Source organism: Phaenicophaeus curvirostris, chromosome 12 (genome assembly GCF_032191515.1).
Source record: "Phaenicophaeus curvirostris isolate KB17595 chromosome 12, BPBGC_Pcur_1.0, whole genome shotgun sequence".
NCBI lineage: Eukaryota > Metazoa > Chordata > Aves > Cuculiformes > Cuculidae > Phaenicophaeus > Phaenicophaeus curvirostris.
Genome location: NC_091403.1, coordinates 17,399,718 through 17,962,227, shown reverse-complemented (window position 1 = coordinate 17,962,227; position 562,510 = coordinate 17,399,718). Strand labels below are relative to the sequence as shown.

At 41.7% G+C, this 562,510-nt stretch overlaps 15 protein-coding genes and 1 long non-coding RNA gene across 23 annotated transcripts; 5 read left to right on the top strand and 11 right to left on the bottom strand.

The window, feature by feature from the left end:
• Positions 1 to 2,720: 2,720 nt before the first annotated feature.
• Positions 2,721 to 15,030, bottom strand: RCN2 (reticulocalbin 2). Its single transcript, XM_069866416.1, has 7 exons — positions 14,920 to 15,030; positions 14,714 to 14,819; positions 11,293 to 11,489; positions 9,040 to 9,153; positions 7,739 to 7,835; positions 6,309 to 6,451; positions 2,721 to 3,511 (listed from the first exon to the last, which is right to left on the bottom strand). The coding sequence occupies exons 1-7, from the start codon at positions 15,028 to 15,030 to the stop codon at positions 3,359 to 3,361; spliced, it is 921 nt and encodes a 306-aa protein (XP_069722517.1). The 3' UTR covers positions 2,721 to 3,358.
• A 6,056-nt stretch (positions 15,031 to 21,086) lies between these two features.
• SCAPER (S-phase cyclin A associated protein in the ER) lies at positions 21,087 to 162,011 on the top strand. Its single transcript, XM_069867284.1, has 32 exons — positions 21,087 to 21,150; positions 22,771 to 22,846; positions 25,799 to 25,916; positions 31,689 to 31,759; positions 34,336 to 34,533; positions 44,150 to 44,250; positions 45,190 to 45,306; positions 49,599 to 49,759; positions 55,375 to 55,637; positions 56,087 to 56,311; positions 57,975 to 58,145; positions 58,571 to 58,646; positions 59,102 to 59,219; positions 59,541 to 59,652; positions 60,072 to 60,212; positions 62,384 to 62,539; positions 63,580 to 63,722; positions 67,412 to 67,493; positions 68,790 to 68,942; positions 70,132 to 70,239; positions 81,508 to 81,644; positions 85,860 to 85,925; positions 94,392 to 94,518; positions 111,309 to 111,424; positions 118,037 to 118,160; positions 123,818 to 124,047; positions 127,852 to 128,007; positions 137,664 to 137,901; positions 140,970 to 141,119; positions 157,237 to 157,428; positions 159,972 to 160,023; positions 161,589 to 162,011. Exons 1-32 carry the CDS (start codon positions 21,110 to 21,112, stop codon positions 161,681 to 161,683), a joined length of 4,314 nt encoding a protein of 1,437 aa, XP_069723385.1. The 5' UTR covers positions 21,087 to 21,109; the 3' UTR covers positions 161,684 to 162,011.
• A 1,570-nt stretch (positions 162,012 to 163,581) lies between these two features.
• On the bottom strand, positions 163,582 to 166,609 carry ISL2 (ISL LIM homeobox 2). The gene is made up of 6 exons (XM_069866691.1): positions 166,501 to 166,609; positions 165,537 to 165,726; positions 165,204 to 165,448; positions 164,654 to 164,937; positions 164,397 to 164,567; positions 163,582 to 164,031 (listed from the first exon to the last, which is right to left on the bottom strand). The coding sequence occupies exons 1-6, from the start codon at positions 166,544 to 166,546 to the stop codon at positions 163,915 to 163,917; spliced, it is 1,053 nt and encodes a 350-aa protein (XP_069722792.1). The 5' UTR covers positions 166,547 to 166,609; the 3' UTR covers positions 163,582 to 163,914.
• Positions 166,610 to 175,577: 8,968 nt separating this feature from the next.
• Positions 175,578 to 202,312, top strand: ETFA (electron transfer flavoprotein subunit alpha). Its single transcript, XM_069866929.1, has 12 exons — positions 175,578 to 175,647; positions 180,565 to 180,714; positions 182,267 to 182,348; positions 182,449 to 182,531; positions 183,928 to 184,027; positions 185,148 to 185,258; positions 186,436 to 186,537; positions 187,341 to 187,409; positions 188,425 to 188,507; positions 197,933 to 197,998; positions 201,315 to 201,395; positions 202,210 to 202,312. The coding sequence occupies exons 1-12, from the start codon at positions 175,618 to 175,620 to the stop codon at positions 202,246 to 202,248; spliced, it is 996 nt and encodes a 331-aa protein (XP_069723030.1). The 5' UTR covers positions 175,578 to 175,617; the 3' UTR covers positions 202,249 to 202,312.
• A 137-nt stretch (positions 202,313 to 202,449) lies between these two features.
• TMEM266 (transmembrane protein 266) lies at positions 202,450 to 265,981 on the bottom strand. Of its 2 annotated transcripts, XM_069866908.1 has the most exons (12): positions 265,895 to 265,981; positions 264,612 to 264,754; positions 263,484 to 263,590; positions 261,167 to 261,355; positions 248,453 to 248,607; positions 244,193 to 244,266; positions 235,115 to 235,171; positions 233,220 to 233,358; positions 231,608 to 231,723; positions 221,946 to 222,132; positions 210,147 to 210,197; positions 202,450 to 203,369 (listed from the first exon to the last, which is right to left on the bottom strand). In XM_069866908.1, exons 3-12 carry the CDS (start codon positions 263,495 to 263,497, stop codon positions 202,801 to 202,803), a joined length of 1,551 nt encoding a protein of 516 aa, XP_069723009.1. In that variant the 5' UTR covers positions 263,498 to 263,590; positions 264,612 to 264,754; positions 265,895 to 265,981; the 3' UTR covers positions 202,450 to 202,800. The 2 variants fall into 2 exon arrangements, with proteins under 2 accessions (XP_069723009.1, XP_069723008.1); XM_069866907.1 differs by lacking the exon at positions 263,484 to 263,590.
• Positions 265,972 to 317,767, top strand: NRG4 (neuregulin 4). Of its 5 annotated transcripts, XR_011338294.1 has the most exons (7): positions 265,972 to 266,120; positions 296,079 to 296,144; positions 300,369 to 300,462; positions 307,318 to 307,467; positions 311,481 to 311,564; positions 311,658 to 311,751; positions 317,467 to 317,767. XR_011338294.1 is itself a non-coding variant. In XM_069866933.1 (6 exons), exons 2-6 carry the CDS (start codon positions 296,135 to 296,137, stop codon positions 311,680 to 311,682), a joined length of 363 nt encoding a protein of 120 aa, XP_069723034.1. In that variant the 5' UTR covers positions 265,972 to 266,120; positions 296,079 to 296,134; the 3' UTR covers positions 311,683 to 311,774. The 5 variants fall into 5 exon arrangements, 4 of the variants coding, with proteins under 4 accessions (XP_069723034.1, XP_069723038.1, XP_069723037.1 ...); XM_069866933.1 differs by lacking the exon at positions 317,467 to 317,767 and having other exon boundaries at positions 311,658 to 311,774; XM_069866937.1 differs by lacking the exon at positions 317,467 to 317,767 and having other exon boundaries at positions 265,975 to 266,120; positions 311,481 to 311,560; positions 311,658 to 311,787.
• Positions 317,768 to 319,436: 1,669 nt separating this feature from the next.
• On the bottom strand, positions 319,437 to 325,173 carry FBXO22 (F-box protein 22). Its single transcript, XM_069866919.1, has 7 exons — positions 325,033 to 325,173; positions 324,803 to 324,935; positions 324,062 to 324,149; positions 323,579 to 323,674; positions 322,716 to 322,880; positions 321,590 to 321,755; positions 319,437 to 320,426 (listed from the first exon to the last, which is right to left on the bottom strand). Exons 1-7 carry the CDS (start codon positions 325,134 to 325,136, stop codon positions 319,997 to 319,999), a joined length of 1,182 nt encoding a protein of 393 aa, XP_069723020.1. The 5' UTR covers positions 325,137 to 325,173; the 3' UTR covers positions 319,437 to 319,996.
• Positions 325,174 to 325,329: 156 nt separating this feature from the next.
• On the bottom strand, positions 325,330 to 375,719 carry UBE2Q2 (ubiquitin conjugating enzyme E2 Q2). The gene is made up of 13 exons (XM_069866920.1): positions 375,401 to 375,719; positions 359,641 to 359,745; positions 353,137 to 353,241; positions 351,456 to 351,512; positions 349,235 to 349,375; positions 340,470 to 340,554; positions 335,450 to 335,510; positions 332,770 to 332,860; positions 332,397 to 332,455; positions 330,831 to 330,879; positions 329,825 to 329,920; positions 328,739 to 328,805; positions 325,330 to 326,950 (listed from the first exon to the last, which is right to left on the bottom strand). Exons 1-13 carry the CDS (start codon positions 375,578 to 375,580, stop codon positions 326,919 to 326,921), a joined length of 1,128 nt encoding a protein of 375 aa, XP_069723021.1. The 5' UTR covers positions 375,581 to 375,719; the 3' UTR covers positions 325,330 to 326,918.
• A 5,024-nt stretch (positions 375,720 to 380,743) lies between these two features.
• On the bottom strand, positions 380,744 to 440,785 carry LOC138725746 (uncharacterized). The gene is made up of 3 exons (XR_011338295.1): positions 440,653 to 440,785; positions 398,109 to 398,220; positions 380,744 to 380,918 (listed from the first exon to the last, which is right to left on the bottom strand). It is a non-coding gene; the product is annotated as an uncharacterized lncRNA (long non-coding RNA).
• A 967-nt stretch (positions 440,786 to 441,752) lies between these two features.
• CHRNB4 (cholinergic receptor nicotinic beta 4 subunit) lies at positions 441,753 to 455,318 on the top strand. Its single transcript, XM_069866910.1, has 6 exons — positions 441,753 to 442,101; positions 446,189 to 446,334; positions 446,884 to 446,928; positions 447,055 to 447,164; positions 451,614 to 452,586; positions 454,563 to 455,318. Exons 1-6 carry the CDS (start codon positions 442,047 to 442,049, stop codon positions 454,701 to 454,703), a joined length of 1,470 nt encoding a protein of 489 aa, XP_069723011.1. The 5' UTR covers positions 441,753 to 442,046; the 3' UTR covers positions 454,704 to 455,318.
• A 4,437-nt stretch (positions 455,319 to 459,755) lies between these two features.
• CHRNA3 (cholinergic receptor nicotinic alpha 3 subunit) lies at positions 459,756 to 469,849 on the top strand. Its single transcript, XM_069866909.1, has 6 exons — positions 459,756 to 460,268; positions 463,088 to 463,227; positions 463,310 to 463,354; positions 464,957 to 465,066; positions 466,249 to 467,260; positions 468,735 to 469,849. The coding sequence occupies exons 1-6, from the start codon at positions 460,214 to 460,216 to the stop codon at positions 468,861 to 468,863; spliced, it is 1,491 nt and encodes a 496-aa protein (XP_069723010.1). The 5' UTR covers positions 459,756 to 460,213; the 3' UTR covers positions 468,864 to 469,849.
• A 135-nt stretch (positions 469,850 to 469,984) lies between these two features.
• CHRNA5 (cholinergic receptor nicotinic alpha 5 subunit) lies at positions 469,985 to 492,398 on the bottom strand. Of its 2 annotated transcripts, none has more exons than XM_069866914.1 (6): positions 491,039 to 492,398; positions 477,774 to 477,925; positions 476,955 to 476,999; positions 475,299 to 475,408; positions 473,567 to 474,398; positions 469,985 to 472,421 (listed from the first exon to the last, which is right to left on the bottom strand). In XM_069866914.1, the coding sequence occupies exons 1-6, from the start codon at positions 491,040 to 491,042 to the stop codon at positions 472,260 to 472,262; spliced, it is 1,305 nt and encodes a 434-aa protein (XP_069723015.1). In that variant the 5' UTR covers positions 491,043 to 492,398; the 3' UTR covers positions 469,985 to 472,259. The 2 variants fall into 2 exon arrangements, with proteins under 2 accessions (XP_069723015.1, XP_069723014.1); XM_069866913.1 differs by lacking the exon at positions 491,039 to 492,398 and adding an exon at positions 486,221 to 486,321.
• Positions 492,399 to 492,506: 108 nt separating this feature from the next.
• PSMA4 (proteasome 20S subunit alpha 4) lies at positions 492,507 to 529,836 on the bottom strand. Its single transcript, XM_069866930.1, has 10 exons — positions 529,832 to 529,836; positions 498,234 to 498,249; positions 498,107 to 498,146; positions 497,334 to 497,376; positions 496,399 to 496,561; positions 495,016 to 495,093; positions 494,691 to 494,779; positions 493,714 to 493,844; positions 493,382 to 493,505; positions 492,507 to 492,916 (listed from the first exon to the last, which is right to left on the bottom strand). The coding sequence occupies exons 3-10, from the start codon at positions 498,107 to 498,109 to the stop codon at positions 492,762 to 492,764; spliced, it is 786 nt and encodes a 261-aa protein (XP_069723031.1). The 5' UTR covers positions 498,110 to 498,146; positions 498,234 to 498,249; positions 529,832 to 529,836; the 3' UTR covers positions 492,507 to 492,761.
• On the bottom strand, positions 500,153 to 505,462 carry HYKK (hydroxylysine kinase). 2 transcript variants are annotated; one of them, XM_069866872.1, is made up of 5 exons: positions 505,284 to 505,462; positions 504,654 to 505,006; positions 503,785 to 503,927; positions 501,236 to 501,419; positions 500,153 to 500,705 (listed from the first exon to the last, which is right to left on the bottom strand). In XM_069866872.1, exons 2-5 carry the CDS (start codon positions 504,997 to 504,999, stop codon positions 500,230 to 500,232), a joined length of 1,149 nt encoding a protein of 382 aa, XP_069722973.1. In that variant the 5' UTR covers positions 505,000 to 505,006; positions 505,284 to 505,462; the 3' UTR covers positions 500,153 to 500,229. The 2 variants fall into 2 exon arrangements, with proteins under 2 accessions (XP_069722973.1, XP_069722974.1); XM_069866873.1 differs by lacking the exon at positions 505,284 to 505,462 and adding an exon at positions 505,108 to 505,130.
• Positions 506,743 to 530,009, bottom strand: IREB2 (iron responsive element binding protein 2). Its single transcript, XM_069866880.1, has 22 exons — positions 529,936 to 530,009; positions 528,925 to 529,014; positions 526,709 to 526,874; positions 525,463 to 525,600; positions 523,278 to 523,499; positions 521,451 to 521,520; positions 520,086 to 520,269; positions 519,441 to 519,580; positions 518,477 to 518,648; positions 517,109 to 517,209; positions 516,528 to 516,644; positions 515,690 to 515,849; positions 514,898 to 515,033; positions 514,098 to 514,182; positions 513,378 to 513,534; positions 512,935 to 513,059; positions 512,551 to 512,655; positions 512,132 to 512,274; positions 511,635 to 511,782; positions 511,424 to 511,546; positions 510,578 to 510,763; positions 506,743 to 509,966 (listed from the first exon to the last, which is right to left on the bottom strand). Exons 1-22 carry the CDS (start codon positions 529,952 to 529,954, stop codon positions 509,856 to 509,858), a joined length of 2,898 nt encoding a protein of 965 aa, XP_069722981.1. The 5' UTR covers positions 529,955 to 530,009; the 3' UTR covers positions 506,743 to 509,855.
• A 19,419-nt stretch (positions 530,010 to 549,428) lies between these two features.
• Positions 549,429 to 561,928, bottom strand: CRABP1 (cellular retinoic acid binding protein 1). Its single transcript, XM_069866932.1, has 4 exons — positions 561,818 to 561,928; positions 561,513 to 561,691; positions 558,325 to 558,438; positions 549,429 to 549,744 (listed from the first exon to the last, which is right to left on the bottom strand). Exons 1-4 carry the CDS (start codon positions 561,885 to 561,887, stop codon positions 549,694 to 549,696), a joined length of 414 nt encoding a protein of 137 aa, XP_069723033.1. The 5' UTR covers positions 561,888 to 561,928; the 3' UTR covers positions 549,429 to 549,693.
• Positions 561,929 to 562,510: the final 582 nt, after the last annotated feature.

Genomic DNA, 562,510 nt, shown 5'->3' with positions numbered 1-562,510 from the left:
GAAATGTGGCGTCTTTTTGTGCTGGGTACGTGTTTAAACATGGTTGGCAACCTTCCTCACCCCTGAAAGTGTTTCAAAGACAAAAGAAGAAGAGGAGAAACTGTGAGAAAGGGCAATGTCACAGAGGCTTGACTGACACAAGCAGCGTCCAGGAGTTCTTTGAGGAGAGATATAACCACTTTGTGAAAGGGGAAATGAAAATATTTGGGTTTCTACCTCCCCTTCTTGTCTGGAGCATCTTCTACAGGAAAACAGCCTGGGAGAGTTGGGTTTGGTCAGCCTGGAGAAGAGAAGGCTCCGGGGAGACCTTGGAGCAGCTTCCAGTGCTGAAAGGGGCTCCAGGAAAGCTGGGGAGGGGCTCTTGCTCAGGGAGTGCAGGGAGAAGGCAAGAGGGAAGGGTTTGAAGCTGAAAGAGAGGAGATTTGCATTTTGTGATTCTTGTCAGAACATCAGGTACCTGCAGATAGGCACTTTTTATTTCTCTGGTGTCTTTTGTATGTTTCACCAACACACTTCCTTTCTCCATCCCATTAATTCAAAGGAAGTAGCTATTCATTTGCAAGTATTGCATATTCATTAGCCAGGTAGGCGATGCTTGCGGCACTAAAGAGGTTTCCACTTCTCAGAAAGGACTCTCTGAATGCTTCAATTCTGGAAAGAAAGAAGGGCATGTGTTTAACATTCAGTTACACAAATACTCTTTCTTGTTTGTCTGAGGTGATGCGATTACTTCCTGAAGTAAAGTCTGATGATGGCTTCAAGTTCATAGAGATGTTAGACAGAAGTTTAGGATGTGCTTTGAAAAAAAACCCTCACCTGATTGTGACTGCAGGGGGTATGTGCATCCACACAGCTGTTCTGAGCCCAAAAGCTCTGCTCTGACTCATTTATTAAAATGAGAGTCGCTATTCTGTTTCTCTAGTTCTAGGAGATACTTGGCTTTGTTCCACTTCTCCCCAGTACAGTTGAAAAATGCTGGATAAGGGTCTCTGCGATGCGCAACCCTGACAGACTGGAGCTGCTCTCATGCAGAATATTGGGATAAACACCCCGGGATGCAAGTGGTGAATTTCCAATCCAGGCAGCCTGAACACTCGATTAAACTATCAGAAGCCACAAATCTTTCTAAGATTGTGAAGGCACTAGTAGGCTTCTAATCCTGAAATGAAAGAAGCTTCATTGTAACATCATGATCAGAAATCGATAGAAGTCTACATTAATTTGCTCTAGGAATAGCAGAACCTTTCAGCAGAACACGGCATTGTAAAGGACCCAGCTTAGCACTTCTCTAAATCCACATTTCAGTTACATTGACAATTAGATTGTTCCCTTTTGAAGTGCAAGTTTTCTGTGCCCGTAAAATGACATTATGAGCTGTAAAGTGACTAAAGCAGCAGTCCCATCTTACAGTGAGCTAAGCTGTAATAATTCCTAACATGATCTGCTTACTGAAATACTAAAATGTGCAGTAAATTGGATGTTTGACGCAGACGCTGAGACGTGGACTGTACAATTGCTGGGCTGTTACGGATTTTACTCGTCTTGCTTTTACTTCTTGTTCTTAGCTTATGCAAATGATTGCATTCCAGCAAACAAGACTGAGCTGAGCCAAAGGGCAGAGGAGAGCAGCATCCTTCCACAGGTATTCTTTCTCTCTGCCCATTTTGCAAGCTGAACTTCCAAGTTGCTGACAACAATTTTAATACCAAGTATGCAGTTCAATACGTCATGAAGACTCGTTTAAAAATGCCATGAAGAATAATAACAGATAACTTTGGGTGTATTTCAAACCAAAAAAGATGACAACTGTTTTAATGTTCCTGGACACACTGGATTTAATTAAAAAAAAAAATCAGATCCCACCAACCCCGTGGCAATAGTTGTACTCACATTGCCAAAACTGAAACAAATATGGGTAGAAACCCCCCAACCACTGCAACTGAAAAAGTGTATTTTTACCACTAGGGTATCTGAAAAAAATATAGCAAAAGTACCTGTGGTTTTGTTCTGAAACGGCTGACATCAACACTTGTGTCAAAAGGAATCCCCTGTTTGCTCCAAGATTAATTAAGATGTGGTACAATGAGAAAAACCAACACAGAATGAGTTGCTTTTATTCAATAAAGAGAGAGCCGGGAGGAAGGAAAACACTCATTAAGAAGAGCACTGCAAGAGCACTGCAGAGTTAGTTATTCGGGAATTAAACCCGTCCTCACACACTCGACGCAATCGATTCTGTGAGGCTCTGCCTGTGTTCAAAACACTCAGCTGGTTTCCACAACTGTCTAGGAGATAAAAAGCAAATATGTGCACTTTCCTAAATTGAATCTGTCGTGCCATTAACCTTTCCAACTGTTTCAAATAATCATGTAATGGGACAGTATTTACTTTTATGATTGGTAATTGTGGAGCTTTCCACCACAGTTAACTTTTAGAGGTTATTACTACAAATATTATGCATCGCCTGATGCTTTAGTGTTCCATATATCCCAAACAAAAGAACCCCAAAAACAACTGCTCTGGCAAACCCATCCAGAAAACGCTAAATCCACACTTGGCTTGCTTTGAATCTGTTTTAGCACCTAGAGGAGATGATATGGTTTTGGTTTATAAAAGGGAATGTTACCCTTGTACGTTATGCACACAGCATACATCTCAAGGAGCTCTAAGTAATAAATGGACCCACAGTAAGTAATAAATGGACAAAACACAGAGAAACGTAATATTCTAAGTTTTACTCCAACAAATGAAGAGGCTCATAACACTGTAAAATACTGTTGTATTGCTAATGCTGTAGAAACGTACATTAAAAACAATTATTGTCTATAGATGTAAAAATAGCAAGTTTTATGATACAATAAAACACAGTATAGAAACCATTTAAGTAGAAACCTGCTAAACAATCGAGGCATTAATCTAAGTGTTTCTCCAAATGTATTAAATAAAACTGTTAATACTGACTCTAAGCATCCCCCCCGTCTTCCCCACTCCCCCCTAATTAAACTAATTAGAAAAAATAGTAGTCTCTCAGTTACTACGTTACGCATTCTTTCAGAATCATTCAGATTCTCTATTTCTTCAAGTACAGTAGAACAACTTTTTGCAATACAGTACTACCCCTGAAGTAATTTATTTCCCAACACTATATAATTTTGGAAGTATTTAAGATTAACTTGGAAGGCTAGAATAGGCCCAAGGAAGTCTGCAGGAGGGCAATTAAATTCTGAATGCAAATTATTTACACAACCATTAGTGTACTGTAATTACAGCATAAAACCTGCAACATAGCTGACGGGTGCTTTTAACAAAAGCTCCAAATGCAAGAAAGGGAAGAAAAACGGATTACAAAATAAATAACCTAAAGTTCTTCATGGTAGAAACGTTCATCATGAAGCTGCCTCCCATAATCCGTAGCTTCACTGTTAAGGAACAAATCCTGGTTCTTAAAAATTTCTGCTTCAGAAAGCTTTTTATCATCATTCAAATCCATTTCTTCAATAAGGTGAAGAGCCTTTAAAATAAATGGAACAGTATGTGCACAGTTAATTTACATGAGCATTTATAAACAATGCCTGTGGAATGGCTATGTCAGTCCCACCAGCCACCAGTGTTTGTGACAAGCTAGACAGGGTTTGGCAGTCAGAACAGAGCCTTTCTCTCCTTGGTTTGCTTCCCTTAGCCTCTTTTATTTGGTGGCAAAATCGTAATATCAACTCTCCACTCTCACTATCAATTCCAAAGCAAAAAAATCCATGTCAAACCCATAACTTTGAGGGTGGCAGACAGTATTAAACCAGTAAAGATTAATCACCTTCCTGGAAGCGCCCGCAGTCCTTGAAACCCTAGGCGAGCACTGTACACGCCTTTGGGTATGACCTGCAGAAGACACCAGCTGGGCACGCCTGCCAGAGCCCCTGTGTTTTCAGAGGGCCCTGGGGCCAGTCACCCACAGAACAACAGCTACAGGAGCAAGTCCTCGATGTGTGGGACATCAGCTCAAATGTGATCCTGTGAGGTGAGCGTCCTCGTGCAGCAGCGTGCCCAGTGACCTCAGCCACACGGCTGCCCTGGGTCTGACAGGATCAGCATCGTTTACAGCTCTTGGGTTAAGCTGTCAGCACACTTGCCTTCAGCTCCAGACGTGTGTATTGCACTAAGCCATTTCTTATTTCCTGAACCTCTGGAGACTCACTTTTCCATCATATGTGCATATTGAACAAGAAAAAAAGAAAGTAAGGATAGAGAATTGCAGCTGGATATTCTGCATCTATTTGTGATCCGCAGAAAACACTCCATGGCTGTAGTTCATGATTAAAATGTAACTGGGAAGGACTTGATATCCACCCTGAGAAAGGGTTTTCTGCCTTCAAAAGAGGACAGGATAAGCCATCTCTGCACAGGACCTTCAGCTCTGGGTAGCAGTTCAGGTTTTTTCTCGTTTGCTGAAGGCAAAAGCTCACTTTCCTGAACAAACTTTGCAATATTGAACCGTGACAATGTCAAATGAAACTGCAAGTCAAAACAATTTGCAGATTTTTGCTTATTTGCAAATTATAAAAGGAGGGAAGCTCAGCTGTAAAACAAAAACCAATTGCAGGTATTTTAGTTACAGCTCGTTCACAACGTTGGATAGCTCAAAGCTAACAAGCACAGCAGCTGTACCAGGCCTGTTATTTCTGAGAAACAGAGACGGCCCGCTATTACATGGGTTTTGGTTTTATGTGCTAAACATCTACACACACAATGATTTAGAGAATCCTTCTGTTCCTACTCTTTCTAGTTGGTTTGGCTCAACGTAACTGCTTAGTGACTTTTGTTACATTAAGTATTACTTGCATTTAAGCTGACTCCATCACCAGAAAGGACTGAAGAAAATAACAGGGACTAAAGTCAGCCAAGCAGATTTTAAAAGCACTCTGCATGGCAAAAGCTAGAAGATTAGTAAGACCAGCTTGGTAAACATGTAGCAATTCCTGGAAATGGAATGTATTGTGATGTTCCTATTTATACCTTATTTAGCTACCAGGTTTCTCCAGTCATTTTGAAATGCTGAAATGAAATGGCAATATTCAGCTTTCAAACAGCAGTTTCTGACTTCAGCCAATGCTACCTTCTCTTGAGGACGGATGACTTTGCTAAGCCCTTATATTAATTAAAGAAAAAAGAATTGAAGTTAGCTATTACTACAACATTGCCTCGCTGTAAGCTAGAATTTGAATGAATGGTGAAGAACTGCTAAACAAATTTCAACCCAACCAAGCAAACCATCAGAGGTGTGAATAGACTTGAGCACCCCACCAAATTCATGTCGGATAGACCAGTGTTGTTTCTGTGAAATAACAAACTACCCTCAGCAGTCAGACGTTAAAATGCCTGCGCAAAGGCTTGTGGATCCAGAAGTACAAAGCTAACTGCCAGAGCAATCTAACAGCTTGGCTTCCTGCAGATCAGAAACATGAACTGCGTGCTAGCCACGACACTTTTCCAGTCACCAGCAGAGCTGGCAGAGGCAGGACCTCCGTAACGAAATGGTCAAACACAGCAACAGGCTACGCTGCTGGACACAGGACCAGGAATTAGGGAGGCGCAGGAAGATCTGTTGTTCCTGCCATTCTGATCACCCAAATCCCCCAGTGCAAAGGGAAGAGATTTGGATGAATTAAGGTAAAAGTTCCAAGCAGAAATCCTCTCTACAGTAGCTGGCGACTGTAAAGTCTAGGTTGTTCTGGAACACTCAGTGCTTCCCTTGCTATGGAAAACAAACAGCTAAAATGAGAATCCACTTTAAACTATTATGGCATCCTACTCCTGATTGAACAATTTTAATTACCACCATCAACGTTTGCATTATAGCATCCTGAACACAGAATACTTTCATTTTCTTGCATTTATGAAATGACAAGTTTTTAGTTTTACAAATTACGGTGATTTATCCAGTTAGAAGAATCACGATCAATTTTTGTTTTCAAAACTATGTTGTCAGTACACAACAGCCTCTTAACAGCCTCTTTTATTAGTACATCTCATTAGATTTACCTACAAGTACTAAAAGGTAACTGATTAAAATACTGTACTCTTAAGTCAAACCTGATAAGCTACTTAAACGTGTAGGAAACCACTTTGTTAGTTTACAAACATTCATACAATTAACTTCAAACTTGCCTATCATAGTTTGTCTGCATTCTTTGCCAAACTGAAAAAGGGTAAAAAAAGACACAATAAATCTGAATGCGGTGATCATTTTGTGCTGACACCTTCAAAATTCTACTGCATTAATTAAAAATCTGAATAGTAGTCAAAACATTCACCTCCTCTTGGGCAATGCCCTGATTGTTCGGCACTATCCAAGACAGCAGCTCTTGAGGGTTGAGTTTTCCGTCGTTATCCTTATCGTAGTCATTCACGAACCGATCTTTCTCAACAAGTATCCACTCTGGATCTTCTCTTGCAGCTAGATACAAACATTCAGTTTAAAGTCACTCTTTACCTTGAAGCAGATGTTTTCACCTTCTCTCCTATGCAAATTCACTTACTCTCATAAAATGTAACGTAAAAGTGATTTCACTAAACAGAGAAAAGGCTTAAAGACCATCCCAATAAGATTAATAAATGCATCTGTCTACAATGCAACAAAAATACTTGTACAGATTAAAGCAGAATTTAAAGCTAAGGTAATATTAAGATTGTAAATTTAGAGTTGAACTAAGGGGACATCAACGTCAAGGATTACCATCAATGGAACTGTTTAGCTTAATTATCTCCACAAGTACCCAGAACATTAGAGGGGAACGCCTACTGGACATCGCCTGTGCTGCCAAGGACATGGTTTCCTACTTACTGGGAAAGCTGACCTAGTGGTAGGAAAAAGTGGCTGACGGAGGTGTCTCGCATTTGCAGCATTTACCCTAATCGAGTTAAGATCACTCCCTCTCATTCCCCTGTTTCTCCATATCCTCACATGGCTTAAACCTTTTCCCCACCTAGGATGCCAGTCCGCACTTGAGAATCAGTGCTCCTTAGGACCAAGCACGCTTTCCCCGTGTCTCGAGCTACTGCTCTTTTTGGAGCTAGACAGTTATTTGCCCTAACTTTTTCCCAAATGAAGTGTATAAAATATTTATCTCCTAGCAAGACTGCCAGAGAAAAGTATTGATAAACACCAGGTAGATGTCCTTTTTCTTGTCCTTAAACAGATCAAGTTTAAGGACAGGAAAGAGTGGAAAAAAGAAAAGAGAGAACAGACACACTTTTGGTATCTGGCACAGCAAGCCAACTCCTTACACTTCCCCTCCACCTCTCTCAAAACCCACTTTAGCTTCAATCCTTCTAAAGTACAGCTGACAGCTGCCACCTTAAGCTGACAAAGACCAGGGAAGCTTAACCTTACAGTCACGCTGTTTGGTTTTACAGACGTGTTCAGTTAGCGAAACTGCATCTTACTTCAGCTCACACCTAGTGATGAGGAATATGCTTCAGCCTTTAGGGAAACACGAAGAAAATTGCAAGGAAACAGTGGAATGGGCTTATACACACACTATTGCCAAATACAGACAAGGCAGACTGAAATAAGGAGCTACTATGTCCAGTACTGGGAAACCAAATTACGCTAAAAGACAGAGTAATGTTACTCAGAACCTGTAGGTGGAAGTGTAAAAAACTGACAGTAAACATGCAGGCCAGTAAACAAACAACCCATTCCAAAAGCTCCTTCTTTCATGTCCCCACCCTTTTGCCTTACTTGGGTCTCTTCTGTAATCACCAAGGAATTCTTCCAGACTAACAAATCCATCACCATCTTTATCGTGTTCTTCTAAGGCTTCCTGAATGACGAAGTCCTGTTGCATGCATAGGAATAGTAAAATATTAATTTGTGAAAAATTAGGAACATGTAATCAAGAGAAACAGCAATAAATCATTTTAGAGCAATACGGTATCTTTAAAGAAAATATGTGCTCATTCCAAGTCTGCTTTTCTGTTTTATGGAGACTAGTGCAGTAGTCGGTTCCTGTGCAAATAATTGGATCTGTTCTTAAGAGTTCAGAGTATCACGTTTCATGAAAACCAAGTCTCAAAGTTGTACACAGAGTTGGAATCCTTCAACATCATTCAAAACTACACAAGTAGCTGACACACATGAATTTGTACAAGTCTGTATCATTTCACTTGTCTTCTCTCACGTAACGTATTCATTTATCTGCATTTTTGCAACTTTATGAAACTGTGAGGGTAACTGGGTGGTCTTTCCATCCTGTGTTTCCCAGTGAAGCCAGTGTGACTGTTCTCGTAGTTCCGTCTTTTCTTGTTTGTCCATTATCAACAGTTATGTCACCGCAAACAGTGGCTCTGTTCGCCTGGCACTCCTCCCAGCAGTCGGCTCTGCAGCATCAGCCGGCCAAAACCGACACATCTATTGTAGAAAGGCACCAATGTACTTTTAACTGGGGTCAACTGTCCGTACGGAGCTGGAATGGCAACACTCAGCAGTGATGAGACAGATGACCAATGCTGAAGTGGTGCCGGCAGAAATAATAACCCCCCCCGAACTCTAACCACAGTACAGTCAGTGTTAAAGCGTTCAGACAGGCTTGAATGCTCTCTTTTGGCCATAAAAGTGACTATTGTGTCCCTTTAAGCAAGGCACTTGCCTCTTTCCTGTGCCAACAAATCTTTCTTGTAAGCCCTTCTAACTAACACTGAACTCTGAAATCGGCACGAAACTTCATCAAGCTAAAATCTCACAGATGTATTTCTACCCTAACAGAGTTTGGAGACAGCTGTGTCAGTACAATCCCAAAAGTTTGGGATAGCTGTGCAGCAACAGTTCTTGAAACAGATTTCAAAGAAAAGCACTGCACTGCTGCCCCAGCTCCAGAACTCCAGTACTGGACCACAACACATCATCTGATTTTTAATTTGCTCTGAGAAAGCAATAGAGGTAACTGCTCAAAAGTGCCCTTCCTGTAGCACTGGGCTAAGGACATGCATTTAAAAAGACAGTGCATCTATACACACTCATAAAGACACCCTCCTAAATCTTACCGTCATATACTCCGCTTCTTCAGGATGTTCAAAAGCAACAAATTCATCCACATTTAGATCGGGAACATCATCTCTATTAGCCTTTTCAAAACGTTTCTTCTCCTTTAAATGAAGCTTAGAAAATAGATTTAGTTAGAGCACTTAATGAAAAGGAAAAACAACATTATAGCGGGTGGCTGTAAGCTCATTAGAGTATTAATTGTTTCACATTACCTACTCATGTTATACTGATGTTATATTTTCACTAAAAAGAGCTCATCCAGAGCAACAAGAACAGCGCTTTTAACTGAGGTAGTTTTATTCTAAAAATTATATGAAAACTTCCCTTTTTTCTATTCAAGGAGACATTTAAAAACCTGTTCTTATCCAAGGCTTCAAAAACACAAAAGGGAGATCATGAAAGGACCGAGAACTCTGATCTTATACATGCTTCCTCTTATAAAAGTCACCAATTCCCAAACTAACCTAGGAGAGTACAATGATTATAACTAATGGCAGTCATTGCAAATTCCCACATTTACATTTTAAGGACATTTAACTTTCTGGATCTAGATCTCATTTATATTGAGGGCTGTTTGTAGTTCCAATAAGGTCCTGAAATATCAAATGTCTCTTTTGAATCCATTTTAAGTGCTGAAGCTTTAATACAAGACCGTTGTCACAAATAATTTAAAAATAACCATTTGAAATTGTACTGCATAGTTTATATTCTACTTATTGATACTTCTTTCAGAATTAGGCTAACCTGATTAATACAGAGCATAGTATGTAATACATAAAGTAATTAAATATCTTAGGTATTCTTCAAAATAATTAAATGTACTCTTGAAGAAAAGCTGACCTTAGCTTTGCGTTTAAACAAGAACAGAATTCCAAAGGACTGGCTACACATAGTCCTTGACTGCAACATAAACTTGAATTATTGAGGGAAAAGTCTAGTTTTCAGTGGTTTTTGAGAAGTGATGAACAAGGCTGCCACCTTCTGGTAAATCCGTGTTTACTTGTTGTCCATTCTAACCCAATACCACAGCCTAACTCTCATTTTGATTAGAGCAGGATCACTAATTTCTGAAAGAAAGGCAAATGCTGATGATGGGTGACATACAGTGCTTGTACAGTGCCACTAATTTTGCTCTCTACAATGTGTGCTGAAGAAATCAGCAAGCAGGAAAACCTAGTAAGCAGTCAAATGACATATAGCACAAATGAGAAGGTGTTCTGGTTCTAATACATCTATGATAGCAACATCGCAAACATGAGGTCAATAATTTGCCTGATAGTTCCATTTAAAGGCTTATTTAAAAGCTATGTAATTACTCAGTTCAGTGACCTCCAAACCTTTAGAGTTTGTTTTTTCAGTGTGTAAAACCCCATCTGTTAGTCTATTTGAGCTTCATTTCTGCCAACATCCTACAACATCTACTGCTACTGTACTAAAAGCAGTCAAAGCAATCCTCACAGGAAAAAAAAAACAACCCAAACTCAGGCCAGAACAGCGTGTAAATTCATTTATATTCCTTTTGGGCAATATTTACATGTACTTATAAATATGTTACTTGAAAGGAAACGAGTTTTGCTACGTGGTGATTCTTGGTGAACTTTCCCTCCCTGCCTCTCCTGCCTCTTCCCTTTCCACTCTAAAATATCTGCTTTCAAATGAGATTAATCCATAACTATAGCGGTTTACACATCCAGATTTAACTATCAGAGTAGCATTTTGATTGCTGTAACTATCTGAATTGCTCTCTCTGTGGGTCTGTAACGGACAAGAAACGTTAAAGCAGGCAAGAGTGATAGCAGGTACTTGAGAAAGAACTGACAGAGGCTGGAACAGTGCGATAAAGGGGACTAAGGAGTACAGGGGTCTGTCTCCTCCACCTCCAGCAGCAGTGGTTCTGCCCCTGCAGCAGCCAGGACGCCACTGAGGCTACAGACCCTGTCTAACAGATTGCCTCGTTGTTTTAGGATGATGGCTGCAGACTGTGCTCTCTGGTACAACTGCCAATAGACTTAAACCCCACTCAGCTGGCAAAACTTCCTCAGCAGGTACGATTTCATTCTGCCTTTGGTTTATTGGTAGCAGCTTTAATACTCCATTACTTTCCTTTAATTACTCCCCTATCTCAGATCGATGAAAGTGTTAAAACATATGCCAGCTGCTAAGCTTTCTCTACCCATCTTGTTCCATCACAATAAACAAACATTGTCGCCTTTTGCCAAGGGCTTACAGAAACTGATGCTGAAACATTTTACCTGTCGAAATGATTCTTCTTCTTGATCCTCCAGGACAGTGTTCTCATCAAAATCAATTACACGATCATACATTTGCATATTATACTCCTTCCAAGACACTAATCCATCACCATCCTTGTCGTAGTCATTGAAGTGTTGCTTAGCTTCTTGTGTAACATAGTGTTTAAACGACTGCTGTATCCAAGAACTCAGCTCATCTGCAAAAATAATTTTAAAAGTAACATCCTTTAAAAAATCAGAATCATCTGCCCTATAAAACTGCAGCAATACCACCCAGCTAGTCCGTCTGGAATCTACTCTGCAATTCAGATGGGAGCATACAGGCAAGAGGTTAGTTAAAGCAAGACAATCTGTTTCCTCTACACTGTGGTTGTTTTCAAGTGAATTGAGTGAGAGAACAGAACACAGCTACAGCCTCTGTTTTTTCCCTCCAGCACTGTTTCCCCATTCATACCCTCAGGCTAGAGTTAGGTTACTGGAATCCAGCCTGTATTGGTACTGCCAGAAGCGTGATGCAGGTAGAGTTCCTACAGCTGCAGAGCGGAGGGCACTGCTAAAAGCTGACCCTGTCAGAAGGATCCCTAGTTTTCAGCTGAGGAAGCGCCCTCATTTAGCTCACTGGGACCCGAACAATGGAAGCAAGAAGCCTGCCCCTTTTGGTGGCTGCTGCTGCTTCTGTCAGCTGGAAAGGATGGTCCAGCCGTGGCTTTTCAAATCTGAGGCCAACAAAGCCGCAGGATCCTTTCACTGCTTTTGGGGGTTTGCTTGATTTTTTCTGCAGAGCTTTATGGAAATGATGCTGAATTTGGTTTAGACAGATAACTCTTAACATAGCTTTGTACCTCAGAAAAACATTGTTCCCTTCAGTTTTGGGTTTTCTTTTTTTCAAAAATACACAAACTCCAATAAAAGTAAATTTACTGCCATTGTATTAATGACCCAAAACATTAACAGGCATTTTCCCTTTACTTGGGACTGAAATCAATCCTTATGTATTTTGGAAATGCTTCTAAGCTACTTGTTTTTACAGAAACATGGGTAAATAAATAAAGCCTAATATGCAGACGAATTCACATAAATGTATTAGAGTTAATTCACTTAAAGAAGAGTGGGAGAACATATTCTCTCAGTACCAGCCAGTTAATTCCAGGTGCCCAGAAGGGTAAGACAACTTCCTCTGCATTGCAAATTTCTGTAGCTAAATCAGCTCCACTGAAATCCTGCTCTGAAGGGTTGTCAAGGCTAATTAAAAAATCCTAAAGAAACTACTACTTTGGTGTAAAAAAATCTTACAGCATTTTTTCAATACTAAAGTATCTTATTCCATCCTTCTCGGCAAGAGCATCAATACATCTTTACTTATCTTTATTTAGATGTAATTGAAAAAAAAATCAAGGGATTGCTAAAAAGATATTTTGGATACTGAATTTGTATTAGCAAAGGAACCAACTTTCTAACAGATTCTGTGAACTGACAGCATGAGGAGGTGTACATGCCACGTTTTGTAACCACTGAGGCTTGTGCACTGAACCAGCATTGCCTTACAAGAAATGCAACATCACTTCTTAAAGACTGGGCAATGTATAAATAACATAGTTTATTACCCAGCATTTACAGCACAAGGCAGAGTCATGAGCACATAATGTTCAGTTGCATTAATGAGTAATAATGCTCGAATATTAGTTTAGGGAAGAAGTATAAATACATCACTTTTCTCTGTTGGCTTCTAAACGGAGGTGCCGCTCATAAAGAGAAAGTTCTCAGGAAGTAACAGAGCTGGAAAAGCTTCAATATGGAAAGTTTCTTAGTGTAAATCTACATTCCACTGTGAGTTTTCCTTTTGGAAGTGAGGGGAAGACAAGTTTCCATGACACTGAGAACCAGGTGTAACACATATCATGAGGATGGAGTTTGGGGGGAACTTCCTACACTTTAAAATACTGGACCTCTTCCTTCACAGCCTTCACATTGTTTATTACAGGGATCAGCCATCCCAGCAAAGTGATGTACTATCTCACCTCCATATCAGCAGGGCAAGAACACCAAACTAAGTGTGTAGTGGATTAGTTTCAGCACATAAAGTAAAAGACAGTCAAAAGATATAGTTGATCTTGTGTTTAAAACCATATTTTGTCCTCTTGCCTAGAAAGCTTCCTGCCTGTTTAGTATCACATTAATGAAATATCATTGTTCTGGCCTTGCTCTGTGTGTGTGCAACAGACAGACTTCTGGATTTTTGTCAAAATTGCAGTGAAATAGCAGAAATACATTTTAATAATGAGTTTAAAAAGTAAATTAAGAAGCATTGTGATGCTGTAGTGAGAGGAAGGGCCTGAGTCTCCCGTGGAGCTCACAAGTTTGGCTTATAAAAGCCTGTCTGGGCAGAGACGTCTGATAGTATGTTGTGATGAAACGAATCTCTGCTTCCTCAGGTTGCTCAGTGTCACGAGTCCTGCAGTACAAACATAGCACTGGGGCTGTAGTGAACGTTCCTGGCTCTCCGAGTGGTACAAACAGGATCTTCCACACAGTTCGGCTCACAGCGCCTTCAGCCACGCCAAGTGCTGGTCCCAGCGCAAGGCCGGCTCTGTCTGCCCAGGATGAGCGACACTCGTGCGCTTCCACGGGCACCTCCCGGCGCTCTGCGGGACGGGGCTGCCGGGTTCTGTCACGGCACTTCTCGAGAGGGTGTGAGGGGCCAGCGACCCTCGTCCTGATCCGCACGCACCGCTACGGCCACCCCACCCAGCCAGCTCCCACGCGGGCCCCCACGCACCTCTGAGCCGCGCGACAGCGCATCCCGCCCCATCACACCCCACGCGTGTCCTCCACCCGCCTCTGAGCCACACAGCAGAGCCTCCCACCCCCTCAGACCCCGCCTGTCCCTCCCGCCCCCTCAGATCCCCCTGTGCCTCCCGCCCCCTCAGATCCCCCCCTGTCCCTCCCACCCCCTCAGACCCCCCCTGTCCCTCCCACCCCCTCAGATCCCCCCCTGTCCCTCGCGCCCCCTCAGACCCCCCTGTGCCTCCCGCCCCCTCAGATCCCCCCTGCGCCTCCCGCCCCATCACGCCCCACGCGTGTTCCCCCTCCCCTGAACCACACAGCAGCGCCCCCCACCCCCTCAGACCCCCCTGTGCCTCCTACCCCCTCATACCCCTCCGTGCCTGCCGCCCCGTCACGCCCCACGCGTGTTCCCCGCCTCTGGCTCCGGCATCCCTCCCGGTGACATTCCACGCCTCTTCTCCACCCGCCCCTGAACCACGAACCATCGCGTCCCGCCCAGTGACCCCCCCACGCGCGTTCCCTGCCCTCCTGTGAATCCCAGAACAGCGTATCCCACCCCGTTCCCCACCCCAGGCGTGTTCCCCGCCTCTGAACCGCGATCCCGGTGACCCGCCCCGTCCGCTGCCGCCGCCGTTACCGCGGGCGAGGAGCCCGTCGCGGTCCGAGTCGATCCGCCGCAGGATGGCGCGCAGCCGCCGCCGCCGCTCCTCGGGGCTGAGCCGCGCCAGCTCCTCCGCCTCGTCCTGCGGCACAGGGGGCACAGGGGGCACAGGGGGCACCGCCGTCAGCCGCCGCCCGCCCCCGCCCCCGCCCGGCCGCCCCCGCGCCGCCCCCGCCGCGCACCTGCCCGCCGAGCAGCGCCTCCCGCCCGGGGTCGGCGCGGGGCTCCCCGCCCGCCGCGCCCAGCGCCCACAGCGCCCACAGCGCCAGCCCCAGCGCCAGCAACGGCCGCATCGCGCCGCCGAGCGCCCAGCGGACGGGGCGGGGACGGGGCGGGGACGGGGCCACGGGAAACCACCCCGGGAGCGGAGATCCTCCTCATCCCCCTCCTCCTGCTATTTCTCCTCCCCCTCCCCTCCTTCTCCTCCTCCCTCTCCTCCTCCTCCCTCTCCTCCTCCTCCCTCTCCTCCTCCTCCCTCTCCTCCTCCTCCTCCCTCTCCTCCTCCCTCTCCTCCTCCCTCTCCTCCTCCCTCTCCTCCTCCCTCTCCTCCTCCTCCCCCTCCTCCCCTCCTCCTCCCCCTCCCCCTCCTCCTCCTTCTCCTCCTCCTTCTTCTCCCCCTTCTTCTCCCTGTCCTCCTCCTCGTCTTCCTGCTCTTCCTCTTTGTTCTTCTCCTCCTCCTCCTTCTCCCTCTCCTCCTCCTCCTGCTCTTCCTCCTCCTCCCCTTCTCCCTCTCCTCCTTCTCCTTCTCCTCCTCATCCTCCCTCTCCTCATCCTTCTCTCCTCCTCCTTCTCCCCTCCTCCTCCCCTCTTCCTTCTCCTCCTTCTCCACCTTCACCTCCTTCACCTTCTTCTTCTTCTCCTCCTCCTTCTTCTCATTCGCCCAGCCCTTCCCTGGTGCTGCATCCATTGGGAGAATTGGGGTTGTTCAGCCTGGAGAAGAAAAGGCTCCAGGGAGACCTTAGAGCAGCTTCCAGTGCTAAAAGGGGCTCCAGGAAAGCTGGGGAGGGGCTCTTGATCAGGAAGTGCAGGGAGGGGATGGGGGAAGGGTTTGAAGCTGAAAGAGGGGAGACTGAGATGAGGTCTTAGGAAGAAATGTTTCCCTGTGAGGGTGGGGAAACAGGTTGTGCAGACAAGTGGTGGCTGCCCCTGTCCCTGGAGGGGTTCAAGACCATGTTGGATGGGGCTTGGAGCAACCTGATCCAGTGGGAGGTGTCCCTGCTGATGGCAGAGGCGTGGAACTGGATGGGCTTTGAGGTCCCTTCCAACTCAAACCATTCCATGATTCTATGAAAATGTCAAACATTATCAAGACACAAAGAGAAATTTCCAACTTCCAAGCATTGGTGAAGCCTGGCACGCTGAGGGCATTGGTCTCAGAACTTCATGTGTGCATCAACAGACCCTGGCATGGGGGGAAATGGTCAGGAAACGAGCAGTGTAAAACGAGCAGTGTAAAAAGCAAAAGGAACGTGTTTCTCTCCTTTGAGGACCCAACTCACAAAACCCACGTCCAAGACAATGTTAAAGGGAAGCAATACTTTATAAATGAGTGAAGGTGGATTGATACAAATCCTCATAATTGTTCAACACAGATAATAGAAAAAAAAGCTGTAAAATAAATTTACCCTCATTCAGCACTCTGACAATCTAAAAATATGGTGAGCAAATGAGCAGAGGCCTCCCCAGGAACACCATTCCTATGAGCTGTCATGAAATTGGGATTGCTCTGATCCCGAGCCCACTCAGGTCAAATTCATCATCCTTCCTGGATTAATGGAGATTAACGTAAAGCCACCGTTGCATTTGTTATTTCTCCTTTCAGTATCTATATTTCTGGAACTCCTCTTTTAAACATAAAGAAGTGAGATTAGCGCACGTGGGTGTACCGAAATGTAATTGTTGCAAGGTTTAAACAGAGCCCTCGATCAGTGGAGGCTGGCTGCTGCGCTGTCCTGTCCCTTCCGTGGTGACAGCCATGTACTGCTCCCTGGTTAACCTCAAATTCTATTAACTGTGAAGAGCTACGACCATTCATTTTGAAGATCTGAGAATAAAATACTGCAAGAAATCACTAAATGTGTTTTTGCAATTTCCTGCCCATATAAAAAATGTCTTTCTATTAAAAAATCTAATAGTGAGTTAAGTCTAATATAATTTATTGGTTTAAATGTCAAATTTCCCATCAGTATTTATATAAATTACATATACAAAATGTGAGTTAAGTCATACTACTCATGAAACATGTAGACAAAGAAAATCCTATCAGCAATGAAAACAGAAATAAGATTTGGCTTCTGAAATAGTGCTGAAGATGCTTTGCCTTCTTTGTCTATTGCATTACTAACACCCCAAAACCCTCTTCACTGCATATCTCAGGGACTGACAAGTGTATCAGATTCAGTGCCAAAACAACACTAGTAGCCTCCAAATAACAAATTCAATGTAGACATGCCAAAAGCAAGTTTATTAACAATACGTTCATATGCCAAGATGATTGAAGATAGGAGGAGGAAATGCAAGTAACTGGAACAATAAAGCAAGTAAAACCAAAAAAGTCATTATATCCTATACTTTAGAAGAAAAACCTGAAGCTCAGCAGGAGGGAAAGCATAGGAAATCATATTCTTCTCTTAGCAGTTGGCCTGTATAAAAATACAATCCAGACACCTCCCAGCATAGAGACAAACAGTGATATAACTCATATAATCAAGATCAGTCATATAATTCAAGATCATTCTGGTCTGGATGGGGAGGGGGGGAAACAAAAAGAGAGACTCTCCAATGTTCCCTTAATATTTTTAAACAAGTGCACAGCAAATGCATTGCTACCCTAACATAAGTAAAAAGAGCGCATCAGCAAAGCTATTTTAGACTCAGAATACAAGTCATGCCATTTAAAAAGGTTTTTATGTGCTGAACTTTCTGACTTTCTGAAGAATCCCTCCTCCCTCAAGCCAAATTGTGTAGAGTCTTTCACAGATCTGTCTGGAGCTGTTCTTTCAGTCTCAAAGGAATTCATGCTGGAAGGTCACATTCAACACATGGCTTCTCAAAAAGATCCACAAATGTGAATCTGTCCCTGTCAAACTGTCAGCGTGAGAACAGTTGTCCAGCAACACAAACTGCACTTTCTCAACAGTTATTTCTAGCAAGTCAAGTTACATATCTGGTGTTGACTATAGTTTTTTGACATTTCTATATTTTAGTTTTAAAATTCACTACCCAATTTGAATAAGCCTTCGTTTTCTTTACTTTAATGAATGTCTTTTATACACTCACAGAATAAATGGATTGGCAGCAGTTTTATTTAGATAGGCTTCCATTTTGATATATTCTCCTAATTTTGTTTTTATCACACATAAAGATTTTAAGCTGCATACGAGACAGTTAACTGCATCCACGACCTGCATGCAACGATTACCCTTCCTTCTTCCATTGTAGAAGTTGTTGGATTTTGGCATGTGGATTTAAGCAAAGGAAAAAACCTGAGCAACAACTTACTTATTATCAGGTTCAGATACCTTGTGTCTGGATTTCAAAACGGCATTTTGTACAGAATTTTGCTGTTGTAGTACCCAAATACGGTTTTCTGCATGTTCCAATTTATTTTTTTCATAACACCTTGCACAAATCTTGAATTATTTTAGACTCTGCAGACGTTACAGACCTGGTTTTCTACTTCTTTGCATTCAGTGCAGCTATTAATATATGAGGAAATAGGTTATAAAATGATATTCTTCTGATGCAGTATCTGATTTGGCACTGAACCAGAGCAGCAGGATCTGATGTGAGGCTTGGTACCACAGTGCAAACCAAAGAGACAGTTGTGGAAACTTAGACAACTGCCCAATAAATAACAAACGGGCTTGTTAGGAAAGAACAGTGGTGTGAGGGATCTGGATGGGGTCTGCGAGGCCACCTGGCTCGGCACTCTGCTCCCAGCCAGTCAGTACCTGTATCATTTCAATGACACGTTGGTGCTGCTGTTCCGGAGACTTCAGCTGAAGCATAGATCATCTCCCAAGCCATCTATTCCAAGCCTGGCATTATTTTTACTGTTTTAGAAATGCCAAGCTAAATCATCCTGGCTACAACATAGGCCTCATACTTCTTGTCATTCCTATCACAGCAGGGGCAATGGATTATTGTTTTTATCAGGGAGTGCAGGAATAGGAAGAGGCAGAACTGTTTGAAGCTTAAACAGGGGAGATTTAGATTAGGAAGAAATGTTTTCCATGAGCGTGGTGAGGCACTGGCACAGGTTGCTCAGGATGCCCCATCCCTGGATGGGACTTTGAGAAACCTGGCCCATGGCAGGAGGTTACAAGTGGATGAACTTTAAGGTCCCTTCCAACCCAAACCATTCCGTGATTCTGTGATTCTACGAAGCTCTTACATGCTTGAACACTCCGACCGCATCCCTTTCACCTTCTCCTTTGGCTAAATAGACTCAGCTTGTGCTGGATTTCCTCATGAGCCATGTTTTCCAGGCTTTAGATCCCACGGGAAGGGCTGGCCTCTCCCTGCTGTTCTCCACATACAGCGCCTATGCAGGATGCAGCACCCAAGTCGTGCCTCACCACTGTTAAACCCCAGGGTTAGGTCCCAGTTTGCTGTCTGCCTCGCATACACATTATTTCTTCACTGAAACGGCTACATTTCTTCAAGGAAAAGGTTCTCAGGCACTGGCAGAGGCTGCTCAGGGCAGTGGTAGGGTCTCCATCCCTGGAGAGGTTTGAAAGACAGGCAGACAGGGTGCTCAGGGATATGGTTTAGTGGTAGACAGGTACAGTTGGACTCAATGATCGGACAGGTCTTCTTCAACCAAACAATATCATGATTCTATGATTTCTGTACCCTGCCTGGATCCCCAATGTAAGAAGAATATGTAACTGTTGGAATGGATCCAGAGGAGGGCTGTGAATCACAGAATCACAGAATCACAGAATAACCAGGTTGGAAGAGACCCACCGGATCACCGAGTCCAACCGTTCCTACCAAACACTAAACCATATTCCTCAGCACCTCGTCCACCCGTGCCTTAAACACCTCCAGGGAAGGTGACTCAACCACCTCCCTGGGCAGCCTGTTCCAGTGCCCAATGACCCTTTCTGTAAAGAATTTTTTCCTAACGTCTAGCCTAAACCTCCCCTGTCGGAGCTTGAGGCCATTCCCTCTTGTCCTGTCCCCTGTCACTTGGGAGAAGAGGCCAGCACCCTCCTCTCTACAACGTCCTTTCAGGTAGTTGTAGAGAGCAATGAGGTCACCCCTCAGCCTCCTCTTCTCCAGGCTAAACAACCCCAGCTCTCTCAGCCGCTCCTCATAAGGCCTGTTCTCCAGCCCTTTCACCAGCTTTGTTGCTCTTCTCTGTACTCTCTCCAGAGCCTCAACATCCTTCTTGTGGTGAGGGGCCCAGAACTGAACACAGTATTCGAGGAGCGGTCTCACCAGTGCCGAGTACAGAGGGAGGATAACCTCCCTGGACCTGCTGGTCACGCCGTTTCTGATACAAGCCAAGATGCCATTGGCCTTCTTGGCCACCTGGGCACACTGCTGGCTCATATTCAGTCGGCTGTCAACCAACACCCCCAGGTCCCTCTCCTCCAGGCAGCTTTCTAGACAGACTTCTCCCAGTCTGTAGCACTGCATAGGGTTGTTGTGCCCCAAGTGCAGGACCCAGCATTTGGCCTTGTTAAACCTCATGCCATTGGACTCTGCCCAGCGATCCAGCCTGTTCAGATCCCTTTGCAGAGCCTCCCGACCCTCCAGCAGATCGACACTTCCACCCAGCTTAGTGTCATCCGCAAACTTGCTAAGGGTGAAAATGATCTGAGGGCTGGAGCACCTTCCATACAAGGCCAGGCCAAGAGAGTTGGGGTTGTTCAGCCTAGAAAAGGCTCCAGGGAGCAGCGTCTAATACGGAAAGGGGCTGCAGGGAAGCTGGGGGAGGACTTTTTACACAGGCATGAAAGTGATAGGGAATGGCTTTAAATTGGGGAGGGAAAATTTAGGTTAGACATTAAGAATTCTCTATGTGTTTAGGGAAGCCAGAGAAGTGTTTGTCCAGAGCAGTGCTGGCTGCCCCATCCCTGGAGGTGTTCAAAGTCAAGGTTGGATGGGGCTTGGAGCACCCTGGTCCAGCAGGAGGTGTCCCTGCCCGTGGCAGGGGGTGGAACTGGATGGGCTTTGAGGTCCCTTCCATCCCCAACCCAGCCTTTCTGCGATTCTCCGCAGCGGACACGAGCGTTTCCGAGCTCGCACACTCCCCCTCTCCCGCTCCCAGGGCTGAGGCCCCGGCCGAGCCCTGGCGGGCGGCGCACGCGCGGGCGGGCGGGCTTCGCGGGGGGGTCGCGCGGGCGCGCGCGGGCGGCGATGACGTCACCGCGGCGGGACGGCGCGGCGCGGCGGAGAGCGTGAGTGGCCCCGGCGCGGGGCAAGATGGCGGCGGGCTAGCCCTCACCCCCCCCAACCCCGTCCCGGGACCGCGGCCTCAGCGCCCTCCCAGCGCGGCCCCGAGCGAGCCCGGCCGGTTGCCACAGGCAACGGGGAAGCCCGTGGCAGAGCGGGGCCGGCGGGTGCCCCTGAGGCCTCGCCGAGAGGCGCGGCTCCCCCAGCAGAGCCCCTGCCTGCCGCTGAGTTTGCAGCCCCCCCGCGATAGTGGACGGGGATGGGGACTGACTTGTACAGGGCCTCTGGCGATAGGATGAGGGGGAAGGGTTTTAAACTAAAAGAGGGGAGGTTTAGGCTAGATATGAGGAAGAAATGTTTTCATGTGAGAGTGGGGAGGCCCTGGCCCAGGTTGCCCACAGCAGTGGTGACTGCCCATCCCTGGAGGGGCTCAAGGCCAGGTTGGATGGGGCTTTGGGCAACCTGATCCAGTGGGAGGTGTCCCTGCCCATCGCAGGGGGTTGGAACTGGATGGGATTTAAGGTCCCTTCCAATCCAAACCATTTTATGATTCAGTCGGTCCATGAGGAAACGGAGTTGCTGGCTCTGAGGGAGAGTCCTGGGCTTGCCCGACACCTGAGTTGCCCAGGCTGCTTCCCGGCGGTGGGAGGGCTGTGCGAGGGCTGTGCGTGACCGAGGAGACGCACCTTAGCCCCTGAAAACTGCCAGAAGGTGTCCAGGGATTTGCATGTTACAGTCTGCTGGCAGCGTTGCTGGTTTATACTGACGGCCTTTCCTTCGCCCGCTGGGAACACCGCTGTTACAGAGGCGGATGGTACAGGATTTGCCTCTTCTACACGGTTTTCAGAAGACAGATTCCTAAGTTATTTCCAAATGCCTTGCAGTACTGGGGGAATACGCAGGCCCTCATTTTTTCCCTCAATTATGTATGTCAATTAAATGAGCTCTTATCACACCTGATTATAATCAAGTTCGTTTGGTGGCAGAAGTGCAGTTTCCTAAGATATCTCAGTGTGTGGAGTCTCCTCATGCTGAGCCTGTCCTGGCACCTGAAGTGGAGCTGAGATACAATCCCACTTTGGTTTCAAGAGCTCCGCTTCTGTCAACTGGCTGCAGAATGTTTGGGTTTTCTTTGGGGTCCTTTCTGACTCAAGCCATTCTATGATTTGCATCCTCAGAGCTGACTGCTACAGGAACAATCACATCTGTTTTCTTAAAATCAGAAGTTTTCCATTTTATTTTGCTTCACCGCTAATTATTTGACACTGATTAATTTTTCTTTTTGAACTAATCACCAACTTGCCCAGTCCTTTATCACAGGAAAGATTTTCTGCTTGCCTTTCGCTATTCTAGAGCAGTCAAGTGGTGATTTGCTTTAATATTTTAATAGTTCTTGTACTGTTTACTGTTTACACATATATTTACGTTTTCCTGTACGGTTATTCTCTTTTTTTTCCTGTGTGGACCTTTGGCCACTTTTAATAAGGAGCAATGCAAACACTTTACAAATAAAACTCTCTTCTGAAAACCTTACAGTGTTCATCAGATGTCTGTGACATAAATAAGAAGCTAGAATTAATTTTAGAAGTGGTTTGAGTGAAATAATTGCATTTATTTTGGCGCAGGTATGAAAACTCAATGGGGTCATCCAAAAATGTAATAAGTGAGCCTGCTGATGTGGAGGAAGGCTATAACATGATGGTAAGGAATTCAGCTATTATGACAGGGTGGTAGGATTGTTCCTGCTGCAAGAAAAATTGATTTTTCATGTTGGGATTCATTGATAAATTGTTTCATTTGTACTTTCTCTGAAAATATTGATTCTAGAAACTGAATCAATTTGCTTTATTAACACCATGATGAGAAATCTTCAAAAACTAATTTTACTGCAGAAGAAATTTTAGTAGTTCTTCCAGATTTGCATCATTTCTACATGCGTTAGTATATAGGTTTTTTGCACTTTAAGACATTTATTTCAGCTGATTCCCATTATAAACTGCTTTCATCCAACCTGGGCTCTAGTATCAGAATGTAATGTTTGTTACGCTAATGTAGTGCAGTTCTTTGAAGTAGCTGAGGGTAGTCTTTCTGGCTTGTGAAAAATAAGTAAAATAAATGTGAATGTCAGTTTGCTGTACTGATGCAAAGTTTTACGCCTACAGGGGAGTAATGACCTCCAGAAATAAGGATGGAAAACAACTGTCTTGGCAGCAGTTGTGCAGGAAAGAACTGTGGGATTGTAGAAGGCTGTATGCGTAAAAAGAGAAATTCTGCTTTTATGTTAAAAAGAGTTGGTCTGCTCTGAGGAGGGGATGGGGATCTGGGGCTTGGGGTTTAGACTAGGCCTGCAGAGGTCCCTTTCAGGCCTACACTTACTGTGTAAGTCTTGCTAATTTACGGGTGATATGTCATGACATACATGTGATTATATCATAAGTGCTGAAGAGTTAAGATCATATTGCTAAGAAACTCTATGCATAATTTTGAGATGGTTGAACGGGATTATCAGCTGTAAACTGTGAATAACCTGTCCACAGGGTTTAGTACTAAGAAAGTCTCCAATTAATTTTTTGTATCTGCTTTTGGACATTGTATTTTGAAGACAAATGTGAATCAGTTGGAGACAACCTGTGAGAGAAAACCATACATGCTCAGATTCAAAAAAGTTGAAATCTGATATCTGGAAAATGGGCAAAAAAACCTTAAAGGAATAGGGGAGGTGAGCCTGGGAGATAAGAAAACCGATGAAGGATGAAAGGGAACATAACAGTGTAAAAAAATCATGGGAAAGAAAAACATTCAGATGATTTCCAGCTCTTCTGTGTATGGCAAGAATGAGTGGGCTTACACTGTAGGAAAGCTGTAGTTAAATTATTATGTAGATTGTGCTGAGTGAACGCTGTCTGCTGGTGGAGAATTTGAAAGAAAAGATGCCCTTAAAATGAGGAATGATTTATCTGTTTACTTCATGTTTGGCAGTTGTGGATGTCATGGATTAGCTTTCCTTGCAGCGAAGGTGAGTGAGTGGGTCTTTTTTGAAGAAGAATGCAAAATGTAGTCTGAACATTCTTCTTTTAGTTTAAGGTAGACACTTTTTAGGAGTGATTAAGTTAGGATTATTTGACTCCGCTCTGAAGTAAGCCACCGCAAGTATTTACATTGGGAGCTTATACAGGAATTTATGGTGATTTTATAACAGTTACCTGACATTCATGGATTTTTAACTCTTAGATTGATGATGGAAAGTGTGTTATTAAGCAACAAGGGATTAAAACCCCAGACCAAAGTTGATTCAGCAGAACTGGTCACTCACACTAAAAATTCCTAGCCAGAATAGACAGTTAATTGTATAGTATAAGTTTTTCACAGGTTTTGCCTTCCTTGGGCCAAAATGTAGAATTTGTTTTATTTATTTCATTAGGTTTTCCAAAGTTCACCTTTATAGTGGTGCTGTTTTGTTTTTGTTTTCATTGTATCGCATGGCGATATCTCTAGGTAAGTTTGTGGAGCACTAGGTGGCACACTGCGGCTTTGAAACAAGCAACTGAGGACAGCTGGATGAGAGAAACCTCAGTTAAATACCGGTATAGAAGCACTGAAGTAAAAGTAGTTTCTTGTTCGTGTTGCATTTCCTTGCACCTTAATAAATTACAGCCATTCATCTGCTGTGTTCCTTTTTACTGTATTTTCTTTCTAAAGGTGGGCTAGTGCAATAAAACAAAGTGATTGCAGGCATGATGGTAAGAAAAATGCGTCTACTGATTAGTGCTATAGAAAATCAGTCTATCCATGCCTGAAATAATATTTGGATTTATGTCACTGCTTTGTGATTGGTTTGTCAGTGTTGAAAGATAACTCAGTCAGCAGTTTTGTGGTATCACAGTATGTATATTTATCATTACAGTATATAGTACAGCTTTGTTTCAAAGTATTTCCTGAAGAATAACTTGATACACTGTAGAAGAGGTCAGATTTTATCTAATTGTCAGTTGACACAAATATTTGATATATTTGGTTTCAAAAGTCTTGCAATGGTGTATTTTGCAAATCCAAAGAAATATGTTTATTAAGTAAGCAAAGTTCATCTTCAATGTGTCTCATTCTGTCTTTGAGCAGCTGCAGCTTTCTAGTAATAACTACTAACTTCAGTTGTTGTAAGATACTTTGTAAAATTTTGTCTTCTCAGTGAAAGACAGGTGGGGTTTTATACGTTTCAGATGGTTCTGGTCAATCTTGTGCCTTTCTACAGGCTTTTTCCAGTCAGCTAATACATGTACTTTGGTCTCATGCAGCTTTTATCTTGAATAATTGGATCTAAGTAATACAAGGTAACTAAAACATTCGTGAACTCTGCTATGATGCTCTAGCAGCACTGACAATCAGTTAAATGGAGGTTAAGAATGTGTGGTGTGGACATACCCATACTAAGGGCTGCGTAGTAACTCTCATGTCATGCCAACAAATCAATCTGCTTAGCGTGCAGAAAAATGGTTGTGTATGTGAATATGTACACCCATTTCGGATACTTGAGTACTCAGTACTCACCCCCCCACCCCCTCCTTTGGATGGTTTAACCACATGTTGGATGAAATTAACATATAAAAAAGTATATGTATATATATTTTTTCTCATCTCTGCATTTCTTGTTTCCAGGCTTCTTTCCAGCGCTCTAACAGCCATGACAAAGTGAGGAAGATAGTTGCAGAAGAGGGACGTACAGCACGGAACCTAATTGCATGGAGTGTTCCATTGGAAAACAAAGAAGATGATGGTATGTATTCAGCACTCTCCCTTCCACTAGCTTTCTCCACCTCCGTCCCTTTCTCCACTGGCATTGCTTGCCTGGAAATGTGTTTCTTACGTAGGATTTCTCTATAGAAACAAAATGATTGTTTAGTGTACATAGAAGAGTTTTGAGGCTTTTGTCCAAAATGCACCCTGCAATTGATAGATCATTTTATAAAAACCTTCACAGTGACAGATGAAGAACTGTTCTCATTTTGTCTGTAAGCAACATCTTAGACTGTTCTCTTTTGCTGGTATTATCAAGATGTTTGTGTCATATAATAATGTTGTCTTTAACTGAGGTCTTGTGACTTGGGAATTCAGAAATGTAGGGATGGCTCAGAACAACCCCACAAATTGCTTTCTACACCTTAAAGCATAAGTTTGGAAGTTTCTTTTGGTATCACTTCAGCCTTTGGTAAACATCTGTGAAGAATATTTCAGGGAGGGGATACGGGGGCCGGTTTTGCATAATGCAAGTCCTTAGAATGGTTTTGTTACTGTGTAATATTCTCTTGTGGTATGATGACTCAAGGAGCCAGGAATTGAATTGAATTTTTATACTGCTCAAGCTGTTCCAGATGTCATAATGCTGGTTTTGAGGACTTAGTCTCAAGTACCTTAATAGCTCACAACACTGTGCAGGTGCTGCTGCTTTTGAGACTTGGGAAGGAGCATCTGAAGATAAACTTTTTTTTGCTGGGAAGGTGGTTGAACACTGGAACGGGTTGCCTAGAGAAACTGGGCAGTCTTTGTCCTCGGAGGTGCTTAGAACCTGGCTGGACTTAGTCCTGGGCAGCCCACTCTAGCTGACCTGGCTTTAAGGGGAAGGTTGGCTTAGATGATCTGTAGAGGTTCCTTCCAACTCAGCTGTTCTGTGATTCTGCCAGTAGAAAACAGATTTCTATGAGAAGTTATGTCTAAGTCACAAGATAATTGACCCTGTGTCTGAAGCAAACTGATGCGAAGTTTGAGCTGTTTTTGGCTCGCTTTGTGGGTTTTTTTTCTTTTTAAAGCTGAAAAGTCTAAATTAGTCATAGAAGACAATGAGTTGTTTGAAAACCTATTTAGATGTTTGTATGTGTACACCTGTATAGGTTTCATTAAGGAGACTGCATTGTGTTCGGAAGGCATAGCTGTGCGCCTGTTGAACAGTGACAAGCAGGATGACAGTTTGTGAGCTAAACCTTCTGAGCCTAATTACAAGCTTTGGTTTCAGGTTCTGATCCTTATACTTCAGTGTTGTCTCAGCTATCTCAGTACATTTTATATAGCAGGAGTTTTAGTACTCAGAGAAATAATGTGCTGTGAATATTTGTTAGCTGCGTATAGGAAGAAACAACGGAAATAATTTAAGTCCAAGTAGAATATGTACCTTCCAGCTTTGGGTCACATGTGACAGCTACTTAATTTATTGTCATGAACATGTGGATTTTTAAGCGGGCCAGTTCTGTGTTCTTGTGGCAGCTTCATTTGCGTCTGTCTCCAGAAAGTGCATTTATCTGTTTCGTAGTTTTAGGTTTGCTTCTGCATGTTCTTGAGTATGTTAGTATTGTTGGATTAGTCCCATATATCATTTAAGCAGAATAGAGTTGGTGCCCAAAGATGATTCTGAATTACACATTAGGGGAAGGCAGTAATACGAATAAGTATATGCGAAAAGAAAACAGAGTATATTTCTGACAGTGTTTTTGAGCTACTGGTGACTTGATTCAGTCTCTTTCTTTAAACGGTCTGTTATTTTTTAATACTACCTTGCTTGCAATATTCTTGTAGAAACTTCCATGTAAGACTTTTTCCTTAAAAATGAGTGGATGTGAGTTGTAGACGAGTGCTTGCTCTAACATTTTTCTGCCAAAATATGAAGAATGAATGTAAATATGAATTTCTAGCCTTCATTAAGTAGTAGTTATGTATGATAATTAAAATCCAAGTAGCTGCAGTCAGTTCCATCTTTTGATTTACCATTGTAATTTTTAAACTTTTTGATGCTTTCTCCATTTAAAAAAATTCTTTATTAAATCATAAGCTGACCTTTTTGCATGGTACAGAGGATCTGATGATAATTGCGTGATGGAAGAATTTCCCTGTGGAAAGGAGCTTGTGGCTAATGAAAGTCTGGCAGAGACAGGTCCTTTCTCTCGTGACCTTTGTCTTGGCATAGAGGGTAGATATGTTGGTGTCAGTGAGCTCCGATTCATTTTTGCTGATCTTCCAGTATGTATTTTGTCCCTGAGGAATTATACGGCAATTTTATGAATTAGGACAGATCTGACTCGTTCAAGGGTTGTGTAAATCAGACCACTGGTTTAGGTTGCTTGAGTCAATCCTGCACTTCTTCTGATCAAAGCAGAATTTTGCCTTTGGAGGGTTTTGTCTGCTCATGATGTTCAGACATTTTGCTTTGGCAAGGTGGGATTTAGCATTTTATGCTGTTATTCATTATAAGCTTGGGGGTTTTTTTTGTCTGCAGAAACAGTGAAGGTGTAGGCATTTGCTATTTCTACTGTCAGTGCCGTAGAGGGTCAATATATTGAAATGCTGTTCTTATCCTTTCTGTTTCCTTTAAAAATTGTGTGCTTGTGTCCTTCTTATCATTTAAATTTTCCTCTGAAAGACTTGCATATTTTATATGGAGGACATTGGTAAAGGAGCAATACAGAAGAGAATTGCAATCAAAACCTTTCAGTTCCGTAACGGAGGTATATACTTCTGTCAGTAAGAAACATTTCCTTGAAAAGGAGAGAGTTCTCTGGAATGGCAGGTGGCACTTCCGTTATGTGTTTTGGAGCAGTATTCGCCTGTGTTATAAAATTCTGGTTGTGAGTACACATCAACAGCATGAGAAAATGCAAGAGAGTGGCAATGATCTATAAGAGATAGTAACTATTAACACATTTCATCTCTTGAAATTAAAATGCTTCTTCTCGAATTCATTAATATGCAACGCATTCTGTTGTATAGACTAATTAACAGAGCAGTTGACTTTAGGAGGAGAGTTTTCTTACGGTGAAAAATTCCGTTGTCTAATACACACTACACCTAGATTTTCCTACAAAATCTAAGCTATTCTGTGAGCAACAGTTTAAGCTTTCCAGAGGATTGATGTTTAAATGTTAATAGAAGATGAGGCACCTTTGGAACTTAAAAGAGATGCATCAAAAAATTGGAAAAATCTTCTATTTGTAACTATTCGCTTCTTACTTCCTGTTTGTTTAAAAACATTTGGGCTCTTGCCATGTAGAATTCATTTGTAGATGGAGCATTACCAGGGTAAGGAAACATATTTTATTGCCTGAAAGGTACCTGGCACGCTCTGGAGAGCCTGCAGTAGAATCTGCTTCTTTAGCCAGAGCCTGAGGGAGTGAAGAGGTTTTGCCGTATGTGATGAAAGTCACGAAACTTGGCTCTCTTTGGGCAAGTAAGGGAGTTGTGAGAGTTGTAACTGAAAACACTGTGTGTAAGCTCTAGCAACATCGGGTCTGATTGTAACTGGCAGAATATGACATGAAGGGAAGGGTGTTCTTCAAGGCTCATAAGTTTTAAACCTTGGATTTCACCGAAAGGAATGGGAATCCAGTCTGGTGCTCATAGGTGAACACAGGCCCATTATATTCTGGATGTGACAGTGACAGTGATTTGTAAAAGTAATTTTGTGCTAAATATATAGCTGTAATTCAATCTGAAGGTGGAAGAACATTGAGAACTTCAGTTATATCCATGCTTGAAGGCAGTCATTTCTCCAGATCCTTAGCATCGTATGGCTAGAAAAATGGTGTATACTACTGCTGTACAAAGTTTTAAAAAGATATGATTTATAATAATATCTTCAATATGCTCTTGTGTTGACACTTCTTGTGAGTTTAAGAGGACAAAAGCAGAAAGGAGGATGTCTTCCAATAACCAGAGGCAATTATTAGAAGAAAGAGAATAGTAAAGCTTGGAAATGTGGCTGCTGCTGAAATACAAAATTTTTTGGTATGCTCGCCTTAATGAGAAATGAGTCCTTGCCACATGATATTTGCTTTTAAGCTTGCAAAGCCTGGTATTTACATAAGTTTTTTTTCCTAAAAATGTCTGCCTTATATAGAAAATGCCTGAAAAGTTGCTGTTGTCTGTACAGGCAACTTGTTCAGACATTTCCCAGTTCTTCGATGGTGAATTAGTATTCTGGCTTTTGTAAAATCTAAGGAGATAGAAACTTTTTTTTTTGTGTTCATCTGCTCCTTTTTAATTTCAACATAACCCATATTTGTTTTTAAGCCTTTCCCTGTGCAAGTTCTGGATGTCATTGCATTTAAAATCTTGTCTTTGCAGAATGTAAATCTTGTCAGAAGAGAGACTTGGGTGATTAAAATATTTCAGTTACCATAATTCTAACATGGAAGTGGTCCTAAGTCAAAGCTTTTTACTGAATAAGATTTTTTTATACAGACAGTAGCTGAATCGAATGCTGCTAAACTGAGTTCAATATGTTAATTTGTATGTGTTGTTTTCGCTAATGTAGCATTTAAAAAATGAATTATCAAGCAAGTAATTCTTAATTTGTTTGAAAATTAAAGGCCTTGTTCCCAGGAATCGCCAGTGATGCAAGCCAGCTGTACAACTGCTTGATTAAGAGGGGTTTACAGCTGCTTCACATAACCAGAGCAGTGTAGAACAGCTGGACTGTGTTAGGGAATTTGGCCTAAGAACTGCTGAAAACTCAACTAGACAATTCTGAAATTCAGGAATGATCTTCGTGGTCTAGGAAGGAACTGTATGCAACTAATGCATTTATGTGCTTGGCTTCTTCCAGCTAGATAATCTTGAAACTACTTAGATGTAATCTGTGCTGGAGCGTACTCTTACCTTGGTTAGTATTTTGTCTTAATTTGCTTACATTTGTGGTAATTGGATCCTGTGATTTTCATATAATGCAAGTTAGAGACTAAGTTGGAGGAATAAATTTTTTTTTAATTATTTTTTCTTATATTGCTCCAAAGCAAATCTCAAAGATTAACTGCCAGCATGTCAGGTAGGTCCAGGCTAATAAGAATTTATCTCTGCGAAGATAACTCTTAATCAGTGAAAAAGTGGCCACCACCACAACAGGGAGACTTGAAATCATTCTTTCAGATAGTTGCCATAGTCACTTCATATAAGTGGAGGGAGACAGGTACATTTGAGAGGGCATTTTAGATCTACAGGGGACTGACTCGTGCTCTGCGAATGTTCTTCTCTCTTCCTTTGGAGACTTAAAAGTAGGTGAACTAAGTCCAGTCCTGAGATCTGGTTTTCCCCATCTTTTTTGGCAGAAAATAAGTAAATCTACTGATAGGTTGTTTGAATAATTCAAGAAAATCTAAGTAATCACATTTGTTTTTCCTAAGACAGACATTTGTTATTTTAATTCTGTAATACCTGATTGAACAGTCATTCAAGAGCTGACTTTTTTTAGTCTACACAGAAAACTAGTACCATGTTTGACTTGTAGATTGGGATGATACGATATTCAGAGGTACTTAGCACTTAAAGATAGGTTATTTATGTTTAATGAAGTCTTCAATTCTTGCCTTTCTTTTTTTCATTTTCTGTGTGTTTTCTGCCGTTATCCACATTCTAAACTGTGGAATATATGTTTGGAATATACAGATTTATGAACATCTTAACTTTTACATTGTGCCAATGTCAGTACATCGCAAAATGAGATGCGGGTGTCTTGGAATCCTCTAATTAAAATTTTTACCTTTGGTTAAAGCAGTTGCTTCTTTCACAGGAAAATCAAAATGGCAAGCTGGTGGAAAAACAAAGAGGGTGACTCAAGGGACACACAAGACTGCAAAACAGGTATCTGCTCATTTTTTATTATGACATGAAATTTTCGACATAAAGATGTTTTGTGATATCACTGATACATTATTGGCTGAATAAGACATATGTAAAACTGTGCATACATTGTATTTTTTAAGCATGCAAGTTTCCGAGTCAAATATTCAGAAGCTAAAAAACATGAGAATTTAAAGTTATCTTCCTCAGCCTTTACTTTTAGCACTTCCATGCTGCTTATCCAAAGGTTACCTTTATGCCCACTTCCTAATCTAAGGAAATGCTTCTTGACTTCATGTACCAATGTGGTGCAAATAGTGTGTGTTCTGGATTTCTTCTTCTGTAAAGGTGGAATGTTTTATTGACTTGGTTGGGGCTCCCTGTGAGTGTTTACCCTCTGAACCTTTTGGGTATCAGAGTAATGTGCTACACTGTTCAGGTTCTGTCCGTCAGGCACTTGGAATGGGGTCAGTACTGCATTTTCAGGAGAACACTTGATTGTTCCTCAGTGACTCTGTGTGGGATTGCTGTACTTAACCTGTATTGTAGAAACAGTGTGCATTCCTAGTGGGTACAAATGAAGTCTGAATGGAACTGGTGAGCATCTGTGCACTTGGCACTTGAGCTTGGCATTCAGCACCTTAATTTCTGCTGCATTTCAGTCGCTGGGTACTACTGTAAATTGGTGGCTTTTTTGTTACTTTTGTTGAGCCTTCAGTTTTAATTTTCCTTTACTTACAAATGGGCCACTAATCTCAAGAAAATAAACTTACAAGAATTCTTTCATATGATTTTATCAATCTCATCTTCCTCTCAGCAGGGTGCTGGCAAATCTACTTTCAGTAAATGTTGGCATCCTGAGACTAAATATACATTTCATGGTCTCCAGAGCTCCACAACTTTACTGAAGCTATTTTTGGTGGAGGGAGGGAAAAAAGATTCCTTTTTAACAGCAATTTCATCATCCGTTCTGGGTTACTTGATATTTAAGAAGGGATATTCCTGTTTCGTAACTTCAGAGGCACGAAAGCTTTGCATTTCCTGCAGCTGAAGGTTTTCATGCCATTTTCCTAATTACAGTGATAGTAAATGGATACCAAATACATTAGATGGATAGCATTTATTACTAAATATCAAAACATATTCAATGTCTTCAAGATGCATTTGAAAATCGATCTTTCCAATAGTTGGAATTATGCATGATTCCAATTCCAAAATAACTGAACCTTTACTTCTACAGTATTGGATGGAACTCTAATGACTTTACCAGGGTTACGTTTTATAAATAGAGGCAGCAAAAGGTGCCCTGTTATTTTTATATAGCTATTTATGATTCTTTAGTCAAGGTTGTGTCATTATAAACTGTATTTTAAAAGAGTTGTAAGTTAGCCAGTGTAAGCTTTCCTGTAAAGGTTTATACACAAGGCCTCAGCTAAGGAGCATCTTTTCTCTAAGCTGTTCTTTAAGAGGTGATTCATATGTCATAGAAGAAAATGTATTAAATACTCTGATGTGTGAAACCCTCCTGAAATTCCTGTGTGCTTCAGAATCCGTTGGAATATCCTGTGCTGATGAGTGACAGTGCGTCTCTTGTCAAGATGACGTATCCCCACAGGGGTGACTAAGCTGAGCAAACACAGCAGACACGTAACTCTGAGGACAGCCAATGTGCTGACTGGAATGGGAGCGAGGGAGAACGTCTGACTGTGTTCTCAAACGCTGGCACAGACAGCAATCATGATATACCTACTTGGAAGTGCCAGCGTTTGAGAAGACAGTTGGACGTTCTCCCTCACTCCCGTCGCCGTCAGCACATTGGCAGTCCTCTGCATCCGTGTAGCACTAGATAGATTAGCCTGCATGCAAACACTAAAATCCCAACAACAGATTTGCTGGAGTTAAAGCTGTTAATTTACAACTAAAACAGCATGAGGACACTTCCAGACTTAGCGTAAGTAGGTGCAACTTGATGCATTGGCACAGCCCTTATGTTGGGTTGAATTGAGCTTGCAGTGATAACAGTATGGTGAGTGGAAGTCTTACTACAAGTGGTCTTCTAAAGCGTGAAAGCTTCCTTTCATAACTATTTCAGTGCTTGCTGCCATCTGCTCTGCAGTGTAACCATAGCGTATCAATCAAGGGACCAGCCACGTCAGCATCTCACTAACATTAACGCTCCTACATTAGAATGAACGTTTAAAAACAGTAAATGTCCTGGTAATAGAATTTAACTGATGGAATATTGCTGGTGTGATTATTAGTAACATGTTATTTTCATCTCCGTAATGCAGGGTAGGTGATTAGACAATGTAACTTTCCAGTGTGCTAAGAGGCAGAATACCTTGTATTGTTGTGCAGTGTGAATGCTGGATGGTGAATGTCAAAGACATAGAGTCCAATTCTACATGGCTGCTGCTGTGATTCAGATAACGTGTGTTTTTTAAAAACTCAAGTCAGCAGGATGCTGTGGTCTTCAGTGAAAGATTTGTTGCTTACAAAGGTTTGAATGTGTTGAAAAAATGTGTTTTGTACAGAAACCAAACTCCTTACCATGCTTCTGTTGATGTTTTCATTTTCCCTCATGTTTTGTTTTTCAGAGCACTACAATCGACTGTAAATTAACAGCAGGAGCAGCTGGAGATAAAAACTTTGACAAAAGCCCAACCAAAACCAGGCAGCCTCGAAAAGTTGATCTGCGAGCTCGATACTGGGCATTTCTCTTTGACAACCTCAGGCGGGCAGTTGATGAAATCTATGTCACATGTGAATCGGACCAGAGCGTAGTAGAATGCAAGGTATGTCCTGAGCTGTTCCTTGCCTGTTGTCACGTGGCTCTTACCATGCCTCTTTTTTGTACTTGACAAAGGAGCCAAATGAAGAATAGGAGCTTCAGAAATGTTACTTCTTGATCTGTAATTAGTGAAGACTTGTAAATAGGGAAACCAATGTGTTTATTCAGGATTAGGAAGATGATTTTATGACTAGTCTTTTGAGTGGATAAAACTTGTAGTTGTGTCCATAATGTTATTAGATCTCAGTTTTTTGATGAAATTGTGTTTTGCTTGTTGAGTTCTGATTTTATTATTTTTCTAACTGAATACTGGTTGGTTTATTTTGTTCTTTGGTGCAGGTGGCATTGTTGTGATTCAGCCTTTTTCACATCTGTTTGCTTCCTGTTAAGTGGCTTAATTATACATTGCTCCCTTTTTGCAGTGATAGTTACCACTCTTTGGATTCACTCTGTGGTGTTAAGAAAGTGATGGATGGTCACATGTGAACAATGTCTGGTTGGGATATCACTGTAAGGCACACTTCCTAACTTCAAATAACTTGAGTTTGTAATAGCATGTGTTTTACATTTTTTGATGATTTTCTAGTAGATCTGTAAAAAGACTATTGTCATTTAATAAAAATCACTCATTCTTTAGAAATGGAATTTATCACAAGCATTAAGGATAGCCAGAAGAATACGTTATAAAATAAACGTTAAAAATGTGACTTCTGTTTTCACATTAAACATGGCTGAAAACTCAACACATCCTGGGAATGATTACCTAATCACTATGAAAAATTGCACGTATATCAATTTAGGTAAACTTTTTTCTTATCACATGCATCTGGTTTTCTGCTGTAATCAGACACGGCCAAACTGACTTTGAGATTAGCGTGCAAATACATTTCATTGAAAGCAGGTTTGAAAACTGAACAGTAGCTAGAGGCCCCCAATGCTGGTTGGTCTAACACAGTTTACCATCTTGTTACTGAACTGCCTTCCTGCTCAGGAAACTTCTCTGAAGAATTTTTTGGTTTAAGAAAATCAGTCAGCCTTGCATTGTAATTAGATTATCATTTTAAACTTTTGTGACTGGACGAACAGAAGCATATTTGTATCATTATCACATATTTTGGGGGTTAGACAGCATTCAGCATTTTAATCGTGCTATTCAATCTGTTCTTGGATGGAGATACTACATAGCCAGAGTGAAAAGCCTTCATGTTAGCAGGCGTTCAACAGTATGCGCGTATCTGTGTGTATCGGCTTCCTCATTTGCAAAACAGGCAGAGAAAACAAAACATGAATAAACAGGGCAGTTGGGTTGTACAACTTGTGTAACATTTGTGTTCCATTTACCTTGTAAATGATCCTTCTTCTCAGCACAAAACAGTGCCTTACCTGAGCAGCTAGAATGTGTGTTTGTGCACTGGTCTTTTGTGAGATTGTTTCTTAAAGGTTCCTGATCAATGATGATTATCACTTATTTGATAGATTACTAAAATTTATTTAAATAAGTTGTGAAATATAGAAGTGTTGAGTCTTGTACATTATTTTTGCGAATAATGTTTCATTCCTATTGATTCTGTTGATTGTTCTTATTTATTTTGGGGTGGTTGTTGTTGACAGATACAGTCTGGTTTCTGTCAGAGGTGAGGTTTTTGGTGTGTTCTCGCTAATCCCTTGCAGCAGAACATTTTCACCGCTGCCTTTTGAAGTGAGTGCTTTGTGTAACTCCTAGCAGACAGGCATGGAACATTTGAGGTACTACATACGTAGGCTTCAACTGGGGAGCGATTGACTCCTCATTAGCATGGCACTATGTTGTAATTTTGAGTGGAATATTAGTGATAGTGAACAACAGATCCTTCTGGAAACTGCAAGTTTTCCTCACCTCTGACCCTGAAAAGCCAGTGCTTGCTGTCCTCCATCAACCGTAGCATCTTGTCCAAGTGCCGCTTTTGCGTTAGAGAACATACAGAAAATGTTTACTATAGCACTTCTGTCTTTGAGGAGTTATAGATTAAGGTCATGATCTAGTCTCAGAGTTCAGTTGGCAAACAATATTTATTGAGAAGCACTCATGTGACATTGTTTCAGGAATTCATGGAGCTTAGTGAAAGGCCACTGTTCTGCTTTAAAAACAGCGTAACTAAGTCTTCAGTTTGATCATTACAGTTTGTCCATATGAGACTCGGCTCAAGTAAAAACAACATCACTTGCTTATCTAAAACACTTGTTTTATTGCCGTGGCTTTGCAAGTCCTGTATATGTTGCTCTTGTGTCAGTCCCAAGGACCAAGTTTCATACTTCATATTGACTGTTCTGATCATGCCTGGTCTGATCTTCTAAGTTCTCTGGTTGTGCCTTTTATCACTGCTTGAAAACGTTAAAGCAGTGAGCAGAATCTGGATCCCTGTTTTGTGCCCACATGTGCATCCACCGCTGCAGGGAAGGTGGCTGTAGCGAGGTGCAGTGTATTGTTGCAGGGACGGCTCCAGCCGCTTGCACATGGAGGATTAGAACGACGCAAAGTGATTTTATGCCTCTGGTTGTGAATTCTGTGTAGTCTAATGAGGTTTCTCCCTAACTATGCCATCATCAGCAGAATACCAGCAATGCAGTTATGGCTTTGCAAAATATGTTAAGCTTTACTGGCAGGAAAATAATATGTATGACATGTATAATCCTTTTGCAGACTTTTGTACTTGGGAGGCCAGGTTTAATTCAGTCATATTGTGTGTCTTTTCTGTCCTTGTGTACCCGTGATTTTCTGTCGTCACTGCCATAACTTTTAATACCAGCATACATTAATTTAGTCATTATACATTTCGTGAGAGGTAGATAATGAGCCTGGAATTAGACATCCTGCTAAGGTTCACATTGCAGCAAAAATGACCACTCAATCTTTATTGGACACCACAGAATTCAGAGAGAGAACCAGAGAACAGGAATGCACCAATTGAGGGAAGAGGGACTACTCTGTTTGTGGGTTTGGTTTTGTTGGTTTTGGTTTGGTTTGGTTTTCTTCATAAATAAGAATTAATTGAAGTGCATGTCATTGTGTCATTTCTGGCACCAGAGAAACCAGTAAGGAGATAATGGGAAAACAGGCTTCCCTAGATCCACAGTTTGCAGATCTACTTAAGCTATTTTGCTTGATGGTTTGTTGTGCGGTTTTTGCTGTTTGTTGATTTGGTTTTATCTTTCTCGTTGAGCAGGAGGAGTTCAGTTAATTCTTATGGTCTTTCCATTTTTATATATGACAGTACCGGTCTTCTGAATATTTTACGTTTAAGATGAAAATTCCATTTACAATAGAGTTTTACTAAAGGTCATTCTAAAAATGAGAATGGGTTCCCTTCATTTTTATGCTGTTTTCCTGCAAACCTTTTATACTACATAGAAGAGTATTTAATGCTTCAAATGTTACAAGGGATACCAACAGTTAAAAATGGATTGAGGCTTTTCTGCCGTACCCAAAGAATTTAGGTGATTTTGAGGAGTGAGAATTTCATATTGCCATGTTTTTCTATTTACTTTCCAACCTCATTTGACAGAATATCTTGGTAGCTCTTTTTATTAAGTACCTTTTTTATTTTTGCTGCTGGACATATGTGGGAAAACATGAAAGAAGGTTCCAAAATGATTCAAGTGTTAACTTTTCCGTCCTAGTTTTGTTTTTAAAGTGGAATTTTGAAAATTCCTTTTTAGTAAGATAAATCTGTATTAACGAAGACTTCCTTTATCCATATTTCAATTTTTTAAGTGATGTCTTTTATGTCTTGCTCAAATGAGTATGTGCAGTTCTACTTAAACATTTCAGTTCTTAGAAGATGACCTGTGTAAAAATGAAATGTGACACCTTCTGGCATTTGAAACCTTCAGATTAAACTGGTATAAGGGCGTTTCTTTTTTATTTTTTACCTTTTGCTCTCTTGTAGTCTTACAAGTTGGGAGAGTTTATTGATTCCGTTGTCACTGAAGCTGATGTTAGATGCTCCCAAATTGGAAAGGGCTCTAGTGGCTGGTTGTGGTTGAAACTGCAGACATGAGGGTTGTGGTGAGGATACAAACAGTGGAAATATGTGTAAGAGGATCAGTGGTTGTGTGGATTTTCTCTTAGCTTTAGGCACTGCTGGAGTTGGTATTTTGCTGTTGACTTGGCGTTGAGAACTCTCAAACTTGTATATAGATACATAGAACATATATAACAATTTTCCTGTGTTTCTTAGCAAGGCAGCCTTTCATATTGGTAGGGTTTTATGGAATAGGTATTCACATTGTTTGAGAAGGTCCAGTTCTGCAGCTGGAATGTGTAAGAAGTATGTGAGGCTGCCGCTTACCACTCAATTATTAAAAATACATGCTTTCTATTTCAGAATTCAGAGATATTTAGGAAGAGTAAGTTTGTGTCTCTATGTAAATAAATACCCTTTGGCTGTATTGTGGCAGTCGATGGCAAGCGAAAATGGCTTTTGTGAGCATTCCTCCAGCCTCTTTTTGGACATTTTCATTGTTGTCATCTTGCACAGATGAGACACTAGTGAGGGAGATGAAAGTGGGGTGATGGTTCAGTGTTCAGTCCTACAGGTGGAGTTAGGTGAGTTCTTTTGGAATTGTAATCTGTTCTGAAAAGCCAAGGCACTGATAAACTGTTATATCTTCTACTTGGCCGTCTGGATAATCCTATTCCTGTCTCTCCAACCTTCACATCACATGTATATCTATATTAACATTTTTTGTGTAAATAGATGGTGTGATTAAGTGCCTGCATGTGCTCCCAGACCGCTATGTTCATTCTTACGGAGAAAATTTGCTTTGGTAACACTTCTCCAGAGCACATCCTTGGCAGAGAGTGTATTGTGGCTGTTGCGTTGTAGGGAATGAGTAAGGAATAAACTGGGGTCAGATACAGTGCTTGTAACACTTGATCTAGGAGACTTTGGATTCCCGCAGCTTTACTATGTAGAATGTGCTGCTCAGTGGCCTCTGCAAGCCTAGTGGGAGAGCACACTGAACTTCAGTTCCTGGGAAGTCGTTCTGGTTTTCTCCTCTCTGCATCTTAGTATTTTTTTTCTTTTTAAATATTACCCCCCACGTGCTGCGCTTGGTACAATGGGATCCCTTTGGCCAGAGGAACTGCTTCCTTTTCTCCTTTCCTGAAGCGGTAAGAACCACTGTAGCAATCGCCTGTGTGTGACCTAACCGCTGAGCTGGCTCCAAGTGTTTTTAATTCACCTGTATGGAAAAGGCTACAAGGAGTTTTTGAAGCAATTCTTGTGTCAAATTACTGAAAGAACTGGTTAACCTTAAAAACATAAATTGAAAGAAAGAAAGAAGGAACGTAGGTTGCCTGCTAAAGGTGTACTCCAGTAAAAGAAAATGAAGCTTATTTTGCTAAATACACAATCCAAAATGTTCACTGTAGGTAATGAAACAGTATAAAGTATTCATAGTTTGTACAAGAAAACACCTATTTCTAGAGTTGAGAACAAGCTAATGAACAGATGTGGTGACTCTGACATTTTGTTACTGGTATCAGTTAATCTGACACTTTCTGTTACTTTGAATTTTTGTAATTTTGAAATCCTAGCAATCCTCCATGCTTGCCTATTTTCCTCTTTTTTGTTTGAGAATGAGGGAATAAATGGAGAAGATGGTGTTTCAAAGATGTCATGGAATTTCCAAGCCAAATTAACTTTTGTTTTTAAGGATTATAGTAGGCCTCTCGAGGGTCCAAGTCAGGCTTGTCCTGATTCAGCAATGCAGGACTATTCTGATGTAGCTGCTCTGTATATAAGAGATCTTTGTTGATTGCTAAGTAATTAATATGATCACCCAATTGAGGAGACTAGAAGTACAGCTTTAAGATAAATACAGAAACCGAAGTAGTGTCTGAGAGCTGGAGGAAAGAAGGAAAAACACAGAGAGCTTTTTGACATGCAGGACTATTGATCAGGGAGTTGAACAGAGAGGAGAAAGAAACAGGAGCAGTATTGTGAGTGGTTTTAGTTTTATGTCACTGATTTTCCTTTAGGTGTTGCTTTTTAACAGTGTTGCTTTCTTTTCTTAGTTTGAACTGGCTCTTTAACAATCATATGGGATGGGTACGACCTTGAAAAATAATGGGATTTAAAATTGTTTTGACTCTCATGCAGCCATAGTCTTCTCCCATAAAGGTTTCTTTTTGTCAGCACCTTCTCAAGTGGTACAAGTTTCCCCTGCTTCAGCACCACAGGGTATATCTGCTACCCTCGTACCGTAGGTGAGCCGGAGAGCGGTATTGATGGCCAGGACCCCAGAGCCCTGCCCGCCCGTATTGTGTGTCAGCAGGACAAAGGGATGGCGCCAACCGGCCTGCTCTGTGCGCCACTGACTAGAATTAATTACAAACCAATCGAATCCGTTGCAGCCAATTGGTAAACTAATTGGTAATTTTAGCTGTACATCTATATGTAGTTATCTGCATGCCTGTAACGGCGCTTTCAGAGCCACTTTTGTTCTGCTTCATCCTGCTTGACAAAATGGCCCTCATAGCTTTAGGGAGAAAGATGTGCATCAGTGGCTGTGGGGCCGCTCCAGCTGCTTGTCTTGTTTGTATTCCCTTGTTCGTACAACATGACTCGGGTTACAGCTGCGTGGTTCTGCTCTGATCATCTCTGATAATGTGGAGCTAAACATTCCTTAAAATAGGTTAAGCCATTTGATGTGTTTTTTTCCTGTGCCAACTGACTTCAGAAATATGACTCATACTCAGATTTATTCTGGTTTTTTGTGAGGGATATCTCAGTGGCAGACTTGAAAAGTAAATGATTCAGAATTAAATTTTGCTTTCTATGCTTTTATTGTTAATAACAATCAGCACAGCTTAGCGTGGGCTAACCTAAATGGACGTGAATTGAATTAGAATGCTGAAATTATATTAGGGGATCTGAAGAAAGAACTGGCTTAAAGACTTGACTTGTTCATTTCTTGTAGCAGATTTTAGTGGGGGATTATTTTGGAGCAGTAAACTGCCTTGTAAGAAAGATTCTTGTTAGCTTTCTTGTGGAGTATTTCAAAACAAAGAGCAGCTTTTACATCAGCAGCGGTATTCTGTTTGATTTGCCTAGTATTTGCCTTTCTTGTGACTGTTCCCTTGTAGCAACCGGCATGTGCTTGGTATCTGTCATATGTACAGCTGAAAGGATGCTTCTGGGAGGGTTGAGGCTGAATTCCAAACTTGCATTTGTGTTAAACAAAATGAATAGTCATCTGTATCATTTTATGCCTACATTAGAGGTCTTTTTTTCTATTAAAAGGATAATTAATAGTAAAGGTGAATTGGGCATGATGTTACAAAAATGTGCGTAGGTTACCTCTACTCTAGTAGAGTGGTTTTACTGTGTTCAGTGTTCAAGGTTTTACTGCTAAATTTGAAGTTATAAACTTAAGAATAAGTACATATTCATTTGTAATATTTCGCAAAATATTTCTAAGTAATAATGATTCGCTTTGAGCAGAAAATTTCTCATCAGTACCAGCAGGAATTATGTCAATATAGTAAAGAAAATGCAAAACAGCAAAACTTTGTCATTAGTGTTTTTCCTTACATCATAAAATTACGGTTGTTTTAAACTCCGCCTGTGAAGCTGATGTAAGTTTTCATAGAATTTAGGCTTCATTTATGGATTTTGATTTTTTCTTAAATTTTTTTTATATTGCTGTCATAGAGTACAGTATAGTTCTTTCTTGTCTCTGAAGGAGTAGTTAGGAAAACTGCTGCTCCTGGGTGATGGGATCTTGAACTGTGTTCTTCAGGAGCATGTTAGTGTGCTTCCCTGGATGATAATCAGCGCTGCTGAGAAAGGTGCCTTACGCCTCTTGGCTCGGGGGGGTCGGTGTGAGTTTTGTCGCATTCAGGAAATGATTTTTAAGCTCATATGTGGAATACAAGTGGTTCCATAGGTTCCTGCATGGCCAAGAGTTGCTTTGTTCTCTACCAGTAGCTGTAGAGAACTAGTTTCCTTAGGGAACCAAGTGGAGAGTTTAATCATACAGTTTCCCTTGCTCTGCTTAACGGTGAAAAGTGGCAGCATTGTCTGAGTGAAGACTGCAGGATCCCGGCTTACCTTGAGTTATTGTTTCTGTATGTGAGCTGACCTTTCTGCACTTACTGCAGTTGTACGTTTGACTAAGCTGGAAATCCGTCGGTACACGTGATAATCTCTGAAAGCTAAAGATGGTTTCATCAGGAAGAAGTCTTTTATTTTCCTACTGTTTGGCCACTGGTATTTTCTCTGTGAATTGTTTCCTGATATAGTGTGAAGTCAAGTTAATTTTCTATGTCTTTTCATACTGGTTTATTTTATTTGTTAGAGACCAACACATAATTTACAGGATTCTAACTTCTTAATCAAGATTTTGCAATGTTATGAATAAAATTCCAGCACATCCACATCACCTCTGACAGTATGTGTTTAATCCTACGCAGAAATTATGGGATGGACTTGATTGCTTTTAAGATACCTGCCAGTTTTGTCACTTTACTATACTGTGTAAATCTTTCAAGTCATAAAATATGTTCATGAATACAGCTTTCAGTGATTACTTCATATTTTAAAATGCATAAATTCTTCAACAACTCCGTACAGTTCAAAAGTGATTTTTAAAATGGTAGAATATTAACTGGTTTGTAATGGTCAAGAAGTGTAATTTGGGTGTTGGAGCTGTAAGGTCTGGACTTGTAATTACTCTGTAGACAAGAATGTGCAATTAGTGACTCTTGTTTATTGGTTAAAGTGTGCTAATCAGGGAAGAGAATGTAAACCTTGCATCTGCAGCCTATCTTCTTCATTTCTCAGCAAAGTTATGTCAAACATGAAGATTTTATAAAATGGGTGTAATGTTGCAGTCTTAACCTTTTTTGCCTCTTAAAATAACACCATGAGGTTCTTTGTGATGAAAAGCTGCTCTATTAGTATGATAGTGCTGACCTGTGACAATAGAGTGTCTGTCATTACTCTGGGCAGGTACAAGCAGACATTATTTCATAGTTCTGCACATTAGAAGGCCCATCAGAACCGGGTACGGTTTGTTGAACTTTAGAGGCCTAAGAATGATTTATTTTTTTTCAAACGCAGGGATCCCAGGATTCTCCAGAGGGAATTCCCTCCGTCCGATGCAGTTGTCTTTGTGTAACTTTGTGTATTTTTACTTCACAAATAGATTAATAGTGACATTTTTAGTCTCCCATGGGACTTTCAGGTTTTACAGACAGTTCTGTTTATTTGATGAAGTATGTCCAGCATACTTTAAACTATAATAACTCTGACAAAAAAATCCTGAAGCGGTGATACTTCCCTACGTTAGGAATTGTTTTCTTGCCAAATTCTGCGATTTAGTCCTTAGGCATTGGCGCTCACAGAAATCTTAGAAAATGTACTTGTTTTTTGGTAGGATAAACATTAAAATGTTTGTTAGAATTCAAATCTTAATTGTCTGGGCATTTTTGTTTTCAGGGGTTTTTGTGGGTTTATTTTTTTTCTGAGAGCACTACAGATTAGTAACCGTTGGACTTTCTTTTCAATTCCTTTATTGGGGTTGGGAGGAATTGTTTTTCAAATACAAAGGTTGATGTAGTGGTCCCTTTTCAGGAAGTCCTGATGATGCTTGATAACTATGTAAGGGACTTCAAAGCATTGATTGACTGGATCCAGCTACAGGAGAAGCTAGAAAAAGCTGATGCTCAAAGCAGGTAATTAGATTTACATTTTTTTAATCTACATCCAAATACTGTCTCATCATAAACTTCATTTGGTAGCAGAGTAGACCAAATGTGACAGATTGGGTTTATCAATTGATTATATGTTATTAATATTTTTAGTAGTAGTGGAACCAGTTAAAAAAAAATACATGTAAGTGCTTTTATGAATTTCTCTTCACCAGTACTGGCTTTAACAGTTGGTTTTCAGTGCCAGTTGTAATTTTCATGTAATCAGCGGTAGCTTCGGGATCAAGAATTACAAATAAAGAAGCGAATAGCATCAGCTTCAATGAGATGCACAACAAACCGCTACCCTGGCTTCTGCCTCAAACCACATCTGTTTGGATGAGAACATTTTGTGTCAGTGGCTGTTAACTTAAATCAGCCTTTTCTGTTACCTGTGCAAGGACACATTGATCAGTAAATGGTATTGCTGACAAAGACTGGTGTGTCAGTAGTATCAGAGGAGGAGAGGATGGGGATATATTTAGTTTTTGTTCTGCAGATATTTGATACTTACATTAACCAAAGCAGCATTTAAACTGTATCGAACACTCTGTTATACAGGACAGGAAAACGTAGGGTAACGTAGATGATTGTGGTCTTTTAGTGCATTATTATCATCACTAGAACTAAGGTGTATTTTCAGTCCTATCCTGATCCTTTCCTCTCAGCTGACTGGTTTTATGTTTGGTCCCACACTGACATTTAAAATAAGCGTTGTGGACTTGAGAGTGTGTATTTTTTTTGATACGGGTCTGGCTAATGCAGTTTGGAGTTGGTATAGGATCAATTGCTAAGATGTATGATGAATTTCAGCAGTATTCATGAGTATTTTATAACATTTGTCAGTGCTGTTTTTCCTTTCAGGTGACAGAGGAATCATTATTGTGAATTTTATTTTTAAACTTTTCTTTCTTGAATTTGCAGACCAACTTCATTAGCCTGGGAGGTAAAAAAAATGTCTCCTGGACGCCATGTGATTCCAAGTCCATCAACAGATAGAATTAGTGTGACGTCGAATGCTCGAAGAAATTTAAATTTTGGGTATGAAACTAGATCATAAATTTATTAGAGCTAAAATAGAGATTCATTTGAAGCCAAGTTAATGAATATGCTATTTCTCCATAGTAATTGATATATTGGTTTGCTGTTTATTGAGTAGTAAATACAATTATTTGTATTCATGACAGAAAATCATATGGCCAGTAAAAGAAAATCCTATCCAGAACTTAATGTTTTACTTTGTTATAAATTTATTTGCTAGTCATTCCAAAGACCTGAAGATAACGTGAAATGCATTAATTGTATTTTATCTGCTTTCTGCTCTCTCCCCACTACAAAACAAAGGTCAAAATGTCTGTAATTGCTTTTAAAAGTGCCAGTGTGTGCATTGCAGACAGCCAGCTGAGTGTGCAAAAGTAACAGTGTGTCAAATAGTGAATGTGAAGTGTGAGTAGTATGATTCTGATGAATAGTGAAATTGATACAAGTTTAGAATAGTAGAATAACCAGGCTGGAAGAGACCCACCAGATCATCGAGTCAAACCATTCCTATAAAACACTAAACCACGTCCCTTAGCACCTCGTCCACCCGTCCCTTAAACACCTCCAAGGAAGGTGACTCAACCCCCTCCCTGGGCAGCCTGTTCCAGTGCCCAATGACCCTTTCTGTGAAGAATTTTTTCCTAATGTCCAGCCTAAACCTCCCCTGGCGGAGCTTGAGGCCATTCCCTCTTGTCCTGTCCCCTGTCACTTGGGAGAAGAGGCCATCGCCCTCCTCTCCACAACCTCCTTTCAGGTAGTTGTAGAGAGCAATGAGGTCTCCCCTCAGCCTCCTTTTCTCCAGGCTGAACATTCCCAGCTCTCTCAGCCGTTCCCCATAAGGCCTGTTCTCCAGCCCCTTCACCAGCTTCGTTGCTCTTCTCTGGACTCTCTCCAGAGCCTCAACATCCTTCTTGTGGTGAGGGGCCCAGAACTGACCCCAGGATTCGAGGAGCGGTCTCACCAGTGCCGAGTACAGAGGGAGAATAACCTCCCTGGACCTGCTAGTCACGCCGTTTCTGATACAAGCCCAGATGCCATTGGCCTTCTTGGCCACCTGGGCCACTGCTGGCTCATGTTCAGTCGGCTGTCAACCAACACCCCCAGGTCCTTCTCCTCCAGGCAGCTTTCTAGACAGACTTCTCCTAGTCTGTAGCTGCATAGGGTTGTTGTGCCCCAAGTGCAGGACCCGGCATTTGGCCTTGTTAAACCTCATGCCATTGGTCTCAGCCCAGTGGTCCAGCCTGTTCAGATCCCTTTGCAGAGCCTCCCTACCCTCCAGCAGATCGACACTTCCATCCAGCTTAGTGTCGTCTGCAAACTTGCTAAGGGTGCCCTCAATGCCTTCATCCAGGTCATTGATAAAGACACTGAACAGGGCTGGACCCAGCCCTGAGCCCTGGGGAACCCCACTTGTCACTGGCCTCCAGCTGGATTTCACACCATTTCCCACCACTCTCTGGGCCCGGCCAGCCAACCAGTTTTCCACCCAGGAGAGTGTGCGCCTGTCCAGGCCAGAGGTGACAGTTTCTCAAGCAGAATGCTGTGAGAAACTGTGTGAAAGGCTTTACTGAAGTCCAGGAAGATACATCCACAGCCTTTCCCTCATCCAGCAGCCGAGTCACTTTGTCATAGAAGGTGATCAGGTTAGTTTGGCAAGACCTGCGTTTTGTGAACCCGTGTTTACTGGGCCTGATCACCCAGTTCTCTTGCATGTGCTTCATGATAGCACTCAAGATCACCTGTTCCATGACTTTGCCTGGCACTGAGGTCAGACTGACAGGCCTGTAGTTCCCTGGATCCTCCCTGCAACCCTTCTTGTAGATGGGCACAACATCAGCCAGCCTCCAGTCCAGTGGGACTTCCCCAGTCTTCCAGGACTGTTGGAAGATAATGGAAAGGGGTTTGGCCAGCACATCCGCCAGCTCCTTCAATACCCTTGGATGTATCCCATCCGGCCCCATAGACTTGTGGGTGTCTAGTTGGGCTAGCAAGGCTCTGACCACCTCCTCTTGGATCATGGGGGCCTCATTTTGCTCCTCTAGCTCCTGGGTTTGTACACAGACGGAACGACTTTCTTTACAATTGAAGACTGAGGCAAAGAAGGCATTAAGTACTTCAGCCTTTTCCTCATCCCCTGTCACTGTTGTTCCTTCTGCATCCAATAGGGACTGTATGGTCTCCCTTGTCCTCCTTTTATTACTTATATATTTATGGAAAGATTTTTTGTTATCTTTCACAGACTTTGCCAATCGGATTTTTAGTTGAGCCTTAGCCCTTCTGATTTTTTCTCTACACAACCTCACTTCCCTCCTGTAGTCCACCCAAGAGGCCTGTCCCCTCTTCCAGAGCCCATAAACATTTCTCTTCTTGATATCACTCAATCTTTCTGTTCAACCAAGCTGTTTTTTTCCCCCCGCCGGCTTTTTTTCCGGAACATGGGGATGGCTTTCTCCTGAGCTGCTAGGATTTCCTTTTTGAAGAGCTCCCAGCCCTCATGGGCTCCCTTGCCCTTAAGTACTGCCTCCCATGAGACTTTGCCAACCAGCCTTCTGAAGAGTTCAAAGTCTGCCCTCAGAAAATTAAGTGCTGCTGTCCTGCTAATCACCCTCTTCACCTAGAACAGAAAACCCTATCATCTCATGATCACTTAGTCCTAGTCCACCTACTGCCACATCCCCCACAAGGCCTTCTCTGTTCACAAACAGCAGGTCCAGGAGGGCACCCTCCGTTGTTGGTTCGTTCACCAGCTGTGCAAGGAAGTTGTCTTCCACGCACTCCAGGAGGCTCCTAGACTGCTCCCTTTCTGCTGTATTGTACTTCCAGCAGATATCAGGAAGATTGAAGTCTCCCACAAGAACGAGAGGCATCGATCTAGAGATTAACCCCAGCTGTTTATAGAAGAGCTCATCAGCTGCTGCTTCTTGGCTGGGTAAATGCAGAGTGTATTATATACTGCAGTAAAGCACCTTTTACATGTTAAAATGAAAATGGCTGTTGGAAAGCAGTTAACAAAAATGTGCACAAACACCAGTTGAGAGCAGCACTGTCTGCTGCTGTGCCAATTCTGGAGGGCATCTTGGTGGCCAGTTTAAATCTTCCTCGGGGTGTATTTTTTAGTTCATTCAGGTTTGTTGGGCTCTAGAGCATGATCTATACTATGTTCGAAAGTGGTCACAGTGTCCTCAGCAGGATTAGAGTGTTTGGTCAGTATCTCTGATTACTGAGCTCTCTTAGATTTTGAATATCAAATACTTCTACAGAAATACTATAAAGTGTGTTTGATGCAAAATTGCTCCAGTGGTGCCGGTCTCTTTGAAGATGTAGGATTGATACCTGCCTGGCAACGTTTGAGAGGTGTCTGCTTATATATATGTTGATGGGGAGAAATTATGCAAAAGTATCAAACGAATCTGGTGGAAATCAGTGCTCTTTTAATTTTTATTAGAACACAAACACAGCTCAGCATAATGGTATCTTTCAGCTAAGCCTTTTTTTTGTATGGAATTACATGTTGCTGTTGTTGCTGGAGCTGTTTTATTCACCATCACTGGGAGATAATTGACAACCACATGTTAAAGCAGCTTGTAGCAAGAGGAGTTTTCTGTCCTTCAGGCTTGCAAGCTTTTTCCTCTGTTGTAGTCCACTTGTGTGTGGACTTGTGTCTGGCAACACCAGACAACTACAATATTTTGTGTGTGTTTGAGAAAATAGGATAAAAAATAAGAGTTTAGGCATACATGGTACTATGGAAATTTTTGGCAGAATGCTAGGAAGTTTGAGAAAAGGAGCAGAGGGCAGAAGAGAAGGTGGTGGTGTGCTGCTGCAGAAATTCACAGTGAATAACATGTACCTTTGGTCATCTTCATCTCTGCCCGAAAACAATCTAGAAAAAGCAGGAAATGTATAGGAACTAGAAACAGGAACAATCAGAAGTATCTAACAGTAGTGATGGAAAAAGAAAAGAATATGGAGAAGAAATGACCAGGAAGGGTGTGATAAATAAAATCACTTGCAATGAAATGAGAAGAGCTGTTAAATTTGGCTGTAAACACTCACTGTGTGTTTATTTCTGTGATTTGAAAATTTGGTATCAGAGTATGTTTCTTGTGGGAATTGCTTGTCCATCACTACAGCACTGCATGTTTCTTCAGCCGCTGGAAACCTCTAAAATTTTGGAACTGGCTTTTGCTCTGAATCGGTGAACATGAGATTAAGGGGAGTGTCCTGATGAAGCTTTGTAACAAACCCTCCTGTTTGGTTAGACACTAAACAGAGCTATGGCTTTCATTTAGGAACCCTGCAGTGACTATTTCTGCGACACGCCTGGCTCCGTCTGGTGTAAGTTGGGCAGATAAGGTGAAAGCCAACCATGGAGCTAAAGCTGCCAACCCCGAGCTACCAGCGGCACCAACCTGTCTGCCACCTCCAGCTCAGAAGTCACCGCGCAAAACCGGCAAGTCTCTTCAAGTGGCTTCAGTGATTTTTACTATCTGTGTGGTATAAAATTAGTTCAAACCATGATGACCTATTTTCAAACCAAAATTAAGTGTAATTTTGCAAAGTACAATGTATAAATTAAGTGTTGAGGTAAAAGATTAACGAAACCTTACTTATCATTGTGAAAGTTAAGTTTGGGGCAAAGCTGTGTTTTCATGTGTAGGCAACATTCCACTCTATTTCCAGTAACTAGGATTTTTTTCTGCTAAAATACCAGTACATAGCACCCCAAGAAATGAAAAGTCTTTGGTCACAAATTGATAATCTGACTGACTGCAATTTGGAATGGTTTGTAAAGTTAGTTTCACATACATTGGAACCCTGAGATCATCTTCAGAGGTGTGTGTTTTCCATTTATTTTTGTTACCATATGGTCCAAGGTGGCTTTCTGCAGGTTTGAAAACACATTGCTTGAATGTAGCTGTACATTCAGCCCAGTAGTAGTAGAGGTCCTGGGTAGTGGTTTGGAGACTTGTGGTGTATTCTGGAACTAAAATACCTTGTCCAAGTGTCTAGTAATGTAACATATGAGTTCAGTAGCACGCGGATTCTTGTGCTTGGAAAAGAGCAATCAAAACCATACCCTACAAATGGTTGTTTGACTGGGAGTTGATTGATGCTGTTTGCAGAAGGGAGTATCCTGCTGTATATGGTTACAGTGAACTGCTTTGGGAACAGTAGCAGTTTGGCTGAGTTTTCAACACTGAAACTGAAAGTCAAATCCCACTTCTAAGTTTTGCCAATGGTTGAGACTACTTGTAATGAAACCTTTTTTCTGTTGATTATTGCTCATATTAAAGTGGCAGACTCCAAGCTGTTGTTGAAATACTTTAATAGGGATTCCTGAGCACGTGGTGAATCTTATTAGCTACACAGGGAATTAAACTGATCTGCACGTCTGTATGGGTAAAATATTTTGAAGAGGCTAGGAGGAAAACAAAAGACTTTATGTTAGTTTTAGGCATTCAAGAGGCTGAAGAGTCAGGGTTGTACTGTGTTTTATTGGCTGTTACTTGCAGCTTCACTCTTCTTGGAACACTTCGATCCTGTAGTTCTGGCCTATAAGTGTTCAATGATTTTTAAAATCAAACGTTCTCTACAACTCAGACTTGAAACATGTCATTTTAAGAAATACCAGTCGTTACTTCCAGAGGCTTTGTTTAAGCTCAAGAATCTCTTATCTCTAACACTGGAGAATTTCAATGATTTTCTCATGGCTGAATTGTAGTGATTTTAACAAATCAAATTCTCTTTAGGAGCATATTATCCTTTGTATGGAGGCTGGAATCACTTTGGTAAAATCAAATTAACTTCACTGATCGGAGCAGAAGAATCTATGAGGCTGATGCAAAGGGAGCCACAGAGGCTCTTCACATGTATTATTGATGCAGCTCTGAGGTTTGTGTATCATCCGCTTTGCCTTTCACCAGCAAATGCACTCACAGCTGTTGGGTTCGGCCAGGCCCCGGGAGAGGAGGCCTGCCCCTGCCACCCTGCACTGCTCTCTTGCCACCCTAGAGCCCAGCTGGGGCTTGCAGTGGCAAGATTTCCCTGAAATGCTTTTTCTCCAGTGGTTTCCGACAGTATTATCATTAGCTCTCACAACAGTTTTGTGAAATGGATGAGTGGTTTGGTGCTGTATCTGTTTTATGGTTGATGGAATTTCCAAATTTAATTAAGTATGCCCTTAAGGAGAGAGAAAACACATTATTTTTCCTGATATTTCTTTAATCTTTTTCCTGGATACATGTTTGAATGAGGCTCAGTCTTCTTATCTCACGTATCTCATTAAGCGTACTGTTACCCTCGATATTTTAATGAATTTTAAAAAAACAAGAATTTTGGTTTTCATAGCTGAGAGTTTTGTACAACACAAAACATAGTCTGAGTTTATTGTCTGACAAGTTTTGAAACCTAGTTTTATTAATTATTATCTTTCCTGTATTAATTGCTTGTGTTCATAGATACCAAATAGAAGCCTTCTGTGATGTAGCTCAGACTTCAGCATTTGCAGGACACAGTCCTCTGCCGTCACTGTCCTGGCTTGGGCTCAGGTGCGCTGCTGCCCGGTCTTGTGGGAGCCTGCAGAGCTTCTGCGTAGTGAGAACAAGTGGTGGGGATGTCATCACAGACAGCAGAGCACAACTGGGTTGTCAAATTCCTAGACAGAATTTCTGTTGAAACCCCCTCCCCCCAGTATTTTTACGTGACCACTAAAAGTAGCCTGACAATTAACATCTCTAACTAAAGCCTCAGCATCTCTTGTTATGGTCTGTAAATTTACCACTTCTTGCACCACTACATCTTCTTTGTTTTTTCAATTTTCTTTTATTGTTCTGGTTTCCATCTCTTCTGCCCTGTAACTGTTTTTGCTGAGTTCATGTTTCTAGATTTGCTTCTAGATTCTCAAATGATTGTAGTTTTCCATGTTCCTCACAGACACAGTAATGCCTGTGTAGAGTTTAAAAAAATCAAGGAGGAAGTTTTGTAAAGAGTGGGAAGGTTGAATAGGCTTTGGTAGTTTGTTATCTGTGACTAGATCTTTCAGAAGTGGCCAAGATAGAACTCTTGGAGAATTTTGCACATGCTTGCCTGGCTGTATTTTATTGCTGTTGCCAGTACAGCTGCCTGGCCAGTCCTTCCAGATGGAGAAGCTTCCAAAGAACAGGGCCCTGGTGGCCACAGGCCTCAGGATAACAGATGGCTCGTCACTGCCTGGTAACGCAAGAGCTAGCAGGGACCCAGGTTTAAATGACACTGGAGAACGATCCAGGTACTCAAATGAATTATTCATAAACAAAACTCTGGAAGTAATCAATCCCAGCATGTGATATTAGCGTGTGGAGATGACTGCTGGGCTGCATGAAAACAATTCCAGACTTAGGGAAAAAGTGACAGAAGAGAGGACTGGGATGCCCTATTGTGTTTTAAATTTGCTTCGGATAAGGAGCTATGTGAGCCAATGTCAATAGATGTGTTAGCTGTGCAAACTTTGTTAAAAGCGTGCCTGGAAGTGATTGAATGTTAAACCGATAAGTGAATTCAAATGTACAAGTAACTTCTTGTGTGCAGCTGATTGTCAGGGAGCGTAACACTGTCAAACTGATTCCAGGTATTTCAACAGCCTGAACACGTGCTTGCATTAAAATCTGTTCTGTGCTTAAAGAACTCACCAAACGATATTCTTTCAAACACAGGTACTTCTGTGCTGTTAAAGTAATTGGATGAGTCTTGAGGAATAATTATAAATCTGACAGTGAACAAATACAAATTAAAAATTGAACTTTTACTAACGGATTAATTCTTATTGTAGTAAGTGTGGCTATGGCTTTGCTATGCTCTGAAAGATTTTATTCTGATTAATTCTATCATTTTAGAGTTCTAAGAAATATACCATAAAACGAGGGATCAGCTAGGCAAGGCAGGCAAAGCTTTTTTTTTTGGTAGAATTAACTTCAGTAGACATTAGTAAAGATACTAGTAAAAGTTGTTAGAAGATACTAGTACAATTATTATTAAGATATATATATAAGATATATTTGTATGTATTATTATCTAGGTATTAGTAAAGTTGTCTTTAGGTTGCAGATACTGCAAAAGGGTGTCTTCTATCTTTTTTAATGTAGAAAATGTGCCTTATATAAGAAGTGGCTTCAGTTTTCAGAACAAATAGAAATGAAATCTTGCAACAATCCTGTTTTACAAACGTCAAGCAAAAGGAATTGCAATCCAAAAGTCTGCTGCAGGAAGCAGTGGAGGTTTGGGTTGACCTCAGCAGTCTCCTCACTGTCTGTATATCACTTGCCAGGGAACTTTCTTGGCCAAATTTTATCATATGCTGTATACAGCAAAATCTTTGTGGTGCTGCCGTTTACAAAAGGCAGAGGGGTGGGAGCAGCTGTGCTTTACAAGATGTCTCAGCAGCTCTTGTTGTCCCACGTAACACGGGGCTGTATCCAGCGCAATCTCTGTGCCTGGAGCTGTCTGCAGGAAATCTGTTTGTGGTTCCTGCAGAATTAAAACCCTATTCCCTGGAGTACTGTTGGAGATAAGATTGTCTCTGAGAGGGTAATACCATGTTTCCATGATTTAGTCCTGTAATAGTGTTTTTTCCATATAAAGATGAAGAAATGAAGATGAAGCTCAAGTCTTTCGCAGGGGTCAAATGTGAAGTCTGTGGTAATGTGAAAAATGTAGTTTGTATCCTTTTGCCTGCCCTTCCCATCTCTAATCAGTGATGCGTACTGAAGTATGTGTAAGTGCGCTGGTGGGTATGAACAGGCTTTTTGCAGAGGGATGCTCTCTGGCTGCCGATCTGTAGAGATCAGCTACATTCACACAAAGTTCTGGAATTTTGATTACTTAAAAATATACAGGACTGTCTCTGTTAGCAGAAACTTTAGAAATATTCAAGGAATTAATTTTGTTATAGAAGTTCTATTCTGTTCTAGACTTATTCCCGCTGTAAAGCAGGCAATTTACTGTTAGGATTTTAATTCTCTGCTCCTCCAGGTAAAAATGATCTCTCACACCCTTCTCTTCCTTTTATGTGAATGATCTTAAAAATAGCTTATGCCAAAAGTGTATTGGAAAATACCAGGCATAGTTAATTCTTGAGTGTTTCTCAAAAACTTCTGTTCAGCAAATAGGCGCTTGTGAGCTGCACTATCAGCTCTCAAAAGAATCACTTGCGATACTTTCAAGATGAATGGGAGATTACGTACTGGTATTAATTGCTGGCCACAAAAATGTTCTGTGTGGAGAAGGGGGCTCATCTGGATGTTCTAGAAATCTGATCACACGTAAGACCTGTTATATTAGGCAGACAAATGTAACTTTGGTGGCTTTCAAGGTATGTTCCAACACTAAATATCAGAAATATTGATCAACAAGTTGTATTTAATAGCTATTTAGTCATCAAAGTAAATTGAAGAACTCTACGCTTCTATTTTCACCTTCCATTTGCAGTCACACTGTAGCAATATTTTGCTATTTCCTGGAATCCAGGAAAAGAAATTTTCCCAAAGCTGACACCAGTTAGTGTATTTTTATTATCAGAATGAAACAAGTGGCACAAGTAAGGAAAACATTGCTGGATGAATAGTGAGCCACATTCTGGATAGTACTTTCCACACTGAGGTGTGCAATTATGTCTGTACATGTAGAGATTTGCGCTTTCACAAGAAACCTGTAGTGTTGCTGTTGCTGCAGAGAAAAGCAAGAGCGTGGTTGCTTTGTTGTGCTTTGCAAACTTGTGAAGCAGCAACGTAAGCATTAGAAGCTAAAGTACCTGTTGCCATTTTTTTTAGATTTTTTTTTTAGGTGCCATCACTTCTTGAAATAACAGAACTGGTCCCATGAATAGATTTGTTCCGTGTTTGTGAAACTGATAGCACACCTTGAAGTAAAGAGCTTCGCTAAAGACTATTTCATTGATTTATTCAGTGTTGATTTGCAAGGAGAACATTTTTATCTCATGATTTGTGTGATACTGTAATAGAATAGGTGTTCATAATGCCTCTATTTGTAAATCTCCCTTTCTTAGAATGGGGTGTTTTGGTTTTTATGTAGATCGAAAGGATGCAGAGGGCTGGGAAACAGTTCAGCGTGGAAGGCCCGTTCGATCTCGCTCCACAGCTTTGGCAACAAAAACTCCTGTAGCTGTGGAGTTACTGAAGTCCAGAGGTGACAGTGACAAAGAAAATGTCATTTTACCACCATCAGAGAACAAGTGTGGGAGTTCACTCACTGACAGTGGTGTGTCCAAAAGTGCGGAGCTTGTAGAGAAAGATCCTTTACAGCTGTCTGAAGGTCCTCTTACTGAAAGGACTCAGGTCAGTACAATTTTGAACTGTTTTCTAATCTTAAGTCTTGCAAGTTTTGCTTTAGAGCATTTTCTAAAGGTCATGTTGTCTGGAGCGTTTGTACACTGACCAGATTGGAAAAGGATTTACAAATAATAGCTATTTCAGTTGCATTTATAAAAACACATTAAGATATTGGCCCAGGTAGGCAAGTTAAAACTCACGAGATGAGCTGTGTATTTTACAGTGGATGTGTTTGCCATAATTTCCAAAACCTCAGCATGGGGCATATCTCATACACAGAAGATTTCTGGTGGAAAGGTCTAACTTTCCCCGGGTTATGAGCAACTGAAATACATGTGGAGTTATTTGCATCACTCACTGTAGGGTTGCCAGCTATTTTGGTGGAGTCCTTTTGATTCTAGTGACTTTAAAATTCAGTATGTTAGATTTTGTTAATTTTACAAATGCCTCGTTAGTTCCCAGCAGCCATCTCGGAAGACAATGGGAGCACCAACACAGCGCTGCAAGAAGATGCCTTACAAACAGCTTCTGAGGTGCCTCCAGTTCTCACAGATGCTGACTGTGCTTCAAAAACTCTGCAGATGAATGCAGCTTCCTCCCTAATCACTGATACTGTAGACCAGCATCAGACAGAAAAAGCTAAAACTGAAACTGAAATGGATCCCTCAGACATTTCAAATGTGAGTGCTGCCAGATGGGTAAGAAATATTATAAGATTTCTGAGTAGATAATAAGTCTTAATTTCCTTATTCTGTGTTACGTGGTGTTTATTGTTAACCTGATGTAGAAATTATAGAAAAAATAGAAAAAAATTGATGCACAGATACTTTCCATAATAGGATTTAATTCCAGTAAAGTTTTGGAACTTAAACTGGAAAGATGTGAATTAATGTTTCGGAATAAAGAACTCGGTGCTCTCATTGCTTTTTTTTACATATATATTTGCATTAATTTTTCATTTCCTTCCACTATCAATCATTTTAAGTGAGGCTGTCATTAAATTCTTTCTTCAGTTTTGCTAATTATTCAAACTGGAAACACATGGGATATCAAAATTCTGTTAGAAACAAACGTAGACTTCTGCCTTTTAAGACTAGCTGAACTGCTCTCTTGGGTCTCCCTATACAACTAGGAAGCTGGACAAATGCCATTCTTAAGCAAGAAATGAATTGTTGGACTCAATGATCCGGTGGGTCTCTTCCAACCTGGTTATTCTGTGATTCTATGAAACTTGAAGCCCATATTCTGTTTTTATGTGGCTTCCCAAAAAGAACATCCTTCTCTGTAGAATTCTGCAGGTTTCAAGGTGTGTCTGCTTTACTGGGATTCTCTGGGTGGAGAATGGCAGCAATGCTATGCGAAGTCCAGATTATACTTTGAGGATATGGTTTAGTTTGGGTTTTTGGTTGGTTTTTTTTTTTTTTGAAACTACATTAAAATTCTAACTTGCAGAAGTTTTCCTGTAATCACTTTCCCTTTAGCATCTTTCACTGGATTCCTGCCAGGTAATTTCCAAGTCAAATATCTGGTTTTAGACCTAAAAAATGTTTTCTGAACATTGTTCTAAACATTGTTCTGAACATTTTTCTAAACAATGTTTTCTGAACATTGTTTCAGATTCTCAGTTACTAACAGTGCAGGATGCTGACAGTTTGGTGGAATCTGTGTCTCTTGTGAGCATTTTACTGCTACCGATTTGATTGCTTTGAACACCGATTTGTGTATTGTGGCACGTGGTTTGATAGCTGGAATGGAAGTGGTGCAGGTGATACTGGCCATTAGAGAAGACGACAGTCAGGCAGTGTATTCGGGCTTATGCGTTCTTGCCTAACTATCCTGTCATTCATGGTGACAAACAAGTACAGCCTGAGACTCCATTTTATTAACTGTGGTAAAGTTTCCAGATACAGTTCATCTGCGGATCTATTTTCACCTTTAAATAACACTTTGGAGAATGATTCTCCCTCTGGAGATAACAGCAGGATGTGCCAGTAGAGTTTCTGAGTAATCGTTGCTTAGTCCCTAAGATGAGGTATCTAAAAGAACAGCTAGAGAGGAACTCTTTGTTACTTTTAATGACAGTGTTCTCATAATATGTTTTGGAATGAGGTGAATGCTAATTAATTTCATAAGCGTTTCATGCAGCTATTAAAAGAGCTAATAGTTGTTAATAGTTTTAGTAGGGTTTGTGTTTCAGTTACACTCACAAAACACAGCAGTAAAGAAAGTATAAGTAATTGGAAATTGAACAAAATACCATATAATTCATATTAACTATATAGAAACCACTTTTTTGTGCCTGCTATTGATTTGGGTTTTTTTCTGCTTTCCTGTTTCCTACAGTCCATGGCAGAAGTCCTTGCTAAGAAAGAAGAGTTAGCAGATCGCCTGGAAAAGGCCAATGAAGAAGCCATTGCTAGTGCTATTGCAGAAGAGGAGCAGCTAACTAGAGAGATTGAAGCAGAGGAAAACAATGACATCAATATTGAGACTGACAATGATAGCGATTTCTCTGTGAGTGTTCAAGCTGTCTGATGTCAGTGCAGTATGAGTATAGAATTAGTGTTTGGTTTTGCACTAATGTAACCTGCTTTGCAGGCAAATTAAGTAAATAGTGCCATACAATAATAATACCCTACTGTCTAAGGTACATGGAGGCAGTGCAGTGCTGCTTAGTGGTATGAAGTCCTCCGATGTTGCAGTCTGTCCTGCTGCCTATTTCTGTGTGCAAGACTGAGAGAGCTGGGTCTTGTTATTTCCATTGCCACCACACAGGAGCTACTCTAGGTGAAGCAGAAGTCTCCATTTCTACTGTCAGAAACAGCACAAATAACACCCTCTTTGAGATGGCTAGTTCAGTTTGGAAACATTACTGAATATCCCTTACATCTATGCTGTAAGGTTTGTCTTTTTACTGTCTGGATCATGTTATATTGCAGGCCAGCATGGGGAATGGAAGCATATCTTTTTGCGGCATGTCTATGGACTGGAATGATGTTCTGGCAGATTATGAAGGTAAATTCGATATATTGCTGTGCTGGCATTCAAATAGCAGCAACATTTAGAAAAATGCCCATTTTACTCCTGACTAGTTAAGGTTTCAAAAGATACCCTTAGTACCTATATTCCAATTTATGGTATTTTTTTCTGTTATTTCCTTAGGAAAGATGGACCTGCATGTTCAAATTATTTCCCGATGTCTTTGTTCTTCAACTGTCTTCTCCCTCTTTCTATTGGAACTTAAAAATTTGTTATTCAGTTTTATCTTAACATTTGGCTAAAAGCATAATAAAAACTAAGCATTGAAAATGCGCAGGATTTAGAGAGCCTTCAGTCTGTGTTTTTGCCTTACTTAGGCTCGAGAGAACCCATTCAAGAGACAACTTCAAGAGGAATTAAACCTCATTAATTGCACTTCTCCTGGAAAAGTGTGTTTAAATTATCTCAGTCTGCGTTTTCTTTATGTACAGCTCGTGAATCATGGCGCCAGAGTAATTCTTGGGGAGACAGAGTGGAAGAGGAGCCTGCACGTCCACCTGGACACGGAATACACATGCATGAGAAGCTGTCCTCGCCTTCACGCAAAAGGTTTTAGAGTTTTTCCCTGTCTTGATTAGCCAGTTAAAACAAGCAACCAAACTCATGGCTGCATGAAACTGTCCATAAATCTACTTTCTTTAAATCTGTAGGTTGAAAGTGTTGTAGAAATCAGTGTGTTATTTTCATAATGAACTAGTCTCCTGCTACATTGTCCAGTAAATAAAGATCTAAAGACTAGAAGAATGATATTTACATTTAGGGGAAATAATTGTCCTCCAGTGTCCTCTTCATATTTTCTTACTGAAAATGCCATAGAAATGTTTGCAACACGGTCAGCTCATCTTGTCTCTGCCTGTTTTTTATTAAAAGAACAATAGCAGAATCCAAAAAGAAACATGAAGAGAAACAAATGAAAGCTCAACAGTTGAGAGAAAAGTTACGTGAAGAAAAGACACTGAAGCTTCAAAAATTAATGGAGAGGGTAAGCTTTTTTCCCCACATAATCTAGAAGTGTTAGAGATTAAAACTAACAATGAAATTAAATTTTCCTCTCTGTCTGAGTATGCATGGTTTTCACTGATGACTTGCACATCACAGATAGTAAAGAAAGCATTATTTCAATGCTGTTGAGAGTGTTGCTGACACACTACACTGACGCAGGTGCAGGGAGGGCAGGGTAGAAGGACACATATGTTGCATGTATCCAACAAATGCTAAAACCTGCCAAACCGAACCAGTTAGCGAATCAATGTACTTAATAAAACTTAATGCAGGCTTTATGTAGGGCATCAAAATGTTTTATTACTGTAAATAAAGCTTCAAATGTTAGAGGACTCTGAGGAAAATTCAGGCCCTAACTTCAGTTACTGTATTAATATTGAATTTACTCATTATGTATAGGAGAAAGACGTACGGAAATGGAAAGAAGAATTATTAGATCAAAGACGCAGGATGATGGAGGAAAAATTACTCCATGCAGAATTTAAACGTGAAGTGCAGCTACAAGCAATTGTGAAGAAAGCACAAGAGGAAGAAGCTAAGGTGAGTTATTTTGTTTTCAAGGGGAGCTACGTAATCGCTGTGCCTCAATGTATTTTGTACCTTAGAGTGCTCATGGGTAGGCTGTGACGAATGATGCAAGTTCATATACAAATGTGTGTGAACCATGAAGTGGAAAAATGCGGGTCCCCAAAACAGACAATTTTTATCCAATACAAATTTAAAATTGACTAGCTAATTAACAAATTAACTGTTACTAGACATCATGGTGGGTTGGACTCGAAGAAAAGATGGGTTGAAATAAAGAGCTTATAGCCATCGTACTGCTTTTGTTCCTCATAGAATACAGCAGCATTTTCAGTGACGTCCTCCTGGAAGGAGCAGAAGATGTGATTATCAGTTCTCTGCTTTCCAGCATCTAGGATGAGAAGTGGGGAGAGCTCATTGCTCTTCTTCTTGGTTAAACATAGTGATTGTATGGAAGATCTTTTTGGTCACTGGGGTCAGCTGTCCTAGCTGAGTCCCCACCCAGCTCCTTGTGCACTCCAACCTTCTCGCTGGTGGGGTGGAATCAGAAGCTCAGCATTAACAAAAGCATCCCTTTGTCATCAATGCTTAGTTCCAGCAGTCCAGACCGTAGCTCATTACTAGCTACTGTGAACAAAATGAAGTCTATCTCAGCCAAAACCAGCACAACATAAACTAAATATTTTATTTTAAAGGCTGGTTTTCCCAAGTAAAGGTACATGCGTCTCCTTCAAACTAAAATACTACATTATAGAATAAGCACGTATCCCAGCTGTTATTGATGCTGCTGTTCTTCCATATTATTGAAGACAAGCCCAACAACACTAATTCAGCTTTTTTGCTTACTCACTTTTTCTATCTCTTGGATTGAAATCACTTCTGGATTACCTAATTCATTCTAACATATCTTCATTATTATTTCATTACACTGGTGTGACTTCTGTAATCATATTAACTAAATCCCACTTGCCATAATTGCCTAGCTAAGCAGATGTTTCACGTATTGTGTGTATTTAAATGTGTAAGATCTGCCTCTTGAGGTTCTCGTGTTCAGGAAATAAAGGCTAATTGGGCCAGCAGGCTTTAGAGAAATAGCTGATGAGTAGTACAGCTGAGGAGTGCCCAGTTGGTTATCAAAATTCCCAGTGCTTACTTGCTTACTGAATCATAAAATCCATTCTGTAAATGGATTCTAGTCAGTAGACAAAATAACAAATCTTGTCCTACCACCCTTTAAGTGATTTGTTGTCTGTCCATGTATCTTCTCTTCAGTCATGTCTGGTGGGTTCAGACAAAGCGTGAACTTTGAGTACAGCAAAGAATTTCTGTTCTAGTCCTAGATTTGAGTGTGTTTTATAGCTGGATATTTTATGACTTTGCTCAACAACTTTGGTTTGAAAAGTTTGATTTTACTAAATCAAAGTTAAATAAGAGAAGTTTCTAAAGCGTTTGCGTTTAGAAGCCTGAAGTTGACAAGAATTTTGTTCAGCAACCTTGTAGCGAGGACGAGGTATCAATTGCTTTCATGAATCAAAGTAGCAGAAAAACATACTCTTTGATATTTTTAGTACACGCATGAAAGTGCTTTTAAGTTAGCCTTTTCATGTGGTTTTCTTGTTTTATTCTTGTGTATTGCACTGTCCTGTGGCCGAAAAAAAAAATATATTTGTGAAATGGACTGTCCTGGTAGGAAATACTAAGACAATGAGCTTGTTGATTTTTTTCTTATGCATATTATGTAGTTTCACTTTTCTGTTCAGTAAGTACCCTTACACTGAAAGTTAGATCAAAAGACCTCTACTAGCACTTAACTATTTTACTGATTTATCCAGCTAGATCTTAGAATTCCGCATCTTGTGAATGAGGGAATAGGCTAATGAAGTCTTGTTGCTGAGAAGAAGGAAGATTTTCTTGGTATTTACCTAAAGCTTCTTGGTTTTCTGATACAATTAAGTTTCTATTCTCTTTATTCCATGGGTTGTCCAGTTTAAAAAAACAACTGAACAACCAAACCAAACAAAACAAAGCAAACAAAACCAACAAAAAAGCATTATTCTCAGCTCAGTAGTTTTCTGACCCGCTCAGGAGAAATGTCCCACCAGATTACTTGTCAAATGGGTGCAGTTCCCCAAGAATGAAACTTTCAGCTTCTCAGATCTTTTCTTACACTTTCTGATTATTTGCAGGTGAACGAAATTGCATTTATAAACACCTTAGAAGCTCAGAATAAACGTCATGATGTGTTGAACAAACTAAAAGAATATGAACAACGTTTAAATGAATTACAAGAAGAGCGTCAACGAAGACAAGAGGAAAAACAAGCACGGGATGAAGCAGTTCAGGTATAATAAATCTGTAGTTGCAGGGGAGCAATGAAATATGTATGCATGCTTCATTTTGGCTATGCAGACTCTGTTGCTTTCTATCTTAACTCCTTCATTCTACTTTAGAAAAGTAGGTAAGTCTTACAGCTTCTACAGCACAGACTCTGGGTGCTTGGATGGATGATTCAAGCCTGTCCTAAGCTTTTTTGGTGACGTCTGAAGCTTTGAGAGAGGAAATAGAAAAATATTTCTTGTCATGTGTCTGTCATAATTGCAATACTTTTTCAGAACCAGTGGAGATATTTTTTTTAGAAAATGTATTTAATTGTCTTTCATTTATTCTGTCATTCAAAGCACATAAGGATTTGAAGAACACATTAAAAATGCAGTTCTCCCCAGACTTTCAGCTAAACCAAAAATCATGCTTCCTTTTAGTAAAACTCCCCACCTTAATGTCTACTCATCAATGTCTTACTTAAGTATGGATTTTAAAACATGCTTTATTTTTACATTTATTGCTGATAGAAATATAGCCATTCTGTCAGAAAGGTTTACAATACCAGGTATCGTTTCTTACTTAGTCAGAAAGAAATAAAAATTGAGCAGTGAGAGAGAAATTGTATATTCAGTGATAAGGCAAAAATTTATTGTCAAAATCCGTTTTGTATTATAACCTCATCCAGATAGTTTCAGAATCATAGTTTAAATATTAATATGCCATGGGAGCATGTTTTTCTATATTACCTGTACCCTGTAGGACATTTAAAATGTTTTCAAATACTCTCGTTAATGAACTAGTTTATAAGCTTTTACAGTGGATAGACTTCTTCAAGGTGAGCAAAATATATGGCAAGTTATTGTAGCTTATTTCTTACAACTGTGCTTTCAATGTGTGTTCAAGCTTCTGAAAATATATTTGCGTATTGTTCCTTTAATAAAATTGCCATTCTTAGTCCATCATGAAAGTCGTATAAACAGATGTGGAAGTAGAGTTTCTGCTAATCTCTTGGAGGTTTTTTTCCTAAAAGAAAAATTAGAATTTAATTCTCTCTAACTAGGAGCGCAAAAGAGCCCTAGAAGCAGAACGGCAAGCCCGAGTTGAGGAGCTACTGATGAAGAGGAAAGAACAAGAAGCGCGGATTGAACAGCAGAGGCAAGAGAAAGAAAAAGCACGAGAGGATGCAGCACGGGAGAGGGCCAGGTAATTTTGGTTCCCTGCCCTTCCTCCTTACCCTTTCCAGCAAACTTCAGCTTCTCTGTAACAACGGAACCTTCTTAGGTTTTCAGGCTTAGTATTTTAAAAAGTAACATCAATAAATATTCTTGATGAATGGTTTGAAAAAAGAAATCAGGTGAGTAATCATAAATTCTGTGATAGATTTTTGTATTCCTTAGATACATGCATGCTGTAACATGCAAGGCTATATTTTACTATATTCATCTCAGTTTTATTACTAACAAGACCTTTTAATAATTTGCATTTTTTGTATTTTAGCTTAGTTTTCAAAGGAAGCAAGATTAATGGCCCCATGTTCCCCATTTCGTCCACTCTCCAGGAACTTTTGGACTTACTGGCATCAATTTGAGTTCACCTTTTTGTAGACACCAGAGATTACACTTGTGAAGCACGAAGCCGGGAAGTCAGACTTCATTAATTCTAGTGTCTGCGAACTACTTGGTTTATGGTTTTGCCCATAGTCAAAAGTTCATAAAGAGGTTTTCATATTTTCATATAGACTCTTCTCTCTCTTGAGCCAAACTTGAAGTGCTGAGAGAATGAATGCATGATGACGTTGCAGCGTGTGATGAAGGTTTACTTTCATGTATGAATCATGAAAACTGCTTTCTGCTTGTTGTTTAATTTGCCAAATTCTATTTATATTCACCGCCCATTAATTTCTCTTGCCCTGCAGTTCCGCTGCCACAAGCATTCCATAAAACCCAAATAAAAGTTATATTTTTCCTATCACAAGCTTTTACTAATGGTTCAAACATTTTTTCTTATGACATCTTGTTTTCTTCAAGGCTCTCGTGAAGAGGTTTTGTTTCTCTAAGTGAACTACTTGGAAATGTATTGATGACCTTTCATCATCCAAAGTCATGGCTAATTCTAGCTTGACATCATAACGATACTTCAACTTTCAATTAGATGTTTAATGAAGTATGGGCGAGATGTGCGGCCTTGCCCAGGAATGCATGGACCTTCCCTCAGAATATTGAGCCAAAGGCACAGTGAGATAGAGTGAGTTGGAAGGGTCCTTCAGTATCTTATTCTCATTCCCAGACACTTCAGGAAGATTAGGACTACCAGGGAGAATGTTGGTTTTGATGTTTTGGGAATGCAGACACCACATGTGTAATGCCTCTACATATTTCTGAAACCTGAGGAAACCCTCACAGTAAGCAGATATGAGATTATTGTCCCATTGACACCTTTGCCTTCTGAATCCTTCTACAGTTAGAACTTTTGTGAAGGCCCAAGGCATGTAATTCTTTGCTATTTTTGTTCACTGTTGCGTTTTTTGTTTAAACCTCCCCTGGCGCAACCTGAGGCAATTTCCTCTCATCCTATCACTTGTTCCTTGGGAGAGGAGGCCAGCACCCCCCTTACCACATCTTCCTTTCAGGGAGCTGTAGAGAACAACGAGGTCTCCCCTCAGCCTCTTCTTCTCCAGACCAAACAACCCCAGTTTCCTCGGCTGCTCCCCATAACCCCTGTGCTTCAGATCCTTCCTCAGTTCTGTTCTGCTTCTCTGGATGCGCTCTAGCCCCTCAGTGTCCTTCTTGTACATGAGGGGCCCAAAACTGAACCCAGGATTCAAGGCACGATCTCACCAGCACCAAGCACAGGTGTATGATCCCTGCTCTGCTCCTGCTGGCCACATGCTGTTGGCCTTCTTGGCCACCTGGGCCACTGCTGATCTGGTCATAGAAGGAGATCAGGCTGGTCAGGCAGGACCTACCCTTTACGAACCTGTGCTGGCTGAGCCTGATCCCCTGGTGAGTGCATTCAAGATGGCCCCAAGGTCAGGTTGACAGGCCTGTAGTTCCCCAGATACTCCTTCCAGCCCTGCTTGTAGATGAGTATCAAGTTTGCTAAACTTTAGTCAAGTGGGACTTCCCCAGTCAGCCAGGACTGCTGATAAATGGTAGAAAATATCTTGGTGAGCACTTCCACCAGTTTCTCCAGTACTCTCAGGTAGGTCTCATCCAGTCTCACAGATGTGTGTGTCCAGGTGGTGTAGCAGGTTGCTAACCATTTCCTCTTTGATTATGGGGTCTCCATTCTGCTCCCTGCCCCTGTCATCCTGCTCAGGGAACTGGGTACCCAGAGAACAAGAAGTCTGAGGCAGAGCAGGCTCTGAGTCCCTCAGCCTTTTCCTCATCCTTTGTCACTGTTTCCCCCCACATCCAGTAAAGGCTGGAGATTCTCCTTAGCCTCTTATTGCTGCTGATATAGCAACATTTTTATTGTTGTTTAACTCAGCAGCCAGATTAAGTTCTAGTCAGGCTTTGGCCTTTCTCGTTTTCTCCTTGCATAACGTCATGATGTCTTCGTTGTCCTCCCCGGTTGCTTGCCCCTTCTTCCAAAGGCCAGGAACTCTCCTTTTTTTCCCTTGCCTCCAGCCAGATCTCTCTGTTTGGCCAGGCCGGTTGTTTTACCTGCCAGCTTGTATTTGCTACTCTTGCAGTCGGTTTTCAAATGCTTTGTACTTAGCATTGTAGTACCGTGCTTGCATTTGTTTTTCTTTGCCAGATGTTTCCACAAGAATGGCCAGTGCATTTCCTTAGATAATGATTCTGAGGTTTCTCTAACATAGTAGAATTAGAGGAGGATTCAAAGTATCCTGGTGTAGAAGTGAAGGGAGAGATGAGTGTGGCAGGCAGCTGACTATACTATCCCTTCCATCTTTGACTTCTGCAAGTTTTGGTGGAGCCTCGGAGAATCATTTGGTGTTTTATTTTGTTGGGTGTTTTTCCTGCTGATTTTACTCTTATCCTGAAGATTTAATACTTGCTGGAATGAGTAATTTGAGGGGTATCTGCTTAAATTTTTTTCAGTATAAGCTTTACCCTGTGCATCTGGTGGTGATTAAAGCATCTGTATGAAAGGAATAGTATACTTAAAACTGACTTCAAAAGCCCCACTGCCCTTATAGTACATTAACTTGATTCCAGTAAGGTTTTAGATGTAATTTCAGATGATTTTATATTCCAGAGAGTTCAAATCCATAATACAGAATTTTTTTTTTCTTGTCAGTAGAAATCATAAAACCGTATAATGTAAAATCATCATGTAAAAAGCTGCGTTTCAGAAGGGCTTATGCAGTAATAGTGTTGATGCTTTATACATTGAAACTTTAGAATCTTTTTTTCAAATATTATTAATCCAAAGTATGCAATGATATTATTTTGTCATAGTTTGTAGGATTAAAGAAATATTTAATTGCTGTGAGTCAGGAGCTCTTTAAAACAAAACCAAGAAAAACAAGGGCTGTTGTTCAGTCTGTCTTTATATACCTCAGGGGAGATGGCACATAAACTACCTAATGCTTCTCATCCATCGTCTCTTCCTCACGCCCCTTCACACCCATGGTGGTTGGAAGAGTTTACCTATACTTTCTGAAAGCACGGTTGTGTGTAGTGTTAATCGTTAGACTTGCTTCCTCCCCCGCCTTCTTTCCTATCTGCTTTTACATTTGGTGCCTTTTTGTTTTAAAATGTTACTTTATTTGAGCCTTCTACTATTACTGAAACAGCTTTGTCTTTAGTATGAGAGTTTAAAAAAACCCCAACCAAACAGAAATCCACACAAAACAGAGACCTCTGCAGTTTAGATAATATTTCAATTATTACAAGTTTTGCCTACATGTATTATCTCTTGGTTAGAGATCGAGAAGAGCGATTGGCAGCTCTTACTGCAGCTCAACAAGAAGCCATGGAAGAACTGCAGAAGAAGATTCAACTGAAGGTATACAAGGATACTTTTATTGAAAAATGCATCAACAATGTAGAATTTCTGCAGAATTATGTTCTTTACGCGTGTTTTATTTGGTAAAGATTTTACATTGTCCTGAATTACAGAACTTTACGAGACATTTTTAGTTAGATTTTTACTTTAAGAAGAGGGCCCTGCTGTATAACATACACTGTGTAGTTTGGAAAGAGCAGGACTAAGCTCTGTGGAACACATTAATTTCCAACCTTTGAACATAAGACGAAGTAAACCTGTACTTTCCAAAAGAGTCAAAGTAATTTTGAATTAATCATGAGAAAAACCACTATGTAAAATCTCTCACACTGTTTGGTGTAGGCAATTCACCTATCTAAAGGTATTGAAACTGATGCTGTCCAGTGTGGCAACATTGCTGTTTCCTTTTGTTTGGTGAGGGGCTCCAGTTATTATATTCAAGAGACATAAGGATCAAGCCTCTTCTAGTTCCGCTGAATTGCCTGTCCAGTGTAGAACCAAGGTATCAGAAGTTTTGAAGAGATACCCACTTAGTTTTCAAGAGATGTAAAGACTTCTAAAATGATAGGTTATGTTTTTAAGGCTCTGACGTGGAACTGTATATTGAAGCTTTAATTAAAGATAAATTTTTATTCTAGGATGGTTTATGTATCGATACAAATACTTTTTCATTTCAGTGTTATTCCAGTCTGAAGCACCATAGCTGCATTTACTTGCATTGTAAAATGGAGTTCCATTATTAAACACAGGTTCATACCCCAGCCTCTGATTTTCTATCATAGGATCATAGAACAGTTTAGTTTGGAAGGGACCTTAAAGCCCATCCAATTCCAACCCCCTGCGATGGGCAGGGACACCTCCCGCTAGACCACACTTTGAACCCCTCCAGGGAGGGGGCATCCAAACAGTTGAGATCTTGTTCCATTCTCCTGAGGGCTAGGTATGAAAACTCTGAAAGAATCCAGTGAACTGCCTGCTATTGCAGATAAATAACAAGTAATTTATTTTACTTCAATTTGTACTTAATAATTTCATATGCAGTGCTGTTTTCACTGATAGGCAAGTTACATATTTTTAGAATAGAAAGTTGAACTTGTATTCTGTCCTGGAGTGTTTTGTTAAGAACAAAACCAGAATTGAGATATTGGATGTAATGAAAATATTTACAGAAGGATTTGCAACAGAATATTAATTGATAATCACTTATAAACCAAAAATAATGCTGATTATTTTTTAATTCCTTTCTCTGTAATTCAAAGTGTTTTTTCTTTGTTGCTTTGATTATTTTCCATTCAGCATGATGAAAGTATTAGAAGGCACATGGAACAAATTGAACAAAGGAAAGAGAAAGCAGCTGAATTAAGTAGTGGAAGACATGCTAATACTGATTATGCACCAAAGCTTACACCGTACGAACGAAAAAAACAGTGCTCATTGTGCAATGTGATGGTAAGTCAGCTAGAGGGAATAGCGTCGGAATTGCAAGGCCAACTGAAGCTGTGAAGCTACAAATCATGCTTCAAAGACAGATGAGAGTACTGAACACCTCCTGTGTCCCTGCTCTGCTCTTGTAAAGTGCCCATTGTTTTGGTTTCTTCTATCTGTAAATCAGGTGGTTTAGGGAAGATCTGAAAGAGCTGCAGAGCTGTAGGTAGAGCAGAGTGTGGTTGGTACTAAGTTATTGGCTGTCTTCTCTCAGAAAAGCAAGACTTTGGGAGCTTCCAGTGACGGTAGTAGAAAGCTAGATTTAAAGCAAGGTGAAGAATGTGGTTCTATACCTAGGCGGGGACCCGAGTTGTGAATATCTTGTTAGAAGGTCCTGTACATGTTTTAATTTAATGTGAGTTCAGAGGATGACTGGACAAGTTTCACTGGATTGAAATTCACTGATGTTTGCCAGTTACAGGGAAACCACGTCAAGCTCAATAAGTTCTTGGACAGAGTTTGTTTGGAGGTTTGATAGTGTGGAAGGGGAGAATCAGTGTTTGCTTTGCCTCTTCTTTTACTGTTCCTTAGGTATCTTTATTTTTTGGTCACTGTTGGCACCTAAGTACTTGCTAGGCAGACCTCTGATCTCAATCTGTTCTTCTGTCCGCTGTCCCGTCTGTCCCAGGACTGGTGGAGAAGAGGAAGCCCCACAGTCACTGAGTATAAGGCTTGGAGAGCTGTTCTTGTTGATAACTGGTTTTACTGATTTGCAAAGACTAGGCATTATTGAATAAAGCTTTATACCCTAATAAGCAATATTTCTCTTTAACTGATGAATTAAACAAAATTGCACAGGATCACTTCAGGCGGTGCTGGGACAGAAGCTCAGGTTCAGCAGGATCTTGTAGATTCACTGATTATGCATTTCAGAATGGAAGTCCAACACATGAAGTGAGATTGAAATCAAAATGAGAAGTCAAGACTTTTTTAATCTCTTACTCTACCGTTCGCTAACAAATCGTTGGGTGATTTACTTATAATTCCTGCGTAGAATATGTTTATGTGAATTAAGTTAAGGAATAAAGTATTGTTCTTGAGATTCTAAACATGCTCCTGACAGATGTGCATATGTTAATTTTAAAATACTGTTATTTATAGATTTATGGAATTATTATGGAAAACCCTTGCTATTAAGCCATTGTCATTACAGATTTCATCAGAAGTCTACCTTTTTAGCCACATTAAAGGTAAAAAACATCAGCAGGCTGTGAGAGAAAACAGCAGCATCCAAGGACGAGAGCTTTCAGATGAAGAAGTGGTAAGTTTTGTAACATTTTTTTCTATATTATTTCTAGTTTTAAATGCCATCCAGCTGAGTAGCCTTAGAAAATCTTGAAAATTCTTATAAAGGAATTGAGCAAGAATATTTGTGTTAATATGGGGATAACAGTGCCTTTTTGAATACAGACTCCCAATGAAAAGGAATGAAAGAAACGGGCCATTCAGATATTTCAAACAAATGCTGTTTGAAATGGTTGTATATAAAATGTGCCTAATTGCTTCTCTATTAATCCAAAGGCATTTTTCATCTCACTATATTTATTTTTCATCATAAAAATCTGATGTGTTGCAGGTGTCTGCATTTGGCTTTGTGTTTTGTTTTTGTTTTTTTTAATCCTTCCTGTTGCTTAAAATATCTCAGTCCTTTTTTAGGTTATCAGATATCCAATGCATCAAGGTCAATAGTGCTGAAAACTGTAGTGCTAAATTACTTTAAAAGGTAACACTGGAAGTGCTTTGCAAGTATTAGCATTGCTAGAAAGAACAACAATGAGGTTTTCAGTAGCTTCTTTAGAAGAATTGGCACTTAGAGTGATTTTTAGGAAGCACTAAGGACATTTTATACTAAACCAAGAAACTCTGCTGTTTTGAGGGAAAGGCTTCTGAATGGCTGGCTGATTTAATTTCTCATTGTTGCCTGAATTGAACTGCAGTATTAAATCAAGGCTTTCTCTGTAAGGCAAGTTCTAACAGTCAGACTTTGAGTTCTGTCTTACCCCAAAAATTCCTGAATGCCTACCTATGATACCTGTCAGATGGGCAGCAGAAATACTGTGCAAGCCAGAGCTGATTCAGGTTTAACTTTATTACGTTTGGAAAGCTGCTTCCAGCCAAGCTGATTCAAATGATACTGCTCACTTTGGCTCCTTTCCTTCTCAGTTCTTGTTACTATTTTTATTTGTTGACATCTTCTCTTTGTTTAAAGCTTACTACATTCAGTGGTAATATCTTTTCCTTTTTAAAAACCTTCAGAGAGTTAAAGTCTCTGAGGTACTGAAATCCACAGAGGTGATTATCACTGGGAAATAGAAAAGGAAAATTGGAAGGGGGAAGATTTAGGTTTGGCATTAGGAAGAAATTCCTCATGATGAGGGTGGTGAGACACTGGCCCAGCTTGCCCAGGGAAGCTGTGGCGGCCCCATCCCTGGAGGTGTTCAAGGCCAGGTTGGATGGGCTTTGAAGAAACTGATCCAGTGGCAGGTGTCCCTGCCCACAGCAGAGGGTTGGAACTGGATGATCTTTAAGATACATTCCAACCCAAACCATTCTATGATTCTGTTATTCTATTGTGCTATGAATCTATACTTTCTCATATCTCTCTGGCCTTTGCTTGTACTTGTCTAGCCACTGATGGCTGAACTATGATTCTGGCCGGGCACCTGTCTCAGGTGATTCTAGAGGAAAACAGGGAACTAGACGTCCTTTTGGTTGGATGTTACGCACTGTTCGCCTCATCTCATTTGATAGCTTACCAATTCCAGCTTCTGAGAAAACAGATCACATTCTAACAGCGGCATTTCTGCCCAGCTGGTGAAAAAGAAGTTCCACTAGAGGGCACAGGTATCTTGGGTTTTGTGGTGTCCAACATCACATACTTAAATCCAGTGCTTTTCAGCAAAACATTTCAATGTGAACTTAATATCAAGATTAAGGTTAAATCTACAGGATTTCTTGAATGCACACTTAGTGCAGGGGCAGAAGGGGAGAACAGTTTTAACTGAATGAACAGCTGCATGATTGCAAAAGGAGGTGTAAATTATATAGATACTTACTTTGTTACATGTTTAATTATTACTTGTAGCTGTATTTTAATTAGTTGAAGTATACGATACTGAACTATACCCTTGTAATCTGACATTTCCTGGGCCTGAGGCCGCTCTGGGTTTGTTGTTTTTTTTTCCAAAGAGAAGCAATGAGATCTATGTGCTAGAGATGGTCACTGTGAAGTAGAAAACCAATTTTATTTATTTTATTTATCAGAGCATTCTGGTTTGTGTACCTCTTTAGTCAGCACACGTTCCCTCCCCCACAGCTAAAGCATCCAATAACTTTAGTTAAGTTTTGAAATACTTGAGAAAAAAAATCTGAAATATCACATAGCAGTAAAACCATATTCCAGGGAAATATTACACTATTCAACTGCCTTTTCATCACTGTTTTCAATTTTTTATTGAAGATATCTGTAGTGAGGACGTACTTGTACTACTTAAAGTTATTACTTGTCATCTGTGATGTCTTTAGATTATATACATCTTGTACACGGCCCTTCTTCTTTGACATAAAAGGTTTTATTTATGTCACCTTTGACCTAATAAAATTTCACCTTTAACCTTATGCACTTGACACCTCAGATTACTTACTCTTGATCTTTGACTCTTATTGTGTTGAGCCTGTTAAGCGTAATAGGGAGCTGCCTGAAAAGAAAGCTTTTCTTAAATTGTAGTCTGACCATAGGATTTCTGTATTATTACTTGAGAAACCACAGAAGGACTTGAAATATGTTTTATTTTGATGGTGTTGGTATTGCAGAAGGTAAGATGTAAGTATCTCCTTTAGACCTTGGAAACTGGTTTAAGTAAGTGACTACAAAATACGTCTCCATCTGGTAAGGGGGTTTGTTGGTGCATTTGACTGTAAGCAAAAAGTGACAAGTTGTGCTGCATGGTCACTGACCCATTTCTCTGGGCAGGTGGGTGCTGATAGTTGGTCTTGATAGATATGAGAAGAAACTATGATGTTCTAGGTTTTTCCCCTTTGCTATAGCATCTGTATGTTCTATAACTCTACAAACATTTTCTGAGATAAAAGGAGACTTCACGTTGGAGCAGTTTGCCTTTGTTCTGGAATTAAGTGTGAGTTGTGCTTAATTCCTGCATATATTGCGCAGCAGCTGCCAGCTGGTGTTTGGTCATCAGTAAGATGTGTTCACTTGTAGGTGAGCTGTGTTTGGAGAAACTCACAAAGAAAATAGTTTTGTTATGAATCTGTATAGTAAAAACAAAAAAGCATGAGTTTATTTTTAAGGCTGTGTGACAGCTTCATTTGGCCTCAGCATTCTGGGGTTTCTTCATTTGGCTGTTTGTTAGCCTCCAGCTGAAAAGTACATAGATTTCTCTTAAAGCAAAAATCTGATTTTGGAAGCGAAGTAAGTTCTATTCACATTTTTTACTTGCTTTTTAACTCTTCTTTTTGTCTTTTTTAACTTTATTTTGTCTTTTAAATACATGCATTCATGTCAACGGCAAAACCTTTTCAGCAGAGTGGGCTTCAGGCTGAGAGTTCTCTTTCCTTCACTGTACTTCTGAAACTTGTAGTGCTGTCACTGTCCCGTGTCACTGCACTGATATCATCAAGGGAAGGAACAGTGTTCTATCTACATTTTCTTCTCTCTACTTAAATGCATGTGGTCTTCCATTGATCTTAGAGCTTTGCCTTCTTTTGCCATTGCTATTTTCTATGCTCTTTTCCATGTCCCCTCTCTTAACATTCATATTGCTGTCTATTCAGCAAAAGATGCAAACAATGTGTGCAGTTTGGTTTTGTTACCTTCCCTGGACTCAGTTGTCCGAAGACTGACAGCGTTAAGGCGTGAGGGTTTATAGAAAGACGTGGTTGGCTGAGCCCACCCACGTTCCGTTTGAGAGAACCCAGGGAGTCAGTGACCGCAGCTCTCCCCGTGTGGGGGTTGCGGGCTTGGCTGGAGCTGCAGTGCAAGCCTGTTGGGGCACAGGTCTGTCAGGGTTTAGCGGGGTCTGATTTACGGTGTGGATACCTGCGCTGGCAACAGCCCCTGGTGTGGACACGGCTCCACTGGCAGGGCTGCAACCGGGGTGCAGGGAGAGGCTGCTGGAGAGCACAGCCTTGGAAAGTTTATAGCTAGTACAACACACAACCAGAGTTAATGTTCATATGAGTTTGAGTTTCTAAAAGCTTTTTAGGGGCAAGGGGTGGTTTTTCTTTAAGAAATGGAGCTGGTTTTTCAGCATTGTTCTGCTTCCGTTATTTCTTACGGAGGAAATTATTGAGCGAGAGAGAGATGTTGGGATGTTTTCAAGCCTGACCTTTGCTCTTTTTCTTCTGTACTTACAAGGAGCTTTCTTGTCTAGAGACACGGTCATGCCTGGACTTTTGTAATTTTTAATCCACTGTGTTTTCATTAAAATTAAATGATATATAACTGTTGTTTTGTTACTTCAGCTTTAGCAGTATTGGGGAAAATGTTTTTTGTTTTCCCTTCTGGATCAGAGCGTTCTCAAGTTCCTCAGTTTGAATGAAGAATAGTGCCCTATGAACTTCTTTGGTAACCTATCTAAAGGATATGATTAAGCAAAATGGAAAATAATAACGCTGAAGAGGAAGAGCTTTTTCATTTCATCTAATAGAGGGTTTCAAGGTATTTATACCTGTGGGTATGTGGTCTTTTAAAAATTGTTATGCAAGATTAATAGTTGCCTTTTTTCTTCTTGAACGTTCATGTGTATGCTACAGGTCTGCTTATACTGTGTTGTCATGTGTGGTTTTAGCCATCTATTTGTTTATTCTGAATTTCTCTCTAAATAAAGTCTTTATAGCATTTGGCTTTAAGCTCTTCTTTTTGTGTCTGCTTCTGATCTAAGGTTCCCAAGTGGATCTGACTTTTTTTGACTATGAGCTCTGTGTGCCTCACATTTTTAGCCTTGGTCTTATTCTGGTGTATTTTTGCCCTCTCGTCTCTTCTGAATGTTGTGACCATTATAGTACAAAGAGACAATCTTGACTCATCTCTGCTGGTGTATGGTACTTACATCATTTCTGGGTAGGACAGTGGTACATATGGTTCAGTCACATGCTGAACAATATTTCTGCTTCTTTTATCCATAGAGCTAAAGAATATAGACTTCATTGTAAATTCTTTTTTTTTCTTGGCATCTGACTATAGTTTTTCAATGGTAGTTCATTTTTCTTCACTGTTGCTCAGTAGAAGTGATCTGTAAATCGCATAAAAACTCCCCATCCCAGTAAAGCCACAGGTTCCAGTTGAGTTTGCTTTACTCGTTTGGTTTTTTTTTCTCCTGAGAAAGGGAGGATTTTCTTAGAGGTGGATTGTGTGTTGCTAGAGGAATGGAATTTGGCCAAGCATCTGTGGTCCATTTTTGTTTAAGGATGTTTCATATCTGTTGGATACCTGTGGTCCCTTCAGCGCAGGAACCTTGGCCTTGTAATTCTGCTGTGGGTGTGTTTGTCGTAGGAGAAGCTGTCATGAACGATCATGTAGTTATCAGGTTTAATCCATGACGCAGTTTACAGAAGGTCTCTCTGTACTCTATACATCAATTGGAGTTTTTTGTACTTTGTGCAGCAATAGCTTTGTACCTTTTATATATTATAGAGTGTTGTTTTTCTTGGCAAAAATGTACATGATTAATTGTTTATTGGCTGTGTCTTTAATTGTGATAGATCATCGCCAACAGCTGCACCCTTCCTCCTTTTGGCTTGGATATCTTCAGTAGTCATGACCAGTAAGAAAAATGACTTCTGGCAGGGCCAAGTGTGCTCTTATTTCCCCTTTCTCTTGCCTTTGCAGACGGATGATAATGTCAGAGCCTCCCAGCTTTCTTCCCTAATCTGCAGAGTGAGGCTTCCCATGTCCAGGATGCAGAACTCTGGTTCTCATGGAAGAAGCAGCTTTACTTTGCCTTCTGTTCCCACATCTTGGAGTGACAAGCGGGAAAGGGAATGATATTAAAAGTCCCAAGAAATATCTGAACCTATTATTCAGAATATTATTTGCTGTTTGTCATAGCAGCAGGCTGTCGTATCACTGAATTTATGAATAGGCAAGGTGACTCAAAGTGCAGTCGGTGTTAACAGTAAAAATAGTGTTTAGTTTGAATATGCTAAAAGTAGATTTAGTCCCTCATTTAAGAAATTTCATCTTAATTAAATTCAAGAAGCAAAGAAAAAACTACTTTTACAATGAAAGGTTAGTCTTCAGTTTTGAACAAAAAATGGAAGTTTTTTGATGGTCTACACTCATCTTCTAAAGTACGATCTGGCATGGAAATGTGAATAATTGAAATCTTGATTTTGAGAAGATCATATTTGGATATCCATTACTTTTATAACCTGTTTCTCCACACATGAAGCACTTGTAATAACTTTAATTAATGGTAGTAGGTAAATACCTTCCTTATTTTGAACCTTCTCCGCATTTTGGAGCATGTCGTCACTTGTGGTAGAATAACAGTATTTGATCACAAACATTTGATCTCTTCATGATTAAGCATTAATGACCATTTCTGTTTCAAGCTGTCATTGATTATAAAGTTGCAAATTGAGTTTTGCATTTGATATAACTCGGTCTGCTTCAGCATCTGTTTTCCATATTAAATACTGTGCTGGGCTAGGAGGAAAAAAATAAAATACTGAGGAGTTTTGTTGAAATGTAATAAAATCATGAGCAAATATTCCTGTGGTAACATGATTTAGAATTAAGCCTTAAAACCTTTTCAGAATTTGGCAAATACATCCCTTTGGTGATGATATACAAGTAAGAAACTGTTATTCCTGACATTGGTAATAAATATTGAAAAGATTTTTTTATTCATTTCTACAGTTACAGGATGTTGTTTGTTTTGAAACAGATAAAGATGTTAATCTAAAAGATGTATGTAGGCTTCAGAATAGTTGCCTATTGGTTTGCTAGAATATATTCGTTGTGTACCTTAAGTTTATACAAAATACTCAATTTGCTATTAATTATTTTTTATTAAAATAGTAAACAAGTGACAGCAGTTATGTGATATAAGCTACTACAAGTATTTCTTTCTAATCTCCCTCATGTTTATTATTTTAATGCTGATATGAGAAAGCAAGTAAAATAACTGTTTGGGGGTTCTTCTGATCTAATTTAGATAAATAGCTGGAGTCAGGTATTTTTGAAGTTCCCTTGGTCTACGGAATGGGGTTAGAAGGCTTATAAGAATGCCTTTTCTTTCCAAACTTGGGGATTCAGGGTTGGAAAGAATACAAAAATAATAAGAATAACCAGTCTTACAGATTCCTGGCACTCATGCTTCAGTTCTGGCCAGAATCCAGATATACAGAGGGAAATGAAAATGAAAAATAATTATATATATATGCGTGTGTGTATATATATATATAAACCCTGTATGCTTTTCATATTCCCAGGTCATTTTGGCTCCATTTTTTGGTTGAAGGTCCAATAGCCAGAAGGTTTTTCCTCCTAAATGATTTAGTTGGTTTCTAGAGAGTGTCAGTGTAGCTAAGGAAGCCTCTCTGTGCGACGCGGGCTGTGTGTTGGAAAGCCCAGCCATGAGGCGCCTGCTGCTGGGCAAGAGCATATCCCACCAGTGCTGCTTGGTGGTGGCACCAGACCTTCCAGAGCTTACAGATGGTGACAGAAAATGTTTGATATACTGGGTGATGGTCCTGGCCTCTCCTGCCAGTGACTGACTGGCTTCAGCCAGGGGAATTTCAGAGTCTGCCTTTCCTGGCTGTTACCGCTCCCTGTTAGAAGGAGTCTGGTGCTTTGCGAGCGCCAGTGCAGAACGAACCAGCACAGAGCAACGTGCTTGTGAGAGAACAGAGGTTCTTAAGTTGTTACTGCCCTGCAGCAACAATGCCAGGCTGTGATTTTCTGCTCAACCTGAGCAAATACAGATGCTTTCCTGCAGTATTGTCCTACCTATGCAGTCTTGCCCCAGGCAGAATTCCTAAAAAGGCAACATGTACTTAGAAAGAAAGGGAAATCAGTATTTGTGTTATGCTCCCTCCTGAATTTAAAATGAGGAAATTTTAGAATCATAGAATGGTTTGGGTTGGAAAGGACCTTAAAGCCGATCAAGTTCCAACCCCCTGCCATGGGCATGGACAGTTTCCATTAGATCAGGTTGCTCAAAGCCCCATCCAACTTGGCCTTGAACACCTCCAGGGATGGGGAGGTAAGTTTTGTCCAGAGGAGTTCTGTTTGGCACACTTTACACCACAATTTAATAATGGTACTATAAATATTTGCTGAGTAGGGAAATGGACAGTAGTTTATATGTAATTGATAGAGCCAAAGGTGGCATAGTCAGAGAGACTGGGCAGGAGAATAATTTTGCTGTTGTGTTCTGGTTTGATAAATATTTACATATCCAGCATTTCATCTGTCAAGGTGCGTGGATGTTGCTGTAATGAAGACATTAAAGGGGAGAGCTAGCTGAGAGTGTTCATCCTGTGAATGGAGATTGTATGAAGAGTGTGTCTATTAGGAAATTCATTCTTCAGCTGTTGGATTTTATATCGATTGTCAAGGTTCAGAATCCAGTTTGTGGTATGGTTTTCTTTACCCAAACCAAAGTGGACTGTACTCAGCTGTATAGCATTTCAGGATTTTGCAGCATTTGCTACACTTTTCATGGGAAGATTTTGCAATTACATTTGTTCTGGAATCTGAAAAAATTAGTTAATTTCAGAGAATACTGATAGTGATACTATAATTCTTGTAATATAAACGTGTCATATAAGAAAAAAGGGTGTAATTCAGTGTATAGAGAAGAACTCAGTGATAAGAAGTGCTTGCTTAGTCAACTAAGATTGTCGCCTTCAATATACGAGATGAACTGGGTAGTTTTTCTGTTTCGGGCCGTTGAATGGGACTAGGCAATAACCAGCAGGAATGTGACTTCATGGGTGGCCCTACTAGTGTTATCTAAAATGGGTTTGGAAGTTAGGATCTCTCATGTAGTTTGTAGGTGAAGCCCATCTGTTGCATTTGGAAAGTGTCAGGATTCATAGTGAAGAAGTCAGAAGTCAGCCTGATTGAGGATGGAGGGAGAGGAAAAGCAGAGACATTTTTTGTAAATAATCTAATTTCTATCTTGTCAGCATTGTTGTGGCTGCAGTTTTACATGTGCATTTAGTGTCAGTTCCTATTGCCTTGCTTGTAAGTGAGGTACAGGAAATCATTTCAGTTGTTCTAAAAATGTCTTTGGTGTTATCTAAAAGTTATTAGAGGTCTTGGGTTTTCAAGATCTCAAATGACAAGCTGTTTCGATCCAGAATGCCATTAAATATCAAGTTGTGTATATTTATCAGGTTACTTTTCTGTTTGGGAAGCTTTTTCAGCCAGAGGCAGTCTTCCTCTGAGAAGGAGGTACAGCAGACACTGTGAATTTTAAAAACAGCCTTTGCTTTTGGGGAATGCCTGCAAATAACCCTGGAGAGAAACAGCAGGAGTATTTCTACTCCAATGTGTCATGGAGCTGTCACAACACAAGTATATATGCAGATGGTCATGAAGAAATATCTCAGCATTCGGTTCTTGTTTCCGTACTTTGCAGCTGGGCATCACAACATAGTACAGAGTGACTGCTCTTGGTGGCACAGGTTCTGCCGGTTTCCCAAAAGCTGATACCTTATTTTGCGACACAGTTGATCTCAGCTGTGCAACTCGGAGGCTGAGTTATCAAGGATGAAAAATGGTGGCAGAAATCTGATACGGAACAACATCACAGCTGGTTCTGTTTAAATTCTGAGATAAAGAGTGTTGTGTTAGGACAAAACCAGCAAAATTACTGTCTTTAAAACAAAGCTTATGAAAAACTGTGTGGCTAAATCGACATCGCTGGTGTAGAAACTGCAATCAACAATTTTGGTAGGTGTGAAAACCAATGCAGTAAGTTCTATGCAGTAATAGAACTTAAGATGGAAATTTCACTTGTTATTTTGACCATATATGTATTGCTAGGTTATATCATGCAGCAAAGCTTTACAAAAACTAAATGGTCTTTTTCCAGGAAATTTTCACAGAGATTATTCTGTTTTGACTAGGTGAAATATTTTCCTGAATCAGTGAAAGTAAATATAGGTTGCTTTTTGGAAAATATTGTCTATAAATTTTTTAACACTTCACTGTTTATTTTTAATTTTAAGGATACTTACCAAAAAGGAGGGAATAACCACATCAGATTGTGACACTAATCATTTGCAAGGGTAAATTATCGTAATAAGTAATGGTGACCTGCACTTCAAAAGGCATTCACTGTTTTTCAAACTGGCCATTGTAGGTTTGTGGGTCACTTCTAAAGTTGTGTTCATTAAATTTGTTTCATTTTCTTGTACTGACAAGTCAGGATCTGAAGTACGTCGATAGTTCAGCAGAGCTTTGATTCAGTAATGCACACTTAAATTGAAAAAATAGGTTTAGAAGGGGCAGTCGAGTAGAAATCCTTCTTGGATGTTGAAATCTTAAGTTGCTGCATAGAGTACATTGAGTGAATTTCTTACTTGAAAGAAGTAAGAAAAAAGAAGGTAGTCAGCAGTTTAGCAGCCGGTTTTGGGGGCATTGTTTGTGTGGGCTTGGGGCTTTTGAGGGACAATGTTTGCCTATATTTTTTTTTGATAGTCTGCTGGTCATTGTAATAGTTACAAGCACCTACGTGTCCATTGGTGGATAGCATAGGTCTGTCAAAATTGAGAACAGGGTTCAGGGAAGAGCCTTGTGTGTTATTCATCTTGAAATTATAAACATTTATTTTAAACGTAGACATTGAACTCCATTAGGGTAGTTATTCTTTTACTGAAAATACCTCTGAGGAAACAGGACATTTTGGTAACATTTTATAAAAATGTTGAAACTAAGCTTTTATTTCTAATCACTCAGTGATTCACACGTTCACTTTTCTGGTATTCCATTATGTAAAAACTATAGTATTTTATAATTAAACAATTTCTTCTGTTGGCAACCAAGATTTTACCAATACTTTATTAATGTTAATACTTTAGCATGTTTATTAATGCAAGAGGCAAAGTAACATTTGCATCAATAAATTGTGATGTTGTAATTAGTGAATACTTTCAGTGTATATTAACAAAAGTTAAGAGAAGTTCAGTTTTTCATGAAGAGTGAAAACCATAATCCATGAAGGAATAAGTTCATTTAGAGTCATGAGTTGCGTCGTCAGAGCAGGATGCTGGTTTCATGTAGCTGTAGAAGTCAGCTTGGAGAAGAAAGAGAATGTCAGCCTGGGGTTCCTACCTGTTAGGTAATGAATAAGGGACTATTCGCTTCCACTTCTCCCTTAATACAAAATACCCATGAAGTCTTCTCTCTGATGTGAAATAATCTCTTTCCCAGCGTGTATTTTAAAATTTTCCTTTGTTTTCATAACCTTTGTTAAATATTTACCCTGTTGTTTCCTGGGAAGATAGTCTGCAATCTCCATCACATGCTGTAAGGTTATTTCCATATTTTCTGCAGGAGCACCTGTCACTAAAGAAGTACATTGTGGACATTGTGATTGAGAGTTCTGTTCCTGTGGAACCATTAAAGGATGGAGAGGAGAAACAAAAAACTAAAAAGAAAGCGAAGAAGCTAAAGGCACGGATGAACTCCAGGTAGTGCAAATTTATTTTTAATTTCTTTTCTTAAAGTTTTTTTCTAAACTTTACCTTTTGTCCTTTATTACAAGTGCAGTGGAAGGCTGAAAAAAAAAAATTAAAATTATTTGCTTTGGGAGTGTCTTAAAAATAACACTGATGAGCCTAATTTATGGCCACTTTCTCTGATTGAGAAAGAAAACTGAATATCGATCTGGAGCCCTTGGTTTCACCTGTTAAGAGCTTTTCTCATAATTGGATGCCAGCGCCCTGCCAAAACTGTAGCCTCTTCTAGCATACAATAGCATGTTCAAATTTGTGTAAACCATGCCTATTTTTCTTTCTAGCTATTGATTTTTAAATGAAGTATCAAAGAAAATCAATAGTAATCAACAAATAGACATCAGCCTGCTGTAGTGTCAAATCCCATGACTAAATTTAATCATTTTTTGTTGCCTGTCACAACAAAAAGAAAGTTAAAAATATCTTAAAATGGAAAGTGAGTTGTCAGACCTGCAATTTGTTATTAGTCTGAAAAGTGACATCAGTATGATATGCAGGACATGATTATATCAGGAGCCAGCAGTGTCAGTCTTTATAGCTGAACAGTCCCTGGCCGAGGTTAATGGTTGAGCGAATATTGTAAGATATTTTTGCATTTACCTTTAAAAATACTTCTCAGAAGGTTAGAATCATTGTTACATGTTTTCTCTGCCTTGTTTTTAAGCAAGAAGAGTTACAAGCAAGTGAAAAACACCTGAATAGATTTTTAGAGCTACAGTAAAAATGAGATATTAATTAACTCATAATGTGCTAATAGTGGCACATTAGTCTTCAAAACCACAGTACTTTTCCTATGTATTACTGTTTCTGGTGTTTTCCTCTTTGGAAGAGCTAATCCACTATCTGAATACCGCATTAGAAGACACTGTTGAAACTGGATAACTTATTCTTCCAGGTTTCTGATTGCTCAAGGTGCAGAGTTATTACCTGTTGATTTAATGCGGTTACTGGGTCCAAGAGCTGCTTCTGTTGAGTTCAGTCAAAGATTTGTCAGACCTAGGAAAGCAAGCTTAAAAAATATTAGTAGTTCGTTATTGGCACTGGGAGATGAAAAACTTTTTGAGAACATTTTGAATTCTAATGTGTCAGGCCACTGGGTGAGTCAGCACATTCATCATCACAAATTGTAAGTAAAACAGTCATAAAGTGGGTGTCATTTTCCAAAGGTGATCTACTATGGAAAAATACAATGAAAGTTTGGAAATCTCAGAGGAGTTACACATTGGCGAGACATTAAATCCATGTTTGTTAAACTGTTAAGCTTGTTTTTAGTTTTAAAGGATGACTAAACTTTTCAATGAGATTACTCTCCTTGAAGATAGATGTGAGTGAAATTGAAGTTCTGACCACGAGTTTTCTGCTGTTAACACAAAAGACTTATGAGTAAAAATGTCCAGTTGCAATGTGAAGCAAAGGTTGTTCCGTGGAATTTCAAACAAAAAATTGATGAGGAAAAAAGATTCCATTTGGGAAATTAATTTTAGCCATGAAAGTCTTGCCAGTCTTCTACGGTTACGGTAACTGATGCTTGAGTAATGGTAATGGGCACGGTAGTGACAACCACTGCCTAGATGTTCTAGCATGGAAGCTTATTACTGGTAAGGTGGGGAGGTTTTTCGTATTCAGAAAATGAAAAAGGATTGTCTTAAGTTATGTGGCTAAAGCAATTAAAGCAATAACCTCAGAATTGCAATAGGAATTATCAAATTAAATAATTTAGGTGATGTCTGTGGTGTTTCGCCTCAACAATCTGGACAGCAGTACCACCAGGTGGCTAGGAGCTTACTGCTCAAATTCAACAAAAAACTCAGGTGAAATACATGGTTAAAGTACTTAAAAATTATTTATTGAGGATGGTTTGAAGGTGAAGAGCACTTGATGTTGGTAATTCACAGTTGCACAGGTGTTAGCAGATTGTCTACAAACCATATTTTATTACATATTTGCAACTCTAGAAAAAGAAATAACAACCCCCCCCATATCTCAAGACTTGAAATCATACATTCATTTCAGTTTCTAGGAAGCTGCAATGTTTTGAGCTTGAAAAAAAATAAATAATGGCATTCAAATAGGTTCCACTTGCTGTCCTGAGTTTCTAGCTCTTAAATCACTGTTACAGTATCAAAGCAATGAAGGGCAAAGGTGAATGAGGGGACAAATTGTGATCAATGAGTTATTAGATACATTGAGAAGTTTTGTTAGTCTTATTAATAATATTTATAACCCTAAGCTATTAAACTGTTGCTATAGTAATGTCTGATATATAGTGAGGTAAATTATCTCAGATTAACAGGTACGAGTTGCTATCTGAAGAAGACTTAGGCACCTGCATGGTGAAGGAAGGCGTGATGAGGGCTGACCTCAAGCAGTAGAGATGTAGTTACCAGCTAGGAAGAGTGTACAGTGATGATGCACTTCGCAATGGATGTAAAGTGCTCCAGTCCGGCTCATTTAGTAACAGATATTTTGTGTGATTATTCATGTTTGACTGACCTGTCTGTACGAAACTCAAAGCTGAGATGTGTTGTTTCTGGCCAAGAGGCAGAGAAGAAGCCAAAAGGTTAATAAAGGAATCTCACCTTCACGTTTAATACTAAATTCAGTTGTGATTAATAGTTTTATTAATGATCCACAAATCAGAGCTAGTGGTAATGCAACAATGTTTGCGTGTGATGTAAGTTGTGTAGGCTAAGCAAGCCAAGGGGAAATTTTATTAGTTTTGGAAAACTGGATCGACTTGACTGAACACAAGACATAAAAGAAATGTGCAGTGCACGTATCTGAGAGAAATAAAAGGAATTATACCTTTAGTAAATCATTTTTGTAATGTGGCAATGAAACATGTTTCCTATTGGAAGCTATTGTCAAAGTCTTTAGATTTGAAAAAAAACAATTGGACATTTGTAAAGTTGGCAAGAATGCCAGGTGGTGGCAGTTAATATTCAGAATACTTTGGAAATTAATAGGAGACGCTGTTATTATGGGGGACAGTTGCCTTGAGGCAGATTTTTTTCTGCTTCTGTCTGGAGGGTTTCTTGGCAGTTTGCTCTGGGGCTTGTCCTGGGTGCCCTGGTAGATGCAGATCATGTACCTGATCACAGATTCAGCCCAACATGACAGGGAAGTTTCCTCTTAGTGGGTGCACAGGGTGATTTTGAAGCATTTTCTGAGCCATGAATGGTGGTGTCTCTTGTTCATCCGAGCACACAAGCTCAAGAGGCTTGAACAGCAGATCTCACTGAAGTCCCTAGAGATCCATGTTGCATCTGTGAAGTCTTCATTCCAGAATAAAAATTGAAAGATCAGTTTTAATGGATCACATGTTTTTAACAGCTAAATGCATTTACAGTCTGATGAATGTTTCTTCATTGCAGGGCTCTGTCTCCGAGAACTGAATTGTTCTGCATCACTGTAGTATCTGGATTAGTTTTACTTTGTGTGTGTATGTTGTTATAAATGGTTTGGGATTACCCTTGTGCATCTTTTTTGGGTCCGTGAGCTGGTGATGGTTTTCACCTGCTGGCACAGGCTGGACGGAGTCAAAACAAGCAGTGGAAAAAACATCTTGTCTACCTCTTCCTACTTTTTGGCATTAGGCCAGCGTAAATAGTGCTTTCAGGGACTAAGGAGGTTTGTGTTTCTATTTCCAGCAGTAAAACAGTCATTCCTGGACGTATTTAGTCTATGCTGGATGCCTAACAAGGTTCATTATGTTACAACACAGTCATTGGTTACATGAGAAATACTCCTAAGCCTGTAAATATAACAAATTATTTGTATATTAATTATAATCTCTGTGATATAATGATCTTTTGATCTGTACTACGTGTCTAAATTGCTAATATTGTCATTAGCTGAATATGGCAATTTTATGATAAGCGATAGGTTACAGAGATTGTTTTATGTATCACTGGTACCATTTTTGCCATTTAGAAAATCAACTTAAATACACCATTTGTGTACGGAAGTCATTCTAAAGTAGTTCTGTTCTATGTAAATTGTTAACGATGGATAGTTACATGTCAGGATGGATTATGATAGGGCACAATTGACAGAAATGCTGTGTGTTACTATGAAATAGGAAAACCCAAAGGTTAGAATTATCTTGCTGGTATAACATACGATACTTTTTAGACAACAGTCAATAATAATGAATATTTTCTCCTCCAGGGCAAAGGAATATGAGAGCTTAATGGAAGCAAAAAATGCCATCTCTGATTCCCCATTTAAAGCCAAGTAAGCATTTGACTTTACATATCTTAGACATGTACTTTTTTTTCCCTCCCTGTCTGTAGCAGAAGTGCTTCTGAAATTTCCAGTGGAGCAGCTGTGGTAAGGTTCTCACTCAATCTTGAATTACAGATCATTTTCTAATACAAAAGGTCAGACCTTATAAAGGCAATTTTTTCTGAAGGCACTGTCTGTCTTAAACCATGTAAGCTACAATAGTAAAGAGAACATATGCTCATCCTTTTCTTGCCAGGAAGTGAGAAGGTTCCAACTTTATTCCAGCTTCAAGACTGCTGGTGAAAATTCAGCACTGGAGTGCTGGGACTAGAAGTCTTATGATTGGCCTCCATTTGACCAGAAACCAAGGTTCATATGGTGAAAGCAAAGAGATTCTAATGCACAGATGTCTTAATCTGGCATTGCGTTTTTTAAAGAATAGACCTTTTTATTGACTAGCATAAGGCATGGTTGAAAACAGTGAACGTTGAGATTAAAAGAAGACCTTTTGTCACTGACAAATTCTTCCTCCATAGTTTGAAACAGCTTTTCCTTTCTGATTCCATTGAAACTGATTGGCAAAGGACACAGAATATTTGGATTTCAAAACAGCTTTTGACAAAGTTTCTCACCAATGCTTTTCACAGAAAGTCTAAAACTATACCATAAATGGAAATCTTTTAAAAAAGTGTAAAGAAGTGGAGCGTTTGATCAGTCTGTGTGGAACAGAGAGGTTACCAGGAGAGTTCTGCAGTCCAGTGGTGTTCAAGGTAGTCACAAGTGACTTGGAAAAAGAGGGTGAGAAGTGAGGTGCCACAGTTCAGTCATGATGATGCAAAAATATTCGGGTTATAGGGACAAAAGCCAATACTGAATGATAGTTTTTAAGAGAGTGAGTGGCTCAGCAGTAAAATGACAGGTGAAATTCAGCGTGTATTAAGTGCTACACAATGGAGGGGGAAGGCAGAACTCAATTATATCTTCACATACAAAGTGTGGGCTTTGAATTTGCAGAAGTGGTAGGTAGTTCCAAGAAAATATCAGCTGAGTACTCTTAGCAGTTAAAGGAAATCCTGTGTTAAAATTAATTAGAAGGAATGTCATTGTGTACAAATGCCAGAGTCATCTGCAGCTTTTGAATATGTGGGTTCTGGTTCTTCATCTCAGAAAGGAGATGCTAGAATTCTTAAAGGTTCAGGGAAGCAGGAAAGGAAATCAGTGGTAATTTCTAGTATTAGTTCTGTATTAGAGATTGAGTGAACTAGTGCTTCTCATTCTGGAGAAAAATGTGATAATGGGAGCAAGTTTTAATGAGGATATGTTAGAGTTCTGCAAGGTCATAGATAGCATGGAAAAGATGGATGCTGATTGTTTGCTGTCCTGGTACCAGAATGAGGGAGCACGGGATAATGATGGAGCGAGGTTCGAAAGGGAGCAAAGACAGCGATTCTTAATGCAGCATGCAATTAGTTGTATGGAATGTACTGACAAAAATCACGTAGATGGTAAAAGTTTGTCTGTATTACTGCAGTTCTAGGAAATTATGTCCAGCCCAAGGGATTCCTAAGCTGAAAATGCAACGACTTTTTATCAGTTACCATTGGTTAAGATGTTCAGATCCGTACTGTCAGGCTTCCTTGGTTGGATATACAACTAGCCTGTGTGCCTTCTCTTTCATACAGTCTTTTCAGTAGTTTGGAAACCAGCTGCTGAATCTCAGGATATATTTTAAAATAATAAAAATCCATCACTGAAGTTTGACATAAGAAAATGAAACATCTCCACCAGATGGCACACCTGCATAAACACACTGGGGAAGAAGGCTCTGCTATTGGCTTCGTTTCTTAACAATCAGCACTTCAATTTTCAGGAGTAGTTTCATGGCAAATTAGGACTTTTAGATTTGTAGCTTGTGTTTTGCTTTTCTTTGCTACTGGAAAATAAAAAAAAAGGATCTAGTTGTCAGAGATGAGAAATGCAGTGTTTGAGTGACTCTAAAAATACCAATAAGCTGTAATGCCTCCCCTTCGGTGTCTGCTTGACTTCTGATCATCAGTGATGTAATTTGGTCAGTTGTGTCTCAACTGCAGAAACTCAGAATTGGTTTTTAGTTTTGTAATCTCTTCACCAAACCTGAATTTACCATTTTCATTTCTCTTTATTTAATGAAATGATACCATGCTTCCAGGCAGAATCTTCTGTTCCATCTGCTTTCTTAGTCTCCTCCTGTATTGCCTCTGTTGGGCCTGTATCCTTTAGATGTGAACTAGCGTGATGACCACTGGGTAGCTCACTTTCATCACAGATGTTCTGGCAAAGTTCTTTAGCAATTGTCCTGTAGAACATTCTGTAGAAACATCCTGTAGAAAGTTCTTTAGCAATTGTCCTGTCAAACATAGTTTCAGATATCAGAGTTTTTGTTATTTCCAAAATTACACAACAACTTATGAACCATCAGGGTGCAATTATTTGCAAGCATTGATTGGACTCAATGATCCAGTGGGTCTTCTCCAACCTAGTGATTCTGTGATATCAAGGGAGGAGCAGTGGGAGCTCACATATGAACTGACTTCTTAAGAAGGAATAGAAAAACGAGAGTCAACCGGAAGTCCAGTTTATTTCTATAAAAATATGTTTACATAGTGCATTCAAAAAAATTGCTGAAGGATAGGGGAGGGTGGTTTTATCTTTCACTTTAGAGGAAAGGACAGGAGGACAAGAAATTTCATGAGTCAGGAGTTTCAGCCCAGGCCGTATCTGTTTACATGGAAAAACTTATTCTTAATATAGGAAAACACCTTTTCAACAGACCAAAGTACAGGAACCTACTTAACCATGAACAACAGGAAGAAGAATCAGCTGAAAGACACAAACAGTAGTAGATCCCCACTGAAACATGATTACATTGAGAGGCTATGAAAATTAATTAGACTATTGCCTTTTTAGCCAGAACACAGTGTACTGTACTGTGAGCTAATATTAACTGCTACTGTACCTGGCCAAAAGAGAGCAAACTCCTGCCAATACATGGAGCCTTAACCGCCATCCGATAGATGCTCCGAGGAGATCTGCAGAGTTATTGAGAGAGGTCACAGAATGAATGCGTAAAAACTGGGAGTGCTACGTGTGTTCTTGGTGTCCAGACAAATGCCAGTGCTTTTGTTTATTCCAAAGGAAGGTTTGAGGTGTTCTCATTGGAGATGTATGCTAATGAACACTAAATACTTTTTAACTTAGTGGGCTGTGGAAATTAAAAATGAAAATGTTTTCTGAAATTCCATTTAAAATGTGCCACAATTGGTTGATTTATTTATTTGCTCATCAGAAGCAAATGATTTTTAGAATGAAATCATTCTATGTAACTTTTTCTTATGCTTCCTTGCCTACCCCACAGTTCTCTACTCCCTCCTCTCCTCTTGTCTAAAATTGATTGTGTCTCTTCAAACAACTAAAACCATTTATGGAATGCAATTTCTTATCTGATTTTAGTTCTTTAGTTTAGTCAGTTGTTACAGAAGAAAGACAGACCCCAGAATTAGTCTTTGGCAGGTAAAAAGCCTTTTTAGATCACCTTTAAGATTAAGCCACCTTAATATTATGAGAGCCCTGCTGCAGCTGATAGATTGCTTCAGTAGTTCTTGTTAGCTCATGGTTTGCGGATTTATAAAACATTTTCAGTAAGGAAGCACTGATCCAAGTGCTTTCTAAGCTTTCCTTTGGTGATACACTAATATGAATAAGCAAACAGGGTTTAGCCTGCTTTGATAGATGTGGCACGTATGCCATTTTCAGGGTGCTGATTCCAGAGTGGGATTGTGAAAGGCTCTAAGTTGTTCTTTGTACAAACAGGGGTTTTAGAAGTTGTCGGTAACTGATATTTTGTTCTTTTTAGTATCTATTAAAAAATTTGTGAGGGGGAAAATAATTCCAGGTACTGCCTTTTTTGGCATTGATGTTGCTCTCTGGTCTATTCATGTAGCGAGAGGGACATTCAAGGAAAGGGGCTACGGCCGCTCTCACCTGGGAGCAGCCAGGCTGTTGCTCCCTGGCCTCTCTCCGCTGTGCATTAACTGGCTGGTCGCTGCTGGCACTTAGCTCATTTTATAAATGCTGGTGGGCTCATGATGGATTTGTAGTATTAATTGGTATTCTCAGGGAGCTGATCTGAACGTAATTATTTAGTGCCCAGTCTGTTCAGTTAGCCTGTCAAAGGTGTGTCCGTGATGGGACTCTGGTTGCAGCGTTCTTTGGTGTCCATCAGAGCAGGTTTTTAAAAGGGAAGTTAGTTAGAGTATTATTTCCATTTACTTAGTATCTTCTAATCCAAAGGCCATGCGTTTCAGTGTTAAAGCAGTCTCTAGGTGTAATTGTCATCCTTTAATACAAGCAGGGAAAGGAAGGTAATGACCGGTTGTCATTTGCCTAAAGGGAATTAGCAGGATTGCAGGGGAAAAAATGTAACCCCGTAATCTAGTACTTCAGCTGGTCTCTCCTCATGCAAGAAGGAATAATTTTTTTCATGTGGTTTTTTTTTGCCTTACCCTTTTTTTTAAACTACGTAAAGGGACACTTCAATAATATGGGAATGGGGACCACTGTTACTCTGAACGAGGACTGCAGCACAGAAAGCAGAGAGTTAGAAAATGAAAAATTGTTTCCTAGAAATCTTATCTCCTGCTGGAGAGATGTGAATGTGGTGTGAAGTTTATTCTTGCAGAGGCCCAGAGCTAAATGCTTTTAACAATACAGTTCTTTCTTATTTTCCTTATGGTGTATCAGTGCATTCACAAGATAAGCTTAACTTGTAGTCTTTCTTGATGTGGTAGCCTAGGGTCCAGTTAGGCTAAAGATACTACACCAAACTACTGATTGCTGGAAAGAAACCAGATAATCCCTGAAGCTGTAACTATTTGTGCAAAATGTAGTTTCCAGACAGCTATGTGAACTGTAAAAGAACCAAAATGTAAATAAAATAACATTCAATTAAACTTTAAAACGATAACAACCTGCTTTAGATTGGGTGGGCAGTAGATTTCACCTTCAGGGACTCACTAAGGCACTCTTAGAGGAACACAGATAAATACATTCAGAAAGTAATCTCTATAGGAATTCATCGTCATTTCTCAGATTGCTTCCATTTCAGAAGCTAAAGAAGTGGTGTGAAGCTGCAGATTGAGATGTTTAGCATCTAGCAGTGTTTGGGGCTGTGTCAGGATGTAGCCTGATGTTTTCCATCACGCACTAGAGTGATCAGAGTGTGTGTGAGTGTCACCACCTATGTTAATCGTACTGCCAGGCGTCGGGCTGCAGGCAGCGCAGTGCAGTGCAGGGGCTGTGTGCTGCTTTGCGAGGATGCAGGGTAACTCCCTGCTTCAGGCCAGGCAGGAGCTGCCAAGGACTCTCCCAGTTCTCTCCAGGCACAGGCTGCATCAGGAAGAATTGGGGCTGTGTGTCCGGCTGGCGTCTGGCCGCCCTCAGCAGGAACGTATGGGAGGAGTGACCGCTCCTTCCGTACTGGAACTGCACAAAATCCAATGCTCTGCCCATCATACTAATCCTTCCTTGCATACATTCAGGGTACAGCCAAGGAATTATGGATTTAAATGTGCAAGTGCTGAAACACATTGATGTTATTATGTCGAGGCTTTATTTCTAGAGGTGAAATGTGGCCTATAAATATTAGCAGAGATATTTTTCCTTTAGCTTAATATATTTAATAAGCTTGCTAAAAATATTTAGCCTGTGCTGAAAAGAAACCCTTTATTCATACAATACTTCATTTTAATTTTGTTTATATATTTCCTATATAAACTTTTAGTAGAATATCCCTCATTTTTCCATTTGCAGTGCAAAAGGATCAGATAATGTATTTGTATTTGCTGAACATACCATTTATTACAGTTTACATTATGGTGGTGTTCCAAGACCCATCAGTGCCTTATGTCTTTTATGATATTTCTTCTGAATTATCTGTTTGTAGGCAATACTAAAATTTTAATTAGTGAGATGTAAATAACTTTAAATAAAAAGACATTAACTTCAAATTTCCCTTTTATTTAGCCCAGTAAATATTAAGTTATTAATCGTTCCCTATATGGGGTAGTAAGCATTGGAGGAATGCAAATTGGAGGATAAAAGGAAGCTTAAATAATTGTTTTGAAATGTTTGAAGTTGGACTCAACCATATTTCCACGTAGTTGATACCATGCTCTGTTAATCTACAGCACATGCAGGGTGTACAAGGAGCACAAGATGTATGGGAAGTTCTCTCTTTCCAAATCCATTTGTAGCAATGATAAGTTCTATATCCAAGTGCAAGTCATCCTGCTTAGATTTCTAGTCCTTTGAAACAGTCCTAAAATTATTTTTATTTCCCTGACACTGCCAAGAAGTCAGTATAAAGGATATTAAATTAAAATAATTTCCCTGAGGTTCCCTCGGTGGGAGGAGGATGGGTTTATTTCCTTTCTCTTCCCATGTGATCCCATAGCATTCATTAGCCTTCTTTGGCAGACTTCCAACATATAGCAGGGCATGAGGATGCGAGAGGTAATTCTTTAATGTGGCAGAGCTGAAAATTTATTCTTCATGTTGCTTATCATGCAATGCTGAAAACATACTTAGAAAATCTGGATTTGGGTAAAATTGTCCAGAAAGACTTTTAGAAGAAATGGAAAGCTTTTCCTTGAGAGTTAACGTGTTGTTCAGTATTGTTTTCTTTTAACCGAGGACAGAAACCAAAAGTGACATTTAACTTATGTACCTTCTTTATGGGCTGAAGAGAAAGAAAGGGAATTTGTCAGCAGCAGCAATGATGCAACATGGTTGTTCTCTATTTGAGTCCATGTGGGTAGTGGTTTAGTAAACCGTACACATTTCATGTGCTGATGTCTGATGTAGATTAAGAAAGACCCTTTCCTTAGCCTCTGTGGTTAATCCTGGTTGAATTCCATTCCTCTGACATTCAGTGAAGCAAATGGCAACTCATCTTGCTGTCTTCTGGCAGAGAAAGTTACAGTTTGGGGTGGGGGGCAGTTATATGCTTTAATCATGGCATTTGGGTAGGTGTTTTGAAGAGAGAAAGTCTTTGGTTTTGCTTAATGTGCTAGGATCTTACCAAGGCAACAGCCTTACCAAGGCAATATTCTGCCTCTGGATCATCTTCTGGGACTACAACTCAACTTCTTGTTGGTGCTGCAGCCCACGCCTTATGCACAGCAGAGTCAGCGCTCATCTCATTTACTGTCCAAGTCCAGCAGGTATTCGTGTGTTGGCTTCTAATTCTCTTTCCCATTTTAGCTCATGGCTTACGGAGTTGGACAGAGGTTTCCTCCAACCTTTTTCCACACAGGAAATAGCAGTGCAGAAAATCTCATCGGGACATAATCGCCCTGTATTTTTCTTGTCATACAAAAACTCTGGCTGAATATTAGTGGATTCAGCTGACCAGATGATAATGAGTCCAAGACTCAATTCTGCAAATCATTTTTGTTTGTACTTTAAAAATACATATATATTTTCAGAATTTTCAGAGTTTTTAACAAAGTTCTTAATTCATTTAAAGATCTCTCAAAGGACTCTCTCAGTCCCCAGTTAAGGGACTCTGCTTAGCATTTGCATTGTGGCATCGACAAACGTAGAAGTTAGCATCTGAACCAGTTACTGACTTTACATTCAGGGCAGAGAACGATACATTGACTGTGCTTTGATTGTTTTATTTTAGACTTTAGAGGGAGATGAATGATGCCTTGGAACTGCGTATTTCTCCTCACTGCCTAGCAGGAGGGCGTGGGTGAATAGCCCAGATGTAGATGTGTAAAACTGGAATGAACCCTAATGCATGTGTGTCTACATCTCTCCTACTTCTGCATTTTGGCTTCATTACTGACCCTCATTAATAAAATGCCCTTTCTGAGGTAGTTTGCAAAGCCGCTTCTTTTCACTTATTCAGATAGCCCCAAAGAGCCATTTCTTTTATGATGCCTATAAGAAATTAGCCAAGGAGTCTGCTGTTCTATTTCCTTTACTCATCTCAAGAGCAAACTGCTCAGCCAAGTGGGCGAAAGGACTGAATGATGGAAGAAAAAGGGGATGAAACCATGTTGAAAATGAAGATGGCAAAAACTACCAGGATAAACTTGAGGGAGTATAGGGAAATTGTTGAAAAGCAAAAGAAACAGACACATAGTTAATGAAGAAGTGCCTTTATGACTGTACTGCTCACGCTATTTCTGTGCCACTGCCCTGGGAAAGCAGATAGTGAAACATCGTAGATACACTAAGCTGATTGTATCTTCTCACTATATTGCATATGCGAGATGCTCTTCAGTATAGGTGATAATGATACTTTTACACAGATTTTCATGATTGCTCTATTGAAATTCAGTTAGCAGAGTTTCATTGTAAAGATGGAAGTTTACGTGATCGGGAGAGGTTTTGCTTTAACTGTTCTTTGTTCTCTGCTTGATGTTGAAGGTTACAGCGATTAGCAAAAGACCTTTCAAAGCACCTCCAAATGCAGGATAGCTCTTCAGTGGGGAACAACAAGTTTTGTGCTCTGGACAGGACTTTAGGAGAGATCTCTCGTATTCTGGAAAAAGAGGTATGTGACTGTTATTGTGTAATTTACGAATAACCTATAAACTGTGTTGCCCTCATATACCACCAGTTTGGATTTGAGAATGTTTTAAATGTGTATTTGATGAATACATGGCCTCTGTGTAATGAGCAGTGTCTGCTATTAATTACACTTATCTGCAGTGGTTGCATCAGTGGATGCTGTTATTTAGACATCAGATTTTGTATAGGAAGATTTGAAGAAGTGCTGAGAACACGCTTGACTGCTGCTAGATCATCTGGACAACGGAAAGCTCTCCTTCTACTGTATTTTCATTAGGCTTTGCTCTCTGCCTGAGCCATTTCAGTCATCAGTCTATAGTGCACGCCAACAAACAGCTTTTACAATAAGGGACCAAACCAATTAGCAGAGAACAGAGGGAAGGATTGGAGCCAGCTTTGCTGTTGCAACCACCATAGTGTGATGGAATGACTGAGTTTTCAACAAGCACAGATCTGTTGAGTTTTCCCAGAGTACAACAAAGCCTGTTCAGGCTGAACTGAAGGCCAATTCAAAAGCCTTTGACGGTGGATAAAGGTATGATGTTCGTATGTATGGGACATTGCTGGTCTGAAGTTTTCGAAGTGCTATATTTGTAGAGCGTGTTTTGTTTTATGATAAGTGTTGGGTTTTTGCAATTGATAGCATAGCTTTTGCATTTTTTTTCCTGTTTCATCGTGGACAGTCTGCCGCCACAGTGCTTTATGTCTTGTAATGCGTTTTTTTCTCCATTAGGACCACTTTATTTGAGTTTTCAGCTGGAGCATTATGTTCTGTTCTCTCTCTGATCATTAGAAAATACTTCTTTCAAACCTCTAATCAAGAAATCATGAAAATTAATTCTGAGAGGAAACTAATGAAATCTGAGGAGGGGGTTGCATCATTGTGGTTCAGAGTTGGTGTCTGTGAAGATGAGAGCTCTGCTTGATGCATATTGTAGCTCAGTCAACATGGAACGCAATTGCTTATAGGACGTGCTTTTAAGTACTAATGGCTGCCTGGGTTGTGTAGGGTTCTGCGCTCTGTTCGTTACTTTGAGCTGCTGAGTGTGTTCAGCATTGTGCTGAGCGTTTTTTAAGAAGTTTCAAATTTTGCAGTGTTTGTGTTAATGTTAATTTTTCAATAATTATTTATTTCAAGGTATAGAAATCATGTTGTTGCATGAAGACTAAAGAAAGATGTATCTGTTTGAAAGTTATCTAAATAATTATTTGAAATAGTAATTGGAAGTGTTGTGTCCAGCCTCTCGTCAGTAGATGTGTTCTGAGATTTCAGTAAATGAGGCATGAATCACAGCTCAATGTTAATCAGGACTTGTTTGTAACATTTTACCGCTTGTCGAGTCTGCTGTGGGGAAGTCAAAGATAAATTTGATAGCATTAATAGGCAGGCATTATTTTGTTGTTGATTGGGATTTTTCCCTAAAACATTACCACTGAAGCAGTGTTGTTATATATCTGAGTGTCCCAATCAATAAGGTCAAGAAAGATTGATTCCAATAGCCAATTCGGACATAGTCATTTGTAGAAGTGGATAGTAATTCTCTTGTTAACTTGCGAGTCAAGACATCAGCAGACACGGCTTACATGTCAGTGGGCAGTGAAAAGAGTCTTGATGATGTCAGTCATCGGCTGAGAGGAGGAGACTGACACTGTTAATTGAATTTCCCTGGAGAGCATAAAAATATACCATAATGGGGGAGGAGGAATGAGGGAGTGGGAACCACACAAGCTGTCAGTGTGTGTGAGCTGATAACATTGATTTACCCTTGCTAATGGCCTGGGTTGGATAAAGAATTGCCCTGAGGGAGGACAGAGTTCACTACAATAGATCCCTGCCACTTACTAGAAATTCTTCAGGCTCAGTAGTCATGCGAAAGTACTACAAAATAAAATTGATCCAAACCCCCCTCTTTTCAGTCATACTGTGAAACATGGATTTTTCTTTTGTTAGTAGGTTATACTGACTGAAAAGTATATTTATACACACTCACCAGGGAAATAAGGATTTGTTTTACAAACCGTGAAATAAAATGCTGAGCTGCTCTTGGTAACAGTAAATAAGAAAAATAAACACCGTAAAGTTTTTCAACAGAAGGAAGGGTTATTCAGTCCATTAGAAATTCCATGACTGTGCTAAACAGCATTAAAGAGTGGGAGTGTGTTTTTTATGCAAACTTGAATCACAGAAAAGCCACATATGAAGGACTGTCAGCCTTGTTTCACCAGGAGTTGCCTTCGCGTGGAATCCAGTCAGACTAACAGTTCCTTTTGGACTTGGTCTTCATCTGATGTATTTCATAGTAATGGATGAGGCTTTTTCTCCCTTCTGAACTTCTTTTATAGTGTGAGAATGTTCTAGGATGATGCATGCCTGCATGATTGTTGTGGTCAAACTTGATTTGCCATGCCTTCCTGGTCTGCTGGCCATGAGCAGATTCTGCATGTGGGGCCAAGAGATTTCACCAATACAGCAGGAAGAGTTTGTTTAATGTAAACTAAGAAGTTTACAGCATATCCTCTAGATACTCAAGCTTGAGAAATCTGTCTCTCAGGCAAAGACACACCTCAAACACTGTGTTTTTTGGAGTCTTGTCTGTTTATTGCAGCACTGTAACTGCTTCTCCATCACACAGAATTCATAGCTTCCCATGTGACACAGCAAAATCTATGACTTACCCTTTGAATCCAACACATGATTTGAGTGATAATAAGTGAAAGAGGAGTTGCTTTGCTTTGCATTGCTTCAGAGACTTCTTGGTATCTCCACATTGCCTTGCTTGGATGGAGCTCTACAACCAGTAGTGTTGCACCCTATGTCAGAGAAGTATTTGCAAATAAGCAAGTCAAAATGCAGATTTTGAGGACCTAACGAGGAGTATGGCCATTAATTGCATACAGCCTGTGGTTCAGATGTGTTTTAATTACATAAACATAAAAGGAACTATAAAGTCGTAAACCACGGTGTTGTTGCAGTTTTAAATAGATTGATGTCCCTGAGGTACAAACGTCTGTCCTTGCTTCTGCTAGTAACAGCAAGCAGGAGGCACAAATCCAGATGGTGCTGCCGACACCCAGTACCCAGGCTGTATCCACAACAGGTACTGCCAGGCTGCTGGTCTGGGTGTGCTCCAGCTTATTGGAAGGAAGCCCTTGGGTTTGTACATAGTCTCTCATCCTTTCTGGCAGGAATCCTGGAATACAGCTGTATTCACTTTCACCTTTCACTGCTCTATTTTGTTTAAAAGCATATTAAAAAAACAAACACGCCCAACAGCAAAATGCATGCAAACATTACCAAAAAGCCCTGGCTTGATGTTGGCAGATTGTCATATGGGACTCTTCAAGCTTGTAAAAGATCTGATAACATTCTTTTTAAGATCTCCTGATAATGGGCCTTTGATGCTAAAAGAAAAAATCATGTACCCTCTTAAAGAAGGCAGAGCTGATTTTTGACACTGTGGGGCTAAAGCAGTTTTTCTGCCACAGTTGTTTTGCTTTTGTAAACATCCATTCTTTGATGGGACTGCTTTTACACACCCATTGCCAAGGGCAGCAGTGTGTTTCAGGTGATGTACAAGGAATCCCACATTAACAAATCAGGTTTGACTTTACTAAGCAGAAATGTCCTGTAATAGGGAACACTTTCAGGAACCGGTGTATTTAAAGCTGTATATCCTGAGAGTGACTACAGGTAAAGTTTTAAGTTGTTTACGCTTACCTCATGTATTTCCCTCAGTGTATAGAGATGAGTTTTAGTGATTGAAACCCCAAGCGCTTTCTGCTGCACAGCTATTAGAAGTTACACTGAAGGAAGTACCTGTATTTCTAAGGCTGTGAACCTCACCTGGGCAGCGGTTGCTGCCTTGCCTATGGTCATCCTTAGGGTCACTGACAGAACATCACTTCCCAAAAGGAAGTGACTCGGCTGCTGGATGAGGGAAAGGCTGTGGATGTATCTTCCTGGACTTCAGTAAAGACTTTGACACAGTTTCTCACAGCATTCTGCTTGAGAAACTGTCAGCCTCTGACCTGGACAGGCACACACCCTCCTGGGTGGAAAACTGGTTGACTGGCCGGGCCCAGAGAGTGGTGGGAAATGGTGTGAAATCCAGCTGGAGGCCAGTGACAAGTGGGGTTCCCCAGGGCTCAGGGCTGGGTCCAGCCCTGTTCAATGTCTTTATCAATGACCTGGATGAAGGCATCGAGTGCACCCTTAGCAAGTTTGCAGACGACACTAAGCTGGATGGAAGTGTCGATCTGCTGGAGGGTCGGGAGGCTCTGCAAAGGGATCTGAACAGGCTGGACCACTGGGCTGAGACCAATGGCATGAGGTTTAACAAGGCCAAATGCCGGGTCCTGCACTTGGGGCACAACAACCCTGTGCAGCTACAGACTAGGAGAAGTCTGTCTAGAAAGCTGCCTGGAGGAGAGGGACCTGGGGGTGTTGGTTGACAGCGACTGAACATGAGCCAGCAGGGGCCCAGGTGGCCAAGAAGGCCAATGGCATCTTGGCTTGTATCAGAAACGGCGTGACCAGCAGGTCCAGGGAGGTTCTTCTCCCTCTGGACTCGGCAGTGGTGAGACCACTCCTCGAATCCTGTGTTCAGTTCTGGGCCCCTCACCACAAGAAGGATGTTGAGGCTCTGGAACGAGTCCAGAGAAGAGCAACAAAGCTGGTGAGGGGGCTGGAGAGCAGGTCTTACGAGGAGCTGCTGAGAGAGCTGGGGTTGTTTAGCCTGGAGAAGAGGAGGCTGAGGGGAGACCTCATTGCTCTCTCCAACTACCTGAAAGGAGGTTGTGGGGAGGAGGGATCTGGGCTCTTCTCCCAAGTGACAGGGGACAGGACAAGAGGGAATGGCCTCAAGCTCCGCCAGGGGAGGTTTAGGCTGGACATTAGGAAAAAATTCTTCACAGAAAGGGTCATTGGGCACTGGAACAGGCTGCCCAGGGAGGGGGTTGAGTCACCTTCCTTGGAGGTGTTTAAGGGACGGGTGGACGAGGTGCTAAGGGGCATGGTTTAGTGTTTGATAGGAATGGTTGGACTCGATGATCCGGTGGGTCTCTTCCAACCTGGTTATTCTATGATTCTATGATTCTATGAAAAATGCTTCCTGATACCTGATTTTAGGGGTTTGGGGGCGTTCAAGTTTTCGGAGTCCTACTTCTATATTTTTAAAATATTTTCCATGAGTTTGGTAGGGGTGGGTTCAGCAGAGGTGACAGCGTTGTTCTGAGGAATGTGCCGGGATGTTGCCCTCACGGAGGAGGCTGGTGACAAGCAGCCGAGGGCAGCAGCCTTTCACCTGGCTCAGCTGCGGCTAAAACACTGCAGCAAAATCACTGCAGTTCATTCTATAGAATACCTGTATCCAGACAAGCCCTTAGTGGGCCTCCTGTCCTTCTGACAAGGAACACAACACAGAGATTCAATATGATCATGAGGGAACCTCACGAGTTCTGGAATCCAAGTGCAGCAGTTAGTATGCTTATTTTTGTGTGTTATTTCTCATTGGAGCACTAGTTTGAAAAAAATCTTCATTGCAACACGAGTGATAAGATTTCTTTACCCGCGTAATTTGACGGCAGCTCTTAAAGTGATGCTCCTGAGGAGAGAGCTGCAGCACAGCAGGATGAAGGTGTTCTACCTGTCCCAGCCAAAGCAAATGTTACCGCTGGAGCCCACACATCCCTCACAAGTTACAAACAAGATGGGTTCTGAGGTTCACAGCACTTACACTGATTTTGTATGGTGTTGAGGCTAGCAGTGTCCCTCATCTCCGTCAGGCTCTCTAGATGCTGTACAAGTCTCAGTGAATAACAGTGAGCACAAGTTGTTGAAGTGTGGAAGTAAAATGGAACCAGAAGGATAGAAGAGGTGGCTTTTTCACAGCACTTATAGTTATTTACCAGCTCTCTTCATACAAGTCTAGAAGTAGCTGCTATTCAGTAAGCTAAGTTTTAAGATTTTTATTATTGGAAAATTTTTATTATTGGAAACAGACTTTAGGGGGGAAAAATACACTTTCTTTGAAAAGGTGTAATTTTGTAACTGAAATAATGTGTGAAGGTGAGCTATTCACTGATCACAGTGTTTTAATATGCTTTTTGAAAAAGACTCTCAGTGCCTGTGACCTCAGACATGCTCTCTCAGTGACCGTTATGGTTTGTTTTGTGTCAGGCACTGGTTTGGGGGTTGCGATTTTTAGATAGATTTCTCAGCCCTCTGCTCCAGCCGTCCTGCTGTCAGTTATTTACATTTCAGTAAAATGTTTGTCGTAGCTTTCAAATACACGGGGACTGTCGGCAGACAGTGTTTATCCCATTGTAAAGACTGTCAGGAATGGCTGGCTTTACCAGCAAAGGGAGGCCAGTATTTATGTTTTATTCTCTAAACTGTCAGGCGCACTGGGTACAGTGGCCGTGTCGGGGCGAGGGTTAATAGGCTGGGACGGGGGCACACGCTGGATTGCCGGCCAGCTACTCCTTCACTCCCACCCGCAATTGTCAGAAACCAAACCAATAGAACTGTTGAAGAGTCAGGTATGGGACATGAGCAATATTAAATGGAACACATGGAACTGCTGTATGGTTCATGAGAAATTTCTTGCAGAGTCTCTACCGAGGTTTAAAATTGCCCCATGTGTGTATATGTGTGGATGTGTATAAATATACACAACATGTATATACAGACAAAATGGATATTAGAGGCAAGTACTCTGCAATAAGTGTTCAGCATTAGTTACTTATTTAAGTATATTTAAGAATACAATGGAATTTGTGATTCCCAAACTCTTCTACACTTGGTGCTGGTGCTGAAAAAACTTTTAACGCTGGGTCAAGCATCTCAGCAGCTGGGTATTTCTGGTTTAGCTGTCGGGAAGAAGATTGAAAGACCCTGCATTTAATGGCTGGACTCTGTTTTTCAGAAAATGAGAGTTTTGCCCAGCTGAAAAACGCTGCTGTGTCTTTAAGCTTTCCTTGGCTTGGTGTTGATTATATTAGACCTGGTTATGGCCATATCACTCCACGTAATTTTTGAAAGAGTATTGGACAAGGTACCGTGATCTGATATCGAACTGTTGAAGGAAGTTTGAATTCAAAAGCTTAGCCACGGTGACATAAATAGGCAGTGTATTTTGTGCTAGATGATGTTACTGGAAAAGTCAGACTAGCTTTAAAGCACACAGGCTGTAGCTTGAGGTTTGTGGCTTCTCTTTCATAATTGAAGAAAACTGAGTGAATTAGAAGCAAAAATTTGAAATCTAAATTTTGGCTGAAAGCAGTTGATGCAAGTTTGTTATACTTCGGTTGGTCAGCTGGACTCTTGGAGGCAGGGTTAATCAGTACTTCTGAAGAAAGCAAGGGTGTTAGCAGACACAGTGATGATTCAGTAATCTTTTCAAAATTAGAATTTCTCGTCTTTGGAACAATGAAGGGTCCTAAAAAAAAGATTTTATTTTTTTTCCCACACAAAATTATTTTGGTTGGATTTAATGTAGGAAAAGGGAATGATGGAGAGAAGAAGACAATAACACTTGAGTTTGGGAGTATTGAATCAAATAGATCCTCGGTTCAGTAGCAGAGCTTTTCTGTGGACCAGCTATAGTCACTAGGTAAGTGTTATGGATATCTACGTTTCTGGAAGAAACACAGTATGGAGTCTGCCCTATGAATTCATTGAGGGCTAGAGAAATCACAGGACAGGTCAGCTCATCTGTTGCCCCGTTACTAAATCAGAAAAAGCATCATAGGGCATTAAGTATGAAAAAGAGTGAAAATTACTGTTTTAGGGAGTTTACCTAAGTGGCTTTACCCAAATTATAGCCATATTGTCTGAGTGTTTGTGATGTTAGGTGTATACATGCATATGCACATGGGCACATTATCAGTGTATCATTAGCACATTCAACAGTTATTTAAATAGCTTTACGACTGATTAATTTCTCACTCTGGCTGCAGCTTTAAAAAGGTATGTAACCTTTACGTTTAAGCATTATTATAGTACTGAAAAGCTTGATCAAGATATGAAACTTTAACAGGCACCGTTGTGACTGAGAGGTGCTTGTGTTTCGCCGGACAGGGCTGTTTCTGGGATGCAGCCACTCCTGTCCTGTTTACCTCAGATCTCCCGTTTCTCCACTAGAGGACACTCCGGCAGAAACAACAGCATGGCCCGCAGTCCTCACCAGTGAGAAATGTGTTTAGGAGTCAAATTTGACTAGACATAAGGAAAAATTTCTTCACCATGAATACTAAGGCACTGATACAGGTTGTCCAGGGAAGCTGTGGCTGCCCCATCCCTGGAGGGGTTCCAGGCCAGGTTGGATCTGGTGGGAGGTGTCCCTGCCCATGACAGGGGTGGAACTGGATGATCTTTAAGGTCCTTCCCAACTCAAACTATTCTATGATTCTATTATTTTAATTTGACTAATACTGATATGACTTCCATGGGCACAAGATGTGAATTAATGTGCATGTTAATGCTTAGCATTCTGTGTCTTCTTATGGCTTTGAACTGTTTTTGATTTTTGTGTTGGACAGACAGGCCCTGGTTTTGCTCAGTTTGAGTGGTCCTGATGGAGCAACCTTCATCTGTCTGACATCAAATTCAGCCGGTTCTGTGGCACTTCTCGTGCTCACGAATTACGTGGCATTTTTCCTACTGAGCTGCTAATAGCTGCGTGTCTCCTGGTTTGGTGTATTAGGATATTTACAGTGGCAATTGGTGTATATATCCTGCCAGGACTTAGATCTGCAGTCGTGCTGAGCACTCTGTAGGAGCAAACAGAAATGCACACATGCACAGTGTTCATTTAAAAAAAAAATAAATAAAGTAGCTGCATGCCCACAGTTAAAAAGGCAATGGATGAGCCCCTGGTTGCACTGTCTGCACTTCACAGCAGTCCGGAGGGTGGTCCGTCGGGATGGCCGATCTCTTGTTCAGCCTGGCTGTGGCACCCGGTATGCAAGTTTCTTCACTAAGTATTCAACAGTACAAGAGTTATGCTTTAATATCTCTAGTGTACAGACAGTTATTTTTCAGTGAAGAGAAGTTGCCTTATGCAGGCACCTTTCTGCCATCAGCAGATTCCAGTTTAGAGAGCATGATAAAGAAAGTATTATTATAGTTTATCGAGAAATTAAGCTTTTCTTTCATTTAATCTGATGGTATGTGCATGCATGCATTTTCTTTGAAGGTATTTTTAAAACTCTACATCTGATTTGAGGCCATCACTTCACCCAGAGGTCTTTGTCTGTCTCATATTTGCAGAAGTTCACCATTCTACTTTATTGATTTATTGTTGCTGCCCTGTTGGTGGGTAAGGGGCAGATAGTCCAAGAGGTTACGTGAGAGTACCCGAGGCAATTGGTGTGAAAGCTCAGTTTAGAATTCTAGTGCTCTTGACTGCACTACAGGTCTTCAAACAACCATAGCTCCCTCTCAACATAGAATCATAGAATAGTTTGGGTTGGAAGGGACCTTAAAGATCATCTACTTCCAACCTCCCTGCCATGAGCAAGGACACCTCCCACTGGATCAGGCTGCCCAAGGTCCATCCAACCTGGCCCCGAACACCTCCAGGGATGGGGCAGCCACAACCTCCCTGGGAAACCTGTTCCAAGGCCTCACTGCTCTCATCGTGAAGCAATTCCTCCTTACATCCAGTCTTACAACATGTCTTCTCGCAAATAATTTTGGTATCTTTAGTTTGTTTGATTGCACTGGTGTTCATATTTTAAGTTCAGCTGAAATCAGTGCTGCTTTCTAGTGGCTGAAAACCTTCAGTAGTAAAATGTCAGCCATAGGGGTATAAGACTCAGTGCAGCAAGAGATCTAGAACTTTCCTACTTTGTGGACAATTTCTTGTCCAGTAAACTACTGAGAGAGACCACGATAAGATTGTGTAATTGTTCTTTTTATATATTTGTTTGGGAATGTCCATTTATGAGATTATTCAGAAAAAGTCAAATTGGCCTTAGCTAATGGAGCTGCCTGTGGAGATCTGGGAGCAGTTTTTCCTGGTATTAGAGACTTAAACCTTTATCCTTGCTTTCCTCCACTAATTGATGCACTTACTGTATGCCCTGTTATTTATAAATAGACTAAACATTTATTTTTAATAAGCACAAGTGCTACAATACTCAGTGCTGTCTTTCACAGTATCTGTAAGGACAATTGTTTTTCCAGGCAGTATTGGCTGTTTCCCATTATGCTACTTAGCATGAGAGAGGGCAGCTGAACCGATGGCATGAAATTCACTAGTTTACCTTTACCTGTCTTTTTTTTATGACTTTCACCAAGTCTTGGAACTTCACAAACAGGATTGTGAGGGCCTTGTCCGCAAAAGCAGTAACAGAGTGCTCCTCTGTGATTTTGCTGTCACGCTGGAAAGGCAGTGCAGCACTTGGAAGGAAATGGTTTGAATAAGGTTCATCTTCTTCAGTGAGATCACACAGTAGTTCAGTACGGAGCCCAGTCCTGTATGGCTTACCCTACAGCATGGGTGCAGGTCTGGAAACAGAAGAATGAATAAAATGTAGAATTTGCGAGGGATGGAAGATGAATTTATAGGCACACAGCATTTAGCGTTTGCCGAGCGGGCTTAAGAATCCATTCCCCAGTAGTGGTATTTTCACTTGGCCTGGGCCAATTTTAAGTCGCTTGTCCTTAATGTACTTTCAGAGAGTATAATAGTAAATGCCTCTTCTTTTTTTTATTTTTTCATTTAATTAAAAAATAAAGTGCGCCTCATTTTTATTATTGCATTTGAGTGACGTATTAACCGCTTTCTTTTTCATCCCTTCTTTTTGTTATACTTAGATATTTGTCTTCCTTTACACTCAATATAAGATATGTGAAGTTTCAGCTAGTATTCCTTAGCTGTTTGAGTAAAAAAACCAGTATTATCCAAATGGTGTCGGTGCTAGAGGCTGAGCTCTCCACAGGAGTGTGTGAGTCCTAAATATCTTGCAGGGAGTACTGAGCTCCTTCTGCGGGGGGAGGCCCATCGACCTGCCGACCGAGTCAGCAGCTGGGGAGATGCGGGGTATGGATGAGGCCAGGGAGATGAGTCTGTGTGGGCTGTAAACACAGGAACCAGAGGAGCTGCCTTAGCTTTAAGGCTTCAGAATCAGCTTTAAGGCTTCAGAATTTGCCCTTCACTTTGTGGGATAAAGAACATTTCTCAAGCCCTCCGTTCTGTGGCCTTGTGTAAGAGCTTGGGTGCTTTTAACACAGAATCGATGCGTGAGGGAGGAGTTGATACAAACTAATGATAGATACGTCCTTCATGTGATCGAGTGCCTCCCCCAGTGGCATGCAAATGATACCAAACCAGTTGTGGTTTGTGTTTTAATCCTAAGCTTGTTGCCCATTGATATTCCGTGCTTGAAATTCTGTTGTGGGCCAAGTCACTTGTGTTTGAAAACTTCTTTGTGATTTTCAGATGGAATGGGGTGTTTTATCATAGTGATTTCACTAGAAAGAAGCATTATAGGGAACAAAATTCTGTTTTAAATTGAAAGTATAATTTTAGTTTACAGTGATTTTCACTGTGTAAATTTTTGTCTGGAGGACTAATAAAAGAATGTAGATTTTCTACCATCACAAAGAGAACTATTCATTTGTATGTGCATATAGGTATATCCATTTATTTAAAGGGGAAGTGGGGGCAGGGAATAAAGAAGAGCCAGCCCAGGATTCACTTGTCTGGTTTGTTTTTCTAAGGCAGCTTTGAACTGTGTTTCTTAGCCCCTGGCATTTTAGATAGAATCTTCAAGCATTGGATAAATGGAAAGAAGAAAATCTTTAAGATGGATTTCAACTATATTTTAGTGATTAGTTATTATTTCTTTCATCAGTGAACAGTTTAACAAGCGTAGGATAGAGTTGCAGTGCGTTCTTTCGGAAATAGAAGTCAGAATATATTTAAGTATTTCTGTTTCATTCAGAAATACTTTTTTCCAAGCAGTTTTAGTTCCTGAGGTTCAAACAGGCAGTCCAGGTCAGCTTTTTATTTGGGCGTAACAGGTAGGATTGGCAGAAAGCATTCCTTTGGCTGATGAAGGAAAATACACATCAAAATACTGGTTGTGGTTTGTCCTAGTGGGGAGGGTTTACACTGCGTTGTTTTTTTAAGTTCGTTCATAAGGATTTCAAGTGCTGATATTAAACTGTGATGGGCTAAAGTTACACGGAGCAGAGGTGGTAAAGCTGGCATTAAATCATCTCTGCTGTTAAAGCTCTGCATTATTTCTGATTCTGCTTTTCCTATTAACTAATAATAATACTTTAACAGAAGAAATGTATGGAAGTGAGTACTTTGGTCCAGGACGTTGGATTTCACCCAATAACTCTTGCACCAAATTAATAAATTATGATTTAACTAGGATCGTATTTTTCTAGGAGATAATCAGGTTTGATTTAAAAACTTAAGATGATTGAGAGTCGACTATATCCTAAGTATATTATGCTCGTCATTAATTACTCTTGGCATTAAAAATATCATTTTACTCTTACCTGAACTCATGCAGTTTCAGCTTCCAAATATTAGCTGTTACTGGCCATTATCAGAAATCTTCTCAGTCAGGTACTTCCACGCTGTGATCCCATTATATTTTTACTTTCCCCAACGTGAAGTAAGTTGTGCTGTCTCCATGATGAGGCAGGTTTCTCTGACCTCGTATCTTCTGCTTTACAAGTCTTGCAGTTTGTCAGATGTCCTGTGTGAAGGTCTCGCTTCTCTCCTGGAGTGTTGTGTACAGAAAACCAAGAGTTGTAACTAATTGATGTTCATATTATTTCACTGTATTACTTGGTATTGATGACTGACTTGTATAAATCAGTCAGAGTTTTCCCCTGATTTGGTGTTATTTCAGAAGCAAACAGTTTATTGTGTCCCAGTTAACTAAAACAGGGCAAAGTAACAGGACAGGTGAGTTGTTCCTTTCCTGTATGTCTTGCCTGACCATGTTAGGTACAATGAGGCATGTGTGTAAATGACTGTTGTTAAACTGTGCATATTTTTCTGCACCAACCATCTGACAATGAGATGAAAACATTATTTTGAACTTTCTGTTTAGTCTGCTAATTTTTTAATTTGCCCAGCATACTTGTGTCATTGGGTAGGTGGTGCTTCTGAAGGTGCCACAGATGCCGAACCCTGATAAAATCCACCCTATCTTGTTAACGAACACACGAACAGTTGTTCCCCATCTGCTGCCTCTGTCTGAAAGGTTAGGAAGCCCTTCCTTCTTGATCACAAAGGACATAATTATTGTCTGTAGAGGAGTCCAGTACAAAGACAGTTCATCCAGTCTGACCGCTGCTACACTGCAGGCCACCAAAGATTAACAGCTGCTTCTCCTTTGATTAGGTTAGGTAATAACAGTTACTTTAGTTAATAATTGGATGGATTCCCAGGCCATGTAATTCAGGTTTAGGCTGTCATTTTTTGCTGGCATGTAGCTGAGCTGTATTATTGGAACGGAGCCTGTAATCCTATTAGTCAGTTGTCACTCAAACCATAGGAGAGGAGAGAGGGGGAATTCAAATCCGTGGAGGTGTTGTAACAGGTAGGTAAATGAGTCAGGATGCTTGCCCAGTGTGCAGGCAGCTTTCTTCATTGTTTGTCATCATTTAAAAAAAAAAGGATTAATTTTAAGTCTCTTAAAAATTTAATTCATTATTAATCCATAAAATGGTTACAAGATTTGTTTAATTTATTGCTGTTTCTGTTTACTTTGCCCCACATGCATTAGTGTACATGGTCTCTGCTAAAGTTACTTGATTTGTGCACTCTTCTGCTGAAATTGGTTGCTGGGTGCTCTAAATGACAAGTTAGTAATGGTCTGGAGATTAAGAACGCGTACTTAGTATCATACCAGCTGTGTTGGCTTTCCTCCTGTACAAACACAGCCACTGTATTTCACAGTGATACGAACTTGAGGGGGAGAGGGAAAACGAGACTCTCTTCCTGTGCTGGTTTTGAGTGCTCTATCTGCCGTTCTGAAGACTGGAGCTCTGTGGTTGTTTTGTAATGGCTAAGACACATCCAGGTGGCATCCCCAAGGTGTTGGTGCCGCCTCCTCTTTGTTAAGAAATGCGTAGATGACAGCACTAATCACTTTTGCTTACTTGTTCATTAGTCCCTGCGCTCTTGAGTGACCAGGTAACTTCAGAGCCTCAAAATCCTTTTGTACTTACAAATCAAACTGTTTAAAAATCTGAAAGTGGTTGGGAATATCTGAAAATACTTATGAGCAGGTCAAGTTTTCATACGGTGTTCGAAACCCAAATGTTTATGTAATTTCTTTAATTCAACAGCTAGTAATCCTATTGTATCGATTGTCTTTGTGGAATAACCTTCCCAGTATCATTTCTGTAGTCAAATTATGAAATGGGTTTCACAAATGCCTAGCTAGTAACTTGGGAGACTAAGTTAGAAGTCTGTAGGACACGTGGAAATGTGCCATGCTGGTTCTTTTCAAATAGGGATTTAATATTTACTTCCCGGAGGACCTGTCATTTTTCATACTCACATGGTGCCTGATCTGCTCCGCACCTTGGATGCACCCAGAGTATAAGTCGTAGATACTGGAATGGGTCTTTCCTTCTGAGACAGATTCTGATGGGGACCAATTTAAATAAGAATATTATGTAAGTAATGGCTTTGAGTAACTTACCTGCCTCAGGCTACTTCTTCTGAATTTCTTCTGTTTTAATATGTATCAGCTGATGCAAAGCTTTAGCACTACTGATCAAGGAGAGAGGTTGGATCATATTTTGAAGGATATAGGTTAATTTTGGAATTTTGGAATCAGACAAATTGGGTCAGGTAGCCTGCTCCAATATGTTTATGCTTTAAGAAAGATTTCTTTAAATGCATTTATAAATACTTCAGAATCTGAATATTGCCTGAAGTACGAATTCATTCAGACATATTTTAAAGTCCTTTGGCATTATTTGGCTGCTGTACTTCAGAGATAGAATTACAATATTTTTCAGCAGTGGGGAGGTGTAATACTGTTCATCCTTTATGCACAGCTCATCAGTATGAGATCCCATATTGTGGATAGCTGAGGGAATTGCCTGCTCAAGCCCCTTTCTCACCACTTCCTCTGGTACCACAGAATCCACTCTGAAAGTGTTCAGGTGACGCTTCTGCTCCTTTGTGGACAGGGCATGATTCGCGCTCGGTTGTCATGACCCCCACTGGCCAAGGCCAAGCCAAGCAGCGGTGCCGGAACCTGGGATTCCTGACCGCAGGACCTTGGCCTGGGTACTGGGTACCAGCAGTTGCTTTGGTACCATCAACATTGCCTTTCAATACATGGGTTAAAAGCTCTCGGAGCTCTCTGTCTGAAAAGAATCCTTGGAGATAAATATATTGAATACCATGCCAAAAGCAGTGTATTCCTAATCCCTAAGAGGCAGTTTTATAGACTTTTTTAAGCACGGTGAACAAATACAGAGCTCATGTATCTTTCTGAGCTTTGCTGCTGATTTGTTTCTTCTTTTTATTTAAGTTTTTCCTCTCTCTTCTGTGCACATAGCTAGGGATTTATTTCCTTGATGAGTAAGTGTCAAAATGCTGATCAATTTTTATGAGCAATGTAGAGGGAAGAGTAATAAGACATAAAGCTAAGTCATATAAATCTGAAAGAGATTACAAACTTGCTTCTGCTTGATAGAAAACTCTCACAGTAAAGTTCTTCAGCATACGAATTGTATTTTGCAAAGTATATTTGTATTCTAGCAAAGTATTAGACAAAATTAAAGAAGCACTCTGAAAAAAGTGACGCTAAAAAGAAATGATGCTCCAGATTGCTGTGAAAGGAGACCATGACATTGTAGTTTCTTTTGTTGTGGCTCTGGGACTGATTTTGGGGGAAAAAATTAAAGTTCCTTTCTGGACACTTCATTCCTAGGTATTTATAGAGAAAAGAGCAGTTCTAGGGGAAAATCACTGGTAAAAATTAAAAAACCCCAAAAACCAAAAAAAACCCAAAACAAAAAGAAAGGAAGGGCTTAGCATCAGTGAATGCGTAGAACTGAGAAAAAAATGGAGTGGGGAAATGCAACAGTGTATGATTTCAAGAATGGAGAAATTACTGAGGGGAGTAACAAAATGAATGGAATAAAATGGGATATAGCTCAGAGTAATGGGGTGAAATAGAGAAAGGGCATATTTGGTCTCAGCGACAGCAAAGAGGACTTTGCCACAAGAACTAGTAGGTTGTGGCGTCCTCTCCCATGAGAAACAGGGAAAGTGATAAGTGGAAAAAGGAATCTGCAAGAGATCTATTTGATGCAAACAAAATTGAGGAACAAGCCTGGAGGTTGTCTCCTTTTGGAAAGGTTTGTAAAAAAGAGGAATTACCCACCTAGCTGTGGGTAATTGTGTGCATTCTTTAAATCATACACAAAGCAATAAAGTGTAGCTGCAAAGAGAAAAGCAACAGATAAAGATTCACTTTATTAAAATCCCTGTAACAGTATGTCAGCACCGAAAAAAACTCTGTTCAACTGTATTACCTCTGTAGTATTTGATATGTATATACGGTCTTTGAAAAAGATAGCACTCAAGAGTTTCAGCTTCTGCTCTAAGAACACTGTGCACTGGCAGTGAAATGCTCCTTTTCAAAGGTGTTCAATGTGATAATTTTATGTATTAAGAATTTTTTACATTGACGATTGACTTTCAGGTGTACCTTTTATGTTGGAATTGCTCTAATCTGTGTTTGCTCTCTTCTGTGTTGGTGTCTATTTAGAACACAGCGGACCAGATAGTATTTCGGGCTGCAGGAGGACTGACTGCCCTTGAAAGTGTTCTTCAAGCAGTGACTTCTCCTACCAATCTGAACGCGGTTTCACGAGTTCCTTCTAAGTAAGTGTGGTCAGTCCTTCATTTGCTGCTTAGAATCACCAGAAGATTTATTTTACAGCTGCTGCTTCACTGCTTCTTCTTCTCATAGCCCGGTGTTGAACTTCAAAGAATAATAAAGTGCTCTACTGTACGCTACCTTGGAAGGTGAAAGACATAGCCCACATTGCAGTCTCCACTGTCTAGGCATCTGGAAGCTCTGTAGTTTGGAAATTAGACATCAGGTGGCATATGATTTAGCACAGGATCTTGGTTTCTAAAGCCAACCACTCTTGCAGTTTCTTTCTGCAAAGGTCTAACTGTGCTTGAGCCTGACTTGCAGAGGAAGAGTGGCAAGAAAACCCAGTGCTGTATGTATGATGCGGAACCTCCTCTTTTGCCCTGCTAGTGGTCGTCTTTCTGGTAGAGGAGAACATACTTGGTGCAGAAGCTGCAACTCGACTATTGAGAGCCAGCAGCCCTTTCAGAGTGGGGACTGAGTGTAAACAGGGGGAAACAGGCACAAATGTGGCTGGTTTAGAGAAATCACATTAACGCGTGCTAGTATGGTCTTGCTGGAAGTGCTTATAAATACTTCAAATGCATTGCATTAAATACAAAATGTTTGAGAGAATTTAAAAAAATGGATAATCATACAATAGATTGAGCTTTTTAAAGGAAGAAAATTTGTATCATGTTTCTTCTCATTTAGTTTTTGAAATGAGTTTGAAATTATTTTTCTTTCTTTTGAGCGAATAAGATTTCCATTCTGACTTGTTAAACTTTTGATATAGCGAAGGGGCAGTTTTCTCTGCTTAAAGACAAAGCATTCTTTTCCCTGTGGAAAGAAATTGAATTCAGACCTTCCATTAGTTGCCCTCCAGCCCACCCCTAGTCAAACGTGCTTAGCTAAAGGACACTACTGTACTTTACATTGTTTGTGTGCTTTTGCAATGTTTAACCATTTGTACTCATCTTAAATTAGGAATTTGTCTGTTGTTTTGTGTTGAGGATAAGCTGTTTACAAGGAGGTGAGGAGATTACAAGGGGCTATTATCTACATCTCTCTTTCTCCAAAATCCTGGCAGTATGGTGCAGCTCAGAACTTTAATCCTATGTCTACAAGATAAAGCTTTATTATCAAAAGATTTAACAATATGCCTGTTGTTTTGTACTGCTGTCCAGATTGGTGGTTAGACTGGCAGGGCTGCAAATGCTGTGAAAAAGATGTGACATTTATGAGACAGATGATACATTTGGTGTCGAGGCAGTTTTCCTCCCCTTGAAATAAATTACTGAAAAAGGAAAAGAGAAAGCAATGGATTATGGTAGGGTTTATTACTAGTGTTAACATACAAATTGGTGTCCGGCTGCATTATTTCTTAAAGTAGCATTTTTACTTTGCCTGACTTTGTTCAGTTCTCCACCAAATCAGATGTATTCAGCAGAATCTCAAGAGTTCTCAGGGTTTTGTGCTATTTTTCTTATGTTTCTACTGAAAAGCAAAGGGGAACTGCACAGCAAAACAATTCAATGACTTTAAGATCAAGATCAGAACATGAGTCTCATCCCTGGTCTTGCCTTGCATGTTTGCTATGGGCAGCTGATTTGTGCCATGGCATGTGACTGGGCTTGAGAACTGTAACAGATCTGCTAAAAATGGGGTGTGTAGGGTTTGTTTTGTTAACATTTATGAAATACTTTGAGTTTCTTGGGTGAGCAGCGTTTTTAAATAGAAATAAGCAGTACTTGTTTAAGGAACAAAGGAGAGATTTTGTTACCAGTTAAGACATTATTTAAGTCAGTCTTACTATAATGTATCTTCTGTATCCATACAATTTCTTGAATCATTTATTTAAAGCCAATATTATCAGGGTAAAAAAGTTTAAACCATAATTATGTATGTATTAAAAGCAGAATATAGTACCTGCATAATAATATGGGTGGCATTGATACAAATGACATTTCTCAGTAAGAACTACTTTGAGCTGAGAGCTGTTTTTACAGCTTTGTAACTTTTCCTTGGGTTTATGACTGTACATTTCATAAGCTGGGCTGTTACTGTTCATGCAGTCCTATAGCATCACTCAGATTTTTTTATGTAAAGTGTAAAACAAGCTTTCTTATATTTTTGTAAGGTTATTCCCTCTAGAGAATTGCTGATTGAGATGTAGCAGTTGGTATAAAGATAGTCTAAAGAGAATGACCTCTTTGCGAGTTCAACATCTGAAACCTGCAGCATCTGTCTCTTTCCTTGAGGTATTCTCGCTGTCTGTCTCGGAGCTGGATTTCAAGCACTCAGAGCTCAAAAATAAAGCGATATTGCCCTCCTGTGCAATATAGGGACATGTTTTAGTGTTTCCAGTTGCTGTGTGAACTTTTAGGAAACTTTTGGACTGGGAGCTTCTGTGGAAGTCTTCGCGATCCCATCACTCCTGTAAATGCTGGCGTAAATTAGTTGTTTGCATGTTGCTTGCCCTGCAATATTAATTTGTAAGTACAGTAACAGTTCAGAATGAAACTCCGGTCTGGCTTTGGAAGTGGCTCGAAGGCAGTTGATGCTGGTTTTCTCTTTTCTCTATTAATTGCATTAGACTGCAGCCGGGGCCAATTTTTTAACTGGATATCTTTAAAAAATGTAAAACACAGACAAAATAGTGATTGATTATGAATCTCTGAGGGTTTCTGACTGTGCAGTAGGCCCCATGAGTGAAGTATAAGGACCTTTATGGTCTTCCAAGAGTTAAAATTGGTATTTATACCTTAAAATCAATTTTTGTTGTTGTTTCCGTCCATATTCTTACCATGCTGGTTTTTCAATTGTTCCTCTCTGCAGCCATTCTGTGCCCCATGTTTCAGTAAGAGGTCACCTCCTACTTTTTCTCAACTCAGCTTTTAAATACCAATACTGATGGCCTGGTTTTCCCATCAGAGTGTGCCATGTAATACTCTGACTGGTTAAAAAGGAGCAGTTCACTACTTGATTATCACATCCTAAATGTGATATTTCATTTTATATTTTTATATATTTATATTACTTCACTGCCAATGTGACCTGTTTGGGTTAATTTCTTCATTGATAATGAAAATCATCTATAATCTTCAGAAATTGAAAGTAATCTGAAAAAAGTTTACACTTGAAACAGCTTCATTGTTATATGTTGATGATGGTTTTTATAAAGCAAAAAAGTGGTGATTTTTCACCTACAGATCCTGGTGCACTATGGTGGATTAGTTTTGTGTGATTGGGCAATGTGGCTGCCTTGGTATTTTGGATAAAGTTTACAGTTTGTCAGCTTGTTTATACGGGACAAATAGAGGAACGTAAAGATGTGCTAGCGTAAAAGAAAATCACACACATACTTATAAACTGTTGAGATCTAGCTTGACAATATTGATTAAAATGAATCCCTTTCCTGTTTCTTTGTACTCATGTAAAATAAATATAACGTACAGATCCATATTTTTGTCTAATTAAAAGACAAATTTCTTTTTTGGCTCAAAGTTTGTGGACCATAAGGAGTGTTTTTATAATTGGATTTGCTCTGGAGGAAAGCCTTACATCAGAGGGCAGACTTCTTACATGGTTTGAGTATACACACCGTCTAACACAGCTTTAAAGCTGATTTGCGGGTGTGATACAAAGTTTAGAGCAACATCAGTTATTGATAAACACCTGCTTTACGCGAGGCTTATCCTATATTATTTCATCAGATCCTGATATCTCTGGAGAGAGAAGTTTGGAAATTAAGAGCAGTCAGAACTTCCAACAGGGGAAAATAATAGTAACAAATGCATTGAGTTTTTCATTCCAGAGAGTTTAAGTGGTGGTTACATAAAGTTCTGGCTTGATGTTCACAGCACCGCGCTTGTCTCAGCGGCCTTGTGCAGAAATGGTGACAGTTGACAGCTGTTGTTCTCTTAATAAGATTAAAGTAAAGAAATTAGTTGTGCTGTCTTTAATCTGCCATTTAACACTGCGAACCACCTGGGGACAGCTTCTGTCCTGACACTTCCCATTTGGAATTAGAAAAAATGGTGGAACTGAATCGTAGTTCAGAGCGTGCCGTGATGAGAATGTGCTCAGGCGAGCTGTAGTTAGCAAGCTTGTGTTACCAATTAAAGGAACCCTCTTTATTGTTGTGAAAAATTAATTTGACATCCATTTGCTTACACCGCCTTTTCAGATGCATTATTTGAGTCTCTGAAAATGCCAGTGTTTTTTCTGACATGAGATTCATTTGGGAAATACAAGAGCACGTTGCATTACTGCAGTAGGATTTGTTCTATATATGAAGTGGGAAGTTTCTGTGTTTTCAAATGTAAAAGAAATGATCCTCGTAGGAATACGAGTCCCATATATCAAAAGACATGATTGCAGTGAATTAACTAAATCACCTCAGAAACTCTGAAATGCTGTCAAAATTATAGGTTAACCTACCAAGTTCAAATTGGACACTTTGGGGAAATTATGATGTTTATATTTAAATAGAATTAATCTTCATCTCAGAGTAGCTGATAAAATGACAAGTGCTGATTTAAAGCATCCTCTTGACTGAAAACTTTTCAATATAATTTCATATCTCTCTGTCTCCCTGTAAATGCATTTACAAGAGGAATCATCTTACATGAAAAGTAAAAGTAGGTTCCTAATGAACCATTTTTTCACCATTACCGAGGAAAATGAAATAAATACCTTTACATAGTCAGGATGAGAAAAGAGATTCCTGTGGCAAGTCGCATGAATCTACTTGAATCTTGTATAGGTGTTATCCTTGCAGGCAAAAATGGGGTGAAATAGGTGAGAATTAACCTGCCTCCGATCAATCAGTGATGATTTGATGTTGTTTCCATGTCGTAGGAACTACAGATTAAAACTGATTTAATTAGACAGTAGGGTAAAAATTACCAGTACAGTAAAGTCAGCATAACTGGTAATTTGGTGATACGTGGACCATTAACAAAGGAAAGATATAATTGTTCATTATGTTTTTACAGATCAAACCAGTGAAGTAATGCTTTTTTTAAAAAAAAATCAAAATTATTTCTCAAGCTGAAGAAAAGACGATCCAGAAATACAAATGAGGACAATTTACTCTAGATTTTCTGACCTCTGAGCATTTCCAGCTCTTCCCAGCTTGGGAACTACAATGTTCGTGTGTAAGCTGCTTCCATTTCCAGTCGGGGGAGCCACGCTAAGTAACCTGATGCCCCAGCAGTGGCCACAGCAATCAGTAAAGCAGCCTTCCTTCTTGTGTAAATAACTATGTTCTCTCAAGAAATAGTTTAGGAGAAAAATAAAGCTTAAAATCCTTATAAGTATGTTGAATTAGTAAGCAGCTTATGATATGAAATATCAGCGTTGGTTTCCATAGGGTAACTTGTCTGTTGCAGTCCCACTTCTGCATGACCTTTTGACAGCCCTCACCAGTTATTTTCTTCCATGGGGCTTATGTTTTTTTACATGTTAAAAAAGACCCAATAAAGTAGTTTACTTTAGACAAACAACTTGAATTTCCAGCCATCTTTAGTGTTTTATATATCTATGATGCCTTTGTGTTCTGTGTCTGTGTACATCTTTGTACCGTAATAGTCAGAGCTTTTGTCCTAGCAAAGTTCAAGAAATGAATTCTGTGTTTATTCTGAAATAGTATTGTCCATGATCAGATTGATCTTCTCTGGGAGTATGGTCTCTAGGAGTGGTCCCAGCTTTCCTCAAACTCTGTTTTGAAAGGAACGCTTTAATTGGAGCAGGTAGAAATTACTGCACATGATGCAAAGAATAATTGGGAATGTTTTGTGCATCTGGAGCTTTCCACGCCTTGTGGTGTTTATGATTTTTGGTTTCTACGGTTGCAAACCTGTCAGCTCTTCCTGGCAGCTGTAAGTGTAGGTCAGTTGATGCTGTTGAGTTTCCACTCGCACTTAGAGGCTCTCTGCAGTAATGACTCGCAAAGGACAGGAGAAATCTTTGGACAGGAATTTCACCTACTCGGTTTTGCTTGCTCTGTACAAATTGCTCAGTCCTCTCTCTTCCTTGCATTAGTTCACAGCTGCTGCACAACAGCCACTCTCAAAAGCTGTCCTGGTATACAGTGAAATACTGCAAATTACTTCACACTGGATTTTTTTCTTGAAGGTTGTGCTGGGAAAGGGACCTTATACCCAAATGCCTTGTGTGATATGAATATAAGCCACTAGAAAATAATATTACATATCCAAATCATGCAATTTGTATTAAATATTTGCTGAGAGTGCAGGTATGAATTTACTGAGAATGCATGTATATCATTTTTATACTTACGAAAATACTGTTACTATCACATATCACAAGGAAATTTCAGGCTTTGCAAACTTGCATATTCTGATGAATGTTATCTAGATATAAACCAAGTTTCGAATATGGAAAAGTCCAGTAGCCATAGAGTGTGTGACTTCTGATAAGCGTAACTATTGTTTTGAAGTTATGAATTATTTAATTGATTTCATGTAAATTTTTGGTTCTATTTGGAATCCCGAGTGTAAGAGAACAAATGAGAATTGCTCAAAGTAATGTGCTTCCATTTATTTGCTTTTAATTTACCAAAGGAAAAAGTAACATTCTTATTTTGCTTTCTCCTTGCCTCTCGTTTTTAGGTCCCTCTGCAATGCAGTGAATGCTTACTGCCTCGCCTGCAGTAACTGCGCAGAAAACTGCACCTATGTTCTTTTTACTAATAAGATTACTTTTCTGATGGACCTGTTGATACACCAGTTTACGGTACGTAAAATGCCTGGTTTAATTATGTGTGTTTCACAAACATATTAGAGCATTTACAGTGTCTGAACACCAGGAGATATATGAGAATAAAGACTCAAAAGAATAATATTCTTTTGTTGTATGTATTTGATAATTGTATCTACTGTACTACTTACAAATAAGTGTGCTTGCTTCTGCTGATAAATGCTGCAAAAGTGTATGTACGTGGAACTCTAGTGAGTGGACAGAGTTCTGTCCTTAATGTTTTCTGAGGTTTTCTTCTGCAATTCACCCTATGCTAATACTTAAGTATAGAATATTATGAGTTGATCACATGTGCTTGGTTCTTATGTGTTTCAATATCAGGAATACTAGCTAAGTCATTATGTTACTGTAGTTTAGTTTGCTAAAGTGTTTAAATAGCATGAGTCTTTAACTGTGAAAGTTTTAATTTTCCAATGTTTCATTTCATTTGAAATGTCATTAAATATTTTATTTGAAAACTCATTTTTAATTCATAGTGACCTGCTCATCATAAGATATTTAGTCTTGGTTTTCTACTTATAAATTGTGTGTATGTATTTTCATGAGCCAAGCAGTTTGTTAATTGAAAAGTTATGTACATACTTTAAATAATTTAAATGACGCTGTGAGAATCAACAAGCCATAGGACTGTTGTTGAACACTTTTAAAAAGATAGTCCAAAGGTCCTTGACACAAAGAAAAACCAGACGCAACCTGTGTGTTCTCCTCTAAGTAGCTGCCAGCTCTTTGTTCTTTGCCAGAGCCTTCCAAGAGGATTCCAGGTATTGGATTTCCAGTGTGCTTAGTGAAAGGTGTGTGTTGTGCTGGGCAGTGACAGCAGTGCTGGCTCTCGGCTCCGTGGGTGATTACACAAGAGATGAAATCCTCCAGTGCTTCGCAAGTGGCAAGATTCATTCTGATGCCAAAAGCTTCCCTTTTCCCAGCGCAGCACTGAGCAAATGACCTGCTCTTTCCCAAAGAAATACAGAGGGTGTTTCTTAGTGGACGCTGCTCACCTAGAGATCAGAGATGCTGCATAAGAAAAATTTACTACGCTTAGAGCTGTTTGCAGTCTGCTGCCAAATGCTACCCTTGAATTGCGGCAGAACTGTAATTAAGGCTTAATGCTTCCCATGATCCACAGTGGACTTTTCTTTCCTGTGCATAAGGTCTCTTATGTTCTCCTCAGGCAAAATTGGCCCTTACACCAGGATATCTTCGTAGTTCCATGAAGCAGATATTTAAGTACAAAAACTAAATACAGTGCTGCTTTTCTAACCTTGATTTTTTTTCTCTCTGGAAAATATAATAAATCAGATCAAGTTTGACTTTTTCTTTTTTACAAAAAAGAAATGGACAAATGGAGAGCACTGTTTTTAATTAAATCAAGCTCTGAATCCCAAAATATTAAGACAGCCCTCGAAAGGGTTTAACTGCCGGCAGTGTTCCTCGTTTAGTGAACTGTATGGTGGTGCCTTTGCCTGGGCTTTGTGTGTTTCCACTTACTACTGGAAAATAAACCCCGGGTAATACCAGGAGTAATAAATGAGAACTTGTCTTTGCAAGGTTTTAACAAATTATTAAACAAGTGTGCCAGTATTTGCAGAGTATGGAAACAGAATCCAGATTGGAGAACCTTTAGATTTATTCTTGAATGCCGCCAGTATGAACCTTATTTCCAACCAATTTAATGTATTTCTGGGTTTGTTCATCAATTGAATACAGCATCAGCTTCACTTTTGCTAAAACTCAGAGCTGTACGTTTTAAAGAATGACATTTAAAACAATCACTTCTCATTGATGACAAAAATATTTGGTTTTCTTTACACAGGTGTAATGTTTCTCCTCCTCAAAATATTACTTGAGGAATTATAAAAACTGAAGATTTTTTTCTTCAGTGAAGCTTAGATGCCAATGGGAAATAGCAGAACAATAAATGGGCTGTATTTCTTATTTTTGGTGGCATCCAGCCTGCCCAAGTTAGTTGTTAAAAGTGGCCTCTTTAGACCTTCCCTTGTCTCCCACACAGACAGATGCGTGGGAAACCTGAGGGCTTTACTTCTCGTATTCCTTCTTTTTGCCTCCTGAGCTCTGGTAATGCCCAAGTTGGTGTCTGGTGAGGGCAGTAGCTGTGCTTCCTGATTAATGGATCAAAGCCTCCCACTTCCATCCACAGGGGGTTTGTGCTCAAGCCGTACCTTCGTTTATCTGCAGACTGCTGTCTCTGCTCCTCTGTCTGCTGTACCCAGACAATAGTTGTAAAGTAATGAGAACTATTCTGGTGGTGTGGTTTGGGACATTTCACACTGAGAGAAACAAATAATTACCTGGAGCTGTAAGCATGTAAGGACAGGTTTTATTTTGGGGGGGTTCTAGTCAAGTGACAACTGCCAGGTACTTTCCCCTGAAGCCATCTGAAAAAGCTATACCTGTTGGGCCCTGCTTTTGTAAATAATTTTACCTGTTTAGTAAACAGGACGGGGGGGGGGGGTGTGCGAGTGAAGGATATCTATGCTTTTATGATGTCACAATAAGAAGAGCATGACAGTTTGTTTTCTAGCTACATATTCTGAGGTAGATCAAAGGGAAATTTGGAAAAGCTTTTGACAAGTTAGACAAGACCACTTTGTCCAGAAAAAATTCTCAGGAGATATGTTCATTCATTCAAATCTTTCCCATCACAGCAACCCTGCTGGTACCAGTTAAAGCATAATGCGAATCAGTGCTCCTTTAGAATTAGAAACTGAGACATTTTGTTGTTGTATTTCTTTATTCACATAAATATGCAAACACGTACTACTTAGATTTTATTTCCCTCGATAGGAAGCCTGTAGTAAATCATGGAATATAGGGGTGAGGTAGGAGAAATAATGGCATAGTACAGTATTTAAGGGTAAGGAATTTAAAAAAGTGAAACCTTCTGCACAATCTCAAGCTCATAGGCTTCCCAGACCATTTCCATTTCTTCAGTTCATTGGTGACTCCAGAGGAAGTCTAACATCCTATAGGTACTGTTTTGAAAGTATACCTTTTCCAGAGTGGTTTTGAGGCAAGCCCAATGACTTAACATGCAAGCAGCACAGAATCACCACTCTTAATGGGAGAAGAATGCAACAGAAGTGACCAAATCAACAGAAACTGGGTTCTTCCAAGGGTTCGAAGACTTCCCATTTAGGTTTAGCAGCTCTGTATCTAAAATTTTCATGACTGTGAAGGATTATGCGCTTTACGAGACAAATAAAAACATAAATGAGTTTTCGGTGACAGCTCTACGTTTCTAACTAGAAACTGGCTTGTTTTGGTTTGGGTTTTTTGTTAGCACAAAAAATACGTCCCCTGATGTGCAGAGGTACTTTTGGTGCCAGGAGTCAGAACGGAGTAGCATTTTCAGCTATATTAGATGTGTGCCTAAGTGCTTTACTGGATTGGGGCCATATTGTTCAGCATCTTGCAGGATTAAGTCCTAGATGCTGGGCAGAGCTGAAGAGCTTATGGCAGCTCTGCAAAAGCAAGGGAATCCCTGCACAGGGGGAGTTCTCTGCTGAATGGCTTATCAGTTGTACGGAGACTGTACTGGGGCTGAGAGTCTGGTCATCAGAGCATTCTGCTGCAAAAACTGGTTTAAAGAAAGTGGGAGTCTTGATTAGGCCTGGCATAGGCTGGCATCGTGAATGTGAAAATAGAATGTGATGTTGGATGTGTCAAATAATTGAGCAATACTTACGTATTTTCTGATTTTCCTTTGTGATTTATAGCAATGACTTGACAAATCAGTTTAAGTGTATAATCATACCTCTAGATTTGTGCCAGTTAAACTGTTAAACCTATTAAACCTCAGAAGTAAAGATGTGGAATGTTTTAACATTTACTCCTCTGAAGCCTGTGTTCGACAAACACAGTTTCTCTGAATATCGTTAACTCCTTGTGTAATCAACACAAAGAAGCCAGGGCTTGAAAGCTTTCATAATTACACTATTAAATCTTAAGATTTCCTACCCCCTTGCTTGATATAATAATCAACAAGCAAAGTAATACATCACTTGTGCAAGCACCCCAATTAATTTTAAACATAAATCTCAACACATTTTCACACTACCCCATTAATTACATCTTCAGTAAAAGAGCTGATCTTTTGTCACTCATTTCAGTTCATATAAATGAAAAATATTAAAGGCAGAAATTAAGTTCAAATGTACCTATTTTCTGTAAAACAGTATTTCCTGCTATCTCCTCTTTGGCTTACACAGTATAAAACCCACATTTGTTCTCACTTTATATTAATACACGCACACTCTTTCTCCAAAAATTGAATAGGAAAAATCAGCTCTGGAATAAATGGTTGTATTAGGAGTCCTAGATCTATTTATTTTACATATTAGGAAGAAAAGTTTCATATTGAAGTATGAACCTGTGTAGCTATGAGCTGTATGTTTAGAAAATACAGTTCTCCTATGTACATTCAATTAGAAGACAAAACCAGTCATTATCTGTTTATAGTACTGTTCACTACAGCAGATGGAAGACTCTACTGCAAAACATTACCTAATCCTTTAAGAAACAAGTAATATATAGTATTTTATCTCAGATTAAAAAGTGAGTAGTATGTGTTAGCAGTTTTTAAAGCTTGGTGTTCCTAGTGCAAAGTCACCACATTTAAACTGATTTATACATTGTGAAGCTTAATCCATCTGTTTCAGCAGGCAATTAGAATCATTAGGCCTGAATTGTTTTAGTCACCAGAAGTTACTGGAGCAACATAATATTGTTTTTCCTATTGAACTTGAATAAGCAGCTGGAGACTTCTCACTTGCTCACTTGGCTCCTCACCAGAAAGAGACTATTACAATGAGTTTTAAGTACCAGCCCAAGGCTCAGAGCTAATGAATAATAAAGAAATGTGCATGTTGTTCTTTGTCGCCAAGTGTTACCGAATCCCTCCTGATACCTATACAGGGAGGAACGATTTTCTTTGACCTCGCTTGCATATACCGAGTGTAAATGATTTTAACCTGGAATGAAAATAAGATTTCAGCCACTATTGATCACTGATCACAGAGCTGAGAACCTCAGGCTGTCTCACAGAAGGGCCTCCACGGAGCTCTGTCGGTGCACACAGTGACTGTGCCTTGGAGCCCCGTGTCTTGGGTGACGTGTCAGTGCTGCCACCGTACACACACAATTCACTTACTGTTTGATCCTAACAGGGCAAAATTTCCACTGGATTAAATTATCCTGGGCAGCAGAAATGAAAAAAATAAAACTAAACTCGATAAATAAATAAATAAATAAATTTATATTTCTCATGAGGATTTCCTTCCAGACCCGTATCCTACTTATAGATTTGTCTTCAAATGCGATGGTCTTCAGGTGATGTTTGGTATTGAGATATTCAGGCCTTATTCATGTGACACACTTGGCAGTTGCAATGTGAAGGTAACACTGGTTTGTCTTGAGTTATTCTTCAGCTTCTGTTACCTGCACAAGGGGTACAGGCCTCTCGTTGTACCTGAAATTTTTTAATGTCCATCAGCATTGTGAGAATACTTTTTTGTCATTCTTGGTGTACTCATATGTAACTTGCTAAGTGTTTATCTAGAAACTTCGGTTGATTTTACTGAGTTCTGGTTGTTTGTTCTTCTTTTCTCTTTACTTAGGCTAGTGTGCCAGATGACCATAATGCTACTTCAGGCAGAAGTGCAAATAAGCAGGTATTTGAAGGTTTAACGACAGGACTTCTCAGGATAATTGCTGTGATTTTCAGATGTCTGATCTCCAGCTTCCTATATGGGAACAACCACTCTGCCACACTGAAGATATTACAGGAAGTGAAAAGTAAATCCTCGCTAGTGGAAGCCTTCAACAGCAGAGTCCAAGATCTAATCAGGTTAAAAAAAAACTTGCAAAATTCTCTAAACTTTATTTTCAACAGAGAAAGAAAATTGCAGTGATTTAAGAAAAGAACAGACAGCTTGAACTATTAAGTTAGTAAAAGTAGTGTTTGTATGTGGTCAGGAAGGCTACTGAAATGCTGTATTCTCAAACAGAAGTATTTTTCTCAAAGCTGCAGACAGAGAGATAAAGAAAATCAAGCATCTTTTAATTTGGGACTTGGGGTTTTTTTGCTTTTTCCATCAGTTTCATGTCCTCATTACCTAGGAGTCAGCTTCCATCTTATCATTAGTTACTGTTGAGTCTCTATGCCAACAGTTTATGCCCATTGCCTGTGTGCTCCTGCTTATCGTACATGCATTCTGATAAGCTTGCCATAAAATATATACTTCCTACTATGAAGATTGCCCAGTAATTCCTATATTCTGATTTCAACTTTTATAATGTAACTGCATTTTAATAGCAATTTTCTTTTCTGACTATTACTTGAGCAAAATTTCAATCAAAATAACTCAGTGAGTTGTAGCAGTAAAAGAGAATACATTATTCTGCTTATTTTTGCATGAAACATGATAAAAACACTTGAACCACAATATATTTATATGTATATATAATTAATATATATTTAATATATTTTTAATGTAAGGCTAATATATCTCCAGCAATATATTAGACTTGCTAAAAATGCATAGTTTCACTAGTAAAGTACACAAATTGTCATCAGTACGTCTTCAGCCCTCTGAAGAAATGAAATTCTGATTATATGCTACTGAAAACGTGTCACTGAGCATCTTCAGACAGTTGAAAGTCTGGTATGATGCTGATGGATGCAAAAAAGACAGCTGGAGGAGGAAAGCAAAACAAGTAGTTGTCATAGATACCGGTGACCTCTAAAACTTTATTGTTCTCGTGTAACCCGCTTTCTCCCCAAACAGGTTTTGAGAGAGTGTGAAATTTCAGGATGTTGTATCCTTGCCATTTATGAATGGGAGAGTGGGAGGTCTACTTATTGATATTTGCGCTGAGCAGACATCTGACACTGACTGGGCCAAGCACAGGCATAGCCTTCAGATAAGGAGATACATGAGAATCCAGCTAGGTCCCTCACCTGGGGCACTTTAGGGGATCTGGGTATAAATGGAGAATGAAAGGCACGATGACAAGGTAATAGCGCAATTAGGAAAAATGTAGAGAGGCCATGTTAAACTAGTTAAAACCAGACAAATCTATTAATGAGAATCTGTCACCTTCAGGTCATTGTATCATATGTCCTTGTGCAGTTGATTAAATGAAAGTTTTAGGAGGATGGGGGAAGAAAGAGGAATGTGGAATTTTTTTTCTCCTCTTTGGGCCTCTACCCTGATGCATAAAGAGCCGTTATCTACACACACTGTCTGGGTATCACGGGCAGCCACAGTGCTGGGACTGTGTTGCTGTGGGTAAAAAGGCTCAGAGATGGAGGCAGTAGATTAGAGTGCTTTGACCTTCCACTTGTCCATATGCTCAGTTCTTCAAGGAAGGGAGTGCTTCGTGCATCTCCTTGTTGTCTCTGGAAGCCATTAAGGAATAGTCCCAGTGACTGAAAATTCTCATCTGTTTCTTCTCTGCCAAAAGGGCAACTGCTTTGTATCAGATGTGGGTGTGAAGGAAGGGGACAAGGAACACGTTTGCAGATGTCCATCAGACTGCAGAGATGTTCCTATGGAAGAAGGAAGAGAGTATTGATGAGAAAGATTGTGTCTTTTTGTGAATAATATCTATCAGTATTAGCTGTATTTTATTCAGTTCTTCCTCTCCCCTTCTATTTCAGAGAGGCTTCTAGCACTCAGCGTTTCTCTGTGCTTCTCTGTGATGTCTCTATCATGCAGCTCTGTCCCTGGAATTGTTCTGCTAGTATGGGAGAGCTTTCTTATCGCCTGAATGATCAGGTGGATTGCTTAGGTCAAAATCTGCAAGAAACCTAATGCTGCTAACCTTTCGTGTTGCTAAATAGAACAGATGAATCAAACTTACCTGAGCCATGAGCATGCGATTAATAACCTTCCTGTGTGCTTAAGTGGTTTCAACTGCTGTACTTCAGCAGCTTTAAAAATCTTTCATACTGCAGTCAGAGTCCTTGCTTTATATTCAGTGTATTTTTATTCTTAATTACTTTCATTGCTTCCAAAAGCTTTGTGTCAGCAGGGTAGACCTTGGCAGAACAGCTAGCCCTGAAGAGAGATTAGTCCTTGAGCAGCAACACTGTCTGAAAAGCAGAGAGTTTTTTTTGCCCTGATGTTAAAAGTCCCTGGTTTCTCAAAACCAGACTGTAAGATATGTGAGAGAATAGTTATTTTTAATAAATACTTGTGCAGCATCTGGGACAAGTGTTACCTAGCCAGTATTACTTACTTACTAGAATCGTTATTATTTAAAATGATCCATGCTTTGTCAAGCAAGGGTGGTCTTGGCATTATGGAACCATAAAGCCAAAGGTGTCCTCATCCCGAGGAGCCTACACTCAAAGAGGCAGTCTCTAACTAGCACGCTTGACAAGCAAGTAGACAGAACAGCTGGTAGAGAGGAGTAATATTAATAACGGGGATTTAGTATGGACTATTGATGTAGAAGCAGTGAATAGGCTGATGGTGTCCAAATGCAATTGGTTCCCCATGTCTGTTAAGTCAGGTGGAGGCACGGGATGTAACAGCAGTTCTGGTTTTGACAAGAAGTTTCTCCCACTTGCTAAGAATGGAGGCAAGTAAAAAGAGAGTTAGAGGGTAAAGAGAAGAAGGAGATGATTGCAGCGGGATATTTGTCTCCATGAAGGGAACTGATGACATATAAGTCAGCAGAATGAACAGCTGAGATGGAGTAAAATCTGAGAAGCTGAATGTTTGTGGTAGAAGAATGAGTGTACGTGAAGTCAGGTGATATCAGCAAAAAAATGTATCTGTGTACAGTTTAAGTGGCGTTGATAATGATCAAAGTGTGAGAGGAGATGGTGTAGACAGAGATATCCCGGTAGGAGGATGAACAGCAAATTTTTTGGCATAGGTTTTCAAGCTATTAGAAATTCAAATAAGAAACTTCAGCAGTAGTGATCTGCTGTTCAGCAGTGATGATCTGATCTATTCTGGTAATAAGAAAGACAGAGGAGTTTTCAGGTTTTTTTTTTTAAAAAAAAAGCATCACTAGCAAGGTTTTCTCTTCATTGAATTTTGGGTGAACTGCTGAGGAGTTTTCTGATCCTGATCCGTCTATACGGATGGTAGAAAGTTGTTACCTGCACGTTTTATTAGTCTCTTAACTCTTACCTATATTTTAAAAAGGAAAAAAACCCAGCAACTGGGCAGTAGTTATGATCTATGTATTGTAATAAAATGTTATCTGGGTAATATCATTGTCTTCTTGAATTAGTGTGTTCTACAAAGTTTATTGCTTCATGCTAAAGAGAAATTTGTGCTGTTGCAGAGTTATCGAGATTATTATAAATCATTTAACTATGGCGAAATTCCATTGTCCTTCTAGGAGTATGGTAAAATAAATATTTACACTCCTCTTTCTTGTACAGTACAATACCAATTATCCTACAACATGCAGATCTCCTAACAGAAACTACTGACAGTTACAGAGAGCCAGATCTGAAGTTATTGTAATTTGAATTGTTTTGTTGAACCCTTTCAGAGAGAGTAATTTAAGAAATCTCAACCTGCATTTTGTATGGTTGATAGTAGAGAAGCAGAAATTACTTCCCTTGCAAAGTTACCAGAACTGGCACAGCAGTATGATTTTAACACCAGTTTTCCTCTTTGTCTAGTTACGTGGTGAACATTGGACTGATAGACAAGCTGTGCTGCTGTTTCCTCTCTGTCCAAGGCCCTGTCGATGAGAATCCCAAAATAGCAACTTTTCTACAGAATGCCACAGCAGTCTTACATGGAATATGTAAACTGTGCCTTGCTGTCAATGGAAGGTAGGTGCATGTCGTCTGTCACCCCTAGTTTGTTCATCAGGCAGCAGCCGTTGTACCTCTGCACCAGAACCGTGTCCATGGAAGTGAGCTTTGTGATGAGGCTGTTCAACAGAACTGCTTGTAGTCACGCGGTAATAACCGGTAAAGAAACAGCGCAGGGAATTCGCTGCTCACCTTTTCACCATTGAGCTGTAATTAGTTACCTGCACTGAATCTTGATTCTTGTAAGTCATTTATCAGAATTGCAAACTTTATCTCCGTTACTCATCATTACAGAGAGGGTTTTATCACTGCTATTGTTAGCCATCCAGTCCAGAGGACCTCAAGAGGTATTTTATTATCAGCTAAAATCAACTCTTAATTGATTTGTCTCTAGAACAGCCTATTTCAGCTCCTGTTCTTTAAAATATCACTGTCAGTAAGGGAATTCTATTTTCTGTAAGGAAAAGTGTTACTAGATTTTTCAGGGAATTTTCTAATGAAAAGTGTTATCACAACCTAACCAGGGTTCTTGGGAGTGAGCATGGGATGTGTGCCTGCCAGAGAATCTGGATAGCTTGACGAGTAAACATTGCAGAGCTTCGGGGTGCACATAGTGGAACCTACCACCATTCAGATTGTTACTCATATTGGGGAAAGATAAGGCTGACTTTACAATGCATTCCTGATGCATGGGTTGAAACAAAATGGAGTTAATAAAACAGAATAAGAAAAAAAGCTGTAGGTGAGAACTGTTACTGGTAGCCTAGGTACACAGGCACGTGGAAAAAGAAATATGTGAGAAATACAAGCCCAAAGAGACCATCCCAACTTATTGAAATACCCTTTTCTGAAAGCTGCCAACTTGGCATTTTACATTCCAGGACAGCACTGCCAAAAGTCAAATGCATACTAAAAAAACAAAAAAGATCACCCTTCTCTTAGTGGAATAATAGTTCTAGCTACCAGAGGGAGTAATGTAATGCTTGCTATTTCTGAAGCGGGCACATGCTACACCCAAATAATAGAGATCTTTGCACCCTGAAATAACACCACTGTGCAAGTGCTTCCTTCAAGAATATCTGTCCTTTGTAGAAGAAGAATAATTTTGGAGGTTTGAGCAATTTTCGTCACAGCTGCACCAAGAAGCATAACTGAAGTGAAGAAGATCCTGCTACCTGCATCTAACGGCAATGCTTTGGATTTTATCCAAAGGTGCTGATTCTCAATTTCCAGATTGGTTTGTTCACTGGCGATATCAAAACTATTTCCTTTCCCTTTTAGATCAAAAGCTTAGGTGTAACTGATTAGAAGGGTAGTTTAGATGAAATATCTTTCAACACCTGAGCCTGCTGTCACTTAGGAAGTGAATGCCCAGTGTAACTCTGTCGTGATACAGAAGTCCTTAATATTCAAGGTGGTTTAAATGTAAAAAGGTGTTGCCAGACAAAGATTAAAGGGACAGAAACAGCTAAAATTTATTGAATTCTTAAATATGTCCCAATGCAGTAGTAGATACTGTGTGATACATGATCTGCAGCACAAAGGTGGCCTCTCTGGGAGAACTGCAGGTGCCCATTTCATTGGTGGTGAAGAGTAGCAGGAGGCAATGCAGCCTGTTCAGTCAGAATCCGGCAGTGCTCATTCTCCCTCTCAGCTGATACAGGCTTGAGAACCAAGCAAACATGCCATGTTACGCTCCTCTGTACATCAGAGCTACAAACCGCTATGATCATAATACTTCTGAAGTTGTTACTGAGAGGAAAAGAGTCGAGTAAGGACTACCAGTGCTCTGGCACTGCAGTGTGAAAACCAGTCTTGCTGAAATAATGTCAGGCTCTCACCATTGTTGCAAGAGCAGTTTCAAATTGTTCTTTTGATATATCCCCTGATACAGAATGTTTCCAGGTTGGGAACTTCTTTATGCTCCTCAGTGGTGATTGTGGGCGCACAAAATTATTTGCTTTTTCTGACTGAACCATTTCAGGCTGTTATTTACCATAACAAGTTGCCATTCCATATGAAACGCATTGGAGTTCTTTTCTATGGTGCTCTTTGTATGCAGATCTTAGCGTGTTGCTCCACTGAGTGGCGTAATGGGAAGCAGATGGGACAGAGGGTGCTGGGTAGCTAACACACTAGGACCACCTTGGGCCTCTAAAGCCACCCGCAGTGCCTCCAGCTTCATGGGCTAAAAATGGCCCAGCATTGCATGATCCACCTCCTTTGCTTCCAGACACCACCAGGCTGTTATCAACTTTACCGTGACTGTAATCTGTGATGTCCCCAGAGGGTCAGAATTTAAACACTCTAACTCAAGTTTTAAACAACAACGAGATCCCATCCTGTTGGTACAAAGAGTGTGTGGCCATTCCTGGAGCTCTGGTGTAGGAAGAGCTGTCAGTCTAGACTTTCCTGTCTTCCTCACAAGAACATTCCATAAAACTCCCAGATTTAGCAGAACATTTCTAAACCAAGCTCTGAATGATACCCAGTGGTTGTTTGGACAGGTATTTCCCAGAAAACAATTTTATAGGCAGGGAGGAGATCTCAGTCAAGTCCCTCCCTGCACATACCTCTGCGTCAGGCAAGATGTCACAACAGTAGTAATTATGGGAGAGTAGTCTCAAATTGGATCAGATATGTATGTCAGCTTTAAGTGTTAAATGAGGTCTGCGGCTGATATAACGTAGATGATAAAATTTTAAGACATAAACTAATATACGTTTTTTATTCCAATAGTAGTCTTGAAAAAAAAAGTCCAAATCCATGTAGTTAGATACAATAAAGGAAAGTATTACTAATATAGAAACATAAATTGGAGGATTCTCAATTTTTAACATCATAAAAAGTTATTGAAATGAGGAAATCCATTCTGAACATATGTTATAAACATATCTTATTATAAGAGAGGGATTTTCTTTTCATAAATGGTCTTTAAAAAGATTTAACTTTGATATTGATCTGACTTCTCAAATGGTCATTTTTGGTACTGGCTAATAAATGCTGGATTGATCTTTTAATTGAAGAGTTGCTGTGGGTGTAATAACACATTTTCCAAACACCATGTAATACATATAAAAGATCGTATGTTGAAAACATTAATAACTTATAACCCCACGTGAACTGTGCATTGGTAGCTTTTATGCCCTTATCTGTTATACAGTGAGAATCAGGGAGGGTGACTTCAGACTTCCAACTGGACGTCCCATTTTTCTTCTGCTGCATTGCATCCATTGCTAACAATGGAGGCGAGAACTCCTTTCTCCCTGATGAGCTAAAATAGTGTATGAGAGCTGAAAATGGGGTGTTGTCCCTCATTGCGTGTAGTGAAAAATCATAAAATGCTGTACGTCTGAATACTGAGCTACCTCTGCTGAGCAAAAGATGAACTTGACACTGGATACTGAGACTTGAAAATTGTGGCTGTGGTAACACTTAACTGTGTTTTGCTCACCATCAATAGTAACGGCAGCCAAAATTGAAAACAGAGACATTTTTATTAACCTGAAATAAAGCAAAATATTAAATAGTCTTTAAACAGAATAACAGTGGTTTATATAGCCATATAAATCTGTCTTGCAATTTGTTCCAAATCCAGATGTCCAGTAGCAATGTTCAGGACAATAGCCTTGTTTTCCAGAGTTTGTTATTGTAACAGTGAGAGATACAGGACCTATTTGAGGCCCTTGAGCCCTTAATAACACATATGTAGCGTGCTTGGCTTGTAAACACAAGACAAAAAGCAATGAGCAGGCATGGAATGCAAGGAGTGTTAATAAAAATATGGGCACACTGCCTCAGCTCACCCTTCTCTAAAACCAGGAGCAAAGACTGTAGGAAAATATACGGCGAGTCCTCCTTCAGCACAGCAAGGATCTTGTTTAAGTTTCTGTACTGCCTAGTGCTCAGCAGATCTGCGTCCCTCTAGAAGTAAGATTTCTGTCTAAGAAGTTAGTTGTTGCTCTGTGGAGGACTGTCGGCAGTGCCTTATTTCTCATTTGCACATGAGTGATATCTGCTGGTGCTTGTACCCGTGCAGATCTTGGCGTTGGAGCCAGCCCTGTACCACGCTGCTGCCTGTGAGGTCAAAATGCAAGTTAAGAATTAATGGAACTCCCAGAAGAACATCTAGTTGTGTGAAGGAACTGTGACTGAAGAAATTAAACCACGGGGTGAATGCAGACAGCACGAGGAGCAGGGCAGCAGTAGGGCAGTGCAAGGGTTAACCGCTAAGGAAGAGTGTTCTCCCCAGGAGCAGCAGAGCAGACTAGCAATAACACAGATACCAGGAGAGTGATCTGTGCATAAGGACAATATGGCAAATATTAGCCCCTCAAATCATGTAGCTTCTTGAGACGTCAACTTTTTCAGAATTGAGCTCTTTTCTTGCTGTAAGAAACGTCTGCGATGCCCCCATCAATCTGGAGCAGCGGAACAGCACAGCAGTACAGTAGCTAAATTGTTCCTGTGTATGTTATCTCAGACCAGTAGTGGAACACATATAAATCTGTGTCAGCAGCTAATGAAGCTGTGGATTACAGACTGCAGTGGCAGAAAGCTGCAGCTATGCAGGGTTTGCTCCAGGAAAACAGTGACTGCCGTGTCGCAGATACGCAGGGAAGGGGGCCGGCCCGTTTTCAGTTTTATTACAGTAATTAAGATAATGTCTGGTTTGGCTGCTGGATGTTGAATCAGATGCAGGGCTGCCTGAGCGCTGGTTTGTGCTTCTCGCCACGTCCAAGGGTCAGCAGAGCTGACAAGTGCTGTAAAGTAAAACCTGATCTTGAAATTTCCAAAAGGTTTCAAATTGGCGCTTTTACACAGTGCTGCAATTCCTACTTTGGCAGTGGGAATTGTAACAAGGTCTGACAGGTGTTAAATACTTCTTTATCTACTTCCATTATTTTGCTTCTTTATTTTGACATCTCTTTATAAATAAAATAATTCAGAAGCCAAAAGAGCAGATGATAGCATTCAAATCGTAATAATAAAAAAACCAGCTTATATTCTAAGCCTTTGGAAAACTCATGTTTCCATTTGGCTCCGTGTTTTTAATCAAGGGTATATATTTCAAATATACAAACATTATAATGTATATCCTTAGAGAGGCTTGTCTGCCTGTTAGCTCAGTCAGTTTTTAAAACAATATCTTTTCAGATATAAACAGTTTGCTCATATTGAAGCTTGGAGAAATTTTAGTTTTACTTATTCTGCAGAGTATGCTGTTTTTCATCAAGCTGTATTGAATTCCTGTTTTTAATAAATAGTGGTGTATTTTAAGCACTGTTCAGTATCGGGTTTTTCCTACGATGAATATATGCACATTTTTAAATTCTTAAGCCTCTTTTGTAAGTCATAAACCCTGTACCAGTTCCTGAGACTCCTTGATGGCAGAAGCTGAAAATCATAGTGGCAACCCGTAATGAAAATTCCCTGCATTTCATTAAACTTTCCTTTTTAAGGTCTTGCAAGTTGTTTGACCGTAATATAAATACTTGCCTGTTTCTCTGTGTTAAATATAAAGACTTGGTAAAGTTTGCAAGCCTATCTGTTTCCCAGTTGCATAAGCCAATATAAAATATCCCGTAAGTCTTGCTTCCCTTCCGTGATTAATGGAAGCAGTTTGTCCGTACTGACTGTTGTACTTTGGCAGCCGTTACAGACAGAGACTAAGCTGCTTATTAGGAGAATTAAAAGGAGATATGTCCGTAGGAATCTCCTCCCTTAACTTCGGTTAGGTAAAACCTTAGTTTCTTAAAGGAGGTCGTCATCTTAGGCTCTGAGGGGGTTTATAGTTTTTGTACTGCAGCCGGTGTCCTGACAGCACTGGGTTTGCCTATGGGGTGGACTCAAAATCTGACAAATAAGGGGACTCTACTGTTGTACAGACTTGACCAAAGTCACTCAAAGCAGCCTGTGCAGAGGCTCATGCTTTGTTTTCCAACATCTCGTATACATTTTTCTCTCCTTTGAAGCCCACAACCAGTATGAATAAAGTCTTTTACCTTTTTGTGGTAAACATTTAGGCTTAAAGTGATTATAACTGACAGTTAAAACCAAGAGGAGCCAGGGGCGTGTTCACATACACATTAACTGTAACACATGCAACATCAAAAATAAATGCTTCTAACAGTTCCTGCAATCTGCCAAACCTAATAGACAGATTTTCTGGGTTTTTTTTTTAACAGCTTTGTCCTATAGCAGTACTTTAAAATTTGTGGTTTCTTCTATGAAAAAAAAAAATAATGCTTGCATTTTGAGTTATTTTACAATTGACTTTTTTATGTATATTTTGATTCATTCACTGCTCCAGAGCAGCACAAAGTAGTCAAAGGATTTCATCCAGCAATATAAGCTTTTTCATATGGAATTGTTTAAAAATAATGATGGAGTGAGAGTTGAGAGCAAGTTAACTTTAACCTTTACTAAAATTGGTCAATCTTCTCATCACATACAGACACCAGAAATTTGGTGAGGTATCATAAGCAGTAATTAATTTGGGGTTATCGTTTGATCATAAGCGGTTTATTTTGTTGTCTACAGTTGAAAAATCTAAGATTGAAATTAAGAAATACTGGTTGGCAAAAGGAGTTGTGCTCTCATGTGATACTGTGGAAATAAACAGGCTGGTTACTTGAGTGTAGTTCAGCGACAGCGCAGTTTGGCTACTGCATGCTGCAAAATAAAGCTGTTTTAAAGTGAGGAATGGCATCAGAAGCTGTTTTAAAGTGAGAAATATTGAGGAGTTTACAGATACACAAACCAAAGTTGTAACTATGGCAGTCCCATAATTGTTAGCTCGCCCTCCTCTTGCAGCCATCCAAGTGGGCTCCTTGCTTGCAGCCAGGTTCACGTGCCAACACAACTTTGAAACTGCAGTAGGAATCTGCGTCAAGACACAGCTGGCAGGAACAGGTGATGGGTCAGGAAGTGTCTCTGCTGACTCCAGTCAAACACACTCACTTAAAGACCACAGGGCTTCGAAATGAAGATTTTGGGAATGGGTTCCAGGCATAGGAGAAGGAAAGTAATGCCATAAATTGTTGTGCAGCATAGCCCCACCCAAAACAGACTTAGAGCTCTATATTTTTTCCACTTTATTCCATATAAAGTAAATGTTAGGCTCGTTATGAGTGTTACAAACCACCAGCTGAATGTTTGTGGTTCTGCTTTTGCAGCAGGTGAGTGGCATCAAATCACGGTTTTAATAATCTTTTTTATTTACTTCAGCTTGTCTTTCAAGTGTTATTGCCTGTATTTTGAGAGAATCCTATGCCAGTGGCCTTCCAAAGTGCTGGCACGGCTGGTTTTGTGGCACAGTTTGTTTAGGGACTGTCAGGAGGTCAGTTGGCTATCACAGGATTGAACAAAGACCCCATTTTTGGAACTTGTACAACAAACTTGGGCACCTTTGTCTCCAACTGACTCTACCGATGCTCACCAGTGGAGTGGTAGCGCAGGTCCAGTGGTGACTGGTGGTAAAGGAGTCACTTGTGTAACAGCACAGGTACTGGAAAATAGGCAGTTACATTGCTTTTGTTCTTATTATCTTACCTAAGGATCTGCTTGCTTCTTATAAAGATTTGTACCGTAACATGCAGTCCCCTGTGCTTTTTGTACAGCATAGGTATCACTGAAATAGGACTGGGACATGAATCCTTGCAGCAGCCGCAGAGGATGCCGTGCTTAAAAGCTTCAGTAGCGTTGAACATCACAATCTGTAAACAGAAATTACTTGGAAAGAAATGGTACCCATAGATGCCAATTTTAGATAAGATCATTCCTTACATGTGTGATCTAACTGATAAAAAGCAGGAGTCATCTGAGTAACTACTTGCTAAAGGGAAAGCTGTGAGCAAACAGCAATGGAAGCAGATGGGTACTAGTGGAGTAAGTTGCGTACAACCCAGATACTGTTGTGTGGGGTTCACCTGGCCTCAGGTCTGCGAGAAGAGCCCTCAAAGGCTGTGCAGAGATGCCTCATAGCTTTCTTACCTCACTGAAAGTGAGAAAGACAGAGCAAGACGATGATCGCCACAACCTGGCAGTTCCTGGGTTCGTGGTTTAGTCGCCCTCTGGAAGACAAGCGTCTGTATCATAAAAAGCAGGGTCAGTCAGCCCAGCCAGGATCTGTGTTGGCACCTTCGCTGGAGCAGAGCGAGTGGTGCAAGGTGATTCTGGTGCAGCTACTGAAAAGATCATCTAGAGCTGTTCTACTCAAGGAAAAGCTGCTTACTGCTTCTGGCTAACAGGAATATTCTGAGCCCTCTGAGCATCCAGTTGTTTTTGTATTCAGCTGAGATTGTTTTAGAAGGTTGTCATTGTTTCCACTGCCTTCCCATCTCCTTTGCTTTTAATTGTTGCAAAAGGGAAAGATACCTATATCCAATGTGTCATTTTATAACATTTTCTCATATTTCCCGCTGTATTTTCCTTCAATTATGAAAAAGATAATATAAAGAATCAACTTTTATAGCCTCAAAGAGACTGACACTTATTTCTTTTTCTTTTCTGTTTTTTTGTTTTAAGATGGAAGTATAGTAATTGAGGTAAAGACCAAATTTTGAGGTACTTTACTTTCAGCATTACTGTTCACTTTATCTTAATATTTTGGTCTTTCCTCTGATTGCCAGTATAGACCAAATGTATATCCGTAGTGAGGTGCAGGTGATTTACAGGGTGGGTTTGAATTGGGACCCAGTATATATAACTTGTGGAATTATTTTGTGTGCTTTATTCTTTATTTGCCTGCCTGCCACGCATTGTTTAACCCTTTAAGTAGTGATCTTAGTCTTCCTTAGTAGTGACTATCCCACATCATCATCTAGGTGAGTGATCATGTGAAAAAAACAGAAACAGTATAAGTCATGGAGGGGTTACGAAGGTTTGAATGTGAGGCAGGAAAGGGCATCCTGACTTTTTTGCCTGTCTGTCCTGATACCCTAGACACCCCAAAAACCTTCCCCATTATTTTACATACACACCTAAAAGATATCCAAGAAGCCTCATTTCCATCTGCAGGAGCCGGGCTGGTTCCTCTCGAGTATTTCATGCTTATTTATGCTTTGCTGCCCAACAGTGTCCCATAATAGCATCTGACTGAAATAAGTAGCAGTGTGTTTTGTTAACTGTTCAACCACTTCATTCTTGAACTCCTGCGGAACTATTTGATTAAGATCATCTGGTCTGAGTAACTTGTTTCGCTACTGAGGTAGGCAGTTTGTCCCGGTGCCTGCAGCCCATCACTGAGGCCGTTAGAGACTCCAGGGAATTCTCCCATCTCTGCTGGCTGCTGCTGCAAGAAAGAAAGTTGGGTGTAGGCTACTGACCCGAAACAGAGCTTGTGTGGAGCCCCTGAAAGTGCCCCCAGGCTTCCAACTCTAAAGGTGTCGAATTCTGCAAGGTTCTTCTCTGGTATCATGAACCCACAGACACCAGTATGTGCGGAACTGTATTTAACAAAACAGTTGTGCCTCAGATAATGAGAGTGTGGGATGGTGGCCACGTTACTGAGAGCATTTTCTGGAAATGTTGTGGTTTCTTGACACATTAGGCATCAGGGTTTTCCTTGGTAGCAGGTTATTGCTTTTCTGACACAGAAGTACTGCACCTTGGGCAGGCGTTCTCCCGTAGCACTGGTCTCCTCCTCAGCCGGCTCAATGTTTCTCTGGCAGGTCTGGGAACATATTTGACAGTGCACGTCAGGACCCCACAGGACTAACGGCAGTTCTGCAGTCTACCGATCTGGTTGGAGTCTTGCACATGCTGTACTGTGTTCTTTTCCACGGGACCATTTCCGATCCAAACACAGCCAGTCCTAAAGACAGCTACGCAGCGAACACGATCCAGGTCGCCATTCAGAGTTTACGTTTCTTCAATAGCTTCGCTGTTCTCGATCTGCCTGCCTTCCAGGTAACAGATGTTTTACAGCTTCTTAGTGTGAGAATGTTAATTATTGCATATACTTTTGGACTAAGTTTTGTCTTTAAGATCTTAGTTATTGAAGAAGCTTTCACAATTCAATGTTTAAAGTTTTTTTCATTCTTAAAACTGCTCATTATTGTTTCTACTGTATAGCGATGGCAAATGGAGTAAAAATTTGGACTGTGCAAAATGTTGAATCCCACCCATTACTACTTCTATTAAAAAAACCTCTCTTTTAGCACAGTACTTTTTATATTTAATAAGTCCCATAACATAAAAAAAAATCTTGGTCAAAAGCATGAAATAATGGTTTTTCTAACGTGAAAGGACTGGCTTATATTATAACCACAGTTTACATTTTTCACTGCTTTCAGTGGCCACTTGCATTAAGATTTTACAACTGAAATTGAAAATCGCTCAATGCCAGGTTTTTTTATCCAAGTAAAATTTTATTGTCCAAAAACCTGGAAATTTAACTTTTCATTATTTTTATTCACAAAAAAAACCTCATAGCGGTCACATTTTGAGTCTTGAGAAGTAAGTCTTTTCACACCTTCTCCAGTGAATAGATTTCCAAGGTAAATGAATCATTTTGCCGTACAAACAAAATACAAATACCAGTGTACTGCTCAGATAAATTGGCAAAGCTGTCGTGTTGTTAATGTAAAACACCTGTCAAGAAGCATTGCTTTGCAAAACACGTTTAGCAACATCAGTCTTGCACAATTCATCAGAACACATTTCTGTTTCATTTAATATGCAATTTGTATATAAGTTGTGCCACACACTCCATCTGAAATGCATTAAACTCAGCAAGAGGTTTGCGTGAGTAAAGAATTCAGTATAAGGTACGTCTCCTTCAGTTCATGCTTCTTGTCTCTGACTTTCAGTACATTTGGTACCTCTGATAGCAGCAACAAGCAATTTGTGTGTAGCAACCCTCATCTGTGTAGCTGCAGCTGCAGGATCCAGTCCGGTCAGGGCGCTGGGCTTTTATGGGCACAGAGACAGCATATTTATTGGAGTTTCAAGTAGAATAACGCTTACACACACCATTAACTCCCACTTCTTTCTGTAAATCAAAGTGTATCGAAGCAGTTCTCTTCTACAGCTCGTTGGGTCTGAGAGCAGGTGTGTATTTGTTGCTGTGGGTTTTAACAGGCATATCCCACCGAGTACAACGTGGACTGGGACGGCTTCTGCTGGCAGGGGGGCTGCAGCAAATCCCACTGCCTGAGGAGCTGCTCCTAATATCCCAGAAACCACTATGAATGCTGTCCCGTGTTTCCCCCTCTGCCAGCTACCATTGTACCTGCGCATTTATAGCAAACCCTCAGCATTAATCTCCAAACCCCCTGGTCTGCCCTCATTCATTCCACATATAGTTGTGCAGAATAGTAATTATAGCAGAAAGGGAGGTGGAAAACCACCCAGTGTGGATTATTTCATTCAGTTCATCAATGCAGGGCTCCGCTTGAGAAGTATCTGCTTAGCTCTGTTCCTCAGTTGTAGGCATAATATTGTTTGTGATGGACGCACACGCTTGTGTAGTCTCAGCAGCTACCCCTTTCCGTGACTTGATGTGATTTGTTTCTGCTGTTTAACGACCAACATACACCTAAGGCAGTTTGCTATCCATTCGGACCCTGTGGGATACGGCAGGCTAGGAGACTGCAGAGGGGGAAGGTGTATTTATGTGCTGTCTGATGATTATCTCTAAAGAACGGTTTTATCACGCAATAGTGGGACTATAGAATAGGGGGTTTTGATTAACAGAAGAGGTCTGGTATTCTAGAGTTTGTATTAGCACAGATGGCTCGCGGGTATATATTTCATTTAATTTGACAGTCTAAACAATTGAAAGAAGGTAGTGAGAAACAACACAGGATCCTGGGCTGATATTAATTCTGGCTAAAAAGGAAGCATAGTTTTCTTGAAAAATTAGTTTAACTTTTATACACAAACTCAGGTGCCCTTTGACCTGTTGTTATCAGGAAAGGTTAAACCCGGAGTGCTGGGTCACAGCATGCGTGGACAGCGCTAATTAAATAAGGTTGGACCTGAGAACATGGCATTTACATGATGTAAAGCAGTAAATGGTGGCTGTATCATGCATTAAATTTTGAAAATAAACCAACTTACCAGAACGCTTCAGGTTCAGGATGGAGCCACAGCTGAGTCTGGTTTAATTGTCAAGGGTTCTACCTCTGCTGGGTAGATTTGGAGTGTGCTAAAACTAAGCTGTACCACCGACAGGAGTTTGTGTACATGTACTTAACACGGGCCGCAAGGTATAAAATGAAGACAACTCACAAGTGCAAGAGGTTTTTTCCCAAGCGCATTGCAGTTTCATTAGAGTTAGTAGACCATCCCGCTCATTCCTTGAGCTGTGGCTTTCCCCTTTGACCTTGTGTCGCTCTGTCTGCCTGACATGTTTATTAAATAGAGGCTGTAGGCTTCACAGATAAAATCTGATTCGGAATCTCCACATTACAGCAATTTGCCTACTTTTTAAAAGCTTCCCAAGAAGCTTTGCAGCTGAACATTCTCTCCTTTTGGATGTTTCTAACTTCTTTTAATCTTTGAAAAGTCAGTATTTGTTATTAATCTTTGCGTTCCATTTAGAGTCCAAGTTATTAATGAGAAATGCATTTTGCTCTTTTGCAGAAATGAAGATGGTTTGGTTTCTTTTGCTTACTACTAAGAAATATTATTAGCATTAAGTTTTCCTGGAACATGTAATGTGTGTCAAATGAAATGGTCAACTGAACGCTGCACTGAATGCCAACTAAGCAGAATTAGTTTTTTCCTGTCCCTTTACAATTTGAATGTATTCTTATTTTTGTAACTTTTAATGTTACAGTCTAGTTGTGAATGACAAGTTCCTGAAAGAAGAGAGCTGATTCTGTCCTACTCCAACGTCATTGCAGCCAAGAACACAGTCTGTACTTTGCGAAAAACCCAGAAGGGTACAACTGATGTGATATATGTAATTCACACGGTTTCTGAAACAATCTGCTGGACTGTAATTTCTCTTTCTTGGCTTTTTTTTTCAGTCCATTGTGGGTGCTGAAGGACTGTCCCTTGCATTCCGGCACATTATCAGCTCTCTGCTGTGGTACTGTTCTCAGCATACCTGTGAAGGATTGCTGCACGAAGTCATTATTTGTGTGGGCTATTTTACTGTAAACAACACAGATAACCAGGTAAGGCAAATGGAAAACGGGATCAGAAGTTATCAAGTGCACGTTTAGTCATGGATCCCTCAAGAAAACTAATCCCCTTAGTGTTCTTTTTGAAGCGCTTGTGATTCCTGTGAGCACAAATCCATGTGATTGTGAAAGAGAAGCTGAAATTGCATCTTAACACAAAAGCAGTAATTTTACACGGGCATAAGCAAACTTTATGTTCTTATGGAGATGATGATGCTGACATTGCACTGATTTTAACTAGCTGTACTCACTGCCAACATATCCTTAGCAAGGGATATTTTTAATTCCAAGTTAACTTCATGTCAATTGGATCAGATGGTGAAAGCTGGCAAAGCTAGTCTGCCATGGAGACACGTCCTCGCGTGCCAAGGTACCCATCTTTCTGGGAGCCAGGGTAATCATTTAGGTTTAAGCCATTCTTTTCCTTGTGTCTTTTTAGTAGTAAACCAAACAGTCTGCCAAACAAACAGTGGCAATTCCCCTTTAGCTTCTTTGCTTGTTGTCCACTTGTGTCAGTGGACTATATGCCCTCTTCTACTAGCTTTTAAAATAACTCAAACGTAGAACTTCAAAACTGTTTTGAATATTTTAGTCTTAAATTCCTAAGTTCCTTCAGCTTGTATGTAGCATCTCAGGGTGGATTGGGCAGGGCAGCAGCTGGCACTCGCTCTTCATTTTTAAGTATATGAACCTGACTGGACGTGTAGAAGCTGTGTTACGGTTCCTAGATCTTTGGTATGATTCAGCTGAATACTGTATTTTGTAAATCGACTTGTTTTGTCCTTTGTCCATATTTGTGACACCTGGTTCCTGGTTTTGTTCAGCTTTTGGAGTGGAGGTTTGGGATGAAGAGGTTAGTGCCCTCAGTTATGCTGAAAAGCAGAAGAAAAGTGTTACACCTTGTCAGCAAAGGTTTAAAGAAAAGGTGTTTGATAACCTTCTTATGGTTGTTGGCTATAATTGGAACATTATGATATCTTGAAGCTGACAATGCTGTCAGAAATATTGTATAATTATATCAGATAATTACACAAAAATGTTTCTGTGGCTTTGGCCATGGACAGAGGGAGGATCCTGCAGCCTCCCTGCCCTGTGCAACCAACTCCCACTCAGGGTCTGGAGCTAACTGTAGGAAACTTCTTAACACGGTCATTTTGAAAATCCATGTGATATTGCTACCATTTTCTGACTCCCACTGCTACGCAACGGCTCGTGCTGGCATCCAGAAGTGCCAGCAAACAATGTTGTCTTTTCTCTGCAATTTAAAAATGTCTTTTCTGGCACAGAAGTATAAACAGATGTGATTCATTGCACAGAGAACTTCCAACTATAAATGTGCCAGGAATAGCACAGAAGAGGGATTTCCTACCAGCGCTGTCAGTTAGAGTGGTTGGTTGTACCTGTCACCGTGCCGCGCTCGTGCCTGGGGGCGAAGGTCCGGCCGTGGCGAGCAGGCATCGTGCCATGGCAGCAGCTGGCTCTGGCGGCTGCCCTAGGCAGTCCAGAGAGTAAGTACGTGCGAAACACATTGTCTGTGGGCGTGCGTCCCAGCTGGGGGTCCTGCAGGGGCTTGAGGTCTTCAGCGTGTGCCCTTGGGGTTGAGGTCATGTGCCATTGCCACTCTACCCCTGGACTGAGTCCATTTTCAGGATTAAACGGTGGCTTCTGCAGCTCCAAGAGGCAAGTTTAATCACCGTCTGTTAGACTGAAAGCAGTCTTACAGTGGTTTGCTTCGGTGTGCTTTCTCAAGGGATGTCATGATGTGCTTAACTTTTTATTTAGTTTCTGATATTCCTATTTGAGAGCCTTTTAACTGAGGAAGTGGCATTTTGGTTTGGCTTTTTCTTGTTTGAAAAAGCATTTTGAAAAATGGAATCATTTCTCACTCAGATACTTGCAAAATGCGGGAAAGAGCTTTGTTAGTAAAAGGCAGTATTTTTCCTTACTAGGCAGGCAGTGAGACTTGCTTGCCATCTTTATTTTCAGGTGCAGTTAGTGTTTTGACTTCCGATAAAGGGAAAAGCTCCCTATTCACTCAGTTAGGGTTTAATTTTATGTTATGTAATGAGCTTCCAATCCTTTCTTTCATTGTTGATCATCTGCAGCGTCCTACTAAAAATAAAAAATCGGTCTCACAGCGAAAGCTTTCAAATAGTAGGCTTGAACTCCTGGAAAGAACAGCATAATAAAAATAGAAACACCAGACAAGCTATGAAAACACATTTCAATAGAGCCTGGTAGCTCTTTTGATTTAGTATTTGAACAAACTTTAAAGGAGTCAATAACTGACGTATTTTACAGCAGATTCACATTATTCTTGCAGTCAAATGCACATTTGTTTTGTCATGTTTGTAGTTTAAGTAAGTCTTTTCCTCTCTAAATTTATATCTGTTATTACAAACCTTTGTATGTTTTTAGTCCTTTCAACCCTCAAAAAAAAGAACAAATATTTGTTTGGAGTTTCTGGTGTCCCTTTTGTGATTCCTTTGTCTACTCCCATCAACTGATAAATATCCAAACCAGCGTAGTGGAATAAAGAAATAAAGGCATCGATTATTCAAAAATTTGCAGTTTCACAGTTTGGAGGATAGATAGATTTCTGAAAAGGAAATTTTACAGCCTGTCAACCTCAGCATTGACCTCCTGTAGTAGTACTGTGATTTAAATAAGTGAATTATTACCGCTGTGCAGTCAAAATAATACAAGGGCAATTTCCTAAATATTTCTCATTCTATGGAAGAATATCTTCCAAGAGCATCATATGCCAGTTGTTTAATGGAATATAGGTCTGTCTGAGTTTATTGCACTCTCTGTGAAAGTCTCTGTATTAACTTGAGTAGCAAATTAAAAAGGCAAGTTCTTTTCTCTAGTATAGCTTCCAGATTGGTATTTCTGCCATTTCCAGCAGCCCCAAATAAGAGGAGGGCCCTGCACACCCACAGAGGCGGTGGCTGGGCTCCCAGTTAGCATTTTCACCGTCGATGGCTTTTGGTCCAGGCCCAAGCGGTCCTGTCGAGGAGCAGTGAGGACAGTGGATTCCTAAGGGACACATTCCTAAGTGTTTTGATAGTGCTTGCTCTGTTTATTTTAAAAAGCCTATGATTTTGCTGACTCTGCCCACATGTAATATATTAGTAATATTCTTTTCCTTTTGGCGTATTTTGTTTCAACATTCAGAAAGCTTTTTCGGGGCAGCTGCTGTCACTGAAGAAATAAATCAGTGATGAAACTGAAAATTTCAAAAAGGGAAGAGCGTTTCTTTAGTATTTTAAATGCTTTAACATCGTTAGTCAAGCCTAAACTGCACTGTCTGTTTTGTATCGGCACGTGAACCTTTGTTTACTACAGAGTTAGACGGCTTGCGTTTCACGAGACAGGATTCTGTAATTGTGCCGTAGCGGGGCTCAGCTTTATTCGGCAGCTGCTTTGCGTGAAGTGTGATCAAGGCAACTGATTCTCTTTTTTTGGCCACCGTTTAATCTATTAACATACGGAATCAGGTCCCATGGTACTAAGGGCAGACGTGTAAAACTAAACGGCGTAATAAAAATAATGTCCAATCTTTGAATAAGCCAATCATACTACATTAGAATGTGGGTTTACAGTTTCTAATTAAAATGCTCCTGTTAATTAAAAGTATCATTCTATTTCATTACATTTTTATTCCTTTTCATTGTTTGATTCAATTATTATAATAAATATAATTAGCATGTGCTGTCAACTCAGGTCATTTGCATATTATATTGGACGATTAAATTTGGCCACATAATTAAATTAACATGAATGACAGATGATTTGGCTTCTTTCACATTGCTGTACTGGGAATAAAAATCTTTCCATATTCATTGCAGTTAGTGAATATTTTTCATTTGAAAAGTCTTCACAAATCAAATGCTCAGACTCGGGATCTTGGCTGACAGGCTCTGAAAGAACAAATTGCTCATTTGTCTGCTGTGCATTTATTTAAATGAAAATAGCTCTTGTTCTTGCAGTCTTCACAACGCCCTGTGTGTGGAGTGCTCTAGAAGAACCTCACTAACTTGAGGGATTTTAGGATACCAAACTGTATAATTCTAGATTGTCAAACTAAAGCATATTACGATTGCAAAACAAACCATCTGTGAAAGAGCTTGGAAAAAGTCTTTGCAGCTTTTAAAAACTTAATTATAAAATTAGGGTTTGTAAATAGAAGTAAAACTTAGAATAACCAGTACAATTGGAAAAATTTGGACACACAAACCACATGTCCTTGAAGAGGGGATTTCATCCCTGAAAGTTTGTCTTCCAGTTGCAAGTCTAATTGATTTCTCTATCACTGCAAAGCTTTTTTATCCCTAGGCACTGTGTCCATAAGAGCAGTGCATTATTCTTACTGTAAACTGGTAAATCGTTGAAACGTTAATATCTAATAATCCACATGTGGAAAATAGAAGCAAGTGGAATTAGATTTAATAGTATCGTTCGCTCATTAGACATTTCTCCTTGCTGTATGGATGTGGAAAATGTATTGCAAAACACAAGGCATGCTGGCTAGCTCTGGTTAAAGGGGTAAGGGACAGGGAGAATATTTTATATATATATATATATAAAATATATCCCAGAATATTCTGGGAGAGGAATTGCTCTTGTTTTAAAAATACAAAACATCACACAGCAGTATCACAATCATGAAGATAATGTTCAAGGACATTAAAATATTGTGTGGTAGACCCGGGTCAGAATGGATCATGACATTTCTGGCTCATGGCCAGCACAAAGGAAGCACGGTAGATAATCCCCAAGAAAGGCTTCGTGCCGAGATCATCTTTTCCCTTTTTTTGTTTAATGGTTTGCTTATAGTTGTATTTTCTTACTTTTTGGTATTTTTTTCTTGCGGCAAGTCTTCCTTTTGTCATAAAACAGCAGACATAAATCCTGACTCAGGTTCGAAGTGCTGCTGGGTTGTGAGGGACACAAAGGGACTTTGGATCAAAAGTTACCCTCTGTAGGGAAATGGTTTTGTGCTTTTGTCAGTATTAATGCTGACTGAGTTTCTATATGTGGCCGGTTTCCTCTAGTGCTGGCATCACGAAAGAAAAATACTTTTAAAATGGAAAAATTGTGAAAATCAGAAGTTGACAGGAAAACTTGGAAGACTGGTTATAAAACTATTATGTAGTGGTTCCATATGGGTTGTTTACTAGAAGCTGTCATTAAACTTCCATTATTTATGTTACTTTTGGGGTTCTGGAGTAACTGGAACAATTTGGATCTGGTAGGTGGAGCTTTTGAAAATACAATATAGGACTGAAGATGCAGGAATCGGTGGTTACCATATGGTTAATGTCCACGTTTGTGGGTAAATGGTATCTGAAATTACTTAATTCTGATTTTTGTTTGGTTTCTTTTCAGAGGAAGGATTTTTAGGAGTATGGATTTCATTTATTGGTTGTCGGTTTATGTTCTTAAACTTTTCCAAAAAAAAAAACAACCCACCACCAAAACCCACAACCTTTTAAAGATTTATAGGTTTGAACAAAAAATATGCCTGGTAGCTTTTGTGGAATAGCTGATTCCGGCAAGTGAGTGATTCATGTGAAGTTACAGTCTTGACTACCATTTAGAAGCACTTCAGCTTGTAAACAAAAAATCCCCTAAGGATTAAGCTCACCAAGTTAAAATGGAGTAAATTAAAACAGGCCTATAATATATGTTTTTTCTCTATCAGACTTACCTACTCAGGCCACATAAATTCACTTAAGTGAAGCAATATCTTCACAAAAGATGACATTCCTGTCTAGGCAGCCAGTGAAAAGTGGGGATGCCTCTTAGGTGATTTGTCAGACACCTTTGTTGTTGTTTGAGCTCAGTGATGAACAACTTCTTCAAGAGTGATCTATGACTGAGCAAATAAAATAGGGCACAAGCATGTGGGACTGGCATTTCGTGTGTCACATATTAATTGTATTTCTAACATCCCAAAATACATCCTGTAATTTCTTTTTTCTTTTCTTTTTTGAAAGGGTGAGGGGAAGGTTATTTAATATGAGCACAGACTTAACTTGAGATTAAGTGTATTTAGTTTCAGTTCATGGCTGGCTGATTCCTGTAGGAGAAGAGAAAGTGTATAGGAATTAATATGAGAGATGGATGCACTTGGATTTATCTTATTGTCTTTTTCTAAATTTGTAAACACAAAAGCATAAACTTAGCTCCCAAGCAACAACTTAAAATAAAGTCCATAGCTAAAGCTTAACATAAGGACAGAGAGCAATCAGCTAATGCCACCTCCAGAAAGCAACTTTCTAATCTTATTCCTGGGTCAGGAGTAAAAAGGGTTTGGTGGTCTCAGCTTAATCCCAATGGACTTTCTAGAATCATAGACTAGTTTGGGTTGGGAGGGACCTTAAAGATCATCTCGTTCCAACCCCCCTGCCATGGGCAGGGACACCTCCCACTAGATCAGGTCTCGCAGATCAGGTCCACACTGAAAAAACACCAGAGACTGACATAGTCCTGCTTAATGAGCAGTTTCTTCTCAGCTACAGCCTGGGCCTAGAACTTTCTGGGTTTGGCCATGGAGGTCTGTGGGCAGAGATGGATGCAGAAGGTTGCACAGCGCCTGCCTTCGCTCTGCCACGTTCCCACCCAGCCTCTCCTTTTCATGAGAATGAAATTTCACACACAACTTTAAAACAAAGTCTGAAGCCTGCAAATATTTCATCTGGCCTTGTGAGCTATTGTCTGTCTCGCCTCATGTGTGAGGGAACTCCCTGGCTTTCTCCCACAAACTGCAAGTTTTCCAAGTCTCCGCAGACCCACAGCGACGGTTCCCAACATCTCTGGCCCCATGCGGAGAGGATGCTGGCCTGCTCTGTGTTCACAGCTTTGGGCTCAGGCAGTTGACAGTTGTTCCAAGCCCTTGGATGCTGCCTGAAGGGTGGGAGCCTGCAAAAGGCCCAAAGAAGTCTCCTAAACCTATTTCCTCATCTTCAGCTCAAGTAACACTTGGTTGAAGCGATACTGTAAAGAAAAAAAACAAAATGCATTAAATCTTGCAAAGGGAGTCCTATGGAAAATCTTGCTAGTCTTCCTCTCCCCTTAGTAATGAGCAAATTGTAGCACATTTTTCATGGCAGAAAAGTACGTTTTCTTGCTGTCTGTTTGGAGCTTTCCTTCAGCCAGCCCTGTAACACATCCAGTGGCTCAGCATTTCAGTCTTTTTAGCTGCTGATCAGCTATTTTCACAAACCCTTTACACTTATTGTGGAAGACAGAAGACAAAATGTACTAGTAATAAAAATTCTTCCTTGCAAGTAGGGTTTTGGAGAGTGACTGAAAATACTCACTTTTGAAGAAAGAGAATGCTCTGAGAGAAACAAAAATATTTTCTGTTTTAGACTGGTATTTTAATTATTCATGCCTCTTGGGGTTTTTGACCCAAACTAGCCATGTTTTCAAGGATGATGGCAGAAACTTCTGCCAATACTTTGTTTGAATTCCTGTTCACTAAGGTCCTCTATCTTCTCTACCTTTTCAATCCAGAATTCTTCATTCACATCAGTTGAGTTTCATGTGTGTAAAGAGTAGAGAATCACACCCAAAGCAGCAGCTGGAATTTAAAAGTGGTTCATCAAAGTTGAAGATGTGATCTAGGTGTGAAGGCGATTCTTCAAAAATTGTTCTGGGTTACAAGGGCTAATTGCGATTTTTTCATTTCTCAGGATAATGCCTAGGGATTTAAAACAGGGCATGATGGGAGTTTTATTTGTATTTCTCAATCTATTTGATATATGATCATGTTCTCCCCTGATTAAAAATTACTAGGACGACAATTAAACAGATCAATCCTTAAGTTATTCTGGACACTATAATACCATTTTTTAAAAACTGGTGATATGCTTCAATTTAACAACGTGTTTGAGCATATGATTAACATGAAGCATGAGAGCAACCGCACATGTTTTAATGCTTCTTTTTGTGTTAATATGTTAAATGCTACAATGCTGTCATTTTTAAAGTTAGGTTTTTCCTTAATTCCTTTTCCCGTTCAGGCATTAGATTACTCTTTGTTTATGGGCATGTGTTAAAGCCACAACTGGCCTCAGCACGTATTAGAGTTGTTTCTATTCTCCTTTCATCCCATGGAGCATATCTTTTACAATATCTGCTTAATATTATTTATTTCAACCTGAATTTAATCTTTATATACTTCGTTTGTTATCTTCTAACTAAGGTGACTTATTAGTTGTTGGTTCGGGTGACATTTTTTCAAGAGCTTTGTATAAAGAACCAATTTCTCTGGATTTCCCCTGAGCACCACTTGTGATAAACAATTTTACATGCTTATATTTGCCACTGTCCTATCTTCAATGCTCAAATGGCTTAGGATGATTACATAGAAACTGCTCAGGTAATTTTTTCTGTACACATGAAAGAAGCTGTGTGCTTAAGCCATAGAGCTGGCTCTGAAAGGACAATGCTTATCATGTGGTTTATAGCAAGATTTCTGAACTGTGCTATCATCTCTCCAAGAGCTTACATGTGATGTTAAGAAAATAAACACTGGAAATTTTCAAATAGACAGAATTCTTATTATTAAATTGTTTATTATTAAATTTGAATGTAGCATTCTGGAACGGTTGGGTTTTTTTTGCATGGAAATGGTGCTCTGATAACTCTTAGGAGGGCTTTAGAACATTCTTTGCTCAGAGCCTTGCCAATAGCAAAGTTTGCAAAATGGAAAGAAAAGAGCTTGACCTTAAAACAGAAGAAGAGCCTGAGTGGTGACATATTCTGCTGATTGAATACTAGCAGTGTGAGATCTGTTTATATAGAAGCAAAGAAATAATGCAGATCTGACTTTGAAGAGAAACTCTGGACTACTAATATAAAGACTTATTTCTTTTACAAAGTTATAAATAACCTGACATCAAACAAAAGGATTTAACTGTTTGGTGGAACACTCTGTAGTTGCAGAGATCAGATGCACAGTTCCTGTTCGATAAAGTTGCTAGTTGTTGGTACAGATGAGAATTGACATTTATAGAAATGATAAATAAATAGAAAAGAAACATTAATGGTTCCCATACCGACCATACGGTTTGAAGATCCAAATGTTTATAATGGCCATGTTCAAGTTTGGAGCTGGAGGTCATGCAAGATAGTGGGAAAGGCAAGGAGTGCCCCTCAGAGAACCATTAGCTCTTTAGCCTGGGCTGTTCCAAGAGAATTGCATCTGAACGTGAAATACGTTACAGCAGAAGAACACAGTCAAGTAGAAGAGCATATTTTAATGCCTCATTTCATAAAAATAAAAGTAAATTCTATTGAGAAGGTTATTTTTCTAGACAGTTAATTCAGCTCACGGTGATAATCGCTGTCCAAGTACCTGTGAAATGCACCATTTCATGAGGAGTTTTTCCTCTCCAGCAGCTGAGGAGGGTTTCACTTCAGGGAGTTTTAAACTTCACAAGGTTCTGATTCAACTCCATTTTCCTGTATCTGCTTCATTTTGCTATAATTTTATCTTACTTTTCATTTGATAAAAGACCTACAGCTTCCAGTGCAGTCTCAAAATTACTAAAACCCACCAGCCTGACTGGAGGGTGCTAAGAACACCACATGGTCACGCAGTTAGTCAGGCGAGAGCGTTGCACTTCAATGACTTGGAAAGTTTTGTTCAGAACTTGACATTAGGGGGACTTTGTGGCTACAGATTTCAGTTCTTTCCTAGGTAGCCTTTCTCTGCTATCTTTAAGCAGCAAGAAGCAGTTTCCTTTCTTCTGTGGACAAAAGAAACTGGTAGGCTACAGAAAGGACTGGTAAGTCACACTATTTTCCTGTCACAGTGTTCCAATCAAGCGTCCCTCTGTTACTGGAGAGACTTGTCAGCATATGTGCAGTTCCAGGTGCTCAGATGGCAGCTAAGACCTGCTGGACATGATCTCTGTCTCGTTAGTCGGACATCCCACTACCCCTGCAGGTCTGGTTGCTGGTGGCTGTGCCCTAGCAGTGCCGCTGAGGCCAGCAACACATTTGCTCCCAAAGTTTCCACATTTTTATATTGCATATATTAACATCATAATTGATGATGTAATGTTAAGATACAGCAAAAAGAATACAAATAATAAGGAAGCGGTATGATCAAGTTAACATGTAAAGACACTCACAGTAGGAGAGCCGTGGGGCAGTGTCTGGGCTGCTGTCAGCTTATCTGCTGTTTGTCGTGTGGACAGCACACCTCTACACCTTTATATACAAACTTGTTACTGGTGACTGCAGTCAAGTGTCAGCTCAACAAAAAATAAGCTTTTGCAGAATCGTTGCTGTAATGGGGAGTTTATGATAAAGGAAATCATGGGACAAGATAACAGTGACAGTGTCTGCTGTGAAAAGCCCCCACGTGGGGTGTTGCTGTTTGACAATGCTTAAATCATGTCTTCCAGTTGTGTTTGTGGGAAGTCTTCATCGAGCATCCCAGGTGGAAGTACGCATCCACGTTGCTGGGTTAGCGTGGGCCGAGGGCTCTGCTGTCTACCCTGGAGGTCTCCGAGGGCCTCTGCTGGCTGTGTCCCCCAGCCCTAGACTTAAATGGATTATCTTTGGCAACATTGCTTGCTGTGCCAAAATGGATGTGGGGGATGTCGCATAGCAAATGCACCATCTTGTTTAGCACCTTCCTTTGGTAGCAAGGGAAGCTGCCTTGGCCAGTTAAAAACGTACCCTGTTGTGGGCTTAGGCTTGTATTGATGTCCTCTCTGACTACTAGGAGGAGAACAGCTGCTTGCCAGGCTCAGACCAACGCATTTTTAAGCTGGAATACTGTGATGAAATTATTTTTGTTATTATTGTGGTAGGGGGGAAGCGACGTTTAAGGAAATACCTGAATAGAACGGTGTTTATCAGTATAATTTTAGACACATGATAAATGTCTTGTAGTTTTCTAAATGTATGGATAATCTTCAGTAAGCTATAATTACTGACTCATAATAGTAATGTTCGGATTCTCTGGTCTAGTGCAGTTTAGTTCGTTCAGAACCTGGCTTTCTGACTCAGTTGAACACTCAATTCTCAGTTCTGTGTTTTGCCTTTGCATAGACAAAAAGCTTGCTGCTGGCTTCCTGTTCCTCCTGACCAGGAAATTAATTAGCCTCTTGGAAAGATAATTCCAGTGGTTTTATGGTATGTATGGACAGAAATAACTGACATGAATGATGCCTTCCAAGAGCTGCAAGTATCCAACTGAAACAAGAAAGCCTAAATCCATCAGTAGAACTAGACTAAATATTGCTCTAAAAATCAGCACTTCCCCTCTGCAGTAATCCTGGGCTAACCGTGTGTAGTACCCACGGAGTCAAAAACTTCTGGGTCTGAGAATGAGCCTCTTTATTTGTTATTTGCAGTAAGCTATCTGACAATATTTAACATACATACATAGAGCCATTGGAAAGCAATCTCTGATCTTAATCTTCTGTAAATCTCTGGCAGGTTGCAGGCAAAGTTTTAACTTCAATTAGTTTCTCTTTTTTTAATGCTTTACATGTGTAAAATGTGTGCAATTAGAACTTGGAAACTGAAATTTAGATTGGCACCAAAAATGCTACTTCATTTCAAAAAAAAAGGCAATTTGATTCACTTATTATTTCTTGAAAAATGAGCAGCCTGCATTTGTATTACATGTCAAATTGGGACATATATAAGAATGGTGTGGATACATGAATTATCAGTTCAATTGCTAATATTCAATATTTTGCGTAGTCATTCTTCAACTTTCTGGCTGACATGACAGTTTTCTCAGTGAAAATTCTGTTTATTACTTACAAGATGTTTACAAGCCGAGTTACCCCATCATGAAGACAGTTTCAAAGACTAGAGGATTCCTTATATTCATTTTCTTGTAACTGTTGTCTTAGTAAGGTTTTACTTCTGATTTGAGAGGTAACTGCTGATACATTCTGTATTACTGCTGTGTCATTCAAAAGTTCTGGATCCTATCAGTTGCAAAGATTTTATTACCTTGCTTTGACAAAAAATCATACATATGCATGTAAATGTAACTGTAGTTTTCATTCATGATAAAAGGAATACAGAGAAAGATTAAGTGAAAGACAAATCTGTATATACAGAATGTAAATGCAATCGGGAGGTGTTCATCACAGCATCTTCCGCTTGCCAGCTCTCACTGAAGGTAGCCCCTCTGTGTGCCAACAGTTGTCTCCCTGCCCGTGCAGGCGAGGAAACAAGCTGGACTTTTATGATTCTTGTCCGTGCAGGATCATCAGGAAGTTGTTTGGGGGCCCCTGGAGCTTCACAGAAAAATTAAGTGAGCTGCAGTGTTCCCTTTGCTACCCAGAGGGAAATCATAGCCAGTCAGACCAATTTGGCTCCATATGTTTTGTTAGTTCTGTAGCAAAGGCCTTCAGTCCTGGGAAGATCGGCTTTGCAAGGTGCTCAGGAGCAGGAGAGGAAGGTTGCTGGGGCCATCCTGGTGGGAATCCAGGGAAGAACTGCAGAATCCCGCATGGAATATCCTTCCAGCAGTCACCTCAGGTCTGTAGCCAGACGCCCTACCTACGTGACAGGGAAGCTTTCTCTCCCAGCTAAGTGATGAGTTCCCCTCACAACTTTATTGCTGTTCCATACCATAAGGAGCTTTTAATTTTTTTGATTGATTGTTCTTTTTTCTTGCTCAAGTGCTGCGTGGCGTATTGCTGGCTTTCATCACCGCAGTCTGTTTTGAAAGGCTGACTTTTATACCGCTTCAGACTTTCGCAGCTAGAAGAATTGCAGCAAATGGCCAAACAGTTTGCTGCATCATGAATATTGGCCCAAGGAAACTTGAGGAAAAAACCATCTAGAAACTTAGAAGTCATGAATGACGCTTTCCTGAATGATAACCTTCAGAAACAGCAGGGTGGTGGATCAGGATGATTATTACACTTGTGAGTGCAGAGTGCACTTCCCAGAGAGTCACACGGGAGCACGGATTGCCTGGTAGGGCAGAAGAGAGTGCCTGACCCTCTGGCTGGTGGAGATTAAGCAAATTAGCACGACCTGCAGAAGGCCATAAACTGGTGGGAGTGACAGAAGATAACGGATAGGCAACCTTGAAAGGTGTTGCTGAGTAACAGGTTCCCACAGGTCATCACATCAGTCATTGTGCTGGGCAGCCAGCGAGCGCAGATTCAGGAGGTGCAGATTACGTGATATGGGAAAGCTGGAAAATCAGTCAGGCCAAGCAGGGAGAACTGTACACTTAAAGGTGACTTTGAGGAAAGTTTAAAAGTAAACAAAATCAGGAGTTGGAGGGAGATAAGACTGTGTGGCCTTGCGAACTGTCAGCTTATACGGTGTAGAGGTTGCTTCGGTTCAGCATTTCAGAACCATACCTGCTGTGTCTCTTACCTGTGCGTGGTTTGGGTCTTCTGAAGATTGTTCTAGAGTTTGCTGTGTTGGGCCAAAAATAAGCTAAACTGAGCAAGTACATCATCTTTGGAATTTATTTAAGCTAAACACAGGCAAAACCAATGAAGTCATATGAATATTTATAGATTTTGAGGGTAAGCGAAATTTATTAATAAAATACAGAAAACATTGTGAGTTATTAAGAAATATGTTAAAAGAAAAGAAGAATACGTAGCTTGTACTAGTTTGATAGAGAGAGATTAATTCTGTAAAAGAAAACCACAAGCAAATATTAGTGGCACCTAGTCACATATCTGAAGTTAAGCAGGTGCTTAAACGCTTGGCTGTACAGAAATGCAGTGATTTAATTAGGATCTTGTTACATTTGACAGGCGTATTTGAGTTTTCAGGCTGGACAGAGAGCAAGAAGAAAAGCTAGTTCTAGGCAAATGTGTCTGGTTTCCAGTGTGTGGCAGGGGGAAAAGCAAGCTGCCTGCACTGAGTTTCAGCAAGGACTTTCTATTTCATATGGAGCATTTTGTAAGATGTATGATCACAGATCCCTGACATTGTTCAGCAGGAAGAGAAAAAGAGAAGAGGAGAAGAGGAAAAGGAAGAGAAAGAGAAGTCTTTTTCCACAGTAAAGAAGTTGGAGGCAAAGTTTTTGTTTGTGTTCTTCATTGTTCATCTGCTAAGTCAAGAGCTGAACTTCACTTTCTCCACCAGTTAACAGTGAAACAAGGAACATGCGCTCTGCGAGAGGTTTATTTATTCAAGGTTTTTTTCCAGTAAGGGTGACTCATGATTTTTTCTTCAGAGTGCATAATACAGTGTCTCAGGTTTAGAAGCTGCATTAGTACAATGGGCTGAAATCATTAAATTGATTCCACATGTGATAAACACCAGATTAAAACAATCCGCAGCCCTTGTGTGTACCTTCCTATCTTTAATGTTGGTAACATCATAGGAGTGAAAATGTTGAAAAGACAGTTCCGTGAAAGCTGTTTGGATATCTTCACTGCTTTTGACAAGGGTTCGCTCATTATCCATAGCATTTTTAGAACACATAAAGGAAGGGAAGTGCAAAATGAAAAGTCCCAAAACCTTTTTTTCCTCTGCCTGTCCATCAAGTGTACAGTGGATGTTAAAAAGAAATCAGGAGTGCTGCTGTTCTGTCCAGAATCTGCAATACCAATTAGTTATTATAGTACAGTTAGTGAATTTAAATACTTTTCCGATTGTAGAATTTACCATAAAAAAGCACAGATTTATATAATAACCACTCCAGTTAATTAAAAAATCAAAGAGTAACCATGAACCAGAAAGGCAGCCTCTAGCTTCCAGGGTGGTAGCCGATAGTTAATTTTGAAATCATCCAAATGCTTCAGTGATATTTTCCTCAGCACAATGTCCAGATGTATGCTTTATTGTCACATATTTGGCTGTCTTTTAGAAATCCCTCCTGTCTTTAAGGGCATTAAGACTTTTCAGTATTTGGAAAGGTTTTCAGTGTCCTTTGAGCTGGTGAGCTGAAAAAAATGCAAACTATTGCTTTGTTGATCTTATTTTTAAACTGAACTGCATTATCAACTGAGAGAGTGCTCTGAAGGTATTGTTAAAAGTGCTTTGAAAACTTGTAAATCCCTGTAATTTATGTGCCTGTGGTCTCAACTGCTTCTTTCTGTCCTTCTGGTTTTAATTTGAATGCAGTCTTGTCTGGGTGTGTACCTGTAAAATTGTGTTTTTCCAAGTACAATTTACAGTCCTGACCCTAAGTTTTACAGTGTTCCAACCTTATAGGAGCTTCCCCCTTCGCTGAAAAGCCAACTTTGGGTCAGACGGCTCTTTCATATTGTAATTGTCTAATCGAGGTTACTTGGAACAGATCCGATTTGGGCATTTTTTAGTTTATCACACAGACTTTATAAGAATATCAAGTAAACTGGAAGGGTTCCCTTGCAGGAGACCAGTAATAGCATTGCCTTATTTCTTCCAAGGTACCCAGTTGTAAACTTAGCCTGCTTCATGACAACAGTCCCATTTATCTAAACAATTCTCCTTTTAGAGTCAATGCCACTGATAGAAACCGAGATAAGGAATACAGATGGGAGGATCTTTCTGCGTCTCTACTTACTGAAACTCCTTGCTGTGCAGCTTACAATCACCTTTTCTTGTTGGTGCCTGAGAATGCGTGGCAGACATCTACCGTGAAACAGAGTCCCCTCTAATTGCCAGAGAGCACTCTAGTGAAGGATGATCGAGCTGGGGCGGGTTTTTACAGTCCCAGGGATCTCTTTCTTGATCTTTTTTCCCCTACAGACATGCCTCCTATGTTCAAATAGCAGGAGTTGGGTTTTCTTGTTTCGTAGCTCTAACTTAAAATAGTCCCTTTGCTATAATGCTTTGTCTTTTAATGAAGATATTAAATTATCTGTTTTATTGTAATCTGCAGATTAAGACCCTTCTCATTTACTTACTGTCTTTGTGGGCAATATTGGGAAAAGAAGTTTCACAGCCTTATATTCTTTGTGTTCCTCTGCAATAAAAATAATACTTGCACGCTAAACCAGAAGGTATTTGGACTAAACGTTATAAGCTTTATTTTTAGTATTTATTCCTCAGCCATGCTCATTTTTTTAGCATGACTTCAGCACCCTTGGTGGTTAACAGGAAGAGAAGAACAGCTAGATCATGTGTTTTAATTCTGTTGCATTTGTATTTTCAGATCATTGTACAGTCTGGCCGTCACCCCACGGTGCTGCAAAAACTCTGCCAGTTGCCTTTCCAGTATTTCAGTGATCCTCGTTTAATCAAAGTGCTCTTCCCTTCGCTAATAGCTGCTTGTTACAACAACCCACAGAACAAGATCATCCTAGAGCAGGAGATGAGTTGTGTTTTGCTCGCCACCTTTATTCAGGTAGCTATTGCAGTAACCTAACAGCGGTGGGCAGGGTTTTCCTTGCCTTTGCTATGGATATGGGAATCATTTGACTTCAGGAAAACAAGTAAACAGCATTCAAGTACTTTAAGATTCTCTGCAGCTCTTTTCAAACCACAGATTATGCCTGTACTTGAGGCATCTTAAAGCACTAAAAGGTTACCGAGAAGTCTAGGTTCTCACTATCACATGCAGAATCCTGTTTTCATTAAAGTTATTGGACCTGCTAGAGAGATTTGATGTAGATTCTGCTATTACAGGCCAATTCTTAACATACTTATTTTTTTAAAAACTACTGCATGTATAGCATGTCTGAAATCTTTATATGAGTCTGTTTACATACAAATGTTCAGTTGTATACTGCGTACAATGGATTTACAGGGAGAGCTGAGCAGAAGTGTATATATTTTATGCAGAAAATACACAGAACATATGTTACCGGTCTGATCTCGCAATCTTTGTTTTTGACAGTAAGCCACTGAGGTCATTACGAATACTGTTTTGAATAAGGATTTACAGCGCTTTTGTCCCCTTTGTCTGAATTTATACGCTGTGCTTTATGTATTCAATTTTATGCATGCCTCATGTTTTCCATACATTTTATTGACTGTTCCCAGTGAATAAATGCTGTTTTCATAAACACTCTGCTATTAGAAAATAATATGCTTTTAGGAGTCTAGTAATTCTGTCAGTCACCTGAAAGTTACTGTTGTTGATACAGAAATGTTAGGCCATCTCTTTTTTTCCTGGTGCCTTACAGCTAGTCCAAGGGTAGACTATGGGGATTTGGGAGAGAAGGCACAAGAACTAAATATTTCCTAAAAGTCTTAGCATAACATCAGTCTTCTGAGTGAAACTACTTTTTCTCCTTTTAATACTAAAATAATTGCATAGCAGTTTGGAAAAAAAAAAAAAAAAAAAGAAAAAGGTTTGGAATTGGAATTTAGGATTGAAAGAATTTGCCATATATTAATTAACTTCTGATTAAACACAAAGCTAAAATTCAGCTTTTACTTTATAGTGAAACCACAAATTTCAGTGTAGAAGCTGCAGTGGCAAATAATAATTTAAGCATTGTAAGTAAATGCAGCAAGTTCAGTTTGGTTTTTTTCAGCCAAAAAACATGAGTGGAGGAGAGTGTTCCCTACATAAATAATTAAGGTTATTTACCTTGATTTCTGTGCTGTTAGAGAGAAAGGCATTTAAATCCCCAGTAGCTACAGCAAGGCCTAAGTGTATTTACAAGAGTCAACGTAATTAATTTGATTTCCAATTAGAGGCATATCTCAGGTGCCAAGTCAACATACTATGGGTTGCACGTGCACTCATGCACGTACAGGGAACAACTCTGAAACGACACGAGGAAAGCTCAGACACCCACACACGTAGGAGGAACTTGCCTCTGGACTTTTATTTCAAGTCGCTGCTGTTTGTCAAGCAAATCTCTCATTTGCTTCAGCAGAAGGTTTGCGACAGACTGCAAAATGTTTCCCTGTGACTAGAAAATGAGGTTCTTCCTGTGCCAGGGAACGTGAAAAGAAGTCCCATTTGCATAAAAGTTTGTTGGTGTGTACAAATATAATATTTAAATACAGTGCGTTAACTGTGTGCAGCATAAATCAAAGGGAAATGATGGCTGGATTTTACGACGACCTGCGTTATACCTCCCTACCAGCAGATCTATTTCATCATCTGAAGTTTGCATCATCCTTTTCATTTTTGTTACTTCTGTTCCTAGATGTGCTGCAATAATTAAAGACATTTAGGATTATTTTCGATTTGCTAAATTGTATCTCTTCTGGCAATTAATACTGTCTCTGCTCCGTGAATACCCCAACAACAGACAGGATCCTAACAGCCCTCTCCGGGCTGGGGCAGCTGATTTGCATCATCCTGCAGTGTTTGGAGCAAAGTTGGTGCGTGTCTTTGCCGACTGTGGAGGAGGCAGCATCCCGTCAATAGCAGAGACTGCACAGCGCGCTGAGCACCGAGATCCACTGCCCCTCGGCCTCAGCGCCAGCCCCGTCGGGCACGGCCATGGGAGAACTGCCCTCACTCTGAGAAGATCAGGAGCACAGGCTCCTAGTTCACTCGGGAGCACGGCCGGTGAAACTGGGACAATGCAAGAATTTTATAAGAGCGTATTTGCAGTCAGGAGCAGAAAGCTAAAACACCATTTGTTTTAGAGAAACACATCTATACTGAATGTTTTCTTAAATTAAAAGTCATGATAATAACTGTTTCCTAAGAACATATTTAAACCCTATTTTTTCTCTTGAATATATTTTTTAAAAGAAAAAGATATAAAGAAAGGTAGAAAAAATCCACTGTATATTACAGAATGTAAATGCTGGCAGTATTCTGTTATGATATGTAGCAAACAAGCCAGAGTGTGTTAATTTACAGATTTCATAAAGTATCAGTATTTTTGAGTGACAATGAAGACACAGAAATGTTGTTTTAATTCCTCAGATGTAAGATCTGAGAACCTGACGCTAATGTTGTTTTTTTTTTCCCTATAGGACTTTGCACAGAATTCAGGCCAAACGGATAATCAGTTATCTCAGCAGAGGGGTATGGTGATTTAAATTCTTTGAATCTGCATCACAATGAAGAAATACAGTAAATTGCAGAACGATTTTAGAGGTTGGGGAGAGGCTCTCTAGCTTACATTCTGAGTTAAACATTCGTGTCCTCCAGTCTGCTGCTTATCGTGTCAGGGATTCAGACTGTTAATCTTTATTAAATGCTATGGGGTATCATGTCTTAAAATGTGATACTGTACGTGTACATATTAAATTAGCTGCCACAAAAGCTACCTTTGGACGTTTTAGGTTGCAGAAGCGACGCAGCTGTGCCTATACACATAGGGAGCCAAAAATTAGTGAAATACTGTCCTGAGCATTACTGTGAAGTTTGTCAGTTTGCGGAAGAATTGTGATTTTATTTTTTTTCCCCCTCAGTAATAGTAAATATTGTGTAAAATGCAGCTGACCTCTTTGTACTAAACATCTGAAAGATTCTCAGCTAAGGTGGCAATTACTTGTTAAATGCATCTGAAATCCGAGTGTGTTGAATGGGAATCTGGTCTCGAGTTGCCCATATTTTACATAAAGTACATGGCTCGGCCAGTCATTTCTCCCTAATGGCAAGCAGAAATCATCCACCATTTTGCTGAACACTTGGCAGAATATGAGCAGTCCTAGGTCTAAAACATAAGCTTGTGTTTAAAAATAAATTATAAAATATTAAAGTAACAAATTTATGGATATTTTTACTGTCAGCAATATTCCTCATAGTCTGAAGCAGCCTCGTGCAGTGTCTGCAGCACAAACTTCCCAGGATTGTGTTTGCATGAGAGTCTGCTTGAGAAACATGTAAAATCGAAGTGGAAAACGGCTTTTTATTTTCACCATTGAAGCTGGATGAACTGTTAAACAAAGATGACTATGTGGTGACATGCAAGTGGAATTTCTAAACATTCTCCGGTTGCAAAAAAAAAAAGCTGACTTAATGATAGTGTAAGCAGGATTATTTTTATCCGTTATATCACTTGAATGTGAAGGACTGTGTCCACAAAACCCAAATGGGAACAGTAACACTGCTCAGAATAAAACTTGAAAGCACAGGTTTGATTGTTGGGTGCTACGCCGAGGCACACGGCTCAAAGGGCTGGACCTCGCAAACCTGCGCACGTGTGTCCATCCACGTCACCAGCAGCACTCGTAGGAGTGAAAGCTGCGGTGGTGATCGGGCTGTGGGCTTTGGGGGAACCAGGGAGCAAAACCCTTCAGCAGCCCTTTGTGGAAAAAGCTGCAGCTGAGCAGAGGGAGCGCTGTGAGAGCTGCCTGAGCTCCAACGAGGCTGAATTGGTCCCCAAACATGAAACGTGTAAAGATGTGGAATGACCCAATACGTAAAGCAGAGAGCCTGATCCAGAAGTTTAAAAAACATAAGCCTTTGTTCATCAGAGCCCTCTGCCCCCAGGTTGAAGCCAGTGTCACCCTAAAAGTGGAGAAGTTGGGGAGGGGGGGAGGAGGGAAGTCAATGACTAAAAGTAGCTCGAATTGGCCATTCATTATTCTTATCGCCATCTTAAGAGAGAGTATCTTGGTAATTTTATGTTCTGTCTTCAACAGAAAAATTTTTCCACTCTCAAGATTACCTTGAACTGTCCAACAGATTCCCCCGCCAGTCCTGGGAAGAAGCCCGACAGTTCTTCTTAAAAAAATGAGTGTTGCATTTGGGTTTGGAATCCCTAACATCGGCATGCCAACCAGGTCCTGCTGGCTACCTTCTTCCAAAGGCTGTTCCGAAAAGTTTTTGATACATCAAACACTTACAGGCTATAGATACCTAATTTGCACTATTTATAACCTGTAGATACTTTCCAGTTCTGTTTTGTAATTTTGATAATTTGAGTGTTTCCTTCCCCTGTGTCGTGGTTTGGGCGTTCTCTGCCCTGCGATGTGGTGGTACTCGCACTGCACAAGCACGGTTGCAAATGGAAAACACGTTCTATATATGTTGTAATAAAATAACTTATTTGGACTGTAGTGTGGACGGTGCATTACAAAATGTCAGTGTGTTTGTGCGGTGATTTCAAGGCTTGGAGGGAGGAAAAAAAGGCTCCTCAGAGAGGGAGAGAAGCTTCTCTGAGGAAAAAGAAAGGCTCCTCTGAGGGGGAAGAAAAGAGTTCCTCTGAGGGTGGGGGGAAAAAAAAAATAGTTCCTCTGAGGGGGAAAAGGGGGCTACTTGGAGGGGGAAAAAAAGACTCCTCCACGAGGGAAAAGCTTCTCAGAGGAGAAAAAAGGCTTCCTGGAGGGGGAAAAAATCTCTGAAGGGTAAAAAGGCTTCTCTGAGGAGGAAAAAAGAGCTCCTCTGAGGGAAAAAGGCTCCTCTGGGGGAAAAAAAGGGCTCCTCTGAGGGGAAAAAAGGGCTCCTCTGAGGGAAAAAAAGGGCTCCTCTGAGGGGAAAAAAAAGGCCCCTCTGAGGAAAAAAAAGGGCTACTCTGAGGGGAAAAAAGGGCTCCTCTGAGGGGAAAAAAAGGGCTACTCTGGGGGGAAAAAAGACTCCTCTGAGGGAAACAGGGCTCCAAGGGAAAAAAAAAAAGGGGGGTTTCTGAGGGAAAAACGACTCCTCTAAGGGAAAAAAGGGCTCCTCTGAGGGGAAAAAAAAAAAGGCTCCTCTGAGGGAAAAAAGGGCTCCTCTGAGGGAAAAAAAAAAGCTCCTCTGAGGGAAAAAAGGACGCTTCTGAGGGAAAAAAAGGCTCCTCTGAGGGGAAAAAAAAGGCTGCTCGGGTGACTTCCCAGCTCCTTGAAGCCCGGTCTGGGCGGTGATTCGGCGCCGGCCCGGGACGAGCTGCGGGCCCCGAGCGGGAGCGGCGCCTCCGTCCCTCAGCGGCGGCTCCGCGCGGGCGGGAACGCTTCGCTTCCCCTCAGGTAACGGCGGGAAACGAGGAGGGGGACGGAGAGAGACGGAGACACCGCGCCCCGGGCGGGAGCGAGGGGGACCGGGACGGAGCGCGGCTCGGGGAGCTGCAGGTGCGGGCGGGCTGCCGGGGCCGGGGCCGCTCCTCCGATCGGGGCCCCGCGTTCCGCTCCCCCCGCCCGCTTCCCCGGCTATAAATACGCGGAAAAGCCGCTTACGGCGGTGCGGGGAAGCCGTGCCCGCAAAGCCGGGGCTGCGGGCCGCCGCGCACCCCGACCCGCCCTCCCGACCCTTTTTTTTCGTTTCAATCCGTCGCTTTTCGTTTCGTCTCCTTTTTTTTTTCTTTTTTTTATTAAGTCCAAAATATTTAACCCCACTATTCACCCGCTGTCTCTGACAATAAATAACAATAACTTACTTTTTGTTCGTTAAAGGCTCAAACAATCCGTCCTCCGTCCTTTGATAATTTACATTTTTAGTGTTGGTATTCCCGGTAAAAAAAAAAATATAATAAAAGAAAGAAAAGTCGCGTTTCCGTGTCCCGTTTATCCAGCGATCGTGCGGGGCCCGGGGAGGCACCGGCGTGAGATGAGGCGGGAGGCTCCGCGCCCGCGGGAAGGCGGCGGCGCAGGGGGATTCTTTCCCCCTTCTGTACTTATTTTTCCCCTTTCCTTCCAACAAAGGGAAGAAAAGCCATCGGGCGAGGCAGCCTGTCACCGTGCCGGGCTCCAGCGGCGAAATCCACGTTTCTTGGGGGAAAAGAAACATCGAAATCCGCGAGGGGGTTGAGGGGGGGGAACCCCAAAGCAACGAAATAACCAGGGCGGGGGCTCTTTCTCTCTCTCTCTCCGGTCTGGTGAAGGCAGCGAGGATCCCGGTGGTTTTTTTGGCCGTCGGCAACATATTTCGTTTGTTTGTTTTTAAATAGGAGTAATTAAAAAACAAAGGCGTTTGTCCGGCGCCCCGGGAGCGGCCCGGGGCCGGGTGTCTCATGCAGGGAGCGCAGGCATGCGGAGGGCCCGCGGCCGGGCCGCCTCACGTCTCGGCGGGGCTGGGCACCATGCTGTTGGGGGTGTCGGGGAGCTGCGAGGACAGCGAGGTCACGTCGCTGCCGGAGGAGGTGCCCAAGGAGCCGGACTCGGAGAAGGACACCTGGGGGAGCAGCGGCGGTGAGGGCCGGGGCGGGCGCGGTGGCTCCCGCAGCGCCCGCAGCCCGACGGGGCGGGGAGCTCAGCGCGGCGTCCCCCCGCCACCCTCCACCCGCAGCCCGAAAGGCAGAGAGGGTCAGTGCGGGGTCTGTGTCCCCCTCTCGCTCCCGCAGCCCGACGGAGCAGGGAGCGCCCCCCGCCTCCCCCCGCAGAGCCCGCGGCTCGACGGGGCGGCGGGCCCGGCTCGGTCTGCGCCGCTTCCCCCCCTCATCCCGCATTTGGGGGCTGCTCGCGGCCCCACGGGGCGGCCGGCTCGGTGCGTGTCCCCTGCTGCGCCCGCACCCACCGGGGCGGCCCGTGGCGGCTCACCAGCTGCTGGAAGGCGGCGGGCTGCTCCAGGTCGCTCTGCAGGGCGAACTCGCTGAGCGCCTTCCAGGGCGGCTGGTAGGTCTGCACCTCCACGGCGCTGCCCTGCACGGCGCTCTCGTGGCGGATGGGGCTCCCGGCCACCAGCGGCGTCCCGGTGAGACCCTGCAGGCTCTGCGGGCACACGGGGCTTCAGCGCGGCTGCCGGGACCCCCCCCCACCCCCTGCCAAACCTCCCTCCCTCCCCGGCGGGCGCTCACCGTCTTGTCGCTGTGCTGCTGCTGCTGGAGCTGCTTCATGAGGATGGATTTCTTCTTGTCCTTGCAGCGCTTGTTCTGGAACCAGACGCGGATGACGCGCGGACTGAGCCCCGTCATCTCCACCAGCTGCTCCTTCATCAGGGCGTCGGGGCGCGGGTTGGCGGCGTAGCAGGTCCGCAGCGTGTGCAGCTGCTTCTCGTTCAGCACCGTCCGCACCCGCGTCGTCTTCTCCGCCGCTTTGTGCGCGGGGGGGCGCGGGGCGGGCGGCCGCCCGGGCACCGGCTCTGCGGCGGCGGGGAGCGCAGGCACCGTCAGCCCCGCCGCCCCCCGCCCCGGCCCTTCCCCGGGGCCGCCGGGGCCCGCGAGGCGCGGGGCGGCGGGGAGCGCGCGCCCCGTCGGGGCCGCGACCCTCCAACCCCCTCACCCCTCCCCGCCCCGCGTTCGGGGTGGGGGCGGCCGGGACCCGCGAAGCGCGCGCGCAAGCCCCGCCGCCCCCCCCAGCCCCGCGGCCCCGCGGTCCCTCCTGTCCGCGCCCCGGGGCGGCCGGTACCTGCGAGGTGCGGCCCGGCGGGGCTGCGCGGCCCGCGGGCGCCGCTGCCGTCGGGGGGCGGCCCGTGCTCGGCGCGGCAGAGCAGGTCGCGCTCCCGCAGGCAGAACTGGTCCCCGGGCAGGAGCTGGCGGCCGCAGGCGGCGCAGCGGAAGCACTCGAGGTGGTAGACGAGGTCGCGGGCGCGCATCACCAGGTCGCTGCTGCGGAAGGCGGCGCGGCACTGCGCGCACTTCACGGCGAAGAGCCTGCGGGGCGCCGAGCGGCGTCAGCGCCCGCCCCCGCGCTTTCGTTCGGGGGGAAATTAAGGGAAATCTGAGGGTTTTTCGGGGTCACCTGCTGTAGTCCCGCTTGCAGTAGGCCTTGCCGTCGCGCAGGAAGCACGTGCAGGTCTCGTCCAGCGGCTGCCCGCACTCGGCGCACTTGAGGCAGGCGACGTGCCACTCGAGGTCCGGGGACACCCGCAGCAGGAACGGGTCCTGGATGCGGCCCCCGCAGCCCGCGCACCGCGCCAGCCCCGCCCGCCCTGCGGGACCGGAGCGCGGAGTCAGCGCCGCCACCGCCCCCCGCACCGCCCCGCACAGCCCCGCAGCGCTGTGAGCGCCCGGACAGCGGGAAAGAAAAACAAAAGCGGGATCGCGGAGAGAAAAAAAAACCAAAGTAATAATAATAATTCGGAAACGCGAAGGGAGCGGAATAAATACAGCCGGGGATACAAACTGAAACTCGATCGCGGAAAGAGAGAGAATTTCGGGAAAGGAAATCCAAGCTTCTGCTTGGAAACGCTAAAACAAAACCGGAGGAAAAACTGAAAGGGAGGAAAAGAAATAAAAGCGGAATGACGGGAAGGGAAACAAAACCGGGGGGAAAAGAAAAAAGGACGGTTAAAACGGGAGAACGGAGGAATGAAGACGGGAAGAGGCAAGAAATCAAAGAGACAGAGAGAAAAATAAAACCAAACAAACGCAGAAGAACAGAAAGAGAAAGAAATAAATTGAAACGGAAAGAGGAATAATAAAACCAGAGAGACGAGCCGAAACACGGAACGGGAGGAAGGAAAGAAGAAAAACGGTACCGCGGGCGAAGAAAGCGGGGAGGAACGGGAGAAAACGCGGACGGGCGGAGGGAGAGAAACGGCCCCGCGGGCAGCAGGGGCCGAGCGGGCGGACGGAGGGCGGACGGCGGTGGGTGAGGAGCGGGGAGCGGCGGGGCCGCCGCGGCCCTTCCCGGCGCCGTCCCCGGGCCCGACGGCCGCTGCCCCGCGCTCCCCGCGCTCCCCGCAGCCCCGTCCCGCACTTACTGTTGGCGGGCTCGCCCATGGCGGCCGGCAGCAGCACGTCCACCATGCGGGCGGCCCCGCGCCCTCGGCCGCGCTGCGGGACGGCGCCGCGGCCCCGGCTCTGCCCGCCCCCCCGGGCCGTGATGTCACCGCGCACCGGCCGGGGCGGGGGGGGGGGCGCGGGGGGCGGCGCCGGCCCCGGAGCGGCCCCCGGAGGCGATTGGCGGCCGCGGGGAGCGCCGCCGCGGATTGGCCGCGCCGAACAAAGGGGCGCGGGACCCCGGCTCGACGGGGCGGGGGCTGCGCGCCCCGCGGGGAGCCGGGGGGTCGCGGCGGCTCCCCCCGTTCTTTCCCGTGACCTTTACGCTCCCTCGGGCTTCGTTCCCCGCTCCCCGCGCGTCCCGCAGGTGCCGCGGGAGCCGCTCCCGCCGCGGGAGGAGCCGAAATTATGGCGAAAACCGCTCTTTTACCGCATTTCCCTGCACCTGATCCCGCGCCGCTCCCGCGGCCGAGCCGTTCCTGCTGCTTTTCCATCCCTTCCATTCATTTTTCCTGCCTCTTTCCCCCTGCGGTCTCCACGGGCTTTCAGTGCATTAGCAGAAAGAGACGGAGAGCGCTCCAGCGGCCTTTGACTCGGTTTTAAATTCCCAACGACTCCGCAGCGCAGCGGTACGAGGAGCTCAAAGGGTCCGTGAGAGCTAAACGTGCTGGAATCGAGATTGTTGCTGCCTCGGGGCTTCGGTCCCGTCCCTCCCCTCCGTGCAATCACCCTTTTAATTTTACACACGGAATTTGACGGGCGTAGACCAACCTGTACGGCTCGGGAAGGACTTTAATTGCTGGCTCAGGCAGGGCAGGCTGTGCTCGTTGTGCTCGGAGAGGGGAGGCAGGAGTTTTTCGGCTGAAGCGCTTGTTTTCTGGGGGAGTCGGACGCCCTGTAGGTGTGGAACCTCATAAACTGAGGCGGGGGAGAGGAGGAGTTGGGTAACCGGCGTTTGTCTGTTTGACCCGCTCTCCTCAGCCTGACCACAGTCCAGACTTGGAAAGCGAACGGTGACATTTGCAGAGCAACCGAGGAAGGGAGCAGGATGGAGTTTGGGGCACCCGCTTCAGCAGGAGCGTGTGTCGCAGGGGATTTCAGCATCCCTGCCCGCCCCTGGGAAGGTGCAGAGGCGCGGGGCTGCAATGACATCCTCAGGGCAGGGATGTCATTGCCGCACAGTGTCCCTCGCCTGCGTGGCGGTGGCGGGGTGGCCGTGGTGCCTGGTGGGGTTGGTTGTCCGACTGCTTGTTCGCCAGCCCCAGAGCTGAGCTGGGACGTGAGCCACGCAGAGGGCATCGGAAAGGTCTGGCTGACTATTCGAAGTGAGGTGACCCTGTGGGACAGGTGACGGCAACTCCTGCAGCGCTGCTGTGGCCGTGCGGCAGCACCGGGTGTCCTGCTCGTGCGTGGGAGCCCGGCAGGTAAGGGGGTGCAGAAAGGTGACTTCAGCCTGAGCTGGAATCCAGGGTCCAGAGTGAGTCAGTATCTGCACGTGTTAACAATAAAATGCAAAAATAAAATGTCAGAGTGATAGGAGAATGAGACACGTCTAAGAATACAGCAGCTTGGCAGGGATGCTCCACGTTGCATCGCCCGTTTTCTCGCGTGAGGACAGGGTCCTCGCTGCTCTCCCAAACCTCCCACCAGCTTAGGAATAGGAAAGGTTACAGCTGAGCCAGCCAAACTTTTCCAAAGGGGCACAGAGCTGTACTGCAGGCACCTGTGTCGGTGCTGAACGGTGCGCTGACACCAGGCAGGTACGGTGGAAACGGGCTCAGTTCGTCCCTGGGCAGGGAGGAACACGGTGGGCAGCGCTGCACACGCAGTTTAGTAGAAAACTCCATGAAAGGACTTGCCAGAGAGATGCTGAAAGTCCTGACCCTTTTCTGGGAGTGACGTACGAAAAACTTTGAAATGTCTACAGGTAATGCTGTGAGGCATAAAACCAGCCCGATGCCACCATGTTTTACAAACAGGTCCATTGTTGCTTCATTTGGGGTGGAGCAACGCGTTAAGGGAAAATCATAGAATAATTCAGGTCAGGAGGGGTCCTTGGAAAACTGTTTTCAGGTCTCTTGGAAATGCTGGGAGCATTTGCTAGTCAAAAGCAAATGCAGTCTCTCCCGCCGCACCAGTTATTCCTTGCTCTCCTCCACCCAGTATTCCATCCGCTTTCAGGGTGATTCTGGCTGGGTTTGGTGTAAGAGCTGGCAGGGCTGCCCGGCCGCGGGGTGAGCCTGGCTAACAGCGCTTCCCGCTCTCTGCGGGGCAAGCCCTTGGTCTTTGCTCCCAAACAGAGGTACGAGTTCCCTTCAGAAAGGGGAAAAACGGTAACAATTCGTTTCTGTTTGCAGCAGATTGCAAAGGCAGTAAACGCCGATTCTTTCAGAGCCAGCCATGGATTAAGTCCATTATAAAATTAAAACAGATGGAACACAATTTCACTAACATTACAAAAAAGGACAGGAACCATCTGCAATGAGATTTAACATTGCAAAGCTATTGTTATCATGTTACCATTAAAACCTTTGATGAAGGGTTTTCTTTCATAAATTTGTTCACATGAAACAAATGTTTTATTTATCCATCTTCCTAAGATAACCATATTTTATTTAAAAAGATGACCTCTCAAAAAGCCAGCTCTTGGTTCTAACAGAACATGTGAAAACAAAGAAACGTTGTGAAACTCCAACGTCAAACCATTGGGGGCTTCAATGGGGACGATGGAGCAAAAGGAGAAATCCCTGTCCATTTCTCCCTTAAAAGACATTTCCTTGTGTTTGGGGACAATGTCTGATACTGAAAATAGATAATTAATGAGATAATGGGATACTGCATGTCACCTCCTGTCCAATGGGATTATCTGATGGCTAATTATGGACAGATTGTGATTAATGTGATTATGGATTGGATATTAATCTGATTCTGGATTGATCTAGTTATGTTTTAGTCCGCTCCAAATGGTTAATTGGATCTGAGATAATAGAAATGCAGCTTGCACCAGATTTTGCCACATCAGTTGATGAAGTATCTTTTGATCTGGGTGGGTTGCGAACAATAAATTATTTACAGCTGTTGAGAAAATGACTCTTCCTTAGAATGTAGTCATTCATTTTATTTTCGAGAGCCTTTGAAAACAAAATCAATATCCTTTTTAAAAAGAGATGTTGACAAAAGAAAGGCACGTACATAACTCACAAACAAATGTGACGAAATTAAACAGTGGTTAACCCGGTGGCCTAATGTCTGGTGATGCATTTGAATTGCTATGTGGAGCTTTGGGCTCAATTCTTCTGAGACCAGCAGGGGTTGGGAGCATTGCAGGGAAAGAGGGACCAGCTCCGGGGAAAGTGGTATTGCACAAGAGCTACTGCCAGCCCTGCTATTGATTAAGAATCAGCCATGGTAAAATGGCAAAGGAAGCTCTTGCCATTATTTTCCCCTCCGGATAAGGAGGATTCAGAAAGTTCACAGGCACAGAAAGCACTCGTTGGTCTATCTCGTCTGGCCTCTTTCACACCAAACCATGAAATCGGACCCAGTGCTATTATTTGTCCCCTCGCAGCAAGCTCGTTAATTTATGGTCGACCTCGGTCACACCTCCCAGAGATGCGTCTGGTCTCGATGCAGCCTGACAGGGTGGGAGAGGCTGCCTCGCTCCCTGCCAAGCCATCCCGCTCACTACTTTCACTGGAAGGGCACAGTAAGTGTGTATTTTAAGTTCAACCCCCAGCCACTGGATCTTGTTATGCTGTTATCTGTGGGATTAAAGGCAGTGGGTAAATTGCAGCATCTTGGACATCGGGACAGGGTAAGCGGGAGGCGTGTTAACGTTTGTCAGCAGGTGGCACAAGCTGCAGGTAACCTCACCAGAAGGTGTCCTCTCTCAGCAGGCTTTGCGGTAAATGCATCAAGAATCAAGCAGGTCCCAAAACACCGGGAACTGAGGCCTAGTCCAGCTGCTGTGCGTTAGCGCTCAAGTGTTATTCACCAAACTGAAATTTGGGGGGAAAAAAGGAAAATGTAACTTTCCCTGAAGTGCTTGCAGGCATGGAAAGGGCCATTCCCCTGGGGTGATTTCACGCGCTAGCTGTCCTGCCTATGCAGGCACGGCTTGGGCTGGTACGAGCGGGAATACAGTGGCATCTGGATTCCACTCCGGCAGCATAACAGGCAGAAAACGCAGCTACCTGTTTAAAAAATAATGCTGCTATAAGCCGGCAGAGAATTTTACACGCATCTCCCATTAGCAACAAGGAGAGCTGTGTGGCAGAGGAGGGCGGCGGGTTGCAAAACACCCATTGCAGGTGTCTGCGCTGGGAGGGGAGCAGAGCTCTCCCCACCGGTGCTGCTTCCCTCATCCTCCACTCAACTTGCATCTGTTCCCGGGCGGGACAAGCTGCCTTCCACGGTAACCTGAGCCTTTGCTTCAAGGAGGTTATGAGGCTCCCCTTATGCCACTGACCTCAGCAGAAGGGGCTTCTGTAACTCCTCTGGTGATATTGTTCTCCAGAAATATGCAGCAAACGTGATGAGATGTTGCTCCCTGACTCGCTCGTTACTTGATTGGCACACGAAAATGATTAGCAAGTGAGAGGAGTTTGCAAGAAAGGGAAGTCACCTGCCTGTGGTGGTTTTGCAGGCTCAGTATCAATAGAAGGGTTGTCCCTCCTATGGAATGGTTTTTGGGGAGCTCTGTCTCACCCTTTGGAAGTAGGGTTCATGGCATCTCCTTCCAGAGGGCTGCTGTAAGGCCTCATGGAAGACAATCTGCTGATCTGAGACACACAGGTGAGTGGCTGTAAGCTGATCTGGGCAGGGCATTCAGCACACCTGCGTGGGGTTTCATTGCGAAGGAACTCAAACGCTAGACATGTTGAGGCGTGTTTTTGGTGCCAGTGCAGATGAGGAGCAGAGAGCAGGACACCAGGGAGACACGTTCCATGTTGTGCAGAAGGTCCTGTGGTTGTGGGGAAGGGGTGAGTCCAGGTGGATTGGCAGTGTTCTGGGGTGGTCAAACCACTTGGTACAGGCAAGCTTGTGGTGCTTGGACATGAAATATTTCAGCAGTAGAGATCTTTCCTGCTGCCGCTTCCAAGGTGGGTTTTTGTCCTGCCTGTTCGGTGCTGGGTGGTGGGTCCTGCCCGCTGTCTCAGAGAGCCCTGCTGAGCCGTAAGCAGGTTGCAGTTGCTTTAACGTTATTGGATTTTGACAGATTAGGAGATGAATCCTTTCGTGTGTTGGGGAAGCTTCCCAAATGAAGCTCTTCTAATTTATCTGAGTCAGCTATCCCTGGGCAATTGCAGGAGGAGTAAACTGAGGATGACCTGTGACAGAGGGGACTGTCATAGCAGTAATAAAAAAATTCCTGCCCTTCACTAAATCCTTTAGTCATGAGGCTGTATTAGCTGGATTCCATATGTTTTAATTAGGAATTATGTATTTTGAGGGAACCAAAATCCGATTCTAATGGAGACGTGATTACATATTTGTAATGGTTCTTGTTTCACTTGGCTTTTGTAGAGATACCAATACAGGTACTTGCTCTTATCTGCAGCCATATACTTAAAAGTTTGAATAATCTGTGTTATCTATTTCTTTTTTTTTTCTTTCCCCCTTTCCCAATAGTGTGAAAAAATGTAATTCCCTTTCCGATGTAGAAATTGGGTCAGCAGATCCTAATGAAATAATCCTGGATAACAATGCACCATGCAAGGATCTGCTGCCGCTAATTAATGACTAATTTTTCTTTCAAAGTGCAAAGATCTATCCCCGCCTGCAGTGGAAGGTGACTCCACCTTCAGTGGCATGTGTTTTTTGCGTGTTTTACCACTTTTATTATTGTCGTGTCCTAGGTGGGAAGGTCAAATAGAAAAAAGGTTTTTGGCACGGTTCAGCTAATATGGATCATGCTGATATATAATCCCTACCTGATTACAGTTACAAGCTCCTACAACACTGGCCATAAGTGCTAAAGACTTCCTTTGTGCTTCAGGGTGTAATCCGCACCAAGCCAGTTTCAATAAGGATTATATGCATCTGAAGTGTTACTGATTTTGAATCAAAATTACAAACAGAAAACACGATAAAGAGCCTGTCGTGTCTCTGGATTGGTGACGCTACACCTTGAAATGCAGCCGAAAGGGTGGTGATGTCACTCTCTTCATGGAAATACAATGTGTGCTATGAAGCCAGATACAAAGTGAAAGGATCAACTTATTCTGAGCTATGGTGCGATTAGGTCTGTTTTGATAGTTGCTCGCTTTTGTTTCAGTCTGAGGCATCAAAATATGAGCTCAGGTGAGATCAGTTGGTTTATTTTTCTGCTTTTCGGTTTTTAGGTGTATGCGTGGTGTTTTTTTGTATTAAAGATTTCACCCCTATGAGATGTGCCTGTTGGAAGCTTGGGTTTGAAGCTTAAAATAGGATTATGAAATTGCGTGCCATGCTTTTAATGAGCAAAATACCTTAATTAAAGAAAATATAATGGCCAAATTTAAGATTCCTAGGATGTTCAAACTTCGTATTTTTATTTTGCTTTTGTTGTTCCTTTTGCTGAATTACCTAGGCTGCATATAGGGATTTCCATACTGTATAAAACTTTGTGTTCCAAAGAGTTACACGGCACCTAAACCATCTCCCAAACTAGCAGTAAAGAGCCGCCAGGTGAAAACAGTTTGGTGGGGTTTTTTTGTTTGTTTGTGGGTTTTTTTGGTTGTGCTTTTTTTTTTTTTCCTTCCTGCCTGGCCATTTGATCAACCCAGGAGATGCACAGGAGCCCCAGACACTCATTCGGTGTTCTTTGTTCTTTTGAGGATTGGCTAAAGGTTGCAGACAGACCTGGGCAGATGTTAGGGCAGCCCTGGAGCTGCTTCAATATATGTAACTGGACAAACTTAATGAGGTTTGCCATTTGGAGAGTTGAGGTAGTGGTCCCGAGCCAGGAAGCCATAATATGCAGTACAACTGATTTTCTTTTATTACAGAGGCATTTGAGACAAAGTAAATTGTCCATTCAGATGCTCGCATTGCTGGACCTGGTTTGCTTTTGCTGTAAAGCAGTAGTCCTTTTTAGCATCTGATGTGAAAATCATGTGGCAGAATAAATTTTAGAGATGATTGTGTGCCAAGGCTGTGGCAAAGCTGAAGAGCCTCTTAGATCAATTTGCCTTCTGCTTTTTTACGGGGCGCCTCAGAAATGCGGAACGAATCACTGACATGCTGCAGATTGCTGCCTGTTCTTGGAAGAACAGTCTGATGGCCATAATTGTTTAGAGTTTCAGAGTTCGTTTTTTGGGGTTTTTTTTTTCCTTTCCTCTAAACCACTTCAGGATGAGAAGAAAGAAATTGCATTCGTGGCTCGCTATCTAGTGATTTCCAGGATGGGAAGTCTTTGGGGAGTGTCCCAAATCCACATGTGCTCATGGCTCCTAGGCTGGGGGATTGGTCACTCCAGAGCGGCGGTTGCTGCCAGCTTCTCTGAGACACCAGATTTTCGGTGAGCCACAGCATGTACTTTAGCAATGAATTTAGCCTGAAGCATTTTGCTTCACTGATTTTTTTTTCTTCTTCTTCTTTTTTCAACCCCTCTCTTTGCCACCTGGAAAAAAATCAGAGCTATGGGAAAACCCCCGAGAGTCCCTGTCTGTCTCCTGAGGCACCCTGGTGTTGTGGAAGGGGCAGGCACAAAGTGTCTTGTCCCACTTCTGAGAACGCACAGGAGTAATAACAAAGATCTGTGAATTATTCAGGGCAAATGAGCTGTTCCCGGTTGGACGCCGTTGCGGGGCTGAGCGCGGGGGTGTGGGTGAGGCAGTCGTGACTCTGTCCTGGCAAGAGGATGTGTCCAGGGCTGGACAAGAGGGAATGGCCTCAAGCTCTGCCAGGGGAGGTTTAGGCTGGACATTAGGAAAAAATTTTTCACAGAAAGGGTCATTGGGCACTGGCAGAGGCTGCCCAGGGAGGGGGTTGAGTCACCTTCCCTGGAGGTGTTTAAGGGACGGGTGGACGAGGTGCTGAGGGACATGGGTTAGTGATTGATGGGAATGGTTGGACTCGATGATCCGGTGGGTCTTTTCCAACCTGGTGATTCTATGATTCTACCTGACCATTCTTTGAAGGCATCAGATGTTTGTACGAGGAGTGGGCCGCCATGTGTGGGAAGCGCTGTGACACCTGCCCTCTCCTGTGCCCACTGGGCTCACGGTAATGAGCCCTGGGGTCGGGCTGGCAGCATGTCCACACCAGCTGTGGCCTCCCAGGCTTTGGCAGGCTCTGTGGCCACAGACATGGAGCTCTCCTTCACAAAGCATATTCTTGTTGGCTTGGGAATCTAGGGGAGGGTCTGGAGCACAGGGGTTGTGAGGAGCAGTGAGGGACCTGGGGCTGTTGAGCCTGGAGGACACTGAGGTTGAGACGCCATCGCACTCTGCAGCTCCCAGAAAGGAGGTTGTAGCGAGGTGGGTGCTGGGCTCTTCTCCCACGTAACAAATGGGACATAGAAGAAATGGCCTCAACTTGCGCCACGGGAGGCTGGATATTAGGATAAAGTTCCCTCTCAGAAAGAGTTGTCAAGCCCTGGCAAAGGCTGTCCCGGGCGGCGGTGGAGTCGCCATGCCTGGAAGGGTTTAAAAGCCGCGTGGATGCGGCGCTGTGGGACACGGTTCAGCGGCGACTCGGCAGTGTTGGGTTAAGGGTTGGGCTCGGTGGCACTGAAGGTCTTTTCCAACCTAAACGATTCTGCGGTTCGCAGCACAGGCTTTCACACCTTGCTCCTCTCCCCGCTGTCTTCCCCTCCTCCCAGGGGTTTAACCGTATGGAAACGCGCGGGGTTCACGGGACGCTGGTGGCCGGAGAGGGAAAGCGCCGTGCACGTCGAAGCGACTGTGCGCCTTTCTCTCTGCGCTTCGGCACCGCCCGAGCACCCACTGGGCGCCCGGGACTTGAGGGACTGGGCGGGGCAGCACCGCCCCCCCCAACCCCCGCTCCTCCTTCCCGCCCTGAGGCGGGGAGGAGGCGCGCGCTTCCCGCCCATTGGCTCGCGGCGGCCGCAGGGTCTCGCGAGAGCGGCGCGCGGCGGGGGGGGCGCGGCAGCCATGTTGCGGGCGGTGGCGGCGAGGCGGGCGGTGAGTGCGGGCGGCGGGCAGGGCCGGGCCTGCTCCGCTCCGCCACGGGGCCCGGGGCCGGCCCCGCCGCTCAGGCCCTGCCCGCGGGGCGTGGGGTGGAAGGGGAAGCGACAGGTGGCGCGGCTACCGCGGGCCTCGGCGCTGCCCCGCGCGGGGCCGCCGGGCCGTGTGAGGGGCGGCGCCGGGCCCTGGCTCGCTCCGGGGCCCCCGGCAGCGCTTTCTCCACAGCGAAGGGTCCCTCGCGTTCGTTGTCCGGGGGCTGCGGGCCCGGTGTGAACGAAACAGGTGTCGCCGCGCCGTTTTGCCCTTGCGCTCCCCGGCCCCGCGCGTCCCGGTGACCTCGTCGTTACCAAATTTAACGAGGAGGTGAACTCAAGGTTAGCTGGAGCAGGTGATTGATGAGGCGTCCCCGAATACCTGTTTGATTCGGCTCCTTCCGCTACAGCTGTGTGTAAACGCCCCTTCGAAAAGAGCTTGAAATGTCGCAAAATTAGTTTTTGACCTCTCCGACGCTTTTTAGGTACGGTTCTGTACTGCTTTAAAATAGAAATTATAGATATGCTAATCCATTCCGGGTGCTAAGAGTGACTTAAGAGCGAGCGTAGATTGGGGCAATTATGACTTAGTTAAGCTAAAAATCATAGAATAAAAGAGTCATAGAGTAGTTTGCGTTGGAAGGGACCTTAAAGATCATCTAGTTTCAACCCCCCCTGCCGTGGGGGGGTTGAAATCGCAGATGCCTTTCGGTTATTGTTAAGCTGTAGGCTTTCTAGAGGAAAGGTCTTGTTCTCCTGAGCTCCCAGAACATACGGTACTGCTGTGTAAATAATACTTTACTCTCGTGATCACTGCACAGTTTGGTTTCACATCCTGGAAACAGGAGATCAGCTCTGTGTTTTTCAGCCATACGTGTTTAAACTCATAGATTTATCAAATAAAGTTATTAAACATTGCATGTACCTTTGGCGTGTGGGTAGCAATGTAGTCTGTACGAGAATCAAAGCCAACTCCAATTCAGGGCTGGTGAAGCTCAAGAGGGCATAAAGTCTAGAGAAAAACAGGATGCAAGAGACCTGTAAAGTGTGAGCAACAAAGAAAAGTTGTAGTTGCATATCTGGGAGGGCTGAGAAGGAATATGGGACAGCAAGTACACAAAAAATTGGTGCAGAGGTGAGTTTAAGTCTTTTTACTGGTCCGTGAATGGTAGGATAATAACAGTTGGCTTAAAGGGCAAGAAAGCTGTTTAAGATGGGTACAGAGAGTTCAGATAGACATTAAGACAGCTTTTCTACTTGAAAGATAGTAACTTTTTGGAATAGGCTGCCTCGGACTCTCCATTGTTGGGACACTAAAAATAACCTAGACAGACATGTCAGAAATAACATAGATGTGGTTGCCTGGGATCTCACAGAGCATGTCTCTGTGAGCTCTTCAGGTCACTTCCCTTCTTAACTGGAAGATTTTGGAGGTCACACATTCCTACCTTTATAAGGCGACATACAGACAATATATTCCTCTAACATTCTATCTTCTTTATAGTTTTTGTCAGAAGTGTCTGCCTTTTTGCCTGTTCGCTTTGTTGGGTTGTTATTTTTCTCTTCTTATGTGACTTTACACAGCAGTTTGGGGCTAAGGTGATGATAGGTGGATATAATACCAGTGCCTTTAATTTTGTATCCAGCTGTCATTCATCCTGTGCTGAAGTTAGAATTTATCCTAAGGATATTTGTGGAGGGAAGCAGTGTTCATCTTGGTTGTTCCAAGCCACAAACTCTTCTCTTGGTTTCCCTTGCTTCTAGTCTTGAGTTCCTTCAAAAACACCAGCAAGAGTGGCTCTTCTCTTTCTTAAGAAAACTTTTACTTTGTGTAATTCTTCAGGGTTCTGTTGTGGTTTTCAGAGTCCACATAGAGTAAAAGTTGCATTTGCTTTTGCAGTATGTGTTGGGAATTTTTTTTGAGGCAAGCCATGTTTTAGAGTTGGTTTAAATGAAATAGACGTGTTCTTAGGAAGCCTTTTTTTTTAGCCTGAGTTGTGATAAATAGGTTTAGTGGCCTGAAACGCTCCTTGCACAGAAAGTACTGGGCTGCATTTCTAGACTTGGGGAGTACTTTGTATATATCCTTCAGTGGTCATTGATAGACTTAACTTCTTTAACGTGTTCGTTCATCTTGAGTTTGCTTCCAGTAGTGTTGAATGTATTTCAAGACAGCTGGGCTGCTTTGAATTTTCTTTTAATGTTTTGCATGGGATATTTCTGGAGAAGTTTCTTCTGTATTACATCTTTCTGTTGCTGAATCAATTCCTTTTTAATTTTAATTCTTTATTATGATTCCTAAGTAAATCCTGTCTATAAGTGTTTACTTTATTTCTTTTGCTGGTTTTTTTTTTGGGTTTGTGTTTTCTTTCTTCTCTGCAGTTATAGTTCCTTTTCAGTTCAGGTGTTTTAATGTTCTTTTTAGTTAGTGTTATCTAGCTGTTGCTTTTACCTCTTTTGTAGCCAGATTTGTACGTGGTTTCTGGGGGGAAGCGTCAGCTTCGTTGCCAGAGCTCCCTCTTTTCCCTGAGCTTCCCAGATTTTTTTTTTTTTTTCATTTAAGTTGTGCAATTGCAAGACTGTATCTTAATAGAATTCGGCATTGTTTTGTTGTATGGGAATGTAGGCATTATCTTCAGTAATACCCTAGTTCCTGTAGTCAGTTCTTGGGAATTTTGCCCAGTGGTAATGGGTCTCTGTGAGATGCCTAATTCCTGTTAAACAGTTCTAGACTTTAAATTTCTGGCCGGTTTGTTTTTATAGCCAAGAAAATTGGCTCTAGAGATGCCTTTGTGGATCCAGTTGTTAGATGCTTTTGCTATGTGAATTCTGATTTCAGTTTAGTTCCCAAAACTTCCAGCAGTTCCTCAGAAGAGGTTGGGAGGCAACCTTTGACTTCCAGGGTGAAGTTTCCAGCAGCCTCTTCCATGTTTGTGCGTGTTTGGAGTGTGGGGCCGCTGAAACTCTTGCATTTCTAGACAGGCTTTTTAGCTGTCCATTCTGTTGTTCCCGAGTCTGCCACGTATGTTACATCCAGCCGATTTCACAATTCCTGTGTTACAAGTGTCCTTGGAGCAAGGGTGCAGGCAGTTGGCTCTCATCTAGTGGCTGTAGAGGCCTTGATCTTGTCTGCTTACCAGCAAGGATTTACAGCACTTTTGTTGGGGATTTTCCAGCTGTTAATACCTAAACAGTTTGTGGTTTATAAGCAGTGCGAATAGGTATTTAGGAAGTGCTGAGTCTGCTTGTGTGCTGTTCATCATCACAAAAACTACCTGTCCTCTTCATTGACTCACTGCAGATTCTCACTTTTTGGAATTTTGTGTGACTGGGTGAATTACCCTTGGTTTTACTGCAGAATATTTATTAGAACAAACAAAAGTCAGGTGGTGTTTGCTTTTGTTTTATTTAAAAAATGCAGTTTTATGTGTGTTGGTATATTAAAATTCAGACTCGTGTGAGAATCTTGTTTGTCATCCAGGATTTTTACCCAAGATCTAGAATGTGACTTTTAATTTATTTTAAACCTGGTCTCATCTTTGTTCAGAAATGCCATGCATGTAGGTGTAAAGGGACCTTCTTGGATTATCAGGTTACAAGTAATACCTGTTTAATGCTGTACTGTCCAGTCTGCTCAACCAACATCCACTGCTCTTGTTCTTTTTGGCTAAAAATGTATTTCTCAGTCTATCCTAGAATGGTTTGGCAGAATGATCTAGAGCTCTTCTGGTGCTGCAGTGCTTATTTAGGGAAGAGATCATAATACAGTCAGAATTAAGTATGTGTTTAAAATTCATGCTGTTTAGAGCCAAGGCAGACTCTTATTAAAGAAATCTTTAAAGAGTTTGCAGCTCCCTTTGGAAACTTGAAAACTTCAGAACCTTTCAAGAGCACGGTCTACTTTACCCTGCAACGCGACTGTAAATCATTGGAAAAGTGGGCTTTTTGCCACAAAAGCATGGATTTATTCTTCAAATAATGACTAAAATCTCCTAACTTCTATTGCAAATTATGTTTGAAACATAATCAAAAATGCAGTGTCTGATCTATTTGGCAATAAATATTTTGTTACCGGCAATAGGCTTGAAACTATCTTAGACTCTTTAATCTTAACAAGTAACCTTAAGCATGAAAAATGAAATGCAGAGTGCTTTTACAAGAATCTTAATTGAAATTACAAATTACTGTCCTGATTCTGCAAAAAATTTTCCTTTGTATTTATATTTTCACTCTGTGATCAGCTTGAGAGCAGTCCTCAGGATTTGCTTTCTCCACGTGATGTCGGAGCATGTTGGGAGGCTTTGTGTCGCCCATGTCTGTACCCAAGTACAGATGTTCTGAAGCTTTTTTTCTAGTTTGAGTGATGCATAAGTGCCTGTTTGGTGTGAGGGGAGACGGGGTCAGAATATGTTTTAAAAAGTAGTGTTTGGCTGTGCGGTTGTTAGCATTGTCTTAGCATTTGTGCTGTGGTCATAATATCGAATCTATTTTGTGTTCCCTGTGTTCCATGTTATATTGATGATAAATCTCAGTTTAGGCTTAGGATAGACGTAGACTTGAAGGATAATATTCCCATTCCTACCTCAGACCTTTCCTTGCCCTAGTATTAGACTTGGAGAAATAATGATTTTTCCAGGTTCATCTGAAAATTAGAGCAGAGAGTCTTAGAATACTTTACTTTGGTTTCTTGGCAATTCTTTGCCCTTTTTTTTCTGATTTCTTTTTTTCTTGCATTTTTTGCTGAAGGAGTTAAGGTCTGGGTGTGGATGGTAAATTCATTGAAATTCTTATTTAAGGACCATTAAATTGTAGTAGTAGACCAAGCGGTCAAGCTTTTTACTTAAATGCTAAGTATCAAACTCCTCTGTCTTTTTCTTTCAAGGCATCTCTGCTGCGGAGATCTCAGAGTACATTGGTCATAGCGGAACACAACAATGAGACACTGACGCCCATTACACTAAACACTATCACTGCGGCAAAACGTCTTGGAGGTGAAGTTTCTTGCTTAGTAGCTGGTACCAGCTGTGACAAGGTAGGAAATACAGTTTTCCTCTGTGTGAAATAATGAATGCAGTGAAATGATAACTTGGTACATATTGGTCAGCCTGAAAAATAATCTGTAGAGAAAAGGAACTGTGCCAGGAGCTGCCAGTCTGCCGGAAACGTCCTGCACTTGAACTGCTTCACTTCTGCAGTCAAAATATGTGTATAGGTTTCATTTCACAAGGGAGAATATCAATGTCAGATGCTATAAGCTTAAGCAAGCAAATTTTTCTAGGTCTAAAGGCCAATTAGCTTTTAAAACAATACTTCCTTGCAAAGTTGGAAAGACAAATATTGCAGTGCTAAGAACTCGGAAAGAAGCATGCAGTGTTCAGATGGAAACCAGCAGCAATGAAACGGCACAGTGACAAACGGGTTCTGCTCTTAGTAGTGAAACTACTAGCAGCATAGCGAGAGTGTGCTTGCAACCTAAAATTCTGAAATTAATGCTTCTTGACTTTATCACTTAGCTTATGTCTAAACAAACATTTCTTGTATGTTAGCTGTTGTATTGCTAGTCCAATTTTATGTGCAAAATCTAGAGACAATGTAGTTGGTGCATTAGTGGCACTTCTATTCCAGCAAAACGTACTCTTGTGTCAACAGTGAAAGTAAAAATCATTAATTCTGCTGCTTTTCATACTAGGCTATTGTTGATGAATCATTGTTCTGAAAGCCATAGGTAGTATGAAAAATGGGAATGTTTCGTTTGATTTTTTTTTTTTTAAATGCTAAATACACAGTGTCTTTTTGCAATGTGAGTCATGCTGGGGAAAAAGTACTTAGCAAAAAAATGAAGGTTTGGGGTTGTTTTTTTTTTTAACATTTCTTTGTAAGAATCTGTATTGAGAGGACAAAAGAGCTGGTTACTCAAACAGGTATTCCGTGGCAGCTATTATGACGTTTTTTTGTTATTTCCTGGGTAAACTGATTTTGAGGGTAAACTCGTATTTTGCAAACTCAGTAACTGCACAAGTTCTGGAGTGGTGCATGTGGTCTCCAGACACTGCTGCCAGTCCTCTTCTCTCTGATCTGCAACAACCCTTTTATCATTTAAAACTTCTGCAAATTTAAAGGAAAAAAAAAAAGCATAAATATAGAATTGAAAATATACATCACATCAGTCAGCTGCAAAAAATTGCTCCTAAAATTTGGACAAAGACAATAACAGTGCTGTATGTTTCTATCTGCCTCCTATTCTATACTGGCCGATTTAAAAGAAAGTAGGATTTGTTTCTTGATGGTTCTGTCAGAATACTGAGTGGTAATCCTCAAGTTATCAGCTGCTGTAGTAAATCTGGAGATCGTTGAGTGATCCTGCACACAGGACTTGCTTTGTAGTTTTCTTAGGAAATGAATTGTTATTATCCCATAAGATACTGTGCTGTGAGTTGGAAGCTCTGTATTTTAGTCCTTTGGATTCATTCTGATTTTTGTGTGCATTTTAACTGATCTGTAGGCTGTGAGCTTTTTGCGGCAGGAACTCTCGGTATTTGTGATCCTTGTTACAATACAAACTAATAATTCATTTATAATCATAGGTAGCACAAGAAGTCTGCAAAGTGCAGGGTGTTGCAAAAGTTTTGGTGGCTCAGCACGATGTATACAAGGGTTTTCTAGCAGGTAAGAGTTGTTCTTACCTATTGACAAAAGAAATGGCATTTATATTTGCGGTTGAAAATACAATACTTGTAAATTTTGAGCAATGCATTTTTATCCTCAGAGGAGCTGACTCCCTTGATTTTGGAAACTCATAAAAAATTTAATTACACCCACATTTGTGCTGGAGCATCTGCCTTTGGAAAGGTAAGTAGATCCAAGTGCATAAAAGATTTCTTGTAGAAAAGAGACAGACGTAGTATGTGACTATGGATCAAGTGCCTGAGAGAGGTCAGCTGTGGGCAGTTTAAAGCTTTCAAAAAATGTCACAGTTGCTTGCTTACAAGGTCATTAGTTAGAAACACTGATTCCTGTCAGTTTATACGGGCTGACTTGAAAGATCCCCTGGTAATCAGCTGGTTCTATGTGCACAGGGCAAACTACAATAACACAAAATAGATTAAGTGATCTGGAAATGGCAGTGAAAAGTACAGTAAAATGAGATGAAAAAATGTATGATTTTCATGTTGAAGTGAAAGTGTGCAGACCTATTGGAAGCAAATTTTTTTGGTGAGGGATGTTGCATCGTAGATGCGCATTGAAATGGCTGTAAACATGTATAAATAACACAGATCTAAGGCCTAGCCAAGATGTTTTTTTTAATGAAAATACAATTTTTCAAAACTTGTTTATTAAGGAGTGCACTTTTTAAGTATGTGGAGAGTGTCATTGCTAACAATCTGATCAGTGTGGTGGTGCAGCTAAATTAGAGGAAAAAGATACATCCAAAATGTTTCTGATGAGGAATGAGTAATGAAGTCAGCATTCCATCCGACTACTTTCTGTAGCAGTCCATGGACTTGTAATTTTCCCAAGACAAACCTTTACATACCTTAAGTCTAACGGGTTTGTTATTTTTTACTTTTGATCTGCAGTGCCTTGGTAAAGGATAATAGCTTTTGCTGTAAAGCTTCCATTTTCAGGTACTTAATGTGAATAAAGATTGTTCTGCTTGATTAGGAGAGGGACAAAAAGCAAGCAAAACTTTTGCTGTCACTAATTTCTTCATAATTTATGTTGCTCTTATCCTCCTTCCCATTCCTAAAGGTGCTAAGTAATTTTATAGAGTCAATTTCAGAGTGGGAGAACTTATTTTAATATTAATTTAAAAATTTTTTTTGGCTTTTGGGCGGAGAGTGCAGGGTATTTTTTCCGTTGTCTTTGGTAATCAGCTTTCAAAAGTGCCTTTTTTTTCCCCTCTCCCCTCTTTTAAGTGTGAAGATCTCAGCAATCCATAATTGTCAGTTTTCTGAGTAAATTGCATTTATTTCCACTTTTAAACTGTTGAAGCAAATAAGCCTCCTAATTTAAGATGTTGAATTAAGGGTTTACTTACGGTAAGTAACAAAATGTCTGTTGTTGCTACAATAATGGGATTTTATTTGGGTGCTAAAGCTACGTGTGTAGCCCTACAGAAACATATTAGTTGTATGTACTTTTTTACTTATAGAGAGCATGATATGAGGTTAAAATTGGGACAGCGGGCATTTTTTTACTGACCACTTGGCATTTCCTCTGCTAACTTTTCATCTTTAACTTCTAGAATCTTATTCCCAGAGTGGCTGGCAAACTTGATGTGGCCCCCGTTTCTGACATCATTGAAATTAAGTCACCAGACACTTTTGTGAGAACTATCTATGCAGGTGCGTGATCACAATGTATTTGTGCAATGGTAACTCCTCTACATAATCCCAGTGTTAGAAACTTGGAATGTGATAGGAATTTTCATTTTATAGTCTGAATTGCTGTGGATCCTAAAAATGAAACCTGGAATGGACGTGCTGTTGTTTGTGTGGGGATGCAAGTAATCCCAGCAACTGTGGTAGTCCCAGTACAAACCTGGCCTGTCGCTTTACTTTGGACTTTGGTAATCTTTGCACATGCTGCACTTCTTTGTTAATGTACATCTGATCAGATTTTGTAAAACGCAAGACATTAACTGTCCAGCTTTATTTCATATGACCAGAGGGTTATTTTTTCTAATTATGAAGACATTGAACTCGTTATTTATAATATTTAATTGACCTAATTTGCAATTTCAGTCTTGTTTCTCTAATGCTTGTCTGACACTGTGTTTTAATTTACCTATGAGCTCATTAGTTTGTCTGTCTTAATTTTACTATGCAAGATTGTACCACGTGTACCAGTGTGGCATTACATTTTGAGTTACGTTACCAGAATGTGGTTTGATGCCCTTTTAAGTTGTTTCTCAGTAATACACAGTTCCAACATGACTTTGTTTTTCAATAGCTGGTGTTGCAGTATTTTTCTCTTAGTGTTCCCTGCAGCCTCCAGTGTGAAATAAATACCTTTTATAACAGATTATTGAGAGAAACACAATCCCGCAGATATTTAGGGCAGGCCTCATTTTCTTCTGTTCTGAATTCGTGCCCCAGGATAAAAGATCTACTTTGAATTTTAGACACTCTCAAAGTCTAAGAATGACACATACAAAGTTTGGGTTTTTTTCCCCTCTTCTGAAATGTAAAAGCTCATTTTTAAGAGATGATTTGGATACTCTGTATCCTTTAAAAATAGTGGATTTGTTCTCATAAGGGAAATTAAAATGTTTGTTATCTGCTTTTATTAAGTGCCTGCATTTCTAGTTTTAGTCATCTAAAGCTGCAGTTTTGGGCAGTAACTTTTAAGTGTTGCCTGTTCTAGTAGAACTGCTAATGTGCTTCTGATACTGATATTGTTTGTTTTTGAGAAGTATAGTATGTCTGAGATCTTTAAAAATGCAATGTGATCTTTTTCTTTTAGGAAATATTCTTTGCACTGTGCAATGTGATGAAGCGATTAAAGTATTTACTGTGCGGGGAACTTCTTTTGAGGCCGCACCAACAAGTGGTGGTAGTGCCAGTTTAGAGAAGTGTGAGTATTTGTTCTAGTATTTTGTTGTTTTGTATATTCCAGGTAGTTTTCTCACTGCACAGCGCTGTTTTGTGGAACTGCTTCAGAACAAACTGATTGTTGTAATCTTAGTGTGGTGCTTTTAGTATGGGTACTTGCACGTTTTAGTGATTTTTGACAAGGGAAGATACAGATTAACTGCTCATTTGCTACCTTTTCTTTGACCAGAAATGAAGATTTTGTGCCTGTGTCACTCGCTGTTTAAAATTCTGCCACTGCAATCCTGAAACTTCCTGATTTAAAGTTGCAGCTGTTTGAATAGCCAAACTGGCTTTCAAAACAAGATTGAGCAAAAATTAAAAGTGGCTGGCTATCCACAGTTTTAGTTTCATTTTCAGTGTTTCAATTCACATAGGTCATTACAGTGTCTAGCTAAATTAGTGACAGTTTATATTGATTGGAGAACACTCAGTTTGTTTTAGATCAGTTTTAACTTAATTAGTTTATTTTTTTCAATATAACCAGTGTAACTTTGATAAAGGAGAAATCCAGTCACAGAATCACAAAACGGTTGGGGTTGGAAGTGGTCTCTTCAGATCCCTTCGTTCAGCCCCCTGGAGCAGGTTGCTCAGGACTGTGTCCAGTCAGGTTTTGAGTTGTCTCCACAGATGGAGCAACCTGTTCTGGTGTTTGATCACGCTGTGGCCTTTTTATGACTGTGTTGTAAATCCAGCAATCGTTAGTCATGTGCTGTGCGAGTGTCCCAGTCCTCATATTTTTCTGGGTGGCTTAGTACCTGCTCCTGAACCATCCTATTTTTCCTAACATCTGTGGATGTTAAGCATCAAGTAGCATTTGTTTCCTGAGAGTAGCATTGCACTACCATTGAACTATCGTTGCACTAGTTAGTGGGCTTGATTGCCTTTCTTAATGAGAACCACGCTTTTGTTGGGTTTATATCAATGTATTATTTGCACAACAGACCTTCATTTCAGTGCAGCTTGTATTGTAGGTTATTTAAGCACAAATAACGAGAGAGGCTTGTAATTCAGAGCCATAGAGCGATAGCAGTTAAAAGCTTGTGGTAGTTGATTACAGAATGAATTTTTGCATCAAGTTTAAATATGGGTATAAAAGATTGGAAATATACGCTTCATCCTTTTTCTTGTGGATGTTGTTCTCCATCTGATGAATGCAGTGACCCCTCCACCGCCTCTTGGTCTATCTGAATGGATTGAGCAGAAGTTGACAAAAAGCGATCGACCAGAGCTTACTAGTGCGAAAGTGGTTGTATCGGGTGGTAAGTAGATGATATTAAAACAATGTCGTGTTGCATTTAAGTGATGGTGCATCTTGAATAAATAGTATTTATAGTGGAACACTGTAATGTGATACATTAAAGAACCACTATGATGTAATTCTGAAATACAACATAGGGGCCAGTGGGAACGCACCCAGCATGTATGTTTCATGAAGGGGCAAACCATGAGTTTAATGTATATTAGCAGGCTTTTTTTGATTACTGTCGTATTTGGTGAGTCCCTTGAAAATTATAGCAGTATGAAGTGTTTTTACATTCGAATCTGTCATGTTTGAAATTACTGCTAATTGTTACAGGCAGCCTGAAGGTTATTACATAATGGCTTTAATGATTTTTAAAAATCATTGTTTGTGTTTTGCCCTTCAGGTATGAAGTGATGGACTGTGGTTTTTTTTTCCTGTGTGCCTGTGGCTAAAAATTTATTCCTTAGGTATCCCACTGCAAATTTTTGTACCTAAAGCCAGCAGAGGGAGCACAAATTAGTTTAAAAAAAGGTGTTTCTCTGATTTCAGAGCATGGCCCTGATGGTGCGATAGGCAGGAAGTAAACTAGACAGACTGATGTTGGTTTATACATCTGGAATAATATTAATCACAACAGAGAAAAGCTAAATCTCCAAATATTACATGCTGTTTATTAATAGAGCCAAAAATACATTATGCAAACATGTATTTGTGCCTTCATATGCTCATACTGAAAGCCTATGAGCTTATGTAGGCAATAAAAAATGTACAGCATATTATGTTTTTCTTTTTTTTTTTTTTTTGTTCTGAACTTTTAAGGGAGAGGCTTGAAGAGTGGTGAGAATTTCAAGTTGTTATATGATCTTGCAGATCAGTTGAATGCTGCAGGTAAACTTTTTCCTTCCTTTTTTTTAGCTGTGGTTATTATATTTGAAAAAGTCAAATTAAAAATAGTGTTCTTAAATCTCTTATTTTCATGTCTCTATCAAGTAAATTTTTAAAATCCTATTAGTTTGGATCGTTTTGTCTTGTCCTTGTGGTCAGCTGTCTATTTAAATACCTGCGTATGAAGCAAAATACTAAACTATAACCTTCACTGTTCTTTTGCAAGCTCCAGAACACAAGCTCATAAACAAAAAATGAAGTTGTGTAAATTCACTTGGAAGAGCTGATGTTTCCTTTATACATCCTTATATGCTCTTCCTCTACAGAATCCCTTCCACACTTGTAGTTTGAGTGGCACTGTCTTTTTGCCATGTTTTTGCATGAACAGGAGAAAAGGGACCATGAACAGTGTTTCAGCAAAACACTTTAAGTAGAGATTGGTGAGGAGGAGGAGGAACTGTTTGCATTCACACTGTAGCTACGTTAATTTTAGATTTCACATGTAATAAATTTATAGTTCCACATGAATGATTTCGGTTTTAAGTTGGTGGTTTCACTAAATGTTGATGTGGCGTTTCCAAGTTTGCTTTGATATTTTTCTTTACTGTGCCTGACTTTTGAGCTCCACAGCAATATGAGATGGCACATGTGTTCTACTCAAACTTGAAGGAACATAATGGGAAGGCATTTATGGGAAAATTCTCTTTTGAGAAAGCGACAGGAGAAAATAATGGAAATATGCCAGACTGAAATCCTTGGGTTTAAATATATGGCCCTTTGGTGCAGAGAGTGAGGATTTCCTGTTGCTTATGAAGTGCATTAGCACTAAGTATTTGGAAGTTTCAGCCAGTGGTACAGAGAGGGATTAATATAAGAGCTCTTAAGAGGGGAGTTTCTAAATACGTGCCCTTAGAGTGTGGGACTGTTCAGTACAATACATGTGCTTTTATGGTGATACAGATTTGACTCGCTGATATTTAAAAAAACCAAAACACTGGAAATATTTTCTTTCAACTAGTTGGAGCTTCCCGTGCAGCTGTCGATGCTGGCTTTGTTCCTAATGACATGCAAGTTGGACAGACGGGCAAAATAGTAGCACCAGTAAGTATGGAGATGTCTTTTATGAAAGAGCTGTGATGCTTTCTAGCACACGTTTTCCTTCAAAGCTAATGCTTAGGAATGAGCTAAGTCTTAGTACCGAGCCTAACGGGAAAAATCTTAGTGTGCCTAGTGTGATGTTGCCACTTGACCATGCGTTTGCAGAACTGCTGCAGCGAGCTGGGATGTGAATCCTCTGGGTCAATCAGAAGTAGAAGTATTCTGCTGACAGCCCTGTCAGAGGCCTTGCATGCTGTATTTTTTCTTAGATGCCTGTGCTGAACCTATTTTAGTTTTCTAATGGACATTGTTGCTATGCTAAAAGGTGCCATTGCCAACATATGCTTGAAATTATACTGGTATGCGTATTGATCTCTAGGAAGTGGGGTTTTGGTTTTGTTTTTTAAAGGTGATTTTTTTTTTTTTAAGTTTTGGTAACTGTAACAGGATTATTGCATTACATTCTAAGCAAAATTTTTGTGGGATGAAAATGCAAAAACTTCAGATAGAAATAGTCTACAGATTTGATGCTGTAGAGTGAAACACCAAGAAGGGCATACTCTAACGAGGGGTTTAACATTGGGAAATGACCTGCTGCACATGTTTTCTGCTATGCATCCTGATACCACAGGGCACCAGTCTCTCTCTCTGTGTCTTTTGGGATCTAGGAAGGCCTTTCCATCATGTGGAAGTCTAGGACTACTTCCATTGTTCCTTGTGACCTGGGCAAAGTGGCAGACAGAAAGCCTAAATGAGCATATAAGAAGGCCAGATGAGCATATAAGAAGGCCAAATGAGTAAATAAGAAGGTACAAATGTAGCTCATGTGGTTCTGGGTAGAATGTGCGCTGGCACATACTGGATGTGGTGATCACGGACATGAGTAGGGAATTGTGACTGAGAGCATGAATCAGTATGGAAATCCATCAGGCGTATGCTTTGAGCTACATAATGGAGTAAACATTTAGTCTTTTGGTCAGGAGTTCTCTTGGCGCATATATGGTAACAGAAGGCACCAAAGAGCAACTTTTTACTTGTTAATGGTTTAATGAGACCAGAAGGGGGAGAGTGAGCTGGAACTTAGTGAGAAACTTGTCATATTTCAAAGCCTTCATTTGCCAAACAGTAATAATTTAAATAATACTAAAAAGCTGTACATGTCTAAAGCCTTGATGGGGTCTGAAATGTTCTGCCTTTGTACCAATAAGAGGTGCAAGTTTGAGAACTTAAAACCATGACCGTTATTTTTCCAATAATATATCCATCAGGATAGAGTGGTACTTTAAAAGATATCAGACAGAAACTTACGATTCTTGGAGTCTGTCAGTTCTGCTTACTAGGTTTTCTTGAACAAGGTACTACCTTATGCTTCTGAGTTCTTGTCTTGAGCTGTAGATTTTTTTTTTTCATTTAAGTCCTTACCAGAGGCCGCCTGATGATAGCCCTGTAGGGCTAAGTGGAGTTGTTTCTGCGCATGCTCATGTTTAACCTGTAAATCTGTATGATAACTAACTGCTACAAAAAACAGCTCCTGAGAAATAGACCTATTGATAAGACTTAAGGTCCATTTTGTTGCATATTGTGTCCTTCCAAAATCTTGGAAGCACTGGTATTAGCATCTGGAAACCGTGAGATGTTACAGGTTATAAATGCAACCATAAATCTTCTTCCTGGTGATGTCTGTCTTTTGTGCCTAGTATGAAATTGTGTTTGTTTCAGACATAGTGCAGGACAACTGTAGCCCCCGGTTTACTACTCATTTGCTAAGGGCTCATTTGTATTTTAATAGAATGTGCTTTCTTTTAATCATACCGTAGACATAAGGTCCAACATATTACCGCTATAGGTGTCAGCCAGCTAATTAACACTCGTTCGGTAAGTGCAACTGCCATGTATATGGAAATTGCAGGTTCCAAAGGAGGCCTGGTTGGTTGTCATAAAGACGCACTCTTCAGCTGGTTGTCATGTACCCAAACCTTTGGAAACGAGGGAGTAAGCCGAGTGTCATTTAACTGTGTATTTTGAAAGGGCATGAGATGACACTGACCATCCTTAGTTCTTTACTGCCCAAATGGCCATTAAGGAAGTGGGAGATGGTGATTTGAAGACAGCTCTGATTTGCATGTCTTGGTTCAACAATGAACATTCTTTCTAGAGGCTAGAGTATGTAAACAGTTATGTTGAAACAAAAGAGGCTGGGGTTGGATGAAGGCGTAGTGCTATAACTTGCCATAGCTCATAGTGACATGTGATGGTCAGAACATACAGCCACATCATAGCATCACATCAGTGTAATTGTTGTCAAGTTCTAGAGGATTGTTAAAATAGCCATTAGTCAGTACTGAACATCCAACAATTGTCAATTGACCAGCCTAACTGGCGCGGTTGCATGGTGCTACATCTTATTGTCAGCAGGTTGATGCATTTCCCTCTCATCTTCCTTCTTAACAAAATATCTATTTAGTGAGTTATGTAGAGTACTGAAAATTATGTCCCTTCTTTCAAACTGTTCAAATATTCCTTCTGAATCTTAAAATACGTGCAGGGACAGTGTACAGTGGCTGAGGAGGATAGAAAATAGTTCAATTGTAATGAAAGCGCAAGCTGGATTGGTGCTAAGCCCTCTGAGCTGCTGACTAAAGGAAATAATTTTCCATTGTGCTGGGTAAGCTTCTTAAATATGAGACAGTTTAAAGCTTCAAATTCTTAAGTTTGTATTCCTAATTATACTTCACAGTCTTTTTGGTAATCTAGCTAGAAACTTACTCTGTGTAGTGGAAGATAGACTCACTTAAAGGAGGAGTAGAGTGGAATTTCTTTGACCAGGTCAGGGTTATACTATGCTATTTTAACAGCCCTGTAGGAGATGACTTGCTCTCTTGTCCTGTGAGGTGTGCTTGATACCAGTAGTTCAGGGAGAGCTCATGATGTTTTACCTGGAAAAGCTGAGATGCGAGTTGTGTGTAGTTTTGAACTCCCATTGACACTATGCGTGCCCTCCTGGATGTGTAGGTTTTAAGTGAGGGAAAAATCTTGGATACAAGAAACTGTTGGAGTTCGAGATGTGCTTGCTCTTTTGTGCAGCTGTTGGTTTCTGATGGGAAAGTATTGTTGCATGTGCTCTTACTCTTCTATTAATAGGCTCTCGCCCAGCCTCAGTGGGGGATTGGAATGCTCTGTTTTTAAAGGACTCTGGAATTGGGTCAGTTTTGAGACCACAGAGGGAGAAGAGCGAGTTACAAGCTTGGGAAGAGGGGAGGTGCTTCCTACTGCTGCTTTTTCTGTATGAATGCTGGGGAGTGTTCTGTGCTGATCACTGGCTAAGAAGGTTGTAACCTAAAAGATCCATGTGCTGTTTGCTGTGGGTTTGGTGAGGGGAGGGTAGTTTTGGTTGGTCCTTCAGTAATTCGGTGACTGGCTTCAGTTTCTAAGACTGTGGTTTTTTGTATAATTTTATTCCGGCTTATCTTAAGATACTGGGTGTATTATTTTTGTTTCTTGTCGTAACGTTTTTTTTTAACCTGTTGATTTCAGGCGATTGCAGCTTCTGCTTGAACATTCTCTCTTATCAAAGAGACAGCTGACTTGTATTATTTGATTAGATGGAAGGAAGGAGATTTTTAGGCAGAAGTGAATATATTCAAATACAAAATGTTATCTTCCTAACTAAAAAAGGTAACTTAGTGTATTCAATGTTTTTTAAGCAGTGACAACCATTTTAGGAGTGTATTTTTTTTTTAAATTAGAAGCCAGTTGTTTTCCACTGTTTCTTATACGCAGGTGTTCTGCAGAAAATGAAAGTCTGCTCTCTGTTTAAGCACTGTGTGTAGGTTTTGATTAAGAAAAAAGCCCTTGTAAGGATGTTCAAGTTAGTTTTGGATAAAAATATCCTTCCCATGAATGCCTACTGTTACGTAGATTCAGTTAGAAAATATTAAAATCCCTGCACAAATCACACCAGCCCCCTACCCTTGCCCAAGTAACTCCTGTTTTTGGATAAGAAATTTCAAATAGTCAAGGACATTAGTTTTCACAGTGAAAATCTTCCCAGTTCTTTTTATCTTGTTCACAAAATCAAAGAAAACTCCTTTTTGAGGTGTTCATTTGTTACTGTCTTATTACTTTCAACATTGGGCACAAAATACTTTTCTAAGCAGGTGACAGAAGATGAAGGTGGAAAACTCAGGAGGGCAGGAGTTAGGAGATACTTGATATAGTAGTAATTGACACTGGATTAGTTGATTGTGCTAGAAATGTGATATGATTGCACAGAAGGCAGATACATTTGGAAGTTTGCATGTGCTGAGAAACCTCAGGTGGGAAAGGCAGGTGGGGATTCAGTGTAGTTCAATATGATCACCAGGAGTAAACTTGCTGACTGGCTTAGGTTCAGTGCTTAAGCTTCAGTTTCATACCAGAATATGTCTCTGGATGTAATGCTTTGCAGGAACTTCAAAAGGGAGGCAGATTTATGACTGCTGGGAATTGACAGTAATGAGGGGAAAAGAGGTGTGTTAGAGGTGCAGCTTCAAGTGGTATGTTGGTTCAGTTGAAAGGCACCAAAGCTGTGGAAGAACTGGCACAATTTAGTGTTACATTAGGTGGAAAATGCAGGAATGAGATGAAATTAAAAGCAGGAAAAGGAAAGCTGAATGGCAAGAAGGCATTTCCTGGCAGAGAGATACATGAAGGCACATAATGGTTTTCCACAGAGCAGTGGAATACCTGTTACTCCCCTTTCCTTGCAAGAGGATAGGATGCTTTCTGAGCTTGTATTTTGCTAGGTGGTCCCTTTTACTGCAGTGAGTGGCTTTCTAGCACTTAGCAGTCATATTGCTTTGGAAGTAGCAGGAAGGAAGACAGACAGTATCGCATTATTTACGTTGTTCCTGCATTTTGTATTTCTTTGTGTTCAATGGCAAAGTAATCAAATACTGGTCTTGCTCTCTTTAGAATACACAAGTGACTCATGGTTTCTTTGTGTAGTAAGTGGATGTTAACTCTTCCTCGGTGTTACTTCGCATCACTTTCTTAGGGATCATTTGCTTGTTAGCGTACCTGGTAAGGTTTATTTCTCTTCACTCATATCCTGGGAAGTGTAGGGAAAGTGAAACATGGGATATTTTATTCCACTATTTCTAGTCCTTTTTATTCTCTGGCTCTTACCTAAATTACTAACAGAATTAATTAATTAATTCCCTTAGATTCATGATGACTGTTACTCCTGTCACTTTAATTGTACTCACTTTAAGAATGTTCTCCTCCTTGCTTATGAAGGGTAAGATCTTCATTACTTCCTAATATGTTACACATATGATAGAATATCGCTATACCAAAGTTTCTGTGTTTGAACACATGATACTTTGCTTAATTTCTCCTGCTTTCACCCAGCTTCTTTGTAGGAATGTGTTATTTGTACATTACCTTTGTTGGGTCAATAACAGACCAGCAGGTGCTTTTTCCATTGTATGAATGGTTGAGGCTGGTTGGGTAGCTGGCAGGTGGGAATAGCGCTGGGAAAACTGACCGTGCTTGGAAAATTGGTTTTGGAATATCTCCTCTGATAATTCACTATTGTTGAAAAGTAGCTTTATAGCGGCAAACTTCAGAGAGCTGCGTGTATGCAGCTGGGACTGAATTTACAGACTACCTTTCTCTGACTTGCTAAAAAGCTAAGGATTGACAACCCCTTTCATCCTGCATTATCCAGTGTAGCTTTTAACTCTGAGAAAACTATGTTCACAAATTGATGCTCTGCTCCTTTGGGATTGGTGCAGAAACATTAAATTGTACTAAAATATTCATATGTGAGTGCATTTAGCTGAAAGCAATTGATGTGCTTTTCCCTAGAGAGAGACGAAAAATTGCTGTATGGCCCTGCACTCCAGCAGACACCCTACCCACGCTTAAGAGTAATTACATAGCTTGGCTGATCAAAGGTTCTTAAAGTAAAAAAGAAGCTGTAGTTGGGGATATAGTTTAGTAATGTGTGCTTCTTGAATGGAACATAACAACCACGTTGAAGTAGTACATACCAGGCAATTGTTTGATATACAGTGGAATATATATGAACTAGTGTCAACCCAGAAAACATTTTATTGAGTTAATAGCTTGTAATTGGAAGGAATCTCTTGTATGAAGCAATTTTCATTACAAAGATTTCTTTCTAATATCCTTGTCCTTTCGCTCTTGCAAAGAAAATAAAATACCTGAGCTGCCTTTAAAAGGAGTGTGTGTGCCAGAGGAGTTTATTAAAGTAGCCTGTTTAAAAGCATGCTGCTGGTAGGATGATAAATGGATGTACATGGAAGGTTTTCAGTGTAATTCAAAAGTTGGCATAAAAATCAATAGTAGCTGACAGCATGCTTGCAAAGTAACTACCTCATCCTGTGCTGCACCTGTGGAAGATGCACAGCAGCCTTCAAAGGCATGGGGAGTTTCAGCTAGAAACTGTTGTTGTGTTTCACTTAGGCAAACATACCTTAACTGCCCCAAGGCAGCCTAAGCATTTTTAAATATTCTTACTAGTAAAAATGAAGGAATATTGTATGCTGCTAGTTATTCTGTAAATAATGGGAAAAATTAGTGTGCACAAGGGAAGTAAGTGTGTTGATAATGTTGACTATTCTAATGATCCACATGTAGCACTCCTGTGACATTATGCAAACAGCCTGGAATTGGCTGTGTGCGTTCTGGAGCCAGTTGTGAAAATTTGTGCATGTGAAGTCTCATGGACTTGTTGTAGATGCTAATATGTAAGTTGGGATTGGAGCAGTTTCCAGGGATCCAGAAATCAGGAACTTGAAGTTGTTGTAAAACCATCTTGCTGGCACCTGAGGTGTGATCCAGGCTCCGATTCGTGCAGTTTTGTGCCTTGGCATAGGTCTTCTATGTAGATGAGCTCTGAAGAACCAAGATCATCTTCCAGACCTTAATGTGTTCTCTGCTGCAGCGTCAGGCACGTGGCATGACACAATTGGAAGCGGCACTGCTCTGTGGTACCAGTCTGCTTTCCTCCCTTACTCACTTGATAGTGCTTGGGGCTACAGTTTGGACTTTGAACACAGCAGAAATGACAGGACTCAGCAAAATCTATGATAGAAGTTAATGATTTCAGAGTAAACGTTAAAAACAAGATTACTACCCTGAAAACAACTTAGAGATCCAAATTTCTTAGTTGGGATGACCAGGTGAGCTCTCCCCTTAGAGAGAGCTCCTTGGAGAGCAGTCATGAATCTTTATCATTCAGAACTTGTGGATCCTTTGTTTCCCTCCTACTAAATTATAGAATAGATTTAAACTAAAATTTAAGCAGTGAAATCTAATTTACTGTATGGAACTCTTGATAGAAAACATGCTATCCCATGTTTCTTTGTATGAGAGCACAACTGAGGGGATCTGCTGTAAGCGTGACAGCCTGCTGACTGGATTGGTTATCTTAGCCAGGGAGTCAAGAGGGCACAACCTTGAAGCGCATGGCTTAGATGCATAACAAAGGCTTTTTAGACAAGCCTGGTGATTTACAAATGTCCTTTTAATGAAATATCCTTGTCTTTCCTAGATATTTTAATGGAATATATACATAGGCATCTGGCTCCTGGGTAGCTGGATTCATTCCAAAGACTGGACTGCCTGATGTTAAACAGACTGATAAGAGAATCCGGTAGTCTGGATGACGGGCACTTAATGAATTGCTCTCAAAAAATCAAATTACAGTAATGTGTTTTTAAAATAGCTTGTATTAAAGACTGTGTGATGTTAGAATAATTTCTCCTGTAACATCTGTTCTCTTATTTGGTGTAATTAAAATATTGCATTTTTACCATGAGTTCTTACACGCGTGTATTGTATTACATTGCAGCTGTAGTTAAAATGGATTGACCTCTAATAGCAATGCACTCGGGAAAAAAGCTATGGAGGGTAAGACAGTTTTGAGTGTCTTCAGCAGCTGTGTGTTTTTGGGGAAATACATAGACTAGATTCAGTTTTTCACTTCAAAGCAGGCCTTTTTAATAGGAATTGCTCTGTTCCTGCGCTCTTTTCTCTCCCTATCAGTTTGTACAGGAGACAGCTTTTGTAGAAAAGCTTCATAAATTTTATTTATTTTCTCCTGTTTAAAACCCAGTGCAATAGGTGGAATCTCTATCTGTAGAAAGCAGTCATCTTTTTTTCATTAATGGACACAATAACTATCAGGCTGTTATGGAAGATGCAGTCTGCATGGGCTGTGTATTTGAGCACCTTCATTTGCCAGCCTCTCCTGTAGGTCTGTGCATTTTCCACAGCTGTGCTTCATTCTGTCATGTTAAAAGCCACTTAACTGTAATGTGCATCTTCAGTTGCCCAGGGGTAAGGTTTTTTTGACTCTCCTACCCTCCCTGGCCACAAAAATAATTTCCTGAATTAGATTTGTACGTTCTTACATATGAACTAACCCTGGTACTTCTAAAAGAGAGTCTGTTAGTATTGGAGATTGCATCTTTTCTGAGCATGTACAAATACACCTTTTAATTGGTTTTGACAAGTCAGCCCCCAGCTAGTTTTGTGAGTGGCAGTTTCCTCTTATTGAATGAGCTGGTGTCAAGTACTTTCTTGGTTTTGTTTTTTTTTGGTTTTGGGGTTTTTTTTTTTTTCTGTAAAATTAGGTAGCTAAACAGTACAGATTTGAAAGCTACTTGGACTTGTGGCAGTGGGTGCGAAAACCATCGCGGAGCTGAAAATGTACTTGGTTTTGGATAGATTGCAGCCTATCTATTTTGAATATAAGTCTCTTTGGAGCTGCTAGATTGGGAGCCCCAAGGTGTAAAGATCTGCCTGATGGTGCCTACCTGGACAGCACTTCTGTATTCATCCTGTGTCAGAGTTCACCATGAACGGGGGAGAAGAACCTTGAGAGCAGATAACATTGAGGGTTGGGGTAGATAACAGAAGCTATTGCTACAAGTGGATAAGGATGCTAGCCCCCTTTAGTGCCTGAAATGTTGTATCCTGCTGTGTAGGAAACTTGTTAATGGTTTAACCACTTGAATTTTAGCTTTGTGTGTTCTGTCTTATTTAAAGGATCCAAACTAGAAAGTCTAGGTTTTCTCTTTAGGTGACTGCATTATCTGTTTGTACATTGTCTTGCTTCATGTTTGCATTGGGGATCTCCAGGGTTGTGAGTAACGCTGCCCTGTCCTCTGACAGAGCAGTTGCTGGGGTTTCAGGCAGATCTTCCTCCCACTCCCATTTGTCTTTGCCGGGTGCTCCTGTGAGATTGTTCTTACAGTTACATTGCATCCCCAAGTGGGGAAGGGAACAAGTCATCAGCTGTCTTCAATGTTGAAATGTAACGTAAAAAGTACCGCACGTCACTGATGTGTAAGGTGTATGAGAGCTTCCTGAAACTGTCATTTGGTACCAAAAATGTCTCATTTTTGTTCTTCCAGGAACTTTATATTGCTGTGGGAATATCTGGAGCAATCCAACACTTGGCAGGGATGAAAGACAGCAAGGTATGTAAAGATGGATGCCCAGGGAAAGATTTTTGTGCAAGGAAATGGGTTGACTTTCTTGCTTTTACCTCAGCACTTTAGCCAGCTTTCCAATTTTTTTTTGATGTTAAAATTGCCAGTTTGCTTCTGTAAAGCATGCTTTGTCAAAAAGAATGTGTGGGGCAGAAGATCTAATGCAGTAGAGAAATCATTGCACTACACCCAAAGTTAAATAGAAGCAGGTTATTGACTTTGTTTATTTAAAAACAAAACACAAATGCCTGAATTCTATAAAATAGTTCCATTTGCGTTTATTTCCGAGTACGACATATCAATTCATGCATAACAATGTGTGATTTGAATTATGAACTTACTATTCCATAAAGTAAAAGATGTCTCTGACATTCCTGTATTTAGCCATTCAAATGGAAACCTATTATAAAATGGCAGTAAACCTTTAAAAGGTTTAACTCATTAGTTGCCAAAGCAAAGAATTTGAAATTGGAACTGCCGGTTTGGTCCACAGTGCAATGTCTGGAAAGAGGAGCAGGATTACCTGCAGAATTGTACAGTCAAATGCCAAGCATCAAATAGCGTGGGTTGCTCTGCCTTGCCTGTCAAAACAGGACGTGTATATGTTTGTTTGTTTCCAGGGGATGACCTTGTGCTTTCTGGCAGAAACCAAACCAAGAACACTGAATAGCTTATAAGGCTGCAGAAATGAGTGACAGAACTTTACAGGCAGATCCTTATGTTTGTCTTATGTGTAAGCCGTGACAGACTAGCGAGTTGTGTAATGGAATTGTCCTCACGAGCCAGCCTGTGTAGTAGGATGGATCTGTGTTTTCTTTTTTCTGAGTTGCCTTTGCATATGCTGTTTAAATATTTTTGAGGAAAATCCTGTTAGCAGGATTTGCGTACAACACCCTTTTGGTGCTTCAGCCTTTAAAAACTGGGGGCTTGCGCTGTGTGTTAGGCAAAACAGTGGGGAAAACAACAACCAAAAATGAAGGTTGAAGAATGGGGAGGGATGAAGGTCGCTGTAGAAAAGGGTGGACCACAGTATCTGTAGCCGTGTGTTCTCCCTGGTCCTAGTGGGATAGTGTTGCCATAGGCTCTTCTACTCCCAGTGCAGCAGTAGGGAGACAGTGGGACGGTCGGTGAGGCAGTAGTGCCACAGCCATCCTCGGCTCCCTTTAGGCTCCTCTAGGAGCTGATAGGCCACAGTGTCAAGAGTGTCTTTGTTTCAAGGTGTTTGGTCTCCAACTGTGCTTTGGTGGATGGAGAAGGATGGTGGGTGGGATTAGTATTGGCCATTGACTGAGAACTGCGTATTTAAAGCTGCTTCAAACTCAGTGCAACCCTGTTTGTATGTACTCCTGCCTTATCTTGGTTCAGACTACCAGCACTACTGGGAACCTGTAAGTGCCAGATTTCCCTTTGATATAAAAATATTGAGCAGCAATATTGTCCTGTACTGTAGCAGCAAAACTTTTGGGTTTTTTTGGCTTTTCCAGTGCCGTGTTTGATACTTTGAGATGTTCTTTTACAGGGAATAAGGACAGATGAAAGTTGTTAATAAGACATATATTTAACAGTTTAATTTCTCCCATATATCATAGTTTCTCTAGTGTAAACAAATCTGCGTATTGTAAAATTTAGTTGTACTTAGTTGTATTTGAAATGTGTTCTGCTCTACTTTCAGCCAAAGCATATAGGTGTTGTAGTTACTGAAAAGATCCAGTTTTCACAAACGTAAGGATTTATGCAGCCATGGGAACTCTCTGGAGTTTTCCCCATTGCTCCCTCAGCACTGTGAGTTGTCTGGTGTTCTGAACTTATACACACCAGGATACCTTTTCCAAAGTAGTTGGATGCTTTTGACCACATGAAGCATCTAATTTATTTGTCCTCTTATAGAAAGGTAGAAAATGCAGCTTTGGGGGATACCTGGAAAATCCTCGTTGCTTTCTTCCCTTGTATTTAATTCCCTCATGAGGTAGTTATGCTCTCTTTTCTTCCTAAGAGGTTTAACTTGCACGTTCTGTGGTGAGCAAGGTGATATTTTTCCTTTGTGCTGTGTGAAAGTCTGATGTAGTGATGAGATAGAGAACCAGATCTTATTAAAAAGTTACTCCAGCTAACAGAGATGGGAAGGACGAGGCTGCCAAACTAAAGCTTAAGGCAGGTTTTCAAGCAACTGTGTTAACTGTTTTTCTCATAAGGAGAGAGCTGGCAGCCCCAGGTTTCGCCAGCTGCTGGCCTTGGTTTACCCTCAGTGTTGGCTTCTGGGAAGTGCGGTAGGGCCTCAGAGCACAGCTGCAGTCCCCACTGAGCTAGTTTCCTCAGGTGTCATGGCCTGGAGTTGGCTTCCTGTGCTGTGGAATTATCAGTGAAGTTCTGTGTTTGCAAATGGGTAACTGAAATAAAAACAATAAAACTTTGGGAAAGGTATTACTGGGCCACTTGGCAGGTTCTTGCCTGTGAGTTGTTGAGAGGGCAGCTCTGCTGTAGCTGTGCCCTCACCTGCGTGCTGTGCTCCTGCTGCAGACTGAGGGACAGGTACAGGTGACCTGTGAGGGAAAACACTTCTGTGTGCCTAAGCCCACAGGGTTTGCAAACTTGTGTCTTTGAGTTGCTGCACTAGGGGTGCGATACTGAGCCATGGATTCCGTCAGACAGGTGTGTTCAGGTGAGGGGAAACAGACGTGCTCTGTGGCTACCAGGGCATGGCAGGTAGCTCTGCTGAGGAGTTGCCACGGGCAGTGCTGAGGTGGAAAGGCTGCGTCGGGGTGCTGTGGGCCAGACCCCCCCTGCTGTAGGGCTCGCTCCCCACCCTGCTGCAGGCTTTGGGGACACCCACACTTACTTTGCCAGAAGTTGTCACAGGTTTACTTGTATGGCAGAGGTCAAGCAGAGACGTTTGTCTGGACCTTTTGTGTGTGTGTTTTTCTACTGTGTTACAAACTAAATGATAAATATCGCATAGTATGCGCAGAGGCCTTCAGGCACAGCTTCATTGCACGGGTTTTAAATGCTCCCTCCATGTTTTTTTCTGCAATGGTGTGGTGTAGAATGGCAGATAAGAGTCTCTTCTGCAGTAATTTTTCTCTAGGCTCTTTTCAGCAGGGAAGGATAACCCTGGTGTAGGTGGTGAACAGGGAAGGGAGGCCTGGGGCTGTTTGTTTTTGTGTGTAAAATGCTCTGAGTGTATCTTCTGCTTCTAGGGCTTGGAGAGGTTAGCCTGTTTCCTGGCTGCAGCCCATGTCTCTGCAATCCAGCCCTAAATGACAATGAAGATCTATATATTCACATTATGCTTTACTGTTGCTTGCAGACCATTGTTGCTATTAACAAGGACCCAGAAGCTCCAATTTTCCAGGTGGCCGACTATGGACTGGTGGCAGACTTATTTCAGGTGAGGCTAAACTTGGAGGCATGGGATAATATCATCTTGTAAATGTTAAAGATGTCTGTGTTTACTTTGGGTTGTTGTGTTAAAGAATTTGTTTTATGATTTGATTATTTTCCTTCTCAAAATTCAGCCCCTGCAAGTTATTGTGGGTGCTGGGGGTGTCGCAGGTAGCCTGCCTCTTTTTGTTTCCTGAACGTGAACCCTTGTGAGACAGAACTGCCCCTGGGTGCTTCCATGTGTTTTTAAGCTTCATAAAGTATGAAAGTACCGAGCTGGCGCTGTGTTTAGGCTGCAGCAGCAGTTCTTATTTTTGCCTGGGCAGCTGCCTTACCGCTGCCCAGGAGGCAGGTGCAGTTCTCTGGGAATGATGGAGCTGGGAGCAGCCTGTGCCCAAGTGCCGCCAGCTCGCATGAGCGCAGCCACACGTGTGAGCGGCAGGAGCTCGGAGCTTGGCGCGGGCAGAAACGCTGCCAGCACTTAATGCTGTTCCTGAGCCCCTGCCCGCTGGCTCAGCCCTGAGCCCGGGCCCTTTCATAAGCCCGAGACAAAGTCACATTCTGAAGAAACACCATGTAGACAATTTCCTTAATAAATTTTGTACGAATGCATTATTTCCACCTAATGGAAATGTAGCCTCTTAAATAATTAAGAGGCTTTATTCGGCAGGAGAAAAGTGGGGAGTGCTGTGAGCTGGGGTGACCCACAGCCCCTGGAGTGGTGTGCGTGGGGGGGGGCAGGGAGGGGGGTGGTGGGGGCTGCACAGGGAGAGTTTGGGGGTCGGAGGGCGGGAGCCCTACCCTGCTGCTGGTGTTCACAGGCGGTGCCGGAGATGACGGAGCTCCTGAAGAAGAAGTGAGCGCTTGTGCTGGACCCTGCACCGCAGAGGGGGTGAGGGTAAATAAAGGACTGTTCTGGAAAGAGGTGGGGTCTCTGTGGTGTTGGCTTCTTTTGGTGGGCGGTGGGGATGGGGGGTGGAAGGAAGAAAGAAGGCAGGGCAGGAAGAAAAAGCAGGGGGGGAAAGGGGGTAGGAAAAGGATAGAAGGCAGGAGGCAGCAGGTGTTTGTCAGTGTTTATTCTCATCCTCACTCCCCTCCCAGCCCTGCGTAGACCCTGGCTGGGGGCCCAGCCTGTTGGGCAGCTCTGTCCTGCTCATGAGCAGCGTGGGGCTGTGCTCCTGGCTGCCGGCCCCAGGCGGGGGGCAGGTCCATGGGGGCCCAGAGGACACCAGAGGTCGTGGCTGGCCCAGAGCTGAGGGCCGGGCAGATCTGTTGTGCCAGACATGGGTGGGCAGAGGCGCTGCTGGCCTGGCCCCAGGCTGCTGGCTGCTGCAGGCGATGCCACGTGTTGCTTCTGGCGCTGCTGCTCTGCCTCGGGACCCGGCCCAGCAAGAGTGTCCTGAGCGCTGTCCCTACGCCTCGGGAACCCTACTCAGCCGTGCCTCCGGGGGCCCCAGCACCCCATACTTCTCATCGATCGCCGGGGCACCTGGCGGGCAGTCGATGAGCGGCTTCAGCTGGAAGACATCGAGACTGTCCTGGTTCCTGCGGTTGTAGACGCTGAGCCGGTGGCCCAGATCTGGACTGGAGCCCGCGGGGCTGGGCAGCTTCAGGTTGACAGGATCCAGCCCCTTCTGCGCCAGGCAGGCCTCCTCCGACAGGGACGACAGCAGCTCCTGCACCATGGCCTGGGCTGCCCGCTGCCGTGGGGGCGCTGCCCCGGCTGCCACCGTGTCCTCGCAGGCCGTGCTGCTGCACTCCGGGGAGGAGCCCAGCGTCTGGCTGCTCTCGCTGCAGCCCCGGGTGCCTGAGCTGACGGTGGAGCGCGAGGCGCTGCCCGATGTGACGCTGGCAGATGTCCCCGTGCTGCCCAGCCGCAGCGGCACCTCCACCGTGAAGAGGTCGGAAGAGATGTTGGGGCGATGGACATCGATGGCTGCCGTGGTGACCACGCAGATGGGAGCCTCGGGAATGCTGCTGTCTGCAAGGGAGAGAGAAGGGGCAGAGGTCAGCAGGAGCGAAATGGGCATGTCTCCAGCACCACCGCGTTTCTGCCCTCGGCTTCCGTATGCAGGTGTACAGACGCACACAGAAACCAAGCATATACAGAGAGAAAGAAGGGCATACACCTCCAGCTCTGCGTATTTGCTCCATAAAATATGTATGTGTATATATGCATCAATAATTGCATATAATCTAACTTTGCACAGATCTTCCTTTTATAAATGTATGTATGTGTGTGTATAAAGAAATGTACACAAAGTAAAATTTATGTATGAACATGACCACATACCTGAATCTTCCCACATCGTGTATGTCTAGCTTTTTAAAAATATCTGCCCCTGGGCCTAGATCCAGCTAGTTTTACTGCAGCCACATACACAGCGAGCCAGGGGAGAGACGGCTTCTTAATGTAAACAATACTTTGTATGTCCCGTGCGTACATGCCTGGGTGGATGGCTACAGGGAAATGGGTGCGTATATAATAGTCCCCTCATCTGTAATCATCATAGCTACATCTCTGTACAGGCTGGGGAGAGCTGCAGCCACGCTTGGGCACCTTAAATACCTGTAATTACTCACATGGAATGCACCTACACAAGTGCTCTGCTCTCTCTTAGTGTCTGCAGGGCTAGAGGCTGCACCAGTCCCATACAGCACATATGTGCACATGTAAAATACATAGGTGTATATATACAGTCTCAATCTCCCCATTTTGTACATATAGAATCTTTAGCTTTATCTACATAGATAGGAGAAATGCGTGTATGTAGCTATATGAGCCTCATATCTTACACATTATAACTACACACTTCTTATATGCACAGTCATATACATCATACACTCTACACAGCACATACATAAATGTTTAAAGGGAAGACTGTGTATTTGCCTGTGTGCATATTTAAGGCAGAGACATACACTCTTCCTATACAGCTAGAAATAATACCAAATATGTTATATGCACACATTCTATACAGTTATGTGTGTCTATATACAGTCCTGCTCTCACAAATTTTATATACACATCCATATAGATGGGGGAATATGTGTTAGAAGCCCCAAATATAATACAGTATCCATACTTATGTACATATATACATATGCTGCATAATACATAGTTTCAGTTAAACACATAAAATTATCTTCAAATACACCCCCCCAATAGGTTCAGGCTCTCTCCCTCAGGCACTCTTACCTTTATATATTAAAAAAAATATACTTTTTTCACTATGTGTGTATATATAATATATAGATGTGTATGTGGGGAGTGTACATACAGGGGTGTGTATAGATATACATAAAAAAAAAGATCATATTTAGATGTGCTCACACATCTATATAATACACATATCACAGAATCACAGAATAACCAGGTTGGAAGAGACCCACCGGATCATCGAGTCCAACTGTTCCTATCGTTCACATACATAACATTGTCTGTTGACAAAGCTTGGGGGGCTCCTCTGAGCAGACCTCTGGGCTCTTCACCATCAGCCTCAGTCAAAAACTGAGGGGCCCTTGAGCCTCTCTGGCTGTGCCAGGGGCAGCGCCAGCTCCTTTCTCTCCCCTCCCCCCGTTGTGTCCTGAGCTAGAGGGTTGGGCTCGGGTTTGTGTGTCTGACCTTGGCTGCTGCCTGGGTCTATATGGATACGTCTATAGAGAAAGATTATGTGTATATACATAGGGGAGGGTGAGAGTGACTCTGTGTTATATATGTTGTAGGTATATATGCAATAATAATATATATGTTTATCTATGTGCGTTCACACAAACCCGAGCCCAACCCTCTAGCTCAGGACACAAGAGGGGGAGGGGAGAGAAAGGAGCTGGCGCTGCCCCTGGCACAGCCAGAGGCTCAAGGGCCCCTCAGTTTTTGACTGAGGCTGATGGTGAAGAGCCCAGAGATGTGCTCAGAGGAGCCCCCCAAGCTTTGTCAACAATGTGAAAGCAAAACGAGCCCCCGCAGCTTCTGCAGAACGGCTTGTGGCAGCCTTGTATGCAGCTGGTGTCAGCTCAGAAGGGAACTGCCCAGGTGATCCTAGGCACTTTTCTTAATTTGTGAAATAGAGTAACAGGCAGTGTCTGGGGTTTTCGTGTCTGACCCTGTATATACATCTGTACACACACAGCCAGGTGAGGGGTACACGATGTAATACACCATCCCCCTTTACACACACAACATTTTCTACCTTTAAATAGAAAACACACACCTGCTTGCACTCTTACACACGTCCTTACTTTGATATATACATACATACCTATCTCACTGTGCATCTGTCTGAGGAACATATACAGGGATAGATCTATACACGAACACCCCCCCCTTTATACAGTTTTAAGATTATATACATATATACATACACCCCCCCACATTTAAAGATACACACACACATTTTTGTAGAGCTCCAAGTCTAGTAGATGGATGTATATAGAGGGATATACATCTATATATAATACTGTATCACCTCTCCATCCCATTTTAAACACACATCATCTTCACAGATTTATCTGTATAGATATGGGGAATAAAATGTGTGTGTATTTACAAGCACTGTGTATAATACATCAAATATATGCACACACTATACTTACTATGTAGATTATATATTTAAAGGGGGGGGGGCTGTCTTTAAACAGAACACACACGCATGCACTCCCTGACACACTTGTATGCTTATCTTTATATATATATATGTCTCACTGGGTATTATATATCTGGGAAACATATACAGGGATATACAATACATTACACTTGTACATGAAAACCCCCTCATTTAAACAGCTTTCAAATTCTGTACGTACACAAATGTATAGATGCACACGCCTTTTGTCTAGCTCTCCCATTACATTATGGGGATGGGTACAGAGGAACATACACAAATAAAAATAACACTGTATACCTGTACACATGCACACATCCATATTTTTTATAGACATATATATATAATTAATGTGTGTAGTTCTTTCACACATACATCCAGATTTTATATAGACATATACATATTTTTATATATACATTTATCCATATTCATAGAGAATGCCTGTGCACGTAGGCAACCATCCGCTGGGCCAAGTCCAATGGCAGGAGGTTTAACAAGGCCAAGTGCCGGGTCCTGCACTTGGGGCACAACAACCCTATGCAGAGCTACAGACTAGGAGAAGTCTGGCTGGAAAGCTGCCTGGAGGAGAGGGACCTGGGGGTGTTGGTTGACAGCGACTGAACATGAGCCAGCAGTGGCCGAGGTGGCCAAGGCGGCCAATGGCATCTTGGCTTGGATCAGAAACGGCGTGACCAGCAGGTCCAGGGAGGTTCTTCTCCCTCTGGACTCAGCACTGGTGAGACCGCTCCTCGAATCCTGTGTTCAGTTCTGGGCCCCTCACCACAAGAAGGATGTTGAGGCTCTGGAGCGAGTCAGGAGAAGAGCAACAAAGCTGGTGAGGGGGCTGGAGAACAGGCCTTATGAGGAGCGGCTGAGAGAGCTGGGGGTGTTTAGCCTGGAGAAGAGGAGGCTGAGGGGAGACCTCATTGCTCTCTACAACTACCTGAAAGGAGGTTGTAGAGAGGAGGGTGCTGGCCTCTTCTCCCAAGTGACAGGGGACAGGACAAGAGGGAATGGCCTCAAGCTCCACCAGGGGAGATTTAGGCTGGACATTAGGAAAAAATTTTTCACAGAAAGGGTCACTGGGCACTGGCAGAGGCTGCCCAGGGAGGGGGTTGAGTCACCTTCCTTGGAGGTGTTTAAGGGACAGGTGGATGAGCCACTAAGGGACATGGTTTAGTGTTTGATAGGAATGGTTGGACTCAATGATCCGGTGGGTCTCTTCCAACCTGGTGATTCTATGATTCTATGACTTACAATACACCTATGTACACACATTTTATATACGTTATGATACATACATGTGCACATATGCACTCATGTATTTTTCTAATATATAAACTATATATGTATATACACAGGCTCTCACATACCCACGCACATATATACAGCTTTACATATATTTATTCACATCTAAAATACCTACGTAGCTACCCACATCTTAATCTGTCTTTGTACCTGTCTGCACGTACACACACATGAAAATGGCTCTGTGTGTGCGGTGTGTGTGCATGCACGGGGGGTGCATAGGGATACGCCTCTAGAAAAAATACCACGTACCTATATACATGTTTGCAATCACAGAACCGATTAGGTTGGAGAAGACCTTTAAGATCACCGAGTCCAACCCTTAACCCAACACTGCTGACTCCACCCCTGAACTGTGTCTCTAAGCACCACAGCCACACGGCTTCTAACACCCTGCCCTGGGCAGCCTGTGCCAGTGCTTCACAACCCCTTTCATCAAAGAATTTTTCCTAATATCCAACTTAAACCTCCTCTGGCACAATCTGAGGTCATTTCCTCTCATCCTGTTACTTGGGAGAAGAAACCAGCACTTGCCTCAGGTCCCTCAGCTGCTCCTGGAACCCCTGGGCTCCAGCCCCATCCCAGCTCCAGCCCCTCGCTGTCCTTGGGACTGGCTGCTGGCTGGATTCAGCTCCATTCACAACTCCCAGGCCCAGGCCAGCCAGCCACCTTTCACGCAGCAGAAGGCAGGTGGCCTGTCCAAGCCACATGTCATCAGTTCCTCCAGGAGGATCCTGTGGGAAACGGCATCCAAGGCTTTCCTGAAGTCTGGGTAGACAACTTCCACAGCCCTTCCCTCAACCACTGGGCGGGTGATGTGGTCACAGAAGAAGATCGGGCTGGTCAGGCAGCACCTGCCTTTCCTAAATCCCTTGTGGCTGGGCCCGAGCCCCTGGTCCTCCCGTATGCACCACGTGACGGCACTCGAGATGATCTGCTCCACAACCTCCCCCAGCACCGAGGTCGGGCTGACAGGCTTGGAGCTCCCTGGACTCCCCAGGGATCAACGACAGATTATATGTAATAACACAGAATAAAAAGATACATATATATTCAGACAGGGTATCCCTCACTCCACTCCTTTTAAAATAAACATAATTATACTTAAATAAAATAGACACACACACAAAACACACACATGTACCTTTTCTTTGCGTGCGTACATACAGGGATTTTATATAGAATACATTATATCTACATACACAGCCATCTTTTATATAATACATATAAAATATGTATATATACACAATATATATGTGTAGACATTCATATGTACATAGACATATCTATCTAAATATATATACACACACATAAGACTATACCTATAAATTCACACATACATACTCACATCTATATTTAACACAGAATACATAAAAATCTGTGTGCGTAGCCACAGACACTGTCACACACAATTTTTTATATACATATATAAAAAAGGTGTCTTTAATAAACATATGTATCTCCCCATGTATATCAATTTAGTGATGCATCTACAGGGATATACATATAAAATATATTATATATTTACAACCATAGACTTATACACATTTTTATTTATTCCTACATTATATACACACCTATATATATGTATGTAATTCCACATGTGTGTACGTATATATGGATTACAACTATATAATAATTTATACATAGCTACATATGTATAATATACATATTTATAATATATGTGTAATATATGCACATATATTCAGAGACCATCTCTCCTTCTCTTTCACAGATCCTGCCCCTACAGATATATCTTTAGAGATTTTTATATAGGTATGTAGATAAAACATCCATCTACACCCACAGATGCAGCCACTCACACACATCTTTGTGTGTTTATGAATATATTGAGTCATACGCATACCTTTACATGTATATAATTTCATATATAGGCAGGGATGTATGTGCGTTTGGAGATCTGTATGTGATACATTACACACATATGTACAAATACATAGATATTTTTACTAATTATAAACGTGTTTTATATATGTTATATAATATGTCTGTGGACACACAGACACGTCCTCAATACAGACATGTATCTTCTTATGTATGTCCATATTTCACTGTGTGTATACACATGAGCCAGAGGAGTGTATATACGGGCTATATGCATACAATTCATTATACATGTACACACATATGTATTTTCTACATATTCTATGTCCATGTATATGCAGGCACACACATCTCTTTCTCATATAACTCCAAGCATGTAGGGGGGATGTACACACGGAGAGATAGATATAAATACATTCTATCTACACCCCCTCGCTTTCTAATATCCAGAGATATATGCAATTGTGTATACACGAGGGGGTTGTACAGCCCCAGGCACCCAGCCTCGCTGCCCACGACGGTCCGAGGTGCTGCCGTTCCGCCTCCTCCCCGCAGCGGGACACCTACCTGCCAGGGGACGGCCACTTGGAGCCTGACCTGGGGTCACAGACCCTGCCTGCCGCTGAGGCTCCTGACCGCTCAGTCTAACCTCTCTGAAAGGTTCCCAGCATGGGGCTAACTCCCCACTTCTTTTCTCTTCATTTATTTTGTCCACACTGTTCAGTCTCGGGTCCATTTGAACCACCCTGATGCCCGGACAGCCTGGCTACAGGGAATTAACCTCTCCCAGAGCTCCAAAATACCGTGAGTGCCTTAGGCAGGAGCAAACTCGGGGCCCTCAGCCTTTGGAGAAGTACTGTTTTGGTACAAACTTCCCTGGAGCAAACCAAGAGATGCCACAGCAGGTTTCATTTCCAGGGCTGATTTACATCATCGTCTTAGCTGGGTTACAGCACAATGCAAAAGTGCAGTTTATATTTATGTATTTGAGTAAAACTTACCACTGTTAGGCTCATTGTAGTACCGGCTAATGTAATTATTCATGTCATCCTCTGAAAAAAACAAGAAGGCAGCCATGAGAAGACCTTTTATTTGATTAAGCAATTGAATTTCCACCCCGTGAGAGGCTTTCCTCTGCCCTGTGTGCCCAGAACAACCCCTTTTGTGTACTTTTAGGCCAGAAGACAAGGTGTGATTTGGAGACATGCTGCACCCCCATCTAGCCCATGGCTGCAGCCAAAGTAGGGACTGTCATTTGTAGCACTTTATGGTGCCAGCCTGGGAATGAGGCATTCAGGGTTCCAAGGAAAATGTGCTCCGGGGTCTTTCCAGAGACTGTAGTGGGGCTGACCAGCTCCTTGCCACTGGCAAAGACCAGGGGAACGCTGGCGGTTTTCTAGTCACAAGGATGAAGCCTGTGTTTATCCCAACAGGCCAAACACAGGCCACCAGTGCAGACAGACCTGCTTCTGGTGTACCAGTTACACCCCTGAGCTATCACGCTTCAGAAAGTGAGGCCCTGCATACCCCCTGGGACCAGAGTCCCTGGGAGGGCAGGTTTTGTCTCCTGCAGGGATCCTTCTCTTTTCTTTCAATCTTCATTTACATGTGGTCCAACACGGCTCCTCATTCTCATTTGCAGTGCCCACCGGGAGCTACGCTGTGGCTGTGCTGAATGGCAAGGACACAGCCGGTGCTCCTAAGCAGCTTCCCTGTGTTTCTGCACTCTCTTTCCTTCTAGTGTTTTTAACTTGTTCCTGTGAAACCCAGTTGACTTTAAAAACGAGGAAACAACATCCGCTGTGTTTCCAGAAGAACAGCTAGAGCTTCCCCTGTCCTACCTTGGATGATGTGGCCAAGAGAAGGCACACGGTGAATTTACCAAAACACGTGGAAATGCCTCTCAGCACAGACGCTGCTGTGCGACACGCGAACCGGAGCCAGACAAGCCAGCTCGCTCGCAGTTGTGAATCCAGGCAGTTTTGATGTGTAAATCCCTGCATCTAACATAAGGTCTTCTTTTGTTCACTCGGAATAAAGCGAGTTATTTTGTTGTATATAATATACATAGGTAATATATAGCGTAATATTAACATTACGTTATCTGTTGGCTTAAAATGTACTATAAAGAGTTCTACAAGTCAAGGGTGTAGTACTACACGTGTAGTAAAACACCTGAACTGCAGTGACGGCAAGATAAAAATGCAGACGTGATCCCAAGAAGGGAAAGCAGCAGCTATATTGCGTACACACATTTTAGATGCTGCAGGTAACAGTGGGCTTTCCTCTTACCCTACAGAAAAGCAGAACACTTTCAGTCACCGTAAAAGAAAATATGAAACCTGTTGCAATTCTGAGCAGAGCGTAAATATTGCTGCTAAGCAAATGGTATTGGCAATCCAGGAAGAATTTTGAGCTTACAAGCAACCTGACCGGCCCAATTTGTGGTGTATCGTGTGCTCTAAAAGCATCCTCTCCTTTTAAGTGCTCTTTTTGATACCGTGTTTCAGAAAACCATGCTCATCCCTGCGAGCCAGATTTCCCTCATCCCCCTGGGTCCCTGTGGCTACAGTCCTGCCTTTTCACAGCACATTGCGGTTTGCAGGTGAAGGAAACAGATGTTTTCTGGGGAACACTCTCTCCACACAACAAGACCCAAACCACCAAGCACTCTGTACCTGAAATAGCTGCACTCATAAGAAGGCAATCTAACCTGACACTGAAAGGCAACGTGGTTGTTTGCCTGGTTTCATTGGATCTTAAAAGCTTTTTTGGCCCTTGTTGATCTTTAAATGCCTGCAGTCAGAGGTGTGCTTTGTGCTAATGTCTGAGTTTAAAAAAGAGGCCTCAGAGTAGCTCAAGGCAATGCCACTGAATTAGGAGTACATTGCAAGGCTTTTCAGCTATCTGCTACTAAAATACACTTCATTTCAACCATGCATAATTTATACTCTAAATGCCACCAAACCTGCCAGCCCATATAGATACAGGGAACCTTCAGCCACAGTCAGGAAATACCTGCATCTCTGGCAATTCACTTTCACATTATTAAACTTCTAATTCTAAGCAGAGAAATGATAAAAACATTTCGGTCTGGACTCGGGAATGTTCTGCATGTGGAGGGGGTCACCTCCCTCTTTCCACGGCAAGAGCACACGGCCACATGTTGCAATGAATGGAGGGACCGGGGAGTGCCCATTTCCTTCACCTCTCCTTGAAGTCTACCCCAAATGTCAAGATGCTCTGCACCAAAGACAGAAAACAACCTAGAAAAGTTATTATCTGCTTTTCATGTTTAATGGCAAGGCTTGAATCAAGATTTCTTTAGGATGTCATACATTTACTGCCCTAACAGAATGTACCAGGGCTCTGTTTTCAAACTCATCAGTTGCTTGCAAACCCATTTAACAAAAGTACAGATTGCTCTTTGTATCAACAAAGGCCAGTGCCAAACACCTCACCGGGATCCCTTTGAGTGGTGAGGAAAATCCCTAACTGTCCCGGCCATGCATGTGCCCACTTGCACGCAGACTGGGAGAGCTGCCTCACTGCCTGCTTTCTCATTATGAGGTGAAGGCCTTATTAACATAATCATTTTATATGGCTTATCTATTTATCTACAAATAAAACACATATGTATAAATATATATACACGCGCATGTGTATATAAAATATAAAATACATACATCTTTACCTTGTATATATCTTCTTACGAGTAAAAAAGAATAAAGATTATTGGAATAACAACAGCAAAATAAATATTTCAACAACAGATCAAGTTTCTGAATCATTACATTAAAGCAAACTGACAAATAACAAACTCATCTTAGTCATAGGGGAGCCTCAGGTGCTTTGGGCGTAAAAGGCTATAAACAATTCCAGTTATCTCTCATTATATTCTACATTGCTGAAAGCAGGGAGCTTTAAAAAAAGCCACAAAGATGCAACTGCAAGCAGCTCTTTGTGCATATAAAACTATGGGATGCTGCTCAAGTACTTCACAGTGATTTATGCTGAGGTGAAGTCCCCACTGCTCAGTACATGCAGTCAGATGGGATCAGGGTACAAGCACATCTGCGGCTGGTGGCATGTAGGAAGTTCCTGAGAGCAAGTCGGGGAAGACCAGCTCTTAAAAGTGGGCAGATTGCTTATATTATTTAAATTCCACATAGTGTTTTCTGCTGTCAGTGCATTTTAGTTTCAGCTCAAGAAAGGGAGTTGTCTTAAGAAAGACTTCATTTTTCATACTTCTCCTGTTTTTTAAAAAATTTTTTTCTCTTATTTCTGCTACCTTGGAATTCTCAGGACCCAAGAGATTTAATTTTCTTCCTTTCCTAGACATAAATGTCTTCAAATACAAAGCAACGTTCCCTACAGTTCCTTTTCCAGTAGAGAAACTTTCCATTTAAAATCCTTAGCTACAACTACGGCCACATGGTATTTACAGTGAACTAAGGAACTGGCAGAAAGAAAAGGCATTTCCCCTGATTTCCCCTCAGAATGTCAACCTTTGGAAAATGTCTGTGGGTGGTGACTTAGATTCTCTTGCTAGGTGTACTGGGAGGAATGAAAGTCTTCGCCCCCAGGAAAACTAGTGACAATTCTGGTAAAGATCCAGCAGCCATGAGTTGAGAAGGTAGAATGGGAAGAGTGAGGCTGCTCTTCCCCACGTGAGAATGCATCCTAACCCGTGACGAACAAGGATGGTTTTGCCATCTCCTTGGGAAAGCAACAGTCATGAGAATCAGTAAGATATGTGACAACACTGTGGAGGAATTCAGCCAAGACACGGTTGTGCTGGGCAGGAGAAAAGACCAGCAGAACCAGGCTGTTCTCTGTGGTTCGTGAGCATTATTTGCTCAAGCAGTGTGGCTGTGAATGCCAAAACAGCGGGACACTGGGACCTGTTTCACTTGCCAGTGGATGACGGCCACGGCTGTATCTGGCTAGAAGAGGCAGCAGAGCAATGCAGGCCACTGGCAGACAGCAGGGCCGACCCCAGCAGCATCAAGACTTCTCAATAGGTAGAAGGAAATGTCTGGCTGGACAGAGTGCTCAGACCACTACCTATCTATCTCAAATAAAACCCAAACTGCCTTCCCTGTTGCTGTGACCACTTCTGCGAGCCTGTAAGTGGAGTAAAGTCAAATCACAAAGGGAAAATAAGTCCCATCTCTTTGCCTGTGACCCATATCTCTGTCACTGAGCAAACTTGCAGTTCTCGCTCAGGACCTGTCTGACAGCTACTGGATTTTGTCTGATGGTTTTCAAATTATCTGCCTGTTCTTTTCCTGCGGGCTTCGAACACACGCTAAAATGGTTCAGGGAATAATAAACTATTTAGAGCACAGTCCCATATAATCCCATCTGACCCAAGAGACAACGCTATAATCTCTCTCTCTCCTGGCTCTATAAAAACCTAATAAATTTGCTGAAACACATAAAATGACATTCCACCCAAGGCAGATCTCACTTTTAGTTTTAGAATTCCTCAACAGTGATCCTTAATTGTTTCATTGATGACTTTACTAAACAACTCTGCAGCTTCCCTGCATACAATAAGTACCATTTGCATATCTTTCAGATTAGAGGCTTTACAAAGGGATTTGTTTTTAAATACTTCATTCACAAAGTATTTTACTTCATATTTTTATTGCCATTCATTGTACTGCCTTCTGCCTCGCAAAGCGGAATTTTCAGAACTGGAGGGTTATTTTTCCTGCTGTGTAGCCTCCTGCTGAGGATGAGAGTCCTCAGAGGGGAGTAATGCCTTATCCTGACTTTCCTCCAGAAAGCAAACTTTACTAGGAGGTTTCTAAAGAAGCAGAACTTTCATCTCCATGGCTGCTATTCCAGACCAGTGTCTTCTCCTTGAAGTACTACTACCACTTAGAAGCACTTGGAAAAGAAAAGTGGGACAGAATATGCTTTGCAATAAACCCCACTAAGATACACTGGGAGGTTCTCCAAGGCACAAGTTGTAAGACCAAGCTATTGCCCCCTGAACACTTCTAGGAATAGGAATGGCTAAGCTGCTCTGACACTAGCCAGTAACACTGCCACAACCTGAGTCTGCATGACAGAACATCGCTTTAAGCAAGACACTGCAGTGCAGTAAGAAAAGAAGGTACATAAAAAAGGACACCTTTAGGTGTTTCTGAGAGCAGAGTGGCAACACACAGGGGAAAATTGCCCGGTGAAGCCATAACCTTCCCAGAAGTTTTCCCCTGAAAATTGCCACGCAGTCTCTGGTATTCCAGATCTCTCTGATCTTGGCCACTGGAATTTCACCATCACCAAATTCTCAGCCAGACCTAACTCCATCTTCTTCTGAGCAGTCCCAGTACAACTCACTGCTCACCTGTAAATCCCTTTGTTAAGGTACACATGTTCTCCCTAGGTGTGTCATTAGAGCAAGGTGCAGTACTGACACACTGGTTCCTTTCACATGGATATCCAGACCCTGCAGAGGCAGGAGGGATGCCCAGGCATGTGGGAAATCTACCTTGAGAGGAACTCTAAAAGTTCGCTTGCACAGGAAGCGGAGCAACAGATTCAGCCTGGTTCTAAGAGAGAAATCAACCCGAGATGGAAGTCGTCGTGCAGAAGGAAATCCTGGGGCATGGAACAGGCTCCATTATCAGCAGATACTGTTAGGACAGAAAAATCAGGACAGAAAACCAAAATTCTTAACTGACAACAAACTGGTTGGCTTTGGCTCTTGCTTCAGCGGATCATGCTGAGTTGAGCATGGCTGAGATGCAAGACATCTGTGCGTCAGGACGGCCGGTGGCTTTGGGCAGAGGATGGCTGAGGGGACCGCTCAATGCTCTTTACAACCTTGTTCTCTATGAATATGGATCAGCAGATCCACATCTGAGCTGGCTTGTTGCAGTCAGCCTGAAGCAAACACTGAGGAACTTGGTCCGTCTCAGCAAAACAGCCACATTTGTGAAATCTAGCAAAACATGGGTTGAGAAAGATTATGGCTACATAACAATAACTTGCCGGGTAAACATCAGGGAAAGAAAAGGACAATTTAAGCAAAAGGATTCAAGAACAAAGCGTCATAAACTGGCAACAAATAAATGTAGACTGGGAATTAGGAAAAGATTTCTAATAATTTAGAAAAGTGAGATGCTAGAACAGTGTTATAATGGTGGCAGAGGGCACAATATATCACTGCTGTCACATGGAGCACAATCTCTTTATAAAAGGGGTTATTATGGAAGGTGCTGCATGCTCAGACAGTAGAAAACATTCCAGTTATGTGTTCCTTTACCTGCCAGCAATGTTTTCACACCTCTGCACATTAATGATGGGATACAACTTCAACCTCACACACGTGGCTATGCGCTCACCACTTTTGGAAGTGAAAAGTTTCTACCCCACCCATTTGGTGAATATGAAATTTAAGAGCCTAACTTTGCTAAGTACACACACATTTATGTAAGTGTTGCTTAAGGTTTAATTCCTTTGACTCCTCCTTGGATGAGCAGTGCACAGAGAACCACAAAGCCTGAAAGAGGCACCTACAGAGAAGCCAAATCCTCGCTCTTCCAAAGACACATGGAGTTTAACCAGGAAACAGAGTGCACTTAAAATATAACCATTTCCAGGAGTAGGCTTCAAAGTAGATACATTTCAACATCTGAAAATAACCATAAACTATTTTTATCTATTGTTCTGCAGTAACAGTGTGCTCTCAGAGCACTAACAGATGATCACAAAGGAACTGGCTTAGAGTTTAATAGTGTCCAGCCAGCTCATACTGCCTTACAAGGAACAACTGACGAAAACCTTGCCAGTGCCCTGCTTTGCCTTCTCAGACAGCTTATGAATAATTGTAAGGGAAGCCCTCTCAAGCTCCAGAATTTTTTATGTTCCTCTCCCAATATCCTACTTTCTTTGCTTACAAAGCAGTAGGTATCTATGGGGAGAGCAAGCTTCACTTTGCTGCGAGCATGATCATAAATTGCAAAGTCCCTCAAAGCAAAAGACTTACTGTCATCCCCATAAAAATGGAAATTTGACTCAGGATAGCTAAAGTAAGCTTTCTGCGATGCAAAGTAACAGAGCCAGGGTCCAGTTCTTGCTCAAAGGAATAGAAGGGTGGCATATTAATCTTAAACTATGGCAGTGCTGTAGAATTTCAAAACCTGAAATGATATATGCAGGAAAATGAGGAATTTCCACTAGGGACTGTAATTCATACATTATGGGAGAGATTAAACAATAATAAATTTTGGAAGGAAATACTAATAGCTATGTGGGGCACAGTGAACCTGGCATTCCCTGAAGCCCGGAACTTCGTATACCAAACACTAAAAATGATTTGTGCAGAGGCAGATTACATTAGATGTTATTCTGACCATGACCAGTAACATACTCTACGAGGTAAGAACTCAGCAAGAGAAAAAACTTCCTTCATAATTTAGAGCTGAACAGATAGGATAATATTTGCCATCATGTCAAACGACAACCACCTCTGCGAAGAAGGAAGGAGACGACAGCACTTGGGATATTTCCCTTGCTTTCAGAGAATAGCTGACCACAATGGTCCTGAAAATCATTAGCAATGCTGCTAATTCACACACAACAGCTCCCACCCTTTACAAACTGAGGCAGAGGTCAGTAAAGTGCTCACAGCACAGCAAATGTCTCAGCATTGTCCTGGCTTTATAGCTCCTAGAGTCCTGCCCTTCAAGTCCATCATCCTTCCTTAAGTTGATAATGGCATCCTTGTATGCTGAAGTCCTTATTTGAGCCTTCACGTTTGTCCGCCCTGGAGATCAATTTTTTGGCAAGACAAATAAAACCTCCATTCAAAGCAAGCTAAAGGTGAAAAATCTTCCCTCATCTTAGCCAAATTAGTTAGACAATACCATATATCTTTGTGTTTTCCACAGTTATTTCTATGTTAGGAGGTCTCTTGGTGAACTACTCTGGGGAAAGAGAAGTGTGGAGGCAGCAGCCATCTCACTGTTCAGAGAATTAGCACAGGACTGCCCAGCTTACAGCTGCCTCAAGAAGGGGTCCTTTCTTCATGAAAAGACATGAAATATTAGCTGAGGAATTACAGGATCAGCAATTAATGCACTTCAGATACAAAGGGATCTGCAGAGAGAAAAGCTGGGTGAAAACACATCCTGAAAACTACCAAATTGGCCAGCACACCCAATCTCTCCTGGTACAGCTACAGTGTGTGTCTCCACACAAGTTCCTTGAGATGCTGCGTGTACCGTGTGATGCTGGGGTTACCTGACTTACTAAACTGAATGCTGTAGTAAATGATCCAGTGTAAATACCACAGTACAAGCTACAGCTGCCCCTGAGGAGCTTTAACTTACGCACTGTCCCATAAAACTCCCAGGTAGGGAGTAAAAAAACCTGAATGCTTTCTTATTCTATAACCCCTTCATGGTAAAGTATTCTGCACTGAATGTTTCCATTGTTCAATATGGATGGGGGAAATAAGATTAGCTTGAGATGGAATAACCCATTTTCTCATGGAGTATGCTCTCTAGCCAACTCAAGCAGGCTGGTTTGGCAGAGTTCAGAGCTCTCTGAAAACAGAGATTTTTTGAAGGCTGACAATGTTTGGCACAAACATATGCATTCCATGCCGTACCCTATCCTCAGGTGTTATACGCAGGGCTAATGTTCTGCCAGAGCATAAGAGAAAAGCACATGAGAGCCTGTTTTGCCATCTGAATTGTGGCTTTGAACTATGGCTTTGCTTTTAACAGCATAGCAACCTGGTCCCTCATTTCTCCTCCAACTGGACCGTGTAACAGGCAATGGCAGATTCAAAGCTAACAAATGCCACACAGCACACAATAATTAACTACAGTCACCATTCTAGAATCTTTAAGGAGGAAAAACACAGCTTAGAGAAAATGGATGCAATGCAATTTCTAATGTGATCTGACACAGAAGGTAACTTGCAAAACATAACCCTTGACCCAAAAGTCAGGAGTTAAAATGTTGGTGGCTTACAGTTCCAGGCAGACCAAGTGGTGTGGAAAACCCTGAAGATAGCATAGCCAGTGTTACCACAGCACGTGAGGAGCGGGAGAATACTGAAACAACCTACAGGAAACGTCTGCAGAGCCATCTCTTGGAAGTATTTCACATGTCTGAGCATATGGTGAGATGGGTGATCCTACGCCAACTAGGTAGCTTCCTTCCACACTGGGTTTCAGCTGAAGACATGCTCTCTTCCATCTGACAAACCACACTCAGGTTTTGCTGACCTATATGTTGGTCACAATGGCCATGGTGTAGATGAAGAGAATGCTGACAGCATGCAAAAGCAACAGCAGTGAAAGCTGCTGTAGCAACAGCCAGCGTATTACTGGGAGTGCAAGTTGGTGCTTGGGGAGCTGGAGAAGGAAGACATAATTAAGATGGGAAGAGAAAACAACGAGGCAGGGTTGGCTTTTTCTTCTCTGGGTGATACTCCCTTCTCAAGCTGTTAGCTGAGGTTTAGCTTACACAAAAGCAATCTCAAAGCCAGCATAGCTAGCACAGGACTTAAAGCCTTGGTAGCTTGCTACTGCTTTGCAAAATAATCCAGGAAATGACATTCAAAATCCTCTGCCCGATTTGACTGCTACCTGGATCAGGATCTAAAGCACCAAACACTATTGCTGGGCTGGCAGTTTCTCCTGCAAGCTTAACTGGTCCCCTTGTCACCAGCCCACCACGATGGCGTGCTACCGCAGAGGGGCATTCCTTGATATAAGACCACAGGAAACTTTCTTCTGTCTGACTCCTGCCTCATTCAACATAAAGGACAGTTGTTAAAATAGAGTCACTTGGATTTAGCTGCTGAAGACAAGCACTCAATACATCTACAAAGGCTTTATATGACACAATGCACAAAATCCTCTTGTATTTTGAGATGACTTCAGGGAATGAGAAATTAATTCTGTGTACTCAGTATGACTGTTTAAATATAGCATAATTGCACCTTACCCAATAAATAAAACATGCACTGCTTTATGATTTGCTGAATGTCTTTTTTTTCAGTAAAAAGCATGAATCTCTCTAATCATGTTACCCAACTGAATGCAGAAGCTTCTGAAGATTAGGTGTCTAGTTTGTTGCACGTTCCAGTACCTGAAGAGGCTACAAGAAAGATAGGGAGGGACTTTTTACAAAGGCTTGTAGTGATAGGACTAGGGACAACGGGTATAAACTGGAGAGGGGCAGATTTAGACTAGACATAAGGAAGAATTTCTTCACAGTGAGGGTTCTGAGGCATTGGAACAGGTTGCCCAGGGAAGCTGTGGCTGCCCCATCCCTGGAGGTGTTCAAGGTCAGGTTGGATGGGCCTTGGGCAGCCTGATCCAGTGGGAGGTGCCCCTGCCCATCGAAGGAGGTTGGAACCGGATGATCTTTAAGGTCCCTTCCAACCCAAACTATTCTATGATTCTGTGTGTGGCCAGCATTTTACAGGGGCACACAGATAACAAGCAATTGTGTTAACCTGGATAGTGGAATGAATACCTCGGACAGAAGAAACTTTAGATGAATCTCTACAGCACTTAAATTTCAGCAAGCCTCCTTATAATGTGCACAACATTCTCCAATTCCAAATGTAACCCTCAAGGAACACATGCATAAATTATAATATATCCACTGGGGAAACCTCTGAAATCATACAAAAAAGGGGGAAATACGTTTTAGGGGGCAGGCTGCTCAAATGTATGCTTTTAAAAACAATTTCAAATCAGGAATAATTAATGGGTGAACTGCGGTTAGCACTTAGATATTACTAAAGAGGAAAAAAACAACAACAATTTCTATATGCTTTCATTACTGTGTAGAGAATAGAAAGGATTATCATTTGAAAATGTCTGGGTGAGTTTTTTCTCTTAATCTTTTTGATTAAAGTGCTTCTGTGCCTGGAATTCTAAGGTGTCTGACCAAAATAAAGACACCATGCAAATATCTAATTCAAATACATTCATGTACTGCTCATCTACCAAAATAATCAAGGTCATATGTCCAAAGAAGACTAACATATCATTAAGGTAGAAAGTGTTGTCTACTCTGGAATATTGCATTAACTGCTACTGAGATCAGGACACATTCTGCACTTCACTGTAAGGGTTGGCGGATCAGAGAAAAAAACAAACCCTATGTCTTTTCTAAAAATACTTCTGGTCTGGCAATTGATCCAGGAAATTGATCCACTCACAGGATCGTTCTGCACCATAGTCGTGTAGCGCTTGCACATCTGAGCAGAGCTGCCTACACAGTGCATCACTCCTTTCTGCCACCAGAGCTGCCCTGTCCAAGCACAGTTTGGCTGTCCAGCACCAGCAGTTTTTATAAACGTGGTGAGAGCATAGCCTGTAGGCAAGGCACGCGTCACAGCTGATGCATGGGTCTTCTCTAAACCACAGAAATGCAAGTGACCAAAGACCAAAACAGGTTTTCAAAGTTCTTCTAGATTTCCCTGCTTTTCCCTCTGAGTGATTAGCATTAGCCAATTCTGATTTGGCTGCTGCTTCCTCAATATTTGATAGATACAATCATGAGAGTGCTGGGAAGGTACATAATCTTCTTGCCAAGACATTTTACTGGTTCTGTTCAGAATCTGTAAATACAACAGCTCCTGCCACTTCGAATCAGATGCAGCCTGTTCTAAAAAACGTGAAAGACTACAAAATGTAATCTCCAGAGAAAGTAATCAATTCACTGGCAGAGTGAAAGTATCTAGTGAGTTCAATAACCCGTGTAAGAGACCAGCTGGGCCAGCCGGGGAGCAGCATGCAGGCAGCACTCACCTCGTGGAGGTCGCAACTCAGTGATGTTCTCGGTGGCTTCATCATCTGAATCTTCAGTTGCTACTACCTTGTACCTGTTGCTGCTGTGTTTGTTCAGTACATGTGGGACCTGAAGCGCAGCCTCTCTCTCTGCAGCCAGATCCAAATCCTGCTGAGCAAGGTGGGCCCTCAGCTGCCTGATTTCAAACTAGAGGAAAAAATAACACCACATACTGATGTCATGTAAGCATGGCCAGAAGTCTATATTCTACCATTGGGAACCTATTACTTAGTTTATCACTAAACCACTACGAACCGGTGACAGTAAATACAAAGTAGTTGCACTAGGATGTGAGTCCAAGCTGCCGATGCTCTCTTAGAGCCCAAGCGAGCTGCACCATTGTTCATATGATCTAAAAATAATGCCAGTCTTCTATTTCACACACGTCTGCATCTTGAAGATAAGACTTTGGACAACTTTTAACAGATTTAACTGCCAAATCAAATGGAACCTTTACAGAGATCACTCTTAATAGGCATCGAGGCATTTAGGTTCATGACAAATATCCCTAATCTGCTAGACTCTGTAATGATTCTTGTAGGATTTTGTAGGATTTCTGTGGAGAGAGGCTCCCTAAATGGTATCCAGAATGGTCCTCTCCCAAGTAGGAAAGAGGCAAGAGGGAGGGATGCTGTAGCCCTCTTCCAGCTTAAAATCTTCTGTACTCAACAGCATGTACAAAACCCTGGGGAAGGGCGCCACGTTTCTGGCTACTTCTTCCAAATACACGAGCCACAGCAGTTAATGACTTTCTGTGATCAGGAGAATTTGCCTCATAACTGGTGTCATAAAACACAAAAAGAGAGAAGCTACTAGGTACAATCTGATTGATGGACACAGCATATTTCTCTTGTGTTTGACAGCCACAGGTCTTCCACAATGCAAGAAGGAAAATAATTTTTCTGGAGAGGCTGTAGAGACCCTCCAAAACTTTTATAAAAGCACTCCAAAACCCCACTGTCCTCCTCTGCCATCCAGCACTGCTATAGGGCTGTGTAGCAGAGGGCTTCTCTTCTTTAAACTCAGTTTTTAAGATCAGTAGTTCAGCAGTGACCAAGTCATGTCTAATTATAGAGTCTGAGAGGGAAAAGCAAATGAGGCGAATAATAGGCTAAGGCATTCAAAATTTAGCATTGCTGGGCCTCCCATAGTTCAGGGTCTGAAAAGCCATCAGAGAGCTTGATTCTACGGCGAGCCGCACTGCACCTGTCACTCTGCATTTACAATAGAGATAGAACTAGCACCCGATGCTTGAAAACTGGTGTGGAACAGCATGTAGGCTAAATGAATCTGGTTCTGGCTCTTGCCTCTCAGATGCTGACTCAAACCTACTTTGCTGTCAGATTTTGGAATCCATCAGTGGACCAAGTTTGTTCTGCTGTGGTCCACACCCGAAACGGCACAAACCCCAGGCATACTGCAGAGCCCCAGTAGCTCCTCCAAGCTGCACAAGCGACTGAAGGGAAAACAAAACAGAGTTTCTGCAGATTTTAGAAAGACAAAGAGGAAAGAATACATCCAAATTACCACATCTGGAGACTATCTGCTTTCCAGAGCATAAAGGAAGGAACGACAATAGCTGGAAGACCCACTGCAAATCTAGAGAGCAAAAGGGCAGTTTAAGCTTTCCAGATCACATTTGAAACCCCTCCTATAGGGATCTAGCAAAGCACACAGATTTTCCACTCTTGAAATCAGTGGGCAGAGGTCTGGCACTGACAGACAGCCGGCTGCATGAAATTCTCACTGCTGTTAACCAAAGGGCATCTGGCAGTGGCAGTCAGAGGAGTTGGGTAGTATCAGCAAATGCCAAAATACAGCCCTGGTCCTTGATGCCTCCAATGAAACCTCCATGGTGGAGTCCTGATGGTGGGTTTTGTGTTAACCCATCAGGCAGGAAGAAATAGCAAACTGGGAGCGCTAACTCTTCCCCACCCAGCCCTAAGCATCCTGAGGCTCAAGGGGCCCGGTGCCAGTCCAGCAGCACCTGTGTGAATGTGTCATTCTGGCGTGACAGGACCGTCTGGGGTTCAGCTTCACAAGACAAAGAACTTCAGGTTTTATCCTTGACTTGAAAGAAAAAGAAATCCCAAAATAGCTTACATTTCACCTTTAAAGGGAGAAAGATACTCTTCCAGACACTCACTTGGTTTAAAAGAAGAAAGGTACTTAAAAATGATAGGCAAAAAAAAAAAAATCTGGAGATTTTTTAAAAAATAGTATTTCCTAACCAAATCTACTTGCCTTAAAAACATTCCTATGTGTCAAAAAAGAAATATTGCCACTAAAGTGCTTAAATCTGGCAAGACATGATTTGTTTTTTCATGGAAGAGAAAAAAAATTAGCTGGTATTTTATAATACAAATACATAAAACTACCTTAAAAACAGCTCAGTAATTGTATTTCTGCATCACACCCAATTTAACCAGCTTAAGGATTGACAAAGATTGATTGGCTGAATCTGTTAATAATCAAAAGATTGAAGGGAATCACTGCATTTTACAGAGGTGGAAAAGGAAGCACGTTAGGTGATCTTTCCTGATACAGTAAAACTACAGCAAAAATAGGGGAAGAGACCGGACTTTCTGATGTCCACTTATACATTCCAATCAATAAGCCAAGTGTTTCAAAATATCCACAGATTATTGCCAGTCTTTAAAATTTCCATGCCCAGTCACCATCCAGTTTTTAATAATGAGTTCATAAATTTTACTGTTTAATACTGCTCTGCTAACAAGCAAGGAATAGCCTGGCGTGCTGGACCAAGCAACAGTCTGCAACCGTTGCTAGGATCACCGTGCTGGATCACACTTTGCCCAAAGGACTCTCTATTTCTGATTTATATAGGACAAATTACTACTGTAGCTGAATCCCAACCACCCAGACCTCATGAGAAACTAGCATCCACAGAGAAAACGAGTACCACAGTTATTCAGGTGAACAGCTACTACTGCTGGTTACATCAGAAACAGAAGAGGCTTTGCTGCCATCGTATGTTTGAAAGACAGAAAGACATGCTTTGCCCACAGCAGCAGAGGAAGCACCTGCTTAGGAAGGGAACACAAATGTCACATTTGAGCAGAAACTGAAATCCAGACCTGATGTTCTGGTTTGTGCAATGCTTCCCTCACCCAATGCCTAAGGACGAGCGCGTATGCAGGACCTGCAACTTTTTAAGGGATACATGAACCCTCTTTCATTGCTAGGTGCAAACACAATCCACATGCTTGTCTAATTCTCAGCTCATGATATTGAGCTAGTTCAGCTGGTCTAAAATCCAGAACTGAAGACGAGACTCTCAAGAGTAGATACGGGGATTGGATTCCTAGGCACAGTAAAGCAGCACGGTGTTCTAGACTTCAACATCAAGTGCAAGGTGAACAATAGCACACAGAGAAATTCAGACGGGTAACAGCAGAACCTGATGTTGCCTACAAAACCACACAGCTGCAGCTGATGAACACAGGCTCTCTCTCCCACTTTTCCATTACCTCAGATGGTCAGCTTCCAGGTCCCACTCATGTTCGCTCCAAGGCATATGTAGCCATTAGAACAGTGGAAAGCTGGAATTAAATACTGGTGCATCTGTGACTGCCGTGTTTTGTACTGACAGAGAAGAGGGTATTAATCGCTGTAATGGTGTTTGTCTCACTCTCACGTTCATTGTTACTGATGCAAGAGATCCATCTATATACATCATGTTCCCCACGGATGAAGAACTGTAACTCTATTACAGACACAGAGCACAAGACAGAGCCAAAACCCAACTCAAACTGCACCCAAACACAAACTCAAACTCTCTAAGCCTCCAGCAAGTTCAAAAAGGGAGTAGGTGGGATGGAAAAACTGCCACTTATCATAAGGATTGATTTAAGAAAATGAAAGGACATTCAATAAAATATCTAGGAAAGCTAAACAACAAACAGTTTTTACTCACAAAAGGCATGCATCTAACTCATGAGATCCATTCATTTCCAATTATTACTTAAGTATTACCCAAGACATTGTAGAAGCTTCAATACAGCTTTGGCCACTAAAAGCAACCCACTAAAAACAAAGGTTAAGCCTAAGAGAAGAGGGTGTTGCTTGTGGGTGTAATTCAATGAGACATCACATGAGCAAATTATGTCGTAGGTGCTTATATCTATTTAAGATTATATTGAACAGTGACCTCGGGCAGTTCTAATGTGTAAAAGAGCTAATGAGATTGCTCCGACTGCATGTCATGTAGTCCAGGGCAGGTTAAATAAATCATTAAAAGGTATAAAATATAACAGTCTTTAAGTAAAAAATCTAGGCCAAGTTAAATGTGAAATTTCTATTTGCTGTAGGAGCTGATGTACCCGCCTGAATGTAGACCTAGGCCTCTTGTACTGCGGGAGAGCTGCACTGAGAAAACCAGGTTTCATATTTGCCAGTAGACTGTCCTTCCTTCAGCCTGCAAGGAAGGATGGATATCAAACATATCATGAAGAAAAAAAAGCATACAAACTTATACATATGCTTTGATTAGTTTAAATTAAGACTTACTCATAGGTATCAGCTCTGTGTTATGAGCCAAGTAATCCCCAGAAAGTGCTGTAGGCAACGCTGTTGTTTGGATGATAATTTGCTGTGATCAAACCATTTCCTGACTCAAGATAATTACAAACTGAGCACTGGGCCACCTATTCACCAGGACACGTATGACATTCATTATCTTTAATCACACATGCTTTGGTAGCTTCAGGTGGGTTCCTTTTTCAATAACTTCCTTACATACTTCGCAAAAGAAAAAGTGTGTTTTAAAACTTCATAGAATCAAAGCACAACCTAGGCTGAAATGGACCTGTGAGGGTTATCTAGCCCAACACCCTGCTCAAAGCAAGTCTGTTGAGCTCAGGTTGCTAAAAGCTTGCCCTGACAAGCTTTAAATATCTCCAGGGTTGTCTATACCACAACCTCCCTGGCAACCTGCTCCCACACCTGACTGTCATCCTAGGGAAAATGTTTCTTCTCAGGAGTTTTGCACATTCCAAGCTCCTATGCTGTCATTGTGCCCCTCTGAGAAGAGCCTGGCTACACAGCTACACCCTCCCACGAGGGAGCTGAAGACAGTGTAAAAGCTAAAGTGAAAATATGGTTATTACCAAGAAAAAGGGTGATACAGACTGTTTCATAGAAGGATGAGTAGCTAGATTGTCAGGCATGAAGAGTAAATTCATTGACAGTAAATTTAAATTTATTTAGTGTTTCAAAACTTGTTAGTGTCCTTTTATAGCACCAACTTAGCAACATTTTGGCAGGAAACAAACCAGAAAGAACTATGGGGCACACCTCTGCACTTCCTCACTCAAAGAATGCATTCGGTGACTGTTTTCATAAGCAGATAAAATGACAAAGTCCTATTCAGAGTTCCAGATAACATCTCAGTTTACATGCCTGGTTTTACAAAATGTGCTACCCATCTTATCTCATATTTTACAATATGCATGTAAGACTCAAAATGGACTTAGCAGTGAATCATAAAGTACTTCTCTTTAATGGTCTAACAACAGAGTGTGATTGACACAGTTTCGGAGAGATCGATGAATATTTCAGCCAGAAGCTTACTCGTGCCTAATGCAGGAGCAATAACTTGGCTCAATTCTTATTACTGCTGTCTGTACAGAATGCCCTGCCCTAAAACTCATCTGCCACTGGGACACAATCCAATGTTTATTTCCATTAGTTTAGCCATTGTTGGTAACAATAAAAATCAGGAGACAGTTGCAAACTAATGATTTATGGGTAGAATGAAACATGGGACGACCTTGGCTGCCTTCCATTCACCAAGAAAATGACTGGTAGTTAGAAATAAATTAAAATTATTGCAAAAGGATAACATAAGTTATTTCTCTGATAGGTAATTTTACCAGCTAAATAGCCCTGTCATTAAACTAGCAGCTGTTGTACAAATTATATTCCAAGATAAAAAAAAAATAAATAAAACTATAGCTTCCATAGTTGTTGCAGCTTTGAGAATGATGAAAAACCCAATTCTATAGGAGCTGACAGAAAAACTCTTGTGACAACGCTAAACACACAGTCTTTGCTGGACTGTACTCAGCTAAATGACTTACGAAAGTTAAGCAGAAAACATTGTGTAAGTAGATCTAATATCAGAAAAGGAAATTCCTTTAGAGAAGATTCCGGAGGATAAAAGATACTGTTACATTGTTAATGTAACTTTTGAACTCCATTTTGCTATTTAATTATTCTGATAAAACAACACTGTCAGCAATATATAATATACAAAATACACTCTGTTCATATTATGGACAGTAATTGCAGCGAGATTTTTCTACCTGTCACCTTCACCCACTTTTAGAAATCCCCATTACTGCGATGGGTAATATTTCTTATATTTTGTGAAGTCCCGTACAGCCATCTCAGTCCTTTCAATATTTTCTGCCCCTGACTGCCCTCATGCTCCACTCCTTTTTAATGACTTCTTCCTTGGCCAATGGAGAATAAATAAAATAGCAAACTATTCAGTTTCAGTACTACAGAGAACGACGCAGTGGTAAATGCAACTACAATTTATAAAATATATTCTGGTTTTCAGATGTATGTCTAGCCAAAAATCAACATCTGGAAAGATTTTTCACATTTGCAAAAGTACATCTCCAATGTCATTCGGGAATGGAAATGTACTTTATAGTTGTGATACCCTATCACCGGCCAAAAAAATACACAATTGACAAAAGAAACGGAATTCAAAAAGTAAGATGAAGGGAGGTTGCATCTTTCCTGCTTTTCTTTTTTTAAAGCAGGAACTCCATTTTTGCCTGTCAAATGTTAATAGGTACCAGCTTCAAAACAGGAGGGCATAAGACTTCTCAGAGAACTATGCGTCAATTATTTTTGCTTTAAATCCTGAATAAAACAGGGCAATTTTTGTTTCCAAATCCTCTTCAGAAACAATAATTATTTTGTCTGAAACTTTCAAAATAATTTCATCTGAAGAAGATGCCAGACCTTGGGAATTTCAATCCACACTGCCCAACAAGTAGCAAAGCAGTGAAAAACTGAACACAAGCAACTCAGAAAAGGAAGTGCTGGGAAAACTTTCTAACAGGAACATTTTCAACCCTGTCTGTAATTGCTAAAAAAAAGCAAATCATCGGTATGGTCACAAAGATGTGGCCTGAGGATGAATTAGTATCTACATCCACCGCTGGGATATCGGGAACCACGGTGGCCTGTCCATCCTTCCTACCCGGGCTGGCACCGGTGTGCCCCAGCACATACCCAAGACAACAGCTCAGCCCCAGTGGGCAGCTCCCAGCGATCCCAGCTGCCTGGACCAGAGGTGGCACCACACAGGCAAGGCAAACTGGAATCCCTCCCACCAGATGCAAGAACAGCCAGACTACTGTAGGCACCACGTCACTCAAAACCAGACATGCACACTTCAGCTCCAGGAACGAGCAGTCCTTTAAAAAGGTCAGGAAAGATCAAATGAAAAAGCAAAAACCTGGCAGAATTCTAGACATTAAATACCATCAGGAGACATTTTCCCACCAGATACTGCACACAACGTTAATGTGAATAATATAAGGCCGACAACTTGTTCTTGACTGAATTATGAAGCTATTAATTTACGAAGAAGGACAGATGCGGTACTTGTGTCAATGTCTTACGTTGCTAACTGTAGAAAATTAGTACATTTACCTTGTATTATACAGCTGAGACACTTGTTTGGCAGGAAATCAGGATGGTAAAATACAAGGGATTAGTATGCTGTCATTTTTCTATAGTCCGTACTTTTCCACGGCTGATGACACCTGAAGGCTAGGAGAGAACTTTCTCTGTTTTCACAGAGAAACCGTCAGAGCTCAGACTAGGGCTACTATGATCAGACATTCTGCAAGCCAGGCGTGCAGATAAGGAGTGGATCAGAATGGAGAGTGGTAAGAGCTGCTCCCGAAACCCACTTGGGATAACAAGCCCACCTTTACTCAAAGACTACATAACACCAAAATTTGCTTAGAGATTTAGAGTGTTAGCAGGCTGCATAATACATTTCCTAAAAGGGAATGTTTTCAAATTTATGATGGTCAAGAACTTTAGCCTAACAGCATGGGTCTGACAGACAAAATACTGCAAAAGGACTCAAGAAATCACTGATATGCCTAACATGTTTCATCAAAAGACCATGTCTCCCCTGTAAAATGGGTTATACAGCCCATTTCCCTGTTTGTGTCACAACTATGATAGAAACATTAGTCACTTAACAGTGTGCAAAGCTGTGATGAAAAGAAATTCAGTTTTGCCTGAAAATACTTATATAGTTGGAAGTAACTAATTTTTGGCAAAAGTCAAGCCTAAGGTTTAGAAATTTCTTATGGCTAATGTTAGAGACTGTCAAAATCAGCGTTATGAAATGGCACACATAGTCAACAGGTCTTCCAAACTCGTCACACAGACAAGGCAACCTAACACCACCAAGAGTTCACTGCAGAATCCTAGGTTGTAATTCAGAAGACCTGGAACTATATTTAAAAAGCCATTTGGGGACCTAAATACTGGTGGTTTCACAAGTATTTTAGATTCCTCAGTAAAAGATGGGTGCTTAAATCCCTGCTTCTGATTATGTACCTTTGGGGCAGCAAGTCTGTCCTGGGACAAGTTGACTCTCCTCCTGCCCCTTCAGGTCCTTCAACTTTTTGACTGATGGGGTCATTCAGACTTACAGGTTGCCTCTTTTAGCATTTGAAAAGCACCCACCATAAGTAGTGAGCGGGAGGTGAAGCTAGAAATCTCCAGGGTTTATTTGGACACCTCCTAGTTACCCTTAAAACTGAAACAAGAAGTCACTGGGGGTATCATTCTGTTGTGGTTTGATGGTCCCCCGAGTGCCCCGCTTAGCCCAGGCCTCAACACACATCCCTGGTTTCTGCTTTAAAGCAGGTTATTCCAGAACTCTTTTGCATCAGACAAACGGCAAAAACTCCTGGCTCACTGCCCAAACAGTGGTTTTACACCTTTTTAATGCAAATGTATTCATTTGAGATATTTTAAGCTTCATCTTCCCTTACCTCAAGACTGAGTCACTGAACACTTGTGACCTGGGAAGAGTTTTAAATCTGGACTTGCTTTCAGCAACTAGAACCTTCCACTGGAATATTTTGAGTCTGCCAAAACAGTCTCTGCCTGACCTACAGGGAAGCTGCCTTCTGCATTCACAGCAGAGAGATTCCTAACTTTCAGCTGCATATATACTTTTCCTAGGAATACGACCTTAACATAGCTGCAGTCTCCAACAACGGCAATGACTTTTGCATGCTTTAGTCTTATGTCAAGCTATCTGTACTATTCAACAAAGTACATACTGGAAACATTATTGTTCTGTTCTTCACATTTGTTCTCCTCATCTTAAAAAACATATGCACAGCAGCAGAGGGAGACAACTGCTGTTTGACAAAGAGCATGCTGACAATATCCTGGCGGCAGCTAACACTCCTGTAGAATTGAGACCTGCCACCTTACACCAGAAGCCCTAGTGATGCTTCTCAAACCCTAGCTCGCACCAAAGAACATGAACTGTTTAATTTGCCATGACAAGCTATGTGTAAATAAAGACACAACTGAACTTTACCCCTTGTTCTTGGCAGATCTGGGTTAGTCTTTCCAGCTGTTCATCTTGAATAACCTTTGCCTTCTCATATTGCTGAATCATCATCTCCATCTCCACTTTCACTGGAAGGACATAGGCTGGAAAACACAAATAAGCACTTCAAGTAACCCAGCTGTGATTTGGTTTTTTTTCATCAGAGGGTAAATCTTTACAGGCCAAAGAACATCACCCCTTTCATTTGCACCCAGAGAACTAGAGTTCTTATAGAAACAGCACTAAAGTATTTCTTTTAGGGAAGGATTTCTAACACACAAAATGCAGGTCATGCCTGCTGAATGCCTGGCTGAACTGAAACGCATCCTGTGTGCCCTCCCTAGCTTCTGCCCCACTAATACAGAACTTTCCAGCGTTTACCACACATTTCCTAAATTGCTGGGCAGGAGGATTTTCTACTTAGACTTAGGCCCACCCCCTCCAAATCTCACCAGCATGACCCCCTTAGGAAAAGAACTATTCCAGAGCCCTAAGCATTTAATTCCTAGACTTTGTGGTAAGAAATAAGTTCTTAATGGAAATAGCAGGCTATGAAGCATATTTTACAAGAACAAAAGGGCATTTATCTTCTGTTGCTTTTCAAGATACAGCCCAGTTTTCAATAGGTCTTCTGAATATCTCTAGAAATTTTGCTCCTGTCATAACTACAGCAAACTCAGACTAAGCAGCAAAGCCATTCAATGCACATTGCAACTCAATGTTTTCTGAAGGTCCTGAACTTGTCTCGTACACTTCAGTCAGAGGGCTACGAATTTTCCTCAACTCTGAATACAGAGTTTCCTAGGCATCTAAACCCAGAATAACAACTTGACTCTGATCTTACACATATGAGCAAAGTGACCCCTCATTTATTAACTTTGCCCTTTTCCCTCTAACCTGAAATGTCTGAAAACACTGAACACAACACGGCCTAGACTAAAGTCCCTGCTTCCAGGCACAGACACTGGTTCTGCTCTCCACAATTTTGACTTGCTGAGGCTTTTCTGATCTCCTCTGGTGGGAAAACACCAGAGGAAAGAACAGTTTGTTTGCCTGTGCAAAACAGCACTGAGACAGGCTTCATTATTGTGCTGTTCAGCACATCAGCACTGCAGAGAGCACCTCCAGCAAGGAACCCCTACGGTAAGGAAATGCTCCTCGAGTAACAGTTTTATCACAGACAAGAACTTAGGAAAAGTAAGTCCTGAGACAGAGCTAGCTGTATGGAAATGGGAAGGGTGCAGCAAAGATCAGAAAGCAGATTGGAAGCAATTATTTTGCAGAATCAGGAATGAATCTGGTGGCAAGAGCCAGGAAGCAGGCCAGGGCATTTACTGTACAGGGATTGGGGATATGAAGGTGCGTAATGGAAAAAGAAATCAATTATAAAGGTTCATAGGGGACAGGAGATACAGCCATGAACTAGAAACCTGCTCTCCGCCATGGAGTTCTAATTCTCTTCTGTTCAGAACTTTTGAAATGCAAGAGTGAGAACAACAGAAACAGTGGTGGCAAGCAATCTTTTAATATTTTTTAAATTGCTTTTATTCCCAGCCTGCCAGGTAATCCTTGCGGAGTCACAAACTGAATCACCACTCACCATCAATGATCCTCTTCACTCTCCATATTCGTAGCGTGATAATAAGGCTGATAGCATCCCAGGGGCTGCTGGGGCCATTAGCAACTGTTGAGGCCACCATTGGTGCCAAGGACAAGATTATGACAGCACCATCAAACACCTAAGAGAGAGATCAGTTTTTTCAAACCCTTGCTGAAGGCCAAAACCCTGCCATTCCTGCTTGGGGTCTTGAAGGGCTCCCACTCTGCTTAAAAGAAATATAATTATGGTACATATTTGAAAGGGATACGACAGGTAGCCAAGTCCCAGAAAGGTCGCTCCCTTTTTAGGTAGCACAACAGAATTCCTTAGCACATTTTTTGAAGTGGGGAGAGATAAACTGTGGTGGGAGGGCTGGGAGAGAGAAAGGTATTTGGAAATACTGGCCAAAATCCCCAAGTAGAAGCGATAGTCTAAATACTATTACAGTCAAAGAGTTTTATTATCATTGCTATTTATTACCTGTTACTTGGCATAATGTCATCCCAAAAAAACATACAGTACCTGCCCACAGATCTGACTGTTTAAATGAAGACATCAAGAAGACAAGTAGGAAAAGATGGAGCAAAGAGACTTGATGGCTCTTGGCCACATCCTGACTACATGATGTGTGTGGGAACAGCTGTGCATCAAGACAGAAAGACTCCTTGCTCTCCCCTTTACTGGGCAGCTAGGTTTTCAAGGTTTTTTGACAAGTAGAACTACTCTGAATGATTTGTATGACATTAGTTGCATTGGGATTAGATCAGAAAAGGCAACTGTGCAAAGTATTAGAGAAAAAAGCATGAGTAAATACATGTCAGAGCAAACTGGCAATAGTGGTATGTCTGTCCTACACTCACCTAGCAGGTTAGAACAGAATACCACATTCTCATTCCTACTGAGATCCTTCCCAGCTGCCAAAGACCATTGATTAATGGTTTGCAGAAGGAGGCAGGAGACAGATTTTATAAGCACCACACATTCAGAATTGTGCTTAACAATTCAGTGTATTGAAAAGAAATACTTTTTACTGCCACCACTTGATGAGCAGTGAACACTCCTTCCAGTGTTACCAAAACAAATAATGAGAAACTGCTGCATCTAGCCTCAATAACAAGAATCTCTGGATCAATAATTTAAGGAGGGGTTTTTTAGCAAAACAAGTTACAAGGTTTACAACTTTGTTACAAAAACGTGCAAGCCTCTAGACTCTCTTAAGCTCCAAGTAAACCCAGGTTTTCTTCTGGTGCATCCTGTGCAGTATTCATTCATCAGACAGCATCATCAAAGAGCTTTTATTTTTCCCCTTCTCCAAATTTCTGCACAGATTGGGATTACGTGTTACTTATAACACGTGCATTTCCTGACCTGTGCAACAGTATGCACATTCTACCTGATTTTTGAGGTACAAATTATGAATTTACCATTATTCAATTTAATTAAAAAATAATTTCACAATAAAATTGGGGGTTTTGACAAATCAGTATTCCCTATCAGAAAAAAACCACACAACCAGTTCTAATTTCAACTTCATTTCAGGCATGGAGTTACACAACTCACATGACAATTTTCTCATGTATTGCTCCTTATCTCAGAGCAGCAGTATCAGCAGCTGGACTAGCACAGCTCTGACAACAAAATAAAGAAGAGACATAGAGCAAAACCCCCACAATCTCTCCCTTAATAAAATATTTCTGAATATCACACTCCTCTGTCTCTTGCAGAAAAGGGACTGTATCAGACAAGTATTCATATGTGCATATAATGAGCATATTTATCCAAATTAAAAGTTACTGTATTGCATCAGGTCTGTAACATAGCCACCCAAAGCAGTTCTTAATATTTGTACTGTGCCTGCCTGGAAAACAAACAGTACAAAGAGTAAGAGTGCTTACCTCTATTTTGTTTTCAATGTAATCCCATATGCCAAGGACCACAATCCTCAAAATAGTCTAGTAAAACACATCAGGGGAAAGAAAAATGATGATGAACGTTATTGTAATTTTAGATAAACACTTAGTCCTATATTGATGTAGGGAATAATTTTTTGTCATATTTAAGCATTATGCATTTCTTCTGAATAATAATGAGGATCTATAAACAGCTACACTTCTGCATTGTAAAAGTAGGCATTGCTTTTTAACCACTATATTGACTCCATTAAACTTTCATAAAGAAGTTCCAATTTCAAATGTTCATCCATCTTTCCATCCTCCTAAAGTTGCCCTTTTAGACTTGTGAGACTTAGATTACTAACCTTTCCCACTCCACCCCCTGACCCAAGCCTATATGAGATACACTGTGGGGCCTCTGCAGTTGGAACAGGTGAAGATTCTATTTTCTAGCTATCTTTGATATGCCAGTGCTCGCTATTTTCTAAGAGAAGAAAGAGGCATTTCCCCCTCTCAATGACTAAAGATACTGATATTTCATCAATATGAAGAGTAGAGGCTCTTATTTCCTCCCTCTGGAGTACAGGGTTGTTGTCTTATTACAAAATACCAGAAAGTCAGAGGTTAAGGGAGAAAAAAGCTCTGTGATCCTCCTCTATTAAGCAAAACAGCTATAAGTAGCTAGAAAAGAGGAATAAAAAAAGAACACAGAATGAACCAATGGTGAATTCCCATTAAAGAAATCCAATGACATCTATCCTAATTTTTAACCCAGCTTTCAGAAGATGCAATTAAAAAAAAAATAAATCAATCAGCCAAATAACGACTGAAATTGAATTAAAATAAAAACATAACTAGGAGAGATGTTTTCTGCCAATCATAGAATCAAGGTCATATCTTGACAGACACTACAGACATGAAGAGTAATTGCCACTGTGTGCCTTGCAAAGAAGATCAAAATGCTCCTTTCTCCAGTATTAACAACAGAGAGCTCGTCAGACCTGTGTGCGAGGGGTAACCACACCAAGAACCGTGCAGAAAACAGTAAGTGACTGTGATGAATATATGTAACTCCTCCTCATTACAAATGTAAATATATTAAATCCCAAACAACTCTGAATTTATGCCAAACACATCAGCGCTAACTTATTGCAGAATAAAATTGGATTTTACAGTCCTGTTCCTACACATGGTTTTGCCAAGCCCCATGAGCCCAACTGCCTCACTTGTCCCAAGATGACTCTGCTGAGCTCTATCTTGGCACCCTAAACCTGGATAACAGCGCTTAATCCTCTTTTGCAGAGGGAGACATTGCTGTGGGTGATACAGCGCTTTCAGAGCCCAGCCTCATACCATCAAGGAGCAGGAAAGTCTACTGGCCAACGCTTACTTGGAAACGGCATATGTACATTGGCCAAGTCTGGCTGAGAAGGGAGTGGCCAGCCAGAAGAGAAAATGAAGCACATTTTCCTCTACAAAAGATTACGAGACTCTACAAAGTCACCGAGAACTGCTAAAGCTGCTGGTCAGTACCTGGAAAAGAACATTCTACTTTCAAAGCATTTTACAAACGCAGCATAGGCTAAGGCTATTCACAGCAATTTCCTTCCTAGCCTATATGGTCAAGATTTATATGCGGAGCAGGAGATGCACAACTGCAGCTCCTCAAATCCCTTAATGACTCCAAATTCACCAGCCCGATGTGAAGTTCTGTAGCAAGGTTTAGCTACATAAAGTTAACCTGGGGCCTCCACATCAAGTTCCACAGCAGGCCAACACCGGGAAATGCATGAGGAAAAGCAGTGTCCCCTTTAAAGCCTGGGATGCTTCCCTGCCTGCAGCAACCCTGTTGGCAGCACAGAGAAATCTGTATCCTTTGCTCCTGTGCTTAGGCAGCATTTATGAAGTGCTAGGTTTATGAGCAACTAACTAAAGGATGGCTAATACTTAACATGCTTACAGTAACTGATGGTGGAAATCTTTCTTCTTTTGGACAGGTGTGTACAAAGGTATTTACAATGAAATAATAAGGCATATCCGCACAACGAAAATAGAAGCACTGTTTTGCAACCCTAAATATGATTTAACAAGGGGCTGTTGAGGGAACATAAGAAAGGATTTTCCTATTTTCCCTTCTGCCTTTAAAATTCCTCGCTGCAGTGTTTAAATCAGACTGTTCTACAGTCATATTAATGGGTCTGAGCAGCTCCAAAGCACAAACGTTGTCATTATCAGTCTGCCGGTGCAAATCAGCACAAGTCAGCAGTGACTGGAAGTCCACTTGGCAGATGTTTAATGCAGTGGAGGTTGTGGGTGCTACATCTAGAACATAGATCTCCTCCTCACAAAAAATGCCTTGATTATTAGCACCTTACCTGTCTGTTCAATACAACAAATATTGACTAACTATTGGCATTACTTATAAACAACATTTTCATATTTTTCTTAAACAACCAACAATATGTTTCAAGCAAACATATACTGCATTTGATTGTGTACTTTGTCTTTAAAAATTAAAACCTGTAGCAGAATCTGGAAAAAAAAGACAGAAATCAATAATCAAAAAAACTCCCTATGCACTGTACACGGACCAAACTGATAAATTCATAAAAATTAAAAGAGAATTTCAACTGTAACATTCATCACAGACAAAACATAAATGCTAGTCACAACTCTGCCATTGATAGACACAACAATCTACAAGAAATAGGGAAAAAATGGAGCAGCACTGCTGTTCCCTGCTGCTGTGCAGGCATTTTTCAGCACTGTAGCAAATGCGCACACATAGTTCTGCATTACACTACAGGCATTCTGCATTTTTGGACATATAGATTTGAAAGCAAACATTAAATATCAGTGTGAGTACTTTTCTGTGAAAGGCCACTGCCAGCTTGGGGTTTTGTACTTTAAAAACAATGCTATAACATTTCCTGACTAGAAAACTTATAATTAGAAAGTCCTTAACATATAGGCTTTTTTAGTTATATCAGAAATATTTTTTTGTTTCCTGAGAAAACCTCTATTACTACATGAAAGTTTGTCCACTGCACCGAAAAAATGTAAACGACTGAACACTTCTGTTAACTTCTTTGAGTAAAGCCGGATAGAAGTTTAAACCATTTTTCAAACAGAAATGTAATTTTGAAGTCAACACCGTCCCTTGGTGACACAGCCCTCTGTACAACATTAACTGTCTGCAGTGGAGTTTATGAAGAACTGTGCGATGCTGCCAGTTTTCTCTCTAATTTTGTAGGGAATCCTGGCCAAGTCCTATGCTGAGCCAGCCGTGTGAATTCCCACCACCTGCATGAGCTAGCTGCATTTGTCAGCTGACTGCAAGGTACATTCTGTAATTTTAAATACCTTTTTGCTTGCACAGTTAATATACAATTAACTACCCATTGCCTCACTGTGCCAAATTCAGCCATAGCGTGCAGAACTCAAAAGAAAGCAGCACAGGAGGTGAAGCTGGCCCATCAGGTTCAGCTAACAGCAAAGAAGAGCAACCCTGCGTTTTGAGATGGGCAGTGATTACACCAGAGACAGGACAGAGCAGGGTGGAAAGGGTGCCTTTAAGAGCCCTTCCTTCCTTCCACCGCCACAAAATTAATCTGTCTGTTACAGAGCATCTTTACCTCCGGCTTGTACAGAAACTCTGAAGATCAAGCCTCCACCTTTTGGATATAGCTCCTAAGATCAATCTTACCCAGAAAGAACAACTCATACCCGACCTGTGATTTATAGCCTTTCTGGTTTGGGTCACTCCACAGAGGCCTTAGCTCACTCGCTAATTAAAACAATCTTCTTTTGCTGCTTTCTGGTATGTCTGTCCTGTGATGCTGCATTAGCTGTTCTAGTGCACGCTGTCCCCAGGCCACCAGCATGGAGGAACATTTTAGCACCTTCAAACCGAGACATCCTTCTGTTTCCAGTGCACAGGCGCCCTCCTCGCACTGCTTCCCTTCAGCCAACGCTCTGAGAGGAAATGCGGAACTGCTGACCTCCCTTCACGTATTACCCAGCACAAATCACTCCATAAATGCTGTGGCTGTGTTAGCACATGTGGTCACATGGAAACAATTAACTGCAAAAGCTTGGTGACACTAATAGACACGAACACAACAGGTTCTTTTCCACTGACTACCACTAATACTATTATGGTATCATACAGTATCCAAATGCACCTTTGCATAAGCACTGCAGTTCTATTTGTTCTTATGTTCTCTCATAATGTTTGTCCTTAGAACATGGAGAAAAATAATGAATTTTAAACTGACAGATCTGGAGAGATTTGAAAGGGCTTTTCAGGAAGAGAAATGGCTTACTAGACATGCAGTATACTACCATGAGGTAAATGCAAAGTGGATAGAAAACTGGTCTTAGGCAACCTGTATCAGAAGTTCCCTCTGGGCATGATTACAGCAGTGTTAATTCTTATCTTTGAAATGCACCATGCAGAAGGTGCTGCCACTATCCAGAGATGGAAGCACAAATGAAGCACTGATAGCACACACCATAGAAGTCAGGTACGCTCCTGGAAATTATTTGGGCAAACTGGCATTTCAGGAAAGTGCCAAGCTAAATTCCTAGACCTCTACAAAACCCTTTCCCCCGGTGACTACTTTTTGTGAAGCAAGAAAAGTAGTCAGAAAACAAGTTTGACAGTATATTAAATATTTTCTTTTGACACACTAGTAAAGAAGGGAGCTTAAGCTTACTTTTATAAATTATATTATCATATAAAAAGCATATCTTTGCTCCTATATCCGCTATAATCAACTTCCTTGAAAATCAAAACATACACAGCAAGGCAGTGCATTTAGGCACTGAGAAAAGTCATGTGCACATGGAATGGAAGTAAAAGAAGCCTCTGCTTACAGAATAATTGTAGAATTAATAGAAGGTTGCTACCCTTCTACTCAGCTGTTTGAAGCTCACAAAAAATGTAAAGAAAGTAACATAACTGATATATTGGATATAAAATTATGAATTTGTTATGAAAAATCTATTTCTTTTAGTTCTGTCACTAGGGACATTTCCTTTTTTAACAGAACCCTAACAGTAGGGTCTTACTTAGAAGGTTTTATTCCTCCCAAAGACTGCTGCTAACAAGGAGTAAAGCGTAAGAATACTATGAACATCCCCTTTTCGCATATAGCATGAAGAAAATTGTGGGGAGTTTTTTTTCCCCTCCTAAAAGTGAAAATATAAAATGCACCTGTGAGCCATAGCTAATGAGACAAATCCTTTATCAGTTGGGATCCCAGGGTAACTAAAGTTGAGAACTCGTTTCTTGGAGACAGATGCAGGAAAAAAGTCACAATTCCATGACTGCCTAACTTGAAGTGCATCAGACGACTTGGTAACCCCCCAGGAAACACCCAAGCGCTGAAGGCTAGCAGAATGCCTGAGTGCTTGGCTGACTGAAGCACATACAGAGCAATGCAAACAACTAATAACAAAGTACTCAATTCTTGCACGCAAACAGTTTCATCAATCTTAGTGGAAAAGCAGAACTGAACAACGGCTACAGAATCAAATATTTGTGGCAATGTGACAAAACTATTAAAACACAAGCAGACTCCAATCCACTTACCAAAACACTGTGACATTCCCCATCTTCCTTTTCTCAGCCAACTATTACCAAGGCTGAATTTGCCCTCTTGACAGGGTGTAACCCCGGCCTTGCCTTGCTGTTGGTACTGGTGTTTTCCCCCCCAGTGTCTCTCTCTTCTCTTCTGTCTTAACATCTGGGTAACATTTGGTGCACAGACAAATCATAGTGATGTATGTAAACAGAGACAAACACACACAATCATCACCACTAGTAAATCCTGTTCAAATACCCGGGAAAAAAAAAAAGGCAAAACGAGCTGAGGGGCACTTCACTTGAACAAAAATATTTTCATGTTGGAAAGTCACAGACAGTGACAGAAAATATAGAATTACCAGTGTGCAATAAATTTCTTTAAGGCTTGTGCCTATAACACAAGCATAGAGAGAGAAGAAATATGCTGGGAGAATAGCTACTTAATTTTATTGGCAACTGCTCTGCTGGCATTTGCCAGCTGCTGGAATATTTGTCCTCTTCATTTTAACCAAGCAGAAAGCCAGTGCCTGCTTAACTCCAACATCATAAGACTGTAATTACTTGCAATGCCTTTACAGCACCAGCTTTTAATCAGTCATACTTTTCCAAAACATTCAGATTTTGTGTTGAAAGTTTTCTGTTTTTTAAAAAGTCTCTTACAACATTGTATTATTTGTTCTCTGAGTTGAGGCTTTTCTGAAGAATTATGTATTCATACTTACAACTAATGGGAACCAAACTACAGAATAAACAATAAACATCCAAACTTGGGACATGGTTCTTGCTATGGAAACAACCCTTCCTGAACACCAGAAATTATGAATCCTTGTTTTGAGTAAAAGGCACTGGCTGAAGGACTAATCAATCCTTAGACATTGCCTATTGAATCCAAGCAAACTAATTAAACCCACTCATCTCTGGAAAGCCATCCTGGCATGAATAGTCACAGACTGCAAAGTCTCAGTGTAACACACAATCTTCTCAAGAAATAATTCCAAACGAAGACAGATGACTCATGGTATTGGGAACTAGAGGGCAAAAAATCCTCTGAAGGCACCAAAACAGTAAATAAAATTAAGATGGATGAAAATAAAATAATAATATTAATAAAACCTGTGATCTGCAATTTCTGTAATATTTCACAACCTCTTGAAAAATCGGAGTTTTTTTATTTGGATGAGAAAAAAATTAAACCCTTCGTTGTTCCTCAGATGAGATGCATTTCAACACAAATAAGTGTGCAGTTGCACATTAAAGCAACCCCGCACAAGGCCAGCCCTCAGCGAACCCAATAGGATGTTCTCTTCCACATCTGTTGTCTTTGAAGCACATCCAGTTGCTCTGTAGAGCCACCTGTGTTGCTTCAACCCAGTCAAGGATTCTGAGCTGCCAAATGAACCAATATACAAAAATCGACCCTCCTCTGTGCATCTCACATGGCTGCCTTGTGGCCTCATTTTACCTTGGTGTAAATTCAAACCATAATCAGGTAGGTGAAGGAAGACGCTTTAGAAAACAGAAACGGATAACAGAGTTAGCTGTAATGGGTTTGTGAAAAATGAGAAAAGCAAGTAGACAAATAGTAATTCCAAATACCTAATAGTGAGAGAAGGAGAAAGGCTAATACAGATGCAAAATAAGGATGGTGAGTCATGCAGCCAGTTTTGGCTCTGTGATGTTTTTTGGTTGTCGTTTTCTGCAAAACACTTCTGAAGCAGCTCATCCACTTATGTCTCAGTAGAACTGAAACAACTAATTTCTTGCTTGAAACAGATGAGCACGGGTCTCAAGGACTGGTCTGCACTGCCAAAACCAACCCACCCAAAACTTCCAGTGCAGGAAGCGAGCTACGAAGGTTCAGAGGAGCAAGGCACTGACTGCATCAGGTCTGAGAAGAGTGGTTGGCAGTACAAGGGAACGAAATCAGAACTGGAGACTACACTCAGCAGAAGGAAGCTGAAGACTACAAGTGAAGGTTTCTGTGAATCAAGCTGGAGGGAACGATGAAGATCAGGTGAGTGTGTTTGTGTGCAGCCATGCCGCTAGCAGTGGAGTTACAAGCTGATCCTGTGGTGCTAAATCCCCTGCTAAATCTGAAGAAAGATTCAGGGGCAGAGGGGAAAGTATCTCTTTACAGGAAGTGGATTCCATCTAGCAAACCTGAGTCTTTGAGAACTAGGATGTGCAATTCACAAAGGAAAGACTGCAAAACTTTTTAATTGTTGGGAGATTTTTTTTTTCCAGTCAGCTCACACGTACCCTACCACTCACAATCACTGCCAAACAATGGAGAAAGTAACCGTATCTATTGGTGCGACAGCTGCACCGCAAGGCTAGGATGGAAAGCAGGCTTAAGACCCCGCCTGTTATCAAGGAATCCTTCAGAAAGTACCCACTGACAATCTGGCAACATCAGCTTGAAAGTTCCTGTTGCAAGTAGAAATACAAAGTGATACATGTAAATAAGTCTATTTTATTAATAGAACCATGGAGATAAGCAGTGGTATAACAAGGTGAGCATGAATTCAACACAAGCGATCTATCAAATCATTTGCAGATATTGCAGCTCCCCGCTTCTTAATTTTTTATTTTAATTTTTTTTTTAATCTTCACGTAAATCTAGCACAGAGCAAAGGCTTAAACATCTGTTTGGATGATATTTTCCCCTATGGAACTAGAAAAAATATTTTAAAATATTTAAGTCCAAGCTGTCTTCCAACTTAAACACAAAACAGTTTGTTTTGTGACAAGTCACATATTATGATCTGGAAAAATAGCCTTAAAAATATTTTGGGATATTGCAGAAGTCGTCTAAATATCTCTATTCCTAATAGAAGTCATTGGCATTAAGTTCAACATTATAACAGATTATCCCAATTTGGTCAACTGTGGTATCACAACTACAGCCTTTTCCAACGCATACAATTCATACAAGTTTTTACAATGAAATTCACCATTTGTTTCATTCTCTTCCTGTGTCTACATGCAGTAACCTGGAACGTCTGAACAGCTACATAAATTGCGAGAGGAGATAATTCCATTTTTAAAACAGATCTTTTTGTAAAAAAAAACCTGTGGATCTTCATTCCTGAAGAACAGATCTTATTCCTATTCATTATACCTGGTGACAGATAGGATTTCTGTGAGAACAAATGGATGAAACTAGTCCTGTTCTGTGCCTGTAGTGATTTGGACATAACACTCCTTTTTGTAGGCTTCCAATTATTATTTTTAAGACCATATCTTTCACGTTTCATTTCCAATTCTAGGCAACCGACAAACACTACTAATCTAAACAAGAGTTTTCAGTTTGCTGAGTAAGAGCAGCAATTGTTTATTTTTTCCTTTTTTTCTTTTTTTTTTTGTTCCTTAAAGTACACTGCACTGCATTTACTCACAGCCAGATTATTGTTGAACTCTTGCTAATTCCAGTGACAGCATAAAAATACTTTGCAGTTCTGTATGTGCTGAAAGACTTGGATTATACATACCTCTGAAAAGAAAACAGACAGGATGACTAGGCTGATCCAGTGAATTATTCCTGCAAACTGTGAAGCACTTGAAACTGCAATTAACACAACACAATGAAGCATCATTATAGTAGCAGAATGCAACTTAAGTTTAATATAATTAGCACTGCTACAACTTACTTAAGGGTGAAGCTTTCTTTCCTAAATTTCGCAATGGAAATATCAGAAAGGGGATGGGATGTAACAGGACAGGGAACTCCAGCCTTGTCAGCTGCTCACCAGCAGCTGACTCAGGCCCGCATGTTAGCAACTGCAAGAGCTCTTCACTGGAGCTTTGACGGAGTGCTGGTAAGCAATGACACACACGTTTTAGGTCTTTGATGCTCTGTCACTGCTCCACACTCTTACTCCCTGTACAGCTTTAGTAGGAGATGTGTGACTAAACCCAGCATACCTAAAAATCCAGAGTGAGAATTCAGTAAGGAAACAGAATGCTCTACTACCCCCATATTATTCCTTGTATTCAGTTCTTGACAGTTCAGCTCAGAAGATCAGTAATTGTCTGTAACACGTGCTTAAAAACTAGTGCTTAAACAGGGCTCTAAGATACATTTCTATCACCTAAATAAGTAGGCAGACTTTCGTACAGCTTTCCAGATGTGGCAGGAACAGCTGCCCCATTCCTCTCAGAGTCAAGTGTGACTCTAGGAAAATCATAGTGAGAGCAGCAAGAGAAAGCTGTGGTGCAGCAGAGAAATAGGGTGGCATAAGGAAGAAAAAGTGGAAACCATTTGTAAGCTATTTTTCTAACAGCTGCCGATTAACATGCAAGGCTCCAGCTGCCCCTTAGTGGACAAACCAGATAGAGCAACCACAAATTTGGAAAGAAACTCCATTTCTGATGCTGCAGTAACTGTAGCAATGCTGCCAGACAGGGCACAATTAAAGTGCCAGTACAGCAGTAAATTGAAAAAGTCTTCCAAGCAAGAAGCTTTTGTGCATATATTTTTGTGCCCATATACTGGACCTGGATATTTGCCTCTTGAAAACAATCCTCTTCATAAATGCAGTGAAAAGCTACAGAAACAGAAGGGTCTTCTCCAAGAGGTGCTCCTCCCTGCTCTGTGGTGGTTCAGATACACCACTAGGATTCATTGGGAGGCAAAGCATCTAAACTACTCAGATTTCACTTTTACCTGGAACAGAATTTCATGTTTGTTGAACTTATAACCTTTTTTCCCCAAAAACTGTAGCTATAAGCCAAAAAGTTCTGCTTCATTTCACATTTTGCTTCTCTGGTCCTATGAGGAAAGAGGGAATGCAAACCCAGACACTTTTTAGTCATGAAGAAGATGGTTCAGTATGAAATGTGGTGTTCAGCCAACCCCAGTGTATCCCCTGCCTCTTTCCCATCTCCTCAAAATGTATATCTAAGAGGGGAGGGATCAAGAATGCATCCTGGCAAACCCTGAGTGGCCATTATAGAAACTCATATGACCAGTGCTGACTTTCAGTGACTGTTGTTGATGATCTCCTGGCAGCTACAAACTACACTGCTTCTGCAAGGAGCAGAGAGCGGCTGCTCACTGTATGATTTGGGCAAGCTCAAACACCCCCTTACAGAGGCGCTGCTGCACCACAACGTGCATTTTCTTTGCACAGCTATGCAGGGACACAGCCAGGGCCCTGATCCAGCAACCAGAGCTGTGGAAATTTTCAGCATCATAGTTTTCAGGAAGGCCTGATGCCTCTTACAGACACATCTGCTGCAGGTGATCGCAGAAGGGCAGTACTAAGATCATTTCCCAAAACTACTGAAGACAAGGAAGAGACAGCATGGTCTGTTTCTGAGGAGGTGGGACTGGAACGTGCCATGACCCTCTTTATTTGAAATGAGTTGCAAGCAACCTAATCATGTACATCTATCTCTGCATTTGCAAAACATCACAAAGTACTGAAATGTTATTTTGTTAATGCATGTGAAGAGCTTTGCAGATAGGACTAAAAAAGCTGATTACAGGACTAAGATCTATAATAAAAGACCATTTATATGTCCTCTGATTTCTGGGGTTTCTAACTCTGGCATGAATATGCTTTGTGCTAAAAATACCTCAAGAGACCTCTGTCCTTATCATGTGTGTGACCTACACAGCTGTAGATGTGGTCCCATCATTGACAGTTTTGTATATGGGAGGAGTGCACGGTGCAACCGAAGACTGCACTAAAAGTATGAGAAGAAAATGATGCTCTCAAAATGTCAGAGTCAAAGAAAATATCAGTTTACAAAAAAAAAAACAAACCAAAACGGAGGCTTCCTAAGTAATTACAGTCTATAATGTGGATTAGCAGTTATTATCATGAACAAAATTGGCAGTGATTTGACGTAACAATTCCTAATGCATTAGTTGATTTGATACAGAACAAGGAATAATTTAAAACTGTAATCACATTTTTGAAAAACATAATTAAGGCCTAGTGGCTTTTTAAAACCTTAAGGTAAGTGACACACACTTGTCATATGACACAACTGCAATAGTTATATCGGCTCCACCAAGACAATTTTTATCTTATTTAAAACAAAATAGAAGGTATTTAACTTAAAGGCAAGAAGCCTGATGGGTTGATGCATTAGTTAAAATGCAAAGCAGCAACACAGAGTAGAATGGGTCCTTTCTCAGGTGCTGAGAAAACCCAAACAGGCAGGGGCAGCCTCCAAACAGTGAAATCACCTGGCTCAACCAAACATCAATGGGTCATGCATAAGGGGTAAGCTGCAGAGCTGGTACAGGTATCACACACACTAAACACAGAGGAAGAATGAACCCTAAAATAAAGCCTTCTTTAGAAAGTTCTTCAGAAAAATGGTAAGAAAGCAGGTGCTTCCAGAGGAGTCTTTCCAAAACTGTTTAGGAGAAGTCAACAGAAACAGTTTGTAAGCTCTTTGGCTCTACAGGAAAGAACAATTTCTGCAGAAAGATGTGGCACCTCAACAAATACCATTGAAAGCTTCTTCCTCATGCAGTTTTTAAGGACTTATACCCATAATTATCATTCCTGACTTATTCTGAAGGTAGCAGACCTGTCCAAATTCTGGGCTTCCTCATCCAAAATGGTAAATCACGAGAAACTACAGAAAATAACAGCTGTAGTGGAGTGGCCATGTTCAGAACAGTGTGTGCAGTAAGGGCAGACGGGTGAAAATGGTAGGCAATGGTGTGGAAAGACAGCTTATTCATTTACTCATCTTACAGGGTTTATAAAATGGCTGCAATTATCAATAGAGTCCCCCTAAAGTAATCTTAATTCAACTGCAATACCTAAAACTTTACAGTGAAATCTCCCTCCATCAATATCAATTGAGAAATCACAAAAATAAAAAGACTTCAAGAGAATAAAAAGTTCATTTGCTCAGTTTAAAGTGGCCATGGAAAATAAGAGACCATGAGTCTCATGCTTTGTATTCTTGCATTTATAGGACTGTCTGAACCCCACTGCTGCCATTTCAACATATTTGGGATTGTATGAGATGCTGGAGGCTGCTCTTCAACATTCAGTGTAGCGAAAAATGTAGCTGCTACTTGTGTTCACGTCAGCTTTATATCATAAAAGAGGGGAAAAAAGGGGGAATGGAAGAAAAGAGTAGTAGAGGGGGAAAAAAAAAAAAAAGATGTATTAGGAAGCAAACCAAGAGCATTAAAATTTCCATTGTGGAACCTGCATAGAGTGAATTCAGATAAAGCAAAACACCATTGGAGCTATTATTCGACTCACAATGTACTATCAAAGTTGGATGAAAAACGATATTGTTTCAGTCCATTACAAGATAGAAAACGATATTTTCAACTCCCACCCGTCTCAGCAGAAGTAAATTAATAAGAGAGAGCACCAAATACCCTAGTAAGTTCATTGCTTCTGTCTATCCACATGCATGTAGAAAGTCTCAGAGATTAACAATGCACAAATGATCTTTCTTCTGCAAGTTCAGAGAGTGTCTGTAAAGGACAGACACCTTCAAGTACTAAACACAGTATACGTGGATCTCTGCATGTATACTCTGCTTGTATCCTTTGAAAATTTGTCCTATCCTGAATTTGGCCAGCAAAATAAGGAAAAGACTGACTTCACTATACCAGGGTTCCACAAAAATATATTTCTTACCCAGCCTAGTAATCATTTAAATTGTAGGGAAAAAAAACCCCACCGTCCTCCCCCCTTCAGAAACCTCCCAGCAAAGTAAGCTTTTATTTCATCAAAATAAAAAAAAAAAATCCTCCTACTCACACTGGAGAAGCTTTATATCTATTAGGAGTTCCAGAGTCAGAAGAATCACCACCAATACTACACAGGCTACCAGGAAACTGTTGAGACTTGCACTGAGCAAAAATACCTGCCACACAGATGCTCGTCTCCCACAGCATGGTTTTAGCCAGTTAGATCTAAGGAAATAAAATTAAGAGGAAAAACAAGAAAAGAAAAGAACAGAAAAGAAGAAGTAGTGAAAAAGGAAGAGAGCTAAAGAGCAGTGAACTAAAAATTACAAGTTCTGCTGTTATGGATACACTCAGCAATAACGTATAAAGACTTTGCAAAACTAATTTTTATTGGTTTCTTTACCAAGAAAAACAGTTCACAAAAACCTTCCCCCTGGGGATCTTGTGTGTCGTCAACCCTCTGGAGCGTACCGGCCTTCCAATGCACCGAGTAACACAACCCTGTCACACATACTTTTCTTTCTTCCTATCTTGCTATTTCTCCTGTGTTTTTCTTTTGACATACACACTGCATTTGCTTATCTGCGAGTACCAAGGCCCTGCAGGACTCTGCTATTAGGCTAGAACCTAATGATGTTTTTTAAGACATTCTCTGCTACTGAATTTTACGATCGTGCGCCTTTATCCCTGTTCTAGCATGAGATAAATCAGACAAGAGCTGTCATATCTGGTTTGGAATAATCAGTCCACAACATCATGGAAAAGAACAACTGGAATATGATAAACACTGGAGAATAAGTTCCACGACTCTGCGGCTCCACCCATAGTAGCAAATACACACAGCCTGTCTAGCTTGTCTCTCACGAACCTGTTTGTGGACCAGGCCATAAAGGACTTTGCGAGAGGTTTGGGTAGCACGGTTTTGGGGACAGCATACATCAAGGACTGCTCCCAAACCTAGTTTAGATGAAGTCACCTTGATTTGGAGGCAAAAGAAGGTTTAAGCAAGATGAAGAGAGCTGTGAGGAGGCTACAGGGACCAGAGCTCTGGAAGGACATTGATGAATCAGTAAATGTCACACCACTATTGTGCTAATGCGGAGACACATTTTCAAATGGGATGTTAAAAAAAAAATAAAATTCCTTTTGAAAATATTTATAACAGAAATAACATTAGCATGGACTTCAGAAGCATAAAACCCACCCTGGTGCTTTTTTTTTTTCCTCCTAAAATTCCCTGTAGTTTCACCTTTATGCGGTGTTGCACCATTTCTCATTATGTTTTGTACCGTTCTTGTACTGGCCCACCTCTGAAAGTTCTAATGCTTCCCTGACATTTCATATTTGCAATGCCCTGTAAATACACATTAGCTAATAAAGAACTGACACGATTTATTAACTGGAGTTTAAGAAGCTGCAAGCATACAGAAGTGTGGTGCAGTAACTGCTCTGCATGAACTAAAATATCAACAGACAGAAATCCTTAGTATACATGACTTGATGATACTGATCAATTCCAAATAAACAGGTCTCCACTCTGCTACTCATATTAAAATCAAACACTTGGAAAACTCTCTCAAAACATTCCCTAGCATATCCACACTCAAAAATGAGGGACACAAAGTGCTGGTAAGCAGCGCTCAGAGACTTGACACTTTCAAGCAGCTTCTCAGAATTAAGCATATCAACTAAGTACTTGTATTTGGATTGCCTGATTACCTGACTGTAAAAGACCTCCTCAACTGACTCTTCAAAGAAGATTTGACAAGTGTTACTCCCAAAAACTTGCCAATGACTAGATTTTAAATTGACATTTTTAAAATATAAGGATAAAAAGGCATAGGGATAGGGCCATTTTGCAAAACTGACCTTTCAATGGATTTTATTTTATGTCACCTCGAAAGAGTATAACTTGTCTTTACTGCAACTGTTATTTTGGGGTTTGGCTTTTTTTTTTTTTTAATATCCCTAAAAAATAATGCTAGGGAACGGCCCTGTGTAAACACACCAGGTTTTGGTTCCAATTTCTTCCTACAACTATCTTTCCTTTTCCAAAATGCCCGTTGCCAGCATTTTAGCATTGCAGGGCAGTTTTTACTCTTTCCTATTCTCAGAATGACCAGTAGAGGGCCTTGGTACATCCCCGTAAAAGCTCTTCATAGTCATGATTTTCAAACATACCAAAGGTACCAGTGAGAATAGATCAGTTGAGAATCTTGACACACATTATGTATAGCCATGATAATCGTTATTCAAACAAATAATTACTTGTAGAATGCTAAAGAATGTGCAGTTATTCTGTCTGTGCAGTACTAACACTCCACAGATTCCAAAAACCTTCCAAACAAACTACCAGTTTACGATTGGAAAAGCAATCAACTTGAGGGGTCAAGTGCAGACCATCTACGTGTTTACACCTACGTATGAGTCAAAGTACATCAACTGATATCAAAGACACGAAAGTGTTTGAAATTTAAGCCCTGAAGAGCCACCTCCAGTTTCATATCTTAATTTATTACACGAAGGTGCATTTGTCCAATGCTTATCCCGTGAACGGACAGCATCTTCACATCACTGCCAAGCACACCTCTCCCCAGACGGCTGAATTCACTGACATTAACCACCACATTGTGCTCTAAAAGGAGCACTGGATGGTTTATTTCCTGGGTGCTGCATAGCCAGATATTAATAATAATAAAAGGAACTATAATCCAACTAGGAAAAAAAAAAAGGGGGAGGAGGGGGAAGTGCCCTGTTTCATTCAGAGAACAAGTACAACTTCTTTTGGTGTCTTGACTGTGTTGTCTGTGGATACCATCCACTATGTGGACATAAGCAAAGCACAACCTTCAGACAACTTTACAGTGAGATTTCAAATAAACGTATTATACCAGCATGGGAATTTCTTGGCTGATGGTGAGATAGGGCTGTAAAGTTTTGTTATAAGACATTAAAATATATTTCATAGAATAACCAGGTTGGAAGAGACCCACCGGATCATCGAGTCCAACCATTGCTATCAATTTAGTGGAATTTTACTAGGGGTAATTCTTTTTAAAGACGCTTTCGCACCTGGCTTTGTGGAAAACCAATCTGTCATCATCCCTGTTAGTTTTATTAGTAAACAGCTTGGAAAAAAGAATGCAGGGCAAAACTGGGTAAGGTTTAACATATTTATTTGGTAAGGAATCACTAGAAATAATGCGCTCAAGCTGTTAACAGCTGTCACTGTTTCAGTTTTCTGGTCTTGCAAACAAATACCCCAAAATCTCCATTAGCCCTTACCCTGCCCTTTTCTTTATTTTTGGCTAAACAGTGAGTGTTTGCATCTCACAAGATGGCTATGCTCAGAAAACAGGATGGATGAGATCCAAATCACTGTCTGAAGGCATAGAAAGGCCATACTCAGGAAGTGACAGGCACAGAGAAATGCTAAGTAGTGATACAAAAGCTGGCTGAGACAGAACAGACAGCAGAGCCTCCCAGCAGGTTACAGCTGGGGGCCTCGAGCTGCTCCAAGGAACAGAGAACAAGCTCTGCACCCCTTGCATAGACTTCCACAAGCTCAGTTTAACTACAGAAGTTTAACTATTGACAGCATCTTCATTCTTCCCCCCCGCCAGAAGTTTTACTTTTTCTACAGTTTTACCCCATTCCATTTCTCGGACTGCTGCAAAACTCCATTGCACAAACAGCAAGAAGTATTCCCCCAGTTTTCTGCGTAAACTCACACATGGCCACTTTATACGTACCCGCTCTTGTGCTTGATTAGTTCTCTTCCCTTGCTGGCATTTTGTCAGCATCCCCTCATTTAGTTCAATTAAAGCACATGCTTATTGTAGCACTGATGCTCAGTTTCCCCAACTGTCCCAGCAGCCCCTTCTGCATGTGAATACAGACAACTACAGCTATACATAATATTTTGGAACAGGTTTAAATACATGAATGCTTCCCAGCTCTATTTGAAGCACTTAATGCTTTCTTGGATCGTTTGGGCCGTCTTTATAGGTGTGTATCACACCGACTTGCATACATAATCCTATGATTACCTGCTATATTACTCCTCTCATTAGAAAACTGCTTATTAGGCTTTTCATTTTGATGTTAAGGTCTCTAGTGAAATATTAACATCATTCTCAAAACGAACCAGCATTCAACTCATTTCAGCTCGGTGACTTCCTAAGACACAGCATATAATCATGGAATGGTTTATAGGCTGGAAAGGACCTTTAAGCCCATCCAGTCCAACCTCCTGGAGTGAGCAAGGACAGCTTCGACTCAATCAGGTTGCTCAGAGCCCTGGTCCAACCTGATGTTGAATGTCTCCAGGGACATGATTTCTCAGATTCTACTAAGTAACTTTCAGTGAATTTCTCTCCCACAAATTTGTTCAACCTTCCCTTAAGGCTAGACAAACTATTAGCAGGCACGCATCCTTTAGAAAATAATTCCACAAATTTACTGCCCTCTAGGCAAAGTACAACTATCTTTTTATTTCTTTTGAACTGGGCTTTAATCTATTAATGTACCTGAGCGCCTGTATTGGGAGGAAGGTGCGGATGTCCAACTTGACATTAACCTGTGTCAGAGATTTTGTAATCTCATATCAGTCTTCTCTTTTCCATATCAAAGAGTCCTAGTTTACATAGTAATCTCCAACAGAAGTCATATCACATCTTTGATCTCTGTATTCATTTAATCTTTTCCAGTTCTTTTATATCTACCATATCCTTTTCAACAGGGATCAGAACTTCACCCATGCCTGAGACATAGGCAAAGCCTGCATATACAGAGAGGTGCAACAATGGCCTCCCTTTTATTCTCTACTCTTTTCCTAATGAATACTAACATCTAATTTGCTTTCAGACTGATGCTCAACATTTCACTGATCTTTCCATGGACTCTTCCCTCCAGACTTTCCACATTTCTCCTCTGCCCTATTGCTTATTCTTCTTTCAATTTTTGCACCAAGACTTATCTTCTCCAACTTAAATCCAGTGTTAAGTGAGATACATTAAACCCATGTCATTTCCACTCTCCAATAAAGAGCTTTGCAAACAGTGGTCTGTGGGCTACATCTTCTACACTTCTACCCAAAAAAAAGTACTTACGAAAAGCAAGTTCCATTGGAAAAATACTGAAAGATCTACAAACCAAAAAAAGTCTGAAAATCACTGGGCTAGAAAATTAGTTGTTCTTTTTTTTAAATCATAGTCCCCTCTACGAACTGGTGTTACTGATAACATTACAGGAGACACTTAAAGGATTTAGGTACTACGATAAACACAGTAATGAGCTACTCTGGAAAACAACATTCACAAAAATAAACACTTTAAAGGACCTGCACAGAAAAAAGTTTCTAAATCACTGAACATCCTTGTAATATAGCCAAAATTTCATGTATTCTCTAGTAAAGAGCTGGTCCCGCGCAGGTTCTGTCATGCTGAATACTCATTTCCTGCTGCAGTGCAGGTCTTAGTTTTGGACCAGAGCACAAAGAGTAGCAGTGATATAGTACTGCACAAAGAACAAATCAGCACTATAGGCTCATTCACTGTATTTTGCTGTTAGGATTTTGCACCATCTTTCTGGATTCAGACTGTGGGTAGCAGCTAAAAATAAAGTCACTTTTGTAAATACGTAGAGCTCGCTCACTAAATGAAACAGTTCTGCCCTCAAAAACCTTTGCACTTTATCTGGAGCTTCGACCTGATTTTTCACCGTGTATCGACTTCATGTGTCCAGAATGTGCATGAGATGCACAGAACCTTTCAGAAAAAGGACTGGTTTTTAATCATGCTGCCAGATAAAATAAGAAAAGCAGAAAACAAGAGAAATGTCAGAATTGGGTCCCTTTGAATTTTTATTTAAATCACCTTTAAGCTTTCTAGAAAACAGAAGTAAAATACCTGGAAGAGATCAAAATAAAAGCTGAAAGATGAATATGAAAACCAGAAATAACGGCATCTACCTGGTGCACATATAGAAGTCAGACTGAAGGAACAGACACCCTCTTCTTCCAGAACGGGTGAATATATTAATCAGTGAAAGCTTGCAACCAATTTAAAATGAAAAGCTCACGACTTTTCTATGTAACCTTCTGAATCGCTAAATCTGTTTAGTTCTGCTTTCTCTTCCTTTTACCCCTCTCTCTCTCTCTCTTTTTCCATTTGTATAATTTTATTTTTTCAGATATTCCTACTTTTTAATGCACTTCCGAGCTGTGACCAAACAAATCTAAGGCTACAAACAGATGATCATAAATGATTAAATTGCAACAGCACGACTACTTACAACTAATGTCAAGTGACTGACATTAACTACATGAACTCCCAACCTTTACAGTTGTTGATATAAAACACCACCTTTGAAAGCACCTTTGTGTTTCAAATTTAACCTACAAAAATTCAAGAGCTCCAAACTGAAACAAATAAAACAAATAATTTGATATCAGTGTTATCTCTCTCCCCTTGCTTCTCAACCTTACTAAACCCATCTTCATCAAGAGGCTCTCTGCCTAACTACATACTCACCAAAGAAAAATACAGCCTGTTGTGTAAATTCTTTTATAAGTAATTACAAATTACATCTCTTAATTGGAACTTAAGTGAAATACAGCAAGGAGAGATTTTCCCTGTCCTAACGTGTCTTCAGCACACAGGTACCACTTTCTGCATGTTGTCAATTTCCCAATTATTCCCCATCATTTTTTGGCCATTGATTAAAAAAAAAACACAGAAGAGAGGAAATACTTTTTGGAAAAAAAAAAATCCAAAACTTGTATGGAAAAATAGAAATTAAGAGTTGCACTTCAAGCTAATGTTAACAGTTAAACAATTCCTTAGCTTCCAAGGTGATTAGTCTCCTTAAATAAGCGTTTACATATTCTTTTAATACAAAAAGAGTTCAATGCAGATGTGTTTCTCCAATATGCATCTGCTCCAAGAAACTCCCAGACATGAAGAAAATTGGTAGCTTTGCTGCTGCTTTTGTATACAAGTATCGCCTAATCTGTTACAGATAGGTTAGAAGCACAACATGTTCTCCTTGGCATCCAAGGCACAAGCTTCAAATGAGTTTTTCTTATATATGTGTCTCCAGCCTACGTCTCAATCATTTCTGCAATGTCTGAACATGCGTACAGTTTACTACAGCAATATCTACAGAATCACAGAATAACCAGGTTGGAAGAGACCCACCGGATCATCGAGTCCAACCGTTCCCATCAAACACTAAACCATATCCCTCAGCACCTCATCCACCCGTGCCTTAAACGCCTCCAGGGAAGGTGAATCAACCACCTCCCTGGGCAGCCTCTGCCAGTGCCCAATAACCCTTTCTGTAAAGAATTATTTCCTAACGTCCAGCCTAAACCTCCCCTGGCGGAGCTTGAGGCCATTCCCTCTTGTCCTGTCCCCTGTCACTTGGGAGAAGAGGCCAGCACCCTCCTCTCTACAACCTCCTTTCAGGTAGTTGTAGAGAGCAATGAGGTCTCCCCTCAGCCTCCTCTTCTCCAGGCTGAACACCCCCAGCTCTCTCAGCCACTCCTCATAAGGCCTGTTCTCCAGGCCCCTCACCAGCTTTGTTGCTCTTCTCTGGACTCACTCCAGAGCCTCAACATCCTTCTTGTGGTGAGGGGCCCAGAACTGAACACAGTACTCGAGGAGCGGTCTCACCAGTGCCGAGTACAGAGGGAGGATAACCTCCCTGGACCTGCTGGTCACGCCGTTTCTGATCCAAGCCAAGATGCCATTGGCCTTCTTGGCCACCTGGGCACACTGCTGGCTCATATTCAGTCGGTTGTCAACCAACACGCCCAGGTCCCTCTCCTCCAGGCAGCTTTCTAGACAGACTTCTCCTAGTCTGTAGCACTGCATAGGGTTGTTGTGCCTCAAGTGCAGGACCCGGCATTTGGCCTTGTTAAACCTCATGCCATTGGACTCTGCCCAGCGGTCCAGCCTGTCCAGATCCCTTTGCAGAGCCTCCCTACCCTCCAGCAGATCGACACTTCCACCCAGCTTAGTGTCGTCCGCAAACTTGCTAAGGGTGCACTCGATGCCTTCATCCAGATCACTGATGAAAACATTGAACAGGGCTGGACCCAGCACTGAGCCCTGGGGAACCCCACTTGTCACTGGCCTCCAGCTGGATTTCACACCATTTCCCACCACTCTCTGGGCCCGGCCATCCAACCAGTTTTCCACCCAGGAGAGTGGGCGCCTGTCCAAGCCAGAGGCTGACAGTTTCTCAAGCAGAATGCTGTGAGAAACTGAGTCAAAGGCTTTGCTGAAGTCCAGGAACACCACATCCACAGCCTTTCCCTCATCCAGCAGTCGAGTCACTTTGTCATAGAAGGTGATCAGGTTAGTCTGGCAAGACCTGCCTTTTGTGAACCCATGTTGACTGGGCCTGATCACCCGGTTGTCTTGCATGTGCTTCATGATAGCACTCAAGATCACCTGCTCCATGACTTTCCCTGGCACTGAGGTCAGACTGACAGGCCTGTAGTTTCCTGGGTCCTCCCTGCAGCCCTTTTTGTAGATGGGCACAACATCAGCCAGCCTCCTTTTTCCTGCAAATTTTGGAGAGGGTGCTAAGGATGTTTCTAACAAGTTAACTGCAGGGCAGATCAGCAGGACTATTAAGTAATGAACATCATACTCATACTGGTTCTGAGAACCAAGCTACTACTATTTCACACTGCTAAAGAGGGTGGAAGAAACATTTACAAATAGAGAGTGCTATAGTCACATACCAGGTCCAACACAGAAAAACCCAAGACAGTGCCTGTAATTCTTTTTATTTAACAAATTAAGAAAAACAACTATGATCACCTTCACAGCAGATTTCTCCTGAGCTGACATACAGCTGCGTACGATGCTGCCAATAACCAAAGTATTTCCATAGATCATTTTCTGAAAGGCCGTTGAGGATCTCCATTTGTGTTCTCACTTCTTCTGCCCATAAAAAATGGATTTCTTTGAGCATTGACCGGATGTTTGGGATCTCTTTGCAGTCAGCCTCAGTGAATAACTGAAAAGATTCCATCATGGATTCCTTCAGTTTCACAAGGAACCCGATGTTTACTCACTGTTCCCTCTTGCACACTGACATTTTACAACTGAGAGTAAGAAAACGTCTGTATTTGAGCAGGCATCCACTCATTCTGAGTGAAGCGATCAAGCTGAGCCCTTGTCTCGCTATGACAGTTAGAACATGTTCTATAACCATGTCTTCTCTCTCCTCTCTCACTCTTGGTTCCTGAGCTACAGTGTTAGTCTTGGGTTTTTTGGTGCCCGACCTCATAAAATTCAAAACGTTTTCATTACATATTATTGGCACTTATCAGAAAATTTTCTTTTTCTGAAGAGTAAGGCTGACAGCTTTATTAACATTAGGATCTTCTGCCTCACTGTAGCTAGGAAGCAAGACAGGTGCAGAATCCCTCTTATCCCAGGGAAAAGAATTTTTGCTCAATCCACACTAGACGAGAACACTTTTTGTGTTCTGTTTGAGGGTTTCTGGAAGAGTAGAAAGATTTTTCTTGCCTGATTACCCTTACTTACAGGTGTACTTCAGGAGCAGGCTTAATGCGCTGTCTGATCTTTCTTTGTCACTTTGCACAGGGATCAGCATTGTAAACTAAATTTCTGACAAAAACCAGCCTAAACTGCCCACAAAATTCCTTCAACACTGACAGATGGGAACTGACTGCCCTGAGCATTTGATAAGATCCATCAAACTGCACAAAATAAGATTTTTATTCTAGTATCTTTAAAGCCATGGGAATGTCAGTTTGCATACAGTCTGTCTAACAAAAGACTATATTTTTCCTTTCTTTCTGCTCTTCTCATTTTTTTTTTTACTATTTCTCTTGGGAGGGGTAGCTAATCTGATGCCATCTGAGAGCCTCTATGCACACTGAGAGGGCTGAGCTATGACCCTCCTATTCCTGGTTGCCTATTAACACCAGGTTTATTGAGAGAAACATTCACTCAGATGAAACAACAGGCCCCCTAGTTAGAAACCAGGTTAAATTTGCACTTGTGCTTGGACCCTGAACACCTTCTGGCCTTAAAGAAGAAAAGCTAGAGGGAAAACTTTGGGGTCCACACAACCAAACCATTGCATCGGAAGACTCCTTTATTGCCCACGCATTCATCTCAGTCTGATGTCTCTCTTGTCACTATATACATAGAGATGTGTGACAGCCCACATGAGGAGCTGGGGATTGTGGACAAGTATGTTGAAAACCACAAGCTCACAGACAGATGCAGCTTGTAACAACAACCAAGCATTTTGAAAGCACAGGGATGTGCCAGACCTTCCTGCTGCAGAGCCTTGTGGTTAGAACATCCACAGCTTGCCTAGATCAGGAACAGATCTAGAACAACAAAGCCATATAGTAGGTCATACAGGTTAGCACCCTCTCCAAAATTTGCAGGAAAAAGCATACAGAAGGTTACATTTGGAGTCTGCAACAAAGGCAAACTACCACAGAAAGGAAAAAAAGAAAAGAAAAAAAAAAAAAAAAAGAGTCATACATCACCTTCTGGTATTTCCACCTGCAACCTGTATTGAAGTATCGGAGTAACAGAGCTTCACAATTACAAATGTGGATGCTGTCAGAAACAACATTTTCTGCCACCTTCTGTGCTACGCCTCCCACATCACTTTCTTCACACGAGGGAGATGTAGCTGTCAGTTCCTGTACCAAACTGACCTGACCTACCCTATCTCCTTCTTACTCAGTGGGAAGCCCGTCACATCTAATAAGGTAGTGAAAAGGAAATTACACTGCATTCAAAAAAACAGATCTAGTTCCAAGAAAGCCATGAGATGGTACGGGGACAGTATTTTCCTTTTGCTGTTGGGCTTCTTGAGCTCAGCTCTGCTCCCAGATTTCACAGGGCATCAATTGTGATCAGTGCTTTTGAAAGGAAGAAGCCACCATTCCCAGAAGGCAGATGCAGTCCTGGGACTCAGCTGAACACACTCAGCCAAAATGTATTAAGACATACAAACTAAAGCTCTAAATTTTCTATAGAGAATCCACTCTACAGCTGGGAGGTCTGGATGGCACTTGCTTATTTCCATTCAGACTGATAAAGCCTCAAATGGGTCTGTAGGGAGGAAGAGGCCTCTGCTGAGGAAAAGGATGACAAGTCTATTCCCGTGCTTAAAACTGCAAAGCTGCTCAGACAGTTACACTGCGGGATCTGTGCACTTTGGCATAGTGAAGAATTGAGTTTCAGATCATAAGAATCTATAAAAATGCGTATTTGAACTAACCTGGTATTTACTCAGCACCAAAATAGCCTGAGGGTTACACCTGCATACTCAAATTAATTTTCAAGTGCCTCTTTTGCTGTGCAGGGTATTTTATGTTACAGTTGTACCATACTTATATAACCTACTTGAAATGTATTTCCCCTCGTTTGGAGTAACAACTTTCTGGAGATGTCTCACAAAGTCCAATTTGGAAAGAAATTAAAGGCAAGAGCCTTCCTCAAATACTGCTTCCTGACTACCATATAGAATACCTGCTGAGCAGAGAGCAAGCAGGTCTCTGCTGATTTCAGAGCACAGGTTAAAATGCATTCAGCTGTTAATAAATGGAGGCTTACATAGAGCCTTTTAATGTCTTCATCAATGAGAGCTCTGCGTGAGTTACTGAAGTGCTTTTAGATGGATCTTATTGACAGAATACATATACGTTCAGTACAAGACACAGCGGAACAGTGATCACAGCATCAGAGGGGCTGGGTACAAGCGCTCACCTAATCTCCATCCCAAGGGATATTAAACTAGTGTTATCATTTCTGACAAATGCGTCTTCTTAAAGATATCCAGCCATTGCAAGCCTTCCCATACATACCAGCACTTCACTGCCCTCATTATTCTCCTCTTTGCTGCAGTTCAAGCTATTTACTTCTCATTCTAAACATCATGGAGATTGATTGTTAACAGACTGTTCACTTCCTCACTGAAGACTCTTATAATCTCCCCTGAAAGTCTCCCCTTCACATGAAACAAAGTTATTTCAATCACTACTCCACGGCAGGTTTTCTGAGCCTCTGATCAATCTCACTGCCTTCCTCTGGATTCTCTCCAGTTGACCCAAATCTTTCATTAAAAATTTAGTATAGCAGTCCACCTACAGCCACTTCAAACCTGAACCAGGCATAGGAGTGACTGTTGCCCTAAAGGACAGTAGAAATGCTACTGAGACTGGTTAATGTTTGGGCAAATGTTATTAACTCATCAAGATCTTTTATTCCAATAAAACCAGAACAGTTGTTCTATGAAAATAGGAGTAATATGCATATACACTATCCAAGACAGTTCTCACATAAGCAAAACATGCAATTCAAATTATTCCATGAAAAGTACACAATCTGCCCAGGAAACAGCAGCGCTAAGTTGCTACCTCTGTTAGAAGATGTACAACTACATAAAAGAACTGCAGTAGCTAAACCTCTTATCTTGAAGCCTTCCTGAAACACCTTTCACAAAGAGCGCTCACCAGGCCATTCTGCTTGTCTGACAAGCTAGATGCTTGGTCTCATTCTCCTGACAGAAGACTTCCCGACTGTGAATCACTTAAAATCATAAAGAACACCAAACCAGCATAGATTAGTTACACAAGAAAAGGTCATCTCCATCCTGTGATAATGGTTTTAAGAGGACAACTGGCTACACTTCCCCAGCTCAAGGTCTTTTTTTACAGGCTATAACCTATAAACTAAAGCCAGGGAAAAAAAGCTGTCTCTTTCATACTTACCCTTCTCTTTGGTACTCCTCATCCAGATTTGACAGAAGCTGGGATCCCGCCACAGACAGATCAAGTGCAGCTAAAGGTAGATCTCGATAAGCAAAATTAACAAGCTGTACAGGAGCAATGCTTTTGGTCTCTTCTTCCACTTGTTGTGAAATTATCTCAACTTCTGAAACACCGCCTTCTATTGTAGCCCTGAAAATATAACAAGTAAAATAAAAAATCCTCTCTGTCCACACACATATACAGATAAACAAATATAAGTAAATAAATAAGCAAACAAGTAGAAATCAGAGACAGGCAACTGAAAAGGCCTTTGCAAGGTCATTGAGGGGACAGAGCAAATTTCTCAAAACTTGTCTTTTGTAGATCCCACTGCAATCAACAGAAACCTCACAGACAAAGGAGAACAGCATTTTATGCTGCCGAATCTGCTTCAAAATCACTAAACAAATGGATGCTATACACAAACAAATACATAAACAATGCATGAACCCAGAAGGAAAATATTTATGCAAAACAGAAAGGCATGTAACTACGTCAACTAAAAACTCACTGCTGTGTAAGCCAGATCAGTGAGCAATGAATAGCTAAGCTTATTAATCATTATATACAAATCCACTGTTAATTAATGGATGCAGTTTGACCCCTTTTCCGCTGCAGGTGAATATTCAAATAGTTTTAATGGATGGCAAATTTGTTTCCTTCAACTAGAAAGGACCATTCTGTTATAAGTTACTTCAAAATAATTCTGAAAGGAGAAGCAGGACTCTGAAGAATTATGGACTCCTCTATAAAGAATACCTTAACTAACCTTACATACAGCTTCTAAACCTGAACGTGAATTCTTCCCCTACTCCAGTGACATTAATGGGAGCTCCATGCAGGTAAAACCAGGGTCTGACTATGCGTCTTCCACATTTATAAGAAGGCAGTAATTATCTAGAAATTCAGACTTTGTCAGTTAGCATATTATCTGGTGCATGTGAAGGATGACTTCGTTGTAAGAGAGCTTGCATGCCAAGCCCCAGCAGAAACTAACCCTTAGCAGTATCCTATGAAAGCTGCTTGTTCCATTTGATTCAGAGTAGGTGCAGGCATAAACTTCTCTAGCTTTCATCTAGAGGAGCTTCTTAACTTCTGAAGAAATCTCTGGCTACTTGTCAGAGGTTTTCAACAGCAGGTGTGAAGATACTCTTTTTCATCAGGGATATAGTTAAAAAGTGCTTAGCACCCAACTTCCCTCTGTTATTTCAGTGCAAAAACGGCATTGGTGATTTTGTTTTAAAGAAGCTTATTAAAATCTTCCAGCCATTCAAGCAACCTGAATAACAATTCATTTTTTCCAGAAAAAAAAAATTAATAATTTAGATGAGTCCTTAATTCATATATCTTGTATGTCTAAGGATGTTGGTGAACAGACTACATCTCTATGTGGAAGAGATAGGGAAATATTTCTATTGGTCAAGAGACTCACCATTAGACTAACATTATTCCTAAATTAAAAGGAGCTAACTGCTGCCAGCATTACACAAGAAAGTAATTTCAAAAATCAGAAAATGCTGTTATATCTCAAGTATTTGGCAGGGAAAGGCTGCAACTGTGTCATACTATGGCAGAAAGAGAGGTAAATGGAAGAACTATTTGAACAACCTAAAGACTTATTTTATTTTATTCTTTGTCTAACTAATAATGGAACATAATGAGATTCATTCATTTCTAGAAAACTGTGTTCCTCTGTAAACAATCTAAAACCAGAAGCCCAGGGGGAGGAGATAATTTTAGCAAAAATTTTCTTTGATTTTCACTGTTAGTGCCATCCTATAGACATTTACCTTTATTAGTCCAAGCTGGTTCAGTTTTGCATGAAAAAGCATACGATCAGCCAATTTCCATTATTATAAAGGAACAAAAATAATGGGTTGGTGCAGCCTTCCCCCTCCCAATTATGTTTATGTTCTGTATTCTTAGGCAGACTAAACGTCTGACTTGAGTGAAAAGAAAAACAAAAAACCAACAAACAGTGTCATCAAACGGCTTTGGGACAGGAAAGAAAAAACAGCAAACAGATCTGAAAATAATACAACATATTTGTTTTCAGCCACTGGCTGTTAGTAACACATCAGACAGGCTTACAGCATTCATATTGTTTCTGTTAACTCACCCTTTTTAGACAACTGACCAAATCCTTCTCAAAGAATCAACTTTTCCTTTGAGTAATACTGATAGAACCCTCTCAACGTCACAATGTCATTCTCCCACAGGTAGGAACCTGTTCCCTTCTATTTAAAATAAGTTGTATCTATCCTCACATGATACTTACTGAGGATTGGTCATGTTGGAGGATGCAACCAAATCGGCAGTGGTTCCAGTACTTAACTAAATGCCAGATGCTCTGCACAGAAGTTCTAGCCTTCCAACATTAGATCTCTGTGAGAAGGAAAACAGTTTTCTAGAACAGCTGAAAGAACTCCAAGGGGCTGCACTGATGCCTGTTGTCATGTTGTGAGTTTGTCTAACAATTTTATTTCTCCCTTGATTACTTTTCAAAGTGATTTTAGTCCAAATTAATTCTTCCATATTACGGAAGCTGTAAAGTTAACAGTGCATTTACATATACACATGGACACCTGCTCACATATGTACTTCCATAATAACATGAGTCTTGCTCTAAACCATGAGATTATCGAGAATAATAACCAAAAGGAGAGGGAAGAGCAGATTTTCAAAAATGCTTATGGCTTCAGGAGTGCAATTCTACTGGAAGCCAACTCTTTTTTTTTTTTTTTTAGAGATGAGCATTAGCTTTGTCAAAAAAAGGTTGGGTGTTTGTTCTGCATTTCCCAATTTGAACTGTGTTCTTGACTCTCTCTGCTACTTTAGAAAGTCTCTTCCAAGAGTCAATTCATATTGTTAAACATTCTAGATAGGCTGTTATCAAGATGATATTTTGATCAACAAAGCCCAACAATGCATTTGCAAAAGGCACGACATTTGCTTGTGGCAAAAATCTCCATTTGTATTGTGCCTGCACCAATGCCTGCAATCAGAGTGGAAGAGGATAAGCTTGTGGGAATGAAACCTACTGATAAACAGGTTTTGGTAGCTGGAAAAATATAAACTGCAGAATAACACAAAAGAAATAAAAAAAGAGACTTTGTAAAGCTACTGCCAAGATTGTATGATAAAAGCTTTCAAGTAGTAACATATAAAACCCATACTCTTATGTTAAACAAACAGAAATAGTAATGGACAAATTAGAATATTATCAACAATAATACCAAAAAAAAATTAATGACAATGAAAAATGCGTCCTATACTAAACTTTACACTACAGTCACTTACAGGCTGACTCATTAGTATCACTCAAGTACTTACAGGGGAGACACAAATATAGCAACAGCATGACCCATAAAAATTACCTAATATCAAATAATAACATTGAACTTACATCTTTCGTAGAGCCATTTCCAAGGCTTTATTTCATGTCTTGTAACCTCATAATAATGTAAAACGTAGTTAGTGCATTCTCAGATTTTCCAAAGAATGTGCTTGACTATAGAAAAAAGAAGGGTCTACGCTGTGATCCCACTCCTGGGGAAGATAAATCAGCCAAAAGGAATTTAATTATTCATAAGGAAAAAAAACCCATGACTGACTCTAAAACAGAAAAACACATGTATTTTAGAAAGCCACACACACTCCATTTACCTATGACCTTGTGACACTTCTACCGTCAGAGTAAGAAGCCAAGATTTTTCTGATAAACCTTCCCTGCTATAGCAGAGAGATGATTCAACATCCATTCAACTTCAATAAGAGTCTCCCCCCTGGCCTTTGTAGTCCTTGAATTATTTCATGTTTTATATCCCTAAGGTAGGAAAATACTAAACTACTTGCCTAAAGTTATGCATGTTTAAATCAGACACTGAAGGGTTGTGATGAATCTGCACCTACGACAGCTTTACGATAGCAATTGTTACACCTACCAGCATAACAAAATTAAACTATGATTATCAGCCTTATTTTGCTATGTTAGCTCCCCAACATCTTGGTTTGGGCTTACATTTTACAATGCTTTTCAAAAAAACAATTTTTAATGAAAAATTTTACCCAAACCTACTGTTGTAAGCACTGAGCCTGAGAAAACAGTAAAGGTATGAGGCACTCTACATCTGTCTGGGGAGACTGAGGAAACAAGGAATCCTGCTACGCCTGCAGAATAAAAGGTAAATGGGGATACAACCAAATTAGGAAATGGGAATAAAATTGATTGCAGCTAGCCTCACAGGACAGACAGACCAACATAGATACAGGAATTTCTTAACATAGCACCCCTCCACTTATTAGGGAGACAGCACAGTGCTAATGCTCACAACCTCCCTCTCAAAGGGGGTTTAGAACAAAACACAAAAACATACATCTAGAATTAAAAATAAATAAATAAATGAAAAATAATATTTTTTAGATTAATCTCAAGGCTTTGAGGGAACTTAAGTCCTAACAGTTGGACCAGCAACACTGCAGGTTTCACATAGGACATGAACAAGAAATATTCAGCTCTCCTGAACACAGATTCAGACTTTTTTTTTTTTTTTTAAAGCTTGAAATATGTTCACATTCATACGTGATTTTGTTTTACAACTCAACCATATCTGACCAGTGGCAACACCAATACATCAGACCTGCTCTCTCCCACTGGAGCTGGCAGCTGTACAGATAAAGTCTGCTTACCACTAGGACAGAAGGAGGAACTCACAGCTGGGCAGCAAGCTCTTCCAATAGCTCTGATGGCTCCACAGGGATCAGAGTCCAACTCGCCTTAGCTGAAGGGTTCCTCACCATGACACAAGGCGCTCAGAAAGGTGAGACAAGTAACGTGGGAATAGACCTGAAAGGAGACAGAGGCAGTCAAGTCTCCAAAGGAGTGGAGCCTTCCGGAGAGAAAGAGTGGCAAACAGTGAGTAATTTCTGGTGCAGATGATAAATATATTAGCTGATTTAATGAATTAAAAAGATGAGTAGTTAATACGTACAATAAGAGGGCAGCACAAGTGAAACCTCCAAAATGGACATAACAGGTTGTATAGATCTATTTCCTCAAGGGATTACTGTGATTCATGCTTCTTTCTAGGTTTTATGCAAGCAACAGTAATGTCTTAGCACACAATAATGTTTTGCAGAGACTTATTCTTCCCATCCGTTCTTCCCCATCTACCTGTTGCATTCAAAACTTCCTTAAAAATCTCAACTTTTATAGCAGCATAAACCTACTTCCACAGGAAATTTCTGTGCAACTGTGTGGTGTTTAAGGGCAACATGGATCAGCAGGGAGATTTAATTCTTCTGCACTTAACCTCTCACTTGCATTCCTATAGGATCTAGTGTAGGCAGAGAGCAGCGGTGTGGCTCTCCTCCTACCAACACATGCAGGGGCAGAGAGCAACCTTTGGGTATTCCATCCACCACTCCAGCATGGAAATTTTTCCATACAGCCATTTCCATATCTATCACACTCGGTGTTTGGAGGATAAAAGAGCCTCATCTCTCATAGTCTCATTCCAAGGGAACTAGTTAACAGTTCCAGGGCTGGGTTTTTTCCCACTTCTTGGAAGAGCGACCGAACAGCACACAAGGCATGCTGTGTTGCCATGTGAGTATGAGCAATGCCTATTTTGTGACAGTTCAGCAATTCCATTTGTTCTGTGGTGTTAAGTGCTTTCAAGGTGAGACGGTTGCAGAAGGAGCAGAGTTCCCCAAGTTAAACAGAATTAGTTCTAAAAGGAGATGTGACGGAAAGGAAAGAATTGTCCCAAAAAGTTTCCAGTGCAAGCTGTGAAGTGGTATGAAACCCAGAAAGGCTCTTGGGAATAATTGACGGGCATCCTTTCTAGTACGTACCAAGAGGACAATGCAAACTGAAGGGAAGTGTATTTTTCCATCTGATTTTCTGTATAGAGTCAAGTTTGTAGATTAACAGCCCATCTTAAAAAAAGTGCAGGATCACAGTTCACATCTCAGCAAAGATGACTCAGCCCTTCTCCCCTCTACAGCAGGCAAAGGAAGTTCCAGCCAGTTCACTGACCTTTTTCCGAGGCAGGACCCTCAAAGTACTCAAGTGCTCCACTTGTCTTCAAAGACCTTCAGCTTTCCCTGTTCTTTGCACAGCTATTACGCGTGTCACTGCTCTTCAGAGTTTTTGCAAGGTACCCTTTGCTTGATTTCTTTCTTCCCCATCTCTGTGGGTGCACTGGCAAGCAACGGCTTCACAGTTCACAGCTTATGCCCAGATTCATGCAGGCGGAGAAGCAGAGTCATGCACTACGCTTGAGCAAGGGTTCATGCTGCTGCCCTTGCTCAGCACACATCCTGCCTGAGTTAATCTGTCAATGTTTAGATCAACCTTCTGTTGTCAGTCACTGCACCTTGCCTGTAGCTTGCTAATAAGGAGATAAAGTCCATGCTAAGCAAAAAGAACAAACCAAAACAAAACCCCAAGAGCAACCCTAAAAAAAAAAATCCCAAAACTGTACAGCACTTCTGCATGAAACCTTATATTTTAATGTTTGTTTATGTAGTCTTACAAAATACTTTACATAATATAGTGGCTCCTGCCTTGGGAGGGGAGTGGGAAAATGGTTTATTTATGCCTTTTGCACCAAAGTCTCTACTCACTTGAACTCTGAAGTCAAGACCCCATAGTTCAGAGCCATTTGCTGCTTACATTTTGAGGAGCATCATATCAGGAAGCCAGAGGCTCTTGTACAAACAGACACTAACTGAAACAGCCATGTTTATGTACTTACCAGTAACTACAAACCTAAATTATGATATGTTCTTCTAACTACAGATTCTCCTCACAGTCCTCCGAGAGCAGCTTAAGACACCTGGGTAGGCTCAGAGTTTGTACTCAAAGTCAACGCAAGAGGCCACATTGAGGTGAGCTGCAATGGAGGTTTAGGGTGTTGTTGCCCAGCTTCTGCTCATCCCTTGCCACAGCCAGGGCTCCTGCACACAGGCTGGCACTGGGAGCTGGACTAGGAACCCGATTTGGCATTTCAGGCAACAACAACAAGAAGAATTACTTTTCTTTTCTTGCATTTTTTTTTCTAAAGTAGGTGGCTTCCCTGACAGAGGTCACAGTACAGCTCCAAAACCAGTTACGCCATCAAAACTGAGGGGAGGGCAGCATGCTGTGGGCACAGTCATAGAAGCAAATAGCATAGTGGAGAAATATGTTTCCATCAGAAACACTCAGATCAGAGATGATGCGTGGAGCCCTCGCCATCAGCGATATTCAGCTGCAGCAAGCACCCAACCTGAAAATGCTTAACAGATTGGGGAAGGAGTAGAAATGAAAAGGGCTTCTTCATGGAGTTTTTCTCCTTTTGCATCACACTGGAGCTTATTATTCTGCATCCAGTACACATCAGGAAAGGGAGTTTTGTTTCCTTTGTGCAAAAAGGGCTTTTATTTCAGTCCATAAATTACAAATCATATCCAGTCTAAAGGTCAAACAGAAATTTAAGCTTCCCACTGGGCAATCCTAAGGAGGTCATGGAAATATCCAAAGAGAAAGGGAATAATTTGAAACAGGAGTAAGGGAAACACCTGACCAGACACTATCAAGGAGAAAGGGGAAGTGTGATTTAGCAGTAGCTACATTTGGCTTATGTGAATTAGAGTAGCCAAATTTCTGTTGTGATTAACATGACTGATGTCACCCTGAGGATCAGCATGAACGTGATGAGATCACATGCCTCTCTCAGCGCAAGTCACATTTCTTCAAGAACTGAAACGAGGCTCCTAGGGATCACAACCCGACAACTGCTTTTGTTTTAACCTCTCTGAGAATTTTAACCAGCTGCACACATCTGCAGTTAGAAAGTCTTATTGGTCATGTATGTCAAAACTGTTTCCTTCAGAAATCCAGCAACCTGCATGGGGAAACCCTGAAAAATCTTCTGTAGGAGAGGTCCCAGCACTTCCTTGCTTTGCATGACAGGCTGAATAAAATCTGTTTTCCTTTTTCCTTAACGGGTGAACAGGTTAATTTTGATAAAAAATTAAAATTCAACTAACTCTCCCTAATCTCACTCTTATTTAAACTAGGAGTCTGATAAAGTATTTGTTCATATGGCTCTGAATAGGATATGGGATACTTACGGTATTTTTTGGGTTGTTCATTTTTGTTGGGGTTTTTTTGCATTTGCCAAAGGTTATAAGTGTAGGGATGCCACACAGAAAACAAACAGCAAATTAACTTCCTTAACAAGTCAAGTACGTATTAATTTAACGCTGTAGATTCCCAATTCCATTCATAGCTTTAACATTCCCATGCAGTATCCAGAAATAGAAAAAGATGCAAAATAGAGAGCTTTTTATTTCAAGGAAGATGTGGCACTGAATTTTGCATCTTTTTTTAAAGAGGGATCTGCAGTAAAGTTCTTAAATACATCATATCAAAGTATAAAAAAGGAAAAAAAACCCTCCATCACAGGAAAGGTATTTAGATTGGAAAAAATCAAGCATTCAGAAATTAAGGAACAGCAGATTTGAACTTGCTCACGCAGCCATAATTCTATCCCCTTGTGGGATCATCCTGTATGCTGAAATTAAGCAGAACACTGTTTGGGGTAAAAAGAGCATGTAATCATGTAACTAAAGACTGTCTCATTATTGGTAAGCACGGTGCATACTTTATAGAGAGAAGCTGAGATGGGCCAAGAAAAAGAACTGATCTTGTGCACAACCACGATATTCTCTCCACAAATGCATCACAATCATCTTGAAATTCTCAGTACTGTACATTTGGACCCCAGCACAAAGTAGGTAGCTGTCTCTTGTTTCTTCTCCCAAGTAACAGGTGATAGGATGAGAGGAAGTGGCCTCAAGCTGTGCTGGGGAGGTTTAGATTGGTTAGTAGGAAAAATTCCTTCACAGAAAGAGTTGTCAAGCACCAGCACGTGCTGCCCAGGGAAGTGGTGGAGTCAGCATTCCTGAAGGAGTTTAAAAGCTGTGTGGATGTGGTGCTTAGGGACCAAAATCCCTAATGCCATGGTTGGTTTATGGCTGGACTCAATGATCTTAAGCATCTCTTCCAACCTGAATGTGTCTGTGATTCCATAACAAATAACACCTGCTGGGAGAAAGCCTTTCAAGGACTAGATCAATACAAACTCGTAGGACAGCCCAGTCAAGCCCACACTCTTCCAAGGAGTTTGGAGATGTGCAGTGCATGGTACTTCAACATTACACAGCGCATACTGCTGGAATTCAGCTCTTGTGATACATTACCATTTTCCCAAAGGCACATGTCCAGCAGGTACTGCAGCAATCCACAATGCAGCTAATTCTGATGATGTCACAAGACAAAGAAAAAGTTTTTCTCTGGATTGAGGGCCTTCTGCTGGCCAAATTTTAACACTCTATGGCAAATAATGGGAGCAATATGGCACCTCAAAAATCTGGAAGAACTGAGTAACTATCAAACCTACCCAAATAGAAAGTTTGGCTCCTTAATAAAAAACAGGCATTTATTCACCAAGAAGATAACTTTTGATCCCTTACTCTGGAGTAACTCTCCATGCCTGCCATTTACATCACCAGTTTACAAACTGTTGCCATCTCGCTGTAATAAATCCCAACAGTCATTCTCTATAGCTTCCCCATGTGGTTAAAGTGGAAGAAAAAAGCCCCATAATATAGGGCTCTCAAGTCCAGAGGATGAACAAAAAGAGCAATCATATATTTAAAAGGTCCCTCTACAGATGTGGCTCATCTTTTAAATTTGGGTCTGCTTAATAAGGAGGGAAGCCACAAAACCACATGTCATTTCACATGAGCACTAGGCACAAGGCTGCCAGCTCACCTGTTTTACTGCATGTCTTAAAATCTTCTGCTCTGCTTATGGCTCCAATTGCTGGAGATGGTTCTTCCATTTGAGAAAAAAGGAGGCTGTATCTACACATACAGAGCAGCAGCACTTCAACCAGACATAGCTCCCAGTGAGATCATCTCTCTTTACAGCACAGCACAAGGATACCAGCAGGGACCATGGGCTTGCATAAAAAGCTCCAGCAGGATGCTGTGTTGATACTACTTCTGGGCTCACAGTTGGGAAGCTCAGCATTAGGTAGCTTTTGCAATGTGCCACCACACATGCTGATAGGAATGAGCCTGGCATCAACAGCTCCGCTGGACTGAAAATACCTTGTTTTTTCCCCTCTCTGGGAAACTAAATTACTCTGGGCTCAGCCAGCACATGGCTAGATTATTTGGACAAATTTCATAACATACGCACTCCCCCCCAAGCCAACCAAGACTTCTTTGCACCACGATTCTTGGTTTTCAAAAGGAAAAAAAATAAGTAACTCAGATTTCCCTTGAATTAAATATTAAAACATTTAATCTGAAGCTAAGAAAACAAAGTTGGGTTTCTATTTACTTGGCTAACATCAGTTGCATTTCTGAATTCTAAATGTTTGGGGAAGACACTAACCTAGCTGAGTCACATTAAGTCAAATTACTACTATTGAAAGCAAACAAAGTACCAATTTAGTTTGACAGATTTGGTTTGCTTGTGTCTGTCAAGAGTCAGCTCTTGGGATTCTGCTTCTAGTTTTCTCTTTCTTACTCCTTGGAAAAACACTAACCAGAAACCTGCTGCAATATCTTTTTGTTTTCAAGCCAAGCAAGATAGATCCATCCCCTCTTCAGAATATTAAAAAAAATACATATCCCTTCCAAACTACCAGAATGTTTTTAGTTCCATATAGACACTTGGCAGATCTTCCCTGATTAGATTTATCGCATGCACTTCATTTTTGCAGTGTGATAATGCTTTCAGAGGTAAAAATACAAGTCCATTTGAATTTAACAGCAAAATTTATTTGAAGAGAGCTGGAATTCTGCTCAGGCTTACTGGCTTTGAACCATCCCTCAGTATGATGTAGTTAAAACTCACTACATTTTAATTTCCATTCACAACATCTGCTACTTGGAGGTTAACCTTCTAATGAATACAAGCTTAAGTATCTATCCATATATTTGGATAAATGTAACTTTTTATTTTCTTTAGAATCCTGGACTTTAAAGATTTTGAATTTGAATGCCTCTAAAAAATTTAAAAGTATTCTCTAATTTTCTAGAGGAGCTGATGTTAACCAAAATATGAAAGATTCACAACACAACAGTAAAAATGGGGGAAAGCACAGATAAAATCTCGTGAGAAATTCTTGGCATTTAATCTCTTGGATCTGAGGATCTCTCTGCATCTTGCCAATTATGGCTCTGAAGCCCATAATTATTATACTGCTATATAAGGAGGAGAATGATAAGAAAGAACTTTAGACCAATTCTGCACCTCACATTATCAGCAGTACAGAATCAAACAAACCTAGTAGACCAGTACTAAATCCAGTTGAGCTATTGGACAAGTCAAAACAAGCATCTGCAATTAAAGATTTCATTCCAAGAACCAACTACACAACAAATATATCTTTATCTATATTCCATCATTCCTGGTAAGCACTATGGGCAACCTTCCAGACACAATGTAATAAATGCATATAAATCTATGGCTTTACTGTGTATCTGAAAAACAAGTATATAATAATTCATTTATTGATGTGAAATATATTGCTCTTCTCCCAAACAGTGCTATGCTTTGTAGTTTAGTTTTTGAAACAACTAGTCCAGCTGTTTTGATTGCAAATTTACACAGAGTTGCAGTATTTAATCATGATGCATACAGGGTAAACCTCACTCTGCAAGAGCAGGCAGCTAATAAAATTCCTGAATTCAGGTCCTGCCCAGTACTTCAGAGGAAAGTTATTTCATGCAGTGCACGTGGACACTACAGCTGTACTGTTTGTGGCTGGGCAAACCTTTCCTGACCACCGGGAGCCTATAATGCCAGATGTAACTGCCCTTCCATAGCACACAGCACATGGAGAGTCACTATTGTAACATGCAGCCAGTGCATTTAACTAGATAACCCTGGCACCCTCAGCAGGTGATGGAATGCACTCACTACGTACTACAGGCCAGGCTTCCGCCACAAAACACCAATGGTGAGCGACTCAGTCCAAACTGGGAGTAAGCAAGCCCAGCCCTAACAGTCCTATGTAAAATCTGGAGGAAGCAACCTGCTCAGCACAGCAATGTTGACTGCCGAGTAATTTCCACATTTAGTGGAAACCATTCTATGGTTCTATGAAAAGCAGCACAGCAAAATGGATGGAGAGAGCATGGACAGGATTCAGTTTCACATCCGTTGCCACCAAACCCTGGGATATGGTCCTGGCGAAGAACTCATACAGCAAAAAGCCAACAACCTCAAGGTTTGGTTCAGTATACCACTACAAATCATATACCCCATGAGCAACTATGCTTTTAGATCCACCTTACATTGTGCACTTAAAGTAAATATTTTTGAGCTTAAAAAAATAGTACGTTAATTTTAAAATAGTAGTTTCTGGCACCATCTGTGCCTAAGTACATACTTAAGAATTTGAAGCTCTAGTTTTTCTACCTATTAAAACACAAAAAAAATTAGTTATTATTTTGGTGGAATTTTAATGTAAGCATTGGATTAAATGATTTTTTTTTTTACCAGAGGTAATCAATTTAGTTATTTTGTATAGAATACAAGAAGGATCATTGAGGTATGCGAGAGGAGTAATTTCTGAAAATGCTAAAGTGCTTGCTCTGCACAGGCATTCAGAATTTTCCTGCAGGATGAAGCTATTTGCTTATTCATATAAATACATATTAAAATGCATTCAGCTACTGCTCATATAATACACGACACGGTAAAAACGCTAGACTGATCTTTCCCCCCCTTCAAGAACACATAACTAATGTCACCATCTCTGCTCAGCCTTTATCTCAAACTGTACAAGAACAGAGAGGACTAATACTCTTGTCACATGAGTAAATGGAAAGCACCACAAGCTACTGCACAAATTCCAAAGAGCGCAGAACACCTACTCATAAACTCCCTAGGTTTAAAAGTGAAGAACCATCAGCTTGTGCTCTTCTACTGACAGCATCAGCATCACACAGATACTTGAGATTAAATTCTTAGTTGGTGAAGGTTCACAAAGTTTACTCTCCAGCGGGAAATTAACCTTACTCTGATTTAACACTGTTAGCACAGAACCACTTTGCACTGTGGCACTCTGCTTTGGGGCTACTGCGAGCATGCCGAGAGATCGGTGGTGTAAAGCAACGAGGATGGTACTTCTTCAAAAGTTACTTCTGTACTCCATCACAGGCTTCTGTAATGCATTTTGAATCAGGGTCTTAAAGATGCATGCTGGGTAATACTGAGAATCCTCACAGCTGACCACAAGAATCAGCCGAGATCCCAGCAGAACATGAGTGAGAGGCATTGACCAATAAGAAGAATACCTTGTTATGTTAGAGGCAATAAAATCCATGCTGTGGTTCAAACAGAAGTGTTAATGCTGTGATGGTGCTTCAGCTGTTTGGACTCCTGGGCCTGCATGCCACTTCAGGTGCCCAAGTGCTTCCTCAGGACTAGACCACGACTGCCTGGACCACAATTCTCCTTCCGGGGAGAGGGAAGCAAGAAAAAAAAAAAAAAAAAAAAAAGTACTTCTCTGCTTTAGAGAAGTTGTGATCATAAAGCCAGCACAGTGATATGATACAATAAGGGAAAAAACTGATGCATAACAGAAATGCAGAGGACCCTCACCTCACAGCTGATTTCCTGAAACAGCACCAAGAACCCCAGAGATGCTGCAGAGCCCAGCGAGTCTTCTGCTGGCCCTGACAACGCAACAGGGAAGTTCATGAAACATTGCAGAGACAGGGAATTGGCTTCAGCTTCTTTGGCAATTCCAAAAGTAAACTTCTCAGTTACCGGCAAATTTTAATAGAACAAATCAAAGCAGAATGGGAAGAAACAAATAGCATAGTTGAAAAGACATGCGAGGTTTTTCTAAAGCTCATGTATATTAACCTTAGGCTGCTCTTTAAATATAAAGCTGTAGCTTTTTGTTTATGGATGAAAAAAGCTGGGGGGATGAACTGATTGAGAAAAGATATTCTCATTTAAAATGCCTGGCACTAACTCCGAATCAGACCATGGTTGCTTTTGCCTGTGTATTAGATAACAATAATAAACATTTATTAAAGAAGAGACAATTTTCTGTGAACACTTACCTCACACTTAACAGTGTCTGCTGGAGAAACATAGTACAATGGGCAAGTTTATGCAAGAGGCTGTTACTGTGGAGTTCAGTCTAGGGAATATGGAAGGCAGAAGTATTTGCAAAAGCTTTGTTTGGTCACTCTTTTCCTTAAAACAGAAGATCCTAAAGAAAATAGGTCAACTCAACTATACTGGCCCACAGAAAAAAAAACTTTGTTATGCTTCACCATTCTGTACTGTTGTTCCTGAGCATCCACCAGAACAAGTCAGGGGCATTCTGCCTCTTTTGGCAGCACGCAGGCAGAAAAGCTGCGTGACCCAAGGTAGCAGTCATCCCGCCACCCTCCACAGCTCTATTTTAGCAGTTTCTTATTTAGTACTTTGAGTCCCATGACCCATATCCAATAAGGAGGTTCTGCCTAATACACTGATCAGATAAAAGGATGCTTTTCAAGCAATGGTTATGCAAGGGATCCATACTGCAATGCAAGCCCCAAAACACTAAACATGCTAGAGCATAAATAAAACAGTCTTGCTCTTAAACCCACAATACATGCCGGGCACCTAGTTGAAACTGAACTGTCCCTGTTACACCTGAAAACACACGACTTTTGTTAAAATTTATCCAAGCATCTTTATTAGAATTATAAAAAGCTTTACCAGGATAGACCCATTAATTTTTCCAAGAGGTAGGAAACTCAGAAGAAAGTGTCCAGACACACAGAGAGGACAGCAAGGAAACTATATCTGTATTAGCTTCTGGATTATATACGTGAAGAGCTGGTGAAACTGTTGGAAATGTTTCAGAAATATTTTCATATCAAGATTGCACTAACCCCACCACCCCAATCACTATCTGTTAAATAATTTATCCACCTCCAGACAAAGACTGACTAGCACTTTCAATAAAATCTAAGTAAATTAATGAGCAGATACTCCATAACCAAACCCAAAGTCCAAGCCCACACAGCAAAGAGGTGCCAGGGTCTGGATTCTGACTTTTGGTCTGATATTCAGTCAGTGAAAAATGCCACTTTCCAATAAAAACAAAAGCCTCTAGTATTCTAAGTGTAGGTTGTTGTTTTAAACACAAGTAAAACCTTCAAAAAATGAAATTAATTTTGTTTTAAAGACTTCTTTGAATCAGGCTGCAAAACCAACACAAATTCTCCTGCAAGGAATTAAGGTTATACTGCCCTCAAGTCAGAGATTTACTGCACTTGATGCTGTAAAAACTAGCAGTAGAAATGAGATAAAATGCTTGCTGCAAAGACCAACAAGGGGTTTAAAGAGGCAATACCTTGCGATCATTCATTTCTAATCTCCATAGCTCCAAAATACTGGTCCTTAATAAAACTGTTCTTCTCTTGTGTTATCCTTCTCACGCTCAATATGCTGATTTCAAACACGACAGTGACAACTGACAGTTCAAAACCTGCCAGGTTTACAGCATTTGAATAAGGCAGGATAGAAAGCTTTAGGATGGTGTCAAGGAACTGTTCTCAGTGAGTGTTGTCAGAAGCATCCACTGCAAAAGTCACTGCAAGACCAAAATAGGAAAGATACCAAGATGACAATCACAACTCCAGGATTTTTAAGGGCCTAGAAATGAACAGCCTTCTAGGGCAAGAAAAACTGTCCCATACTTTTGTTATTCCTATGCTACTTAGAGACACATTAGGTACTTTAGAAGGTGGGTTTTTTTCAAGCGACATAAACCCTGCTCCAAAGTACTTAATCTAATTTGAGAACCAGGTTTGCAGTAATAAGATCACAGTTTTGAACAAGTATATATTAAATGGCTTACAAACATAGGTTGGTTTCACAGACCTATCATACTTATTGTGATACCAAAGATAGGATCCTTTAGGAAAAAATCAAGGACAGACAGCATGAGAAATAGGAGATGCTTCAGGACAGGACAACTTCTGTCTTGAATCAGAGATGAACAAGCTTTTTTAAAGTCATTAAAAATGCACATTACTCTAACAGCTGGTAATAGAGAAACACTCTCTACTAAGCACAAAACAGACAGGTGTCCAAAGCTGTTCTAATGAACTTCAGAAAACATTCAGAGAGAAGTGTGAGGTTGCATCCAATGGCTAGAAGTACAAGTACAGGCAGGCCAAACCCAAACCACAGTGCACCCTCATCCAAAAACAGAGCACTCTGACTCCTATGGCACTAAGATAATGAGTTTAGATCCGTTCAGGCAGCTGTAAATTTCTACAGCATCTTCCCACCAACTTGTATCTCCTACTTTCAACAAGAGCACGCCCCATTTCAAAGGTCCAAGGAATCCCCATGCTATACTGTGATTCATAACTGTAGCTTGCATCAGACTTTCACCCATATAAGGAGTCAACCAGGTCATTTTCCATGAAATTAGTTTTCCTTTGTTCTTGTAAAAAAACCAAACCCAAACAACCAAAACCAAAAAGGTAAAATGAGCCACAAAAATTAAAACCAGACACACATTTCACCTCACCCCACCCCCCACTTTCCAAGGAAATGGCTTACTGGAAGAAAAGATTGCTTTCCTGTGTCCAGGCCAATAGTTTTCCTCTTTGGATTAGGGAGGAGGATTACAGCAGCTCATGCTGAGCTAGCACTGCTGCAGCTGGACTTTGATACTAGTTGCCAGGCTGCCTAGTTTAAAGCTAACTCAGGTATAGCCCTACAAACTGCAGCCTGCAATGCAGCAGCAAATTAACTACTTAAACCAAAACCATTTTTCCCTACTTACTGAAAAACAGCAGCTGACAAACTATGGATTTGGCATTTTTTTCACATGCAAAAAGATTCGCTGCGAGTATCTAAAAATACACTTCATGGCTGACAGCCCAAGGAGCCGATCAATGAAAGTTCAAGAGGTGCATTTTACAGCCCAGATGTTCTCAAACTATGCTCCTCTGACAACTTAGAGATGACTGGTCACATTATGCTGACTTTCCTCCCCTTTGCTGTACCAGTTTGTGCCCAAAAGATGAAAAGTACATTTAGAATACTTAAACATTTCTCCTTAAACATTTTCTCCTTTTGCTACAGTTAGCATAAAATTATCACAGCAAATCAATGGGATGAGGTGCTGTACCAGAGACAACGCAGTGTGAAGTATGAATAAAACTTTAACCTCCACAGCAGGATGACCTTAATGAGAACTCTGGAGGCACAAATATTACAGGATGCACCACGTACACTCTAGATGATGACACAAAATTCCACACGGCAAACGCGCTTTTCCTAACCTGACCTAGGCACTTCTTAGTGGATCTGATGTTGAAACTTGTATAAGAAGGGAAGTGCAAGAAGTCTTACTTGTTTAAGGAAAAATCTGGTGGGATTTTCTAGGCAAATGAATTGCAATAGTGAACAGTGTTACTAGATCTTAGTTTACTAAATACTCATGCCTGAAAAGTTTCCTCCAACCCTTCAGTTAAAATGTTAAAAATGCAAACCTATGCCCTGGGGAAAGATAAGGACTAGTTTAAACACTCATTTATCCATATTAACAACAAGCAAAACTATCTCAAAACTGACAGAAATCTAAGTTTGGATACATTGCCACATCTCACGCATAGGGGATACGCATACTCCAGCTACGGATGTATCTGTATCTTCTTTCAGCTTATCATTTGGATGTTAAACAATCTGTGACTTGAATGCCATTGACACCTAACTTTGTGACAGGTAAGAAGGAGACACTAGGTCTAGTACATACATTCAGTAGCTGTCACTACATATCCCTCTCCTTGCTCAAATCACAAGAACACCTATAATTGAGTCTTTTGGGGGTGAAAGGAAGAGAATGCTTAGCTTTACATGAGGAAAATCATTAGAAATCAAGTACCATGTAGCTTCATTGCCCACAGCAGAGAAGTGAAAATCAGGTCATGTACAGCACCTTTATACATAATTTTTATTTTGATCTTGGCTTGCAAGTCCTTTCTCTCCTTCCCTTGCAAAGACAGGAGTGCCAATCTGTAAGCATCCCCAGAGCAGCCTCTAAGGCTGTTTTGCTGCATTTCCAGAAAGCAGCCTTAATTTTGCCAAGTCAGAAGAACCACTGATCCACCATCTTCCCTACATGTTATAAAGCACAGAGGACTAAAGCAAAGTTAAGATGTTCAGTGTTTTTCATGGAAAAGCGCACCTTCAGTCTGCTCCATCTTTCCTTCCCTAAATAGGAGGACTTTTGCCCTTGGTTTCATGTCTCTGCTCCACTCACAGGGCTGCTTGATGGTAGCAGAACATGCATGAAATTCTGGGTTTTTTTTTTTCAATCCTAAATAATCCAAACTCCCTGCTCTTATTAAGCCACTGGTACGCATTTGGATTTTTCCTAGAACACCAACAATTCAAATTCTTGCCCATCATTTCATTTTCAAGTAACCATTTTAAATGTAAACCACGGCATTCTATCCGTGTACTCAATTTCTGCAGTGAACAAATATTTCTTTTCACCTAGAGGTTCACATCTTTGCAGCACAGGTCAACAGCTTTGTGCACAGACCGCTACACCAGCACTTCAGACAATATTGAGCTAGGAGATTCCTTTGCAGACATGCTACCAAATCAGTCCAACTCATAACTATTTCTATGGCTAAATATGGGGCGTGGGTGAGAAGTGGGGAAGCAATTTCCTTAGTTCACCATCAGCTCTGTTGTCCGAGTGGTTATTGAGATCATGGACACTGCCTTCTTTGTCCCTATTTTTCACATATCTTTTGGCAGCTATATACAGCAAGACAGATTCCTTTATGTGTGATAAATGCTACAATCACTGCCTTCTCCTTAGGGAGGGCAAAGAGTGCTGATCACAGCTCAAATGGATATATAGCTCATACTGAAAATATAACTTCTCTACTGCAAGGCAGACTGATCTTTAGCAGGCTCAACAGATACAGAACACATCTTTTGATTAACTGAGTATGCTGCACTTGATACAATAAAACCACTGAGTGGGTTTGATCATTTTTGTTATCCTTCAAGGCAATAATTTTATCACCTTATTGCATTTCTTTTAAACTCCAGCTTGGGAAAAGAAAATAAGATGCTTGTCTTAAGCAGGATGAAATCTAGATGAAAAAGGTCTATTCACCATCACCTGTTCTCAGCCCTTCCGCAAAAGCATACTGAAGTAACTGGGAATTTTACCAAGCTGGTAGTTACCTCCAAGCATGAGCTCACGTAAGTGAGTGCCCAGGGAACCTGCAAACTCACCTTAGATCATACTCTGACATACTTGCAAAAATTATCAGCTATTGACACTGTTGAAATAGAAGTCAATAATTTCTTGTTCCACCTTGGGATCTTAAAGCATCAAAAAGCTCTCTCTCTTCTATCGAAAAGTAAAATAAGATACAGTGTGCTACAAAGACATGCCATTCCTCTAGTAACTTCTACTTGTGTGTCTGAATCATACGCTTATTTTCCTTCACTATTTATTTTTCTCCCTTTCTACCTTCAAGAGTTTGGGAAGCTTCTAAACTGCTTTATTCTTCAGGACATTTTTTGTTTTGGCTTCCCTTTATTTAAGAGTCTGTAGAGTCCTAATTGTTGCTGAAGACAAACATACATACAAAACTAAATTCAATAAACCACAAAGACCTCTTGGCACTTGCAGAACTGCTGGTCGCACACAGCAAGTAGAACTGTGACATGCATGGTAGAACAGGCAGTCTTTGCTGCTATAAAAGCTTTTACAGAATACTGTTCTATTTAGTTCTTGCATCAGCTGGATAACAGATGATTTAAAATACAAATATTATATATCATATTATTCAAACCTAGGCTCTGAACGTAAACAGTGCCATTATCAGCTTAATAAAGACCAATTATTCAATGAATAATCAAGCTATTGTGCAAGTTCCGAATGCCTATAATATGTTATTTGATAATATGGTGTCTTCTGACCTAGACAGAGCTGCCTACGGCATATAATTAAAGGTTTCAGATACGTTATGTTCTTCTCCTGCCAAATGCTGTTCGTGCAGTATGCTTCATACACACAGCAAAACCAGCAGAAAATCATTGTTTCAGATTAAAGTGCTCCATTAAAACATTTAAACAAAACCAGTGTATAGCCTCAAGATCAGACGACCTTCTACAGAACAGAAGTACCACAACCACCTGCTTTTTCTCAAATACAAACTCTCCATTTTATAATTTACTGTTTTGAACACTGGACTTCCCTTTTTCTATCTTCATACTAAGATAAAACACTCTGCATTGTTTTACGATAGCATCATCATCACGACAAGTAATTCATTATATTAGATATTACCTGCAGAAAAAGCTCCTGTCCCACAAAGTCAATGACAAAGTTGGTATGTTTTAAAGTGTTCTCTAAAGCCTGCAAAATACACAGGCACTTAGGCACAAAGCCCTCCCTCTCCCGACAGTGAGCTGTACAAGCCTGCATTTCCCAGTCAATTTGTCCCATGTACCTTAATCCTTATTTGAAGGTGTGAAGCAGAAGCTCACTTCACATGCTCACTTGGTCTATGAAATCTCTCCACCAAGGCAGCCTGTGAAAGCGCTGGTTAGCAGTGTTTCTAGAAGAGGATGCGAAGCACCTCTCACTAGATGACAGACTTACTGCATTTAGCCCAGTAAGTATCAATCAGTAACTGGCCGATGCCAGTCACCTAGTCACTGTGAGATCTGGCCGCAGTTCCAAATGTGTCAAACAAATCGCCAATTAGTCTTTGTTTGCTAGTTCACTGCATCCACCACTTTCCTATTCTGGCCTTGGCAGCCTACCAGCTACTTTGACTGCAGTTCCTTCCCCCCCCAAAAAGGGAAATCTGCTAGACTGAAGATAGTTCTTCAAAAGCAACAAGCCAATCTGATCTTCATCGGAAACAGTGCATTCTGACTGGGTGCAACATACAGCCACTAAAGGTAAAAGGAACAAGTTTCTTAGCTCCCAAATTTCAGAAAAGTACAAGGGAGATGCTGGCAAACATTTTTAATCGAAAGAGATTGTAAAAAACCCCCACAAAACACAGCCTTACAACTGGACAGTATGGAGAGCAAAGGGTTCAAAGGGTTGCAAGAGTCCCTCAGCTCCTATTCCTCTGACTGTTGAGGGACTCCTTCGCCTGGCACTCCAGGCCTTCCCAGCATTTCAAAGAACACCTTCATTTACACATCAAAACTCCTCTACCTTCTGGCCGGATATGAAGCCTGGGTCCTAAAGCAGGACTTCAGGATATCCCTTACAGCCTCTTGCTTAGCTAGAACCATGTTATTTTACCTGCACAACAAGTACTTTTTCTACAGCAGAATAATAGATGCAGGAAAACATCAATATCTTTAAGCTAGTGGACTTTAGTATTTTTAACTGAATCTGAACTTTTTCTAACATTAGTCTTGAGAGTCACTACAGTGACATGACCTTGACTTGTAAGACCACAGAGAGACACAGCCTTATCAGCTATTTCTGTCTCACAAGAAGCAGACTACTGAAGGAATTCTTCCTCATTTTCTCATTAGAAAACAATAACTGGGAGCCAAGTTTGGCGAAGATATCCATGAATCTGAGCATGTCACAGTTACATCCATCACAGATTTATCCTTCAACAAACTCCTGAATATTTAAATAATGTATCGAAGTCTTTTTAAATATAAGTCATACAACACTGTATTTAAAAAAAACCCACAGTACCTAGTCTCTGAAGTTCACCAGTTTGAGGGCTAAAAAGAAACCTTTGGTTTTTTCCTGTGCCTTCGTTGTGGTTTTTTATTCCTTCTTTTGAATTGGATAAAAAAATTCCACAGAGCACAAGTCTTTCAACATTTTTCATAAGAATTAGCTCCATCCAAAGCACTGCAAGATGCAGCTGAGCCGTGATTGAGCAGACCCTGCCATTCAGCTGCAGACAGCAGAGCTGGCTGCCCTCAGTGATACTACTACAGATATGCACCTATAGATCACCACAGACAGGCCACAGCTGCCAGGAGGCTGTAATAGAAGCTGTTAAATATTTCCTCCCAAAACCTACTCAGTATATTCCCACTGCCAGCTTGGTTTCACAGCTGTATACTAGGGGTTGGATTTCCATTTTAAGGTACTTCAGAAATACACTACCGCACTGAAATTCTGTTCAAAATCAGTTCATTCAGAGTAAGTCTCCAACTCGGGTTTCCTTGGAAAACTTAAAATTAACTTCTTTCTTACTGCCCATTTCAGTATAGGACAACAGCTTTCTAGAAAACAATCTGCAGTCTTTTAAACTGACTCTTGCAGGGGAAGAGAGGAAAAAAATCCCCATGCTGTGTTAATACCTCAGCTGCACTTCTCTTCAAAACAAAACCAAACCTTTAAAGAACGCAGTGAACAAACTCCAGCCACTCTCCTCCCAAAACCTGAACTACCTTCACTAGTACTTTCCTATCACCGTGGGGTCACTGTCCTACATAATAAAGATGCACATAATCAAGAGTGAGGATCCCTCATCTAAACAGCAAGAAAGATTGTTTAAGATAAATTACTTGCTTTTGATTCTCCCACCTAATTTCTGGTTTCATAACCACCTCTTCTAATTTAGAAAAAAAAATACAGGCTTTTCTATGTAGTTAAACGAAAAACTAGCTATTGACTGACGACGCAGACACTATGTCATCTGCCAGATGTATAAAATAAACTGAATTTTAAGAATACTTTTGGAAGTACTTTTATCTTCAGGTAAGGTCTCAGAATATCCCAGTATAAACAAACCCTAATTGTTTTTTTCAGTGGTACTCCTTTAAATAAATAGAACAAAGCTCTGTTATTGTGATTTCAGTGTCAGTAATGTGAAATCTAATGACAACAAAAATGTTCATGTGCTGATGGTGCGGAAGGCAATAAGACTTCTTTGCCAGTGTTAATGCTTGATATGCAGATAAACAGAAGTATCTGAATATACCCAAAGATTCTTAAGCGTCACACCTAATCACTTTAAAATAGAAACTACCAGTGAACAATGAACTTGGTATCTGCTATGCATTTAAAGAGACTACGTCACAAGCTTCTTCAACAGAACTTCTAATGACGTACAGACAGTATTACCTACATAACTAGGATTTCCTAAGCATCTACCACCATTCACAATGTTCTCCTACAGCGCATTTAGATTGCGGCTCCTCTGGGACAAGACCTTTCTTTTACCCGTACTTGAACAGTCAGCACAATTAGGGTCCTAGTTGTTTTTGCTTTAGATAGTTGCGTAGCACAGGTATTTTTTAATGTGGAAGATTGAAAATGTTCAGAAAGCAGTCCTACTGTTTGATTTCTGTGCTTAATTTCCATTTACAGTTCAGAATAAACACACGTCAGCTGTCATTCTATTAACAGCTTTACCTACAGAAGAAATTCAAGACGGGGCCAAGTTTCCCCGCGTAATGCTTTCACAGCAAGTGGTGACCATATGGACAGCATGTTGCCATATGCTCCCCTTTGCTGAATGGTGGAGAAGTGAGCAAACACCAACCAGGAGAAAAAAAAAAAAGGAAGGACAGTTGGGAGAGTAGGGAGACAAATCTTTCTGCAATCTGCCCATTCAGGCACGCACACAAACTTCTCCATCGCTTGCATCTTAGGATGGGAATTTCAGGGAAGCAAAGGCAACTATTAGGGGCAGCCAGGACACAGCTGCTGTCCCCAGCATAATCCTTGCTAGACAGGTAGCTATCTGTGCTACACCAGCAGCGCTGCATTCCTAAGGAAAGCCATTATGCAAGCATGGGGAAAAGAACTGGCACCACCATAGCCCTAATAAAGGGAAGAGTACAAAGACATAGCTCCGTAGGGTCAGCCTCTCTGGAAGTGGATGCTTTTTCCAATGCAGCACCAAGAGATGCTCACAAGCTGTGCCTGTTCTGTAGCCTGTTCTGAATACCCTTTTGCCCAGAGACAACATGCGTCAAATACTTTTAAGTAAACCTTGACGCTACCCAAGTCTTGTGCTGCTCTTTCAAGTTGGAGCAGACAATCTGGCCATATTATAATGTCTCCAAGGAGTACCTGCCCTTTTGAGCTAGTCCTAAAAATACCACCTTTCAAAGTTAAAACATATCTATTCTGTTACATTACTGCTTCCTGCTCAGGAACTCCTTCTTACGGCCAAATGGAAGAAAAAGAGCATTCTGATTTCTGGAGGTAGCAGCTGGCCATGGCAGAAGGAAATCAGTAAATATGTGTAAGAATTTTTTTTTTTTTTGAGACACCTGTGAATGTTAACATGTGAACCTTGACCCGCACTTCACTGACTTGTTAAAGTTGTTTTCAAAGCTGCCTGATTTTATCAATCATGATGAAGTAATTATTTACTAGATGCAGTTTGTAAAATCCAGGCAGCTATTTTATATAAAGAAAAATTATGAACTGTTTGCTGGCTGAGACACATCACCACATGCCTCATGTTTACATCCTGGACATTCATTAACTTTAATTATTAGAGACAGGAACTCTTTAGTTAAATTTAAGAAGAGCTTTTTTTAAATTTGTACCATCAGCTGAATTGAATGGTAGCCCAAATGGTGTACTTCTCGATAAGAAATTATTTGACAGATTTGAACAAAGCTATTTAAGGCAAAATCCTAGAATAATTCAACAGCAAAAATCTCACCAACTTCAATAAAATTTGCATTTGGCTATTTTTTAATATTAATTTTCATTTTCTATTAGTGGAAGAAGCTGGTAGGCACACTTAAATATCAGGCACGTAACACTTTCCACTACAAAGACTTTTGCAACTTTTTTTGAGAAGCTCTGACACTTGCCTGGTTTGCAGGAAGCCTTTGAAGTTCCCTGGAAAAGCAGAGATGCTCTTTGTCTCATGGCAATCCATTCAAGTTAAATGGAACTGTTTTCCTATGCCTGCTCACTTTTTTTAATCAAGTATTTGATGGCCTCTCAAAAATAACAAGTCAGACGGCCATGAACTCAGTGTCTGCAAGGGCTGGGCAGCCTGCACCTCTGCCAGAACAGTGGCAGATACGGTGTGATGGAGCACTACAGGCTGCTGAACCAAAAAGCAGAGGGGCAGGACAGCAAAAAGTAGGATGAAGGAGGTTAGACCTTACCCTCTGTTTCCCTAGGCAAAGCAGAGATCCCGGAGGTCCTTCCTCCTTCACAAAACACCAGCCTTACCAAGTAAGGCAATTACCTGCATTAGAAATCACTACTGAAGACCCAAATCCCAGTTAGAGGGGTTTGTTAAGGTCAATAAGGGAAATTTATACCTCAAAATAATATTGTTTTACAAAATATAAAGCTAAAATCTACAATATTAAGAGGTTCCATCTTAGAAACTAATTTGCAAGAAGGTTATTTGCGTTGAAAGTTAAGCTCTTGAAAATTAGGAAGCATCATATTCAAAACAGCATATGACTTAAGCTCCATTTGCATTAATCCGCTTTTTAACTGTTAAAATCGCACACTATTTTTCCTGCCAACCATGGGCTCATTCAGTGAGCAGGGTTGCTCACGACATAGAACAACATCTGGGCAAAGCTAAATCAGGCATTTTCCAACTTGATATGTCTGACTTTGCAAGCAAAATATTTGAATATGAATTTTTAAATGCACTGTCATTTGTGTGTAACACTATAGGTGCACACGGTGTTTTATGTGATGCAAGGGAAGATGCAGCAATTGCCACAAAAAAAATCTTACAGTTAAAATCTATCAAAGCAGCACTGAACCCTAGACAAGATAAAACAGAACTGAGAGAAGGAAAACATCTTTTCACTGAAAATATCTGGATTTTGAATAAAGAAGAAATAAGCTGATACTGTATTTGATAATGCTTAGTTAATGACAAAAGTATCATTAGAAAACCTCCATTCCTACTTGAGTTTACAAGAAGGCCTGTCTTTCATTACACTTAAGCAAAACCAGTGATTTCAACAGGATTACGTGGACATAACAGAGCTTGTTGTGACCTTATAACTAAATTAAGAATTAAACCCTAATACATCACACTTGTCAAGCCAAATCCTAAACCCAGCAACTAGGTGGACTGAAATATGACAGCAACACTGCAGCAAGACTTCTGCTGTCTTTCACCCAGCCTCTGCTTCCACTGCACTGTCCAAGAACTGGGTGAGAAAAAGCTTTCGATTCACCTTTGGCAGGGGCCTCTGAAGCCAAAGAAAGTACAATAGCCAAGTTCTGCCCCACACTGATAACAAACCAACATTCATTAATTTTGTCTCAAAGATGGAATTTAACCAAATACGCTCACGTCCACCTACACTGCAAAAGTACTCCTAGAAGTATTGACAGAGTTCAGAATTTTTTTCACGTCAAAAAATCCCAAACTCCCCATTTTCCAACACCACAGATTCCTGACTTGCCTCTTGTATTATTAAGCCTAATGAGAGCATGTAAACCTAGTTTCATCAGTGCACTGTGTGAGGCTAGAACCAGTGAGGAGAGGAAAAGGAGGAATCAAATAACAGTCTTCCTCTCAAATACCAACTAGCAATGAAGATTCTGCAAATAGCACTTTGTTGACACTTTTGATGATAATGCACAAGGCAGAAAGGACTCCAGCTCGCTCTCCTCCATCAGTATTGGTTCTGCGGTGTTCGTAAGGATTCTGGCTGTGAAGTAATAGCAATGTCCAGGAAGTAGGCAGGTTGACCAGCACTATATCGACATTACACCCTATTTGTTACTCTTGGAGCATGCAGACATTTTTCTACTCTATAATACAACCCAGTTAATTCTTATTCTATTGCCAGATAGTGCAACTAATTTAAATGAGTAGTGATGATATATTATACATAAATTTTAGTCATATCAGGATCTCATAAGGCAATGCAGTTTCTCCTCTTTCAATGTAATCACATGTAATAACACTGAAATCACGCTCTGGATCATGCTCCAGGTTTTGACAGTTCTGTCCCTCTGTGTCACAAGTAACCTGTGATGCAACATCACTGCAGAGTCAGAACCTGCAGTGTACAGACCATCACAGACCAGGCAGCCAGGTTCCAGGGAGTCACCACTGAACCCGAGTTGGAGTACGAGAATCTTGACCCAGAGCCAAGAGACGAAGTATCGTGCACCGTATGCCTCTTTTACAGGGCACCTTCAGAAATGTAATCACGCATACACCTAACGAACCTTTGGGAACAGGCACAGTGAGAGAGAAAGCAGTTAGATTGTGCATTACGTTCTGCATTTATGCTGTCAGTCACAATCTGAAAATACTTGAGCTGAGTAGCAGCCTTGCACAAGTACTCGCACTGCAAGCATACATAGCTCACATCTTAATTTTCTCACTGACCTTTTCATAGACCCATCGAAGCCAAGGTCTTCATCTCACCTGCTACTCCAGTTCTGAAGCTAAAACAGCTGATATACAGTCTTGCCGTATGTTCCTTTTGCTCACTGTTGTCTTTAGCACAGTTTCTACCTAACTAACCACAACTAACTTTTTGTACAACTTACACCTCTTTTCACCTTTCAGGTATAAACCCCACCCTGCACTAAACAGGAAAGTCAATTTTGTGATCCAATGGGCAGCATCAGTACAAGAGCTGCAAAAACTCCACCTGGTTCAGCTATGTACAGGAATGAGCATGCGGATGCATTGCTTTGGGAACGTGGGCTCTTTAGGCGGACAGTCACTCCGCTGACTGGAAGCGTACCCTTCACAGTGTTTAGGAATCATGACACATTTGAAGCAGTACACACTCGCTTCTTATTCAGCATCCTCTGTAAATGAGAATTATTCCCTCCCTTCTCTGCACAGAGCATATACTGTCTCACAACACAGATAATGTTCGCAAGATCAAGTAACAGCTTTTCCCATACAACAAAACTGCTGCATTATATTAATCACTGTACCAAAGCACTTATGTGCTACTATAGTATGGTCTCATTTATAATCCTCCTTACAATATGATCATGCTACTAACAACCCTTTTACAAACGTCCTGCAGAAACTTGCAGCATCTTTGAGGGAACTATCAGAAAACCATTTGGTATCAGTATTGTCCCACTGGATCCATGTTTGGGTAATAATCATAGAATAGTTTGAGCGGGAAGTTATCTTAAAGATCACCTAGTTCCAATCCCCTGCGATGAGCAGGGACACGTCACAGTATATCAGGCTACATGTTAAAATCATACAGGTCACTTACCCTTCTTTGTGCAAATTCCAGTAACATGTCTTGCAAAAAAACTTAGAAATCGTGACAGTTGCCTCACAAAACAGCACATTCCGATTCCCTGAGCAGGTGCTCCATGTTCAGACAGATGAGGCTCCTCTGTTGACTGCACTCACAGCTGTGAATACCCCTGTGTCCCTACCCTTTTCACTCCTTTAACAAACACAACCTTTTGCAGCTGTTACAATGGGGCCAGGTGCACACGCTAACGCAGAACTTGTAGGTCAGCAAAAAATAAGAAATTCTCCTAGAGCCACATTTAGCAGATCCTTTTCCTAACTTCAGCATATGAACAAACTTAGAAGCCACACATTTCTGCAGTATTTTCTGTAAGAAAAGTTATTATGACACACTACCCTGTTACAGAACACCAGACCTCAGGATTTACAGATTTTTCTCTGTATCTGTAACAAAAAAAGGCCTATTACTATATTTTCTATGAAAATCAAATTGAAAATTCCCCGGTTAAGACCCGTCTAAAGGGATTTCAACTTCCCAAGAGAAACCACCGTGCCTTTTCCTACCGTGGAAGCAGCGATGCTCTAGGACAGAGGGTTCCCAGACGGAGCCGCAGCAGCCGAGGGACGCAGAGCGCTCTCTGACCGGGGAACCGCGGGCAGGGAATCCCTGCGGCCGCCCCGCAGAGGCACCGCCGCGCCCCGGGCCGCTCGGGACCCGCCCGGTGAGGGGCTCCGGCCCCGGCAAGTTGGCGGGAGGCGGCGCCCGCCGCTCAACTTTCCCCGTGGCGAAGGGGGCTCGGCGGGACGGGGCCGTGGGCGGGGGGGGGGGGCTCGGCGGGACGGGGCCGTGGGCGGGGGGCTCGGCGGGACGGGGCCGTGGGCGGTGAGGGGTCTGGGCTCCGCACGTACCTGCTGTGCCCGCAGCGCCGGCCCCGCTCCGCCAACGGCCCCGGAACCAGGGCAGGGGAGGGGAGGGGAGTGTGGGGGGAGGATGCCCGCGCGCGCCCCCGCCGGCACGCGCCCGCCCTTCCTTCCTTCCTTCCTCCCGGGTCGCCTAGGAAACACGGGGCCGTCGCTCAGGTGGGTGAGCGGCGCGGGTTAGGGGGAAGGGGGTTGGGGGCGGGGGGGGGGCGGTTTAAAGGGGGCGCGCGCGCGCTCTCGCCCCGCGTCACGTGGGCGCCGCCGGCCCAATGGCGGCGGCGCGCGGCGGGCGCCGTAGTACTACGGGCTGGAGCGGGAGAGGCGCGAGCGGGCGGGGCCACGCGCAGGCCACGCCCCCTCCACCCCAAGCCCCGCCCCCCCGCGCGCGGCAGGAGGCGACCCTCGGCGGGCAGGTGGGAGCCGCGGGGCGAGCGGGGCCCGCGGTAACGGGGCCCGCGGAGAGAGGTTAGGATTACGTAAAGCGAGCGGCTGCGCGATCCCCCGGTGTGGCTTAGGGATTAGGTTGATTCAGCAGATTGCCCCGCGCCGCTCGGAGAGAGAGAGATTAGAGCCGCGGGTGCCCTGCTGCGGTTACCCTGCCCTGAGGCGGGACGGCATCGAGTGCAGAGAGGAAGGAAAAGAAAACATCCCGAGGTTAAGAACGTGCTTTAAATGGACAAAATAAATTAAGGAGGAGAAGGAGATGCGAGTTTGAAGGGTTCTCTCCCCTGTGCTGAGCCGCTGGGGGACAGCAAGCGTTGGCAGAGTGGGTTATAGCTGTATGGACGATGGTAACTTAAAAATTAATCAAGATCTCTGTTGTGAAGACTAATTACATTAGTTCCCCGATCGCTACCACACAAATATCTAGACCGTTAAGATACATGTTTTTTAGTATCTCAAACCAATTTAAGTGATATTGGTCTGTTTTATTAAATGTCCGTGTGCCAAACAGTCTCCCCCTATGCCAGTTTGTAATACGGATGCTTTGAGTTCTGATTTTTGGATCTGAGATTACTGGCATTTGGCAGCTGACACTGTGATGGACACTGTGTCTACCACTGAGATATAGACAGAAATTAATCACGGGGTGAGAACCTTCCACTTGATTTCTTAAGACAGTTTAGGGATGAAACTTGGGAGAGAAAATGCAAGAAATGACTGAGCGCACAGGGTGAAGGAACTAGTGTTGCGGGGTTTTTTTTGTCTGGGCTTGATAGTGTTTGGTTTTTCTTAATGTGAGTGTTTTCTACTCCCCTCACAATAAGCACACAGAAACTCAAGACTGGAATCTATCTCGAAATTACAAATATGTAGTCTGACTACAAGCAGATTCATTTGACAGAAGCTCAAACAGAAATGTAGCTTTGCCAGCTTCTGTGTGAATATCTTGTACAGAAGATCTGGGGTTTCAGATGGGAATTTTCAGTTGGTTGCGAACTACTTCTGAGGTTTTAGGAATGGAAAATTTCCCCTTAAATTTACTGTAATGTCTCAGTTTGTCACTTCAACATTATGATAACAGTTTTACCAGCTTTTTTAGTACACAATTAGTCTTAGACATACTTCAGTGGATAAAATCACAGTGTAAACCTAAAGTTTTTCTGTAGGCATTCCTAAGACAAGAGGACACAGTCATTTGTTGTCATTCCAGAAAACTCTAAAGGAAAGAATTTTGAAGAACTGTATTCAGGAAATTCACCTGTCAGCCACAAGCATGTTGCGACTTGTGATCTGTTTGGCCTCTGTTTCTGTCTTTTGTCAACAGTTCCTTCACGTTGTGCCTAGCCCATCTTAAAAGAAACTTTCAGTGTGTAAATTTGAGTAATACATTGTCTTTATATAAATTTGTTGTGGTATCTCACCTTGAATTCTTCCATATTGAGATCTCCATTTACTTCATGCAGTTTATTTTCTGACATCTGATGATTTTCTGTGTTCAAATCAGTTATGAGCTTCACGTGGAAAAGGTATTAGAAGTTTTCACCTAGCAAAGAAAATAAACAGACTTCCTTTAACATGACTTTAGGACAGTTCCTGTCTCTTGGAGAAGATAAGAGGGATAGACTACTAATTGCTTGATAGATGTCAAGGACACATCTCAGAAGGAAATTTATGTTTAATTAGCCTACTAAGCAGATACAACAGTTCTTAAACTTTTTTTCCTTCCTTCATTGTTTTCACGACACAAATATTTGAGCTCAGTATTGGGGCAGAATGAGATTTTACCTCTTTTGGATTTTAAAAAAGAATAATACATAATGCAGTAAAATCCCATTCTTGAAGACAGCTGTAAGGTGCAACTTCATCTAAACACTGTATATTTGAAATAGCCATGTGTCTGAAATGATCTACTTTAATTTGGGGGAGAGTTTATATAGAGATTAATTTTAAGAATGTTTGGATAGCAAAGAACCATAAAACAAACTCCAAATCATTATTCAGTGCTTTCATTTTATCTGCCTGTGCTCATTAAGACTTGCACTTATCATCTTTTGGGGAGACTGCATCTCATGGATGCTTAGAATACTTAGCTATTAAAAGCACACAAGAATAAGTGGCAGTAAGGATTCTGTTTTAAGTGTATGGGGAGTAAAGCACAAGGGTTCATTTAAAGACAGATCTATGGAGTTCAAAGGACTTATTCCAGCTGGCCTCCAGCACGGCCAGATATTAGCACAAATTTTTCCTAAAGGCTGAACCCATTGCACTTTTGTGTCAGAGTCCCCAGTTTGCCCAGAAATCTAACAGCAGTTCCCCAAAAAAGAAATAACTGTTTTCTCTCTCCTAGGGTTCTAGTGCCCAAGAAGCACGAGGGTGTATGAACCTTCTTGTGTGGCCCACTTCCATCTGCGGTTTCTCTGCCACAGAATGGTAACCCAGTATTTCCATATCATTTGCAGTGTTCAGTGTGACACGCACATACACAGTGCTCACGCTTCATTCAGCAAAGTACTTGAACATACTTATTGATTTAGGATATTGTTAACTTTAAACATGTGATTTAAATCCTTTCCTAAATTGTAGCTCTTGTTAGGGGATTCAGTATACAAAAATGAAGATGCACAGTCCTTTCAAGTACTTGTAGAGGATGAAATAGTATCAGTATATATCAGCTTCCATATATCAAATCTAAATTTAATGTATAAACTGCAATCTTTCAAGCAATGTATTGTTATTATTAATACTGATTTAGATGACGGAGATGTGGGGAAAAGGGTAGAGCTGACTTGAAGTTTTTTCAACAAACTGGCATCGAGCAAACCAGGCTATATTTTAAATTTCAGATTAAAAAAATTCCAACTTGTCGGACAAAGTAATATTTCACAAACTCCAAAGATGCATGCAAGATACACATTTGAGCATACATAGAATAGCATTCTTATTTTCTGTGAGCACAGGCCACAGCTGTAACTTAAAAGACAACACCGACTGTGGAAATGATGTCTTGTGTTCCTAATACCAGTTCCCTGCACAGATGTAAGCAAGTTAGAATGGAGTTTAGCAACAGTTTCTGCAGCAGCATTTAATTTGCTCTATACTATATCAGTTTACTTTGTATCCTTTTTAGGACATAGATACATTCTTAAACTTCTGTTCTGAGTGCAACAAACACCCCAGAGAAAAATGTTTACATACAAATACATGACTGCCTAATGATTTACTTTAAAAAAAAAAGCCACAGCCATGAATGCTGCCAGCAACAGCTCTTTTGAAAGTGGTCTTTAGGCCCGATTGTTTAGCAAATATTTTCCCCCAACCTCCTTTGCCACCCTGTTTTCTCGAATATGCAGGCAACAAACTTTGCGAATAACCAGTCAGTAGCCCCATAGCCACCTTCAAACTGGCTCTGGCTGCTTCTCTGCAGTCTTGTAGTACATGTAACAATTACTTCTAGTCCAAATAGCTGAGGAGGTGCGTAGCACATCCATTCAACACACTGATGCAGTAGAAAACTGTGAGCTTCCTCTAAGAAATTTTCTGATGGATCATTGCAATTAAGCATCTCCTGACGAAGTTCAACTCATACCAGTAGCAGCACCAGAGACAGAGATACAATAAGATGAAGGAAAGGAGGTGCGAGGTCTCCTTATTGCAGTGGCGAAGTCAAATATTTGTCTGCCCAAGGACCCATATTCTAATTAAATCTGGAAAGGGAGCTAGTTCGGAATTCATGTTATGTATCCTATTTATATTTTCTGTTATGAGCTACTGGATATTATACAATTTTGTGGCACATTTAGAGAAAAGGGAAAGTAAATTAAAAAGGACTGCTTGCTCCAATAAAATACAAATTTGAATCAGATTTTTGACTGCTGTGTATTACATTTTTGTGATGCAATTTATGTATACCACATTGTGTGAATGTTTTGAATTCATCAATAAACTGTAGTAATGTTTATTGTAGAAAAATATGCGAGGGATTCTGTGAGCATAATGGGGTGTTACCCTATTCTGTACTTGGCATCTGTACGCGTGTTTGTTGTAACCTCACCCACATTGCACTATATGTAAATGTGGAGCCTTTTTAACAGCCTATATAGAATCCAGATCTTGACTGCTAATAATAACCATCTCCAGGGTGATTTATTTCTTTTAAGTTTCTTTGCATCACTTGCTATGTTAATTGTACTTGGTTTTGTACACAAAGTGGGCAAAGTTGCATGTTTGAGAAGCAACCCGAGAGGACAGCCTGTGGGTGGGGACCTTCCTGTCCCAGCCTAGGATCACAGGGAACCGCCATTTCAGATTTGCTTGTATGGACAGGACACAAAGAGCTAGAGAAGCCATTTGAGGTCCCATGAAACACAGAACTGTCTGCTTATACAGTAAGTACAAATGCATTCCACATTCTGAAACCTTCTTTCTACAGAAAGTTGTTTTTGTACTACTAAAAGCTGAAGTATAGGCAACTAGTTCTAGTGAAGCAGAAAATTTATTTCATTTGATCATTTAATGGGAAAAAAAATCTTTCTTCCAAGATAAAACAGTTTGCTTACATATTTACTTTGTGTACTCTTTGAAGTATAATTAAGAAAAAAAAAAGAGCAATCATTATACAATAAGAGCTATCATGTTAGGCTTGTTCAGTAACCGATGCGGTACAGTAAACTGTGACTATACAAGAAAACAGCATAGAGCGATGTTAGATGGTTATAGAGTTGGCATGTCTACAGAATAAGTTCCTTTTTAGCAATGCCAAGTGAAGATTGGTTTCTGTCTAGGCAGAGAGTTCCTAGTCCATATTTACAAGTCTTGAACTTGCTGAGTTCTGCTAAATTCATGGCCTATATTACTAATTCGCCTGATGTCCACACATGAGAAACATTCATGTGAAACACACGTTCTCTCAGAGAAATTACAGATTGGATTGTTCTTGTTTGTGAAACCGAAGAATTCCACCAAAAAAAGTATTAATTTAAAAATGTGCTTTAGTGTGAATGTGGTTTTACTCTGTTGTACTGCCCTTAGGAGTTCACTGAACTTGACAGTACATTTGTGTGTTTGCCATTAACTATGAATTGATGGAACTTGCGTGTAATATAACAGTGTATTGCTGTCAGAGTACAACAACTGTCTTAGCTGCAACACTGAAAGATGCATTTCTATAGCTAAACCTTCAGGGGAAAGAAAATTTACTGGGATTAAATATGACATGCTGTATTTATGTGTTTGTCTTTAGGTGCCGTTTTAGAAGAATAGCCTCTGACCAAGAATAAAAATTGTTGTCGGAATAATATGCGAACAGGTAACTTCTTCCAAGACTTTGCTTGGATGTGTATATACATATATAATTAAAGTTCATTAAAATTGCACTGATTTTGACAGCTGCCATGGGCATTGTCACAACGGCTCCATAGGGCTCTCTTCACCAGGCAGCGGTACAAATTCTCTTAAGGATTTGTTCGCTTTGATCAGTCCTAATATTTCACAGTTCATGATTGATTAGTATACAGTCCAAAGTTGCTTATAAGTGAGGAAGCATGCCTCAGCCCCTTTATCTCCTGTCAAAATTTCCCACTCCTCCCCCTTCCTGTTTTTGTTTTAGCAGACTTCAGGATTAGGCAGTCTGTAGTATTTTAGCCTCTGGACTAGGCAAGACAGCTGAGTCAACATGCAGATTATCAAGGCTGGCTTGGTTCTTTGCGGGTTAGAGTGGTGTTGAGCCTTTGTTTCTTTTCCTTTTTAATAGATAAGATAGTCAGGTTAATGAAAGTTTAAATGCAAACAGACAAGATAGCTCAGGGACAGGATTTTGTGCCTGTCCTCAAAAAGAATAATTGAGAATCAGTGTATTTAGAGGCTGCTGTTACCTCTGCAAGTTTTAAGTATTCACAGTCTAGTGTTAGAAAGAACAATCTTGTTTCATTCCCTACTCCTCCCACCGAAATCAGACTTCTTTAAATGTAGCTTTTGTGTCCTGCTTCTCTTTATTTATTCTTTGACACAGAAGGATATAACAAAATACGTATTTCTATAACGTAGAACATATGTTGATAGAGTTTCTACAGTTGTATTAATTGAAAAGCTAAATCTTCTGTATTTTTTTTTTAATTGCCCATTGCCACTTGACTTGTTAAACTTCTCAATCTTGATTATGGTAGTCTAAATGTAATATACATTTGACTTTCAAAGCATATGATTTGCATTTTTAGATTAATATAATGTATTGACTTACCTCATGAAAAATCATAACACATTCACTGATGCTAATGTAATTGGGGTTTGGCTTGTATTGAACCCCTCCTGATTCTCCACAATACTCTTTTGCATCATTGACCATAAATTTAAAGGGCTAAACTGTTTCTTCATCATACTTACCTATCTGTAAATACAAAGCTGTAGCTTTTAAATTTGATCCTAACTACTGCACCTCAGTAAAGTGGGTATGGAGTACAATAATATATAGTTTTGTATTGTGGCAAACCCCAGTACTGCTAGTAATTAATAATATTTTTTTGGTTAGGGTTGGAGCATCTGAATTTTATTCTCTTTCATAATTATGTCATCTACTTTATACTGTATTACTCTGGTATTTTCAATAAGTAGTAGGCAAGGTATTATACACAAAACAGAATTAATGAAAAGCACAATTGGATGGAAAATGAGGCACCTGATCTACATGAACATAGAGCTTTCTTCAAATATCTCATTACTGGTAAAATTAACTGTACCATTTTTCTTTTAGCACTGGAAAGAAGTCTAGGTCTAGAAAGAAATAGCCGATAAAGAAGTTGTCTGTAATTACAATTAAAAAGGTTTTAAAAGCTTCCTAGGCACTTTTTGTTCTCCCCACCTCCCTCACTTTTTCTCTAACAGACTAAGACAGAGTGCCTGAGGTATTTTGCCAGAGCAGAAATGTCTAGTTGGGCTGGTCCTTAATACACAGATCACACTGTAAGAGTGAGAGAATCATTCTCCCAAATGTTCTGAGACCTGAATGACTCGAGGCATTTAGTTTTCTTCAGTACTCTAGCACTATGCCAGTGTGAGACAGGCTTATTTCTGCATAAAGATGAAGAAAAGAAATAGAGCCATAAGGCAGGATTTTAAGGAGGTTAACACTTCTTATTAATTCTTTTGAGATTTTCTTTGAAGGCTTTCCACAAGCTGTCTAAAAGGATTTTTCTGTGGGGCCTACCTTTATCGTCTCGCTTTCCGTCTGGTAGAATTTCAGCATTTAACTCCCTCAGATGCTTAATAGAGTTGAGAGCAGGTCAAAGTTCAGAGTTTTGCTTTTTTCTCCCCTCTTGATTGTTGTAATTGTATATAGATGTCCTGATAGATCAGATACCTGTTCAGGTAGTCATTATCCTCTCTTCATTTAAGAAAGGATGTAGCTTTCAATTTAATTACACTGTCACAGAAGTTCCACTGCTGTGTTTGAATAGATTGAAATCAAATAATTTATAGCTTTTGTTTAAGAGCCTGCTTGGGTTTTCCTGTTAACATTTTATTCCTATTGCAATTACACACATGAAAATTAATAAAGTCTTTTAATACTGAAGCTGCAGTAAAGAAATTGCCGGTAGAGAAGGACAGAAGGCTTCAGAGCCAAGATAAATTTTCATTTAAACACTTCTGTTATGCCACATCCTGAGCCAATGCAACAAGGTCAAACACAAACAATTATTCCAGCCTTACCTCCCCTTTCCTCCAGCTCCCAAATTTATCTGCACGCATGCAAAGAGGTCCAGTTACCATTTGGATGCTAGCACTTTAATAACATGGACTTGAAACAGAATTCCTGTTGAGCTCTGTGGTATAACTGCCTTCATCTTAAAAGAATATGAGAGTATCACTCGCATTCCTGTGTCAATATGCAATTACAGAAATGGAAGAACGCATGAAAAGATGGAAGAGTGGAATTACTAGAGATGATCTAGAGGAGAGCAGGATTCACAATGTTTTTGTGGTACAGAGTAAGAAGTAGCTAAGTTTTTCTGCTGCTCTTAGAAAAGTCAAGTTTATTTCATATAAAGCTGTAGAAGCTCCTTCTAGGATGGAGTATCTTATGGCCACACTTCTCATGTTTTCCTGCAAGAATAAAAGGGAACCCTAACTCTTTTTCTTGAAGGACAAATAAAATAAAAATCTCAATGCCTCTTAAACAACACAATATTTTGTATAAAACATGTCTTCTATACATAGTGAGACAGCAGAATTCTTATTTTCAGACCTTTTGGGAGAAATAACAGCAAAAACAACACCTTAAGTGTGAGGTAACACATGATTCTCACACTTGTGATGTCAGAAGACTGCTCTATTTTTCTTTTGATTGTGATAGTGTGGTTTCATAAGATTGAAGAAGTGTATATAAAGATATATTGGGGAACGGATCTAAGCTGGTGAAGACCAGATTTAGACTGGGCATTAGGAGGTGTTCAAGGCCAGGCTGGGTGGGGCCTTGGGTAACCTGATCTAGTCCCTGCCCTTGGCAAGGGGTTGGAACTAGATGATCTTTAAGGTCCCTTCTAACCCTAACTATTCTAGGATTCTAGGATATATATATAAAATGTTACTGGCGCATTAAATGTATCACATATATAGGCCGTCCAACTTCCAAATTTAGACTGCTTAAGTGTCAACATTAGTATCCCATGTTTGAGGTTTTATTAGAATGCCTAATTGTGTTTAAAACACTAACAATTCAAATAAGAAGCCTACTGAGTGAGAAAAAAGCTTTTATGAGATCTATGGAAATGACAGTGTAAAGGGCAGGGGGGCAGTCTTCTACGCGAGTGACACTTCCTAGGCCAGATCCTCCACTGGTTGCTAAAAATTGGGGTGGGAAACCTGCTGGTGCCCAGCTGTGCTATGGTTCAGCTCTTAATACAGACTGAGGCAGTCTCAGAAAGTCCTGGTCCACACTCAATACTATTCCGTGTTTATCTGTACTGACTCCGACTCTCTTACAGAAGCCACTTAAGCTAAAGATAGTTTGGGCACTGGACTGGGACAAACCAGACTTCACATAGGTCACCATATGAATTACTGTACTCAGTTTGTGGGCATGAAAGCCAAATGAAGTAATGGAGAATTCAGAAGTTTCTCTCACTGCAAGAGAGATTTTACGTTTATTCATACAATTTAGGTGGTTCACACCTGTATGGTCATAAATTTTTGATCTTTTTTGCATATTGTTACATGAAACAATTCTGCAAGATAGCTATTCCTGACCGGGAAGGCAAGACTGATACCTTGTTTGTTCATAGGGTGGTTTTGTTTGTGTGTGGTGCTTTGTTTTGGTGGGTTGGAGGGGGGATTATTTTGGCTTATTTTTGTTTTGTTGTTTTTTTGTTGTTGTTGTTGTTCTTGATTCGGTTTTGGGTTGGGTTTTTTTGTTTGGTTTTGGTTTTTTTTTCAGGAAGCCACCCCTACTCCCCAAAAGTATAATTAAGATCCACTTTTACTGATAAAAAATACAGAAGTCTCTCTTTTTCTCTGTGTTTGTTTTTGTCTTATTTTTAAGATCATGAAGAACTCTGTGGCACCAGTTATGGATCTTTTTGTCTAAATGGAGGGATTTGTTATATGATTCCCACTGTTTCCAGTCCATTCTGCAGGTCAGTGCAACTGAAGTTTGTGTATTTAAGTGCCGGACAGTAGTTGTCTAAAGACTGTCTCCATTATGCTTCTTTAAGAAATTACTTTTAAAACATTATATATCAGAAAATTCCTATTACCTATGGCTGTTCCTAATTCAGTAATTCGTGCTCAGATTACTTATCTAGCTTGTAAAGACATGACAATATGAGAAAAAACAACGTGTATACCTGTTTGACAGGTGCAGCAGCGCTCAGTTACGTATGCATTCAGGATGATATCTATATTTAGAGCCATATTTCCTCCCCTCATTACAATACAGAAAGGAACAAAACACCCTTTGCCTCATGGAGTACAGACCGTAGGAAAGGCATTCAGAAAGGCAAAGTACCTGCCTAGTTTTTCTTCCAAATGAATTATATCGCAGAAATTGTTATAAAATGGCCTGACCTGAACAAAGTGAGGAGGTGCAAAAAGGAATATAATCTTTTAAAGGGAAAAGGAATGTAATTCAAGACTTACTATTTTCTCTGAATCTCACTCAAATACTTGAAGGGCAGCTTTACAGTGACAGCCAAAGACCGCTTGATAAAGAAACATCGAGGCAGTAAATATAGATCCTTCTTACAGCATTCGTTCATGGGACCCTTGTTTTTTTTTGAAGACTATGTAGCACACTGGAAAAGAAACACTTCCTATTTTTGCATTTGGGTATGGCTCCTGCATAAATACAGCCCTATCCTTTTATGTTCTCATTTACCATGACATAAGATGACAAATTAAATTCTAATTTTTTATTGTTTCTGCATTTAGAAGTTCCGAGTTATCATGCATCAAAATATATTACTATTTATTTAATGAGTTTACTTAACATTGTTAATAGTAGGCATTCAGACACCTATTACATACCCTTAAGGATATTACCTTTTTTGTTCAATGGCAACTTCTGCTCCCTCTTCAGTCTTGAGCTGTAGCTATTGATAACTGGGTGAAACAGTTGAAGAAGGAAACATCCAAGATGCCTAATGAAAGTTATGTATTTCTTTTGCTTTGGACAGTTTGATTTAGACATTTAAATTCAAGCACGTAAATTCATCTAGAAGATGAGAAGAAAAGAGACAAAAATTAAAAAAACCCAGCATATCACTGTCATTAAGCATACTGTCCAACGTCACCTTGCAAGCTTATGTGATGTAAAATGAATACTATACACACAAAAAGCAAAACACATTGAAATACACACTTCTTTTTCTCTAGAAGGAATCCCATATTACTGATACTGAAATACTTAAATGAAAAATGAATGGTTTGAAAATGAAAAATGAAAACAGCATCCGATACACAACTTCACAGCACCCTCTCAACTATTGCTAGGCTATGTAATGAGGAAAGTGTATTTGATGTAGTAACTGTAAATATAAAGTAACAAATATTCAGAAAAATTCATTCTTCAGGAGCACATGCTAGTCAGTGTAAATAATTTCCACTTTACAGTGCTCCAAACGAAGTCATTTGTAATTCTGGTACTAGAGGATTTTATAATCTGCTGAAGTAGAAAAGTAACAACTTAAGGGCATTTCTGTTATACTCACGCAATCTTACTGCATTTAAATTATCAAGTATTTTTCTTCTGTATCTAGCGTTTGATGATGAAGTTATATGGGTTTAAATAGCAGCATTCTATTTAAGCATGTCCTCATTCTAAACATGTTCCTTAATCAGTCAGAGAAGGCTAATTATAGATGAGAAAGGTTTTGTTTACACACAGATATCTTAGTAATCAGCAGTGATGTGAATAGAAACAACAGAAAAAAATGCATCACTATTCAGCAGAATTCAGAAAAATATTTAGTGCTTTGGCACTTCAAGACTGGTTTCATCACGCAGTTGCGCGAAGTTTCTGTGATACAGGTTTCTGCCAAATCCCACCTAAAGCTTCCAAGCATTCTCAAATAATCATCTCTTACCAACAGAAAAACTGAATCAGTTTTAGAATCAAAGGCTGAATGATTGCTAGTACAGCACTGATTAAAACGGGGAAGTGGAGCAAGAACAGACAAACAAACTGTACAGATAGCTTAAAACACGCTTGCCTTGACATGCTACTTATTTGCACAAGTGTGTTGTGCTAAAGATAGTCTAGATTACCTGATGCAACATCACTGGATGTAATTTCACAATATAACTAGGAAAATTGCATCATTCTTTACAAAGATGTATTTTGTAGCATGCTACAGATTGTGAGCTACTGTTTGCTTTTGGAATTTCAGTTATTTTTACCCTTCAGAAATATATTAATATATATTTAATAGAAACAAAACATTGTTTGAGGCCCCTCCCCTGTGCAATGTTAGCAGATTTTAACTACAGCTGATGTGTTAAAAAATGCAGTTGCTCAGCTGCCATCTTCCCTCATTCCTTTCCAAACAATGTGTTAATGTTCTTAGCAGCAAAAGGTGCACCTGTCACCAGGAACAAGATAAGCTTCAAACCCAGGAATGCTCAAATGTACAGCAGAATAGAGAAGGACAGAAAAACAGCTGCCTCAGGTGTGTCATAAAACATAAGGCTGAAAGCTGTTTGCCTCAGCACCTGATGCACAGCTGTCCCATACTTATTAATGAATGCAGTGCAGACTTACACTGTGGTCTGAGGGGAAGCCCTGGTATATCCACTTTGTCTTGCAGATGGCGGATTTCTGAGATCCTTTCTTCTGTATTTCAGACACAACATAGATGGTATAAGACCACACAAATGCACGTCCTCTGCCCCTCTGTGAGGGCACTACACGCAGAAATTAATAGTGAATGGTTTCCTATTGAGGAAGGGATGATATTCTGCAGAGGACAGTGCGTGCAGGCTAAGTACTGCAAGAGAGAGAGCCAGACCTTAGAAATCTCCACCCTGAAATACCTACTTTCCCCTTCCTTTGCTTCTACCCTGATCCAACCTCCTTTCAGGTGGTTGTAGACAGTGATAAGGTCTCCCCTTAGACTCCTCTCCTCCAGGCTAAACTGCAGTTCCCTCAGCTGCTCCTCATATGACTTGTTCTCCCCTCCTTCACCGGGTTTGTTGCTCTTCTCTGGACGTGTTCTAGGACCTCAATGTCTTTCTTGTAGTGAGGGGCCCAAAACTGAACAGAGTATTTGAGGAGCGGCCTCACCAGTGCTGAGTACAGGGGCAGAATCACTTCTCTAGGCACGTTTCAGAGCACAGCAGTAACGCCTTGTGTTACTGGAGGGCTGTTATGCTTATGATATAGTTACTAATCAGACTGTAAAGGATCAATATAATGGTAGATGAGCTGGTCATGTCCCAACTATACAATGCAGTCTATTTCCTTCTACCTTGGATTCATGCTGATGCAAGTGGTTTTGTTTAACACCTTATGTTGAAAGATTTTATGCCTTTCTTTACGTGTATTACCTTAGCATTCTGTCTCCAGCACAGCTCCTGTTGTACATTTGTGTACAGCAGTTAAAGCTGGCTCATCTCCTCTGACAAGAGACGTGGGAGTGTGTACAGGCATCTAGGAAAGCAGAAATCTGGATGCTCTCTGGAAGTGGAGGTTTCTAGTCTCGCAGCTTTTTCTCAAACATTTGAAGGCTGTTGTCTTTCAGCTCACTAAATTGGAAATCCTGATTTCTTAGAGGAGGAAAGACCTTTTCATTTAAAAAAATCAACTTTGGAATGTTCCATAGTAGGAGCATTTAAAGCCAGCTGACAGTGTGTATTGAAACAGCGGGCTAACAGCATGCAGATGATGTTGTGAAAAACCAATACCCGGCCTAGTGACCACAAGACTTAAATTACCATAGCTCCCTCTAACTGTAGCCTAGAAGCAGGCTTCTGTCTTTTGCACTCATTCATTCAAGTGCAGAAGCAGAGTTGCCTGCCATATTAACCGCACACATCACGCTTATCTTATGCTCTACTGCTAGGCAGCTGTTATAAGCAAGATTAACTATGAGTTGCTACTGACTTTTAAGGCTGTATATATTAAGACTGATTACCTCTAGGAAATTCTATATAGATACCATCAGTCTGGATTAGGTTCATAGCCCATATGCTTGTTAGAGACAACTTTTCTGTCTTGCTGCAGTCTCTGCGTATGGAACTCCACAGAAATTATTAGAGCTCTGCTAATGCAACAGAATAAGCAGATCTGAGTGAGATCCACTGCTAATTATTAAAGTCCAATTAGTTTCTTTCCCACCAATTTTAGGAAAGGACTTAGAGAAGAAACCTTTCCCTCTCTTGGCTGTCTTAAAGCATCAGTTGCTTCTGTATTTAACATAGTCCTTCACCTGTGGGTACATCAGCACTGATGATTTCATAAAAGCTTGTGCAAACCAATATTTGAACATCTGGATTTTCAGAAATGCCCTAACTGTGGCAGGGTCACATTACATTCGCTACAAGTTTTAGTTAAAAAGATGCCTCATCTCCATTTTCCTGTTTCTACAAAAACATCCATCATTTTTAGGTTATATGACGTTATTATCTACATAGGATGGAATCACTTTTGGGAAGCGTGTCAACAGGTCAGGCGAGAGAAAGCGGATGAGTAGCTTTGTAATCCCTAATCCATTGCACACAGTTAAACAGACACTGTCAAACTGGCAAGTCCTGGAAAAAACGTTTCTAAATCTTGGTCTTGTTAAGTCTAGGAAGAATTAACAAGTTCAGCTTCTAGGATGTATAAGTTTTGTATGTGTTTTTCAGTGCATATCTTTTTCTCTTTGCTGTAATCTTGGATTCATATTGTCTATAGTTTTCCTCTTACAGTCTTAGGCCTTCTGGCACCTTTCCTTCTTGAAGACTTACTACTACTTAAACCATCTGGTTCTGTTTTCTATTTGGTAGAAAGTGGGTACAATCTCAGTGGCCTTTTTGCTTCAATGTCATCACATTCCCATTTTCTTTCCACTGTCTTTGGCAGACAAGAATATGGCTTCCATGCACTGTTCATGCCAACTCACTCTACTGTATCACAGCAGTTCTTTAACCCTAGTCCTAATCCTACCTGCCACTCTCTTCAGCAAGATAGACTATCTTTTCTTCCTCTGCTTCATTTCTCTCTATAGGCTGCCAACTTACTCCCTTTGCACTCATTCTCTAGAACTTTTCCATGAACCTCAATTTGATGCCAAAACCTATTTATTTTTTATTCCTGTATCATTTTAGCCCTGCATTATTCTCTAGTTTTCATTGGTATTCAAGAATAATTCTATGAATTTTATATTCCATTTTCTACCCGTTATTCTATTCAGCTCTCGGAAGCATTTCTCTCCTGCTTGCTAGAGAACAATGGCCCACTCAAACTACTCTTCTATTCTTAAAGTATTCTACAGTATGTCAGAAATAGGTCACTGAAATGCCACTATACTTACAGTCAATATCTGGAACATTATCTGAAGCAATCAGTCTGCCTACTCTTCCTTCTCCCAGCAGTCAAACGTAGTAACTGTGAGAAGTCTGACATTGTCCTCAGTAAATGGTGGCTGTTTGATAAGTTGCACAGCTTTAGTATATGATGATAGATGCTAGAAAAAAAAATTAATTAAGTCTTACATTTTATTTCCAAAGGCAAAAATTTAAATGGTAGTTATTCTTTGTGCAGTAGTTTAGACAAGTTGTACTGAAAGAGCAGTTTTATAATCTACAGAAAGCAGGGCCGGGACTCGTATCAAGCATGCACAGTAGCACACTCGCATGGATCCGTTTGTCTTATTTAGATCTGCTAGACGTCTTTCTTTTTTGGCAGTTCCTCCCCACTCTGCCTTCTTATCCCTCATCTGAAATTATACCTTGCAGCTGCCAATGGCAGTTCAGACCTTCAAGTGTATTATGGAGTTCAGCTCATTTTTCTCAGATGGAGCCCGAAATTGCTTATGTCACAGATTATTATGACTTCAGTGCCAGAAATAGCAAGAAGGAGCAAGATCTTTAGTAATACAAATAGAGAATAAATTTGCATACATAAAAGATACACACAGAATGTAGTTATTGAATGAAGTGCTTTCCTCTTTCTGTAATGCAATAAATTGCTTAAGGAAACCTAGAAGAATAAGTGCAAAATATAAGACAAAGAAGATTAGTTCAGAATCAACCTATCTATTTTTGACTCAATATGAAATACTAAGCCATTTATTTTTAATAAAATATTGTACCATTTACCATGGTAAAAAACCACATTCATTTTAATCCTTTCTTCAGAAGAAGTTTTTAGAAGCTGAACATGTAGAACAAGCATAGTAGAGAAGGCGTTTAGCTAGGGCTGTCCAACAGATGGTCCTTCACCAAGCATGTAACGTGTTCTGGCATGAATTATTACACTGCATAAACTACTTTGGCAACTTAAGGTGTGCTGTGTCTCAATGAATTCCCATTTCCTTGATCTATTTAGCTGACAGTACAAGCTCTTCAACAACATTTGCTAGGAAGTTACATGAAAGAGGGAAAAGAAAGTGTGACTGGTATGTGTAAATTGAGAACCAGTGGGATGACCCAATTAACACTAAAGAGGTGATTTAATTAATAACAACTGCCAGAGAAGGAGGCAGGTTTAACTGCAAAATACACCACTGTAAAGTATATTGCTAAGCCAATACATGTATTAAGAAAAACATGATTGAATATATAAAAGCAGCATTGGTCAGAATATAAACTTGAAGCCAAACGTGCCTGATTCCTTGTGTTCCAGAAATATGAGGTGAGTGGAAATTCCAGAAGAAACCTCACTCTGAAGCAAATATAAACCTTGAATTATGCCATAACAAGTTCTCTCCCCACTTAAGACCAAAAGAAGCCTTTGTGCTTCTCATATTAGATGACAAGTTACCACCTAATCCGAACACAACTTGGTTTCCCAGGTGTATTGAGAATTACACAGGAGCCCGTTGTGAGGAAGTTTTGCTGCCCAGCATCAAGTCCCAACCAAAAGGTGACCTGTTTGCAGCTCTCTTGGCTTCATTTCTTCTTCTAGGAGTTCTTCTAATTGGAGCCTTCTACTTCCTTTGCAGGTAAAAGTGCTTAAGTGCTGAAGCTATTTAATCAAGTAGAAATTTCTTCTAGTAATCATGTACTAATTATTTGAATGTAAAAGTATGTAATGAATTATCCATAAGGTTTGTATGGTTATTCAGCATAATTAATGTGGCTGTCTCAGCTTGCTGCTTGTAATATTTTAAAGCCTGGCTAGTAGCTTTCTCAGTGTCTTTTCTAAGCTACTGCTTATAGTGGCTTTGTAAAAACTACATGCAGTACACCCATTCCTGAGAGATTTTACAGCCTGCCTAGAGCTAGGGCTAATATTTTAAGATGTCAGTCAACCCTTATGTTGTCCAAAGACTGAGCAGTAGAAGCAAATTACCAAAGTGCTTAGGGATCAGAAACTTTACTACTGCATTGAGTTGGCAGCCAAACCAACCAGTGCCATTAACTCCCAATTCCTTTACAGCTCCTGGTCTAAAAAGGAAAACCAAGGAAAGAATAAAACTCAAGAATAACCCCAGCTAGATGTTTATTAACTAACATCTAGAACAAATCAAAGGGCTAACTCATTTATCTAGCATGATCCATGTGCTGCACGTTTGGTTTCAGTAGCATTCTAGGCATATTAAGACTTCAAATGTAAGCAGCTACTGGGATTAAGTCGACCAATCTATTTGATGCTGTAACACCAAATACACGTATCAGTACACTTACACCAAACTCAAACAAGCTCACTGTCTTTGCTTATTCTCTGCATTTATGTACGCATCAGTCTCCTACATCCCCTCTTGATTTTAGAGTATAGCACTATTTGTATGAGCTCATTTTATCATATACTGTTAATATGTATTTATACCTTTATGAGGCAACTTACTAGCCCTGTAATTCTTAGCCATCACAGACTTGCAGCCTCTTCCTGTTACTCCTGTGCTGCATTTCTCCTTGGTTATGATAACCTAAGGTTCTTGCAGTTCTGTTCTTTTCTCTCCCATAATCACATTGCCAAATCAACCTCTCTGATCACTGCCTTTCAATGAGTGACCTTTGGAATAGCTGGTCTAGTTTTACCTCAGCTGCTGTCATGGAAACCCATTGAATGCCAGTTTCTTCCATAGCTGAATATATTTAGAAGAGATAGAGAGCATTTGATAAAACTGTTTGTATAAAACCCCCCTTGTTGTAGAGGATACCCCCCCTAGTTCAGTAATTTTATTTAAATTAATCCTGTCTTAGCAGTGCAACACCGTGGCAGTTGTTAGCTAAAGAACATTTGCAGATGACTGTGAAGTTATTAGAATAGAATGTAGCCTTAACTATCTACAGAAAAACTCATTCAAGTCTCAGACATACAGCGAATATTTCTTTAGAAGTAAAGCTTGTCTTTAAGAAGAGGAAAAGTGTCTCCAGAGAAGAGAGAATTCAGAGAGTGATCTGTGAATGGATCTTTTCCTCTTGCATACAGTGAAATTAGTGGAAGGCTGGAGACATAATTTATGGTCAAAGAGCCTTGCATATCAAAGTACAGAAGCTTAGAATAACAGCAATGACAAGTCTGTGCAACTCTTACACAGCTGGAAGGTGAACCTCAACTATTCTACTTCTCTATAGGAAATCAATTTACTCAAGCTTTACCTATCTGGCAGAACAAGTAGTAGGGCCTCTTTATTAGAAAAATAACAAGGCCAGCAATTCAGTCTTAATGCAGTTGCCCTTGAACCTCTTACATACCAGACTAGCTTGAGAAACCTCATAAAATCATTATCAACTTCTTTAATATAAAGAAAAGAACATAACCGGCTAAAAATTGTCTTGTCTTACCTTTACTTTTCAGAGGCTGATGCAGCACTATCACCTTCTGCTAGAGAACTCATCTACAAAAGAAATACTTTACATCTAAAAGTCCTTATTCTCCTGACTGAAGTGACTAACATAGGAAAGGAATAGCAAGTGGATAGTTTAATCTACTCCCCTCTTTTCAGGTGTATAAACAAGGATTATTGCTCTCAGCTGTCATTAATAATATGATTTTTTTCCCTCTCCATATTTGATTTACCACTTGTACTATAACATTCTGGAAGAGGGTGGAGCTGGGGCTTGTAAGGGTTGGTTGAGACTTTGCATCATCCTTGACTTGACCTCTTGACAGGATGTATTAAATTTAAAATGTTAATAGAAATATTGTGCTATCAAGTTTCCAATTTTACTAACAAATATGTTTGATCCAAATTCAGAAAGCAGTGTTTCTTCCCCATATTGTGTGCTAGTAAGCATTTCTGTGGCCCTTTCAGCAGAGGATTCTAGTGTGGTTTTAGTATCAACAGTAATGCAATCTGGAGGGATGCAGAAGAGGAGATATTAATTGCAATTCGGGGTATAGAAACCAAATCCCTAAAATTGTATGTGAAATCTTTTAGAATTTAGGAAATCAGTGCTCTATTTTCTTGTCCCTGTCATCACCCCCTTTCCTTTCCAAGTTTCTTTTCCTCTCAGGCTGCTTGGGGCAGATTTCAGGAGCAGGCATGTGCAAGTGTATCTAATGCTCCCTACCAACAACTCTATTCAGCATGCAAGGGCAGAGAGAGAAGATTTCACTGGTCTGCTTATAAAAACAAGTCACACGTAATGGTGAAAGGAACTCATAAAAGAAAAATAATCATTGCTTCTCTCTCTAAGGGAGAACCCTGATCTTTAAAGAGCACGTTTGCTACATTCCTGTAAAAGCTCTGCATATAAAACTACTGCTATTTCTAACTTCTGGGATTCACTAGAAGATATGACATCGTACCAACAATTGTATTTTAGCAGAGACGGTGAAATATGTACATTGTGAATGTAGAACTTATCCATATATATATATTCTAAATATACTAAATCAGAACTGGTTTTAGGAGAGTGGTTTGCTATTTTGAAAAAAAGTCTCAGATTGGAGTAGGCCTCTGTGTGGCTTTAGGCTGAGGAGCTATGTAACCTGTTAGGAGAGCAGGGTGTATGGAGGTAGAGAAAATCTGGATCCAAACAAACACACGCACCCCTCCATCCACAAACAGTACAGATAAAGCCCATTGATTTGACCTAAGAAAGAGAGGAAAGTGTGCAAAAATCCTTGCTATTACATTGTTATGGAGATAACAAGTCACACGTTTTGCTTGCAAGCACTTCACCTGTCCATACAGGACCATCTGGCTTTCCTCCTCCAGAAACATATTGTACAAGGGCTCCTGGAAGAAGAATTAGAAACGTAGCTGATTAGTACTGATTCTACATAAGCCAGCTTTTATTTTAAAACAATAGAGAGCCCTGAATGTCACACACACAGCTTTGAGAAACAGAGAAAACCCTAGGGAAAAATGAAATAAATCTGCAGTTCATTTCTATACTTAGAAGTCCATGTTGAAATGCCAAATTACCTGTAAGAGAAGGGTATATTGATGAACAGGAACTCAGCCAGCCAAACCAGCAGGGTCCAGGAATAAAACCACTTAAGCTGTCCAAGACAACAGACTTTGTGGAGGAGTTATATCACCACAGGACACAAACTGGACAGAAAGCAGAATACCTCATGACTCTTCTCAAGAGAGCAGATGTCTAATTACTTTTAAAAGGAAGGGAAAGAGACAGCAAGAGATCAGCTTGATTTAAAAGATCAGTTTCTCCTCAAGAAAGTGTGAAAAATATCACATTATTGATATTGTACTTCCAAATCCTAAGAGAGTTAATGATAAATGAAATGATTTTGTGGTATCTACTAAATGCTTAAATAAAGACCTGAGAAATCAAGCAGGAACATTAACTTTGGGGGAGAAGCCATGTGGTTCTGAGCGCCGTTTCTGCCTCTGATCCCTGTTCTTCTCCCTCAAATCTGTGCTCCTCAAACATGGTGTGTATTAATTAGCAAGTAATTGCAGAAAATGCATGTAACTTTTCAGTGGAAGCGTCATTCAATTAATTTGTCTCTTCTCTGAGAAATTTTTTCACTCTGTATTTCTTTCTTTTTTTTTTTTTTCCTCCTTGTTGTCCCTTTTTTTGTTGCTTTTCTGGTCAGGAAAGCTTCCATTCCAAGGACAAACTCCTCAGAGTGTGGAGCCATCCTGGTTGAGACTACAAGCAGCAATGGCTGTGACAGTGAGTACATTTAAAGTTCAATGATTTGTCTCCAGAAGGAAAGCAGGGGAGGAAGTTTTCTTTAATTAAAAGGATACTTTTTGTTTATTTTTTTCAGAAATAATAACAGAGTAAAGCATTAGAGTGGAAGAATGGTGGGAAAACGACATGCAGAGCAACCCTAAGAATACTGTAGTGTAGAGGATAATGTGGTAAGCAGGATGAGAGAAGAAAGCAGACTAAAATAGGGGCTTACTTTCGTGTTAGAGTGCAACTAAGACATAAAGAGAAACAGTTGGGCTTATTAGAGCTTCTATGTGTTTTTAAAGGCGTATCAAATTATACAGAAACCACTGTAATTACTATGATCTGTGTTTGTTGTGAGATTCTTCATAACAAGTTACTGTTTTCAGTAATGCACAGATAAAGGCTTTTAACTGCACAGGAAATATGAAATAATCTTTTCTCAATGCACAGATAATATGAGATAATCAAAGTTTTTACCATGAGATAATACTATGAATTTTTGATAGGATTATCCTTTTTCACAGTATTGCCCTAGAGGAGTTGAGGACTGTCTTTATTCAATAGTTTCAAAATTTATATATGTGATACATGTCCAGAATTTGGCTTGTTTCAGATATATCTACCACATGTAGGGGAAAAAAAACCCAACCTTTCTCCAGCTAATACTGATTTTTAGTTTTTTTAATAGCAAGACACCATGAGCTGAGGTACCACTGCTGGTGTATTGGCCAGCTTCCTGGCACAAGATTTTAACTCAGTTCAAAAGAAAATATTAAGAAAAGAGATCGGTAATGGTTAAAAGAAGTTCACTAGGCAGAGTATTTACCCTTTCTCTGGTATACATCCCTAATAATAAGCAAGACGCTTTCCTCGGTGGTTTCATTTTTCTCTTGCCTTCTTCTGAAAATCTCACTACTGAAGGAGATTTAAGCCTTACCTTAAATTTTCCAGTTGATATTTCAGATATTAAAAGTCAGGAATTTTATTCATCAGGTCCATTCCTGATGCAAAATATTCAGTCAAGTGTCTTGGCTGAACAAGTGCTGCCCTCTCCAAAGACTGATTTGTTTTATTCACATAACCATTTGTTGATCCCACCAGTAGATTGTGTATCATTATTGGGTTCCTCACAGGATTCTCTTACTCAGACAAAGAGAGGGCAAATGTCATGGTCTGTCTCTCTTTCCGCCTTGACAATACAAAGAGACTACCTGGTTAATCAGGAGGACAGAAAATGTGAACTGAACAATTTTCTTTTCAACTCATTTCTAGAACTGGAGCTTGAAACCAGCACAAATCAGATATGTTTCCATAATGACACATTACATAGCAGCTCATTATATGGGATTTACAAGGTTGTATTGAAGAGAGAGTTAATGGAGAAGACTTCAGAAACTGAAAGGGAGGAAAATGCAGAACGCAGATTTCTTACCTCTGAAATAAAAAATCTTGAGGTGTACAAAACCATACGTGCAAAGAAAGTGCTAAATAAGCTTCTATTCCTAGGGTGTCTACTGCATGCCCTAGTGTTAGAAAAAACACCGTGTATTTTATATCAATGTAGACAAAAGTACAGCAAGACAGAGAAGAAAATACATGCTGTTACAGTGCATAAGGTAAGAAGTCAAAAAGAAAACCATATTATAGCAGTTACTGGAAAACACAACAGAAAAATACAGTACCTTCTGAGGAGTCATGTCAGAGAAATCAGAATCCAAGTTAAAGCTCAGCATCTGAAGGAAGAATCTGAGGGCACCAAATCATGTAGAGGACCTGATCTAGAGAAGTCTCTGAACAAGTTACGTAAAGGACTAAAAGATCACTTTCTCCTCAGATTAGCTGTTCTTATATGTTATTTTCTGGACATCAGACCTTTACCAGATACTCTGAAGGAAACTGGTAACCGTGTTTTCAAGGCTGGGAATGATAAAGGTGACTTTCCATCACACAGGGACATGCCACTGTTAGATACCCAGTTTAGGTGGTTTGCAGCAGTACTGACAGCTACGCTGGCGTCAGCATTACCTAAAGTACTTTGCACAACCTTGGTTAAAACTAGTCAGAGACAATGGCTGTTAGAGAACTTCCATATGTTACTGATGATGAGACATTCAGATTTCATCATGTTAAGGTCTGATATACTGATTTCCTTGAGGCAGGAAAAGGCTTGTGGCCGTCTTAAGTGGAAATTCAGGAAGGAAATATTAATAGAAGATTTAAGAAATAAATGGACTGAAGTTGTACTCTATAAACTCATAGAATCCTCTCTGCTTTCTAGACAGACATGGAATAGTTATTCACCATTACCAGTCTTGTTTGCACTATTTCGGAAACAATTTGTAAAAAACATTAGAATGAACAAACCAAACCCATGTTTAAAAGCTAACACATTAATGTATGAAACAAGATTATCATTGAAGGAAACCCTGTTAGAGATTCAGACTGCTTCAGACCCACTGCATTTGAGGACATTTCAGCTTCCAAAATTAATTATTTTGATTCACAAGCCTTGTGAATTTGATGTTCAGGTCAAAATAAGATCAGGCTACAAATTCATTTTAAGGTGGTCAAATGCCACAGAAAGTACAGGCTAGTCAAAATTACATACAGTTTAATAAAACAGCACAACACTCCGGCAATGCTTGCTTACAGTATTAAGTAAGTAGTCCTTTGAGCAATAAAGCCAAGGAAACACTGGTTCCAGTGGATCAGATCTTGTGGTTAGAAGCTCGAGTCTAAAAAGGTGTTACATTTATATGCAGGGACAAGTAGTAAGGTTTCTCTTCTCCACTTGACTCCTGTTCTCATGAAACATAACATCTAATGTCTTTAAAATTACCACTTCACCAGCTGAAAGGTTATGGAAGGAAGAAAAGGGGAGAAGACTAATTTCCTAAGAACCTCCAGTAATATGATTACGAAACTATTCTTTCATACCCAAGGATCACGGTTTCCTTCCAGAATCTTGTAATGAAAGTCTCTTCATAATGTGTTGCAAAACCTTTCTGATCACTTGCAGAATAAAATGCCAGCCATTAGCAGGAAATCTCTTCACAGACCTAAACAAGAAGTTGCTCAATATATAATTGTTTTTCATTAGTAGCGCTAACACACTGGGGCAAAGTACAATGAAATGAGAAATGGCTGTTCAAAGAAAACGAGTATTTCTCCGTGCTGCATAGTCTTTTGATGTATAGTGTGAAATATTAAGCAGAAGACCAGTGGGAAGTCCATCTGGTAGCACTTCCTGTTTTAAAAGTACCTTCAGTGTTGTGCCACCCCTTCACAATCTACTGCACAAAGAAAAAAATCTTTTCCTCCTAGCCCTACATTTTCAAGAGCAGTAGAGGGGCTCTGACAGTGTTACTTGGGTATTTGAAAATGGAAAGCCCAGGAGGAATGGGAGAGAACACTTACCACAATAGAAATGGTGTCTGTGCCATTGCTTTCTGTTGTGGGTGTTCTGCCTGTGAGCTGTTGAAGTGCCCAGGGCTCAGGCAGAAAGGGAAAGCAGTGAGCTCCCCTAAAAGTCTAGAAATTCTTGTTAGGCGTTCAGCAAATTCTGTACCAGGAGATAGGTACGCAGAAGAGACAGGCCTCTTCAGGGAGAGAGTTAGCCAAAGGTGGCTGTGGAATTATCACAGGACATCCAACTCCTCTACATTAACACACAAAGCAAACCAAACCCCTCAGTTATGTTTAGCAGCCTTTCAGATTTATTTCTGGTAAAACCTGAAAAGACTGCAGATTCATTTGAATAAAAGTTTTCACTGGTACTATGACCATATTAAAACCCAGGGATATTAATGAAACCGTATCTGTATAAGTTTGGGAAAAAAACTTAGAACTACACTGTGTTATGATTCTCTAGCAATGTTGTTGAGATTACTGTGATGCACGTGTTCACTGTACCTCTCTTAGTTATAATGCCTTCTGTTGATGCCTGTATACTTAAATGAAGAGATGGAATATTCCTGTATCTCACATTATACAGAATAATCAAAAGAATCCAGAAATAAATTATTTGCTTTTTGTGGTTAAGATAAGTGAAGAAAAAGTGCTTCTTTCCAGAAATTACTGTAGTATTTCCTGCACTTTTGGGCAAAATGAACAAACAAAAAACCCCAAACACACACTTGCCTGAAGATGTTTAAAAAACCCCAAACCTCTTTCATTACTTGATGTAACAGTATCTTCTTATGCTTATCTAACGGCTGTTCTGACTTTTCTTGTGATTGTAACCTGTTCCACATAACCTGTATGTAAACAACACTTTCTTGATAGCGAAGTACCAAATACCGATTTTGTGAAACACCGATAGGCAGTTCCGTGCTTGGGATGGACACTCCACAAAACCTTTCACCAGGAATTAATTCAATAGCTATCTAAGAGCATGGAAACAGAACATGCAGCTGTAGAGCCTGAACTAACAAGACAACATTGCTGTTTTCAATCCCAAAATTAAAATTACAACCAGTTCCTAACACTTCCGAGTGGACCTCTGTCAGTTTGTAACATGTGAACATTCTCTTTCAGAGTATATTAAAAGAGATAATTTACAAATTATCCTCTCCATTTTAAGTAATGATATTTTGACTACAGCTTTTCTACAGGCAAATGATGGGCTATGAAAAATCTATCTGAGCATCCAGTGGTGGCATTTTTTAACAAGGTTCTGTAGTTTAAACCTATATTGTGCATTCTGCATCACAGAATTTGCTGCTGTTTCAAACTCTTCAGTCATTTTCACCAGTTCTGGAGATTCCAGGAGAGTTCCTGTTTCAGGGGGATTAGAGTTTGTTCTCCCTGTTGCCATACTGACACCTCAGCTAAGACAAGCTTATTTTTAAAAAGCTATTTCTAATTCTTATAGCTGTGAAAATTTATCCTCAAAAGGTGACATGACTGCCACTGCTTCAGTGATGTGAATCAGTGCAAAACATTTATTTTGAGAAGTTTGTGCTACCTGCTAATCTCAGCAAGGACATAGCTGTGAAATAGAATGATGGCAATTTATAAATTGTTTTAGAAAAGCAGTTAGAAGCACAAATCCCATTGACCTGGGAATAAAATTTTTACTCCTGAATTAACAAAGCACTTGGAAAAAAAGAAGCCAATTAGCTATTTCCCTGCTAAAAATTCTTATGTAAATATCTAGGTAATACCATTACCAAATAATCCAAACCTATCTTATGTCTTTCCTTTAAGAAAAAGTCCCCAGTTTTTCACTGCGGCTGTATGTTGTCTGTTAGAAAAATACCTTACATCACTATGAAGAGCTGGCAGGTGTAACTAAATCACCAGGAAGGCCCTACAATGTTTGAACTCGCAAGTGTTTGGCCTAAAACTGTGGTACAGCACCACGGCGCACACACCACCAGTACTACCAGCACCAATGAGCTCTGTTTACCTTGCTGCGCGTTGCTGAGCCACGTTCCTAGGCAGAACACCCTCACGGCTAATCCAGAGCCCCTCCAAAACCACATACTGTCTGGAGCCTGCATCTGGCTGAGAAACGAATTGAGGAACGCAAAAAAATTCAAGTAAGAAATATGAAAATTAGAATCAAATGCTCATCTGCTGCTGTGTGCACAGATAAAATGGCTGTTTAAGACAGTGTGTTTCAGAGATCCACCACAGACTCATTCCCAGAATATGATCATGAAAAATAATCAGACAGCAGGAGAAATAATTATTTTCCTAATGTTTGCAGAGTGCTCAGAGATTATAATCTAAAAGACTCTATAAAAGACCATTTAAATTTACACGTTTGCTATCTGTGTAACTTCTAACTATGCAAACTCCCAGACCTCAAATATTATTTTCTTATACCATTCTGATGAGTAAAAGAGAAGTAGGCATCTGAATGGCAAATGTTTTTTAACTGGTTCTCTCCTTAGGCTAGGCACTCAGGATTCGGAAAACCTGAGTCAATACCACAGTTCGTGTCTCGTAGGAAGGCTACCAAACACCACTACAGAGTTACTTCTAGCAGAAGGAAGTTCTCAAGTTCTCTGTTTTTAGTGAGACACAAATAAACTGAAGGGATAACGACAGTGAGTGAGTTTTAAGGTAGACTTTTAACTGAAAATTAATAAAGAATCATATGTAAAGACTTATTTTTTCAAAATGTAGTCTGAGGTTTCATGTTCTTAACAGCCTGCTCTGCCACACACTGCAAGTCCTAGTTTGGCTGTATCATTCACATATCTTGGTTTACTGTTCCTAGACAAAGGGGTGTGATTCAGTCCAACTCACTCACAGCTGTTAATATAAGGCTTGTTCCAACATAACCTTGGGCAGAAACAACTCTGACAGAGAGAGAGTAACAAAACCCAAGTTCACCATCTTTGCTGTTTTCTGACATTTCTAACTGCAGTTGCTTTCTGGCAGCATAGTTGTGACAATTTAGCATAAATTAGCTCCTCTTTATCAAATTATTCTTGTGTTCTTCCAAACCATGTTATATAAACATCCTATAATGAGGGGGAGGTGGATTAGTAATTTTAAAATAAAAATTACAGTAATAGTTTTATGTTTGGCAATTGCTGGTTTGGTTGTGCAAGTACAAGGTTATGCATCACACCACTTGCCTATTATTTTTTGCACTTTTGAAATTTAATTGAAAGATGCATTAAATGTGCAATGAAACATTATTCATATTCAAAACACAGGGAAAAAGAATGTCTTTTACCTTTTGCCAGCAAAACCATCCCTCCTCCCTGCAGGTGATGTGACTTTGGAGGCTCTCTTTTATTCTTAACAAAATATCCAGCTGTAGTCACTTCAGGACTGTATTCTCTTGCTGGAAACGTATTAGCATCAGTGCTGTAACTGCAGATCTTTAGAGCAGCCCTGCTGTTCACACTTGTCTCAATTGCCGAGTGTTCATTTAACTCTGTCCACCTTATATCCTCGTGGTTCTCTTTTGAATGACACAGGTCTAGTTCCAAATATCTGTCCTCCTAAATATGGTAACTAAATACAAAGTCACAACTACACTCCCTAATCTCCTATTCCTAGCTGGTCACTGGGAGGTTACAGCTCATCCTCTGTCTTCCAATTAAAAAGCCCATCATCAACACAGGCCTGGGAAAGTGCCATCTGTTCAGCACCCACTGAGACCCACAGTTCACTCTCGGGGCAGACACACCTTTCCCTTAGCTCCTGAGGTCCAGCTCAGGAAAAACTTTAAATAGACATGGGCAAAAAGTTGACAACTGTTATTTTGTTCTACCGCAGACAGCTAAGCGTTTTCTTTTCGCTACACTGAAAACATGCCAGCTGCTTGACTGGCATTGAGAAGTGTGGTGAAATGATGCAAAATTAATATTAATCTTATTTTCTTGTTATTCTATTACTAAGTGAAACTAAAAGGAAGAATTTTAAAGGGAGCAAATATATTATTAGCTGCACTGAGACTATTCTGAATGTACCTGAACTTCGCAATATTGCATTCCTGCTGCACCCACCGAAACAGCGACTGATGGAAGCGCCTGGGAAAAACACACAAAGCCTTGCTTAAGCAAAAAGCACTAGCCTTGCTTAAAGGCACTAGATAAACAACACACAACCAGATCCTGCAGGGCCCACAACTTCAATTTAAAAACACTTTCTAAAGGAACCTAAAGATACCAGATAGTGTTAGTGCTTAGTGTTCTGGACCTAAAAGTTGGTAATGAGTGTCATGCTGTAAGAGACTCTAAAAGAAAAGGCAACCAGTGTGTTTTGGTTGTGTAAACTTAAACACACAATAACTGAAACTGGTGGTACACACGACTATCATGTATGATTCCAAACCAGATATCTGAGATGGTGAGACAAGTTCTTATAACTGGACAACACCTCTCGCTAAGAACAGAAGGCAAGGTATGTTTACATATTCTCATCTTTATTTAATGAGCACTTTGTTATTTTTCTCCAATGATTTTAATTCATTTTAATTAGTAAAACCACTCAACTCTGTAAACAGGACTCACATCGGGCAGGCTGTGCATCTCTCTTGAAATAACCCCAGGAAATGGTGGGGTTTATCCATCAGTATTTCAGCAGGCATCAGTAGTTTCTCAACTGTTTTACAAACATAACCAGAGCACATCAAAGCACTGTTTCTTCCTACATGTTGCTATTTGGACTCCAACTGCCATTTGTGCAAACCATTCTCATTTTGTAAGAAAGAGGCTTTCTTCAATTGCAAAATTCCATAAATATCATTTACCTGCAGTTCTGATGTGTTCAGGGAATTACACAAAAACATGAAGCTTTCTCGCAGCTATTATATTAAATGCTACTCCATCTACAAGATTAGATGAAATTACCAAAATGATGTTTATGCTTTGGAAGGGGCTTTGATTGCAAGATGTCCACTCTTCCAGCCATTTCAGCTTTCTGGAATGAAACAAACAGCTCACTGAAGCACTGAACACATATTTACACTTGGTTTGCTTTAGCTGAACCAAGATGAATAAGAGTCATAACGGTAGTGTAGCCATGAAGCAGGTCATCCTTTATGTCATTACATTCTCTTAATATGAAATTCCCAGTAACTATTCGATCACATCCTATCTCCCCATGTCCAAAAAAGCCAAAGAGGGGAACATTTGGAAAAAACTTCCGAAATGCATCTGCTTCCATGTTCCTTTTGGTTTTATAATGCCGATATCCTCTGCCAACACAGGCAAACATGAAGCCAATAGTGTTATGCTCGGGGATGTTTGCTGCTTTGAGGCGCTGCATGGCGGCTTCTGCTGTCCTCTCATCAGCTACATCCTGGTCCAACAAAACTGTGGCACTCTGGATCTGGGGGCCACTAAAAGCCAACCCAACCACACCGCAGGCATCGCCGGGCTGGGCACTGTTACTGAAAGGCAACAAGCACTGAGTTAAGAGAGAGCTCCAGAGAGATCGCTCCCAACCTGGATAAACTGATGCTGTACTTGAAGTAGGTTTCAAAGCAGACCAACATCCTGTGATTCTTAAAGCCACTCATAGTTGAAAAACAGATCAAAGCCTTCAAATTTTAGCAACCTCTCAGAAGGAAAACCTTCCACATCCATTACCAGGGATTCATTGTAAGCATACATTTCAAAGAAATGCTAAATTCAGTGGTTTGTGTATGTCACAGCTCTGTAACTCCAACTAAACTATCAGTTAAACTTCAGACAAGCAAAGATACTCAGCATTAGATCAGATCAGGCCAGCAGTCAGCAATGGCTTCAGATTCATGTTGCTGTAAGTTCCCTTGGCTGGCCAGGACACATTGGGTTTAGTACTTACCTACTTAAGCTTTATTAGCAATAACTTAATATTGGGTGGTCTTATCTGAAACAATGGTGCAGCTGGCATACATCAGATGCAAGGAAAATGTATTACTGTGCAGTGCAGGCCAACACTGGCACAAGAGGAGACCACATAATGCCTGCACTGCCCTCGCCAGCACAGGAGGCTCCAGCAGGGATGCAGAGCAGCTGGAGCAACTGGAGCCCAAATCTGCCCTGCAGAGACCCTGGTGGAGGGAAGGGGGTTAAGCTGGATGAGATCTAGGCCGGTTCTGGGAGTGCCACATCCTTCAGCAGCAGCAGCACATTAGGTGTGCTCCTGGGGCACGTTCTTGTTTGCTGTTCCACTACTACTCTGTAATGGGAACCAGATCACAACTGATACAGAAACAGAATATTCAGATAAATGGTCTCTGTCATGGTGAGTGGTACTTTATCTGCAAGCAAAAGTGCAAACACAAACTGCAATGAACACCCACAGAGCATCTGAAGCTCGAAATCTCCTTCACAGTAGGTTTCTCCTACCTGGGCTTCCAGAACCAATTTGCATGACAGTCATACAAAGGTTCCAGCTTTGCTGGCATGGTTGCAGCGTAGCTGTAGGACTTAGCCTCTTTTAAAATAAACTGTCATTTTACTATGCTAATGGACATTTCCAATATGACACAAGTAAAAGGCTATGGCTTCAGCAGTGTTTCTCCAATTTTAAATTTTCTTTACAATTTACCTTGAAAAAGATACATACTTCTCAGAGGTCAGTGATGTAAAGCTCTCCACTTGTCCCCCAGCCAGGATGATACTTTTCTCATTCAAAGGATTGACTATTTGATGAAGAAATCGAGTAGCTCCAGGCTTCCAGGAGTTGTAGCCAAACAGAAGAACCACTCGGAGATCTGGATTATTCTTCAGACCTACAAACAAAACCACAAGCACCAATACCCTTATTTTTAAATCCTGCCCTATAAAGCTCAACCATCCTAGTCTCTCCTCAAATAACACATCACACCTCCAGTAATGGTTTCCACTTCTGCAACTGGGAAAAGGAGACACAAGCTGCCCAGGCATCCAGGAGCTGGGCTTCATTCCCCACCTAAAGGGAGAATTTCTGACAAGAATCTAACAGGGAAAAGAAGAATGCATCCTTCGGCTTTCAGCCTCTTTAAGAGAGCAGCTGAGTTTTACCCCAGCCTCCGAAGGCACAGCTCTTCAGTTTTACCCGGCACCCTTTTACAGGTCAGAACTGAGTGTACAGGTTATTTGAGGAGAACCACAATTCAGTAAATAGCTTTACCTGAAAATTAAATTACATACATCACCCAATTGCTTATTCCAAGGCAATAATTCCCAAGAATTTGGAAGACTAAAGACCCTCATTATATTACTTCTCATAAATGATCTACCTTGCCAAGAACACAACATAAGGAATGTAAACCATGTTTACTGCAATATGCTGTCTTCTGTTCTACCTTTCCTTGCAAAGTTATTTTAGAGAACAGAGGCAGCTCCTCCCGACTCGTTTCTGAACTGCAGTGATAGGAATTGTTGCCAGCGGCACAAACTCATTCATTGCTATTTTTAACCATTTGGAGGTTGCTCAAAATCTAACAGCTCCCTCTGAACAGCTTCTGCTTGGAACCTAACTGAGGTAATCTGAGATCAAAACTCAGGACAACTTGACTTCAGTATTCCAGGGAATGATAAGAACAGAGATGTGTAATTACCAGCTGCTGCCCTGGAGAGCTGCAGTGTACCCTATGAATGAAGTCAGCACAGCAAGCAGCTGCTGGGTCCATACGTAACTTGATGCTGAAACCTAGAAGACTAATACAACACTTCACAAAAGCCCAAGTAAAGGGGAGAAAAGGACTTACCTGCTTCAGCGAATTTACTTTCATCGAAGACCCTGTTCTTCACATCTTTAGAAAAATGGAAGGTGTGAATTTTCACCCCATCGATTTTGGGAAACAACAGAGCAAAACCAGCTTCACCCCCTTCAATTTCTTGAGGCTGATTGCTGCTTGAACCCATAGGGGTAACTACAGAGACACAAAACCAGATATCTCATGTTCAGTGATTCCAATACTTTTGGATATGCTGTAACAGATTCAAAAAGGCAGAACAACTCAAATGACAAAACACGATATTTCACTTCCATAATAATGTTTCTGATTGACAGCTGGTGTTATTTTGGTAAAGTGAAGCATGGCCACAGGTCACACTTAAGTCCCTTTGGAAAAGAAGACATGGATATACGTGGACATTTCCCCCCAGCCACACCAAATATAACTTGGCTGGAAAACAAGCACTGTACAATACAGCTGTCTCGAGCTTTCCTGCCAGCTTCTACAGTGCGCAAACACTCCAATTTTTACGGATAAATGATCACAAAGTAGCTCTGAAAAATACAGATAAATTCAAGAAACATTCAGTAACCACATAAAGGTGCCAGGAAAAACTGCAATAAGCTACCTGTTCAATTAAACCAACCCTTTTAATTATAACTGCATTGTGTAAAGTAGAAATTTAAGCTCCACGTGACTTAGCAGCAACTCCTAAGATTTAAGGTAGCAGTAAACAAAGTGGAAGAACACTGTAATCACTGTGAGAACTCTCCTGCCAGTCTGAAGGACTATGCTTTCAAAATCGTATGAAATTGTGATAAACTAGAAGAGAAGTGTGATAGTCTAGATCCCTTCAAGCTGATTCTTCACAAAATCACACATTTTTCTCCTACCTACAATCCCTGGGGTTACCAGTCCAAGAACCTGACATCGCTTCGGCAACAATTTTTCAAGTGCAATTGCTGTTTCTTTACTGTTTCTTTTCCTGGCTGTTAAAAAAAAAAAAAAAAAAAAGCAGAGAAAAGTAAAAATAAGTTGTTCTGAATGGTACTGGAGCAAACCTTGCAGTCAGTCCCATCCTGCTATGCAATGCTGCCCATCAGTGGCCGCTCTGTTAACAACATGGCAAATCCACGCAAACAGGATCAACATCCTCCAGAAAAGGGGAAAAACATGCATCGGTGTCACTTAACACGCATCTCTGAGCTGTGTCTCACACCACAAATCTAAAACAATGGCATCACGATTTTTGCCAAGGAGCTACTTTCCCTTGAAATTGAAATTCAGAGGATTCTCTTTCAGCAGATTTTTCTCTTGGCACCATGCTTGCATCCCAAGCTCCTCCCAAAGCCAGAGTTTGCTAGTTTAAGGCTTACCTTTCTTCTGCCCGTGGCTCTCCTCATGCCCACTGAAGGTCTCCGCATCAGCTATGTAGAGGACGGTCTGTGGCAGCACATGCACCTGCTGTAACAAGAGGAAGAGCCGGCAAGGCCAGGCTACCCAGAGGCTCTCACAAAGCCCCATCCCAGGGGCGCTCCAGGGACAGGAGCTGAGGAGAGGGTCCCAGGGCAGGCACAGCAGGGAATAAGAGGAAGGGGAGTGTTCCTGGGACAGGAACGGGAGCTGGAGGGGCGTCCTGAGGCAGGACCGTGAGGGAACCAGAGAAGGCTCTCGGGGCAGGTGCCAGGGAAGAGCCACAGATCGAAGTGCTGCCGGGGCAGAAGTGGGAGGAGGAACTCCAGGGACAGGAGAAAGCGTAGGGAGGGAGACACGGAGTCAGGTAATCCCAGGGCAGGAGCGGGAAGCAGAAGGTGGGGGCGCTACCATCGCAGGAGCAAGAACCGGGGAAGCGGGGGGGCGGTCCAGGAGCAGGGAGGGAGCCACGGAAGGAGACCTCCCGGGGCAGGAGCGGGAACAGGAGAGGGGCTCTGGGAGAAAGGAAGAGGGGAAGAGAGAGAAAGGGGTTGAGAAAGGCGAAGGGTGGGGGGAATGAAGAGATCCCTGGGCAGGAACAGGGGGGAGCGGGGTCCGATGGAGGTGGAGGCCCCCGAGGCAGAAGCGCGGGGGAAGCTGCGGGGTAGAAGAGGGGCCGGGGGGAGCCGGTGCCGCACACGCACCTCGAGCTCGCAGGCCAGCGCCCGCACCAGCACGTGGGTCTCGGCGGGGCCCCCCTCCAGCGCCGACACCCAGGCGACGCGCTGCCGCGCCCGCAGGGTCCGCCGGGCGCACTCCCTCCACAGGCGGCACACGCTGCGAGGCACACACGGCGTTACGGGCCACGAACCGACGCCAGCGCCCCCGGAGCCGCCCGCCGCGCCCCCACCCCCCTCCTCCGCCCCCCCCTTACCAGGCAGCGCGCAGCAGCGCCTTGGTGGGCAAGAAGCCGAGGACGCGCTCCACCACCTCGGCCAGGTTGCCGAGGACGAAGGCGCCTTTGCCGCCGGCCTCCATGGCGCCGCCCGCCCGGCCCCGCCGCTCCTGAGGCGAACTTCCGGTCACGAGTCACGTGGGCGCGGGAGAACGGGGCTGCGGCGCGCGCGCCCTTCCCCGCGAGCGTCCCCCGCCCGCCCCTCCCCGCGGCCTCGAGCGCCCCCGCCCGGCCCGGCCCCCACACAGCGCACGCGGGAAACGGCCCCGGGAGGGCTTGGCTTTTCGGATCTTTTTATTCATAAACTTGATGCAAGTTTACAAATCACTGTACAATTGCCAATGACTCCGCCGTGAGGAGACGGAGCCCGAAGCGAAGCCCGCGGGGCTGCTCGCTGCCACGGGAAGGGGGGAGGCGCTCGCCGGACACCAGGCGGTTCTGGAAGCGGCACCAAACCTCCCGTCGGTTCTTTCCAGCTAAAAACGGGATCTAGAAGCAAAATGCACAAGGACCCGTGGGTGCCTGATAGAGAAAAGAGCACAAAGTTGATAGTCAACTCAAAAAAAGAAAAAAAAAAAAACCAACATAATGAAACCATGCTTCTGCGCCTCTAAAAAAAGTGCTTAATCTGCGCTTCGCCCTCGGCTCAGCCTGGGGGCCGCGAGGCCCAAGGACCAGAGCTCCAACCCAAACAGAATCGCTCCAGGTAAGGCAATGAAGTACGGTGGAATCACACAGAGCCGGGTCCATCCCCTAGGAAAGAACGCACAGTTTGCGGTAGTCTCTCCGTAAGAAAGCCGCTGTCGTGACTATGGCAACGCTTCTCAAACCTCTGAATCGGATGAGGAGTTCTTGTACTTTATTGTAGCTTTTATATAAAAATTTTTCATTCAAGGACTTTCATCTCGATTTGTGCCAATCACTTTACAAGTTCATTAGTTTAGAAATGATTGCAACAACCCGTTAATAAAATGGAACACCTAAAAAGGTTTGTTGTTGTTTTGTTTTTTTAGTATTTTAAATAACTTCAAGCTTCATACTGCGGCTCTTCTTGTTAAGGACGTGGAGCCAGCAGGTAGCAGGAACAGCCCAGCAAGTTCTGATGCCCCAGTGGAAGTGACTAGTTAAAGTTCTATTGGCACAGCCTTGCTCTGCTTTAAAAAAAACAAACCAAAGAAAAAAAAAAAAAGAAAACAAAACCAAATCAGAACAGAACATGAACATAGTCTAAACAGAGAGCATCTTTTCCAAGAAACAGTTCATATTCTCATACAGCCATGAATAATGTTTAATGACTTAACATACATGTGTTTTTCCTATATCATTAATTTGGAAATACTACAAACGCTGTCATTTTAGACCAGAAAAACTACTGTGATTTGCAAGACCTGACATTTCCTAAAACAGTATTAAACAACGTATTAAACTTCTTGGCTTTAAATGAAATGATACAACGCAAGTCTCCGCAGTCTGCATTTTGCAAAAGGTAAGAAATACACAAAAGTGTGTGAACGTTTCTCTCCTATCCAACACTCTTTAGTAACTTGGTAGCCTGCTGCAGGGAGCACACGCTTTCAAATAAAAAAAGGGAGAAGGGAGGGCGTGGCCCAAACACGCTTAATCCATAAGAAGAAATACGGCAAAGGCCCAAACTGCTCAGTCCAGGTGCCTAAGAAGAGCGGAATGGTAAGGCTGTAACTTATACTTTACGTGTCAGTTGACAGATTATCCACTAACTTATCTAATAGCTAAAGTCTTCAGTACGGCTGTTATAGGGGCACTCATAGCTTGAGTCTGTGTGTTGGAAAACATAAAAAAGAGCTTGTTTTGTTGACATTGGTCCAGGTATACAACAGTCCTCAGCATTAGCCATCTTCTTTCGGAGGAGTGTACCAGCCTGCGGAGAAGAGAGAAACGTGTTAGTTACCGACACTACCCACGCCAGGACCATCTGACCATCTTACCATCTTACTCTGAATTTCGGGGAGATGGAAGCCTCATCTGGCTCCTTCCTTCCCCCATAGAGCATGCCAGCTCTGTGAGACCCAGCGCCCTGAATGCTAGTGGCCCACAATGGGAGGTAAAGCACGTGGCATGTTGTAGGATCAGATCCAACACTGGGGCATGAAAATTAAATCCTTCCAAGTTTGGGTTTTTTTTGCGGCAGCAGCTGTCCTGAGCTGGACAAGCAGGACATCAGAGGAAGCTGCTGAAGGAGGAACATGGCTGTAACGAACTCAAGTGGAATAGAGGTAAACCCTCCAAGTTTTTGAGCAACTTAACGTACAGACATGCAAACATGGCTCCACTGGGATACTTGGATATAAATCCCATCTCATGTACTGATGGGCGAGGCATGCACAACCATCTGATTGGTTTATCCTGCTTCTGCAAATCTTGCTATAGGAATGGGCTCAGAAGCGTCAGTTGAGTAACTTGCCTCCTGATAGGATTTGGTATGTTTAACATTTGAATCATACCCAACCAAGTTTTCCCTAGCCACCTCCAGATCTCCAACCTTAATTCTCCCAGGCACTACTGCCAAAAATCCTCTAAGTTCTTGTACAGCGAGCACAGGGTCTACATATGTTGTCCCAGAGAACTAGTAGCAGCTATAAGTTAGAGAAACCTTTTGCAGCAGCAATAAATGCTGTGAACGCTTTGTGCACAGCTCCTGATGCAGCAGTATCACTGTAGCCAAGGCTAGCATATAGCTAGAAGTAAACAGACAGCCACGCTGGCTTTTGTGGCAAACTAAAAAAGCAAAAGATTCTGTTAATGGCAAGATCAAAATATCATTAAATTGGAAAGCATTTCAGTAGTTATCTTTGACCTTCCTCCCAGCAGCAGAGAAGGAGTTATGTTCAACTTTAGAGGCAGAGAGGTGCTCGCTACAGTCATGCTGAAATACACTCCCATGTTCGCAGCAACATGAATTCCCAAGAGACTGCATCCAACCTGGATCAGAGAACTCCATGGAAGTGAAGTGTGACTGGGACTGACTCCCTCATCATGAGACCAGGGTACCAACTATGTTAACTGCTTTTACATAACATATAAGCCACTTAAACCTTTTAAAGCTTCAGGTCATTTGTTGTCTTCCCATCCTGGCATAGTGAATGCAATTATACCTGAAGCACATGAATAATTGGTTTATGCAGCTGAGACGTATTAACTGGCTTTAAACAGAGTAAAAAGCTAAAATGTATCTTCCATTTCTATTGCACAATTTCCAAGCCAACACACTTGGACTTTTTGTGTTTTTTAGTCTCTGGCCTGTCTTCTCACTTTCTCTCTTCCTTAAGGATTAATATAACTGAGGTCTTCATACATTGCAACAAAACCTCTCAGGCAAACTTCCAGCAGGTGCTTTGCTAACAAATAAGACACTTTAGAAGCTACAGTCACGCAAGAGAGCTACTAGTTCAACTGGCTGAAACTGAACTACTTTTCAAAAGACAGTAGGAACACAGGGAACATTCGTGCAAGCTGGAAAAGTTGCAATGAAGTTAGTTGAGTTACTTAAAGCACTGTTGTCTTAATAGCACAAGACGAGAAAAAGGAAACCCCATTTATGGGCTTCCCAAGTGAACCTAAGAATTTGGGTTTTCTAGCTTTACTCTGGCCCAATACCAATTCCCAGGTTACTGTGCAGATCAGAACAAAGTTGCAGGAACATACATACCGTTTTTCTCATGTATTTGTACTAGTGACTTATAGGACTGCTGTGCTCTTGCTAGATTATATTGATTCTGGAAGTAGAAAAAAAAACTAACATAAAAACCCTGCATCTAGGCACATAAAACTTAAAAACAATTTTACAAAGAAACTCTACAGGGGGTCTACAAATATAAATGGTGCACCACGTTACAACATTCCTGGCTTTAAAGTAAAGGATTTTCAAGACGAATACCCTTATTTTCCCATCTCTCCTCCACGCTGCTGGAAAGGCCCCTCTACTAAAACGTTCAGAACCTGGGGGAAGGCAGAATCATAGAATAACCAGGTTGGAAGAGACCCACCGGATCATCGAGTCCAACCATTCCTACAACAGAAGGGTGTGCAACTGGCAGGGCAGGCTCCAGGCAATCCCCACAACCCCACCTTGCTCAGCTGATCAGTTCCTGGGTTAGGCAGAACTGTGATCATCAACTTGTACATCTTACCTAGTTCACTGTCCTTGAATCAGCACTTGAAAACTGACATCCGAGTGACGACTGCATTGACTTAAACATTTAAACATCCTTTCAAAATAGCATTTAGTACTTCAGAGTCTTAAGTTATGGTCCATTATCCTCTTGCATGCTTGAACTGAATTATAACTGTGACTAATGCTGAATAGTGCAAGGAATTACTTTTCACCCTTTCATGAGACTTTGCAGGTATCTAATCTGGCAAAAAGAGATTATGCTACCCTCACACTGTATGCGATTCTGACAGTCAGGGTGTCATCTACAGCCCTCTCAGAGCTGGAATTTCCTGATTCCTGGTTCCGAATGCTCCCTCCCCCACTTGCCAATATAGGGATAGTGCAAGAACAACTCCTTACACAATCTGCCCATCCCAAGGTTTTATCCTCCTCATATATTCATCATATAAATTCATAGCTAACTGCCAATAAAATACTCATGCACGCACCAGACATCAAAATAAATCAAAATGCAAACATATTTGCTGTGACACTTCTGTCATTAAGCATCTTCTATGCAAGCCAACAAAGAAATGGAAGGTTAACAGTAATCTGGGTAATTGATATACACAAGGCATTTACCTTATTGGCTCCAAACTGTACTCTGGCTTTTCCTTTGACTAAAGTGGCATTGATCTGCATGATGACTGACTCTATTGAATAGGCACTGCTCCAGCCCTGAAGGAGGAAGGAAATATTTCTATAGAACATGTACTTGCTTCTTGTGCTCACCTTGCAAGTCTATTTTGGAATGTGTGCCTTGGGGTATTTTTTTTCTGCGCTCCAGTTTTAGTTTTAACTACTTGTTTTCAGTTAACAGTTTTTATTTTCCAGAGAAAAATCTGGGAAGTGAGACACAGTATTAAAACTAAGAACTTGTAGGAAAAATAAAAGGACAAAACCCACATATTTCCAACATACGGCAAGAGAGCAACAAGAGCAGCTCTGTTATTACACCATTTACACATTTTCAGCAACATCACAGCTGAAATTATAGTTTCTTGTTGTAAAAGCAGAAAAGACTGTGATCTAATGAAGCTATTGAGTGAGCTATGACAATTCTGTTCCCATGAAAATTACCACTTCTCTCTGGCACTGCTTTACCTCTCAGGGTTCACAAAAGTTTCTGCCAGAGCCTGCAAATCATTACTTCATTCATCTACTTATTTTAAAGAGGAAACCAATCACACTGTCTACACAAAAGAGTTGTCTATGCTTAGAATCTTCTGCATTCCTCACTTCTCCACAGCTGACTTCATGCAGTAGCAGAGGCTTCTGGAATCTCGGTCCTCAGAACGCACTCCTTACACTGGTTTCCTCCCAGAAATTCTGAGAATTCAAAGTTGACGTGTTCTCACCCCTTGCCTCCTCCTCAGCCCTCTCATAAGCCAGCCAAGGTAGAAAAGATCTCACACAAGATCAAGCAAGGCAAATGTCATGGAACTGAGGTTTATTCCACCATGTTCCCTTTGGAGTGTGTAATTTATTCTCCACAAGGATTCTTCAACTCAGGGGAAAAAAATTAAACCTATTTTCATTATTTCAAAGCATGCTTTGTTATTACACTGATAACAGAGTCTGTGCTCACCTGTTTAGTAAGAAGTTCCATGCATAATGCACCTCCACCTAGGACATACCTAGAAACAAACGTGAAAGAAAATATATTTGAAAATATATTTGATATTGGGTTGGTAAAAAGATGAAACTGTTCAGAGCTCTTTGGCCTGCAAGAGCTTTCTTGGTTTACGTTTTTGTTCACATAAAGCTGAAATGCCCTTTAACCAGTAATATATTGTAACTCATTAGCCTTGTTATACTCAAACAAAGAAGATAAACATTGTAAGACCAAAAATACAAAATTCCTTTGCACTTAAACCAGTGACCGAGCTAGTCTGCACAACTGCTTACCCAACTATAACCCAAGGAAGGTTGTCTTTTATGCTTACACTACATATATGTAGTACTGACACATAGTTGTAAAAAATCCAAACAAATTCACTTCTGGAAAGAAATTTAACACAATTCCAAACAACGTAGGTGCACTCATAAATCAGATGTAGACAAACGAGATAATGCAGATTTTAACTCGCTCTTTTCCTATAAACCACTTAGTATACTATTTCAGTAACACTTCATCTTGCATTGTGCTGCTAGCCAGCACACCTGGTCATCACAAAACCTCACCTAAGGGAGTAGAATTTACCACTCCAAAAACGCCACATCCCCTGTGGTCAAGATGTTCAAACAATGCAGATCTGTATGACATTCACAGGGAAACGATCACTGAAACCCAAACCTTCTGGGCTGTTCTTCCTTTCATTCTACAGAGAAGTCAAAGTACAACAAAACCAGAATCCAAATGAGTTTCCTGGAGTCCAGCACTGCTTGTTTACTTTTTCAGAGGCAACAAACCGTCATGAACCTATTTAACTGCACTAACCATTTATTGAATACGAAAAAAGACACACAGCAAATAAAATCAAATCAGAATCAGCACCAGCTGTCACAGATTGCATTTTCATACTTACAGGTATAATTTCCTGTCAGTAGGAGACACACAAAAGCCTCAGAGGTGAATTTAGTATCTCTCCATGGATATATACAAATTTCTGTGCCACAGACAGCACTTCAAACATGTTTTAGATAATTGACATTATGCTCCAATAGTTAAGTTTAGGAGTTTTGGATTAGCGTTTCAGGAGCTTTTGACAAAAACTTTATGGCAGCGTTACCAGCAAGAGTCAGCTGAGACTCCACAGCAGGTTTAAGGCAACACAAGGATCAAGACCTCTCCAAAGCACCAACTCCAAACATCTTATCATTCTGAACAAAAGGAGAAGTAACAGTGATGTTCACCATCTACAGAGAGGCCAGTTCTTAAGCTTAATGGCAGGCATAGTCTTTCAAAGTAGACGTGAACTAAGCAAGGCAAAGAGGAATTGCACCCGGCTGTCTGCCTGCTCTTAGCTCATACAGCTTGAGAAGTGAGTCTCCATATCACACTTAGAGCTCTTCATCCATCTCACAGTCTACAGCAGTTCTTGAAGTCTATACATTAGTTTCAAAACGTTCCCTACAAAACCGACCAGCCAATCTCAAGCTGAAATGCTTTTTACCACAAAGTTAAAATTTCTGTAAGGTAACTCCAACCTACCCTCCTGTGAGCACAGGAGATACCACTCGCACAAAGGGAGGATCGAAAGGGAAGTTATCCTGAAAAGCATAAGAAAAAACAGGTTAAAAAATATACCATGACACTCTTCTCCTAACCGAGAAGTACTTCAATAGCCTTATTTGGCAAATCAGACTGAAAGCAGCAACATTCTTCAGTTCTGTAAAAATCGCTTTTCCACAGTATGGCTAAAAAGTGATTTTGGGGAAGCTTTAGAGCCACTGAAGTTGCAATGTTTGTTTTTTTCCAATGCTACAGCTCTATCTTTACCCAAGTAACAGCTGAGGGTCATTTCAGTCTCTTTCTACAGTAGGCTACAAATTTAACCCCAGCATTTCTTCCCATAGACGCATACCTTAAAAGAGAAGTTGAGTAAAATGTATTCTACACCTTCTTTTTCTTTTAAGACCTGAAGATCGCTATGCAGTGGGCTATCAGGATCAACCCTACAAAAGAAGCAGCAAGGAGATACTGAATAAAGTTATTTTCACTACCTGTAAACAGTAATTACTATTATAAAACTTCTCTATGTATTTGTTGTTTATAAACTGTAATTCGAAGTTAACTGTTGTAAAGGCAGCAAGTTTTCTAAGTAAACACTTTGCCATGAGATCAGCAGGAAAGTCTGCTGCAACGCACTACATTCCCTATTCTATCAAGTGTTACTGAACATAGTTAGCACAAAAATAAACTGTTTATTTGAAAACAGCAACCTTAATTCTCTTCAGTCCACCAGAAATGTGTCTCCCAAGAAGGGAAAAAAATTATTGAACAGGAAGATAGTGTTGATCTGATTTTCAGTACACAGTGAATCCTTTATGGAATGTGATCACAGTTCTGTATCGGCAGTTAAAAGTCACCTGCATCAGCAGAAGTACTAAAGCCAGCAGCTTCTGCTCAGCAGAATTTCAACAATCGTTTGTTGCAAAATGCTGGTGGGTGTGCAGCTTAGACATGAACTCCAGCTACTGGTTTAATCCCACCTGACTCTGGCACCCCAGCAGCTTTTAAAACCTACCAGCCAAAAAATGCCTGCGGCAAGCCAAATGCAGGCATTAAACAAAATGATGGGCTACTGAATCCAACCCTCTGCTACAGATGAAACCACAAGCTTATTAGATCTCATTTCAGAATTCCTTGGGTAGTTTGCCCCCATCCTACCAACTGGAAGCTGTTTCTGAAGAAAATCTCCCAGCGCTTACAAACTCAACATCTTGGCTTGTATCAGAAATGGCACGGCCAGCCGGTCCAGGGAGGTTATTCTCCCTCTGTACTCGGCACTGGTGAGACCGCTCCTCGAATCCTGTGTTCAGTTCTGGGCCCCTCACCACAAGAAGGATGTTGAGGCTCTGCAGCGAGTCCAGAGAAGAGCAACAAAGCTGGTGAGGGGGCTGGAGAACAGGCCTTATGAGGAACGGCTGAGAGAGCTGGGGGTGTTTGGCCTGGAGAAGAGGAGGCTGAGGGGAGACCTCATTGCTCTCTACAACTACCTGAAAGGAGGTTGGGGAGAGGAGGGAGCTGGGCTCTTCTCCCAAGTGACAGGGGACAGGATGAGAGGGAATGGCCTCAAGCTCCACCAGGGGAGGTTTAGGCTGAACATTAGGAAGAAATTTTTCACAGAAAGGGTCATTGGGCACTGGCAGAGGCTGCCCAGGGAGGTGGTTGAGTCACCTTCCCTAGAGGTGTTTAAGAGACAGGTGGATGAGGTGCTGAGAGACATGGTTTAGTGTTTGATAGGAATGGTTGGACTTGATGATCCAGTGGGTCTCTTCCAACCTGGTGATTCTATGATTCTGTAATTTCCAGCTGTGGCTTGTGCTAGCTCAGTTCAGAGGTACCCATTCCTGCAACAACAGCATCCCTTAAGCAAACGGGCACTTTTCTCTGACATTTATCCCCTCAACTAGTCTGCGCGCAGTTCATTTGTTTTGAGACACTTTTTTACTGGGATAAACAAACACAGTACTTCTTATCTTCTCTTAGTTATTCTGAAAGCCATTTGCTGCATGCACTTCATTTTCTCTTTCTTGAGAGAAGAATATCAGACCTGTTCACAGCACTTGGAAACAGTCACTGCACAATGGTTTGAGCACTCTGTCATAGAAGCACTCCATAGACAAGGTCTCCTGTCTGGCACTTATTTTTGACGCACATCATTCCTGCCATTTTCAGCTTCCAAACACTCACATGTCCATGACTGCACTATGGAGGAAACCAAACTTCCTTTCAGCAACTGGTGAGGTAGTCGGACAATCCTTGCCACTAGGACAAGGCAACAATTCCTACAGGCAGGTCAGGTATGGTGCTGAAACAGGTGATGTCCTTGCACTTATTCACCATGACATATCTGAACCAATGGAAGTTCTTCCATCCATTGCCAGCTTTTGCAGCCCCCCAGCCTAGTCTGGATAGGCTTTCCTTCTTACAGGTTATCTTGTAGGATGATGGCAGACGATCCCTCTACCAAGAATAGTTTAGATATAACACCCTTAGAAATAAAATTATTCAATTATGGATACAAGATGAGTTATCATCTAGTGAAAAGCAATACATAACAGAAGACAAGTGTCGTAATTATGTTATACCTGCTCAGCTGTAAAAATAAAGAACTAATGACCCTAAGGGAGCTCTGTTCCTTCTTACGTCTTAAATGAAACCACACAGAACATCATCTAGAATGAATGCATTTTCTTGAAATTAAAACCAAAACAAACCAAATGAAAGCCATCCAGACAAAAACTCCAGACAATTTCATTATTTAAGGTTTCGTATTTTGGAGTAGCTTTGGAAGGAGAATGGAACAGTAACAAAAGCTACAGTAACACGCACCATGTTGGCTCTGCAAAGAGAGTTAGTATTTTTGCCAGCTCAATTACTACAGTTCAATTTCTGTATGTATTTCTGTAAAGCAGAATTGCAGACACTACACACTATTCTATATGCTCGGCTAGAGATTCTTGTTTATCAAAGTAAGAATTTCTACAGCAATAATAAAACAGATTCTTCAGAACATGAAGAAAACTTCAGTAACTTACTTTAGAAGCTTAACGTGCCATTCATACAAGCTGTCATTTACCAGTTCCACTGAATATATCCCTGTAGAAATATTAGATAGAATTAATTATGCACTAGAAGTTTAACAAGGTAAAATTCAACAAACCCATTCTTTGCTTTTAAGTACAAACACTGTCAGTAGATAAGACACTGAGGCACATCCTTCCTCCAACAGCAGAAGCACTTCCGAGCAACAAGTTAAAAAATGTTTTCATGTCTACAAAATAAAAAACCTGCATGAATCAACATGTTTTTCTGACACTGAACCATTTCCCACCCCCCAGTTCCTCTCTGAACTTCCCACAGCTGCACCTCCAGCTTGCTTGGTACTTGTACGTTTTACACATGGTACTTGACCACCACACTTCTAAAAGACTCAACGCCGGGTGAGTATGCAGCGTTACTCTTCATCAGTTCTCAGCAGCACTGGCAAACCAGGAGAGGACACTGGACAACGCAGGGAGAAGAAATCCACAAAGCTTCCTCTCTGCAGAAGTTCACAAGCATCCCAGGAAAAAGCAATATATCTTGAGCCATCAGACAAGATTTAGAAAATTATATCAGCGATGTTCATAAGCCTGATCTCTTCCCCCACAGACTATGCATATACACTAAACCACTATGACTGAACCCATTACCTGGGCTAATACTTAACAGCTTTTCTGTTGCTGATGTAACTGTTTGGAAGACACATGCAAATCGGGATCTGACTAGGATTTCTGAAGCCTTTACAACCAATAGAGTGCAGACACCTCATCCTTTCCAAGGAATTACAGTATTCATTTCTGAGCTTATACTATTCTAGAATACATTATTTTGCAGTTGGTACTTTTAATCATTAGTACTTGAAGCAGAGACGATGTTTCAAGCTTTCCCAATACCTTTATTTCTAAAACATTCCAAAACTCAGCAAACAAGGAAAAATCCACCACAGCCGTTTCTCTTTACTGCAGTGCCACAAAGAACTGAGTACTGCAGGTAACATCAGGATTTCAAAGTTTTCCGAGTCTAGGACAATGAAGTTGGTCTGAAAACTTAACTTGCTGTCCTTTTTAATCAGCAGCTAGTTCAGAGACACCACACATTTCTGTTCATGGATGAACAGAAGGAGCTGTTAACATTTTTTTTTCAATTTCCCAGAAGATCCAAGGACACTATTTTCTGAGTTGCTCGTAGTATAAGTGGAAATCACAAAAAGAATTTCAACTTGTACTGCTCTGAGGTAACAACAAGAGTTGACATTCAGAACTCTGCTCATTGCCAACTTCCATTAATGATTAATCTATTCCACTACTGTATCCAGAACATTTTCTTCCACGTACATCCAAAAGGGAGTGAGGACTGGAAGAAGCAACCTCTCAGTATTATGGCTTTGGCCCCTAGCATAAAAAATACGCGTATGAAATACTTCTTACAGACAACAGAACAAGCTACAGTACGGATTCTGATAATATCCCAAATAATGAAAGATGACAAGAACTTCCATCAGCTTGTCTGTTCACTAAGGCTGTAGCCCTATTCCTGCATTTCTTCCCTCACTCTAGAAGTCCTGCTGGCTTCCCCAGAGGAGTAACTTCTGCCAGTCTTAAGAGCTGTACTATAGCTAAAACAGAAGTTGTAAGAGGGCTCTTCAGAGATGTGCACAGTTCAGGACTGACAAGAATGCATCTTAACAGAACAGCAAGCTACTTAACCTCACAAGCACATAGATTTTGAGCTGAATATTACTTCTAAGTTCTCATGAACAGCAGCAGGGTGGTTCACTGCCTTGATACAGAAGCTTCTTAACAATACTACGCAAAGTTGAGGGGCATTTTCTTTGTTTTTCAACAGTCAACAGGTGTTATTTGGAATGACCTTGTATGCTTTGTTCTTAATTTAGGCAGGAAGAGATAAAAAGTTACTGTCAGAAAGAACTTCTCATAAGTATCAGATTCTGAGAGGTCCTTAATGTCAGGAAGGGAACGAAGGTAGGTTCCCCTCACTTAAATAGGTGAGGGTTTTTTTTTTTGTTTGTTCCTCTAAAAGGCCACCCATAGGGTGATGAGGTAAAAGCAAGCACACAGAAGTAAGCAAAAAGTTAAGAGATGAAAAGGTAGGAAGCAAAACAACTCCTTCCAAAACAGAGACAATGTCTTACCTAGAGAAACTTTACTACTACTAGGAGTAAATCCCACACAGTCATTGGATGAAAGCATTGAGTTGAAGTCACTACACATGAGCAACCCAACCACTAAAGACACGAACAAAAAAGATTTCATTTCATCTCCCCAAGCTCTTTGTTTTTCCCCCTCTCTCCCCCTCCCTCAAATTATGTTAAGACCTTTGTGAATTCTTCCATGTGAACTAACCAAATCTCCAACTTTGTATTTGGAAATGAGATCATCTTCGTTTGGAGGACTTGACTCCTATCATCAAAACAGGTTAATGTCACTTGCTTTAATTAAAAGCAGAATAACTTAATTCGCTGGAGTGTTTTTTGCTTCTATTAACTCATAAAAAATGGCTGTTTGGTTTTAAGGGCAGTTCTTCACCTAGATTTTCCATGTAGATAAGCAACTTTCCTGTTGACAGCAACCTTGTAGTCATCATTTACTTGAACTCCAACAGTAGTATTCCAATCACTAAAGGAGTTTCAGTTCTAAAATGGATAGTACCTTGAAAAATGACCCATAGTTGAAGTCCTGGCAGGGTTTTTAAGGCTACTTTTTAATAAAACAGTTTAGCAGTAAAGAAAAAGTTTACTGACTATTACTTTAAGTATTCCTCATTTCAGAAGTCCCAGTGTTGTCCTATCAACAATCTTGAAAACATGCAACCTCCCATACACTAATTAAAGTGATCCTTATGCAACTAAAAAGCAGCCTTAGATTTTCTGGCTTATATTACAAAAAATGAAAACAGTATTAAATTACCTTGCAACAGTCACCAGAACCTTTACGTTTCACAATGGTTTTCTTTGTGTGTTAACAGTAAGAAATTAAATTAAGAGGAAGAAATGGACCATGGAGAAAGTACTCAGAACAAAGACCCCATTAAAAAAAAGTCAATTATCTACCATGCCCCTGCTCACATGGTAACAGTTATCTAACAACAAAAGAGAAGTAGGCTATAAAAGCAGCAGTTTCGTGCAAAGGAGAGGAACCAGCATTTCAATTCACTCAAGGCCTAAGACTGAATGAATCCATAAGGAACAAATCTAGCTACGTTTTATAATTAACAGTATCATTTACTGGGAAAATTTAATATATTTATCAGTAGGACGGTGTTTCAAAGCAGGACTGCCATCAGTTTTAAAGTGTTAACCTTCAGTTGACACTTTACTTCATTTACAAGTTCTAGAGATCGAGGCAAGGCACCCAGTTGTAGTCTTTTTACACACTCTTGACGCATAAGCTAGTAAGTTACCATACTCACCTTTCAGTATCTCAACTTTCTTCACAGTTTAGCCAGATTTACTTTTCCTCACCATACAGAGCATGCTTTCCTACATTAGGAGTTCAGCCTTTTGTAACTAGTTAAGGGTTGTTATTAATCTCAAGCCAGGAAATGGCATTATTAATCGACCCAATTCATCACCTCAAACTACAACTTCAGGGGCTCCTGGTTGTGCTCTCAGCAGTATCACTATGTGATTAAGTCCCGTGCAGTCTATATAGTCAAGTAAATATGGGGTTTTTTTCAGTCTTCGTTCTAACCACAATAACAGACCCTGAAGATCATGCATAGGCAGTAAAGCATCCCTCATGACTTAACATAGATCTATTTCTAGGCTCTTCCTTAGACCCACTAATCCATTCTTTACCAGATAGATGGTGATTACAGCACATTAGCAAGCAACTCAGTTGCAATAAAGGCTAGAAGAAGTAGGTTACATTACATCAACACCAGGTTCCCTAAATAAATTTATACTTCAGACATTTTACCACTGTCCACAGTACCTGAGCACATAAAAATATTTACCTAAAAGGTACAGCAAATCAAAACAGTCTGTTGTCTCCAATTCTTTCCTTCTACACATGAATTAAAATGCTATAGCCAGCAAGTGAGATTTAAGCAACCTAAAAATAAACCAGGGGAGAAGTTCAGAAAAGTCGAAGAAAGAAAAGTTTAGATGGACTGCCTAGTCAGGCATCCCTCCTGTTTGCACACTGGCGCGTACCACGTTCTCCTGTCTGGCTGCAGTGATGATGCTGTATTCCAGTAGGTCAGCTGAGTAGACAGCTGCCTTGGCATCTTGTGTAATTTCTACTTTTTGCATGGCAACACTCAGACAACTCAATATGCCAACTACTTGGCTGATCTAGTCCAGGTGTAGCCCTTACATGGAGCGAAAAGAACAGCCAACCATCTTCCTAAAGCTAGTCAGTGCTTGTTAGTCCAACAAATTTAACATTCAAGCTTGCCATTTCTATCCTTATTCCAAGGAATACTTGGAGCTCAGAATCAGGTTAACATCATTACAAAATAATAAAAATAACAGCATTGTAAATAAGGTTAAATCGTGTATAGCAGCAAATCTTGTGCTGTTGAACATAAATCCCTCTACAGCATGCACACTCTGTGAGCAGTGCTACCCACTGGCAGTGGTCAGAGCTTTTGCCCTGTATACTTGGAGAGCTGAGTTTCAGACAGTTCTGAAAAGTCAGGAAGTCCCACAGGAGTAATCTTGAGTTCTTCTTCGTAGTCATCCACCTTAACAACATTCCATAGTTACACCAGTCCTGTTAATTATCTGGACTTCCTTTTCTCCAAAAATACACTATTTTATATAATGAGATCACCCATAAGGTATGTATAAAAAAATAAAAATACATAGATACATAGATGCACACATATATACACATCACAACACAAAAAAAAATAAAAAAATATATATATATAACAACAAAGCACAGAATTAGTGAGATATATCTTCCAGAAGAATTCTTTTAAAGTGACTTTCTTCTCTTTTAAGACTCTTTTAAGACTCTTTTAAGACAGAAATTTGAAGCATTTTACCTGTTTTATAACTCTGTGATCTATATATATCCCTGAGTTCTTTCATAAGTCGATCTGAAGCCTGGACTGACCCAGAGACTGCACCCTGAAACAAACAAAAAAGACCCCAAATAAGTGAAAAGCAATACTTACATCAAGCAGCTTTATCTCCGTGACAAAGTTAGTCTAACTATAAGGTACTAAGCATATATTAATTTCTGTATTAGGATTATGTTCTTGAAAAGTTACATATTCTAGTGAGAAAAAAAGGACTCAAGACCCTCCCTCTCAAGCAGCATATTAATATATACTCATACATGGTATAGGTGATATAAACTTTTAATCAAAGTACAATGACAGACATATTATTCTGTAAAGGAGTTTAATCTCTTTGGCATTCTGACTTCCAAGATGGATCAACAATACATTACTAACAGGGAAGTATTTCCTTCTACCTTCTGCTTTTACGCACTGGAAGGGAGAGTAAGACTAATCCTAAGAACAAGCTTCTGCAGATAAGGTTTTTCTGTTTTCTCGGCAGGATATTTTTATTTAGTGATGAAAAAGGTACAGGAGTTGGGTACCACCCACTACAGCACACCAGCTTCTGGATGAAGTAAGATCATCAATGTACTTTGAAAATGCAGAACAAAAGCCACACTATTAGTTGCAATAGAGTAAAAAAAAGTCACACACAGAGGAAGATAAGCCTAAGTAAATCTTAAAAAACGATGTGTGTTGTTGTGATTGTGTCGTTGTTGTTGTGATTGTGTCGTTGTTGTTGTGATTGTGTCGTTGTTGTTGTGATTGTGTCGTTGTTGTTGTGATTGTGTCGTTGTTGTTGTGATTGTGTCGTTGTTGTTGTGATTGTGTCGTTGTTGTTGTGATTGTGTCGTTGTTGTTGTGATTGTGTCGTTGTTGTGATTGTGTCGTGATATGCAACCAGGGCAGAAACATCTTCTGTCTTTTAGAGCTTGGTTCTGTATTACTCAGCATCTCAAAGTGACATAAAATTAACATACAATTTCCGAACCTGAGATTTCAGCCTGAGATTCAGTGTTAAAGCAAAAAGGGGGGTGAAAGACATCTTTAAGTGTCAAGCATATAAAATATAACTGGCTCTAAAACCACCAGTTATTGACAAACTAAAGAACACATTGGTTAGCAAGTAACTTATATCAACAATTGCTATGCTGGATCTATCCTGCACACATTCCCTAAGCAGACAGTCTGTGACCTCAGTATCAACTGAAGCTCAGAGAACTGTGGCAAAAAAAAACGTGAGGACAAAACATTTTCCTCTTACAAAATCAAAATTCTCGTTTAGAATAACACTATCTCCAAAAGTACCTCGATCACCTCTCTCCAACTCAATGCCGAAGCTAGCAGGAATGATTTTGATACTAAACCCTTGATGTTACATGATTACCCTGATTACATATTCCACCCAAAATACCACTTTACACTCAAGATTTTTGGAAAACAGAGTTAAAAATCAGCATTACAAGAATTAAAACATGGAAAAGGAATGATGATTCCAAAGGAGGTAAGGGAGCTATCATCCCAAACCCCAGCCCTGGGAAACCTCTGGCGTTCACCAGCAGTCAGTTCCTAAAGGTAGATTGTTTTGTGAGACACACACAGTTCTCTACTGCTGCTTGGACATCAGCCGCTCCCACTGAATACAGGCCAATATGTGCGGCTCATCAGCATGGTTTTGGGAGCAACAAAATAACCCCAACCACAAGCCCCACCCCCCCACCCCAACTTTATTCTAGGCAGGGCCTTTTTTAAGCTCAGCCTGTTTATATGAAGTACTGAATGATTTGTTTATGGCTTTGGTTTTCTACTCCATCTAAAAATTTGAACAGATTTGTTTCTTCAGTTCCCTTTCAGACACTATGAACACCTACAAACAGGCCCTTTTTGGACACAAGTGTCAGAGAAGTATTTCTGGAGGAATCCAAAGCAGCTGTGACCACTGACTACTACCTGAAACATCATGCCTGCTTGCCTGAAGTCAATAGCGATATATATTTTAAGGAGTCTTAATTGCAGGATCAAACTGTTTCTTAATAAGGATTAAATACAAGTCATAGTTACTTGATGCTCAAGCCTCCACATACTCCTTTGTTTTCTCTGTTCAGCAGCATCACATAATATGCTTAGCTTCATACCATGAAGCGCAGACTATTCTTTTAGGCTATTTGTTTTCATATTCCACTGGAAGATTACTGACATTCCACTAGTTTTTCTTAACAGACCAGTATGAAGAATGAACTTTGTAATTAAATATGCAAATAAAAGGCAACTCCTTTAATCTCATTTAACAAAAGCTATACGCAGCAGGGCTCCGGACAAGTAATTTCTCAGTTTACTGTGTATAGAGCAGTATCAGACGAAACAGGGATTTCTTTAACAGCAAGTGAATTCAGTTTCATGGAAAAAAACCCAGAACTGGTTGTTGATAGACATTATTTACAGATTACTACTATTTATACCCACTATTGGCAGTTTAGCAGAAAAAGGAAGCGTTACACTTAACAAGTTAATACAAAGCAGTGTTAACCACTATCCTCTGCAAAAATGGGGTGCTTTTCCAGCCCTGTACTGTGAGTGTTGAGACTCCCGAGTGTGGAGTTTAGGGGAAAGAAACTTCATAGAGAAGTGTCAAGATTTTGTCTTTCTTCTGTGCAGAAGAGTGTGATGCCCTTGTCTTGTCTGCTGTACTGCTTACTGAAAGAAGGAATTTCCTTACATTTTTCACGGAATATTAACTTCTAAAACCAGGCAATTAAAAAAAATACTTAAGATCCTCAAACACTTCCTGTGGAAAACTAGTTTCCTCATTGCATCGTTATTTCCATCAAATTAAACTACTGAATTTCTGTATATAATGTTGGAAGCTCATCTTTAAGTACCTTCTGTACTGTAGTAATTTAAAAAGCGAGTCTTGGCACGCTCACAGCCTCCAGAGAACCAGTGTAACTGCGGATAAACTGAAGTGGTATTGAAGGAAAAACCAAACCAGTTAGGTTTTGTGTGTGTAAATTAGCTTCAGCAGACTTTGTTTATAACTGCTTTTCACCCTTTCTTCCTACGAGTTTCTAGCTGGGCTGCCCACTCTTTATACAGCAGCATTAAACACAGACAGACTTGCTACTCTAAAGAACCGATGGACTGCAAACCAGTAATCGATGATCAAGAGAAAGAGGCTAGCAAGCTTAAGCTAAGAAGTTTAGCAGAGGAGCTTAACTTTACGTGCTCTGAACTACCCTTGGAGGAAGCCTGCAGAGATTAACTGCCACACTTGATGGTAACCTTAATGTCAAACACCACTGCTTTGAAACACAAAATCTTCACTCTGGTGTCACTTCTGTTTTTTATAACTACTGTTAAAGTACAGCTTAGAAGAGAGTAGTACTTGCATCACAGCATCGTGTGATACAGTAAAGAAGTGAGTTCAGTTTTGACTATAATGATGGTAAAATTAAAAACATTAACTTCCAGTAACTCACTATATGCAAGTTATAAATTCAAAGACTGAATTAAGATATAAAAACCTGAGTATCCTTTGGGAGAAGTGGGACTTTCCAGTCCAAGGCAGGTAAAGCTCCCATTTTGTCAGACGTGAGATCAAGACTTATAGTCACAACTGCCTTAGAAGTAACTGGTCAGTTGTGGGATCTGACAGGCATCACAGCCATTTGATCTGTAAACTGAAGAAGTTAAAAGAGCTGCCAAAGAAGCCCCAAGTGATTTTTCTCCCACAAAGCAATCAAATAGGCATAAAAGGTCTCACTTGATAACCCTTCTCCTATACATGCACACTTGCGGTTCTCCACAACAATGAGCTGGAGAAATCCCTGCTCCAGGCAGGAAACATTCACGTGGACAACATGCTGTCCTCTGAGCACAGCAAGTAACAGGAAAACTTGGTGCTGGAATTCCTAGAGCCGAAACCGCTGGACATGAAAAATATTCATGAGATGCATCACTACAAGCTTATCCTGTCCTCAAACTCCTCCTCCTAAGAATGTGCTTCTGACACTTACGAGAAACATGAAACTTGGGTCCAAGCCAGTGCAGGCTTTATATTTTTTCAGAAGTGTTTCTATCCTTAATTAGCATTTTAGCGTGAACACATGAATTTGAGTAAAATACTTTATAGACCAGTTAAGCAACTACTAAAAAACCCAAGACTTCAGACCAGAGCTTCTGCATTCACAAGTTAGCAGGGCACACCGAACCGTGCAGAAATCAGTACAGCACGTGCCACTGCCCCAGCTGTCTCCTGCACTAAGTCTCCAGAGATACCAGGTCGTGCAGCCTTAGCTTTCGCCCTTTGGACATTTTCTTTTCCTCTTCCTTCCCTCAAAGCACAACCACAGTTCGCTCCTTACACAAGTTATCAGAGCTACGAGGTGCAGTTCACTGTGGCTTCTGTCTGATCAGAAAAATACTGTCAGACATCAAAACAGTACGGTCCATGGCCTCACTCACAATAATTTTAATATAATTCAGCCACGAGACTCAAAATTAGCTGCTAAAACAGAGCACACAAAAGGAAACTCCTCCAAAATAATAAAATATAATCTAAAGTGACCCAAGAAGAACTAAAGAATACACGTGCGCTCTATCATCACTGAACATTCTCGGGTTTTGCGCAGAGTACATTTGTTCCTGGAAGTTAAAGCAGATTCATACTTACTTCAAGGATTAAACTGCAAATGGAAATGACACCTTAGACTTCATAAAATCTGGAGATGAAAGTGGAGACATTTGAGATTTCTAAAGTAAAGTGCATAGACTCCTCAGCAGGAAATGGAAAAAGCTAAAAGCGTTATCTAAATAAGAAAAGCATTAATCTCCAAAATGACTGTGGGGAGAGACAACTGAAAAAAAAGCAGCGCGTTGTTAAATATTTGAAGTTAATGATTCCAGTTCAAAGATTCTTATTTTTTTTTATTCCCAGTAAGCAAGTGGCTCTTTAAAGTTATTACAATTTTAAAAGGAGGATTAATTCTTGCTCTGAGTTACATACTGTGCTGCAAGCCAAATTTAAGTTAATTTCCTGATGCGGGCAAGAGAAATAGGATTAGGGATACTGCCAAGGAAGAGAACTAGCTTACAAAATTCATAGATGAATATTCTTAACTTGTATGAAACACACAAACCCTAAAAACTCCTATAACAAAAGTCTTGAGCAGCAGAAACATGTCTTTAACCTGTTAAGCACATGTGAGAATAGGCCTTCGTGCACTCCTTGCCTACAGAAGAACCTTCAGCACAGTCCATAACTTCAACCTTCATTTGAGCCAAGAGGAGAGAGGATGCCCCCTGGATGTCGGCCAAAGAAACCCTAAAGAAACTGAAAAGTCTTCTGGTTGCATTGGGCGCTGTTCAAAGCTCTCTACACTAGGCTTCACGCTCCCTCTGCCAACAAGCATGTAAATTGGCATGGCTCTGTCTTACTTTCCACTGCTGAGGAAACAAAGAATACCAAGAGAGCTGTGTAGCTCGTGTGAAAATCTGAGTATGTTTAGCCACTACATTTAAGTTTGTGAAACTCATGCTGTCCTTTAAGAAAATGCACTCTGAAAGGCTGTATGGATTTAAATTTTGCTTTACGCTAAGATGCTCAGCAGACTTTGCTACCTTAGAGCATGTTTAATACGTGCTATTAAAAGTCCTGTGTTTCAGCAGCATAAGGGGGCCCTTAAGTGCCACTAGGCCAGCTCTTTCCTAGGTCAGTAGCGCAGCTGTAGTGTTCATTTCTCAAGCACTTAAGAGTAAACCCTCACAAGTCCTTGGAGAAATTATTTAGGCAGTGCAGTTATTTCTGGTGACCCACAAAAATGCCACGGTTCCTCAGCAGCAGCTGAATACCCTGTTCCCTGTACTCAGCTGACCTTGTTTATGCACCAGCATCAACGAGAGTCTCTTGGCATGAGGAACAGCTATTATGTAAGTTGAATCTGCTGTTGTCAAACAAAAACACAGCAGTGTTCATTTCAGCTCCTCTAGATGGGGAGGGAAAAAGCGAAAGGAAAGGCAATGTTTGCTAAATGGGGAAGAACAGATAGCAAAAGAAAATCTACAGTTTTAGGATTGCTGATGCTACAAAAACCTTAAAGTTCTATCAGATTTTTAGATGATGGTAAAGCAGACTGTGCCTTTCAGGCTGCAAGAGGATTATTTTACTCAACAGTTAAGGAGTCTTTATCATTAGGTTTGAATTATAAATATAGAAATACACAGAATCGCAACAGGCATCTTCTCAAACTCTGACCAAACATTTAAGTTTACACAAAACCAGTAAGGGATGGTAGTGATTTTGGTCTGTTTTAAGACTTCACTATACAGCAGAAGCAGTTTGGCACCTTTATGCTTCCCTGCTTTTAAATATTGAAATGCCGATTGGGTTAGGGGGTTTGTATGTTTTGCTGGGGCTATTTTTGAGGGGCGATCATTACTTCACACTTCCCCTCAGACAACACGACAGGTAATCAGTAAATTCATATACAAATCAAAGCGCGGTCTCATCTAGGCACCTCTCTCATCCTGCCTGTTTCAGCAGAACATACACCTAAGGTATTACTGACAGGTTTGCACTCAAGCCACATTAGAACAGCACCAGGACAACAGCAGAAGACTTGTACTTGAAGAACTTCAATAAAAGTATTTCTCTTATTTCGTTTGCAAAGCAGATGAATACAAGCTGAAATTCTTTTCCATGTTTAAGTGTCAGTAACTAAGATTTTTTTTTTCTAAACTAGATAGAGTATAGGGCCAGTAACTCATGACAAGAAATAGCCAAGATTCTGCTAACTACAGCCTCTTCCCTAAATCCTTATAATAACTATATCTATCAGGACTGTATACAATATTTAAAGTGGACTGGCTTTTAAATTTTGCACTACAAACCAAGAGAGATTTACACCACCAATTCCCTTGAATCGAATATATTTTCTGAAGTGTAATTTAAGCTTTTTAGAAACTACTTACCAGAATAATCATAGAATAGTTTGGGTTGGAAGGGACCTTAAAGATCACTCAGTTCCAACCCCTCTGCCATGGGCAGGGACACCTCCCACTAGGCCAGGCTGCCTAAGGCCCATCCAACCTGGCCTTGAACACCTCCAGGGATGGGGCAGCCACAGCTTCCCTGGGCAGCCTGGGCCAGGGCCTCATCACCCTCACAGTGAAGAAATTTCTCCTTATGTCTAATCTAAATCTGCCCCTCTCCAGTTTATATCCGTTTCCCCTCATCCTATCGCGACAAGCCTTTGTAAACAGTCCCTCCCCAGCTTTCTGGTAGTCCCTTCAGGTACTGGAAGGTTGCTGTAAGGTCTCCTCGAAGCCTTTTCTTCTCCAGGCTGAACAACCCCAGCTCTCTCAGCCTGTTCTCAGCTGGGAGGTGCTCCATCATCAAGTATAAGAACCAGAACAAAGCTGGTTCCTTGGGCAAAAATCCTAGTGTTCCCTACACACCAATCCTAAACCTTATTCCTTCCCTAAGTACTTACAGGTCCCTCTGTTGTACCCAACTACTGCTCACATCCTCAACTGTCAGCTTAAACAGAAGCAGCACAACTTGTGCCTGGACATGACCTACGTGTCTCTGGCCTTGGCAAACAGCATCTAAAAACTGAGGAGCTCACACAGCAGAGGGCACCAATTTAAGCACCTTCTTCCTGCACAGGAACTTATGAAAACTTCAGAACCCTTGCCTTTGGTTAAAATTGGTCACAAACAGAACTATGGAACTTCATTCACTACACATTTTAGGCCTTTGTGAAACAGAAGTCTTGATATTTTCAGAAGCCAGGCTAAATAAAAATGAAGATTGTACGACATCATCATTCCCTCCTACATGCACCTTTGAGAAGCAGAAGCTTCTCTGGAACTTGGCATTTGTGACAAAGCATTTCTAAGCCTCTGAAGAACCACCATTTTTTTCCCAACTGCCTGCTGGCAGGATCATTCAGAAAATTCTGAAAATAAAGCTGCAGAGCTGCTGAAGGCACCTTGCTTTATGTCTGGCAGACACCACCAAATTCTACAGTAATTTCCAAGTAGCACAGGTATTACTGGAAAGCAATGGATTTGAAACACAAACTCCTGGATTTAGTAAGTATGTTAAGTCACCCGTGACTTTTTATGCAGTCAGTTTTGTATATGGCTTTATTTGTTATTTCAATAAGGACTCGGCAAAAGTCAGGATAACAACCTACATGCTTTCTGCTGATTCTGCAAGGACTACAGTTCATTAACAAAGGAAAAGAGACAGAAGGACAAGCAAAGAGACATCTCTGGAAATTAGACAAGCAGTTAAATATCACTAACAATTGTGAAACTTGCAAGAGTTGTCTCTAGTGAAAATTTGAAAGAAAACAAAAATGCTTCTTCATCCAAAATGCCAAGAATACTGCAATCCATCTTAATAACTTAAATTGCAATACCATTCTGCCAGGCTGAATGCAAGTGCTTTTAAGTAGCTTTTGTGCCTCTGTGGGATGCGGACTGATAGCTAACTTCCTGCACAAGATTCTCATGAAAGGCGAGTCCATTTGCTAGACCTTCAAATCTTAGCTGACCTATACAAACTTCCCAAAAAAGAGCTGTTTAGGTGCCATAATGTAAGATATTTGCCCTATATATGCTGGAAGTCAGTTACAGGTTAAATTATGTCTAGGTGCATAGCAGTAGGATTTATTTACTGAAAATAATTCTTATTTTAAAGCCAGAAGTGTTGCAAAGAAAAAAACAAATTATTGACTCACATTTAAGTGATCTTGCCTTTGATTTTTTCTGATTTTTTCTAAGATTGCAAGGTTCTCTTTTTCAATGCCTTCATCCTCAGATTTCTTCCCATCAACTGGTTCCTCCTCCTTCATATCATAGTGATCCAGATCTTCAATGTCCTACAGGACAGAAAAAAATTCACTGTAAATAACTATGATCTTTGATCAATGAAACCCTCTCCAAAGGCATTTAGGGGGACAGTCACATACTGCACAGCACTCTGTATTAGCAACTGGATGCCATTTCTGTTTTGCTGTAACTTCACTCTCAGCCAACAGTATTCACTGGATGTGCAGGGAGCCTTCACAATACAAACAAGACCCAAATTCAAGTTTCTGGTCACCGAAAGAAGCACAATGAGACCTCTGCCACAAGTTAAAAGTGCAGCAAATTAGAAAACGGGACACTAAGGCATTCTGAACGGGGCTTGAGAACCCACAAGTACACAAAGTTAGGGCATCTCCAAGGCGTTTCTAAAAGCAGACTTGATCCAATTAGAACCCTAGCTATATTGCACATCTGGCAAACAACGATTAATGTATCTGGCAGGGGTACAGCAACCCTTCAACGAAGTTAAATATGAGAAAATTACACATACTTTATTCAAGGTGACCATTTCAGACGAAGATCAGATGCAGCAATTTTGGAAAAAGCATATGAGACAAAACTACATGGTCAAGTATTCTGATCACACCAGCCAGCATTTTAGTTCTGAGTTCTAGAATAAGACACTGAAAAATCTTCCCCTCTGTATTCCGAGCTGGGGTTATCCTGTTGCAGAGGAGCACTCTGAACTTAAGATAACTGCCTGTAAGGTGATTCAAGAGCTATTTGTGGAGAGGAAGAGAAGGATGTAAATACCTTGAGATGAAAAAGGAAGCATTACAGCAACCACATCAGCAAGCTGTGAGTACACAACTATCAGATATGCTCTGACATGCAGTGTCAGACCAGTGGCTACTCTTTATGCACCATCTGCTCACACTTCAGGAAAACCTGGCCATAAAAGCAAATGCAAGGATGACTTACACAGTAAGAAACACACCTATCTGATGCTTTCGACAACACCATTTCCTCCAACTGTAACAGGTTTTATACAAAGTATTATTTTAAATGCTTGTGTTTCTCACAATAATGATGTAGGCCTAGGAACCATAAGCTGCTTTCCAATTTAGAAACAGGACTAGATTACAAGTTGAAGAGATCAGTGCCACACGCAATGCCACCTGACAGCTTATAAATAATGACAGGCATGACAATTTTTTTGTCTAAAGTAACTCAAAAGGAGTGCAAAAGGCTACTTATAAGTCTGCAAGCAACAGGAGCCTTGTGGCACTAGGATATAGGAGTGGACATACCACCTTTACAGAAACTCTGGCTCCAACAAATGTGGTCTGGGTCAAGCTAAATAAGGTGTAAGAGAGGCTGCTCCAAATTAATCCCAGAACACAGGTAACATTTCGATATTTTCTAAAGGAAGACCTCCTATTCAAAGTACGAATTTTTCATTCTTACTACACTCCTTTAAAAACCTAAATCTGAAGTAGCCAGAACAGATCTCCTATAATAAGGCTACTTATAGTCATCCAAAAGCAAGCACCTTGGAGCTATTGTAGCACGCTGTAGAAGTAACTGAAAGGGGTGGTTCTCACCGAGGAAGAAGCTCATTAAAAGGAGCTCTGTGCTGCCAGACAGTGACATGTGACATATAGCCCTTGAAGTCTAGCATGTCTGTTTCAGATGTTCTTGCATTTCCTTCAACGTATTGCGGTTAAAAACTAGCTCACCTGTTTAAGAAATCAGCAAACCGATTTACTCTTAGTCAGTCTGCTTCAATGTGGAAAGCACTTTCAACTTGTAGCAGAGCCAGTTCATGTGCTGCTTGAATCAGGCGTTAACAATGCAAACTTACTGATTTGGAATGCAATGTTATGTTTTGTTTGAGTAAAGCACAAACAGATGTCCAGTTCTCTGTATCCAAGTACCTCACAGCTGAGATCTAGGTTTAAGAAGAAAATTTCACTGGGTTTGCTGGTTGAAGTGAAAGCTGACGTTAAGGTAAACATCCAAATTCTTAATTATCTTTTCTGTTGAAATGTAGGGAGATTACAGTTTGGCTTAATAATTAGCCAGCCACTGCAGAGCAAAATGTCAGAATTCTACTGGATTAGGATAACAACCCCACATATATTCACATACTTCACCCATGTCTTCTTCCTCCTCCTCCTCTGATGTAACTTCTTCTGTTGTTCCATTCTGCAACACAACAAAGAGGTTTCTGCATAAACTGTGCACATTCCTTTCTTTCAAAACCAGGAAGTCTGCTATCATAGAGAGAGCGGGATATATGGCAGTTACACTTATCAAGGTCTGCAAAGGACTGAAGTTTAATGTGAAAGACACACAAAGGTGCTTTCTTGGAGTAGGACAATGAAGAGATTTTTGCGTGAAGCAAAGATAGAGAGTGTCACAACTAAGTTCTAAGTGGAAACTTGAGATTCACTGAGGATATCCTATTCTGAGACAGTGACAAATGCAATAAAGAAGTCAAGCGAGTTATAACTCACAATCTCTTAACTGTGAAGTCAGATCATAGCTCTAACTAGAATCCACGCACACGCTAGATCTCTAAAAAGAAAAAGCCTAACAAACTTTAGATCTCTAAAACAACAGATTTTTGTCTCACTACTTAGAACTTATATGCAACAACTACAATCATCACGTAGCTGTGTTATTATATCAGATTTGATAAAGTAATAAAATAATACATAGAGTTAACTTTTCATGGCTTTCCATTTCATGACGCCACTTCAAGCTCAGCTGCAAAAATACTGAGGAGCATTCTGATGTGCTTGTGCTCCGCTAATTCTTCCTTTGGCAAAGAAGAAATGCCACTGCTGTAGATGCAGTGGACTAGACGGATCTTTGATCTTACTTACTGAGGCCACTCTTATTTAACTTGTAATTTATCTGACATCTCCGTCTAAGAAACCTTCCATGAGTTTGTTCTGAGTTTCAGAGCATAAGATGACTCTTCAGTGAAGCTACTTCCCAATATTACAGGCCTGCTGCCTTACAGTTGCACTGCTATGTGAGTGGCAGAGAGAAAAGACCTATAGGATTACAATTTGGCACATGACCAAAATGAAGCAAGTTATTTGTCATTACTATAGTACCATCACCACAGGAAAACTATCTCTTACGCTACAGGAGTTTTTAGAAACCACGTCAGCTTAACACGTATAAGCAAAAGATGATATCATGATGTTATTAAAAACACAAAAATGCACAGTTACTGTTAGTTACCAGCTCTGTTGTCAGCACAATTCAAAACATTTTAGCTAACCAGAACGTTCCACAGCCCTTCACAAATCTTCATCTGTGAAGCACACAAAGTAAACAAGGCACCTCAGATATTCCCTATCCAAAGTAGCATATGGTCTGGCTAACTCATGTCTCCACAAGGGACTGAAGAAGAAGGAAAACAGCAATAGTGTATGCTGTAAAACATACACTCCTCAAGAAAAAGCAAGCAGCATTCAATTGCATTTACATTTCATTAAAAATTTGGGAAGCACTAGGAATGCACAACAATTGGCTTGAAAAGTATTTTGCAGAGAATTAAACTGCCAGCACTGGTACCGCATACACACCTCTTGGTGACACAGAAACTCCAAAGGAAATTGTGTAATATTATCACACCACTATTAAACGGATTCTACAATCAAAATTCAGGTTGAGGACACCATAAGCCAGCAGTGCTTCGTATCTCAGTTCTGGCTTACACACGGTTTAATCATTCTGACCATCTCATTTCTTAGGGCTGAAAAAAACAATTCCTTCATTGTTATAAGGAGGTGTCCACAACTTTTTAATTTACCTGTCCAGCTGGTAATGGCTGATCTAACATTTCAACATCCGGATGCTGAGGAAGGTTATATAATCTGCAGAGGTCACATATTAATCGCTTCAGCTGTTGAAGAAGCTATAAAAAAGAAGAAAACATGGAAACATCTCTTTACACCAAAGCACAGAAGAGTATATTTTGATTTTTCTTCACCTGCTGGTACTGAGCTTTCAGTCAGCATACAGCACTTAAATCTGCACACACTGGAATAAAGTTTAAAGACCCCTCTTTTTCTCTGTAGTCATTGTAATAAAATCCCCGCAATGGGAAACCAAGGACATGGCAAGTTAAAAGTAAGCTCTCATTCATCTCCTCATGTCAAGTGAAGAAAGTCATGAGCAAAAGAAAAATCTGCTCTGGCAGCATCATCCGTTCCAGGCATAGCTATCTCAGCCACAAATCACTGGGGAATAATCAATTGGTCTTATTCCATGAGATAAGATGATCCATTCTAGTTTCCTAGGCTAAAGGACCATGTCTTCAAATAAACCAAGCAGGAACAGTCCGGATTTTCCCTTTCCAGGCCACACCAGGCACTGGAAGCAAGACAAGCACTGTACAAGGCATAGAATCCAGCCGAGCTCTGAGCTAGAGACCAAGTCACATGCCTGCCCCCATCTTGTATCAGTTTGGGGAGAACCTTTTCCCATCACCAATTCCCTTGCCCAGCTTTCAGCATTTCATCGGCTGTGCTCTGTCAATGACAAAATACAGAACACCTTTCACTCACTGGAATGCTACCCATAAAATGAATTTGGTTGTGCAGAAACAGAGAAACATTAAGTTTGTTTCTTGATCCCCATGCTAATAAAGGGGATTTCCATAACTGTTAACTTGCCAGGCAGCCTCAGATTCCAAGTTAAAGCCAAGAACATAGAAGACTGTACTACAGCATTTCCTATCTTTTCAAGACCTTTGCATAGCAGCGTCAGGGAAAAAAAAAAAAAAAGGATGGACTGCAGAATATGTTTCCATAACAGTGAACACTTCATTATCTGGAGAATAACACCTTAGACAAAGCTTGGAAAATTTATACATCCATTTATAGACTCTTCTTCCAGATACTAAAGGGAGTTTGTCTTGCCGCTTGGTGGAGGCAGGGTGCAAGACAGCTGCTTCTACCCACATCCCTCAGCAATACCAGTAGTTATGCTTAATGCAGCGAGCCCCGCTCCCCTCAAAGGGTCTCTCCATAAAGGAGGGAGACTCGGGCAACGTGGCTTCACCCAAGGTACAGCACAGACCGTGTCATCCTCAGAGAACCATACCTCTACAACACTACTTGATATTTCTATACTGTATTTCTTAAAATAAACAATAAATTAAGGTATTGAAGAAAAATATAGTCACTAAAACCAAATATACTACGTGCCTAAAGCCTTGTTACTGGCCAGTTTAAATGCTCTCACCTTACCCTACGCCAAGTGCAAATTCAGCCTCTCCAGGGTTCAGAACTCTTATGCCATCTGAAAGTTTTAGTGCTATTCCCTTCTCCAGCAGAATCCAACATTCTTGTTTAACAGGAATGTTATTTATTCATCAGAGGCCATGAATTGACACACAGGCCTGCTCTACAGGAATTACGACGTTCTCTCCTATCACCGCACATTTGCTGTTTCTGCATCATTCGCATCATCCTTAACTCAAAAATAAAGCCGATGACTCCAAAACAACGGGTGCATCAGCAACACATTTGCTGTGAGATGATGATATGTGATGGTTGATGTTGCGAGAAGCTTTCATTAACAATTCAATTTCTCAGCATTAAGACTCTACAGCTGTTTGAAACTTCCTGTGAGTCTGAAACAGCAGGGAATCTTCTAGCACGCAGGCAGGAAGCAAGCTAGTCAATCCAAAAGTTAGTTGGTGAACAGAATCACAGGTCTCAGAATCATTCCCCTCAAGGTGTGAAAGACACTTAAAGCTGTACTGCCACACTTTTCATTGAGAATTTTCTCTACACAAACACCACTGCCTCACGGAGAGCTGGAGCACAAACAACAAAATTCAGGAATTGTAGTTTTTCTCAGGTAAAGCTGTAAAGTTAGGCAAGCCATCAGTTTACGTCTATTATGAAGCACACAAAACACCTAGCTGGTGGGCGAGAAAAGCCACCACTGGTACTTCGCTGGTGCAAAGCCTGAACAAGCAGATGAACACAATGTCAGATGCGTCTACAGAAAGAGACAGTGAGGGCTGGGAAGAGAGTTGAGAACTGCTTCCTTTTGAACACAGCATCACTGCAAGGTACCCAATCACCCTCAAAGCAACAAACTGCTGGCTCAACCTGGACTAACTCACACAGGCGCTGTGCCTCAAGAGGTGCCCCCTGCCTCCGGCTGCACATCTTCACCTTCTCATTTGCTCTGGCACAGAGGTCACACTACCATGCAGCAGCTTACAAGCTTCAAGGCAGATCAATTCCTGATGCGCTGAGGCACAGAAGCACCAGTTTCACTATAAAGCAGGAGGCAGGAACATGCAGCTGAGAGCAGAGACCCCCCCCTCCCTGGCAGCACTCTACACTTCAGAGTCAGCTTAATGTAATTGTCAAACCATGGTTTCATTTTTATAGCTCAGTCACGATTCGCAAAGGTGGTGGCAGAGCAAGAAGCTGATTCCATCCCCACAGCCTCTCTTCCTTATTGCTGTTTTTCCTCCACAAGAATTCATTTTATATCCTTGATCCTTCTGCCATGGATCACCATCACCACTATCCCTTATGCTCTGCTCACGTGTGTGAAAAATCAAAGGATAATTCAGGCTGAAAGGCACGTCTGGAAGTCATCTGATCCAGCCTCTTGCTCTAAGCAGGGCCTAGTGTGATTCTGTATGTGTTAACAGTACAAGAATAGACCATATCAAAATGGATAGCAGATTTCTGCCAGGTATTAATAATGGCTACCTTCACATGCTTGGCTAATGTAAAATAAATGCTTAACACACGCTTTGCTGCTACTGAAGTGGGCTATCAGTACACCAACCACTTCCCTGGAATATAAACTGCTTAAAGCAGCAACCAACCAGCAACTAGAATGAGTAATGCACAGTATATTAAAGGAGTCATGTAAACAGCCTGCAGAAGGTAAATGTTTGAGTGACCGAAGACAACGACAGATTTCTAAATCAATGATACTGATTATAAGTAATATAAAAATAACAATAAAACATAAAAATATAACATATACGTCTCTAATACAACTTTCAGTGCTTCAGGACTTACGAGAAGTTGGTAGTTCTTAAGGGTCCAATTGTGCTGGTTTAGAATAAAAAACACCTGTTACAATTTTTGGTTTCCTGTGCTAACATCTTACAAAGCTGAAAAGAGTTTAGAATTCTTTTGCTGAAACCTATCCTACACCAGGAGGCCTTTTCTACACGACAAGCTCTTTCTACTGCAGTATGGAAGCATTAACAATTTCAGGTTCCCTTCAATTATATTAATATACCGCTGGGTTCACAATGAAACACTTCGTTTTCTCATTACCAAGAAACATAACTTAAGAAGTGTAGTGTAAGTATACACGTTCTTCTACGTGTATCTATATGCATACATATACACACTCCAAATCACGTATCATAGAATCATAGAATAACCAGGTTGGAAGAGAACCACCGGATCATCGAGTCCAACCATTCCTATCAAACACTAAACCATTCCCCTTAGCACCTCATATAATATATATAATGTTAAACATATATATATGTATAATGTTAATATATATATATGTATAATGTTAAATAACCCACTAAGCAAGGTTTGAGACTTTAGACTTGCAACTATAACTGCCATTACTTTAAAAGGAACAACAAAATTGAAATCCAATTTATCTTTTGCATGGCACAGCCACTAGAAGGCAGCTCTCCATGCAATGCTGATTGTCAGGCTCGAAAAACAAACTCAGGAGACTCTGGAGGAAAGAGAATACTGCAGCCCCTTCAGCTGCTGACTGGAACTTGCTAAATACCAACAGTCAAGCAGCTAAAGCCTCCAAATGCTATGTCGATAATGTTGTCAACAACTTTTCAATGTTTCTAAAAGAATTTTGCTTGCAGAAAGCACCATGCTGATGCCAAGGTAACACAGTTTCAGAGACCCATGGAAGATTTTCCTAGAAACGTGCACAATTTCAACACAGGTAGTACTAGAACGAATGACAAGGCTTTCATATATACACAGCCCTGTCAAACTTTTATGCCTGAGTAGCATGTTCTTCAGTTTCCCAAAGAGCTGATACATGTTCAAAATTTACAAAGCAAGTAGAAAGGGCAGAGTGATACCAAAGAACTCTGAATCAGGGTACATGTCCTAGCAGTGCTTTTACCACGTTTGCTGTGCTCAGCTGAGCTCCTGGAAGACTACAATGCAATTTCCCATTCAAAATTTGTCTGTTCCAATAACTTGAGTTCATAGCAACATGGCACAACTGACCATTTAGCTGCAATAAATTAAATAAAATCTGGTTTGAAACATTCTGATCATCTAACTTGTACTAAGTAAGGTTTTAGGAAAGAGCCGGATAAGTTAGAAGACTGGATTTCTACAGGTAAGTTCCTTATCCCTTCCTATGCTACTCCAAGAAGTCTACGTGTGAGTTGCTTCAATGCCCTCGAAGGGTAGGGACGGAGTTGCAGAGGGAAATGTAGGAAGAAAAAACAAACCCCAAAACCACTAAGTCAAGCCTTTTGAGCAAAACAAAGAAATCAGGTTTTGTATTTTGTCTCTTCAACCACTCCCATCTGTCTTCATCTTGGCATAATATGAGGTGGGGTGAATTCCTGAGAAAGCAGTGGGCCATCCACAGGTGTCTATTACATCAACCCAGCAGCTTTCAAATGGGCAAGTACAATCTTGATACCAGAAGCTGTTTCCTTACAATGTACATAAGCAGCCTATGCACATGCAACTCAGCACAGCAAGTCCAACATATATTTGCAATCAGGCTTTCTACTCTACTACAAATCAATCTGGTAGTTAAACATAGGAAATATCCAGTTTAAAATCTTTCATCCAAAGCTACCTGCCACACCAGCAGCAAGCGGGAGAACCTTCTGAGAAGCCTAGTTAAGAAAACAGTTCACCTGCCCGCGCTTCCTGCTGTTCTGCTGTTGTACGTCTTTCTAGGCAGAAATCAAAGACAGATCTATAACATTCTTATAAATGTAGTTTAGTCTAAAAGCTTAGGTTCTAAGAAGAAAATCCATGTTGATGTCTCCTGTAATGGGATCCAACACAAGACACTGAAACCTGCTCAGTACCCCTTTGTTTATAATTATGGCAAGACACATGAATACTCTCACTCGCTTGTTAATTGTTTTGCAATTATTTCTGACAGAAGTCAAATGCATTCTAAATGTCTTTAAAAAAAAGGAAGTCACACATTATTATTTTAGGTTGAGTATGTCTGATTAATATTATCCTAGTAAACATTACAGGGAAGCAATTTCATCATGAGAAAGAACATTCCCAAACTTTAGAAAACCAGGCAAATACTAAGACCAGCACATAATCCATGCAAGAAGCGGCATTCTGCAAACGGATTTGTTTTGTGTGCATCATGTGCATGCATGCACTCCTGTATACAAAAATAAACAAGAAAATGCTAAGGGAACCTGTTCATTAACATTTAATTAACAAATTATTTAATCTATTAATAAACAGGCTACTTCATATCCATAAAGCTGAATTTGGAAAGGAAAAGCACTTATAATGAGGGAATTTGGCAGCAGGCCGCAATACTGTTCCTTTTGTAACAAAGCACATTGGTACTGAATTTTTTCTCCAAGTAACACTCAAGAACACTTAGTTTCCTGCACAGAATGGGAGGTTAATTTTATATATACAAATACACACACAGCTCCTATCACTACATCAAAAGGGAACTTGAGTAAGATAACATCTGACAGTTTTCTGAACTATAAAACACTATATGTGCAAATATTTTCTTCCAATAGCAACCATCCAAAGTCACAACACTGTTCAAACTCATCACTATCTGGGGAACATTCTGATCAACCAGAAGCTTGCAGGTCAAGTCTTTATGGAAACCAAGAATTCTTTGTATTAGTTACCATTAGAGACATGTTTTGGAGAACATACACTCTCAAGAACAGGAAGCTTTTGCCTTTGTAACTGCTCTCTGTTCAAAGAAAACACTGGAAGAGCTGTTTTATTCCATAGCTTAAGTTCTTCTGCATTTCAGTGTTTATTTTTTAAAAACCTTGAACTGTGTATTGGGGCTAAAACTTAACTTCTTTTAAATATCAGTCATTCCAACCTTCCCCTCCTTGTCCCAAATCTTTTGAACTACTTTTGATTCATACGGTTTTGGAAGAGAAAATTGTGTTTAGAAACCCCCTCAACGGCCCTCAAACTGAACTAATTTAATAGTGAATGTTACAAGGTTAAATAAAAAAAAAAGAAACAAAAAACAACCACAAATAAACATCCCAAACAACAAAAAAACACTTGCTCACCAGAGTATTGCTCTTCTTAATATCTTCTAAACGCTCTAAGACTGAAGTCAGGTTTGGGTCATCTGATTCTACAAACCATATTGGTGATGACGAGGGGTAAGACTCCTGTTAAAAAAAAACAACACAAAAGACCCAACAAATAAATACGCAAAATACCCATACAGCTTTTAAAACTCATTTACCCCCAAAATTTCACAAGACAGTATTACTTTTATCTTACTAAGTCCTGTAACATAGAATCTTTTAACATAGGGGTTTTAGGTAACACAAGGGAAGTAGAAAGGAATCCAGCCAACCATTTCTTCTAATACCTGATCCTACTTTCATCTTAATCAGATGACGGATATATATATAAGAAACGGTGCTGAAAATTTTAAAAGCTTGGAGGTGAGCGGAGCAGGAAGGAGAAATTTAAAAATAGAGTACAGGTGATAAAAATTTAAGAAATACAAAGAAAATTCTTGCTACAGAAAGCTAAACAGAAGTCCAATGCCTCTTGCACAGATGTTTCAAAAAGCTATTTTGATTTTTTCCCAGCACAGGATTTGTAACATTGTGAGAATCGAGGCAATCAAGTAGCTTCCAACTCAATAGTAACGTCCCTTCTTATCATCCACGTGTTTGGATTTGTTTTGCTTTAGTTCTCCACTTCTCACCCATTCAATTAAATTCCAGTAGATGAGGACAAATTGCTGAACCTCAGTTTTATCACCCAGATATTATCTTTGTATCCCCAGGTCTTATAGAATAATGAGGGAATTTCCATTCATCTCCGTCACTGCAGTTTAAAAGAAAAAGCTCCATATTTCTCATTCCAGAGACAACAAATCATGCTTCATTCTTCAGCACTCCAAGTGTGTCAAGGTTCCACTGCTACTTCAAGAGGTGACTCCAAAACTGGCACCGTGCTTACACATGTACACACCTTGATTGCACTGTCTATTTTTTCCTTTATAGTTTTCAAGACAGCAGTAATAAGTTTTGTGGAAGGAAGACATCACAGCTGTTTGTCAGCGTTACTATCTGGTCTTCAGCGATTCCAAAGCAAACACAGCCTCAGCAAGGCCCAAAACAAAAACCCAGGCCTTCCTCATTGAAACCAGCTTCTGCCATTTCAAAGATTCTGGGATTCTGTGGCAGATGAAGGACGTCAGCTTTGGCAAAACAGACTATCACAGCAGCATTCCCACCTGGCAGCATACTCCAGGGAAGCTCTAGCTCCAGAGGACTGAAATTCCCACGTGTAAACTGAATCTTTTGCTTAAACTTGTTTTTAAACAAGCTCAGCCCCATTTATATTTATTTTTTTAAATCACAGCTAAAAATACCTAAGAGCAACACACGATATTCTTACTATCTTTCTGAAATTACAGATTGTTTACACCTTTAAAGCTTACCATACACAAAGCAGAGACCTCAGAATATCTATTCTTGATGAACTACAGCCTAACACCTCCAGTATCTGTCAAGAAAGTCCAGTGATCAGCTTGCCAAGATTTTAAGGCTAAGGAAAGGAAACGAAGTTACATGTGTTTTAATCACTTTCTTCCTTTACCAAGGACAGTACTTTGGAAAAGTGCATTTTCCTCTTCAGATTCGCTTAAGGCACTTTTGGAAGACAAACCATTATCACTGCTGGAGAGAGGAAGCTGAATTCCCAGCTGCTACTGGGCTCCTAGATTATTTTAGAAGCTACACTTCATTAAGGATATTCCAGGGTTTGAACTGACACCACCCTCTCACTTTAACAGCACGCAGCCTAGCTGTGACATCTCCTGCAACAGTGCAATGCTCTTCCCTCAAGAATCCATGCTGCACGTTGGATCTTTCTGCACAGTGGGGAACATCAGAAGGGAGACACTGCTAACCACGGCCGCGCTACCTGAAGGCTTGCTTGAACCAGCTGTTTGAGAAACCTGAACTTTTCTGGTCAGCTCGTGGAGTTAAGAGAAAGGCAAGAGGGTAGACACTACTACTGCGACTTTAGATTACACCAACACACCCATCAGAGAATACAAAGAACAGGCAAAATCCCTTCCAAGATTCATCGAGCCATCTGCTCCTCAAAATCCTCAGACTCATTAGAACAAAAATATTCTTTAGACAGAGCCAACATTTGGACTGTGTACATGCATTCTCCAACAGGTACTTCTGGCTTTCTCTTTTTCAAATCAAGCATTTGTTAATTCTGTCAGCCCAGGTCTATGCAAGCCTATTACTTGCAATGATTTGTGGATAATAAATGTTGTCAGTCTACACTTCTAAATCAGATCTGGAATCTGTTTCTATTCTCCTTTTCTGACAATTCTGTTTCTCCATTCCCCACCAGAAGGATTTAATTAACAAACTGACAGGAGGGCACTTGCTGGTTGCAATGAGCATCCATCCCAGCTGGGAGGGCCTATACAAAAGTCTCCACCAAAAACCTTGCAGTAAACCCTTCGTCAGACAGGGATATGACTGACAGTGCAGATTTGATGATCGAGCAATCCCACTGTGTGTTTAAATATGTTACAGCAGCTGCTTGAACATGCTGATGCCTTCTGCACTGAATGACAGTTCTTCCTTGTTCTTTTCTCCCATACCAACTCACTCCAGTTTTTGCAATGAAAGCAAATCCTGCTGTGTGTGAGAAAACGTACTAAGGTTTGATAAGCCTGCATTTTCGGTGTATAGCACATATGAATTACTACAACCTAAAAATGGTTAAGTATTCAAATGTTTATAGTCTGCTTTAGCTTTTGAAACATGAATGGGAACGATGCATTTATCAGAAGGGCTTTTCTTAAATACTGTGAACATATTCACCATCTGTATCAGAAAAGATTTCAAATTTTAGACTTCTGGAATACAGATATTTAATTGCATATTCCAGCTTTTTCCACAACAGATGCTTGATGTTAAAATACAAGTTAAATCAAACTTCCATTTTTTTTTGTAACACTTTAATTCTGCAGACTTGCTAATAAATATGTCTATTTAAGTCAAAAACATAAATGGCACTAGGTGTCTCTAGATCGGTAGGTAATCCATATTTTAGGAGCAGCTGAGTTTCACACGGATATGAGTCACTTTATTTTGAAATACAGAATTCACACACAAACCTCAAACGTTCTGATCTTCAGATATAAACAAGCTCATGAGTTTGTAACACCATAGCATGCACTGAAAAACTAAACCTCTGGTCTGCGAGGTCAAACAACTGAATTCACACAAGCTAAACCTGTTCAGAGAATTCAGACACCTTTTTGTTCGGTATCTGCATCCTACAGAGAGGACAGACACGAGCTGTTATGTAAAGAACACACATTTCCCAAAAAAGATAACTTCATTTCATGACCGGAACCCTAGAATCGCAGTTATCCGACTACTAATTCTCAGTGGCTAAAACCCCATTATTTGGGGCCTTTTGCTACGCAGCTGACATGCTGTGATTTTGTACAATCTAGCTTAGCTGCACAGGTATCGTCCGTGTTAAGTGCTGGAGACCTGTAATGTAACCCCTGTAACGTGACTTTTTCCTGCTCACTACAAAGAAAAGCAGAAATTAATCACAAGAGGCAAAGGCTGCAGTGCTTCTATCTGGGCAGCTTTCACAGCCTAACTCACGCTGTACGGCTTGGAACGCCAATGCAGTTGCTCAGTAAGATGTGACACGCTGCGATGACATCACACCTCGCATGTCCTGAGCCCTGAGGACAAAGGCGGAATGTTTACAGCCAACCCAGATACAATTACAATGCATGGGATCATCACTTCTGGAGAGTCTTTGTATTACCAGGACAGGCTGGGCACTTTGTCAACGCCGACGCTGCTGTAACAGAATGCAGCAAAAGAATTCAGCTTACTAATAAACACACAAAATACAAAGAGAATGAAGCTCCGTGCTTCTGCCACTGGGACAATTTCAAAACCTATCAAATCATGCAGGAAAATCAGATCCTATCAGGAGAATACAGACAGGATCTCACCGTTCAGACATTCATACTAACAATTTTGTTTACAGGAAAAAAAAAAAAGCTGCAAAAAGTGACAGAAGATACCAGGGATACATATATTAAGACAGCTTTTCCAGGGTAGAGATCTGCCATCTAAGTACATCCGATCTAAGCTTTCTCATCCTTAACAATAATGCTGGTTTACTTGCAGGGTTATATAATCTTCATCCTGTCTGTAAAGCTACAGCAACACAATTTCAGTGTTAGTAAGAGACTTTTAAATGAGATTTTTCTAAATTACTGCTATACTTCAGTAATGGTGAAGCTGTTAAATTAAAACAACACATCTTGCTCACACTTCTAAGATTAGAACAACCCATACGCATGGTTTCCTATGAGTTAACAGAGTAACCACATCCCCTCGTACACAATGGAGCCATTTTAACATGGCAAAATGGTAGGAAAACACATGCAAACACACATCTTCAGCATTATGATTTAAAATTACAATTACATGCTGACAGATCATAATTTTCTTTGCTTTCCAGATCACCTTATACTGAAAAAGTGTTATTTTTCTTTTAAAAATCCTTGGCATGCTGGCTGGACAAAATTCAACCGATTTTGTTTCTTTTCTTTTACTAAGTTTTTGCAAAACCTCCATCGCTGACAGAACCTACTTCTGTTCTATTAATACCAGCTACAACTAAAACTTAGCTGATTTTGCTAAGAGCACTTCTAGCTTATCTTTTCAATCCCAATATTTTTTGTCCACCCCTCTTTTATAACCTCCAAACAATGGAATGCAATCCCCTAGGTCTTTTAAACAGCTTCATCACTTTGCAAAGTCCAGCAAGAGACCGGTCTAGCTCACACAGATCCTGGTAATGAAGTAAATCCTCTTGTAACAAGACACTTCAGAGGGCAAATACAGTCTTTCCAAGGTGAATATTTTGCAGCTATTAACACGCATCAAGGAATTGACCTTAAATCATAGATAGCTTTCTCTCAGCAGGCACCTTGATGCCAACTAGTTTATTCATTTGAATTAATTAGCAATAAAGTCAAGTCTCACTGGTTAGGGATCACATACACATCCCACGCTAACATTCAAAGAAATACTGAAGACCGAACTATATCATTAGCTACAATTCAGTACACATTATTTAAAATTGTTAGTCAATCATTCACTACTTAGGAATTTCTCACCTGCACCAACCTGCCTTTAGAGGGTGGAAAAAAATAACAGATTATAAAAAAATATCAGGATTTGAGAAGATATTCTTAAAGCCAAAGTTCAGCTTGATGACCACAAAACAGTAATACTTGCAGCTTCTTAAGAGAGTATTAGCTGTGATTACACAACTGACAGACTGCTTCCCATTATTCTCCAAAGGTAGCTTCAGATGCCAGAAAGCATTTTCTACCACTGAGTACCTGATTGCTTATGAAATCTACAGGCTAAGAACTTTCCCAAGTCAGATGGCTGTCATTTGCCCTCCTATCCCATACCAAAAAGAGAAGGAAGCACAAGGGGTCACTTTCAACTCCCGTTTTTTAAAATTTCATTAGAAGTAATCTAAATAGAACTACTTTCCAGTTACCTCAAATTATTAAAATAAAAAACTTGTATTTTCAAACATCCAGACATCACCATTTGCTCTGTGGTATAGGCTGAATCGAGTTATTGAACGTATTACAATATTCTAACATTTAATTTCCAATTTAAAGTAAAAATTAGCACTTTTAACATATAAAAGAACCGTAATTTCTTTAAGAACCTAACAGCTCAACAATCAAGAGTTCTAAAAGATAAAAGTGTATGTAACGGGGGGAGTTAAAAATAAAATTTAATATTGAGGGCAGGGAGGAAGCAATGTGAATTTTACCCACCCTTACTGAACAACTCACTTTTCCTATGAATTTTAAGACCGTATACAACATACTATTGACTTGCTCAATGCATATAAACAGAAGGACAGCTTTTATTCACCAGAGTTCAGTTCAGCAGAGATCTTTAACTGTTTCTGTATCACAGAAAGCCAGCGTGTATTAGCTTTAATCTTCTTACACTCTTCCTGAGGTCAAAGCCTGGCACGCTCAGTTCCATGAGAATACCTGCTACAGCTCATGCTTTTCAGAAGGCACCAACTTCAACTGCCTAAAACACAGCTCTCAGACACAGAAAATCACTGCAATTCTGCCCTCAAGTTTAACAACTGTCTTGACAGCTACAGCCAATACAAGCCAATCCCTGATGATGCAGCATGTTTTGCTCAGACCCCTGGAGACTGCAACAGCTTAATCAGCTTGCACCTTTGCAGGAGGCAGGTGTAAGAATCCCATAATCCCGGTCCGAGTTCTGCTAATATGCTCAGCACTGCAGAACCAAACACCTCCGGGAGCGCATTAAAACAATGCAACTAACAGGGTCACAGTTCTCCTCTCCCACATACTCTCTAGGGAATGAGGCAAGCATAGCAGAGCATCATGGTTTAGAGCTGTTTATGTTATTAAATACAGCCATACTAGGGAAGGCAGGGGCAAAGGCATACACCCCATGGAACAGAAAGACCAGAACAAACCACAACTCTGTAGGTGCCTGTAAAATCCATTCTACAATCCCAGATTGTCCCAAACAAAAACAAACACAGTTCTTTGTACAAACAAGTTTTACTGATCGATAGCATAGAAGTAATCACAAGGAAATGTTACCAGCATACAGAATTATTATGGACATCACTTCTGCCTTCACAAGAGATAACCTCCTCCTAGGCAGCACAAAGAAGCGACCCGAAAGCTGAGACTATAAAACACCTTTTGCAGTGTCCAGATTCAGCAGCATCTGCGAGTGCCGGCATTCACAGGACAGTGACAGCGGCACAGCTAAGTAGGAGCAGGGACAGTACTGCAATGGCAATTCACTTGTGCAAGAATTAATCTGCAACCCAAGCAGCCTGCCACTAGTTCACCCACACAAAGTCATTTGTTCAGTCCAGGGCCACAGAATTCTCTGGAAGTTATTATGGAATCTTTAATACTTTGGATACTCCCAAGACAGAAAAAAACATTTTGAGAAAGAAATTCCTGGAAAAGACTTAAGCGAACGCTGCTTTCAGACAGGCACATACAAGAGGGCAATAATTTCAAAGTCTGTGAAATAATCAAAGCTACTTCTGTGTTTTACTTCCACATCTCATCCAAGTATGCACATTTAAATCTCTCACTGCTCAAACAGCATAACATCAGGAGAGGCCAAAACACATAAAACCAAAGTAGCAAAGGCACAAAATATCACTTCAGATGGTCACAAACACTAATGCAGACGTGGCATCATAGTTCTTACACTTCTGATGCGCAAGCTCTTTTGGTCAAGGTTTCACAGCCAGCCACTCTCCCAACCATTTCATCTATGCAAAAATGTCCCAACTGCTGATTCCAACATGTTCCTTGGTAGAACAGGTTTATCAGACTCTCTGCGTGACCTCATCCACTTCCCTTACCAAACAAAAGGCAGCAGGCTACTTGTTGTCCAGTATAACTTAACTGCACAGAACCGAAGTATGAACTGTGAGAATAAAAAGAAAAAAAGGCACTTTTCTGATAAAAGCACAATTACGGATCTTCACTGTGAAGCAGCACTTTCTTCTGCAGGTTATCATCAACATGCAGCACGCCACCTATCCAGTCAAAGACATTCACCTAGAAGACAAACCTCCTACTGCTCTGGTATGGACCTAAAGTAAAATCCATCAAATGTTACAGCACTGCTGCTCAGACACAACCCAAGCATGACTTAGCTAAGGGCACAGCACACGACAGTTGTCCAAGAGCAGTGCACAGTCTCTGAAAATGAAAACTGCTCTCGAGGGCCAACCCAGCTGAGTGAGCTAAGGAGCATTCCTCTGACAGTACTATTAACTGCCACAAATAGAGTTACAGATCATCCACACTGAAAACTGAGCAAAGAACACAGAGCCACTGAAGATGAAGTGACTTGCTGACCAGGGAGAAGGTCGTAGAGCTGAGACTAGAATCCAGATTTGTACTACAGCACTGGGATCAACCCATACTGCTCCTCACACACAAAATCCCACCATGTGCTTGCACTCTCATCTTGACAGTTGTTGGAGGACTGTTGTTTTAGAGCCCTCACCCATAAGAGGTTCTCTTTAATGCGTGTATTATACGTGCACCCAAGCTGGCGATGGTTTATGTAATACGCAGCTATACAAAGGTGCTAAAGAGGAAGGTATTTTGCAAATCTAATTCTCCAAAGTCTTTCCTTACCAGCAGTAGAGTATCTTATGTACCCAAATTCCTGAAAGATGTCTGGTTACTTGAAACAAATTAGGAACTCGTTCTATCCATCAAGAGTTATTAATTACCTACTTCCGCAACTATACAGACAAGATCATTCAGAAAGGCATCATCAACATTAGCATCACAAAGCCAGAGCAGCAAGAAGTCACTTCTAACATAGCTAGAACTGAAGTGGTTGCACTAAGTTGCAACAAGTCACCCTTTCCTGAACTTAACCTGAAAAGAGACATTTCCTAGCAGACCAGCTCTTGCTTTTATCACTTAACTACTTCTCAGCACGCAAAATCTGATGTCACTTCTGCCATCACCCAAAAATCCAGGCTTCCCCTTCCTGCTGATTCTCTTTACCTTCAGGAATTTATCTCTTTCAAGTGTTCTAATTGCTCACCTCCCTTCCAAAGCCACCTTGCCCTTTCTTCCTCTCCAAGAACAGCCTTCCTCTTCAGTCCCCACCTCCCTGCTGCTTAGGCACTGGCCTGCAGTTACAGATGGAGCTTTGCCCCCTCCCCCCTCCCAAATTTCAGTCCCATGGAGTTCAACCAGCATTTACCATTAATAAGTTAAATACCACACTCTTACCACAGTTATTTCCTACTTCAAAAATTCAAGGAAGCCTGTGGTACCTTGAACACCACTGCACAGGAACACTTCAGGTTTTTTCTTATGCCACCATACAAGTTCTGACAGAGCTGACATTTCTGCCTTTCTGAACACGCTATTGTGAAATCTGCAACTGGATTGAACTCTTTCTCTGTGAGGGGTTAAAAATTAGAGATCTGGGAAGAAAGGAGAACACAGTCCAAACTAAATCTCAAGAAATGATGCACTGACTGCTCTACAGTACTTAATACAGCAGGATGCCTTGTACGCATAAGATAAAAAAGAAACAAAACATTTAAGGTCATTATTTTAATACCAGACTTAAAAGATTACAGCTGGAATTAAGAAATCGGTAAGACACACTAACTAGTATGCTCGTTTCCAGCAAAGATCAACTGAGAACTACTCTGATCATATTAGCTTCAACTGTGCTGAATACAGGCAGGCTGATAGAAGATCTAAATGTTAAAGAGCCTCTCCTTACTATAATCAGTCATTCTGCTTTCCAGTTGTCTTCTACAAGCTGGTGGCAGGTCATTTTCACTTCTCCTACAAAGCCTGCAGCTGCGGAAACATAGTGGAATGCTGACTAAAGCATAAGTTATCACGTCTCTTAAAAATGGCATGTTACCATTCACTGTCTGAGGGAAAAAAAAAAGGAAAAGAAAAATCAACTTCAGCCACGAATTCAGGGTTTTACAGCCTTTCAAAACTGCATAAAAGGCAAGGAATCCAACAGTACTGAACAGCAGTCCACACTGAGGTATAACTAAACCAGTAGTTATTTCTGTTCTTCTACAAACATTTATTCCTGTCCAGCAGTTTTGCTTCCCTCTCCCTGACCTTTAAAAAAAAAAAAATACTATTTTGAGAACTGTCTCCACCTTGTATCTCCCATTCTCCTGAAAGGGATTTGATTTTACAAGTAAACAAACTCCTTGCAGTTACTCTGGCTCAGTTGCCTCTCCTTACCTCTCACCGTAACACAGCAGGCGCTCACGTAGTGCTGCCAGACTGACGGCGGCTCAAGTATTCCACACCGGATCAATCCCGAGTGCCGCTGAGGGCTCAGCCAGCGCTTGGCAGGCGGCTCTGCCAGCAACGCTGGCTCCAGCAGCCCTCCCAGTCCTGGCCCGTTCCTGCGCCCGCTGCTGCGATGGCACAGCTGTTTGCACAGCCGTGTGGTGAACTAAACCGGGAAGCGATCCAGACCAAGAACCACCCCGTAAAGAATTTCTACGTGACAGTCAAGTCCTTAACCCCGTCACCTCTGTGCCGGCCACCTCACGAGGGAGGCAGCCTTCACTGGTCTGCCAGCAACAGCAGTACTAGAGTGCGCAGGACACAACCACTCTGTTATTCCTAGCTTTTAGTAACTTTCCACTCACACCGACAAGACTGACACACCATCAATACAGGGTCCCCCTGCACAACACAGAAAACACCTGTACACTCCTCTAGTCCCAGTAAGTCCAGCAGAATAAAGTTACTGCTCTTTGGGAACACACTCAATCGACTCTGTCACCGATACCACAGTGTTCCATTGCAGACAGACAGCCACGATGAATTTGGAAGGGTAATCTTATTTTCCAGAACAGAATGCGCTTTCTACCCTACTCCGTTATTTTTCACATTCCATTGATAAAAGGCTTTGACAGAAAAGCCAAACTCTTTGCATGCCACACCTCACCCCCTCCAAAGAAAACAATCAAGAGCAGCAGGAGATACTCTGGCTTCTGGTAGCATAAGAAAGGTCTCCGGGAAGGCCAACTACCAGTACTCCAATTCTGACACACAGAGAATATCGTTGGCAACACAAATTAAAGGCAACCATCACATTCCACCATACGCCTGTTAGGAAGCAGCCCTACTCTAAGTTGTCTCCTCCAAATCAGCGAGTATTAAAAAAAATGTACAAAACTTACCAGCTGTCTTCCAGTCTTGGATAAAAACATCCTGAATAGTTAACACGATGTAGCACACAGACTAAAAAGAAGCAATGCTTTGTAGAAAACGTTTAATTATCAAAGTGCAAAGAGAGCTCTTTCCTGGATCACAACAGTCCCAGTTCTGAAATTACTGTATCATTAATGCACTTAAATAACCCATTTGAAATAAGTGCAATTTCCTGTACGTTAAAGTCTCAACATATGCACAAGTAAGTTGTGGTGTCAGGAGTTAAGGTTCTACGTCTTCCAGACACAACAGATTCCTCCTACTCGTTTCTGCAATATTCCTTCTCTAGTTACAGTCTTGGCATACAAAGAGAGGTTAAAATCCTCCCTCTTTTAGTGGTTGGGTTTGGGTTTTTTAGTGGTTGGTTTTCTCAATTTCTATTGCAGGAGTTACATTTGATAAGAGTCACTTGAGTGTCTTTTATCAAAACTCCAAGGATATCTAATTCTAGTTAGAAAAGCACATACTGTCAAGATAAACCCACGGGTGCTTTTATTTTGCCCTGATACCCAGGCAGCAAGACACAGGTCCAAACCTCACTGCAGAATGCCTAGTGATCTAAAAATGAAGAAGACCTGTGGCTTGAACTGAACACCTCATTCATTACATGGTTAGTTCTGCATACAAATAAATAACCTTTTTAAAAGGTTATCAGCTGTCTAGGCATTAGCTAGGAGTGCATTTAGTATTAGTCTTCAGCCTTTGAAGAACTACTGCATGCTCCAATACACGCACTTTCTGCACACACCCAGCTTGCCAAAAGCTTCCCAGGTAATATCTTTTCATCTGTTCTGGTTTAGGAGGGAAAATAAAGTCTTATCCCATCAATTGCAGTTACTGTAGACGGTAACCTTTTCAAGCCTTTCACAGTAGCTCCTAACTCCGATTTAGCAGCAGGGTATTTTTCAGTGAAAGCAGAAGATACTGCTTTCCAGCAGAGAAGCAAGAGTGTAGCGACTCAGCCGTATCACATGAACTGAATTGTTAACGTATGAAGGGTATCGCTGCACATCAGAGCCTGGTATCTGTCTGGGGTGAAATCCACTCCCACACAGAGCTGGTGCAAACCCCCTTCTACCTGCAAGCGCTACTTGAGGACACAGAATCTCAGCAGTAGCTTTGTATGTGTGTGGAGAGGTACCAATATCCAGTTTCTCTCTGAAGAGATTATATAAAACACAGGAGGCATTTTACAGAAGTCCAAATCGGTCCTATTTCTTGCTGTAACAAGGAAAAAACAAATAGTTCTAACACACTCTTTGGAATACTATGACCTAAGTCTGATAAGGTACCAAACTGAAACCAGAGATCGCACTGGATGACACTTACCTAAAGTAATGATGAATAAACAAACTCCTCTAAGTAAGGCCACTGTTTTGACAGTATTTAAAAAAACCAGGACCAGTGTAAATACATACACCTGGTAAAGGACACTGGTTCACTGAACTCGATTAACTGGAATACTGCTGCTAAATAAAAACGAAACCTGAGAAAACCAGGAATAAATCTCCAGAATGGAGACAGTGCTGTTGGCATAACAAAATGGGAATGTGAATGTACACAGCCTGAACAAGTTCAATAATTAGACAGTTCTCAGGAGTAAGCAGCAATGCTCCTGACAGGGATGACTCCACCCTGAAGTGCCTCTTTTAAAGTAATCTGATTAACCATTTAAATTCCAATATAGGTCACTACCAGACATAATAAAGGACAGACTTGGACAAAGCTTGCCTGTCACTGTATGGAACAGAAGAACTACCACGTAAAATATGTCTTCCTTTAATTTCAAGCAGTGCTCAGTATCACGGGTAGACTATTCCTACGATGCTGCAGCAGATGCTTAACTTGGGCAGTTCTATGAACTCATATTGCAGATAATCAGAAAATCATCTCAGTGAGAAATTCCAGGGCAGACTTCTAATATAACTGTGGGATTTAGTCTAGGGGACTTGTGGAGATCCATGTAGTTCCTAAGCAGACACTCTCCCTTACTTCTCCAGGAAAATGTTTTTTTTTTCTCCGATTTCTGTGTCTAGACTGGAGAAAATAAAGATACCCATTGTGAAGATGACAACAACTTAGTTATCAGGTCTCTTTTCAGACTTAGTGCAGAAGCTGCTGGAAGCTTCCTTCCCTACTGGATGTTCCTCTATCCCATACCTTCAGTACCTGTACACGCTGCTAGAGAACTTCTGTTTCACTTAAAATATTGAGGTACCCAAGCAGAACTACAACAAAAAAAGTGATTGCTCTTACTCTTAATAGGATTCCCAAGTGTCCAGAACCACAATTTCCTGTAAGCTTTTGGTGAGCACGGGAAATACCCTGGCTTGATCAGTATTGCAGGGGTTAAACTGGTTAGAAGAAGCAAACAGCTGAAGTCACATATTTGCACTGCAGCTCCTGATGCAGAGGGCAAGCCTCTCCAAGAAAATGTATTCGCCAACAACTTTACACCCTTACCAGCCTTTGCATGCTACTGCCAGCACTTGAAATCCTAGTTCCCACAGCACCTGCATATCCACTGAAGCAGAGTAAACAACACTTACTGTTTTTTAGTTTACAGTATCTACAGCAAAAAAACTGGAGGCAATTAAGAGCCAGAGCCAAGAGACCTGATTCGGTGAGGGGGGAGGCAGGGAGAATCACTTCCACATTTCAGCATTCTAACAGTTTTATCAAAAATATCAAAGTCCAGAGGTCAGCTTTCTCTTTTCAGCTCTGTCAGCTGCTGCCCACTTGTTTCAGGAGAGCCATCTCTGTATCTCAGCCAGCCCTCACCCGCTATCTGTAACAGACAGGGAAAACAGTCACCAAGAGCAAAAAAACTAGTCAACATTGAAAAGCACAGCACTGCTCACAGAAAACTGAAACAGAAGTTTCAAGAAGCTCAAACGCAGCCTTTTTTTCTGAGCAGAAATCTCAGCTCTAAGGTTTGAAACAGCTCTTTTCCTGTTCTTTTTGCAAGTTCGTATGCCACAATGATAACGGTACGCAAAAGACCTCTTAACCTTTAGAGTGAGTGACTGCACGGGCAGATTGCAGACACTTTCCTCAGCAATACAGAGGTGCCAAGCATGACCCGAGCTTGCCTCTTTCTTGCTCAGACACACCTCACCCCAAGTAAGCAGGCATATTTCTTTGCAAGTTAGTAACTACTATCAACAGCAGCTATGACAGAAGCAGCCCCAGAAGCAGATAACACACCACAGCACAAATCCAAGGCACCAAAATCTTCAGGCCTCACTAATGGCTTCCCTGTGAGCCATCAACTGACAAAGAAGAAATAACCTATCAAACTCAATTGGCAACTGGGGGTGCACAATTGTCAGACTTTGTTTTACTCTTTAGAGACAGACTTATGAAACACATCATGGTTTGTACAAACAGCCAGATTTCTCAGCAATGAAACGCTCTCTACTGAATAAAAAAAGTACTAAAGGAGGTCACACAATCCCTCATCTGATGGGTCATATCTAAAAACAGGAACACCAAAGCATCTTGCTAATTTTGCCACAGAAAACATCTCATGCCTTACAAGCACACACGTGTCTGGCAAAACAAACAGCTCTCTCATGCCCACGAACCTGACTTCTCATGACCATTACCTGTGAAACCTGAAAAAGCCTCTTAAGAAGCCTCCTTTAATTTTACAAAGTTACTTTAAGGGAAGTAAGGATCGGATCAAGATTATCAGATGTGCCTGGTTTGCATGCATATTTTCATCTTTTAATACTCAGATGTTTACACATACATGCATGTCTCTACCTCCACACTCCCAGTTTGAAACTTTCAGCCTTTTATAGGCAAGACACAAAACCACTCTAGAGCTTGTCTTCCTCAGACCCAAACTAACCCTATTTTCATGCAGCCAAAATTTTCCAGTACTCTACCCTTCAGCTGGATCTTGATAAGGTGTTTAAATTCACATGTATTTACAGCGGGTCTGATAAAGATACAGCACTTCCCAGTATACGAGTCGCAAACAGCAACAGATTCCAGTCCTTTGCCAAGCTCAGGCCCTAAATCTTTACATAAAACACCGAGGACTTTTACCACGGCACACAACACTGAACATTTTGTTTTGAATGAGGGGGAGGGAAGCAGAATAAACAAACCCCAAAGAATTTAAGGGGGAAACCCAAAACACAGAAATAAGCCATCCACACGCAAACGGCAGGGATAAGCCCACTGGACTCGACGAGGCTGCTCAGAACCCCCCAGCAAGTTTAAATGCCACCAGTACAACTCAACAAGGGCTCGGCGGGAGACTCCGGGCACTGGACACAAGGGCAGGAACGGGAAGTCTCCCCGTCCTCCCTCCAGGAGGGCGAAAAGAAGAAATCATCTCCCAGTTCCCGCTTCAGGAGGGCGGGAAGGGGAAGCGTCCCCGTCCTCCCTCCATGGAGGTAGGAATGGGAAAAGTCCCCGTGCCTTCTCCAGGAGAGTGAGAAGGAAAAGCCTCCCTGCCCCCTCTCCAGGAGGGCGAGAAGAAGCCTCCTGGTCTCTTCTCCAAGAGGCCAGAAGAAGCCTCCCTGTCCCTTCTTCAGGAGGGTGAGAAGAAAAAAACCTCTTGCCCTCCCTCCAGGAGAGCGAGAAGAACAAGCCTCCTGGTCCCTTCTCCAGTAGAGCAGCAATGGGAAGCGTCTCCGTTCTTCCTCCAAGCGGTTGAGAAGCCTCCTGGTCCCTTCTCCAGGAGGGCGAGAAGCCTCCTGTCCTCTCTCCAGGAGGGCGAGAAGAAGAAACCTTCCTGTCCCTTCTCTCGGAGAGCGAGAATAAGCCTCCCAGTCCCCTCTTCAGGAGGGCGAGAAGCACAAGCCCCTCGGTGCCCTGTCCCGGAGGGCGAGAAGCACAAGCCCCCGGGCGGCTGGTCCCGCAGGCCCCGCCGGACAGGGGTCCCCCCGCCGCCCTTTGTCCGCGCTGAGTCACCCGCGGCCCCGCACCGTGATGTTGCAGTGGATGGTGAGCGGCGGCGGCGGCTGCGGGCCCGAGCCCGGCGGCAGCAGCACGAACTGGCAGTGCAGCTCGTCCAGCTTCCAGGAGACGATGCGGAAGCGCTCGTGGTCCTTGTCGAAGATGGACTCGAGGAACTTCAGCTCGGCCTTGAGCCCTGACACCGACATCCTGGCCTCATCTCCGGGCCCGGGCCCGCGCCGCCGGCCCCGAAGGATGGCGGGGGCGGCCCCAGCCGGCGGCCGCGGCTCCTTTGTGCCGGCCTGCCCCGCTCCTCGCTCGGCCGACGCGGCCGCCGCCTCCCGTGCCGCTCCCGGCGCCGCCCCGCCCCCGCCGGCCGCCCCTCCCCCGGGGCCGCCCCGGACACGGGCCCGACGGCGCGGGGACCGGCCGCAGGCCGCCCGGCGGGAGCTCCGGCACGGAGACCCCGACCCGGAGTCCCCCATTCCCCTGACCTCCGAGACCTCCGATCCTCCAGCTCGGAGACCAATCGCCTGACCTTGGAGACCCCCGGCCTCCGAGAGCCCCGATCCCACGGCCTCGGAATCCCCTAGCTCCTTCAACCTCCAAGACCCCCGGCTCCCCTGACCTCCGAGACCCCTGATCCTCCAGCTCAGAGACCCCCGGCTCCCCTGACCTCCGAGACCCCTGATCCTCCAGCTCAGAGACCCCCAGCTCCCTTGACCCCCAACTTAGAGTCCCCTGATCTCCGAGACCCCTGATCCCCCAGCTCAGAGACCCCCAGCTCACTCGACCTCAGAGCCCCCTGCTTCTCCAGCTCAGAGTTCCCCGCTTCTCCAGCTCAAAGTCCCCCAATTCCCCTGATCTCAGAAACCCCCATTCCCCCAACCTTCAAGACCCCTAATCTTCCAGCTCAGATCCCCCTGACCTCAGAGACCCCCAATCCCACAACCTCAGCATCCCCCGATCTCTCAAGCTAGGAGTCTTCCAATCCCCAAACCTCATACATCCCTGCCCCGCTGCCGGCTTGGAGCTCTCCGGGCCTCTCGGCTCAGAGCCTTGTGATTCCCTGATCTCAGAGACCCCCAGCCCACAGTCTCAGAGACCCCCGGTTTCCCTGACCTTGGAGCCCTCCTGGCTCAGACCCCTCTGCCCCCGGTGGCTCAGAGCCTCAGAGACCCTGCTCCTCCCAGCTCGGAGCCTCCCAGCCCCCTCGGCTCAGAGCCCTCCACCTCCCCAATCTTGGAGACCCCCGACCCTCCAGCTCAGAGTCCCTAGTCCCCCGACCTCAAAGACCCCTGATCTCCCTGCTCAGAGTCCCCACAACCCCCAGCCCCTGCTCAGCTATGCTCCCCCTGTTCCACGGCCGCACAGTCCTGCAGCTGCCCCCCCAGCGCCTTCTGCCCTCACTGCCCTCACTTTATTTCTGGCGAGAAACAGCGCTAACAGAGTGCACGCTTGTCACCCTGAGTCCTGCAGGCCTGCCAGTGCTCCCGGAGGGGATCCAGCAGGGACTTCCAATATTCAATAAAACCTGAGGGCCGTCTTCACATGCAGAAAAGAAGTAATAGAGGCTGAGAAAAATTGTTGGGGTTGCACTTCAGTTTCTCTGTCCTTGTTTATTCAACATTTTACCCCCAGAAAAAGCACCACAAGGCACGAAAGCTGAGTAAAATTGATACTCGCCCCCCATTCAAGGGATCAGAGATGCTGCTGTCTCTATGTCTATCACTTCTGACACTGGAAAAATCATCCCTGTGCCTCTATTTGTCCCTTTCCATCTTGGTTTTGCCCACAGACAGTTGACAGCTCTTTGAGAGCAAGGATCAGCTCTTAGAGGGCATGAAGAGATCACTGTGATACAAGTCACACTGTTGCAGAACATTTTTGTTCTGCATTTTGTTCATCATTTTTGTTTCCCAACCAGGTTTTGATTAATGCACCACACGCATGCACACACACAAACCTGGAATAGCGAATCACCTCTCTTTTTTGGTTGATATTTTATACATATCTTCAATTTCAGAGAAACTGGTGGCACTTCACAAACCACAAGCTGGATCTTGTCAAGTGGTGAGAACTCAAATCTTGATCCAGAATAAGTTATGCACATGCCTGAGTCCAACCATATGGAAGTCTCACTGATTTGAGGGCCTGAAATCTCCTATCCTTCCAGCAAAGAGAGCCGCAACAAACACATTTTGCTACAAAGGAAGCCACGAAGGGTTGACGCTGGTTAAATACTCTTAATGAAAGGCACCAGAAAGTCCACAGAGTTGGAAGACCTGTTCTTGGAGGTGTCATTGGGAAGACTCCTACTACACAGTGCGTGCAACTCAGCATTCCTAGAAGGGCTGAGCTGTCTGTTTGCTCAGACTGCAAGGCCTGCAAAGCAAAGACAGAGTGAGATGACTGTTGTCTGTCGGTGCATCAACAGGCAGGGAGAAGACCTGTGAGGGATAAGGGAAGATTTAAGTATAAGGGCAAATGAGCTGTAAGTGAACAGCGGGAAATTATGACCCAACCTGTTAGAGAGGGCCTGGAGGACCCTTTCTATGGGAACACCAGAGACAAAACTAAACAAATCAGACTTTGTCAGGCGTTACGTGATGTGATGCATGAAACAGAAGTAGAATGAATTTGGTGACTCAGCCCTATTTCCCTCATACAATAGGATTTTGGCCTAGAACGCCTCACTGCAGCAGACAGGTGGGTCAGCTCAGCAAGTTCAAACCACACCTTTTGTCACACCTTACCAGAACCGACTCTGTCACTGCCTCTCTGCCTTCCATCCTCCTTGTCTTCTCATCTGCCCTCCCTCTCCTCTGCCTCTCCAATTGATTGTGACACCTCATTGTTTTTGGCAGCCATGCAGCAGAGAGGTGCGTACATGTGATAAGACCTTAAGAACGTGTTGGGGCTTCCTTGCTCTCTGGAACACAGAGGCTGCTTCAGAGGTGTAAAGAGTTGTTCCTCGTGTCTGACTCATTCCTGTTTCCTCCTCCAGGGACTTGCCGGGGGGCTTTGACATGAATCTCACATTGGTCACAGGATGACTCAGGAAATCCTGAGTCTCCAAAGACCAAAATGAATGCACAAAAGGGAAGAACTAGAAGAATTTAATCCTAGTAAAGATCCTCAGGAGCACTCTATCAGATCCTGGTAATTGCAGATGCTCTCAAGTTCCCTTGATCTATAATGCCTGTAAGTACCACTTTTTTCTATCTTTCTTCCTGCACGTTCACCTTCAGCATCATAGTAACCTCTCTCCATCTGTCATACAGCTAGATTTCTTCTTCCAGGGATCTGAGCTTTGGCCAAACCTCTGTTATGGAGATAATATACCTTCATAACCTTCTCTGTTTCTTTTCCCTCTCTTTCATTTAAATAGATTAAGTTTTGTGAGGATCCTTAATGGAGACTCAGAAAAAAACAAACAGCAGATTCCTCATGGCTTTCTTGGGTAGAACTGGCAAAGCAGGAGTCCTTTGGGGCTTAAAGAAAGGGTGTCCCAGAGCACAGATGAATTTCACTTTGTATTAGTCCTTTTCTTCCTGTGAATGCCTTTTCCAGGTCTGTTGCATTTCCCACTTTACCCCTGAGTGAAGCTCCTGTACATTGAATTGAGTGTTTATGCCTAGCTGAGGATTGATTTGTTTCTCTGAGAATGGTTTATGGTTTTGTTTTCTGACCTCATTTCTCTCATTTACAGCCTAGCCCTTAGAAAGGGTCTTTCTGTTTAATCCTGGTGTCACTTTCCTGAGAGAAATGGCAGGCACTGAAGAAGGAACTGCCATTTTAGAAATAAGGAAGGCCCAGATCTTTTGTAACCCTAAACTGCAGCAGAAGGAGAAAGAAAAGGATAAAGTTAATGAGATGGGAGGAAGTGTAAATTGGTTTTAGTGATGGATGATGCAGTTTGATAATAGCTGGTCCTGTGGTAGAACAAACTATTTCCCAGGTAGCAGCAGAGCCTGAGTCTAGAAAAGACAATACTTGCTAACTATAGAGAGATGGATAAGGCAGGAACCTTGCCTGAAACCTTGAGCAAAGGCAAAAGCGTTCAAGAGCTTCCTGCTTTTCCAGGATACAATCCAAGCTATCTTGCTTATCGAAGCCAGGCTTTCACATCAGCTTCTGAGCTCTCAGCATCAAAACTATCCCTTCAATACTGAAGTCACTTTCAAAGCATTTTAGAACAACCATACAGCAATGCATAAAAGCTGATGAAATGGCTGGACAGTGCAGTTTCAGGAAGCACGGCATGCAGAGCACATGAGATGGCTTAGTCCCTCAAATACCTATTTTACTTTTACAGGCTTTAACAGTTAAGGAAGGGCATTTCAAAACCAACCTGTCTCAGAGGAGCCTGGGACAGACAGTGACACTGTGGCCCTGAATTTAGCATTAGAGAAAATAATAATTAAAAAACCCCACAGTAGCATGGCTTTCCCCAGGATGGTCAGAGAGTAGTTCCCACAGTTTTTCCAAGTCTATCCCTGTAGCTGTCAGAACAGAGTCAAATGGGTCCCTTCTTTAGGGTGTTTTTGTTCAGCCACTTAAAAGTGTTTGCAATCTTGTACAGGAAACAGTAATAAACGTTTGGTGAAGATTTCATTGCTGCTTGTAGATTTGTATTTCTGGTATACTTACATACATTACTGAACAGTGTGTATTTCAGAACAGTCAAAAGCTGAATAGAGTCTGCAAAGCAAGGTTAATGATATGGTTTTGTTCCATATGAAAGTTGTGGGAATTAATTTATTAGCCACAGCGAAGCAAAGCCATGTTAATCACAGACTTGCAACGTTGCAGATGGGGGTTAGAATCCACTGTACAAACACATCAGAAACCAAACTGCTTGTACATGCTTTAAAAGGCACAGTGAGGGAATATGCCTAGTGTTCTCCTTTATGGCTCACATAGCTGCTTAAACACAGGTGAAAAGCATATCTCTGAAAGCAATAAGGAACCACGCAGCCGTATCTGAGGCATGCCATTTCATAAAATAACTGAATAAGCTAAAATAAAAAGAAAAACGTGGCATGATTTTTCCAAACCCAGCCGGGAAGGGAAGAGGTTGCTGCATACAGCAATGTTCAGAGCATGATAACACACCTTTCCTGGACTCCCTAGGACTTGCATCCCTTCCTTGAGGTCTACAGATTCATAAGCCTTATAGGGTTCAGCAAGCTTATCTTCCCTGGCCATCACAGAAGCTTAAAAGGGATGGACAGGAGCAGAGGTCAGATGCCAGGCTCAGTTCTACTAATTACATTTCTGGCTGGAAGGCGGGTCAGGGAGATGGGCAGATCCCCAAGTCCAGTACTCACAGTGCTGCGGTGCAATCTTATTCACAGCTGAACACAGCTCCTTCATCCTCTTCCTTTCTTCTTATTTTGATAGGCAGTGAAATAGTTAAGTTTGTCTATATTTAAAATACCAGCACAGGGCATCTGAGTTGGCAGGCACTGAGATGAGCTGGGCAGATCTGAGTTATTGTTTTAGATTGGGCAAACACAGCCAGACATCACCATGTCACTTAGCCTGGAAAGCACAAATCAAACGCATCACAGCAACCTACCACCTGGGGCTTCTCAGTTACTCATTACTTTTTGTAGCTGAGTTTAGATTTTGGGGAACAAAGTGGTGCCTGTGACAGTACCCTGCCTGTTCAAACCCTCAACAGAACATCTGAAGTGCTTCACAAACGCTAACCCTACCAGCGTCACACCGCAACAGGCACAGCACGCAGCCTCATTTTATACACCGGGAAGTCACATACGTTTTAGGCAGTTGTGCTTTTGCAGAACCAGGTGGGTAGATGGTCTTGGGACCCAACCGTAGTCTAGCATTGCAGTAACTCAGCAAACAATTTCTGACACAGACCAGGAAGGGACTTTATCAAAGTTATATGATGAGCTGGTGTCAGGGCTGGGATTTGTCCTGCTTCTGCTGTTTACCAATGGAACCCAGCTGTCTGAGAAGAGAGAAGACACCCAGAGCCTGGGGCCAGTTCAGTCATAACTGTTGGCCAGAAACAGTCATAACTCCACTGTGTCTAGCCATGTCTCATCCTACCCTAACACCCTTCTTGCTTGAGGAGAGCAGGCAAAGTGCCACTGGAGCTGTCAGAGCCCGTACTTTGGGTGTTGTGCATTCTCTGTGCTGAGAATGCTCACAGGGGACATGGAGCAGAGGAGTGAGGGGAGAAGGCTCAGGGCCTGCGTCCCTGGAGAAGCAGCATGGCACATCCACTTAAGCTGATGCTGAAGGTTTTATGAGGATCAATTAATCTCAGATCTTAAGTTTTTCCCTAGTGCTCATTATAAGCAGTTTTTCTCTCACTGTCACCACAACAGGACAGGCTATGCTTTTCCAAGATCACACAGTACCGTCAGGAATTAAAATACTGGTGAGCTGGATCAGTGATTTTCAATCGTTCTCTGATTTGGAGGTCACAGGGATCCACAGACCACAAGTCAAGATCTACCAAGCTCTGGTATGGAGCTTTTTTACATACTCTGCATTCAATACCCTTTAAATAACAAACATGCAAAATCAAGTTTGCCAGAAATTGAAAAAAACAACAGCAGTGAAGTACAGCTGGAAAATTAACCCCCATATCTTTATGGCTGAAAGGACAGACAAGACAAACCATTTTTTTTCCTTTATAAATATGACCTGAAGTATCAAGAATTGCCTGAGAAAAAGCCACAGCAAACAGCAGTCTCAGAGAATCAAATGCAAGATTGAACCTTAGAAAAGAATGATCCCAGGAGTTACCATTCTGTAAATATGACTCTTTTCCTGCTAGAAACACATTCTATACACAAAAAGCCACTAAAAGAGATAAAGGACAACAGACCCACAAGGAGTTACATTTGCCCTGAAGTATAAGGAAGGGAACCTCCTATAGATTTACAACATTAGTGAATAAAGGGAAGTAGCAGAACAAATACACCAGGCTTTAAACAAACATTTGAAAGACTGAATCACAAAAGTCTGAATGTCACATTAATTCACATCTCTTTTGACATAACAGCATCCATATAGCCTGAGAACTAGCTTAAGAATTTTGAGCAAGGAATAAAAAGTGCAAATTACTGAGCAAGGAAAGGTACTTGGTGTGTTTAAAATGGATCATGGCGGTGCTGCGTTAAGAGTTTCAAAGCTTTCATAGTGATTTAGAAGAGATTGTTACTGATGAAATTATCAGATGACACAAAGAGGCATTTTGTATAACAATGAGGACACTGAAATAATTCAAAGAGGTGCAGAAAAATCAGAAATGGTAAAAAACCTCAACCCCTTGATTTGTAAGCCACAAACGTGGTGAATCCTGGTTTCTTTTAGATTACGTTTTTATATCATACTGTGTCTGACTTGGTCTAATGCTATATATTCTCACACCTTTCCCAGTTCTTTCCCACGTCGCCACACTTCCTACTTTCCACAGGATTCTCTACATTTCCATCTACATTCCCTCCTTGTTTTGGCTAGGGAAGACAGAGCAGGTGCTGAGTCTGGTTTCAGAATCTATCCTGCCTGGTATATTCTATTCTGTTGTGTTCTTCACTTTCATCTGTCTATTTAAGAAAACATTTTTATAGATAAGTTTCCATCTCTTTGTCTATGTATACACAGAAGAGCTCTGGTTTGTGGACAGGGTAAGACATGGGGCTTTAACAACGTTTCCAAAAGAGGGAACACTTTCTGTCCTCTAGTTAGTCACCGTATCTTAGGTAATCTGTGGAATAAAATATTTCATTCTATGTTTCTATTGAATTTAAACAGCCCAACAAGTTCAAGGAGCAGTTAAGAGCAAGGTCAATGTAACATTTGGTGGCGTTTGCCATTATCACTGCACAAAGAAAGAAAAGCTCCTTGATGAACACAGGAGGCAAACCTGCACCTAGAGCACTGCAATTGTGATCACAGCAGAACAGGACCAGAAATCAGAACAAAGTGTGGGGGTCTAAGGACAGACTTCTGAAGTGGGACTTAAAAAGGACTAAACACCAGAACCAGGTGCTCAGATGCAGCCCATGTCCATAGGACCCTCCTTTACACCTTCCAATCTTAGATCAGACTTGCACTCGCTCTTGCTCCAGGCACAACACAGAGCAAGCTCGGAACAACACGGTATCTGTGTGACACCTACAAGAACACAGAGAGTGGCAATGAGCTCACCAGGGGTATTTTTTTTTCCTTGAGACAAGAGTCTTAACTTGTCCCCTACCTGGCTGAGGAAGATTTGTCTGGCTTGAAGAACCAGTCTTCGTATAAACACTTTAACTAAAGGATAGTTAAACAAGACAACACTAAATTCCCACAAGGACAGGAGATGTACAGGGCTGTAGGGAAAGAGTTAAAGGATCTTTATGATCCCTTCGCTGCCTTAGAACACGATTGTACCATATAACCAATAGTACAGGTAGCTGCCAAGCCCTGTGTTCATATTCTGTCTCCCAATTTGTGCAGGCTGCAAGCACTAAAAGAGGGGGTTATTTAGCATTGATATACAGAGGGAGCTGGGGATTTAGGCAAGAAAAATGAAATTAAACGGGGAAGAAGAAAACACAACCTGCATGTTGGCCCAAAGCTTCCTGCCACTGTGAAGTAAGAGATTCCTGTGAAATAAGACCTTCCCTGGAGGTGTTTAAGGCACGGGTGGACGAGGTGCTAAGGGACATGGTTTAGTGTTTGACAGGAATGGTTGGACTCGATGATCTGGTGGGTCTCTTCCAACCTGGTTATTCTATGATTCTATGATTCTAGAAGCCTCTAAGGAAGCGACGCTGTGGTGCAGAAGAGCTACTAAGAGTGGACACCAAGGGGGCAAAAGGGTGGCCCAAGGTGGGCAGGATTTTTTCATACTTTTGTCAGCTACTTTCAGTGCTAACATGTACCTTAAAATGAAAACAGCAATATTTAAAACTAAGTCTTTAAAGAAAAATAAAAAATACCATAGGAAGGCCAAGAGAAAAGAGTGTGGTTTCATGGTGGCACGGCAGCTGGATAAGGTGAGCTGTGGGAAAGCAATGTTGATTAGAGACTGTTAGAAACCTCCTCTGGCCCGCATGTTTCAAAGAACGGAGCCCTGCCACTCTGCTAACCCGGTTTGAATTCCTGCTGCACTCCTGACAGCACCAGCAGCGTTTTCCAGCGAGCACACACCACCACCTAGCGCCGAGCCCTTCTGCTGCGGGAGGACCCAGAACCTACTCCCAAAGGGGCTCTCCAGGGCTGGAAGGCTTTAACAGCTTGTGTTCCTGCTTGAGAGATGGAAAAAGGCCCTGTAACGTTAACAATCCTGGAGATAAAAGAAGAGATGCCTTTTTTTTTTGTGCTCTCAAATTGCTTTCAGGCATTCAGGACAGTCAACCCTATTTTATCCATCACCTACAATGGTTTGGAGGGAGCGCACTGAAATGGTGCGAGTTCGTAGACTCAGATGAGCTGTGTCAAAACTGAACCTGAACCCTAAGAGTATAAGAGAGAAAAGTGATATATTGTCCCTTTTCCCTGTCTCATTCTCAGATTCTAGATAGCTGATCTGGGCTTAGATTAATTAAATTTATAGGGTAATATTAATTCAAGCAACTAACCTGGGAAACGATCCCTCTGTGTGGCTGTTTGCCTTGTAAGCAAATACAGCTCACCATAAATTCTTATTCATTCTTCACATTAATCACGCTACTTTATAAAATGTTTTTACAGATGAGATTCTGCTTCTTTGTCAGAGTACTCCAGAATGAGCAAAATCAACAGCACACTCACTGATTTGTCTTTGCAGTTGTATGAAGGCTTCCACCTTCCTCTCCAGGCAAGGAGACAGCCCAGAACAGCTTCAAAGCCTTTTTCCATTCACAAAATTCTAACTTTTTACAAGAAGAGCTTTTAGAAACACACAGGGAATTTACCAGCTGGTGGAGCTCAGTAAACAGCAGGAAGATTTGTCCACCAGCATTCATTGAATTCGAAGTGAATCATGACTCAGCCACATTTATTAACTTCTGCTTTCTTTTCCATAAAAGCTTATGCCTTCAGAATCTTATCGGTTTTCTGCTGGCAGAAAGCATCATAAATGCACTAAACTTACTATGGAGTTAGCACCATGTTCATCTATTGAAGACCTGTACAACAGGTCTCCTCAGCACATAAACAGACTGGATGTGAACATGGAACTTTCTTGAATGGCTGTAACAGCTGTGGGTCAGTCCAGTTATCAATTGCTAGAATTTGTCAAAGGATTAACTTTTAATGGACCTGGTGTTGCTGAATTCATGCTTCTTGTTCTTTTGGTACTGAGATTGGCCAGCCAGAGCAATAGCAACAACTCCACAGAACTCATGGAGCCAACAAACATGAATTATAAACCAGGAATACATAGACTGAACCACCTGTCTAATTCTGATGAAGAGCCCATGGACCTCCAGTGGAAACCTGCCACCACATCCAGTGAGCTTTAACCAAGGCCCTGTCTGAAGGGCAACATTCAGTCACCGAAGAGAGGTCCCCTGAGTATTTTGTTTGTAGTATGATCTTGGGAACAAAAGACTACATTTAAGGTAAATGAGTAAAATATTATACGTTATCTTTGAAATTTATTTGCAATAATAGGAGTTGAATGTACAACATTGGCACCTACTCAAAGAACCATAAACCATGGACCCAACTAAAAGATATTTTAAATCCTGCCAATGTTTGAACTAAAATATATGTAGGGTTTTCTTAATTTGTCTCCAGTTTTTGTTTGTTTTCACAGAGATGTAAGGATATTTTCGTGCTTTTTTTTCAGCTACTTTGAGTGCTAAAATCATAGAATCATAGAATCGTTAGGGTTGGAAGGGACCTTAAAGATCATCCAGTTCCAACCTCCCCGCCATGGGCGCGACACCTCCCACTGGATCAGGGGCTCAGAGCCCCATCCAACCTGGCCTTGAACACCTCCAGGGATGGGGCAGCCACAACTTCCCTGGGCAATTTGGGCCAGTGTTTCATCACTCTCATGGTGAAGAAATTCTTCCTTAAATCAAGCCTAAAAGGTACCTTAAAATGAAAACAGCAATTTTTAGTCCAGAATCTAAATACAAATTACCATACGAGCAACTATATTAGAATAGTTATTTAATTTGGAAGTATGAATGCTTGTGTTAGACTAAAATTATAATCAAACTTCTACATTTTCGAAGTTATAAATAAATTATTCACTTCGTACAATCAACAGAATTAAAAGATGTCCAGTGTCCCAGGTAATGGAAGGAATTATGAAAAGCATTATTCTAAGAATTTTTCAGCTTGCAGAAGCAGAGACAGTGACGCAATCTAATGAAGTATTCACTTTTCAACACATTCTCTAAAAAAAACTTCTGTTTGGACCCTCTTTAGACCATTCCTGTACTGGCATTTTTGATGTTTTGGCTTAACTAAAGCAGTCAGAGGGTTTTAGTGGGCCACATTACTCTAATCTAGGAAAAACTTAAAGTGCATGTTTTGCTCCAGGCACACAAGCAGTGCCATAGAAATAATTGGGATTTAAGCATGTACTTTATATTAAAAGCAACTGCTCAACTGTTTTCCTGGATCAAGAGCTGCGAGTCTTAGAGATGCCATGGTTTCTATGACAACTAAAGTGTGATATTACATGAAGGATTATGATTTAAAGGACCATTATTAGATCTGGCCTTTTCAACTGACATGGTCCTAGTTTATCCTGTAATTACCTCACATATAAATCTGCTTGTCATTGTGGAATCACTGAGCCCACAACCAGAAAGGACAGGCTTCAGCAGACCAGGCTGAAAACAAGCAAAGGACACTGCTCCACTCTCTATTTCTGTAGATTTCAAAGAGAAAAAGTAAATTCAGACTCAGGGCTGCCCTATCCTTTGAGGTGTGGCTGCAGCCCAGGTGCTTGCTGATGGCTGAGGGATCCTACAGCTGCAGTGCAAGACACCAAGAGCCAGATAGAGAGAGTGGCAGCGAAGGTGGTGTGAGCCCACACTCCTTCTTCAGAGCCCTCGCAGCTCTGGCACTGTTCCCTGCACCCACGACCTGTCCTACAGGCCTGGCTTCACATCCTGTTGTGAAGTTGCTAACAAAGCTCTAGTACGAGCAGGTTTCACTTCCACAATCACCCTCCTCCTACCCAGCAGTGATCTCTGCCGGGTGTTGCTCCTCTCAGCCCTGAAGGCTGTAGAAGCTCCACTCCACCCTTGCTTTCCAATTAACAGATTCTCCATTTGGCTCAGTTGCAAGCATGTTTGACCTCTTGGAGATGTCCTCTATCTAGCTCCATGGTCCTGAGTGATCTCTACGAACATAACCACAAAGGCATTTCCATTCCTTGGGAGCAGGTGCCAAAAGCAAACACACAGTACTAAGAGCTACCCTGGGCCAGCTAGTCTGGAACAGAGTAGGAAATACCAAGAAGTAGTAAACTCTCCCACTGACCTTGGTATAATAACAGCAGCCTGCTTTTTAACTGAGAACTATCAAACCCACCCCTCCAGCCCTCCAGCAGCTGGCTGGCTGCAGCGTGTTCTCCGCTGCCCCGTGCTGTTGCCTGGCTTCGTCTCAGCCACTCGCAGCCGTTCTGGGTAGGAATATTGCCTCCTCTGTCTCACTGTCTCCTTTTCAGACAGCAGCCTGGCTCTCAGGCTGCTCGGCATCTGGGACGCATGGATTCACCTGCTGTTTTTTCAGGCAAATGAGAGCCAGCATGGCAAATTCGTGCAATGGCCCTTTGAAGTCCATGGCTGGCTTTGTAGCAAACAGCTTCCTCTCAATTAGGACAAATGCTTCACCAGTGAGATTAGTGCCACGGCTCTTGTGAAGTCATGATATTCTTCATAAATAAAATCAGTGACTATAAATAGCCAGCACAGCTTCCATCCTATGAGATTATGAGTTTCTTCTCTGCAAAACAGATGAGCTTACTGAGAGATAATTTTGTGACGGCCAGATAGCTTCAACATAAGATTGAGTCCATCATCATTAGTCCAATTAAAGCTCTTTTTTATCCCAGTAAAATAACTGATGCGCTGATAAACTGCCTCAGTTCATTGTTACTGCAATATCCACAGCTGCTCTGAACACATCCATGTAATCAATATGGGCCACTAAAAGGTTTCTAAATGAGTTAACTCTTCCAGGAACCAGCCAGATTTTGAAGGGACCATTTGCTTATAAAATCTCATGCTTTTTGTCCTGTGTTTCTTTTATTTACAGAGACATTAAGTCCAATCAGGAGCTGATCACACACAGCCGAGTAGAACATAATAAGACTGTCGCATGCTATTATTGTAATAGGAGTTAAGCGAGGGAACCTGGCCTTGAGGCTACTTTTCCCATATAAAAAATACTTAACCTAACCTGCATCATTCTGACAGAACTAGGTTAGGGCGTGACTACACGTGCAGTTACATCGGCAGAGCACAACGTATGGTGAGGGATGGGAGAAGGGTAGCCAAAGACAGCTCAGCATCTCCCAGAACAGCCTTGGTGATATGATCAAAAGGGCCTTTTTTGCTACCATGCTGAGCTGCAGGCCACCATTTAACACAACCTGGGTCTCTAGTCTCCCTGTTTATTTTCAGCGGCATTGCCACCCCTCATTCTGCTGCACGTGCAAACTACTGTGCAGCTCCCAGGGCAGCAGTGAACTGAGCTCTTGTTTACAGCCATCAGGTTCCTGTGCCACTGTCTGGGAGAGATTAGAAACATTCCCAGAACACATGACTGTATGCACACGATTTTCCCTCTGTATGTTTCCTCCATGTAGTAAGTCATAATGTGACCTTAGCATCAAACTCTGTGAAGTCACCCTTTTATCTAAACACATATTTTATCCTAAAAAGCTTGTTCACAACAGCAAGGGACCACCAAAGGTAGAGTCTGAAGATGAAGAGAGTGAGTCCCTAGAAAGCTTCCCATTGTATACTGAGTGTGACCTTGTGGTGTGGGATACTTCTGTTGGACCATTTGGGTCATCTGCCCTGGATCCACTCCTCCCAGTTTATACACCTGCTCACTTGTGAAACACAGAAAAAAGAGGAAAGTCCTCGGCATCCTCATAAACTGCATCTCTCTCACACCAGAAACTAAACACTGCCTAACCACACACCAAAACACTATCAACTCTATTCCCACACCTCACTTAAAATCCTGCAGTCACCTAGAAGTACAGCTGTCTAGAAGAAACTTGATTCTATCCCAGTTGAAATCAGGACAGTAAGCCTGCATGCACTTCTTGGGGCAGGCAGGTAGAGCTTTTGTTCATGGTTGCAATGAAAAACCCCAACTAAAACTGCAAAGCCTTTTAAAAGCTTTGTTAACCTTCTATGAGACAAATGTTTTAACTTCATACTTACTCATGCACAAATCTCCTTTTTGAATCCAACACTTTGATTCCATGCATTTGCTGCATTCTGGAGACACAGTTTTTCTAGCAGCTGCAGATGCCCGTGCAAAAGCAATCACTCCTGCCTGATGCCTGCAGCGTTACATGAGAACTTCACAGCGCAAAGTGCAACTGCTGTGTCTCCTCTGAAAGTTCACTCCAGGCAGCCATACACCAAGCAATAATGCTGGCTGCTGTATAAGCATTAGAGGAGCTACAGAGAGATATTTTCACATTTAAAATTAGTCATCACATACTTATAACCTATTATGGGGGCTAGGGAGTGAATTCTTCTTGACCTAAACACAGCTTTCTGCCTTGTTCACCTGTCCATTGCCATCAGCTGCTGATATTGCCACTAGAAATGCAAAAAGGCAACTCTGCATTTCCCACACTGAAACACAAACCTCTAATAAGTTCATCTTGAATTGTGCCTCAAAGACTGGGCAGCAGTGGTAGGAGGATGCATAGTTTTACATAAGTTGTCAGAATCCCTTTGGAGTTCCCATCTGTCTGACTTTCTAATTTGTTTTTTTTTTGCAGCTGAGACAGCTCAGATGGGATTTAGCTAAGAACACGTATCCTGAAGCTGGGTTCTTTCCACCAGGATACCAAGATGGAACCTGCATAACAGAATTTATAAACTGCAGAGCTGTAACTCAAGCCCAATGTCTCTTCTGCCTTCAGATAAGGAGGACAACCCAGACCTGGACCCTGGAGCCAGAGTGCTCCTGCAGGGACTCAGCAGCAGCTCCTTACTGCCAGGTACAGCTGCAGGGGGCAGCTGGCGACAGGGCTCCAGCACTGAGCTTTTTGGGCTGGCTCCACCTGGTTGGTGGCTCTGGCCACCTTGGCACTTGGCCATTCCTGTTGGTCCTGGTACAGTTCAAAAAGACTCTGTAGCTATAACAGGTGCTCAGCACCGGGGTGGGGGGCGTTTGTTCCTTTTTTATTTTTGGTTTTAAATCTCTTTGGCGGTTGGTTACAAAGGCTTTGTAGTCCATGAGAAGCACAAGGGCCACTACATTGCTTCAATTGTAGAACTCTTCAGTTGAAGAACAGCCCCATCCAGGGAAGTGAGCCAGATAGCTACATCTTCCAAATAAATACTTTGTGGAGGCTGCATCACTCTCCGATGTTTTGAAATTTCCAGTGGACCATATCAGTCATGGTGAAGTGAGAAGCGGTTTTTAAACTCAACCTTTCCTCAAGGAGCCAAACCTCATCTGTGATGGGGATAGCGTCTTCTGTTTCAAAACTCACACGTGTCAGAATCTTTTTGGCTCCTATTACAACATGCATTGCCTAAAAAGAATTACTTGATCCCTGTTGTTTCAGTTAGTTTGCTCTGTGTGCCTGGCAGCATTTTGCAGTTTCCCTCTTTCTCCGAGACTGTCAATCAGTTTCCCCTGTTGTTTGTGGGTTTTTCACACACAACAAAGAAAAGGAAAACTTTAAAAAAATAAAGGAAAATGTGGTTAAATCCACCTAAAGCAGCTGGGAAGCTGTGTAGTACCAAGAACTCCTCTAACTTTTTAAAAAAGTGATTAAATTTCCAATTTACCATCCCTGTTTAGCTGTACAAGATAGTCTGCAATAAAACTTAAGAGCGCAGGTTCTCAAACTATGACTGTCGGGGGCAAATTTGAAATCAGCTGAGGAAACACAATTTCATCTCTACTCATTCAATGATGCATAGATACATTGATTAATGTGCATAAGAAGTCAGCGATCAACGTCCCTTCTGCTTAGCACTTACTTACATTTTTAGAAACACAAAACTGGGTAACCTTTTTTTAGGACAGAAAAAACCTCATGCAGTTATCAAGACAAGAAACTTAGAACTTTTGGGTTGTTTTTTCTCCCAGTAATTCTTACTTAGCTCTACTACTTATAGACCTTCAGCTTGATTTTTGTTGGTTTAACCAGTTGTAGGCTCACTGCTCCTCAGTCCCCAAAAATAAGATCTGCACCCATCCAAAGAGACCACCTACTTTCAGCCTTTCTCTCCCAGCAGTGCAGGACGCTGCACTGGACATCCATCTAATTCAACAGGCTGCATCAAAAAGCTGAGTTACAGGAAGCTACATAGCACTTGAGAGGAGAAATTACCCCATTAAACATTTCAGTGATAATATTCATCGCCATTTACAGAAAAGCCTGCCTCAAGGAAGACTATCCAGCACATGGAGAGCATCCGTCTAGATGAGGATGGAGCTCGTAGTATTTTCTGTGACTTTTATGTCTGTGAGTAGACTCGATGTTTAATACAAACAGCTTGCTTCAAACACACTTACTCATAAGCAAGTGCCATCTGCATCGCACATTTGCTCTTCATAGAATGATAGAATCATAGAATCATAAAATAACCAGGTTGGAAGAGACCCACTGGATCATCGAGTCCAACCATTCCTATCAAACACTAAACCATGCCTCTTAGCACCTTGTCCACCCGTGCCTTAAACACCTCCAGGGAAGGTGACTCAACCCCCTCCCTGGGCAGCCTGTTCCAGTGCCCAATCACCCTTACCATGAAAAATTTTTTCCTAATGTCCAGCCTAAATCTCCCCTGGTGGAGCTTGAGGCCGTTCCCTCTTGTCCTGTCCCCTGTCACTTGGGAGAAGAGGCCAGCTCCCTCCTCTCGACAACCTCCTTTCAGATAGTTATAGAGAGCAATGAGGTCTCCCCTCAGCCTCTTCTCCAGGCTAAACAACCCCAGCTCTCTCAGCCGTTCCTCATAAGGCCTGTTCTCCAGCCCCCTCACCAGCTTCGTTGCTCTTCTCTGGACTCGTTCCAGAGCCTCAACATCCTTCTTGTGGTGAGGGGCCCAGAACTGAACACAGGATTCGAGGAGCGGTCTCACCAGTGCCGAGTACAGAGAGAGAATAACCTCCCTGGACCTGCTGGTCACACCGTTTCTGATCCAAGCCAAAATGCCATTGGCCTTCTTGGCCACCTGGGCCCCTGCTGGCTCATGTTCAGTCGCTGTCAACCAACACCCCCAGGTCCCTCTCCTCCAGGCAGCTTTCTAGACAGACTTCTCCTAGTCTGTAGCTGCACAGGGTTGTTGTGACCCAAGTGCAGGACCCAGCACTTGGCCTTGTTAAACCTCATGGCATTGGACTCTGCCCAGCGGTCCAGCCTGTTCAGATCCCTTTGCAGAGCCTCCCGACCCTCCAGCAGATCGACACTTCCACCCAGCTTAGTGTCATCTGCAAACTTGCTAAGGGTGCCCTCGATGCCTTCATCCAGGTCATTGATAAAGACATTGAACAGGGCTGGACCCAGCCCTGAGCCCTGGGGAACCCCACTTGTCACTGGCCTCCAGCTGGATTTCACACCATTTCCCACCACTCTCTGGGCCCGGCCAGCCAACCAGTTTTCCACCCAGGAAACTTCATCACAACCCAGGGGAAAGCAACAGGAAGAAAAAGGAAAGAGCTTGGTAATGCCTTCACCCATCAAGGACATCTTAACATCTTGATTTGCCCTCCTGTGGGCAGCAGACCAGGGGAGGGTGAGGAGGAGGAGCAGCTCTCAGGCCCAGGTATAGTCAGTCCCACAGCGCTAACCAGAAGATGGCGTAAGAGGAACAGTTTTCAAAGGAAATCCGAGCCAGCCACTGTGGGACCTGTCTTCCAGCCCCTCAGGAGCTCCCAAGGAGCTGAAGCTGGACTGGAAAGCAGGGAAGGTGCCCGTGCAATGGGAGACACAGGCGGTGAGTGGATTTAGCTGGTAAATTAACAGGATATTTTTGCTCTCCAAAGCCAGTTTGCTCTGGGAATTGGACACGTTCTGAAAAATCTGTAAAACATAAGTACAAAAAGGAAATAACATCTGAAAATCTTTTGGGGAAGGAGGATAGAAAATAATTCCTAATGTCCTTAAGACATCATGGTTGGTTCTCAGAAGGCTGTGCAAACACTACACTCTTGGTAGGTATCTCCGCAGAAGAAGTCAGCGGCCATCAGGTAAACCTGGAGCATCCTTATTAAATCATTGCAGCTACTATGGATCAGGATTTATCCAGAGGAGACAAAAAAATCTGGACTTCAGAATATAATTCCCTCTGAGTTGCCATGATTCTTTCCTTCTCCTACCAAGCTGATGTGTTACTTCAGGTAATATATCTTGAACTAAGCTGAACTTCAAAGTTCAAGCAAAGAGTACTATTTCAAGACAAATGCTTTATTAATTTAAATCACAACAATTTTCTTGTTCAACACCTTGTGAAAATCACATGGTATTTTCAGTGTGCGATTAAATATCCCTCATAATTTCACTGTACTTTAAAATCTACAAGATGCTTTATATTCTGGAAAAGCATCTAGAAGTCTTTTGTCTTTCCCTTTTCCTGAAGTTCATAATGCCTTCATCTGTTTGCCAATATTTGCTTTGGCTCAGGCTTACATGGACCAAGGAATTAATTCTGTATGACAGTCACACAGAGATGTGGTGATGAGTTTTGCCATCTAAGTGCAACACAGGACACAGTTTGATGTACAGCTTCCAGCGCAGATCCACTGGCAATGGTTACAAATTGATGGTGTAAAAGGAAAATCTGTTCACATTAATGTTCCAAATCTAATCTATTCCATCTGATTAAACTGCCACATTTTGACAGGGGAAAAACTCACACACAGTTTGGAGAAGCAGTGACACTCAATTATCCATGATTTATTCCCCCATTTTGTATTCCAATTATTCCACTTTTTCCAACCAATTTTCAACAAGGACTCCTAGGAACTGTTCAAATCCACCCCTATCTTATATATGCTAATATATTAAATGCTCAAAATAAGAAGGGCTTTATAGGAATGCTCCACATTAGCTGTTAAACTGGGATATTTCATACTACCTCAATAACTAACCTCCAGTTAGTTACTCAGCCTCCAGTGGCGCTTCTACTCCTTCTGGGCCCTCTCCAAGGAGATCCAAATGGCCTCAGTGCCAGTCACAGCCCAGACTCTTGAACTCACTACCACTTGGCTGTCCACATGAACACCAAGGCCACACAGGTGGAAGAGTGCTCAGCTCCATGGAGGAACAAGTCCAACAACCTCTGGAAGCTCCCTCCTCTGCACTGGTGGCATTGGATCATTCTCAACCCATCTGACACTTTGAGAGGATGCTTTCTAATCTCACGTCCTGGGCAGTCCTGCCCTAACTTTAGTGGTGGGGTTGGGTCTCTGGAAAGCTAGGCAGAATGACGTATCTCCAGACGGAGATTATATGACAAGGAAGGCAGTGTTACAGACTATTTTCCTCTGTACATCACATGATGGCCTTGGTACCTGGGATCCATCTGTCACATTCATAACCAAGGCAACTGCTTGGCAGACTGCTGCAGTGCTCTTCACATTGGTTTGATATTAACCTTTTATAGTAGTGATTTAGCTGCTGATGGCCTATTGCTTCTTTTGCATAATATAGTAAAAAAGGTTTGGAAAATATCCTACCAACGACCAAACTCCGTACCATTTCAAATGGGTTTTGGCAGTCCTACTTTACATAAACAGTCCCAAGTGTCCCTGTTTTCCTCTGCAGGGAAACGCTTGCACCAGAGGTGTGTTTATAGCACAGGGCCCCTAATGACAGAGTTGAGACGGAAGACTCACACTAAAGTCTTCTCTATCACACACTAGCAAACAGTTAAAGAACCTCTCTGAACACACAGTAGGTAACCTGTGGGAGAAGAAAGCACATGATCAGCTGTGAGCTGCAGAGGAGGAACGAGGGCCAAGAAGAAAGACCGAAAACAGCCTCTGGGTAGGTTCTCTAGGGAGGCTTAAAACTCCATCTGAGGCACCTAAGCACTTTTAAAACACAGGCTCAGTCTCTCAGCGGCTCACCACAATCAACCTGTGGTTCTTCTTGGCCAGTTCTTAGTCATGAGGTTTTTTTCTCTCCTTGGATCTGATTTTGCTGCTCAGTGGTTAACTTTAATGCTTGATAGGAGAGTTGGCCATGAGCCATTTCCCATGCCACCTTCTCCAGGCAGTCTCCCTGATAAACCTTGAGAGTATTGAAAGGCAGGGGTGAGAGACAATCCTGCATAGCTTCAGCTGTGGGGTTGTTCTACCGCCTGCATAGAAAAGGCAGCAGGGACAGAGTTTCGTGGTTCACGAGGCTCACCAAAGCGTGCAGCATGCCTCACGGGGACAGCTGGCTATGTCACCGCTGATCTTTGCCCTTCGACAGCTCCCCTCCTGTAAGTCATACAGAGAAACAGCTGGCTGGGAGGCAGCTATGAATATCTTACAAGAGGAGCAAACACCAAGGCATGCTAGATAGCACCTGTCTCCAAGAAGCTCAGAAAACCCCTTCAGCTGAGCGAACACAAGTTCCAGTGACCTGTGAACTAATACAATGTTCTGATGCCGCACTGAAAGTTCTCTAGTACAGCTGATCACCTTCTCAGCTTTTTTTTGAGGGTAAAAGCATTTAATTTCCTGACAAACAGAAGGTAATTTCACCACCACCTATTCCCTGTACAGCATCTCTTCACCACAAGAGTGCACTCTTGCCGTTTGCACTGGGCTCATCCCCCTCCTACTGCAGCATCAAGGTAACATCATCTTAAATCTAGAGCTGTCTTGTGCCAAGTGCCTTTATCACAGCCTTTGATCATGCCTGGATCATGATCATTTACAGCATGCCAAATCGATGGGATAGTAACAACATGCCTTTTGACTAGATTTAAGATGGGAATTGTTTCTTAGTGCACTAAAAGAACATTGTTAAATATCCAGAAAAACTGCCTTTAAAGCAATATAGTAGTTCTTTCTGGTCAACTTACTTTGGTTTCCTTACCACAGTAGCCTTTCCTCTATCATACTAACAACAAAGGAAAAACCACACTAGCAGTTTAACTCACAATTCCTTACCAGGTGCTGGCTAGGTCTTAGTCAATATTGTGAAGGAGTTATTCTGTAAATGAATCTTTTCAGCTGACAATCTCAAAGCCTGTCTCTAGGGGTTAGGAAACCAGATGAATATTAATAACACTATATGAAGCATACATTTGATATTATACAAACTCTTGTAAAACAAACACTTTGAGCCCCCTGTGTAAACTGGGCAAAAGGAAAGGCAATAGAAATAGAAACCTCCTCAGATTCTCATTTCTAAACAAAGCTGTTTCATCTTTTTGTGGATTTTGGCTCTCTGAGCTGTGCTTGTTCACTCCTGCTCTTGCCCTGCATAGCTGGGCAAAGAGTTGGGAACCTAAAGAAAAGGATGATCGGAATGTTTCCTGCTTTGGTCAAAGAACATTCTTGCTGCGAACTTATCAATTAACCAGAGCAGCATAGCTGACCTCCAGACAGGCTATTTCATCTTTCTGGAACTTTAATGCTGCCTTCCCAGAAACCACTCCCTCTGGGAATGATCTTGTTCTCCACAGAAGTATATGCATCACTGCTGGTATTTCCACAGTTTCTCAATCACTGCTACCCTCGAAAGAAGCCAGTATAAACTCCGAGTAATCTCAGTTAAGACACAAAGGCTCTATAGATTATACACTTACTCTTGATCTTTTCACAAGCTGACAAATGTTTGCACTGTTTCGATTTACAGCCCCACTGCACTGTTAGACTATTTGTAAGGTCTGACTACCTAATACTTCAGGAGACTGTCTGGTCTAGAAGAAATGCCAGAAAGACAGGGGCCCAGACAGCTGGATCGTCTTCCCAGCTCTGTCACAGACCCTGCACGTGAGACCTTGCCCCAGACATATGAGGCCAAGCAAGTCACACAGTCTGCTGGTGCCTCTCTTTCATTCTCATCTGTCGCCCATCTCACTGAGATTGCCAGCTCTACAGAACAAGGGCTGCTTCTTACAATAAATCCATTCAGGATCACAGGTGTGGTTTCCAGACACAACTGCCGTACCATAGAAAACGTGAAAGCAGAGCTCAGCGATGCTGCAAGGCTGCCTACAGCATTAGGCTGGTGAGGACCAAGAAGCCCTGCCAGAGGGACGTGTCAAGGGCAGAATTCATGAGCAGAAAGTTTGTTTATCTGAATGTCTAAAAGCAAATGAGAGAGCACATTACAGATGTTGAATTCTCTTCAGAAAAGGCTGATAACTACCATGTAACACATGCTATTGTGGATGAAGGACAGGCAGCGTAGTCACTAAAATGATCTAATACTGGAGGCTGACCTAGGGAATGATCCAGTTTCCTAATGACCTCAAAGGATTTTTGTTTTCAACTCCTTAAAAATAAAGGAGGGAACACATCTTGCAGAAGAAAGAAGAATTAAACAGGGAGATAACTTATCAATGCCTTTGGTTAAGTGGATACATGTTAGAGTAAAAGACTTACTGTGATGAGGGGTGGCTATAAATATGGAGCAGTTTGGGATGTGAAAACAGGCAGGATATTGGTGCCAAGTGGTGGCATTCCTACTAGCAAGCTTCTGCTTCTTCAATAGTTTCTGGATCAAAAAGGAAAATAGGGCAACAGAGAACAGCACTTCTAGAAAAACACTAAAAAAACCCCTCACATAGGCTGCGGTGGTCAAGATTAAGAAATATGAACGAGAGTCTGATCCCAAACCAGGCAGATACAAATATATCCCCCATCTCATGCAGACAGTTGATTACTAACAACTCTGGGCAGGCAGGGACTAGTCACCAGAAAAGAAAGTCAGCCTTGAATTTAAGATTGGCCCTGGGACAGAGAAGACAGTTGGGCAGCAAGCCTTAGGCAGGCCAGGAAAAGCCCAGGTGCTTTAATGAAGATCCAAACATAGCAGCTGGGCATCCGAGTCCGTGATTTATGAGGCTTTCCCTTGACAGAAGGGCTCTATCAGAGCACTTCCCTGGGCTTTTGTGCACGGGGAAGTCCTTGGTGCCTGCTGGCAGAAGCTCCGAGAGACAGGTCAGAGAGCTTCGTGTCCGCTCTGACTTTTCTGCTTCCCTGGTTTCTAGGAGAGCCAAGGAAGACAAATAATTTACGGATCCAGGTGCTCCACTGCCAAACAACACAGGACAGAATTTGTCCTTGCCTCAGCTACCTCTGTCAGTAATTGATGTTGATATCTTCTTAATCTAGATGGGTAAGGAATGACCAGGCAGCAGAGAGAGCTCAAAACCTAGCTGTTTTTTTTTCTTGCAACCCAGGTCTAAGAGACTTCCCAGTCCTCCTCTGGCCCCTACAGCAGGTGGTTAAAACAGAGTGCAAGCAATGAGTCATACCACTAACAGCAGAAGAATTGCATTCATTATTTACCAGTCTCGAGGGTCTCTGTGCTGCTTGGAGACAGTTTGCATCTCCTATCAATCATTTAACACGTCCCGGTTCACTGCAGTTACATATGGCTTGGAGCACGGATCTTGTCCAGAAGAATCTCTCACTTAGTGCTCTTTTTGTACAGCCTCCTCCCTGGTCTCAGGTAGCTTCCCCAGCTTTATAACTTCTTGGCAATGGTTCAGCTCTTTTTCACTTTAAACATTTATTTGGTGTTCCCTCAAGTTGCCAGACTGCCACACGCAGAACTGCAGCCTCACGTTCACCCACAGAGCAGGTACTGTCCAAGCAACAGGAGATTATGCTGTGTGACACTGACCTGATGATGTATCCCAGCCCTTTTTGTGAGGGACAGCCTTAGAGATCAGAGAGTTACATTTGCAAACTCATTAATTTCTTACCTTCTAGCTGAGGACATGCTGGGTCCAACCATACAGAGCTGGACTAAATACCCCTCTGGCCCTAGTATTCTGCTTCTCACAGCAACCAAGCTAGATTCAAGTCTAGAAGCAAAGACCAGTTGAAAGGCCCAGCCATGCTTGGACTACATTACTTCTTTCCTTGCACCTGCAGCCACTTTTGCAGCTGTGTCCAGGGAGAGGCTTGAGAAGATCCCAGGTCCAAAGCACATTCTGGAGACACCCTGCTTCGAGGGACAGAGGCAGAAACGTGCTGACATTACAGATATTTAGGTACAAGGGCAAAGGCTAACTCTGCCCCTAGCCTGTCTCCCAGAGTCAGCCTGACACAAAAAAGCAACAGGGCGACAGTCGTGCCACGGGCCCACTCTAAGAACACAAGGTTTCTGATTTCTCCTAGAGGTGCTGCCTTGAAGAAACACGAAAATGAATACATCATTCTTGTACCATACATTCATAATGCAGAAAATCTTCATTCAACTAACAGCTGATACAGACTAAGGAGCAGCATCACAAAAGCAACACTAAGCAAAGAATTATATCCCAACTACAGGTGTAACATTGTATTAGCACACAAAACCTTCTACAGACTCCAAGATCCAGATGCTAAAAAGCCCGTCAGGAAAACGAGAGAGAAATATTCCTGATCATAACAACAATATGTGGCTTCTGCCCAGCAGCAAGGGAGAACTAACCTCAGTGAACTAGGGAACATAAATAAGAACGGAAGGGTGGACACTGGAAGATGTCGTGCTCTTATGCTGACTAAGTTATAGGGGCTTTCATTTAGTGCTGGCAGAGTACTAAGATGGAAAGGAAAGAAAGACATAAGGACCACAGGAATGCAGACTGCAAGGCAGGAAAACTGGAAGAAAAACAAAGCCAAAGCATTGTCAGAAGTTTGATGGGCCACTCATAAAAGTGGCCAGGAGTGACATTGGTATACTAAGTCTGATGCCCAAACTCAGAAGCCCTCGCTTACTCCTTTAACAGTATCTATATCTTCTTACCATGTCCCAGACTGGAATCTGAGCAAAAGCTATCTATGAATCTGGAGTCTGGCCACGTGACTCAGAATACAACAACTTTTGGGACTGGGGAAGTTTGCTAAGGTAGAAGTAATGGTGAAAACGCAAAGGCAAACCTTTGCGCAACAGTGTAGAAAACAGAGAAATGAAGTTTAAAGAATGGTCCATCATCTCCTGCCAAAAAAATGGAATTTGTAACTTGAAGAGATGATAGCCTGAGATCTGTATTTAATGAGCAAACTTTAGGATATTTACTAGTCAGACTCCAGTATGCCTCAGGCCTTGGGCCATTACCACTGGAGTCAGAAGGAAGTACTCACAATTCTCTTTGGGGTTTTATGTACACAATACATGGAATGATTTGAGCCAAGAAAAAATATCACCCCTTTAGTCCTTGGCACAGGGAGAAGCAGAAGAAAAAATTCCTTTGGAAATCCCTGTAACTGTGGGAAAGTCAAATGACACTGGAACTAAAGCAACTACAATTTCTTTTCCACCGGAGTAGCCTTCCAAAGACCAGAGAGCACTGGCAGTTGCTATTCTCAGCCACCGGGAGTCAAAGCTGAATACATAGAAGCAGAAGAGAGAAAAACATGAAAACTTTACAGCAGTAAGCACTGGGTTTCAAGGAGAACAAACACACAGCTTTTACACAGAAACGGCTATGGGGAATTTCTGTTGAAATTTTAAGTAAAGGATCACTTCATTTTTGTGAGTGAGACTTCCTCACAGGATGATGAATCAGAGAAAGTGTAAACTGGACTAGAGACTTAATCTACCTCACAGTATATATAGGAGCAGCTGGCCCCCACGCATGCCATCTTTCTACACTCCTGATAGGCATATCCAGCACCAGGATTCTAAAATCCACATGTTTCTACACTTGCCCTGTGCACTCCTAGTGGTCTCTAACCGTTGCTGTTTTCTAGCAGTTCTTCCACCTATACTTACCTTCAACTCATCATCCTTGTATTTACCTTTAAAAAACCCAGCTAGGGTCAATTCCAGATGATTGATCAGTATCAGATACATATCTTCCCCCTGGGAAAATCTCTTTCATCGAATTTTAATGTTTGCTTGCAACTCTACAGCTTCAACCACAAAGTATAGAAGACAAAAATGAAACTCCATCATCATAAAATGTACACTCTCGAAAGTTCATGAGTGCCTATAATTCCACTTGGATTTCCATTTAGGATTAGGCCACTGTTCAGCAAATTGCAGCACTTATCAAATACCCGTTTTCTTTTTTAAAGGGACACTAAATCTAATCTCCTTTCCTCATATTATCTCAGTGATCTCATGCTGTAAGTACAAGCACACATAGACTACATTAGCAGAGAAAAACAATCAACAGGGAAGGAACTCTTTGAAACCCTTTTGATGATTCCATTATGCTGCTCCTTCTAAGAAAAATATTATAAATTTGAAAAACAGCCAATTTTCATCCTGCATGTCTATTAGCAAAGTCATTAGGATCCCATTATTATATAAGATTACAATGCAAAAACAACTTTAGTGCACAAAAGCAGAGCCCCACTGATGGATTTTCAGCATGGAATTAAAACAAGTACGTGTCAGCTTCCTCTAGGGACCAAGTCACAAGGAAAACGGGACAGATTTAACGGGACAGATTTAACGGGACAGATTTAACGCAACTTCTACAGCTTTTCAAAATCACATAAGGAACTAAAGACTGTAATTCAATCTAATACTGTATTGTGGACCATAAAGCTTACTAACAAGAGAGCCAGGTACTTTCATGGTTCATTGGTTTTGGCTTACAAAGTGTTACCATTTCTGTGTCTGTTATCCAGTAGGTTATCTGAGCAGAGCAGATCACATTTGTGAGATGCGAATGCAGAGGAACAGGACTGCATCACAGAAATACTGCGAGGCACTGACAAGAATGAAAGGATGCTTTGCAGTACAACATTTACAATTCCCCATGGATCATCTGAAGATTTAGACCTCAATTCAACACACCTTCTAACAGATGTTTTGCTCTAAGCACGTATCGAAACTTCAGTACTTTTCCAAAAGTGGGTGGACATTTGTGCCTGGTCCTAACACAGGTGGAACAAATGCTATAGTTACAAATTACATCAATCGGAGAAGGCAAATAATATTTGGGAGATTTAACCATGGAAAGACTGTCCTTGATGAAATATTTTCCCTTTTGAAATCACCCAGCCCACAGTCCTTCTATTTCCACTCTGTTGTACTCCTCAGGATTGCAATATCAAGATTACCTTCCCCTCCACCAAAATTCATTCTTGTTTTCCATTTGTTTAGCCTTCACCCTCTGAGTACTCCCTAAAACAATCTACTCTCCTTTTCAGTGCTAGTAACCTCTAAAATGTTTGCATGACAAAGCACACACTATCTCTGTTGTTTACACACTGTGGATTGCAGCTTTTTAAAGAAATAAACCCATGCTAAGGCCCAGATGCTGCCACTGCTGAAAGCAGCACTAGATGTACAGAGCTCAAAGTAAAACTCATTCTCATCCCCCTCTTTGGTCTCAGTCCAGCTTCCAATTAATACAATAGGATCATCCATTGGCCTCAAATATAGCAGAACTGGGCCAGTTGTTATTTGAAGCGCTATGAAGGGGCAGAGGTGGTGAATACAAAGTAGTGACTGTAAAAGCTACGTTCTCTCCACTGAATATAGCGAAAGAGATTTGTTTGAAACGACAAACGCCCAGATAACCATCTTTCATCCAACCATAAAAAAGAACTTACGTCCAGATGCAGCACCATCAATAAAGATAAAGAACATCAGTAAAACTCTGAAAGGACAGCATCATGAATATCGCTAAGAAAATGCTTTGTGCGTTTTCCGATAAAACATCTGCAGCAGGCATATAAATAGAAAACACAACTGAAGCTTGAATGATTGATCCAGAACTATGATTTGTTCTTTCCAACTATTTCTGGAAGGAATTGCTGTATGAATATGATCTATATGCTTAAGACACGACCCAATAAGGTATGCAAGAATGAATTCATCTTCCTCTAAGTACTAAGACAGGTGCCTCAATCAGATCACAGACTCACTGCATCGAGGCATGTCAAGAAATCCCTTAAAAACGACATGGAAGGAAACATACCTGTTCCAGTACCTGAAGAGGCTACAAGAAAGCTGGGGAGGGACTGTTCACAAAGCCCTGTAGTGATAGGATGAGAGGCTTCTGGAGAAGGGCAGATTTAGACTAGACATAAGGAGGAAATTCTTTATGATGAGGGTGGGGCAGGTTGCCCAGGGAAGCTGTGGCTGCCCCATCCCCGGAGGGGTTCAAGGCCAAGCTGGATGGGCCTTGGGCAGCCTGATCCAGTGGGAGGTGACCTTGTCCATGGCAGGGGGGTCGGAACTGGATGATCTTTAAGGTCCCTTCCAACTCAAACCATTCTATGATTCTATGATACCTGTGATACATGAAAAAGGGCAGTGCTTGATCACAGGTGGTTCTACAGCAGGAAATCAGTCAGTGAGAGAGCGGTAGCCTTCCATACGAGAGAATTTCACTCTGCACTGCCCAAAGCAAGGTGCCTTTGTACAAGGCATCTAGGTCACGGTGCGCAGCAGTGGATCTCCATGCAGGCCAGAGGCGCATTTTGAGACTTACAGATTTCCTGTCCAAAGCCCAACAAGTGGCAAGATGTTTGCACAGGCGTCTGTACAGTTAACACGGATGACTAAATAGGGCAGTGCCTGGTTGTCAGGGTCACTCAAGCACAGTCCTTATCACAAACCCTGGAAGTCATCACATCTAGCACTATTTTCTGGACACCCCAGATAGCTTCAGACACAAGCTCTGAGCCTTCTGAACAGTTGATATTTCATTTCTATGAGGAAAAATAGAAAATCTAATGGAAAGGCTCAAATTGTAAATCATGTCACAGCTGAATATTTTACTGCGATGGTCAAGTGGAGTGCTCAAATCCAGTCCCAAATCATCACGTACACATGCCAAAAATCACAAATGTGTCCCATTAAGCTGCCAACAGTTTCAGCTGGCACTGCACATCTCGATTACAATACATACAAAAATCTGTGGCATGGGAAGTGCTGACAGTGCAGCACAGCCAATATAACAATATCTATCAGTACCACAGGGCTAGCAATCTACAGGGTTAGTGGTATTTCTTTTGCAGTCCGTATGCTCAGATGCTGATTATTAGAACCCAGGCCAAGAGAAGGTTAGGAAAAATATCATTCAATACATAAATGCCTCCTGATTGTATGGAGCTACAAGGGAGCATGGGAAAACGTACACTCCCACACTCCCAAAATATGTACTGCTATTGGTAACCCTTATTTTTTTAATTGATCCTGGCCCAATGCTGCAAAAAAAAAACAGAACAGGTTTGAATAACATTTTTAGCGTCACACATCTGTCACTTCTCAGAGCATAACAAAAAGCCGTGCTGGGAATCCATGGAGATTTAGAGACATATGGCTTGGCAGCCCCATTGTAAATTCCTGTTACCACATTAAACTAATTGGCTTTGAAAAAGGAAAAATAATTATGAGAAAAAATTCACGTGGGAGGAAATATATAGCATCAATGAGCATTCCTATTTATTGCTCATACTCCTGCCTGTATATTTTTGATGCACAAGTGCTCTATTGTAGACTAGCTGGAACGGCTAAATAAAAATCTAAGAATGAAGAATCATTTCCTTTAACTTCTATCAGACTATTCAGGAGAGAAGTAGAGGACATGGCAGGCTGAGAGAGTTGGGGTTGTTCAGCCTGGAGAAGAGAAGGCTCCAGGGAGACCTCAGAACAGCTTCCAGTACCTGAAAGGGGCCTATAAGAAAGCTGGGGAGGAACTTTTTACAAGGGCACGGAGTGACAGGAGTAGGGAGAATGGCTTTAAATTGGAAGGGAGAAGATTTAGGTTAGGCATTAGGAAATTCTTCACTGTGAGAGTGGGGAGACACTGGAACAGGTTGCCCAGGGAGGTTGTGACTGCCCCATCCCTGGAGGTGTTCAAGGCCAGGCTGGATGGGCCCTTGGGCGGCCTGATCTGGTGGGACGTGTCCCTGCCAATGGCAGGGGGGTTGGAACTGGGTGATCTTTCAGGTCCCTTCCAAACCAAACCATTTTATGATTCTATGACAGCAACACAAATCAGGAAAGGACAAGAAATAGCAGGAGAAGAGCAACACAGGAACAAACTCCTTTATCCAACCAGTTAAGGAGACGGAGGCTACAGCAGCAAATTCTGGCAAAAGGAGGTACTTCAGGAAGAAGCAAAACGGAGACTAAGGAAAGAGCTTGCATGTGAGAATGAAATGCAGTGTCCCTTTCTACCTGCTGACAGTGCAGTTACAGAAAGCAGTAAGTAAGCATCATTATGATCTGGGAGAGCTCTGGTCAAGTTGTCCTGTTCTCAGAATCCTGGAACAAACCTTACTGAGCTACTTGTGGTGCCACTGAGCTCACTCTTCTCCACTGAGCAGTCAGGAACAGCTTCAGTGAAGCCAACAGAAACACTGCAGTATGGCAGAGTGGTAAGGTCAGAGCAGACTGACTGTATGTTCAATAATGGAAACTTGTGAGGGAAATACCACAGAAGCCAGCAACATGGTCCAAGTTCAAGGAGAAGCTGCAGCCTTCACTTCAGGCACCATGTGGCTCTCAGCTCCTCCCTGGGAATGCGTGCGCAGGAAGTCAGAGAAGCCAAGAACAATAACCCCTCTTAATTTGAAGGTAGAGGCCTGACATGGAGTTCTCATGGAAAACACAACAGCTAACAGTACTAGTAATACTCCCCTTCACCCCGTATGGCACAGCCCGAGGGCGCTCTCTCCACTCCTTATTTGACATATTGAAGATCTCCCAGAAAACTCCCATCTCCCATACAGGACTTGCTGCTTGAACTAATGGGTCTTAAAAAAACCCTGACCTGTTTCTTAACACGTAGAAGGTACAGTTTAAGTGCTTTGAAGCTTCCCATGTTGAAGTGAGAAAGGGAGGGAAAGAGAGAGACAAGGAGGAAAGAGTTGTAGGAGTCACTGGGGCCACGGAGGTGCACATCAGGACACATCCAGCTGGCGCAACCACAGATTACCCACACAAAAGTGCTGTTAGTGCTAGTTTGCCTGACAGTTATGGCCAAAGGGAGATTCTGACACAATGGAATGAGTGAGACTGTGGAAGAAAGATTACATAGACAATTCATTCCTACCCTGTGTGCCCAGGGAGGCCAGTAGCAGTACTTTTGTTGACTTTGGTAGAAGTGAGATCAGCAGCAGTGTTACAATTCAGATAAAGTGAGGGATGAGGTGGGAGGAAGAATGTGCACATGCTAAAAGAACTCCACTCAAGTACAAGACTAGATGAGAGTCTCCTATCCCTTCTTCTACCCAGTATAGAGCTTATGGAGTAGAATAGGAAAGACTACATTTGAGGCAACTGTAGTGAAGTATATAATTATTACTAGAAATAACAAAGGCACAAAGACAAAAATTTAATTCAGGATTTTCTTCTTTGTGTGACTGAACAAAATTTTTAAAGTAAAGTCTCACTGCAGATATGCAAAACTCATCATCTTCTGCTTACCTTATGCCTGCAGCGAAAAGAGCAATACAGAAAATCATTTTTGCAATAAAATGTCTTCCTTTAAGGAAGACACTGCAGAACTGAGCTGCTGTGGAAGAAGGGGTAGATGTTGCTATCTCATTTAGAAGTACTGGACACAGAAACATTAAAGCAATGAACCCAAAGAAGTGATAGATTCTTCCCTGTCCTCCCACAATGACACAAGGAGCAGCAGAAACTCCATTTCCCAAGAGACAGGTATCCAGCTACTTGCTGCTCTGGAGTGTTTAAAAAGCAGTATCTCCTGGGACAATTTTATTTCTGAATGTCTAAAATTCTCTTGCCGCTCTTCCATGAGCAGCTGGTGGCCAGTTAACTGCTCATAGCTGCTACCCAAGCCTTGCTGACTAGAAGAAACTACAGGCAGTGTCTGGATCTTGTTCACAAAGACAGACATGCAGCGCAGTTCCATTGAATTTACAGGCCGGACTTGGACAGTGTGAAGCAAGATCAGAAATACAATTCAGGAAAGTGTTGCTGAGGCAGATGTAGAAACACCCAGAAGGGCCACAACGAGAACAAGAGCTCCCACTGCAAACACATCGGCTGTGGGGAAGTTCACTTGGCAAGACTGTAGTCTGCAGGCAGTTACCGCACCTTGGGTTTTAAAAGGTTGCCTGAATGAGAAATAATTGTCACAGGGCAAATCCACAAGGCCATGTTTTAATCTCATCTATTCTCTTTCCATCTGAGTAAAGCTCTTCTGGATTTAAACCAGCAGCACAGAGAGCATAATCTGCCCAAGAACAACTATTTCCACCAGACAAGCCAAGAGGAACCGTTCCAGTCATTCCTGGCCCAGCTGGGGCATTCAGTACTTTTCAGCCTCCAATAATTTCTTTTCCAAATGGGCTAGGAAAGCTTCCTAGGACCTGCCATCTATTCAGCTAAAATCTCATGCTCCATGAGGCTCAATTAAACTGGGTACAGAACTGGACACAGATTTCTAGATGGCTCACAAATGCTATAGACTTGAGTATTATTCCTCCCAGTGGATGCTTTTACAATGTGACTCAAGACCTCATGAGGAATGGCTCAAACCCATACAAGTTATTATTAGCATGTGTCACAGCTGGAAACCTCCTTATACTGTGTCATTTTTTTAACTTCCAGAGACTTCGCTGTTGCTGTTTTCAAGGCAGAGAGGTTTGGAGAAATTTTGGAAAATCTCGGTATTTGACAGGAAACAGATGGGTCCAAGAGATTTCCTCTCCCCCCAAAAGAATTAAAACACACAAATTCACTTCTCAATGTAATGTTCCTTCCATTTCAAAAAAGTTTTAAGATTGTTATAAAAAAAAAATCACACAGGTATACAAAGAGCAGTTTAAAGTACAATCTGCCACCATAAATCAGACACTGAGAAATCACCCTGACAGCTCTAAAAGCAATTGAACTTTATGTTGGTGAAGGCAACCTTCATCAGCAAGGTAAACTGTTCTCCTACTAGTCTTTGGAAATATTTTATAAGCAGTACGTAAAGACCCTTTTAAAATCCTCTTACAACATTAACATACGTTTTGTACAGCCAGCATGGCAAAAAAGAAAACCATGAAATGCCATTATATTAGAACATTACCAGAAGCTCCGCAGATACAAAAATGTGCAGGCCTTGTATATCCAGGCATAATACAACCAGCTCTGCAATAAGCAGTGTACAGTTAGAGTACTGTACTTCGATATCTAGCTGCTTTGCCCTCCATAAAGAAATAGAAGGCAATTGCAGAGTTATGACTTCCTTTCTTCACAAAAATGTAGACTCATTGTTTTTGAATTATAGGGGGGCCCAAGCAACTAAAAATCCAGGACAGCAAATAAAAACCCATCCATCTTCTGGAAACAGAAATAGTTCAGAGAGCAAAATGTGACCTGTTTCAAGACTGGTGCAGTGGTTAGACACTGGTTATACACATACTTTTCTAGTAGCATTTTTCTTAATACATCTTTGCAGACTACTCTGAAAGAAGATTCCTCAGACAGACTGTCTTGGCTATGACATTGGTCCTTAGAGACAATATAAATTTGAAATTAAATTAAATATAAAGCAGTGGAAAGAAATGGTTTTGAACCAACAATTGGGTCTGCAGGTTGCAGTTTGGGGTTGCTGAGTCAGAATATCTACACAGCAACTACAATTCTGCTTACAGCTCAGCGCAGATGCATTGGAGGGGTTAGGCCAAACTACTGGCAGCACCAGCCCGGCTGCCTGCCAGCCGTTTAACATCTGTGCTGCACTGCAGGCACAGCTGGGATTGCTAGAGAGATGCACACTGCACAGCACTCCATTTACACCACCATTTAGGTCTGATCCACAGTATAGATGCAGATTTTAGGCTATGTCTGAACCTCACATGTGGCTTTCCATGCTTCCTTTGGACTAGTGCCTATTGTTCTGAGTATATAACTTACCTCTGTTTGGAAGGATCACTCATTTTTTCCCTTCCAAAATTAGGTTTGCCCATGTGCATTTTCCTTCCCCCTCAAACGCTGTTGCGAAAAATCTATGTGTAAGTGCAATGTATCACCCCAAAAAAACCTGCAGAGGACTGGCAGTACCTTTTCTTTGAATGGTACCTTTAAGACCTGTTCAGCTCAATGCATATATCTGCAGACAGCAGGTGCATGCTATCTACCTCCTTGCAGATTCACCTTTTATTTTGTCTTTATTGTTCTCTTAGTGAGAGTAAAAGCTTTTTTTCTTCCCCTTGTGTAAAAGGAAACCGTATAAACCTCATTTTGCCCTGAAACTACATAAACTTCTGCATGCAGTCTCCTTCCCCTAATAAAAATATTAATGAAGTTCAGTTTCAGTACCTGTGTTTGATTCTCTCACTTTGTCACATCTGACATCTTTTTTTCTAAATCCACCCTTTTCTGCCAATTCAAAAATGAAAGAACAGGGTTCCTAGGAGAGCTGTGTATTGTAAAAAATGACAGTTTTCTGACTTATTACTATTTCAGCAGATGAGCAGGCTGGTACATTTGGTTTTACTTCAGTGCCTTTAGCTTGCAAACCTGAGAGAAGTAGAGAGGCTGTGGGGGTATAAGCAAGAACTCCCTGATCAGCTACACTGCCCTTAAAGAGAGAAAAAAGACTTCAAAACCAAGAGCAAGCCTCTCTCACGCATAGGACCTTTGGCAACTGTCCCCAAGTATCAGTGTGTATGTGCAGGATGAAATTAAGAGAGGCTTATTCCAGCATGGAAAGATCATTTCATAGAATGGTTTGGGTTGGAAGGGACCTTAAAGATCACCCAGTTCCAATCGCCTGCCATGGGCAGGGACACCTCCCACTGGATCAGGCTGCTCAAAGCTTCATCCAACCTGACTTTGAACTTTTCCAGGGATGGGGCAGACACCACTTCTCTGGGCAAACTGGGCCAAGGCCTCCCCACCCTCACAGGAAAATGTTTCTTCCTAATGTTTAGCCTAAACCTCCCCTCTTTCAGCTTCAAACCATTCCCTCCATCCTATCCCTGCAGTGCCTGATGAAGAGCCCTTCCCCAGCTTTCCTGGAGGCCCTTTCAGTACTAGGAGGTGCTCTAAGATCTCCCCACAGCCTTCTCTTCTCCAGGCTGAACAACCCCAACTCTCTCAGCCTGTCCCTGTATGGGAGGTGCTCCAGCCCTTGGATCATCTTCACGGCCCTCTTCTGTATTCTCTATATTTTCGATAATTTGATTGAAGTATTGATTTGACTGATCTATTTTTGATAATTCGATATGTCAGTCTGATTCTGTTTTAATCAGATTAATTATATGCCACACAACTACCAGTTTATCAGACAAATGTATTCGCAAAAATATGAAAATTTTTTTTCATTGATTTTGTTGTACTGGTGCAAAAACCTATGCATGTAGAAAGGTCTAGAAGTGCAGTTTTGAGAGGAACCATCGACTCTTCAGTTCCTAAATTATCCCCTACCACTATCAGTCTTGGAAGTTGGATTTATCCCCATTTTACTTGTCATCTTCATGAAGAGTTTTCTCTTCCATGTGAGAATACACAGTTTCAGAAGTTGACAGTCACTCTGAGATTGGCATGCAGTGCTATATTAACAGACTGATTGGGAAACAGCTCTGCTCTGTGGCTATGGCAAATCTCACACGTAGTGCTGCCTTCTGAGCTGCAGCAAGTTACAGCACCGAGATCATGCACTACTGTTTTCACAAAATCAGCAGAAGGAAAGAATTAGAGCAGCCTTACTGACATAAAAGCTGATGGCGCCACATCCTCAAGGTGCAAAAAGGAAAGTAATGCTAACTCAAGAGAACACTTCACTTGCCAGTAAACGCTGAGAAAGAAATAATTGATTTTTCCTCCTCTCCATCAAAAATTAAATTGCTGAGTGTTTTTGTGAGGAAAGGCAGCAGTGGAAACCCTTCCTCTGTTTATTCCCATGCTCAGTTAGCCTTCCTGTCCTGTCTGCCATTGTCTCAAGACCTCACAGAGACGTTATGCTCTTTGCAGAGCAAACTAAATACACAGTGCTCAGTGCATCTGGCATGATCCATCTGTCCCAGACACCACTGCAGGCAGGTACGTAGGCATTTTAGCCCATGGTGCCTTCCAATGTGGCCTCGAGTCTGTTTCACACATGATAGCACAGTCTCATGTGCAAGGAAGGAGAAATTGCTGGCAGGGCTGGATTCTAGCTTGGCCTTGGGTCCACGCTTGCTCTGCAGTCTGGAGTCACCTGATAACAGCCCTGAGCCACTCCTGTCATTGCATCTTCATTTAATTCAAACCAGCTTCATTACACTCTGCTGTAGGGTTGTCAATCAAAATGACTATTGGTCCATTAAGGTTGCCACCAGTCAAATGCAATTTTGGATAACTCAGTGGAGGTGAACTCACTGTATGAATCTTGATAAATTAGCTATCGCATCCTTTTTTTCTTTTTTTTTTCTTTTTTTTCCCCAAAGTCACCACATGCGCCATTTCTTGCATTTCTAGTAAGCCTATTAACTTTCAAAGTGCTGCAGCATGGGAGTCTAGTCAATCAGCCAGTCAGTGAGAATTAATGGCCAGTGGAAAGGTTGCCTGTGATAGATTGAGCCTTCATGCAAAGAAAATTGGAAATGCAAGTGAAAGAGTCAATGGAGTGAGGCACAATAGCTTGGGGACCTGCCAACAACTAGGTGAAAAATATCTGCAAAACACACTGCACAGCTCAGTGCAGTCAACCTGACCCTCAGATCACATGCCAAACAGATTGCTCAGGCCACAGAAAAGTCAGGTCTGATGTCAACACATTTTGCAGCATCCACCAACCTCAGGTAGAACTGCTAACTCAGTAGTGGAATGAAGTAGGAGGAAGAAGATGAAGCAGCACGGTATTTTAGAGAAGATCCAGACCACCTCCAAGTCTTTTATATGAGTGGGTGAGGCTTGTGAAAGGCCATGGAACACAGAGTCCTTCACCACAACTCACTCTGCATCTGCTCACCTCTACATCAGCTAATATGAACTGATGGCAGCTTCCCTAACAGAACACATTGTTTCCCTTCTTTTGGCAGTAAACCAGCATTTCATCATCCCAGACTTGAGAGGGGACTTTAAGGCCTCAGTCAGACTTAAGGGCACACTACAGCTTGATTATAACTCTCTCCTCCTCTGCATTTGAAGTAAAAATCTAGCTTCGGCTGCTTGATGCAGATTTCTATGAAAGCTTTTCCAAAAGAAAAGCAAAAAGATGCAAATCTGTATGGCTGTTCTGAAAGATAATTCTTTCAACAGGTGTAATGAGAGCAAACCTAATCAGTTCAGATGTACAGGTCCCTACAGAAGTACTTGAGAGCCAAAATTTGGTTGTCTGCAACAACATAAGACAAGGTCTATTGATATCCAAGGTCATACGGAGGCAGACCAGTCACATAAAACCTTTTACTGTCACATAAAAGCAAACTGGAATGCAATTGGCCTCACTCTGGATCCTCAGCACTGTTCTTTCACACCTCTTGTGGCACTCGGTGTATTAAAGCAGTGCACATAGTACCAAGAGCACAGGGATAAACTCTGCTACTTTCTCACAAGTGAGATTTTCTTAGTCCTGTAACTAAGAGAAGCAGATAAAAATGGCTTTTGATGCTCTTTAGTCCTCATAGGCATTTTACACCACCTGCATCATCCAGATGCCACACAAACTGCTCACTTGTATCAAAACACATCTGGGAAAAACTCATCACTGACAGCCTGAGATGCTTAGATTCCATAAGCTAAGTGTATGGAGGTGTCTTCTCACTTGATTACTTCTGTATCAAATGAGAAGTTTTCACCCAAGAACTAGCCAGCCAGTAGTAAATATGCTCTTTTTTTCTACGTGTTCCAAGTTATTTCAAACAAAAGATGTAAATATTCTGCTTCTGGAGTCTAATTTCTGCAGGACTCAATCAAATCACCTTTTGGAAGAAGTGACTTCTGGCTAGCACTCTATTTAATTCATTCTGTCAGCGCATGCTTTAGTGCCCTGTGTGGGTGACTGACTTCATCCAGAACTGATGCTCTCTGCTCTATAAATTGAATCCACTGATGCATAATTGAGCCCTTGACTGTATCAAGTATTTGCTTCACCAGAGCCTCTTCTTGCTTACTTGCTATTTTTGCTCTGCGAAAAATATGTTTTTTCATTCTCAGGAATGAAAAATTGAGGGACCTGAAACTAAGAGGCACTGAGTGACCTTGGAGCCCTGGAGAAGGAGATAACATGAGCATATCATGAAATGCCTTTGATTTCCACTATTTTCATTTTTCACAACATGTTTTTTAACAAAATTTGTTTGGAGAAAAAACAGTTAGTGTTTGTGGTGAAACAGTAATTGCTTCTGGGTTTGGGAAGATAAAAACCTCATGTCATCCTATAAATCTGCGTGTATCAGTGGACTTAAAAGCTGCCTTTGGGAAAGTGACCCAGCAGTCCAGAATCTTTTGGCAGAGACCGCCCAGCATTCTGTTCTGTCAATTGATTGTACACTATCCATAGCCTACACTGTGTCACACACTCCAGATACTTAATCTGCAAAATGAGAGATTTCATTTTTAATTGATGAACAAATGTTGCTCAGGGACGCCAATTTCCTTTTTTCTCTGTCAGTGCTAACTAACAGCATATCAAGATTGTTTTTTAATCATCGAGAGAGAAACACAAAACAGCAGGAGTGCCATTCTAAGTGCCATTCGCCTCTCCATTACCGAACTTGCAGGCTTTGTTCCAAAGGGATTTGGAAGATTTTAGGAAGCAGCTCCTCACAGTTAAGGTTGCCTGACAGGCACAGGTGTGCGAGAACATCAGCTGAAGCCAGGTTTAAGCAGACACAGCCCAGAGCCCCACACCACACTCAGCACTGTGTCCCTGAGGCTGCACTTTTAGAATTCCTGCAGGCCTGGCCTGCATTCTGTTGTGTGGTGGTAACATTGCTGTATCCAGCTTATGAGAAAGCTTGCTGCTCTTCCAGGTGTGGTGAAATGCAAAAAGCCACCAAAGTATTACCAGCACAATGCAAAAATGGATGAGATGGCAAGGAAGGAGAAAGCTAACATCAGGTTTTAGTCAACACACCTCCATGGCCAAGCATCACCAAATCTGTTGATGGGGTTTGTGTGTGGACCAAGAGAACACAGAGCAGCTTGCAGTGGGGGTACAAGAAAGCCATACCATTAGTGCAATGGTTGCTTGTAACACTCCTTAAACCCTTTTTGCTGCAATCAGGAACTATGTGATTATGTTAGCCTGGAACAGAGAGCAGCTTATTCCAGAAGCGTAATGTAATCACACCTTGCTTCTATTAAGACCTTTGAAGATCTTGTTAGTCTCCACTGGCTTCATGCCCAACAACCTTGTAACACTGGTAAACCTGATGTTTGAGAGAAAGGATGTGGCTGAGGTTATCGACTCTGACACAATTCACCAGCTCTGGATTCAAAACTGAATTGGGACCAGATCTCCTGCCCTGGCCAGCCAACCCGCTCCCTGCCTGTCTTGCATAGAGGGAATACTCCTCTTGCCTCCACCGTTTGGAGGTGACCCATGCAGGGCAGTACAAATGGGCACTCTTTGGAACAGAGGTGATGTCCCAGTGTGCACAGCAGCACCCAGTGCATGAGGGCTTCGATTTTAATCCACTCCTGATACTGTGTCATAGTATAGATAACAGCAACCACCTGTGGTCACTATGACATAAATTTTCTACTTAACAAACCTCTGCTATGGTCAGCACTAAACCCCAGCAGAAAACATTACCCAGAATCTCTGCACAGGAGATGAGAGAAATCATAACAGAGAGAATTCAATTATAAGTAGAAATAATTTCAAGTAAAACAACCCATAGCTAAACTTCTGGAACAACTGTGCCTACGTTGAATTCTATGTTACACACAGAGAAGTTTGCCATCATTATAAGGTTTAAGTTTTATAAAGAATGTATCTGTGGTATTTTTACTACACTGACGCCATTAGCACATGGAAGCTACCTCCTGACTGTCAGTCAGTAACAAAATGGGAACATGTTGTTACAAGTTTATTTGAAGGCCCTTGGGTCTCTCCACAGGAGTTAGGCAGACTGCTTTTGACACGTGGGTCGCAGTTGCAGATGTCACTCATCCAGCTTCAAAGCAGCCTTTATCATCCCACGAGCTGCAGAGGTCACTGCACAACAAGGATTACACTCAATATGGGATCAAGAGCTTCTGGCTTCATCACAGCTGAACAGACCCTGCGGTGTTACAGGGCAGGGCCCCCCACCATTAAGATTTTCAAGTTCTCCCTATATGTATAATTAATAGCATATACTGCACCTTGGCTTAAATAATTCATCAAATAAAGCATGTTCAAATGGCATTCAAATGAAGGATGCTATAAAGAAAATGTGAGAGTACTACATAATAATTAAGTTTTACATTTTCTGAATGTGTTTTCCAAGTAGTAATAATAAAATAACCAGATCGATTCACTCAATGCATTGCGAGTAATACTCGCTGTGGAAATCTGCTGGTCTTAAATGGAAAACATTTTTAATAAATTTTTCCAAAACATTCAGCATATTTAATAGATATCAACTTCCCTCAGTCAAAATTAATGGATGTTTCCCTCTAAGGAATTTCCAGTTCTAGAGTAACTGAGAAGTTCACTGGGAAAACTAACAGATGCATTAATGGTGTTACTAATATGCTACATTACAGTATAGATTGAAAAGTGCAGATGAAGAAAGTACATCATGTTACAGAATATTTGAAAGGGGTCTAAAAATCCTAATATGAAGGGACAGAGCTTCAAAAAGTGACAATTTTTGAACTAACACAAAAGGAAAAAGGGTCTGGAACAATTCATTATTGTTATTTTAAATAAGCTTAGTCTAGGTAAGCTTTCTGCATGCATAAACTGTTCTCCCTGGAATAAATGAAGATCACTTCCTACTGAAGCAGGACTCTAGGGTGTGATTTCTAAGTACTGGAACCACAAAGGAGTAAATTATTTGCTAATATAATATGTAAAATTCACTTAAATTACACTGGAGAAAGTCTCAGCCCAAGCTCCTAAAAGCCCAGAAAAATCCTTACAGTTCTGTGGTTTAAATCCATTCTTTGCTTACTCTGCTTTTGCTTGTCAGGACTGCCCAGAAATCAACACGCTAACAGTACATGAGTGCGATCATATTAGATCTTGCCTAAGAAATCCAAAATATGAGAAACTCCATTATTCATATTCAAAAATACTGGTATATGTGATACCTGCTTTAATCACTATGTACGCATAGAAAAATAAACATCCACAAATGGATTTGGAAAGACACAAAGAAATGCAAGTTTACAGCTTCTACAAGTATCTTTCTGTCATATTTGCTATGATGAAGATGGACAGTCCTGATATATTATTTAGAACGCTGTCGGGAATGCCCCAGAGCCAAAAGAAAGTGTATTGTAGGCAAAGACTAATGCAAGAGAACTGCTGCTGCAGAGCCTGTCTTTTGGAGACGAAGCGAAGAGCTGAGCAGGTGGATGAGCCATGGCTTCCTAGAGCAAACGCAGACTGCGGACACACATGAGACTGTTGGGTGGTAACAGAATTAATCATTCTGAAAAGAGTTGTGAAGCAAAGTATTTTTCAAAAACACCAAGAAGCACAAAGGTCCAGCTCCCTCTATTAACAATTCTAACTTTCCATAGCTTATTTTGTAAGGGGGGGGCTATAGGTAATTTGTTAGTCATTACCCCCTTTCTTTTGCAAAAGCATCTCCTCTCAGCACCAGCTCTGACCAGCCTTTTCCCTCCAGCTTTCTCCCAAAGTTGTTCTCTTACCATTCACTTCCTTCCACACCCCATGGACCAGGCTTCACCTCTATTCAAATAGAGCTTTTCTCATTTTTCTTTCAAACCCGTCATGACAAATGCATTGCAAGAAACTCTTTCAGACCAGCCCACATAAACACTAAGCTAATGACATTGGGCAGCCTCATCTAGTGGGATGTGTCCCTACCCATTGCAGGGGGGTTAGAACCAGATGATCTTTAAGGTCCTTTCCAACTCAAACTATTCTATGATTCTATCGTATGCCCATAAATTAACTTTCCCTTACAGTCTTTCAGCACACTAGTATCTGTTTGCTCAGCAAGGATCAGATTCTGCAACAGTATTTGCTGTCAGTACGACTGTGAAAACCAAATGCATCAGTTCATCAATAAAAGGCTGTACAGCTCAGATTTTAAACTCAAGAGAAAAGGAAATATTCACCTCCCTCTGATGCAGGATCAGGGAACCTGGGGCCTTAACAAGTCAAATATAACAATAACAACACCAGCAACAACTTCAACAAGAAGGACCTGCCTGGGCTTTCATGCTTCTCTTTTTCCTGAGAACCTGGTGGGAGGTAAGCCCTGGAGCAGCATCACAAACTGAGTAGAACACTGATGTTCTTAAGGATAAGGCTGAAGAAAGAGTTAGCGCATTTTACATGTGCAAACACAGGACCCAAAGAGGCCGACGCATTCCGTGAGACCCAAAGAAGCCGACCCATCAGTCAGGTAGATCCATTCAGGTAGACCCATTCCAGTAGATCCAAAGAGGCCAACCCAAAAAGCTGCCTTTTTTGCATTTCATGGGTGTAATTTTTACACAGCTTAGATTTAGCAGCGATTTCAGATGTATTAATAGTTTGAGATAGATCACAAGATTAAAATATGTGATTTTAATAGCACTTGATCATTAGCCAATTTAACAAAGTGATTCAACAGAATTTGTTACAATCAAAACAGCCACTTAATTAAAGATTCAAGAACGACTATATTCCCATGAGATTTACTGCAAGGCTTCCTACATCAAATTACATACACAAAGACACATAAACATACAGATAAACAGAAGCTAGCCTGTATTTAAAATTTCCCTCTTCTTGGGAAACCCCCAGCTCTATAACTACTGGCTTGAAAGCATAAGTATCCAGCCTTACTGACATTTTACTCTGCAGGGTCGCTCCAGGGAGTTACTCTCAAGTAGCCTACATGAACAGGACCAGCACATGGTGAGAAATCTGCACCTTAGGACCAGGTGCAACTTCAGATCTGAAGCCTTATTCAGATCAGGGTAAGGCTGAATGGACATTTGAAAGCCTGCAGCTTCAGTGAAGTGAAGCACTAATGTTGCAATTTGCTCTTAGCAAGTAATTCTGGTGAAGTTTGCTAATGCTACTTAAACATCAGAGCATTTCTGCACGTTAATGAGCCGCCAAAAGCTATAAGTTGAAAATGTCATTTGAAACACTCATAGCGTAATTTACACATGCTTGTTGCAAAACCTAATCAGGACTGCATTGCTTGAGACAATAAACTAAAGACGAGTCAAACTTCTCCAAAGAGTTAACAACTAGCATTTCACAGGAGCTCGGAAACATTAATGCTAAGATAGGAATACAGTCCAGTGTGGGTTCTCACATCCACAGAAATAACAAAGTCCATTTGTATTCAGAGAAGTACTGCATTCTGGGGTTTGTGTGCTAGGTGACATACGAAGACCTTGCCTAATGAGGACTGACCCAGTTTTAAGAATGGAGAGTGCACTCTCTGCTTGTCCTTTCACTGTTCATTACCAAGCCCTCTTCCCCTCTGACAGACCCTAATCACACTCAATACAGCTAGTGTCTGTCCCCCATGTAATTTTTTTCACTATCCCTTTTAGGATTTCACTGGTAACAGTAACATCCACAGTAAGTAAAAATAAAAAGACCCAAATAAAACCAAATCCAAACAAAACAAACCCTAAACCACTAAACTCAAACCAAAATCCACAACAAAAACCAACGCAACCAAAAGAAGCATCACCCAGCTACCGCCAGACTTAAGAGTTGGGGTAATTCAGCACTTCACAGGCTCTGCAGCTCAGATCCACAGTCCCTGCAAAGCTCGGGCTGCTGGATGCTAATGTCCTTGTAGCAGGGACTTGGGGGGCCCTCACAGCTCCTGGCTCGGGAACTTGTTTGCAGCAATGCTAATGCACCACAAGGAGGAGACTACAGTGCAAAGCAAATTAAAATATTTCTCTGATTGCATTGAAAATTCAGCTCCAATTAAAAAATCATCAACATTAAAAAAAAAAAAGGATCTGCTCATCTTAAATGGTTCTTAAATTAGAAGAGGTCTCAGAGTGGGGCCCCTCACCCAGGGAGATTTAATGAAAGATTATTTCAGAAGCAGAATCATGACTGCATAGCAGAAGCACTTCATCAAAGGGAACCTAACTTATAATTCATCTGCATCCTAAATAGACAAGATTTACCCAAGGTCAGAGGGGAAATGAAAGCTGATAGGGTTGAAGCAGTGTGCCCCAAACCATGCTGCAGACCTGCGCCAGCACTACAATAGGTGTCCCAACTCCCAGCCTGAAGTTGCCTTCAAGCAGTCCTGGAAGGATATTACTCACTACATAATCTTCCTTCAGCTCCTCACATGTGTGGGTTAAACCAAACACCTTATAAGCAATTTCTGACTTAAAAGCAGTCTTTCCTCATAAAACCAATGTCTATTTAGTTTCTCTACTATTCCTATGACTTTTTTTTTAACACAGATATGGTATAAAGAAAAAAATAATGAAAGTGAAAACTATTTTAATTGTGAAAGGACAAAGTCCCCAGGATTAGGGAATCTCCGATTTATCAGAAATTACCTTATGGTCTCTGTTCTGCACATCTAAAGGAACTAGCATCTCTTCACAGTACACACGAAGTGACTGCAACAGAACCAGACTAATACACATATAGTTACATGAAAAACTACCAGGCAAATGACCAATACTCAGGCTAATGATGAAAACGAAAAAAGGTCATTACTGCATTTCTCACTGCTGCTTATCACACATGTAGAAATCAGGGTGACCTGCTCTTTGCTAACATTGTGTTTTCCCATTTTTACATCTGGGGAAATGGAAAATTAAGACAGACGTAATATGAACATAATAATTGAATAAGGCAGCTTTCATACTTATAGGCAAAATTACAAATCGTAAAACATTTATTTTAATCCTGTGTGCAACTGCTCTAAAAAGCACCACTCTACATACCAGGGTGAACACTCACACAATGACTTTCACAGTAGATTATGTGAATTAAATGTCCTCGAACTACAGCCAGCCAAAAGCCCTCAGCTCTTTTCTGTGAAAGGAAGAAAAATTGACCAGAAGTCATGCTCACTCCTCATCCATTGCCTTCTTCAGTCTGGCACTTGAAGGTAAATCACAAATTTTGGCTCACACATATCCCAGGCTAAGGATTACAGCCCGCAAGGTGCTGATTTGTGGCTGATTGAGCTCTCTGGCACACAGAGAAGCAGGGCAAAGGGTCACAACTGTTTTATCCTTTGTAACTTAACGCACTGCCAAGTGCATGTCAGTCCTGAGAGTTAGCTGACATGAAGCTGGCTGTGACTTAGCCCCGAGAATGAGCTGTGGCCAGTGTCATGTCACAGTGATAATTTAATCCTGTTCTTATTTATTCTGAGTACGAAATCGTGGCTTTCTCCAGTCAAGCAAGCTTAACTGCTTACAGTCCTGTACACGAGCAGTACACGGTTCAAGCAAGGTCCCTGTGGATAAACACCAACAAGGTCTCTCTAGCTCACTGTCTCCCTCTGCCCTCACTGCTAAAGGCACCACGTCCAAACCAACCCAAGAACAACGCCCCTGTTTCAGGTGGGTCAAAAGGCCTCTGGACAGACAATGGCTGTGGTGTGCATAAGAGCTCAGAGACAAAATCAAGTCCCAGTTCATAAGGTAAAGCATTCAAAGGTTAATAAAACCATAAAATGACCTGGCTAGTATCTTCCCCTCTTCTCTACTTTTAAGAACACTCACCAGAAAGGGAAGCTGGCCAACATGATGCAGAGAATTAAGTCATTCTGCATTATTTCAGTGTATGATATTGACTATCCACAAATATGACTGGTATCTAATGGCAAGTTAGGGCTGCCAAGTCTTCTGTTTCTCTCAAATAATTTTCCCTAGGGATGAACTGAAAAGGAGATACTGAAAACGCCTATTAAATAGCCACTGACTTTCAAATGAAGTAATCGAGAAGGACAAAGCAGAGCCAGTGAGTTGGAGAACTAACTTCAAATCCCAGGAAATGGATTTGTTCTCACATCAAGTGAATAACAACCTGATGGTCTCAAACAATCCTTCCTGGCTTTGCTCAGGCCACAACCTCACTACATTTTCTGCCCTTGAGCTGCTCTGCTCTGAGGCACGATGGCTGCGCATTGAGATGCTTGGCAGGGAAGCTCCAACGTACCGTGCATACCCATAAATATTAGCCACGTACTTTTCCGAATCCCTGGACAGAGGTAGAAGAGGGCCAGGGTGAGCAAATGAATTTATAAAAAGAGGATGTCAGCTTAGCCAGCTCTTGTTTTAAGACATTTCCAAACATTCTAAAAGAATCTCAAAGCTTGTTTGGCAAAGCTGTGCTTGTGGTGATACCAGTTACACGTGCAAAAAAGCAAACCCCTGGTTAAAGAAATGCACTTGCAATTAATGAAAAATACTTCTCTTACAACACAAACAGAAACTGCAGAGCTATTACATGCAAATTTCAGCTTCAAAGAACTCACACTGCCACTAACTAATCTTGTAGAGCTACCGAGCAGCCCAGCTCAGCTACAAGCAGCCCCCCCTCAAACACAGCTGCCACCAGGGGAGAACAAACCTGCTCTTGATCAACAGGAGCCATTAAACATTCAGGAGACTGCAGTCACGGCAAGGTAAAGTACTTTGTATCCAACAGACTCTGGAGTGTTTGGGGTAAAAGGTGTGATATCTTCAGTGAATTCTTTCACATGAAAAAAATGCCTTGATGGATGGCTGCTTCCATGATAAATAGCTGGTGCACAGCTACAGACTGCGAGGGGCACCTGCCCATTCAGTTTTCTTTATTTTAAATCTGTCATTGTCTACCATAAAAAACTCTAGTTCCCTTTAATGAAATTCACCCTTCAAAGTGTTTGTCTTTTTGATCCAGCTCCTGTACTTGCCAAAACCATTTTGAGTCAATAGTCCATAAGGAAACTGATAATATTAACAATTTATTACTCTTCTATTTTATTGCATCTTTATGAAGAGGAGATACTGCTTTCTTTATGATTTAATAAAACCTCTACTGTTTTTTTAAAATTCATACAGGATTAAAAACTACTTTCAGATACCAAGCTCGTCCTTTGAGGTTCATTTGTGGTTGCTCTCCCAGCACTGCTTTTTTTTTGGATCAGTTTTATCAGTGCAAATAAGCATAGAGCAACTGCATTATCAACTACTAATTCCCTCCTTACTGCCACAATCAGACACAGATTACTGCAGCATACTGAACTACAGCCATCTAAAGTTATGGATGTAAAAAGCAAGACTATATTTTAATTGCTGCCCTTAAATATCCAAAATAAATGTGCTTTCAGTATTGTTTCCTAATCCCCACAAGAAACAGACATTCTTCCCTGCATGTAACAACTGCATTAACTAACATGATGATAAAGCAAGGGGGAGTCTACATAGACTGTGTTCTCCCTGTGCACACAGGTGAAAGTTAATGCTGGATGGAGGAAGTTTCCCTACCTTTTATGCACAGTTGTAAACATATTTCTAAAAATCCTGGACTTTAGCCTTGGCCATTTTATTTAGTCATTTAAATCTGACAAATTAGTTAGCAAAGCCTCACTGTCATTAGTAGATTAATATCAGCATGAAAATCTGTATTTATATTCAAAACACACGCATTCCAAGTGTCTCTCTCAAAGCTAAGTTGCCTTGCAGTCACACAATTAAGCTACTTGAAAAAGACACTTGCTTGATTGGTTTGGTAAAGATACAAAGTTATTCTGGGTAATTAAATCTAAATGTGACTGCAATGAGTTTCAGAAAGATCTGCAATGCTGAATGAGCATTTAAATTCAATATTAAAACACAGTAATGCACACAAATGTAAAACAATACCAACTATAAATATTTATCAAAAGATTACATACTATCCCTAAAGAAAGTAATACGGGAGTTATCACAAATGGATCTATGAAAGTGTTACTTCTACACTCAGAGGCGGTAAAAAGGCTGATACATTTGGAATTAGTAAAAAGAAAATAAAGCAAAACAGGAGACATGGGCTCCTTTGCAGAAATCTCTGACATACCTACATTGTGAGTGCTCGTCTGTTTGCTATATTCTTCGCTAAGCATCCTCTGCATTACCAACTATCATCAGAGATCAGGTATTTGAATGTAAGGACTTCTGTTTGCTCCAGCACAACTGTTCTTACCCCTATGTTAGTTACTAGTCACCCCCTCGTGTCTACATTTTTGTGGGGTCTACGATTAACAAAGATATAACCGAACATTTTATTTTTAAATCTCTGCACACAGATGAGCTCCTGTAGCAGAAATTACTGAGCAGTTATCACTGTTTCTCACAAAACACACATTAGCCAGTGTTGCCCATTGCACTTCACTGTCACGTTGAAGCCGTACCCAGCTCTACTCAAATGCCCTGTAGCGCAGCTGACCTTTCGTCCCCCTGCCAACTGCTCTTCTGCCGTGGCACGTTGAGAGCACATCAAATGCTCTGTTTGCCTAATATGTCTTGAGGACAAAGATGTGCTGAAGTGGGACCAATCCTGGTTCAGAGAGAACACTATCAAGACTGTCTTAACAGAAAGAGGTGTCAGAAGAATTAATAAATAAGGAAATCCAACCTTACTTTTCAGTATTTGCAAGTCAGGCATATAACAGGTTGTCTGTAATTCCAAAGCTCAAGAAACTTGGCGATTCATACAGAATAATCAATTACTGTAAAAATAGCAATTAATTCAGTTCAAGGTGAAGTACATCAGTACAGGTACAGCAGCAGAATAAGCAGTGCTCGCTAAGCACTCCCTTCCTGCTGCTGCGCCCTCGCAATACAGTCGCTGTGATTACATGGACTGAGTTGGGATGAGCAGGCTTCCGCGCACAAGAAGTCCATGGCAAGTTCCTCCCTGCAAAATGACATCTCCTGCTTCCACCACACTTTTCCTGCTCTGTCTTGAGGGCTAACAGAGAAACTCTTACAATTCCTTAATCACCTCTTGCTCTTCAGTCTCCTATCACAATAAAACTTAAGGTGCCTACCCTCAAGGACAGGTTATTAGTCCCTCATGTATGAATTAACTATTGGAATTTGCATGTTTCAGAGTTTGGGGCAAGTTACTTGAGCTTTATTTTTTTTTTTTTTCACAGTTTCTGTGTTTATGAAGGTTAGCAAGATCCCTATTATACAAACAGCTCCATTATGAGGTCCATGATAAGCAACAAGTGCATATCAACCATGAGAGAGCTTTCTGGTAACTGCTTTATACTGATGGCTATAAGTGGACTGCATTGATTTATCCGCAGCCACACCACTGCAGGGTCCAGACACCTTCCATTTTTCCAACACGGTCTTAAAGGAGGACAGTGTCCCACTGTATGACTCATGGACTTTTCATTCAATGTCCTGTAAGTCTTAAGTATCCTGAAAGCAGAAGTGACTTCTTAAATAATTCCATTATCTGAGCAAGCCAGGAAGCCCCCAAAATGAGAATATGCTTTTAATATGGTTTGATTCTGCATTTGCTACGCAGAAATAAGCTTTCCAATCCAGAAAGCTGGGAGCTCTTGAAAACAGGCAGAAGTCAGAGTCACTATCCACTACGAGTTATTTTTTCTTGGTGTCAGCTCTTCCATCTCAGAATTTTTACAAAGACAACCTGACACTTCTACCAGCAACACTGGGATAGGAAAGAGTAAAAGAAACTGATTTCTTTTTTAAAAACACATCAACAAAACACTCAATGCATCCATTTTCTTAACAGCCTCTGGGATAGCATGACCTATAATAGCATGACTTTCAGCAAAAGTGGAATGGAAGAGGCATACATATTTAAATATTAATAATTCTTTGCTGCTCCAAAGCATTAGAAGCAGCTCTGCTCACAACACACTAGAGAGCTAACCCCAGCATCAAAGGTACAACCCACCATTATTTTCATCATGTCAGCAACATATTGATTTTTGTTCCTTTTATTTGTGCGTGAAGGCTCCCAGACTGTGCATGTGTGTGTACGTGTGTATTTGAGTGTGCCGAGTGAAGATTAGAGATGGATGATGTTCCCTGGAGATTTTGGTCCATGACTTTGGACAGAGTAGCTTTCCCCCTATCCTTTTCTGGTTCTCTGCTCCTTCAGGCAGGTGGTTTTTTCTCTCCTCACCCTGCAGCTGTGAAATGAGAGTCACAGTCTGCAAATGCTGTGCCTCAGCTGGGAGCAAGCGGTGAAGCATGATACAAACTAGACCTTCCATCCTCTCTGAGGGCAAGTATGTAGCTTTTACAACTCTCCCAGCCTCAGCTGAATTGAGGTTGGGAGGACAGACCTGTTTCTGATCCTGCAGCTAGGCAGGATTATGTGCAGCGTACACATCGGATCTCAGCTGAAGTCTCTGTTAACAAATCCAACCATGCCAGAAGAGTCTATAAAAGCAGAAATGGAGAGGAGAGCTAAATGTCCTAACAAAGTAAATTCACAAGCCCTATATCATTTATTACTCAGAAATAATAATTCTTTCTGTTCAAAATAAAAAAAAAAAAAGAGGTAGCAATAGTTGTGGTTCTCCTGGTACTTTATGGATGTGTTAAATAGGTACCAGGAGAGACTACCACAATGCGCCTTCCTCGTTGTTAGAGTCAGTAACTGACCCTACCTTTCACAGGAAACTCCTTTTCGCAAAGGTGTGACTGTCCTGGAGTCCCAGTGCATATTGGGGGCTCTGATGTGTCCTTACTGCTTGCAAAAGACCAGGACTTCTCCTAAGGCAGAATCCCAGTTAAGTCAGTCTAGCAGGTATTCTGTCAAGCGGCTTAGGCACTCATGCTGAGAGCTTGTCCACCTGGAATTGCAAATCAGGGAAAGAAGAATGGAAAACTGAAAGAAACACAGGAACTGAAGTTATCTCAAGACACTTCTACAAAGGTTCTACGTCTTACAAAAAACATGGGGAATGCACACATTGAGCACTGTGCTTACTAAAGTCTGGACTGCTGGATTAGCCTCTACTCCAAACTCTAACCCCTCCCTTTTGAAGACCCTACAGCCTTGCCCCTGCTCTGTTCACAACACCCTCTTCTCAGTGTCATAGACTACCTGCCTCCAGGGCTTCATCTCTCTTAGCTTCACAGTCTCAGGTCACACACCGCTGATCCTGTCTTCTCTCTTGTTCCTCCTTCTCAGTTTGGTGACCCTTAGGGGTAAAATGAAGTCTATTTCCACACATTCAGCTTCTATGCCACATCTGTGTTATATCCCACTCTGCACAGTCACATTGTTTTCGGTCATTTTATCCCCAGATCCTGACTACCACATTTGCTTGTAGAAGTCCTTTTCTGCTCATTTAAGCTCAGTCCCAAGTCTTCAATTCTCAGGCCCACCTGTCTTCTTCACAGTTGCCTCCCTGGCCTCATCCTTCCTTCACAGTCTGTGTAGACTGTTCTCTGATCCTGCGCTCACGATGTCTTCTTCTCACAGCTATTTCACAATAGCGCCACTGCTCCCAGGCGCTTTTCAGATTTCAGCACTCCTCTGCCTTCAGCCTCAACTTCCATCTCCTCCAGCTTCACAGCTCTCTTGCTGTGCATCCACTTGCCTCATCTCTTATCCAATTTAAGACTGTTCCGCTCACCACAAAAAGTCTCAAAAGGGATAGCACAAACACTCTAGCATAGCATTTCCAAAGATTTAGCACACTTGAAAGAACTCTGAAGGAAAGAGTGTCTTGAATTTTCTGGGCCTCACTCCCTGCCTCCATGCTTAACGCCACTGTAGGCGTAATCAGTTGGACTTCCAGCGTTATTCTCAGATTCATGCGAGATTCAAATGTGCAAGCACCTGCACAATGTTACATATATCTTTGGACCAGAAAAGTTATTTAAACCATCATTAATGCAAAGTAATAAGGTGCAAGCGTTCCAGATGCTTGGTTTCAGGAACATCCAAGTATTTATGTGAAAGCCATTGCTGCTTTTACAGGACACGCCACACGTGAATGGGAGTGCCAGGGCTCATCTGTCTGCAGACCCCAGCCTGCTGGGCTTCTCCTCCAGGCAGGACTTGGGAGACATAAGGAGAGATATAAATAGCATGCAGCACATTGGCAGGCAGAGCTGTGACAGAGTCCTGCGCTGACTGCTGAGTGCCATCCTGAAGGAATCAGCACTTTTTTTGGATGCTACTTCAAATCCTTATAACTGGAATAGACTGAAAAGATCAAATGTGGCAAACAGGCTGATTCTAGATCAGAGCAAAATCGTAAGCACACAAAAATCAGGAGCATAGAAAGAAAATGCCCTCTATCAATAGTCACTCTTCCTCTCACTTATCTAATCCAAAAAGGATTTAGCCTAGCACTCAGCATACATACTGGTTAGAGGAAACGATCCATCCAGCACTATGTGCCTTCCATAGCATCTGCTGCATAAAGCCAGTATCCCGGAATACTCCCAACTTAACCACACTGGTTTTGAGTGAAGTCATGGTCAGGCAGGAGGAAGAAATGACATTTTCTGTCCAGCCTGCCTGTAGTATCTCCAGAATCTAGCCAAGCTTCTAGGGAAAGGATGGTGTAGTTTTATTTTCAGCTGTAATTTTGTGTTTACCTAAGACCTTACCAAAACCAACCTAAATACAACCAAAATTACTTCCCCAGACACCTTGCCCTCCTTTGTACACAACAGTCATGTGCTTTTCCGTGCTTCCTGATGACCCCACTGGCTGTTAAACATACCAAAATGCTTATTATACACCTCTATCAGACTCCAAAATAAAGACAGCATGCAATGACAAACCCAGCAAGGCAGGCTTCAACACATCCATTTTTACTGATCTAGATCAACAAAACAATGGCCTTGCCTAGATTTTTTCTGCAGGTCTACCTGCAAAGGAGAGAGCCTGGGCCTCAAGACACTAAATGCCGCTGCTGTATACTTGGAAGGAGATTTCAGTAGGAACACAGACCCTGCTGTACCCAGTTAAACAAGCCTTTCAAGCACAGGAGAAACGAGTAGAGCCTAAACCTTCCTCCTTTCCCAGGCTTCCTAGGTCTGAAATCAATAAACATTTGTCAAAATGTTTGCATTCAGAGGTGATGATGGTGAGGTCACAAGGAGAGAAGTAATCATCCTCTCCTGCAACACTACAAGCAGTGCTGACAGAAAGCTTTTTCCCCTCCATTTAATTTTCTTTTTTTTTTCTGTAGAGCATCAGAAGGCTTCAAAGGAACAACAACAGTGCAGCAGAAAATCTCTTTCCCAAACACAGCAGGAACAAACCCAACCATGCACAAAACAGAGAGCCTGCCTTGTATGCTCCTTCTGTGAGGCGAGAAAGACAAGCAGGATGACACAGATGACACGGTTTCAACTGGAGCCATGGCAGCACAGTCCTCGCGCAGTCACGGGCCGCTGTGCAACTCTTGGGCAAGTCACTTCTGCGTTTCTAGGGAGTGGTCAATACTGCAATTGTCACAAGTCCTTTACCAAGCTACACTGGTAATAAACTGATAAATGCCTGATAGAGAAAAGAAACTAGCCTCATTTTGAATTTCTGTAGAGGCCAGTTGATGATTACAGCCCAAACAGAGTGAGGTGCTAATTAATCTAAAGGAGAGACTGACTGTGTGAAAACTGAGAAGCTGTGGATGCACTTTGCCTGGTCTGCATACTGTAACTCACTAGGTATTTTCACCTTAGTAGAATTCATTCTTCTACTTTTCTGTCAGTTTGACTCAATCTCATAGAGCAAAATAATTGGCCTTTACCACTGCAGGCATCCAAAAATATCATATTTAAACGGCATACTGTCCAGCATTTGGATTTGGTATTTTATCCCTCCACCTGCATTTGCGAATTTTCTGCTAAAAAGTGAAAAAAAAAATTAAAAAATCACAATGACAAAACAGATTTTGAAAGGATGGCAAAGCCTTCTGCCCAAATAGCAATTAGCCCATTGGGTTTGGGGGGTAGAATTTCCATTCTCCTCAAATAAAAAATATCTTGGTCTTTACCTCATTGCCTTGATATTCCAATTGCTGAAAATAGTAAAGTATCCTTGGCATAAACCTAACCTGAAGCAGACATGACTAAAGCAATTTTTGGAAGTATTTTTAAAGCAATGGAATATCCTGGGTGACTAAAGCACATGAATTGGGCTGTATAACTATAGTTCACATGAATTTGTCATGAAAAAGGGGCACCAAGTACTTGATATTGAATGCATAATAAAATGCAAAGTCCTAGTGGTCACGGGCATACCTTGCTTATGAATTATGTGGCAGTTCTGGCAGACTTACATTCTTATTTTCTAGGAGTTTTCCTTTTTTATATTTGTCATACAAGACAATGACAAAGAACAAACAATAGGAGTAATTTAGCAATAAAATACAGCAATGCCCTTGCTGCGTTATCTATGGGGACTAAATTTAGGACCCACACAGGCATCAAACTGGGAAGAGAAAAGGGAAGAGGGGGTTGGAAGGAGCAAAGGGGAACGACAAGGGAAATAACACAGAGAAAGAAGAAAAATACCACTTCTATGAGGTCAGTTTGACCTCAGTGCCAGGGAGTCATGGAACAGGTGATCTTGAGTGCTATCATGAAGCACATGCAAGACAACCGGGTGATCAGGCCCAGTCAACACGGATTCACGAAAGGCAGGTCTTGCCAAACTAACCTGATCACCTTCTATGACAAAGTGACTCGACTGCTGGATGAGGGAAAGGCTGTGGATGTGGTCTTCCTGGACTTCAGTAAAGCCTTTGACACAGTTTCTCACAGCATTCTGCTTGAGAAACTGTCACCTCTGGCCTGGACAGGTGCACACTCTCCTGGGTGGAAAAATGGTTGGATGGCCGGGCCCAGAGAGTGGTGGGAAATGGCGTTAAATCCAGTGGAGGCCAGTGACAAGTGGGGTTCCCCAGGGCTCAGTGCTGGGTCCAGCCCTGTTCAATGTCTTTATCAACGACCTGGATGAAGGCATCGAGGGCACCCTTAGCAAGTTTGCGGACGACACTAAGCTGGGTGGAAGTGTTGATCTGCTGGAGGGTAGGGAGGCTCTGCAAAGGGATCTGAACAGGCTGGACCGCTGGGCTGAGTCCAATGGCATGAGGTTTAACAAGGCCAAGTGCTGGGTCCTGCACTTAGAATCATAGAATCATAGAATCACCAGGTTGGAAGAGACCCACTGGATCATCGAGTCCAACCATTCCTATCAATCACTAAATCATTCCCCTTAGCACCTCGTCCACCCGTCCCTTAAACACCTCCAGGGAAGGTGAATCAACCCCCTCCCTGGGCAGCCTGTTCCAGTGCCCAATGACCCTTTCTGTGAAAAATTTTTTCCTAATGTCCAGCCTAAACCTCCCCTGGCGGAGCTTGAGGCCATTCCCTCTTGTCCTGTCCCCTGTCACTTGGGAGAAGAGCCCAGCTCCCTCCTCTCTCTCCACAACCTCCTTTCAGGTAGTTGTAGAGAGCAATGAGGTCTCCCCTCAGCCTCCTCTTCTCCAGGCTAAACAACCCTAGCTCTCTCAGCCGCTCCTCATAAGACCTGCTCTCCAGCCCCCCCAGCTTTGTTGCTCTTCTCTCTTGGGGTACAACAACCCTGTGCAGCTACAGACTAGGAGAAGCCTGGCTGGAAAGCTGCCTGGAGGAGAGGTACCCGGGGGTGTTGGTTGACAGCGACTGAACATGAGCAAGCAGTGGCCCAGGCGGCCAAGAAGGCCAATGGCATTTTGGCTTGGATCAGAAATGGAGTGGCCAGCAGGTCCAGGGAGGTTATTCTCCCTCTGTACTCGGCACTGGTGAGACCACTCCTTGAATCCTCTGTTCAGTTCTGGACCCCCCACCACAAGAAGGATGTTGAGGCTCTGGAGCGAGTCCAGAGAAGAGCAACAAAGCTGGTGAAGGGGCTGGAGAACACGCCTTATGAGGAATGGCTGAGAGAGCTGGGATTGTTTAGCCTGGAGAAGAGGAGGCTGAGGGGAGACCTCATTGCTCTCTCCCGTCCCTCCGTGTAAATGGGAGCTGCAAAAGCCACTGCCTGCACATCATATTCATCAGCTGATGTGCTGAAACTCACAGCACCTGATCACTAATTAAGGAAGATAGGTCTTCTCCTCTTTCCAAAACCATAAAAAGGAGAAGAAAATAGCTAGTGTTAAATCAATAGTACAGCACTACCTTTTTCTGTGGTATATATGTCTTTACTGACATAAAAATATTCTTTAGGGAATGCTTAAAACTCTCATATGTAAAATGGTTGAGAAAATTCTGATTAAGTGTCTTTTGCTCCATTTTCTTTTTGAAACATTTATGTTGAAGCCATTTTAAATTCTTTATCCTGACACATCTAGGCTTTATAAAGAAATCAAGCATTATAAGCTCTCTGGAAAGTTTCTCCTCCTTTTCACCCAGTGTAACTGATCCCTGGAGAAACTGTTTTTCAGCACCTTGATTTCAAACTCCTTTCAGCTTGCATTCTAAGATTGTTTTAGTATTTCAATGACAGCAGACCAACCACGTCACCTCCTGGAAGCACAAGGACTACAGGCACTCGGATCACCAGGACAGCTGAGAGGATACATGTGGTCCTTTGTCCAAAGGATTCACCTTTCTCTCAGATGCTCACATTCAGCACCTGTCTAAATTTCACTGCCTCGAAGTACAAAAGAACCACTCAATGACAGTTATTACAGAAATTCATCATACTTAGAAGTAACTGGAACCTCAACAAAATGGCAATTAGGCAGAAAAAACTGTCATGTAAATCATAATGACTCAGGGCACGTCTGTATGACACAAGGTAGAAGCAGGCAGAAATACCCAGTCTAGCTCTGAATTTCAAATGACTGCATGTGCTTTGAACCAGGCAGGTTTCCTGCTCTCAGGAGAAGAAAGTGGCCATTTAAAGTAGAGGAATTGGGAAGAGAGGACTATGAGTATTTCAAAAGCTCTGGGAAAGCAGAGCATTGGCCATTTGAGACTGGAAGTAATCCACCCCAGAATATCTCCAGTTCAGTGACTGATGTTTACAACCCATACATAATAGAAGCATTTTGTTTGGAATCATAACAAAAAAATCTTCTTTAAAATTTTCAGCAAGAAAAATTCAAAGAAATTACTTCAGCTTTGAATCTGGCCTGATCTGTCTGGTTTTGTGTCAATCCCCCTAAATCAATTCTATCTACTGCCTCAAATGGGACTGCAACAAGAAAACCACAGACATGGTTCCAGCCTAGTCAAAATGTTTTTGTTCTCTCTCATGCTGGCACGCTTCAGAGTGCCACAAATAAGAAGCAGATGGAAGTGTAAATTGCACTGTGTAGAATTCAAAATAGATTTTTGACTATCCAATGCACAGTAGTCTCTGGAGACTCTCAATTACATATAAGAAATTGTAAGGTCTGGTTAAATTCTAAAAATACACCATCTTTACTGACAAGCAAATGTATTATATGTTTATATTTAGATCACGTTCACATTCAGAGCGACTGCTGCTGTATTTTATGTGACAACAGGAAAACTACTGTGTTTGACCACACATTGGGACAGGCATGTCACAAAACCAACTTGACAGAGATTTTATGGACAGCTAGAGATTAATCTCATGCATACACACAAGTTAATTATTCAGGATAACAAACCAGATCATGCACTAAGCCAGATACTTTGTTAATTACCTTAGATGTGCTACTCACCAAGCAAAGAAATGACCCAGTGAATCAGATCTATCGCTTGCTGAATCAGATGCATTTATCTACTGACACAGATACCTCATCCCTTCAAATAGAAACATGTTTTCTTAAACTGGAGGCAATATATTACCTTATATGTCATGGAACATGATAAACTACACTAGATCTGTGCTAGCTGAAGAAAATATCCCAGGACGTAAAGGCTGCACTACCAGCCAGTGACTGAAAGAGCAAAGGTGATGCTTTAATAAACAAGTAAACATCAAATAAAATTCAGAAGGAAGTAATCCATCGAACATGTAGTGACACCACCATCCAACACTGCAGACAGAAGAGCTATAAGCTCCTTGACAAATTACACAAAGAGCTTCAAGAATGATTTATGGTCTGTGAAAAGAACCTGTTTATTAATGAGACACTGAGGAACCTAATCTATTTCGGTCATTCAAAAGAAGGCTAAGAGTCTAAAACTTATCTAACAGGAGAGTTTTCAGAGTGTGAAAGGAATTTTGACAAGGACATAAAGATGGGCAGTTGTTGAAACTTAGAAATAAGATACAAACTTCTAACAATTTAATTATCCATCAGAATGCTGCTACTTAAAGATGTGGTTATTCTTCATCATCTTTAGTCTTAAGAAGTGGAAGTTTAATTTTACTTTGTTTCCTGATCTACAAAACAGGGCTAGTGGTACTTCAAGTGCCTAGCAAAGTACATTTCCATCTGTGCCCCATATGTGCTGTGCTAGTATTAAACAGGGAGTCATCACCTCCAGTAGAAGGAAAAGCCTTAGAGTAAAAGCCACAGTGTTGACTAACAGAGTCAAGGCCAGTGGGCATCATTAGCTCTATATTGGATGACAAATAGTGGAGGCAGAATCTCGCAACAAGATGTAACAGTCACCCTGAGCTTGAACAGCTCTTTTTTTCAGGACTAAAAAGCCTAATCAAAGCATGTTGTTACTCACTCAGCTTGCACAAGGCACTGGCAGCAGGGAAGAGGTGGCCTGTTCCCAGACACATATGGCTATTTTGTAATCCAGCCTAAGCAAAACATCCATCATCTCATAGCACTTTTAGAAGCCAGTCATGCTGTTATTGTATACAGCACAGCAAAGCCAGGAATCAGACATGTGAAATGTACTATACGCAAGAAACGGATACACAATACATACGGAAAAATCCTCATGTCCTACTCCAAATACCAAAATCTCCAACCTGAAATATATCCCAGAGTGGAGAGATGTTGCAGAACTTGTGGGAAAAGCTGCCTTTCTGGTACTCCTCTAGCAGCAGCTGAGAGGAGGAGAGCACAGCTGTAGAACAGAGCTCTCAGCAGTACACCGAAGAGACTGCATCCTACACTTTCCATCTGAAGTTTCAGATCTAGTGACCTGAACTTTGTGCATTTTCTCAGGGCTGCATTAAGCAAATTCACACTGAAACCCAGCCCGAGCATTCTTCCTCTGCATACACACAGCACTTGGACAGCCATATAGCCACAAAAGGACCGTGATAACTACCCAATGGGAAAAAAATGCAGATACAATAAGGTACAGGTGGAAGAAAAAGATAATGTCACAGACGCTGCTGGTTATAGCTCCTGGGGTGAGCTCTGTGTGCAGCTTTGGGACATTACACAGGCCTGGAAATGGACAGTAAGTGGGTGTCCCCTGGCCATTGCAGCAGTCTGTGGTGGTAAGGTGATGTGGTAAAGGCATGGTCGTCAGCACAGGCCTGGCAGGTTAAAGAACTACAAATATTGATTCAATCCAAGCTGTCACACTGGCTTGCTGCTGGAGAGGAGGACCTTGCATGCTGCTCAGCATCAGCACCTCACTACAACCACACCCACACCCACACACCCTATAATGTCAATAATTTGTGTGGGTCTTCTTGCTTGGGAAAACGACAACTCCTGAGTTTTCATAAGCACAACTGCCACAAAGGATAATAAACCCCAGAAGTGGTTACAAAACTCAGGTCCTCATAATGATTTCCTTTCAGTCATAACTGATTATATCTACAGAACAGCTTCCCAAGACATCGCTAATGATAGTAGACTCTGTCAGTATATGAGGTGCTGTAACACTCTGTAAATTAAACCCCATTATTGACCTAAATTATAGATAAATTTCTACCTTTCCTTGGTGATACGCAACATATTTTTTCTTCAGGGCAGTTAGATGATGTCAGCACAAATTACCGCTTTTCACACAGTGCAGATGATAGAACCAGAGGCATTACAGGAGCTTACAAAAACCAAATGTGAAGAGACCGAAGGAACTGTTTCCTTTGATTTGGAAATAACAAATTTTACCAGGGTGTGCAGAATAAGGCAAATGAAAAAAAACCTGAATTTGGGACACTGATGGAGCTTCAAAAGCTTCACATACTCAAAAGTCAAAATTCAAGTTTGGATTCTTGCTCTAAACTACAAAAAACAACAGAAGTGCCTGTCTTTAGATTAAATATTTAAATATATACTGATGAGCAATACTGAGATAATAGGGTTTTGTCTAGTAAACTAGGGAGTAATATTTTTGGCTTGGAAAAAATGAATACACAATGTCCTTTTAAGTATTTTTCTAAACTGTTTCTTGTTCTTTTAGTTTTCCTTTGTAGATTGAGGTTAAAAGAAGGGCAGAGGAAATGCTAGAGGTTTCATGTTTGAGACACGTTCACAAGTTCTGTGTGAGGGAAGGTCTGCAGGAGGTAGTGGTACCTTTTCTAGAAAAAGTGATATAATCAGGAAAAAAAACCCAAGTTGTCAGGCATATGGCTCTATAAATTTTTTGTTACTTGATATACAAATACTTACTTGACAAATCCAAACCCATGGAATTACTTCATTATCCTGCATAATATTTCTTTATTCTCATTTTATCACTGCACTGTCTGCACTAGAAGTCAAGCTCTTGGTTGCCATCTGCTGTTTCCTTGTTTGAATTTAAGTATGTTTATTAGCATCAGTAGAGTTTCCCACTGCCTGCTACTTCCCAGGCTAAGTGGGTATAAAAGCCCCAAATTAATACTTATTAAGTTTGGAGCCTCTCTCTAGGCAAAAGTTAAGGCTGTGCCTGTGTCTCCACCTGTGTGACCTTTTCCTCCAGTGTTCTCACTTCCATTCCTCTCTGCACCATAGCAGGAACAGATCCGACTTGTACCCAAATATCTTTCAAGTGACCTTGAAGGAAGTTACTTACATTGAAGACATTATGCTTATTGCAATCCCATATTTACAGAACCTCTCCATCTGTCCTGGCCGTGTTACATTAAATTTAATTTTTAAGGAGTTGAGAGAGATTAAATATATCCATGTTAGACATCAAATACTTTCTAAGCGAGAGCCAGCATTGTCAGTGCCTCTGACATTAAAATCACTGTAAGGATTCAGCTCTGTTCCACCAAAAACAGGACCAAAGAGCTTCTACTTTGAATTTCCATGCTTCTGCAGACAACTGTTCTGGGCTTGCCTATTTGATTCTTATCAGAACCAATCCCCTGTCTGCACTTGCAGTTTCACATCTGCCAGGAGGCAGAAGTGGCAGCCCTGCCTGCTCTCCTATCTAACTAAGCCTATGGAGACTTCATATTTGTTCTCATTACTCGGTGTGGCCACCAGAAGGTTACAGGAATCCAAAGAACTCCACACTGGACGGCCTTACAGGAGAGCCACAAGTCTGGGCTTTCTGCTGGGCTAAAGCTGACTCCAAAGAGAGATCCAGCTCTGATTGACAGCAGACATAACGCCAATCTCCGGCAAAACTTCGTTAAACCTGAAACTGGATTTTATTTTCCATTATGTCCCCTCAAAGCAAATAAAATCAAAATGTCACTAACAACCTCCTGCACCTTACTGAGAGTCTAGGTACTTTAAAACTGCAGAAGCTTGAAAACTAGAAGTCCAGTCTTCAACTCCTTAGTGGGCTTCTGCCAACCCTTAATGTGATTTTAATGGCCCTCACTTTGAGGTAATGATTATGCAGGTCGATGCTCAGGTTGTATGCGTCACTCTAGCCACATCTACATCTTTGTCTTTAAGAAGAAGAAGAAGAAAAAAAAGGGAATTACGAAGTTAAAAGGACATTAATGATTATTAGTCCCAGTGAAGGAGTATTGCCAGGTTAGCTTCATGACAGACAAAGCCCGTATCCATTTCATTTGCTTGTTAAAGAACCAGTAAAAACCTCTTAGGTAGCAGAAGCTTAAGTGTGTAAGCCACAGTAATACAGGGCTTTTTTTGTGTTTTCGTGATTCTTTCTTATTCCTTGCCATCCAAGACCTTTACAAACATTTGTTAATTCTTTGCAAATCCTTATCTTTGCTTTACACCTGGGGAAACTGGAGTGCTAAGCAGGGATGGTATTTATTCTAAATGCAGCCCTGGAGACTCATGGTAGAGCTGAGAACAAAGCCCATGTCTTTTGGCTCTCGGTCTTGTATCCTAAAGCCCTCCTTCTTTTTTTTTTCAGCACTTTTGCAATTTGCTCATTTTGAAAGGCAGCAGTCCCAAATAAAAAGATCAATCTCAAACAGTACAATTGTCATTCACTGTTCTCTTCCTCCTCCATTTGAAGGGAAACAGACGTTCTGATTCCCTCCACCATGGATATGAGAGAGAAACCTTTAGGCACTGCCACGAACAGTTATGGGCTTGTATTTTTTTCTGGCATGCAAGTTATCTCAATGACAGATGAATAACTCACACATGTCAATGTCCATCCTAAAAGCCCCCAGTGTACGGAACAGCCACTCCTAGCCTGGCATGGGCCCAACACAGCAAAATCAAGGAAGGAGGCAGCAACATGCAGGTCTGCCTCAGTGAAGAAGAGTGATGGTTAGAAATCAAGTAAAATGCTTCACAGTTCTGCTGTGACATGTGCTCTGCACCAGAGCACTTCTTGGTTTTCCAGATGACCGTGTATGCACCAGGAACTTATCTATTTCTGTTAGCATCCTGCAGTGTATAGATGCATCTTGAGAAGAAAAATCATTTTACTGCCAAAAATACTATGATCCTTCTCATACAGCTCTGTTCAGAATAAGAGTTTCCAACCTCATAGATACCTCACAATGCACTACAGTCTGAGCAAAATCTGCAGGTGCAACATTAAATTCCACAAACAGCTTGAAAATATCATGTATGATTTATTTATAGCATCTACTCTTAGTAGACAGTGGAGCTTTTCTCAACAGCTTACCAGTTACTGCAGAAAACACAGCAGTAGTAAATGGTATTAAAATTTCAATCTGCATAGTTGAATGCATATTTGCCTCAGCACAAGCTGCATAATCTTTGCTGGCTTTACTCAAGATTGTACTGTTTTATTTCAAAGTAATGTTATTCATTTGATAATTTTTGGCACCCACAGTAAGTAGTTGCTTGCTGTAGGATTTCCTGCAGGACATTCCAGATGCTTCAGTAGAAAGGTACAAATATCAAAAAAAGGTAGATATAAAGCCTTACCATCTGACCCTTAGGTTCAGTTTTATAAAGCAGAATAAAGCAGTTAGGACCAAAAAGGCCAATTCTACTGAATCTAGAAAATGTATTGTAAAATCTAAACACTTTTAACTGGACTTTTACCAAGGGATGTAACACACACTGTCATTACCCAGCAGTGATTTGGCAGGCAGGGAAGCACAGTTTCTTAGCTAGAATCATAGAATGGTTTGGGTTAGAATGGACCTTAAAGATCACCCCGTTCCAACACCCCCTGTGATGGGCAGAGACACCTCCCACTGGATCAGGTTGCTCAAAGCCCCATCCAACCTGGCCTTGAACACCTCCAGGGATGAGGCTGCCACAACTTCTCTGGACAACCTGTGCCAGGGCCTCCCCACCTTCACAATAAAGAATTTCATCTTAATATCTAATCTAAATCTCCATTCTTTCTGCTTAAAAGTGTTCCCCCTTGTCCCGTCCCTGCACTCCCTGACAAAGAGCCCCTCCCCAGCTTTCCTGGGGGTAATGCATCAAGGCAGATAAACGTAAGAAATAGTGTTTCCTACTTGTGGAATTCCCATTTAAAGTTTTTACTTTATAAAGTAAGAGCACACAAAAATGTTTACACTGGAACACACTGGTATTGATGAAGATGTGTTCTTAAACATGCACATATTTTGCCCTCTTTTAATAATTTCATGCAAACTGCAGGCATTGCAAGAGTGGCTAAGGCTTAATTTACAAAGCTTTCAATGAATATAAGACTGTTTTCCAGTCAACAGGCTACCCTGAAACAAACCTCAAAGCATGTAAGAGGAAGCAAAAGAGACCGATAAAAATAAAAGCATCAGCTCCAGAGCAGCATGACTACCCTCAGCTGCTGCTTCTCTGGTGCTCTGAAAAACTCTGTACACTTGCTACACTTGCGCAGTTCAGAATTTGAACATGTTGATGATAATCGGCAACTGTCAGAGGCTTTAAAATACTGTACAAATGTAACCCACCTGCTAGCTCACAAAGCATATGGAGACGACTTTCAAAAAGTAAAGAGAAAAGGAAAGTGCTGGTTTTCCAGGAGTGACTTTGTCTGCATCAAACATATTCCAGAGCAGATCCATAATCATTCATATTTTTACAATGAAATCTGGAACCACACCCGCTGCTACAGACTCATTTGTTTGCATCGTTTTGGTTATTAGGAATTGGACAAGGGATAATGTTTTTTTTTTAAAGGCCCTATTAAAATGTCTGTCCTCATCTCTCCTATAAGCCCAGAGCCTTCTCTTCTCCAGGCTAAATAACCCCAATTTAAATCCACTGCAGCTAACAGCAAATAAAAGGGAAAAGTAAGTAATGAAAGCACAAAAAAGACTTAAAATATCAGGCAGGAGCTAGAACAGGGGATGTGTGATACCTGCACATGTATGTTGGTGTGGCTAACAATAAAACAACAGTGTGCTGTAAAAATTTGTTTGAGTATAGAGAAATTGTCAACCATCAATTCCTACATAGGCCACTTTTTATGATCTGAGATGTTTGCATAGCATTAAGATGCAATAAATAGACCTCTAAACAAAGTGATCATATGTATATATATATAAAAGTTTAGTAGTTACAAGAGGTCAAAGTTTCATATATTTTAAAGTTAGAAACACTAAAATACCTGAGAGATTTTGACTGAGGGTGTTATATTAAAAATATATTAAAGGAAATTGTTTGAGTTTGCAGGTGAAGAGAGGTGAGACCATACAAGCCATTCTTCTTGTGACAGAAGGCCGTGAGCTTTTTAAAGAAACAGTGGGGATCTTCAGTGGATTAGCTGGTATAGATGACGTACCTTGAATTTTCAGAGTAAGGGAAGGTAACAGCACAAGTCACTTCATCAAAGTTGATTTGTTACAGCTTGTCTTATCCAAGTAGAAGTCCATGGAGTGAGTGCTTTTCTATTTGTCTCATTGAATCCATCCTCCTACCCTAAAGAAATGAGCCAAAAATAATCAATAGAGGAGTTACATAGATTACAGATAGAACGATTACAAAAAATTTGAGTGGAATCTCTTTATGTATTGGGCTACCACTGAGAGCAGCTCCTTTAAAGACAATAAGGTTAAAACATACTAGGCTATTTAGTGAAAAAAGAAGGTGGGTAAAACACTTAGAGAGCAGGCAATGAATTGTTCAGCACTACACTGAGACCTTGCCTAAAAACAGCAGCAGGTGACCACCTCCAAACAACCCCAGTCAGGTGGCAACTGTGCCAGATGCGTAAGTCTGGTATGTTATGCTGGTAAATCAGGAATGCTTCCATCCCAGCCAATGGTGTTAGGCTGCTGGGAGACGAGACAAGAGCAGAACTTCATCCTGTGGCCACCTGAAGCAGAGAGGAAGCTTGATATGGAACTTTTCCATCCAGGGACTCTGGCCTGTCCTATAGTGCTTGCAAAGGACATGTAACATCTTCTTTCCCCTTCCTTCTACGCAACTCTTCCCATGGCAAGTCCCAAAAACACATGATACTCCAAAGTCTGCTGAAGCCATCAGTTGTAAAAGATGACTTGCACAGAATTTCTCTAATGTTCCTCTGGTGTATCTTTATAGCTACTGCTATTTCTCAACAGGCTGCTTTAGCCTTCTTTTTAAAATCGTGTCAGATGGTAGTGACAACAAATTGTTCCTCTCCTGCTGCTCCCAAGAAGCCTTTTGGAGTTCCAGTTCAGAGAGATCACATCTGTGGGCCTTGGAGTGGAAAAGGGTTGGCAATAGGCAATCAAAATTTTCTTTTGACACAGAAAATGAACCTCTGTTAGGGCTATAATTTATTAACATGTCTTCATATCCAGCTCTTCCCACCCATTGCACTTCTAACCATAAAGCCTTCTAAGTGTTATCTAGTAGCAAAAATCCAGCAGTTGTGTTTTACAGATCACGTTCCTTAGCCTGCTCTTTGATTTCCTCTTATTCAACGTTATCACATTATGATCTCTCTTCTTATGTGCCTTTCCTCTTCACAAAGCTCTTTAAACAGCTGCAAAGGGGGAGGGATCTCTATGCTCATGAAAACTCCACTTTGCAGAATGCTTCTGCCAGGTCCTACTGTCTGTTTCTTTCCAGGCATTTAATACCTCCAAGATTCAGGTTTGCTTTTACGTCTCTTCCTTGTGCATCCCTGACAACAGAGCCTACTGCCAGCTGTCTTAACTGAAGAACAGTAATTCATTTCTTGTTCCTGCCATGTGGAATACGTACACCCTCTTTCTCTTTGTAATGGGCTCCCTTTATTTTAACGGTAAGTGACCTTTTCTTTCGGATACGGTTTGCAGAACAGTGATAGCTTTCGGGGCTATGAGGAAGGACTGTGATATAAGCTCTCAGACAATTTGTACCTATCACCTCAGTAGGTTGCAGACTTTAAGAGGATGCATGAAACCGAATATTTCAGTGTTGTTTCTGGCTTGTTTGGCATCAGCAAATCCATTAATATGCATATGGACAGACAGTAAGGTTGGACATAAAATGACAGAACAGTAGGATATGACAATAATAATCACTAAATAATATCCCTTTAGATGCTCCCAGCATCATCTGTAATGGGAAAAGCCAGTATTGTGCTGTGAGTGAAAAAAAAGAAAAGGAACCATGACATGAACTGTAAATAAGACAGATCTCATCCCTCTACAGTTATTGGCTCAAGTTCATATATTTTACAAAGTTCACACTTTCTAATTGTTTTATTAGTATGTAAATAAATTAAGTTGACATAGGTAAATAAATGTTCAAAAAAATCCACAAACATGCATTAAGGATATTTTCTTCAGGCTGTCAGGATTTCTTGCATGCATTTTAAGCAACGCAACGCGCACAGCCCGACAGCAGCATGAAATAGTGCATTTACCATGGGAGCTTCTGTACACGTGTTCAGACTGAAACTGGCTGAAATGGAACAGAGACAAAACCCACATCTCTCCCATAATAACCTATTCATCCCACAGTTGTTTTGTTTCTTCAGTCATTGAAAGGCAACTTTAGAAAACATCTGCTTTGTAACAAATGAAGAGTGAAGGCCTTCTTTAGATTCTTAGATTACACACTTTAAAACCCATTAGTATTTCCTTTTTATTTGCATTAAATCCAGTGTAGAAATTAAAATAGTCTTTAAAATAATTCAGCACTCTTTCCACTGGAACAACAAGAGTTCCAAATTAGCATGCATTTTTCTAAGAGGTTATAGAAATCTTTTTACTCAGAAGTAACAACCAAGAAGTAACAACACCAAGAAGTAATTTCAGATAAGACAATGGGATTGTATTATTGCTGCATCTTGCTTGCTTTTTACTAATTACAGATGGGAATCTGGTTTGTTACCATTGTCCACATAAGTTACTTGTGAGAGAGGAACACATACTACAATTTATGGTTTCTAAACAAATACTGTTTCAATATTTATTGAACTAACTTAAGCCAGGGAAATAGGGGGAACATGCCTTAGGTTAAACTTCACAATTTAAACAGTGATAACAGCGCACTTGCCTGATTTGTCAACATTGTTCCTTATTCTGCTGTGTGGAAATCATTCCAACGTATTTGTCATTACACTAAAAATAAACAACATAACACAGGATTAGTTACTTCATTTTATATACTTAATTCAGACCATGTAAGAGGGAAAGTTTGCACAGGGAAGCGAATGAAGTCTGTGTTTTTATTTCTTTTACTATCGAATTGGAAGCATCCTGAAGAGAAAACAAACTTGGAGCAGAATGTGTACAGCAAGTTATGTGGCAATTTCTCTCCTTGGCATGGACCAGACGTGTAGCACGTTCAGTGAGGCTAAAACAATCTCCTAAGCTCAGGATGCACCCCAATGTGTTTTCTCTATTACTGCTTTGAGTACACAAAAATACTCCACCCCCAGTCTAGGACTGCTTCATCATTTTTATTAAAGAATAAAAGCATGTCTTGTCTAAAAGCATCTCTACCCTATGGAACATTTCTGGTGATTACTCCTGTTTAGAAAAAAAAAACCCTGTGCACTTCCAGCTCCGAGAGGAAAAAGAGGAGTTTCAAATGTACAGCTACTGACATCATGAATTGCATATAGACATGAACTTAGACATCTGGTAATTTTGTCCTTGTTAGGTGCCATCTGGTTAATATGTACACTGGTAATGGGAAATAGATCATAAAAATTATACAAGAATCACTCCTTTTTACATATTATTTAGAGAGATCGGCTGTAGCACCGTTTAGGGCAGTGCATTGCTGACATCTAGTGGTATATGATACACGAAGTGAGAAGAGAGAGCATCCCCTTCAACCTTTCTTTATTTAAAGGTTGGGATAGGATGGCAGTTTTATAAAGAATTATACATTACAGAAGCCCCTTGCTTAAGAAAGCATATTCCTTTCTTAAAGGGACTCATTAGTTAACAGACCATTTTTCATAATTAAGTTGTGGCCTGTCATTCATCTGTGTCAAATTTATTGGCAGAGCCAGTGCTTGGAAACCTGAGCTGTTCTCATCAGACATGCAGACCCCACAGTATGTTCTGATTTTCAGATCGGATGACTCTGTTAAAATCAGGTTTCAGAGAATACGTTTATTACAAATTCAGAATTAGCCTTCTGCAAATATTCTGCCGTTTCTGCTTCTTGTTTAGTGGCTGGCAAACACACCATATGCTGGAATATTTACAGAAAAAAGATGGCAACACAATGAAAACATAGTTAACAATTCAAACAAGAATTCACGCAAACAAGAATGACCGCTGTATGAAGCAAATCAAATGACAAGTTACTTATATTTGAATTACAGCCATCTGCTTATGTCACTTACATATGCAACTGCAGGAATGTTTGTTAAAAACACAAACAAACTAAAACCCACACATCACAATAAAATCACTTTAACCAAGAATCTCTCTTTAGCTACCACAAGGCTTCTCATCTAACCCTATAAACACTGAATGATTCATTCCTAGAGTGTGGCCCCATTTTCTTCACAACAAATCTAGTTCTATCTTGATTGCATTGCACAAGAAAAAATGGGATCTGGAGCTTTGCAAGGATCTGCACAGCTTTAGCTTGACAAGCCTTTGATTTGGCAGACTTATATTGAGAATAAATGTAATATCAAAATATTGTACCAAGGCTTTTATAATGACTTGTAGGGAGGTACAAAGCAAGTGTAAATCAAACAACAAACTGACAAACACACATGTATTTATCCAAATTTGTTTTCCCAAATGGTATGAGAAGTACTTGAGAAGCCTATTCCAAGGAACGCTATTAAGGTTAAGTATATGTGAAAAGATTTACACTATGAATGCCATAGCATATGCTGGTCTTAAAAGAATTAAAACAAGCCTGGTGTTTATCTCAGCCCTTCCCCAGAGCTTGAGTAAAAGCTGTTCTTAGATGAGAAAAATCTGTTTGATGGTATTTCCTTTTATGTCTCTCCTCTTTCTTACTGGATCACAAACAAGAAGTTCTTATAGTACTTTTTAATCTGAGTGGAATTCAGAAGTACCAAGCTTCAAGAGAGACTTGTTCCCCTTAGCAACTTTCAGCCCAATTCACCTGGAAAGAAGGCACACAAACTCTGGTTGCTTACGTGACCCTGGACTTTTGAAGTCTGCCTTGTTCTGGATCTCATGGATGTCCTACAACATAAAAAACCAGAACAAATTAATGTACCACAAATTTAAGATACTTGCATGGACAGTGTTTTTTATTGTGTGGAACTGCTCTGAGGAATAACGAAGTAGGCATGCTGTAGAGACATCATCATTTCTGCAGTTTCTAGGGTTCAGTCAGGCACCCTTTCCTATGGAAGAATCATTCTATCAGTTGGACTAGAATCCATTTTCATTAACACCTGTGTCCATCGCCGTCAGCTGTATAGCACAACATAGACTTACTCAAAATAAAGCAGAATCTCTCCGGGTCTATGGGCAGGATGTTACCAGGACCTTAGTCATCAGTATTATCGTGTGGCAAACAGCGATTTGAAAAGTCCACTAGAATGCCCTTAAAAAGTACATGCAAGAGCATGGGAACAGATGCAGTTACCTCTGGGACTGTACCGTAAACTGTTCTGCTCCATGGAGAATGGTCAGGCTTGTTTGATAGCATCCTGCAGATACTATACTTTGCAGTCTCTGAAATTCAGCTTTGGCCATCTAAGATTTACAGTATTTGTGCTAGTCCATAAATCAGGTTTTGTTTCCACACAAAATAAGGCTTACATACCACCTCAGGTTTTAAAATAATATCGTTCTGAAAAAGAAGCATCACTGGCTACACAGAAATTCTGTGATCCCTAAATCATGCCACTTGGTCTCCCTTCTTTAATCCTGTTCTGTAATGTTTTACAGGAAGCACCGCGGCAGATGCTGAAGAGAAGCTAATGAACCACCTACTGAGTCCTGACAGGTACAATAAGTTAATTCGACCAGCCGTCAACTCATCCCAGTTGGTATCTATAGAACTGCAGGTTTCCCTGGCACAGCTCATCAGCGTGGTAAGTTCAAATTAGGCTATGCTTTTTAATTCATCACTACCTGCACAGCACTCTTTGCGAAAAAGTACTACGTCCCTGTTATTTTCTAATTTACATAATAATACTTTGCAGGCAGGGCCCGTGCATGAAATCTTCTGGTTTTATACTTCAGAATGCAGACACCACAGGGAGACCAATCTATCCAAAAGAAATACAGGGCATCAGGTGGATCTTCATCCAATAAAATTCCACTGATCAAAAAACCAAAATCATTCCCCTGCTTTCCATACAGCTACGGTAAGTTACACCAGGTCAGGATCTAGCCTGCACCAAGCACACAACACTAAACCATCTTCTGCTGCTTGCATTAAAGACATGCAGCTGAATGGCCTGAAAACAAGCCATGAAGCCAGCCCAAACTCTCATGGTATATCAGCAAAGAACAGTGAAATACTGTACAGAAAGAGGTCTGTTAATTCTGGCTGTAATAGCTTAACATGGTTAAAACAATCCTCATGTAAGCAACTCTGCCTATTCAATAAAAATTCTTCCCTCTCTTTTTCCCCACAGAATGAACGGGAGCAGATCATGACCACAAACGTCTGGCTGAACCAGGTAACCAAGCCCAGACAGACATTTTTCTGCAAAGCACAAACAAAACAGCTTTCACTGCATTGCAGTGATTGTTTTGTTAGTGCTGGTCTGGATACTCCCATCACTACCATGTAATTCTTCTTCTAGGAGTGGATTGATTACCGTTTGGCTTGGAAGCCCTCTGACTACGAAGGAATAAATAAGCTGAGAATACCTGCAAAACACATCTGGTTACCAGACATCGTGCTTTACAATAAGTAAGTAAAATTTCTGTAGTTTGTGTAGATGGTGAAGAAAATTTTAACCCCATATCAAGAAATGATCATCAGAACCAATGAAGGAGGTCTGATAAAATTGTAAAACTGGACTTTGTAACTTTTAGCCAGTATCCAGTGTATCTGACTGGGGTACTGGCCTCAGATATAATTAAATCAGGGCTCTTGTTAAAGAAACTCCAGGAGACCTGGAGCATATTTTCAGTGTGAGCTGTTACAACACCAGAGGATTGGTGACTCAGAACTGAGGTGCAGATCTGTATCTAACTGGACTATATAGAAAGCACAAATTCTAAGTACAAGCACAGCCGTACAGTGGCCATGTTTGCAAGAGGACAACACATCTGGAATTCTATCAGACATCCGAGGTTCTGAGCTACATTTTTGTCATAGAATCATAGAATCACCAGGTTGGAAGAGACCCACTGGATCATCGAGTCCAACCATTCCTATCAAACCCTAAATCGTTCCCCTCAGCACCTTGTCCACCCGTGCCTTAAACACCTCCAGGGAAGGTGAATCAACCACCTCCCTGGGCAGCCTGTTCCAGTGCCCAATGAACCTTTCTGTGAAGATTTTTTTTCCTAATGTCCAGCCTAAACCTCTCCTGGTGGAGCTTGAGGCCATTCCCTCTCATCCTGTCCCCTGTCACTTGGGAGAAGAGCCCAGCTCCCTCCACTTCACAACCTCCTCTCACGTAGTTGTAGAGAGCAATGAGGTCTCCCCTCAGCCTCCTCTTCTCCAGGCTAAACAACCCCCAGCTCTCTCAGCCATTCCTCACAAGGCCTGTTCTCCAGCCCCTTCACCAGCTTTGTTGCTCTTCTCTGGACTCGCTCCAGAGCCTCAACATCCTTCTTGTGGTGAGGGGCCCAGAACTGAACACAGGATTTGAGGAGCGGTCTCACCAGTGCCGAGTACAGAGGGAGAATAACCTCCCTGGACCTGCTGGCCACTCCATTTCTGATCCAAGCCCAGATGCCATTGGCCTTCTTGTCCACCTGGGCCCCTGCTGGCTCATGTTCAGTTGCTGTCAACCAACACCCCCAGGTCCCTCTCCTCCAGGCAGCTTTCCAGCCAGACTTCTTCTAGTCTGTAGCTGCCCAGGGTTGTTGTGCCTCAAGTGCAGGACCCAGCACTTGGCCTTGTTAAACCTCATGCCATTGGACTCTGCCCAGAGGTCCAGCCTGTCCAGATCCCTTTGCAGAGCCTCCCTACCCTCCAGCAGATCAACACTTCCAAAAACATATGCAAACTTGCTAAGGGTGCCCTCAATGCCTTCATCCAGGCCATTGATAAAGACATTGAACAGGGCTGGACCCAGCACTGAGCCCTGGGGAACCCCACTTGTCACTGGCCTCCAGCTGGATTTCACACCATTTCCCACCACTCTCTGGGCCCGGCCATCCAACCATTTTTCCACCCAGGAGAGTGTGCGCCTGTCCAGGCCAGAGGCTGACAGTTTCCAAAGCAGAATGCTGTGAGAAACTGTGTGAAAGGCTTTACTAAAGTCCAGGAAGATACATCCACAGCCTTTCCCTCGTCCAGTAGTTGAGTCACTTTATCATAGAAGGTGATCAGGTTAGTTTGGCAAGACCTGCCTTTCGTGAACCCGTGTTGACTGGGCCTGATCACCCGGTTGTCTTGCATGTGCTTCATGATAGCACTCAAGATCACCTGTTCTATGACTTTCCCTGGCACTGAGGTCAGACTGACAGGCCTGTAGTTCCCTGGATCCTCCCTGCGACCCTTCTTGTAGATGGGCACAACATCAGCCTCCAGTCCAGTGGGACTTCCCCAGTCTTCCAGGACTGTTGGAAGATGTCGGAAAGGGGTTTGGCCAGCACATCCACCAGCTCCTTCAATACCCTTGAGTGGATCCCATCCGGCCCCATAGACTTGTGGGTGTCTAGCTGGGCAAGTCTCCTACTTCTTCCCCCTGCCACCTTCTACCACAGCCTCTACAACATAAGTCTGTTAGAAAGTTCACATGTATCAGAACTCCATGATTTAACATTATTTAAGAAAAAAAAAGTTATATTTTAATAAAATATAAAAAATCAGTTTTAAGAATACATAAGAAAGCTGTCAACATTTGATCTCGTTGATTTGCAATCATGAGAAAAACAAAAGCTTGGTGCTAGATCGTACTTCAGTTCTTTCAAACAAACAGCTCTAACTGCCAATTTTGGTTTGGTTTTAAGCCTCTGGAAAAGCCTTGAAGTAGATGAGATCCAATTGCTGGGAAAAAAAATAATCAAAACTTATACTTTCATGATACTTGGAAAACTAATGAATTCATGAACATATGACGGTTTATGAACAAATACAGATAGGAAAGCTAGGAAGTTTATATATAACTGAGTTAAGTCCCTAGAATCCTACTGCTGGAAATCAGATTTAAGAAATACTTAAAACTACTGTATTAGTCACAAAATAATTCTGCCAGTGGCTTAGGACATAATCTGCCTGGTCAAATCTGGTAAATTGTGCCCCTTCCTTCTGCTTCTTACTGCCTTACTCCCTAAATGATACCATTTAATGAATTGAAGGAATGGAAAGAAACAGTTCTAAAAGGCTTCTTAAATGAAAGGGAACAACCTTTTAACCTCACCAGATTGGATTCTTACATTAGTACAAAGCTTGAAATTAATATTTTAGATTAAGGACAATCCCCTGTAACTTTCTGCGGCTGAACCATCATTTCATAGGCATCAGTCAGTTCAAGTGCTAAGGAAAACACAGAGAGCATCCCCGTGTCCCACATCACTGTCCTGTGCACAGGACTGCAGCGGGTACGGAGACAGAACCGGCACGCCAGTCTCTGTACCAGAAGAGCCTACATGCTCTCAGTCCCAGGAGTCTACACCGCATGTGATTAATGGCAAACCTAACTGCGGAAATCAGAGAAGTGAGAAAGAAAATTCAATTTCTTTAGCGAGCAACAGCAATTCTATTGACAATGAACTAGTGACCCTCACATGCTCTAGCCACTGGCTTCTGCATCTGGTCTTAACACTGCCCAGGTGAATTAGCTACAAGAATCTCAGCTTAGTGCCAGGCACCAGGGTTTGCAACATGAGGCCTTTTTCAGAGCTAAACATAAGGATGTGAACAGCTACGCATGGGCCAAGCTTGGATAATGCAGCACTTCCCTGCTTAGAAAAACAATCAACCTTAGGACTGAAACACCTCTATTTTCTATGAGGTCTTGCCAACAAATAAGTAATGCATTAGACTTTTAATTAACTCTTAAGGAGCACATTTCCACTCAAAAAGAAGGGTGCTACTTAACCAAAGTCAGCTAAACTTCACTCCTTTACTCTTGCTGTGAGCTCAGTCTGGTATTTTGCAGATAACGCACTGTCTCTAGTTATGCGCGTTTCTTTACATAGATATTTATCAAAAAGAAGGCAGGTGGGATGTACCCAGACTCTTCTTTGCAGTCCAACACGATGGCTTACCCAGTTTTCAACAAAAGCAATTGATCAATACAGGAACAAACCTTTGAGTTTGCTCATCTGTCAAGACTGACAGTCACTAAGAGTTTCTCCCTCCTGCTGTGTTGCATAGCATACTTGAGGAGATGCAGCGAATGTGCTCAGAAACACTAAATCTCAAGACTGTTCATCAGCAACTGACCACTTTCTACCTCAGGATACTTCATGGGTTAAACAACCCTAAACTGTCTGCCCATAGACATTGGGCAGGAGAAGATACTGACTACAGAGTGATAATGACCTTCTCCTTGAATTAAAGGGCCCACCACAAGACAGAAGACTCTCCTGGAAGTTCGGCAGTTGGAGTAGATACAAAGCCAAGATTATTTGTGGGCACTAAGAACACTGTGGCTTGTCTGTTCTGGTTTTGTAATAAGAAAACATTAAGTGGAGTGATGCAATAAATTATAAACCATATAATTGCATTTCCCCTGCCTACACTCTCCCTGTATTTCTAACTAACACTGCTCATCCTTATTTCCTCCTCCAAGTCATTTTGTAGTGTTGCAGTGTGCTCTTAGCAGTGGCTGTGTTACACATCAAAGGTATCTCCATTTTCATCCTGGAGGAACTCATTTTTACTCAGCCTTCAGAGATGTTTTAAGCCTTCATTACTTCAATAAATATTTACAAAATACTCCGAGTTCTTTGGATGAAACAGAGATGCATATTTATTATTTAATAATAATTTTATAAAATATTTTCTCTAAGTATTGCATCAAATACCCATTCTGATGGGGAAAACTGCATACATTAATCCCCCTAACAAGTTATAGATGCCTACAACGTAGATTTTCAAAATCAAAGCATTACTAAATTTTGACTTTCAAAACAACTGAGGCCTACGTGGTCAACAATGCCAGAGCTCCTCTGTTTTGAAGTATCTTCTTGTTTTATTATTTTCTCTCCCTTTTCTCTCCTCTTGTTTCACTAGTGCGGATGGCACATATGAAGTTTCGCTATACACAAATGCGATTGTAAAGAATAACGGAAGCATTTGCTGGTTGCCACCAGCCATTTACAAGAGTGCCTGCAAGATTGAAGTTAAGCATTTCCCATTTGATCAACAAAACTGCACATTAAAATTTCGGTCTTGGACGTATGATCACACAGAAATTGATATGGTGCTTAAAACTTCCATGGCAAGCATGGACGACTTTACGCCAAGTGGAGAGTGGGACATTGTAGCACTCCCAGGAAGAAGGACTGTAAATCCTTTGGACCCCAATTATGTCGATGTGACATATGACTTCATTATTAAAAGGAAACCTCTTTTTTATACCATCAATCTTATCATTCCGTGTGTGCTAATTACATCCTTAGCTATCCTGGTGTTCTACTTGCCTTCGGACTGTGGTGAAAAAATGACCTTATGCATATCTGTGCTGCTTGCCTTGACTGTGTTCTTGCTGCTGATCTCCAAAATAGTTCCTCCAACTTCTCTAGATGTTCCACTGATTGGGAAGTATCTCATGTTTACAATGGTACTAGTGACCTTCTCAATAGTCACCAGTGTCTGTGTCCTCAATGTCCACCATCGATCTCCAAGTACTCACACTATGCCCCCTTGGGTAAAGCTGGTTTTCCTGGAAAGACTCCCAGCCTATCTGTTCATGAAGCGTCCAGAAAATAATTCACCAAAGCAAAAGCCATGCAACTGCAAAAAGACAAAAGCAGAGAACCCTTGTATGGACCCAGCTGATTTCTACAAGAACTCTACCTATTTTTTGAGTACAGCCTCTGCCAAAAAATATGATATGAAAATCACTGAGACTCTTGACAATGCCAGCAGTCATCGAGATTTCAGGTTAAGGACAGGCATGAAATTTTCTCCTGAAGTCCAAGAAGCAATTGATGGAGTGAGTTTTATAGCAGAGCACATGAAAAGTGACGACAACGACCAAAGTGTAAGTAAACACGAGAAGTCATCCCTGTCTTTCCAAGCTTCCCTAGCTATTCTAAAGTTCTTAGAGAGCCTCTAACTACAGTTTATAATAGGAAATAATTTTTTTTGCCATTAAAATAACTAAAAGGATAGTAATTTGGTAAGCACCAACACTCTCCTGGGAAGTAACACAGCTATTTCTACAAAGAGAGAATGTTGATTGCACAGTGAGTCATGAGAATCCCTTGAAAAAGCTGTGTTGTCACACTTAAGTAGTGTTTGACAAGGGAAAAAAAACAATATTTAGTTCCAGGTCAGAAAAGGTACTCAGTAACATTGTAACACAACCCACAGCCAGGCCATGTTAACCAGAAATGATCTACCTGCAGGTTAAGTGTTTATTTGGCTAACTGAGCACAGTAGGAAAGTTCAATAAAATGCCTTTGCAAACACTTTCTCTGGGCCAAGATATCTGTCCATGTATGGCAAACACGATGGGTAGGATTGAAATCCTAATGCCAGCAGAGCTGACATTTCATTTGTTAGAGTTAAATCAGACTCATTATTGGCTATGACAAGTACTTTCTCCAGGATGCATTTAAGCAGTGTGGCTGCCGCCCTATTCACTTGCCCTACTCATGTGGTACCACACAAAAGACAATATAAATGCACTGTGAATAATGTTGGAAAAGCTCAGGTTGTTCAGAGTTTTGCTTAGACACAATACTTACCCATGGTTAGGAAAAAAATCATCCTTATATCTACCAGCGTCCTCTCTCTGACCCAGGTCCCGTTCAGACTGTCTGTACTCTGTTCCTGTTGTGCTCTCCCTCTCTCAGCCAAGCAGATTAAATAAAGTCTGGTCTCTGATCCTGCAGAAGTCCCTAGAGAAGCATGCTGCTGAGTAGTGGAGTAGGTCATGTTTCCTATTAACTGAAATTACTGTCAATAGAAATAAAGAAGAGCAGCTATTAACATTAGACATGAGCTTGTAAACATTGAAAATGACTGAACAGAAGCAGACTTCATAGAGGAGAAAAAAAGTTTTCTACAAGCTCAGAAATTCTTGCAAGCTGTGTTGCATACTAATGGATTGACAAAGCTTCCCCTTGTTATTAAGAATAATTTTCAAGGGTATTTTATACATTAAAAATTAATTGAACGCTTTTCACACAAAGTCCTCTGATATTATGTACTACTCTCGTCTAGATTCATAATTTTAGTCTCGTCTGTCTTCCTCCATTACCACAGTCTAATAACAACTGTTCATGTATATTTACTATAGTCTGATTTCAGAAGCGCACAACTCCCTTTAGCAGCAATGAAATTTAAAAGTGTGCACGAAAGGAAAAATATGTAATGGTTTAATTTGAGGCATGAGATCATTGACAAGCACAGTAAGGTCATCGAGGTGAGGATGTCCCATACGTAACTAGAATCAATGAGAGAGGAAAAAATAATTATTCCTGTGATGCAAATGAAGAATTACATATTCCCCCTTTATGCTGATGGCTTGATAGTCATTTCAGTTCGAGAACAGAATCAAAGGCCGGTCACAGACTGTTACAGACAAGATGTGCAAGGCAGAAAGGGATTTTAATAAAAGTAACAGTATTAATATGCATTAAACCTCTTGATTAAGATAAAGCTAAGGTTCTTTAATAGCAGTAAACACCATCTAGTTCTGTTCACTACAATTAATAGCATCTGCAAACTAAAAGAAAAAAAAACCTTAATTGTATTAGACTGTGGATCCTTCCAGACTGGCTTCTAACAAGCAACCACACTCAGTACCCGATGTATCAAAGACAGCAAAGAAATAGTGACAGGTTTTTCTCCACTGACCAGAATGGTCGTAAAAGAAAAATCCCTTTCCAAGCCTAAAGTCAGTTTATGCTCTGAACCTTGAGATCTGTTTCCTTTTTAAGGCATTAGCAAGAAGAAGAGCAAAAAGAATACAACAAATGGCTAATATATTTAATTGGCTTTTTCTTCCAGGTCATTGAAGATTGGAAGTATGTTGCCATGGTAGTGGACAGGCTGTTTCTCTGGATATTCGTTCTCGTTTGTGTCCTGGGGACTGTGGGATTATTTCTGCAGCCACTTTTTCAAAACCACACTGCTGCCATGAACCCCTAGTTGTCATTTAAAGCTGTTGATACTTACATAGATGCTGGGTCTCATTTGGCTCTCAGTTGCCCTCTGTTAAATCCACCGAGATGCCAAATGAGTTGCTCTTACATCAGATTTAGAGTAGGGAAATAGGAAGTAGAACTTGACTTATTGTGATAGGGGAAAATACCACAAAACAAACCGAAAACAATTATTTTTGTTCAATAAGTTCAGTATTTCTGGTGATATCTTGGCCACTTTTTCAATTATTTGAAGTCTGTCTAATGGAAAAAGGCATTTACTGTACAATATACTTCCTCGCTCACGAGGATTACTATTTAAAAACTATTTTACATACATTGCCTCAAGAAAGACTTTTTCTTTCCTTAGAATACTGCAGTTTCCCCTATTACAAAGAAGGTATTGCTATGACATTTACTTCCTTCAAATGCACCAAAACTATCTGTGTCTGATTTAGAGAGCTTTACAGATGGAATTACTGTTTAGCCGTTTGAGTATAATATTTAAAACCAAACTGAGTAACAGAGACAGTTCTGCCATCTCTTTTAGCTGATAGATCAACAGAGGCTGAATTAATATATGATAATTCAACATTTATATACTCTGTTCAGTGATGAAATATAAATAAAGCATAAAGTTTTCCTTTATACAGATTTAGCTGTGAAATGTTACTGCAACTTTAACAGCTCATGTTACTGGGGTTCACACACACATTCATGAACCTAAGGCTAAGGAAAGCGTCTTGAGCAGACAACTCTTAAAGGCAGCTAGAATGAGAACTGACGGACCTGCATGTTTTGCAGGGGGGATTTTAATGCAAATTTAAGTACAGTCCTCGCCAAACTAGCTATGAAAGACATACAATGCGTGTCCCATCTCAAAGTCTTTGCCAAAGGGCAGCTCAAGGCTCTAAACTCCCATCAAAGGACAATCCCACCACATGTTGTTCCAGGTGGCTCCTAACCTGCAAAAAGAGCAGTGAGCTCCTGACATTTTTCAAGCTGTATCAGCCTCAGCTTTTCCTTGGGGTGCTGTCAGAACACATCATAATTTTACCACCATTGATAGGCACAAATAATGACTGGTGAGCAAACTATTGCAATCCACTACTACTTGTGACACGTATTTGAGGCTGACCCGTCCCAGGAGAAGATTAGCTGGCATCTAAACCAGCGTTCTTCAACAAACCACAGATGAAGTCACCTCCAGCTCTACCTGCCCTCATCAAAACTGAGCTACATCTACCTACATCACCACTCCCAGGAAGCTACAGCAGGGGGGTTGGAACTAGATGATCCTTAAGGTCCCTTCCAACCCTAACTATTCTATGATTCTGTGAAAACCTCTACACCAACACCCTTCCAACTGTTCAGAGCAACTCTGGGACACCTGTCGATTTCTGTGTTCCCTCCCTCCCTGCCCATGTGCTGAACTCCCCAGCCCTCCTGCCACAAACCCCCCTCACCCCTGAGCACCGGAACTGCTGCCCCAGGGGCCGAGCACTGCAGCACAGCCTGGTGCACGGCAGCCTAGGAAAGCTACAATGAAAAAGTACCAGAAACGGAGTGGATGAGGCTGCATCAGCAGCAGCACCATCCTCTCTAGGTCACAGACCAGAAGAAGGAACGGTTGTAACACTATCATTCTCCCTTCCCTTTGCCTTCCTCTACGCACTGTAACTGTGTCCATCCCTGAAGACAGCAAGAAGGTGAAGGATGACTGCAGGATAGCCCTACTAAGGGCAGGTGTACCCTGAGACCATGGAAGCTGCCAGATCCTCCTCTCCCAGAGGGCAGCAATGCTCTGGTCATCTCCCCAAACACTAACAGTACTGGCCATTTCTCACAGTGACTGATGAGCGGTGTAAAGTTTAAGTGGGTCAAACCTGCTCTCCCTGCATCAAATGTCTTCTCCTTGCCAAACCTACAGAGCAGAGCAATTTCTCTGCAGAGAACTGAAACAACAGCTCTGAGAGGAGATGGGGCACATGCAGCCCCATGGGAGCAGAGGGTTGTCTCCACCCATGCAGGGAGATGCTCCTCCATATCAGGTGATATGTCAGGAGCTGCCGTGTGCACATCACAAGTACACATGCATGCACTACCCCAGCTGCTAAGCAGCTTTTTCTGCTTACAGAGAAGCCAGAAGGAAGCCAGAACAGCTGCCAGCACCAGGCAGTGTAAAGGTGAAGCCCCTTTAAATCCCACGAAATCACAAAACAGTGATTCTGAAAGAGGCAGCACAGACTTAAACACTCTCATGAGCTACTACACGCTCCTGCAGGGCAGAGGAAGAGGGACTCACCCAGCCAAGCAACCAAGGATGCTGCAAGTCAGCTGCAGACCCACCAGTCCACCTGACCAACAACAGACCTGTGCAGAGCAGATCCTCCTCTCTGTGTTCTTTTCACCCAGTACCAACAGCACTTTTGGCTCTGTCCTGCTCTCATTACTCCTCTTCCCTGGTCCCTTCTTCTCCTCCTCCTCCCCAACACTGCCCGAGTGCTACTGCAATGAGGCCTCCAGCACTGGATCTCATAGCTGGCCTTATCTTTATGAGCAGTAATGACTGATAATGCTTGCCTCCCAACTGCAGCCTTCAGCTGAATTATCTCCAGCAGAGAGAGAAGTTTTAGAAAGGATTTGGCAGCTCAGCTAGCAGCTAATGCAGAGCGCAGCCCTCAGACTTGACAAACACAGAAAAAGCTTTCAAAAGGCACATCCTTGGCCCCCGGGGGAGATCCCTGCAGAACTGGAGCTCCTTAGCCAGGAAATGATGGGCTCCGGTGCTTTCCATACACTTCTCCATACAACTGATTCCATTTTTGAAGCACAAGTGAAGCAACAAAATCTTCCTTAGTTAGGTTCTTGGAAACCACTACTGTATTTTTTTTTAAGATTCTAGAAATAACTCAATACAGAGCATATTTCAGAATGGAAAATTTCATCCTAAAATTTTGAAAAATCTGACCTCCTAAAACTGTGCTTTCGAAATGGGAAATGCTATTTTTGCCTAAGCCTCAGCAGCTCCACCTACGTGATACACAGAACTGTTTCCAGTTTAACTTGTCCAAGAGTTGTAGTGTTTTCCACTTTCATTTTTTGACAAATTCTCAAAAATAAAAGATTTCTAGAGAAAAGAAAATGTTCAAAATGTCATCTTGCAGGCTAAAATGAATATGAGCGGATCCCAGTTCATTCTACTTCTCAGGTTTATTACAGTAATGCTTTTCATCAAAAAGAGAAGAAAAGCAGTCATTCAAAATGTATTTTTCACTAAAATTGTTTTTCAATGGCAGTGTGTAACCAGCTTCCTGAACTGTAAGAAATAGCCTTTGTTGGCTCCCTCCCCACTCTCTACCATCACTAAACTCTAATTCTGATCAATCCCATCTTCCATCAGAACACGTGGAAGTGCCGCCGCCACCACCACCACACACATGAACCACCTACATCCAGGTGAGTTTATTTGGAATATTTATATTATATTTGTATTATCTGCTGCATCCCTGCAGCCATAGCAAACTAGAAGGACCAGCAGTGTTGGCTTTTTATGGAGGGAGCACCAATACCACAGACGAAAGTGGGAAGATATTCTTTTCATCACCCGAGTTGATTACAATTTGATCTTAACAAATATTAACAAAACACCTCTACCAGTTGCATGGTGATTAAAAAGTAAAGGCTACGTAGTTTGTTACTGCAGATCTTGGGTAGATCAGGTTCCATCTGCCCATGCAAATTATTCTTCTATGTAGTTCTGCAATGCAGTCATGGTGACGTGTTCTTACCACATCATTCTCCCCAGCCATAAAGATAATCCTGCCACAAACCTGAACCTATTTCACCAGAAGCTCCAGCGTGTGATGTCAAAACCAAAATATCTGCACATACAAATACTACTGAAAAAATCAGTAACTAGGCAAATGAAGCTAAAATGCATGTGTCTCTCTTGACGCAATGGCTCTTTGCTGCCTCTGCAGATCAGATGTTTCCAAATTATTCAAGTTTAAACACCGACTTTTGTGAAACATGGGTTATTATATGATCTTTGAAGTATTAGCTCATTTCTAGTTGGGACTAAAAAGAAACAAACAAAAAAAAGCTTCAGTTATAATGCTGCTTATGCAGGGAAGCCAAGAAGGCAGAAAGGAAAACACCTAGTCTCAACGCCCTGGAAAGGCAACAAATGTATCCACAAAGGGTTAAGCTAAAAGACCAAGCGGCTGAGTTGTCTGGAAAAAAGAAATAAAATCAAATAGACAGTAAAGCCTATTTCCTCCAAGCTAATAGAATTACTGAAATTATTGTAAGAGCATGTGTCTGGGGACGGAGTGAATGATGCTCTGAAAGACTGCAAACAGGATAAACAAGCTCTGTGCCAAGAGCTGCTGAGCTGAACCCCGTCTGGTTGCCCCTTCTCGCAGTGCTACCTCTTCACATGGTGCTATATGGGGTCACCATTCATCACTCCCTAATGGAGTGAACCACCTACTGGGTGCAGCCTCCTGTCCCGCTGGGCTTCCCTCTCATCACTTCCAAAAATGAGGGTTGAATCCTGTGTTTTCTATCTCTCCTCCCACCCCATCAGCTACGTACAACAGCTGCCATGTGCACAAGCCTTGCTTCACCTGGGGGGCAAAGCCTGACTCGTAACTCAACAAGGAAGCTGATGGGCACTTGAGGAAGGAGGCACACTGAAACACAACTCCCCATTCTCACCCGTCTCCTTCCCATTAAATAAGGTTTTCTGAGATCAAGCTGGGATGCAGTGCCCTCATTTCCCTTCCCAAATTTCACTGTTCTAATCCATGAAAGCACGGTTGGTCCAAAGACAGTTAGCTGCGACATGTATGACTCTGGGCACAGATCCTATGAACAGCTCTACACATCTTTAATTACTCCTCAGAACGGCACATCTTTTCTACACAGTCAGGCACCTAGCACACGCACTTGCAAGAGAAGACATGAGCAGGAAAAAAAAAAAATCAACACGAACAGCATAATTGGAAATTCAAGACCCATGATCTCAGTTCACTGCTAAATCAGGCATCCCTAATGTCAATATCCTTTTCAGCACAATTCTATTATAAGATTTTTATTAATTACACTTCTCCTAGTAGATTGGCACAAGCTTCTGATAGAGAGGGAGTCTGTATAGCAGCTGACTGGAAAAATCTTCAGCGCTGTCAGATTGCCAGGTTCATTTATGCACCAGTTTAAGGACTCTTGCCTATTACCCTTGCCAGAAGACTGCTCTTTGCCTACAATAACATCTGTTTTGCCTGCAATTTATTTGCCGTTTCCAGTGCTCTGACAGCCTGGGTAGCTAGAAAGGGGGCAGCACAGCAAACCTAATGGGAGCTCACTGCGCAGAACTGTGTTCAGGGTCCTGCTGTCTGCTGCTTCCAGGCGTTTCACGCATCGGAGGAGCGGAGCTCTCAGTATGCTCACACACTCCTGGCAGCTAGGTTCATCTTCAACAGCCTCAGTCGACAAGCAGTAACTCATAACACCATGGAGGGCACACACGCTCTCCTTCTAACTGCTGCTGTTTGCTTTCTCTGTCAAGGTGAGTGATCCTCAATTTGTTCATTCTTTGTTGGTGAAGGGGGGGTTGAAAGGTGAACAGGAGGTGGTTTTGGTGCTAATTATTTTTAAGAAGTGCTGAAGCTTGCGCCAAACTAATGCATAAATGCACAGAATCCTAGTACAGTTCTTTTTATTACATAGTTTGCTGTTGGGGTTGGTTTTTTAAGATTTCTCCTTTTAAAGTAGTTTAGTGGTCCTCGTTCAAGATGCCAAACACCACACACAAAGCCATTTTAACACTGAGAAAGCACCTTACATGTAAAGGTGCGGTTTTACAGATTGTAGAGAAGACCACAAAAAACTGAAAATATTAAACAGCTTTAAATATGTGCTGCGAACAGTACACCTTCTCTCTGCAAATATGGAAAGCACCAAAACATCTGAATTAAAGAAACGTTAATGCACTTCTCAAGATACAGCGGATGCTAGATTCAATTAAAGTGCTGGTAGCACATAAAAAGGCTGACAATTTGGGACTGACTGTAACGGGGAGTTGTTAAGATCTAGCTTTAAAATTATTGAGCTTAAAGATTTGGGAGTACTTACTCCAGGAAATCTTGGTCGGAGAGATATCAAATATAAATAAATAAATAATCAGAACAAAGCTAGCAGTTAAAAAGTGTGAAATAAATGCATTCATTTTTTTAGTTACTGAGTTGGCTTGAATGATTTCACTAACCCGAAAATAAAATTGCTCTCAAAGTGAACAGAAGGGGAGAGAGGGGGGGAAAAAAAAAGGTTTTACCTGAATACAGTTTCACTTGAAGGGGACCCTCTTGTCTTAGGGAGAGGGGAGCTCTTACAAAGATCAGAAAGCAACACCTGCTCTGTGAAACACTACAGACCAGTCACCTGCAGATGCTTCTGCCTTCCTCCTCCTTCTCTACTGAAAAACAAGTGTCTGGCAAAAAAAGAAAATCTCTTTGTAAATATCTGTAGATTCCCCTTTGTGTTTCAGAGGAACTGTGGAGTATATTCAACAGACTGCAGTTGGGTGCCTCTGCCCAATTGCATAGTGCCATCCATAAACAACAGAACTGGCCTTCTTTGTTTTTCAGTGTGAGTGCTCAGGGATGTGCTGTCCAGAAGAGAGGCTAAGAGGGAGTCCCTAAAAATAAAAGGCCACTGGCTTTTAAATAGTGTCCAGCTGTCAGGATGGTTCCTGCCTAGCTAGCTCTGAAAGTAAAAACACAGGGAGAAACACAGGCCCTTACACCTCATCCTGAAACAGCTGAAAGATCTATGTTTAAGAATTTCAGTTTGCAGCTTCTCTGTCCGCTTCAAGGCACCATGAGCAAGCAGTTATCAGTGGCAAAACAGACAAAAGGAATATATTATAAATAAAAATTACTTAGAATAATAATTGGGAAATCAGCACATTTCTTTGAATACACCAAAAAGTATTTGAATATATATGGATTTTTAAAAAGTATTTAAGATTGATTAATATTTTAACAAGCAGGCTGTTACTATACTCATGCAATCATGGCTCAGGCTAGAAAGCAGAGTTCCAATTTCCTGGGAATCCTCTCATTGCAAAATGCTCTGGCAGCTTCCAAGTGGCCTGTCTGCTGGGTCACACTTTTCCCTTCCTCTGATGCACACCCTGCAGCTTCGGCAGGCCTGGGGGACTTAAGCCTGTGAGGAAAAGGTGCTTCTACACCTCCAGTTACTCCCTGAAACTGAGCCCATTTGCAAAGACACATGCTGGAAAACCTCTATGACAGCATTGCCTTTCGTCTCCTGGCCTGGGCACACACTGGCTGTGAGAGACCACGGCCCACTCAGGCCTTGCCCCAGCACCCAAGGATGTTTGGCAGCTCAGACACCCCAGGGGCACCCGCTGCAGCGCCAGCAGAGCCCCCACACATGGGTGCTGCCGCCTGTGCCACTCACCCCACCATGCCCCGTGTACGCAGGTGCTGCTGCTGGTACAAGAAGCTGTTAGTACTGCCAAAAGTGGAATATTTTTGATTTAAACTAAAGTTTCATCTAAGTAATTGTTTGATTTTTTTTAAAGTCAGATTGAATGTCCCTTTGACCGCATACCATCATAGTATAGTTTGGGTTGGAAGGGACCTCAAACATCATCCAGATCCACACCCTGCAATGGGCAGAGACACTTCTCACTAGGCCAGGCTGCCCAAGGCCCATCCAACCTGGCCTTGAACACCTCCAGGGATGGGGCAGCCACAGCTTCCCTGGGCAACCTGTGCTAGTGTCTCACCACTCTCACAGCAAAGAAGTTTCTCCTTATGTCTAGCCTAAATCTGCCCCTCTCCAGTTTATACCCATTGCCCTTGTCCTATCACCACAAGACTTTGTGAATAGCCCCTCCCCAGCTTTCTTGCAGCCCCTTCAGGTACTGGAAGGTCGCTCTAAGGTCTCCCTGGAGCCTTCTCTTCTCCAGGCTGAACTACCTCAACTCTCTCAGCCTGTCCTCGTATGGGAGGTTTTCTTTCAAGCAGTGTTTTTCCAGACATTGCTCATTCTTTGAAGACGATAACGTCTTGTGTTCTGCACTGAACAGACGTGTTTTTTCATACCGTCCCCCTGTTTGGAGTCTCTCCCCGTCTCAAACGCAAGGCCACGCACAGCCGGCGCCCACTCCAAATTCTCAAGAGTTTTGACGGTTGGGAAGTTCATAGCAACATTAAAATGAGTCCTTGGAAAGGAACACAACACACGTTAAGATTTCTGGGCGGATTTATCCCTCTGCCCGTAAGCGGGACGCCCCCCGCCCCGGGGGTCTCTCCCAGCCCCGGCGGTTCGGTGCCGCTGACCCCCCCGTGCCCGCAGGCGGCGGCGGCTCCGAGGCCGAGCACCGGCTGTACGAGGCGCTCTTCCAGAGCTACAACCAGTTTGTCCGCCCCGTCAAGAACGTCTCGGACCCCGTCATCATCCAGTTCGAGGTGTCCATGTCGCAGCTGGTGAAGGTGGTGAGTAAACCCCCCGCCGCGCCGGCCTCCCTGCGGGCCACGGCGGCGCCGCCGCCTCCCCTGACGCGGCTCTGTCTTGCAGGACGAGGTCAACCAGATCATGGAGACCAACCTGTGGCTGAAGCACGTGAGTGGCGATCACCGACACCCCGCAACACCCCCGCGGCGCCTTCAGCCTCCCGCCGCCCCGCACCCCCTCACGCCGCGCCCTCTCATCCCGCGCCGTCTCCCTCCGCGTCGAACGCCCCCCGCCCCCGACCTCTGTGGCGGCGGAGCCCCCTGACCGCGCGCGCTGTGCGTCCCCGCCCTGTCTCCCTCCGCCGCGGAGCCCCCTAACCCCGCGCCCTCCCCCTCCAAACACGTTGTGTTCACTTGGCAGGGTCTGCGCGGGTCGAGAGAACCGCTACCCAGCGGTGCAGTCAGCTCAAAGCCACCTGAATGCCCGGCCTCAGCTTAATATCCCACTTCATTAACTGGTGTTAACGAGCCCTGATGACCACGAGCTGTCATTTAACAGAGCGCTGGCTCCCACAGCCCTCGCACCCACCTGTGCCCTTTGCTCAGCGCCAGAGCCCCCTTGGCCCCAGGTGGCACCATCTCATGATACCTGGTGTTTGAGACCCAAGTTATTATGCAAGTCCTACACTCTCTAGCCAAAGAGAGCATCTTAATTCCCTCTTTCACCTCATTTCAGCTACCGTGTGGGGATCACAGAATGGTCTGGGTTGGAAGGGACCTTAAAGATCATCCAGTTCCACCCCCAGCCATGGGCAGGGACACCTCCCACCAGACCAGGCTGCCCAAAGCCCCATCCAACCTGGCCTTGAACCCCTCCAGGGATGGGGCAGCCACAGCTTCCTGGGCAACCTGTTCCAGTGTCTCACCACCCTCACGGGGAAGAAATTCTTCCTTATGTCTAGCCTAAATCTGCCCCTCTCCAGTTTACACCAGTTCAACCTTGTCCTATCACTCCAAGCCTTTGTGAACAGACCCTCCCCAGCTTTCTCATAGCCCCTACAGGCACTGGAAGGTCACTATAAGGTCTCCTCGGAGCCTTCACTTCTCCAGGCTGAACAACTCCAACTCTCTCAGCCTGTCCTCATATGGGAGGTGCTCCAGCCCTCGGATCATCTTTGTAGCCTCCTCTGGACCTTTTCCAACAGCTCCATCTCCTTCTTATGTTGAGGATTCCAGAACTGGGCACAATACTCCAGATGAGGTCTCACAGGAGAGGAATAGAGGGGCAGAATCCCCTCCCTCCCTGCTGGCCACACTGCTTTTGATGCAGCCCAGGACACGGTTGGCCTTCTGGGCTACGAGCTCATGTCGAGCTTCTCATCGACCAGTACCCCCAGTCCTTCTCTGCAGGGCTGCTCTCAATCACATCATCCCTCATCCTGTATTGAACCCAGGGATTGCCCCAGCCTATGTGTAGGACTTTGCACTTGGCCTTGTTGAACCTCATGAGATTCTCACAGCCCCACTTCTCCAGCCTGTCCAGGCCACTAATCACCTCCCCATCCTGGGACACTGAGTAATTTCCAGACGACCAAGCCCACATCTCCATGCGAACAAACACCGGGCATAAAGCATTTGTAGAGAAATATCTCATCATGGTGCTGTCCAAACTAAACCAACCCTAGAAGAGACACAGCAGCACTGGGTTTCTAGTTCACTGAATTCCAGTTTCTTCACAAACCTAATGCAGATTCATTTCTTCCATAATTAGATCTGGAATGATTACAAGCTTCGGTGGAATCCAGCGGATTATGGAGGTGCTGAATTCATCCGAGTACCATCTGGCCAGATCTGGAAGCCAGATATTGTTTTGTATAACAAGTAAGACTCTTGAGTATTTATCTTCTTAATTTGGGAATAAGGGGGTGATGTTACTGGCTTTAAAAAGTTGGCAGAAGGTTCACCGAATTAACTGGAAAAGCCTGCTTTTCAGCACACCCGTGTCTCACTTCTCCCTTTGCTCTCCAAGCCATCTACGCCGGCATCGTGAGCAGAAGCTCCAAACCTGGAGCTGCAAAGCTGCAACTCTGCTTTTCCCCTTCACAAGCCCCCACTTTTACAATTATTTTTATCGCTATCTAGAGGGAGGTAGCAAAAAATTCTAGATGGGAGAGTTCTTGTCTGAAGAAAACTTTAACTGTCTTTAACTGAAAACACGTGCAGATTCTAACTTCTTAGCAGTTAAGCTCACAGTTTGACACCTTTTACAATAGTATTGGCATAGGCAGCTGGGATGACAGTTTCTGAGACTGCCAGCAGCCAAACCATCACTCAAGGGATCCCTCTGCTTTGCAGGGATGCAGTTTTGTGAAATGGGCTTAGCCAAATAAACCCAAAACAGAAGTCTATGGAACAGCGACGAGACTCCTTTTCTAGCTGTGGCCTTAAAAGTCTGAATTACCTTTTCAGTTTTACTTTTTCAGATGAACAACTCAATTTGTCTCATGGATTATACATGACCTGTGTGATTGGGATTAGCAATGTCGGACTTCAAAAAACACTCTCACTGGAGACGCTCCCTGTGCAAAGATGCACCCCAACCCTAATCCCTCTTTCCATATTTACTCCCTGCACTGTGCACAGAGGAGGTGGGAATAACGGCACCACAGGTTTCCTCTTACCAGCCCTTCGGTTCTCATGTGCTTGATCTAGAATAGAACAGAACAGTTCAGCTGGAAGGGACCTACAACCATCAATTAGCCGGGCTGCCTTTTGTGATCTTCCATTTGCTGTTTTGAGTATTGATTGCACTGAGCCGTGTTATGACCAGGGAGAATATTTCCCTTCAAATCCTCCATGGTAAATTTATGCTGCTGTTTATTTCAGTTTAATTATGTAAATTTATGGGAGCCGCTGACTCAGTCCTGCGTATGCAATTCAGCTCCTTGTCAACATGTAATTGCTGACTTTCCCAAAACAGACTGAACAGTTAATGTAATATGATCTGAATGCAGGAAACTACCCGGAGTAGTTGCATTCTAATGTTTGTTATTTGCTTTACAGTGCAGTTGGGGATTTCCAGGTTGATGACAAGACCAAGGCCCTATTGAAATACACGGGTGAAGTGACGTGGATACCTCCGGCTATCTTTAAAAGTTCATGTAAAATAGATGTAACCTACTTCCCATTTGACTATCAGAACTGCACCATGAAGTTTGGTTCCTGGTCTTATGATAAAGCCAAAATTGATTTAGTTTTAATCGGCTCTACAATGAACCTGAAAGATTACTGGGAAAGCGGAGAATGGGCTATTATTAAGGCTCCGGGGTATAAACATGACATCAAATACAACTGCTGTGAAGAGATATATCCCGACATCACATACTCTCTTTACATTAGGCGCTTACCTCTCTTTTACACTATCAACATGATTATTCCATGTCTGCTGATTTCTTTTCTGACTGTACTAGTTTTCTATTTGCCTTCGGACTGTGGTGAGAAGGTGACACTCTGCATATCAGTCCTTCTATCTTTAACAGTGTTCCTTCTTGTTATCACAGAAACCATACCTTCTACTTCCCTGGTAATTCCCCTTATTGGGGAATACCTCCTTTTCACCATGATATTTGTAACTCTGTCTATTGTCATCACAGTGTTTGTACTGAACGTGCACTACAGAACACCCAAGACGCACACAATGCCTGTGTGGGTAAGAACCATTTTCTTGAACTTCCTTCCCAGGATCATGTTTATGACAAGGCCTGCCAGCGATGAAGAGAATAATCAGAAACCAAAACCCTTTTTCACTTCTGAGGGTTCAAACTTAAATTGCATCAACAGCGCTGAAACCAAATGCTGCAAAGATGGCTTTGTATGCCAAGATATGGCATGCAGCTGTTGTCAGTACCAGCGAACAAAGTTCTCGGATCTCAGTGGTAATCTCACAAGAAGTACAAGTTCCGAATCTGTAGATCCTCTGCTTTCATTTTCAGTTCTGTCACCAGAAATGAGAGAGGCTATTGAAAGTGTTAAATACATTGCAGAAAATATGAAAATGCAGAACGAAGCAAAAGAGGTAAGAACATACTTTACTGCTACTCCAGACACCATTTGCTATTAGTGTGTTTTGTAAGGAAAAGATCTCAAAAAAGTCATACCCAGAAAAAAACCCACCCCAGACCATCATTTGAACAACTAAATTACCCAAGCTGTATTACAAATATGTGCTTTTTTAGATGTATATAATTTTGGGGAGCAGCTGTGGTGCACACCATTCTTTTTATGGACAACACATACACAGAGTGAAGCACATTAAGGTAACGACTGCTAGGGAAACACGCTTGAGTATCCATCCTACCAGCCTCAGAGTACAGATTTTCCAAGTTTTGATCTTAATGGTGAAGTATGCTGACTCCATGGCCCTTAGAAAGTTGGTTTCCCTCCCACAGCTTACAGTCAATAATAAAGAACGTAAGAATTAATGTCCTTCACAGTGATAATGTTGCTTTTTCTGCTGCTGCAAAGTGCTGTAGCTACATGAGAGAACTGCTGCAAGGCAGGGACCGTCATCTTTCCTAAAACTGCATCTTGATGCAATAAAAAGTAATTAAAGTTTTCTTTTTATCATGTTAATCAAATATCCTAGATCAGCAGCCGCACTGCAGTTGTCACTGAATTTACACACTCTGCAGTATGGCACCTAAAGTTAGAATAAAGTTATTGTGTTTATGCTGTAATCAAAACTTTATTTATGATTAGTTGGTATAGCAAATATGGGGTTGGTTTGGATTTCTTAAGTCAGCCTTAACAAACAAGTTCTAGGCTAAAAAGTGCAAAATTTCAAAAACCACAAACACATGATTCATTTATTAGCCTTCCTTAAGAAAAATGAAGTAAAAATTTAAATTGTGACCTCAAGAGTAACTAAGATGATGACCTAATGTATTTACTATCACCATATAACATCTATAATACATCAGTGTTGCTCTTGTTATAACATCTGCTGTAAAAAAAAAATTAGAAAAATCTGATTTTTGGAAGCTTGGTTCCCTCTCTGCATGCAAGGTAAGGAGATGAATTTTACATCACGCATGAGAACAATCAAGTTTCAGTACTACGTAAGAAAAGTATCGAATAATTATATACCAATTACCCTTTGTCTCTTTGCAACTGTGCAAAGACACAGGAACAGTCTAATTCAGTAAAGTTTTCTGGACAAACCTGACCCCCTAAGAATGTAAAAACTTTTCACTTTCATTCCTGGCGTGTGGAAGAGAAGTTTTATCTCACAAAGTCCGGTGTTTTGCTAAACAACTTTTTGTATTTGAAGAAGTAACTTTTGGCTTTGCTACAAGTAACATATTAAAATAAAGCTTTTTTCAAGATTAATTCATTTGTTAGTGAAACCAGCGAAATGCAAGTTGTACATATATGAAAGACATCTACACATGGAGCAAAATTCTGTGCTTTCTACATAAAATGGTAAAAATTGCTAATGCCAGTTATTCATCTAATAAACATGCCTACTTGCTGTTCGATTTATTTTTCAGATTCAGGATGACTGGAAATACGTTGCCATGGTAATCGATCGTATTTTTCTATGGGTTTTCATCCTGGTATGTATTCTAGGAACAGCAGGATTGTTTTTACAACCTTTGATGGCTGGAGATGAAATGTAAAGATAGCATGTTGTGACATCAAATACAACTTTTGCCAACCAACTCTGCACCCCTACCCCAGCATCCAATATCTCTTCTATGTGTAGTAGAATAAGGATCTTTCTGGGCTTCAACCTTGCTTGACCAAGAAGTCTATAATGTGAAAACGTAAGGAAAAAGATGGTGTTGAAGCTTTACAAGAACTAATCTCAAAGTAACAGGAGCTCTGCTTGACAGCTACTTTTCGCAATACCTGGAAAAGATGTAGGTAGTACGTTAAACTTCTTAGGATGGGCTTAAGAGGGCATTGATAAAGAAACTGAAAATAACATGAATATTCGGAGTCAAGACAGGTTGAATACTTTGGGCTACTGGATTTGTTTCCACCAGTCTGGTGCCAAATCTCTTCAGATCACATCAGGATCTTCAGGTCTGCAGTGAGTTTGAGGAATGCCCTCTTGAGGACGAAATGGTTTAGGAAGTGTACGTCCGGAATTGCTAGAATGCAGACATTGCCACCTGGTGTACAAAGTGACTCACACAGCGAGAGGAAAGAATCATGGCCAGGTTTATTCCAAAATAAAAACAAACAGGTAAATAAGATGGTGGCAATAAAGCAGCCGTAATGTAAACCGTGCATCCTTATATTTCAGCATATGAGAAGGCTGTCAGAAAAAACATCAAGCTATTCAAACCTAATAATGTTTGAAAGTGCATACAAGTAAAACACACACTAAGATGAGGTCTGCAGGTTAAGCGAAGTATCAAAATGCTTTGATAAGCTAGTTTGGATACAGAAGCACCCTGCTATAGCGAAGAGTTTTATGACAAGATATAAGATAGTCCTGTAAAGTATGCTAAAACTGCTTGCTAGGCAATTTTTTTTTTTTTTTCAATCAGGAACTGGAGATAATTCAAGAGCATGAGTAAAGAATGCAGCAAAATACTGTAACAAGAAAAATTTTTGTAAAAATATAAACTGTTCTCTCTGTACCAAACCGGAAACTTTTTTTGAAATGCAGCATATTGAGTGATGTAACATTTACTAAAATAAAGAAAGTCAAGCTGTTGAAAACAATGGTTTGGGTTTTTTGTATTTATTTTGATCGAGTGACATTCAACACATTCTCAACAAGTTACATAAGTACAAGAACAGTGGTTCTGAGCCTATTAAAATTATTGTGTTTTAGACATACCTGATGAGAAGCTGAAGACCTTGTGTCAGCTATCTTACCCGTATTTATCAGGACCAAATTACAGAAGTGACTAAAAGAAATTCATGCATTTGCAAAAATTATGAGTTACTGGTATAAAGACTGGGACTCCACTGGCCAATAGGCTGCTGATCAATCACCTTATGATATAACTGGGCAAGTCTACAAACATCATTTAACTTGGGGAAAGAGATGAGGTGGGGAGTTAAAAAAAAAAGTATATAATATAAATAATCTATAGGTTTACTTACTTTGCTTTCTGTTCAGGTAAAAGTAAACTTCAGTACTTCAAAGCCAAGGACTATAAAAAGAAATTTTGCATATGAAGAGGAAATAATGTGTCTGAAGTATTTCTGCAACTTCCACACAGAGAAAATCACTGAGGCATTGTTTCATCTGATTAATACTGAGGAATTATGGTATTAATGGATTAAATCAGATAATATTTGCAAATTCATATTTAAATGAGGAAAATACGGATATCCAATAACAGATGTAATTGTATAACTGAGGAAGAAGAGTGACTGTCTTTACACTCAGAATTATTTATAAGTTGGTATTAAAAAAAGAGTTTGTGACTGGTATCATTTCCCTGCCTGCAGGCCTTAAAAAGCTGCACTAACCCAAGAGTGTCATACAAGCAGAATCAATTTGAAATAAATATTCAATTATATATGTTATGACATAAGCAGTCAGTTTTATAATCAGTACAAACACCAAACAGGACTGTTCTAAAGGACACATGGCGAGGGGGGAAGGTATCCGTTTTCCAAATTCATAACCACTTAAAAAACTTACATTACCAAAAAAACCCACGATTTACATTAAACATTCCACATAAACATTATCAATGCAGTAATTCAGGCAAATAAAAACTTCCTAAGACTTTCTTAAGCTTGGCATTACTGTATTAACACTGCAGTATGCAACTATATTACGAAGTACACTATAACTTCGGTGTGGGAAAACCCCCATCTATTTCAGAGTCACCTGCAGAAATAAAGCTTTTAAGAAAGGTGGCATTGGAATGACAGAATCATAGAATGGAACAAATTAAAATTGGTATTTAAAGAATATATTTTAATGGAATAATTAAGAATTTTCAAGTTAGTTTGCAACACTCAGAAAACAAAGTATGGAAAGGTGTGAGCCCTTTCTGCTCAGAGTTACATCTGGTTCCGTAAGTGAGAGAATCTATTAAAGGTAGCTTTCTAAGTTCAGTTTAACAAACATGAAAGTAGTAATATTTTAAAATCAGTTCGTCACGTGTATTTGGTTACACAACATAATAATCTTCAAACCATTTCCTTGAGAAAAGCATTCACCAAATTCCTTCTAATTGTGCTTAAAAACTTAATTCTGAGTAACACACAAGGGCAGGAAATTATTAAGATGTTTGCAGCTATCATGCTGTATCAAATTCTTCATCAAGAATAATAAAATTGGAATGTTCCAGTCTATCAGAATTCTTGTGTCACTTGGGAATTCATTTAATTGTCTTTGCCTTTTCTTCCACAGCTGACACAGATACTGATACACGTGTATCCTGTAGGCATTTTAAGGCTTACTGTATTAAATGTTCATGACAGCAATTAACAAGGTTTTAAATTTAAATTTAAAGCAGCAAATTCCACTAAAACTTTATAAAGGCAAAACATAGACAAATCGCTACATTTACTGATCTGTTGAATATACATGAACCTTAAGTGGTATTTTTAGCAGTATTTTAAATTTACTCTGTAGAAATTTTATATTCTTACAACACGTTGAAGAGAGCTGTTAAAAATTCTCCTTTGCATACTATAGTAAATTGAAATAAGCAACCCTACTGTATAAATATCTGCAAACACTCAGTATAACAATTTATATTGTAATTTAATAGTTGGACTACCATGATCATCATCAAAAAAATGTAGATCCTTCTGTTTTGGAGTAGGTGTCAGTGTATGCTTTTTTGATACATCACACATGCAAGTTCTTGATAAGGTCTTTTTAATTCTGACCTTATTTAGAAGTAACTTAGTAGACTGCAGTAAGCAAATTGACTTCTACGGGTTCTAGGGATGCCGTGCCTTAATATAAACAGCTTTCAGGTTCAGGATTTTTTTTTATTCTATGAAAAAAACATGCCTACAAACAACGTGCATGGAAATGGAGCTATTGCAAAACCTTTTAGAGCTATAGTAGCAGCAGAGATCCAAAATCACGCGTTTGTACTGCCTATATGTGTAGGTACTATTATACTTGCCCACTTATGAATAACAGGAATAAATAACACAAGTGATCCAATTATTGACACCAGCAGAAAACTCCATAAGAACATGCGATCAAGCACCTGAGCAATAAATTTCCAGTCTTCCACAACCTAAAAACCAAAAAACATAAGAGTTTTTCAGTATGTGTGAGAACAGGTAGAAATACAGTCCCAAACCCTGCAATTCTTAATCACTTTACAGTAGTTTTTTTCCCATCATGTCTTTTTGGTAACTTTGAGCTAGAAAAGGAACAAACCTTTCTGTATTCTTAAGCTATATAGACCAAGAATAGATTTTAATGCAGAAACTGACCCTAACAAGCACTGAACAGTCTTGACTATAAAGACATGAAATCTGCGTGCAATTTTCTAACAGAATTTAGGATTTATGCCACAGCCTCATCACGAAGTAGGATTCCTGGGCAGGAGCTAGAAGCAAAAGTTGCAATAAGAAAGCTGTCACCACCACCACCATAGACAGAAATAAAAAACCGAACAAAACAAAACAAACCCAAACAACAAATCAAAATAATAAAAAAAAGTTAACAGTAGATGGCAGTTGTTGTGTTACATCCATGATTTGAAAGTTGGGCAGTTACTGCTGCACAGAATTATTGATGAGGGGGAATACTCACAGTACTTTCAAGACTATTTTCCAGTTTGATAGGATTATCAAAAACAAAACCACAAAAAAACCCTTGTGAGTCCCTTCCAACTCAGGACATTCTTATGCTACACAGTTCTGCAAGTATAGAAGATAGAATTGTGTGAGCAAATTAAAACCCTTCTGAACAGTTGTCTTGGGTTTGAACCTGAGCCATGCACACTTCTCAAGCCTACTGCTTCTTAAGGGGGCCAAACTAGCACAAGCTGTGCAGTTTTCATTAACAACATTTTGCAGTTAAAGCCTATATTTTATTATTTGAGCTCCAGAGAACGCAAGTGAATCCCCAGTCAGTAGTATTTTAACTTCTGAGGTTTAGAGTCACAACATGACAGGTGAAAAACAAAATTAGTTATCACCTCTCTGGTCATTCACAGTCAAATTGAGTTAATTCAGGAAAAGAAACAAAACCAACCCATAATTGGAATGGCCAGTACTGTTCCACACCTGCACTTCTTTCCAGTGGAAATAATTACGTGGCTTCCCAAGAAGAACAAGGACTGGAAATCCCAAAATCCCATAGCACATACTATTACTTGGGTTTCTAATTTCCAGTTTTACAAAATCAGTGTAGTATCACTAACACACCCACCTCGCGAACTTCATTCTCCTTCATAACATGCCTTGTAATATATCGGATAGAATCCAGAGCTGCTTCCAGGGTGTTCCTAGAAGATTCCGATCCATTCATATTTCCCGTTTCCTCTTTCTGAGCAAAGTATCGATCTACGTGACTTCTCATGCAAAGTAGCTTGGGAAGTTTGTGAAGAAATATCTTGCGAACCCAAGGTGCCATGGCATTGTGTGTAGACGAAGAGCGATGATGAATATTGATAGCAAAGACAGTTATCACAATGGACAATGTCACAAATATCATAGTAAACACCAAGTACTCTCCTATAAGTGGGATAACTTTAGAAGATGATGGAATAATCTCTTCAATGACAAGAAGAAAAACAGTCAAAGATACCAGTACTGAAGTGCAAAGTGAAATTTTTTCACCTTCATTTGAAGGAAGATAAAAGACAAGGACAGTTAGAAATGAAAGTCCAATACAAGGAATAATGAGAAACAACGTGTAAAACAGTGGCAAACGTCTAATTATAAATGAATATGTAACAAAAGGATACCAGCAGCATCCATCAGTCCTATTTCCTTTGCTCCCTGTTGCAGCCACTATTTCCCATTCTCCATTATCAAAAAAGTCTCTTTTGTCTACATCATAATCTTCAAGAATTATATCGACCTGTGAGCCATCATAGGTCCAGGAACCAAATTTCATAGAGCAGTTTTGGAGGTCGAAGGGGAAGAAGGTTACATCAATAGTACAAGAACTTTTGTAGTTTGCTGGTGGAGTCCAAGCAATGGTGCCATCGTATTTTACCACAGTTTTGGTAGATGTTCCCTCAAAACGTCCATCTGCACTGAAAGAAAAAAAGATATATGCATGCAATTACAATGGGGGGCGTGGAAGTGTGGTTTTGTTATTGTCAGTTCAGCTGTTTATCCTTCCTCCCTCTTCATAGCTTATTGTTTTTTAAATCTGAATCTCGCATAAGTTAAGCAGATGGGGAGGAGCAAAGGATACTTTCAGCTCTGTGCAACTTTCTGTGGTCCCAATGACTTCTGCAAGGGGTTGTAAAAATCCTGACTGTTAAACAGCATGACCAAACTGGTGTTTCTATTGGCAACACAGCATAGATACTGTTCAGTTTGGCCAAATCATAATTATTGAAGAAAAAAAAGTCACAAAACAGGTAAAAATACTTGCGTGCCACCTTCAAGCTTGAGTTTACAGTCAGTGCAACACCTTTTTTACTGTCTCAACAAGTCAGGAAATATAGAAGCATTGTATAAGCACCTGAGTTGAGCAGAAAGGTTAATTCAAAAGTTATTGCTTCTGAGATCTGTTAATTCTCAAAAAAATAAAACCCAAAACTTACAGCTGAGTGTACTCTGTTTCAAATCCATGCTGCACGTGACTTCCAACAGCATGAACTAGTTGCTTCCCTCCCATCTCTCTACGCGATTAGTTTGTACTCAACACTGTGCAAGACATTGTTTTCTAATTAACACAAGAGTTTACACAAAGAAGCAGAAATAAACTTTTCAAAGAGACTAGAAATTCCATACAGAAGCAAAGCAAAACATTTCAGCATTTTACATGGCAACAAAATGCATTTGCATTCAGAGGCAAATTCCTCTGCACGTTCTTAGCTCTACTAAATGTCCACGCATAATCTGTCCAATGAGCCCTCTGGAAGCAGCATGGATGGGAAAGTTAGAAAATATATGTATTTTATACGGAAAGACTAAAATCTTACTTGTCATACAACACAATGTCTGGAATCCAAATAGAATCTGATGGGACACGAATAGATGTTATGCCAGCATAGTCTTCTGGATTCCACCTTAATTTTACATCTATCCATTCCTGTGGATATGAGAGATATAAAAAAGGTTATTATGAAATTGATTTTAGAATGGCAAGACTGGATAAAAATAGATAAAAAGGCAATTAAAAAATAATCAAACTGGCACCTGAAATTTGCATTCAATAAATTCTCATCCAATATTTGTTTTCTGTTATTAGAGCCACTTATAGAATCATAGAATGGTTTGGTTTGGAAGAGACCTTAAAGATCACCCAGTTCCAACTCCCCTGCCACAGGCAGGAACACCTCCCACTGGATCAGGTTGATGAAAGCCTCACCCAACCTGACCTTGAACACCTCCAGGAATAAGGAAGCCACAACCTCCCTGGGCAACATGTGCCAGTGCCTCACCATCTCCATTGTGAAGAATTTCTTCTTTATGTCTAGCCTAAATCTGCCCCTCTCCAGTTTATAGCCATTGCCCCCTGTCCTATCACTACAGGGCTTTGTGCAAAGTCCCTCCCCAGCTTTCTCATAGCCCCTTCAGGTACTGGAAGGTCGCTATAAGGTCTCCTCGGAGCCTTCACTTCTCCAGGCTGAACAACTCCAACTCTCTCAGCCTGTCCTCGTACGGGAGGTGCTCCAGCCCTCAGATCATCTTTGTAGCCTCCTCTGGACCTGTTCCACCAGCTCTATCTCCTTATGCTGAGAATTCCAGAACTGGACACAATACTCCAGATGAGGTCTCACAAGAGAGGGATAGAGGGGCAAAAACCCCTCCCTCAACGTGCTGGCCACATTTCTTTCGATGCAGCCCAAACATCGTTATTAAGAGGGCATAAAGCACCATCACTGACACATGGCCATCTCGTCCTTGCTGAGTGATCTCAAAGTTTCCCTGGGAGGCAACAGAAAAAAAACTAAAAAGGGAGACAGCCCAAACAAAAATAATTTAGTGAGGAAGTAACGACAGTCAGGGTCTGCAAACATTCTTCATAGTTAAATCAAGAATGAATTGTGAACAGCATTTCCCAAGTTAACAGCAGCCACTAGGTTTAGCGTTGGAATTATTGTAAAGCTTGAGACTTTTTCCTGCCCATAAACACATGTTCTTAAGAGGAAAAAGTAGCCCTTTACAGAAACGACACACAACTTGGAAACTGAAGTTCTCCAGTGATGTTTATCTGACAAACACCCCACAAGAGAAAGATTTTAATACCATTACACAAAAGAGTACATAAAATGCTGTTTTTCTTAACGCTGTTTTTCTTTCTCTGAAAGAAAACTTATGTCCTGATGCAGTAACTGTTATTGTTGGATACATGCACCTTAGTATATTAATTGGCCATGGAATACCATACTAGATTTCTTTTCATTGGGTAATTTTTCTTTTAATTTAAGTTTTTCTTCTTTTTAAGAGTTTCAAAACAATTAATCCTTTAAAGCATTTCCAAGGACATTTTTTTAAAGATATTATGCAAAATAAAAATTTGTGCAATACCTAAGTTTTTTTTTTTTAATATACAATTAATTAGAAAAGTTTCTTCCAGCTTTTGACTTGCAGATATGAAACTTTGGAATTTTTCATTGATACTTTACACATACCTGTTTCAACCAGACATTTGTTGTCATCAATTGATTCTTCTCATCCTACAAAAATAAAGCATATTTTACAGAAAAAAAAAAAAAGCCTGTACCGTACATGCATATAGAAAACTGCTTTAGTTCACAGAGGTCTGTACTTTGGAATAAAAAACACTTCTAAAAGCATTCCAGTCACCAGTAAGTACATGGACATGGGAACTTTTTAAACATACAATTTTGACCTCTGATTAGCTGCTAAAAGTGATATTTTTTCCCCTTCTGTGTCTCTTTCCTCGCTTCAGTTTCTTATTTAACTGTATTTTATGCAGTCTTACTGGTTTTCTATGGAAACATAAACAAACAGCCAACATGTGGAAGAAAAGCTCCTCGTATAGCCATAAAGAGTGAATTCAATTTGAAAAGAATATTCTGAAGTGAACAAGTATCAGGAGGAAAGAAATCTGGTTGAACTCTTTTACATTACAAGCGATGCCAAGAGATAATTTTACTACATAAAATTAGTACAGCTTAGAGATTTTTTTGCTGCTTAAGGGGTAAAAGAGCAGTACTTGCAAGAGCTACTCAATTTTACAGAAACAAGATTGATAAAGTTTAAAAAAAATGGTTTTCCAATCAAATAAATAAATAAAAACATGATTCTCTTTGCAATCCCTTCTTCATTCCATCATCTACAATGCATTTTTATTAAGCTTATAATAATTTCAGATGTTTACTCTATCGCGTTTAAGCTAAAAAATGCACAATTATTTCACATGAGATTACGATCCAGAATTTCAAGAATTAGGAAAAAGAATAAACAAACTCATATACTATACATACCACATCTACTAGCTGAGAGATTGCAAGGCCAAACTTTATTTTTATGGTGTCGTTCAAGCGTTCCACTGGACGAACCCATCTTTGATAGTCTTCAAATAAATGTTTAAACAAACGATCCTCACTTTTAGCGATAAAAGAAGGTTCAGATATACCTATATAAAGAAAGGAATTTATTAACATTGATTTAAATGAGCAGCGTACATCTGCATTCCTGTGCCCAAAGAGCTACAGCTACATTTATGCAGAGTTAAAGTTTTCATCTTATCCCTTGTTTCTGGAAGCATGGCCAAGGTCTCAGAAGAAGGATGTGATAAGATTACCTGCTTGTATTAGCATCTCCATACCACCTATGACTCAAGAATATTGAGATCATTTCAGTAGTCGTAAAAGCAAAATGCACTTATATGTTTACCTGGTGCTGTGCAGTTCTGGAAATCCTGTAAAACTGAAAGCTTATCTCTGAGGGATGGGAGTTCTATCATTCTAAAACAAGGTGGTACTTTTTACAATCCTGTACCCATGCTGTACAGGTCTCTAGAACACCACATAACTGGTGCCTCAGTTTGAAATATCAGTCTCTTCATGATTTATACATTATTTTTTCTAATGTTTGGTCACATCTATGATGCCACACTTGTAAAGCACTTCTTCCCCACATTGTTTTTAAACACATGTACCAATGTATTTACCAGTCTACCCTTTAATGTTATATTGACTCACTATCATAGCTTATCACCCACTCTTGTATGCACATCCCAGTTTCTTTGCGTCTTCAGAAGCCTCTGATGCTTTTTAGCTTATCTCCTTCCTCACTGAGTCCACTTGGCGAGCTCAGGTCTGTCCTTAGTTCCCGCTGCGGGACTGTCCTTTCAATACTTGATTTGTTCCTTGTTTCCACTAATAAACAAGCTAAACTCCTGTTACAATCATATTCTTTCTAACTAATCCAACCAAGATTTGATTCTCATTATTGCTTAAGCTGATTCATTCCCTTAACATAATGATTTACTCCTTCCTTCAATTGGAAGACATCTTTCTAGTTAAGCAACAGTTATTTCTAATAATTGTTCTAATCACATTCAGTTATTTCTGTTCTCAAGGAGTCATTTCAATGCCTGGAGACTGAATGATGAGCTACAACCTCCAAAAATCTGCACAGCTTACAAAGAAGCGGAAACTACATGTTGGATTCTTTCTCTTAAGAGAATGGAATACATGGCAGAGCTTTGGAAAACAAAAAGTACTGTAGATGCAGAAACTGCAGGCAGGATTTTAAGAGAGATACTTAAGTCGTCCTAAAGTGACTCATGAGGTAATTGCTATCATTTATCTTTGGGAGTCCACAAAAAACTAGGGTTTTACCACTGTGGTCTCACTGAAGGGCATCAGTAGAAACCCTGCTACTCAAAATAAGGACAAAATTTAACATTTCTCCACTATTAGAACCCATGCAAAAAATCATATATCCTAAATAACAAGAGAAGGACAAACTTGGGGAAAAAATAGAGACAGAGCAGGAAAAGAGGCAAGTTTCTAGCTAAGTAACCTGAGTAAGAACAGCTTTAAAAGTGTGAAAGACTTGGAGAAGACCACCACCTCAAAAAGCAGTACAGGCTACACACAGCACCTTGACAGGAACGGCCCAAAAGCATCTCCAGTTCCCAGAGAGAAGTTGGAGCAGCCACCAGAAGGCATGAACATATGCTCAGACAAAGATTTTTTACTATTTACTGATGAGATTTAAACTGACTGAAACTACTGCTGAAAAAGAGACCTAACAATTATTATAGTCGGTTTAGGAACAGAGTAAACCAAAGAAAGACACTCCCAACTACCTCTTTTTAATGCAAATTTAAAACATTATACCATTACATAAATGTATGGCATGACCTCTCTAGAAATCATGCACTCACTAACAGCATCCATCTAAAAAAAGATAGAAACAGAAAAGCAACAGAGAATGTCATAAACGGATTAAAACCAGAGACAGTCACACAAGGAGAGATTTAAAAGATTAACGTTTTGGGTTTTTTTGGGGAGGAGGTTGAACTTAGGGGACATAACAGAAGTAGGTAAAGTAGTGAATGATACACGCAGAAAATCCCTTCTCATAAAAGAAGGTTAGGGAAACAAAGACATCAATTAAAGGCAGGATAAGCAATTTCTGTTTGAAGTTCATTACCAGCAACATGAGATAAAGTTGAGATTATTAGGCATTGAAGGCGACTAAAATTTTAGCATTGCCTGGGATTACTAAATTGTCAGATATGTCAAGCAACACCACAGCTGCACCGGGAACCAATTCTTACGTCAACACAACCTGCGAAATCTGCCTCAGCATTTCATCAGCGGTTTGACAGCATGTGCTTGTGGCAAAGGGCTGGGCAGCACAGCTTAAGCCTTTGATTTAAACAGACCTAAGCTAGTTCTATGCGACTGCAGCCACCGCAGCCCAGGCGACTAAGACAGGCAATCTAAGTCTTAACTGTTCCCTCCCAATCATCCAAGTGCTCTTGTGCCAGCAGCGGCTTTCTGCTGCGCTGCAAAAGGCTGCGCTCATAGCTCCCTCGGACCAAACATCCGAAGCACTGCAGAGCCCAGCCACAAGAGAATTCCCTGCCCTCTGCACTGCAGGTTTGGGGCAGCCCAGTAGAACTAATATTATGAATACTAACCGGATTTTCTCTGAAAACGTATAGTAGGAGCAAAAGCAGCATGTAGCTTCAGAAACAGGATCAGCAAAGCGGGAGCAGGAGGGCTTCCTTTCCCTCTTAACTTCCCCATACATTATGATGTTGCTGAACAGTTCCTCTTGCAGGACAAATCAGCACCTGAGCTTTAGAGTTCTTGGTTTTTAAGACAGTTCACTCTTCCATTTCAAAATACAAACCTTTACAATGTATTTCATTCATTAAAAAACCTATTGTTCTTTGAGATGTATTACTTGCACGTGCTCTACAACTTAACGTCTTTCCATTTCAAGGTGGTTGGCACGCGGGCTGTGTAACAGCAAAGAACTGATGGGCAGCTTGCACTGGACCACTGAGCACCCCTCCGGTGGGTCCAGGAGCGCACACAGGACGTCAGAACTGCTGCCACAAAGGATCCAGCAACATCCAATGTGACACACACATAAGCTACCATCGCAGCTATTAGGTTAAAATACACTTATTTTTATTGATACCTCAGGTCCAACGCATTCTCATTACCCAAGGAGTTTTTATGATTTGTAAATATACATAGATTTGCCATAGTCCTGCTTTTTAGAGACCTCCAAAAGAAAACTTCCTGCAGACACAACTTAATTTCTTTTTCTATATACCCATTTCCTGAATTACGAATGAGTTTGTGTATTTCAGCCTAATGTTTCATAAAAACTTGGGTTTTGTACATTAATTACACTGCCCTTATGCAGTTACAACTCAACTAAATTTCTTGTACAATGAGAATGACGATGCAGCTGGGTTTTCTCTCTCCATTAATTGACCTTGAAGCAATGCAGAGGCAAAGTTGCACTTTCACCACTTCTGTGTTCCTGTAAGATGACCTCCTGCACAGCAATACAGCATCTTCAGGGCACGTGCTGTTTCCAGATTAAACTTCTTTTTAAACACAGCATCTTCTCTGCTACGTGAAATGGAGACCTGTTCCTTTGCCACTTTTATACGCCTACAGAATTTGTTTTGGATATTTCGCACTCGGACCTACAGTATGCTCACTGATTTATTAAGGTGACCATGTTTACTAACACTATAGTTCAACTAATATTTTACTTTTGTTTCTATCACAGAAGTACCCATGCTTTTTCATTTCTAGTTTATTGTATTTATTAATAAACTGGGGCATAGTGGGCTACAAAAGGCAGCTTACACAAAGGAGAGCTCTGTGAGGAAGCTGCGGATGGTAACAATATGTTAAGAGTCGGCAAAAATAAAATAACCACCCTTACCTTTCCATATTTTATTTAATAGGGCCACTCAGCTCACTTGTTACACAGACTGCGCGTATTTCATTTCTTTGTTCAATGTGTCTGTATGTTTTTAAGATGACAGTAAAGGGTGTAATTCTCAGTTACTTATTGGTACTAGCACCGTTAAAAAAATAGTGAAGAGCTGGTGGTGAGTAGAAAAAAAGGCAGAGAGGACAGAAAAAAAGGTAAAACGCAGTGGCTTAAGGCAGCAGACTGGAAATGCCGGGTGGAGAAAAGCAGAGAGAGGTTAAAAACCTAAGACTAGCAAGACAAACAACCCAGAGTATAAAATTGATAGTAAATCTGACAGTATGAGATTATGGAAGCCCTCGCCCCTGCTAGCAGCTCGCCACACTAAAAAAATTTAGAAGATCGCCTTTAAAAGGCAAACCCAAGGACACCGGTATTTGAGTGGCTTTGTTTTTGTTGAGGTCAGGTAACTTCTGCAGGCTAAATCAAAGGTAGCTCTCTATATGGTTCAGTGACAAATTCCAAGGACAGCATTTACTTTATAATTTACACCTGAAACTCTCTGCTCACTCCTCTCAGTGCGATTCCACGGTCAGATAAAAAAAAAAATGCTACGTCACGTGAGAAAATGCTGGATGGCCAAAATAGGAATTTTGCAAAAAGGAAACAAACATTTACGCACAAAACACAATAATGACTCTTTTTTTTTCAACTTTGAAGTAGTTGGAGCACACTTAATAAAATGGTAAGCACAAATTTTAATTAAGTATTTGACCACATACACAACAGTATTTAAAAATTCAGTCCTAAACATTTAACAAACTTCTTAACAGAAAGTACTTCGGAAAAGCTATTTAGAAAAGATGACAAAGCATTTCATGGGTCTCAAATTCATTAACAACATGACAAAACACGTTCACGTCTATTCATTTTGTGGTTTTCTGGTCAAAATGTCACTAGTGCTGCTATAGACAGACTTGAAGGAGGAATTTCTTCACCATGAGGGTGGGGAGGCCCTGGCCCAGGTTGCCCAGGGAAGCTGTGGCTGCCCCATCCCTGGAGGTGTTCAAGGCCAGGTTGGATGGGGTTTGGAGCCCCTGATCCAGTGGGAAGTGGAACTGGGTGATCTTTAAGGTCCCTTCCAACCCAAACTCTTCTATGATTCTATGAATAATTACGGTCTGTATTAACAAATGCATTTCCAAGTTTGATTAATAATAGCATAATATACTGCCATGTAGCTTGTAACTAACCAAGAACGAGATACAAGCAACTACAGACAAGCAGTCAGTAGTCATTAAGAGCTAACTGGAACACAAACCATTCCCCTTGGAATACCCGTGCTATGGATTCCATCAGGAGTACACACAATACGCCAAACTGCATCCTGAACCCTACAGTGAAGCCAGCAACAGCCTCCTGAGGAACAGCCACCAACTATGCTAACGTTACGGGGCTGTGGCACGGCACAGCGTCACCTGCCGAGTTCACCAACACCAACATTCTCCACTCGGCTTCCAACAAACAGCAGAACTGGACCAATCTCCCTGCCCAACAGCTGGGGCACACGGAAAGACTGCTTCATGTCAGACCACCACAGGGCAAAAATTCCGGCCACTCTGAAGCCAGTGGGCCTTTTTCTGATCCAGGATTCTGCCATCTCTCTCTACATCAATTTAACCCCTGCAGCATTTTCACTGACCACTGAGCTGTCAGTAAGGACTGAAGGTGGACTACGAAGACAGCGCTGAGGAACGCTGAATTCAAACAGCAACGGTGCGTAGGCAAGTGTGGATAGCGCAAGGAGTCACGGGAAGAACCAGTATGTAGAATATTAAAACTGGAACCACTTATTCCTATAGATGCATCACAGAAAGCAAACACAAATCCACAGCCTGTCAATAAGACCTTTATGTGGGCCCTGGGCTTCTCATGAGTTGCTGGTGCAGCCCTGGCTGCTGCAAATGTTGCACACTGGCATTATCTTCTGCCGCAGCAGCATTTTGCTCATGCAGCTCCGTTCCAGTCTGGGATACACCAGAGCATGCAATCCTACGGCTCACAGGGCTCAGATACTCTGCTCAAAAACAGGTGTAAAGAAGGAGATTTCAGAACACATACGATCATACAGAAATCAGGTGTTACCACCCTGAAAAGTGGGAAGCCGTGCAAGTACTCCCTTCGGCAGCTCCTCCTACAAACCAACACAGGCATTTCTCCACAAACCAGTGCCCACAGTTTAGTTCTAAGAATGTCTAAAGACAGCGTAAAACACTTGAAAAGAAAAATCAGAAGGAACCCATACAAGCAGGGAGGTTTGCAGCCTCCCGTCGGGTAGGGAGAAGGATCCAACCTGTCAAATTGAGTGGGTTTGGGTGTACAAACTCCCAAGGAAACTGTGCCCCAGGTGTGCAGCACGGCACAGCACCGCGACAGGTGCTTGTTCACCTTGATTCTGTTTGTACGTTTAAGTCTCACCTAAAAGCCTAAGATTCAGCACAGTGTTGTCAAATCGGAGGTATCCAGGATCAAGGGTTACTTCCCCTCCGAGGTAACTAAAGGAAACCCCAGATTCACTTTCAAGCACTCTTAAAAGTACCATCAAAACAAAGTCACATTCATAATTCACTTCTGCTCATTAAAATGATTACTGTACCACATGGAAAGCAACACCTCTAAAAGAATCTTAACTGTATGTACATGATACTCTAATTTAGGTTATTATTTCCATTTGTTCTGTATTTTAAAAATACAGCGCTGTCATGCTTTTCATCCTCTTAAAAGCAAATTACACTGTGTTTTAGAGCAACCAAATTGTGAAAAAGGGAATTTTATCCCCACTATGTACGATCAGTTCTCAATGAAGTCTGAACCGCTGGCTTGTGCCAAAAGGCAAAATTTGGCTTAATCCAATTCCACCACATAATGAGTCACAATAATTTCACACAGTAACATCTTCTGCCCTGACGAAAACACTGAGACCAAGAATAATCTTTTAAATTGCATTTAGCAATAACAGACTGAGGTTTCACATGCTGAATTCAAACTGAGACGTCAATAAAATTCACTTTCTCTAAGCCATATTTAGGATCATTTTCTCAATTTTTAGCTAATATTTAAGAAGTCAATTTTATTTTTCCTCAATTCCCTTTCTGCTTGTAAACCCTGCAGTTATGTAATGTACAGATATCAAACGCGGCACCCATAAATTATATAAAATCAATGTTTTCAAGTAACTACTCCTAAATAATTCTTTGAAGGAGAAGATTCTGCTCCTTTTATCAGCACTCCAGCATCACAAGCTATTTTACATCCTTCAACTCTGCCACTTACATCCTGATTGAATGATGAGACCGGCTCTTTGGACACCAAAGAAATAATGCAGGACCAAACTAAAGAGAATTCTGTCATAAATTCTCCAGAGGGGCGCTTGCACGTGCCGAGCTGCGTGCGATAGTGCAATTATGAGACTACATTGTGCCGCTGTGCCCTCTCGCCAGCTGCAGAGACGAAGCTCACCCACCACCACCCCGCACGGCTTGGCCCGAGCGAGCGGCAAGCTGGGACCCTCCAAGGCGTTATGGATCCACAGCGCCGAGCAGCGGGATGGACGAGCACCTGGAAAAGCGTGGGATGTAGGAGCCCAAGAGAAAGGGATGAGAGGGAGCTGAGAGAGAGGGGGACGAGGGGGAGCTGAGGGGAAGGGGGAGCTGACAGAGAGGGATGAGGGGGAGATGAGGGAGAAAAGGTTGGGGGGAGCTGAGGGATAAGAAAGCGGGGGAGCTGAGGGAAAGAGGGATAAGGGGGAGCTGAGAGAAAGGGAGCTGAGGGAAAGAGGGATGAGGGGAAGCTGAAGGAAGCACAGGAGCTGAGGGAAAGAGGGATGAGGGGGAGCTGAGGGAAAGGGGGACGAGGGGAGCTGAGGGAGAGGGGGACGAGGGGAGCTGAGGGAGAGGGGGATAAGGGGGAGCTGAGAGAAAGAGGGAGCTGACAGAGAGGGATGAGGGGGAGCTGAGGGAAGCGCAGGAGCTGAGGGAAAGAGGGATTAGGAGGAGCTGAGGGAGAAGAAAGCGGGGGAGCTGAGGGAAAGAGGGATGAGGGGGAGCTGAGGGAGAGGGGGATAAGGGGGAGCTGAGAGAAAGAGGGAGCTGAGGGAAAGAGGGATGAGGGGGAGCTGAGGGAAAGACGGATAAGGGGGAGCTGAGAGGGAGCTGACAGAGGGATGAGGGGGAGCTGAGAGAAAGAGGGATGAGGGGGAGCTGAGGGAGAAGAAAGCGGGGGAGCTGAGGGAAAAAGGGATGAGGTGGAGCCGAGAGAGAGGGACGAGGGGGAGCTGGGAGAGAGGGATGAGGGGGAGCCCAAGAGAGAGGGATGTGCCTGAGCCGAGAAGAGATGCCCGGGAGGGAGGGAGCCTCAGCCCCGGCAGCGTCTCCCCCGGCGCCCCCGCCCGCTCCGCTGTTCCAAAGGGCGGGCGCCCTGCGCTCCCCCCGGCTCCCTCCGGCCTTACCCGCGGGCGGGGCGCGGGCGGCGGGTCCGGCTCGGGGCTGCCCCAGCGCGGGGGCGACGAGGCAGGCGAGGAGGAGCAGGGGGTGCCGGGCGGCCATGGCTGGGGCGACGCTGCCCACTCCGGCACCGCCCGCCCGCCCGCTGCGCTCAGCCCCGCCCGGGGGCGTGGGGATAGCGGGGAGGGGGGGAATGCGGGCGGGGGGGCGTGAGAATGGGGGGGCCTGGGAATGAGAGGGGGGTGTGGGAATAGAAGGGGCGAGAAATGGGGGGCTGTGGGAATGGGGGGGGCGTGGGAGCAGGGGAGGACGTGGGAATAGGGGGGTACATGGGAATAGAAGGGGCAAAAACTGGGGGGGCGTTGGAACCGGGGAGGGGTGCGTGGGAATAGACGAGGGCCGTGGGAATAGAGGAGGGCATGGGAATAGTGGGGCATGGGAACCGGGGTGTTTGTGGGAAGTGGAGGTTCGTGGGAATAGGGGGGCTGTGGGAATGTGGGGAGTAGGGAGGTGGGAAGCAGGGCGGGGGGGGACAGTTACCGGGGTGACCGGGGTCCGGGCACGGAGGGGACCCCGAGGTGGCAAGTGGTGAACCCCGCACAGCGCGGGAAAGACCTGGTGTGACGGGGTTTAAGTTTCTAACTCAGTTGTGGAACTTCTAACCAAAAATAGATAAACTGAGGCGAGATGAAAAGACAGAGGGCATCTCCCTCCGTGCGTGCATTTATGTAACAGATGGAACGAATCGCAGTATCGTTAAGGTTGGAAAAGACCTCCAAGATCATCATCAGTCCAGCCGTGAGTGGTCTGTACAAAAACCAAGCACTTCTTCCCCTGTATCAGATCACTAAAAAGCTGTGAGGAAGGAAAACTTTAAATGGAGCGGCTGTGAGATAGGATGAGTGATTTTTCTATCCTAAGGGAGATGCACGATGTTCACGATGCTGCAGAAAACAGAAGCAGGTGGCATTCGTACCCTTCCCACAGTTAAGATGGGGTTTTACAGAGAGAACGGGTTTGGACAGAAGGGCCAAACAGCTTCACACGGGGCTCTTCAGCCGCTCCACGCAAAGGGCTGGATACCAGATTCCTCAAAGAAACAGACCTTGTCCAACACATAATTGCAGCAACTTTGTATGTTCCCAAAATAAGCATTACCCAGAGTAGTAATTTCCTTAAGCATGTTGCCAGTTATCAGAGTTCTTTTATATCAAGGGTGCACTTTACACAGAAATAGTGCATCTCTGTGCGTGAATCATTTTTTCCATGACCAAAACAGAGTAATTAGGCATTTCAATCCCTTTCTAAATATTTAAACTCGCGTTTTTCTGTATTATCTGTCCTGCAGCCCTATGTAGGTTGTGTGTGTCTGTGCAAAACAGAATGCAGTCTGTGCAGCCATCAGAAAAAAGGCTGCTTACACAGTGGTTTCTTCCAGCACACTCCTAGTGACACTGTTTATCGATTTGAATGCTCTGCAGTAAATATGGTCATTTTATACCTTTAGAATCCGTTTGCATGTCCTCCACGGCTGAAACATCTATGTGTGTTAAAGGATGCAGTGTGTGACTCATTCTGAAATGCTCATTGTGTATGCAGGGTCAACCCAAGGCTTTAGGGTAAATAAAAACATATTTTAGCCCAAAGCATGGCACAAAAAAAACTCCTGTTTTATTCTTTTATGATACACTGGAGTTTTCTGAGTGCTCCAGAAACTACTGGGCAATGTTTCTACTGAGATTGCAACGTTTCTACTGAGATTGCAACTTTTTGATGATAACCGGTCCACCTCTGCGCCACACCTGATGTTCCTAACTTAACACGTAAAAATCTATGGTTTTGTTAGCAGTGCGCAGGCGTTGCAGTAAAGACACTCTAGAGGCATAACGTCTCATTAACAGTGTTAAACACAGTTGCCACTCAAATGCGCAGGATATAGTGAACTGGTTTTCTTACATAACTATGGATTTGTTTGCAGCTGGGGCCTGGCGAGGCAAAACAGATGCTGCAAGATATAAAAGGATTAAACTGTCTGGGTTACACACCCAGCATTTTGCTGAATATTTTATGTAGCAGCATCTGGCACACATTAATTATGTTGTATTATTACCAGTTTAGAAAACAGTACTTCTAAACAAGAAGCCTTTTGTTTTTCTCCTGCTGCTTTGAACTCTCAGCAAGATGTTTAGCAACAGCAGCAGGTTAAGTTTAATATTTGTCATTAAGTGAAAGCCTGAACAATTACATGAGTCATGTCTGCTGCCTTTCAAAGGGTCCATCCTGGCAGGAGCTGACATCTGGAGGTCCCCAGTAAAGGATGCTCTGAGAAGCTCCACTACATTGGCTGATGGCAGCTTTTACTGTACACTGAAGAGTACTTTTAACTGGAAAGCCAAAAACCTAATTAAATCACAGATAAAAATAGCGTGCTGCTCTCTTTGTAAAATCAGAAATAATCTAAATGTTTTATTTTGTGCAGCTGAATTGTTGCCAGATTAAAGCCAAGAGCTATCTAACCAGTGAGCAGTACTCTCAGATCAAGTTCTTAGAGTAGTTTTTCATATTGTAATAGAAATAACTGCAATTAAAACTTCAAAAGTAGGACAACTTTTACTACAGAAAAACTGCAAGGGAAAATATTCTTTAAAGAAAATGAAAGACCTTTAAGTGAGTCCTGAGAATCTCATCTAGCCTGAAGCTAGATAATTTCTCTCATGTATGAAGTATGTGAGTGCAGGGACATTGGATGATCTTTAAGGTTCCTTCCAACCCAAACTATTTGATGATTCTATGATTTTTGGACTTGGATGTCTTGCATACACTTAGCTCTGCTTATCCGTGTATCCCATTCAGATCCATGGCCTCTGAAACCGTTACTTTGAATGCCTTGTAATCATTAATATATTCACTCTCACAATACAGCGGAGAGGTACTGTCCCTAATTTTAAGACCTGAACAGGAAGAATAAATAATTAACTTGGGAATCCGTAAGCAAACACAAGCAGCAGTCAAATTTTAACTCACCAAATCTTTTGTTCATTGTCTTAATCGTCTTATCGCCTGGGTTCTTTTATAATTCTGACAAGTAAATTATTTGGATGAAGAGGGAAGCATACTTGAAGGAATCTTCTGCCTACGAGTGCACAATACCATAAGCCATGTAAGAAGCAGTCTTAGCAGTTCATTTGACTTTATTTGAACAGAATACAGTCATCTAGAAAACAAGCTAACTCTTTTCTTAAGCACCGATGGATGCAAGAAATAGCACAGATATTACTGGAGAAGCAGCAGTTTCATTATCTCTTAAACTACTTAGAATAACAAAATGCATTGCAAGTTATTAGGACAACCTATTTGTGAATACTTGTCCTAATAAGTTCTATCATGCACTTAAGTGAGCTATAAACTACCCAGTCCTTAAGTTCACTAACATCGTATTAAGCAAACAGTTTTGAGTAAATACTTTTACCTAATTTGAAAAATCTGTCACTTTCCACAGCACCACATGAAGTCCTGGTGTTAAAATAACATTTAATCCATGGCAATCACTAAATATTTTAAATACTTATGTAATACACTGTAAACACTACGTAAACACTGCATACACCAAAAAAACCCCCGCAAAACATACAAAGAACAGGAAAATCATTTCTATTAGCAAAGAAAACTCAAATGTATCACCAAAATCATTTTTCTGTTCTTAACGACTTATCCCCAAACCACTCCCAGAGAAGGCACAGATAGTAGTGATTTCTTTTTTTATTATTTTTTTAATTTTTTTTTTTAAACACACAAAGCCAGAAGCAGCACAACAGGCCAACGCATCTGAACGCTGCTCTATTCCTAGGAAAAAAACCAGTAAGGAACTTGCATTATTGTGAAGATGTCCCAAGGATTCTAGGCAATAAAAGATCCCCAGCATCTGCTTACTGTCCTAGGTTCAACTGCAGAGAACCAGAAACAACATTGAGCTTAGCAGAGCTTTACCGTGAACCTTGGACATGACCCCAGCCAGTTACCTGCCCGTCCCAGGCTCACCGCACCACTAGCCACTAACGGCACTCACTAGAGATGGTGGCTTTTAAATCAATTTGGTAATTAGTGTTCAAAGATTATACTCATGAAGTGTTTGACAGTATGTTGAGTAAATAAAACCTTTAAATAAATAGTTCTTATTTAAAATGTAGTGTGACTACACAACTTACCATATAGCTTCAATACATAATGGAGTACAGAACAGAAAACTATTTACATCATTCTGACTTTTGATTATTACAGTATCTAAAAAGTTCTCCTTTACCAGCAAATGATGCAGTGTTTGGCAAAGAAGTGCTACTGGTAATTCTTGAGACAAAGAGCCGAGTATATTTGTTATCCCCTTTTTGCTATCCCCTTTTTGCTATCCCCCTTTTTGTTAGAAACAGAAGCAGTTAAGGAAAAATATTGTAATAAATCTATATCTTAAGCTATCGAATAATACTTCTACTAGTACACTAAACACGTTGCTTTGCATGGTTTATATACACTGATGAACCTAGACTCTGGCGCTTGAATGGTTTCCTAGAAGTCAGAAAGCATTGCTGGAGTCTGTCACGTTGTTTCAAGTAGTCTTTGAAAAGTTAGGCAAACCCCTCCATTTTGGCATTGCTTCTTTTTGGGCATATTCCACATGCTTGTACAACCACCAGTGATCTAAAACCCCCAGAAGATGTTGATATATCGCATTCATGATATCAATAAATAAGATCGAGCACTGAATTTTCTGTCTAAAAATGGAGCTTGAGGTATGCATACAATCCTTTATGATGGAGATGAAATCTTACTCATTGCACGTTGTCTGCAACTACTCCAGACTTGTTACATGAATTCCTGGGTTATCTGGAAGATCTCAGTCGCACACAAGGTGCAAATAAAACTTGATCTAGCTTCTAAAAGCTGTAAAGCCTAAAAACTAAGAAAGTACTAAGTTCAGTACAAAAGACTAAAGCAATTGGCCCACGTCGCGACTTGGAGAATGAACAGGCAGGTCCTGTAGCCTGCACAAAAGTCCTGTCACCCACGCCAAAGGGAACACAGCACATCTGCACACGCTGCAGCAGACACCTCAAGTCAGATCCCTTCCTGTTCCCAATACCAAATCCTAAAGCAACGAGCGCAAAAATGAGTTGAGACTAAGGGTAATTTCTGGCCATGTCAACAAAGTACATTTTTATCAGTCAAAAAAAGGCCAGGATAGATTAAAAATAATAAAACACCGCATGGATTCACTCCATTTCTTTAAATGGCCATATTAAATTCTGTGACCACCAGATAAGCTTTGAGGTAAACAAAAACCCAAACCCCAAACCAAACCCAAAAAGCTGCAAAACAGACACGATCCAGGGTTGGCAAAAAGGATTAGGTCACCAGTGTCACAGTCTGAAACCCAGCAGGTAAGGCCTCTGATTTAGGCATGTCACTGCAGTGTGCATTTCAACTCACTTTATGGTAACTGAAAGGGGGCAAAGTAATTTCCAGTAGCTTGTTTCCATCTCCTCTATTAACTCTAGATAACCGTTTTTCTTCAGTACTACAAGAGATGTCTGTTAATCTGAAAATGATACTATTTTATATTCAGCATAAGGACAACCTGAACAAAAATTATTGTGATTTCTAATTTGTGCATAAATATCACGACTTCTCAAGTGGCTGAGCGGTTAGTTCCTAGACTGTTGTCTGTCAGGGAAGGGAACTGAATTATCTGGGAAAGTATCAGCAACGCTAAACTAAACATCACAATTTCCCTTCAACATAAAATGTAAAACAGTCAACATGGCCTAAAGTCATGCACTGGTTTATTTACCTATTTGTATTTTGACAAGACAGCTTAACATTTTCACCTGGCCTTTCTAAAAAGTCTTTCTAGGTTGCATTATATGATTAATCTCCTAGAAAATACATGCACTCGTGAAAGGCTATGATAAACTGAACGCGTGCTACAGGGCATGTTTAAAACACTACTGCTTGCAAGACCATCAGATTGACAGAGCCAGTTATAGAACAAAATAGGCCAAAATTAAAACTTGTCATGCCAGCACACTTTAATTCTGCATTTCTGAAAGGATTTCTCAAACTTAGGAGCCTTTTTCACTACTTTAAAAGGAAGTTCCACACATACACACAAAATTCTAGCAATTCTAACACCATATTGGTTCTTTACCAACTAGCACATACCTTGTTTTAATAGTTTAAAGTGATTAAATCCCTCAAGATTGTGCATATACAAGCATTACCGAGAAATAAAGACACCCATTACTATTCTTCTTAGATTTTATTCCATAATAAAAAGTAGAAGATGAAAGAAACAAGTGTTCAAGAATGAAAGCAATCATTGGTTGATGTAAGGAGCAATAAACTAATTATCTGAATGATGACTGAGGACCTGGTTCATCAAAAGTAATTCTGAGTCCTCCATGGCTTATTTGTAGGTTTCTACAAAACAGAAATCCAGATTATCTTTCAATGAAGCAGGTCCTATGTTACCTACAGAACACTTGATTGCATATTCTATTTATCCTTCTCTTTTTGTTCTTTCTCCTTCTTTTCACGTTCAGCTTTTGCTTCCTCCTCCTCATGTTGTTTTATCAACTGTTCCACCTCCTTTTGCTTCAGAACTCTTATTACTGTCTTTCCATTCTCTCTGGTCAGTGTTGCAATTTCAACTGAAACACATGGAACAGACAGCAGATTACAGTTTGTCCTTTAGAGAGAGCAAGCAGCAGCAGGGTAAAACTTGGGGTTACAACCGACAACGAAGCAGAAGGCTCTTCTGCCTCTACGGGAAGCCTGGCCTGGCAAGCCAGACAGCAGCCATCTTCCTCTGCAGCACAAGCATATTAGTACCTGCCCAGTGGTTCTGCTCGCAGGCACACAGCCATTTCTTACCGCACCCTCGCGGTTTGAGTCCCTACAGTGCAGTCCAGCTCCTGGAGCTGACCCAAGCAGATCGTCCTCAGCAAAGCTATCCGTATGCCTCTTAGGAAGGCTAAGGCTGAGAGCTGCTGCATCCTCTAAATAAACATCTTTTGCACGGCAACCAGAACCCCAATAAACCACATCTAGCATACAGATGTTCGCTTAGGTTTTTTTAAGCAAAGGGTGGAATCCTGTAGTAGCAAACTGCTTACCTTTCTCTGCAGAGAGCTTGCTAACATCCATGGTCTTGTTCAGAACCTTAATGGCTAATGCAAGTGCAGTCTTCAAGGTCATTTCACCTTCTTTGTAGTCTTGCTTCAGCATTGACACAGCTGCCTGTAGAGTTCACAGAAATTAAAATACTGTCTTTCGGCAACCAACCAAACTTTTTGTCAGGTAATATTGATACACAGCAACGGCAGTGTTTCTACAGCTAACCATCTCTACTCTAAACTAGTCATCAACAACTCACTTAAATTAGTATGCTGCATTTTACCCACTTTTTTTCCTTGACTTTTTAGGAGATAAAAAAACCAGAACTTACAGCACTGTTATTCCCAATGCATGTAGCTTTCCATCCTCCATAATTTCCACTGGGATCACTTTGATACAGCTGAAATCCGTAATGCTTGTCCCAGCCAATATACAGCAACGAAACACCAAAAGGACGCTTTCCTGTTGAAAAGAAGGCAATTCGGAATCTAAATTTAGTAATGAGATTGGCCATGATTGACAACTTTCTTTGATTTCCTTCTTCAGATCTGTTCCTGTGAACTAGGATTTAACAAACTGTTCTGCACTTCTGCTGCTTGAGATAAGCGTGCCAGCACTACTTTCTAAGTCATAGCAGGGCGCAGAGGTTTATTTCATTTAACCCTCAAAGCAGCTCATTTTGTCTCCACAAATTATGATTTATCATCTCAGGACTTTCAATCAAAGCTTAAAAGTACGTAGCTTAGCTGTTAAAGCATATAACTTAGCGGTGTTGAAAGCAAGGTACACAAAAAGGTTATTCTTCCACATTGCTTGTATGTAAAATACCAAAATCATCAGTTCATGTGCTACGAAACGCTATTTACAACACTAACACATTACTTGATCCTCAGAAATGCTATTTTTTAAAGTGTTACAATACCAATGCGCTGACACACCATACAGTCTAATTTATGATTCATCATGGCATTATGCCAGGCAGGCCCAAAAGGCTGAAAGGTCACACATCAAAAAATTCTCTGCTAGTCTTCTAAAGACATTCACTAAATCCAAGAGCACACAGAGCATTCTGTGCAACGGGCTAGAGTCTTAGCCATCAATTTCTCAATTACTAAAAAGCAGAGCCTTCAGGGGCAAAACACTAACCATGACTAATCATTCTCCTCTTCAATTTGACTATCGTTTTTCCTGGGATAACTTGTTAGAGACAAACTTGGTAAAACTGTCCAGAGACCAAGATGCTTCAAATCACGTAGCAGAATCATTCTTTTAACATGTAAAAGCAAATGGTTCCTCACACTTCATTACCTCCAAACTGTGTATAAGCCTGCTTGATATCACACAATGCTGTTACCAGTTGTTCACAAGGAATGGGCTCTTGATATTGCAACAAATACCTAGTATGAAAAAGAAAAAAAAAAACAGGTTTCAAAACTTGTTTTGCTGACAGTATCCTGTACCGTGTTTAACAAGAAAAGAGTTCCCAAGCTACAGTCCCCGAGATCTAGCTGGTTTATTTCTAACAGTCTAATTCTGCTCTACTGAATGCATGTTCACATTGATTCAATACATAAACAAAACCGAATGTGACAGGGCAGGCAAGTGAAACCATGTTCACCATCAGCAAACCTACCTCTGTGCAATCAGTCTCAGTTCATTTGTTAGAACATTGGCATCTGAGGTTATTCCCGCAACGCTGCAAGCCATATCCCTGCAATGTAAGCATACAAAGTAACTGAATTCCTATCCACCTCCAACAAATAGCTGTGTCTTCGTACAGCGGTTCAGGCAGAACACCTGCTGTTGGGTGTTTCTGATGAAAGCTGCATAGCATAAAAAAAGAGGTTCACCAGCTCCTGCCTTTGGGGTACACCAAAAATATTGCACAACCATCTCATAAGAGAAGTGCACTGCAAAACATAAGCAAGTCAGTATGTAAGTTACACAGATAGTTCTGAGAAGAGTATCACGATGAGGATTGTTAAGTCTCAAGTGCTTTCACAAGAGCCATTAGCTGCATACAGGTGCCTGTCTGGAGGTCACCTGGCACAGCACACCAGAACACTGAAGGAACTGTGGGGATGGGACAGGCCTTCAGTGGAAGCTGGGGGCTGACACACTGCATCTGTCTAACTGAAACTTAGTGACCTTCATCGGATCATAAGGGAAAGTTAGTACTTCACAGCCTTTCCATCACTTCATTAGCTCTTAATTTTACATTTCTCTTGCCCAAGCTGATATTGCTACAAAGCTTTCACTATGTAGAAAGGATTCAAGTAAAACAATGCAGATTATTCCTTCCAGGTGAACTTAAGGATTTTTCAGAAGATGGAAGAGCTGGCCTAGGTGACTCCTCTAGCGCACTGTTACGCAGCCTCCTTGAAAGTACATTACTTCCCACAGTTCTAGCTGCATTCGAGATCAACATAGAGCAGGAGGCTGACAGGATGATAAGCCACTTCTGTATCTTCTGGCAAGGATGAAGCTCTACCTCCTTTACAGGTGACAGAGCATAACAAACTTCATTCTGACACGACAAATTTAACTTCAAGAGAACTGAAAAGGAAGCTGTGGCAAAGAAATCTAAGGCGCGTTTTACCTAATCATATTCTTGTCTTTGAATCACAACAGAAAAAAAAAAGACTTAGAAGAGAACGCTGGGCTGAAATAGTATGGAGATTTGCGTGCATTCTTTATTCTGCTCCCTAGATGGTATTTTGCAAAACTCTTCCCCATTTTCCTAAGTGCTGCAATATCATTACTTTGTATGGCGAAGTACCAACAAACAGGCTGTTCCACCTAGCAAATTTTCTTAGATGTTTTCTTAGAAAAAAAGCAACACTTGTGCTTCAGAGAGACCTACAGAGTGAACAAGGGCAAAATTGTCATACCCACTTAAAACACTGAACAAAAAGACATTGCTGATAAGATAAAGCCAGGTTCAGTACTAATATGTCTGAATAACGGTTTTGTTATTGGTAACATCAATGGCCACCTGATCATCATTTCAACTTACTCATTAAGCTTGTATATCTTCTCCGAGAAAAACACTTCATCAAGTAGCTTGTGGATGTTGCGTCTCTCTGCTGCCAGCAAAACGCCATCATTGGCTAGAATTCCCAAGCAAGTGCCTGCGTGTCCAATTGCTTCCATTGCATACTCAACCTGGTACAAGCGACCTAGGAAAGATTTAAATCAGTAACTCAAAAAATAACACCGAAGAAGACCAAGTATGTGACTAACTGAAATTTGCAAGACTCTAAGATACTCATTGTACAATCTAGTGTTAGTTCTTCAGACCGTTACCCGCTAACAGTAAATTAATTGGTTGAAAAGGAGGAAGGAGTAAGAAAAGGAAAATCCACAAATCTGATAAGGTAATACAGGGCATTGCCAATGTGGGACAAACTCCTTTTTTTTTTTTACCAGAAATAATATCTACTGCATATGTCTGCTGCAGCAGAGCAAATCAAAATGGATTTTCAACAATCAAATAAAACATTTGATGCTACACTTGAAGTCCATCCCATCTAAGAAACAGGAAAGCGCAGCATGTATGTACTTGTTTCAGCACGTGTAAGGAGAGGTGTGATTGTACCAGCAGGACACAAGGTATTCTCAAGGGGAGGGGGAGCCCATATGCAACCAAGAGATGGATGGTGAAGATTGGCCCAAGTTATTTCCAAAATGTGGCAGTTGATATCTGTCTAGCGGGGCATAGTCTCGTTAGTGCTTCAATTAGAACCAATGAGGAAGTCTCTACTTTAGATCCTTGGTGTCCTTACAGAAGTGTGTGCTACTTCTAGCAGATAAACATGATTTCTGCGAACAGTATATGGATGGAAACGTGCTGTGAACAACAGACCTTTGTATAAGTAGTTTGCTATTTAGCTTTAAGGAGATGGACAGAACAATCAAGAGCATATTTAACAGTGTGGGGTTAGAAAATACCTTCTGGAGAAAATATGGTAGTTCTGGAGTCATATCTTCGAGACTGCAAAAAGCGAGAGCTCATTAAATAACATTGATCATTAAATAACATTGAACATTGAGTCAGAGAGCAGCATTCTGCAACTACCCATGCTCCAAGCTGCACAGTCACTGAGTGACCTCAGTTCAGTGCGCACAGTACGAGGTGACGCCACTCCCACCGATACCAAAAATGCCAGCAAATAAAACTAAGACTTGTTTTGGAGTTTCAGAAAGTGACTACCCTTTATCAGGGCTGGGCAACACCAGGCAGCAATCTCCATCAATTGTGTGCAGCAACACAAGAGTTGGAACAGAATATATTTCCCACTTACGTGTCTGCATATAAGCTTTCCCAGAAGTCTTCTGCCTATACTATTCCTTTCTGAAGACTAATCTTATTATGAAACTTTGCAACAGTCACATCTCTTTGCTAATCTGGAGCTGCCTCCTCTGCCTGACCTTGCGTTAGAGACAGGGTAAGGCTGCAAAGAGAGACAATTATAGAAGAAGCGACATCTATTCAGCACAGACCACGCTGAACACAACATGTTTTCCTCCCCAAAGAACGAACGGCGTCTGGGAAGCCACAGCTCGAAAGAAAACACGCTGTCTGAGGGACATTCTGTCTGGCTTCCAAAGAGCACAACTACTGAGACGAGACTCTGCTCTACTTTAACTTAAATCAAGACGTTCCACGTTTTGTTATAGTCACTGCCGGCCACACCGCCGTCCCGCCCACAGCCCGCACTCACCATGGTGCCGGGGAGGCGCTGCGGGCTGAGGGAACCGGGCCTGCAAGAGAGGACAGCGCGTTACCGGCACCGCCCGCCCCGCCGCCGGGGAGACACTGCCCCTCCCCAACCTCCTCCCAGCACTCACGGCGGGCCGGAGCGGCGTGGGGCACCGGAGCGGGTCCCGTGCGGTGAGAGGAGGGTGGAGGGAGGGAGGGGGGCGGGGAGAAGGAACCGGGCGCTGCGGCCGCGCCCCGAGCCCTCACCGCCGCGACGGAAATGGCGGCCGCGCGTGCGCACCGCGGGGAGGCAGGGCTGCTGCGCATGCGCCGGGGGTGGTGCTGCGCATGCGCTGCGCATGCGCCGTGCTGACAGGGCGGAGGGCCCCGCGCGCGGCCGTTGTTCTGTGCATACGCCGGAGAGAGGCAGCGCCGGGGCCGGGGAGGCGCTGCGCATGCGCCCTGAAGGGGAGCGCGCCCCCGCCCCTCCAGTCGCCTAGGGGGGAGCACGCGTCCCCCCTCTCCGCCCCGTTATGGCTGCCAGAAGCAGCACTCACTGTTCCAAAAAGTGGAATATCATAGAATCATAGAATAACCAGGTTGGAAGAGACCCACCGGATCATCGAGTCCAACCGTTCCTATCAAACACTAAACCATGCCCCTTAGCGCCTCGTCCACCCGTGCCTTAAACACCTCCAGGGAAGGTGACTCAACCACCTCCCTGGGCAGCCTCTGCCAGTGCCCAATGACCCTTTCTGTGAAGAATTTTTTCCTAATGTCCAGCCTAAACCTCCCCTGGTGGAGCTTGAGGCCATTCCCTCTTGTCCTGTCCCCTGTTACTTGGAAGAATCTCCATGTAAGCTAAAGCTCTATCCGTGTAACTGTTGTTTTGTAAGTTAGGCAGAATGCCCCTTTTATATAGCTTGCTTCCCTCCCCCCCCAACCACTTTCCAGTCAGTGTTGGTTCTTTTGATCGAATTCTAACGTTGGAGAAGACCTTCGAGATCATCGGACCTAACGGCGCCTGTGCAGGACTAAACCACAACCCTAAGCAATACCAAACATGCCAGCAAATAAACCCTGAGACTCGTTTTGGAGATCTAGAAAGCCATGAGCCTCTCTCAGGGCTGGGCCGTGCTCTATCAGCCGTGTGCAGCCAGACAAGAGCCGGGACAGGAGGGATTTCCCACTTATGGGCAGATGGATAAACTTGCCCACAAATCTTTATAAGTATTCCATTCCTTTCCCAGGACTCATTTTAATGTTATTATGAACTTCACCGCAGTCAAAACTGTTGAGAATGTGGAGCTTTGGAGCCAGCTCTGCCTGACCTTGCATTTGAGATGGGGAAAGGCTGCACACAGGGGTGATTAGAGAATAAGAGACATCGGTTCAGCACAGATCACACTGAACAGAAGACATTAACGTCTCCAAAGAATGAACAGTGTCTAGAAAAACTGCTTGAAAGAAAACATGCTCTCAGACAAAATGCCCCTCTAACTTCAAAAAGAGTTACTTAGACGAAACTTAACTCACCTTTAGGTTAAATAAAAACTATTCCATTTTTTGGCATAGTAGCTGCTTCTTGTATGACGTTTGGAGATAACATCTTGTGTTCAGTGTGATCTGTGCTGAACGGATGTTGCTTCTTCTTTAATCACCTCTGTTTTCAGTCTTCTGTCTCAAAAGCAAGGTCAAGCAGAGAGCTGGCTCCAATTAGCAAGAGATTTGACAGTTGTGAAGTTCATCATAACATTAAGATTAGTCCTTAGAAATGAACAGAATATGTATAACATTTCTGGGGAAATTCATCCATATGCATGGAAATGGGAAATATTTTCTGTAACCAGCTCTTGTCTTGCTGCACACAATAGGTGGAGATCGCTCCCCCATGCGTGCCAGGTGAATTAAAGGATGATTGCTTTCTATAACTCCAAACCAAATCTTAGAGTTTATTTGCTGGCATTTCTGGTATCAAGGAGCCTGCAAGTCAACCCTTGTGAGGGGACACCCATGCACCCACGCTGCTGTAACGGTTGTGGGCACCTGCCCACCCTCACCTCACACACACAGGGCAGGATGCGCTCTCACCCCTGCAGCACCACCTTTATTGGAACAGCTGAGTGTCACCGCACTAGTCCCTCATCAGCCATCGCTCTGCCCAGCAGGCACAGGGTCCACATATGCTCTGGCAGTCTCGAACCACATCTCTTCTACAGCAGCCTGGCCCACCTCAAACATGGCCATCAAGTGTTTCCACCCAGTTTTGGCCGTGATCATGAGATATTCTGTGTTCTCTGGGTACTGCATGGCCGTGTGGGCTGCGATGACGAGGGACTGTGCGAACCTCCCACTCACCAGGAGGAAGAGGGCTCTCCTCTCCTCCACTGTGAGGGGCACGACGCTCTCAAAGCCCGCCAGAACGTGTCCGCCGACACGCAGAGGATCTGTGCTCTCAACCATCATGTACATGATCACTATTGCAACTTCAAATACGTAATATCCATAACTCATGTCACTGAAATCCAGGATGCCAGACACTCTGTACTGAGGATTCTCCAGGGAATCAGAACAGGAGTCTACTAGAATGTTGTGGTCATTAAGATCTCCATGATTGACACCTAAACACAGAAGACACAGAAACAGCATTTAATAAATATCAAATGGCAGAATCTAGCTTCTTTTTTCCATTTCTCAGAGAAACAGAGGTCTTGCTCCGGTCTCATTCTGCCCATGATACGCTGCTACATGTTTTCCACACACAGAATAGAAGAGTTTTCAAATCATCAAATGGTCAAATTCTTCTCATTGAGAGCTGAATTACAGAAATATGATTGAATAGTTATTTGGGCCTTTAAGAAAGGACATAGTGCACATCGTATATTCTAATTACACTGATATAACAGTGTGAAAGTCATCACCTTATTAACTAGAAGTGAACTCACTGGGAAGATCAAGAACTGAACCTAACTCTGGACAGCACATTCCCCCTGGCAGATTCTGCTCTGTGATCATCCAGGATAATATTTGCACATAGGATAAAGGAGATTTTTTTTTTTTCCCTTTTTTGCCTTCTCCACAGACCCAAACTCCTATAAGGCATTTCAGTGACTCAGTTCCACATAACTATCAACAACAGTAAAATACTCACAGGCTCGGAAACTGCTGAGCTTGGGTATCACTTTCCCTTTAAACTGCTCAATAACTTGTTCCACAACTGCACGATATTTGTTCTGGCCCAAGGCATAAATGTAGTTATCTAGAAGAGGAACGTTCGCCAGGTTCCAAATGAACTGACTTCGATGCAGGCTTTTTGCTGACGGGTGATGGAATTTCTTTGGAAAAAGCACAAGACAAAACAGGCCATACATAAAAATCCTGAGTTTACGATTAAAGGGCTTGATTCAAAGCCTCTATTAACCTTTAACAGGTTCCTAATGAGACTTACTGAAAAGCATGATGACTTTGACCACTGCTTTACGTCAACAAGTAAAAGAATAACCTGAAGCATAATTAAGGCAAATATCTTAATATCTATGTGCAACCCAGATGTTTTTTTTTCCCCCATTCTTTAGGTATAAAGATTAGATAAAGTAATTAATCACTTAAATAATTTAAAATTGCTCCCAACTTTCTGTAACGTGTCATTATGTAACAACTTTGAGCCTTGCCAGGGCCAGAGTCCCATGCTGACAGAGCCTGGATTGCACAGCTGGCACTACAGAAAGCTGTTGGAGCAGAGGAGACAAAACCTGCCAGTGTGCTGGGAACAGGCATGCTCCACTCCGTCTTTAAAGGTGGCAGCTTCTGGGAAAAGCCTTAGGGTTGAGTGGCACATGAAAAAAAAAAATGAGGACAAGGCTTTATTCTTATGAAAATTTGCCCTTGTACAACCAGGTAGCCTAAGTATTCTGAATAACAGGATCCCTAAACCCTCTCTAATTAGCAAACGAAAAAGGTGGTCTGGAAAGTAACATTCAGGGAGGAAAAGCATCTCTCCCACTGCATAGCACTCCTATCCATGAATCCTCTGATGCTTATTAAGGTGGTTTGTGGGCCAGATTCTATCAGAGCACAAGGCAAGTAATAAAAACCTCCCACCAGAGTAACTGGCTTCCTCTTTAAAACAAAACCCCATGTTTGTAATTGCATCTCTTACAGAAAGCTAAATGACAGTAAAAACTGGAACTGTATATGAAAAATCAAGGAACAGGAGTAAGCCTAAGCCAAAAAATGACAGTATAGGATCCCTAATGCAGTGTAAAGCACCGCACTGGGAGAAAAACGCCATCTGGTAAGCAACCACTGCAATCTTCTCAGCACAGAGCTGATGTTCCAGCAGGCTGTAAATGGGATAGCAGGTGTGGGAAGGGCAATGAAGAGTCAGGAGCCCTTGTTACTGTAAGGACATTGACAGTCACAAGCCATAAATCTGACTTATTCCACTTCAAGGATGCGAGGCACATCCAAGCAAAGGGAGATACCAGTGGACACAGTGGTAGAACACTACTTGGTGCCCAAAACAAAGCACGGCATGCTGTTCTGCCATCAAGCTGACAAAGCAAATTAACTGGGTAGACAGGCTGTATTTTCTGATCCGTCATCAGAAAACAGAATACCTTCAGTTTTATTTATAGTGTCAATGATATTTTGAAGTTTTGACAGCAAGGACTGTAATTTTCTTTCTTTAAATGATAAGCACTGGTAGATGATAAACCCCATGTTAAGGGTGTAAAGAGCCTCCTCCATCAAAATTCGCTTTCTCATCAATTATTCCCTCATTGGCAGGACAAGCCAGAGGCATACTTTGAGAATAGCTGGCCTCTACGAGTTGTTTTAATTGCATTACAAAAGCGTGGCCAGAGTGTTAGAAGGCAAGAGTAAGTTATCTTTCCCAACTGAAAAATGATCTTGTAAATTAAGAATGTGGTTAGTAAAGCTGGCAATTCACATTTCATAATTGTCTGAAGCCAGTAGCCAGAACATGAGAAGGAAAGGTTAATGAAAGGCAGTAAACAATGCAAGAGTTCTTTTATGTATCCAACTTAATTACTGGCCGATTTATCAGCTTTATTAGTCTGTAAAATTACAGAGCAAAGAAAGAACTTACTTTGCATTAAGAGTATTTGACTGGAAGCGGTACAAATGAGAGAAGAGTCACAAATCTCTGTTCGTTAGCATAGCTGCCACTGTAGAGAAGGAACCAAGTGCTACCAATGTTAAATGGTCACAGTTCTAATGACCAGGAGGAAGAAAGCAAGTCAAAATTAATTCAGTATAATAGATCAGCCAGCCATGTCTGATATGCATTATATAAAAATGCTTTAAAAGAATCTTTACGTGCTTCTAATTTGAGCACCCTAGGGTTCCCTCTCCTTATTTGCCAGGTTTGAAACAACAAGCAGGTGAGTTTTGTTCTAAGTCAAGAAGAAAACCTCATCTCACTGTTGACGGCACAAAAACGCGTTGCAAAACGGTCAGCAATACCATGTCATAAGCACCAACGGATTATGTTAATTGGGGAAATGTTTAGTAACAGCCAGCATGGAGGCTGGCACCTGAACAATGAGTTAAACTGACATCTGCCTTCACCAACTTGAATGTTGCGGATCAGGGGAGCAAAGAGCAACCACAAAAAGAAATGCAGAGGAGAAATTAATCGAGAAAGAAGTATGTGAGGCTGGAGCAACACAAACTCACCTCTGCGAGAGCTTTATCCAGATTGGCAGCTAGCTTCCCGATCTCATAAAGAATCTGGGCATTTGTAGTAATCTTTGCTACAGGCATACCTGGCAGGTAAGTGAGCAGCCTGACCATGTACTTTTTGTTCCCAGATCCGCTGTCTAACAAGCAGAGAGAGATGCAGTCAATCACTTCCGTATGTGCTGTTACGTACCAGTTAATGCAAGAGGCAAAAACGCTTTATCCCAATGTAGAACTCATCAGCTGTAGCTGATAAAACAGATTTCATTTACAGAACATCCTACAACAACGTGCAGAGCTCAACACACTTGCAATCTACAGTGCAGCTCTTGTCCTCAGGCTTGAAGTTGACTCTGCACCCAGCAGGTTTCCTCCAGGGCCCCAAGGCACCCACTTACATGGCTTTGCAGCAGAACAGGTCTCGGGAGTCCCAGCTCTTGCATGGAAGTTACAGTGAAAATAAAAGCAAGACACCAGCACAATCTTTCTTCCAAGGGCTATGAAAGCCATTTTTTCCTGTAACTATAGATGGGCTAGAAGTGCATTTTACACCATTAGTTAGGCAAAAAAATTGTAAATAATTAAGTCAACAAGGCTTTTTTTCATCCCTTTCCTTGTGCATGGATAGGTCACATGTTTTCTGAAATTCATTCTACAGAAGTTCTTTTGTAAGTGTTTTCATAGTTAATTACTGTTCTCTCTAACTTACTTTGCTTCTAGTATTTTAAGCTTGGGCTGTTATGGCTGGACATGCAGCCACCCGATACGTATCCCCTAATGATTAAAAACAAGCCTGGAGTTCTACTTGAGCATATACATGGCACCCCACATAGCACGCTACTGCCAAGCTAAGGGTGACTGCTCACCTCCTGACTCCAGAGACATTATGTTCCCGTCCTTTGTAAGATAAGGAGTAGCCGCAGGAAAGCCTTCAGTGCTAAGAAACATCATAGCCTGAGTCTGCACTTCAATGAGGTCAGGCTCCTGGCTGTCTTCCGAATTGGTGATTTTGAGGACATACTCATTAGCACCTTCTGCCACATCTTTGTTTCTGGAGACACGCACGTGGAAATTCTGATCATCATAGCTGGGGAGTGGCCTGATCCAGGACACCTTTAACCCAAACACTCTATCAACCAGCTCAGCTGCTTCTGTTTCACTGAGTGCTGGCTTGGTCAGTGCCTGGGGCTGGCAGCCATTGCCAGAAGACATCACGTCTCTAGAAGAAAAAGAGAAGCTGGATGATATCTGCGTTCAGACATCAGAAGCAGCAATTCCTGCAACACGGTTCAATTCCGCAACTGGAGAGGGAGCTCCTGCATTTAATAAACAAGCACAGGAGTCCCAGCTGGTCACTGTTCCTGCCAGCTGCTTGGTCTGCACCCCCCGCGAGGAAAATTCCTCTAAACACACACCCACTCTGTTCAGAACACGTAGGCAGGAAAACTCATTAACCACTAATATGGTTATTAGCAGATTTCCTACCGCAGCCTGACCTGGTATGCTGATTTCCAGGAGTAATTTCTTAATGAACAGACAACCGTGCTGCACAGGAAGTTCTGATTTCACGCCTGCAAAAGAAAGGAAGTGTTTGAGTAGCTCGCAGCCTTCAGGCAGATGGGGTCCCAGTCACAGCCTCTGGTTGCCGAGCTGCGGTCTCCACTGCCCGAACCAGCAACCTCTGGTTTGCGGGAGCAGCAACAACCTTTGGCTTCCCAGCAGCCCTCGCTTCCTGCTGGGAACAGCCTTTGTCCTGCGCTGCCGGCCAAGGGGGGGAGGCTCAGCAGCACGTGGTGCTAGTGGTTGTGGCTTTCCAGCAGCACAGGAAGAATGGGAAAATATAGGATGACTAGGTTGGAAAAGACCTTCGAGACCAAGTCCAACTGTACCTGTCCACTACTAAATCATATCCCTAAGCATCTACCCATCTCTTGAACACCTCCAGGAATGGAGACACAACCACCTCCCTGGGCAGCCTCTGCCAGTGTCCGAGAACCCTTTCTGTAAAGAAATTTTTCCTAATGCCTAACCTGAACCTGCCCTGGCACAGTTTGAGGCCATTCCCTCTCGTCCTATTGCTTGCCAGCTGCGAGAAGAGATCAGCACCCACCTCTCTACAACCTCCTTTCTGGTGGTTGTGGACAGTGATAAGGCTTCCCCTCAGCCACCTCTTCTCCAGCCTAAACAACCCTAGTTCCCTCAGCCGGTCCTCATACGACTTGTTCTTCAGCACCTTCACCAGCTCAACATGCAGGCCTCCTGCTGCCAGGAGAAGAAACAAAGGCTGGCATCCAAATATTCTGCTTAAATCATTTTATCAGTACAGAACAGACTCCTCTCTGACCAAAGATCATTTTCCTGTGACAAACCTGGGGCATCATTGTTGCAATGTCCCTTAGACTGTACCAGAGTTCGGACTGGGAACACTTGTCCTGTCCCAGGGCATTGTAGATTCAATTAAAAGAACCACAAACCTTAGTTGCTTTCAAGATTTATGCATTAAACTCTCCTGAAATTCCTAAGGGGGGGGTGGTGTGGAAAACCCCACAAGAAAAGTAATCAGCAATATTTGAAGCCAAGACCTTGTCATCGCTGTAAGCTGTGTGCCATAACCGTAACCTTGGTCAACAGCTTCCTTGAATACAGAATTTGATTGAGATTCTACGCTGAAGTAGATATTTTCCTGAAGAAAAACAAATAGGTTATTCAAAGAGCACACAATATAGTCCTCATACCCAGACCCATATCTGGAATGCAGCTAACAGAAATCCTGTTTCTGAACCAACAAAATGTGCTTTGGGAGCCCACGTGTGAGACACTCACGACTAGAAACACAAACATACATAATTACACTGTTTTACTTACTCCTCCACCCTTTCAATATGTACCGACAGTACCACTGTAAATGTATTCTATGTTCTCTATTCAAAACAGATGGTAACATACAAGAACTGTGTTACAATTTTCTTTATTAAAAATAATTTACAGCATCGGTAACATTTTATGCACAATTGTCATCAATTGACCTTAGAATATATCTATACAATACTTACTGAACTTAAAACTTACACTGTTCTGTTGGCTTTAAACAGCAGACATTAATTTGCAGTTGCATAAATATGATTAATATACAGATTCATGTCTTTATACTTATGCGTAAAATGTATAAACATCAACACTACCCCAAAGCTTTGTAGTTTGGGAGGGGAAGGGAGGAAGAGGGACACAAAGAGAGAAAACATAGAAAAATTGGAACAAGTTCTTCCCCCAGATCAAACCGGAGAGAGGTCTAGATTAAATACATCTAACATCAAGTCACTCTTCAAACAGGTACAACTCCTCCTACGCGTTAAGGTACTAAAGAGGTCTACTGGAACACCCCTGGTTTGTGTGTGATCACAGCAATCCTGACTGTGCTGCACCCCACCCCTGCCCACTGCGGGCAGCGTCACTCCTCCCAGCTAAAGCCCACCGGATCCTGGCAGTGTGTCCAAAGTTAAATGTCTTCCCTTCACCCCTGGCCTGGGAACTACAGCGCTCACTGCTGCACGACAGCGAGGGGACAGGCACATTACCACACATCTCGGGCAGGAGTTCCCTGCCGCAGCTCCCTACCAGGCAGGGAGCAGATGCGTCCAGAGGCAGCGCTGCTCGCCGCAGCCCCCGCTACACGCGAGGCATGCGGAACAGGACAGGAGTCAGCCCACTCTGCTCCCACAGCGGCAAGGGCAGCAGCCTGCAGTCCAACAGCAACTGTGCCAGACAGCTCAACAGCGGCCCCTCACTGAGACAGGAGCGCAGCACAATTAAAGCAGTCGCTAGGGTAACAAAACCCATCGCATCTCTTAAATGAGGTGACTGGTTTTATTGGTGTCAATCTGTGGGTAAGTCGCACCTCTTGAAATTGCACTTAACTTCACAATACTGCTTTACCTTGACATGGCTTGGATCGCTGTTGTTTCCTGAAGCAACAGATGGGAGGCCGTGTTCTGTGCAAGCATTAGCAGTTACGTGTCTGAAACAGGCTGGAAGGTGTGGTTTTATTCATCTGCACGAGGCATCGTTAGGTGCTAGCACGAAATTCCTACCTGCTCCCCAATCACATGCATTTTCTTCAATTAAATCAAGAATATACCTTTCAGCTAGGAAAAAAAATAGTGTTAGGCAGCATACAGAAAACAAGATCTGCTCGGTAATGCCAGATAAACTTAGAAGCGTACAGCGGCATAAACTCATTCAGCATTCAGTTGAATAGAGCACTCAAAAGGCGTTGATTTATCCCCCGTATCAGCAGCAGGAGTCACCGGAATGGTTATCATCTTTACTGAAAGAAAACCACAGCAAAACTAGTGAAATACCAAAACAGATCATACAGAATTGCAAACATTAGGGAGCTGTGTCCAATAAAACAAAAAATGTGTACAGAATCATGCCAGTGAAGTCACACAGATTTGACATATGAACTGTCAAAAAATTAGCATATTGTAACGATATAATTAAGTTAGGGGGTTTAAAATTTTTTGTTAAAGGAATGCCGGAAACACACTGTGCAAGATCCTAATAGTGCTTCTGTTGGTTGGCAAGTCAGTGACCTTAGTGCCTGGTTAAAAACTGAAAGCAGTGTAGTAAAGCTAACACGGTCCTCTCGAAGGTTCCAATAGCGAAGACAATGTTTATCAAGAGCAAAAAAAATCTTAAAGCAAAGCCTCGACAACAGCAGGCAAATTATTGCAGTTTTGTTCTTCAAAATAAATTAATTAATCTCTACGCAAGCTGTGAGGGGTCTTGTGAAGCTTTTCAAGACACAGGAGCAGCCTGAAGCTGAGGACTCACTTGCACGAGTTACAAGCTCTCAACACTCAATGAAGTGGCAAGAAGCAAGCGCATACACAGACGCTGCGCACCTTCTGTCACTAGGAAATACAGAACGGGGGTTTTACTGCCCATGTGCCAACCATTAAATTTAGAGAAGTTGCAATGGTGTAAGACTTGGATTTGTTCAGTATTCTGGGATCCTCAGCAGGGGAATCCCATGTCTGCTTGGAGGAGCTGTAAACCAACAGCACATCAGAAAGCATTAAAAGGCAGCATGGCTACCTCAACTGTTTAACACTGAACAAGCGTAACTTGCTAGACACAGGTCACACTTACAGCAGAGCAATTTAAACAGTCCTAATAAAGGTTTATCAAGAGTTTTAAAGGTTAAAATACCAAAAGGAGGTACTTTATCTAATGATATTGCAGACAATGCGGTAAAAGCTGGTGTCATAAATGACAAACTGCATTGCTTGAAGCGGGCATGACAGACTTCAGCTGGAAGACACCACAGCTTGCAAAAAGCTGGGGTGCCATGCTTAACCTGCTTGAACAAACCACTCTGAGCATTCTTCTAAACACAGAGATATTCCCCGTGAAAAACTGACGCTGCTAAGCACTCAATATATCCTAGCATGAGCAGTTTTATATCTGGATCCAGATGAATTGTAAGCTCACACACAGTAAAGCTAAGAAAGTCATGATCTGCGATCCAGGATACCACGGGCCTCATGTGTACTGCTTCTTGTTCAGCCCATAACCTAAAGAGCAAAAAATACAAAACTGAGTATCTGTTTTAAGTCTGGATGGAAAGGAAAAGAAGTTCGGCCTTTAACATTCCATGCCAAGTTCTACCCTTATACCAACACATAGCGATACATGGATCTATAGGTGCAAAAACCAAGTGGAAACAACTGCAGAAAATCACCTTCCATAATAATCTTCAGCACAATGTTTCAGATTTCGCATAGTTTATTTACAAAATGGTTTGATAAAACGTCCCCTCCATACTTACAGCTCTCTGCCACAATACACATGTTGAATTTAGCAATGTTTAATAGCACCATTAGAATATTATTTAAAATCAGGAAGGATCTTGTTGCAGTTACAATGATTCACAATCTTTTACATCCATGGACGAAGTAATTTTGAGCACACGAGGACTGTTTGCAGTTCCACAGTACGGATTCCTGGGTTCACACAAGGCATTTTCAGAATTACCGGTTATGCAAGATACCCACAGTCAGTAGCTACTATAAGAATCTTCGAGCCACAAAGTTTAGACTTCCACCATATTTGTATAAAGTGACCTCCACTTCATTTTCAAACAAGGCAATAGCTCTGAAGACTTTTCCAGTGCTTGTCTTCAAAACAAAAGCAGAACAGAGACACCAATTAAGAGTTTTGCTTTCACTTCCCCTTGCTTATTCTCAGTTAGCATTCCAACCCCAAGTTTTCCTCAGCACAAGCAAATTCAACCCACTTATCTGCCACTGTGGCTCTGAGGCACTGCTGGGAACAGAATGAAGCCTTACTTACTGCACAATTTGGATCTGGTTAGCAGTGTGCTACGTGCCTAGTGACAACAGAGAACACTTTCCTTAAGATGGCACTAGCTCTGTTACTATGGGCACACAGACCCCTTACACCAGCCTCTCTCCAAGAGCTGCAACTGTCTTCACAAAAGCTCGACTGAGAGACAAGACTCAATTCTGCCCTCATACAAAGCCCATAGGGGGAGGAAACAAAGCTCAGAACAATCAAGAATTCCAGATTCCACAGAAAGCATAGGTGTCCATGTCCTGTGGAAAGCTTCAACAGCCATGATGAACTTCAGGTGAGACTAAACACTTACATGCAAAGAGAATTAAGTTTTGGTTTTTCCTGCTTTCAGTCACCAGGATTAACTTTTCTTTCTGCGCTTTCAATCATCAGCATATTCAATAGAGAAATTAAAAAAGTATTGCAAAGATACCTTAATATGCAGAGTCATTCCAGGCGACAGCTCTGGAGGGAACAATATAGAAAATTGCTCTCTGCCAGTGAGACCCAAAGTGCTTGGATTTTCCCCAGGAAGAAACTGGAGTGGAGCGATGCCAATTCCAATCAACTGACTTCTATGAACCTTCTCGTAGCTTTCAGCTAGGACAGCTTTAACACCCTGCAAAAATACAAGTGATTTTGTACTTCAGTATTGTAGTCAGCGTGAAATGCAGAAGTTCGCTTCAAGTATGTACTATGTTCACAGTCAATCCTAACAGAAGAGCAGTGAGGGTAATTTGTATGAGTCCTGCAAGCAAACACATAACATCTTTTAGCTTTACAGCTAAATGAAAGCAAAAAAGCTGGAGCAGGCCCAAACACTATGAGAAGGAATTTGACACCAGTCAGTGACCATGCTGTAGTTGGCGGGCAGGAAATCCCAGACCAAATGCAGTCATTTCCATTATTCATGTGGAGTAAATGGCTGACTCGGCACATATTCTGAACATTAGTGGAAATTAGTCTCCAATAGCAGATCCTTAATAGCCCACAGACCAAACAGAGGTCAGCACTAGATAAATGTCCAATTTATCTCCAAGTCTGGAGCCCGGGATGATAAATTAACATCAGGAAATTCATATTTATCCTGACTAGTGATCTTATTCTATGAAGATTCTTGCAAAGAAATTACTGAGACATCTTTAAAAACAAAATGCAGTGTTATTCTCAAGATGGAAGACAGTTTCTAAACACAGTCATGTCCTAAAATAAACAATGTGGTTTTAGGTATTTCCACAAAACAAAAGACACACCCCAATCCCAAACAAACCAGCAGTACCAGTAAAAAAGGTCCTTTCGCAGCCCAGTCTCTGGAGCTACCCAGTCCATACTTCTTTCCTGCTAGAATAATTACAGGGATGCCTTCTTTCTGGTACAAGTCTGCTGCTTCATACACATCTAGCTGTGGATAACAAAGTGAAACAGTTTGAGTGAGCTCTAAACCTACATTACAATTTCAGAGTAGACTTACAAACAAATACAATTTTTACCGTTTGTCCTGATGGGAAGTGAATTGTTTTTGGAGCCGGTTTTCCTATGAACTTATTCAGAAGCTTGATATTTGCAAAGGTACCTCTTGTCATCACAGCGTCATTACCTCTTCGAGCCCCATAAGAGTTGAATTCACGAGGCGTAAGTCTACAATAAAAAGAATATTTAAGAGGGAATGGGTAATTAAAGACTATCTGGTGTAAAACGATATTTCAGTCACCCGATTTGTAGATCAGTAAATTGTGTTTTTGCTGGCACGCACTTGACAGAAGACATTACTCTAACGGCAGCAATGAGACTGAGTGCTTTACAGAGACTGCAAGACAGCCAATTGCTTATAAATGCCAGTAACAGTTACTACTTCGCTTATCTGCCTCTTATCTCCATTTTCTGCAGACAGGCATGTCTAAAGGACAGCAACCACACTGATCAATTATTTGGCAAGCGAGGCAGATCTCAGATATAACCGGAGCTGCTAAACATGAGATGTCCTTACCCTTTGTTGGTCAGATACTTGGCAGCAGCACTGCTCCTTGCAATGCTTCCAGCAGGAGAGATGTGATCTGTAGTTACAGAATCTCCCAGGTAGAGCAGGACATGGGCATTTTCAATTGGCTGTGGTGAAACCGGCTCTTTGGCCTAAAAGAGAAGGGGCCGGGGTAGGAGGGGAAAAAAGCCAACAAAATAAGAAACACGTTTTTCTTCCAGTGTCCTTACAGACCTAAAACATATCTTCAACACATGGTGGCACTTTGAGGTACAGGCTCTACTCATTCCACAGATTAAACTAGTATTTAAAAGACTGAGAAATATCAGGGATAATAGGATTGTTGCTTAACTATTGAAGCTTTACTGGAATAGCTATTCCTTTAAAGGTAACGCAAACAGTCTGGCAGAAAGATCCAATGTACTTACAAATTTATCAAAAAAGGAGGGACATCTGATATAAGTAGATTTTAGATCCCAGGGAAATAAAGTTGACTCAGGTGCTTCCAATAAATTCCACCGTTTGTTTCCTTTCTACAAAAAAAAAAAAAAGAGTTAACAAAAAATAACAGAGCTATTGAATGACACTCTACAGCTAAAGACTTACTGTTGATTTCCTTTATTTCTATTATATACAAGTTACCTTATTGGATATTACTTAAGAATCAATTATTTAATACAAGCATCCATTTCAGTTAAGCCCTCCTTTACAGCAATGGAAATAGCTGACAAACCAATTGTTTTCAGCTGGAAGGCATTGTAAACTACTATGAAGCTACAGTCTTTAAGTTAAGAACAAAAGGCCATTCTCACCTCCATTTTCTCTTTCAGCTCCTTAAACATGGATGATATCACACACTCTTCCTCCACTGTGTGAACTTCTCTTCGGGTGGGCCAAATATCTCGTAAGTAAATACTTTTGCCATTAAAGCCAGTGCCTGAGTAAGATTTTAAAAAGAACAGCTATTTTGAAAAAATGAAATATTAGATTTTATATCAGAACATAAATATGTATGTATTCAGGTCTTCAGAGACAGTACCAGACACGCAAAGAATCTGATCTGTTAAATTACTTCTGTTTCTTTACTTTAGCTATTAGAAACAGCAAATACAACCGTGCTTTCTCTTCAAATATCCTGGTGTTGTAATGTTGTAGTTTGAGCTGAAGTAGAATCAGGTTTCTAACTTCAGCTAAAATACATGTCAATGTACATATGCATTAGATGCAGAAATAGAAGATGTAAGGAAACACTTACCCAATGGCTCAGTTTCAAAGTCTATTCTAACAGTGCCTGCAATAGCATAAGCAACTACTAGTGGTGGAGAAGCAAGGTAGTTGGCCCGGACACAGTCACAGAGACGTCCTTCAAAGTTCTTGGTTCCAGACAATACTCCACAGGCAATTATATCTCCCTGAAAGGCAGACTCATTATATTTTTCTAGGATTTTGTGGTACTTAAACAGCTTGTGCTATTTTTTTATTGACTAAGTCAGATGTGCTTTTAGCATGCAACCTCAAATATTTATTCTAACATTTCAATTTGAAGGCATTTTGTGCTCTCCCGCTACCTTCTTCCTTCTCCTCCTTTTCCCTCTTGACCCTCTGGTGGGTTCTCCAGTCCCTCCAGGGAACTCCTCTACTGACTTAATTTCTTATGTTTTCCTTCTGCTACACAGGAGAAAAAATTCTGCAGCTGTTTAGACAGTGCTGGTTAAAGTCACTCAAGCACGTCACTCTTCAAAACCCTCATCTTCACTTACGATACCAAATCTACATATCACACTCTCCGTAAGATTAGATCCTATGGATTTATGTTTTAATTAAGATCTGTATGGTGTCCCTCCAACATGCAGACGTGCAAAACCATCATGCAAAGTTCAAACCAGCCAAGTATATTTTACACAGAATACTGTAGTTTTTGACTGCTTAAATGGGTGACAACTATTTTTGTGTCCAACAAGCCTTAGCGCCTTACCTGTTTTATGGCATTCCTGATGGCTTCCGGCAAGGGGGCAGTGTTCCCAACACAGGTGGAACATCCGTAACCAACAACCTCAAACCTGTGTTAGACAAAATCAATCAAATGGCACATTGATCACAAGCAATTTGTTAGCAGAACAGCTTTTTCTTTTATTAGCTATCATAGAGGGATTTTTTTTTCCCTTTGACAATGAGACTTTTTAGGAAGTGAACAGCAGACACTACATCTCACTGGTGTAAGCAGACCAATATAGGGTAACATTTTTGTAACCGATTGAGATAAGTCACATAGAATATCTCAAGACATTGTTACTTCTATAGCTAATGGCACAGCAAAGGCTACTGTCCCTCACAGAACACAGCTCAGCACTGTTACAGAATTATGGACATAATCTAATTGTTATTGCTACAAGAGCACCCAAACACAAGCTCAGCAACCCACCATGGCAGCAATGTTAAGAAAAGACTAGCAGACTGTCTTCACAAATTTACATCCACCTTCCACTTTTAAAACGATAAACAAGTGCATCCTGTCTTGTAAGATACAATTAAGTAGATTGCTGCTGAAAAAACAGAGCTCAGATGAGGCAGAGATCTACACATACTAAGTTGCGAGGTGGGAATAAAATGCAGCAAACCACAACTTTAAGTCAGCTAGTGGCTAAAATGACAATCTAGGAAGCTGAGAATTAACCAACCAATCCAAAATGAAACACAACCGTATTCATCAACCTGCATAAAATGCGTGTCTCCTATTTGCCTGAAAAGACAAATAAAGTGGGAGTCACAACTTACCCAAGCTTACTGAGGTACGGCAATACTCCACTTGAACTGAGGTAATGCGTCACCATTCCGCTGCCTGGTGACAAACTTGTTCTTATGTAGGGCTTAACCACTAGGCCGGCTTCCACAGCTTTTTTGGCCAGGAGTCCTATGAAAACAGGAAAAAAGAGACAGCTTATGTTCTGTATTTCCCTTAAAAGAAAACATATATGATGCTACCTTAGTTAAATTAAGCACAAGCAGAAAAAAACAAACAAACCAGAGAACAAGTAGACCTTCAGTTTATTAAATTATTCAAGCAACTACTTGCCTTTTCTTCCCTCATAATATAATTCAGGTTTTTGTTCCCACTCCTATAACACAGATGCCTGTTTTCTTTTCTGTAAGAAAAATCTTTCCTGTGTTCAAGCTGACAGTGCAAATCCACTTATTCCTCTGATACAGACCACAGAACCCCAAAAGGAAGCTTGCCTTTGGCCACAGAGGACCTCAAAGGAAGAAAGTGAGGTCTAAGAGCATTAACTGATACTCCTAACTAGTGGCTAAAGCACAGAACAACTATTCAGTCATAGGGATTTTCTTTCCAGGTTCTGCAGCCAACCTCTGCTTTATGACACAAATTTTGAGATTGTGTTATTGAAAAGTATAACCTCCAGAAAGCACGACAAGTTTAAGACTAAAAGTTTGCAGTTTCAAACCCTTAGGTCAGGTCGTTACAGAAGAACGTACAAAAGTGAAGGCAACGGCTGTGTATACACAGGAGCACCGTTAGGATCAAGTTAGTTGTCACTAGTCATAACTTACCTGCAGCAAGCATGACAGATGGATTACAGTTATTGGTACAGCTGATTACTGCAGCAATGACAATGCAGCCGTGAGATAGCTTGTATTCGTTTCCTTCATACTGAACAGGTACAATGTCATTCTGTTTCTCAGCTGCAATCTGAAACCCTTTAACACCAGACTGGATGACAAGAATACACATTAGCAGTTATATAGCACATAAAGTATGACATTACAGCAAGATCAAGTCAATTCTCATTTTAAAATAACATGTCCCATTAGGAAACCTTAAGCAGATTTTAAAAGCAGCCCTCTGTTCATGCCTCTCTCCATATTTACAGTGGTCTTATCCTTCTTTCTTCATTATTTCTTTACTTTACAACAATTGTGAACAAATGCCAATCAAAAAGCACTTTCATTTCCTGATGTACAGAGAACAATCCTTTGAGTACATGTGTAATTCTATGCAGTACTTCTTTCTAAATCACAAACATATCAAAGATTTTAGCTAGAGGAAGGAGACTGCGTCTGTTAACAGTTCATACCCTCCAGCTCTTCCACACTCATCCTCCAGAAGCCTCTTTCAACATCGACCGTTCCGTGATCTATGACCAGATACAATTTCTCTCGCCAGCATAACTAATCATTCCCTATTATACAACTCATTACAAGCCAGCGAACTAGCTTCTAATACTCCTGCCACTCTTCAACTTTATAATTAACACTAAAAATGGAGATGCATTCCCATATTAGTTACATTTTTAGATACCTACGCATATTCCTAACCAAAAGTATCACCTTCAGAGTAAAAACATTTCCCCTGTGAAGCCAAGTTAAACTGCAAGCGGTTTGTACAAACCTTTTCATTTAAGCAGGCTTGGAAGTCACTTTTCATGTTATTAACAGCCACTCGATCTTGGGACCTTTTGGGACCACTGACATATGGAACTATAGAACTTAGACTAATTTGCACTACCTAAAAAAAAAAATGAAAAAGAAAAGAAAAAGAATGCATTACTAATCCCAGCCCAACATTGCATTCAATGGGCTTGAAACATCCAATACCTCTTTTGCTTAAAATCTGAATGTTCTGAGACATTACAGGCTCTGGGCTTCCCCTTTCCAGGCTGCCCTCTGTAAAAGGCTATCCATCTTACTCAAAGAGTTTTAATGTTATCCCCAACAACCATCCCCAAGACTCACCTGATCACTCAGGAGCAACAGGAGTTCTGTATCTGCTAGCTGACATGAACATTACTGTACTTCTCTCCTCCACCCCATCTCTACTTTTAAACATACTCTGCTTCTCAAAATTGTGAATTCATAAATGCAACTTTTATTAAAGCAGTGAAAATTACAGTGGGATACAAAATTCTTACAGCAGCAGCAGTTATTTATTATGGGAATCAAACACACAGGAAGAAGTCATTTCAAGCATACCTGGGAATACTCAGGTTCTCTGGAAGAACTCTCATCATGTTTAAATAACTTCACAGCTTTAAGATATGCTTCCATGACCTCAAGCTTGGCCTTGTCAAAACCTTAGGAAGGTTATTTCAAACACGAGAAAAGACGCATTAAAAAAAAAACAAAACACACATCTCTCAGAAATTAAGACCATTTTAGGTATATCATCCAAAGTACTTTTTTTCAAAGCCCACCACTTATACACTCAACCTTCAGAAGCTGTTCAGGAATTATACACAAACCAAATAATCTTAATTTTTAATTAGCTTAACTTTCCTTCTTATATCAAGCAAAATAACCTGTCCAGACTCAAGCAGTTGCAACTCAAATTTACAGATTTGTCCCTAAAGTTCATAAAGCCATTCTCTATTAAGATTTACTCTAATACAAATCATGTGGTAAGCTGGTAACAGCCAGTACTGGTGGGTACCGCTAGAAAATGTTTCATTTGCTATGCACTCACAGACAAAACATCTTTGTTACAGAATTAAAAATGTTTAACTTGTACTGAAAAGTGACAGATTTCAGTGTCAGAAAGGCTTACTGACACCAATGATTTTTTTTTTCTGTGTCCCTTCAGCTCTATTTGCAGTAGCTTGCAAAGTAACTGACATCCTTCTAGCCTAGCTTAATGTCAGCAAAACACTGCTTTTTAAAGGAAAAAAAAATAATTGTGAAAAACATCAGAAACGTGTTGTGATTTGCTTTGTGGTTTCATTTACTTCTAGTAATCATTTTAGATGTTGACTTTGCACAGGTGGTTAAAGGATTTGTTTCACATCAAGATGACTTACATGCCAATCACTTGTCAAACTGTAAATAAGAACTTAATACTTTTCTTTTAAAGGTTTACCCGTGTTTCAGTCACAAAGACTCTGGATGCTGAAAACAACATGATGATAGCAAATCAGCTATAAGACAGAAGAACCAGAGCAGACACAAACCTCAAGGGCAGATTGGCTGTCAACACAGCATTGTGCATGCAGAAACTGCAGCCTCCCTGCATACATGGAGCCAAAATGGGCCACAGCAAACATCCATACCAATAAGCAGGTCAATAACTCAGGCCTAAGTGCCACATACCGAGCGTCCCACAAAGCCAGCCAACAGTAAATATACATGGAACAACGTTAGTGGTAGGTATTACTAGGATGCAGGAGATTCTACTGGATAAAAGTTGTGGCCAAGCATATGCTGTGTCACAGCCAGTTACTGTACAGCAGACCTTTATACGTTAAACCCACATCAGAACTCTGCAGAAAATCTCTAACAACTATAATTTTAAGTAAGAATGTATTGCCACACAATTACAATCAACTACTACTGTAATTTCATCTTTACCTGTATGCTTTAAGTGATTTAGTGTCACATTATCAACAGGGAAAAAGCTCAGAATAGCACCGTATTCAGGACTCATGTTCGCTATCGTGGTTCGGTCTGCTACAGACAGCTGGGAAACCCCGCTCCCAAAAAACTCCACAAATTTTCCAGCGACATCAGCTTGCCTAAGTTGCTGTTGGAAAGAACACAACAACATTCGTTATCTGAACAGGTATAATGCAAGCAACACTTATTGCAACAATTTACAATGAGTGAGTCATGGACGTTTGAAACAAAAAAAGTGAAAACCTTAAGGCTCACATTTGCAAAAAAAACCCAAGCCCCATTAAGATACTGGTTTCTAGGAATCCGCACTGGAAGGAAGCTGCAGTAAAACACATCTCCATCTGCAACAGAGCTCTTCACATATCCTAGTCCAAAACAGATACACGCCTCTTCAAGTGCCATGTCAGAAAGTGTATTTCAGAGCAATTTGCAGCTCCTCACTGCTTCAGTGCCAGTTCTTCTTCACATACTGTAACAGTGACAGTTTGTGCCACTTTGGCAAAGCTCGGTCCCTCAGGAAATGTACTCTTGAGTTACACCAGCTCACAACCACACACAGGCCTTCTGCCTTCCAGGAATATTTTCGGACAAAGTAGTCCAGGAAATGTTTCTGTGCTAGAGAAGCCTACATGCTTCCAACAGGAGCAAAACTGAAAAGAAGGCTTCTTCTTGCCCCCAACCTGTACACATACCTTTTTTTTTTTTAACATTATTTTTTAGTGAAAGAAGGCCTGTGAATAAACCACTGCAAAGGAGGAAGGGAAAAATCACTGCACTGGGTAACTGTTAGAGATAATTTGTATTTTTCTGCATTACCATGATTAAAGGTATACTAAAAATACTCGCAGCATTTACTTCAGCTCTCAAACACCATCGGCAGAACTTGCAACAGACATTAAAAAAGGAATCAAGCTCTTACCTTTGTGATACTTAGAACAATGTCTATGGATGTAGCGAGTGGGCTGGCTGTGCCTGTCAGCTCACACCCAACCACCTCAGGCAAAGTGAGGGTAACCGGCATGCCCAGCATCACCGCTTCCGTTTCAATCCCCCCAACACCTGGGAGGAGAATATCAAGGTTACTTGAACTGATGAAAAGCAACAATACCAAATATTTTGAGGTTCTAAAAAATCTAATAAACCCCTTCCTACTAAGCCTAAAGGCTAGAGCAAGAAACATTTAAGTTCTGTTAAATATTTGTACACGACAAATTAAATCAAGCATGACTACTGCTCAAGTTAGACTGCAGAGTCAACCAGAAAATATATCTAAAATTAACCTTCCAAGAGAAGAGAAACCCTCACACAAATTTTATACTGCATGTACACTACATATCTGAATATCAATTAGGTTTGGGCCATTTTCTCGTTAAATCACAAACAACAGTTTCTTGATGGAAAGAAATGTTAGTTGAGATTACTTTTAGACAAAAAACATTCTGAAGAATAATTCAAGACAGAGTGTTATGCTTGAGACAGACTCATCCAGCAGGAAGAAAATATTTCTCAGTAATGCTTTAGCGTGCCTTTTGAAGTGTGGTCGAGTTATTCTTAGCATACTTACCCCAGCCCAAGATACCCAAGCCATTTACCATGGTTGTGTGGGAATCTGTGCCAACCACGCTATCGGGATAGAGGAAATCTTTAACTTCAAAAACAACTCTTGACAAATATTCTAAGTTAACTTGGTGCGCCATTCCAGTTTCAGGTGGAATTATGGAAACATTCTTGAAAACCTTTGAACTCCACTGTAGTTTTTCCAAAATGAGAAAAAAGAAAATTGCTTTTAAGGTAGGGTCAATTCTGAGTACATAACTGAAATGACAAAACTACGATGCAATAAAACAGAACTTGGTATCTATGCAAGTGGTTTTTGCTCATTTATCATACGGAGGTATGTGATCCCCTTGGATTCTACAAAATGTTAATCATAAACAAAACCATTCGTTCCACTCCCACTGAAGGCTGAATATTTCCTACCTACCTTTCAAAAGCAGGGCTGCATAAACTTCTCACCTTCCAGTTCACACAAACAATTTCAACCCAAGCCAAGACTGGTACTTAAGACAACAGAACCTAAGCATTTGTATTTATAGAAGATCCAGTCTTGGCTTTACACTTCTGCATGGGAGCGAGGATGCAATTTATAGAAGTGTCTTGCTACGTGCAGACTTGGGATGCTGGATTTAAAAAAGCTGACATGGAAACTTGTAACAAGATTCAGCTTGGCAGTTTCCCTCTTTAATAATGTAAAAGTTAATTTGCCCACTTTCATTAAGAAACCTCCTAGTCTATCTAAATGAAGAGATTTTATGTCATCACAGGGGATTCCTAAACCACAAAAGTAGTGGGTGAGATCAAATACCAGTGCTCCAGATCCTGTCGAGCAACAAAGGAGCCAGTGTTCACCGCACAAGACTTCCATTAAAAACAAGTTACCAGCACTGCTGCCCAGCCTTGAGAGCAGCAATGTCTCAGCAGCAGCTGCTAGTCAAGGCTTCCAGCTTCTGTAAGATTTGTTCTTTTATCCATACTTGAGATACCTTCTATCCAGAAACTCACTGTGACCTAAGGCACTGAGCTTGTTCAAAAGCATTAACAAGACCAATGCTTTATAAACGTTTACTTTGTCCACTGCCTTCATGCTGGCAAGAACCAAACAGTACTAAGTTTTTCAAGTTAGAATTAAAGAATTATCTCCCCTTTAAGCAATGTTTTGGTTTAAAATCTCTGCTGCCTAACAGGTTTTAGATTTAAAGTCACAAACCATATTATTAGCCAATTCTTGTTCCCATACTAAATTCAGATTTGAAAGTCTGACATTTCCAAATGATTATATCTAACTAATCATCTAAACCTTAACAATGGTAGGTACATGGAGCAAGCCCTTAAACATAAACCACCAGAGAGCCCACAGGTGCAGACGTACCTTAAAAAACTGAAGCCTCTCTCTGTTTCTTCCAAATTCCATCTCTTGATTTTTCAATACTGTCTCGGGCCTATGAAGAGATCAGGTTTACAAGCAGTGTCATAATTTCAAATTACAGAAGAATAATTTGTTATCTTTGCTTGTTTGATGAAAGACTCACTCAAGCCTGCAGCAAAATTTGAAGTGGTTTATTAGAACAAAGGTTAATTCTTTTCTTGCGGCAAGTTTTCTGTAACAAGTGAAAACTGATTTAATCTGTGCTGTACTTGAACATGTTTTAGTTCGCCTAAAGCATTTGATCTCAAAAATACTCATTTTAAGAGAACTATTACAAGCAGGTGCTACAATACATAGAAGCTTTTTTCCCCCCCTCTCATCAGTGGTCTTACAGGTTGCACACCTCAAAGCTTAACATAGCAAAGAACCAAGATGTTCACTAGTTCAGTATTGCCCTTTAGGACTGTGTAGAACATCACAGCAATCATGGCTGTTCTCCACTTCTGTATTTGCTTCCAAGCTACATTTTTTCCCTTACAAGTACTCCTCACAACAGCCTCATAAAGTGAACCATCTTATCCTAAGAAGTGTTATTTATTAAAACACTGCTATTCATTTTAAAGGAGTAATCTACCATTTAAGAGGAATAACCTCTGCTTTGAATCACAGAATCGTTTGATGTCATCAAGTCCAACCATACCTGCCCACTACTAAACCATATCCCTGAGCACCCTGCCTTCGCACCTTTTAAAAAACCTCCAGGGATGGTGACTCCCCTACATCCCTAGCTAGCCCGTTCCAGCACCTGATAACCCTTTCCATGAAGAAATTTTCTCTTCACGAGAAGGTGGACAAGAAAGGGAACAAAATTCCTTTGCACCAGCAAGAAAGTCCTCAGTTTTTCAAAGGTGTCACCGTGACCCTTCCGTTTCTCCTCCGCAGTGTCAAGAAGTTAGTGGCTGGACAGCTTGCAAAGTTCTGGGGGACTATTATCGCTCACACTGCAGCTTTGTGAACACCACCGCTGTTTTGCTGCCAGAAACACCAATACTGCTGACAACCCCACTATTCTGCATCCCTACACCTGTACTGTGCAGGAATATTTCCACGTCTATAACATCACCAAGACAATAGGCATTACATCACCATAGGACAGATTTGATCAGCTTTTAATATTCTACAGCTGCCAAGCACAGGAAGATAGGGATCTGAACTGCCTATCAGACTAAAGAGGTGGCAGCTGAAAGAGGAGGACGTTGACATGCAATTGTCAAGATGGAATGGTACACAATGAACCACCAATAACGTTGAAAATCTGGAAGATGAGGTTCCCCGGGGCCATTATATGCAGGCAGGATATGCACTGAGTCTCAGCTCAACAAAAGCTGATGCACAGGCCACTTAGTTTTTCAAGAGCCAGAGACTTCTGAAAAGTTCTCACAGAAAAACTAAAATTTACATTTACAAATAAATCAGTGCTTCATTGATTTACTCACTGGGTTTTACTTTGTAACATACAAAAGATTACTCCCCTGCTCTGTTGTCCTTGTAAAGAAACAAGGGTATTCTCAAATTCCAAGTTAAAAATCACAACCACGAGTCAGACAGCTGGCCAGCAGCACCATGTTTAGTGAAGCCGTTGTAAAAAAAATTGTGGTAGACCAATTCAAATCTGTTCTACCAGACCTCTTTTGAGATGCTGAAGCCTGTCCGTGGCACATGCGACCGAGCACAGAAGAATGTTCAGAAAAAACAATCACTATCAATTGTCACAGGCAGTGCTTAACCACACGGAAGGATGCAATAATTAAAACCAGGAAGCTCTCTTACTCAGGCACCGGCTGAAGATGGAAAGGACAGAGGAGAGGCGTGTTCTCAATCTGCGCAGAAAATTGTCCCGAGCTGCGACTTGCATCTCCAGCGCTGCAAGGCCCCTTGCAGCTAGTCTGACCCCGGCAGGGTGGTTTCCGAGACGGCACTTTCACTGGAGAAACCTTTGCCATCGTCTTCTGGGAATCACCACCTCCAGGGTTTGGAGCATTCTGTATTGCACTGTAACATTAAACAGAAGAATAATTTAGACTTTTTTTTTTTCCCCAATCCCTTCAACAGATTGTAAAATACCTGAAAAAAACCCAGTTATTTTACTACAACTCTGTTACAAAGTAAACTACCACTGGATAAGCTTAGTTACTTACAACCACACAACATTAGTTAAGTGAACAAAGCTGGACTGCCTGAAAGATGGACACCTGATAAATACCACCTTTGGTTTGCCCACAACAGACCAGAAACGTTTCTAAACTGTGTTGCAAAGGCTAAACTCCCGGTCTGCCACTTCAAAGGTGTGGGCAGAGCCTCATTCAGATGGGGGACTTGCTGAACATGTCTTTTTTTTAAGAGAATACTGCACGTTTTGTTAAATCCACAGAGCAATGATTATAGACAAAGCTCTCTCAAGGAAAGAAAAGTAACTTCATTATTTAATTTAGCTTCTTATATAAATCCTCAAAGGCTCAGACAAATTTTACACGCTATTCAAGTCGGTCAGAAGCAAGACAGACAAGTTGGGATTTTTCATAAGATAAAGACTGTGCACCACGCTACCCTCACACCACATTCAGTAGCTACCATATTGAGTCCTCGCATGAGAGTAAGGAAAACTACTTGTGAAAAATGAATGACTTTTTACCTCTTGAGATTTACCAAATCATGGATATGCAATTAAAGCCACTGCTTTCTCTGCTTCAGTAACAAAAAGATACTTGGTTATCAAATTGCAGAATAATGTATGGCCTCAGAGGATACGCTGTCTAAATTCCAACTTGGTCCATGATCAGCAGGAGATGGGAGCTACAAGAGTGACACAAACCACCCTGTGGGGAAGGCTTTCTTATCACATGCCACCAGCTGTTGAGATCCTGCAAGCTTTCAAAAAATTGAAGTACAGAGGCTGGATTTATCATTACAATGCAGCATGTTGAGACCTCTTGCCAACACTTGGTCTCTCTGATAATTTCAGGCTAGCCTAATTGCAAACGCATCTGCTGCCTCTGCAGACACAGGAACGAACAGACCACAGAACTGAAACACCATTTAGGCAACACAGCAGATATCTGTAGCTTCTTTCTCTTCACTCTTCCAATACAAACCAAACCGAATCCTGTGTGTACTTTGAAGGTCTACAGAACCGATTCATACCTTCACACCCATTTGACCATAGGCTTCTGCCCCATAAACTTTTAAAATTCCCAAAGAACTTGAGCAATTTACACAATTCTGCAGGCGTTTGAAAGGCTCCACAAAGGTGGGGTGAGGGAGAATGTGGAGTGGAGCTGCATTATTTACTTAGTGTTTATGTCAGCAAATACTGAATAAAACATGAGTTTTTTTGTCTTCTGCGGTATTATGTTTCTAGCAAAAGGCAGCCCCAGGCTATTTTCATCACATTACTGCCTGTCAGAAAAGGAAACTCAGGCTGCCAGCTTTCCAGTCCCAATACTTTTCCAGGCTCCTACAAGCACACTTCTCCCTCCGCAAATATATGCAGCCTTTTTTAATCTGTTGTAAAATCCAGGCCCATAAACATAAGCTATGGGCTGAAGTGACAGTCTTTCAAGACGTCCAGCAGCATTGCAAGCCATTTCTCACGAGCTGTGACAAGGCAGTCATGCTTTAAAAAAAGGTTTGTTTAGTGTTAACAGTAAAAACAAGGCAAAGCAAAATTACAAACTCATTCTTTTAAGATATATTTTCTGGAAACCACAACAGATCCCTTTATTTCAGCAATCTCTTTCCTTTGGGTTATCAGTCAGCTTCATCCATAACCATTCTCCCTCTCCTTCAAGAGTATCACCTTATCCATTTTAATCCAGCTCTCTTTCAGATACCATCAGGTCTAGTTCCAGGGATCCAGACATGACTGAAGAATTGATGGAATCGTACCAAGACCAAAGTGAACCCATAGTGCAGTATCAGATAAAAATATATTATTCACAGAAAAGCGGTACGTTACCATTTGCTGAAATCAATCTGCAGAGAATGGTCAACAGTGAGATCAGTTGGGCAGGCAGGATTGACTTTCACAGGATCTCCTCCAGCATTTCGCACAGCTTCCCTCATGGCAGCAAAATCTACCATTGCTGGAATTCCACTAACATTCGTGGAACAAAACCAACATAAAGTAACAACATGAGACATGAACTCACTGAAACACAAGCTTCTTCTCAAATTTAACTTTATCTAGGTCTAGGCCTATCCAAGTTCTATTTCCGATAATCCCTCCTATTCTATGCTCTCAATCGTAAAGAACTTGAAAACAAGAACACAGGAAAATCTTGAGAAGTACATTTCTCTTTTGACTCACAGCGCTTCTGAAATGCGATGGCACTTCCCTACAACTCTGATTTTTAGATACTTTTTACCTTTAGGATAGAACCTTGCTATGCAAACAACACTTGAGCTATACGTTAAGAGTTTTGTGTGTGTGATTACTCTTCTGACAGTCAGCCATTTCTGAAGCTCTTCACATTTTACAAAAACATTCGTGTTGCCATTACATAGGTAAGTGCACCTGAAGTACAAAACTTACAGGACAATGTTTAAATAACACAGTACAGTATAAATATTCCTGACACTGCTTGCTAAGCAGAAGTTGCCTAGTTTTAATTATTAATATCAGAATTCCTTTTTTAATTATCTTACCTCTTAATAAAGTCATACCTAATGAGTCAGCAAAACAACTTTAATATTTGCAAACTGCTGAAGGACTGCTATGCCATATTCAAATCACAAAGTAAATGAATATTCTAAAAGACTTCTTTTTAAATATATGTATTATTCATGGATTCAATTGGATTATATGTACTTCTGGAGCAAGGAGTATTTAATCTTTAATCTCAAGCAACAACTCTATATATTTCCACGAGCCCTCAGTCATCTGGCTACAGCCAAAATGTCACTACTTCCATTTGTGTTTTGGCTCTTATCCTGTCAAGTGTTTCATGTAGTCCAACAGCTCCAGCCCCGTCAACCTGCACTGAAGGCAGGGTGCCCTATGCAACACCTCCTATCCTTGCATCCAATGTAATTAAGAAGAATCTACCAGGGGAGCAGAAGCAGTGCATAGGTCCCTACTGAGAAAGAGAGGCACTTTAGTATCAAAAGGCTAGGTGCTGTTTATTTTCAAGCCAAAGGATTGTGAACACAACTGAGTGAGTTTACACAGATGATTTGCATGTTCTTGGGGTACACACACTTACGTAAAGTCTTGAAGAACAACTCTGGCAGGACAGAAGGGCACTTCAACATTATTCTGTTTTGTTTTCCAGTCCAAGATGTTCATAACATCTGTTTCTTTCACTATGAAGCCATCACAGTTACGGATGCTGGACTCAAACAACACTCGTATAGAATAAGGCAGAGTATCTAGGGTAAAGCACAGTAACCAACTCAATTAGTACAACGCCTTCGGCTTATGTACTTCTTTTCAAAATTACAATCTCACATTTCTAAAAAAACCCACTTTGCTAGGGACTGGAAGGATGGAGCTACAGGAGCCTTCCAATACGGTTATAAGGCTGCTGACACACTGGAGCAGTAGGGAGGCCCGGGCTTGCTCACCCAGAGAAGAGAAAACTAAGTCAGCTGACTGTGCTCATCCACAACATAAGAGGAACTGCAAAGAAGGTGAGGCCTGGCTTCTTTGAATCACACAGTGAAAGTACAAAAAAAAAGGCACAAGGTGTAGGAAGGGACACTGTGACCAGACATAAGGAAAAAAATTGTTCACAGGGATGGTGGTTAAACACAGGATCAAGAGAGGTGGTAAAATCTCCATCCTCAGATTTGCAAAGCTCCACTGAGAAAGGCTCTCCAAATAAGCTCTGGTCTCAGCAAGAGGCTGAACCAGATTTCCAGATGCCCCGTCTGCCCTAAATCATTCTCAGTTCTTTCTAAGCTACCACCTTCCCCATAACCAAATACTATTTTAAACACTAGAAAATCAGATTTCCCCAGGAAACTGGCAAATAAATTAATTAACATTTACATTAGTAATCTGATTAACTTAAACAGTCACTTATTGTCAGATTATAGTCAGAAGCCCCAAGGTAGAAGGCAAAAAGCTAAAATCCAAAATTGATGTTCAAGTAACAAATGCAACGAGCAACTCCAGGTGCTGGACTTGCTATCAGTGCTGTCCTACACTATGCCCAAATTATACTTAATATATTGCTAATACATAGTTAATATGATGCTTCCAACTTGTGCACAGAAGTTTCTGTTGGAAGACAAAGACTCTAGTCTAGACAGACTCCTCCTGCAAATATCTTCAGGAATATCCACTGCTGGTCCAAGCCTCATGGCGCATCTTAACTTAAAGTAGCATCTTCTGTTTATATTTCCACTCCCATCACAAGGCTCTTTCAGAAAATTGCTCTAGAGGTGACTGGTTTTGTTACTACCACACTACAACTTTCCCCTGGACAAAGCCAAACGCAGCAGCATTCTACATCCTTCTTACATGGTTATCTGAAAGATCCACCTCATTATTACAGGCTGTGGAAATCTCCAAGAGCACGTGGCTGTTGCACACAAGTTTCAGCAGCCACCATGCACTAGCTCGCCTCTGTCTTCACTTCAAACAACAGGGAAGTAATTCCTGCTGTCAAATATGGGTTCAAAGTGAAATATCCACTGGTACTTTTTTAACTAAGAAACGCATCATAAATTTTGTTACTATAGGAGAGTAATTCAGACCTCATAAACCAGCAAAACTGAAAAAAAAAACCCCAAATACTTTTAATATGTGCTTCAGGTCAATATTTCAGCAATTTAACATTAAATCAAAGGGAGAGAATAATAAAAGCGCATTTTGTTTGTCTGCAAGAGTAAAACCTTTTCCAGCTCACACGCCTTCCCTACCCATTACATGTGCGCATAGTTTTTACGCTTTAAAAGGTACCCTGACACAGGGACCAAATAAAAGTCTTTTTGGCACACATTAGTTACCAAAATATTACATACTAAAGACACACTGAGTTTAGGCAGTAGAAACTACGTTCTGGTGAACACGCAGTTACCCATTATCTGAAGGCACTGGTAAGCTGCAATTAGAACACCAAGAAGTGGTACAAAACTACAGTACAGTTTTGGTTTTGTTTTTTTTAATGTCCTACAGGAGTTCTGTCACTTCAGTTTTTCCAAAAGAGAAATTATTCTGATTTGGAACAGTGATTTGAAGTCCAGCAACACCTACGCTTTCTCCCTTACCAGAAAAAAAAAAAAAAGCTACATGAAGTATTACCCTCCATCACCTTTATCAAGCAATAACGGCTTGGAAAACTATAAGCTTTTAAATACAGTCATTAAGAATTTGTGTCTTCATGACTGCATCTCCTAACATTTTACAGCAGTGTGAGGTGGGTGCTTACTGCTGGTCCCATCCTGACTGCAAACAACTACAAAGTATCATTACCATATCGGGCGCCTCCAAGCTTTGAGACATTGTAGAACTTCTTTTGTGGGTAGTTTCCTAATGCTTCAATTACCGGCTCGTAAGGGCTTCCTGGGGGTGAAAAAAACAGAGATTACAGCCATGAAAGATGGAAGGTTTGAGGACTGATAGGGAACTCATTAGTACAGCTTCTCATTTCTGATTTTAACAAAAATAACCTTCCTTTATAACTGTAAGTGCATCATAATATGTAAAGGCTTTTAAATGGATCGAGGCACTTTATGAGGCAGATGTGTGACTAAGGTGAATTTTAACTGTATCCGTAGCACAAGGTTTATACACGTCATGCGAGTAATCGGCACAGTCACACGCCTGAAAACATTTGACCTTTATTGTCTCGGTTTACAATCTCCAACTCCGGATAAAGGCACCTCACCAACTCAGATGAGAGATACGGGTCTTAATATAGCGGAAAACATAAAGCATTAAGCGCAGGCTAACGACAAGGACAAAAATCAATCTCGTAAGGGCTGTAAGGTGGAGAGAATAAAGAGCTTCCCCAGAATAGCGGCGGCTCGCACAAAGAACGCTTTGATTCTGTCGCTCGCCAGGCGAAGGGGCCGAGCCGAGGATCCACCCCCCGGGGCCAAAGAGCTGAAGGGAACAGAGCCGCCCGCCCCGAGCCTTTGTCTGCCGCCCGCTCCCACCGGCGGCACCGGGAACAAAGCGTCGGGGGGAGCGGGAGACAACGGGAGGGAGTGCGGGGAAACGGGGGCTGCTGAGAGGAGAACCGGGGGCACGGGTGGGACGAGGGAGGAAAGGGGGGAAAGGAAGGAAACGGAGGGGAGGCGGAGGTCGGGGGGGAACAGGTAGGGACGAGGAGGCCCGGCGCCTCAGCGCGGCCGCGGCCCGGTCTGCGCTCCCGCACAAAGGGCGGCGGGCGCCGCCTCGCAGCAGCGGGGCGGGGGGCGATGCTGCGGGCAGGGAAACGACGGGCGGGGAGGCGGCGGCCCCGCTGCCGCTCGCACTGACCTGTCCTGACAGCGTCCATCGCCGGCGACCATATTAGCTCTGCGGGGAGGGGAGCGCGGCGGGGCCGGGGGTGGGGGGAGCGGCGCCGGGTGGGGGAGGTGCCCGGATCTCGCGAGAAGACGCCCCGCGCTCCGCCTACCGCTGGCCGAGCTCTCGCGAGAGTTGGGCCGCGCTGCTCCACCCCCCCAATCCCGCGGGGAAAGGGGCGCGAGATCTCGCGAAACTTCGCGGAAAGGGCGGAAGTTGTGGCCGAGCGAGGGGAGACGCCTGCTCTCGCGGTACCCGCGCGGCCGGTGACGTCACGGCGGGGGCGGGGCTGCAGTCCGGGAGGGGCTGCGATTGGCCACCGCCCCGCCTCGCCTTTCCCGCGCGCGCGCCGGGGCCCGGAGGGAGCCGGGAAGTTGCGGCTTTAGCTGCGCAGCGCGGAGCTCCCGTAGCAGCACTGAGCGGAGAGCCTGGACATTGTGAGGCTGGGATGGAGTCGAGGACATCCATCTGCTTCCCATCGCAGCACCGGCGGGGTGCCCCAGTCGTTAGGCTGAGGGGGGGAGTCGGGGACATCCACCGCTTCGCACAGCGGCACTGAGCGGGCTGCCCGGCCACCTTAGGCTGAGATGGACTTGAGGACATTCGTCCACTTCCCACAGCACCATTGACCAGGGTGCTTGATCATTGCTAGGCTGAGATGGACTTAGAATCATAGAATCACCAGGTTGGAAAAGACCCACCGGGTCATCGAGTCCAACCGTTCCTATCAATCACTAAACCATGTCCCTCAGCACCTCATCCACCCGTCCCTTAAACACCTCCAGGGAAGGTGACTCAACCCCCTCCCTGGGCAGCCTCTGCCAGTGCCCAGTGACCTTTTCTGTGAAAATTTTTTTCCTAATGTTCAGCCTAAGCCTCCCCTGGCAGAGCTTGAGGCCATTCCCTCTCGACCTGTCACTTGGGAGAAGAGGCCAGAGAGCAATGAGGTCTCCCCTCGGCCTCCTCCACTTGAGGGCATCCATCCAGCAGTGGCGAGGGTGCCCCAGTCATTAGGCTGAGGTGGAGTTCAGGGCATCCGTCTGCTTCCCGTAGCAGCGCTGAGCAGAGTGCCTCAACATCCTTAGGCTGGGATGGAGTTCAGAATGTCCACCCACTTCCCACCACAGCACTGACCCAGGCTGACCTGGGACCACAGCAGCCAGGACTTGCCTCTTTGCTGCAGTCCATCCCATCCTTGCCTTTCACCACTCAGATGGCCTTTTACACCAGCAAGTCTCTCCAGGGCAGAGCATTAAACCCGCCTCAGCTGCTCCTGGTACAGAGCGTTCACATTAGCACAGCCCACGCTGGAAAGAGTGGAAAGATGTGTTGTCATCAAGCCTGGCATAACCTTGCCCTGGTCTTAGTTTCCAATGCGAGATTTCTTTCAGAAGCTTTCTTCTTTTCATAGTTTTCTTCTCTTCTTGCTTTCAAATGGTGATCTTTTTTCTCAGTTGGATGATGTAATTTTATTTTTGCCTTGGTTTTCAGTGTGACAGAGGCAGTATGTGAGGTCACCTCACAGTGGTGACCAAGTCAAGCAATACTAGTTTCTCCAGGCTATGGGGCGTAGATAATATCTAGGGTTTAGACATGAATGCAGCCAGATCTCATAACCAAGCTCAAGCAGCCAAGGAGATTACCAAAAAGATATCTGTGAGTCAGCCTCTAGTTGGTCCATTTTCCCTTTTGCCTGCACCTGTTTTGTCCTGAACTGCCCTTGCCTTCCTGAACCGTTACAGAATGACTTGGCACACTGATTGCAAAAGCTTTGCTCACAGCTGCATGAGCAGCCACGATTCTGGCACCATTTCACCTATTCTGTAATGGATTGCAGTTGGCTGAAGGCTGACTTTGCTAGGGCAGTACGTCCAAGGAAAGGAATTTTAGGGAGTATGGAGTATTTCTTCCTCATGTGCTGAATCCTTTAGCACCATATGTTTAGGGGTTTGTGCCCTTCTTCCATATCAGACACATTTCTGGGAAACAACTCCCATATATGTATTTGGTTTTCACATCATAGAATCATGGAATCATAGAATGATTTGGGTTGGAAGCAACCTCAAAGCCCATCCAGTTCCAACCCCCTGCCACGGGCAGAGACACCTCCCACTGGACCAGGTTGCTCAAAACCTGATTCACTGATAGAAATTCAAGTTGCTGTGATAATTTTTCCTCTAAAATGCTGGCACTCAAGAAGTCACAAAGTTTGTTTCAATGTCTTACAAAAGCTGTTGTTCAGAGAGATGTACACAACTCTACAGCCCCTCTCAAAGTCCCTCCCAAGCATTCAGCAGACTCTCAGTAAATCAGATGATAATGCTGTCTTGTGAATATCTAGAGGTAGCTTGTGAGCTGTTCCAAAGTCCAGGCTGGTTATAAGGAGAGGCTCAAGTACCATGGAATTTGCTTTTCAAAGCCTATTTCTGGGGCTCAGTAAGTTACTTCTCTAGATGAAGAAAAGAAATGCTTAAGATGATTTTTACTTGTGAGAGAGAAGTACTGTATATGGGATCCTGCCCAAATTGTGTTTGGGAGAACAACCTTGCTGTGAAGAGTTATTAGTACCAAAATGGAAATTCAGTAGCGTAAACATGCTTACTTCCAAGCAGATCATATCATTAAAGAAAAGGATGGTGAACTTTTACTGTTCCGAAAACAGATACTTATTTTCAGGTTGCAGTACCTCTGCATCATTATGGAGCTTGGGAATTTGCCTTTTCTAGTTACTCAGCAGGGTCTAAGTGTATGCAAAGTGTTTCTCAGAGATGTCAGCAGGAAGGACTATGTTGTGCTGATGGCAGATTAAGTGGATTCCGAATTGTGAGCATGAGGTCTTCATTTCAGGAAGTACATTAAGTGACTGGGGAACCTCAAACTACACTGCCCAGCGGTTACGGCAGTCTGTGGAATATCATGCTTAACTGCCACAGAGATGACATCTGGTTTGGTTCAGGCTGTGGTTGTTACTGGCATGCTTGTTTTAAATGGATGGCATCTGTTGCCTTCTTTCCTAAACACTGCTGGAAACTATGGGGGGAGGCATCATTCAGCTTTCTCGCTCCAGGATTTTTGCAAGCCCAGACAGTGCTGGCCGAGCTTTCACCCCTAAACCTTGAGTAACAAATGTTTTCCCTCTCAGGAAGGTAGAGCTTACCTGACATCTGCTCACACATGCTCTGGAGGGCCAAATCGCCTGATTTCCTCACTCACCGCAGGAAAATGCTTCATTTGGCAAGTACCACTACATGCATTTCTCACATCTGGAGGGAAAAAAGCAAGAAGGGCTGAGTGCTGGGCACTGTTGGGCAATCCCAGCTGCAGAAAGCCCAGAGCTTGATGCCTTCAGAGAGGCAGCAGGGAACACGTTCCACACATCCGCAAGAAAGACATTTGGGGGATTTTAGTGAAATGTTTGGCAAGAATGATCATGAAATTACGCCCTTCAGCACCAGGCACTGCACTTTCCTAGCACTCAAGGGAAGTGTGGATGGTATTAGGGCTCTTATTAACTGCTGATTGCTATTAAATATTTCTAATATGATGACAGCTTATCCTATCCATGTTTGACAATCTTCAGTCATCTGTGGACAAGCCACTTTCTGCATTTTGTTTTCTGGTGAGCAAGTTCTGTTTTCAGCTCAGTTTGGAAATTTCATTACCTGCACTGTGACACAAAAGACACAGAGAGATGTGCTTATGGCTTCTTAAGAAGCTTATGGCATGCAGGGGAAGAAATCAGCCATGGCAGCAGGCATCTCCAGCCTTTCTATGTGAATACTGTCAAACGCTTTTGCTGGAGGTGGGAAGCCCCTGGTTCTACAGGCAGATACCTTGAATCTACAGTCTAAAATAGGAGGGGTGCCTGAGCCAGCCAGTCTCCCTGCCCCTCCACCCTAGCTGAGAGAAGCAATTTTGCTGCCACTGCCACTCTAACTCTCATATTCAAGGGTTCTGCATCCTCCACAGAATCCCGGAATTGTCAGGGTTGGAAGGGCTCTCTGGAGCTCAACCAGTCCAACCCTCCTGCTAAAGGAGGTTCACCTAGAGCAGGTTTGCACAGGAAAGCATCCAGGGGGATTTAAGTCTTTCCCGGGAAGGAGACTCCACACCCTCTCCGGATAGAGTGCTCGGGTGCTCTGTCACCCTCCCAGTAAAGAAGTTTTTCCTCATGTTCAGGTGGAACTTCCCGTGCTCCAGTTTGCACCCTTTGCCCCTTGTCCTGTCGCTGGGCACCGCTGAAAAGAGTCTGGCCCCATCCTCTTGACCCCTGTGCTTTAGATGTTGATGAGCATTGATAAGCTAATTCCTTCTCGGGGTGCAGGCAGGGGCACAGGCAATCCCTTTTCTGACAGTCCTTTCACAGCTATTGTAGCTTACAGGAGGCTGGATCGAGTGGCTCCTGCAGATGGCATCTGCATCCTAGGGATGGAGTGAAATCTAGGCTAGAGCACAGGAAGAGTCTTGGTTGATGCAGTGCGTCGGAGAGCAATCAAAGGAGCTTAGACAAACTCTGAACCTTACTTCTGTTACTCTGGTATTCAGCTTCCCACCAGGATCACCCACCTGCTGCCCTTTAGCAGAAGAGGAGCTGCTCCAGTCCTGCCATCCTGGCTTCCTCAGCACAGGCACTCTGAATTCAGTTTTCTTTTAAATGTACACACTCTTTTGCTCTCTTCCAAGTGTAGATAGAAGCCTCAGTCTTTCAGCCCCTCTTCACCCCTGGGCCCTTACCACAAGAAGGATGTTGAGGCTCTGGAGCGAGTCCAGAGAAGAGCAACGAAGCTGGTGAAGGGGCTGGAGAACAGGCCTTATGGGGAATGGCTGAGAGAGCTGGGGGTGTTTAGCCTGGAGAAGGCTGAGGGGAGACCTCATTGCTCTCTACAACTACCTGAAAGGAGGTTGTGGAGAGGAGGGAGCTGGGCTCTTCTCCCAAGTGACAGGGGACAAGACGAGAGGGAATGGCCTCAAGCTCCACCAGGGGAGGTTTAGGCTGGACATTAGGAAAAAATTTTTCACAGAAAGGGTCATTGGGCACTGGCAGAGGCTGCCCAGGGAGGGGGTTGAGTCGCCTTCCATGGAGGTGTTTAAGGGACGGGTGGACGAGGTGCTGAGGGACATGGTTTAGTGTTTGATAGGAATGGTTGGACTCGATGATCTGGTGGGTCTCTTCCAACCTGGTTATTCTATGATTCTAAGGTTTCTGCAGCACAGCAGCCACAGCAGAGGAAAGAGCAACTAACTTACTGCTGGTAGTGTAGTCCTCACCATCTGAGTGTTTCAGCTCCCCGTGGCCCGTACAAGGACTTGACTGTCCTGCTGCTGCTGCTGAGCGCCCCAAGGCAGATGAGGAGTCGGCCGGCTACAGCAGAACTCACTGTTAAAGCGATGGACTTCTGGTGCCCGAGCCCAGTGGTGAGAGCAGAGCAAGCGGTACCTGACATCTCCCACACTCACAGCCTCACTTGTTTGTGTGTGCAATTCCATTCCTTTATTGGGAATGCCCCACCATGCTCAACTCATCAATTTTGTGCTGGGGGTTATTGCTGGGAAATGCAAAGAGGATGATGGAATGGAGACTGCTAGGCCTGATGCAAACACACAAGGGAGGAGGAGGAGGACGAAAGGAGGAGGAAGAGCATGTCTCTGAGCTAAACTGAGCGGGACGGTGCAGCTTCCAGAAGAAGGACAGCAACAGCAGGAAGTGGCATTTGCTGGAAGCGTTTTTAAAACCAGTTGGGGAACAGCTGTGCTGATTTTAATCCAACTGGACTGAAGTGCCTCCAGAAGAGCCATAAAGCCCTTTGATACCTACCGCCCAGGCAATAAAATGTTAATCTCAGTTGAAAGTCTTTGTTCTCTTCGTAGCAGTATTTTTCTGTTTCGAGGTAATGCACTGCTGCCTCCAGTCAGAGGCCCCGCTGCAACAGGGACCGTGCATGTGGAACAGAGACAGCTCTGTCTGTGTTAGCTCTAGCAGCTGAGAGACAACACAGCTGGGGAAGCCCAGAGTACCAGTGCCCATGAGGAGCAGGGGCACAGCCCTTCTGCTACCATATCACTGCCCTCCACATCAGAGACTCCTTGCCACAGGCAGGTTTCCTGAGGAGTGATAGTTTTGTGGCTCTGGGGGTTTTTACGTGTCTGAAAGTCTAAGAGAGCTGCCAGCACGAGTCAAAGGAGCAGGCTGAGGTTTCAAAGACAGGTGTGAGATAGATTCTCAAAAGCATAGGAGATGATAAACTAGTAGAGGAGAGGCCTTGAAGGGCTACAAGAACATTCGTAAACCATCCTAGTGAAGTTATGCTTGGTGTCCCTGTGGGAGGTCACAGATTCCCATGGTACATTCATGGTCTCCTTGGATAACAGATTAAACCTTATTATTATAGGCTGCCAGCTGTGTTTTCAGCACTGATCTGCAAGTACTGCTAGTCCCACAGGGTGTGTGTCCCTCACACTTACAGCCTTGTTCTGAACAGACCTTATCGACTACTTCAGATTTTGTTTTATGTAGCCCTGTCTGGATTCACCAGGATTCACCAGGGCTCAGGCAGTTCTTGAGCTATCAAACAGGAACCCTGGGATGAGTTCAGCAGAAATGAACCAGGTTTTCTACTTCCCCATCTGTTTCGTCACATTCCTGAATGTTCTCAGTTCCCTCTCCAGAACTTCCAGCTCAAAATATGGATTTTTTTCCTATTCATTTAAATGTAATTTATGGCTCAAATTTTCTTAAATTCAGAGGAAGTGACACAGAAGGACACTCCAGCCTTGCCATGTTATCAGATAGCATTAGGTGTGAAGCAATAAGGTGACTAGTATTCTGTTTTAGAAGTGCATATTAGTTACATTTCTTTGTCTCAGATCTTTTCAGCATCTCCAGGGTTTACAGGAGTCTCCAGGCTGCCAAAAAACTCTTACTATAAGCAGACGTCTTCACATATCATCAGACTGGAACTCACAGCATCGTCTAAAACAGGAAGAGGGACTTGGAACTGGCTTTCCCATGTCTCTTGTAATACTGTTGAGTGCCAAAATTACTGGGATGTTTTTTATAAGTGGCTGCTTTTTCAGTAGAAATCCTGCCCTAAACCTACTGAATTTTCCTGGCTCATGTTCCATGGTTGACAGGAGCGGCTTGGGGCCTGACTGATGTTTCTTGACAAAAAAAGTTGTGTTTCTGCGAACATTCTGACTGTTTTCCACTCAGTGGTGTTTGCTGAGATATCTTGTTTTGGAGAGGGCACTGGAGATGCGACTCATACTATCTACAAGTAAAGGTAGCAAGGCTCAAGTAATGTACTCGAGCTATTCGGCATGTACTGTTCATGTTTTCATGATCTCAGTGACGATTTCCTGCCTCAAACTCTTGTACAAATCACTTTTAGATTTTAAATAACTTTTCACCCTTATAACTTTTGTCTGTTCCTGCCTCCTGCTGCATTAATAGGCTCCATTATGCTAGTATCTTTGTTGCCATCAGAATCTAAAGCTGAGGTGAATTCTAGGTGTAGCTTGATTCCATTATTATCTTTATTGGCCTTTTGAAGGAATCATTTGTCTTGATTATCTGCAGCTGCATCCTGAATGATTTTGAAAAAGTACATGCAATATTTTCCCTTATGAGAGCTTGGGTTTATGGAGGGCTTTCCCCCCTCCTCCTGCTTATTAACAAAGAGAAGTCTCTGCTCCACTGCTGGTGTGACAGCATAGAAAGCATCTCACAGATGGACTGACTCTCAAAGAGGCAAAAATCTTAAAATCCAGCAGATCCTAGTACAAACCCCACTCTTTCCCTGCCATGTTATGAATCAGCGTACCCTGATGTAGTTTCTTTCCCTCTGCAGTTTCCAGCATACTCCATCGTTTTAATTTCCTCTGTAGCTCTGCCTACAACTGGCAAACTAATCACTCACTGTCTGAGCAATGCACCTCCAAATATTTGTTTATGCTGCATGAGCCTAGCTGGAGTTTCTGTTTCCCATCATCTGCCAGTCATCTTAATATGTATCAATGTTTGCTTCATGGTACTGGACTCAAAGAACAATTGTTTTATTCAGGTGAAGGAAATGAAGCAGTAGAAAAAAGGATAGTATGAGCTAGCTGTGAAAATGAATGTTCAGCATACTTGTAGCATGAAAAGAAGCAGAGATTTGTAGCAATAGCACAGATAAGAGTTACGAGGTCATTGTGTGGATTTACATAAAAGTACAATGCAGTTTCTTCCCTTTATAGGGTCTACATATGTACAGACCTCTCTTTGCACAGAATATTTAATATTGCAAACATCTGGCTTAGGCTCAGGCAGCTGTTGAACGTAGGTGATTTCAGCTTCACTCCTTTTGCCTTCAGTCAGTCCCTCCCATTGCCTTTGTTGCTGTGACCTAGATTGTGAGCAAATGATTTCTGATGGCATGTCAGGGGAAACTAATCTTGCACTCAAACTGGATCACGACTAGATTCATCTGTGCTCCATACTCTGTGCATGTGTAAGTTTATTTCTGCCTGTGTCCTTAAGCAGCAAATCCTTCTGACCTGTCCTTATGCACAGGCTCACCTGCAAGGCACAGGTGGAAAGAAGACTTACAGGGCTTTTCTTTCTCCAAAAGCAAAGCTGCTGCTGGCTGTAGGGACAAAGCTACAAATAATGTTCCAAGTTTTTAAAAAATTTAACTTACAAAGTAAAATAAAACCCTTACTTAACAACTGCAGACACCCATCCTAAGATGGATAATGGCACCCCAGTAATTACCACATGCCCTGGTTACACTGTGCTAACCAAATTCCCTATCCAATTGTGCTGCCTGAGTGGAGTAACACAAAGTCAATAATAAACCATGTGGACAGTAAGATACCGGTGTTAGCGTTTTCCTTGGATTGAGACATCCTCACAGCCTCTTGAGCTCTGGGATCGATAATGAGATGAAGCAAAAGAAAAATGCAAGTAAGAAAGCCACCTGCTCCAGGAACCCTTTTAAATTGATGTATGTACTGTTGGATTTCTGCATGAAAATGGTGACATTGAAATGGCCCTTAGAGAATGATGTATCAATGTTAGCAGTGCTAAATGTGCAACTTATGTACATCATATATGAGGAAACTTTTGCTTTGTTCATTTATTTCTCCGACCTATACTGCCCATTCCCTTCCTGTTAAAGGTGCTGAACCATCTGCTGTTGAAAACCATAAACCTGTCCTTGCAATTTTCACATAGACGATGTGATTGTCCTGTTCACGTGTTACTAAAGCCTTGCCATTACAAGGGGGCAGTCTGATTTAAACCTTGCTGGCACTGTCACATTAACGTAGGCACTTACTCCTTAAAAGAGACTGCTCCAGAGAAACTGCTGGATATTTGGACTTGAAATGCACTCTCATACTCCCAGCTATGGAAAGGTTTGAGTTTGCGTCGCTTCCATGCTTCCTCTCATAGACTAAGAGCATTCTCCACACAACAGTAATGAATAACACAACTTTCGTTCCAGTCCCCTCCCAGGACAGTGGGATTATTGCTGCACATATATACTCGTTTACTCAAGTGGAGTGTTCCCTGCTGCCCACTGAAGCTAAGACAGGGATGCAAGGGGGGATGAAATCAGCTGCACTAATTCCTGGCACCGAGGGCCAGGGCTGATGGGCCTCCTTCCAGGGACATCTGGTCATTAACCCTCACAGAATAAGGGCTTTTAGGTCCTTTCAGTTAGGACAATGGGCTGTATGCTAGGAAATGCTAACTTCATGCAGCAGAAGCTTAATCACACCTTTTGGGACTTTAAAAGCTGGTAGCTATTGATTGAGGCAAGGGTGGTGAAGCAGGTCACAGCTGCCTTCATCTTTCATATGGGGTCCATGGAGACCACACATAGTAGCATGCAGAGTTCCCTATTGATTCAGGTGGCTTGGCAATTAAAAATCCCTGTTTTCATCCTTTCAGCCATTTACCCTTCACCAGATGAAGCCAAGTGGGCGCAGCCAGCTATCATGGCTGCCCAAACCAAGCTGGATGCGCTCAGCTGGAACTCCAAATTAAAGCTGAGTACAGCTTCATTTCATGCACGTGAGGGTTGTCCTGAGACATCCCCCCCAACCCCGACAGATGGGGCAGTGTTCCCAGGCCCAGATTGAGCCAAGAACCCAGTGAAGTGAAAACGATGTGGGTCTGGAGGAAGCCCTTGCTGGGGAGAGAGCTGAGAGGGGAGGCACTGCAGCAAGGCTATGGGAATGATTTATTTTCTGTGCTGCTGTAATCCTCCTGTCCTTCCAGCTCATCACCAAAATATAAGAAATGACAACCTGTATGAGGACCTTTTGAACCCTGTGGGGAAAAGGAGTGTGTCCTTCTGTCTCTAGAACTATTGTCCCCAGGTGTTTGCAGAGACTGAAGCTTGGGAGGGTCCTCAAACCTTTGTGGAGCACCTGGCATAGCGGAGTCTAGCGCAGCAGAGGGGCTCAGGCTTGTGCTTTCCAATAATAGAAATGGTGGGTAACTATGGCAAAGGCACAGTCTCAGCCCACAGTCAGCTCTGGGGCTTAAAAGCACACATGAACTTCCCAGAAGAGATACGGATGTGTCTTTTCATAAATCACTTTGTTTCCCAAATAAAATAAAAGGCCATTTCATTTTCATAGCCACAGTTTTAGAAAACAATTGTCAAAAGTGCCCAGTTTATCATGCACACAGATGATCAGACAGATGAATAATGGATTCAAACTACAAAGATTTCCAGAAACAATAGAGGACTTTACCATGTGTTATGGAGAATACAACAACTCTGGTGCAGGCTTCATGCAGGCTGAATGCCTTCTCGCTTGTCTTCCAACACTAACCATGAGAAGACAGTAGTTAGTAGTTATATACAACGGACACTGTTGCTGTTTTTAGTCAGAAACGCGACTGGCACTTTACAGATGAACCTTAAAGGAAATTCCCTATACTTGCACCAGTAGTCTCCCTCAGCAGGCTTGCACCAAGGTCTCCCAGTGCAGAGCTGTGCGTGTGCATGAACAGCACATGCTAAGCAGCCTTTGAGCAAGTGACCGTATCGCATTCAAGAGAGCAGCATTCAACATATGGATTGCAGGACTGAGGCCCTAACTAGGTGGAGAGAGTGAGCTTTGTAAGACATCCTTAAATATAAGGACACTTTTGCATTTGTTTTCAAGGGATAACAGTGTGTCTCACACAAACATTTTCCATCTCAGTAAATCATGGCCCTAACCTCTCACCATCCACCCTCCTATCATTACCTACATTCCTGTGCCCTATTCCTAGCATCACCCAGAAAAGCACATCCTATCTCTGGTGAAGCTGGGGCAGAAGAGGAACAAGAGCTGCTTCCTTGACCAAAGGCAAGTTGTTTTATTCTGCTACTTGGCACTGGCTTTGTGTATAGTGTTCCCTGCCCTGTTGCTCCACGATGTCTCCCATTTGCATGAGGCATAGGTCTTGTTGCACTTTATTTCTGTGAAGAACCCTCCAAAGCCAGCTAATTCCTTCTGTCTTCTGCGTAACACTAAACTCTGCGCAGTGCAGAGACTCAGTGGACTCCACTGGGAATGTATGCCCAAACTATAGAGAGTTTATTTTACAAGGCACCTTTACATATATGTGGGGAACTACGGTAGTAAAATCCTTGTGAGGCAATAATGCAGTTTCACAGGAATGAGTTACAAATTGCTGCCCAGGCCTGGGTGACTGAGAGGGACATTTATGCCATTCCCAGGCAGCGAACACCAGGATGTTTGCAGGTTCTCATCATTTCCTTGGGACTGATCTCATCTGTTTATGACCAGCTTATGTCAACTATTCCCTTTGCCAGATGGATGTTAACGGGCTGCCAGCAGATTCTTAGGCTCTGCTTAACGCAAAGAGCATCCTCATGGGCCATTGCCTGCCTCTGCCTCCAGTCACCCAGCTGTGCCGGCAGCTGTCTTTGAGAGGAGCCCTGTTCACTGTTGAAGCAGCCCCAAAACTTATTTAACTCCTATCGTCCTTTTAGAGACATCTTTTAAATTCTTATACGAATATCTTCTTCAAGATACAAAATTTTTCTCCTCACTCAGCAATTTCCTTCCATATTTGCTTTGTGTTAATCGATGGTAAAATCTGGCGAATGGGCGCCCTAATTATTGCAGCATCCAAATGACAGGCTTCAGGCAAAATGATAATTACTTATTCAAAAGTATTCATAAAATTAACATATCCCAAATAAATTCAACCTTAATTTAACAGGCCACCGCACTTCTTACAAGCTCTTAGCACATGCAATCGTTTAAACTTAGTAGAGAGCAACTTACTCTTTCACAAGAAATTAGGGTCAAAAGTAGATGTAACCACAATTTGCCCTAAGGAGAACAAATGTCAAAGAGTTTAGGGAGCTATACAGCAATTTGTTCAAATGCATGTCTGTTCAAAAGTATACAAAGAAGTTCTTCCCAGGCTTTTTATGACGGCAGAGTATTAAAACTCTTCCTAAATTCTGTTTCTCAGCCAAAATCAAGAAATAAAAAACAGTAGAAAAGTTATAAACTCCCTCTCTGTCCTCCTTCCTCCTTTGAAACAGATTCAGGGCTTTTTTTCTGAGACCTTTCTATGGTTCCAAGTATTATGTTTGAGGTTTTTTTAACTTTTACCTGCAATGCAGGGTGCTCCCCACTGATACACTCATAGCACACAGATCACCGTCTGTGGTGAGAGGGGAAAGAGCTGTTTGAGTTTTGTAAGGAAAATCTTCTGTGCCACAGAGTCGGTCCAGACGGGAAAATCAAAACACTTTGGGAAAACAACAGGATGGTACATTTCATAGCACTGTTTGCCCTGCCTGCAAGTGCAAAGCAGCTTATAGTATTCCTTTCTGCCACTACAACTGTGTCAGCTGTACATCTCTTGTTGTATTTCAGCCTGGCTTCCCAAGATTGGAGTGAGGTCTTGCAGCCATCTGTCTATCTTTGAGTCAGGTCGGAGTGAATAACTTCGGAACAAAATTGGCCACTTTCTAATAAACTGAAAGAAAGGCAGGAGAATCCTGTGTTCATCTTTAACGATGACCACTACAGATGTGTGAAAACCAGGTATTCTGACGTGATGGCAATTTCACACACAGACACACCCTACACCCTTCTTGCCTCCTTCTTCCCTTTCTTGAAAATGTAATTTTGTGTCCATCCTGCTTGAGTCCCTGGCTATGAGGTTAGGACAAACAGTGCAAGATGGTCCCTACCCCAAGTCCTAGAGTATCTTCTTAGATATTTTTCTAATGAAATGTTGGTGATAAATTAATGAATTAATTCATTCTCCTCTTTACTTACACAATAACAAGGAAAAAAGCTCCGTCCCTGACAATGGTCCTTTTACAGCATTCGGCCCATTCCCAAAGCCGCCCTATGGCTTGTTTTGAAGATACTGCAACAAAGCCAACAACAGCGACATTTCTGTATAACCTGTGCTAATGGAAAGCATTACACATCCTCACTCTTTGTTCTTCATGTTCATCACAAAGTATTAAGTTCATTAAAAGGAAATAAATCACGCTTGAGAGAACATGATGCCAGTCAGGTCCAGATGACTCCAATATACTTCACTAAAATACTTTTGATTAAAACATGTTGCTAGTGACGTGTCTTAAAAGGAACTTGGACTTCAAGCTCTGTAATAACTGCAATATGTTCTCAGTCTCTAGCCCTGCCACAGCCTGCGTAAGCTCAGCATTAAAAACTCCTGCAAAAAGAGTTATTAGGTGCATATTTCAGACATAGACGTCTCATTGTAGTCGTTACCTGGCATGCCCAACAGAGGATCATATGCAAATTACTATCATTATTTAGATGTTCCAGACTCACTATGCATCGTTATGGCACACCGTCAATTTTACATAAACTTCTACATATGGAACATTTTAAAAATCTCCCAACTGCAGCAAGAGAAATGGAAAGAAATAACTTCAGCAATCGGCAATCTCTTAATAGCACCAGACTCTCAGCATTGATGTGGACAATAGACGAGTGCTTAAAAGGTCTCTTTGAGTAACATCGATAACTGCTTTCCATCAAGATTGTTTTAAATCACTGATCTTTCTCCAGAGACACTAAGATTAACTCTCACCTTGTGGGTGTGTTTTATAGATTTAAGTCACAGGGCAGAATTGAAGCTAAACTGGAGAAGGGCAGATTTAGACTAGACATAAGGAGGAATTTCTTCACCATAAGAGTGGTGAGGCACTAGAACAGGTTGCCCAGGGAAGCTGTGGCTGCCCCATCCCTGGAGGTGTTCAAGGCCAGGTTGGATGGGGCTTTGGGCAGCCTGATCTAGTGGGAGGTGTCCCTGCCCATGGCAGGGGTGTTGGAACCGGGTGATCCCGGTTCCAACCCAAACTATTCTATGATTTTATGATTCTATGATTCTAAACACAAGAAGATAGCAAATTTTTTATTTTTCTAAGAGTGAGTAGAATCCCCAAGTCCTTGGTCTTCAAAACTGCTGTCTACTTCAGTGAAGCTGTCTGCCTCAGCCCAACTTGGGATGCCAGACATTCCCAATGGATTTAAAGAGGCAACAGGTCCCTTGGTCTCTCTGATGGGTGTAAAAAGTTGTTCTACCATTTTTTGTGTATGTGGAAGGCAAAGTGATGAAATGGAGTAAGTGGGATACAAGCACGTAGGGTTATTTCCAAGGCATATCTGGAGGGGGACTAGCTGTATGTCTTTCAGCCTGCTAAAGGGATATGCACGCTCAACAGGGGCTCGGAGAAGAGTCTTGGGCACTGGGTACTGGTCTTTGCACTGACCCACTATAACTATTTCTATCCACGGTTTCTGTAAGATCACTTGATTTCCAATTGCGCCTTTATCTCCCAGCAGTAGCAGCTACTTAGACACGAAAGATTCAGCCCTTTGAAAACTTGCTGTGAGCTCATCAGACCTATGATGAAATCAGCCCATCCATCACATCTTGTGAAGATTGACATTGAGAGGCGTAGCTACAGGGCTTTGAGAAATCTGTAGTTCAATCAGTCACCTAGATGGCCATCTCCTTTCTGCTTGAGCAACTGAATCACCTCTCTCAGTAAGCACCTCCTTTGTGCGGGAGACAGCAATATCGAGTAGAAGACTGTGGCATTGCCTGCTGCAGAGACCATTTCAAGCCTCATCACCTTCCTCTCCCATTGCAGCATGTGACCATAAAGCAAATTCTAACAGCAAATCATACTGGAGGTTGTAAAACAGATTAGCTGCCAGGTTTCTGTCTGTTTTGAGAATATGGAAAAAAACCCTGAGTTGGTGGAGCACCACTGGCAGGTCCCCAGAAGGAACAGAATGAAGAGATAGAAGACAAAATCAGGACTTCACTCGAATTTAGTGGAGTGCAGGAAGAGTGAATTAAAATTTGGGAATCCTGGGTTTTTTTTCCTTCCAATCAAAACTGGCATCATGCTCTGGGAGGCAACGTGGGGAATGCTGAAAATGAAGAAATTAGCAGAAAGCACTATGACATCTATTCCCACCTGTTCCTCTGTTATTAATAACTGCATTTTTTTTTCCACTCTCCTTAGCCAGCCAGCCAGCCATGTGTAATATCAAAGAGAACACTTTTGGGTTGACATAGCAGTATTCAGACAGCACATAATTTTAACAGAGCCTTTTTCAAAGACTCCGTATTCTGCAGCCGTGTGGGATTTGGAGCTTCCTGTCAGCAGAAATAGATCTCTCTGCACTCAGAGCGCAAGGAGTGATCACTTGAGCTAAAGCAGCACAGGCTCTGCAGGGCACACAGCGTGCAGCAGGACAGCTCTGGTCCCACACAATAGTAGCTGGTGGCATAGATACTCGTGAACTGAACAATTCAGTGCAATAGAATATTTCTGGCTGAGATTTTATTTTTTTTTTCATATTTTGGGTTTCCCACAGTGGATTATTTTGAATCTAGCTTCACTGCCTGATCTGTTTACTGGTTGGGATGTCTCTTTTTTTCTGGAGAAAATAAACAATAAATGTTTTATGAAAGCAGCGTAAGAACAAAGTATGGAAAATCAAAGGAAAACCCTAAAATGAACTCTTCTTGCCTTAGGGCAGAGAATATGGCTGCTGTATCCTAGTGTTCCTCTCACGTGGGGAGGTTTTGGTTTTGTGAATTGTTATGTGTGTGCCAAGTTGCTGCAGATATCTGTACAACCCTTTCTTTGTCTTGCTGTAGCAGTTATCAGCATGGTCACTGCAGCACACGGCATGGTCCCAAGCCTGCAGACACGTAGGCTGGGACTCAGCCGCCTCATCAGAGACATATAGGTTGTGATGCCCTCAAGTTCTGTCCCTGTTCTGCTGCTGCCTCTCCACAAAAAGGCATGGCTCTCATGCACAGCCAGTGTTGTATGCCAGCTTTGTGCAGACCTCCTAGATACCTAGGACATCTAAAATATTAATAGCTGTAGACATAGGTGTTTAGGCAACTGAATACTCTCTTGTACTGTATCCATTGAACCACCAGGACTGTTTAGGCCACTGCATGACAAAGTGTTTGGATTCCATGGAGGAAGACTTCTCACCTTCTTAGCTATCCATATTCTGCTGGCCTTGTGTGGAGAAATACTCTCAAACAGTACTGTGTAATAAACCCCCAGGGAAGGGATCCCTAATGCATTCACTTATACGGTCAGAAAGTTCTCGGCCACAAAGCCTGAAAGTCATTTGGCCATCAGCATTGAGCACTGGCAGACCTCAGAAGTCTAGCTTATCGGGCACGTGAGACACGCAAGACAGCAGACATGCAGGGGGTGGTAATGCATGTAGTGGTCCAGCAGCTGCCATCAGACAGAGGTGAGCTTTGGTTGTCAACATTCTGTGCTTGCAACCGCTGTGTTTCCAGGCCAAGTGAGAACACAGCAGCTCCAGGGGAAGGAAGCTTCTGCTTGCTCACCAATACACCTAACTGTGAGCCAGGCTCCGTCCCTGGATCCACTGCTTGTTCCATCACAGGCCTGATCAAAAAATCTAATGATATAGGGAGTGTCCCTTTGATTTGAATCTGGAAGGCAATATCCATGAAATCCCTGGGGCCTTTTTCAGATATCTGCATGCTATCAAATAATCGTCAAATTCATGTATGTAACCCCGAGGTGCTCCATTGTTCAGGCACCTTTGCCCACAAAAGTCCCTGCTTCCTGTGTGCAGAAAGCGGCCGCCTGAAGGCTTCAGGATCCTGTTCTGCTAAGCAACTGTTTCACAGTCAAACATCATAAAAGGAAGTTTTGTAGATGCCAGCTACAGTAATTCTACTCTGCTTCTATCACCTCATCTGGGGAGGGGTGAATTCATGATGTTTTACACAAAAAGTGGATAAAACTATCTCTGTTGGCCATCCTGGCCTTTTTCAGCTTACATACTCCCAAAGGAGCTTAATCTCAGCAAAGAAAAGAAAGGCAAGAGACAACAGCAAGGCTTTTGGCCAGTAAAATAATTCCAAATCCTTGTGTGCCTAGATTTGGAGAGCTTTTAAATCCAAGAGGGCTCACAAAATAAAGTTTGGCCTTTGCACTGTTTCAACAATGAGCCATAAAACTAACACCCTGGTCCATTTCTAGTCTTTGTTCATAAGAATTTACCCATGCACCAAAATGTCTAAATGCAATTCCATGAAAGTCAATCATATGGTGAAACTTCCACATTGAAATTACTAAAGAAAGGAACTTCTGTCATGCCAGACTGCAAATGAAGCTTAGGGGAACAGTTTCGATCCTGGAAGAAAAAGTTCCCAGTTATACAGGGTAGCTCATATCTCAAGAGCCTGGTTTTAATCATAACCTATACAACTCAGTTACACAGCTCAAGCTTTACTACTCGGATGGCAGTTGCCAGCTGGATGGAAATCTGACTTGGTATTTTACAGTTCATGGGAAAGTTTTGTGAAGGATATTTGCCTGCACAGCAAAACAGCTTAGCGTGAGCCTTCCTAGAAACGAAACATGGAAATCACCACTTCCATTAAATGCACTAGATAATCTGAGGCTCATACCAACACCTTGCTGAACACTCACAAACCCTGCATCAGGGCTGCTTTAGACACAACCAGAAAAGGTAATTGCTAAAAGTAACATTTTTCTGGAATGGCAAAAATGCCTTGTTTCCTACTGGGTTTGGCTCTCCCACTTGCCTCATCAGCTCACATCAGCCCCCAGTGTCCATCACCCACTTTCTAGGAGGTGGAGGCTAAGCACTCTCTGGTGTTGATGGGCTCCTGTTGCTGTAGGGATATGGCACGAGCCAGCATGTCCTGCAGCACAGTGCTATTTACTTCTCAGCCTTGATGTAGAAAGACAGAGTTTTGTCTGCATCACTGAGATGCTCTGAGCTAGCTCAGCCTGGCACTTTCGATGGAGCTGACTGTACAAGCAGGTCCAGATACTCTTAAAATGGATTGTGCTTGGAAAAAAACCCACCCAACTATTTTAATTTGAATCTTAAAAGAAGATAGAAGATGAAGATAGATCACTGTCATTCCTCCTTATGGTTTCATTCCTACCAGGGAGTAGCTCCAGCTGCATCCAAACTGCAATGAACTAACTTTGGCCCATGCTTCAATGTGAGCTAACATGCAGTGTATTTAATTAGCACCAACTGAACCAAACTTGTGGAAACAGCATTTGGCTTCAGGTGAGAGTGTGGAAGGAAAAGATTCCCCTTTTCAACTGCAATATTGCGTCTTGAGTGCTGATGGCAGAGAAAGGAACCGTGACCTGTCAGAGCACAGGAGACAGAAAACATCGCATGTTCCTCTCCTGTTCTGCTGCTGTAGCTCACACTGCAATGTGTATTACAGGTGGCTCGTTTCTCTGCAGCAGTTTGACAACCCTGTCAAAGGGGATTCCTCTGCAATGCTATGCAAGTGATGAAGAGACCACGTAATTTGTCCCCCATGGATGTCACAAGGCGATCAAGATTTGGACCTATTTTCCCATTCTGAATATCGAGCACAGTCTAGCAAACAGGGCGCATACTCTGCTATCACTGAATCTTTTAAAAATCTTCTGTGATGGTGTGACATGAAGCAGAAATATTATCTTTGCAAAGCTGAAAGGTGGTCAGATAAGCTTGGATATTACCCTGCAACAAGTAGAGCTCCTAGTCTCAATCTCCAGATATTTCCAAGGCTGCAGAATGGAAGAGGTTCTGGTTCATTAGAGGAATGTCTGTTCAGCTTGAATCTAATACTTGATAGTGCTGTGGCCAGAACTCTGTGCCAGAATAAATACATTTAATTTGGTGTTTCTTTCATTCTTGAACTATGGCCCTGGTCTGTGAAACACTTTAGTTGTTATAAGAATGAACTTTTGAGTCACCAAAAGTGAGACCAGTAACACTGAGGGTGAGTGAAGCCACTCTGACTTCAACAGAGGGTAAAAAGTGTTTCAGTCCTAACCCAAGCACTGCTGGGTTTTCTATTAAAAACACTCCCAAATGGCTGTGAGTTACGCCCAATAAGTTTAATAATTGATGAAACCATAGCAAGTGACAACTACAGAATACAAAGCAGACACAAAAAATGATGGCATAAAAGTGGGAAGGAATAGTGTCTGCGATAAAAAAAGAAAGCAAAATACACTTAACAAAGGATATGGGTTCAGATATAACGTACATGGTCACATACAACACCGCATTAGTAACAGCACACACAGATACTCATTACACTGGGGATTTTCACAGTTCTCCACTTCATCCCAGATGACAAGTAAATTGATGCTTTTATTCTCTTACATAAATTCTTGTGCACACAACATCATCAGCACCAAAGGTCTGGAAAAGAAACAGAAATCAATCAGAAGAGATGGAACAAGCAAACATTTAACACCATTTTTTAATGTTATTTTTATTACAGCAGCTAGGTCTGCAGCAGAAATACATTTTCCTATATCTTTTGACAGAAGAGAGTAAAGAAAGGAGTCATTTTAGAAGAGGAATGCAATGTAAGTGACCTTTTTTTCCAAGGCACCGTGAATTTTGTCAGAATGATAAATGATGCACAAATTCCCTTTTTCTATAGTTTCTTGGCATGCATTTATAAATAAACATGAGAAAAGAAAGAGAATTTGGAATGCAGGACTATATTTAGAAACAGTTGCAGCGCTTTGAACTGGAAATGCTGAGGGCGGAATTCAGATGGCATATCCCAAAGGTATTCTTTGATATGTGCAGGTATAAATCAGAGTAGTTCAAATGAAGTCAGCAGAGCAATGCTGAAGACTAGAAGAATGTATACCTATAACCTGTAAAGATAACACTGCCGCAAGATGTTGACGCACCACGCTGGGTGACCAAACCCCTCTCTCCCAAGCTTTCATGTGGGCAGCGTCGATCACAACCTTCTTTCGGGATGCTGTGACCTTCACCTATGAATTTGTTAACTATGCTATGGGCCTGAAATGAGGGAACATAATGGAGAAAAAAGCAGTGGAGATCAAACTCATTTCACATGACTGAACACCTATGAGGTCTTGCAAATGTTTGATCTCTATACACCTGAAAACCACTGACTTAGTACAGACTACGTCCCGTTAGCATCCCGTTTCTTGTACCAGACTCAGTACCTCAGAGTGCTTTGATTTTACACTAGAGTTGGTGCTATGCGATGTCACACCATTGACTGAAACAGAGCTGAGCAAGCAATTAAACATGAACGAAATAATGGGTGCAAGAGCGGGAAAAACTGACTGCAAAACCCCTCACATTCAGCTACACTGAGACAGTTTTGAGTTCACCACTTACAAGTTGTGAGGTGGGATGTTTGTCTGTAATAACTGCCAAGGTCTCACTGAGGAATATAATTAAGACCTACCCCAGTGTGTTATGAAAGTTCAGCTGGTCTTCATTTGTTTTAATGCTTTCTATGCCTGTTTTAGCCAACATCTCTTTGAAAGGACTTGGCTTTAAAACTGACTGTGGCTTACATTCTGTTCCCTTTATTGAGGAAAAAAGTCTGTTGGTATTTTGGAGATACAGGCTTTGGTTTTATGCATATAAAGAGCTTATAATATCAGTCTTTGTATGCATTCTTAGCTTATACAGGAAAATGTCTGAAAATGAAAGTTAAAGGATGCAGATCACCATTGCCCTCGGTACCAGCTCAAAATACCCTTACTATGGCCTCCTCCAACATTCCCAAAATTATTCACAAAGGTGAAACTATTTCAGCAAGAGGTTTTCCAGAGAAGGCAAGTCAGAGTCAAGACCATCCCGAGCCTGAAGTTGTCTGTGGAGCCTGGAAGGTCACTGGGACAGTGACTGCCTCTCTATCAGCGCTGTCTGAGTGGCAGCTTCCTTGCAAGACCCACAGGATAAAGTGTGAAAATAAAGATAAAAAATTGTGGTGGAGGGAAAAAGCAATAGTAACTTTCTGGGAAAGCTCAGTAGTATGGGTACATCCAGAATACACTGCACAGGCAGCAAGCCCATTGCACGTACACGCAGACTGACTGTTGTGCACACACAGGGGCACAGCTTGACACACTTCTGACAAAGCGCAATGGTTGTTAATTTTGTACTTCTAACACCCAGCTCCAGCTGGACTTCTGGGCTCCTGAAACTCTCAGGCTAACAACTGCATTAAAGTTGCTCTGTCAGGACAAAAATTAAGAGCAGAAAACATGGACATACCTGAGAAATGCAAATATACAGTAGTCTTAAGTCAGTTGTTACACACAAGGATTGTCATTCTCTGCAACACCCCAGTCTCATAGTCTGGAAAACCACTATAATTTAACACAATTATATCTTTAAATCTAGATTTTAAAGAGATTAAAAAAAGCCCAATTACAGTTACTCAGGAGAACTGTGTAGCCACTGGGCCCTCCTCAAACAGCCAGGCATCCTTTCCTTTAAGGCCCAGCTTAGATTATGGCCTCTGACCTGCTTCAGGAATAAGCTGCATTTTTTACCACTTTACCGTTCAGATGATTAGTGACCTAATTCCATATTGAAGCACATAACTAAACGGCTCTGATTGTCATGGTTATGTACATGGTTTAAATGTGGACCTGCGTAAAAGGCGCTTCCCTATCTTACTGCAGCTTACTAGCACTGTTGAGACAATTCCACTAAATGTTGCTAAATAAAACAAAGAGGAATATGTTCAAACTTGCTGCATTCCTTTTCTTGTGGTTACTCACAAAAATGTCTAATGTACAGCTGGGCCTGAGCTCAGAGGAAGATACAAATAAAAACGCTGTTACTCCTCCATCCTTCACACTTCAATCCTTGCATTCAGGAGTACGATGAGGCAGTGTAGTGACTGTGGTTCTAATTCTACACTTGAAGGAAGCGACAGATGCTGTCAGAACAAACAGACTTTAAAGCCTTCCATGACCCAAAGGAGCAGAACTTCCTAATAAAAAGAGAGTGAGCAATCCTGGCTATTCAGTGGGGAAGCTTCACCAGAGCAATTATAAAAAAGTGGAACAGTACCAAATTGTAACTCAAATCTGAGGAGAAGGTGCAGGATTCTGTATCACCCTCTTCTCATCAGCTTGCAAAGGTCTCACTTATCTTACAAAACAATACAAGGCAAGGCTTCTACCTAAATCTAACACGGGATTTCAAATGTGCTGTGACTGCAAATTACAGAATTGTTTTCCCCACTTAGCTTGTCATAATCTGTAGCTAAGAGTCCATAAGCACACTGCAAACAAAGCCCTGCACAGGGGGATAATCCAATAAATTGACCTCTCCCGGTTCACTCAAAATCTGATGACTGCTGACATCATTAGAGATTAAAAGAGAATTACAGGGCAGTAATATATTACCATATCAGTAAATCTGCTTTTTGAAGGCCTTCTTTATAAACATGTGCTGAGAAGCCTTTGTGATAAGTGGAGCACACGGTATAGTTACGAATGGTGTCATTGAAACAATCACCTGGGAAAGATTGCTTGTGCTGGTGTGTGCAAAAATCCCCTTCTATCTGCTCATGACTGACCCACCCACAGGGGCAACTGGCAAAAGGGAGGCAGAATACACGAGCAAGCAAATGGAGAAAAGAAGATATTACTAAATCCTCAGTAAAGGCTTTGTCTACGTGCAAACTTCCACGCTATCCACAGTAAAGATATATACTCTCACCACAAAGGCAGATTGCATATTTACTTTCTTCTCCTGACTCCCATATTTTATGGGGCCATAGTCACAGAGGGTACGTCCCCCGCTTCGAACTTGGGTATTAATAGCAAGTCACCCAATATAAAGCCCCACTTTCTGCAGGACATCAACCGACAGGACCATGCAAAATCAGGTCATTTATCGAGGTACCCAAATGTTGGTATTTGTGTTTGAGAACTGCTATATTATACAGCTTCCTCAGAGTCTCACAGCAAATGACAGTGGTAAGAACATGGGACTATGGTATCTCCCAGTGGTAAGTCTTGAAAGCCAGCATATAGCAAGTATCTGAGCTACAATGGATATTCTAAGAGGCTCTATACAGGACCAGATGCATCCGAGTTGCAAACGGCTTTGGCTTCTTTCTCTGCTTGTATGTTTGGGATGAGACCCAGACCAGGCTATACTGGTGAGCAGGGCCTGCAGATCCCTAAGCCCCCTTGTAAATCTGCTCATGGCAAATAGTAAATTAAAGCATTAGGTCCATGGAGAGCATGCACAAGCATTATTATAGTCTTCTGAACTTTTATCAAGGCTGCTTTAATGAGGTCAGCAGCAACACCCCCACTCACTGACCTCAGTATTACTAGACCCTACTTTTGATAACTGCTTTTATTTAAGACCACTCTTCAAAAACTATGGAAAAGTTAAACCCTTAGGTAGTTTAATAGTTGTAGTTGTTCAATACAAGGCTTAGGCACACCACAAATCTCAGCATTTGCCTGCAAAGTATCTTTCCAAATCTGCACTGACCCTTCTCACCTACTGTGTTAAATTTTAGAAGCCAGCAATATAATTTAAAAAATGTTCACTCACTCATCTAGGCTCCACAGTTCACCAGTTTTAATCAACCACAGCATGATTTTTCTGGGGAGGGAATACAGAATAGAAACCATGCTTGAAACCCCCCTAATGTTCTGATCTTTGACCCTTGCTATAATTGATTCTGAGAACCCCTGTGTGATACGTGAACTGTGTAAAATGCGGTCTGAGGCTGTTTTTAAAGCCCCTCTTCAGTAATCATCCACTTTAAAATGTTTGTGTGTTACAGATTAAACTAAAATCTATAGAGGTATGAGCAGCTATGAAAGCAGCAATGTAGATAAAGTTTGAATATAAATGCTTCTTATTTGAATAGCTACCACTTGGAAGCAGCATCCTTTAACTTTGTAAGAGCAGACCTTTTGTTCTTCTGATTTACACAGGTGATTGATGGCTCATTAATGTCCCTGACAAAAACACACAGCAGCAGCAAACACATTACAGGATATAAAACAAAATAGAAGAAAGAGCATATTAGAATAGACTCAATCCCAGGTCTTATTTTTCAGAGAAGTAAAGGGAATATATATTTTTGTGTTACAGTCTGATCTTGATTACTCAAGTGCTGACCCAAGCATAGTTTATGAAGGGGGAGTTGTACATACAGATATTGTGACTCTCTGTACATGCTACAGGGCAATAAAATATAAAGATACAGTCAAGACAAACCAATGTGGACTATGATTGGGATCTATCATTTTCAGCCTCATTTGCTTGCACATTCCATGTAAAAAATTTTTTTAATCTACATTGTTCTTCTAAAAATGCAGCATTGAAACCCCAGCAAGCACATCAGATCAGAGGAGAATAAACAGCACTGATGAAAGCAGCTGCAATGTTCTAACTCATTCCCAGCACCTTCTTTGTTAAAGCAGAGCTGGATCCTTTTTCCCTTACTCAATTGAAAGGGCTCTTTTTCTAACAGGACTTTAGACCTACATCTGCTCTTCTGTGAGCCAAATATTATTTACGCTACCAATAAGAGTAATCTCGTTCCTCATGCTGCAAGGAGCTAAGGAGAACTAAAGGCAAACTTAACTGGTACCCGAAGGTAACAGAAATCCTTGTAACTAATTTGTTCCCAGCATCTGTGTACCAGAGGATATGATATGACATGGAAGACCATCATATTGCTCCAAAGAACCTCTGAAGAACATAAGGAATTCTTCTGCCGTGATTCAAGAAAGATTGACAATTATACAGTAATATGGTTGCTATTTTAGATCTGTGGCAGTCATGACAATTCAACATGGATTTTTTTTTAATTATAAGTGATAATAAATGCATTTTATTTAACATGCTGTGTTGGGGAGAAAAATATATCCTTCCACTAGGAAAATGTCATAATCAAATGGACCCCCTAAGCAATGCAGCATATTAGATCAAAATTCTGTGGCAAAGCTCCAATATTTATGCAGCCAGTCTGAGCAGAGCAATCCTCATTCCATACCCCCTGCCTGCTGCCCCAAGCCATTTTTCCATTCATGCCTGAGTCTAAAACAGTTTATATTCCTTCTTGCAACTTTTTTCCGAATGGGTTATGAGTGTTCTTGATTTCTTCTGCAAATGGATGTAAGAGCCAAGGAGGAAACTCAAGACTTCTTGAAAGATTTCTTAGGATAATCAGAGAATCAGAAGCAGAGACTATGAGAATAAACATCAGCCTTAGGGTTCCTAAACTGCTCTATCACAGGCTCTGCCCCAAAAAAGCCTCCCAGCTGCAGATTATCTAGAAGTTCACAAAAATATAGTTTCCCCCCTGCTTATTTAAGATGCTCTGCCAGAACGGAAATAGGGAAAGCACATCAGAAAGAGTAAACGAACAGAAAACATTTCTTAGGTAAGTACGAAAGTCTGAGAAGTGTGAAGATGGGAATTGTTAAATGTTGGAAAGGGTATGAGAAGCAAAACTGAATGAGAAAGAAATTCAGGTCCTAAAGAATCCTAACAAGCTGGGAGGACGGAAAAAGAAAGGAGACAAAGAAAGCTCTCTTCTTCTCACTGTGATCTTAGCTTTGAAGAAGTAAGATGTAACCGGGGGTTTGCAGACTCAGATCCAAGCAGAAGATTAAATAATCTAAGTTAAATCTCTCTTCACTGAAGTGGTGAAAAACCCAAACACGCTTGAGAGGCAACAGATCAAAAGGGGTCACAGGGTCTTCTCACTAAGAGCTCCTATTCCTACTTTGTTCCCTGTTACGGTTGAAGAACACACCTCAGCCAATCCCTTCAGGCAGTTTAGATTTAGCCTACATAATAGTCTGGAGGGAATATCCTAGGGTTCTAAAATTAGGGGCCACACACAAGAAACGTAGCTTTCCTAACCCTCGTCTGTCTTCCTCCAAATAGCAGAACACTCTCCTGCCTCCCAGAAGGGTTAATTTTGCCATCTTAACTTCTCCAAAGGACCACAGACCTCACGCTGGACACCACCTCTCCTACAAACACCTCACTGCTGAGCTTCAGGGTGTGGCTTTTTCCAAGAGGCGGCTTTATCAGTGTTGTTAAAAGAAGTATTCACAGTAACAAACCTTAGCATATTATTTAAATCTTTCATACACAGCACGTGATGACTGGAAGTTGAATCTTGACAGGTACAGATTAGAAATAATGTTTATATTTTAATGGCAAGGATATTAACCAGTAAAACAACTTATCAAAAGCTGTGATTGAGTTCCTACGAATGGAAATATTTTAAAAGGAAGGGAGTTTTTCTAGTTTGTATCCTAATTTGAAAAATAATTCACTTGGAAAAGCTCAACAGACTGTATCATACAAGAAAAAAGGTTGGATGGCTTTATAATCTTTGAACCTCCCTGGTTTCTTAACCAACCTAATTCTTCTTCCCCACCAGCGTAAGTTCACATTGCTGATTGTAGGAGGTAGTTGTATTATGACTGCCTTTCTTGCTTTGCTTGGATCAGTTCACTTTGTTTAACAGCTGACTCGTTAGTTTGTTGCTTAAATAATAAATTACAGAAAGATACTGTTAGAAAGCTCAAAAAATGATAGTGGAGAAAATATTTTGTCCACTGCATTATACGTAAAGTTGTGAAGCAGAAATCAAAGTACTTTGCCTCCTAAAGTTTTGTGATAAAATAAAGAATTTCACTGGCTGAGTCAAAAGAAATTACCCAGAAAGAGGGTATCCATTCAATAAAAAACAGTGTGATTTCACTAAAAGCATACCTCTCCTCCTAAGGTGTGGGTGAACAGTTCCAAGATGTCTGGAATAATACTAACACCTTAAAAGCTTTTTGTTTATACTTGGTTAGGTTTGGGTCCTGCTTTTATTTCAGATGAAATCTTAAAAACAGAGTTCCAACTGCTTTAGAGAAACACTGGGGAGGCTGTTTGTTTTTTGAAGTGCAGAGGTTTAGTTAGTGTGATAGTTTGAAATAAAACCTCCCTGCTTTGATGTTTTCTTACCCGTCACTCCGGCAGTGTGTCTTCTATGCCCAAACTGATGAGGCGTAGCAGTCTAATCAACTATTTATCTGGAACTCACTAGGCAAGAACACGTGCAGTAAAATGATTCTGAACCGGAGCTGAACTGTGCTACTTCTAACTCAGAGAAAATGTGTCTTTATCCAGATCTGGATATTGCTTCACTAATGTAGAGGGACTGCCGAGGAAAGACTCGGTGAAGAAGACTCAGCTTTAACAGGAATAAGTACAAGATAAGTAAGCAAACTACACATGATTCATGGCATAAACGGTGAGGCCATCGCAGGGGGGCTGCTCAGAACGCCCCCAGCAACCTCGCTGCCTTATGGAACATCACACAGGAGGGGGATGCTGGCTGGCAGCAGGTGTGCAAATTGCTGTATTTCTGAGAAAATCACAAAGGCAATTCTGAACTGGATTCAGAGGTGATGAAGGAACCGAGGAACATGGCAGAGACGGGCAAGGAATTAGTTGTTCTTCACAAACAGAATGAGATTAGACCATGCTAACAGCAAGCCCCATCTTTCCTGCCATACACTGTGCGACTGTGTACAAGCAGCACAATATGCCTAAAAGAGAAGGTTCTCTAGAAATGAGGTCAAATGCCATGATCTCACTTGCACCAGAGAAAATCTGCAATAAATCAAGCAAAATCTTTGGTGATGTTGTGAATTTACACAGCAGAAGCGGCCTACTTGTGATTATTCAACCAGTAAAAGCAGGGCAACAGTCACAGCAATAAAAGCAAGCGAGAACCTGCAAATATCTTCATTTGTTCTTAAAAAAAAAGACATCTGAGAAGACAGGAAGAAAGTGATGTATGAATTGTACTGTAGAGGATTATGAAAATGGTAGTTTTCCAGATGGATTTAAGTGAAGAGAAGTAGTAAGTCATACTACATGGTAAAAGATAGTTGTTAATATGGTGCATGTATTGGGTAGGTTCAAGATTCTTACCAAAATCAGCTCATCATTAGCTAATTCTCGAGTCCAGTATGTTTTGGGACCATCTCCCTCAATAAGAGTTTGTTTGCAATAGATCTTGTTTTCATTCTCCCAAGTGGCCAAACTCTGCAGGCAAGAAAACCATTAGGAATAACATTAATTATATTCCCCAGCAGCATGAGGTAGAGACACAACAATGAGCAGCAGTGAGAATAATTGCTGCAGGAAAGGAGCAACACAAGGCAAAGAGGGAAAAAAGACATCAGGGGAAAATGGTGAAACCAAAATGAAGGCGTGAGGGTCATTTTGGAAACAGGTATATATTAATAAAAAGGTAATTGTAAACGTGCCTTTTCAATGTAAATTCCCATGTTTCCAAATAAAAAGGTCATCCAGTTTTCATAAAATGCTTAATGTTGAAAGCATAATTTAGAAAGGTGTAATAACATAGCGTTTACGTTCCCAAGCATCTTGGTACACATGCAGTTTGATCTGACATGTTATTTATCACTATAGAATCCCCTTAGTGTAAAAGCATCAAGAGTCCCATGTATCATTTTGTGGTCATTAAAAATGCAGTATTTGTCACTTATAACCTTTCATTCTATACGGCACAGTGGCCTGTTAACTGTCTATTAAACCCTTCCTGTGCCAACAAACTAGAATAAATCACAGCTAAATTAAACAATATTTGCTAGGATTCTAGTGTTTGCGATATTACTTTTTTAAGGTTGTGTGTCTGAAGACTGAAACACCCTCAGTCATTTTTCAAAGCATTTCAATAATGACTATGAAACCACAGAAACAAAAGAAAAAAACCCATAGGATTTTGTTTAGCTTTCATGAACAGGCGAGTCCTGATTCTTGTTGCTTTTCACTCTAGCACAGAACCATTATTCTACGGTGCAATGGAACAGCTGTGCAGAATGATGCCCCATAACGAATGTGCAAGTAATTGCTTTACAACTAGCACAGGGGACACATTCATTAGTCTGTGACTTTATACACGTGTGTATATATATATATATACACACGCATGTGTGTATGGATATGTATGCACAAATTCATGTTAACACTTCCCAGACTTTCCAAGGAAAAAAAACCACTTTATTTTGACTTTAAATTAGCTGTTTACTTTATAAATACTTTTCCCAAAACAGTAGGATTTTAAGGCAATGAGCTATCTCAAGTGGCAGCTAGAGAAGCTAAGCCTTGCGCTACAACTACATACGACTCGCTCTTTGTCTCTACAAACAATGAATCAAGTTTGTCAGCAGAACTAAACCCTCCACCCCATAAAGTGTACCAAAACCTATCACCAGCCAGCAATTTTGCCAGATACTGCAAATTACATTCTGAAGTATTACGTTACCTGTCAGCTTCTGCTCTGTGGCCACATCTTGGTTATATACACACAGCCATACAACTTACTCCTCAGAGTTGACTATAAATAATTTCACAACACATGGAAAAAATTTACTACTTCACAAAACACATTTCTTTCAGATTTTTCCAATTCTCATAGCTTACAGCCACAATTATTGTTTTTCCATCTGCAGCAATAAATCCTTCCCTAGAAAGCAGGTCACATTTATTGTATATGCATTATGTATGAAGATACTAAAATACTACTTCTGCCGAACAAGATAAATTAACAAAGCCAGCAACATTTCCTGAACAAACTGTTAAATATACGATAACTCATCCTAGAGATCAAGTGGATGTTCTAAATGTTCACTCGCTCCCAGAAGCTTCCTCCCTTTTTCATAAATTTAAATTTACAGCATTTGCATTGGAGATAGGAAGTTCTGAATTTTTAGTGGTGCAAATGCTTTCAAAAGCTTTCCCAAGAATTAGCAGAGATCGTATTTTGAACAGCAGATTATTTCACCTTCCTGGGATACTTTTAAAACTCTATTCTAATTTGGGACTACATTCTGGTACTCTTCATCCATACCTCTTTTATACGCGTTTCATGTACACATCTCTCCGAAGTGTGAGAGCAAAGTGTCTGAGGAATGGATAACCAACCCATGCCTTTGGTAACTTTTGTTAAAAGGCAGCTCTGATCGCAGCCCAGGTCTCCAATAGCCCAGAGCCCATTTCAAGAAGCTGGTAACAGATGCTGCCAGCCCAAAGCCCCCTCGGCAGGCACAGAGGGGGTCCCAAAGGTGCACAGAGGGGGTCCCAAAGGTGCACAGAGGGGGTCACACACAGAATCAAGCCCAAAACACCCCAGCAAACACCCTCTAATGCACTTCTCCACCAGAAATGGTGTGATTATGGCTGGTGTAACACTAACTGAAAGTCCGTCTTACATCATTAAAGACTTATTTGATCAGCAAACTGGAGACATGCACTTGCAAGGGCATCAAAGAGGATTTCAGCCCCAAACTACCAGCTGTCTGCAATCCTACTACTGAGCTCAGGTGATTCAGTTTAGGGCAAAAGTGATGTCAGGTTTGTGCAAGAAATCCTGACTCTTGAGGTCTCTCTTGCTCCAGTTCCCTGTATCCCCATCAGGGACAGAGGCTGGGGGGATCTCCCCCTGCAGCTGAGGTCTCCGAGGCAGAGGGAAGAGAAACAGCTGGATAAAGTCCTGCCAGCAGGAGCTCAGCCTCTGCTTTTAGGACCCTCTGTCGCCTTCAGATTGAAGTTCTACCCTGCGAGAGGGAGAACGCTGGGCAAGGGCCAAGGGGAGCAGCAAGCACTAAGGACCCCATGAAGAAATGGCCTCAAGCTCCACCAGGGGAGGTTTAGGCTGGACATTAGGAAAAAAATTTTTCACAGAAAGGGTCATTGGGCACTGGCAGAGGCTGCCCAGGGAGGTGGTTGAGTCACCTTCCCCGGAGGTGTTTAAGGGACGGGTGGACGAGGTGCTGAGGGACGTGGTTTAGTGTTTGATGGGAATGGTTGGACTCGATGATCCGGTGGGTCTCTTCCAACCTGGTGATTCCATGATTCTATGATGCGTTTCTGGGAAGAAGATGGTGGGGGGCAGCAGATACATTTGTGCCACGCAAAGAGAAGCCGGTAACGCGCACCCAGCCCGCTAAGGACCCCGAGAAGCGTTTCTGGGAAGAGGAGGGTGCGGGCATCGCCGCCGCCCGGGAGCAGCGGCAGCAGAGGCGTCGGTGCCACCCGAGGAGGAGCCGGAGCCCCCCCGCCCCGCACCCCCCGCCGGGCTCGGCGCTCCTTACCCTGCACTTGCGCCCGTCCACCGTCTCCTCCTCGAAGCTCTCCCCGATCTTGAAGTTGATCTCGGTGGTGCGGACGGTGGTGGAAGTTTTGATGTAGAACCGGTCCCCGTCCTGGCGGATCTCCACGTGCGGCTTGGAGGCGGCGGCCACGGCCACTTTCCTGAGCATGGCGTTCACACCTGGGGGAGAGGGAGCGCGGAGCTGCAGCCCCCGGCAGCACCGGGACCGGGGCGGAACGGCCGCGGCTCCGCTCGGGCTGCCGGCCCCGCTCCCCCCGCCCCCCGGCCCCGCGTCCCCCCGCTCACCCAGCGCCTTCAGCAGCTCGTCGAAGTTCTCGCTGCTCCGCATCTTCCAGGTGCCGGCGAAGTTGGGCATGGCGAGCGGCGGCGGCGGCGGCTCCGGCACCTTGTGAGCGCGGAGCGTGGCGGAGGCGGGTCTCACCCTGCCCCGGGGCCGGGCAGCCGCCCCTCCCAGCGCCCTCCGACCGCCCCCAGCCACACGCCCCGCCACCCCTTCAACCGCCCCTCCATCCATCCATCCATCCATCCATCCATCCATCCCTTCATCCATCCATCACTTCATCCACCCCTTCATCCATCTGTCCCTTCATCCATCCCTTCATTCACCCCTCCATCCCTTCATTCACCCATCCATCCCTTCATTCACCCCTCCCTTCACCCCTCCCTTCATCCATCCCTTCATCCATCCCTTCATCCATCGCTTCATCCATCCATCCCTCCATCCATCCATCCATCCATCCATCCATCCCTTCATTCACCCCTCCCTCCATCCATCCCTTCATTCACCCCTCCATCCATCCATCCCTTCATCCACCCCTCCATCCATCCATCCCTTCATCCATCCCTTCATTCACCCTTCCATCCCTCCATCCCTTCAGCCATCCATCCACCTGTTCACCCATCCCTCCATGCATCGCTCCATCTCTCCATCCATCCACCCATTCATCCTTTCCTTCCTCCCTCTCTCCCTCCTTCCCT

Excerpts from the sequence above, each read along its gene's own strand:
- CHRNA3 (XM_069866909.1), top strand. The coding sequence starts at position 460,214 with ATGGAGGGCACACACGCTCTCCTTCTAACTGCTGCTGTTTGCTTTCTC. Across the intron at positions 463,355-464,956 it reads CCAACCTGTGGCTGAAGCAC|ATCTGGAATGATTACAAGCT; the intron begins GTGAGTGGCGAT and ends TTCCATAATTAG. Across the intron at positions 465,067-466,248 it reads GATATTGTTTTGTATAACAA|TGCAGTTGGGGATTTCCAGG; the intron begins GTAAGACTCTTG and ends TTTGCTTTACAG.
- HYKK (XM_069866872.1), bottom strand. The coding sequence starts at position 504,999 with ATGTCTTCTGGCAATGGCTGCCAGCCCCAGGCACTGACCAAGCCAGCA. Across the intron at positions 503,928-504,653 it reads AATGTCTCTGGAGTCAGGAG|ACAGCGGATCTGGGAACAAA; the intron begins GTGAGCAGTCAC and ends TCTGCTTGTTAG. Across the intron at positions 500,706-501,235 it reads GCTCAGCAGTTTCCGAGCCT|GTGTCAATCATGGAGATCTT; the intron begins GTGAGTATTTTA and ends TTCTGTGTTTAG.
- CHRNA5 (XM_069866913.1), bottom strand. The coding sequence starts at position 486,317 with ATGGCCGCCCGGCACCCCCTGCTCCTCCTCGCCTGCCTCGTCGCCCCC. Across the intron at positions 474,399-475,298 it reads GACATTGTGTTGTATGACAA|TGCAGATGGACGTTTTGAGG; the intron begins GTAAGATTTTAG and ends TTTTTCTTTCAG. Across the intron at positions 472,422-473,566 it reads AGGAGAATGAAGTTCGCGAG|GTTGTGGAAGACTGGAAATT; the intron begins GTGGGTGTGTTA and ends TTTGGTTTTTAG.
- ETFA (XM_069866929.1), top strand. The coding sequence starts at position 175,618 with ATGTTGCGGGCGGTGGCGGCGAGGCGGGCG. Across the intron at positions 182,349-182,448 it reads ATACAAGGGTTTTCTAGCAG|AGGAGCTGACTCCCTTGATT; the intron begins GTAAGAGTTGTT and ends TTTTATCCTCAG. Across the intron at positions 197,999-201,314 it reads CAGGGATGAAAGACAGCAAG|ACCATTGTTGCTATTAACAA; the intron begins GTATGTAAAGAT and ends TGTTGCTTGCAG.
- CHRNB4 (XM_069866910.1), top strand. The coding sequence starts at position 442,047 with ATGTGGAATACGTACACCCTCTTTCTCTTTGTAATGGGCTCCCTTTAT. Across the intron at positions 446,335-446,883 it reads TGGCACAGCTCATCAGCGTG|AATGAACGGGAGCAGATCAT; the intron begins GTAAGTTCAAAT and ends TTTTCCCCACAG. Across the intron at positions 446,929-447,054 it reads CAAACGTCTGGCTGAACCAG|GAGTGGATTGATTACCGTTT; the intron begins GTAACCAAGCCC and ends TTCTTCTTCTAG.
- TMEM266 (XM_069866907.1), bottom strand. Across the intron at positions 235,172-244,192 it reads TGTCTGTTTTCTTTTCAGAG|ACTATTTTGAGGATTGTGGT; the intron begins GTATGTATAATC and ends GTGTTTTACTAG. Across the intron at positions 222,133-231,607 it reads AGATCTGCCAAGAACAAGGG|TTTGAAATCAGGCAGCTGAG; the intron begins GTAAAGTTCAGT and ends TTTTTCCTCTAG.
- NRG4 (XM_069866936.1), top strand. Across the intron at positions 300,463-307,317 it reads GTTTCCAGTCCATTCTGCAG|GTGTATTGAGAATTACACAG; the intron begins GTCAGTGCAACT and ends TTGGTTTCCCAG. Across the intron at positions 307,468-311,480 it reads GCCTTCTACTTCCTTTGCAG|GAAAGCTTCCATTCCAAGGA; the intron begins GTAAAAGTGCTT and ends TTTTCTGGTCAG.
- UBE2Q2 (XM_069866920.1), bottom strand. The coding sequence starts at position 375,580 with ATGTCGGTGTCAGGGCTCAAGGCCGAGCTGAAGTTCCTCGAGTCCATC. Across the intron at positions 335,511-340,469 it reads ATCACAGAGTTATAAAACAG|GGATATATTCAGTGGAACTG; the intron begins GTAAAATGCTTC and ends ATATTTCTACAG. Across the intron at positions 330,880-332,396 it reads TCTCCTGTGCTCACAGGAGG|GTATGTCCTAGGTGGAGGTG; the intron begins GTAGGTTGGAGT and ends GTTTGTTTCTAG.
- PSMA4 (XM_069866930.1), bottom strand. Across the intron at positions 495,094-496,398 it reads AAGATATACAAGCTTAATGA|GGATATGGCTTGCAGCGTTG; the intron begins GTAAGTTGAAAT and ends CTTACATTGCAG. Across the intron at positions 493,506-493,713 it reads GCATTGGGAATAACAGTGCT|GCAGCTGTGTCAATGCTGAA; the intron begins GTAAGTTCTGGT and ends TGAACTCTACAG.
- ISL2 (XM_069866691.1), bottom strand. The coding sequence starts at position 166,546 with ATGGTGGACGTGCTGCTGCCGGCCGCCATGGGCGAGCCCGCCAACA. Across the intron at positions 165,449-165,536 it reads TGCAAGCGGGACTACAGCAG|GCTCTTCGCCGTGAAGTGCG; the intron begins GTGACCCCGAAA and ends GGCGCCCCGCAG. Across the intron at positions 164,938-165,203 it reads CGCCGGGCCGCACCTCGCAG|AGCCGGTGCCCGGGCGGCCG; the intron begins GTACCGGCCGCC and ends CCGCCGCCGCAG.
- CRABP1 (XM_069866932.1), bottom strand. The coding sequence starts at position 561,887 with ATGCCCAACTTCGCCGGCACCTGGAAGATGCGGAGCAGCGAGAACTTC. Across the intron at positions 558,439-561,512 it reads TGGACGGGCGCAAGTGCAGG|AGTTTGGCCACTTGGGAGAA; the intron begins GTAAGGAGCGCC and ends TCTTGCCTGCAG. Across the intron at positions 549,745-558,324 it reads CTAATGATGAGCTGATTTTG|ACCTTTGGTGCTGATGATGT; the intron begins GTAAGAATCTTG and ends TTTCTTTTCCAG.
- IREB2 (XM_069866880.1), bottom strand. Across the intron at positions 520,270-521,450 it reads AGAGGCTTCAGTTTTTTAAG|TGGAGTTCAAAGGTTTTCAA; the intron begins GTACGTCTGCAC and ends GAAAAACTACAG. Across the intron at positions 518,649-519,440 it reads TTGTTCTAAGTATCACAAAG|CAACTTAGGCAAGCTGATGT; the intron begins GTAAGAGCTTGA and ends TCTTTCCAACAG.
- RCN2 (XM_069866416.1), bottom strand. The coding sequence starts at position 15,030 with ATGCGGCCGTTGCTGGCGCTGGGGCTGGCGCTGTGGGCGCTGTGGGCG. Across the intron at positions 9,154-11,292 it reads AAGAAGAATCATTTCGACAG|CTTCATTTAAAGGAGAAGAA; the intron begins GTAAAATGTTTC and ends CTATTTTCTAAG. Across the intron at positions 6,452-7,738 it reads TGATTACAGAAGAGACCCAA|CTGCAAGAGAAGATCCAGAG; the intron begins GTAAGGCAAAAG and ends GTTTGTATCTAG.
- FBXO22 (XM_069866919.1), bottom strand. The coding sequence starts at position 325,136 with ATGGAGGCCGGCGGCAAAGGCGCCTTCGTCCTCGGCAACCTGGCCGAG. Across the intron at positions 324,936-325,032 it reads GCGCTGCTGCGCGCTGCCTG|CGTGTGCCGCCTGTGGAGGG; the intron begins GTAAGGGGGGGG and ends TGTGCCTCGCAG. Across the intron at positions 321,756-322,715 it reads AAGTAAATTCGCTGAAGCAG|GTCTGAAGAATAATCCAGAT; the intron begins GTAAGTCCTTTT and ends TTTTGTTTGTAG.
- SCAPER (XM_069867284.1), top strand. The coding sequence starts at position 21,110 with ATGACGTCACCGCGGCGGGACGGCGCGGCGCGGCGGAGAGC. Across the intron at positions 21,151-22,770 it reads GGCGCGGCGCGGCGGAGAGC|GTATGAAAACTCAATGGGGT; the intron begins GTGAGTGGCCCC and ends ATTTTGGCGCAG. Across the intron at positions 62,540-63,579 it reads CACGGGATGAAGCAGTTCAG|GAGCGCAAAAGAGCCCTAGA; the intron begins GTATAATAAATC and ends CTCTCTAACTAG.